This window comes from Engystomops pustulosus, chromosome 3 (genome assembly GCF_040894005.1).
Source record: "Engystomops pustulosus chromosome 3, aEngPut4.maternal, whole genome shotgun sequence".
Classification (NCBI taxonomy): Eukaryota; Metazoa; Chordata; class Amphibia; order Anura; family Leptodactylidae; genus Engystomops; species Engystomops pustulosus.
The window spans coordinates 201,891,382-202,468,097 of NC_092413.1; the positions used below are offsets into that span (position 1 = coordinate 201,891,382).

General features: G+C 43.0%; 2 protein-coding genes and 1 long non-coding RNA gene across 6 annotated transcripts; 2 read left to right on the plus strand and 1 right to left on the minus strand.

The window, feature by feature from the left end:
* Nucleotides 1-20,846: 20,846 nt before the first annotated feature.
* Nucleotides 20,847-436,817, minus strand: NBAS (NBAS subunit of NRZ tethering complex). Of its 3 annotated transcripts, none has more exons than XM_072143606.1 (52): nt 436,664-436,817; nt 429,339-429,393; nt 427,429-427,465; nt 423,244-423,321; nt 422,210-422,257; nt 421,238-421,281; nt 419,697-419,830; nt 417,002-417,132; nt 415,933-416,031; nt 393,689-393,827; nt 391,501-391,569; nt 378,365-378,493; nt 369,740-369,803; nt 366,660-366,853; nt 358,424-358,681; nt 357,476-357,601; nt 344,693-344,844; nt 342,643-342,780; nt 342,307-342,385; nt 341,149-341,253; nt 339,419-339,555; nt 312,607-312,690; nt 306,384-306,537; nt 302,879-303,064; nt 301,803-301,976; nt 297,403-297,536; nt 295,831-295,893; nt 291,193-291,315; nt 284,509-284,611; nt 269,531-269,760; nt 263,438-263,550; nt 250,559-250,672; nt 241,504-241,617; nt 239,052-239,209; nt 236,857-236,970; nt 229,696-229,854; nt 225,979-226,098; nt 222,311-222,434; nt 192,157-192,233; nt 189,406-189,543; nt 170,655-170,884; nt 152,943-153,053; nt 136,599-136,849; nt 133,683-134,017; nt 128,540-128,755; nt 127,101-127,303; nt 120,004-120,093; nt 105,130-105,325; nt 77,790-77,929; nt 63,805-63,949; nt 42,573-42,701; nt 20,847-23,524 (listed from the first exon to the last, which is right to left on the minus strand). In XM_072143606.1, exons 1-52 carry the CDS (start codon nt 436,763-436,765, stop codon nt 23,249-23,251), a joined length of 7,122 nt encoding a protein of 2,373 aa, XP_071999707.1. In that variant the 5' UTR covers nt 436,766-436,817; the 3' UTR covers nt 20,847-23,248. The 3 variants fall into 3 exon arrangements, with proteins under 3 accessions (XP_071999707.1, XP_071999706.1, XP_071999708.1); XM_072143605.1 differs by having other exon boundaries at nt 417,002-417,135; XM_072143607.1 differs by lacking the exon at nt 229,696-229,854 and having other exon boundaries at nt 417,002-417,135.
* On the plus strand, nt 436,750-446,619 carry LOC140122585 (uncharacterized). 2 transcript variants are annotated; one of them, XR_011854344.1, is made up of 4 exons: nt 436,750-436,951; nt 440,550-440,688; nt 440,793-441,007; nt 446,297-446,619. It is a non-coding gene; the product is annotated as an uncharacterized lncRNA (long non-coding RNA). The 2 variants fall into 2 exon arrangements; XR_011854345.1 differs by having other exon boundaries at nt 436,750-436,936.
* A 2,927-nt stretch (nt 446,620-449,546) lies between these two features.
* Nucleotides 449,547-476,961, plus strand: DDX1 (DEAD-box helicase 1). The gene is made up of 26 exons (XM_072143608.1): nt 449,547-449,692; nt 452,360-452,411; nt 454,181-454,244; nt 455,041-455,070; nt 455,980-456,076; nt 456,233-456,280; nt 457,005-457,088; nt 457,194-457,277; nt 457,474-457,550; nt 458,894-458,966; nt 459,043-459,119; nt 461,019-461,133; nt 462,062-462,200; nt 462,290-462,350; nt 463,769-463,867; nt 464,819-464,908; nt 465,273-465,461; nt 466,652-466,703; nt 466,781-466,927; nt 468,862-468,953; nt 469,905-469,977; nt 470,064-470,136; nt 471,733-471,775; nt 472,149-472,244; nt 475,822-475,942; nt 476,632-476,961. Exons 1-26 carry the CDS (start codon nt 449,677-449,679, stop codon nt 476,760-476,762), a joined length of 2,223 nt encoding a protein of 740 aa, XP_071999709.1. The 5' UTR covers nt 449,547-449,676; the 3' UTR covers nt 476,763-476,961.
* Nucleotides 476,962-576,716: the final 99,755 nt, after the last annotated feature.

The following is a 576,716-nucleotide window of genomic DNA, read 5'->3' on the forward strand; positions in this document are numbered from 1 at the left end:
CCGTCATCCACCTTAGTGATCGGCTGCCACACACCGCGCGCCCTCCCTGAGATCTGACACAGTTAATGTTTTCTGCAGCGATAGGGGGTAAGGATGGAAGTGACAGTATATAACGTGCCGTATACTACACCGATGCTAAGTGTAAGACTATTCTATACAAATCATATTTATGGACCCAACAGTGGGTGATCTACATCAGCAAAGGGACAATACCGGAACCTTTAGGGCAGTGGTGACTAACCTATGGCACGGTGCCAGACGTAGCACTCTCTGTTGCTCCAGCGCAGAGCTTTCCGGACAGGACTCAGGCAGCCCAGGACGTGCAGGAGAAGGTGTGGACAGAGCTGGATTATCATTGGAACTTGTTCACCAAAACCTGTAATTCTTCTGCCTCAGGGGGAACCTTGAGGAATGCTACAATGATAATCCAAAATTCTCCTCCTTCTTTTTAATGACATCCTCAAGCAGAGCATTAGCAATATGTTACTGCCATGTTGGCATTTTTGGATAGGAGAGCACAGTGGCTCAGTGGTTAGCTCTACAGCCTTGCACTGCTGGGCTCCTGGGTTCTAACCCCACCATGACAACATATGCAAAAAGTTTGTATGTTCTCTACGTGTTTGCATGGGTTTCCACCGGCTCCTCCGGTTTCCTCCCACACTCCAAAACATACTGGCAGGTTGATTAGATTGGGAGCCCCATTGGGGACAAGGACTGATTTGGCAAGTTCTGTGCAGTGCTGTGGAATTTGTGAGCGCTATATAAATAAAGAATTGTTATAAATAATTGGTTATTTGCAGGGGTGCACCAGCCATGAAGCCTTTTGCCTCAGACAGCACTATCTGCAGCAAGATGGGAAGCAGCATTGAGGGGGCAGTTATTTGCTACTAACCAGTACCTTACACTAAAAATGGAGTCTCTTCACACCTACTGTCAGCATTGATGTGAGACACAGAATGGAGAGCCCACTTACTAAAAAAATGATGTGATACATTACTACTGGATGGGGCAGACCGGGCGTCATTCTACAGCACTCGGTCTCACTGCTATAGGAGATAATACAGTCTAGTGACTGTGGTCAAGGTCTGGTCCTCAATAAATGTAGTAGGGAAGTTGTTAAGGAGGCCGTCACCTAGAAAATGTATAATTTTAGTTGTGACTTATTAAAAATCATAGAGGAGAAGAAAGGAGAAAAGATGTGACAAGCCCTGGACACACAGGGGTTGATGATGTAACATAACATCTTTTACACATTACTAAGTATTTTCCAGAATATCTATATGATGAGTTATCAGTCGCGGTCACTTCACTTTATTCACTAAGCTGCAGTTGCCAGGGCCTGCCACTATACAGGGAATGGAGCTGTTCTTCTCCATCTGTTTTCTATTTTGTATCCGGCACACAAGGAAGATAAAATGACTTGATTGGATTGGGGTCTTCCCATTAACGCCTATACAAGAGTCATAGGCCCATGTACAGGCAATGAGCATTTGCCTTGTCTGCTGCCATATAGTTATACTGTGTGTGACTGTATTACTGGCAGTGTCATGGGGGACGGATCATCTATCGACTATTTCCGGTGCTACGGTTGCCTTAAAAGAAGAGACACCTTGATGACATGTGAAGTAACTTTACATTTCGGCGTCGCTAATGCCTCTTGCCCAAGAGCGAGTGCAGTCAGTGAAAATCGCTCCGTGCGCTGGAGGGATCTCCCGACCGGAACCTCTGATCCCTGGAATGACCTGAGACCTGAGTTCATTCCAGTGAATGAGATTTGGTTTGGAAAATCTGATTTTTACTGACTGCACTCGCTCATGGGAAAGAGGCTTTAGGATGCATAATGCAGCAAACACCCGCAGCTAACAACCACGATTGGTGCTGCCACCGATTGCAGATGCTAACTGTTTACATGATGCTCTCCAGGGACTCCCAGACCTGACGGAAGTAGAGGGTAACAGATGACCCCATATTCTGCAATACGGTAAAATTGCAATATTAGTGATCAGACCCTCTAGGTTTTAAGTACCCTAGAGGGCCTAACTGTAAAAATGTAATTATTAAAAATTTTAAATTTAAATTCTATATTAGCCCTTTTCCCCCAGAACTGAAATAAAAACAAACAAACATAAACATGTTAGGAATCACCACATCCCAAAAGTCCCAATCTATCTAAAAATAAAAATTGATTATTCCCGGTGATGAGCCTAATGCCAAAATTGCCACTTTTTTGCCATATAGCATAAAAATTTGTATAAAAAGATGCAGTACAGTCCCCAAAATTTTAACAATGAAAACTCCATCTTGTCCCGCAAAACATTCAGCGGAACAATAAAATAAATGATACATTTTTAAAGGAGGGGAGCAAAAAACTGAAACGCAAAATGGAAAAGGGGCATTGGCATAAAACGGTTAATACTGTGTACATATATACATATATGTGTGCATATAGAAGGGGCATCATATATGTTTAAAGCATCAATTTCAGAATTTTTATTTCCTGTATTTTTTTAAAGTTACTATAAATTTTAAAAAAAGACAATTGAAGACAATTGAGCTGCAAGTGTGAGCTCCCGCACCTGTGCCGATCGTCCTCACACATCCATGGGGGCAGCAGGATCTCACACTTTATAGGAGCCATCGAATTGTAATAATTACCACTTCCCCTGTTGTGCTGAACTTTTCCAGGAGAATTAGATCTAGACAAATTATCTTGGCACATCTTCTCCAGTCTCTCAGGTGAACAACTCGCGAAAAATACAGGAGCCGAAAACTGGTAATTTAGAGAAACAATTCCACTTCCAAAAACTTCTGCCTCATTCTGAAAGCTTTCCATTCATTAATGTTAAACCTTTAAAGGATGAGATACTATATGCAAATGAGCCTGAGGGGCTCCAGGCTCCCTTAACACCTATGGAGCCCGGAGCCCCTCAGGCATATTTGCATACAGTCCTTCATCCTGGTAGTAGATGCCCTTTAAAGACACAGCAATATTTTTTATATTCTATTCATCATCTCATTCTGAGAACCATAACTTTTTCTATAACTTTTTTTTGAAACCTTCAGCCTTCTCTTTTATTTTTAATCCTCTTTCTTATTTTTCCACTTACAGAGATGTAGGAGGTCTTGTTATCTGTCATTTTTAGCAGTGATGAACTGCTAGCTTTATCAGAACCCTCCGATAAAGCTAGCGAACACTGCACTGCCATAGCCTCAGAACACCGGACCAAACTCACAGCGGCCCAGCGTATTCATGAGGGGGTGGTCCGAGGAGTCGGTGACTGTCGCATAAAGCCCATCAGTCACCACCGGCCTATGGCAGCGCCTCGGACCGCCCCCACTCATGAATACGCCAGACCACTTTGAGCGCGGTCTGGCGCTCCTATCGTACTACGCGGCATTGTCTCATGCCTGGCGTAGAATCCTTCTATAAGCTTTGCCAGGACCTGGGACAGGATATGGAGCCCTGTGCCCCAACCTGTCATGGCCACCTTTCACAAAAGTGGCATTAGTGTGGCAAACGGGTAAAATATTCCATGCAAGGCAGGATAAATGCCCCCGTTGTGTTTATTTTTGTGTATTTTTGTCCAATTCAGAGCATTGAATCACAGTATGTGTATGTATGATGTGTATACTCTACAGTCATGGCCAAACGTTTTGAGAATGATACAAATGTTAATTTTTACAAAGTCTACTGCACCAGGTTTTATGATGGCAATTTGCATATACTCCAGAATGTTATAAAGAGTGTTCAGCTTAACAGCAATTAAATGCAAAGTCAATATTTGCCTAGAAAATGAACTTTTTCTCCCAAAACACATTTCAACTTCATTGCAGGCGCCTTAAAAGGAGCAGCTAACATAGTGTCAGTGATTGCTCCAGTAACACAGGTGTGGGTGCTGATGAGGACAGGGCTGGAGATCAGTCTGTCATGATTAAGTAAGAATCACCACTGGACACTTTACAAGGAGGCTGGTGCTTGGCATCATTGTTTCTCTTCTGTTAACCATGGTTATCTCTAAAGAAACACGTGCAGTCATCATTGCACTGCACAAAACTGGCCTAACAGGGAAGAGCATCGCAGCTAGAAAGATTGCACCTCAGTCAACAATTCATCGCATCATCAAGGAATTCAGGGATGGGGGGATGGGGCTCCCAGCAGTGCAGAGCTGCTCAGGAATGTCAGCAGGCAGGTGTGAGTGCATCTGCACGCACTGTGAGACTGCGGAGACTCTTGGGGCAAGGCCTGATGACAAGGAGGGCAGCAAAGAAGCCACTTAATAATAATAATCTTTAATAATAATACTAAAAACACTTCTCTCCAGAAAGAAGATCCGGGACAGACTGATATTCTGCAATAGGTACAGGGAGTGGACTGCTGAGGACTGGGGGAAAGTCATTTTCTCTGATGAATCCCCTTTCCGATTGTTTGGAACATCTGGAAAACAGCTTGTTCGGAGAAGACAAGGTGAGCGATACCACCAGTCTTGTCTCATGCCAACTGTAAAGCATCCGGCAGCCATTCATGTGTGGGGCGGCTTCTCAGCCAAGGGAATCGGCTCTCTCACAGTCTTGCCTAAAAACACATCTATGAATAAAGAATGGGACCAGAATGTCCTCCAAGAGCAACTTCTCCCAACCCTCCAAGAGCAGTTTGGTGATCAGCGATGTCTTTTCCAGCATGATGGAGCACCTTCCCATAAAGCAAAGGTGATAACTAAATGGCTCAGGGAACAAAACATAGAGATTTTGCTGCCAGGGAGAATTGCAGAGGTCCTGAAGAAAAAGGGACAACACTGCACATACTGACTCGCTGCAGTAACTCATTCTCACTGTCAGTAAAAGCTTTTGTTACTCATAATATGATTGTACTTGTATTTCTGTATGTGATAAAAACATCTGACAAACCAGAGGGCAACAGATCATGTGACAATATAATATTTGTGTCATTCTCAAAACGTATGGCGGTGACTGTATACACTCTGCATGATGTGTATACCCTGGCAGATGTTTGGACATTCTTCTGGACAACCACTTGTGATACATTTCGAGTCTAGCCCTATTTGTCGTTGACTGTCAGGGAACAAAGGAGACCCTTGTTATCCCCCAATCACTATTGATCATTGCACGATAAGCGTCAAACAGCATAAATCTCAGTTTCCTGTACTCGCAGGCATTGTCACCAAGGAGCACATGTCTATTACAGCGCCCCCTATGGGCTTACAGTACTGTAAATTAAAGGGGTTGGCCACACTAGTATAAATCTTAACTATGGCAGGCTACTAAATATTTGTCAAGCTTACCTGACTTCTCCAGCCTTGTCTGCCCTCCCATGTGGTCAGTGCAGCCCCGGGTCCATCTTCTTACCTCTTTGTCTTCCTAGCCGTCCTCCCAATGTCACTCATTAAAAGAACACATGATCCTCCTCTTGTCCGTGTGGCACGTGCACAAAGATTTCAGTGGGCCGTTATGTGCATAGCCACATGCAAGGTGTTTGCGTGGGTTTCCTCCGGGGACTCTGGTTTCCACCCACACTCCAAAACATACTGGTAGTTTGATTAGATTGTGAGCCCCATTGGGGACAGGAACTGATATATAAAGGAATTATTATTATTAATTAAGATAGATGGTGCCTGCTTACCCCGCCCACCTAGTGCTGCTCCTAGGAGTCTGGGAAAAGAGCGGGGACCAGAGGAAAGTTACGGGTGAGTGGGTGAGAATTCGTTATTAGCAATCTATTTCCCATTACTTGTAATTTTTATGCCAATGGTGGACAACCCCTTTAAGACAGGGCAGAATGTGGTTTTCAATATGTCCAATATGTCAGTATTTTTGGCCATTTTACGTGTTTTTGTACAATATGTTGGGAAAGAGGTTTTGATCACAGACACCGCGTTGCCCGCATCACAATCGTGTAATTTAGGAGGAAGGTTTTATAGGGAAGCAGCTTCCTGCCGATGTGAGATCTTGGGCTCTTGAGGAAACTATTTTTTATTATACTTTCTATCAATAAATCATTTGTCTTTCTTTGTGCAGGGAAATTACAGAAAGCATAAAATGGCAATGACACATTTGGCAATTTATTCTCAGTTTCATTTACTATATGACTGGCTGCCAATTTCCTTAGTAAGTAGCGAGTGTCTGTGTGCGCAGGATCGCTCCCCGGGGATCACGTCTACTCATTTCTAGCAATGGGGGGGCGGAGGAAGATCTGCTCTCATTGGTTTTCTTCTCATATACATAAGGGATGATTGAAAATTACAATTTTGTATAAGATAAAGTCGGCTCTAAAAGTATTTAAACCCCTTGATCCTTCCTCACTTTTAAAGTTACAGCCACAAACTTATTTGTATTTTCCTTATATTTTATGTGATGCACAGGACTGCAACCTTTTTAGCTGCTGCCCCCTTAAAGGAGAAATTCCCATGAAGACAGGTTTCTTATACTTGTATAATTGTACTCAGAATAACAAAATAACACATTCTCTAAGTCACTGTTATTGACAAAAATGCAGCATTTAACAGATATAATTCCAATCTATCTATCAGTACTGGTGTACACAATTTCAGTTGCCCCTGGACCTGACCCTGTAACTTCTGACTTTGGGTGGCCACCATTTTTGATTTGTATGTGACTGCCTGGAGCGGAGATTTCTGTCTCTCTTTGCTCTGCATCTGTAGCCACGCCCCCTGCACGGAGCTCAGAGACTCTGACTGACATCCTGCCAGCAAACAACACATGGTGAGGAAAGAGAAGCTGCAAGCTACAAACTCCAGGCAGATAAGTGATCCTGGGAAAGGGTAGGCAGGCACATATCTGTGAGAACAGAGAGGTAGCAGAGATGACAGTGTAGAAGTTTATCAGCCTCTGTGTAATAGGTATCTCATGCATCTCTGATCTGTCTCATCTCTCTCTATGTGTTAGTACAATATCAGATGAAAGTGTATATACACTATTACCCTGATAATCTAACCACATTGTCACCCCACAGAACTAGATGGATTATAATGTGTCTGCTTAGGGAGTCCCTACCCACACCCTGGGATTTTGCACTGAACAGCCTAGGGAGTGATAGGAGCTAAGCTAAAACAGCAATAACCGTAAAATTGTAAAGCAAGGGGTTAAAATTATCTTTATTGGGTTAACATCACTAGGGGATTGAGATTTGAGAGTTTACCTTAAAGGGCACCTGCCTTCCAAAATAAATACTTCACCATTAAAAACTATGATTAATAATCATTGCGCTAAATTGCCCAATAATCCCTAAATGGTTCCTTTCTGTGGCTGCAATCTTAAAAAAGCGGTCTGTATACCGTATCTTTCGGACTATAAGGCGCACAAAAAATTCTTTGATATTCTCAGAAATCACACAGGTCTGCCACCTGCTGGTCATTCATCCTTATAATATAAACCTAGACGTTTTAGCAGGCATTTATTGATAGTGCACCTTAAAATCTGGTGCGCCCTATGGTCCGAAAAATATTTTAATACCAAAAAACGTGCAATCCAAAAATGACAAAAAAGTAAATAACGCTGCACATGAAATATATAAACCTATCAAAGAATTTGGTGGGAAATGCACATTTAAAAATTATGAGTCTTTTTATTTAATGCATTAAAACCACAAATTAAAAATTCATATGATAAATAACATATCCAGGTGTGAAAAACTAATGAACTATAAAAATTGCATTTCATATTTATACATCAAAATGATGGGGTCTGGATCAAATATAAATCTGTAAACATATCACACTAGATTGTAAATACGGTAATACCAAGGCTTTAACCACGGTGTATTGATATAGCAAGAGAATATATACTCAGATAGAAGTGCAAGTGCTAAGCTAATGCCATGATCAAAAAGTTAATTAATAAAGTGCTACATGCCATAAAAACCTCAGTTCAAGACATACCCATGATGTGTTGTTACACACATGGTAGTAACCCGGCGCATGTTTTTTTGAAAAAGGCACGGACGCTGAAACGCGCATCGGGGATTACAACCACGTGTGTGATAAAACATATCATGGGTATGTCTTGAACTGAGGTTTTTATGGGATGTGGCACTTTATTAATTAACTTTTTGATCATGGACTATTTGCCAATATTCAACAACAGAGATATGCAGCTCCCTTTCTGGACAGTGAGAAAGAGAGACAGGCAGGGGTTGTGTGTGACACAGCACTGCTATATCATTAAGCATTCCCTGAGGAATGTGGAGGGTGATGGAAGCCTCTCTAAATGAAGTTAAATCAACCTCACCCTGCCCTAAGGAATTCTCTTAGTCACATATCTATCTCATTCATGAGGGGGACTGGGTTAATAGTGCCCACCCACCAGGCATCTAAAAATGATAACGACATTCTGTTCGGGGGATGTCTACAGGTTGGATTCGTAGCCCACTTTTCTTTGCAGCGTCAATCTAGCTCAGTCATATTTGTTGGAGAACATTTGTTAACAGCAACATTTCAGTCACACCACAGATTCTTAATAGGAGCCATTATAGCTTTTGATGTACCATATATACTCGTGTATAAGCCGAGTTTTTCAGCACAAAAAATGTGCTGAAAAACGTCCCCTCAGCCTATACACGAGTCTATAACAAAACCCACTTAAAAAAATAACCCACTTTAAAAAAAAATAAACTTATATACTCACCATTCAATGTCGGCGCGGCTCCCCGATGTCCCCGATATCGGCGTGTCCCGTCTTCTTTCTTCTCTGCGGCTCCTCTTCTTTCTTCTCTCATGGATGCGGCCATGTTTTCTTCCTGGCCAGCGCATCTATGACATCAGCAGCGGCCACGTCACAGATGCGCCTGCTGGAAGAAAACATGGCCGCGTCCATGAGAGAGGAAAGAAGATAAGCCGCTGGGGGGGGTTGGGGGGGCTGGCTGTAAACTACTAGGGGCTGGCTGTATAATACATGGGGCTGTCTGTATACTACATGGGGGCTGGCTGTATACTACTAGGGGCTGGCTGTATACTACTGGGGGCTGTGCTGTATTCTACTAGGGGCTGCCTGTATACTACTGGGGGCTGGCAGGCTGTATACTACTGGGGGCTGGCAGGCTGTATACTACACGGGGGCAGGCTGGCTGTATACTACACAGGGGCAGGCTGGCTGTATACTACACGGCGGCAGGCTGGCTGTATACTACATGGGGCTGGCTGGCTGGCTGTATACTACTGGGGGCAGGCTGGCTGCATACTACATGGGGGCTGGCTGGCTGTATACTACCCGGGGGCAGGCTGGCAGTATACTACATGAGGGCAGGCTGGCTGTATACTACTGGGGGCTGGCTGGCTGTATGCTGCTGGGGGCTGGCTGGCTGTATTCGGCTAGGGGCTCCATTCCTCTTGCCATTATCTCTGACCAATTCTCCAATCCTTGTGGAAGCTTGGTCTACCCCCGGATGATTCTTACCCTACCATTCTTCATGGAAGGGATGATTTAAATACATTTACATTTGTGGCTCTAAGGTTTAAAAATGAGGAACATTTAATGGGGTATGAATTGCTTTGAACCCCACTGTATACATTTTGTAGCAATTATGGTAAAAATATGGTATCATTATAATTTAATTTTTTTTTACAAGTAAATTTCATGGGTTGGTAAAAATGCACCACACTGTATAACGTTTTTTTTTTGTGACAGATCTGAGATGCCACCAGTCCTCGGGTCCTCACTAATAACCTGCGCTACGTGATACCTGATCTTCATATCTGTGTGCATTAGACTGTGACATGGCGTATTACTGTGTATTCACGAGGTCGGAAAACTGTGTGTAATGTGGCGTGTCTGTAAATTCATCTATTTAGTTTTCCTGCAGGTTATCAGCGATAAGCCATAGTGATGATATTATAGTATTAGATCACAGAATTGTGGGTGCAGAGTAAAATTTTATGATTCACTAGCGAGTTAGAGGACAGGTCTGTGGATAGAGTTCTCTCTTCTTAGGACTTACCCCTCCCCTTCCCCCCTGTTATATATATTATTATTCTGCAGGGTTTTGTGGTTTTCATGATCGGAAAGGAAAAATTAGTTCTGGACAGCAAGATCTTTCATAATCAGGACCTCATCTGAACAGCATCTATGAGATTTTAACGTAAAAATTTTGCAAGGGTTTTCCGATGCAAAAAGATGTTGTATTAAAGTATGGTAAACTATAAAAACTTTTGCCTAACCCTGCACTAAGCATAAAATAAACAATTCTCTAATTTATTCTAATTAGCTATCTGAATGTGTTTAGCTGCTAGCAGTAGTTTTACCTTGTCCCTCTCCTTTCATGTGGCTTGCAGGTAGCCATGGGAATCCGTCCAGGACCAGTGGAGACAGTGGAGGCTTGTTGGGAGGGACAGTAGGAGAGGAGTGCAATAAAACTGGACCTTGAGTGATGTCACAAGGATCACATGTTTCAGGTCGCCCAATAACAAACATGCTGTCCTGATTCATATAAATACTCAATGCCCTTAGGAAGACACAACCAGTAAGTCCCGCCCACTTAAGGAGAAGCTGAATGTAATTTTATAAGAAGGGATGATAGATATATGAGGCTGTATCTAAGGCTAGGAAGGAGCTAAAATCATGATAAAGGTATTGTTGGAATTGTTATCAAAGGCTCCCTCCAGCTGTGCTAAAACCATTTTTTTTTCCAGTAATTTTATAATTACTCTTTAAACTTTTGTATACAGAGACCATATCCTAGATTAATTATTTACAACACAATTAATTATTACAACACAAAAAAACACCCTTTAGACACATTTGATTTTCTTACAGAACTGATCGAGGGCTTGAACGCAATGCATATTTATCGTTCTTTGGCGTAGGAGGTAAGCCCCACCCTCCAGTTTGCCTGATTTTTCTGGTAGACGGCTGCACTAGCATACAACTGCGCTATTATCTGCAACAGTTCAGGTCTGTCCAACCCACCTCACCAACCATGCACCCCTGGCGTAAAGGGAGAAATATCACAATTCCTACGGGTTCACGCAGAATTGCAATTATTTTAGGGCTTATACACCAGGCATACAAGCCCTAATAAATCTCCCCCAATGTGTTAGTCTAAGCAAATGTCTACAAGATCTAGAGTCACAAGCTGCTGACTGCTCACATTGAGGACAACCTTCACAATTAACCAATATTGGCAAAGACCTGGAGAACAAACCATTATTGACTCCTTCAAATAACCATGTGGTGGGAAAACACGATTTATACAGATCAGAAAGAAGAAGTATTAGCAACATATGTCACATGTAGCAGATAATGAGCCGGAGAGGAACGTTAGGTGTAATTAGAAAAAGCAACTAAAGGTGGAACTAAATCAGCCCCCACACACTTCTCCTGTAATGGCCGTGGTGGGTGGACGTGATTGTCCCTGTGACCTCTGTGATCTGTATCGCTTACATTAGTCCTAGATAAACGCCTGATCTGACCTTCCTTGTGCCTCCCGACACTCTGACCTTCTACAAAACATCTTAATCTCATTCAATATTTTACAGCCTACATCTGAATATGCTGAAAATTATTTTCTAAAGTATTAATTAGCATTTCCATAGGATAAAAAACTGAATTTAAGTTCTTGAGTTACTCACTGGTGACAGCTACTTTTAGAGATATCTACTGTATATACTCGAGTATAAGCCGACCCAAGCATAAGCCGAGGCCCCTAATTTTACCACAAAAACCTGGGAAAAGCTATTGACTAGAGTAGAAGCCGAAGGTGGGAAATGCATTGGTCACAGCCTCCCCAGTATATAGCCTGCCGGACCCTGCCCCATAGTATATAGCCTGCTAGCCCATGAGATGGTAAGCAAATCTGTCACAGTCTATGGGAAATAGTCCCTTTGGACTAAAGTCTGTGGACTCCCTGGACCACTGCCCCCAGTATATAGCCTGCTAGCCCATATCCCCCAGCATATAGCCAGCCTCTATCCCACACAAGCTGTTAAAATCTCCTTGACATCTTCCATTGGAGGGTAGCAGAGAGGAGATGGTAAGCAAATCTGTCACAGTCTATGGGAAATAGTCCCTTTGGACTAAAGTCTGTGGACTCCCTGGACCACTGCCCTCCAGTATATAGCCTGCTAGCCCATATCCCCCAGCATATAGCCAGCCTCCTGCCCCAGTATATAACCAGCCCCCTGCCCCAGTATATAACCAGCCCCCTGCCCAGTATATAACCAGCCCCCTGCCCCAGTATATAACCAGCCCCCTGCCCCAGTATATAGCCAGCCCCCTGCCCCAGTATATAGCCAGCCCCCTGCCCCAGTATATAGGCAGCCCCCTGCCCCAGCATATAGCCAGCCCCAGCATATAGCCGAGTTTGGGGTTTCAGCACATTTCTGCTAAAAAAAGTAGGCTTATACTCGAGTATATATGCTGGTACAACTTGGTACAACCTTCAGGGATTGTACCAAGTTGTTAGACCCTATCCAAATGATAGGGTCAGGGACAGGCCAACTGCTGGGATTTCCACCAATCACGAGAACAGGAAACAGGAAATCCGAAAGCCGACCCATTCGTGGAGCGCTAGTACGGCAATTATTTGCACTCCCATCGGCATAGAACAGAGCAGTAAGTCACATGTTTGACCTGTTTCTTCATTCAAACTCAAGATTGGGGGGGCTCCTGGTGGTCGGACCTTTCCCGATCAGTCTTTACAAAAAAACATGGAACACCTAAGTTAAAATATGTGGCAACATTCTAAGATCAGATTGACCGAAAGATACCTTTAACTCCATTTCACTCTATAAGAAGCTACTTATACATGACTCTATATAAAATAACTGAACTGGATACGAGTCCCAGGCCTCAGCACTAAAAGTACAAATCTCGAAAGATAGAAAACTGAACAATCTCAGAAAGATGATTTTATATCAATGTGTTTTCTTCATTTCGGAGACTTCCCATTGATATTCAGATACACATGTAGGATGTCACATCTTCTTACGGCTGCATTGTTTATTAAACTCAAGGCAAGGAATGAAGCCGTCCTTTATAACTCTCTGACCATAAAGATCAAAGGCGGGAAATAAATAATGAAAATCTATTCTCGACTGCCATGGAGGGATTAAAAGAATGAAAAATAGCAGCAAGTCCATTTTTGTCCCTCCTCCACAAGGCAACAGATATCAGATCCTTCAGGAAAGAGAATACGTAATAATGTGCCCTTCTAAGTACACAGATGGACGATTCACAAAACTTACTGCTATATCATTTCTGACTTGTGGTTCTGTGACATATGGGCAGTTATAGAATTCACATCTTTACAATGACACCTGAACCATGGTACTAGCTGCTATATTGGGTTGTCTGAAGTAATGCACCTCACATGGCCTTTGCAAAGTGAATCATCTTTGTTTAAAGGTAAATCTTTTTTTTTTTTTTTTTATAAAAGAGGGAAATTGTAGAAAAACCAAACCCAACCAAATTGTGTAAAATCTGGTGGCTCCCTTAAAGCCTTGAAAAGTCCTCTTTTCACCCACCAGGGTCACTGGTAGACTGCTCTGTATACATACTCTATCCCACACAAGCTGTTAAAATCTCCTTGACATCTTCCATTGGAGGGTAGCAGAGATGAGATGGTAAGCAAATCTGTCACAGTCTATGGGAAATAGTCCCTTTGGACTAAAGTCTGTGGACTCCCTGGACCACCGCGGTAGATAATGATGCCAGCCGCAACCTGGGAGCGGAGTCTAAGTGGATGCTGGGAGCCGCCAGGCTATATAGCGGAGCCGGGAATGCCAGAGCCAATAAGGAGGACACTGACCCTTTAAGGCTGGGAGAAGTCAGCACGCGCCCACCCTAGTGGCGGGAGCGCGCAACTGCAGGGAAGAAGCATGCGGCCTACACGCCGGGAGCCAGAGTACAGACCGGAGCCAGGAGAGGTAAGTGAGGGCAGCTGGAGCGGGGACCGCGGCAGCAGGCACGGGTGTAACCGTGACAGTACCCTACCCCTCTTATGGCCCCTCTACTCTTCTTCTTCAGCCTGCTGTTCTTCTTTCTTCGCCTCCTCCAATTCTTCTTGGTGATGAGACACCTTAGGAGAGCAGGCACCGGGAAGACTTGGGAAGCCGCAGGCTGGGTCGGCTCTAGGCACACCGGAGCGGCCTCAGGGGAGGCCGCTGGAGACTCTGGAGCAGCCTCAGGGGAGGCCGGTGGAGACTCTGGAGCGCCCCCCTGGAGGCCGGTGGAGACTATGGAGCGGCGTCAGGGGAGGCCGGTAGAGACTCTGGAGCACCCTCAGGGGAGGCCGGTGGAGTCTCTGGAGCCGCCTCAGGGGAGGCCGGTGGAGACGCTGGAGCGGCCTCAGGGGAGGCCAGTGGAGACGCTGGCCAACTCTGTCAAGCTGCGGAGGCTGAGGCGACTTCTGGAGAGCCGTCGAAGCAGCACTGGCAAGCTGCAGAGTCTCTGGAGCAGCTCTGGGAAGCTGCGGAGTCTCAGGAGCAGCACTGGCAAGCTGCTGAGGCTGTGGAGTCTCTGGAGCAGCTCTGGGAAGCTGCGGAGTCTCTAAAGCAGCACTAGCAAGCTGTGGAGGCTGCGGAGTCTCTGGAGCAGCACTGGCAAGCTGCGGAGGCTGCGGAGTCTCTGGAGCAGCTCTGGGAAGCTGCAGAGTCTCAGGAGCAGCACTGGCAAGCTGCGAAGGCTGTGGAGTCTCTGGAGCAGCCCTGGGAAGCTGCGGAGGCTTTGGAGTCTCTGGAGCAGCTCCGGGAAGCTGCGGAGTCTCTGGAGCAGCTCCGGGAAGCTGCGGAGTCTCTGGAGCAGCTCCGGGAAGCTGCGGAGTCACTGGAGCAGCTGCGGGAAGCTGCGGAGCCACTGGAGCAGCTGCGGCAAGCTGCGGAGCCACTGGAGCAGCTGGGGAAGCTGCGGAGCCACTAAAGCAGCTGCGGAGCCACGGGAGCAGCTGCTGGAAGCTGCAGAGCCACTGGAGCAGCTGCGGGAAGCTGCGGAGCTACTGGAGCAGCTGGGGGAAGCTGTGAAGCCACTGAAGCTGCGGAGGCTTGGGTGCCGCTGGAGCAGCTCTGGGAAGCTGTGGAGGCTGAAGTGCCGCTGGAGCAGTTCTGGGAAGCTGCGGAGGCTGAGGTGCCGCTGGAGCAGCTCTGGGAAGCTCCGGAGGCTGAGGCGCGGCTGGAGCAGCTCTGGGAAGCTGCGGAGGCTTGCGTGCCGCTGCAGCAGCTCTGGGAAGCTGTGGAGGCTTGGGCGCTGCTGGGGCAGCCCTGGGAAGCTGCAGAGTCACTGGAGCAGCTCTGGTAGGCAGTGGAGACACTGGGGACACCGGGACCAAGCTGGACAGGTGAGGTAGCCGAACTTGAGGTGGTTCAAACCTGGACTGGATTTTTGCTAGGAACTTGGTATGGGAAACCATGTCTGGGTCACCACTATCCCATAAAGGGTTAGCCCAGGCCAGGGCTTCTCCAGAGAGCAGACAGTAGATGAACGCCACCTTAGAGCGTTCGGTGGGGTACTGGGAGGACAACAGTTCAAGGTGCTGGGAGCACTGGGAAATTAATCTCCTGTACAATTTGGGGTCGCCATCAAATTTGTCCGGCAAAAAATTTTCAGGTCCAGTCTCTACTGCCGAAAAACATAGCGGGGTGATTGAAGCAACAGGAGGAGCCGCGGGAGCCTGCTGCTGGGAGGCAATCATCCGTAAAGTGGCAGCGAGTTTGTCCAGGAGTTCTTTTTGCGCAGCAATCTCTTGTGACTGCTGGGAAGCCCTGCCTGTATCTTTTAAGAATCCTCGACACAGTCCATGGCTTTTGAAGTATACAAGACCTTGGCGGAGTCCATGGGCGGATCTTACTGTCACAGTCTATGGGAAATAGTCCCTTGGGACTAAAGTCTGTGGACTCCCTAGACCACCGCGGGAGATAACTATGCAAGCCGCAACCCGGGTGCGGGGTCTAAGTGGACTCCGGGTCTTCGCCAGAGCCCGTAGAAAAGCAGAAGGTACTGCTGGCAAGAGCTCGGAAGGACGGCTGGCAGGACCTCGGAAGACCACTAGGACACCGGACCGCCACAGGATTACAGGACCGCCACAGGATTACAGGACCGCCACAGGATTACAGGACCGCCACAGGATTACAGGACCGCCACAGGATTACAGGACCGCCACAGGATAACAGGATAGGCACAAGATAACAGGACCGCCACAGGATTCAGGAACACGGGAATCACCACAGGAACACGGGAATCACAGAATACACAGGAACATGGGAATCACAGAATACACCGAGGCGTCTGGAAATGCACAGGAACACAGAGGGCTTTCTCTTCAGTAACAGGACATGAAGATCCCAGTGGTGGGAGCGCGCAACTGCAGGGAAGAAGCATGCGGCCTACACACCGGGACCCAGAGTACAGACCGGAGCCAGGAGAGGTAAGTGAGGGCAGTGTACCGAGGATCGCGGGTGTAACCGTGACAAAATCCTACTGGAAATAGCTATGTTGTCTGCCACCTCTTCATCATTGCTAGAATAAAGGACCCAAAATACCTAAACGATAACTATACAGTTGAAGCTACTTGTGTTATTTTAGAAATGAATAGAGCAGTTAATAAGAGTAAAGCTTGTAATATACTTCAAAAAAGCTTCTCTGTTCCTTTTTTGTGCCTTTCTTCTCTTGCAGTGAGCAGTTAATGTAACATCTTGCTCAAGACAGATAAGGAGCAGAAGCTAAAGATGATGATGATGATTCAGCTCTGTAAGGAGATAAGTCGATCCATTCTAAACTTTAGCAGCTTTTCCTTATCTATTATCTGTCAAATTCAATACAGGAGGGTAAGTTGAGTTAAGTCTTTTTTTTTGCTAAAGACAGGAGTAAAAACAGGATAAAGAAACTATTTTCGTTAATAAAGTATATTTTTTAATTTAAAGTATACACTCACCGGCCACTTTATTAGGTACAACTGTCCAACTGCTCGTTAACACTTAATTTCTAATCAGCCAATCACATGGCGGCAATTCAGTGCATTTAGGCATGTAGTCATGGTCAAGACAATCTCCTGCAGTTCAAACCGAGCATCAGTATGGGGAAGAAAGGTGATCTCTAGGGTTTACAGAGAATGGTCCGAAAAAGAAAAAACATCCAGTGAGCGCCAGCTCTGTGGGCGGAAATGCCTTGTTGATGCCAGAGGTCAGAGGAGAATGGGCTGACTGGTTCGAGCTGATAGAAAGGCAACAGTGACTCAAATCGCCACCCGTTACAACCAAGGTAGGCAGAAGAGCATCTCTGAATGCACAGTACGTCGAACTTTGAGGCAGATGGGCTACAGCAGCAGAAGACCACACCAAGTACCACTCCTTTCAGCTAAGAACAGGAAACTGAGGCTACAATTTGCACAAGCTCATCGAAATTGGACAGTAGAAGATTGGATAAACGTTGCCTGGTCTGATGAGTCTCGATTTCTGCTGCGACATTCGGATGGTAGGGTCAGAATTTGGCATCAACAACATGAAAGCATGGATCCATCCTGCCTTGTATCAATGGTTCAGGCTGGTGGTGGTGTCATGGTGTGGGGAATATTTTCTTGGCACTCTTTGGGCCCCTTGGTACCAATTGAGCATCGTTGCAATGCCACAGCCTACCTGAGTATTGTTGCTGACCATGTCCATCCCTTTATGACCACAATGTACCCACCATCTGATGGCTACTTTCAGCAGGATAATGCGCCATGTCATAAAGCTGGAATCATCTCAGACTGGTTTCTTGAACATGACAATGAGATCACTGTACTCAATTGGCCTCCACAGTCTCCAGATCTCAATCCAATAGAGCATCTTTGGGATGTGGTGGAACGGGAGATTCGCATCATGGATGTGCAGCCGACAAATCTGCGGCAACTGTGTGATGCCATCATGACAATATGGACCAAAATCTCTGAGGAGCTTCCAGCACCTTGTTGTATCTATGCCACGAAGAATTGAGGCAGTTCTGAAGGCAAAAGGGGGTCCAACCCGTTACTAGCATGGTGTACCTAATAAAGTGGCCGGTGAGTGTATTTTACTATTATCAGTTCCACTGTAGGCTCATTTTGGGGAGTGTGAATTTTTTACCACTTACCAAACTTGTTTTTTTTTTTAATTTCCCATATCAAATAGTAATAGCCCTGATGTTTAGATTGCTAAAACCTTTAACCCTTTATAACCCTTACCTATTAGTACGTCACATGTCGGGTGCAGGGGTATGGAGAGGGCTCATGGGTTGAGCTCTTCCCATATAGGCTTGGTGTTTGCTGCATATTGCAGAAAATACCCACTGTGATAGATGTTAGCTCTACTCGCGGGTGGTAACCTTTTGATTGACGCCGGCAACAATCAAAGTCCAGTGGCATGTGGGAGCTGCCATATTGGTTGAGACCTCATCAGGGAGCGACGATCTGTATATGGTAGGATAGATCACCTAGTAACCTAAAGTACCTGAAAGATAGTAAAATTTAATTTTTAACCCCTCCCCGATGTGCACCATAATAGCACAGCGCGCGTTGCGTAGGGGTACATGGAGAGGGCTCTCGGGCTGAGCTCTAGGGCACTTTTTGAAAAAGCCTTGAGGCTTATAACAAAAGCCAATCTTTCGCACAGATAGGCAGAAAGCATGTGCCTACCTGTGCGAAGGAACGGCTTTTGTTATAAGCCACAAGGAGAATGCACTTTATCTATTTTGATACCCTTTGGCTGGGCATTGAAGCATTTTTTTTTCCCAAGGTGCCAATGGATGAAATAGGGACAGTTTACTTGGGGACCGCCCTTCTTAGGGCAAGAGCTATCATGGGTATATAGGGCTAAGTGTTAGCACATTTGCATATATCATGCTCATTTACAAATGGAAATGGAGAAAACATTGTAGAAAAGAGACTTATAACCCAACAGGTATTTAATTGCTTGGACAAGCATATTTCTGCATATATTTGTAGTGTGTCATGTCATACACTTATGTGTGTGGGCGTATGGATTTTAAGGTAAAGCTAATAGAGAATAACTTTTAACTGCACGCTTTTTTGCTGGTAATGAATTCGACAGTATTCAGTCACAATTTCAATGGGGGTCATTTCGTAAGAGCCCGATTCGCGGTTTCCCGACGTGTTACCCGAATATTTCCGATTTGCGACGATTTTCTCTGAATTGCCCCGGGTTTTTGGCACACACGATCGGATTGTGGCGCATTGGCACCGGTGTGCACGCGCCGGAAATCAGGGGCATGGGCGAAAGAAAACCCGACGGATTCTGAGAAACCGCCGCATTTAAAAAAAAAAAAAAAAAAAGTGTCGCTGGACACGCGCTTACCTTAAACAGGAATAGGATTGTGAACTCCGGCGGACCTCGGCACAGCAGCGACACCTGGTGGACGTCGGAGGAACTGCCTTAGTGAATCGCTGGAAGACCAGAATCCACCGCAGAGAACGCGCCGCTGGATCGCGAATGGACCGGGTAAGTAAATCTGACCCAATCTATTTCTCTGTGCTAAAACATTTGATCACAGACTCTATAAAAAGCCATTATCGGATAGTCAGACAGTATAACCATTCTGTCTGCAGACAGGAAGACTAGAACTACCAGGTTGGGTATATTTCACATTATTTCCCTCCTGGGCTGCAGTAATGGATCCGAAAACAAGCCTCTAGCACAGTGTCCCATGTCAGTTCTGGGACCGGTAGCCTGTGGAGCTTTGCTCCAGTCCCATCTGATGGAGGGGCATGAGGACAACCTGAAAGTATCATGGCATCTGACATCACAACTCGGTAGTGTGAAAGGTTTCTGTAGTGGTTGGATTTGGGTGATAAAAGTTTTACTATCTGCCATTTGCATTATAAAAAAAAGCTACATGTTCCTCTTTAATAAACCGTTCATTTGCATCTGTTTAGCGAAAGCTCTTCCAACAACGGTGAACCAAACCTAACCGACCGACCTCAGATGGTGACCTCTTTAGTGTTTGATTTTTATTTAGAGCTCAAAACAGTCCTTACTTCAGTTGTAAAGGTGACTTTCTAATTAACTCTTTCATGGCTGCCCGGTATTGGGACGAGAGTACAAAACCCAAGACAGACCAGTCTCTTAGTGAATGTAGAATCTCTCCCCAGTTCATTAGTGCCCAGTTGCATATATCAAACAGAACATCAGGAAAAAGGGGCGTGACAAGGAGATAGAATACTGCAATGCTATTGGCCATAATTAATTTTACCAGGACATTCTCCAAAATGGTTAATAAATCGTGCACTGTCCTCCCGGCCTTGTCCACAGACATGTTTATAGTATCCCAGCTACAGAATTTGCTGAGAATGACTCTTCTTGCTAACCAAAACAAGATAAGGGGAAGAACAGGCCGAAGGACAATCATCTATAACAAGTGTCAAGGAGAAACTTTTACAGGCAGGTTACACAAGAATGGCTGAATCGTGACATTAGCTGGACAGTGGTCAGCATGATCCCTGGCTAATACTAAAATGGCTGCTGTTTGGTTCTCTTGGTCCAAGATGGCCGCTGTAAAGGAATATATCACTAACAGTCCCCTTCGAAATTTGTAAATCTCAATGCATATAAATGATGTATGCAACTGGCACAAGTGGTTGTGATGTGAAACATAATACTATCTGGCCAAGCATCTGCTTTCCCTTTATCTAGTCTCTGTAGCTCTTGATACACCCAGATTGTTGATCAGTATTGTATGGGCCATATTACGTTAAACCCATTCAGTACAATGTAGTATCTACAACTCTTAGTATGAAGTTTCAATCCAAAATCCACATTGTAAAGACACCCAATCACTACAGTGTATTATTATTTGTTTTTCTCATCAATTTTTATGTGTAAGACAAAGACATTAAAAAAAAATTAAAAAATACTCAGTTTCATCGTGTTGTTAGCTTTTATTGGATCAACATAAAATATCCATATGGCTTGTAAAGTTTGTCATTTCTCTGTAAAATGCAAGCAAGATATTCATTGCCATAAATATGATGAGTAAAGTGACACCGTAATACTCTGTCGTAATGTAGAGGTGCAATCAGGACACCAAATGCAGCTAGAAATCCTCATAATCGGATGTAATAACAGCGCAAACGAACATCAAATACAACAAAGGAAGACGACGCAGGAAGAATAATATGGTCTCCCTGACTCTGGTCACATTGCCGGTCAGATTCTCGTGAACAAATATTGGCCATCACCTATCACATAAAGCCAGTGATGAAGGTTCTGAGATCATGATGGGAGACCTCCTCGCTGCTCCTGAGATAACTACTTCAGAGACATCTGTATTATGTAACTGAAGATTATACATCATCATCAATATGTTGACCATAATGTCAGATTGATGGACCCCTTACTATGACTAAGCATTTTAAAAACATCATTACGAAGCCTTTCTAGACGCTAGACTCAATCAAGTAATGCAACAAGGGAGGCTCCCGTAGTCTTCACCACAACTGCACAAAAAGATTCCTTGCAAGACGATATCTTTTAAAAACTTATTTCACATTCCAGTAAAAAAAGGATAATACATCACCAAACTTTCCATTCATCGTCCATAGTTTTATGGTAACATATTCTGAATGAAGCGTCTAACTGTTCATTGAGATACACGAAACGAACAGGTGTGAACCTCGACGCTATAGAGGTGACTCCTCCTTCTTCAGGGCTGAAGGAGGAGGAAGAAGAAGAAGAAGGAGTCACCTCTGAAACGTCGAGGTTCACACCTGTTCGTTCCGTGAAGCCCAATGAACAGGCCTGAAGAAGGATCAGTCACCTCTGAAAAGTCGCGGTTAACACCTGTTCGTTCCGTGAAGCCCTATGAACAGTTAGAGGCTACACTCAGAATACGTTACCATAAAACTAGAAGTTTGGTGATCTATTATCTTTTTTATCTATTATTTTTTTTACTGGAATGTGAAATAAATTTGAAGATTTTTTAAAAGATATATCAGCTGGCAAGGAATCTTTTTGTCCCCTTACTACCACTTCAATGTCTACTTTTGGTAGTTTGTATACCACTGGTCATAGGTGGCCTAAAAATAAGGAAACACAGGCGTCACCAAGTGGGATAGGTAGGCAGGACTTGCAGGCTTCGCCGAGTGTTTGTGTGTGTGTGGGGGTTTTAAAGGACACCTGTCATCAGGTCTGTGTCACTTGTCCTGTCACCTCTACCTGTTGGAGCAGCTCACAAGGATCCCATCCCAGCCTTTATCTAGTTATTTCATACATTATTCATTGTAAAATCATCTATTCTTTATTATGTAAATGAGGCTGGTCACATGGTCAGAGGCAGTGATGTCACCCCTGTTACCCCTCCCCTCTCCTCCCCCTGTTCATGTCTGTGTGTAATGTATAGTAAAGCATGGCTAGTGTGTGTGCTGCATCTGCTGACATGCTGCATCCTCCTAATATACAGGTGAGAGACACAGACATCAGCTACACATAAATCTGACATGGCTGCCTGGAGCTGCTGTATCTCTCCTAAACACACACACATGCACACACAGGCTGCAGGGGGTGCCAGTACCAGGAAGCACATCATTATACAGCCTCACATCATTATACAGGCTGTCAGTCAAGCACTGGGGGTGTGGCTGTGCCTCCCACTCATGAATAGAGTGGACAGCTTGAATATGCTAATGCTTCATTGGACATCTCACAGGTCATTTGCATACAGCTTTAGGACCTCATTGCTTAGGTTTACAGGCATGTAGAGGGACAATGAAGGGATAGAGGCAATGCTCTCTAATGGCAGTTTATGAAAATATATTTAGGTTAGGGGGGTTATTTTGCATGACGGGTTCTCTTTAAGGAGGAGTTACAGGCTTGACAGAGTGGGAGGGAGAAGGCAGGAACCACAGGTTTCATTAGAGGGAGGGACAGGAAGGACTCACGGGCTTCACTGTGTGGGAGGGGTAGGCAGGACTTTATTTTTTGAAAAATATCTTCCATTTTAAGAAAGGCTGAAGCATTTAAAAACTCTTTAGTTACTTTTTAGGGATTCAATGAACCAGAACAATCATTCTAAATGGTCCAAAGACTTATTTGAGATCAGAATCTTTATAGATTGTGGCTGAGGAGTAATTGGAGATAGATAAATCTTCAGATATTTATACAGACCTCAATGAACAGGATTCCTACAAAGCACATTATGGTTCACAAGCAAGAACAATCCTGTCTATATAAATAACTAATATTCAATAACTAAAAGGTCAGAATAGGGATCGAAAATCCCTATTCAGAGGTCATTAAACATTCCATTCATTGTATTTAATTATCTAAAGCCATCGCTTAAGACTAGAAAGGGCAGAGGTAAAGGTTCGGAGAGCTGGGTGTGTGCCCCTGTAAGACATGAGTAGAGACCCTGCTTCGGCTTTGTATCCAGAATCATGAAGCTCCTTCACTATCTCTTCAATGTTCCATGTAGAATCCTCAGGTGCTGCTAATAGATGGTTAACCAGATGCGGGTAGTAGACGGTACCAATGCATTTTACCAGTAACTTGGCATCAAGAAGAAGAGTAAGGATTTCAGAGTCGCAATTTGAGTCAGTGACCTGCAAAAATAAGAGTAATAAAATGAGTAAAAACACGTGAAAAATGGAAGATTGCACATTTTCTGCTTTGTGTAGCACAATCCTCTGTAAGGAGCAAAACAAAGCCCAGGAACAAAAGTGTCTGCTATTCATAGTAACATAACCCAGCGCCTCCTGTGTATAAGAGGCTCCTATTGCTAAAATGTAACACAGCTGGCTGCAAAAACAAATTACATAAAAAACAAAACAGTAAAATGCTATACAGTACATGTAAAATGGAGATATCACACAACACATGGGGCTCAGTCCACCCGCTCTTCGTCTAATTTTCTACTCAAGATGGAAATTATATCCTGCATCCTACATTGTGTCTAAGTTAGATCCTTCTAACATCTGAAATGTATGCTCCCCCCCACCCCCGTCAATCATAGCCATGGCTAGTTGCTAGGGGCTTCAATTTTCCGGATTGGTAGTTAGGCCGCCAATGTGTCTGGATTACGGGGCCCAACCCTTACAGGTTCACTCATCTCTATTCATCATCCATACCCATGATCCATTTCTTAAAGGGGTGCCCAAAGAGAACAATGTACCTCAAGAACCAGTGATAAGTGACTTATTGGGGTACCACCTTTAGAAAACCAACTACTCATGTAACAAGGGGTCCCATGTACCTTCGAGAATGAGGTGAAGTGATTGGGTAAGAGAGAATTCCTGTACTTCGCCATCTTTGTCAGTACTGCTGAAAATGGATAGTGTGGCAAGGTGTGACTGATGCTCCATTCAAAATGGGGAATTTGGGACCTAGCTCTTATGATTGGGGCTCGCCAGTGGAACATCCTCTATCTAAACACTTACAATTATTCTGTGGATATGTGATAAGTTTTTAATGCAATATAGTAACATAGTGCCCACTGGCATTTGGATTCATGGTCACCAGACCTAGACTTTCCAAAAACATCAGGGCTTACCAGTTTATTACTCTTGCCACATACCAGGGCTAAATTCATACTAAACATGTCAGCGTTAAATACTATTCACCATACTTGTATTGGCGTAATACAAGCAATGTTACTCAGCATGTTACAGACAGTCATGTATCATTGGGAGAAAGAAGTCAACAATCACTTTGGCCAGTTATGGGCTGGACTGGAACACCTGAGGTGAGGATTATGGTTGATCCGTGAAGCATGTGCATCATAGTGATAGCAGGAGGCTGGGTATGAGGGACAGGAGGGCAATTTGAAGAGTGAGTTTGCCATCGACTTGAAGAACACGAGAGACAATCTTCGAACCTTGCGAGAAGGAATGGAATGTTGAGCATAACCCACCACTAGATATTAATCATGGTGCCAGGCTACCTTGTACAATCCCTGATCCAACACTGGCCCTGTGCCATCAATGACAAGACCCAAGGTAGATATCTTAGCTTGCATCGGCTTCTAAGTGGTAGAAGAAAACTGGTGGATGAGCAATTGTAAAAACCCCTCCCGGTCTAATGTAACATATGCAGATGTATTATAATATATACTTTGTAGCGGGACCTACCTACATCTATTAAAATGAATCTCTTTATTTGAACTTAGTTCACAATCCCTGCAGATACTAGTCAGTAGTTGTGTATTTTTAGTAATGTCTTAGTTTTCTCACAACATGCTCGCTGCCCTACTTCATCATCCGAGGTTGAAAGGAAAAACATTAGGAAAATGACTGTTTGGTGCCTTAACATATAGGAATTGTCCCCCAAGGTGCCTTCAAAGCCTTTGTCATTCGCTTCCTTGCCTCTCGTAGGATATTGTAAGGAAATAAATAAGCCTAGTAATTACCATTTGTTTCCAAAAACGGATTAATTCCTTCACAAACTCCTAAGGGTTCCCGATATTAGATTTTTAATGCATCTAGTTTGTGAATGTTTTCAAAGTAAGATTTTAATAACATGCAAATTTGGCTTAAAAAAAACCCTCACAGGTTGAAAAAGTTTTCTTCATCTCGTCTTTTTTTTTCTTTTAAGGTAAATTTAACATTTAACATTTCTAAAACATTTGCTGTGGCAGCTTCCATTGGATTTGGGACTTGAAGCGCGTGGGTTGAGAATGAAGAGGCCTCCCACAGGTATAATAAACTCTTCCCAACCCAGTAATTTAAACGGAAAGCTCTGTATACCTCACTGATACTTATTATTAGCCGGGTTTTATACCATTAGTATGGCTGGAACATTGTTGGATATCTGTGAACTTCCCCACTGTGGGACTAATAAAGGATTATCTTATCTTATGGCTAGATGGCAAAGTATACAAGACTACAGATACAAATCAACACCAGAGAGGCAGCAGAGCAAAAAAGATTTGTTATTTTTCATTATGTATATTTTTTTCATTTTATTTTTATATTTAGCAGGACACATTGATGGTGGGAGTATGTCTGGTGGTACAATGGCTACTCCATAAATTATACACACACAAACAGTGAAACCTTTCCAGAATACCCCCTCCCTAAAAGACCAATTTTTTTCAGTGACTGAATTATGCCCACCCCCAATATTATACTCTATGAGCAAACCACCCAATTTACAAAAAAAAAACAAAACATTTTTCGTTGTGTGAAATTGGGTAGTCTACTCATGTAGATTCATGGAACCATGGAATATATAATACTGCTCTAAGAACAATACCCCAACAGGGAAGTTGTAGAACAGCTTTGAACTCACAGATGTATCTTTTTAGGTATTTATTGACTTTTTGGTGTAAAAATTGAAACCCGTAGAGCGTCTATTGGAGCATAAGGTTGCAACCTTCATTGACATCTATGGGGAAAAAAAATCACTACCCACAATGCTGTGGTGCATGGAAAGAGAATCTCTTCCTAGATGGAAGCCCATAACAAAAATATATATAATAAATATAATAAACTAAAACTGTGTTACCGTATATACTCGAGTATAAGCCGACCCGAGTATAAGCCGAGGCCCCTAATTTTACCACAAAAAATTGGGAAAATCTATTGACTCGAGTATAAGCCGGGGGTGGGAAATGCATTGGTCACAGCCTCCCCAGTATATAGCCTGCCAGCCCCTGCCCCAGTGTATATAGCCCGCCAGCCCCTGCCCCAGTGTATATAGCCTGATAGGCCCTGCCCCAGTGTATATAACCCCCCCCCCCCCGTTGTGCAGCACAACGGATGGATCGCACAGAAGATGGGGGCCGCCGGAAAGGTGAGTTTTGATTTATTTTTTTGACTCGAGTATAAGCAGAGTTTGGGTTTTTCAGCACATTTTTTGTGCTGAAAAACTAGGCTTATACTCGAGTATATAAGGTAAATTATTAGTAGGCACAAGCTATAAGAAAAGTAAAGTGGTCGATGATGGCTCTACTTTGTTCCAGATATTTTTTTCTAATCTCAGCCAGTCTCTAAAACTTAAAAAATTATCATTGAACGTTCAAAAATACCCAAAAAAGTTTTGTCAGAAGTACATTGAATCTAAAGTCGGCAATTAATTTCAAAATGTCATCTTCCTTCGAGACGTGTTTCCAATTCCACAAGAGGAGAAGAATTACTTCATCGTGAGATGTTCCAATGGATCAGCAGCTCTCGATGGCTCCCCACCGGTTACTCGAAATACCAGACCCTTTTAATATAAGAATTTTCTTATATTTTCCCCCCATCTAGAACAGTAAAAAGTTAATAAGAATAATGGTGGAAGTGAGGCAGAAAACAAGATGAACCATTCTGGTGGAACAGTCGAGTCAGTTGAAATACGTTGGGGATGCAGTCTCTGTCTTACATGACTGAAGGCTTCTTCTGAGATTTCTGAATTACAATCTAAAACAAGCACAAGTTATAAAGAAATGTGGATTTTATGGATCTGTAAGCATACAGAAGGAAATGGTGATTTTCATCACATCTTTCACATACATCAGTGTCCTGAGACGAAGGAAACTACAGCACATCTTCAGGAATTACATGGAACGCCAGGCAGCAATGACAAGTGCAATGTGCAAATGGAGGGGAACAGGCTTGGAGTATCCATACATATGCAAATCTATAAATACAATACATTGATCTACAGATGACTGCATTCACACTTGTAGACATGCCTGAATCCAAACAGGATAATGTTCTAACCGTAGAAGAAGCTTCCACCATCCATGATACTGTATCCATAGGCATGCAACCTCCACTGCTCAAGGGCAATTTTATGTTTTAGTGTTCCTTCAAGAAGATTCACGTTAGTTGCTTGGAATAACTGCAGAAAATATCAGACCAGCCATCTTTGCTTATTAGCAGTAGGTTTTTTTGTAAAAAAAAAATACTGTATATACTTTAGTATAAGCCGAGGTACCCAATTTTAACAAAAAAAAAACTGGGAAAACCTATTGACTCGAGTATAAGCCGAGGGTTGGAAATGCAGTGGTCACAGCCTCCCAGTATATAGCCAGTCTCCAGTAGTATATAGCCAGCCAGCCCCCTGTAGTATATAGCCAGCCAGCCCCCTGTAGTATATAGCCTGCCAACCCCCTGTAGTAAAAAGCCTGCAAACCCCCTGTAGTATATAGCCTGCCAGCCCTCTGTAGTATATAGCCTTGCAGGCCCCTGTACTATATAGCCTGCCAGCCCCCTGTAGTATATAGCCTGCCAGCCCCTGTAGTATTTAGCCTGCCAGCCCCTGTAGTATTTAGCCTGCCAGCCCCTGTAGTATATAGCCAGCCAGTCCCTGTAGAATATAGCCTGCCAGCCGGAGCATTGGACACAGAACAAGGCCTACGGGGGGAATCGGAAAGGTGAGTACAGTGTTAATTTTTTTTTATAGACTCAAGTATAATAGGGTTTTTCAGCACAAATTGTATATACGGTATATGGATTTTAAACTATGCAAACCAACATGAACATGTTCTCATCTAACATATTTATATTCATTACTTTGGGAAAGTCTTTCGTCTTGGGACTGTTCCTTTTCGGTAAAGGACACTTTTTTGGGGAACGCACATCCAGGCTTGATAACATTCTTAGGTTCTGTTGAGAATTTTTTTTCTGTGGGTCACATGGACAGTACATGGAGATTACAGTTATAAACTGTAGAAATTTTCAGAATAAACTGAAATTTTATTTCTTTAAAGAAGAGATTCATTTCCATATACTTTTACTGGATTACATTTTTCATACTGACTTTTGAGTACTACATGGGTCAGCTTGTACAAAGCCTTGCAACGATGGATGTGCGCCACCACAGACAGAGACGTAAGATGCAACAAGATAGCAGCCATTGTAGAAGAAATCTGTTACCACATGTTCAGATAGTGACAGGTTCCTGTAGAGCCCTATTAACTAAATGCCAACCTTCTTTTAGCTAAAGATGGTTTCCCTCACATACCCATAAAAATCAAGTTTATTATCTAATCTGGCAAAATGCCAGATCAAACAGGGGGCCTGTCCTCTCATCGTCACTCATTTCTACTCCTCACCATTAAACACTTTATGTCATGTGACCAGAGTGATGTCATCCAAGGTCCTATACAAACATTTGCAAAATCTAAACCATGTATGTACCGGATCAAATGAAGTTACAGCATGACTCCATGAACTTCTACTGCTCCCTATCCTCCATGGAACCATGCTGTGATTTAATGTGATACATACATTGGGTAGATTTTACAAATGTTAGTGGCTCCCTCAACATGGCTTTTTGCCAGGTAAGATAACAAAGTTCATTTTATAGGGATGTGAAGGAAACAATATTTATCTAAAAGAAGTGGGGCATTTAGTTAATAAGGCTCTATGGGAACCTGACACTAGCTGTATTAGTGAAAAATGTGGTGACAAGTTTCTTTTAAGTGGGTTTTAGGTGACTGGGGAAGGTGCAAAATCCAAAATGCATAACACCTATGAGACTTTGTTTATGTAGCACATCCTTGGTTCTCTCTGCTTCTGGCCCAGGCGGGAAATGGCGATGCTTTGGATACCACTATTCCCAAATACTCATTGCATGGGCAATAAAACTGATGTATCAACAGGATCACCCCCACTCATGCAAAGGTGTCTTAACACGTGCGGTTAGCCTAAAAGCTAGAAGGAGAATGGAGGATGGAAAGGAGTAGAAGTTCATGAAGGCTGCTGTGACTTCATGTGGTCAGATACATGCATGGGGTACAGTTTGCTATTGTTAAGAGGCTAAAGGATCAGAGATGATGTCACTGGTCACATGACATGGGGAGTATTAGATGGGAGGGACCGGCCGAGCAGGACACGCCCCTCAGATGCCAGGTAATATAAGATAAAAGGTGATTTTAATCTATGTAAGTGAAACAATTTTTAGCTAAAAGAAGGGTGATAGTTAAGAGAGCTCAATAGGAATCTGTCACTTGCTGTTTATGTGCAAATGTGGTGACAGGTTACTTTTAAGACAACCAATAATTATGATTGTAGAGCTTTCCAGCCATCAATTTCTAGGAAAAAGACCATTGTACTTCCAAATCAGGCTGTCTTCAGATGAACCATGGCCCATTACTGTGTTAGAGCGACGGCCTGCTAAAGAATCTTTAGGCGGGCCCGCGCCCACCTGTCCCCATTTATGAAACCTGTGGACCCTAATATACAAAGTAGAAAGGAGATTCACTGTGAATAATAGGTTTGTGGCAATGAGAAAATCAGATACAAAGTACGTCTGATACACCTGGTTAGGATTTGTTGACCTGGGGTGGTTCAACTGTGTTCCTGAAAATTCAACCCAAACATCTAATTTACCTATAGAGGCCACATTTGCCAGGCAGAAGCAATATACCATGGACTATTGGATTCTAGTTTAATCTGATAAAGAGCTGCAATAAAGTAGGGCGAGATAGTATTAAAACTAGAACAAAGTAATCGATAGCCTATCTACTTGAAACACCGGCCAGATCAGGCATCCATTAGAAGCCTTAGAGGTAAGCGGTAAAGTTCTTCCAGACACACAGTCACAGAATATCATCCCGAAATTACATGCACTGCAATGGTATTTGCAAAACTGTTTAATTATTAATGGATTTCTAACAAAGGGAAGGAGTGCAGAGTGAATTCGGCTACAGGAATAAAGAGCTGTCAAGCTGGAAAATTCTACAAAGCAGAGCGGGAGAGCTCACGATTAGATAAAAATACAGGCAGATCTGTCAGATGCGAGCAATAGGAGCTAATGAAAGAGCTAGACAGAGAAAATCCATGCAATATCAAATCCCCGATGCTGCATTAACCACCCAGCCAAGACCGCCGCCACCTCCTCCTCCTCTAATCTATGTGGGGCAACCCGGCAAATGTGGAAACCACTGTCTGTGGCTCAGGACTATCATCCAGCCTGAGGGCTTATCCACACAGATGTAATGCATCCAGGGTGCACTGACTGTGCTGCAGAATGATCCTTACATCAGACTATCCCTGGTCATATTAACACATGTAGCATCAACTGTTCTACAAAGACACATAATGGCCAAGTGAATAAGACCCTAAAAAGGTATTACAGCTTCCAAATGGTAATAACATACCCCTAAGGCTGCAGCACAGCTCCCATCTTTGTTGTATTCATCCATCCATGTCACATTATCTATATATCTATCTATAGCATATATCAATGCTTCATCTATCATCTCATGTGTATCTTTGTTAAATACATAGTACAGACCAAAAGTTTGAACGCACCTTCTCATTCAAAGAGTTTTCTCTTTGTGTCCCCTCTGCCGCGGAGGCTGAGAGTCCCCTCTGGCGCGGAGGCTGAGAGTCCCCTCTGGCGCGGAGGCTGAGAGTCCCCTCTGGCGCGGAGGCTGAGAGTCCCCTCTGGCGCGGAGGCTGAGAGTCCCCTCTGGCGCGGAGGCTGAGAGTCCCCTCTGGCGCGGAGGCTGAGAGTCCCCTCTGGCGCGGAGGCTGAGAGTCCCCTCTGGCGCGGAGGCTGAGAGTCCCCTCTGCCGCGGAGGCTGAGAGTCCCCTCTGCCGCGGAGGCTGAGAGTCCCCTCTGCCGCGGAGGCTGAGAGTCCCCTCTGCCGCGGAGGCTGAGAGTCCCCTCTGCCGCGGAGGCTGAGAGTCCCCTCTGCCGCGGAGGCTGAGAGTCCCCTCTGCCGCGGAGGCTGAGAGTCCCCTCTGCCGCGGAGGCTGAGAGTCCCCTCTGCCGCGGAGGCTGAGAGTCCCCTCTGCCGCGGAGGCTGAGAGTCCCCTCTGCCGCGGAGGCTGAGAGTCCCCTCTGCCGCGGAATGGAGGAATGGACATTAGACCAGTGGGAATCTGTGTTTTGTTCCGATGAGTCCAAATTTGAGATCTTTGGTTCCAACCACCGTCTTAGTCCAGTGCAGAAAAGGTGAACGAATGGACTCTAAATACCTGGTTCCCATCGTGAAGCCTGGAGGAGGAGGAGGAGGTGTGATGGTGTGGGGGGGCTTTGCTGGTGACACTGTTGGGGATTTATACTGAACCAGCATGGATACCAAAGCATCTTGCAGTCAATCAAGCTAACCAACTTTTTGTACGGCATAGGGTGTGGCCTCACAACGGGGGAGTGTTTGGTTTGGAAAAGGATCAGGCCTAAAGTTCATCAAATAATTGCACCAACATTTGCATATTGCTGGGTTTGTTGCCCTTCATCAGTGCGAAACAGAGTTACCGGATGGAAATATCTTAAATGGGTTGTCCACTGTCAGCGAATAATTCATAGTTTGTGCAATGAAAAGTGAGACAATGCTTGTCGTCATTCTATCCGAAGCTTTATTATTTACTTCCTGTAGATAGGAAACTGTCCCTGGTCATATGATGTCACACAGGTGCACGGCTTGTTATATCCCTGCTCATGTGATGTCACATAAGTGCAAGGCTCATTATATCCCTGGTCATGTGATGTCACACAGGTTCACTGCTCATTATATCCCTGGTCATATGATGTTACACAGGTTCACTGCTCATTATATCCCTGGTCATATGATGTTACACAGATGCACGGCTCATTATATCCCTGGTCATGTGATTTCACACATGCACACTGCTCATTATATCCCTGGCCATGTGATGTCACACAGGTGCACAGCTCATTATATCCCTGGTCATGTGATTTCACACATGCACACCGCTCATTATATCCCTGGCCATGTGATGTCACACAGGTGCACAGCTCATTATATCCCTGGTCATGTGATTTCACACATGCACACCGCTCATTATATCCCTGGCCATGTGATGTCACACAGGTGCACGGCTCATTATATCCCTGGTCATGTAATGTCAAACAGGTGCACAGCTCATTATATCCCTGGTCATGTGATTTCACACATGCACACCGCTCATTATATCCCTAGTCATGTGATGTCACACAGGAGCATGGCTCATTATATCACTGGTCATGTGATGCCACACAGGTGCATGTGTCCTTATATCCCTGGTCATGTGATGTCACACAAGTGCACGGCTCATTATATCCCTGATCATGTGATGTCACACAGGTGCACAGCTCATTATTACACACAGCTCTGATTCCTCTCTGTGATACAAGTCGTGCACCTGTGTGACATTGCATGACCAGGGACAGAGTTCGAACCACTGGAAGCAAAAGTAAAATCTTTCTATAGAAGAAAAGAGAGATCTAGTAAACCAAGAGGAATTTATACAGAAAGTAAAGGCCGTCCCCGACTTAAGGACACCCTACTTACAGATGATCCCTGGATACAAACAGACCTCCCTAATCACTGTGTCCTGTGGGGGAGCTCTCTGGAGGTTGATAATTTATTGAACTTCAGTAAAGTGTTTTTCATGACTCTTTATTACGAATCCTTGTTCCCTTGTCAACCCAATTTTATTTTAAATCCAAATGTCACAGGGACCGAAGAATAATTTGGAACCACACTTACAAAATATTCCTGTTCTGACTTACAAATTCAACTTAAGAACAAACCTATAGAACCTATCTTGTATGTAAACCCAGGGAACTGCCTGTATATTGAAAATTTGATAACTTTCTATTACACAAACATTATCAATTATTTGCTGAAAGTGGACAACCCCTTTAAATATGTAACATTCTGTGAAGGTGCTGTGTATAACTTGTACATGACGTGACCTCGGCACTTATCGCCCGGTGCAGCTTCGTTCTACTATTATGGACGTTTCTGATTTGACTACACGTCTCCAGTGTGAATCCACAGTCACCGGGTAGAAAACAAAGGGCGATGCGCGAGCGTGTGCCGGCCTATTCACATTAATATCAGGGAGAGGAAGAGACTCCCAAACCATCTCTGCTGGAATGAAAGAGGAGGCACAATCCTCGGGATCAGCAATTCCACGCCATCCTTTTTAACTATAAACATCCATAAAAGTGTCAGCAGCCCCTAACAAATGGCTGAATAATAGATGGTATCAGCAAGCAGCGCGCCATTTTACACACACAGCCGCGGCGTGAGCTGCGCCAGCACAGAGTCGCTGAATCAATAGTCTGTGATTTCCTCTGCCTGCTGCTTCATATAAATACACATTGACTCTTTGGGCTACTGCGGAGCTCAGATGCCGCTTGCATGTTTGATCCTAGAAATAAATGGATTTATGAAGCCCCCTGAGCTTTGCATCTTTGAAAGCTTTTGCAAAAGATTATGCGTGGGAGTCAATATTACATTACCCAAATAAACCCCCCACAGAGACATCTCTGTATAACTACAGACTATGGGGGCCAAGTCACTGACATCTATAGAGGAGTGTTGGGTCATGCCGCACGACGGGAGGGCGTGATTGCCTATGGTTAACGTCAGATCCTGTGTTATCTGCCTCCAGCTTTATAAAGGGGCGTGGCCTGTTAGAATGAGAGTGGCAACTGACCCCGCCCCTAATCTATGAAAAGGGATTTCTATAAAACAGGACTGTCAAAAAAGCTGTCATAAGATAACAGTGAAAAGCTGTAATACTTGAAAAAAAATTTTTTTGTAGGGTTTACTATGAAAACTCCACTGCAAAATGTGATTATTCATTCCCAACCATTAAAGTTTCTCCACTTAGGTGATGAATATTATACCAGGCACCCACACAAATATAAGAATACTGTGGCCCACGCAGAGAGCCTGACTTTGCATAGTGGTTGTGCTTTGTGTTGCGTCGTAGCCCCATTCCCTCCAAAGGGACTGAGCTACAAACAGATCATGTGACAAATGGATGTCATATCATAGGACTTTATAGCAGACGTCACATTTTCCTGGAGCACCACTAAACTGCTTACAAGTGGTGGTTCTGGGGTCCGGGTCCCTAACATTCTAGCAATGATCGACTAAATTATTAAATTCTAGAATATCACTTCAATTCTTCTAACTTCCTGCATTTGCTGACCTTTTGACAATTTTCCAAAATGTATTTGTAGCAGTTTCTCAAGGGTAAATGATGAAACCTATGTCCTGGGCGACACACGTTGGGTGTTCTCGCTCATGGAAACGGACTGGTAAATGTGTCGTCTTGTATTAGCTACTCAGTACCTTCTTTTGTGGTATCACTCTCTATTCTTGAATCTAATGACACAGCTACAAAGTGCAATATATTTAACACAGTTGTTAACTTATTTAATTGCTATTGTGTTATACCACATGTAGTTATTCTATCCAATATATATAATTTATTGCCAGTTTGTTTTTGTCCATCTTTATGTGCATTTGGTGACCCCCTAATGGCTTTTTTATACTTGAATGTGTTCAATAAAATTTGTTTTTCATGTGACATACGCATCCCACTTTCTTTTTGTATGATCACACACATTTATACACTTAAATATACACACAAACATTTATATACTTATATACATACAGAATACACACATCTTATATACACACATACAGAACACATACTTATACAGGCGGTCCCCGGGTTACATACAAGATAGGTTCCATAGGTTTGAATTTGTATGTAAGTCAAAACTGTATATTTTATAATGGTTGCCCCAGTAATAAGTTTCAACATTTTTTGCTGTAACTGGAACAAGGATCAATAAAGCTTCATTACAGACACATTACAGCTGATCATTGCAGCCTGGGACTATAGTAACATCCAGAGAGATTCACCAGAGGTCACAGTGGGCAGAGGGGTCCGTCTGTAACTAGGGGGAGTCTAAGTCGGGTGTCCTTAAGTAGGGGACTGCCTGTATACACACCACATATATACACACATGTAGCAAATACACACGTAAATACAATGCCATATACAGAAATACAGCAAATACAGTCTATACACATCACTTATAAACAGACATACAGTACCATATACAGCATATAAACACACACATACAGTATATATACTTATATACACACCACATATATACACACATGTAGCAAAAACACACATAAATACAATGCCATATACAGAAATGCAGCAAATACAGTATATACATCACTTATAAACAGACATACAGTACCACATACAGCATATAAACACACACATACAGTATATATACTTATATACACACCACATATATACACACATGTAGCAAAAACACACATAAATACAATGCCATATACAGAAATGCAGCAAATACAGTATATACATCACTTATAAACAGACATACAGTACCACATACAACATAGATATATACACACACACACAGTGTGTACTGTGGCAGGTGTGCACTTATATGGCTCCTTGTTCTTTAAGTAAGGACTGACCCATTTCCTGAAACCTAGGAATTAAAATCCAGGCAGAGCCAGTGTGCAGCTTCTTGGCATCAATATACAAAGACGGGTAGAGAAGGGCAGATGATAAAAGCAGAGCCTCGTCTCCTCTGGCCGAGAAGTCTATATTTCAGATCATTTCCAGAGTTCGGATGTTTATAACGTGATTCCTAAACGCAGGATAAATGCGAGGGGACTGGAGACGCAGGTGCACGCCGTATATCAGCACAACAATAACTGCTGCTGGATCCACGGCACAAGGCTCGGCAGCTGGAAGCCGAGGCTGAGCCTTTACCATGACGAGTCTCTGAGTCTGGATCAGCAGCAAAGTGTCAAGATCTGGAGTCTCAGAAGATACTAAATCCAGAATTTCTTGTAGATTCACTGCCACACGTGAGCAGTTCTGCTGATCCGGTACATATAAATTACTCACTGATCGCCGCTCTCGTATATGGTTTACAAGAGCAAATAAACTTGTTGTTAATAGCTATATGAGCTGTAATAGACTCCATCCTGAATACAAGTGTAAAATACCAGGCTACACAATCTCATTAAAATGGACAAGGTGCAAAAAAGATGATCATTTTTTTTTAAGGTGCCATAACCCATTCTGGTTAATAATTTAGTATATTTTTTCCCATAGAAATTGCACAGAATAATGGAGATAATAAAAGTAATTATATGGTACTTAACGCTCGAAAGGAAAGCAAATAGGCTGAGGCTGGAGATCTCAATAGTGATCAATGATTGATCGTGCAATCCAGAGAAACAAAGAAGTAGAGACTGGTGGATCTTTGTCTCCCTCCAACAGTCTCTCTTTAGGAGTCGCCTTCTACAAGAGCGTGTCCCCTCACTACAACAAAAGAAAAGACACCACAACACAACACTTTTTGATTGTGTTCCAACAATGGAGGGATCTTGGAAGTCACTGCACAACTTTCTATTGTTTACAGGCTTGTCACCATATTTCCTTAGACCTGGTAGTCTCTCCCATTTATGCTTGGCTTGAACACTAACCTTTTAGGCCGTAGTACATGACCAATCTTGTCTGCCAAACTTGCTCAGGCACAAAGGCATGTCCACAAGAGGGGTGAAGGGGAACACATTTATACATCCATGTAGGTGTCTCTGGTCTATCTCTTCGTGCACACAGGAGAGTCAAGTTCCACCAAGAAGGGACTGACACCAGACCATTGGGTTTGTTTAGCAAAAGTGTGGGATAAAAAGTGTGGATTTCACAGCTCACCGATCGCACGAGAACTGGTGTGGTGGAAATCAACAGAATTGAAAATGTGATACAGCACCGCAGGCATCTTTATTCCAAAGTATCGATCCAAAAAATATATCCTACACAGTCAGCGTAGCAAGTATACACAGGAGTACCCTGTGTATACTTGCTCCACTGAACATGTAGGCAGGCCACTAGGAATTGTGGAGCCCCAGACTGACAAAATTTTTAGCCGCCCACCCACTTCAGTTTCCAATCTTGTACTGTTATGCCACATCACATGCCCACAGTACATAGGTCACCACAGCACATGGCTTCCAGTAGATAGGTAGCCACAGCATATCCTCCAGTAGATAGGTAGCCACAGCACATGGCCATAGTATATAGGTCACCACAGCACACGCCTTCCAGTAGATAGGTAGTCACAGCATATTTTAACAGTAGATAGGTAGCCACAGCACATACCCACCCAGTAGATAGCTACCACACACCGATAGCCACAGTACAGCAGCTTGCACCCATCTAGTGGCCGGATCCAGGACTGCAGTCTTCCCCTTTCCCCCTATCATAGCAGCCCTGTGTGTTGGACATATTTTTATGTATTTACATTTGGGAATAAAGATCATATTTTAACCTTTGGACCATGCCTACCAATCTGGATCAGATTTCCAATTTCATAGCGATTGTTGGTGAAGGATCCAGATGTTGTACTCTCACTGGCTTGAGGAAAGGTTTTCAGGCAACCCTATAAGGCGATACAGCAGCACATGGAGTGCCTATGGCTCTGCAGCCGTGTATCCTCTGCCAGGAGCCAACTTTCCAGCGACCTCACTACATTCTCCCTAGTTATCTAAGTGATATCATGTGGGGAGATGCTCTTCTCCGATGAACGGACACCAAACTGGATGTAAGAAACTGCCTGCAGATCCTTAATTAAAAGCAGAAAATCCTAGGGACACAGACCCCTGGAGACAATCTATAAAACAGGAGATAATTTAGCAGCCTGACTTTTTGATTAGAGGGATATTGCATCTCTCTGACTCTCTGAAGGCTGACGAGTCTCTGCGGAGAATTACTGACTCATTAGTGAATATAGGCTTTCCCTTTCAGAATGGGTGAACATATGCCCCTGATTTAGATTTCCTATTAATTAAAAAAACATTTCCGTCAGAAACTGGAGTCCACAATTTCAATTTAGTTTTAGCAATTTTTTTTTTTTTTTAATTCTCTTAGGTTACCACTTAGGTGATCCTCGATTAGCGGTATAAGATGCAGGAATTTAAGACTTGATGCAAATGGTGCAATTTACACCAGATTAAAAAGTACAATTTATCTGGCTCATCAAACTAGGGATGTTATATCTCACAGTACTGTAGAGTTATTACATTTTTTTAATATTTGGACTACATTAAATTAAGACTAAATTAGATTACAGTATGCCACATATATCAAAGTGGTGGAGACTAAAACTAAAAGAAAAACTGTTAAAGGGAACCTGTTGCCATATTTATGACAAATTTAGCAAGTGGCAGGTTCCCATAGAGCCCTATTTACTAACTGAAACCCTTCTTTTAGATTAAAATTGCTTCACTCACATCATAAAATCAACTGTGTTGTCTTACATGGCACAAAGCCAAATCAAGTGAGTCAGCGGGAGCGTGTCCTGCTTAGCAGAGTCCAGCGGCTCCTCCCCATGTTCCAATCCTCCTTCTTACCATTCAGCACTTCATTTAATTCTTTAACAAAATTACATTTGAAGAATGTACCCCATGTATGTATCTGATCACATGAAATAACAGAATACTTCTACTCCTCCCCATCCTCCATGAAGGCTGCTTTGATTTCATTTGATCAGCTACATACATGAGGTGGATTTTGCAAATGTTATTGGGTAACCTTAGATAACATCACATGACATGAAGTACTGAATGATCAGAAAAAAGCATGGGACATGAGGAGGAGTAGCTGGATTAGTCAGAGAATGACACGCCCCCCCTTCGTCTTGCTTAATCTTGCTGTATGCCGAGTAAGATGATTTTATGGGGATGTGAGGGAAACAACTTTAAACTAAAAGAAGGGTGTACGTAAACGGGCTCTATGAGAACCTGTGAAAAATACGGCAAGAGGTTCTCTTAGAACTGCTTAATCTAAGATACTCCTATTTACTTGCTTGTTTAGTTTTGGAAAAAAAAATTATACCTTATACCCATTCCCCTTTCAAATAAAAACTTGTCTCTTTTTCAATAAGTACTACCCCTTGTTAAACAAAGGGGATGTGAAGGGAACAGCTTTAGATCTAAAATATAAATAAATTTGAAACAAGATTCAAAAAATGTTCAAAGCTACCAATTTTTTGCTGCAATACATTGAAGCAGGTCTGCCGAACTGTCAAAAAACAAAAATTAATACATTTATAAAAATGTTTAAAACTTGCAAATTTACAACTTTTTTTTTTTTGCTGCTGGTCTTCCCAACAGTGAACTATATATAAATGTATCCCCCCAAAAATATATAGTCTGGAATAAGATACTGTCTACATAGGAAAAATAGCAGCCATTATAATTAACTTATATGCGCCTTCATGTGATTTTGTATCAAAGATCAATTTTCTTAAAAAAACCCATTAACAGTTAAAATCTTGGCCTGCATTAAAGGAAACCTACCCTCACAATCAAGCATGGATAAACTAAGGACGGTCACTCATAGATCCAGGCACTGTAGCTGAGGTCTTCTTATATTTGCTTGATTTTGATGGTAGATTTACTTATAGGCACCTTCATGCAATTTTGCATCACAGCATTGTAGTTTGCAAAAAAATGCAAAACAAGTCAAAAGTAAAGTAAGTAACAAAAATGACTCAGTTTTGTGTCGGTCAACATATGAATCCCTTCACAATGCGATGAAAACTAGTTTTAATGGACTTTAACCAAAAAATAAAGTCACAACTGCATGAATGAAGACTTTTTGTCTGCGCCATCATTTGCTTCACCTGGTCTAGTACACTCTATCACGTCGTAGAAGAAAATCTTCTCTCGGTAGCTACACAATGAAGACTCTGGTTAGAGAATATCTCGGGCTGATTGCAAAGAGACAGAAGATGCAGGTGCCTTCAATCACCGCACAAATGTGTTCTGAATGCGCCTAATTATTACTGTAAATGTAAGCTAATGAGTCAGAGATGGCGCCTACGTAATGTCAGGACATTCAATGGAAGCTAAAGTGAAGACCACGAAACCTGAGAACATCAGCTGGCTACATCTTCGGAGGAAATCATAGAAGTATCTGTACTGTGTAGCAGTTGAGTGCAGGTGTTTCAACAATATAGAAATTATAAAATTTGGCAGGACCCCTCGGTATTGCAGAGAAAATGAGAGGTTTCTTTATTTTTCTAGATTTCTTGGATTATAAAGAAAGAGACACTGGATGAGTCTTCGGAGTAGATCAGCCTGCACTGTGTGGTCAACGATCATCTGGTGTAGCTGAGGGTGGTCGTGGCAGTCGTTGGACGATCAGTGATCACACGTTTGATGAGTGACAGATTTGGTAAGGATGGCCATGAAAAAGAGGAACCGTGTAGTCACATGTCATCTTGCTTTGTCCTATTGAAAAATAGTCACAAGCAAGACCTCAAGAAAAGTAAGGACAACAGGCTCCAAAACTTGTGGTGTTCGTTGTTGAGTGTATTGGCCTGCATGGCGGGAGTGGGAATGGTGATAGGCCGAGTATGGCTGTACATTACGTAAAACTCTTGCACTCCCTAGTTGAGGTTCTGCCAGATTCAATTATGGTGGGTAATACTAAGATAATACTAAGTTTTGCCATCCATTTGTCCATGACTGGCAGCACCATGGTAAGAAACTCTTAGATGAAGCACCTCCAGAGTGGTCTGTTAATTGCTGGTTATGGGGCGCACTTGTATTTACATCATGGCACCTGCCTAGTAAGTATTGTGGAAACACTCAACAGCCACCACAACATCTCTGAAGTTTTGGAAGCTCTTGTCCTTCCTTATCACTAGGCCTTGCCTGCGCCCAGTTTTCAACAAGACAATCCACCACTAAAGGTGAAGCAACAAACAAAATCCTCTCCATGTCCACCAGATCTGTCACCCAATGAACACATGTGGGAGAAGATTACCAATGACTGGAACACCAAAAACCCCTACACCAGTTGAACTTTGGTATTGTTTGGAAACAACAAGTACCAAAATATTGGCAATTCTTAAGCCCCATCCTTTTTTCGGGTAAAGCCTGGTTACCTTTTTCAATAAGTCGCAACTCCTTCATGTCTCTGAAAAAATAACTGTACTGCTCTGCTCCTCACCTAGCGTTTCTATCTCTATCCCTCCCATATACACTGTGATCCCTCACGGGCAGTGTCCTCCTTCCACTTCTACCAGTTCAGTCTAGTTTTGTGTCTCTTGTAATAATTTGTTCTTACATATGACTTCTGGGTGTAATATGGCTGACATGGGGGAAATGTGGGCACACTCTGGCAAATAGGGGGCAACGGAGCACTATGGCTGACATGAGGGCACTCTGGCAGGCCTTGGGGCACTGTGGGGGCACTCTGGCAGGCACTCATTCTGACTTCGGGGCACTGTGGGAACACTCCGGCTGTTCTTGGGGGACTATGGGTGCAATCTGGCAGGCATGTGGGCACTCTCACTGACACCCCTGGTTTAGTATCTCTATCTATTTATCTGCCTATCATCTCTATCTACCTATCCACCTATCATCTATATCTATCTAGTATCTCTTTCTGTCTATCTTTTTTTTCTTAATTTTTATCTATTTTGTTTCTCTTAATCAGTTTATCTTGTACATCTCCCTATCCATCTATCAATCCATTATCTCTCCTTATCTATCTTCTATATCTCCGGGGCGATTTGCCAAGAGCACCTTTGGTTGCACCAGATACATCATGAGGCTCAGGACTCTTGGTATATTTGGCATGTGACCGTGTAGCCAGGCAATTCTTCATATAAATATATGCAACTTTATCTCCATATCTATCTCTCCATCTATGTGTCAAGTACCTCAATCTATCACCTCTCCATATCTTTCTATCGCCTTCTCTTTGCCCATGCTTGTAGGAAGCACATTATGAGCGATTATCATTAGTGACTATATTATAGTGTAAGCTCATAGTATAACACAGCCGGTCCCCATTACATGGCATTAGTGTGCGTGTGGCTCTCAGCGTCTCGTACCTTGGTGACTGCAGTCAGAAGCTCCAGCGCCTTTGAATGTAGATTGGAATCGCGGCTCTCGATGAATAACTTCAGTGATGTCAGCAGCATGTCACGCTCCAACAACAGCGAGCAGATCGCATCTATACACTGCAAGAGACAGAGCGACAGCTTGTGTTACCCGAGCACCCGCACACAGGTCCTGCATTCTCCTCTTTATTGTTGATACTTTTTTTTATTTGATCTCATTTCAAAGGAACAAATATAAAGTAACTATGTCGATACTGCAAATAAAACAAGATCAAACAATGAGGTCAAACAAGAGGAGAACTTCTAAAGGCAGCAACGCTACATATATCAATAGGACGGCGGATGCATCAGCATCAATCTTCAATCAGGTCTAAAAGCTGCAGAAGAAGATACAAACACATATACTATGCACATCATAAACATACATGGGGATAGCACATGTAACCATCGGATCCTGGTCATGTGATGTCATGATGTCTTTATATCTCTGAGCATTTGCTTTAACACAGGTGCACTTCTTATTATATCCCTGGTTGTGTGATGTCACACAGGTGCACGGCTCGTTATATCCCTTGTAATTTGATATCACACAGGTGAAAGGCTCGTTATATACCTGGTCATGTGATGTCACACAGGTGCACGGCTTATTATGTCCCTGGTTGTGTGATGTCACACAGGTGCATGGCTTGTTATATCCTTGGTAATTTGATAATAATAATTCCTATATTCATATAGTGCACACAGATTATGCAGCGCTTGCCAAATCAGTTCCTGTCCCTAATGGGGCTCATAATGTAATCATCCTACCAGTATGTTTTGGAGTGTGGGAGGAAACTGGAGGACTCTGAGGAACCCCCACGCAAACACGGATCGAACATACAAACTCTTTGCAGATGTTGACCCTGGGACATGAACCCAGGACCCCAGCGTAGCACACAGGTGAAAGGAACATTATATAACTGGTCATGTGATGTCACACAGGTGCATGGCTCGTTATATCCCTGGTCAATTGATGTCACACAGATGAATGGCTCGTTATATCCCTGGTCATGTGATTTCACACAGGTGCACGGCTCGTTATATCCCTGGTCATGTGATGTCACACAGGTGCACGGCTCGTTATATCCCTGGTCATGTGATGTCACACAGGTGCACGGCTCGTTATATATCTGGGCATGGGTTGTCACACAGGTGGACGGCTCGTTATATCCCTGGTCAACGGGTGTCACACAGGAGGACGGCTCGTTATATCCCTGGTCATTTGATATCACACAGGTGAAATGCTCATTACATACATGATCAAGTGATGTCACATAGGTGTACAGCTCGTTAAATTCCTGGTCATGTTATGTCACAAAGTTGCACGGCTTGTTAGGTCACACAGCTCTGATTACTCTCTATGATATAAAGAGATGTGCACCTGTGTGATATCACATCAATCTCGAAATACGTTTGATCCAGCCCGGAGGCATGTGGTATAAATCATCTTTTTTCAAACATCATAGGGAACGATCAAAGCTACAAACACTTGTAAAGTCCACGCGTGGACTTTACAAGTGTTTGTAACTTTGGATGTTCCCTCCGGGCTGGATCAAACGTCTTTCGAGATTCGTGCAATCTACTCTTCCAGCAGAGGTTTCCGTGCCCCAGGAGAAAACTGGTAGATATAAGGAGGGCGAGCTGTTTTTTTCTATATACAAGTGATATCACATGACCAGGGGCCAATTTCTACCCACAGGAACAGAGATGATCTTTGGGTTCTGCATCCTCCAATCAGCAGCTCGGCCTAACCAGGACATGTTGCTTGATGGGCTACAGAGCTGCTACAGGCGGCTTTATGCCCCTGAATGGCTGTAATAGGTCAGGTGGACACACCTGGCCAATCACAGTCATGCCCAGTTGCTAGGCGTGTAAAGCTGCCTTATTGGCTGCTTAGCAGCCTATCAAGCAGCATGTCTGGCTTAGGCGGAGCTGGCGAACGAATGACGGCAAACCTTGAGTTTGGGTCCACTCATCTATACACAGGAAGTAAACAATGAAGCTTTCTATAGAATACCAGCAAGCAGAGATCTAGAAAACCTTGAGCAATTGATACAGAAAGTATATTGGAAAGTTGTATAACATATTTTCCTGTTTCCCAATCATCTGTCGATTTGGTGTTTATGCAAATGTAGTTCTATGTGCAGTGGAGGTGGGACTATGACTGCAAGTGCACCCATTTTCTATTTCTAAGCTGCCCATTACTAGGCAGAAAAACACTATGATCCTATAAAATGAAGGTATAGAAAGAAGAAAACGGGTATACAAGGAGGTACAACCCCATCCCCGATGCGACAAGAAGCTAATTTGCATAAATGTGAAGTTTTCTCTGAAGTTGTAATCATTGGAAAACAGGAAATTTTTGGAACATGCCATATAAAAAGCAGTTTTTAATATTAGAGGAACTAGAAGACTTTAACAACAGTTATTAAGAGGTAAATGAGGCCCCTGCACAATGTAGTTTTGATCCAGAATAAGGTAAATTGTAAAAAGGACAATGAATTTTATCTCACGCAAATCCAATTCTGACTAAAACAATACGTGATAGGGGAGATGTAAATTTTAATACCGAGACACTTCAGCGCTCATTTGCCAGTGATAAACTCTGAGAATAGTTCCACGATGAAGAAGCTAATTAATTCCATTTGCTTTTTCTGCATGTGGCGGCTGCATTTAAATAGGTTATTAATGAAGGGCACATCCAAGGCCAGGCAGATACCATGATAAATACAAAACCCTTTGAACAGAGTTACCTCGCTGGAAAAGTTTCAGGTGTGAATGTAAATTATTGAAGACGATATAGACAGGAAGCCGGAGCAGCGCCACGGAGACACAACACTCTTAGTTCAACGACAGGTCAGGTCATTATATCACCATATATTAGAATATCGCTGGATTACACAGACACAACAACTCCAGGTTCTAAGCTCAGAGACTACAGGGACAATAGAAAAAGCAGAAATCTGATAACCGGGAAAGAAATTAGAAAAATCCAGCAAAAAAACTAATAAACGGCTGCTAAACCTTCCCATATTTATTCTTTTCAAGTTTTTGATATTACAAAAAAATAATACACAAAACTGACGCGTTTCGAACAGACTATGTCCTTATTCGAATCCTGTGTATGTGACTGCTAGACACCGTTTAAAAAGACCTAAGGACTCATAGGCGAAAATCCGACCCCTCCTAAGACATTGTTTGTGGACAAGCCTCAAAGTACTTGTTGGAAACACAAAGGCGTTGGAAATAAAAGCTTTTTAGAAGGTGACACCGTGCTTCATGGAAGCGACAATAAAATTTGAATGGTAGTTAGGATACAAATTTCTCTGGGGGATATCTAATAATACACTTCATGTACACTCACCGGCCACTTTATTAGGTACACCTGTCCAACTGCTCGTTAAAAACATCCAGTGAGCTGCAGTTCTGTGGGCGGAAATGCCTTGTTGATGCCAGAGGAGAATGGGCAGAGCTGATGGAAAGGCAACAGTGACTCAAATCGCCACCCGTTACAACCAAGGTAGGCAGAAAAGCATCTCTGAACGCACAGTACGTTGAACTTTGAGGCAGATGGGCTACAGCAGCAGAAAACCACACCGGGTGCCATTCCTTTCAGCTAAGAACAGGAAACTGAGGCTACAATTTGCACAAGCTCATTGGACAGTAGAAGATTGGAAAAACGTTGCCTGGTCTGATGAGTCTCGATTTCTGCTGTGACATTCGGATGGTAGGGTCAGAATTTGGCGTCAACAACATGAAAGCATGGATCCATCCTGCCTTGTATCAACGGTTCAGGCTGGTGGTGGTGGTGTCATGGTGTGGGGAATATTTTCTTGGCACTCTTTGGGCCCCTTGGTACAACGCCACAGCCTACCTGAGTATTGTTGCTGACCATGTCCATCCCTTTATGAGCACAATGTACCCTGTAACATCTGATGGCTACTTTCAGCAGGATAATGCGCCATGTCATAAAGCTGGAATCATCTCAGACTGGTTTCTTGAACATGACAATGAGGTCACTGGACACAAATGGCCTCCACAGTCACCAGATCTCAATCCAATAGAGCATCTTTGGGATGTGGTGGAACGGGAGATTCGAGTCATGGATGTGCAGCCGACAAATCTGCGGCAACTGTGTGATGCCATCATGTCAATATGGACCAAAATCTCTGAGGAGCTTCCAGCACCTTGTTGAATCTATGCCACGAAGAATTGAGGCAGTTCTGAAGGCAAAAGGGGGTCCAAAACGTTACTAGCATGGTGTACCTAATAAAGTGGCCGGTGAGTGTATATTGATATCTATATCCATCAATATAATATTGATTTTTCATATCCACACTCCATGATCCATATTCAAGAAATAATTATGTATGTAATTGTATTTTCCCCCGAACCATCCAATCCAAATACTGCCTTGCGCATATTACTCAATGCCAACTTTATCTGACCCCCTTTGTTATTCTAATAACTTCCTATGTAGTCCTCTATTCATACACACACACTTTATATACTTACCAGCCGACTGTGGTCAACACTGTCCCTGCTGTTCTCTCCACACAAGCCGGTTCCGTAACTCACGCATGCGCACTGGACTTTGACATTCCTCACCCGGTACGCATGATTGCACTCCGATACCTCTATATATAACTTCCACCCATCACCAGAAGCGATCACTCCCTACTGCTGGCATGAACGGTCACCTAGTAAGTTCTCCTCCACGCTCCTCATTTCATTGATCCCTTTATGGTAACTCTCTCCATTCCAACTACTGTCATTATTCATTCATTTCTCCAGCACCACAGGGACTATCAAGCATAAGTACCCTGCCGATCAGTCATTCCCTCACCTTCCAGCACAAGAGGTTAGCTGATCACCATTAGTAATATTCCTCTTTTGAAACAAATTTACACCCTATTGTTCTGTTTAATATAATACTCCCTTCTCCCCAGGACCAATCAATTAACACTTTGCACACAGCCTTCAATTGTTATGAATTATTTATGAACTCGTTTTGTCTATCTAATTTACTTTATGACTATGTTTTATATTTTTTATTGACGAATACTTATTGAATTTTTAATGATATAGGAGATACTATTATTTGTGCCATTTTATTTAATTTTTCTGCTATTAATTTACATTGAATGTCTTACCATGACAATTTTGTTGTGTGGTTTCAAGCAACTAAGAACCTTACCCATTACCTCTACATATTACAAAATTGCTTGGACCTGAAGAAGGAGCCAATCCTGCCCCGAAACGCGTCGTCCTACTCCTATACTCAATATCTTGTACTCAACCCCCTATGTGAACCGTCTCTAGATGCAATAAATGTTGACTGTTGTTTATTTACATCTATGTGTACAATAATTGACATTAGCCCGCATCATAAAGATCTATGTTATAAGCAGCGCGACCAACTCAACTTTACCCTAGAAATTCTTGTTGGAAAAAAAGTAAGAGAAAGAAATAACTTAAATCTGACAAAATGAATAATGAAATAATTAATTACATTTGTATGAAAATAAACCAATGAAAAGCAGACATTTCTTTTCAACCATGCTTCACCAGAATTGAAAAAAAAAAAAACAATTTAAAAATAAAATTCTTTTCAAGATAATCTTTTTTTCCCCATCTGTAAACATATAGCTGATGTGCCTCGCCAAAAAGTTCTGTCCATAGGACATTCTCCCAGAAGCTTTGTGGCTTGTCAACATGTAGTTTTGCAAATTCCAGTCTTGCGTTTTTATGATTTGTTTTCAGCAATGGTGTCCTCCTTGGCCGTCCCCCATTAAGTCCACTTTGGCTCAAACAATGACAGATGGTGCGATCTGACACTGATGTTCCTTGAGCTTGAAGTTCACCTTTAATCTCTTTGGATGCTTTTCTGGGCTCTTTTGTTACCATTCGTATTATCGGTCATCAATTTTCCTCTTATGGCCACGTCCAGGGAGGTTGTCTACAGTCCCATAGATTTTACATTTCTGAATAATATGTGCAACTGTTGTCACAGGAACATCAAGCTGCTTGGAGATGGTCTTATAACCTTTACAATTACATGCTTGTCTTTCTTCGCTCCCCCTGGCCCATGTTGAGTGTGGTATGCAACATGTGACCACACAGTGAGTAGTTGTAGCCCTATATACAGCACAGTGAGTAGTTGTAGCCGTATATACAGGCCACTGACTGATTACAACATTATAGATATCTTTGATGCTAATTAGTCGACACACCTCAATTTAACTCGTCCCTTTGTTCACATTTTTATCAGGGGAATCATAATTGTCCCGGTCTGTTTCATGAGTTTTATTATTTTTTAATTCTGTTGGACAATGGTTGAAATGGGAAAAGCAATGTCTGCCTTTCATTTGGTAATTTTCATCGAAATTTATATTATTTTTACTCTTGTCAAATTCAGGTTATTTCTGTGGCCAGTGTGGGTTTTCCTTTCATTAAATGAGGGGTACCAAAAAAATTTGTCCACGTGTGTTTATAGACAATCTGGTTCAAACTGAAGTACAACGTAAAAATTTTCCTCTCATATTGACAAGTCAGGAGGTTTGGGATCCATTCCCTACAAAGCCATGAGCTCCTGAATAACGGTGAGTAGCACTTCTGCCTTGCAGCGCTGGGGTCCTGGGTTCGAATCCCACCCAGGTCAACATCTGCAAAGAGTTTGTATGTTCTCTCCGTGTTTGCGTGGGTTTCCTCCGGGTCCTCTGGTTTCCTCCCACACTCCAAAACATACTGTTAGGTTGTTTAGATTGTGAGTCCCATGGGGACAGGGACCAATTTGACATGCTTTGTGCAGCGCTGCGTAATCTGTAGGCACCATTTAAAGAATTATTATTATTATATTCCTGGGTGGTATTGCCAGGCCGCCTTAATAATATAGAGCATAAAAAATCTCTTAGTGGAATTCTAGACTCGTATTTTGAGAAATTAAGACAACACAACAGAGCAAACCCATGGCCCCACATCATCCCCCAACAATATGACCGGGTTGAGGACACCTATTTATACCTGTTACAGCAGTGGCTAACTTTTACAACTTTTATACCATATAGTATTTTTTTTATCACCCTAGGCATCTTCCATTTGTTCCGTCAGGTAATGCAGGGAATTATTATTAATAGCACAGGTAATTATCACTTTATAATTGAGTCGCTAAGTAAAAGCTGCATGTTTCGGGCTATTTACGCAAAAAGAGAAAAATAACTTTTGATGTTAATTCATAATGTCACTTCTACCATTTCCTAAAGACCTTATAAAAGAACATATGTGTAAATTTATTTGTAGATTTGGAAATTTTATTTCAAGTTTTTCAATAGATAGTTTGACTGTTACCTATATATATTTTTTAAGTTAAAAACGTAAAAAAAAGACTATAGGACATGTTGCTTCTTTTTTAACAGGAGGGGAAAAAGGATCCAGTGACTTCCCATTTCCATAAATGGAGGGTTGGGCGGTGGATTTAGGCAAGGAGTTTTCTTACAAAAAAAAAAATCCATACCAAAATCCGGCTTCATTTCTTGGCTTGGGAATTCTATGGTATAACTGTTGACGCTCCATATGGACTTGGCCTTTCTCACCACCCTATTCAATAGCAGCAGTAGACAATCAAAGACCCGAAGCTACCAAGTATGTCGTCCAAGTATGGCCCATGCTGCACTTTTTGAAATGCCACCTATGCTAAACTTCATGCAGTCCATGAAGCTATTTCCGCAAGATGGTCAACGGTCTGTGGGGCACCGGTTGAGTATGTAACGTCTGTCTTCTGGCACTCGATGTCAAGGTACAGAACAGTTGGATTTACACAGATGTAACCTTTTGTTGAGTTACTCCACCATCAGAGGTACCTGGCACCAGCCTCCTCACATAAACAACATACAAATGCATGGCCAAACCAAGAGTGCATGTGTGTGGGGCTAGAAGGAATAATGTAGCTCTTGCCCGACAGCCAATTGTTGAGATTTTTGTAAGGCTCGAGACTATTTTTAGCTTCAAACATATTTTAAGGCCTGTTGGTGATAATGAATTTATAATAAATATAATAAGTATTCACACTGACTACTAATACTGTAACACTTCCTATTTTGGTCATCGCAGTAGTTGTCTCATCACTATTGTTAGTTCTTCCTGTGATCACACCTCTATTACAGGATCCACCGGTACAATGACCTCTGCCCAGGTCAGAGCGTGTCGATAGAACTCTCCAATAAACATCTCCAGATGTTCATGTCTATCAAAGGTCTCTAAATGTCAACAGCCGAGATATACAACATGGTCAGCTCCATAATCCCTTACAGAATCTGTTTCTCATTAGTTTTATTATAATAATTAGAAATATTAGTGATAATCACGTTCTTTGTTCTGAATGCAGAGAATTTTTAACTTTTATTCAGTGGTAAATTACCATTTCTGTGCACCATGGGTGTGGCCAAATGTGCTGCATTCCTTCTTGCCAGTTTTACCCTCTGGTCCCTCCTACTTAGCCTTCACTGACCCCTGTTAAAGTGGGCAAGAGAGGTTCAACAAAGGACTAATTTGCATAACAATTTGCATTCAGCAAATGTAAGACAGACATGTGGTGCAGTTCGCATACAAGGTCATATGTTTGGTCACTATCAGCCTTGTATATGCCTGAACTAATGACTTTCATCATCAACAATCGTTAGCAGATGGTTTGAGAGCCATGGAAGGTGTTCTATATAATAAGATGGGAAAACAAGTTTTTTTTTAATCCTAAATTAAAAATGGAAATTTTAACTTGAATTTTAATAAAAGCAGGGCTCTGAAGAGGAAAGAGGTCACCAACAGTGGCAGACTATAACAAGGGCGGTTTGGGCGTCAGCCGTGGGCCTGTGCTTGGTAGTACCCTGCCGAGATAATAAGGGGAGAACCTCCACCATTGAAATCCTCATACTGTATAAGGCCCCATGCACACGACCGTATAAAAACAGCTGTATATACGGCTGGAATATGGCCCCATGCATTCCAATGTGCAATACTGCCATCCATGTACATAGCCGTATTATCCACCGTACCGTACCGTAATTGAGACGTATAAAAATATAGAGCATGTCCTATTTTCCAACCGTATTTCCGTTCCATACGGCCCACAGCAGTCAAAGGGAGCGTATAAAATATGGGCTTAAAGGGAACCTGTCACCAGGAGACCCATTTTTAGCACTCCCCCAGTCCCCACAGAGCATAGTACATACACTGCCAAAGTGTTTTTGTATAAAAAATAGGTTTTACAGAAAAAAAGATGTTATATTGTACCTTTCATTAGCATGTGCTGTGTGACTAGGCACTCATCCCCTGGGAGTGGCTGGAAAGGAGCAGTTCCCCCCCCCCTCCCTTGGGAAACTGCTTCTCCATGTGTCCTTTTCAAATATATGAAAACACCCATCACTTGGCTTGGCGACGCCCCCTGCTCCTCTACAGCCAATCCTGAGTATTGGGAGTTATTCATATATTTGAAAAGGACAAATGGAGGAGCAGTTTCCCAAGTGCCTAGTCACACAGCAGATGCTAATGAAAGGTACAACATAACATATCTTTTTTTCTGTAAAACCTATTTTTTTATACAAAAACACTTTGGCAGTGTATGTACTATGCTCTGTGGGGACTGGGGGAGTGCTAAAAATGGGTCTCCTGGTGACAGGTTCCCTTTAATATTTGCTGTATATGGCTCTGCACTATATGCTGCGGTATATACAACCAGTGGGAGGTGCATTCTGTCAGCCAGCCAATAGTCAGCCATCCATCATTTGCAAGCCCACTGTATTTTATACAGATACAGCACAGATACGGTGCAATACGTTGCCATACTGTTACAATACGTCCTGTATTTACGGCAAGAATATAGCCGTATATACAGAACTGAAAAGACCATACGGTCGTGTGCATGAGGCCTTAGTGTTCCAGCTTTTAACACATATGTAGTCAAGAACCCTTCCAGGACCTTTGAAGGTCCTCTAACAGTTCTAAAATGGAAGAACTAAAAGAATACAGAAGGAGTCTTATCTTCTTCCACAAGAAACTGTGATCCGGTACCGTATCCAAGCAGTAAATGTCAAACCATTTAAAAAAAAAAAAAAAATTGCCCAGAGTCTGAATTGTGTAAGATGCAGAAAGAGCGATAAGGCTTAGATCTCCAGAGAGCTCCTGCATTTAATAGGGCTGCACCAAAAGTCCCTTTAAGTGCAAAGCTGAACTATAGATAGACCCTTTATAACAGTGCAATGAATGATATTACCAAATGAGATGTGAAGAGGAAAATGAAATACTGCAGCTATTTAATTATAGAGGAGGCTACAAAAATAGAAATTCAGTGAGATGGCAAATGTGGTGCGCTTTGTTAAAAAAGCACCGGGAGAAAAGAAATCGCTGGGCCAAAGCCAAACAAATATATTGCTTTCATGCCGGTGACATCTGAGCTCCTCGAAATAAAACCGCCGACCCGAAACGAGAAACGTCTCTCTCAGCCTGTAGAGATTTCAAGAGTAAGAATGTCGGAGCCGGACAAAGGCGAGGAAGATGGAGGTCCCTTTCATGGTAGTGTTCATTAAAATCTTCACAAGCTATAATTATCTCCTCTATAGCACGCCATTCCGAGCCCGGAGAAGGATGCCACTTCCATCAATGCACTCGGCAATCAACCCATCACAATGAATTTTTTTTTTATTCCCATTTTACACAGGGAAATATTACTTCTCCCGAGCAATCGGCCTATGGCAAATTAATCTGCTTCAAAGAATAAGTCCAGACGCCCTCACAGAAATCTATTTCCCACGAGGCGAAGGGAAATCTAGACATGAAAGTCTAATCTCTTAATATGATTCCTGGAATGATGGGCTCTATTACTGGTGTGTGCCGTACAAGAATCCTTATTATACATGATGGGAAGTGAGAGACATGTGATCCTAGACCAAGTCCGCTATGAAACATATATCATAATATGGGTGTCCATAGGGGTGTATCCCGACAATCCCGGCCTACTTTCAGAATTTCGGACCCCCAAGAGCCAAGTGATTAGTTTTAGTTTAAATGATTCATCTCTTAAGGAAATGCCTACTTTGGGCCTTAAATAAATTGTTGCATGTTTACACCAACCTTTACTTTTTTTTGATGTGATGGAATGATGGATCAGTGTTATCTATATAGAGGTTATTGTACAGGGAGGAGGAGGGGATAAGCTGTGACATCATCTATTGTCAGTAGTGATGTAATGATGGGTCAGTGTTATCTATATAGAGGTCATTGTACAGGGAGGAGGTGGAGATAAGATGTGACATCATCTATTGTCAGTAGTGATGTAATGATGGTTCAATGTTATCTATATAGATGTCATTGTACAGGGAGGAGGAGGGGATAAGCTGTGACATCATCTATTGTCAGCAGTGAAGTAATGATGGGTCAGTGTTATCTATATAGAGGTCATTGTACAGGGAGGGGGAGGAGATAAGCTGTGACATCATCTATTGTCAGTAGTGATGTAATGATGGTTCAATGTTATCTATATAGATGTCATTGTACAGGGAGGGGGAGGAGATAAGCTGTGACATCATCTATTGTCAGTAGTGATGTAATGATGGGTCAGTGTATATAGTGTTATCTATATAGAGGTCATTGTAGAGGGAGGGGAGGAGAAAATCTGTGACATCATCTATTGTCAGTAGTGATGTAATGATGGGTCAGTGTTATCTATATAGAGGTCATTGTACAGGGAGGGGAGGAGATAAGCTGTGACATCATCTATTGTCAGTAGTGATGTAATGATGGGTCAGTGTTATCTATATAGATGTCATTCTACAGGGAGGGGGAGGAGATAAGCTGTGACATCATCTATTGTCAGTAGTGATGTAATGATGGGTCAGTGTTATCTATATAGAGGTCATTGTACAGGGAGGAGGAGATAAGCTGTGACATCATCTATTGTCAGTAGTGATGTAATGATGGGTCAGTGTTATCTATATAGAGGTCATTGTACAGGGAGGGGGAGGTGATAAGCTGTGACATCATCTATTGTCAGTAGTGATGTAATGATGGGTCAGTGTTATCTATATAGAGGTCATTGTACAGGGAGGGGGAGGAAATAAGCTGTGACGACATCTATTGTCAGTAGTGATGTAATGATGGGTCAGGGTTATCTATATAGAGGTCATTGTACAGGGAGGAGGAGATAAGCTGTGACATCATCTATTGTCAGTAGTGATGTAATGATGGATCAGTGTTATCTATATAGAGCTCATTGTACAGGGAGGGGGAGGGGATAAGCTGTGACATCATCTATTGTCAGTAGTGATGTAATGATGGGTCAGTGTTATCTATATAGAGGTCATTGTACAGGGAGGAGGAGATAAGCTGTGACATCATCTATTGTCAGTAGTGATGTAATGATGGGTCAGTGTTATCTAGAAAGAGGTAATTGTACAGGAAGGAGGTGGAGATAAGCTGTGACATCATCTATTGTCAGTAGTGATGTAATGATGGGTCAGTGTTATCTATATAGAGGTCATTGTACAGGGAGGGGGAGGTGATAAGCTGTGACATCATCTATTGTCAGTAGTGATGTAATGATGGGTCAGTGTTATCTATATAGAGGTCATTGTACAGGGAGGGGGAGGAGATAAGCTGTGGCATCATCTATTGTCAGTAGTGATGTAATGATGGATCAGTGTTATCTATATAGAGGTCATTGTACAGGGAGGGGGAGGAGATAAGCTGTGACATCATCTATTGTCAGTAGTGATGTAATGATGGGTCAGTGTTATCTATATAGAGGTCATTGCACAGGGAGGGGAAGGAGATAAGCTGTGACATCATCTATTGTCAGTAGTGATGTAATGATGAGTCAGTGTTATCTTTATAGAGGTCATTGTACAGGGAGGGGGAGGAGATAAGCTGTGACATCATCTATTGTCAGTAGTGATGTAATGATGGGTCAGTGTTATCTATATAGAGGTCATTGTACAGGGAGGGGGAGGAGATAAGCTGTGACATCATCTATTGTCAGTAGTGATGTAATGATGGATCATTGTTATCTATATAGAGGTCATTGTACAGGGAGGGGGAGGAGATAAGCTGTGACATCATCTATTGTCAGTAGTGATGTAATGATGGGTCAGTGTTATCTATATAGAGGTCATTGCACAGGGAGGGGAAGGAGATAAGCTGTGACATCATCTATTGTCAGTAGTGATGTAATGATGAGTCAGTGTTATCTTTATAGAGGTCATTGTACAGGGAGGAGGAGATAAGCTGTGACATCATCTATTGTCAGTAGTGATGTAATGATGGGTCAGTGTTATCTAGAAAGAGGTAATTGTACAGGAAGGAGGTGGAGACATATTTTGACAATTGTCATCATATCCCTCCTATAAAGATGAGATACTTACACATAAGTATCAAGGCTGTTGGTATCCAATTAAAAATATGCTTAAAATAAAAACAAACTTGTATCAAATAGATAATTGTCTGATGCCACATTTCCTTTATGATACTGGCTTTTTATCCTTTTTTTGAAGAGCTATTCATATTTATTTTTCTGTCATTGCAGTATGAGGGCTTGTTTCTTGTGAGATAGTTGTAGCTTCTCAAGCCACTATTTTGGGATGGAGATAGTTTATTATCTCTACAAGAAATGGATTATTACAATACTGTGCATAAAAAACATGTGAATAATGCAGTCCCATTGGTGACTTTTGCACATTACAGTATTAATTCCTAAACATGATGTTTGAGCAGTCAGTATATACTATTATTGTAATGTAGCTAAATGTATTTACTTAAAAACTGTATACCAGCCCCGTCATTGGCCAATCAGAATCCATTAAATTCTGATAACAGCATAAATCAGAAAACTGCTTAGTTTAAGATATATACACAATCTGACTGCTGAGAAACAATGGTATCGAGCAAGCAAAACCCAGAGAGGCCGGGAATCTCCGGTCTCATCACTGATATACAACTGGGGTGAAGGTGGTGGCTCAGAGAAAAATGTCACAATGTTTTTGTGCATTAGGTCTAACGCTTTATGGCAAAAAGTTTGGTCTAGTTATACTAAAGATTCCGGGATTTATTTATCACTTGGCCCAAAGGTACAATTTCAAATAAGACAGGATATAACACCCCCCCACTGATCAGTGGTTTCAGGCTTTCTAGTAAGATCCTCTTCCTCTTCCCAGGCATGTGATTGTCACATCTATCAGTCAATGGGGGTCATTTACTAAGGGCCCGATTCGCGGTTTCCCGACGTGTTACCCGAATATTTCCGATTTGCGCCGATTGTACCTGAATTGCCCCGGGATTTTGGCGCACGCGATCGGATTGTGGCGCATCGGCGCCGGCATGCGCTCGACGGAAATTGGGGGGCGTGGCGGAACGAAAACCCGACGTATTCGGAAAATCCGCCGCATTTAAAAACCGAAAATGTGTCGCTTGGGACGCGCTTACCTTCACCTGGTCCAGCTCGGTGTATTCCGGCGCGATCAGATGCATTTTATGGCAGCAGTGCCACCTGGTGGACGGCGGAGGAACTGCCATCATAAATCCCGGCCGGACCCGAATCCTGTTCAGAGAACGCGCCACTGGATCGCGAATGGGCCGGGTAAGTAAATCTGCCCCAATGTGTTCTTGGGCATGTCTCAGTACCGTGTGTAAGGTTACTCCCAATTGGCTACTATGAACTAAGTTCTAGACAAAACCTCTAGAAGTCAGAAAGTCACCACAACACCTTGGAAGGTCTACTCTAAGATGTGAAAAATTTGTAGGTCAAGTCATCACCTGGAACATGGACATGTATTGGACAATGAATGACAAGGAAATGGTCCTCAAAAAGGCCACTCCTTTTATGGATTGCTGCTACACCAAAAGGATTACTTGGTCTTCAAAAAATATCTAAGTAGGATGTGCATAAAAACACCTCTTACAACATCACAGGGCCACCACCAGCTTATCTTCTTCTCCAAGTCCACCCTTGTGTCATCTCTTTCCTAGTTAAGTGATAAAAATAACTAGTAAAAGAAAATGAGATTCATTGGAGAAGGCCATCTTACGCCATTGCTCAATGGTGAAGGTCTGATACTTACGTGCTCAGGTTCTTATGCAACAAAGCAATGTCCACATTGGGTGCCCGTGATCCTGTCACTGGCACACCAGCTGTGCTTCCATGGATCATTTAGGGTTGACATGAACCATTTTATACCATGAACACCTCACAAGACCTGCCACTTTGGAGATGCCTGAGCTAATCAGATCTTAAAATTGCTCAGATCCTAAAGCTAAGCCATTTATCTTATTTCCAACATCCACACCACAAACTGGTGGGCACCATAATCACAGGGCAATATTATTCATCATGTCACCTGGTTTTACTGTTGTTCCCGATTTGTTGGTACATGATGTCCCTTTGACAACCACCAAGGTACTGGAACCGGATGAATTTCCATGGTGAAATTACCCAAATTTTTTAACATTTTATTTTTCTTTTTAGCTTTTCTAAGGTTTTCCTTTACTTCATACGTTACTTTAATAAATGCCCCCTGTGCATGATTTGTGCTCACTCTCTGGCCTGCTCTGGGTTATCATCTGGGACATATGGTTACTGGCACCGCCATGATATACCCCTGGATAGGAAGAGAAAAATTCTGTACTTTTTGTTTTTTCCCAGATAAAACTTGTACTTTGTTAGCAGAACATCTCCTGCTGCTGATAACACATTTGGATGGGAGGGAAACAGATTATATCCTTGATTTATGGGGAAAACAACAAATGTGTGGGAGCCACTGCCAGCCCTGAGTAACCTCCACTTCATCCTACGGGGAAGCGGCTGGGATGGCTTGGCACAACCCATTGAAAACCTATGAATACGCTATTTACACGCTCCAAAGCTTGTGAAAAAGCCCAAAACCAGATATTACTATAAAACGGTCTTTCAAGACTGAAGCAAATATTAACAAACAGAATATAGGAAATTGTTACTAGACTAAAGTGACTGATCGTCTAATCTAGAAGAATATGTTAATTTACAGGTTGTATATAGATGTAGATTGATTTGTCCATAGGAGATGTCATAATGGGGTTTGTATACATATATGGAGTGTCTATGGTTCCAAATCCCAGCTGTATGGTAGCATACTCCATAGTTCCCACAGATGGGCGCTATAACATGGCTCTAATAAGATATCAGCTTGCCAGGAGTTACTTGTAAAATGGCCACATGCAATGAAGCCTTAGAAACATTAAACGGGTATTCCCACGAAGAGAAGTTTCTTATATATACTCAGGATAAAATAACACATTCTCTAATTCACTGTTATTAACAAAAATGCAGCATATATAAAATGCAGATATAATTCCAACCTGTCTCTATCAGTCCTACTGTACACAATTTAAGTTGCCCCAAGACACGACCCTGTAACTTCTGGCTTTAGGGTCGGCAGCCACCTTGGATTCCTGTGTGACAGCCATGCTTGCAGAGTTTTTGTGTCTTTCTGCTAAGAGCCTGTAGCCATGGCCCTGGAGCTCACACTGACACTCACTGATTCACTTCCTGCCAGCACATCCTGACCAGAGAGAAGCTGCAAGCTACAAACTACAAGGAGATAAGTGATCCGGGGGAAGGGGGAGGCAGGCACATATCTGTGAGAACGGATAGTGTATCTCAACTCTCTTTTTATGTGTGTGTTAGTACAATGTCAGAGGTCAGATGAAAGTGTATATACACATTGTACCCTGATAACGTAACCACATTGTCACCCCACAGACAGATGAAGTCCAACGCGATTCACGAATCTCATGTGCCTGTGTTCCTGCATCCGCCGCTTCCCCGTCGAGGTCCGCTGGAGTTCACCTTCTTCTTCCCGGTGCTTGTATGTGCGTGTCTTGCGACAATTCGAAAAGTTAAATCCTGCAGGTAGTCCGAATCCGTCGGGTTGTTCAACGGCCCGCCCCAGATTTGTGTCGCAAGCAAGCCGGCAGCGATTCGCCAAAATCTGATCATGTGCGCTAAATTCGCCTTAAATGCAGCTCAAAACGAGAAACCCAACGAAAATGCGCTTTGCGGACCCTTAGTAAATGAGCCCCAATGTGTCTGCTTAAAGAGTCCGAGCCCACACTCTGGAATTTTGCACTGAGCAGCCTAGGGAGTGATAGGAGCTAAAATAGCAATAAAACTGAGTAACATTGTAAAGTATGCGGTTACAAATGATCTTTATTGTGTAAATCTCTAGGGGATTGAGATGTGAGAATTTTCTTTTGTGGGAAAACCCCTTTAATTCTCCAATATTGTGAGAACTAAAAGTGGAGCTTGCCTTTAATTCATGGGTTCTCCATCAGTCTGCTAACCAACAAATTTGGTTAAGTCATTACAAGCGATACATGACATTCTTCAGGTCACGGTTTAGTTCTGTTTAGATTCAGGATTGAATCCAGCATGGGGTGTGTGTGTATGTGTGTGTGTGAATGTACGTGTGTGTGGGGGGTGTTATAGGATCAAAAAAATGTAATTTTTAGAAGGTAAAGTGTAAGTAAAACAAAACCCAGTAGAAGAGGTGAGGGGGCAATGTCTTCATTCTGAGCGCTGCTGCAGACAAGGTTATTATGCCCGAGAAGAAGAGAAATGAGATTTGCGCTGCACGGAGATTTTGTCGGCGGCTCGCCATACACGGGATGAAGTCATGCTTTGTTTAGCCAGTTAAGCGGTGTCAGAGAGCGCGGCTGTCATCCCCGGCCGTCTAAGTGACAGATATCAATGCTATAACTAGGAGGCGATGGCTAGGAAGGTTTTAAGTGGATTTCCTCCGGCCTGTCACCTCTAACACCCGGAGCGATCCGCCACATAGCTCCCGAATATATATATTCACATAGTCAGATTACTGCACAACGGAAGCACAAAAGCTACAGCTCCCGATCACATTCACAGCTACCAGAAACAAAAAGAGAAATAAAAAGCAAACCATTGCCATGGATACAATGTGCGGAGCAATAAATTGGGAGGTTGCAGAGAACCTGAAAGGAGTGAGAGAGAAATTGTAAAGTAACATTTCATACAGAGCAGGAGGGAAAGCCATCAAATCAGAAATGAGGAGCCGCAATATAAACAGGATAGAGATAAACAGCACAAAGAAAATCTGCGGGATACAAACACATCCATCTCATGTCATCTTCAGACTATCTGCATCTATAGAGCACGTCCATCGTCATATCCTATACTGGATCCATAATTATGGACACAAACCTATAGCCTTTCCATCTCATATCTATCTATGCCCTATCAATCTATCGATGCCATATCTCTCTATTCGCTATCCATCAATCTCAAATCTATCTCTCTCATATCCATCTCTTGATCTCATATCAATCTATCGATGCCATGTCTCTCTGTGACCTGTCTCTCTATTCTCTATCCATCAATCTCATTTTCTATCTCTCTATCTAAAATCCATCTCTCAATCTCATAAATCTATCGATTTCATATCTATTAATCTCATATGTATCAATCTTATATCTGTTTATAAATAGATAGATACATAGATATGAGATAGATAGATAGATATGAGATAGATAGATAGATAAATATGATATGGATAGATAGATACAGCATTATGATGCCCCTATGCCCTCTAATTTCAATTTTATTGTGTTACATACCTCTCAGTTGGAGAATTTTATAGCGATCTATTCGAGAGCCTTGTATCCAGGCCGTTTCTGGGTTGCCATGACTGCTAATTGGTCTCCAAGACGCTTGTTTAGCTTTACAACCGCTGCGCATGCGCAGTGCGGTTACTATGGCGTGCGTTCCATTTGGTGCGTTCCAAATAGCCGTTTTTTCTTTCAAGTGTTCCAGATAATACAGATCGAAGTCCGCAGCTCAACCGGGGACACATCAACCATGCACAGTGGGAGGATACACCTGATGCACTTTGGCACTTTTATCACTTTCATTGCGTGGGATACGCCGCATATCAGTATATGGCACATGCACTTTCTTTGTATATTAATATAATCTTATTGTATTTCTATTTACTATATGTATATGCTTAATTGTAAATATAAATTGTACTTATGTATTATGCTATTGATAATTGGATGGGCGGCACTTATGAGGTCATGTGACCTCTCACAATTGTATATATGTCCACCATTCACACTTGTTAAATGGCTTGAGGAAGGCTACTGGTAGCCGAAACGTCGCTGTCGTTATTGAATATGGAATAAACCACAAAACAAAATTTTTCACTCAACCTGGTGTGCTGCGCAATTTCCTCTTTATAGATAGATAGATAGATATGATATGATATGGATAGATAGGAGATAGATAGATAGATACATAGATAGATATGATATGGATAGATAGATAGGAGATAGATACATAGATACATAGATAGATAGAGAGAAGGAAAGTTCAAGCAGCATAGCAGTTTTTCTACGATGATTAGCCAAAAAGAACTAACTGTGTGCAAAGCCGTACTGGGTCCTGGCCAGGAAAAGGACCCTCCAATAAACAAATGATGAAAAGGCAGCACAAAAAATAAGTGAAAAAACGGTGGTTTAATCCATAGAAGACGACGTTTCGGCTTGTATACACGTGAGAAAGGCTCACGTGTATACGAGCCGAAACGTCGTCTTCTATGGATTAAACCACCGTTTTTTCACTTATTTTTTGTGCTGCCTTTTCATCATTTGTTACATAGATAGATAGATAGATAGATATGAGATAGATAGAGAGATAGATAGATAGATAGAGAGATAGATAGATATGAGATAGAGAGATAGATAGATAGATAGATAGATAGATAGATAGATAGATAGATAGATAGATAGATAGAGAATAATCTATTTGCAGCAGAGCCGAGGGATCAGACAGGGCTGCAACCCAAGTCCAAAACTCTTCAATATCTACATAAATGAGCTGGGAGTTCTCCCGTGCACCATGCCATCAAGGTGAATCTTCTATAGAGATGACCTCCAGAGGACCTTCTGATAATGCTTCAAATCCTGGAAAAAAATCAGCACCGCCTGGGCACTACCCATCAATAAATCCAATATCATGGTGTTCAAGCGTAGCCAGGTTTCCTTTCTTAACGCTGAACACCTGCCCACTGACTGGCGACTACATCTACCTGGGCCTCAACAAAAAATCTTTGACTATATGCCATCTCCCATCCTACTATATGGCACTGAGGTCTGGTGCCCACACACATACCCAGACTGGTCAAGGTGGGACTCCAGTCCAACCAAACTATTCCACCTAGAATTCTGCAGACACCTTCTCAAAGTCCATCGGAGCACCTCAAACAGCGGCTGTAGAGAACCGTTCAGATTTCCCCTATATATTACAGTCCAGACGAGGGCGCCCAGATTCCTTCCACTGTAAAGCCTTGCAGCAGCAGAGGATCCCCGGCAACCTGGGAACCTAAACCCAACCAGACCCATACATGGACCAAACACAGTTGACCAAACCAAAATCAAGGTTACAGTAAATAAGGCCCAGGAGGAATATATCAGCGACTGGAGGACCAACTTGGAGTCATCCCAGAAGCTATCTACCAGGATCTACAGAGAGACTACAGACTGGCCTCATACCTGGAGAAACTACCGGACTCCAGAGACCATTCGATCCTAAACCACTACAGACTGAGCGCCCACAACCTGGCCATGAAGTCTGGGCGGCACAGACAGATGTACGTGCCCAGGGAAAGCAGACTGTGCCAACAGTTCCAGGATAAGGAGACCACCGAGGATGAGGTCTACTTCCTGCTACACTGCTCCAGATACTCAGCAGTGAGGGACACTCACTTAAGGAGACTCTGAAATCTCCTAGACCTCAGCTCCATGAATGAAGAAGAGAAGATCTCCATCCTGCTGTGGGAAGAGGAGATCAGATGTCACTGCCTGCTATAGGCTGAGAGACATGGGATACCATGGACTCCTATAACTCCCCCACACCACATGTCCCACTTTATTCTGCTCCCCATCACCCTGACCCCTTTTCCCACAATCCCATAAATGCTTTGGAAATGCTGTATTTGACCCTGTGAATAAAGCTTCTTATAATGTGATATTAGACAGAGAGATACAAGGTAGATAGAAGATTGATAGAGATAAATAATAGATAGATATGAGCTATATCTATAATACATTTATATATAAGTGTCTATATACAACCCCTTACTTCTGCAGAAAACGCGTGCCTGGTCTTGTAGAAGGATCGGCAAAGCTTCAGGATTTCGGAGGATGTCTCCGTACGGTTTTCCGCCTCACAATTGGAGAGCATGGATTTCACCAGCTTCACCCATGGGTTATCTTCTGGGGATGCTCTAAGAGGAAGAGAGTAGAGCAGCATTAAAGGTGCGAGGAGGATTATACAATGAATACAGTGTTATATACTTTATATACATTATATATACAGTGGGGGTCACTTACAAAGGGTCCGATCCGTGCTTTTATGTCGTAATTTTCCAATTTGCGCCGTTTTTCCCTGAATTGCCCCGGGATTTTGGCGCACACGATCGTATTGTGGCGCATCGGCGCCAGCTTTCACGCGACAGAAATCGAGGGGGGGGGGGGCGTGGCTGTCGGAAAAACCCAACGGATTCGGCAAAACCACGGAATTTAAAAAAAAAAAAAATGTCGCTTGACCTACACCCAGGATAGGATTCTGAACTCCTGCAAACTCCGGCGGACTTCAGCGCAGCAGCGACACTTGGTGGACATCGGGCGCATGACCTTAGTGAATCCCGGCAGACGCGAATCCTCGTCATAGAACGCGCCGCTGGATCGCGACAGGACCGGGTAAGTAAATCTGCCCCAGTATCTTTATGATTAATGTAGCAGATAAATTATGTATCAATTACACCTAGGATGGCCCCAGGAGCAGCTCCCTGATAGTTTTGTTGGATGAGACGTCACATGTGACACCTAAACCAAGTACAGGTGTCACCGATCAAAAGACATTCATTCAGGTGTGACCTGTGTCTATATACATAGCAGTATAATAGGCCCTCATGGCTACCTGTGCTCTATCACATGCTCTTGTATCTGATTGGAAACAATAAAACTTTGTGTTCAGCCCTGATACAAATGTATCTATAAATGTCTATTCCTTATACTGCAGCTCCCTGCTGCTCCATGCAATCAGCGTGTGACATGATGTCCGCCCTACATATTGACAACGCTCCAAATCAATAATGGTCATTCCCCGTCAGATTAAAAAAAGGACAATCTAAGAGGCTGCAAAACAAGGAGAAATACATGGAGCAGCATCTGTGTGCACAAATAGCCCATCTGTAGGAATGATCGCACGCTGCCCATTGTGCTCTATACACAGGTGTAGCACAGGCTAGGCAGTCAGATTTTCTGCTAAATTCTGGACGCCAAATGTAGACAACACAATGTATTGTATGATCTTATAATAAAACGGCACCTGGAAGCTCATACATCACATCTTCTGGCCGCAGGATGTGCCAGGAAAACTATACAGTGGACGGATCAAATAAAATAAACATATATAATCTATGTATCCATTATCTACTTATCCATCCATCATTCCATCTCATATACCTCCATCTCTTATCTATCTATATCCATCAGCTTGACAAAGGTGCAACACACCGAACCATCATTTAGTGTTTAATACTGTCTCCAGGGGGTAAGTGGTGGCGTTATCTCGCTAATATACAATCAGCTGTTTAGGGCCCATTATGAAAAATTCCTGCTGACAATTCACTCCAAGTAGGAGGCAGACTTGGGGGCCCCGTGTGATGAGTAGTGGACCTCTTTCTTAGCTTGGACGCCGGTGAAAAGCAGTGAAAAGCAGAGGCTCTCCCAGCGGTTTCTGTGTCATGGGACCATTAGGACCCCGACGTGGCTGCACAGGGTGGGGATACGGAGTGATGACTGTTGCCCACGATGTGATCAAGGTAATGTGTACCTGCTACATATGTTGTGGGAATGTCCCGGATTGGGCACCTTTTGGAAGGGAGTTATTAGATATTATTAAGACTGTGTATAGTATAGAGCTCCCCATTGTGGGTATTGTTAAAGAGGAGAAACTTAAAAAGAGGTGCAAGACACCAAAACCTTCCAATAAACTTCATCTTTAACTGTGACTAGGACAATGGAGGGCTGCCTGCATCTCTCTGTATATACACTGAGCAGACTTTTTGATGTTATCCATGTATCTGTCCATCGGATATGTGTCTACCTCTCTATCTTTTTATATCCATATATACCTATCTTATATATCTATCATCTTTGTAACCATCTCATATATATCCATCTCTCTATAGATTTAGATATCCATATTATAGGTCTGATACTTAAAGGAAATCTAACATCAAAATCCATCATGATAAACCAGGGACATTACTCATAGATCCAGGCACCGGGACTGTGGTAATCTTCTTATATTTGTTATCCATGTCCTCCTTCCTTCTAAAATCCGTGCTGTAGCTTCACAGGCTGTTAAACTATCTCACCCTCCTCCTGTTCCCTCAGCTCTTCCACCCTCTCTCTGCCTGATGTGATCTCACACAGTGTCAGGGGGAAGTTCTTCTTCACATTGTAACTACCCATGAAGCTAAAGCATAGAGAGGCTCTAGTAACACCCCCAGAGCCCTTCAGGCTCATTATCATAATTTTACCACAGTCACGGTGCCTGGATCTATGAGTAATGTCCCTGGTTTATCATGATGGATATTGATGGTAGATTTTCTTTAATAAAAAGGTTTTTCAACAGCACCGCGAGAATACAGTACAGCTGGGTGCTAGTTCCTAAGAGTGGGTTGACTCTCTACTCTCTACACAGTACAAAGAAATGGAAAGTTAGTTAAAAAAAAAAAATTAAAAGTGGCTCCTTTAATCACCCAATTACTGTGTACCGGACCCTATTGCAACATAGCACTTGGGTGAAAAATGTACCCACATTTATTTTTTTTAAACAAAATTTTGTGTTCTACTCATTTTTTTGTACTATCCTACTCTTATTTATCCATATATCTTGTGTCTATCCACCCCCCACAGTCTATCCACCCCCCCACAGTCTATCCACCCCCCCTAGTCTATCCACCCCCCCCTAGTCTATCCACCCCCCCCTAGTCTATCCACCCCCCCCCTAGTCTATCCACCCCCCCTTAGTCTATCCACCCCCCTAGTCTATCCACCCCCCTAGTCTATCCACCCCACAGTCTATCCACCCCCCCTAGTCTATCCACCCCCCAGTCTATCCACCCCCCAGTCTATCCACCCCCCAGTCTATCCACCCCCCAGTCTATCCACCCCCCCCCCCTAGTCTATCCACCCCCAATAGTCTATCCACCCCCAATAGTCTATCCACCCCCAATAGTCTATCCACCCCCAATAGTCTATCCACCCCCAATAGTCTATCCACCCCCAATAGTCTATCCACCCCCAATAGTCTATCCACCCCCAATAGTCTATCCACCCCCAATAGTCTATCCACCCCCAATAGTCTATCCACCCCCAATAGTCTATCCACCCCCAATAGTCTATCCACCCCCAATAGTCTATCCACCCCCAATAGTCTATCCACCCCCAATAGTCTATCCACCCCCAATAGTCTATCCACCCCCAATAGTCTATCCACCCCCAATAGTCTATCCACCCCCAATAGTCTATCCACCCCACAGTCTATCCACCCCCCTGGCTACCCAACCCGTACCTATCCTTCCCTTATGTATCCATCCACTATCTATCCATTTATCTCATATCTATCCAACCATTCCATATCTTACAACTCCTGTAATTCTAGCACATATTAGTTGGTAACAGCAGTGGATATGTGGTCACACCTGTTCCCCGCAGTGATCTGCCTGGTATCGGCCCAGTAAATCTGTGTACTATGGCCAAGGTTGTATAAACCGTGACTAGGAGGTAGTACAGGAGGTACATGTGCCCATAAATGGGTCATATGTCACTAAGTAATTTAATCTGTTCCAAAAAGTTTGTTTTCAGACACATAAAAATATAGGGCTAGAGAGCTCGGCTATCTCCGGACTAATGATTCCCTCTCAATCTGACAGATAACGAATTAATCTTTAAAACCTCCTCCCAGAAAGACTGTATCCGAAATCCATCTGACAGTCAGCGGCACATCTCAGCTGCAACCCGGATCCCGCTCATTTCTGTCAAAAACCAACAACTGACAATAAAGTATTAAGTGGGATCAGCGCACGGAAAATAATAATGACAATTACACTGCAACATCGTGAGGGGAATCCATAAGAGCGGCGCCACGTGGAAAGGCGGGAAGCGGGGAAAGGTGGCGCTTCTGCCGGCAGCTGGGGAGGTAATAGGCAGAGGGATTGAGGTCAGTGACCTTGGAATGAAGACGGCTCAAGGTCATAAATTACCATGTTAAAGAAAAATGGGGAAGCTTCAGGATAGAGCAGATGTGACACCCGTACGAGAGGTAACACAGAGGGAATGGAAAAGACAAGGCTATGAAGTGCCTGCCAAATGTAATGCCCAATTAATATCCCTCTCTTCAGCTTCACAGACACAGATCGATAGATATCAAGATGTAGCAGAGCTCTGCTGTTCCTGTTAGCGCATTAAGACATCTGGGGGGGAAAAAAAAATCACATATGATAAATGGTTATAGGTTGATTTAAAGGGGTTTTCCAGCTTTCTGATAATGATGAGCTTTGCATAGAAAACCAGGTGAGTGACCGGCACACCCTCTGTGTTCTCTGTAGTGATTCTGGCATCGGGGGCTGCGGCTGGACCACCACTGATCTGATCGACATGACCGAATCTATAAATAGGTCATTATTTTACAACAGTGGAAAACCCCTTTAAAATGGATTGTCCATATAACATATTAGGAGGCTGGGCTTTCCAGGTATGGATCACTTCAGTTAAAGAGAAGTTACAAACTTCATTGTATTTGGGCTTCCATATAAATAGTTTGTGGTACATAACTGAAGAAAATCAACTAAAGCAGCACTGAATTTTTAATTGCTTTATAATACATTTTTTAAAGAAAATGTTTCTGTGTCCAGTTCTATTTCCCTCCTTTCTCTCTGCTTTTAGCAGTGTGTATAAATTGACTTTCCTTCCTGCACTCATAGATACGGAGAAACTGATAAAGTGTCTAATGATGTATCTCCGTATAGCCCGTCCCCGGATAGTCTAATCTCTTTCCAGAGGTGAATCATCAAGGGAAAAATTTTCTAAATATGGAAAAAGGTCATCTTTAGCCTCCTCTCTTTCTCTATCTGTCATGTACTGACTAGAGAAGGCTTTCTGATAAACTGCTCACTGTAGGAGAAAAAAGAAGCTGAAAAATGTTTATCTTTATTAAAGTCTATTACGAAGTTTGCTATTATTATCAGATCCATTAATTTCTGAAAATGTTGGTGAAGTGTTTAAGTTAGAACCCATGCACGTGACCATGGTCACCATAGATGTCTAGGGCATGCAGTCAAGGTGAGGTATTGCAGAAGGCAGAATAGTGACATTTCTGACATTTGGGCAGTATTTTACTGCCGGGAATAACCGTTTTTATATTTTGAAAGATCAGGACATTTGGGCTGCGGTGAAACCTAACATGTTTATGATTTTATTTTTTATATCTGTTCTAGGGGTGCATTGAACCTTTAACTTTTACCCCACTTTAACCCTTGGGATTCTGATTGCTCCTACCATAAACTCCAATACTACTGAATTGCAGTATATTGAGAATTTTCTATAGTTCTGTAGAAGTATGCCACTGCCACACTGTTGCAGATCAGAGACTTAAAAAGACTCCAGGATCTCATAGCATCTGATCGGCGCTCCTCAATGACATCACGGAGAGTGATGATCAAAGCCAATATGGCAGCGCCCAAACCATTCAGAGTTATCAGTGGGTTTTTGCAGCAATACGCCTATGAGTCCTATCCATACTCCCTTAACAGACTTATGACTTACAGATAGGTCACAAGTCATTAAAGAGGACCTGTCACCAGAATTTTACTATCTTGACTAACAATGCCTTCTGATAAAGGCCTCCCTATATCACCAAGCTGGCAGTGAACGACACCCCATTATTCTGACTGACAGCTCTTTGTCTCTTTAAATCACTGCTCTGCCTTCTTGTACTTAGGGGCGGTCCGCTAATATTCATCTACAGACATCTAAAGCTCTACATACATATGGTAAATAATGTGTGAATTTTTTTTACACAGTGCCTTGTGTTACATTCATGACATGTGAACAGAGTGACATCATCGCTGGTCCTTAAGCCTTCTAACGATAGCAAACTGTACACCATGTATGTGATTACATGCAGCAGCCTGCATGGAAGAGGAGGAGGAGTAGAAGTCCATGACTTCATGTGATTACATACTGTACAGTACGGGTATAGTTTGCTATTGTTAAGAGACTAAAGAACCCAAGATGATGTCACCCTGATCACATGACATGGACTGCTAAATAGTAAGGAGGCAAGGGGAGGAGTAGATGGAAGGGAATGGCTGAGTAGGACATGCCTCCTCTGATGTCAGGTAATATAAGATAAAAGGTGATTTATGTGGATCGAAGGGTAAAAAATTTTAGCTAAAAGAAGAGGGTTAGTTAATAGGGGTCTATGGGAACCTGTCACTAGCTGTATATGTGAAAATGTGGTGACGGGTTCCCTTTATGGGTTTAAAGGAAATCTACCATCAAAATCCATCATTATAAACCAGGGACACTTACACATAGATCCAGGCACCGTGACTGTAGTAATCTTCTTATATTAGTTATCCATGGCTTTCTTCTAAAAATCAATTTTTTAAATTATGTTAATGAGCCATCAGCTTCACACTGTGCATGATTACTTCTCCCTCTCACTGTGTGAGATTACAGCAGGCAGAGGGAAGGGGAAGTGCTGAGGAAGCAGGATGCGGGCAGTGAGGCGGGGTAACAGCCTGTGAAGCTACAGCACAGAGGGGCTCAGGTAACACCCCAGATAGTTCAGCTTGCTCAAAATCTTAAGGTTGATTGTATAAGGATAAGGCCATGGATAACACATATAAGATGATTACCACAGTCCCGGTGTCTGGATCTATGAGTAAGTGTCCCTGGTTTATCATGATGGGTTTTGATGGTAGATTATCTTTAAGGGTTAACTGACGACTGCCAAGATACCAATACAAAATGTTTCGTTCCTAATCAAAAACTATGATTAATTATGGTGCAGAGGACCTTCCGTGAGCAGTCTATTAATTATACATAAATCCATTAATTAGATACAAAGATGGTAATTTATTGTCACCGCAAAGGGCAATAAAAAAGTGTGGAGAATTCTTATAATGGCTCGTTGTGCTCTTTGAAAGTGCGATGGAAACTCAGAATACAGGAACTTCAAAATGACTCATTAATGTTTTATGTGCCGGTAACGGGAGAGATTTATTAAACACGATCATTTCCCTGAAGCAAACAGGATTGTACCATGAAAAGTCCCTAGGTAGGAAATGAACCCTTCACAGGGGCCCAAAGGGGAAAGCAAAGGGATGGTGAAAATTGTGAAGGACCCGTTTTCCCCCAAATGTTCTACCATTCTTTAAACCTTTAACACTGAAGCTTATTCTCCCCACCTCCCAACTTTTTTATGTTTCTAATCGGAGTCCTATGAAATGTTGTTATATGTGGGTGTCGTTTAATATCCCATGAAATGTTCTGGGATTATAAATGCAGGACAATGAACTAAAAATCACAATTACAATAGTTTTGAGTGGGCTTGATTTTTATGGATTACACTTAGTGGTCCATGACACGTGTGCTTATTCTTTGGTATCTCCATAATCATATTCACCTAATGTATCAATGTGTCCTGTAATGTTTTAATACCTATAAAATAGGCTGGGCAGGCTGTATACAACAGGGGGCAGGACAGCCTGTATACAACAGGGGGCAGGACAGGCTGTATACTACAGGGGGCAGGACAGGCTGTATACTACAGGGGGCAGGACAGGCTGTATACTACAGGGGGTTGGGCAGGCTGTATACTACAGGGGGCAGGACAGGCTGTATACTACAGGGGGCAGGACAGGCTGTATACTACAGGGGGTTGGGCAGGCTGTATACTACAGGGGGCAGGACAGGCTGTATACTACAGGGGGCAGGACAGGCTGTATACTACAGGGGGTTGGGCAGGCCGTATACAACAGGGGACAGGACAGGCTGTATACTACAGGGGGCAGGACAGGCTATGTAATACAGGGGGTTGGGCAGGCCGTATACTACAGGGGGCTGGGAGGGCTGTATACAATAGGGGGCAGGACAGGCTGTATACAACAGGGGGCTGAGCAGGCTGTATACTACAGGGGGCTGGGCAGGCTGTATACTACAGGGGGCTGGGCAGGCTGTATACTACAGGGGGCTGGGCAGGCTGTATACTACAGGGGGCTGGGCAGGCTATATACTACAGGAGACTGGGCAGGCTATATACTACAGGAGACTGGGCAGGCTTTATACTACAGGAGACTGGGCAGGCTATATACTACAGGAGACTGGGCAGGCTATATACTACAGGAGATTGGGCAGGCTATATACTACAAGAGACTGGGCAGGCTATATACTCGAGGGGGCTGGCAGGCTATATACTCGAGGGGGCTGGCAGGCTATATACTCGAGGGGGCTGGCAGGCTATATACTCGAGGGGGCTGGCAGGCTATATACTAAAGGGGGCTGGCAGGCTATATACTAAAGGGGGCTGTCAGGCTATACACTACAGGGGGCTGGCAGGCTATATACTACAGGGGGCTGGCAGTCTATATACTACCATATACTATACTTGAATATTTATTTATTTTTGTTGTTATATTGGGAGCAGGTTTTTTTTTTTATATTGCATTTTTAACGCAATTTTCCACTTCATGGCGTATTGCACCCTGAATAATAGATCCAGCTTCCATTAAAATGAAATCTTTATCAGGTTAGGCCCGGTAGAGATGTCAAATGTAGTCTCAGCCAGTTTTTCCCGCCCACCATGTCATCCGGGGTGGAAAACCAACAAAAATTTTAACACATTTTTGGTAAAAGGATTATTAACATTACCCTGCCTGTGTGGTGGACATGTCTTTATCAAGTGCCAATGCCGTCTGCCAGAAAAATGAAGTTATATCCACAGTCTGCTTCCAGTCAGGTAGACGGGGTTCCAGGCACAGCAGTCAAGCAGACACTCCCCCAAAGGGCCGCGCTGTCACATAACCGCACCCCCTTATCTCCCTGCAGCCACAGCAGGCCCTGCCTCCTGGCTCCTTGTCGACTCCCTGCTCTGCTGCAGTCTTGTCTGAATTCTGGGCCAAGTGCAGTGCGCCGGTCATCATTGAGAAAGGAGCAGCCTACTTCCCATCTGTTCAACTACAAGTAACATGTGTGAAAGAGAATGCATTGCTCATTGTCATAAACACATTGTCCTGCTTTAATATACAATGCGCCCAGTTGTGATAAATCCCCCCCAACTTTGTCCATTCAAGTCAAAGCACGGAAAGATCAAGACAAAGGACAGGAAAGATCACCCATTTTCTATACTAGCCGTGCACCTAAAAGGAGGCCCCACAACTCCAATAAAGTGATACCCCACCCACTTAACAAAGTTTGACTCTACGAGAGGCTTAAAAAGTCAACATTCAGGGTTCCTCCTGTTCTTCTCCAGATTGTGTAATAGCTGTTGTGACCCCTGTAAGGGATTCTTGGAGAGGTCACAGTATGGGCTATAGCTGATGCCTGGGACAATAGAGGTTGTCAGCAGACAGTTTTCGAGAGACCTAACGGAGATGGTGCATAAAGTAGCAGAACAGTGAGCACCAGATACGTGGACTTTTCATGCCTGATCCATAGTTAAATTTAGTTTCATGGGTGGAGCGTCACTTTCACTCAAATTCATTAAAGGACATCTACCACCAGGATGAAGGACTGTAAACCAATCACACTGACATACTGGTGTGTGGCCTCTCTGGCAGGATCTACACTTCATGTAGCCTTTTATGCCTTGGTTTTCAGAAAAAAAGGCTTTAAGATTATGCAAATTAGCCTGGGGGCTCCAGGCTCCATAGGTGTTAGTGGAGCCTGGAGCCCCTCAGGCTCATTTGCATAATCTTAAAGCCTTTTTTTCTTTAAAACCAAGGCCAAGAAGCTTAACCCCTTAAGGATGCAGGGTTTTTTTGCTCATTTCTCGCTCTCCACCTTCAAAAATCTTTTGAACTTTTAAATTTTTCCGTGTACAGACCTCCGTGAGGACTTATCTTGTGCGTAACAAATGTTACTTTCCCGTGATGTTATTTATTATAACATGCCGTGTACTGGGAAGCAGGAAAAAAAATTCCAAATTTTTTAAAAAACCGCATGTGCATCATGTTCTTCTTACGACTTTCACTCTGCGCTCCAAATAACACCTCTACTTTATTCTTTGGTTTGGTACAATCACGGTGATACCAAATTTATAGAGGTTTTTTTTGGTGTTTTAATACATTTTCAAAAATGAAACAAATGTGTACGATAAAGGAAAAAAAAAAATTTGCCAACTTTTTCATACTTTGGTCTACAGAGTTTTTTCATTGCTACCATTTGGACAACTGTGCAACATTTTGATCACTTTTCATTACATTTTTTATGTCATGTAAAAAGGTGTAAAAGTCACATTTCGAACATTTGGGCGCCATTTCCCGTCTTGGAGGTCACCGCCGTCAATAACTGTTTTTATATTTTGAAAGATTGGGCATTTTGGAACGCGGCGATACCTGATGTGTTTGTAATTTTTACTGTTTATTATGTTTTATATGAGTTCTAGGGACAGGGGGGTGATTTGAATTTTTAATATTTTATTAATATTTTACATTTTTTAAACTTTTTTTTTCACAATTTCTTAGACCCTCTAGGGTACATTATCCCTAGATGGTCAGATCGTTCCTACCATATACTGCAATACAACTGTATTGCAGTATATGGAGTTTTTGCATGTGATTCATTACAATGAGCCACTGGCTCATTGTACGAATATGCAGAAACCATTCAGCCTCGGCTCTGACGAAGACCCGAGGCTGTCATGGCAACGGATCACTGCCCCCCGATGACGTTTGGGGGAGCGACGATCGGAGGTGACATGGCGGCGCCATCCGGCAACTTTGCCGGCGGCAGGGAACAGGGAACATTGATAGCAATGGGTGTTTGCTGTAATATGCAGCAAAGCACATCTATGTATGAAGAGGACTCAGCCCGTGAGCCCTCTTCACACACTCTTCATAGCTCAGAGCGTGAAGGGGTTAAAGAAGAGCAGATCCTGCCAGAGGGGGCACACACCAGTATGTCAGTGTGCTTGGTTTACAATCCTTCATCCAGGTGGTAAGTTTCCTTTACTCGGGTATATGACATGGTTATTTCTAAGCTGGAAAACTACTTTCATTTTGAAGTAGTTCTAGAGATTGAATGATCATGTAGGTTTCATGGAATCCAGTGGAACGATACGGACAATTCTATCAGTTGCTATGGAAAACGGTTTTATTCATGAAGTGCACTTCCCAGACACCCCCTAGAACTCTTAGAAATATATTCATTTTACATCAAACAGCCAGAGAAAAGACTCAGAGACAACCCGGCTGTGAAGAGAATATTTTTTTTTGGATTGCTCTAGTCCGGTGCTCAATAGGGCACAATATACAGTAATTAGGTTTTAAGAGAAACTGCCCCTTAACTTCAGCGGATCCTAAGCGTTTATAATCCCTACAGGGAGTCTATTTCCTTAGTTCAAACAGAGCAGAGATCAATGGCAGAGAAAGTTTCGGTGGAAAGAGTTAGTAACGCGCTTCCACCCCACCGCTGACAAGTGAAGAATGACACGTCCTGCTGAGTAGCCCATAAAAAAAAACCTTAATTCCGACACTCACCTTGAAGCACAGATAAAAGGCTGAATGATTGCTGATGGCGGAGAGTGCGGGCGCCGAGGCGGCCTCTAAATCACGGAGTGTTCAGCTAAACCGTAAAAGAACACAACCCCTCCAGCACCCCGCATCTTGCCAGACTCTTAACCCCTTAACCCTTTTATATTTCGGCTACATTTTGGCTATATTTGGGCTTTGTAGCTGGAAGGTCCTATGGTAGGTAGTGAAATTTTTACAGCTCAGCACTTACTACACTAAGCTTTATGCGGTATCTTCAGAAAATGGTGTTTTTTTACAAAAAGGTTTATTCATTATTGTTAAAGGGGTCTTCTTGTTTAATGTGTGACCATGAAGAGGGGATTGAAAAAGAATTACAGCTGCTTCTCTCCTGTGCCTCGTTCACACCGTGCAGTTTTCAATCACTTTGTTGAAACGACAGGCTGAGCGACAAGTGTCAATAGCCAATAGGGCAAGAGCCACAATGTTCAGCTGTGATGTCCCCGCTGCTACACTTGTTACTGCTGAGACTTATGTTTTTGGGAATTTTTTAACACATGGAGGGGAGGCATAGGGCATTTCAATACTCGGGGAGGTTGCTGCTGCAAAGCATTTCATGGGGCATTTAATTACTGGGGGAGGCTGCATGGGGAATTTAATTACTGGGTGAGGCTGCATGGGGCATTTCATTACTGGGGGGGGGGTGCTGCATGGGGCATATCATTACTGGGGGGTGCTGCATGGGGCATATCATTACTGGGGGAGGCTGCATGGGTCATGTCATTACTGGGGGGTGCTGTACGGGGTATATCATTACTGGGAGGTGCTGCAAGGGGAATTTAATTACTGGGGGAGGCTGCATGGGGCATATCATTACTGTGGGAGGCTGCATGTGGCATGTCATTACTGGGGGTGCTGCATGGGGCATATCATTACTGGGGGAGGCTGCATGGGGCATGTCTTACTGGGGGAGGCTGCATGGGGCATGTCTTACTGGGGGAGGCTGCATGGGGCATGTCTTACTGGGGGAGGCTGCATGGGGCATGTCTTACTGGGGGAGGCTGCATGGGGCATGTCATTACTGGGGGAGGCTGCATGGGGAATTTAATTACTGGGGGAGGCTGCATGGGGCATTTCATAACTGGGGGAGGCTGCATGGGGCATATTCATTACTGGGAGAGGCTGCATGGGGCATTTAATTACTCGGGGGTGCTGCATGGGGCATGTCATTGCTGGGGGAGGCTGCATGGGGCATGCCATTACTGGGGAAAGCAGCTGCTGGACATCTCACTACTGGAAGAGGCGGCTGAAGAGCATTTCATTACTTGGGGAAGCAGTAAACAATGCATTTTCCACCCTTCACTTAAATTCAAGTCAGTATTTTGTGGTAAAATTTGGGGCCTCGGCTTATACTCGAATATATATACGGTAGCTTAGAACAGAGAAAAGGAATAGCTCTGGAAAGAAAAAAGTTAGCAGCACAACATGGGCAATTTGGTGAAAACCACTATGAAATGCGATTTACACTTTAACAATGAAAGTTTCGAAAATTAAAATGAAGCAACGTTACAGTGATGTAGCTATATTATTAATTCTCAGTAATAATAACTGCAATATCTAGTAAATAGGGGATTTCATTATAACTTCCCATCACCATTCCTTTTAAAGGAAACCCCAGGAGAAATATACCTTTACACAGTTCAGGGTCCCAAACATATTTAGCTCCCATATGTCCTTGGTGTACACCCATCACTGTTTTCCAGTGCATACAGAGCGCCCCTGGTGGAGTCCCCTCACTTCTGTGTCCAATTTGTGACAACAGGCAAAGATGAGCCAATACATATTTGGGAATCTATATTAAGGCATGGTAATGGTTAAGGACATGGGTCAAGCAGGTGCATAAGGGTTACTCGACTTATCAAAAGTACCCCCTACAATAAGACCAAGTTTAAATCGTCATCACATGTTATTATTGACGGCAAAAACACCTTGAATTTTTTGGTTCTGAATTGTGCAGATTTTCAAAGTTGACGTCATAGATCTATCCGCATTGCTATCTCCATCCACAGATCACCCTACGACACCATCACGAGCTGTGCCAAATGATAAAGTGAACTCTGCTCCATCTATATATTCTCCTGAACGTTATGCAAGACAAATTAAGCTGTTAGCAAAAAAGTTTTTCAGAGCAGAACATTGTTGGATGTTCCCTGGCTTGAACTTGTAGAGGATGAACGATTGGATTACATTTGCTGACTCTCTGTACCTGCAGTGGAGCCACAAGGCCATTACTTACATGCTTAGTCCTTTCATTGGAGGCCAGGCTTGAAGAAGTAAAACTAAGTGCTGGAACTCCGGCCGCGTGTGACTGATGTCCAGCAGCTCCACAAAGAGGCAATATCTTTTTTCTTCATTTTCAATGTCAGCCACATCCACCTAGAGGGTGAAAAACCACAGCTCAGACCTTGAATCCATTCTGTATATAACTGGGGTGAAGTAAGGAGCATGATGAATCCTGTACACAATGAAAGGCAGACTGCTCTGTCTACGTCTACTAGCGGCAAGTCTACAGTGCGGACAAAGAACAGCACAAATCATCTGGTTATCAGAGAAAGTAAAGCAGTAAAGACTCTACAACGATATAAGGTTGTCAAAGGAGATTTCTGATTTTGATGGTGCAAACTTTTTAGCATGTTCCACTAAGCTGATTCAGGACCTACCTATTATCCTGTGTTATTTGTGTGGAAGTAAGTGTTAAAGTAAACTGCAAAGTATAAAAACTTTTGCCTAACTCTGCACCAAGCAAAAATAAACAATTCTCTAATTTACTCTAATAAGTTATCTAAAGGTGTTTAGCTGCTAGCAGAGGTGTTACCTCGTCTCCCCAGGCTAATCTCCATTTGCCATGCTTTCTGGTAATCATGGGAAACCGTATAGAACATTTAGAGACAACAGAAGGCTCGTTGGGAGTGTCAGTAGTAGAGGAGTGCAAAAAAATAGGACCTTGAGTGATGTCACAAGCCTGTGACTTATCACATGCTTCTGTTTGGCCAACTACAAACATGCTGTCCTGTTCTGGCCTCAGTGCCCTGAGCCGATGCAACAAACAAGAAGTGCCCACCCACTTCAGAAATAGCTGAATCTAATTTAATGATGTTAGCTAGTTTATATTTCGGCTACATTTTGGCTATATTTGGGCTTTGTAGCTGGAAGGTCCTATGGTAGGTAGTGAAATTTTTACAGCTCAGCACTTAATACACTAAGCTTTATGCGGTATCTTCAGAAAATGGTATTTTTTTACAAAAAGGTTTATTCATTATTGTTAAAGGGGTCTTCTTGTTTAATGGGTGACCATGAAGAGGGGATTGAAAAAGAATTACAGCTGCTTCTTTCCTGTGCCTCGTTCACACCGTGCAGTTTGTTGAAACGACAGGCTGAGCGGCAAGTGTCAACAGCCAATAGGGAAAGAGCCACAATGCTCAGCTGTGATGTCACCGCCCCTGAACTTGTTACCGATGAGACTTAAAAAAAAAAAAAAAAAAATTAACACATGGAGGGGAAGCATGGAGGGGCGGCATGGGGCATGTCATTACTGGGGGAGGCTGCATGGGGCATATCATTACTGGGGGAGGCTGCATGGGGCATGTCATTACTGGGGGAGGCTGCATGGGGCATGTCATTACTGGGGAGGCTGCATGGGGCATATCATTACTGGGGGAGGCTGCATGGGGCATGTCATTACTGGGGAGGCTGCATGGGGCATATCATTACTGGGGGAGACTGCATGGGGCATATCATTACTGGGGGTGGCTGCATGGGGCATGTCATTACTGGGGGAGGCTGCATGGGGCATTTCATTACTGGGGGAGGCTGCATGGGGCATTTCATTACTGGGGGTGGCTGCATGGGGCATGTCATTACTGGGGGAGGCTGCATGGGGCATATCATTACTGGGGGAGGCTGCATGGGGCATTTCATTACTGTGGGAGGCTGCATGGGGCATATCATTACTGGGGGAGGCTGCATGGGGCATTTCATTACTGGGGGAGGCTGCATGGGGCATGTCATTACTGGGGAGGCTGCATGGGGCATATCATTACTGGGGGAAGCTGCATGGGTCATGTCATTACTGGGGGAGGCTGCATGGGGCATTTCATTACTGGGGGAGGCTGCATGGGGCATGTCATTACTGGGGAGGCTGCATGGGGCATATCATTACTGGGGGAAGCTGCATGGGGCATATCATTACTGGGGGAGGCTGCATGGGGCATTTCATTACTGGGGGTGGCTGCATGGGGCATGTCATTACTGGGGGAGGCTGCATGGGGCATGTCATTACTGGGGGTGGCTGCATGGGGCATGTCATTACTGGGGGAGGCTGATATATACCAGATATATCTCAGGCTAGGTACCGGTATTGTTGGAATTGTTGTCCAATAGATGTAGTATATAGGTATATAGATATAGTATAGTACTATAGAGCGCTTTTCAATTAGCGGTGATACGCCTCTCGACTCCAAGACTATGTGCCAACTGCGGTCACTATCCTATCTACCTAACCCCCAGTAATCCATTTCTGATGAAGGTCTGTGAGACCGAAACGTAAAAAAATGAATTTCGGTTTACTATAGGTTTATAAATAAATTGAAAATGATCTTTCAAAACTATTTTGGAGTCCCAGGTTATTGATATTCTATGTACATATAGTAAACATTATACCGACCTATGTACTGTATGCTGTCCATATATCAAATAAGGATTAAAATGGTGTAAAACATTAAAAGTTGATGCCTCCAGGAAGTGACTACTGGCCAGTAAGAGGCAGAGTAGTCATATCCTGTGTATTGAAAAGGATCGGGACCATTTGAAAACAAAGAATACCGGTGTGCTGGATGAAGCCATCGGCCGCCTATAGAGGAAGTATAGCAGGAGCAACTGGTGCCAGAGCCAGACAAAAGTAAACGCAGCCTTTGCTTTCAGCATTTTATCAGTGGGCACTTTAAGAAGTGGTAGAGTAAAGTATCACAGTACGACTTTAAAAATAGAATTATATTCCAGGGTTGTAACTGAACTTGGGTCACTAGGGTGACTAGGGTCCAATCAAGTGTGAGATCTCTTTATTGAGCTGCTGTAGAGCCTCTCCCTGTTGCAGTACCAGGCTTCTGGTTAGATATAACAGCAGAAGGGAGGGGCTAGGGAACCATGTGCATGCAGACATCAAAAAACCAAAGTATGAGGACACTTCCCAGCATTCCACTTCCTGCTACAATCCTGGAAATTAAATCAATTGTTTTTTACACAGTCCTGCTGCTACTAACACCACGCACTAAATTATCATTACACAGATCTCCAGCTACAATACCTAACATTTTTCTGCAGCCTCTATGGTCAAAAGTACTGACAGATTCCTTATACTAATACATATACAAATATGATAACATAATAAAAATATAAATACATTTTAGCGCTAAAAACAAAAACTTTCATTATAGTACCGATGAAATTTTAAATAAAATAATGTCACCGTATAAGACAAACGGTGACAGTGGACTATACTCCATGTAGTCCTCTATCAATTACAAAAAAACATTGCAGAGAAGAAGCTAAATTGCCTAATATTTCTTCCAACGTGTCATTACAAATATTAATTTCCCCACACGCCTCTCTCTGCCGCGACCATCAATAACCAGGCCCATTTTACAATACACATTTTCGCATTTGGATTCCTCCGGCAGTAGGTTACAGACGTTCTTGAATGTCGACATTATACCCGGCAGCGCTGGCATCATATCACTAGTTATGATAAAATGAAATGCAGATCTGATCGTTATTTCCTTAAAACGACTTTGTTAAAAGTTCAACTCCGGTGTTTAATTTTCTTCGGGATGGCATTTTCCTCAGTCGCTAAAAATATAACGTCCTCTTTCTAGACGGGGGAAAATAAAAAAAAACCTCATTTATTTTCCCTTTACAAAGGCGTTAAGCACTTCATTGAATTGGGTGACTTTAACCATCATGGAAGTAAGATTTTCGGCCGCAGTTTGATGGCTTATCAGCAATATATTCTCCGACGTTGACACAACGCGCCCAGTCTTCCGTCTCGGCAGAGGACATCAAGTTAACCTTGTGTACAGTTGGCTATATGACACATGGCTTTTGAAGAAACCTTTCATCGGCCGCTGCGGTCACGTATAAAAATCTTCTACTGCTGCTGATTTATGTTCTCGAACTGGGGACACCATAAGGCCAGGCTCATCCAATCAAAGTTTTATTTGTATCAAGCGAAATATAAAGAGAAGAAGGTGGTGAGCTCTAGGTCTGACCATACCTTCTATCGGCTCCCGCACGATGTGTAACGCCAAGCGGTACTAAAAAACTGAGCAAAAAACGGAATGATCTGGTTTGCTTTTCTCCATTAAAAGCCATCTTTATTCAATCATGATGGCCAAGAGGAAGGGTGTCTGGGTGCGTCAGAAACGCGTTGCCAGAAACGCTGGAACAATCCAACAAAATGTTTGATTACCTTATACCTCTTGGAATCTCTGAAGTTATCGATGTTGTGGAATGGAAGACCACACACCCATTGAGAAACCTTAGATTAGTTTACAGTACGATTATCGACCCTGTGGTTAGTAATGGTGGTCCCACACCTAAAATATAGTCAATGCAATAGCTTGTACTACTTTTGACCTTTCCTCCCCCTCCTCTCTTTTTGTGGCACAAAGTGATAGACTGTATCTATGTGTGTGTGTGGTGATTGGTTTATATAAAAATAAAGGATACCCACCTTGTTTTTGTACCCAGTTACCCACGTCGGTCACATGACTGCTGTGGCCAATCATTGACTACAGAGGTCACTGGAGCAGTGCAGTAGCAGTGTGCTACTGTGGCCAAAGCCACTGATTGGGTAAAGCATAGTCAGGTGACCACTATACTTCTAAAAGCAGGAGGTTGGAAAGAAAAAGCAAATCAGGATCATTAACATTTGTCTACGTGTGTCCGACATGGATTTTCTATGGAAACTGGCAAAGTCGTTAAGCTAAGCTATAGGTGGACTCATCTTTTTGGATTCATAATTTGGAAGATGGGAAGTGGCTTATATCACTTGAGAAAAAGTGAAACATTATCCCCCCCTCTCGCCCCCCAACATCTATCATTGGTTCACAGCCGGGACAACCTCATACTCAGTGGATGGCCGTACTTGCAGATTTTATGGGGTAGGGCTACTCGTTCAAAACTCTCAAAAAATGGAAAGTAATCTACTGTAATAATACCGCTATACACTCTCATAGAGATTCATTTTAAAATCGGCGAAAACCTGGCGACAAGAGGGGAGATATTGGGCAGCATGGTGGCTGAGTGGGTAGCACTTCTGCCTTGCAGCACTGGGGTCCTGGGTTCCCACCCAGGTGAACATCTGCAAAGAGTTTGTATGCTCTCTCCGTGTTTGCGTGGGTTTCTTCCGGGTCCTCCGGTTTCCTCCCACACTCCAAAACATACTAGTGGATTGATTAGATTGTGAGCCCCATGGGGACAGGGACCAGTTTCACATGCTTTGTGCAGCGCTGCGTAATCTGTAGGCGCCATATAAATAAAGAATTATTATTATTATTATATTGGAGAATCTCAATTCTAAACAGAGAATCTATTTTTGACTCCAAGATTAGGATTTTGCAGAAAATATCCTGGTTATCCAACGAGGCAAATGTACATTTTTATTTATGGTTTTGGTTTGAAAAGAATATATACTGTAATAATAAAAAAAAATGAAATGGTGCTGAGGTTTTATTATGTAACCTGTGATCTATTCTCACGTAAAAATATCCCTTCCGGCTTCAACCCCGCACATATAAAGAGGCTTGTTTAGTCATGTATGACGACGCTCATGTCTCCTCGCCTTCAGTTTTGCCTTTGGCAACCAGTTAACATTCCCTGCAGTGCATTGTGGGTCTCGGAGGATAGCGACTATGTGCAGAAAAACAATCTCCACCGGGATCTGCTACCCGGGGAGACCGTCCTCTGGTTATTTATCACATCTGACATGTTTATATAAAATAAAGAACAACACAAAAAAAACCTGAAAATCATAAAGTTTCATCTGGCCCAGTAGCTGTATTACTCCCAATACAAGGGAGAATGGCAGCCGCTTCCAATAACAGGAGACAACGGCGGATCATAACCCCGCTGCATTATTACTGCTGATTACAAGTGTTTCCAGGTCGGTAAGTCAATAAATCATTGTATCATCCATCAGGAATAGACGACACAAAGACACAGCCGCATCTAACCCTTGGACACCACTGTCAACCCCCCCCCCACTGATCCAATCCTGATCCCCCAGACACACATACGCGGGTATGTAACAAGATCGGCAAAAGTGGCGCCACTCTCCATCTGCAGAAAACAATTAGTGCAAATGGAAGAGGGATATACAAAGCAGCGGTTAGTGACTTTTACTTTCTTTTCTAAACATTCATTGATTTAAGTCTATACATGTGTTCTGTGTGTAGCTAATCCAATTCTGTATATAACAACACTATAGAGTACTACTACTCCTATTCTATATGTATGGATAACGCACAGCACTGGTACTCCTACTCTGTACGCTGTATATATGGGCACAACTCAGTACTACTACTCCCACCCTGTATATATGGGCACAGCACAGTACTACTACTTCTATGCTGTATATATGGGCACAGCACAGTACTACTACTCCTATCCTGTATATATGGGCACAACTCAGTACTACTACTCCTATCCTGTATATATGTGCACAGTACAATACTACAACTCCTACCCTGTATATATGGGCACAACTCAGTACTACTACTCCTATCCTGTATATATGGGCACAGCACAGTACTACTACTCCTATCCTGTATATATGTGCACAGTACAATACTACAACTCCTACCCTGTATATATGGGCACAACTCAGTACTACTACTCCTATCCTGTATATATGGGCACAACTCAGTACTACTACTCCTATCCTGTATATATGTGCACAGTACAATACTACTACTCCTATCCTGTATATATGGGCACAACTCAGTACTACTACTCCTATCCTGTATATATGGGCACAGAACAGTACTACAATTCCTATCCTGTATATATGCGCACAGCTCAGTACTACTACTCCTAGCCTGTCAATCCAGGCTAGTAATGTTGAGCACAACTAAGTATTTGTGCCTTCTCCTGTATATTTCGTCACAGTGTAATACAGATGCTATTATTTTTAGGAACTGGTGTAGACTTGATATGAGTGACATTGAAGCCGGACAGGACCCAGTGCATGAGCAGTAAAGAGAGTTGGGGGACTTTCCCTTTAAGAGGAGAAAATAGAAATCTACAATTCCACCCACATTTCTGTATTTTGAGTGAAGTTTGAGCGTTACCTACACAGGAGCCCGACAGAAGGAGATCCGCAGGTTCCAGCACACGGCCAAGTAAGTTTCAGCAGCTGCTAAATGACATTAGCGCTGTTTAACATTCAGCAGTGAAAACACAGGTGTCTCCGAGCTGAATTATTTATAATAACCAGGTAGGATCATTTCACCACAACTAGTTTTTAGCTCTGGAAGTGATGGTGAAAAGAAACAAACATGCATTTTATTTCTATTATAGAAAGAGCACGTCTCGTCCCACCTGCTGTAACGCGGCAGCAAATCACTGTAATTTTACTCTGACGGGTTCGGCCTGGGGAACGTTGTATGCAAAAGGAAAAGGATATTTTCATTTTCCCATCAACTAGTATTGTTAGATGTGAAATAATCCCTGGTTACTTAGACTGGGATTTATTGGACTGAATTGGTTGTTTATAGATCGACTAACTTAAAGTGTCGTTCAACAAGCCATGCAGGAATCAGCAGTGTGTGTACACGAGGAGTAACCCCAATTTCTGGTCAATATGAGAATTATTTAATGTACCTAGCTGCTGTAACTCACTGCTCCCCCTTGCCTCTCTGTAATCTGATCCCTCTGTAATCTGATGCCTCTGTAATCTGATCCCTCTGTAATCTGATCCTTCAGTGAGATGTTCCTTCAGTAACCTGATTCCTCAGTTACCTGATCTTTCAGTAATCTGACCCCTCAATTACCTAATCCCTCAGTAACCTAATACCTCAGTAATCTGTTCTTTCAGTAATCTGATCCCTAAGTAATCTGAACCCTCAGTATCCTGATCCCTCTGTAATCTGATCTGTAACCTGATCCCTCAGTAATCTGATCCCTCTGCAATGTGATCTTTCAGTAATCTGATCCATCAGTGTCTGTCTGTATATCTTGTTAGTAAAGCAGAATTAAACACAGATTTCAGAATAAAAAGAAGATTAGAAATGATGGAGTGAACGGTGGTGGTCCCTGCCAAATCCATCATGAAAAACCAGGAACACTTACTTACTCACAGGTCCAGGCACTGTGAATGTGTTAATCTTATTATATTTGTTATATACGGCCTCCTTCCTCCTAAAATAAACTTTTAGAATTATGCTTATGAGCCTGAGGGGCTCCTGGGGATAGCACAGCCCTTACAATAATAGGGGCCAGAAAATAAGGTTGTGTGTAATATTCTTGTTGCTACTAACACAATATGGTCACAAAGATCCCCAGGGCCAATACTGAACCCTGCCTGCAGTTTTGCCAGAAAAAAAAGGACATTTCTTATTTTATATCATTTAGCAGATTAAAGGAGCTTTGTTAATGTCTTCTTGAGCTCAGAAAGCCCCTTTAATATATAGAATTATATTAAAATCTAATTCCAAATAAAAATTAAAAAAAAAAAAAACAATTCACGAGCCTTCAGGACAAAATATAACCAGTACATTTAGTACTTGCTGGTAACGCACTGATATTTCTACCTTCACCCCTAATATACATGAAGCTGGTCCGGGCCCATTCCCTTAAAAAAAAATCCAATTTCTAGGCCATTTTTTGCCGTATTAAATTCTAAACATTGCATTAGCCAGGTAATAGACTGAATGCCATCCTTTATTGCCCGCTATGTGAAGTTAAACTTTCGGTTCCCAGACTCTCCTCATCTGTCAGTCACACAGAAAGATCTATTCAATCTCACAGATGAGACGCGTGTGATTAGGAGAGTGTCGGAGACGCGCAGTACCCAGGGTGCATCTCTTCTCACAAGTAAATGATCTCCGCTAATTCGGGTCTGCGTAGAGCGGAGCGGAGAGCCTTTATCTTTCGTGACAAGTGGAGATGTTGAAGATCCCGCCGAGATAAAAGATAGCCGTGCCGCGGTTTCACGTAAGTCTGGCGTTTGAAATAGCGCAGTTAATAGCGACCATCTGACCTATCACTACAAGATACATTGTTACCGTTCCATTACGTGGATACAATCCCATACGATACGATACAGGGACAAAATACTCTTCTACCCGAGAACTGTGAAAGGAAATGAGAGCTTTTAAGTAACCACACTGATCCAGTATGAATTCACATTTTTCTATGGTCGTTTTCTTCTGTTCAAAGTAGGAGAAAAAAAATTCGGAGAACAATTCCATTCAATGATTGCATTTATACTACGTGGCTGTCCAAGTAGACGTGATGCAGGCAAAATATTAAAGGGGTTGACAGAATTATGGCTCCAATCTCCGGCAAACAGGGAGTTTATTATTGTGCATTGGGATTAATAGATAGAAGCTGTGGTAACAAATATTAAATTAGAACCAGAACATATTCTCAATTTAAAGGAAACCTACCATTTGATTTGATGCATTATGAAGCAAACATACATTGAGAATGCTGTAGCTACACTGATACAGGATCATATCTTGGTTAATCCTTGAACCGAGTGGTTTTGCTGATAAAACAATGATAAAATTATGATAATGAAGCTGTCTCGCTGCTGTGGCTGCTCAGCGCTTTTCCTAGCACATTAGTTATGCATTGCTCAGAGGATGATGTAATCCCTGGGTTGTGCCTGAAGGCAGAATAATCAATCCCTGTACCATCCCCCAGCTGCTGTGTATGAGTGATCCAGCTCAGGTTGATTAGTCATGTCTGGACAAAGCCCCGTGTGTTATACAAGCTCCGTGTAACTTGTGCAATCATGCAATCCAGATTTCCAAAGTTTCGAAACCACTCAACTCAGGGATTAACCAAGATATGATCCTGCATCAGTGTGGCTACAGCAGTCTCAAGGTATGTTTGCTTCATAATCCATCCAATGGTAGATTTCCTTCAGAAGCTTTGGAATTCGTAGACCTCCATTATGCAACTTTGGTTTAGGGTCCCAAACCTTTTTACATTACCTCTGTTTCTACATTATTCTTTGGCTTCAGTATATGCAGTACATAGGCGCTAGGAGTCCTGGAGTGGACTCAAGTCATCTGGTCCATGCCGGCTTCTCTTCTGGAATGTGGGAAATGTCCTAAACCATCAGAGGTAAGGCAAACATAGTACACCAAATCCCACCTGCACGAGGACATGTTGGCCATTTAACGGTCCCAATCTTTCTGGCATGTTCCCTTTTAATTTATTCTAAAGGGAACTTGTCATCACCCTCCCAAAAGGGTTTACACAGCGATAGCAGGTACATACATAGTATGTTGCACTTGCAGACTATACAATCACTGTACGGAGTGAAGGGTACATAATGACATATGAAGGTGTAGAGTGGAACACAAGAGTGTAAATAAAAAAAACGGGATCATCCGGCGATGTATTATCACAGACTTAATTTTTTTCATTTTTTTTTTTTTTTTAATAACTCCATTCCAAGAATATGAATGACTTAGTATTAGGACCTAGGTCACATCAACAATATCAGATTGGTGGGAGTCCTATACATAACTCTCCCGACAACCAGCTGTTTGATGGAAAATCAGCAGTCAGGTGAGTTCTTCCATCTTTTAACTGCTCATTTAGCACAATGCCAGACTCTTTATAGTGGCTGTTCTTAGTACCGCAGCTCAAACACATTTATTTGAACGGGACATGTGACCGATGGTCATGACAATCTGCTTTCTAGCCCTGTAACAACACTGCAACCTCAAGCAGCTTATCAGTGGGTCTGCTGGTTGGTTGCCGAACACTCACCTGACAATGATGACCAATCCTAAGGATTAACAACTTTTAAGAACATTAATTTGAGATCCATAAAACAATCCAACGGACAGAAAAAAAATAAGATTGTGAATTGTACCTAATTCCGCACATTGTAAATGACCTTGAGTGGCTCAACTTCAGCACCAATAATGGTCTGTAGGGACTGAACCATCTCCCCATACAAATAGACCGTTTATTCTTAGCAAAATGATGTTTAAAGAAAATATAATTATTTCGCCCAGAGTAAATGGAAGCTGGGATGCATAAAAATTGACTCATAATTTCTTATTTTCTTGCCTTTTTCTGTTCATAGAAGATAGGATTCAGGGATTCACACACAGAAAGCAATAAACTCTGAATAATGATCTTCTGTAGGATCGGGCTTGAGTTTCGTGTGGCGGCGGGGCACGTAGTATGCCCAGCATTCAGAAATAACTAAATGTTGGCGCATGTGTGCCGGACCTCAGCAGTCACTCAAGTGATAAACACAAAACACTAAAGATGGTTTTATAATGGTGAAGGACTATAAGGGTTTTGTGAAAAGTGGCGCCAAAACCTATGGTATTAGATGTAGATGTACATCACTAAAACGACCTGAGGCCCTAGAATTGAAAAAACTTTTTCACTATGACTTAAAGGGAACCCGTCACCACATTTTTCACAAATAGAGGTAGTGACAGGTTCCCATAGAGCCCTGGTAACTAACTGACACCTTTCTTTTAGCTAAAAATTGTTCCCCTTAGATTCCCATATTTTCAAATTTATAGTTTTACCTGGTATCTAAGCTTGGCTACAGCGAGTTGAGGTGGGCGTGGCCTCCTCGGGCTTAATCCAGCAGCTCCTCCCCATCTGCTCTCTGTATGCAGCTGTTATGTCATGTGACCATGGTGACATCATCGCAGGTCCTACAGCTTTTGTAGCATTAGAAAACTGTACACCAAACACATATCTCCTGAAATCACAGCAGCCTGCATGGAGAGGACTAGAAGCCCATGCAGGCTTCTGCGATAGTGTTATGCGGTCAGATATGAACATGGGGTACAGTTTCCTAATTTTAAGTAGTTAAAGGACCTTTGCAGAGGTCACCCTGGTCACATGACATTAAGCGTCGCCCCCTCAATTCGCTCCTAAGAAGCATAGATACCAGGCAAGATTATAACTCCGATTTTATGGGACTATTTTTAGCTAAAAGTAGAGAGTCAGATAGTTACTAGGGCTCTATGGGAACCTGCCAGTAGTTGTATTTGTGAAAAACGTGGTGACAGGTTCGCTTTGAAGGAAATCTACCACTGTGCTAGATAAGATTTCAACCAAATGCACCTAATTGCAGGCCTGATGTCCTGGATTCTCAGGAAGTCTCGTGAGAGTGAGGTACACAGGAGGCCCACAATTAGGTGTATTTGGTTGAATTCTTGTTTATCCCAGTGGTAGATTTCCTTTAATGACATAGTGAGCGAAATAATGGAAATAAACATCAGGATATAATACTTCATGGCAATGTTTCGGTCTTGAATGGTCCTTTATCAAGCAAGATGTATAATAATAATAATAATATCATAAAGTAATCATATTCTGTAGCACTTCACAGGTTATGGGGGGTAAAAACCTTGTCATATGAAACAATAGGAATGAGGGCCCTGCTGGCATGAGATGCAGTGGGGTAAATATGCTGTCGAAGAGTCGATGAGGCTTTAATGACTGGGCATATATATATATAGAATTTTTTTTTTTTTAATTTGCAGATGTAGTGGTTTAAGGACTGTAAGCTGACTTTTTGTGTGCTACCGTAACATTTTGATGACTTTTTTTTAGCAATGTATAGAACGTTTATAAAAATTCTAAAATTAAATGAGCATATACAGGGTGTAACGAAAAGGTCGGGATGGTGGAATATCTCAGGAAATATATTCCATATAATTATATATTTATCAAAATATCCTCTCTTTCAACAGTTTGGTTTTTGGTGATTACAGCGCCATCAACAATTCAAAAAGAGCCAAGTCATATGTCATTTTTCCTGGGGAATCGGAATCTGCAATAAAAAATGTGTTCCCATATAAGATTTTTAAGAACAATTAGCCATGGCTATGATTGGCCAGGGGGATACCTGAATGCTGGACCCACACTTGGGGTCTGCTGATCTTTAGTCAGGTTGTGTGTGGTATTGTAGCTCATCCCTATTCACATTCATGGACATGAACTGTAATAAGACACATAACCTATAGACAGATGGGGCACTATTCCTTGGTAAAAAGCCATGGATTCTTAATCCTGTAAATACCCTTTAAGATGCATAGCATATCCATAAGATTTACTATTAATGTCTGATGTGTGTAGGTTCCACCACTAGGACTAGACACATTCAAGAAGAACTAGGATATAACCTGTTTTGGCAACTGGATATTAAGATTTATTGTATCTTCCATGCTCATATTTGGAATTGTTTTCCTAATTATGGTACAATTATTATCAGCCTTTTGTTTGTTTTGCCTTGCTCCTGGAGTTTAGTGAGTGCAAGACCAATTAGTAGAGAGTTACAAGAGTCTAGTCAAGAGTGAATCAGAGCAACAATTAGTATTTTAGAGGTTTCAATTGTAAGAAAGATTCTGGAGATGTTTCTGAGATGGATGAGGCAAGAGTGAGCAAGAGATTGAATATATGATTCAAAGGAGAGGTCGGAGTCCAGTACAACCCAAAGATAGCAGACCTGCTGCCTCAGGGTTATAGTGATGCCGCAGACCAAGATGGAGAGGTCATGGTTGACTCGGATGGAAAATGGTATAAAAGACAGGAAGTTCAGTCTTCGAAAGATTACATTTCAAGAAGAGAGAGGACATGATGTTAGAGACAGCAGAGAGACAATCACTAGTGTTCTGGAGTAAGGCAGGGGTGATGTTACGTGCTGAGGTATATAGCTGGGTGTCATCAGCATAGAGATGATACTGGAAACCAAACCTGCAAAAATTTTGTCCGATGGGGGCAGTATAGAGGGAGAAGAGGATCTAGGACTGAGCCCTCAGGTGTTAGGGCATTCACCCCACGGCGCCCAGCTTTCAGTCTCGTTCATTTGAGAAAGGGGTATTTGGCCACCCAGAAACGCGTTGTACCTTTGAGACAATTTTTAATTAATAAAAACGTACAAATTCTCACACTGTTGTGACTCTTCTCCCACCACGTGTGTGCGACAACCACCTCAACTTCTCTTCTCCTAATACAATTCGATCCACTGTGGCTACTAATATCTTTTGGGAAGGCGGCACCATCTGGTTCTACAAAGGGGCTTTTGATAAGAGTTGTTCTTATTAAAAGCAAACCATATTCTGTGAGCCTCTTTCACTTCTTTTGACAATATGTATGTGTTTCACAGAACCTACTTCTCTATGAGTGCTCTTATCTCCTCCCTCCCTGTTTTTGAGGAACCTCAACAGTGAAAGGAAGATGAGAAGATCCAGAAAAGGAGACACTGAAAGTGCAGTCAGCGAGATGGGAAGAAAACCAAGAGAGTGCGGTGTCCTGGAGCGAAGCTTCCTGAGGAGGAGCAGGTGGCCCACAGTATCAAACACTGCTGAGAGATCCAGGAGAACAAGGAGAGAAGAGTCACCTTTGGATTTAGCAGTGAGGAGATCATTGAAGAATTTAGAGAGATCAATTTCAGTTGTATGCATAGAGCGGAAATCAGATTTATTTGGGGGGGTTGGGGGGGCAAGGATGGACTTAGCTGAGAGATAGGGGCTAGTCAAAAATAGACCAGGTATTCCAGGAGTTTGGTGATAACAGGGAGATTAGAGACTAGACGGTAGTTAGTAGCATTGGATGGGTCCAGGGAAGGTTTCTTTAGTAATGGAGTAACAACCGCCTGCTTGAAAGAAGAGGCAATGACACCAGAAGAGAGAGAAAGAGGTTGAAGATGTTGGTGTAGTGAGAAGTGACTGCTGGGGAGAAGGATTCTACGAGATGTGAGGTGAGGGGATGGGGTCACCGATGCAGGTAGTGGGACGAGCAGAGGAGAGGAGCCGGACACTTATTTTATGTGACTGGTTCAAAGGAAGAGAGTAAACACGGTGAGGTACCGGAGGGAAGAATGCAAATGCAGTCAATTTTATCTTTAAAGTAGATGGCCAGACCTTCAGCCCCAAAGCCTGTAACGGGTAGCTGCACCTTTGGTGTTAGTAAGGAGAAAGAAAGAGCCTTTTTGGGATTGTTAGAGAGAGAGGGGGTACTAGAATAGTGAAATAAACCTGGTTAGCAAGGTGAAGGGCAGAGGTATAGGATCTGAGCATACATTTTAGTGTATTTTCTCCATAGACGTTGGGCGATCCTCGAGACCTGTCGAAGGAAAACGGTTTTGTCCATGTCCAAGTCTGTGTTGAAAATTACAATTATAATGGTTAGTAGCCATGGTTAGTACCCAGGTTGGGAAAGGTGAAGGTGAGGGACAGTGAATACGTTAAGGTTTTATATAGTAGAACATAACAATAACAACATAACAATTCTTGTTGTTGGTGAAAAATTTGGAAAGCCGTCATCCACAATATACAGGGCCAGTGGCGTACCGATCGCGGTCGCACTTGCGACCGGGCCCATCGGACGGGGGGGCCCGGGCCGGGGATGTCACTAATGCCTCTGTCCAGGGGCATAACCGGGCTCCGGGAAGTGATGGGCCCGAGCCTCAGCACGAGCCGAGTCGCGGCCCGGGCCCTCCTGTAAAAGCTACACTCCCCGGCAATAGCTGCAGGGGGAAGGGGGGCGGTGATGGCTACTGCGGACCGCCCACCCACCCAACATGCTTCCAGGCACACCCCTGCGGACAGGCCCGGCCCGCTCCGCCAGACATTCGGCACGGCCTGCTCTGACCCCAGGAGCGTCCCGGCCCGTCTCGTCTCACCTGTGCACGTCCTGGCCCGCTCCGACCGATCTGCAGCACGTACCGGCCCGTCCACCCTCTTCACCAGCAGGCAGGCCTATCCACTCACTCAACTGCGGCCCGTCCTGTGAGTGGGTGAGTATAATTAATAGAATATGTATATGTGTTTGTGTATGTATATATATATATATATATATATATATATATATATGTGTATCTATATGCTTTATATATTGTATATACTGGATGCATGTGTATATATGTGTGTGTATATATATGTGCTGTATGTGTGTGTGTATATATATGTGCTGTATGTGTGTGTGTATATATATGTGCTGTATGTGTGTGTGTATATATATGTGCTGTATGTGTGTGTATATATATATATGTGCTGTATGTGTGTGTATATATATGTGCTGTATGTGTGTGTATATATATGTGCTGTATGTGTGTATATATGTGCCGTATGTGTGACTATACATGCATGTGTATGTGGGTGTATACATGCTGTATGTGTATACATGTTGTACATGTGTGTGTATACATGTTGAATGTGTATGTAGTTATATACTGGATATACTGGATGCATGTGTATATATATTCTGTAAATGTGTGTATGCTGTATATACTGTATGTGTGTGTATACATGCTGCATATGTGTATGTATGCTTTATATACTGGATGCATGTGTGTGTATATATATATATGCGCTGTACATACTGTATGTGTGTGTATACATGCTGCATATGTGTGTGTATGTGTGTGTGTGTATATATATATATATATATATATATATATATATATATATATATATATATATATATATGCTGTGTATGCTGTATATAATGGATGAGTGTTTATATATTCTGTATATGTGTGTGTGTGTGTATATGCTGTGTATGTATACTGTATATATTGTAAATTTTCTGTGTATATACTGTATGCGTGCTTCATTCAAAGGTCTGTTATGGGGCCCTACCTCAGCTGGTTATGCCCAGGTGTTATGCATATGTGTATATGTGGTTATATGTGTGGAGTGCATATATGAAATATGTGTATTCTGAAGAATTACATGTGGTATGGAGCCGGCAGTGAGGGTTTAGGTGTATGGGGGCCCCGTTTTCTAAGTTCGCACCGGGGCCCACTGGGGTCTTGTTACGCCACTGTACAGGGCTATCAATATAATACAGCTAAAAAGTAGTTAGCTTTGGCCTTGGCCTTCTAAGATCAGTCTTGATCTTTATTAGAAGAAATTTGAAGTCCATGAAAAAAGTCTCAGACCTTAACAAGAGTAGCTAAGAACTAGTGGCTACTAGGAGAAAAATACAACGGATATTGTCAAACAAGGACTTGATCCTTAATGCAGGACTAAAAGGAGGACAATGACCTACCGGGAAACAGGGATACAATGTTGTTCTAGATACCAGGAACCAATTTAAAAAAAAAAATAGACAGACTATAAGATCTACAGGGACCATATATAATAAGTGGCATCCTGAGCACCATGGATGCTGAATGACCTGCTAAATACTAATAACCACATACTGAGTGACCTCCTAACCACCAGGGACGAGATGGTGAATGTCCTGCTCACTACTAATAACCATATACCAAGTGACATCCAGGACACCAGGGATTAGTGACTGGATATGAATGTAGATGCTGTAGGTGGAGACGGGATGTGTTATGGTTGTATGGAGGTCCTGTCGGAGCACAATCTTCTGTAGTTTAGCCACCATTCATTCCCAGGCTTCCCGATCCAGTAAAGATGGTTTTATTGAAAGCAAAACAACAGCAATAGAGTCCATGAAGAACCTACCACTGCAGGGTCTCTAAAAAAATTGTACTACACCTCCATCACAACATACCCATTATACAGCTGTCCATCTCCCCCGATGTCTCCTGGAAGAGAACTAATATCCCGGTGTGACAATACAATATAGCGCTATCATTATGACACCAAATATAGGAACACAATTGATTCTTGCTCCATTGACTGCACTGCATGAACGAGCTGCATATGGATTGACAGTAATAAAGAGAAGTCCATGCGCTCAATACATGCGCCACACCAAGAGACAAACCAATAGTTTACAATGGGCTTCATTTCCTTCCTCGTCCTTGTTCTAATTAAACGTACACCGACTCCTGCCGATGTCCCTTTCACTTGTCACAATGTACAGGGAGGAAATATCTCATTACACAAGTTGCCGGTTTGGTAATCTCTCCCATAGTCTTACATTCTGCAATAGTCATTGGATAAAAGTCAGTCATTGGGGGGTAACAGCGGGATATAAATCTGCCCCCCGAATGCTGAACCAGAAATATTTTACTCATGTAAATAATAAAGTCACATTTTAGATAATAGAATATTAAAGAGGTATAGCCGTAACCAAGATATACAGTGACGTCGCTGTGTGCATTATCCCTGGACAGTGACATAACTCTGTATTATATCTGTTCAGTGACATCACTGTGTGTATTATCCCTGTACTGTGACATCACTGTGTGTATTATCCATGTACTGTGACATCACTGTGTGTATTATCCCTGTACTGTGACATCACTGTGTGTATTATCCCTGTACTGTGACATCACTGTGTGTATTATCCCTGTACTGTGACATCACTGTGTGTATTATCCCTGTACTGTGACATCACTGTGTGTATTATCCATGTACTGTGACATCACTGTGTGTATTATCCCTGTACTGTGACATCACTGTGTGTATTATCCCTGTACTGTGACATCACTGTGTGTATTATCCTTGTACTGTAACATCACAGTATTATCCCTGTACTGTGACATCACTGTGTGTATTATCCCTGTACTGTGACATCACTGTGTGTATTATCCCTGTACTGTGACATCACTGTGTGTATTATCCCTGTACTGTGACATCACTGTGTGTATTATCCTTGTACTGTGACATCACTGTGTGTATTATCCCTGTACTGTGACATCAATGTGTGTATTATCCCTGTACTGTGACATCACTGTGTGTATTATCCCTGTACTGTGACATCACTGTGTGTATTATCCCTGTACTGTGACATCACTGTGTGTATTATCCCTGTACTGTGACATCACTGTGTGTATTATCCCTGTACTGTGACATCACTGTGTGTATTATCCCTGTACTGTGACATCACTGTGTGTATTATCCATGTACTGTGACATCACTGTGTGTATTATCCCTGTACTGTGACATCACTGTGTGTATTATCCCTGTACTGTGACATCACTGTGTGTATTATCCCTGTACTGTGACATCACTGTGTGTATTATCCATGTACTGTGACATCACTGTGTGTATTATCCCTGTACTGTGACATCATTGTGTGTATTATCCCTGTACTGTGACATCACTGTGTGTATTATCCTTGTACTGTAACATCACAGTATTATCCCTGTACTGTGACATCACTGTGTGTATTATCCCTGTACTGTGACATCACTGTGTGTATTATCCCTGTACTGTGACATCACTGTGTGTATTATCCCTGTACTGTGACATCACTGTGTGTATTATCCTTGTACTGTGACATCACTGTGTGTATTATCCCTGTACTGTGACATCACTGTGTGTATTATCCCTGTACTGTGACATCACTGTGTGTATTATCCCTGTACTGTGACATCACTGTGTGTATTATCCCTGTACTGTGACATCACTGTGTGTATTATCCCTGTACTGTGACATCACTGTGTGTATTATCCCTGTACTGTGACATCACTGTGCGTATTATCCCTGTACTGTGACATCACTGTGTGTATTATCCCTGTACTGTGACATCACTGTGTGTATTATCCCTGTACTGTGACATCACTGTGCGTATTATCCCTGTACTGTGACATCGCTGTGCGTATTATCCCTGTACTGTGACATCGCTTTGTGTATTATCCTTGTACTGTGACATCGCTGTGTGTATTATCCTTGTACTGTGACATCGCTGTGTGTATTATCCTTGTACTGTGACATCACTGTGTGTATTATCCCTGTACTGTGACATCACTGTGTGTATTATCCCTGTACTGTGACATCACTGTGTGTATTATCCCTGTACTGTGACATCACTGTGTGTATTATCCCTGTACTGTGACATCACTGTGTGTATTATCCTTGTACTGTAACATCACAGTATTATCCCTGTACTGTGACATCACTGTGTGTATTATCCCTGTACTGTGACATCACTGTGTGTATTATCCCTGTACTGTGACATCACTGTGTATTATCCCTGTACTGTGACATCACTGTGTGTATTATCCCTGTACTGTGACATCACTGTGTGTATTATCCCTGTACTGTGACATCACTGTGCGTATTATCCCTGTACTGTGACATCACTGTGCGTATTATCCCTGTACTGTGACATCACTGTGTGTTTTATCCCTATACTGTGACATCACTGTGTGTATTATCCCTATACTGTGACATCACTGTGTGTATTATCCCCTGTACTGTGACATCACTGTGTGTATTATCCCTGTATTGTGACATCACTGTGTGTATTATCCCTGTACTGTGATATCACTGTGTGTATTATCCCTGTACTGTGACATTACTGTGTGTATTATCCCTGTACTGTGACATCACTGTGTGTATTATCCCTGTACTATGACATCACTGTGTGTATTATCCCTGTACTGTGACATCACTGTGTATATTATCCCTGTACTGTGACATCACTGTGTGTATTATCCCTGTACTGTGACATCACTGTGTGTATTATCCCTGTACTGTGACATCACTGTGTGCATTATCCCTGTACTGTGACATCACTGTGTGTATTATCCACAATTTCCAACCCAACGGGGTCTCATAGTAGAGGGTGGTCGGCGATGAGGGAAAAATCTTAAATAAATACATTTAAAAAAGGAGCACATTATAAGACTGCCATAATTTTACTACAATGCATAGACTTCCAGAGCATAGCAGATTGCTGTACTGTCCCCCAGTGCTGTATAATGAAAGCATGCACACCTTCATATATGAACCATAACCATAAAATGTACATTAGCCGCTGCTCCGGGAACTGCTGATAAAGTGCATTTGGTATCATTTAATAGGAGTGACGCGCCTATGAATTTACGGCCGCATAATCTTCAATTCAGAACGTAAAGCTTCATTTTATACAAAGTGTCATTTTTTTTTTCCCTTAAAGAAAATGCCAGTATTTTGACCCATATTTTTCATGCACCAGTTAACTAGAAAATTACAGAACCTGAAGTGTCCTGATAAAATGTATCAAGGGGATTAGAACAACACAGACGTTCCGTCCCCCCCCCCCCACCGCTGCAAGACGGCTGGTGAATGTGAAATAAGGCAGAATTAGGTGGGGTTTTATTTTATTTTTGCTTTTTTTTTTTTTGTGGCGTTGAAAAATGAGGACCTCTGAATTTTTAATTGTGTGAACTAATGATTAGAAAAGTGGAGCTCGCCCCGGTTAGGGCTGGAGAATTTGTGGCTTTCTACATGCAGCAGATTTTTAATTTTTGCGAAGGCTGGACCGCTTCCCGGCAGAACATTGATTTGTGGACCACTTCTTAAAACACCCGCAGTGTAATTAAATATTAAGCCCCTCTTTGATTTATGCTCTAAGAGGATTACTTGACAAACTAGGAGTAGCTTTCACACATCCTCTGCTAAAATTAACTTTTCAATATCATTAGGCTCATCTTATGTGAGCAATGATGAATACTCATATGTGTGCTCCTCCAGTCCTCCAGACCCCACCTTGGGTTGCTTGGTTCCCAGCACAGCCATAGAAGGTATACAGTGTGTGACTTCCACATTCCTGGGGATGGTAGATCCAGATCATTAGTATTCAGACAGTATCTTCAGCCAAGCAATCTACGATGGGTTCATCTTCTCTCCGAAAGGTGGTCACACACCGCGGTAATATGGTCCCATGAGAGTCTTTCCACAACATTAATAAACAAGACTTGATGGTGGTCTATTGTTGGTTCAGTAGTTCTCGTGGGAAGGAGAGTTAATTGAAGAGATGGGGACATATTACGCTATAAAATAGAACAGTATTGCTTGGGAGTGATGAGCAATGCGTTGACTCAAGGTTTAAATGGGGAATCCTAGAGGTGTCGATAAAAAAAGGATGTCTACATACCCTGCTCTGGCTTTTGTGGATGATTCTTGACTTTGGCACCACCAGACCTATGGCCTCCTCAAGAACCACTTCTTCGAAGTGATGTCCCATGGTTATTGGAGGCCACTGAATGAAGATAACAGGTACCGTGATCTCCCTTCCTGATGCTTCCGGCCAGGCTGGAGGTGTTGAAGATTGGGAGTACCGGCATGGCACAAGAAACTGAGAAGTTTAAACACGTTTTAATTTTGGTGGCACCCCTGCCCTAGCCCTGGGGTTTTCCATCTAAAACCCCTTCTAGATGGTAAAATATGGCATGCACTCAATAATATTTGAAAATGTTGAGTAATGACTACTCAAGCTGTTCTGAAAATTCATGAAGGCCGAAACCAAATATGATTGAGACTTTTTTTTCAGGACACTGCATTACCGTACTTGGTTATTTTAAGAGGTACTTTGCCTTTTTATCTTATTTTCAGCCCTACTGTGTTTTTTCTCTTTCCTATTCAGTCTGTGGACATGAAGCAACTCTACTAAAAACACCTTATCAATAAAGGCAAGAGCCGTATGGAGAAGGAGGTTGGACACAAGTTTATTGGTTGCGGCAATGTGTTGGTAAATTTGGGCAGGTCCCCAGTGCATGAGTGCCGACCTGCGCTCTTGGATGTGCAGAGTTGCAGGAGATCTTCCAAACTCTAGTGAGTGGATTGCAACTGACCCAACTGACCCGGAGGTCTCCATATGACCCAAATTTTGGGAAATAATGAACTTGACAAATTCTTATTGACTACTATTACAGGACTAGTTTAATAAAGTATTATACAAAAATAACCCTATTAGTATACAGTGATATCCAGTATGTCATCAATTTAATAGGAGGATGTGTTAACTAGAGTTTACTATCAGCGTTACCACTGGGTATGATCTCAAAAAGCCAAACTACAACAATCTGTTTCATCAGGCCAACTACAAATAGGGAGAGGCTTGTCCAAGAAGCCGAACACGGTAGGAAGAAGCCTGGAGGTGAACAATGAACAGATTATTTTGGGGACAGCTCTTTTTAAATGGCAGAGCTTAACGTTGCTCATAAAGCAGTGAAAACACTGTGGCCCAGAGAGTTAAATCTTTTGTTGTCTTTGGTCAGTTGAGAAGAAAGTCACCATGGCCTTTCCACTGGTTTCAAAAACTAATCTCACAGCTGCTTTCTATTTTACAGTCCCTCAAAGCGCAATATTTCTTCAAATAGATGTTAGGATCTACAACCTTGCCTTTTACTTCCATTACCTGTGTCCAGCACTTTCTTAAATCTCCTCCTCCAATTTAGCCTGTCCATACAGTAGCTGGCTCCCCTGGTAGGTGCTGATTATGCCTGCCAGACTGTATCTTGTTTTCACTAAAACACTGATCCTAATTATTGGAGACGAGAGGTTGCTAGTCCCTACTCTCTCTGGAGTGAGGGTGAGGTCATGTGATACTCCCTGTACTTAGCTAGCAGGAGAGCAGTGTCTGTAAAGATCTGTGGAGTGCAACCTTGTTCCCCATCAATCTCTACATCGTACCGTATTTTTCGGACTATAAGGTGCAAAAAAAATACTTAGATTTTCTCAGAAATCAAAGGTGCGCCTTATATATATATGAACCGTAATAACAGACAACAGCTGCTTTGAACTGTGCACAGGTCTGCCACCTTCTGGTCATCCTTATAATCAGGTGCGCCTTATATATGAACCTTGACATTTTAGCAGGCATTTATTGATGGTGCACCTTATAATCCGGTGCACCTTATAGTCCGAAAAATACTGTAGTCTCTCTCTGCACCTCACACCCAGCTGGTTTCTTTAGGTTTTATTACATGCTCAATGCTTCTCCATGTGATGAAATCTGCCAGTCTTGTTACTATATAAAACCTTTATGCACACACTATTTAGTGCACAGTGGATTCACTTATAGGCATCTCACTGGATTTGCTAAGTTAAATCAGTTACTTCAGGATAACCTTGCATTGGAGTTACTAAATGAGAGAACACAAAGCATCATGGGAAGTGAGGGCAGCTTATTGACAGTAAAAGAAAAGGAAGAGGCTAGTCTCCACCCACTTCACTCCTGCCGAGTAGGATTTCTGAAAAATAGCTTCAGTACAGAAAATGGCATAACTCTAGAAAGAAAAGGGCGAGCAGCACAATAAGGACATGGTTCTTTGTTTTGAGGGAATCACATATGACTTGGTGGAAATAAATATGAAATTGGATTTACACATTAAAGAATAGGAATTTCAAAGAATGAGGGCACAAGCGACTATCAGCCGTGTCAAGCTGATTTTTAAAAAAAAATAGATCCAAGTTTTTTTTCAAACAGCTTTGCCTTCTTCTGAACCTCTGGGTTCTATTTAGTAGACTGAAGCCTTGGTTAACTAGAGGTCTTCTCTAGCGTCTTACTGACCCAGTTTAACCTTGGTCGTTATAAAAAAAAAAAAAAAAAACTAAAATGTTTAAACTATTTTTTAACCATAAAGCAATATTTTGTTATATGCAGGTAAAGGGAAAATGATTTTATCAATCTCCTCAACCAAATCTTAGACTCCTGTTTACTAGATCAGCATGAAGCTCTTGGCCTGGGAAATGATGGAAGGTCTCGGCTCCTCTGCTGTATCTCAGGTCAGTCTATGGGTAATTGTATATTTGCTGTAGGAGGATCTTTTGTTTTCTCACTTTTATATCTCGCTGGATAGAAGAGAAATTGTCTTATTGATGAGAGAGATAACGAGAGACAGAGACGTAGGATCTTCTTCTTGTCTAATGGGACGGAATGTTAAATATTTTTCCTCAGAAGCCGCCGACTGAGTTTTGAAAGTAACAAACACGGAAAACTGTCAAGTAATAAAGCGAAAGCGGCGGAGCTGGCAAAGTATTTATTTATATCAATTCTTATTTCTCTGTGGAAAAAACTCTCCGACACTAAAAGTTTCACGTAAATGCTTTTCTGGCTGGTGCAAAATGCCGGATCTCTACATCTTTATCAGCGGCGGTGTTCCTGGACACCGAAAATGAAAATAAAAAATTTTGCTATATAATTAAAGGACTTTCTCTTCAAGAAGGTTGGGAATATTTTGCAAACTACACTTTGGATCGAAAAACTAAAAAAATGTATCCAATATTATTTAAAAAAAAGCTATACAATGATACCGAACTCGGGTCCCTACCCGCACCTCCTATTGTGCTGAGCGTGGGGGGGGGGGGGGGGGGGGGCACTGGCACTGTAATCACTGTAAAATCAAAATGGGTAAGAAAAATACTTATTTCTTTCTTTTTCGTTTTGATGTGTATTTCTTGAGAGTAACAAAGACCATATATACTCGAGTATAAGCTGAGTATAATCAGCCGACCCGAGTATAAGCTGAGACCCCTAATTTTACCACCAAAAACTGTAGTATACAGCCAGCCAGCCCCCAGTAGTACACAGCCAGCCCCCAGTAGTACACAGCCAGCCCCAAGTAGGCTACAGCCAGCCCCAAGTAGGCTACAGCCAGCCCCAAGTAGGCTACAGCCAGCCCCAAGTAGGCTACAGCCAGCCCCAAGTAGTCTACAGCCAGCCCCAAGTAGGCTACAGCCAGCCCCAAGTAGTCTACAGCCAGCCCCAAGTAGGCTACAGCCAGCCCCAAGTAGTCTACAGCCAGCCCCAAGTAGGCTACAGCCAGCCCCATGTAGCATACAGCCAGCCCCATGTAGCATACAGCCAGCCCCATGTAGCATACAGTCAGCCCCATGTAGCATACAGCCAGCCCCATGTAGCATACAGTCAGCCCCATGTAGCATACAGCCAGTCCCATGTAGTATACAGCCAGCCAGCTCCCTGTATGCCAAGCACATAAAAAAATAATAAACGTAATACTCTCTCCGACGCTTTGCGCAGCTCCCGATCCTCGGCGCAGTTCCCGATCCTCGGCGCAGTTCCCGGCGGCTTCTCTCTTCTTTAGCCGACAGAGTCACGTCCAAGCGATCTGGAAATCGCATGGACGCGACTCTGCCGGCTAGAGAAGAAAGAAGAAGGAGAGGAGCCGGAGGGAACCGCGCCAAGGATGCGGGCGCCGTAGGGTGAGTATTAAGTTTTTTATTTAATTGACTCGTGTATAAGCTGAGGTTTTTCAGCACAGTTTTTGTGCTTAAAAACTCGGCTTATACTCGAGTACATACAGTATTTCTTAAAAAAACAATCCAATAATACTTAAGTTGATCTTGTATTCTCATCCCCCAGGGGGCATCTAATTTTTATTATGTAGAAACTACATTCAGTGTTGACGTAGTAGTTTTCTGTTCTTTTTGGGGGCTGGTGTAATGGGATTCCCTACCTCTGGCACATCGGGGGCTGGTATAATGCAAGTCCCTGCCTCTCACATTTCGGAGAGCTTGATTAACTTAAGTTTCCTCTGAAGATGGGGATTTTTCCAGTTGCCAACAAAGAATATAAAATATTGAATCTGCTAAATTAAGTACTCGATTTTGGTAACATTGGTTAGCTTTTAAAAAAATATTTCATATGTCTATGTTCAGATTTTGGATCTGATGTGTAATTAACAAAATATCCCCCTTTTCAATGTTTTAGCACATATATCGATTTTTGGCAATTACAGCACCACCGATTTAGCAAGCGCTGCATAATCTGTGTCCGCTATATAAATAAAGAATTCTTATTATTATCTGTCACTAAAATTAAACGAGAGCAAAGTCTAATCAATATAAATTTTCTGGGGGAAATACGAATCTGCAATTAAATGGGTTCCCATTATAAAGTTGCCCCCTGGGGGATAGGGTTAGGAGTCCAAGTTCGGTATGATTGGATAGATGTTTAAAAAATACATGCCACAGTTTTATTTTAGCTCTTAGATCTGATGTTTATTCCGAGAGATGTGGCACCATCCCAACCTATTTGTTACACGTCGTCTTATCTGAGAAAAAATATGGATCATTAATTACGGGGATGAGTCTCAAGGCGGCTGTGACTAAGAGCAATTCTACATGAACTTTAGTAATCATAGTTATTTTATGTTCCATTGCAGAAGATGTTTGTGTAAAAGTCAAATATAAGTGGCCAGATCAGGAGAATTCTGAAAAATGCACTTGCTAAGTATAGGATAACTACAAGACAAGGTAGGTCTCTGGTAAGATTTGTGCCCTTCCAATACCGAGGTCATGAGTTCATGTTCAATAGCCGAGTGAAGTTTTCCAGGGATCATCTCTAACCTTAAACTGAGGAAATAACCCAACACTGTAAGGAATCCGTTTTCTCTGGGGACCCTGTAATTTTTGGATAGGTATACAGTGGTACAACAAGTAGATGCTGGTTGAAAGGAAAACAGCGAAAAAAAGACACAGACCTATTCAAAAGACTGGGGTCCAGTGTTCTCCACTATGTCCAGTTACAGCTGATCTTTCAGTGCATTTACCCAGTGTTACCATTAATGTGCAGTTACAAAAACAGCAAAGCACCAGTGTTCGGAAAGCATCCGTAGCCAATAAAGAAGAGCGTTACACAAAGCGTTTCCATTACAATCCGAATCGAAAATTTTTACCAGATTACAACTAAATGGATCGTCCTACCTTCTTGTCTGGCCATGAAGCCTTCAGAACGGCTTGTGTTCTGAAAAATACGAGCAACTTGCTGTCCTCGTCGCTCAGGTTAAATGCCTGCTCCATAATCTGTAGCACGTCGATGCGAGGTTTCACCGGTATGGAATCATCACCACAAAATGGCCGTAACCACTCCAAGAGGTCATCAGATGAGACAAGGTTCTCCCTATAAAATGAAATGAATACACCTCTGGTTAGAAACAAAACAGGTTGTATGTGTAGGGAAAGCAGGATTTATGTAGGTTAATCGCAAGGCAAAACATCTGGGAAACAACCTTTGACCATGACCATCACTGGTCCATGCAGTATCTGCAGCTCCTGGTACAAAGGTCTGGAACACTGACAGGACATGGTTGGGTCAATCACACCACTGTTTTCATGTTAAAAGTACATTGACTACATCAAAATAACACCAAATTCTCAGCTTAGGGCAAACCCCAAGTCTCTTGCTGCTTGTACCCTAAATAATGGACACCAAGATTAGGTATGGAACGTAGAGAAGTTGCCAAAAGTTCTGAGATGCTCTTGAGTCTAGACGCAATTCTACAGGGAAACCTTGGCTTGTGGCATTCATGGACCAACCAATTAAACCACCTTAATGGCAGTGTTGTCCTCGTTAAAACAGTGACTTCTTTGAGTCGGAATGAGAAAAATATTCAGGTTTAAGAATCTGCTAAAGATTTCAAGGCCTGCAGATTGTCCGGTAGACAAACCGATCGTGCATCTGACAAAATGAGGCTTGAGAACCAATTTGTAAAGGTAGCACTTCCCAACTTACTGCTCCTAATGTCTTGTAGGCATCAGAGAGGACTTGTAGAGTCCAGGCTTTGACAGCTCGAAGCTATTCTGGTGGCAACCAAATGATGTAACAATATGTACATACAATATGTACTAATGATATTACAATAATATGTCCAAGTAAAGTTACATACACAATTGTCCCTGTTTTGTGCCATGTTTGTAAAATGATAAATGTCCTCCACCAGGATCACAAAGGATGTATTCAGTGACCTCATGTGAAGCCATCACCAGGGTGGTCTCCTGCATGTGTGTCACCACAGACGGTTCCTTGGATGATGCTACACATCAGCGATTACAAGAGTCTCCAGAGTGAAGAAACCTCTTGTGCTAGAACCTCTACAACAATGAGATGTCTCCCCCCACTGTCTGCCCTGCAGACTCCCGGATAACTGTGGAGACGACATTACAGTCTGAAGAGCAATAATTAACTTCCTATGTGCTCCGGTGCTTACTGCAAACTATGCGGCACCCAATACGACGGCCAGCAGTGCACGGGGGACTGGTAGGATACGGCGGAGGATACAGGGCCGCAGATGTGTGCAGCATTTATAAAATGCATGTCCTGGGACAAATAAACCTACCGATATAGGAAGAAATTACTCTGCCACCGACTAATGTTCATCTGCAGTCCTATGCAAACTTGGGAACTATTATTAAAGTATCTATCTATCTTCTGTATCTATCCATCCATCATCTTTTGTATCTATCTATCTATCCATCCGTCTATCTATGTTCTGTATCTTTCCATCTGTCTATCTTCTGTATCTATCCATCAATCAATCTTCTGTATCTATCTATCCATCCATCCATCTTCCAATCTTCTATATCTATCCATCCATCTTTCTATCTATCCATCTTCTATTTCTAACCATCCCTCTTTCTATCTTCTGTGTCTATTCATCCATTTGTCTATCTTCTGTATCTATTTATCCATCATCTTCTGTATCTATCTATCCATCTGTCTATCTATGTTCTGTATCTTTCCATCTGTCTATCTTCTGTATCTATCCATCGATAAATCTTCTGTATCTATCTATCCATCCATCCATCTTCCAATCTTCTATATCTATCTATCTATCCATCCATCTTTCTATCTATCCATCTTCTATTTCTAACCATCCCTCTTTCTATCTTCTGTGTCTATTCATCCATCTGTCTATCTTCTGTATCTATCCATCCATCTATCTATGTTCTGTATCTATTTATCCATCTGTCTATCTTCTGTATCTATCTATCCATCTGTCTATCTATGTTCTGTATCTTTCCATCTGTCTATCTTCTGTATCTATCCATCGATCAATCTTCTGTATCTATCCATCGATAAATCTTCTGTATCTATCTATCCATAAATCTTCTGTATCTATCTATCCATCCATCCATCTTCCAATCTTCTATATCTATCTATCCATCCATCTTTCTATCTATCCATCTTCTATTTCTAACCATCCCTCTTTCTATCTTCTGTGTCTATTTATCCATCTGTCTATCTTCTGTATCTATTTATCCATCTGTCTATCTTCTGTATCTATCGATTCATCTGTCTATCTTCTGTGTCTATCCAACCATCCATCCATCTTCTGTATCTATCCATCCATCTTCTCTATCTATCCATCCTATCTATCTATGTCCTATCTTTCTATCTTGTATCTATCTATCTTCTCTATCCATCCATCTATCTATCATCTCTACCTATCAATCTTCTGTATCTAGTAAAGGAAAAGCCCACAGCAGCGCAGTTCTAATTAACCCCTAATAAGGATGAGTGCAGCGCCTCAGAGTCCATGTCAGAAACTCTTGTTCAATATTTCGGAATAAAGTCACGAGATCCAATTGCAGGCCAGTGATCAAACAAGGAGGTGTCTCATGGGTGACATTTTGGTGTCTCCACCTTACTCAAGCAAAGAGTATAGCAAAGCTACTTATAGCATACTTGCATCACATGACCTGATAACATAGTCCAATAATCCATATACAATAACATACAACACCTATGTATTATATGGTGCATTGTATATGGGGAGAGGGAGTTTAGTTATACATTTATGTGGTAGGTAGAGCAGGTGGTAATAACCTCACCTTTAAGGTCATGATCACATCTATGCCAGTCACACGTGACATTTGGGCATGGAGCGCCAGTCACATGACAGACATCCCAGCAGCACCTGACAGGTCCCATTATAAGTCCGTGGGCTCCCTCAGGTGCCCCAGGGTGTCCAATTATCATGGAGGCCGCTGCCCCTTTATTCTACCAGGTGATGTGATTTTGGAAATGACAACGAATAGCAAGAGCTGCTGTGAGAAGTAGAGTAAGGATGGAGGGGAACAGGACTACACAGATTTTGTGTGTTACCATGGAGACACACGGGTATTATAATCAACAAAAAGAAATTTTGCAAAGTTGATTCAATTTATAGTCTGGTGCCGGGGAGTAGCAGAAGATGTAAAACAGCCATGGAAGCTACAACACAGGCGCAGGCACAGGCGCAGCGGCTCCCATTTTGATTCCCCTGTTTAAATAAGCAAAATGTTCTGCTTGCTTGAGGCCGAGATCACAAGCAACATCAGAATTGCGTTTGGGAATTAATGCAAATTAACGGTTGTGGGGAGGAGCTCTTGTGATCGGGTAAGAAAGAGATTGTCCTCTTTCAGCAAATAACTAATATTGTTTGTGTAAAGAGAAGTTATACAATTTTCCAATATAATTTCTTCATCAATTCCTCACAGGTTTTCTAGATCTCTGCTTGCTGTCCTGCGATGAGACGCTTTATTGTTTACTTCCTGTGGATAATTCTGGTCCCTGGTCATGTGAGGTCACACAGGTGCACTGCTCGTTATATCTCTGGTCATGTGATGCCACACAGAAGCACGGCTCGTGATATCCCTGGTCATGTGAGGTCACACAGGTGCACTGCTCGTTATATCTCTGGTCATGTGATGTCACACAGGTGCACTGCTCGTAATATCCCTGGTCATGTGATGTCACACAGGGGCACAGCTCCTTATATCCCTGGTCATGTGATGTCACACAGGTGCACGGCTCATTATATCCCTGGTCATGTGATGTCACACAGGTGCATGGCTTGTTATATCCCTGGTCATGTGATGTCACACAGGTGCATGGCTTGTTATATCCCTGGTCATGTGATGTCACACAGGTGCATGGCTTGTTATATACTTGGTCATGTTATGCCACACAGGTGCACAGCTTGTTATATCTCTGGTTATGTGATGTCATACAGGTGCACGGCTCATTGGAGCAGGTGGTAATAAACTAAAATGTATAACCTACAAAAGGACGTCAATGTCTATAGCACTAAAACTGGCAGCTGCAGGGCGCACCTTCCCTTCTGTGCCTCACTGTGCGCCCATAAAACAAGTAACGGCCATATGTGGGGGGTCTCCGTACTCAGGAGAAATTGTATAAATGGGTTTTCTCTTTTTATCTTTTTGAAATGTGTAGATTTTAGGGCTAAATGAACGTATAACCGACAAATTTTGACCATTCTAAATATAACCTCCATTTTGATGTAATTACTTCTGAATATCTCAAGGGGTTAACAATCTTCCTAAAAGCTGTTTCTGATAGTTTGAGGGGTGCAGATTGGAAAATGTGTTTACATATAGGGGGGGGGGGGGGCTTCTAATATTATATATTTCAAAATTTCATTAAAACAATAATGATCCCCAAAAAAGTCAATTCTGAAATCTCCTTGAAAATACAGAATAAAACGATAAAAATAAATTAGCCAGACATGTCAAAAATTATGAAACCGTAAAGTAGACATATGGGAAATGGCAACTCATTTAGGTGGTTAAACTATCTCCCTGGAAACGAGAACATTTCGAATTTTGAAAATGGCAAATATTTCAAAAAATTCATCAGTTTTTAAAAATAAAAATTTTAATACATAAACGACATCAGCCAAAATTTACCACTAAAATGAAGTACAAGATGTGGCTTGGTTGCTCTGCAGAAATCTATTTGTCAATCCCCCCCCCCTTCTCTCCCCCCCCTCTCCTCCCCCCCAAAAAGTACATAGCCTGCTGTCTGCTGGATATGGAGTTTGGCATTTAACACATTTGCCAACAAGAGACAATAGGTTGGTATTTTGTTCACCTCGATGGGCGTCAGGAGAACTTTAAGCAAACACAAGTGTTATCCAAATGCCAGATTATCATAATGTGATTCCATCTTACAGGATGATACATTTACGTTGCTCGAAGACACAAAGCCAGGAAGTAATAACCCTAAATATAACATAATGTGACATACGAGGGAATAAAAGCACCCGAGCGGGGATAGGACTCGTAGTCATTGTGAATCGCATCTAAATCAGGTTATTGTTACACATTACGTGGCCGGCAGAGAACTGACCTTTACCAGACACAAATGTGATCCGAATATCTGCATCTAGAAACTCAGATACTGTAACAGCAGCAGTAACAACTTCTATAGCGTAACTGATGTAGAGCGTCACAGCAAATAAGACAAGGACTGGCCAGGACCGGCACAATGCTCAAAGCAAAGGAACGCGCAGAGACCCTCCCAGTAGGGAGCGTGCAGAGGCCCTTCCAGGAAGGAGGATGCAGAGACCCTCCCAGGAAGGAGTGCGCAGAGACCCTACCAGTAGAGAGTGTGCAGAGACCCTCCCAGTAGGGAGCGTGCAGAGACCCTACCAGTAGGGAGCACGCAGAGACCCTACCAGTAGGGAACGTGCAGAGACCCTACCTGTAGAAAGTGCGCAGAGACCCTACCAGTAGAGAGTGCGCAGAGACCCTACCAGTAGAGTGCGCAGAGACCCTACCAGTAGAGAGTGTGCAGAGACCTTCCCAGTAGGGAGCGCATAGAAACCCTCCCAGTAGGGATCTTGCAGAGACCCAGCCAGTAGAGAGCTCGCAGAGACTTTCCCAGTAGAAAGGGCGAAAAGACCCTAAATGTAGGGAGCGTGCAGAGACTCTGCCAGTAGAAAGCATGCAAAGAACCTTCCAGGATGGAGCGCAATGATACCCTCCCAGTAGAGTGCTCGCAGAGATTCTACCAACTGAGAGGTTGCAGAGACCCTCCAAATAGAGACAGCACAGAGACGTTCCAAAGAGCAAGTGTGAAGACACACTGCCAGCAGAGAGCATGTAGAGAATCTTCCTGCAGGGAGTGAGAAGATACCCTCCCAGTAGGGAGCGTGCAGAGACCCTACCATTAGAGAGAGCACCAAGACCATCCCAATAGGGAGCGTGCAGAGACTCTCCAAGTAGAGAGAGCACAGAGGCTCCCCCAAAAGCAAGTGTGCAGAGACTCTTCCAGGAGGGAGCGTGCACAGTTTCTCCCAGCTCTTTTCACTGTAAAATCTTTATTTTATTCAGTTTTGTTGGTAAGACTATTTCCTCGAATATACAGTGGTTCTATGGAGAGGGGATGGGGTAGCAGAGAGTCACAGCAGCTAGGTCTTCTCTCAGCAGCATCCTCTGACCTGACCAATCACATGCGAAAATGAGCAAAGAAGAGTCATATTTTGCCTGAGAGGAGTCCAGTTTTGAGACTGAACAGGCAGTGTCCAGACACCTTGATCTTCAGTTCTATACCAACAAAACTTTTGGTGTTGTATAAGATAAGAATCTCGTCTTTCAGGTTTCATCAGGTTTGTGGTTGTGTATGCTACAGAACCGGAGATGCAGACAGATAAAGGAATAGTAGTGAGAAGACGTGTAAGCTGCAGATAAATATCCAGTTCAGACTACAGGGAAGGGGGAAGAGTGAAAATCTCACGATCTAGTGATCCAACAAAAGCAAAGCATCACCTATATTGTGCTTTGTGTTATGGAATTGTTTTTCTGCTTCTTTTTGCTTTAATTAATCCTCTTGTATTACAGCCACATGATGAATCACTTAAATAGTCTCCCGAGAGCCCGGACTCATAAAAAACGATTTCAGTGATGACAGCAAGACGACAACATTTAATACTGAAAAAAGATGGCTGGATGGGGACCCAACTCGCCATCTGGATGAGAATCCGGAACGACATTGTGTGTGTGTGATATAATATACCATTACAGTAAACACAATATGCTCCACCAGCGGAAAAAGGAGCTACAACAGGGAGTTAGTCGGTAGAATCTGGTATTCTTACCGTCATGTCAAGAAAAAGCCTCATCTGTACAGCTGTATAATGCAAAGAAAATTAGATTTTCTTCTTAAGGCTTATTTTTTTAGAACAAAAACTGTGCATGTTACAGGAAATCTACCATGAAAATCCATCCTGATAAACCAGGGACATTACTCATAGATCCAGGCACTGTGACTGTGGTATTATCTTATATTTGTTATTCATGGCCTCCTTCCATCTAAAATCAACTTGTAAAATTATGCTAATGAACCCAAAGGGCTCCTGGGGGTTTTACCAGAGACCCTCTGTGCTATAGCTTCACAGAGGGAGAGGACTGAGAGAGCAGAAGGGGAGGCGTAACCAGTGTAACAGACTATGAAACTACAATGTAGATTTACTGCTAAAACAGTAATTAAAAAGGGTGACTTAAAAAAAAAAAAAGAACATTTTAATACCGTGTTTTTACAAACTTTGCTAGTAGTAGTAATAGACAATACTTACACGTTTATCCCAACTGTGACAATTATCTGATCCAGTTTCAAATTCAATCATATAATATAATACAGCAACTAAAATGGGCATAAAACCTATATCTTGGGTAAAATATGACTATTTTATAACAAAGTGGCAAAAACGTTCAGTTAAGAGGAGTCTACATCCAGGCAGTGTTGTGCCTGGAAATTTGTGTAACCATACCTTGTGCGCTTTAGCAGTGGCAGGACTGTAAAAAATGTATCCAGGAATGTAGCTGGACTTGGTACGATGGGGGTTTATCCCCAAACTTCTGTGCCCTACAGCCCCTACCTCAGCTAAGTAAGTGGTGGCTTCTTACAGCAGCCAGTCAGAGCAGGAGGGAACGGTTGAATTAAGCTGCCACTCCTCTATGCTCTGACTGACTGCTGTAGTATTCAACCAGATGCCAGTTACAGCTTTTACTCAGAGTAGAAGGCAAAAGCTGCTGTAATGCAAATTTGCAGAGTTTCTCTGAGCATCAGGGGCAGGGCTGAAATTAACAGTGCACAGTTTTCGTTTTTTTTCTTTCCTTATATAATTGCTATTCCTTGAAAACAAAATGCGGATCAGAATTCACAACTCCACCCCTAAGATATTTTGACAATTTCTCTACAATGTCAGATCGATATTAATCTGAGCCACAGTTAGGAAAAAATTGCTCAGAACAGTTCAGAAGTGAGAGAAAACGTTATCCCATATCCAATCGATATCTCGTTAGTAAAATTCAACAAGCACCTCCTGAATATTACCAAGAAAATGTACTTAAATTTTCAATTTGAACAAAATATGTGCTATTAAAACATTTCCGGTGATCAATTTTCTAATAAAAAGGACAAAAATAAATAAAATAAAATGAACAAATCAAGGTGAAAAGTTAAGAGACTGTTGCCCTGTACTGTGGTGGCCCTAGGCAAGGGCCTATAGATTCATCCTGTCTGATGTGAGCAGCTCAATCATCTAGTAGGAATCTCTCTTCTTCTAACCTTTTTTTTTGCTATTTTATTAATGTGTGATTAAGAGCCAAGACTTCTGCACTTAATCAATGGAGTATTTGAAGTTTCTAAGAAAATGCGAACTTCACAAACCCCCGATTCTCACCACAGGGGATGTTGTTTGCTAGTCAAGCAATTTGTCAATAGCTTAAAAGTACAAAATAATCTCCATTTTAATGAGGAAAAAACACAAGACAGGCAATAGATAAAAGGTGAACACAAAATGTCAACTACCTGTATATAATTTAAACAATGACATTTCAACATTTCTAAATGCGTCGGGAAAGCGATCAACATGAAATATGACTACATCCAATATTAACCATTTATTAGGGGGTTCAACGATACAGGACACAACGAATACTTTACACGGAGTCTCCCTTTCACATTGGGAGTTTACAGCTCCATCGGTTATGAAGGTATAGTTGACAACAAATTGACACATCAATCTTCCTAAAACTTGGTGGTTTTCACCAAAAGGTTTCTTTGAGCTGGGAGCACTCTTTAATATTGACAACATGTGAAGAGCAGACATAAAATGCAAAGTTCAGGTCCTTAAAGCTCAGGACTGGGTGTTGGCGTTGTGATTTCATGAGATCAGATACATAAATGGGGAACATTCTACAAATGTTATTGGGCATGGGTCCTTAGATGACATCTGAACAGTGAAGAGGAGGCATGGAGAGGACCTGCTGGACTCGGCCAAGCAAGACACACTCTCTCTGACTCGCTGCTGGATCTGGCTGTATGCCAGGAAAGATAATAAAGTTCATTTGGTGGGGATGTGAAAGAAACTAATTTTAATAGTTAACAGGGCTCTATAAGAACCTGTCACTAGCTGTGTTTGTGAAATATATTAACATTAAGTGAAGATAAAGATGGACACCTGTTAGTTTTTTGGCGTCCATGAGTTTGGTAACATAAGACAAGCTATGGATCAAGTTATACTCCTTTCTAAATTGTTTTGGACAAACTTTTCCACTTGTAAGAAATTTCTTATGTTGGAACGGACCTGAAACTTTTGAGAAATACATTGTATAGCTGAAGAGCTCTGCGGCTAGCACCGCTGTTATTCACTAGTGTCAAAGGCTTCTTAGGTAAAGCCCAAAATGATTTGTGCGGCACGAGAAGCTCCATTTCTCAAAGCCAAACCGGGAAGAATAGGTTGTCAACAAAAGTAAGGTAACTGCTGCCGACGTCTACGACCTCTCAGCTGCCAGATGAAATACAGGTCTGACATTAGTACGTCATGAAAATAAAACGGGACTTCGCGATGGATGAGGAACGGGGAAATGAAACAGTTTCAGGCTCCGGTTACAAGCGCGTGGGATTTGTGGTCTATGGGTGTACTGTAAACATGTCTGTAGAGTCATTTCACATCTGAAATATTATGCCAGGTGCGCAGGTACAAGTCAGGAGAAATAACTTTTCGGTAGCATTTCCATTTATGGCCTTTTGTGCTTTGAACCCAAATGTCAGGAGCAGTATATATATCATGAACCAAAGACTGTGAAAAACTAACTGAAAAATAATGCCTAGAATAAAATAGTTTTTAGTGTTTAGATTTTTTTCTACTTAACATGACCACATATGTACAAGACAAAGACAAGGAAAATGCAAAGCTTCAGAAATGCTGGATATCAAGGCCCATGCCTAGTATACATACAAGTGATACCTCATATAGCAGACCGCCCAATTTTGCATAGTAAAATGGCCTTTTAAATGGAACCTGTCAGTTTAATAACTATTATCCAGCAGTACAACTATCCCTATATTGTTCCTCCCATGCACACAGTCTGTTCGTAATGGCTCACCATTTATACTAATCACATGCCTCCCAGTAGATAGGTAGCCACAGCACATGACCCCAGTAGATAGGTAGCCACAGCACATTGACCCCAGTAGATAGGTAGCCACAGCACATTGACCCCAGTAGATAGGTAGCCACAGCACATGCCCGCCAGTAGATAGGTAGCCTCAGTACATGTTCCCCAGTAGATAGGTAGTCATAGCACATTCCTCCAGTAGATAGTTAGCCCCAGCAAATGCCCCTAGTAGAAAGGTAGTCACAGCACATGACCCCCCAGTAGATAGGTAGACACAGCACATGCTCCCCAGTGTATAGGTAGACACATCCCGGCCTGCATCCAGTGATCATCGCTGTGTTTGTCTTACATGTACACACTGGCGATTGCTATTAATCAGTGATTTGTCTGAGAGCCAGATGCAGCCATCGAAAGAGCCACATATGGCTCCCGAGCCATAGGTTTCCTACCCCTGGTCTAAAGGAATGACCCACTATACCTGTTGTCCACATTCATAGATATAGTAGAGATATACAGATACATAAAAAGACAGAGAGATAAAAATCAGTGGATAGTTATGGAGATAACACAGTCCTTTTTAATCAGCAACTGTCCAGGTCAAGAACTTTTTTCAATTTTTTGGGGCTTTATGGATTGATCCGACATGTTTAAACCGCTTCCCCTTCTCACGATTACTACGGCTAATAAAAGTACACCGAAAAAATAAATAACAGTTATTCATACCCAGAGTGAGAACACACAACAGACCCTGCTGGTTTATTACAGAAAAATCACCGAAGGATCAAGAAGCAGATTAACCTGTCAGAAAGCTGGAACGTGCTCCGCCAATGCCGGTCATTTCATTAAAGTTCACATTGCCGGAAGCCCACGCTTTGTAACGTTACAACGTCTGGGCAAAGAGAAATTGTATTATTCAGATCAGACGGAGGGTAATTTGCCAGTGTTTTGGGTAAGCCGGTCTACAAATTGTTCACTTCTGTGGTGTATAATTGATATCCTCCAACAATGACATCAATTCTGCACCAAAGGGTCTTCTACGTGGGAATTCTGCACCCGTCGCCTGATAAATATGTAAAAGATCCGGATAAAAATGTCACATTATCATTTCAAGATGTTAGCAAAAAAGCTGCTGTTCATTGGGACTAATCAAATCTCATTCTGAGCAGAAGTGGCCGATGTGTCGGGGGATATTAAATCAGGAGAAAGATCGTGTTCGCCGAGGACAAACACTTCTTCACAACGGAAACGCGATCCCTAATTGGATATTCACTTACTGGGTAAAGCGCTCTAATCTGTGTTGTGAGCGGCAAATGAATATGTGGCGCATGCAATATTGACGAGGGCTGGATCATAAACATAGTCAAATATTAAAATATCCATTTACTCATAGGACGGGGGAACGGAACGCGGAGATGTAATTATGGGAACAATCGCTAACACCTGTGGAGCTTTGGATGATCGGCTCGGCTGAGTCACATCTAGTTGGCTATTACGTGTATCCAACACCCCCTCTTATTTTTACTGGAACAGAACCACCTGCATGCTTTGTAGTCAATAGTCATTCATATTCCGGGGTGGGCTACAATCGCTTTAGTCTTTATAAGTACAGTGTGTATTAATATTGATCGCAACCTTCTATACTGATAGCATTAAGGCTTCTTACAACAGCTGAACTAGCATCATTACCAGCTGTATTAAAGGCATCACACCGAACCAAAAAGTACCCTACTATATAGTGATGAGGAGCAAAAACAGCTGAGGTGGGAGTCTCTGGTGGCTCGAAGGCTTTTTATTGGATCGGACGTTGATTTATACGAAGTCATTAGGAACATTAACAAAGGGGCAAAGTCTTTACCACTCACTATATCAGATGGATCTTTGGAAGGAAAGTCTGTCCCTTTCAACCCCAAAATTACTTTTTGCACAATGTATTGAGGTAGCCAGGTCCAACATGGAGTCCCCCGTAGAGAGTTCATAGCGAGACTGTGCATGTGCAACTTACCCCTAAGTTCACATGAACGAGAACAGAGCTAATATTCATAAACACTAGGGGTTACGACAAGTTGGACCCCGCCAAACAGCAAAATATAACTTTTGGATAGGTCAGACCATCCTATGGTCTAATTGGACACGTCTACTGTACACTCTATGTTAGTGCCTATGCTATTTATTTACTACTCCTGCAGCCACATTAGACAAAGAACCCAACGCTGCTTAAACGTGACTTTCTTAAATTTAGTATCAGACAGTTTGGATTTCCCAAGTTTGAAAAGGGAACTTGGTAGGAACCCTACCTACAGCCCCCAACCATACTAGATAGTACAACCAAGCCTATTCTTTTTGGAACATTGGAAACATCATGGATTGGGTATGGTGCAGAATCCAGGGATATTTTTGGGCTACAGTGGTCCACAAGGCTCTATCCAATGAGTTTCCCGCTCAGTTATGTTCAGTTATGGGTCCACAGTTCCATGAAGAGTACAATATATATCTCTATAATAATCAGCGTAGGAAATGTTATACTGAACAGAACTGGGTTGTTTTGCTGTGTTTAGCACTGGATAGAAACCGCCGTGACCTTTCTTAGATTTTACCTGTGTCGGCTGTTTTCATCACAAAGCAACTTGCCGGGTTATCTCCCTCCCGCTCGAGCGGTTAATCACTGCCTTCTTTTGAATATGGATTATTTTAACATTTCCATGTCATTAGCGCTAATTGGAAGCATGTTTACTCCTGTCAAGCTACAAGGGCTGGGGAGAAAGCAAAACACATTAAGTGCCTGGGCAGAGAGGAGAATATGGAAATCTGCTACATTTCAATAGGCATTTCACACTCTTATGTTTATTTTGTCGGAATCCAAGCTCAATTCACATGTATCAGTTTCTCTGAGATGTGTCAGACATGCCATATCCGTAGGAGATAGGAGGAGGCTTGTAAGAATTCACATTTCAAAATCCTTCTAATAGCAAAGTAGGAGAAATCTGCAGATGAAACCCAATCAGTTGTCAAAGACTGGGGTGAGGAGAAGACACATGATCTGAATGCGACATTGGAAATAAGGAGTTGTTCTCCACATTGGCCGCTGATTCGTAAGGGAATTTAGTCACCAAGAACATAGTAATGAAATGCCTTGGCCAGGAGCAAAAAAGAAACAAAATCACAGCGCTACAATATTGTAAGTAAAATGCAAATGCTGTAATGTAGTCGTAGTCGTAGACCAAAGATCCACAAGCGTTAAGGTCGTGCGGTTGTGTTGAGCCATGCAAAAACAAAGTGTGCCCAGGGTTGTCTTAATGTGATCTGTTCAGTTTTCTATTTTAGGGAAGCATTATAAAAATGAAAATATGCTGAGAATATGGATTTAAATCAATAAAAAGTAAATAAGTGAAAGGGTTTCACCCAATTTTTCTTTTATTGTAAAGTACAATGGTCGTAGAGGCAACATGGTGTCTTAGTGGTTAGCATTACAGCCTTGCAGCGCTGGGGACCTGGGTTGAAGTCCCAGGGTCAACATCTGCAAAGAGTTTGTATGTTCTTTCCGTGTTTGTGTGGGTTTCCTCTGGGTCCTCCAGTTTCCTCCCACACTCCAAAACATACTGGTAGCCCCATGGGGACAGGGACTGATATGACAAACTCTGTGCAGCGCTGTGTAATCTGTGTGCGCTATATAAATAAAGGAATTATTATTATTATGGTATTTTCACAACTGTGACATCTCTCTGCTTCATGAAGTTAAGTGGTGCTCTACGTCCGATTGAGAAGTTGTAATGTGTATACAGTCTACAAGAACCATAAAAAAGGAGAAAAAAGGGACAGCGTTCTCCAATCTTCTGATTATCTTCTTGTTTCATTCGGCGTAAAAAAAACATACATGCAGGAGACATAACAACAATAGGGAAGGGAGGACGTGCCAGTGCCTATGCTGAGGCAATGCCCGTTTTGCGCTCATACTGGCCTCAACCTATTTTATGCACCTTTTGCAGTAAAAAAGTTTTTAAATGTTTTTTTTTTACTGTCCATACGTAGTAACCAAAAGCTCTCCCTGTACACATAACCATGTAAGAAAAGTTGCCCATCACAAGACAAGGCTTTCTCTGTGAGTGGATGAGGAAAACAGGACTCAAAGGCTCTCCATAAATGTGTGAGAAAGGAAGAACTCATGGCCAGTCTTTCTTTACGAGTGAGTGGGAAAAATATACGTTTGTTAGATAGAGATCAAGTCGGATTTCAACTGTTACTTTATTCTGTGTTTTGCAAGAAACCACGACTAAGTCCCAGGGTCAACATCTGCAAAGAGTTTGTATGTTCTCTCCATGATTGTGTGGGTTTCCTCTGGGTCCTTCTGTTTCCTCCCAGACTCCAAAACATACTGGTAGGGTGATTAGATTGTGAGCCCCATTGGGGACAGGGACTGATTTGGCAAAACTCTGTGCAGCACTGCGTAATCTGTGTGCACTATATAAATAAAGGAATTACATTACTAGATATCTGGAAGCAGCTTTCTCCACTCTCCTGTTGAGACCCGGACATGCACATGCATGGGTGAAATAGTGGACAGCTACTGATGGAAAGAACCGATTCATCCCTTCTGTATTTATAGTGTGTACTCACCCCCTCTCAGTGCTCAGGTGCACCTCTCTCACAATGGCCTCCAAAACTTTTAAAGGATCTTGAATGGCGTCGGAGTCCAAGGCGGTCCCACTGAAAAAAGGAAGGACAAGTCAGTTTATTCCAGTCTACTAAATAAATATAATAGGCAAAAAAACAGTATGAGGTAATCTTAAAAGGGGTTTCTTCACTAGAAGTTTCTAATATCAACAGGATTGGACCCAGACAAATCACAAGAATGGGTGGGGTCTGTTGAAGCCCAAATGAATGGAGCAGCAAGTCAGACATGTGTCCTACTGCTCCATTCACTGTCTGTGCACTGACAGAAAAAGCAGAGCACTGTGCTCTGTAAGGCGACAGTCACATGATCGTGTGCCTGCAGTCCCATAGTGTACCGTATTATTATAGCTGAGAGGGGAACTCATCCTTAAAAATTTTTTTAGCATCTTTTAAAACCTTGCAATATAATCATATATTATATGAGATACCTGCTCCTGAAATAGACACAAGTATTCACTAAAAATCACAGATATACTACATAATTTTTTATCGTTCCTTGTCCTAAGAAGACCTTCTCGTATGTTTATAGCTGTAGGTGGGAAGCAAACAGATTATGACATCTGGCTGTAATAGGCTGATAACACATGTCACATCTAAGTGTGGTCCTAAATGTGATAACTTCCCCTCCGGAGAGCTGCCATAGGAAAGCTCTGCTTATGACCCGCTAACATCATTGTCCTCTCCGCATCGATGATTACACATGGCGCTGCCCGCATAGAACAATACCCTACGAGGCATTTATCAGACGGACTCATCAGTAACTGTCACGTCTGCTTTTATATGATGTATATACGGTAGGAGCGATAATATATAGAAATTCTCGCTGAACAATATTACTGAGACAAGAGGGGATGTTCATGGGCAGCGATGGGCACATGTGGCCATCGCTGGTCTGATACCACCAATGGAGGGCAATTATTTGTACAGGGCTGTAGAAGCAGCAAACACTGTACCTACATATAGTACGTGCATAACAAAATGCAACAAATTCTGCAAAAAACTTAAGATTTAAAAATGAAGGGGAAAAAATCAAAAGACAAAAAGAACACTTCCTCCATAGAAGAGATTCCTTCCTGCAAGTAGCAAAAGGAACCAGGTTTGGAATCCTCTCTCTAGAGATATCACACCAGGAGTATGGATTGAGGTCCTGTAATGGACACAGACATTACAAAAAGAATAGTGTGTCATCACTCATTGTATGCTCAATGGTGGGATCCCTAACAATCCAATATCGTTGGCCAAACCTCAGGAAAGACCAAAAATTCAGCATTTCTGGAAAAGCCTGTTAAAAAAACTACCATGAAAATACATCATGATAAACCAGGGACTGTGGTAATCTTCTTGTATTTATTATCCATGTCATCCTTCCTTCTAATATCAACTTTTATAATTATACTGATAATCCTTAGGGGCTCTGGGGGCATTACTAGAGCACCTCAGTGGTGTAGCTTCAGAGGCTCCTCCTTCCTCTCCCTGTGTAATCTAGAAGCAGCAGGAAGTGCAGGGGAGGAGAGAACTGCTTTGTATAGTGTAACAGCCTGTGAAACTTTAGCACTGAGGGGCTCTGAAACACCTACCAGCCTGTGAAGCTCCAGCACTGAGGGGCTCTGAAACACCCACCAGCCTGTGAAGCTCCAGCACTGAGGGGCTCTGAAACACCCACCAGCCTGTGAAGCTCCAGCACTGAGGGGCTCTGAAACAACCACCAGCCTGTGAAGCTTCAGCACTGAGGGGCTCTGAAACACCCACCAGCCTGTGAAGCTTCAGCACTGAGGGGCTCTGAAACACCCACCAGCCTGTGTAGCTTCAGCACTGAGGGGTTCTGAAACACCCACTAGAGCCCTTTGGGCTCATTAGAATAACTAAAATGTTGACTTTAGAAAAAAGGAAGACATGGATAACAAATATAAGGATATATTACCACATTCACAATGCCTGGATCTATGAGTCAGTTTTACGTGTTTTATCATGCATGTTTTTAATGGCAGATTTCCTTGTAAGAGCTTATTCATGGAATATGAACGTCTGATCCAAAAACCCAAATAAATGAATACAATAAAACTCTATGTTAGCAATCACAAAAGAGAGCTTCAATAGTTTGCTTTTAGTAGTCAAAAAATGTTATGGCCTCTATAAAGTAAATTGAGTTATCTCAAACACGGCCACCACAAGAAACTACAAGCCCCATGATCCCTAAGTTCTCAGTAAAAGCTCTTCCTTCTCACGCTCTTTAACCATAGTACAGTAATGATGTGTAACTGCCATCACAGCACATAATATCACTGAGATGACCATACTCACTGATACTCTCCTCCACAGGGACAAAGTCACAGGACTGATTAAAGGGTCAGTGTCATTTTAATTATTGAGTAAAGTGTATGTCCACAGAATTTTATGCTAAGGAGAGCAACATTACTAATTTCTTATTAGCTTGTATTTTAATGACCCATTTTAATATAAATTATACTTATTCCTAGAATATCCCTTTGGGTATACATGCCTTCTGTTTCTACGCCTATTAGTGACAACCATGGGGTTTGTCACCAAGATTTGCCTAGTTCTACAACAATATATCACGCCATGAAGGAAGCATTTACAAGAGGTGATTCAGGCAGTGAAGGGCTTTTTGACCATATGACCAAGATGATGCACCAGCACGGGCTCTTCCGATATGAGTCTGTCATCATACTCACATCTAGGTTTGTATAAAAGTTTTTTTTTCTTTTTCATTTTTCTTCATGTACAGACTTCAAAATGTCGATTTGGGGCCCTAAACCACAGGTCCATAAGGGCCTGTAGTAAGTTTAGGGTCCCAAACTGACCTGACGGTTGCTCTTTTAAAGCGTATTTCAACAAAGACAAGATCCTTAAATATACTCAGGATAACAAAATAACACATTCTCTAATTCACTGTTATTAACAAAAATACAGCATTTCACAGACATAATTCCAACCTGTCTCTACCAGTCCAGGTGTACACAATTTTGGTTGCCCCAGGATCAGACCCTAAATCAGAAATCTAGGGGAGGGCAGGACAGATTGTTCTCCTGTCTGAGGCTGCACTGAGCTCCAATAGGGTCACGCATATTATAGAATCCCTGATATAGGTTGACAATTGTCACTGGAAGCCGTAGGTCACATGACCGCCCAGGCAGCAGAACTTGAAACTGTCTGTGATATTCCATGTCCTGCTGACTTGTGGTGGAAGGAGAAGATCATGCAGTCATTATTTTCTACACATTACCTCCGTCTCACATATAAGTGGTTTTAAAGTAAGTCTGAAGTCCTGCAGTCCGGGGGTCATGACCGGTGGCAAAAATTCCATATTTAACAAGGTCAAAACACCACAAATTATCCAGCAAGTTCTGGATCCACATTAGCAGACACAGAATGGCATCTCGTAATGGCTGACCCTGGTCTGTAACCCAGTCATATACACTTTAGGCAGTGAGGGCAGTATGGGGCCCGTAAAGAGAAGACTTCAAGCCCGAGGTGACCCCATCTTCATAGCTCCTTGCTATGTGGGCCGCTGCCTTCTATATTTTCAATGCTTATAATTTGTTATGTTTTTTAATGTAAGTAATGTATTGTTAGTAATGTAATGTTAGCGGGTATCATCATGTTATGCCTCTGCTTTATTTAAAGTCTCAGGGATTTCCATTTATCGATGTTTAACACGGATAATAGGGAATAATAATGTGCTGGTGGTTGTGAAGCGGCGTCCATACCATGCAACAATGGCTCCTCTCTATAGCCGATTCTCTGTGTGTTATTCTAGCCCTCTGACTCCATATCGATGCATCTATAGAGAGAACGTATAGAAATGTGTTTGCTCTCGGCAAGGCCAGACAATCCGCGCCGGCAAAGCTTCGACGGCGGTGACTGACACGTACTGAAGTGTTTGCGTTAATGGCTGTCATCAATATTCTGAAGTGAAAAATTTCTTCATACTATATATATTTCTGCAGCTGAAATCAACCCGGGGAATGTTACAAAACAGAGAATGTTTGGAGGGCTAATTTCCATGTGAAAGAGTGATGAATAATTTAGCTACAATGTAACAGCTTCCAATGCATAATGAACAGGAAATCTGGATCACACATATCATGCGTGTGTACGGGGCGGGAACGCAGCGCTTGCTCGTAAAGTGTACAGTGTCTATGGTGGGAGCCATACATTGGAGTGAGGTGTGTTATTTATATTTATTTTTTTAATAAGTCAACTTTATTTTAAAAATTTTTCATGTAAACAAGTCATACATAGATTGTATAGTATAGAGAAAAATAATATCACAATAATTCTTTGTAAAATCACAGATAAAAAAAACAAAAAAAAACAATAAACACTCTCCCTAGAGCTTATCCTCACCATAGTAGGCTCATTGTCACCCAAACCACCCACCAAATTTTATGCTGAGAAGCACTTTCACACATGAAATCCTAAAACATCTGTTCTTGCTCTCAATATACATGGACACGAGTCATTTCAGGACCTTTGATGATCCTCCAAAAAGGGATGGATCCTCCATTCCAGAAGAAGCTCACTCTAGTCCCATATGTAAGAAGGGAATTCCAGACTTGTAGAAGCTAAAATATTCATACAGCCCAGGGCCCATAGCAGTTTTAATCCACCCCTGAAGATGATTGTACATAGTGTCCTATCTGCAGGCAGCATGTTTTAGAGCAGAAGGAGCTGAGCAGAATATACATGTAGTTTCCTATGTGCATGCAGTATGTTATAGAGCAGGAGAAGCTGAGCAGATTGTACATAAAGTCCTATCTGCAAGCAGCATCTTACAAAGCAGTAGGAGCTGAGCAGAAGATACATATAGTGTCCTATCTGCAAGCAGAATATTGTAGAGTAGAAGGAGCTGAGCAGATTGTACATAGTGTCCTTCTTGCAGGCAGCATGTTATAGAGCAGGGGTAGCTGAGCAGATTGTACATAGTGTCCTATCTGCAGGCAGCATGTTATAGAGCAGAAGGAGCTGAGCACATTGTATATCGGCTCCTATCTGCAGGCAGCATGTTATAGAGCAGGAGGAGCTGAGCAGATAGTAAATAGTGTCCTATCTGCAGGCAGCATATTATAGAGTAGGAGGAGCTGAGCAGATTGTACATAGTGTCCTATCTGCAGGCAGCATGTTATAGAGCAGGAGGAGCTGAGTAGATTGTACATAGTGTCCTATCTGCAGGCAGCATGTTATAGAGCAGGAGGAGCTGAGTAGATTGTACATAGTGTCCTATCTGCAGGCAGCATGTTATAGGGCAGGAGGAGCTGAGCAGATTGTACATAGTGTCCTATCTGCAGGCAGCATGTTATAGAGCAGGAGGTGCTGAGCAGATTGTACATAGTGTCCTATCTGCAGGCAGCATGTTATAGAGCAGGAGGTGCTGAGCATATTTTATTTATTTATTTTTTTTATTTCATCCCACAATGATCTGGAAGTTTGAGCAAGTCTAGATAAATCTCTTCCTCCCTGACCACTACATGCACATTGCGAATGATCCCAACATGCGTCTGGCTAGGAATAGGTTAATAATCAATGCAGTTACAATACTGTGCAGCCTCCGAGCTCCCCGGTTTTGGTGCCCTTTGGGGACACTATGGTGATTAGAGCTCATCCTCATCTATCTGGAGTGGCAGTGCTGTGATGATACTCTCTGTACTTCAGCTCCTAAAGCTATATTTTTGGGCGATGTTTGAGCTTCACATTTTCTGCATGGGCGGCCGGGGTATTTATGTGCTGTGCGCCCAGATGATTCTTTATTTTCCATCGACAACAATTATCTATCTCCTAAACCTTTCCCGTGCTGGAGAGGCCTAAAGGTGATTAATCATTTCCCCTCTGGCGCTGAAGGGGCTAATTAGTTGAGTCTCTTCATATTGTGGAGATCCATGGATTGTAATAGACTCCGGTGTCCTGGAAAGCCCTCAATACAAACCGGCTGTGCTAAAAGCCAGCACAAAGCAAGCAGTAGCCAAAACACTCAAACTTTGTTGACATTACTGACAACACCAGAAAAAAAGTCTATAAAAGGCCAAGGTTCGTTTAAAATGATAAAATATTAAAAAGAAATGTATTTTTTTTAAATTCCTCGACAAATAACCTTTAAGGAGTTGTCCACATTGGACAATAGGTTTCCGACAACGTGAGGTTCCCTGGTTACCAGAGAAATCACATTAGGAATGTGGAAAGAAGGTTAAACTCCCACCACACTGCCCCCGAAGGGGAACTGAAGTATTACACATTGCCAGTTGTATAAAGGAAATCTACCGTCTACCAAAGTAGATCCAGTGGCAGATTCCCTAGGGAAGTATGAACCAGTAAGTGTGCTTTATATTGCTCGGTATGGCCTCCTTTATCCCCAAAAGCTATCTTTTTTTGTTTATATGCTAATTTGCTGCAGGGGCTACTGGGGGCGTTACCATAGCCTCTACTGTATTGGGGGACTATTGCTATAACACATAGCTCTGCAATGATTGTGAAGCCGGCGGCTTTAGGGATGCTCAGTGCATGCGCCTCTGCAGGCAGGTAATAGCTATAGCCCTTAAAGCTAGCAAAGGCTATGACGACGCACCCAGTAGCCCCTGCAGCAAATTAGAATACAATAAAACATAGCAAATTTTTATGATTTGTCCTTAACCAAAAAAAACCACAGGCCAAGTATAAGATACTTAGAAAAATGAAAGCACAAAACATTGTTGTACCTTCTTGACTCAACTTTGATCACAAATCGTCAAAGTTTTGCTCCGGATTTAATAAGTTGAGAAATTTTTGATACTATTCTATTCCAACATGCTTTTTTTTTTTTTTTTTTTTTTAGTTTTAAGGGTTATAGGAGAGAAGAGAAACCTAAATATGACATCAATATCAGGGTTAAAGGGGTTTTTCTGATTCTACAAATGTTTAGAAAGTCTCTCGCTATGGGGGACCAGTTATGGGGGACAATACTTTTTTAGAAATGAAAATAAAAACATTTTTTTTTATCAGCCTTAAAAACAATTTACCAGATTGATCAGAATCATTGAGGTTATTACCTGAGGTTAGAGATGATCGTCTCGGTAGAGCTCCGTACAACATCCTTAGGACTGATGTCTACATCGCCAACCACGACTTCCAACAACTTGTGTACAGTGTTTAGTGACTGTCCATCCAGACACAAGGTGACCGCCAGGTTCTTTATCTTCTCCTTCTCCGATCTTGATAGATCATATAGGTGTGAATACTTCTGTACATGGTCCTAAAAAATTAATGCAATTTAAGGATTTTGCATGATGATTACGAGCATGAAAGGCAATTTGGTGTTGTGTGTCAGGGGATAAAAGGCCACACGGCAACAACATCAATATTGAGCTAAGAAATAAAGGGGTTGTCTAAGGAATATCAAAACTCAGTAGAGTAATCATGGCTGACTGATGTTATGAAGTAGCGTGCGTTTCCGTTCCTGGTTGCTTCAGTGCTAAAATAATTCACCTGGTACCAGAGGAACAAAAAAAGCAGTGACTTTACACGGCCTTGCGAGAAGATAGCCAGCCCCATTGGTGATACCTTGCTGTGACTAAGGGGGCAGGATGTCTTCAGTACAGCAGCATGAATCCAGCCCTCATTACAGGACACAATAACCTAGAGTCAGAGCGTCACTCTAAAGCTGTGTAAAGGTACTGCCTCCAGGTCCCTTGAAGCAAGGGAATTATTTTAACACTGACACAACCAGGAACTGGGGAAATAAGTTGGTGAATCAATGGCTGAGTTTTCATGTTCCCTAGATAACCCTTTTAGGCTACATTCTCACCACGTTTTAGCTATCCGTTGGTAAGGAATTTCCAATGTATCCTTACAATAAAGTATTGTAATACAGTATGCACATACAGTGGGGTATGTTCTCATGTGAGCACAGGCAGCAACCAGCGTGTGACAGCTGACAATGTTCAGAGTGTTTCCTATAGTGATGTCACTGTCCTTATATAGACGCTCAGCAGAGGCCAGGAGGATGCAATTCTTTGCATCTGTCCCACATAACCTACAACGGCCTCCGCTGAGCGTATAAGTTGCTCAGTAGGATAGAGCAGGAAGGAAAGGATTAGTTTGCTGCCTCTTTTCATCCTGTGCTTCCCACAGTATACACAATATCATGTGCATCCAGAGGGAAAAGGATGCCAGTATAGGTCTATGGATATGCTCATCGTATATACAGTATACCGGGAGCTTTCCTAATTTATACACTGAGTGTATCCAAATGAGAAGTGAATGTCACCTTAAACTTACCTTCACCCAGAAGACAAAATTTCATACTATATTAGGTAAAAACAGTTACCGTACCTGGTGCCCCTTTTTTTTTTTTTACTTATTTCCAAATTAATGCCCAAGCCCTAAAGATTCAGCTAATCTAAATACTTGTGATAAAAGAGCAAATATATTTGTTTTGCAGAACAGGGATAAGACTACATAGCCATTGTTGTTTTAGTTAGTGTCTCACCTTCTCCAAACTTCTCAAGTGGTCAATGAAGTTATGGCCAAGAGTTTCCAGGTGAGCTAGAGACTGCTGCAGGTGGCTCAGCACCACGTCATATGTGACCACGGAAGGAGAGGCCTCCATGGATTCTCCAGATGATTTCTTCTTCTGCTTCTCCAGAAACTGTTTGACGGTTGTAATGGTCTTCTTTGTCATCTCCTTTCTGACATCCACTGTCAACTAAAGTATACAAATTATAGTGTAAGTTATTAGGGTCTCTTATACTACAATTACCATCAATAATGTACATTTGATGTCCCTTGTTCCACAAAGTTACGTCAAAACCACAATAAGCTGCACCACCACCATTTTGATATGTTTCCATTCGCAGTTGTTTTGGAAGCGTTATATGTACTCATCCAAAACAAATCATCTCCAAGTACTAAACCAAAAGTGGGCACAAATCTTTTAAGATACCATTTTAGGGGGAAAATGACTTTTAAACTCCAATTTTGGAAAAAAAAACCCTCAAAACTCAAAAAATCCAAAATCTCAACTGTTCTATTTTCCAAAGAAACAGTCTAGAATCCTCTTGAAGCTTTAAAGGGAACCTGTCATCACATTTGTACTTATACAGCTAGTGACGGGTCCCTATAGAGCCCTATAAACTGACTCCATTCTTTTAGCTAAAAATTTTAAGCCTTCACATCCCCATAAATCGATTTTACCTTATATTACCTGGAATCAGAGGGGGAGTGTCCTACTTGGCCAGCCCCTCCCATTTACTGTTCCCTATGCCTCCTTACTATTCAGCAGCTTATGTCATGTGACCAGGGTGATGTCAACAAAGGTCCTTTGATACCCTTTACATTTGCAAAATGTAACCCATGTATGTTTCTGATGACATGAAATAACACCAGTAAAAGTTAAAGATGTAAGAAATCTATAAAAAACTTTGTATTAATAAAAATTTCAGGCAGATTTGTTTTCTTAAAATGATGTTACATCACTGGTGAAAGAAAGTTACGCGCATTGGCCACTACAAGAAAACTCCACCCGATTAAGCATAAGACCCTAACAGTGTCACTCATATAATATATACCTTGGTAAGGTCTGTTGGTAGCCTCCAGGAACCACACACACAGGACTTCCTGTGACGTCAATGTATTGGCTTGCTGTGGATGAATGAAGCCACGAAGACATTACTATGTGCACTCCCCCTCCGTGATAACCACACCCATATCAATTGTTGTTGGGGTGTGTCACAGACATCTCAAAGCCCCTCCACCGATATGGGGGATAGAGATCACAGAGGGTGTCTGCATGGCCAACCATCGACATGAAGCTAGCAGGACAGAGGATGGCACACATGATGTGACCGGCATCTCCCAACAAGACTTTACCAAGTATGGGTGACCCTATTAGGGCCTTATTAGTTTTGTAAGAGTTATGCTTTACAAATCTGAATACGCTAAAAACCCAAACCTGCGTATGAATATGAAGAAAAATCTGAATAAAAGAGAGAATATGGATGTTGTGTATGGCAGTCAGTTAATAAAAATTCTGTAAATATAAAACCAACTTTTTTTTTCTTTTTTTGGGGGGGGGGGGGTCATTTAAGAACTAGTGTTGACTCCGTGAACAATGATCAGAAAAATAAACTGAAAGAATCAAGTTTCTTAAAGGTGCAGACCATTTTTGAATGAAATATAATACAACTGCATGTAAGGAGCAGATGCTGTAATGTTCCTCCCCGGGAGCCTATAACACTTGTGATGACACTTGTCAACCGGTGACATGAAACAACCGTCATGAAAAGGAGAATTAATCCAATATTATGAGCAGAGAACTGACGTGTGAAAAGCCCCCAACCTGTCATCCCCTCCCCGCGCTTGTTTTGACATATTCAGATCATAGATTGTACAACTTTTACACTCGAGATGGAGAACAGAAAGCCTCAAAGAGAAGCCGGGCTTCAAAACACTAGGCTCAGCATCGCGCCTTTGTTCATTACCGCAGAACAAGCGTTATTTGATCTAAACAAAATTATTGGCCGGCGCCGGCAGCCGATGCCGTGATGAGATCCAGGGAATATCAGGAATCACAGAATACCAGGGAAGAAATCATCTGCCTGTGCCAATATTTCCCAACCTGAGGCTCTTCAGCTGCTACCAAAGTGAAGTCCAAAGCCTGACCCGATTGGTGTATGTTGGGCATTGTAGTTCTGCGATAGCTGGGGAGTCACAGGATGGAACAATGCGCTTTGTTCTACTCTTGCTGTGACCCCCATCATCCTGATCTCCACCATCTCAACCCATAAGATAAAGCATGAAGGTCTCCGAGACCTGCATATTAAGAACGGGGTCATGGATGCAAGAGCAAGCGAATGTGAGAGGGTCCAATTATCCTGAGCTATGAGTGAGTGCAGATACCTATAAGCACATCCGATGACTACAATCATAGTGTAAATGCTACTAATAGGTTGTGCTATTGTTGGAAGAGTCGCTGAGTGTTTGGTCGGTGGGGGTCCAGATGTGGACCACAGCCTTGTGGGTGAGGCGGCTGCATACACGGTATAGAGGCGGATAGTAGGAAACCAAACTATGCCTTTAAGTATCAGTTCTATTCTCTTTCAAGTCTGGCGTGTGCCAGCGTATAAGTAGGGCAGCGTGAGATCTCGGAGCCGCTCTTCCAGCCCATTTCACAGCTCTGCACGTAAATGGTGCCAGTGTTATCAGGCTGCGGGGCGCGTGGCCCACATGTCTGATGGAGAAGCCAACGCGCTCCTCTATAGGTTTCCAGCCATAGAGGCAGATGGTTCGATACAAATAACATATAGGAAAATTAAAAACCAAAATATCATACACTTTAATTTTTTTTTAAACTTAACACTTTAATTCTCAGAAGGCGACTGAGGCTGAGAGTGAAATGCAGGTCTCTGTGCACAAATATAATAATAATTTATGTCACTAACATGCATTTTATGGAATTACTCAGCACTCACTGCCACCTTCCGTCTTTTAAAAGATTAATAACTTAAAGGGGTTTTTCCATTAAAGAAAGTTATCAAATTGCAATCCCCTAGTCATATTAGCACAATAAAGATCATATTTAACCCTTAACTTAATAATTTTACTCAGTTTTATTGCTGTTTTAGTTCCTATCACTGAAGTGACGGTCAGTGTAATATTCCAGAGTGTGGGCGGGGCTTCTCTAAGCAGGCACTTCATGATCCATCTAGTTCTGTGAGCTGACTATGCGGTTTATATACACTTTCATTCAGCTTCTGACCATTGTACTAGTATCTGATACATAGAGAGAGATGAGACAAATCAGAGATGACGACATCCATTAGATACCTATTGCACATAATGACACAGTCAGCACTGCTACAGATAAAGTACTGTCTAGCTTGTAGTTGTCCCAATGTTGCTGTTACCTCAGGAACTCAGATTCTGTGTCTCCGTGTGCAGCAGTGAGTGAGCATGGTCTTTGTGGGAACACCCATTTAAAGAACATCTACCACCAGGCTGAAAGACTGCATCCAAATGAGCCTGAGGGGCTCCAGGCTCTATTAACACCTATGGAGCCTTGAGCCCCTCAGGCTCATTTGCATACAGTCCTTCATCCTGGTGGTAGATGCCCTTTAAACAGTTCTAGTGGTACACTCAACATTTGGCATTCTCTATACATACAGTAAAAGACAGATAGAAGTCTGGAGCACAGACTATAACTCCCTGATAGATCACACCTCAGACCGCCGGCTCCTGGACAGATCGTGCTACAAACCGCCTCTCTCTGGGCATACCATGGCCCAGACCTTCAACCCTGCGCAGACTGTGGTCTAAACCACCCTGTGCGTAGACCAGGGCCCAGACTGCCTCCTCCCACAGACCATAGCCAAGACAATCTCCCCCAGAGCAGACCGTGGCCCAGACCACCTCACCTTGGCAGACCGTGGTTGGCAGACCGCCTCCCCCCAGGCGGACCGTGGACCAGACTGCTGCTCCTCTGGGCAGCCTGTGGCTAAGACCGCCACCCCTGCAACTGCTCTTGTGCAGACCTAACCCAGATTGCAAGAACGCCACAGACCACAGCCCCCCCCCCCCCATGCATACCGAGTCTAAACATCTCTTGCACAGCCTAAATCCCAGACCACAGACCTGAGAGCAATCCTGACAGCATACAGAATATCAGGTAGCTTGGGTATTATAATATATGGTATAACAATTCATGCTTCCTTAAAAGCTTTTATGTTCTAGAATCTCTGTCTCTGTCAACAAAAGCCTTGTTGTTATAAATTTTTCCATCAAGACTGAAAATCCCACAACTGAAGATCTGAAGATCGTGCACCTAAAATCCATGTTCTGCAAATGTGATTCATACATGGTAAATAAAGCTGATCTCACTCAGCCTCAATGTCCTATAAATAACGGATATGTTCCATCACAATTCATGCTTTTTGATTCATCCATATGTAACATTCAGCTATCGTCACACATTCGCCACCCAAATAAATCAGCTTTACACCTCTGTAGGCCTATTATAGTCCCCGTATTTTCAACCATGTAATATAACATTTCAGTACTTACCTCTTATTAATAAGTATGTGGCTAATCAATAACTGTGACTTAGTAGGATACAACGTGCACCCTATAAATCTGGAGAAAATGAACTCACCGTTCCCACAATTTAGGACTCTGCACAGAAAGAGGCAGGAACTGCCCTGTAACTGGCTGTTATGAAATTGCTGCCTGTGATTGGCCGTTGGTGCTGCCTGTGAGTGGGTTTTTCCTGTGTGCCACAATCGGAGCAGGAAGTAGCCCCATACATATAAGAGCAATGGTGGCAGAACCCTGTGATCTTGGTAGGGACAGCTCAAATGTGTATAGGACTGACTGTCTTCTAATAGATGATGTTGAGGGAATGTAGGATTGAGCATATTGAAGTTTTACACGCCCAATTTTATGATCTCAAAATAGATAGTAAACAAATCTGGCAGTGACTTATGTTCCTCCCTTCTTACAGGACACATGGATACCTTGAATGTGAATGTCTATGAAGGTGGGCAGCCTGTAAGAATGCTGCGGAAGGTGCATGATGACATAAGGCCATGTTCACACTAGTGAATGACACAGGTTGTAACCAGTGCACCAGTGGATATTACCTTGCCCACAGCATGTGATGTGAAGGTGATTTCATCGATAAATGCCATCAGATCGCCCGGCGTCAGCCTGTCATAGTACTTCCTGCAGATGTCATAGGCATGGGCCCAGTCGGCCGACGTCTGCGGGGCTTCCTTGAGAAGCTGCGGGTCTCCGTTCCAGAAAAGTTTCTTCAGCCAGGCGGCGTGCACAGAGCTGGAGGAGAGCATGTTCCCATCCAAATCCGGGATTCGTGTGGCCAGCTTGGATATAGCAAGCACATTCTGACTAGTGAGCACGGGTGCCAGCGACTCCAGGGGGTGCAGACTAGCATCTGTCATTCTCTTATAATCCAAACCTGAGAAAAGCAAAAAAAATAACAAAAGATTATCTGATACATGTTAGCATGCATGAAGATCCGAATCTGTCATCCAAACAGTGTTCTAGAAATACAGAAACTTGTCTCTGCAACAAGCCAACTCTGCTACCTTGGATTTACTCAACTGTGTAAGACTGGAGAAGACTAGGGACTGGTTAAAATGATAAAAGCATGGCTGTTTACTGCTTTAAAAGGGATTTTACCCTGCAAAACATATTTGCATATTTTCTAGAACTCCCCCTAGTGGAGCATCAATGGCTGTAAGTCTCCACACGCCTGCAAGGCAGCCTTAATTGGCAAAGTCTCCGTAAGTAGAGCTCGTACTTCCTGACTCTACAATACCACACACATACATATGGGCAGATATGGAAGAAAGTGGCAATATAAGTCCTGGACAGTCCCTTTGATTTGGAACAACTTGACTGAGATACCAAACAGGCTCAACATTTAGGACAAATTCATCTCTGCAATATCTAAATGTGCGACAGTAGAAGAAATAAGCTGCTTTCACAGTCAAGTTCTATTCTCATGACTAGTCTACAGTGACAGGAATGCGATTTCGGCACTAGGTGTTACCGCTGGGAGATGCCGCATGTGTTACAGTAGCAGGTAAGACGCCAGATGTACCTGCCTTCTGCTGACATGAAGACTACAAGGTGTTTCTGAAGACGCAACACTTCATTATCACTTACCACTCAGGTAAATAGAAACAAAGTATCAGGAGAAGGGAAAACAATTACTGGAGAGATCTGTTACACCCAATGTAAATATACACTCCTAAATATAGTGGGGTGTAAAAGTATTCATACCCCATTTTTAAATATTGCAACTACAAACTTTCACTTTTTGTGAAGTGTAAAGGAAGTGATGTGCGCTTTTACAAATTTTAGCAAATTAAAAATATGTGTTACAAGAAAAACTGTGTGGCTTCTGCAACATCCCCCACCGGGGCAGCCGAGGCCCAGAATACGGGAGTGGCTGGCGGATGCGGCCTAGGGTGCGCGCTGATGTCACGGTGCTTGGTATGGGGACCGGAGGGCTGTCCCACAGCCGGGCAGGTCTCCAGCAGGTGGTGAGTGCAAGAAAGATGGAGGGAGAGGCTGATGTACTGGTTTTTGCTGGGGCAACCGCTGAGTTTCTGTAGGATATGTCCCTGGGAAATGGATGGGGAGCCCGTGGTGGTGACAGCCGTATCCAGGGATCAGACGGAGGCAACGTTGTGCAAAATAACTCACGGTTCTTTATTGAACATCAGCAGGCAATGGGCCTAAAACGATCTCACAGCAGAACTGGTACTGGAGTGGTCATGGAGAGTAGTCCTCAGGAATGGTTCACCAACCTGGTAGTAGATGCAGGCTGGGATGGAGCTGTGTCCAGTTGTGGAAGCTGCATCTGTTAGTCTCCGGACACTTGTGGGATTAGCTAAGTGTCATCTCTGATGGTGGACTGACACTGTCTCTCCCTCTTCACTCTGTATGCTGAGAGGGTGTGCTCTCTAGGGAGAGCTGGGTTCCAAGAGAACTTGCTGGAAAGAGCATGTGCTCAAAGACCTCTGTGGTAAGACCTTAGGCCCCTCCCTGTCCAGGGGTATTATTATCCTGGTCAGGTGGTGGCTAACTCTCCAATCGTACTCCAGCGTACATGGTGAAACACAATTGGTTGAAACTTACACCCAATTAACCATTGCCTTTCCAGGCAGGCTCTACAGCTGCTAATTACCTCAGACTTACTGCACTATCCCTTAGGCGAGTTGCGCAGACTCACCTGCTGGGGAGAGACAGATAGATGGCCCTATTCGAAACTACCCCCTTGCCTATACATTGGCAGGGGTGTTGCACTTGTATATGTATTCAGCTGCCTGAGCAAAAAACCTTGTAGGACCACCTGTGGCTGCAATCTTCCAGCTTTGCACATCTAGAGGATGAAACGTTTGCCAATTTTTCTTTATAGTGTTGCTCCAGGGGAGGGGAGGTGGTTATATGCGCTACAGATACAGACAGACAAATAAATATCTGTGACTCGTATTTTCAGTCTTTAACTGTCTGATATGGCTTGAAAGATGGAATTTCTATCTCTAAAAAGAAGTGAAGTGATGCTCCGTCTATCAACTCTAAATTCATCTCAGGCAAAATGTGACCCTGCTTACTATTTGTGCTCATTATAACATGACTTTTTTTTTTTTTTTTTATAGGTAAACGAATGAGATTTCACAAGAAAGAGGGAATTCTAGAAAGACATTTCATACCCTACATGAGGGGACTAGTAGTTTTGTGGGGTAAAAGTTGATAACAATGTCCCTTTAAGTCCCTTACCTGGCCCATAAAACCACCCACTTAGAAGGGACTTAATTAAATAAAAAATATATATTTGGTCCTATGATAAGTAGTGTGATGTACAGGACATCATCCATATGTATAGCCTGTTACCTGCACACGTCTGAAGCCATATAATTACGTTTGAATAAAAGGCCTCTAATGAACACATAGTAAGGAATACACTACATGCTAAGAGCAGCCATGGATATTTATGTAATGTATGCAGGACCACTAGTGCCACGTACCTGATGCCACGGCCTTCAGCTTCTTCAGCAGTTTGATGTGAGAGTCGGGCTTGATGAGGTGTGGGATATACTGTGAGCAGCCACAGTTCTCCAGGAGGGTGAAATAATACAGCAGTCTCTGGTGGTCCCGGCCCTCTATGGTGGGGTAGACGTATTTGGCCATGTGCTCATAGAAAGCTTCAGGGTTTGATTTTAATGTCTCGAACAGGCCGAGTGATTTTGCTCGCTCCTCTATTTCTGTAGTGGACAACCTGTATACAAGAAATATACAAGACATCAGAATAGCGGTAATAGTTATGTGGTGAGAAAGAGGAGCAAATTTAAAAAAAAAACACATTCATTGATTACAAAAAAGTTTTAGAACAAGATTAAATATACAATAAAATCTCCTGAAATAGAAATTGCCTGCATCAGCTGGGGTGCCATAGGAGGACTCTACTAAATGGATACAGCCCTCACTTATTATTCATATAGATAGATATCAGATAGATAGATAGGTAGAGTCCAAATAGTGGACAAAAAAAAAATAAAAAATCCACGTAGTACAAAAATATAAAGATCGGCAGCACCCATACCAAGATAAACCAACATTGCGAGAGAAAAAGATCTGGGCCGCACATCCACACATCATACAATGACCTATTGCCCTAGGCTACGTTAACAAAAGGAACTCAATGTTCTTGGTTATATTGTGATCAAATTGTAGAAGGCCAGTAACCACTTCACAGTGACCTCGGGGTAGTTGGACCCTATGCTAGAACAAGGCCCCAGTGCAGAGGTTACTCGGCCTACGAAATTTGATCAAAACGTAACTAAGAACCTTGAGTTTGTTATGAAAATGTAGCCAAGAGGCAATAGATCACTGTATGATGTGTGGATGTGCCGTCCAGTTCTTTTCTTCTCTCCCAATGTTGGTTTAGTTCTATTCTATCCCCTCATTGATTTTGTTTTTTGCCTGGTACCAGCACTCCGCCCTATTGGAACCAAGTTTTTTTAATTTGGCAATAGTAGGCGGCCACTGCATATAGTGGCCGCCTACTTCCTCTCAGCCGGTGTCTGAGACCACATGGAACAGTGAGTATTCAACACATGTTCACACATGGTGAGCTTTTAAGTCCAGTTCACATGGTGCGGCGTAAAAAAGTAACAGGGATTTAATCAAAATGTAACCAAGAACCTTAAGTTTGTTTTAAAAATGTAGCCAAACGACAATAGATCATTGTGTGATGTGTGATGTGCCGTCCAGTTCTGTTTTTCGCTCCCAATGTAGGTTTTGTTCCCATATCTAGATAGACATATATGAGAGAGATGTCTGCCATAATCCCCTGAAGCCCATGCCCCCCTTCATCACGTTCCTTATCACACCACACCCTGCCCCCCGTTCCCCACAATCCAATATTCCTGAAATGCTTTGGCAATGCTAACCTGTATGTGATCTGAGAATAAAGTCTCTTTAAATTTAATTAAATAAATATTATAGATATAAATAAATTTGAGAAAGAGAGCAATAGACATGAGAGATAGATAGGAGTTAGATAAATATGATCTAAGATCGCCAGTAGAACGGACTTGTCAAACACCTTCAAGGCGCTGATATAGGACACCGGGTGGGGTGATCATCGCTGCTGCCGGTGCCGGAGAAAAGAAGATGACGATGAGACGGCAGGGGCGCGTTGGAGCCTAAAGTACGTACTAATGGCGATCTCACCCCGTCTTATGGCAGATGCGGCCCAGATCATACTCATTAGGCCTCGTTCAGACGGCCGTTCTGGCCGATAGATACATTAGCGATAGATACGGAGAGGCAGTTCTGATAATATTAGTAGCTGCCATGCACATGTATGGGATATGAAGCCTCCGGTGACTATATTTGTGCAGCATTTACCAGGAATGATAAAGAACTTGTCACAATAGTCATCTTCAGATCAGCGCTCACAGCTCGTATAACAGCAGCTCCTCTCATGTAATGCGCCATGATACATCTGTGAGTGAGGGGAATGTGCAAGGTAGTAGAAATGGTTTAGTTGTACTCGTATATAAAAGGATGAGCTGTGCCGAATGACACACTTAGCTCTGCTACATCTCTTTGATGTCTCATCATTTCAAACCCAAAGGATAAAGTACTTGTTATGTCTAATGGACTGGCCAGTGCTATGAGAGAGCAGCTTATAGTAGCCATGCGGATGATAGGAGGTATTCAATTATCTGCAAAGTGAGACACTCGTGCCGTATATATACAATGTCCTTTCAAGTAAAACACTCAAGACTAAGCAGAACAAGCACTTTACATAGTTACTTAAAACACTATGGCGACCAGGGCTGTGGATTCGGAGACATGTTGGTGGAGTTGTGATAAAATGGAAGGACTCCACAAACGTATAATAAATTATAAAAGGTCTAAATTTCCTTTACATATCTGTTCTATTCCAGATCTAAGGATTTAGGCCGGGGATGAGCAACATTTATTGATCCAAGTTCAATTTTAAGGGGCCACATCAGTAACCAGTATCCTAGATGCATCAACAACCAGAGTACAGGACAAAATGCCACCACAAAAATGATAAATGTCAGCAATAAGTACCACCCCAGAAACCAAATACAGGCGGTCCCCGGGTAGGACAGGTTCCATAGGTGTGTTCTTAAGCTGAATTTATATGCAAGTCAAAACTGTATATTTTATAATTGTAGTTCCAGGCAATTTTTTTTTTTTTGCCCCAGTGACAATTGGATTTTTTTGCTGTAATGGAACCAAGGATTATCAATAAAGCTTCATTACAGACACCTTACAGCTGATTATTGAAGTCTGGGAGTAAAGTAACATCCAGAGAGGTCACCAGAGGTCACAGGGGCAGAGAGGTCCGTCTGTAACTAGGGGGTCGCATGTAAGTCGGGTGTCCTTAAGTAGGGGACCGCCTGTACTACATTCAAAACAGACAATAATAGTGCAGATAATAATACTGGAGACCCTTATGATACTGGAGACCCATAGAGAAAATAAAAATACTGGAGACCCGATAGCAGACAATAATACTGGAGACCCCAGAGAATGAAACTAATCATACTGGAGACCCCTAAAAAAACAAACACTGGAGACCATATAGCAGACAATAATCCTGGAGACCCTATAGCAGACAATAATATTGGAGACCCTATAGCAGACAATAATACTGGAGACCCCAGAGTGGACAATGTTCCTGCACTTTATGTACATGCTCAGGAGATAAGCTCCTCAGCTATAGAGGAAAAAGATCCTGGGAAGGAATGTCCACATTTATCTCAAGCACTGCTAGAGCGAGTAGAAAAACAGGACTGTGGATTCAGAGTTGTGCAGTCGGATTCAGTGACCATTTCAGTGGAGCTGAAGTTGGTGCTGGAGTTGAACTTCAGGAAATTGAGTCGTCGGAGTTGGAGTCACAGTTTTGCCTCACCACAGATTACTCCGGCCTGACTATGACATTGCCAGTCCACCACAGATATCTGTGCAATGTTATAGAAAAGGCCAGAGTTAACTATGGCCATATCAAACTTTATTGGGAAAACCAAATTAAAAATAGCATTGCCAAAGCATTTAGAGAATAAGGGACTATGGAATGGGCGATGAGGGGTGGGAAGGGGTTATTCCATCTATAACATCACTAGTCCACCACAGATAACTCTGACCTACCTATGATATCATCAGTTCAACAGAGAACGATGTGCCCTATCTATGACATCGCCAGTCCGCCGCAGAAAACTGTGGCCCATCTATGACATCAGCAGTCAGCCACAAATAACTCTGGTCTATCCATGACATCATCAACCAACTGCAGAAAACTCTGGTCTATCTATGACATCAGTCCACCACGGATAACTCTGGCCTAGGGCATCACCAGTCCCCAACAGAGAAAACTAGCTTATGTATGACACCACCAATCCACCACAGATAACTGAATGCACTGCCATTCCACTAAATATTGCTCTTTAGGTTCCTCAAATATTATTCTTGTTTCTGGCCTAACTATGACATCACCAGAGGATGACCTTTGCTCTGTCAGTTGTACACCCAGATCCTGTTGTATTACATCACAGTTCTGTCTATAAGTGAGCTAACAATTCTCATTATTCCTTTTTTAACATTTTTGTCTACATTATTTTACCTGCGATTTTCTACGATGTTTAGACCCAGACACAGCGCACGTTTACCGAGTGATCAATCATAAACTTTATTAAATATTGTACATCTCCTTTATTACAGCATGAAGCTCCAGGACGCCAAGAGATATATTGACATTCGGTTTATCTCTGAAATCGCCCTCATCCTACACCTATAGGAGAAATCCTCCGTTTTCATTGATCCAAGCGTGGGCAAAGCTTATTATGAGAATAATTGGGTTTCCTGATTCACTGTTGTATTGAACGTGATTTTCAATACTCAACAATAAGGAATGGGCAATACTCCAGGAAATAAAGAATCGGGAAAATAAAATGAAAAAAATGTTATGTGTAAATACTGAATCCTATAGACTGATCCGTGTATATAGGGAGGTGTTCTGTTATCTAGGGCATGATTTATCTAGAATTTAAGTCCCACTAGATTCTAGAACAACCATTGCCAATAAATCCTTGGTTATATGGAGACATCCATGGGGTCCGCTTTTGGGGATGTCCTTATTTTCAACAAAGTAGGGAAGCAAGCAGTGGCCATCAAAGTGGCCTGTGTCTCCAGGGATGGTTTGGCGTTCACAGCCAGTTACTGAGGAAAATTAACAAATCAAAATGTTAGTGCAAAATTTAGTCTAGACAATCTAAATCTTTGGTGGAGGGTCACTTCTCTATATCTCTCTATGTTTATATATTTTTTTGATTATGGGACCCAGGTGGTAGAAAAGTTACCTCTAGTCACCGCTCACCACTGTTGGTATAGAGATATTCAGCTGTGATGTCACAACAAGGCACACACTTGCTTCCTCTCAATGTTCTGGGTGTCTCTGCAGTGATTTAACTGTCCATTTTGGACAGCTACATCACCAGGGACATGTCCACAGTATGAGTATGCTCATTGGAGGCCGGGGATGGGTGCCATACAGTTGCGGCCATCCCCCATAGCCTCCGCTGAGGGTATACATTGCTTCTCCTGTGAGCAGCAGGCTGGAAAGATGTAGCTTGGTGAATCTTTTCATCTTGTGTTTACTGCTCTATGTGAGCAGAAGGGGTGAAAAAGGAGTCCTGCATCACCTGTATAGAAAATGTTTTTTTTTTTTTTTTAAAAGGCTCCCACATGTGGCAGTGGAGCACGGGTTGCAGCTCTCATACTATACTGATCTATATCTATCAATCACACAGAACAAAAGTGTGCAATCATTGTGATTATTCAATCACTGTGACCACTAGAGGCATCACTGTGACTTCTGGCTACTAGGGACAGGTGCTGTGACTACTGGGGCATCACTGTAACAACTGGCAGCAGGCGCTGTGACTACTGGGATCAGGCACTGTGGCTACTAGCTGTGTTGACTACTGGCTTCTGGGGGCAGGTGCTGTGGCTACAGGGGGATCACTGTGACTAATGGCTACTGTGGGGTCACTGTGAATACAATTACTATATCATAACAGTATCAGCATCAGTATCAGCAGTAAGCAGCAACTAAAATAATTTTAGACTCGCAGGTCACATGTATGTCACACGTGTATAAGCTGAAAGTCTCCAAAAATTGAGATGTGAATGGGAACCTAAATGGGCCTAAATAATTCTCTAGAAAGCTACTCCTACTCACAGCTGAGGGGCTCATTTACTTACCCAGTCCTGTCGCGATCCAGTGGCGCGTTCTCCGACGAAGATTCGGGTCTTCCGGCGAGTCACTAAAGTCGTGCACCAGATGTCCACTAGGTGACGCTGCTGCGCCGAGGTCCGCTGGAGTTCACCATCCTATTCCTGGTGCATGTAAGTGCGTGTCAAGCGACACTTTTTTTTTTTTTTTTGGTTTTTCCAAATCCATCGGGTTTTCCGACGGCCACGCCCCCGATATCCGTCGCATGCAAGCCGGCGCCAATGCAACATAATCCGATCGCGTGCGCCAAAAACCTGGGGCAATTCGGCGCAAACCGGTAATTTTCGGGAAACCCGACGAAAATGAGCGATTCGGGCCCTTCGTAAATGAGCCCCAATGTTCTGTGAGCTAACTCTCATCTACTCATCAACAACGTAACAGTCTAGGGCCCAGGATAAAGAGCACTGCCTACACTTGTACGTTTCCTATTAAATGGAAGTATCTAAAGAATTAATAATATTTTCACCCTTCCTCAAACACACAGTTAACTAATCTGTGGATCTTCTGCTGAAACATATTCCAGGTTAAGATTTGTCGGAGATGTTGCACATTGATTCAAGATTCTTACGCATTGGGCATTAAGAGTTAGATATGGAAGACAGAGCCTTACAAGTGAGTGGTGTTAATTAAATATTTAGGAAATAAAAGTGATTTACGTGGAGGGTTGGAGCACTTATCGATTCCTATCCACAGATACCGCACTGATCCGTCTATGCGGTGATATATGCAGTGGTCCTGGCTCATGTGTTATACTAGAAGGAAGCAGCAGCCGGCAGTCACAGCGCTTTAGTATGCAAGTCTGAAAATACAGTTTTACAGGAAAAACACCTTTTGATCTTAAAAGACACTTAAAAGGCAACCGTAGTATAAAACGATGCTATTTGCAGCGCTGGTTAACCCTTGAGCTCTCGTTATAGAGCTGAATTTTAAAACATAATACGGTCCCATAAGGTTTCACATTAAGAGATATCGATCGGTTCCTTGATCAATCAACATACGTATAATGGGAGGCATTTATGAAATGCCAACTCTTTGTGCACCAACATATGATGAAACCCCACCCGGTGGTGCCAATACCCTTAGTGTACAAATCCCCCAATGCCCAGAAGTTTACATCCACTATATAAAGAGACACATATGCATGTGTTTCTCACTATCTGTAATTGATTCAAAATATGGCTCTCCCATTTTAGGTCAGTTAGGATTTCCAAAATGTTTATTTTTGTCAAGTGCCAGAAGAGAGAGGCATTTGTATTACTTCCTGCAAATGTAAAGTCAATAGTATCAGAGTATACAAGGTTGGAAAATACCATCAAGTTCAACCTTTAAGAATTACATTTTTTTCCCATGATATTTTTTCTCTCCAGAAAGGCATCCAGGGCTCTCTTGAACATGTAAAAAGAATCCGCCATAACAACCTCCTGCGGCAGAGAGTTCCACAGTCTCACTGCTCTTACAGTAAAGAACCTTTGTCTATGGTGATGGTAGAACCTCCTCTCCTCTAGGTGTAGAGGATGTCTCCTGTCTATGGTGATGGAAGAATCGCCTCCCCTCTAGGTGTAGAGGATGCCCCCTGTCTATGGTGATGGTAGAACCACCTCTCCTCTAGGTGTAGAGGATGCCCCCTGTCTATGGTGATGGTAGAACCTCCTCTCCTCTAGGTGTAGAGGATGCCTCCTGTCTATGGTGATGGTAGAACCACCTCTCCTCTAGGCGTAGAGGATGCCCCCCGTCTATGGCGATGGAAGAACCGCCTCTCCATTTAGGTGTAGAGGATGCCCCCTGTCTATGGTGATGGTAGAACCTCCTCTCCTCTAGGTGTAGAGGATGTCTCGTCTATGGTGATGGTAGAACCGCCTCTCCACTAGGTGTAGAGGATGCCCCCTGTCTATGGTGATGATAGAGCCACCTCTCCTCTAGGCGTAGAGGATGTCCCCTGTCTATGGTGATAGTAGAACCTCTTCTCCTCTAGGTGTAGAGGATGCCCCCGTCTATGGTGATGGTAGAACCTCTTCTCCTCTAGGTGTAGAGGATGCCCCCCGTCTATGGTGATGGTAGAACCTCCTCTCCTCTAGGGGTAGAGGATGCCCCCTGTCTATGGCGATGGAAGAACCGCCTCTCCTCTAGGTGTAGAGGATGCCCCGTGTATATGGTGATGGTAGAACCACCTCTCCTCCAGGTGTAGAGGATGCCCCCCGTCTATGGCGATGGAAGAACCGCCTCTTCTCTAGGTGTAGAAGATGCCCCTGTCTATGGTGATGGTAGAACCTCCTCTCCTCTAGGTGTAGAGGATGTCCCCTGTCTATGGTGATGGTAGAAGAACCGCTCCACAAGGTGTAGAGGAAGCCCCTGTCTACAGGGATGGTAAAACCGCCTCTCCTCTAGGCGTAGTGCATGCACACTGCGTATGGCAATGATAGAACTGCCCCTCCTCTAGGTGTAGAGCATTCCCCCTCGTCTATGGTGATGGTAGAACCTCCTCTCCTCTAGGTGTAGAGGATGCCCCCTGTCTATGGTGATGGTAGAACCTCCTCTCCTCTAGGTGTAGAGGATGCCCCCTGTCTATGGTGATGGTAGAACCACCTCTCCTCTAGGTGTAGAGGATGACCCCTGTCTATGGTGATGGTAGAACCACCTCTACTCTAGGTGTAGAGGATGCCCCCTGTCTATGGTGATGGGAGAAATGCCTCTTCTCTTTTGAATTTCCTTCTCCAAGTTCTTGCAATAGTTGGTAGCAGTGCCATAAAAATTTTTTCAATATGATTGAGATCAGGCTTTGTGATGGCCACTTTAAACCATTGACTTTGTTATCCTTGGTCTCATTGTTATCAGTTTGGCTGTTTCTTCGGGTCAATGTCCATTTGGAAGACCCATCATTTGTGCCAAAGCTTTAGCTTCCTGGCTGATGTCTTGAGATATTGCTTTAGTATTGCAACATGTTCTTTACTCATTACGCATGTACTGTGAAGTGCACCAGTCCCTCCACAACAAGATGCTGCCCCTTGGAATGGGGTTCTCAGGCTTACAAGCTTCTCCTTTTTTCCTCCAAAAGTAACAATGGTCATTATGGCCAAACAGTTCAATTTTAGTTTCGTCATACCACAGGACATGATTTCAAAAATCAAGGTCTTTCTTCCTGTGTCCATTTGTGAACATTAATCTTTTTGTGTGTCTTCTGGAGTAATGGCTTCTTCCCGGCAGAGTGGCCTTTCAGCCCAAGTCGATACAGAACTCGTATCACTCTGTATAAAAACACTATATGTCTGTTCATCTCTGGGACACAGACCCAGTTTCTTTCCTGAGCGTTATTGATGGCTGGACATTTCCACCTTGTTTGTACTTGCATATAATTGTTTGTAAAGATGAATGAGGTTCAGGTTTCTGAAAATTGCACCCAAGTATGACCTAGACTTGTGCAAGTCCACATTTCTCTTCTCGATAACTTGGCTGATTTCTTCAGACTTTCCCATGATGCCACACAAAGAATCAGTGTTGTTCAGGTGTTGCCTCAAATACATCCCCAGGCGTGTCTATAATTATGTGTAGTCCCAAATTGTTTAAAGGAATAATAATCTTAGTGTATGTAATATTTTCATCTATATTTATACAAAGGATGTGTGATAAATATCCTATCTGTAGAGGCCTCAACACTGGAAAACCCACCAACCTCAAGAGTCCCACAATTTAATTAAGAAATGTAGATGCATGCTGCTCAGTTCAGCCTCTATGGCAGTGATGGCAAACCTTTTAGAGGCCGAGTGCCCAAACTACAACCAAGACCCGCTTATTTATCGCAAAGTGCCAACACAGAAATTTAATTTGTGATTTATACTCCCTTCTCTGTCACAGTTTTCATTGGTACCAGCCCCTGAGGACACCAATAAAGCAGAAAATAGTCCCAGGTAGAACTCTCACTTTAAAATAGCTCTGTGCACAGCAAGTCCTGGGCTGTCTGGGACTGCAGGAAGATACCTGGAGTCATCTCTGGTGATGGCCTGAGTTCCCACAGAAAGGGCTCCGAGTGCCACCTCTGGCACCAGTGCCATAGGTTAGCCATCACTGCTCTATGGGAATTATGGAGATTATACAACGCAGCCTTTAATACATCCCATAGCATAAGTTTGGAGAGTCGGTACACATTTATAACCAAGGCTAGGGCTAGTTCCATTGGTAGGACCTCCAGCAATAACATATTTTTCACCCAAATTGTGGATAGACAACAAGATGTGACTGTGGGGCAACAACTTAAATGGTGTTCTTCACTTCACTGCTGAAAACAAATAAAGGAAAAGGGCAAAAGTAAAGCAGTTCTGCAGATGACCCACAATCTAAACCCGGGTTTTCAGAATTCCTTTGAATAATGGTACGTCTTGAGATGTCACAAAGGTCATTTCATTTTCTCATTTATAATTTTCAATCTGTGGAAATAAACGGATTCCTCAAGGGCCCAGAAAGATATAAAGCTGAAGTGTTCATTTCACCCGTATATGAGCAGCTAATTCTGATGTGAGAGTAATTCTTCCGGGGATCCATGAGAGCCAATCTCTTTTAATGCAGGATGAATCCAGGTAATTTTTTCTGATTAAATTACACTTAGCATGCCAGCAATGAGACGTCTTCCATTTACACTTGAGTCAAATTACTCTGTTAGGATGACCATTCAGAAGTTTACAGACAACATAACAGGTATGAAGACCCTGCAGCTCTATCAGTGATTACAGAAGGGACGGCGAAGACCTTTCTATTAAGACGGACTACAGCATGGTCATACAATTAGTCTGGAAAAGAGACGACTACGAGGGGACATGATTCATTTATTTAAATATACGAATGGTCCATATAAAAAATATGGTGGTAAGTTGTTTCAGATTAAATCAAATCAAAAGACGAGGGGGCACTGTCTCCGTCTGGAGAAAACAAGGTTTAATCACCAGAGGCGACAGGGCTTTTTTACTATGAGAACTGTCAATCTGTGGAATAGCCTGCCTCAGGCGCTGGTCACAGCAGGGACAGCAGAGAGCTTCAAGAAGGGTCTAGATGCCTTTTTACACCTAAATAACATTGATGGTTATGTTATATAGAATTGTTTCCCCTATATCCCTTCCTCATCCAATCCCTTCCCTTCCTTGGTTGAACTTGATGGACAAGTGTCTTTTTTCAACCGTATAAACTATGAATTGATAATCATAGATGTCCATAAGTGCATCATTCCTTACGTGAAGTTGTAAATTTGCCCAAACGGGTGGACAACACAGTCAACTTTGGAAATTACAACCCAGCTATGGAAATCAAAAAATACTGAATGATCCATGTAAGATCTAAGGTGGTCAAACAAGGTAGATCTGTACGTTATTAACCTCATCTAGTTTTCTAGAACCTCCCTCTGATTCTGCTTACAGCTCACCATAACCTTGCTGATTTGACCCAAGGCTCTACTACTCTGAATGGGCCAATTTCTGAAAGAAACTGATGCTCACAGATGACATTGGGGCTGGAGATCTTTATATGGTGAGTCCAATGCTTGTTGTTCATTCTTGTCCTAGTTCTTGGTTTTTCTATTATAGTTTCTGGTTTGACTCTTTATCAAATTTGATCCCAATCTTAGTCTTGGACTTAAATGTTGTTTCTTTCTCATCTCTTGGACTGTCTATTAAGTACTTGTTGTTTTCCTTCTGGCTCTGAACCGTGGCACCATTCTTGATCGTGATCTAACACCTTCTGGTGATGGCCCTGGCGTCTATATCTGGCCATGCTATTGCTGTCTCAATGCCTCTATCTATGACTATTCTGGGGACAATTAAGACTAACCAGCACCAAACACATCCCATTACACCTAAGAACGTTATTTTGGAATCTACAATCCATTTTGTGTTTCATGTATTTATTTGACCAAAGATCTAGTCCATAGGTCTACCTACCAATGCTTCTCACACTAGTTATTGTTGATGCACCATCACTTCTAGACATGTGACATGACTTGGAAAGGAGTTTTGACAGAGTGATCTTACACTTATCTAGTAAGCATCAAAATATCTGGTTTAGCTTGATAGCCGAGGCCTAGATGTTTTTGTAATATTATCCTGAAAAAATACAAGCAGTAAGTTCTTCTAGCCTGGACATCACCACTGGTGAGGAGAAAGCATCAGATACCCGGATCAACAAACCCTGATCATGAAGACTTTTGTGGTAATCCTTTACCTCGCGCATAAATATCCAAGTGCAGAAAACTAAACCTTTATATTACTATTAGGTTATTTGTAGCTGTGATGTGCTTATATCTTACAGGGATTCAACTAGATGACATTATCTCACTAACAAGTATGTTTAGTTGACGGTTTTTCTTTAGATATTGGGGCAGATTTACTTACCCGGTCCATTCGCGATCCAGCGGCGCATTCTCTGCAGAGAATTGGGGTCTGGCCGGGATTCACTAAGGTAGTTCCTCCAACGTTCACCAGGTGTCGCTGCTGCGCTGAAGTTCATCAGAATGCACTGGAGTTCACAGTCCTACCCTGGGTGCAGGTAAGCGCGTGTCCAGCGACCCTTTTTTTTTTTTTTAAATGCGGCTGTTTTTCCCGAATCCGTCGGGTTTTCATACGGCCACGCCACCCCGATTTCCGTCGCTTACATACCGGCGCCGATGCACCACAATCCGATCGCGTGCGCCAAAATTCCCGGACAATTCAGGGTAAATCGGCGCAAAACGCGTTTTGCCTACGGGTTATCCGAAAATTTCCGATTTGGGCCCTTAGTAAATGACCGCCATTGTGTTTACATATTTGTCTTTCTATTAATAAAATATCTGGGAGATGACCTCAATGGAGGTCATTACTAACATGCTGTATAATGATTCCATCTGGTTCTGAAGATGTATCAAAAGAGTTTCTCCTGGTGGAAAATCCCACAACTTGTTGGAGGAGTTAATGAGTGGGGACAGTCTTCATCTTGGCTGTGGGCGGTCATAACTCATGGACCTTTACACTGGTCAGTGGTGAAGAAGCTTCTCTTGCACGAAACTTTTTTTTTAGGCAAGTAGGGCAAAGATTGAAGTTGGGAACTTCTCAACTATTCTGCACATCATCATCACTTCAAAGAGAATTGTGGATGCCGCTGTCCCCTTGATAATCCCAATTTCGCCAGGCACAAGGCCAATTTATCAGAAGATACGTTGTCTGTGTAGACCAGAGGACGGAGCAAGTGTCTTCGGTGGTCATGAATAAATATCTGCCTTTGAAAAGGATTGAACAGCGAGCGACTCCTGTGACATATCTGTGAGGTTTCTTCTTCTACATTAAAGGCAGCAAGAAACCAAGACGCTGACATAAAATTCTTAAGATAAGAGAAGATCTGGGTAAAAAGGAACACAAAGGAGGGGGACAAATTAAAAATACGGAGAGTGAGAATAGATGAGGCTGGATGGCCATGATCTACACACAAACCTAAGCCGGATTAATCTAAATATAAGAAAGGGATGAAAACCGTAACCACAGAGAATGATCACCGGATATGAAATGAAGGGGGACACAAGGGCGAAGGAGAAGGTAAAGCAGCAGCTTAATGAATAACTCAAAACTTTACCACAACTCTCAGCAGTCCCTGTATATAAGATGATGAGTAAAGTGATGGAAACCTTGAAGAAGCGACTGAGCATCAATTGTATTACTACGTAAGGAAACCATCGGAAAAAAATCAGATGAGGGATGATCAGTCTGGTTCCCACCTAGCGATGGTGTGCGGGAACGTCACTACAGGGTCAAGTGTAACTAAAAGCTTTATATTACTTCTATTTCTGGATCCATCCTAACACTCCAAGGGAAAGGGAACAAGAGCAATATACTGAAGATTACATGGAATATGTCCCCGTGAAATCTGCAGGCAGCATGAATGTACACGGATACTTGGAGATATATCTATCTTATCAGCTCCTCCTGCTCTATAACATGCTGCCTGAAGATAGGACACTATGTACAATCTGCCCAGCTCCTCCTGTTCTATAACATTCCGCCTGCAGATAGGACACTATGAACAATCTGTTCAGCTCCTCCTGCTCTATAATATGCTGCCTGCGGATAGGACACTATGTACAATCTGCTCAGCTCCTCCTGCTCTATAACATGCTGCCTGAAGATAGGACACTATGTACAATCTTCTCAGCTCCTCCTGCTCTATAACATGCTGCCTGAAGATAGGACACTATGTACTATCTGCTCAGCTCCTCCTGCCCTATAACATGCTGCCTGCAGATAAGACGGTTACTTTATGTCAATCCTGAGAAGGTACTGCTCTATAGCAAGAGATCAAGACCTGCATGTCAAATGCCAGTCTTAATGAATCCCCTCCGTTGCTCCTTTGTGTCTGATCAAACATTTCTTTACTACTTCACAGGAAGGGTCTCTTTTTGGCTTTGCTCAGGTAGTCGTCCCTTAGGAAGATGACGGGGACTATCCTAGTATTCAGAGATCACAGTATGACTGACTTGCCAAGAGCAGGACGAGGTCTCTGACAGTGATGGGTGTCACATATTTTTGCCTGAAATCAGATGCAGAATAGATCATTTGTGTGTGCTTTATGTCTGTGCACTTTCTGAAAAATCTTCCCACCTTCCTCTGAGTAGCAGGAGACTAGATGTGTGCCAAGTCTTCCCCAGAGAGTCGCCCTGTGTATTTTCTATGTAGGACTTCCAGGAACTGAGCGGTGATGCAGGAGGCGCTGCTAACACGTCCCAGGAGGGATCCCATGAAAGCAGAAGCGGATCAGGATGAAAGGCAACGAGCTGCGGCGCTGCCCTGGGGGAAGGTGTTATATGCTGCTCCAGGGGTTAGTTCCTAGAAAGCTCTAAATATGTCTATGTCTATATTTAAGAAGAATGCAGTAAGGGGGACGTTCTGGTTGTTAGAGGGTTAAACATTGTGGATTTGATGTTTTTGGGGAAGAGAGGTGCAGTGGTGTATGACCGACTTAGGGGAACAAATTAGAGCAGAGATTTTGGTTCAGGTTCGGCCCATGCAACCTGGATATTTTGCCAAAAAACCAGTCTGGAAAACTGACACCCTATCAACTCACCGTAGCTAAAATTTGGCAGAGAAACACCACCGGCCGATCATAGCCATGGCTAGTAGCTAGGGGCGTCAAGTTGCCGGCTGCCAATCAGCCATTAGGTCTTGGTTGTCCGGGCCGAACCTAAACAGACACATTAGGTCTGCTCATCTCTAGTTAATAGTAGTTCACACTTCCCAAAAATAGGCTGACTCCGTGTCTGGATGACCACTATGTGAGTAAATATTTGAAGGGGTTGTTCCATCTGAGACATTGATGACAGTGAATTCTAATTGTCAAGATAGATGCAGGTCTCAGAGGCGAGAAAACCTAATAAAAGGGATTCTACCAGCAGTTCTGGCCATACAAAGCTGCAGGCAGTTTTAGGTATTAGCCGTAGAGACCTAATTGTGTGTGTTTATTATTAGGAGCTGGACTGATTCCTGGATTGTAGCTGGACATTGAGCACTGTGGAGCTCTGGTATGAGAGCCTTGCTGTGTTGGCGTCTTGGGTTCAAGTTCCATCTAGGTCAACATCTGCAAAGAGTTTGTATGTTATCTACCAGGTTTACATGGGTTTCCTCCGGATTCCTCCCACACTCCAAAACATACTGGTAGGTTTTTTAGATTATGAGCCCCATTGGGGACAGGGACCGAAGGGTAAGCTCTGTGATGCGCTGCACAATCTGAGAGCACTATATAAATAAAAAGGATTACAGCACAGACACTCTCCTCTTAGCAGCAGGCGGCTTCTGGTTAGGTACTACAGCAGATGGTAGGAACTGAGAAGCAGTTTGAATACAGAGACTTCCCCAAGTCAAGCTACAACCCGGGAATGTAAATGTATACCTAACAGTGCAACTGCTAGGTATGGTTACACAGATACTGAGGGACTATTCTTAAAACTGTCCACTTGTAGACTTCCTCACAACTTTTTCAGGCAGCCTCTGTTTTTAAAGGCATATTACAAAACTTAAAAACAAAAAAATAAACAATAGACCATAAAGGGAAAGCATAAAAAATGCCGATGTAAATAGCCAGCCCCCTGCCCCGATATATAGCCGGCCCCCTGCCCCGATATAGAGCCGGCCCCCTGCCCCGATATATAGCCGGCCCCCTGCCCTGATATATAGCCGGCCCCCTGCCCCGATATATAGCCGGCCCCCTGCCCCGATATATAGCCGGCCCCCTTCCCCCAATATATAGCCAGCCTGCTTCCCCCAATATATAGCCAGCCCACTTCCCCTGAAATATAGCCAGCCCGCTTCCCCCGATGTATAGCCAGCCCGCTTCCCCCGAAATATAGCCCCAGCCCACTGCCCCCAATATATAGCCAGCCCCCTCCCCCAATATATAGCCAGCCCACTGCCCTATAGATAGGCAGCCCCTTATCTGCTTCAACAGACATTAAAATGTGTAGTGCTCTGCCTGGAAAAGGGTACAAAAAACAGGAATTCTCTAAATTTAATAAACAAGTTAAAATATAAAGCAGTCTACGCACCCGCTGTCACAGAACAAGTACTCCAGGTGGGTCATGTACACTTCCCAAAGAGGCACTTTATACCGCTGAGCCAGGGAGAGCGAAATCTTGTAGACATTCTCTTCTAGAGTCCTGGACAAAGAAAAAAAAGTCAAGAAAACTTATTGTACAGAATTCTATAACAATACTGAATGCAAAAATATATTATTTTTTCCATAGGGTGTAATTGTTATTGGCAACATTAACCTGAATATTGAGGCGTTTCAATACCGGAGGAATGGAGGAATGATATAACTTTATTAATCCCGTAGGAGATTGTTTTGTACATGGAGTCACAATGGATAATCACATATGGTTTTAGATAAGTCACAAGCTTAAAAAAAAAAAAGAGAAACAAGAATGCGCACACAAAGCAGACAATGGGGGGAGGTGTGGAGGGGCTAGTTCATAGTTTTTTCCTAGCACCTAGGGTTTGGTTATAAAGTTTGTTTGATTTGGGGATAAAGGAGTTGTGGAACCTCACGATTAGACAGCACATTGGACGGAAGCAATCACTGATGTAACATCTCTCCTTCCATACACGTTCAAATAAGCAAAGAGGGACCCCAATTGTGCACGTTTCACTGCAAATTCATATGCAATCAGCCCAAAGCGCGTCCCCGCACACTAGCGTGCGTTTGTAAATGTAGCCCTAGTGGCACGTGTGGCCGTTCCCCCAACCTTCCATTCAAGTTTGTTGTCAATGACCACGCCCCAAGTATTTATAGGTGTAACCTGGCCCTTGATTCCATTGGGTCCAGAAATGGTTTTATTTTTTTCCTAAAACAATGACCATCTCTTTGGTTTCCTCCAGGTTTGTTAATAAAGTTTGCTTGATTTGGGGATAAAGTAGTTGTGGAACCTCACGATTCAACGGAACACTGGACGGTAGCGATCACTGATGGAACTTGTGAAGGCATCTCTCCTTCCATACACGTTCAAATGAGCAAAGAGGGACCCCAATTGTGTTCTATGTCCTTCAAATGATTTTAGCTGCTGTGTTTTTGTCCATCCCTTTGATAATGCCTCCCCATAACATGACTGCAAAGAATATAATGTTAGTTATCGTTGAATTTAAAACCATTTTCCTAATTATATATATATATATATATATATATATATATATATATATATATATATATATTACCCCAGATTAGAGGTGTATATATTATTAGGAAAATGTTACTTCTACAGTATACATTTCATAAAAAGGAGCTTCCATCACCTCCACGAACATCATGCATTTTTTAGGAGGTGTCAATCCACTTATTCGGGCACACTTTTCCTGTTTTCTTTTTCCACAGTTCCACAATGCCGTTATGTGTGACATCTAATTGGCTCTCTACTGTGTGGAAGGCAGTGCTATGATGGCTGCTTATAGTAGATCTCTCACCTAATTGTCCAGATTACTCAGGAAAAGTGATGAAATTTCACTGGTGACAGGTCCCAATAGGCATTGCCTAGCACATTACATAGCAGTAAGAATCACATCTCTGCTCCCCCTCCATTCGTGTAATATCCCCTGAATAAGATTACCTGGCTCCCTGCCAACAAGTCCCATCCAAGTCCCGGGGGGTGATGTCTCTTTTCAAATTTGAACGTCTCTTTGCTACCTTGCATAAGTCTCCACTTGAGGCCCCGCTGGTAAGTATATGACCTCCCTCATCCTCCCTGTTCTCATCCATCCCTCCATGACTTCGGCTCACCGCACAGGAAACCTTGGCCTGTTATGTACAGGCGATCCCCTACTTAAGAACACCCGACTTATATACGACCCCTAGTTACAAACGGACCTTTGGTAATTGGTAATTTCCTGTACTTTATCCTTAGGCTACAATAATCAGCCATAACAGTAATCACAGGTGTCTGTAATGAAGCTTTATTATTAATCCTGGTTCTGATGACAACCCAACATTTTTAAAATCCAATTGTCACAGAGACCAAAAAAAAATTTGTCTGAGGCTACAATTATAACATATACAGTTTTGACTTGCATACAAATTCAACTTAAGAACAAACCTCCAGAACCTATCTTGTACGTAACCCGGGGACTGCCTGTATTGTACTATGCAGTGCCTATTGGGACCTGTCAACAGTGAAATTCTGCCTTCTGCTGACAGGTTCCCTTTAAGAATTTCATCTTTTAGCCCAAACAACTTAAATGTACAGCAAAACGACAAAAATACCCAGTGAAAAAAAGTTCTCTGCTTCTCCCTGAGTCACTTCCCTCAGCTGATAAAGAAGCTGTTTCCCGCAGAACAGAATTCCAGCTATACATGAAATGTGCTGCACATTAGCCACCAATGTCTGACAACAATCACTGCACAGCTGATTTTTACTTCTGTTATTTTTCCCTTTTTCAAAAAAGAAAAAAAAAAAAAAGAATAAGAAAATTGTGGGGAAGAAAAAAAATAAGAATACAACTGGCAATAGATGGAAAATATTTGACATTTTTAAATTAAGCTCTGGGATGAGTTAAGTAAATGTTATCCTAGATGGCTGATTAATCATTGCATTTCTAACATTTCCATTTTGTAAACAGCCGTTCACATTTTTTTTTTTTTTGCTTTTTTTACATTTAATTTTCACAAAACGAAAGACGTGTTTTTTTTTCTGCTCTTTTTGACGAAGGGGAACATTGATTTTGTTTTTGTTGCTTCATGGTCCTAGAGAAGAACCTTTCCTATTATATGGAGGGGATCTGATACTCTGAAAATTTAGATTATCCAAAATTCCAGGCAGTCTTTATGGGTACTGTACACCAGAGCTGTAATCACAACTCAGTGGCTCAGATTTCTCAGGATACTTTGCTTGCTAAAATTATGATTTGCTTTGTAAGGCCACCTAAGACTTAGTGTGCTACATGTTAATTCAACAGATAACACATGGTTCAATGGGCTCACACACACAGTAGAGTTGTATGAGGGCTTGTTTTCTCATACATGATACATTTATTACATGCCATGTACTGGGAAGCAGGAAAAAATTTCCAAATGCAGCGAAATTGTTGCACCACTTTCTTGTGGGCTTGTTTTTTTGACAGCTTTCACCCGGTCTATTTATTGTCAAGCAAAAATGCAATAGAAAATTGATTAAATTTAAAACCTATATTGACACCTATAAAACTGCAGTTCCAATGCATCTAAAACAATCTAGCCTCAAAAATTCTTTAAATCGTTTTTCGTATACAGCTCCTATACTGATCTATGAGTCACTGCGGAGTCAGACAACAGGAAAAAATGTGGATGATCTGGAAGGATTGTGACACCACTTTTTATCTTTGCACAGATGGATGGTGGATACAGGATCTATGCCAGATATTCTTCCTAATGCAAAGCTGAGGAGGCGAGGAGCCCTCCATCAAATGGCTCAGAGTAAAAAGCTGCGTTCACCTGGCTGGGTAATAGTTCTGAGTGACAATGTGATTGTGCAGAGAAATCGGATGGATCCCCCGCTGACTGCACTCGTAACGCATCATCAGATGTCTGTGCTTATTCAGAACTTTATTTTTTCAAATCTAAGAAAAGTTTGCAACACGCATCATTGGCCTCGTCAATCTCCTTTATTCAGTATTGTTTCAGGATTTAACGCTGCCGCTAAGTGTCATCGTGTAGAAACGGTGCCGAACTAGCGCGGAGCTTGAAAGGACACGAAGACGTGTTCACGTCACTCAGACATCAGACAAGGGCAGAGATTTACATATCCAGCTGACAGGAGCATACAAGACGACAGCCCAGCTCCTCATCTCCTACAGGCATCTTCTTCTAGACGCTCATGTCAGACCTACAACATCCTGGGTGCTATGCAGTTAAGGGCGACCCCAAACACTTCAAAAGACAGAAGAGGAATGTATCAAATCAAACAAATAGGAGCTTAAAAAAAATTACTACAATTTTGGGATCATTTGTGCAAAAAATTGCATAGATGACTTGTCTTCTGCATCGTTCTATGAGCTTCTGTCCATCTTTCTAGCACGATGGAATTCAGCAGAGATGTCAGAGTGAAAGGCAATTTGTCACTGAGGATCTAAGAGACGATCCAGGTAAGTGGGGGAAGGAAAAGTTCCCTTTAACATGTAACATTTCCTATTGAAAGGTTGGTGACCATTTAAAGATACAACAAATTTACAAAGACATTCTGTAACGTCAAATAACTTTAAACACAAATTAGAGTAAAACACAGACTCAAGAAAAACTGACTCTAGAATTTCCCCTTCTAGTCCACAATTACCTGATATTCAAAAGGATGTCTCATTAAAGGTTAAAAACCTTGGGAAAAAAAAAAACAGAAAATACATGAATTATCTTCCTACAATCTAGGTTTTGGAAGCCATACCTTTTAAGTCTTTTTACTAAAAGGCAAATCTCTGTCACTGTCAAAGGGTGGGGAAAGTTTTTTAAAAAAAAAATAATTTTTACAAATCTTTATGAAGAAGCAAAGGGAAAATATATACCGAGTATACTCAAGTATAAGCCGACAGGAGAATAAGCCGAGGTACCTAATTATACCACCAAAAACTGGGAAAACCTATTGACCCGAATATAAGCAGAGGGTGGGAAATGTATTGGTCACAGTCTCCCCAGTATATAGCCAGCCTGCCACCAGTATATAGCCAGCAGCCACCTGTATATATAGCTTGCTAGCCCGTGTAGTGGATAGCCTTGCAGCCCCCTGTAGTATATGGACTTCCAGTCACTGTAGTATATAACATTACAGCCTCTGTAATATATAGCCTCTCAGCCCCCTGTAATGTATAGCCCGCCAGCCCCCTGTAATGTATAGCCTCCCAGCTCCCTGTAGTATATAGCAAGCCCCCTTTAGCGTATAGCTTGCCATTCCAGTACTTACAATTCCGACGCCCCCTACAGTTTCTCTTCTATCTTTAAGTGCGTGGGCCCCGGTGTTAGGTCCACGACAGCTCCGTGCGCACGGCCTGGCCAACGCAAAACTGTGATGTCCGTAGTGGCTGACATCATAGTTGTGCCCTGGTCGGGCGGTATGCACGGAGCTGCCGCGGACCTGCAAACGGCATGAAGAAAGAAGAGGCGCTGCCCACGGAACTGTCTCGGACCTGGAGCCGGTACCAGCGTACATGAAGATAGATGAGGAGCTATCCATGGCGTCGGAATGGCGAGTACTCCGTTTATATTTTTTTATATACCCGAGTATAAGCTGATGGGGGAATTTTCAGCACAAAAATTGTGCTGAAAAACTCGGCTTATATTCGAGTATAGACGGTATGTCATAGGAACTGGAATTTTGAGGAGATGTTGATCCATGCTGCAGAAGGGTTTATTTAACGACATATGCAACATGTATCCCCTTTTTGTGAATTGAACCTATAGGAATATAGTTTTTAATCAAAGGTGTTTTTTTTTTAATTTGCATCCTCATCCAATTGTATCTACTATGCAAGTCCCTTATAAAATTTTTGTTACAACGCGAGTATAGAATAGGGGGCAGATTTTCAAAATTCAGGATTCCAAGAAAAAAAAGGAAGATTTACTTGTAAGGTGAAAGGAGGCTCAAGAGGAAAACTGTTCAAAAGAAGATCTGTATGCAAAATGTGTGGATATCAAATTATTACTTAAAGAAAATCTACCATCAAAATCCATCATGATAAACCAGGGACATTACTCATAGATCCAGGCACCGGGACTGTGGTAATCTCCTTATACAGGTGGTCCCCTACTTAAGGACACCCGACTTACAGACAACCCATAGTTACAGACGGACCCCTCTGCCCACTGTGACCTCTGGTGAAGCTCCCTGGATGTTACTATAGTCCCAGGCTGCAATAATCAGCTGTAAGGTGTCTGTAATGAAGCTTTATTGATAATCCTTGGTCCAATTACACCAAAAATTTTGAAACTCCAATTGTCACTGGGGCAAAAGAAAAAAAATTGTCTAGAACTTCCATTATAAAATATACAGTTTCGACTTACATACAAATTCAACTTAAGAACAAACCTCCAGACCCTATCTTGTATGTAACCCGGGGACTGCCTGTATTTGTTATCCATGACCTTCTTCCTTCTAAAATCAACTTTTAAAATAACGCTAATGAGGAGCTCCTGGGGGCCCCTACCTGTTGCACAGGCTGTTACACTGTGCTGGAGAATGCCTACCCCTCCCCCAGCTTCCATAGCACAGTGCGAGACTACAGCAGGCAGAGGGAAGGGGGAGTGCTCCTGCAGTGTTAAAGCCTGTAAAGCTTCACCCAGGAGGGGCTCCCGGTAATGCCTCCAGAGCCCTTAAGGCTCATTAGAAAATTAATTTTAGAAGAAAGGAGGCCATGGATAACAGATATAAGACAGTTACCACAGTCCCGGTACCTGGACCTATGAGTAAGGTCCCTGGTTTATCAGGATGGATTTTGATGGTTGATTTACTTAAACCAATGGCAGAGGTCGCACTAAGATTTTTACAGAAGGGTAATAATACTCCTCCTCCTATTTTTGGGGAGTATTTTTAGCCGAGGAGGAGTATTAAATTTTTTGTAATAAAAATATAAAACTTCTAGCTGTATATAATGTTAACAGACGCTATTCATACATGAAAATCATCTTCACCGCGCGCTCACTTCACACACACACACAGCAGCACGCTCACTACACACACACACAAACAGAGCAGCACGCTCACACACACACACAGAGCAGCACGCTCACACACACACATACACACACAGAGCAGCACACTCACACACACACATACACACACAGAGCAGCACACTCACACACACACATACACACACAGAGCAGCACACTCACACACACACATACACACACACACACAGAGCAGCACACTCACACACACAGAGCAGCACACTCACACACACACATACATACACACACAGAGCAGCACGCTCACACACACACATACATACACACACAGAGCAGCACACTCACACACACACACACACATACACACACAGAGCAGCACGCTCACACACACACACACATACACACACAGAGCAGCACGCTCACACACACACACACACACACACATACACACACAGAGCAGCACGCTCACACACACACACACACACACACACATACACACACAGAGCAGCACGCTCACTACACACACACACATACACACACAGAGCAGCACGCTCACTACACACACACACATACACACACAGAGCAGCACGCTCACACACACACACACATACACACACAGAGCAGCACGCTCACACACACACACACATACACACACAGAGCAGCACGCTCACACACACACATACATACACACACAGAGCAGCACGCTCACACACACACATACACACAGAGCAGCACGCTCACACACACACACACACACACAGAGCAGCACGCTCACACATACACACACACACAGAGCAGCACGCTCACACACACACATACACACAGAGCAGCACGCTCACACACACACATACACACAGAGCAGCACGCTCACACACACACATACACACACAGAGCAGCACGCTCACACACACACAGAGCAGCACGCTCACACACACACAGAGCAGCACGCTCACACACACACAGAGCAGCACGCTCACACACACACAGAGCAGCACGCTCACACACACACAGAGCAGCACGCTCACACACACACAGAGCAGCACGCTCACACACACACAGAGCAGCACGCTCACACACACACAGAGCAGCACGCTCACACACACACAGAGCAGCACGCTCACACACACACACAGCAGCACGCTCACACACACACACAGCAGCACGCTCACACACACACACACAGCAGCACGCTCACACACACACACAGCAGCACGCTCACACACACACACAGCAGCACGCTCACACACACACACAGCAGCACGCTCACACACACACACATACATACATACACACACACATACATACATACACACACACACACACATACACACACACATACATACACACACAGAGCAGCACGCTCACACACACAGCTGCACGCTCACTACACACACACACAGCTACACGCTCACTACACACACACACAGCTGCACGCTCACTACACACACACAGCAGCACGCTCACTACACACACACAGCAGCACGCTCACTACACACACACACACACAGAGCACGCTCACTACACACACACACACACAGCAGCACGCTCACTACACACACACACACACAGAGCACGCTCACTACACACACACACAAACAGAGCACGCTCACTACACACACACACACACACACACAGAGCACACTCACTACACACACACACACACACACACAGAGCACACTCACTACACACACACACACAGAGCACACTCACTACACACACACACACAGAGCACACTCACTACACACACACACACACACACAGAGCACACTCACTACACTCACACACACAGAGCACACTCACACACACAGAGCACACTCACACACACACAGAGCACACTCACACACACACAGAGCACACTCACACACACACAGAGCACACTCACACACACACAGAGCACACTCACACACACACAGAGCACACTCACACACACACAGAGCACACTCACACACACACAGAGCACACTCACACACACACAGAGTGCAGTGAGCGCGGTGCACTCCACAGGTGGGCCTCGCACTCACCTGGCACTGGTCTCCGGTCCTGCCGGGATCCTACAGCCGAGGAGCGCAGCCCCGCTGTCCACGTGTCTCCCGGGCCTGCGCTCCCGCTCCGGGTCTCTCCGGAGCGCTGCTGACACAGAACACTGTGTCACGTGTCCCGCTGAGCGGCCCGGCGCGCGCTGTGATCGCGCTACTAACATTTCCCTCTATTGCAGCGCGCGCCGGGCCGCTCAGCCTGCGCGCTACAGGAAATAATTGCCATGCGTTCTCTTACGCATGGCAATTATTTTGGGGGGTAATTGCGCCTCATCACGCGTCTATGACGCGTGGTGAGGCGTTAATGCGACCTCTGACCAATGGTTTTATTAAATTCAAGGTTATTGTATAATATGAGAATGTCTATATTATGAAAAATACGTTATTTTAACTTTGATGTACACAGAACCTACAAAGGCCGATACGTCTCCACGGTTTTAAACTACAACTAAACTTTATGTATATTAATCCTATGATACTCTACCCCATCTATCCCGTACACTTTCCTTCCAACTGGGGCACATGGAAGTGAGTATGGATCTTGTTTTTTGTAGGGTCATGTTTTTTTTGTTTCTTGTATACATGGTAACACATAGCTGTGCAGGGGAGCTGTATACACAAAATAGCTAAAGATTTTCTATCAAGATCAGATACAAAGTATCTTTGTTTTATCTTTTAAAAGATCCGCAGGACTTTATCCTCTCTATATCGCAGTAGGAAAAAAAAAAAAATCGGAAGAGCTTGATTATTACAAACAACATCATTTGCTACAATACTGACTCACAACGTTGTGGATGTTCTCAGGGTCAGCGGATCTCAAAGGCGAAATGCATAGCGGGTCAATAAAAAGCCTTCATATTTCATTTTAAGATGAGCGAGGCCCCCATTAGCGATAATGAAGTGAGTGTCTCTCAATTGCATCCTCTGCTCTGTATGTTTTCCCCATAAGGACCCCCGAGGAGGTGCGCTGCATACCAATGCACCGTACAAAGCCTCTTACACCGAAACGGCTAATTAAAAGCATATAAAAACACTATAAAAATGATTCATGGCCATCGCAAAGATCAGCAGCGCCGTAATTGGCTCTTTCACACTTTGTTGTTCTCGTAGAATCCGGATGACAAAAACACGTTGTTATCCTGTACAAACCCAATCATTTATTTCATACACAATGACTCGTCTTACACGTCTTCAGCAAAGGGCAGAGTATGCAAGGTTACTCCCAAGGTCATGTGACCCCCTGGCGTGCTGCTCAGTGTGAACAGTCATTTAGGTGGATTTTATTTCGGCTCTTCCATTATCCGGATACAATCAAAGTGTGCAGTGAATAACCCTTATACCTCTTTCTGTGTGCTGTGGATTTCTCACAAATTCTGTTTTTTTTGTGAAAAAAGTTAAGGGCACTCTCATATTTTAAAAGACCATCAAAACTCATCATGATAAACCAGGGACATTACTCATAGATCCAGGCACCGTGACACTGGTAATCTTCTTATATTTGTTATCCATGGCCTCCTTCCTACTAATATCAACTTTTAACATTATTCTAATAAACCAGAAGGGCTCTGGGGGGGGCTCTGGGGGGGGCGTTAGCCCCTACAGACTGTTACATTGTCTCGCCTCTAGCATACTCCCTCAGCTTCCCCTCCCCTCTTTCTGCTTCTCCGCAGAGCCCTTCTGTCTCATTAGCATAATTTTAAAAGTTGATTTTAGAAGGAAGGAGGCCACGGATAACAAATATAAGACGATTACCACAGTCACGGTGCCTGGATCTAGTAGTAAGTGTCTCTTACTATCATGATGGAATTTGATGGACAATCTTTATCATTAGTAGCCTATATACTGGGGCATTTGTAGAACTGCCATTATCCAATGACATTATTTAAGATTTATCTCTTCACCATCAAGTAGCATGTAGTTACTTTGGTTCACATGGCCATAGGTGGCTCAGGAAATGCGCCCTTCACACTATGTGTATATATGGGGAGGGGAGGAGGGAAAATAATAAACACAGATATTCACCTTTCAGCTCCTTTGCATCTAGCAGTGAAGCCGGTAGTCAGGGATGACATCATTAGATGATGTCATCACCTGCCGACTCCGCTACATTCAGCAGAAGCAGACAAACAGTGATAGTGCAAGGAGGTGCCGGCTCTCTCCACTTTCACTGTAATCAGCTTTGTCAGAGCTGATGTCCCGGAACTTACCTCCAACCGGATGGGCAGCGGAACAGAGCCGGGTTTGTTAGGAGGTATATGATAATCCACAGACACTTACTCATGGGTAAAAGCAGTGTGATTGCGGTAATCTTCTTATATTTGTTTTTTATGGCCTCCGTCCTTCTAAAATTAACTTTTACAATTATGCTAATGAGCCTGAAGGGCTCTAGGGGATGTTGCCAGAGTCTGTCAGTGCTGTAGCTTCAGAAACTATTGCACTGTGCAAGGAGAACTTCCCCCCTCCCACTGTGTAAGATTAGGGTAGACAGAGGTGGTGCTTAGGGAGAATGGGGAGATAGTGTAACAGCCAATGAAACTACAGCATCGAGGGGCTCTGTAACACCCAAAAGACAACAATACAAGAATATTACCACAGTCATGGAGCATGAACCTATACATGAGTGTGCGTGATTTATCATGCTTCATTTTGATGATAGGTTTCCTTTAATTTTTTTTATGTCATTTTCAGCTATCACTAAAACAATAGCAGAGGCCGGACAGACGTTGTGCAAACGGACAATAAGAGAAACCATCAAAAGTTGATCAGATTCGATTTGGTGCCTGAAAATTACCAGATCGGAACCAAATCCACATATAAATTATCACGTTTTAAAGGGAACCTGTCACCAGGAGAGCCATTTTTAGCACTTCCCCAATCCCCACAGAGCATAGTACATACACTGCCAAAGTGCTTTTGTATAAAAAATAGGTTTTACAGAAAAAAAGATATGTTATATTGTACCTTTCATTAGCATCTGCTGTGTGATGAGGCAGTTGCCAATTGGGAGGGCCTGGAAAGGAGGAATCCCCCCCCACCCTTGGGGAACAGCTCCTCCATGTGACCTTTTCAAATATATGAAAACACCCATCACTTGGCTTAGTGACACCCCCTGCTCCTCTACAGCCAATCCCGAGTGTGGGGAGTTATTCATATATTTGAAAAGGTCACATGGAGTAGCTGTTTCCCAAGGAGGGGGGGGACTGCTCCTTTCCAGCCACTCCCAATAGGCAACTGCCTAGTCACACAGCACATGCTAATGAAAGGTACAATATAACATATCTTTATTTCTGTAAAACCTATTTTTTATACAAAAACACTTTGGCAGTGTATGCACTATGCTCTGTGGGGACTGGGGGAGTGCTAAAAATGGGTCTCCTGGTGACAGGTTCCCTTTAAAACAGACCAAAAAAATTCTTCATTTTTCCGCCGGCACATTCCTTTCGGAATATAATGAAGACACATAAATGAAGGGGCAAGATCCCAAACAAGTAGACTGGGAGCTGTGGCTCAGGATGTGCTCTTCCCTGTGTATGTTGTTAGTTCTTTTATGTATTCCTCTGCTTTATAAATAATAAGGACACTAAATATTTGAGCGCACAGCACATAAATATATATTCTATTTACTACGTATGAATCTTATATCATGTATCTGTACTCAGCAGGAGATATTTGCCGGCTGGGGTTACACCCGTCCTGGTTAACATCCTGTTAAAGTCAATTAATCCAACTTCCATTTGTGGCTTTTAAATAAGTTTTGATACATTAGGGAAGCATTGCGATTCTGCTTTGCCATTGATTTAGCGGTGTTCACAGCAGAAGGCTCCGGAGCCTGATCTCTGCCACGCTCCCATTACGTCAATATGCCTTCAAAAAAAAGAAAACGGCAGGAAGATTTCGCCCCTATTGATCCGTCCAGTACAAAGGCACCGCAATGTTACAGCTTCTTCAGGAATTACTCAAGTCAAGTTGGAGAAAAAGTAGAGAGACATCTTCTACTTAACAAGGACTTGGAAAGGTCAAACTCCAATTAAATGTACTTGTTACATAGGATTGGCAGACTGATATGAACGGCACAGATATAGTAAAAGTTAAAGGGAACCTGTGAGCAGAGGACTATTTTTCCCTGGGGACAGGTTCCCATAGACGCTGTGAAGTAGTATGCAGACAACTTTAACTTTTACCTGGCTTGTTGCAAGTCCCAGGGGAGATTCCATTTCAAAGTCTAACATGCACTTTCTCATTAGCATATTTTCTACCCTTGGACCCCGCAAATAAATATTCAACCCACGACCCCGTCACATCCTACCTCTGCCCATTCCTTCACCCATTGACTTACCACACAGCAACCCTTGTGCTTGAGTGGTGAGCCTTCTACCCCTGTCATGCGCATTGATCAATTAGGTGGCTCGCTGCTCACTGCGCATGCATCTCGTCCCTATGCTGTGTAACTAGACAGAGTGGAGGTACACAAACTCTTCGGAAAGACTTTACATATCATAACAATTTTTACTTTTTTTCATGCTGAGACAAACTGGATAGTTTTATAAATTACATGCTTTATTCTTTATGAAATTACCGTAACCGATAAATGACTACAAATGTAAAAAAAAAAAAAAAAAAAAGAAAGCTTTTTTTGTAATTTTTTCCCCAGTATATAGCCAGTCCCCCAGTATAAAGCTAGCCAGACCCCCCCCAATATATAGTTAGCCAATGCCCCCCAGTTCTAGGGAAAGGGGGGTGATTTGAATTTTCATATTTTTAAAATTTTTTATTACTTTTTTTTTTCCATTTTGTAGACCCTCTTGGGTACTTTTAACCCTAGGTGGTCTGATTGTTCCTACTATATGCTGCAAGTGTATAGCGCTTCTACATAGGATTCATTACAATGTGCCAAAGGCATACTGTAACTAATCTGCAGAAGCCATACAGCCTCGGGTCTTAGAAAGTCTGCTCCCCAAAAACTTCAAGAGCAGCGGCAATCTCGACACAGATGGTGGCGCCCTCAATCCACCACCTTTCAAAGGCTGCCAGCAGCAATCAAGGGGGTAATACTAGCACCGATCGTAGGCATTAGCGGTGGGTGTTTGCTGCAATATGCAGGAAACCCCACCTCTGTATGACGAGGGCTCACCTTCGTGAGCTCACTTCATACAGTGTTAGCATTAATAGGTTAAACAGAATCTCCCTTTAAAGATTGCATTTGGATGTTTCATAGACCCGGAAATAGAAAGCTGTGGATATCTCCAGTTCTGTAAAGTATCCGTACACATTCTGTGCAGTATCCATTCTATTATGTGAAACCAGGATTGTTTGTTTCTAGGTGTCATGGATAAAGCCATTTGAATGTGGCCTCTGTCATGAAGTATCCGTCCGCTCTATCTGCAAGGGGTGTGTAAAAATATGATGTACATAGCTGTATGGCAGTCATGAAGGGGTTAACCCCTTAACGACTTGGCCTTTTTTAGTTTTTTCACTTCCATTTTTCACACCCCACCTTCAAAAATCTATAACTTTTTTATTTTTCCACATAAAGAGCTGTGTTATGGCTTATTTTCTGCGTAACAAATTGCACTTCGTAGTGACGGTATTTAATATTCCATGGCGCGTACTGGGAAGCGGGAAAAAAATTCCAAATGCAGTGAAAATGGTGAAAAAACACATTTGCGACGTTTTCTTGTGGGCATGGATTTTACAGCTTTCACTGTGTGCCCCAAATGACAGGTCTACTTTATTCTTTGGGTTGCTACGATCACAGGGATACCACATTTGTACAGGTTTTATAATGTTTTCATACATTTAAAAAAATTAAAACCTCCTGTACAAAATTTTTTTTTTTGATTTTGCCATCTTCTCGCGGCAATAACTTTTTCATACTTTGGTGTACGGAGCTGTGGGTGGTGTCATTTTTTGCGACTTTTGATGGCGTTTTCATTGCTATCATTGTTAGGACTGTGCTACCTTTTGATCACTTTTTATAAATTTTTTTATATTTTCCAAAATGGCAAAAAAATGTCATTTTTGACTTTGGACGCTATTTTCCGTTACGGGGTTAAACGCAGTGAAAAACCGTTATTATATTTTGATAGATCGGACATTTTTGGACGCGGTGATACCTGATGTGTTTATGATTTTTACTGTTTATTAATATTAATATCAGTTCTAGGGAAAGGGGGGTGATTTGAATTTTTAGGTTTTTTTAATATAATTTTTTTTTTTTTAAAACTTTTTTTTACTTTTACTTTAACTATTTTTCAGACTCCCTAGGGTACTTTAACCCTAGGTTGTCTGATCGATCCTACCATATACTGCCATACTGCAATATGGCAGTATATGGGGATTTTACTCCTCATTCATTACAATGTGCTGATAGCACATTGTAATGAATAGGTTAAAACGAGACAGCTTCGGGCCTTCGTGAGGCCCGATGCTGTCATGGCAACGGATCACCGCTCCCCGTGACGTCATCGGGGAGCGAAGATCCGCGCCAAGATGGCGGCGCCCATGCGGCGCCATCTTTTTGAAGCCTCCGGCAGCATTGCCGGAGGCGATCGCGGTGAAAGCACCCGCGATCGGTGCTAGCACCGATCGCGGGTGTTACCGGTAAGCCTTTGCTGCAATATGCAGCAAAGACTTACCGGCTATGGAGAGGGCTCGGGAAGGGCACCGCAAAATCTGCCCACTTTCATCCAATTCAAATACTGAGCTCATAGTTTGCACCTATCCTCTGGGTAGTGAAATGACAGCAAAAATAAAGACAAAAAAAACCTCCTATAGACAGCAATATAAAAATAGAACAAAATAAACACAAATTATTTTATTTTTAATGACTTCATGGTAACAGACTACAAACAAACCCTTTGTAGTCTGATTCCTTAAGTGAAACTCTCTACAAGTTCAAAAGTAATATGAAAGGTCCATGGGCCACCGTGTGCTAGAAACCTCAATATCTGTATTGATTAACTACTGCACATAGACACCATGTGAACATGGCATAAAAGGAAGAATGATTGCAAGATCAGACTACACTGGATGTGTTTGCTGTCTGTTTCCATGGGAATGGAGAGGAAGTGTTGACATTTTTTATGTACGATTATTTGAAGTGGAGTAATTGTTTGTCTTAAAAAAAAACTGCTCTGGTCAAGTGACATTTATGTTACGTGATTACTTTGATTGAGTGAATAGCGAGCGCTGATAGCTGAATGATAAATGCTCGGTTACTACACTTCAATCAATACGAGGGTTAGTCTTTCAATTCAACAAGTCTGAACCACAAAACTCATCTTGTTAAGAAATAAGATGGTCTCCATCCTGCTTACTAACAGTGCACAGAGAATACCAAAAAGGGACCATGCTCTAGACCACCAATGGTACAACACCAGAGTAAGAACACCAGGTCCTACAGACAATGGTCCATGGCTTAGCCTGTTGGGTCCCTGTGTTCAAATCCCACCAGGACAACATATGTGGGTTCTTTCCAAGTGCACTCCTAACACATTTCGGAAACTTATATATTATGTACCTGGCTTTTAAAAAAAAAAAAAAAATTACCCACAGATCTACTGCCATAAACTCTAAACAACATGTTTAAGGGTCGTCCAATTGGGATGACCTCAAAGTTTAACATCCATCACAGTGCCATCACCTGCATTGAATCAAGGGCTGGAGTGGTGATGGTCCAAAGTACTGGGCCCACACAAATTCAATATTGAAGACCTCCCCTATTGGATAGATTATCAGTATCCCCCTAAATTGCAAAGATCCATTAACCCCGGAGTGGATGTATTTACATATACAAGGAAATTTCGACTCCCCGAAACACATAATTCAACAAGCATGATGGTACAACAAGAGACCGCTGATTTTATATTAAGGCTTATCCTCCAACCCAAAGCTTTAGGTGGATGTTATTCCGAGATTATTTGGGAGATGTCTAAAAGCCGACAACCGCTAGCGCCACTTCTAATCCCGCTGTCTTATTCAAGGCCGCGGTACAAACACATTATTATGTACAGATATGTTCTCCTAATCTCACAGGCTAATTGGTATAACTTGTAGTGCTCTGATATTACAGAGTCTGGGCTGCGCTCCCCTCCTTTACTTTCCTCAGATAGATATGGAGGCTCTGAAGATTATCCGCTGTTAATGCATTCCAGGGCTGTGTACGATGCTGTGATCTGGAGGTATATCAGAGCCCGGCCTGCGCTGTTATCTGCTGTACTCGCTCTAGATCTTTTATAGTCGTTACTAAGTTTAGTATCACACGGTTTATCCTATGTTATCGTCTACTGGATGCGATTACTGCCTTTAAGTGGTACTGCCCATGGATGAAGGCCTGGTACTGCCACAATCAGGGGGTGGAATAGTGGGACTCCTGCCACGGGCCCAGACATGCAATCCATAAATGCCACAAAACATACATGTTACCCTATGTGTTGCCATTCACTGATGTTACGTCACATGCGCCTAGGGTGGGATCCCCAGAGGTAATTTGGATCCCCACTATTATGTGATGCAGAGAACTGGAGCCAATGGTTCCTTGTCCTTCCTTCCCCATGTCACATGCCCCCTAAGTCTACAGCCTGCCGTATGGATGCCACTGTGGGCAAGACTAACACACTGCACCTGCCAAGGCTGGGTCCCTTCTTCACAGGCCCACACTGTCTGGAAGCATAAGCTTCACGGGAATCCACAATATCCAATCCCAAATGATCATCGTCATTAATTTCCCACAAAAGAACATTAGTCAAGGTTTTTACCGTATGTAACATGGTGAAAGTTTACTGTATGAAGTTTATCGCCAAAGATAAGTTGGGTTGCACTTTTACTCACAATGCAAAACTTCCTTCAGGTAGCTTTTCTCAATTTGCAAAAATTTGGATGCACCAAAAATGATTAAAAAAAGAAATCTATATTTAAAAAAAAAAGTTACTACTATGGTGGGGTTCTATTACATAATGGATTAGTAAGTGACCATGTAAATATGACCCAATGCTGAGACCAAACTCCAAAATAGAAAGAACGTAGAAGATAATCGTGTAATCACTCCCTCCACCAAAAAAAGAAGAATGGCACACATCCATAAAAACACTTACTCAGCAAGTCCTAGAATAGTCTCCGTTTTGTATTGGCTGTCTGTGGCAAATCTCTGCACATCCACTCCCTTGCCGAGACCTTGGAGGATCTGAGCTTGAGTGAAGTCCACAAGCCGTTCATTATAATAATGAAGTTGTTCAATGAGTGGCACCAATTCAATGGGCCAGTTGGCGTTGGCATAATCGGAGACGTACTTGGTTACCAACTTGATGAGCATGTTTGGGTCCGCCTAGGGAAATAATGAAAAAAAACATTAGTGATTAAAAAAAACAGAACACTGTACTTAAGAATAAGTGAACATTTCCCTCTGTATAACATATACGCTCCTCATTGTATGGAATTTATAGCATTGTGTACCCAGACACGTCCAGAACGAATGAATTACTAGGCCCATAAAAGTCTTCTCTCGCCTGGTAATCATGTGTTCCAGCAGACGGGACTTGTGGTTAATTGCCCAGAAAACATTATGTAATCACGGATTTCAGACGATTTACATGACTTTAATCTGCAGCCGCTGTAACATCAGCCGCACATGTTAGGAGTAATTGTGGGGGGGGGGGGTCGTAATGTGGATGTGGCCTGCAGGAGGGAAGGCCGCTCTGACTGTGCTCATTCTAAGTCATTAGTCTTAATCTCAAGACTCAACAAGAAAGCCACATGTTGTATGATGTCTACCGAGCTCCCGAGCAAGTGGGATTGAAGGTTCCAGGTCGGGAGAGTTCAGTAAACGATTGCAATTTAAGCAACATCATCGCTCACTTGTTACAAATTGCTGTAAGGTCTATGTCTTAGAGGGAACCTAGATATGGCAAATAAAGCAAGACAACCCCCTCTAAAGTAGACCAGCAAATACTACTTTTTACCGTCACCTTACCGATGGGGGTTTACCAAATACTTGTGTCAAAGCCCATAAAAATATCCCACGGAATGTCTGCCCAACAGTCGGCCATGTGGGCTCTTCCGACATGGTTGGTTCAGTAACGGGAATACCAGTGGGTACAGACAGAAACGTTGCCTAGGGATGGTAGATATCATTTATAAGGTCCACACAGTTGCTTGTTTAAATAGCTTTAGTTATATTTGGATTACAAGTTTCGGATGGAAAAGTGCCCCCTACATCAGATCCTTATGGGAACAGGAGCACTGATATCAGTGTGGACAAAAAGGCGAACACTTTATGCACTTTCCTGAAAATTTTAAATACCTAACAGGGTACCAGGGTAAAAAGACAAATGGATACCTTTAATGGGAACCAAAGTGTTGTTTTTATCGGGAGACAGGTTGCTATAGACAGAGTACTATATATGTATACATTTTTTTAAAAAATATGTCTGTCATATAGTGTTTAAAATAAAGTATCTGGAACTTTACCTGGCTCCCTGCCAGATGCCTCAGCCAAGTCCCAGAGAGGGGAATTGGCTCCTTCCCCTCCCCCTGATGACGTGTTAGTTCACTGCAGACAATCTCTCCCACCGGTATCTCACTGCAAGGCCAAGATGTCAGAGGAGGAGGGAGGAGCAAGTGCCAGGAGAGCGGTGAATATATTATAGAGAAGATTGAATTTGTCATTTAAATTTTTTTCTCTCTGGGGCTCTGGCAGGGAGCCAGGTAAATTTACACATAAAAACCATGTGACGTAGACATTTTTTTAAAACATATTTGGCATATACAGTACTGCAGCAACGTGTCTCCTGATAAAGAAACAGCACTCAGGTTCCCTTTGAGATAACTAAGTATCCAATCAATAATGAGAGTGGTGTATAGCAAAAAAATACACCTTATCATAAAGGAAATGGTAACACTGCATGTGTTAAAGGAATTGGTCACTTTACCTCATGTTTTTTTGATACGTTTGCGTAAGTGTGGGGGGCAGGATATTGGGTAATTTACCAATATACATCTGTTAAATTTTCTGCACTTTATTGATATGTAAAGTGACATTTGTGTACATAAAACATCTACAGATGGAGGCTCATGTGATCTTTAACTGTCCATCGACCTGCTAGGAGCTTGATCTTATATTCATGAATACTACTATAAGGTCCTGGCAGGGTGATTGCTCATGGACAGAGAGAGATCACATGACCCTCCATCTGCAGCCATTTTATGGACAGGAATCTCTGGCTGATGAGGTAAAAGACAGGAGGCTTCACTTTACATATAAAAAAAAAGCACAGTTCGACTCAAAAGTTCACATACCCCTGGTTAGATCTCACGCGCACACTTTATGTGAGACACCCCAGGAATTTACTGAAACTATTTTCAAGAATGGAAAGCTTTATTATCGGGGAAAAGAGCCTCATCCATAACTACCACAAAAGACCTCAAGTGCTTATAGATGGTAGAGGGGGCAACACCCAGTATTAAGAACAGAGGTAAAATAGCCAACCCCTTTAAGGGTACTGGAAGGTTATATACCCTACCCATGTGGAAGAGCCAAACCTCTAACAAGTTTGCCACAACCGTTCAGGTGTTTTATGTATAAGAGCGTAATGCACACCATTAAATGACATTTTAGATACAGAAACATCATAGGGTAAGGGCGCTTTCACACAACAGTTGTCGGACGTATATACAGCCGCAAGCTTGGGGGCGTATATACGTCTCCTATAGACGGCAATGGGCACATGGAGCAGTACGGTGAAGCACATGTGCAGCACTGTACCGCTCCATACACAGGGAAAAGCTAGGACATGAGTGTCCCTTTAAGCACACGGATAGGATAGCTATCCAAATTCCAGGCAAAATTACACATAAATTAAATTTGAAACCTTGACTCCATTTTAACAAACAGTAGAGCGCCCCCCGCTGTTCTAAAAAAATAAATAAAAGTGTAAAACAATAAGATAACAACTAACAAAATTGAATCTTTTCCTTCTTGCGGATCTGTGTCCCAATCGCAGCCACAGGCGACACATTCTCCTGTCCTGTACCCGACTGCAAGTTGAGATGAAAACAACTTCACAGCCAGAAATCGTGTTCAGAAATCCTCCCGGGGAATCAGTCCGGCAGTGCTTAGGGCCTCCGAAACCGATCAATTAAGATATGAGCGTGCAGTCCTGCGATTACCCCCAAATCTTAAAACGACACGACTTTGTTATTCCCTTTATGTGCTGCCTGCTCCAACACAATCCCACACCAAAAACATTCCCTGAGCCCCCCCAATGACACCAGATACAACACTTATCTTCTCAGCCTGACGCGGCCATTTAAAAGCAATTGGTTAAGGTTTAGGGATTGAGTGACAACCTATAGGAAAGCGCTTTGTCCCCGGTGCTTTGCCATTAGGACTTGCAGATGGCGACGCGATGCGGATGTTTATCACAGTGGCGCATTGTTCTGGGCATTCACCACAACACAAAAGGTTACGTTCTCGCGTTTTATGTTTTACATGTTCGAAAATAACATTCCCTCGTCTTAGCCGCATTGAATGTGCATTTAAAAGGAAGACAAAAAAAAAAACAATGTAAAAACATACAAAAACACGAACACACTTCTCTACGCGCAGCAGCGGTCGGGGGTTCGCACAATAGAAGTGAAGTTGTGTATGATTGTTATTACGCTCTGCTGTAGGAGCTTTAATTTGCGCTTAATGCAAAGCGCCTCTACTGAAAGAGGTGTTAAGAAAGAAACAGGGAGGAATTCGGGGATAAAAACCTCCAACAACTGACTCAAGTTTTATAATGTATAAAAATAATAGATGTTAGGATGCAATTTTTTGTTATTTTCCAGAATTTCATTTTAATATGAGGAACATGCGGAACATGTTGTACTGCAGCTTCAATAATCTTGTTTCTGTAATGGTGGAACAAAAAAAAAAAACGTATAAAAGGTTAGACCACTGACGTTCTGGAGACCTAAATTAGAAATTTGTGGCCGGATATACAGTACATCCCATTAGACGCCTACGGCGTGGTACAGTGAACACCGTGTCTCACCATAATGTGGCCGGGAAAAAGACAGCGTATGCTCTATCTTTGCCTGTACGTACGGCGCCATGCCTAGTAATGGAGAGGGGCGCCATGCCTCCGCCTCCTCTCCAGCACGCGGCTGGCCGAGCATACGTAGCCTTACACTAGACAGGTTCACACTGTGCCAAAACTGTCTATTGCTGAATAAGGATAGAAGGCAAACTTCTTATGGAGATTCCCTTTGTAGGGAAAGAGTTTCAAAGAAGATCTGTCTTGTTGATTTAGGACCCTAAACCAACTACAGGTCCTTATGTGGATTAGGGTCCCAAATCAACCCGAATGATCTACAAGTGGAAATAATGTACAGAAAAATTATAATTTTTATACTTAGATGCGAGTAGTATGAGGCACAGTGGACTCGTGTCTGAAGATCACGCGCCAGCTTCATTGTGCCGCAACGTGCAGGCGCTGAAGGGAACGAGGAGAGTATAAAGTTTTAACACCCCATTTATAAAAAATTATACAGGGCGATTTGGGACACTAAACCACAGGTCCATAAGGTGGTAGGTGCAGTGCATATGGAGTTTGACGCTTTGATGTCTTCCGAGCTTCACTTGCTGCAACACGAGAGGCTGCACCGGCGCAGAATCTGCTAATATGAGTCTGATGCGCCTCATTGGCCTCACATCCAAGTAAGTATAAATGTTTGTCTTTTTTTTTTTTTGTTTTTTTTTCATTGAGGTCATTCAAGGATGATATAAAGATCAATTTGGGACCTATTTATGGACCTGTAATTGGTTTAAGGTCCAAAATTGACCTGCCAGGTCCTCTGTCCGGAGTTGAGCCTTATCTACTGAATGACCTCAGTGACCCCACACATTCCTGCACCTGGTGGATGAATATGATTGGTGGAGACCACTAACATCTTGCATGCATTTTCTACGTATTGGGGTATATTCTTAAAATGAAGAAGGACCCATCTGTCAGAGTGATGATATCCTGCACACATCACAACACTCATTAAACCAGAAACATTGTCATCCAGAATTATAAATGGCAGAGAGATGGATACAAGGACTATTTATATGTAAATGACATCATTTCATAGCATGATGAGTTCCTGGCAGATCTTATAATGGACCTCGCTCAGATCTATCACATCCTGAAGGTTTCATTCTTTACTTTTTTGGCAAATTCTCCCACTAGCATTTATGCAGCATTCAGTTTTTTTTTTATTAGATGTGTGCACTTTTCTTATCTTTTTTTTATATCTTCTATTTAAATTGAACCGCACCTTTCAACAAACTTTGCAGGAATCAGAAGTCCAGTGTATGTACATGAGAAGTAACACTGTCATTGAACATTATGTGACTTGTAATATTCATTTCCTAGACCCTCTGGTCTCTCTAGTCAGTATCTAAAGCTGAAGGTCTTCTCTGTGCTGCTGAGTGGAGACCTAGCTGCTGCTGCTGAGTAGAGACCTAGCTGCTGCTGCTGAGTAGAGACCTAGCTGCTGCTGCTGAGTAGAGACCTAGCTGCTGCTGCTGAGTAGAGACCTAGCTGCTGCTGCTGAGTAGAGACCTAGCTGCTGCTGCTGAGTAGAGACCTAGCTGCTGCTGCTGAGTAGAGACCTAGCTGCTGCTTCAGAGTGGAGACCTAGCTGCTGCTTCAGAGTGGAGACCTAGCTGCTGCTTCAGAGTGGAGACCTAGCTGCTGCTTCAGAGTGGAGACCTAGCTGCTGCTTCAGAGTGGAGACCTAGCTGCTGCTTCAGAGTGGAGACCTAGCTGCTGCTTCAGAGTGGAGACCTAGCTGCTGCTTCAGAGTGGAGACCTAGCTGCTGCTTCAGAGTGGAGACCTAGCTGCTGCTTCAGAGTGGAGACCTAGCTGCTGCTTCAGAGTGGAGACCTAGCTGCTGCTTCAGAGTGGAGACCTAGCTGCTGCTTCAGAGTGGAGACCTAGCTGCTGCTTCAGAGTGGAGACCTAGCTGCTGCTTCAGAGTGGAGACCTAGCTGCTGCTTCAGAGTGGAGACCTAAATGCTGCTGCTGCTGAGTGGAGACCTAAATGCTGCTGCTGCTGAGTGGAGAGCTAGCTGCTGCTGAGTGGAGAGCTAGCTGCTGCTGAGTGGAGAGCTAGCTGCTGCTGCTGAGTGGAGAGCTAGCTGCTGCTGAGTGGAGACCTAGCTGCTGCTGCTAAGTGGAGACCTAGCTGCTGCTGCTGAGTGGAGACCTAGCTGCTGCTGCTGAGTGGAGACCTAGCTGCTGCTTCTGAGTGGAGACCTAGCTGCTGCTTCAGAGTGGAGACCTAGCTGCTGCTTCAGAGTGGAGACCTAGCTGCTGCTTCAGAGTGGAGACCTAGCTGCTGCTTCAGAGTGGAGACCTAGCTGCTGCTTCAGAGTGGAGACCTAGCTGCTGCTTCAGAGTGGAGACCTAGCTGCTGCTTCAGAGTGGAGACCTAGCTGCTGCTTCAGAGTGGAGACCTAGCTGCTGCTTCAGAGTGGAGACCTAGCTGCTGCTTCAGAGTGGAGACCTAGCTGCTGCTTCAGAGTGGAGACCTAGCTGCTGCTTCAGAGTGGAGACCTAGCTGCTGCTTCAGAGTGGAGACCTAGCTGCTGCTTCAGAGTGGAGACCTAGCTGCTGCTTCAGAGTGGAGACCTAGCTGCTGCTTCAGAGTGGAGACCTAGCTGCTGCTTCAGAGTGGAGACCTAGCTGCTGCTTCAGAGTGGAGACCTAGCTGCTGCTTCAGAGTGGAGACCTAGCTGCTGCTTCAGAGTGGAGACCTAGCTGCTGCTTCAGAGTGGAGACCTAAATGCTGCTGCTGCTGAGTGGAGACCTAAATGCTGCTGCTGCTGAGTGGAGACCTAAATGCTGCTGAGTGGAGAGCTAGCTGCTGCTGAGTGGAGACCTAGCTGCTGCTGCTAAGTGGAGACCTAGCTGCTGCTGCTGAGTGGAGACCTAGCTGCTGCTGCTGAGTGGAGACCTAGCTGCTGCTGCTGAGTGGAGACCTAGCTGCTGCTGCTGAGTGGGGACCTAACTGCTGCTGAGTGGAGACCTAGCTGCTGCTGCTGAGTGGAGACCTAGCTGCTGCTGCTGAGTGGAGACCTAGCTGCTGCTGCTAAGTGGAGACCTAGCTGCTGCTGAGTGGAGACCTAGCTGCTGCTGCTGCTGAGTGGAGACCTAGCTGCTGCTGCTGAGTGGAGACCTAGCTGCTGCTGCTGCTGAGTGGAGACCTAGCTGCTGCTGCTGAGTGGAGACCTAGCTGCTGCTGCTGAGTGGAGAGACCTAGCTGCTGCTGCTGAGTGGAGAGACCTAGCTGCTGCTGCTGAGTGGAGACCTAGCTGCTGCTGAGCGGAAACCTAGCTGCTGCTTCTGAGCGGAGACCTAGCTGCTGCTTCTGAGCGGAGACCTAGCTGCTGCTGCTGAGTGGAGACTTAGCTGCCGAGACTAACTGCTCCCCTTCTATATAATATAACACTTCATAGAGCTGCAAAGCATCTCCTAAGCAGGATGGAAATCAGTATATGCAGAGTAAAAAACATGAGAGAAGGAGGGAGGATGATAAGAGCCTGGGCTTCCGATATCACTCCTCTACCCTACACTGGCAACCCAATCATGGCAACATATTCAGAATATCCCATATATATTAAAAGTATCGTAGAAGACCAAACTCTTATCTTCTCAAATCTCATGTATCTGCTCTAAAAGAAATAATAAAAAGCTGCAAAGGCAAAGGGAAAGTAGACTTTATGTTAATAAAACAATTCTTAAAATACACTCAAGGAATCTGGGAATTCGGGAGGAAGCGGGCTCTGCTCAAACCAGATTTTCTTCACAGCAGGTGCCTGACTAATTGGCATCTACAGGTAAGGATTTTTTTTGTCTTACAGTCAATACGAAGAAAGGAGAAGAAAAGAGAAGAAGAAGAATCAGCATAGGGGAAAGCTACAGCGTGGTGAGATAAGAGGAGCGCGGAATAAATAAAGGAACACAAGAGAAAATGTCAGCCTGGAAAAAGAAGTTTAGAAAAAGTCTAGAAGATCAGTCGGGTCGTGTAAGGTCATTGGTGGACGTCCACCATCCATGACCAGCAGAAAAGACCTAAGTGAGGTGGTCCCTCTAATTGGGGGAAGGACGAGGTCTTTTTATTGTGTGAGGTCTTGTTGTGCTTTTTTGTGGTTTCGATTTGGAGAACCTCAAACATATTAACTTACATTTTACCAAAGGGGTCGTCTGGGATATGGTTTATTTTTTAAAAATATAAAATATGGTCCCCAAATAGTGTAAAAATAATAAATGAGCTACACTTCTCACCGGGACGACTACTGAATACAAATCCTTATTTAGAGCAGCAAAAATATTTGGCTGGAATATAACGAAACTATGGGGCACATTAACTAAGGGCCCGCACAGCTTATTTTCGTCCGGTTTCCCAACTATTTCCGATTTGCGCCACATTTAAGTGGGGTTTTAGGCGCACACGATTGGATTTTGGCGCAATCTCGCCGACTTCCATGCGACACAAATCTGGGGGTGCGGCCGATGGACAACCCGACTGATTCGGACTGAGCGTGGGATTTACAATTCAAATTATGTCGCAAGACAATGCACTCACATACACCGGGAAGAAAGTGGTTAACTCCGGCGGACCACAGCGGGGAAGCGACACATGCAGGAAAATGGACGCACGATCTTGAAGAATCGCACCGGACTTTATCCTCATTGGAGAACGCACCTCGGGGACCGCAACAGGCCCGGGTAAGTAAATCTGCCCCTGTGTGATCCAGCCACATGCACTGCTAGCATTGAGCGGATACGTAACCCAGGCACTATCTGTATGTAATGTGATCGGAATCACAGTTGATAAAATCTTTAATTTTTATTAGAAGTCGATAATTTTATTGGTAGTTAATGATGTGAAAGTATTACCATAGTTTTTCATTATACTTTTACATATATGGCATTGTGTGCTTGTAGAGTAAGCCATGAGGTTTCAGGGGAAATATAATATTGATTAGGCGCTGATATGTTACCCAAGGAGAAAGAATTCTTTCACACAACTCTACAACCATGGATAAAAGGTAAATATATTTTGATCATTTTTATTATTTCCTCATATCGGCAAGTGTAAGAGGGAACAAAATTAGGCGTTGGAGTATTGTCCACTCGTGTTCTGCTATTTTTACTTAAGGACTGAGATGTATTGTGGTTTTCTGTATGTAAAAGTTCTGCCCTGTTGTTGTGTGTCAGATCAGTTATTACTCTTCCAATATTGTCATGATTATAGCCTCTATTCTGAAGAGGGGTAGAAATCACTGTGAAAGCAGTGTGGGCATGCTTGTTGGCATCGCAACCTCATCTGAGGGGTTTGGAGACAAGGTTGCTAATTGTCCAAGTGTCCTTTGAGGGATCTGACAATCTGTACGAAGCAGGATGGCAGTACGGTGACTTAGTGGTTAGCATTAAAACCTTGCAGCTCTGGGGTCCTGGGTTCAAGTCCCAGGGTGAACATCTGCAAAGTGTTTGTATGTTCTCTCCGTGTTTGCGTGGGTTTCCTCTGGGCCCTCCGGTTTCCTCCCACACTCCAAAACATACTGGTAGGTTGATTAGATTGTGAGCCTCATTGGGGACAGGGACTGATTAGGCAAACTCTGTGCAGCGCTGAGTAATCTGTGTGCACTATATAAATAAAAGGAATTATTATCATCATCATAGGGGTTGGAGACAAGGTTGTTGATTGTCCGGGTTCCCTTTTGAGGGATCTGAATGAAGCTGTAGAGGTAAGAGATTTTAAATCATCTGTCACCTATTTTTGCACTTTCCCTTTGATTCGGAGGGTGTGGTGGAGAATCAGGGAGATGTCGGATAAACAAGGGTTTTCACAATATTCCTCAATGTAGGATAATCCATAGCTTCCCAGTATGTTGATGCTTGAGCATATACACACATTGAAAGAGAAGGAGATGTGTATTAAAGGGGTTTTACAACGGGGTTGTACATCGTATTCATCTCTAGGGTGGCACGGTGGCTGAGTGAGAAGCATTTCTGCCTTGAAGCGCTGGGGTCCTGGGTTCGAATCCCACCCAGGTCAACATCTGCAAAGAGTTTGTATGTTCTCTCCGTGTTTGCCTGGGTTTCTTCCCACACTCCATAACATACTGGTAGGTTGTTTAGATTGTGAGCCCCATAGGGACAGGGACCAATCTGACATGCTTTGTGCAGCGCTGCGTAATCTGTAGGCGCTATATAAATGATAAAAAGAATAATTATTATTATTGTCTCTATGGAGCGGATGGAGAAAGCCAAGTGCCGTGCTCGGAGCCATCCGTGCCTTAAACAATGAGTGGAGCGGCAGGATGCATATGAGACCTGCTGCTCCATTCATTACTGGTACATTGGGTCCCCGTGCATGGGGTCCCACCATTGGGCCCTCAGCCAATCATAATGCTGTGTGATAACTTGTTGAGACTGGATAAACCTCTTAACCGCCAGTGCTCCAGGTGTTTACAGATACACCAACACACACTGATAGCGTAAGGACTACAGACTACAAAGCCCAATTGAAAGTATATTAATAAAAAAATTAAAAAAACGAAAAAACACATGGACTAGTAAAGAAATGACTCGATGCAGAGTTCTAAGAAATGATGCGACAGCGCGGGGAATACAAGTCATGATTATAGCGGAGCTGTCAGGAGAGCTGACGTGTTCTCTCCCAGCCTCAGCCATCAGGCTTTATTCCGGAGCAGACATGTGCTCATTACAAGCCGCACTCGCACAGCAATTTAGAAAAAAAAAAAATAATAAGAAAAATATCTGTGCACCAAATGACGGTGTCTTTCTGCTGACACACAGAGCGTTCAGCTGATGGGAACTGTCGAACTTGATGGAATTAAATGGACCGGAAGATCAATAGTCTTCTGATCACTCAATTAGGACACATTATAACCTAGAAGACACTCTGGCATCTGACAAGTCACGTATGACGGAAGTCTCTGTGTAGACTACCAAGCAGACACTCGCTGAGACCTATGGCGAGCCACACGCTGCTTACTTGGGTATGTAGGCAGGAATAAATCCTTACCTATAAGAGGAGATCTCACAATAGTACATATCCTTCTCTGGAACACAGCTGGTTATTTATTCCCAATATAAGACCGGATACTTATAAGCTGCTGACAGGTTCTGCAGTATTTATAAGCAGCTGACAGGTTCTGCAGTATTTATAAGCAGCTGACAGGTTCTGCAGTATTTATAAGCAGCTGACAGGTTCTGCAGTATTTATAAGCTGCTGACAGGTTCTGCAGTATTTATAAGCAGCTGACAGGTTCTGCAGTATTTATAAGCTGCTGACAGGTTCTGCAGTATTTATAAGCAGCTGACAGGTTCTGCAGTATTTATAAGCAGCTGACAGGTTCTGCAGTATTTATAAGCAGCTGACAGGTTCTGCAGTATTTATAAGCTGCTGACAGGTTCTGCAGTATTTATAAGCAGCTGACCGGTTCTGCAGTACAGGGGATGCACATCTGTCCTGTCCACAATGCGCCTCACATATAAATGATTTCTACAAACATAACCCAAGTAAGAGTGGTGGGGTAGAGGTGTTTAGACTTACCTGTAAAGACCCAGGTGATTTAGTAAGACTTAGAATTTATTTTTTACCTTTTACCTTAGAGATTTAAGATTTGTGAAGCTTCAGGTCAAAGCCAAATCTCCACTAGGCTAAATGGTGCAGATATATGGTTGACAATGAGGCCATAATTAGGGGACAAAAATTTTTGGTGCAGAATGGTGGCTCGGTGGTTAGCTCTAGCACCGCTGGGATCCTGGGTTCAAGTTCCACCCAGCATAACATCTGCATAGAGATTGTATGTTCTCTCTGTGTTTGCGTGGGTTTCATCTGGGTCCTTCAGTTTCCCCCCACACTCCAAAACATACTTGTAGGTAGATTAGATTGTGAACCCCATGGGGACAGGGACTGATTTGTCAAGCTCTGTGCAGCGCTGCAAAATCTGCGTAATGAAAATCCTGGGAGTCTCAGAGAGAATCTCAACTGTCATGGGATCAGATTGTCAACCTGCGATGACGTCATTACGGGGTTGACAATCCATTCAAATATGGCGGTCCCTTACGATATCATTATATTTCAAGAATGAACCCACCATAAACAATGTGTGAGTTCAAAATGCAGAACAATATATATATATATATATATATATAATTTCAGTGATCAAGTTGGTGTTTTGTTTTTTTAATCTTTCCACCCATTGAAAAGATCTGTTCCCTAGATGTTAAGATGTGATTTAGCGCATATGAGCCAAGGGTCCCTTAAACTTTTATATTCTCTGGTGTGAGCTTTCTGTGCTATAGGACCAGCAGGAAAGGGGTGGAGCTTTAGTTGTAAAACGGTGATCGACAATGCATGACAATTTTGTTGCATTCTGTAATGACGACATAAATCTAGTCCAGACTGTAAATATACACTAAATGTAACATCCTGCATTTGTAGTAAATCTGATTCATTCTGAAGCCGTCTAATCTATATTGTACTGTATGGCTATTAGGAAATTTACCTATATTCTTTATTTGTACAACCATTGATAGACTGCACACTGTACCATGTCCATTACACCCTGTGAAGCCCCGCGCGCCTATTACAGTACATTCATTGCCTTGATTTGGGCCATTACTTCCTATGGCGACCCTTGGCTGTGTGCAGAGCAATGGCTGCAATCACCAGACAGCAGAGAGAAATGCACATGCCGCTAAGAATGAAACATCTACGTACGGGGGAAGGTTATTAGCAATTATAAATGTGTATTTTACAAGCCTCGGCGCAGGGCAGGCGCTCATTACCTGACAATTAGACGTATGGAGGAGTCATTACTTACAATGAAGTATAGCGATGCAAAAGTATGGCCAGGATTCAGCTTCAGGTCCAGGATCTTACTTGTGTGGAGTGAGGACAGAAATTACATGACAATGGGGCACATTTACTCACCGGGTCCTGCGTGATCCCCGCTTTGCATTGTCTGACGATAATGCACTGTGCTGCGATTTACTAAGATTGTGCGCCCGATTTCCTGCATGTGTCGTCGCTTCCCCGCTCCGATCCGCCGGAGTTCACCTTCTTCTTCCTGGTGCATGTAAGTGCATTGGTTGCAACACAATTTGAATCTTAAATCCTGCGCTCAGTCCGAATCAGTTGGATCGTCCGACGTCCCTCCCCTGATTTCTGTCGCATGAAAGCCAGCGCAGCTGCCCCAAAAACAGATCGCGTGCGGCACACTCCCCTTCTAAATACCTGTCACGGCGGAGCAAATCCCGAAAATGTCAAAATTACAGTGAAAGTGCGATCCGCGGACCCTTAGTAAATAAGCCCCAATGTTTCACGCCTACATTATATTCCAACTTATATATTTTTATGATCTACGCAATCCCTACTTGAACTCTCCATGTACAATGCTCTGATTTCCACAGATACATTCTGTGCAACAATATTTGTTTAATGGTAAAATATGGCAATTCTCTCTGCGGGTGGAGACCAGGCTGCTGTTGGCGGGAGGGTGAGGCAGTAACAGCCAGCGAAGCAGCAGCGCAGAGGGGCTCCGGTAACAGCCCCAGAGCACTTCTGGCTCATTTGCATAAATATAGTAGTTGATTTAACATAACAAATATTCCCTGGTTTATCAGGATGGATTTAGATGGCAGATTTTTCAAACTAAAGGACACGATTTGGAAATGGTCTTCACTCAAGCAACGAGAATATAGTCCTGAACGGACAACCCCCTCTGAACTTTTTGTATAGCGATCCTCATTAGCTTTATACATATCTATACAATCAGGAACAATGCTTGCAATCTGTGAATAGAAACAGTTTTCATTGACCTGAACGTTTGCTAGAACTGAATTGTCTCTATATAATTTTTACACTGCTCTGGCTGCAGGCACATACAAGTGTATACAGCGAAAACCTGATATGAAGGACCCTTCAGCTTCGGCATCCGCAATATCCAGGGTGTCATAAGATCCTACAAGTCGTATTCAAGAGACATCGATAAGAGATCTGAGAAATTATAACTGGGAGCCACCGATCTTCACCCGTTCCTCCCAACGTTGATCGTCTGTGCCGAGATGTAGCGGGAGCGGCTTATCTCTGAGGAGCAGGAGATCGGCCACCTTCACGGATAACCCTTTAAATATCTTAACACGTTACACTGCAGCCCGCTTACGTATGAAGAGGACCTCGGTGAAGGTCCTTATCTATACAACCTCTTCTTCTATGGCTACATTTATTCATGTCAATTATTGATAGGCCCGATGTGTCGGGTAATCCTTCATTGACTCGCGCGGCTGACTTTCTCACTGGTAATAGAATTACTTGTCCGGAATTACTGGCTGAGCCCCGTTCCGATGGACGATCCATAGACAATGGATGGATGGCCGCTTGATGGAGACAAAGTGTATTACCGGGATTTGTAGTTAAAGTTCGGCCGCCATAGGTCAGCTAATAGAGTTTCGCTGGAGAGAATTTATGGTCATTGCCAGAAAGAGTAAAAAAAAAAAAAAAAAATGAAAAAAATCTCTCTATCCTGCTACTACGAAATAAAATAGCTTTGTGATATATATCCCCATATTATTTATTCTGGCTATAAATTATATTATAGGTTTTTTCTGAACCGAGCAGTTCATTAAGAAAAGCAAATAGAGAGGGTCAGGGAGAGAGGCGCTGGCGGAGGATGAGGGATTACAACAGATCTTGTATCAGGAGGACAATTTTTTTTCTAGATGATTTTTTTTTTTTTTTTTTAAACCTAGAATACAGGAAATTGATGGATCACAGGATTAACGGATATATTACTCTTCTTAGGTAGCACCAACACAGACTGAAGTGCAAGATATACTTGAATACATGCACAACAAAAAGATATTACTACACAAATATTTTAAAAAAAAATAATAACATTTCTTGTTTAATTCCCAAATTTTTGGTCGGTTTATTAAAAAAAAAAAAAGTGTGCTGGCCGGGATTTAATGGATCAACCGCAGTGCAGAGAACGGGTCTCCAAGCATCAAATTGATATATGATGCAAGGAGCACCCCTTTTTTCCTGCTAAACATGAGTGCTGAACTGTGATCATGATACCTGCTGGGAAGCAGGGACTCCTTGTATTACATATCACAGTGATGAGTCAGGTACTCTGCACTGTGGTTGGTTCGTGTTCTACATTTCATATTTTCTTTGGAACTTTTCTCTCTAGGTTCTCATTGATTCTTATAGTTGTGGGAATGAACAGGTAACCAGGGTTCAATTCTTCCAACAAGAGCAACTTGCTATGTAGAAAGTTTTCTCTTGTCCATGGGTATCACAATGGATGGGAATAGAAATGTACAGCTCCATCAAGATTGTTGTGGCTGTATCCCGTTATTGCATCTTGGTTCCCAAAAAACTAAATGGATTATGCGCTGTAATAGCCCAGTGCATCCACTACACAATGTATGGAGCTGTGTCCTTCTGCAGTTCAAGTGGTCACAACTGCGGATATCATCTGACATGTAGAGATGATCGATAATGGGCACCACATGTACCTAATAGTTTATGACCTACCCTATGGATAGCTCATTGACATCTCAATCCTATTGAAATGGCCGATCCAATGACCTCACACTGTATATAGTACAGGCAGTCCCTGAGTTACGTACAAGATGGGTTCTGTAGGTTTGTTCTTAAGTTGAATTTGTATGTAAGTCAGAACTGTATATTTTATAATTGTAACCCCCAGACAGAATTTTTTTGGTATCTGTGACAATTGGATTTTAAAAATGTTGGATTGTCATAAGAACCGGGATTACCAATAAAGCTTCATTACAGACGCCTGTGATAACTGTTACAGATGATTATTGGATCCTAGGACTAAAGTACAGTAAATTACCAATATCCAGAGGTCCGTTTGTAACTAGGGGTCGTATGTAAGTCGAGTGTTCTTAAGTAGGGGACCGCCTGTATAGGCCACCAAGTGCCCAAACAACCACTAAAACCCACTTTTTTTATCACAAAGCACCAACATGACAAATTAAACAGTAAGTTATTGCTCCCGGCTCCGTCACAGCTTTCAATTGTATCAACATCCTGAGGACGACAATACAGTGACTAGAAAAAGGAGACATTTGATGCATCATGGTAGGTTCCCTCCAGGGCCCCCGAACAGGAAGAATCGAGGGGCCTGAAGCAAAATCTCCAATGATAATCCAGCGCTGTCCACACCTCCTCGATCCTCGTCTAGTCTCAGGCATCCCAGGATGTGCGTATGAAAATACAACTGAGAACGACATGTCCTGGGAATCAGTCTTTTTGGATTAAAGGTTACAAAACTCCTTTGTGTGTCACAGGATTGTAGTAGATTATCATCCAATCGGCAAGTGCAAAAAAATTCCAAGCCCTATGGCTATGGGAAAATCCAAGTTTCCAATAAACAAAAAAGGAATCCAGCACTTTTTTTAACCACTTAAGGACCTTGGACGAAGATGTATGTCCAGGTAGGCAACTATAGCCCCCTTGGACGTACATGTTTGTCCTTTAACTGCTGTGACCCTTGACAACTGACAACAGATGGGGGTTGCCGACTGTCTCTATGGCAGCCCCGGGGTCCGGACGTAGACCCCAGAGCTGCCTTAAGAAGCACAATGTAAGACCAAGTTAGAGATTGCTGTAATACTGTTGTACTGTACTGTTGTATGCAGTGCATACCATAAAAAAAAAAAAAAAAACATGCTGAAAATTCGGATTTTTGTGGATCCAACTAAACAAAAAAAATAATAAAAAAGGGATCAAAATGTCCCATTTACACCACAATGATTCTAATAAAAGTTCAACTCTGCATTCTGCAAATACTAAACTCTAATAAAGCTCAATCAACAAAAAAAACCTTATGGCTGAATTGATGGAACAATAAAGACAGAAAGATTTTAAAGAAGTGCAGAATTCCTTGATGTCCTGGGTTTCCTGTCTGGAGAACCCTGTGGTAGGGTGACACCCTGGGTGCACACAGAGTGCCACCCGTGCCATAGGTTTACCACTGGTAAAAGCTATGGGGGGACCATGATGTCACCAGGGATCTCTAGTCACACTATAAGTATACCCAGCAATGGGACACGCATCCAATACAAAACCCAAAGTTAAAACTTTTGCAGGCGTATCAGAAACAGAATACCTAGACCTCCGACAGATTACATAGTTGATTTGCATATTTGCATTAATTAGTGAGTGGGTGCTGCCATATGGAGAAAACACGATGTACACTTCAAGTACTTACCAAAAATGTATCACATAATGTTCGGTTGTCTTACAATAACTTATAATACGAGGAGGTAACATCCAGACGTTGTGTCCAGATGGATATGTACGGTGGACCTGTTACCCTGGCGGACCCATCCCGTCCACAGGTCTTAGGACCCCTCTTGGGATCTGTGAGACTAGACACAACGTGGTGATATAGTGGCTTGCCCTGGAGTTGCAGGAGGTGGATCTATCAAATTCTTATTGGTTCCATGGTTTGATGAAACATAAGTAGTGGCCGGTCTGATAAATGACACCCATGGCCTATTGTAATCAGGGTGTTATGTTCAGAAAAGAGGAACATTTTTGGATCTTAAAAGGGAGCAACAAAGCTAAACACCAACAGGTCTTATTTGACTCACAGACATTCATATTGTATTCTTAGAACTCGATTCTGGTTCTCCAAAGTTTTTTTTTTCTTAAAGTAGGGGAAACACCTTGAAATCAAAAATCCACCATGATAAACCAGAGACATTACTCATAGATCCAGGCCCCGTGACTGTGGGAATCTTCTTAAATTTGTCCTTCCTTCTAAAATCAACTTTTAAAATTATGTTGAAAAAAGTCCAGCTCACAGCTCACACCTGGATATCCTTGAAGCTGTGGGTCTGTGCCATGGAGCAAGTTATGTTATGGCTATGACTAAAGGAGTCAGCTTGTCTGCATGTATGTAGTCGTTCTTTTAATGTAACCAGTGCCGGAACTGGTATTTAAGATTATGCTAAAGAGCCGAACACACGCTGGGGGCGTTACTATAGCACATCCATGCTGTGGCTTCACAGGCTGTGACCGAGGAGTAGTAAACCAAAATGCGGCACTCATTGGAACTTGTAAAATTCCATAAGCTTTAGAAGTGCATTTAGGTACAGAAAAATAAGGATGCAGACATGTGGCTGAAGCGATGGGCCGTATAGCGCTGTGTACTGCTTAGACTAGCCTCCTCTCAGCTTCACAAGCTGTTACACTGTCTCTACCATGCACCTACTGGCCTTCCAACTTCCCTCTGCCTGGTGTGATTTTACACAGTGGGAGAAGGGGGACACCTGCTTGTGCACAGTGCAACAGCCTGTAAAGCTACAGCATGGAGGGGCTCTGGTAAAGCCCCCAACCGCCGTTGTGGCTCAATAGCATAATTATAAAAGTTGATTTTGGAAAGAAGGAGGTCATGGGTGACAAATGAAGATTACCACAGGCCCGCTGGCTGGATATAAGAGCAAGTGTCCCTAGTTTATACATGCTTGATATTAATGGTAGATCTCCTGGTAACTTTTGGTAAAGTTTTATTCTGCACAGAAAATGTGCAAGATCTAAAAATAACCAGTGGAGCGGAAGAATGACAAACCGCCTGACATTTCATTGCTAGAATTGGATTTGGAGAACTCTACCCAGATATTCAGTGACGTGATGAGAATAAGCTTTTTAATTAGATATAACTTATGTTCTAAGCTCTTCTAGCAGATCACCTGCACGGCGGAGCAGAGCGGGAACAGACAGCTATGAGAACTTACCCTGTAGAGAGGATGGCACTTGTCCTTGAAGCATGGTGCCAAATGGGCATAGATCTGCAGGCTGTAGTAATAAGCCGCCAGCTGGAGAGACAGAGCTGAATGCGATTGCTTTTCAAAGCATTTGTTGGCATCTAGCACCTACAAAAAAAAAAAAAATGAGTGAGATGGAATTGACTTGGCTAAATAATCCACATGAGCCTCTGATTTAGAGCCTCCGCTGGCGGGGAGGCTGCAGCGCCCGCTGTAATGGTTTACAAGAGACTGCAGATCGGGTAATTAAGGCCTGTTTTTTAACATAATCTTTAAGTAATTATGCTGCTTATCAATTTCACTAAGAGACGTGATTTATTATGGATGTAAAGGGGCAAAGCGGCAAACTGAGAGCCGCGTAGGGACAAGTCTGAGGGGGCACCGGGCCCGAGCAGGGGGAGCGGAGGAAGTCACTCTGAACTGGTATCTTCTACCATTTACATACCGGCTATGTTTATAAAAAAAAAAAAAAAAAAAAAGCTTTTTTTTTTAATAATAACAGATGACAAAAGCACCAAACATGCTGAAAGAAAATGAGATCATACAAAAGAGCGTATAGATACATATCCTTCAGGATGTAAAAAATAACAAAACTGGTTACACGAGAATTCCGGAACACATCAAGTTACTCGTTCTGGAATAATAGCATGAGCATAAACGAGAGGATGCTAACAAGCATGACAAAATAGTAACTAGGACTGCCTGGACCTGTCTAATATGAGGGTCCTTCAGAGGATCTGGAAGATACAGAAGAGAGGAGGTTGTAAGGAAATGATCGATCTGAGAGTGTAAGAGATGGACCTAGTGGGACCATTTTTTGTGTAACCTACAGAGGGCGCTCCGCTACTTGGTTGCTCCAGTGGGCTGGTGAGGGAAGGTTGAGTGAGCGCCAATAGAGGGGATCATGGATCTAGTAGCTTAGAATGACTGCAGTCGTAAGGACCCAAGGAGGTTCAATTTACGTACAGTCTACGGAGATGACCACCTAGTAGTCCTGTGGAACGGTGTTCAAACAACATGGTTTTCATCACAGTGTAGCCGAACTCTTATGAAATTTTCGGGGCGACTGTCGTTGTGGTTGTTGTTGTTTTGGTAGAGGGGGATCAAAAGAAAATTCTCCGGATAAGAATAGTTGGGGAAATTGCTGCATCATTTTCACTTCTTACCGGCCACAGCAACGTACAATATATAGTAGTTGGCTGAATATAGGCCTAAGAAATGAAGTGGGCACTTAGTAGTGCGCCAAACTGTTGGGCGTGCTGGGTGTCAGATGTGATATTAAAAACCAATTGTATGGAAAGATTGTCAATTGGTTTGTCTAGGAAAACCCCTTTAACAATAGGTCATTTCAATGCATTCCCTTTAAAGGAAATCTACAATGTGGAAACCACAAAGTATCTTTTCTGGAAGATCCCTTAGGGCAGCAGGAAGTTGGCGGAGTATGGCTTCCATTGCTTTCAAAACCAGGTGCTACCGGGGGCATTACCATAGCCCCTGTGACATGAGTTCACCATCCGTGAAGCAAATTGAGTCTATTGTTTCAGGTAGCACTACCTGCAGAATGATGAGGGGCAGCATCAGGGGCGCAGTCACCTGCTATGACACCTAAAAATAGTCACGCTGATGGCTTTAGAGATACTCGGCGGGGGAAGATTTATCAGAAATCTCTTAGAGCAGAACTGCTCTAGTTGCCCATGTCACTGCTGTTTATAAAATGAAAGCGGAGTTCTGATTGGTTTCCAAAAGAGTTTTACCTTTAACTTGATGATAAATCTCCCCGAGTGATTCAGTGATATACAATGAAGCCAGCGGCGTGACAGGAGGCACTGCGAGGGCCTGTGCCATTAAATTCAGTATTGTAGATGCCCATGGGGTGTATTATAGCATTAGCCCCTGGCTATGGAAACGCCCCCGGTAGCACTTGCACTTAATTTGCATATTTAAAAACCTGTTTTTGTGGAAGCCCTAATTTAGCAGAGCACGGTCAAACAAGGAAGAGTAGGAGGAGCTAGGCACTAAAACTGGGCCAAAAAGGGATCGCTCAACATCATGACCACACCTATGGTGCACCAAAACATCTCTAAATAAAAATGAAGATTTCTCTGCATTCAGGACACAGATTTTCTCATGAATAGCACAATGATGCACTACAGTAATATCCTTAAGATATTGGCATGTGTTTTCAGTTGGGAAAAAATTCCTCATCGTCAACTTGGCCATTATTTTGTGCAGAAACAAGTGAAACAAGATGGTGACCCAGTAGTTGACACGTGTGAAATACCAACCTTTACATTCCCTTTTATGCTATAACTATACTATTCTTTTTACTGTATTACCGTATTTTTCAGACTATAAGGCGCGCCATCAATAAATTCCTGCTAAAACATCTAGGTTCATACATAAGGTGCACCGGATTATAAGGATGAATGACCAGCAGGTGGCAGACCTGTGCACAGTTCAAGGCAGCTGTTGTCTGTAAGTACGTTCATATATAAGGCGCACCGGATTATAAGGCGCATCTGATTATAAGGATGAATGACCAGCAGGTGGCAGACCTGTGCACAAGTTCAAGGCAGCTGTTGTCTGTAAGTACGGTTCATATATAAGGAGTACTGGACTATAAGGCGCACCTTTGATTTCTGAGAAAATCAAAGGATTTTTTGTGCGCCTTATAGTCCGAAAAATACAGTAATAAAAAATAATGAAGAGATGAGGCCATACCTGGGGTAGAGCGAGGAGATACGCCACGGACAAGGTGATATCGTTCGGCAAGGAGTCGCTGGCCAGCTGCATCAGAACTGGAAGATAAGAAGACAGAGACATTGTAGAGAGATGATGGGTACATGCGGCGTTAGGATACGGTTACGGCCTGCGGAATAACGATTTGCGTAATTTAAATGAAACGCTAGTTGGTATGATTCACGGCGCAGATCATGGCCCGGATCAGGCTGTAATCCTGCCTTAACGGTAATTGTTAGGCAAAATATTTTCACACTGCAGCTAAACAGGAGAAAACAGATGCTGCGGCAGATTGTGGGAACACATCCGGCACACAATTCAGCGGGAATAATCAGCGGGTCATAAAATAAAATCAGCTCCTGGAAGAAAAGTCGAGGACTGTTTCTGGAAGGAAAAGTGCTGGGTCGGCAGGATTCAATCAAATGAGCGAATAATCTTTAAATGTTCCCATTTCCTCTAATAGAAATGACAAGCGCACACGAGGCTGACAAAAACCTAATGGACGTTTATGCTAGACTGGAACTTGTCATAGAAGAAGCCACCAGCCGATTTATTCAGAACGGTTTCTCTATTGATTCTCATTAAATTTGGAGAAATGTATTTATTTATTTATTTTATTTTAGGGCAAAGTCTGTACAACCTTGGGCAATGTTCAATCAGTATCAGGCAGAAGGACAGCTTGAGTATCAAATCAATCATACATCAAAGAGAAATAACACAGTGGGGGTCATTTACTAAGGGCCCGAATCGCGTTTCTCCGTCAGGTTACCCGAATTTTACCACTTTGCGCCGATTTTCCATGAATTGCCTTGGGTTTTTGGCGCAAACGATCGGATTGTGGCGCATCGGCGCCGGCATGCACGCGACGGAAATTGGGGGGCGTGGCCGTAAGAAAACCTGACGGATTCGGAAAAACCGCCGCATTTAAAAAAAAAAAGTGTCGCTTGACACGCGCTTACCTGCACCCAAGATAGCTTGGTGAACTCCAGTGAACTCCGACGGACTTCAGCGCACTACCTGGTGGACATCGGGCGCACTACCTTAGTGAATCGCCGGAAGACACGAATCCTCCACAGAGAACGCGCTGCTGGATCGCGAATGGACCGGGTAAGTAAATCTGCCCCAGTGTGTCCTGATACTGTTAACAGTACGCCTTTCAAATTATGCTAATGAGTCAGAAGTGCTATGGGGGGGCGTTACGAGAGCCCCTCTATGCTGTAGAGTTACAGGCACATGATAAACTGTGCAGGAGCTTGTCTCACCCTCGCACTACTCCACTAAACCTAGAAATACTGAATTGAACTCAGAATGTTGGTTATATTCTATAGTTCTAGTTCCGATTAAGTAAATTTAGGGGAAAATGTAGAGCAGATTTGTTGTACAAAACTTGCTTATTTAACATTGGCCTTGGGCTACATGCCTGGTCCTTTGTTTTAACATGAGATAAAACTCCATCCGAGATGTTTGGCATGCGCCCCCTCTAGCAGGATCTGCTTTTTTTTTTTAGTTTCTTATGCCTTTGTTTACATGAAAAAAAAAAAACGGTAAAAAATATGCAAATGAGCCGGATACATAAACATCTATGGCGCCTGGAGCCCCTCAGGCTAATTTGCATATTTAAAAAAATCCTGCCAGAGGGGGCACACACCAGTATGTCAGTGTGCTGGGTTTACCATTCTTGATCCTGCTAGTAGATTTCCTTTAACAAGCACCTTTAAAATTGGTTATTCTCTATATATGAACCTTGGCTTTGTCTCTTACTACACTCTCAACTTCCCATCTTGTTGACCTTAGACTTATTCCAAACTATGCTACCACTTCCACCGGTGCGGTTTCCTACAAGATCCATAACCCCTTGTACGAGATGAGGCTGAAGAACAATGAGACTATTAAGACGTAGTACAACTTAGTCAGTTCCAAACCACTGGTTGCATAGACCCAAGTCCAACTTTCTTTAAAGAAATATGACATATATCCTAAATTCGATACATCTAGATCTTGGTTTACAATAATCACAAAGGTTATTAAGGAGCAGTAGAAGAAACAGCATCAAGTGGCTTCGGCTCCGGAGAGTTTTCCTTGTGTGGAATTAAGCGTTGATGATTAATATCGCAGAGTAATCTGCTCCTGGCTGTGCTATCTCTCACACATCCCGCTCGTCAGTCATTAATACGCCTATTGTTATCATACAAGCAGCTGAGATCTGAAGGTGACATTACAAAAACGGCTTCCACCGCAGATAAATTGCTTTAATTGCTTTGCAGTTCTGACATAACAAAAAATTGCCAACAAAAAATGTTGTTGGTAGATTAATAATCGTTGTTTTATTAACTTCCTATTATTTTCGTGTACAATAGGCTAAGCCCGGAGAGACTCCTGGGTGACGGGAAGAGGTTTTTTTTTATCAATTTGCGTGGAATTATCTCACTTTATTCAGACACTCAGCTCGGGGGGGGGGGGTTTATTCACACATCGCAGATAAGAAATCTGTTCAAATGTGTCAAATGCATTCTAAGTGACTGTTAACAAGATAGAGACAAAGAAATAACTATATAGATTCAAATTGAAATTTGTGAAAAAAAATTCCCCCCAAAAAATTCCAAAAAGCAACGGGTAAAACATGCCCTATGATCCAGTGGTTGTAATTGGACTTCCGATAAAGCTCACACAATAAGCTGGTCAAGGGGCACCTAAGGGGGAATTGTGGTCCTCCTTCTGCCAATCAGGATGGGGCCCCAGCAGTCAAAATGCTGGGAAACCCCTAAAAATTAATGCAAAGGGTTGTGGTTTTTATCCCCCCCCCCCGTTCTAAGACTAGGCTATAAGAATACATGTTGCTGAGTTTCCAGCACCAAAATTCTCAATTAGGGTTGCACCGATACCAGTATTTTGAGTGCTATACGATACCTGGAAATACCGATGCAATACTTCTAGTGAAAAGAAGCGGTGACTGAATCCAAAATTAAATAGTTTGTTTTTGCATCGTAATCTGCCTAAAGTCGTAACTTTTTTTTTAATTTTTCACCGATGGGGCTAGTTGATAGATATTTTTTCTGTATCTGTAATGTTCCTTGGTTTTTTTTTTACAGAGCACAGCAAGCGGGTTAAATAATGGATTATCTTTATAGATCGTGGTGGTATGAACGACGTAACATCAAAAATTAGGGGATTTTAGAAAATGTTTCATTTTTTATTATAATAAATGGATAAAAACGAAAAAAAAGGCGGGTTATTTGTTTGATTTTTAAAAAATAATAAAAGGGAGATGAAAACAAAAAAACTAAAAGGTACCCACATTTCGATGCATTGTGCAACCCTATTCTATTTTGTAGTGGAATCATGGATTTCAGTAGATTTCCTTAGTATTCTTAAAGGAAATCTACCATTTGATTTCATGCATTCCTTAAGTGGTTTTGCATAAAAAAAACATTATAAAATTATGATAATGAGGCTCTTTCGCTCCTGTGTCTGCTCCGGAGCTTCTCCTCTTACCCTTATTATGCACTGCTTCAGAGACTGATGTATTCACTATGTTGTCCCTGACAGGCAGAAGTAATCAATTGTTGCACCATCCCCCAGTTGCTGTGTATGAGTCATCCAGCTCAGCTTGATTAGTCCTGTCTGGAAAGTTCAGCAAGCTCCGCGTTTAATGTGTTTACGTACAACAGCCAGCCTGCACCCAGCTTTCCAAAGGTTCTGAATTTTATAATTGTTTTTTGAGCAAAACGACTCGGATCAGGAATTAAACAAGATATGTTTCTGCATCAGTATGTTTGCTTCACAACGCACAAAAACAAATGGTAGATTTTCTTTAATAGTTTACTATAAAGTACATCTCTACAGTATAGTATAGAATCTACAGTCACTAAAAATCCGATGTGCACCTGTCCCTATAAACAAAGAACCAACAGCTTGCGGACTGTGTGATATTGTAAGCAGCGAGGACACGTACAATAATCATTAGCCTTTTCATAGTCGGCGGGGCTGAGTAGACCCGTCATAAATAAAACATATTTCAGGGTATTAATTTTTAAGGACGCTGGCATTCCTCCTCAAAATGCCAACAACAGCGTCAAAACATTTAAACAATAATTACACTTTCCATAAAAGTCGAAAAGGAATAAATTGTACATCTGGTCTTGGGGAGGGGAGAAGACGCCAATGCGTGGCTAACAGCCTCCCATTCTTTACTGGCAGTGACGGCGGCGCTACGGCGTCTGACCGCTCGCCACTTACCATTACGTTTATTGCAACAAATACAATTAAATGGTGGTCAATGTCATAAAGCTCAATGGAGTAGGTAAACACGATCTGCACTAAATGATCCGCTTTATTCTCCGCCTCTATCCAGAACAAATTATTCTACTGTCCAGATTTTTTAATCTTTCAAGATTGAGTTTGCCGAGATGGACGCGCAGGGGCCCATAATGCACTGCGGCTCTGCTACAAGACAACTCATGTCAGCTGGCACCATCACAGCTACAGTAAAACCACCACCCTCCAGGGGTCCGGGATATGGAACGGTTTCATTTCCGTGCTTGGCAGCTGTACTTAAAAAAGAGATTTAGAAATGTTCTAAATTCCGTATTTTTAGGACTCTGTTCTGCAGGTTGTTTAAAGGGCGATTCCAGCTTAAATATATTTACCTGGTGCTGGGAAACAGTAGGTCCTACTTATAATTATGAATTGGTGTTATAAAATAATCTTTAAATTGTAATATATATAATAAGTTTCTGATGGGAGAGATTCTAGTACTAGAAACAAAGTGTTCCCTTTGTCAGTCTGTGTAGACAATAACCTCCTGGCAGGGTCTATACAAAGAACAGAACCAAAGTGAGGAACCAAAACATGAAGTTGCAGACCCAACTTTTTAGCAGTTAAGTTCCCAGAATTCAGACTGTCAATATTAGTCAGTTACAGATGTAGCAAAGCTCAAGGGGAACCTGTCAGCAGAAATTGACCAAATAATCCACCATCAGTATGTTGCCAAGCAGCTTAACATCTTCCAGATTGTACCAGAAAAACAGGGAAGTAAACAAATAGCTGGGAATGCATGGAGCGGATAAAGATCTTGGTTATTTCTTTAACTACCCGTTTCTCTAAGAGGAGATTCTCATCTCTAAAATGACACCAAAATCAGGTTACAGGTACAATAAAGCCAAGGATATGGGCATATGCATGGAAAGCTAAAAAGAGAATTGTACAACTGAGGAGCACGATGCAAAAAGTCATGTAAAGGTTTGTTCCATATACAAGGCATAGCCATAACAGGTATCAACAATATATTTGCTTAGTCTCCGACTATTTGGGTTCCCAGTGTTCAATCCATCAAGAGGTCCCAGGGATGTGTGCAAATGACAAATTGTAGAAAACTTAATCACACAGGATAAGGATAACATTGCCTCTTTTAGCTACCTTGTAAGGCAGTCCTCCTAACATTAAGCATGACTTTCAAGAAGCCTAATGACATCAATCCCCTGGTGTTTTGGCAATGCCTAATTCCCTGGTCCTATCCTTCGCCAGTCTAGGCACAGCAGGGTATGGTTGGAAATGCATCTTCTCCATGTACACAGGTACATGGATGACAACTTTTAGAAGGAAACACTGGTGCCTTGTGGGTAACCACCCCCAATCGGTGCAACGATCAACCAGTATGGACTCAATGCTCTATTGACTAGAGTAGACCCCCACAATCGATTTGACTATCCCAAGTAATTCCAAAAACAAATTGTTATATGCAACATAATTCTTTCCTATTGACACCATAAGCCGTTCCATTTGTGCAGCTCTTCCTCAGATGGCGTCATGTTATCAGTGGAGTGCCAGGTATATATTACATATGACATGGATCATGAATTGGGCTCCGGAGAGACTGATATAACTGCATCCAGAGTCTATGAATAAATACATAGCGTGCAGCATTTTATAATGAATGGTGGCAGTGGGGAAGGGGTTATTTATGTTCTCACCCCGGTTTTATCTGACTGCACTTAATCCCTTGCTATGTAACTGATGTGCTGTGTCATTCAGTATATGATATGCACGGGGGAGATTTGTGATCCTGATTAAATGAGACGCGTCAGTCTGTTATTTCTCCACCCGGGTCGACTCCAACCTGATTAACTTAAAGTGAGGTTGACGGTCGTTTATCTCCATCTATACCGGCTACTGATGTATGTCTGGTATTCCTCAGCTGACATAGACTACAAGGGATATCTGTATATTAAAAAAAAAAAAGCTACTATAAAAAAAAACAAGAAAAAAATGATAAATGTCGTCGCTCTAACTGTCTTAACTTACCTTCCATTAATAAACGCTAAAGAATTGGAACAGTTGAACTCAATCTTTGTAGAAGGCTAAATTCTGCGCCCGCCATACCGTAGCACGGTTGGCACACGTCAGCGCCGGGGAGAGGAGGAGGAGATGAGGGACGCTCACCCCTGCCCCTCTCCATAGAGAAACATGGGGCACAGCGCCGTATTCCAGGGAAAGATAGGACAAGTCCTATCTTTCTCCCGTCTATGGAACGGTACGGTGTTGCACATGTGCCGCCGTGCACCCATTGCCAACCTATGGGGGATGTATATCCGACCTATATACGTCAGACATATATACGTCCCCCTACAGCCGTGTAAATGAGGCCTAAGATCAAGGTCCTGGCAGGGCGATTGCTCATGGACAGGTAGAGATCACATGACCCTCCATCTGCGGCCATTTTATGGCCAAGAATCTCTGGCCGATGAGGTAAAAGACAGGAGGCTTCACTTTACATATCAAGAAAGCGGAGCAGAACTATTACTAGATGTATATTGGTAAATTACCAAATATCCCCCACACTTACACACACATTACAAAAACATGAGGTAAAATGGCCAACCCCTTAAACATCCCCCTTTAACAGAAGTCACGTCTGATATATAATTCTCCCTTATGGGGTGGCTATAGAGTAGCAGCTCTTTTGCTCTCCAATATCCCTTTTTCCTCTATACAGAGGTCCACTCCCAGCTTCTGTCTTTCTGACTAGCAAGACAGAATGCAGCAGAAAAATTAATTTTATAATAATAATTCCTTTATTTAGATTGGGACTAGTTAAGCTATTCAGGTTTACACAGTACACATTTAAGCCATTATCGCTTTAACAGGAAACTTGACTTTTGGATGACCAACAATACAATAAACAGCACCTCCCCCCACCCAAAGTATCTCAAAAGTTTTTTTTGTAACCCAAAACTAGTCAGTCATTCTGTACTACTCATCTTGGGATATCAAACGGAGAGGGCAGAAATGTCCCCATAAACAGGATCCAACTTTGCTTTTATGTCCTGGCATTTTTCCCCATCCAAAAAACAAAAAGCGAGTTACCGAACGGCACTGCTCTTTTTCCATCGTAGTGAAAATCACGAAACACGTCTTACTCACATGGATGCCAAATCCACACTAGCCTATCAATCAGTCCGCAATTTGTTTTGCCGTCGTTTTATAGATGGCAGCACACGATGATAACACCAACTTCCCTCAGGAACGCCCTGTGTCGACAAATACGGGCACTTATTAAACCGCCCTCATAAGTAGGGATAGAACCGTAAGTTATAGAGATGCAAACACTATACCGTTACTCCCATAGAATTATAAGAAGCAGTAGAGCTCGTGCTCAACCTCCGTTCCATACTAAACTCTCATCGTAGTTGTATGGTTATCCTTGTAGTGAAGTCCCCTGTAGTAAAAAATCATGGGGTCACCTCATTTATCACCAATAAATGTCTCTCAGTAGAAAATCGCCATCATTTTCGCCTACACCCCCGATGGCTTCTCATTCTGTATTTGTCACTTAAAAAAAACCCAAACATCTGCCTGATCATATAAATGAGGAGCCAGAAGACGGCTGTAAACGCAGCGATAAATCAGCACAAGTGCGATCCCGCACTGCTCATATACATCCATTTTACTCTCTCTCTCTCGGTAGCAGCTTTTATTTTAGGATTTATGTTGTTTTAAGAAGATATTTTACTATAAAGACACCACCACTTAGTAAGAGAACCCCTAAAACACATTTACGAGATGCTGACTGCATTAAAATACGCAATTAGTACATTTTCGGTGCGTTGGTTTAATGAATAAGTACAAAGACTATGAAAGGGTTTTTTTTATTATATTATATAATCAGCTCAATTGATTTATTCATTTCTACAATTTATGAGCGCGGCGTAATTTCTCTCTGGTAGAAATATCTTCAGTCGGATTAAAAAAAAATAAAGAAAAGCTTTGATGGCTTCAAGTAGAAAGGCAAACGGCATTAATGTGTTATTACGTCTTAAGTATTATTCCCACCAGAACATAGACGCAGAGCGATCGCTGCCATCTTTACAAAGGGAACTCATTTAGGAGAATGATGGCTTTGTTTGGGTAAAATTCTTCCTACGCTTGTAATTTAGCGCCGGCTACGTGAGGAAGGGGTGGACTGCCGAGAATCGCTAAGGGAACCGACAATGTTTGGATAAGATGACGCAGAAACCCAAAGCATCAAGTCACTGAGTCACCCTCATCTATAATGCATAAGTCCACTAATGTGCCCATGAATCCTATGAAATACTATATAGCAAGGGCCACCATATTTGCAGTTTGCAGAGATGGGTCATAACTAAAGGGATAGCAGCTGTTACGGGGCCTGGAGCGTCAGGGGGCCCGGCCATTGACCTTACATATTGCAAAGAAAACATGTTTAGCAGTGAATAGATATTTTGCTGCGCCTCTTCTACAGTCCACAGTTTACTACAAGCGAAGCCATCACTGTCTGAGAGAAGAAATACTGGAGAGGGAGGGGTGGCAGGAAAGCAGGACTAAGACTCTTAGGTCGTCTAATTCCACCATGTGTGTAGGGAATAGTGAGCTGCTTTCTTGTCTGTGGCCTTCTCCCAACACCAGTAATGAGATGATGAAAGTAGGAAATAAAGAGGAGAAGACTGCTGGAGTGTAAGTGCGTAAAATGTATGTGAATGTACGTGACATGTCTATACTGTATATGTGTGTACGTGATGCGTCTATACTGAGTGTATGTGACATGTCTATACTGTATGTGAGTGTACGTGACGTGTCTATACTGAGTGTATGTGACATGTCTATACTGTATGTGAGTGTACGTGACGTGTCTAAATTGAGTGTATGTGACATGTCTATACTGTATGTGAGTGTACGTGACGTGTCTATATTGAGTGTATGTGACATGTCTATATTGAGTGTACGTGACGTGTCTATATTGAGTGTATGTGACATGTCTATATTGAGTGTATGTGACATGTCTATACTGTATGTGAGTATACGTGATGCGTCTATATTGAGTGTATGTGACATGTCTATACTGTATATGTGTGTACGTGATGCGTCTATACTGAGTGTATGTGACATGTCTATACTGTATGTGAGTGTACGTGATGTGTCTATACTGAGTGTATGTGACATGTCTATACTGTATGTGAGTGTACGTGATGTGTCTATACTGAGTGTATGTGACATGTCTATACTGTATGTGAGTGTACGTGATGTGTCTATATTGAGTGTATGTGACATGTCTATACTGTATGTGAGTGTACGTGATGTGTCTATATTGAGTGTATGTGACATGTCTATACTGTATGTGAGTGTACGTGATGTGTCTATATTGAGTGTATGTGACATGTCTATACTGTATGTGAGTGTACGTGATGTGTCTATATTGAGTGTATGTGACATGTCTATACTGTATGAGTGTACGTGATGTGTCTAAATTTAGTGTATGTGACATGTCTATACTGTATGTGAGTGTACGTGATGTGTCTATATTGAGTGTATGTGACATGTCTATACTGTATGAGTGTACGTGATGTGTCTAAATTTAGTGTATGTGACATGTCTATACTGTATGTGAGTGTACGTGATGTGTCTATATTGAGTGTATGTGACATGTCTATACTGTATGTGAGTGTATGTGATATGTCTATATTGAGTGTATGTGACATGTCTATACTGTATGTGAGTGTACGTGATGTGTCTATACTGAGTGTATGTGACATGTCTATACTGTATGTGAGTGTACATGAAGTGTCTATATTGCGAGTGTACATGACATGTGTATATATACTGTATGAGCATTTACATGATACGTATATACTGTAAGTGCATGCATATGAAGTGTATAAACCATAGCTATGTATACTATATTCATGTATGTGATGTGTATAAATCTGTATTTTTTATGTTTGAGGAGAAGGGGGGCCCAATGCATTGGTCTGCTATGGGGCCCAGACTCTAGGGAGCTTTGCCTTTTTCTGAAAGCACAACTAAACTTTTCACAGATTTGTGGAAATGAATAGTTCAGATGGTAAACTTTTAATATACTTTATTAAAGAAATCCTTCTTCCTCTGCCTTTCTTCCATATTTTAGCAGTTTGTATAAATTAGCTTTCTGTTGTATATCTACTGATCACGGAACCTGATAAAGTGTCTAATGATTAAACTGTTTACAGACAACAGTCCGAAGACAACATAGGACGACACAAGAAGTTACAAGTCCTGCTGCCCGGCGGTCACAAGACTCGCTGTTTATCCTGAACTGTAACAGATCAAGTATAATGCGGGTAAGCCTATTATACATATGAGGTTATGAGGCCAAACCCTTTAAAGCAGTGTATTACAAAGTTTACTATAACCATCTGCTATATTAATTCACAAAAGCAGCTAAACCATGTTCTGCCTCTCGTAAGCCTGTTGACCGTAAGTGAATTTAGTCCGACAAACTCATACCGGACTGAACCTAGAATCACTGAAATGAACTCAACATTACAGTACAACAGTCTTGATTCGGTCTGGTAAATCCCACAAACGCCCGTGATTTTAACGGACCAATAGCCAGAATACATGTCTCTGTATAAGAGCCAAAGACTAAAACTGAAGTACAAGACGGAGTTCGGTGCCGGAGTTTGGCAGTGTTGGAGACACGACACAATCAAAAGCATTAACATTAAAGAGATATTTCAGGAATAAGCATAATTCATATTCAAGTGGGTCATTAAAATGTAAGCTAATATGTAATTATTTAAAATTATTAAAAATTTTGCTCCCCTTAACAAAAAAATGTTGTGGACATAGACTGTAATGAAGAATTAAAATGCTACTGGCCCTTTAATCAGTCCTGTGAGCCACAGGACAGAAGATGGCCATTGGTCACATGTCCACATCACTGCCTGGGCAGGTCATGTGATCATCACTATGCTTGGCTGCACTCGGTTGGTTGCAGTGCATCCAGTATGGTCAGTGTTGCGGTCAGACATCATCTCAGTGAGATATTGTGCAGTGATGGAAGTTACACATTATTACTATGGTAACAGAGCAAGAAAATATGTTACAACATCACTGGGAGCAATGCATAAGAGGGAGGAGGAGTTACTGAGAACTGAGGGATCATGGGAGTTGTAGTTGTAAATGACGGCCATTTTTAACATAACTCCTACTTTAGAAAGCCCATAATATTTTATATAATATAAGCAAATCATTTAAGCTCACTGAGTTTTGCTGTATTCATTAATTTATAGCATTTTGGGTTTTTGTATCAGAAATTCATATTCCCGAAATACCCCTTTAACTTTAGATAAACCCCTTTAAATTTTATACAAACCCCTGTAAATGCTCTTTTATATAAACAGCAGCCTGGAATCAATGATGCTTTAAAATACATAGGAATAAAAAAGGGAATACAGCGACAACCAGCATTAAGCAATGCGGCGCCCTGGCTATACCGCTCGTGGGGGCTTCCGGGAATAGCTCTTCAAGTGAAATCATATGAATTTAAAGGCAGAAATCTCCCTGTTCCTGCTGTTCACCTCTGGACTTACAACGCTGGTTTTATGCACACACTGGGAATTATTTTGAGTGCTGAGCAATTTCAGCGATTTTCTACAATTAAATGTCAGGCCTGGCATGCATATTAAACCGGGCCGAGCAACGCGTGTCATTTCTTAGCAGCTCCTTGGACGAGAGGATTTACATTTTCTGCACAAAAGATCAGTCATGAATTTTTCATTGGTGACGACTGACGTTCCTCGAACAAGCAGAGCGTCATTTTACTATCGAGGCAAACTTATTGCTGGAAAAAACAAGGACAAAACCTTATTATAATATCAAAAAAAAGGGAGACATGAGGGAAGCGGTGGCGACCACCAGCTACTTAATTTTGTTAAATTGCTGCATTGGAATTAATACAAATTTCTGAGCAATTATTAAAAGGACATCACCAGATCAAGGACTGTATACCCAGCACACTGACATACTGGTGTGCACTCCCTCTGGCAGGATCTGCTCTTCTTTTAGTTTATTATGCCCTGGTTATTAAGAAAAAAAGGGCTTTTAAAATTATGCAAATGAGCCTGAGGGGCTTCAGGCTCCATAGGAATGAATATATTTTTATTTTAATATTTATATATATTTTTTTTATTTTTATTTACAAATTAAATTATTACCGGTTGGTCTCACACAAACACAGCACACACAGCTCTGCTACATCCATACACTCATCCATTCATTCACACAACTCTTGCTACATTCTCTCACTCCGTTCTGCTACATACACTCACACAAAGCTCTTCTTCAGTCCCTGCTGCGGCTTCTTCTCTGGCCCCATTCCATGGCAGCATGTAAGGGTTTAAGGACCTTGTAGAGATGCAGGGAGAATGTGATCAGTCACATGCTTCTGACATCACTCTAGGTCCTGCAGTAATGCAGCCGCCTGAGAAAATGAGACAAGAGGCGTGTCCTAGACTACCTGAAATTCCCTGTAGGCACTATAAATGAGCTGTAGTCACAGGTGACAGCCCTGTCCTAGTAGAGCTATGAGATAAAACATAAAAAGTGGCAGGAATTAAAGAGAATAAATAGTGTGTATCTATGAGGATTCCTTGATCTCATAGCTATCTTTATGTATATGCAACAGACATAATTTTGGAGAATTAATATTTTCGTATCAGTATTTTTTTCCAACCCCGTGGATGATAGTCTGGTGGGGTCCTGCGGACTTTCACCGTATAGAAATTACCAAACCCCCCCCATCCCGCTAATGTACAACGTGGGGAGATGATGGATGGGGAAGTCTGTGCACTGACTGGGCTATAACTATGCAGGGAAGTTTGGTGACAGCGCGGGTGTCAGTGATGAATGGGGAGGACCACTTACCATCCCGCCAGCACTATACACCAGCTTTAAATATTAATGTTAAACCAGCAGAACACATTAGGAGCTATTTATCAGTGAATAGCAGAATGACACGTGTAATTCAAATACAAATCTACTGCAATAAGCTGCTCCCAAATACTTCACAGTCTCATCTGTGCTCAAAGGATCAGGAAGAAAAGCCTTGTTAGAGGAGCCAGGAACCTCACAGACACTAATAGCAGGCAGTCATAGCTACAAACATGACTGGAGGATCTCACTGCTGAGCACCGGGACTGGGGAACATCTGGATTATATAGTATATACTGATATTATGCTAAATAGCCTCTACTGTCAGATGGGTGGGTCCTAATTAGTATATACTGATATTATGCTAAATAGCCTCTACTGTCAGATGGGTGGGTCCTAATTAGTATATACTGATATTATGCTAAATAGCCTCTACTGTCAGATGGGTGGGTCCTAATTAGTATATACTGATATTATGCTAAATAGCCTCTACTGTCAGATGGGTGGGTCCTAATTAGGACCCACCCATTTTGACAGTAGAGGTTATTTAGCATTATACCAGTATATACTAATTAGGACCCACCCATCTGACAGTAGAGGCTATATAGCATATCAGTATATACTAATTAGGACCCACCCATCTGACAGTAGAGGCTATTTAGCATAATATCAATATATACTAATTAGGACCCACCCATCTGACAGTAGAGGCTATATAGCATAATATCAGTATATACTAATTAGGACCCACCCATCTGACAGTAGAGGCTATATAGCATATCAGTATATACTAATTAGGACCCACCCATCTGACAGTAGAGGCTATTTAGCATAATATCAGTATATACTAATTAGGACCCACCCATCTGACAGTAGAGGCTATTTAGCATAATATCAATATATACTAATTAGGACCCACCCATCTGACAGTAGAGGCTATTTAGCATAATATCAGTATATACTAATTAGGACCCACCCATCTGACAGTAGAGGCTATATAGCATATCAGTATATACTAATTAGGACCCACCCATCTGACAGTAGAGGCTATTTAGCATAATATCAGTATATACTAATTAGGACCCACCCATCTGACAGTAGAGGCTATTTAGCATAATATCAGTATATACTAATTAGGACCCACCCATCTGACAGTAGAGGCTATATAGCATAATATCAGTATATACTAATTAGGACCCACCCATCTGACAGTAGAGGCTATTTAGCATAATATCAGTATATACTAATTAGGACCCACCCATCTGACAGTAGAGGCAATATAGCATAATATCAGTATATACTAATTAGGACCCACCCATCTGACAGTAGAGGCTATTTAGCATAATATCAGTATATACTAATTAGGACCCACCCACCTGACAGTAGAGGCTATTTAGCATAATATCAGTATATACTAATTAGGACCCACCCATCTGACAGTAGAGGCTATTTAGCATAATATCAGTATATACTAATTAGGACCCACCCATCTGACAGTAGAGGCTATATAGCATAATATCAGTATATACTAATTAGGACCCACCCATCTGACAGTAGAGGCTATTTAGCATAATATCAGTATATACTAATTAGGACCCACCCATCTGACAGTAGAGGCTATTTAGCATAATATCAGTATATATGGGTCCTAATTAGTATATACTGGTATAATGCTAAATAACCTCTACTGTCAAAATGGGTGGGTCCTAATTAGTATATACTGATATCATGCTAAATGAACTCTCTATTGTCAGATGGGTGGGTCCTAATTAGTATATACTGATATTATGCTAAATAGCCTCTACTGTCAGATGGGTGGGTCCTAATTAGTATATACTGGTATAATGCTAAATAGACTCTTCTGTCAAAATGGGTGGGTCCTAATTAGTATATACTGATATCATGCTAAATGAACTCTCAATTGTTAGATGGGTGGGTCCTAATTAGTATATACTGATATTATGCTAAATAGCCTCTACTGTCAGATGGGTGGGTCCTAATTAGTATATACTGATATTATGCTAAATAGCCTCTACTGTCAGATGGGTGGGTCCTAATTAGTATATACCGGTATAATGCTAAATAGCCTCTACTGTCAACATGGGTGGGTCCTAATTAGTATATACTAATACTATGCTATGCTATGCGGGGCGGTAGTCATCCCCGGACACTGTGCACATTCACCCCCAATACTGGTAAGGACTGGTGTTAAGATTTCAAATCTGTTTCATTTTTTCACCATATTGGCACGAGCATTGCTGTGCCATTGCCATTGCATGGGTTCACGCTACTATATATACCAGCCCTTCCAATTATTTTATACACCTCTATACAATCTACATGTGTCCGGGTATGACTGTCTTTTTCTCTGCTGTATATTTACCCCGTAACCCTGTCATGTATTTTTCAACAACTTTTAATTGTGTTTATGTGTGCATATGTCTGCATAAATAAAGATTGTTGGATTTTTACACTAAGGCTATATTCACACTGCCGTTGCTCGCCCGTACCGTACCGTAGCGGGCAACGGCAGTGCACGGGGAGAGGAGGAGGAGGTGAGCGCAGCTCACCCCCGCCCCTCTCCATAGGAAGTAATGGCGCACAACGCCGTACTACGGGTAAAGATAGGACAGGTCCTATCTTTTTCCCGGGTAAGGAGCGGTATGGTGCCGCACGTGTGCTGCACCGTACCGCTCCCGTAGGGCGCCGTGCGCCCATTACCGTCTATGGAGGACGTATATCGGCCGTATATACGTCCTCCATACGTTAGTGTGAATGTAGCCTTACTCTTGATGTTGCCGGATTGCCTCACTCTCTTCTCCTCATCTTGAGGGGAACCATAGGTTTTGCATAATACTATGCTAAATAGCCTCTCTATTGTCAGATGGCTAGGTTCTAATTACTGTGCAGGCAGTCCCAGAATTACGTACAAGAAAGGTTCTGCAGGTTTATTTTGTATCCAAGTCTGAACTGTGTATTTTATAACTGTAACCCCAGACAAAAATTAGTTTGGTCTCAGTCGGTGGCAATTGGGTTTTAAAAATGTTGGATTTTCATATGAACCAGGATTTATAAAAAAGCTTATATGCAGGCACCTTTCATAACTGTTATAGCTGTTTGTTGTAGCCTGAGGCTTAAGTACAATAAATTACTAATATCCAGAGGCTCGTTTGTAACTAGGGGCCATCTGTAAGTCGGGTGTTCTTAAGTAGGGGACCGCCTTTATACTGATATTATGCTAGATAGACTCTCTACTGTCAGATGGGTGGGTCCTAATTACTCTATACTATGCTAAATAGCCTATCTACTGTCAGATGGGTGGGTCCTAATTAGTATATTGTAATACTATGCTAAATAGAATCTATTGTCATATGGGCGGATCCTTATTAGCATATACTGATACTGCAGCTGGAGTATATTGCCTGGCTCAAACCATCTGAAAAGTGAACCTGGGGGTGATATCAGTCTGGCTACGCCCATCTGACAACGTTGATGACAACATTGATTATTTGGTAACAGTGGGAGCAAGAGATAAATTTCCAACTATGCCTTAATTCGTGGAGTGGCCCCTATTAAAGGGTGCAAAGAGGTGAGATAGATAAAGGCAGCAAAATCTCCTCTTTAATATAGGTCATCAGGTCTAGTGCAGCTTCCGTTCTAGTGCCGGTGGCACTATCAGTTCAGGGTTTGGGTTTTTGATCCTTTACTAGTCTGATAAGGTTTGTTGGTTATTGGGAATCAACCTTCCTGGGGTAATGCAATCCAGAGTGCAGGTGCAGCATGAGAAAAGTCTTAAATATGCTTTCCTCAAATCAGTGAGGATAATTATCTTCAATCATTAGCAATACATAGATGATGGGTAAGGTGGTAACCCTCTCCATCAGAAGCGTTCAATCTTTGGCTATGAATCTGCCAGTATTACTACCTATAAAATTAGCTAAAATATTATCATTAGCTCAAAAAACAATTATTAAATTACGTTAATGAGCCTCTGGCGCTCCTGTGCCTGCCTCAGCACTTCTCCTCTTACCCTAATTATGTGCTGTGTATGAGTGATCCAGGTCAGGTTGATTAGTCCTGTCTGGACAGTTCAGGAAGCCCCATGTAATGTGTTTATGTATGGCAGTCAGAGCACCCAGCTTTCCCAAGTTACTTAATTTATATAATTGTTTTTAAGCAAAACCACTCCGTTCAGGGATTAACCAGTTCGCGACCGCCCGCCGTGTATTCACGGCAGCGGTCGGGTCGCGCTGCATGGAGAGGGCTCACGGGCTGAGCCCTCTCCATAGCCGGTAAGTCTTTGCTGCATATTGCTAGCACCGATCGCGGGTGTTATCACAGCGATGGCGCTGCCGGCAGCCTCAAAAAGATAGCGGCGCATGGGCGCCGCCATCTTGCCTGGGATCGCCACTCCCCGTGACGTCATCGGGGAGATGCGATCCGTCACCATGGTAGCCTCGGGTCTTCCGAAGACCCGAGGCTACTTCGTTTTAACCCCTTCATTACAATGTGCTGATAGCACATTGTAATGAACGAGGAGGAAAATATATGATAGGATCGATTAGGCAACCTAGGGTTAATGTACCCTAGGGAGTCTGAAAAATAGTAAAAAAAAAAAAAAAAGTTTAAAAAAAAAAATTATAATAAAAAAACCTAAAATTTCAAATCACCCCCCTTTCCCTAGAACTGACATAAATATAAATAAACAGTAAAAATCATAAACACATCAGGTATCGACGCGTCCGAAAATGCCCGATCTATCAAAATATGATAACGGTTTTTCAATGCGTTTAACCCCGTAGCGGAAAATAGCGCCCAAATTAGAAAATAGCACTTTTTGCCATTTTGAAAAATATAAAAAAATCTATAAAAAGTGATCAAAAGGTCGTACAGTCCTAAAAATGATATTATTGAAAATATTATCAAATTTCGCAAAAAATGACACCAACCACAGCTCCGTACACCAAAGTCTAAAAAAGTTATTAGCGCCAGAATTTGGCATAATCAAAAAAATAATTTTTGTACAGGAGGTTTTAATTTTTGTAAATGCATAAAAACATTATAAAACCTATACAAATTTGGTATCCCCTTAATCGTACCGACCCAAAGAATAAAGAAGACCTGTCATTTGGGGCGCTCAGTGAAAGACGTAATATCCAAGCCCACAAGAAAACAGCGCAAATGCATTTTTTCACCATTTTCACTGCATTTGGAATTTTTTTCCTGCTTCCGAGTACATGGCATGGAATATTTAATACCATCACTATGAAGAGCAATTTGTTATGCAGAAAACAAGCCCTCACACAGCTCTTTACTTGTAAAAATAAAAAAGTTATAGATTTTTGAAAGTGGGGAGTGAAAAATGGACATGAAAAAACAGGAAAGGGCCCGGTCCTTAACTGGTAAAACAAGATATGTTTCTGCATCAGTGTAGCTACAGGATTCTCAAAGTATGTTTGGTTCACAATGCAGAAAAACAAATGGTAGGTTTCCTTTACTGTATCTATCAAAAAGTCCTTGTCCGTGGAACACACGATTAGCCCACATATGACCTTCCCGAAAATAATGGATAATGTATAAATAATGTACCTACAGAACCACTAAAGAAATTTTGACATGCGGTTTTCTCCTCCTGGCAGGTGGCAGCGGTGCCAACCAGTGGTGGGACCTGACCGCATTACAGCTCATAAAATCCAACATCTCCTTACTTTTCTCTATTCAGCTCTACACCCTATATAAATACATAATTCATGAACCGACTATATGGACCCAAAGCAGTTTTTTTTTTTAATTATTATAGATTTAGATTTTTTTTTTTCCCCATACCGTCTTTACACAGGAGTTAATGAGTTTTTCTGCTTTGTGCACATGAAGTAGATGATGGTGTTGAGGAGACTCGTATAGAGGATAACACCTGTTTCCCTTTTGTTTGTGAAGTGAATAGAAATCTTACAGCCGCACACGGGGAGCACAAGGTTTTTTTTTTTTTATACTCATTAAAATGCCCTTTGCAGCTCCAGGTCTGGCCACATACAGTCATCTCTATAGCTTCAGGGGTAAAATTCTACAGGCTGGGCATGTGCCCATAGCATATCTATACGTGTTCTCTACAAACTCTAAGATCTCCTACATTTAGCTCGTATTAATGACCTTTTTACTACCTAGGTTCTGTTAAATTCTGTAGATTGGCATTTTAGGTGCATGTCTATTAGTATGTCTCACCCTCCCTAAACACTCCCCCCTCCCTCCTGCTCCCCTCAGCACTTCCTTCCTCCCTCCTACTTACCCCCCTCCATGCTACAGCTTCACAGGATGTTACACTGTGCAGGAGCACTTTTATCTGCTGTAGTCTCACACAGTGGGAGGGGGAAAGTGCTTCTGCACAGTGTAACAGTTTGTAAACCTATAGCATAGAGGGGCTCTTCTGGCTAATTATCGTAAATGTTGATTTTAGAAGGAAGGGGGTCGTGGATAACAAATATAAGAAGATTACCACAGTCACGGTGCCTGGAACTATCTGGTTTACCGTGATGGATTTGGATGGTAAATTTCCTTTGAAGGAAATCAACCACCAATGTCCAGCACTCCTTGCTGCTAATAATGCATCCCCCTGGACCACCGTATCCCATGGTGGAAGCATGGGAGAGCGAGAGGAGGTCAGTGTGGGGGCGTGCATAATCAGCAACCTGGAGCGGCGGAGATCCTGTCCCAGCACTTTGGCCGGCTAATCTTTTCTAGGTGATCCCGTTGTGTCAAGATTAGCAACACAGTGTCGGGATCAACATCAAGAGGAGCAGATGTGAGTATTTCTAGGGGTTTTTTAAAATGTTTTTTAAGTTGTTGATTTTCATCAATGGGGTTGTCCGAGAGTTTACAAAAAAACAAAGGTGGGCTGCTTAAAAAAATAAACATGCACTCACTTCTCAGGGTCCTCCGGGCGACCTGCTGTCTCTCCGGACCGTGACCCCATCTTGCATATACAATACTGTGAATAGGGACGGGTGGGCGTGATTGGCGGGAAGCAACCATCACGGACCAGAGCGATAGCAGCGCGGGATACCCGGAGGGCGACGGGCGGTAAGCACATGTTTATTTTTTTAAGCAGCTCCCTCCTGGCCACCTTTGTTTTTTTTGTAAAGTCTCAGACAACCCCTTTAAAGTCCTAATTCTACCTACCAACCAAACCCTGCAGCTGCAGGTAGCATCTGTCTGTTAAAAAGCCCCTCCCCTCTGAGTAAGATCTACAGCAGACTTCTGGTTAGACATTAAAGCAGAGAGGAGGGGAAAGGTTGAAATTTTAATGCAGAGATCAAAGTGTGAGGACACTCCCCCAACACTTCAAGTCCATAAACAATTATCAAACATAAGTGATAAAATGCAGTTACTTGACCTTGCCACTACACTGAAAGGGGGGTATAGTGGAGCTGCTGATCATATTGGACATATTGGGTCACATTGACTTACAGGGTCACTGGAGAAAGTGCTTTGTCCGACTCCAATGTCCTGTGCGTCCGATATCCTGCATGTGTCACTTCCCCACTAAGGTCCGACAGAGTCCTTAGTAAATGAGCCCCATTCTGGTTGGGAAAGTAATGATCAGATATATAAAAAAAATACTTCTGTCTAGGTTGTCTATCATATTACTCCTTCTCCTTTCCCAATTCTAACACTCACGTAGTATTGAATGGAGCAGCAAGACTCATATTTAATCTGCAGCTCAATCTAGAACTGGAGAGATATCCACTGTTAAAGTTATAGTCGGGAGTGAAATTGGGATATTTTTTATGTACAGCTGCCACCGCTTGTGCATATCTCCATTTATGTGGCACCTTGAAAAACAATCCTGATGCAGTTTTTATGTGGGAGATTCTTCTTTTAAAATTATACCAGAACTGTGTTTCTATGGTGCCATGGTGCAGAAGTTATAGGGGTATGAAATGTGCCCCGTCGCTCCAGCTTGTCAGTTGAAGGGAGCATGTAAGAGGAGGAGTGAGCTGCGGGGAGCTGCTGACAGTTTGCAAAAGTACATGCACCCTCTGCATCTTGGGGGAAGGGTGACGGTTGACATCGCACATGTTTTTGGTAAAGGTTTATTGAATTCCCTGTGTTTTATAGGCTTTTATGTGATAAATGACAAAAATCTGCATATTTTACACATTTCTTGTCATTTGCATCCTAATTCTATAAAGAAAAAACATGTAATTAATAAAACAACGCAACCAAGTTAAAGTCTCACATGTCATGAAAGAAAATGTAGTAAAAATGATTATGAAATCTAAAGCTGTTCTAAAGATATCATGTACTGCTGTATTTCTAGCGGATCTACATCTGTATCTGGCGTCTTTAAAGGTAAATTACACTATGTAGAGTCCTGAGAATGGAACCTCATTACACGGCGGGTGCCCTGAAGGAATCCATTGCCCTTTATGACAAGTCCTTTGCCCCAAACATTTGTTACACAGGAAAGGCAGTGCGAGGATAGTCCGATCATTAGGATTAGGCAGACAGCTCCGCTCCGGGGGTTACTGGTATGGAAAATAGGGTGAGCGTTTGCACTACTTACATTATTGCGGCTTTACTAAAACTTTATTTCGATGTGACACTTCGGCAGAGCTCAATAGCTTGTTGTTGCCAGAAGATTAACGTTACCTCATTGTACTCTTAGTAATCGGCTACGACCCTGACATAAAAAACAGGGGAAACTCACCCGTACTATATTCTGCTTATCATATCTATGCATTAAATAACTTGTATATTTTGGAAAATCCTTTTAAAAGAAAATGTGACTATGCATTAGATATATTTTATCAACATAGGTGGAGGCTGCCGCTTGTTTCCAGGTATCTGTTGCTTCATTTAGCTCCTCCATCAGGTCTCTCCTATAGATGGCAGCCGACTTCTGTAGGGAGAAGACCTTCACCTCTTCCCAGTATTATCCCAGTAGAGGATCATAATATGTATACATAAGGTATATACACATCTTATACACACATACAGTATATACACATCTTATACACACATACAGTATATACACATCTTATACACACATACAGTATATACACATCTTATACACACATACAGTATATACACATCTTATACACACATACAGTATATACACATCTTGTACAACACATGGAGTATATACACATCTTATACACACATACAGTATATACACATCTTGTACAACACATACAGTATATACAAATCTTGTCCAATACATGCAGTATATACACATCTTGTACAACACATGCAATACACTCACTGGCCACTTTATTAGGTACACCATGCTAGTAACGGGTTGGACCCCCTTTTGCCTTCAGAACTGCCTCAATTCTTCGTGGCATAGATTGAACAAGGTGCTGGAGATTTTGGTCCATATTGACATGATGGCATCACACAGTTGCCGCAGATTTGTCGGCTGCACATCCATGACTCGAATCTCCCGTTCCACCACATCCCAAAGATGCTCTATTGGATTGAGATCTGGTGACTGTGGAGGCCATTTGAGTCCAGTGACCTCATTGTCATGTTCAAGAAACCAGTCTGAGATGATTCCAGCTTTATGACATGGCGCATTATCCTGCTGAAAGTAGCCATCAGATGTTACAGGGTACATTGTGGTCATAAAGGGATGGACATGGTCAGCAACAATACTCAGGTAGGCTGTGGCATTGCAACGATGCTCAATTGGTACCAAGGGGCCCAAAGAGTGCCAAGAAAATATTCCCCACACCATGACACCACCACCACCAGCCTGAACCGTTGATACAAGGCAGGATGGATCCATGCTTTCATGTTGTTGACGCCAAATTCTGACCCTACAATCCGAATGTCGCAGCAGAAATCGAGACTCATCAGACCAGGCAACGTTTTTCCAATCTTCTACTGTCCAATTTCGATGAGCTTGTGCAAATTGTAGCCTCAGTTTCCTGTTCTTAGCTGAAAGGAGTGGCACCCGGTGTGGTCTTCTGCTGCTGTAGCCCATCTGCCTCAAAGTTCGACGTACTTTGCATTCAGAGATGCTCTTCTGCCTACCTTGGTTGTAACGGGTGGCGATTTTTAGTCACTGTTGCCTTTCTATCAGCTCGAACCAGTCTGCCCATTCTCCTCTGACCTCTGGCATCAACAAGGCATTTCCGCCCACAGAACTGCCGCTCACTGGATGTTTTTTCTTTTTCGGACCATTCTCTGTAAACCCTAGAGATGGTTGTGCGTGAAAATCCCAGTAGATCAGCAGTTTCTGAAATACTCAGACCAGCCCTTCTGGCACCAACAACCATGCCACGTTCAAAGGCCTCAAATCACCTTTCTTCCCCATACTGATGCTCGGTTTGAACTGCAGGAGATTGTCTTGGCCATGTCTACATGCCTAAATGCACTGAGTTGCCGCCATGTGATTGGCTGATTAGAAATTAAGTGTTAACGAGCAGTTGGACAGGTGTACCTAATAAAGTGGCCGGTGAGTGTATATACACATCTTGTCCAACACATGCAGTATATACACATCTTGTCCAACACATGCAGTATATACACATCTTGTCCAACACATGCAGTATATACACATCTTGTCCAACACATGCAGTATATACACATCTTGTCCAACACATGTAGTATATACGCATCTTGTCCAACACATGCAGTATATAAACATCTTATACAGACATACAGTATATACACATCTTATACACACATACAGTATATACACATCTTTTACAGCACATGCAGTATATACACACAAGCAGTATATACGCATCTTATACAAACATACAGTATATACACATCTTGTACAACACATGCAGTATATACACATCTTGTCCAACACATGCAGTATATACACACATACAGTATATACACATCTTAAACAGACATACAGTATATACACATCTTGTACAACACATGCAGTATATACACATCTTGTACAATGAATGCAGTATATATACATTTTGTACAACACATGCAGTATATACACATCTTATTATTAAACATACAGTATTTATGTATATAATGATGCACATCATCCATCCTTTAGTCTGCCAGGTTGGGCCCCCTAAAATTATGGGCCTCATAGCAACTGCTATGGCCGCTACCCCAGTAGTTACACTCCTGGCCCATGCCTTAAGAGCCATCACAACCACTCAAAGTTTCATACTGACTTGATACTTGTAGGAAACAAGGAAACGTGTCTTTAGCGCTACAATTTACTAAATTGTCACCCTTATCCTGCATACACACACACAACAAATTACTACTAATCCGCTGTATGTATGGCTCCTGCACGGGGCCACTGCTCTCATCCTGCATATTCAGGCACTATACAACACTACTGTCAAGGAAATACTATTCTTGAATGTGTAAGATTTGTTGAACTATTGGGCAATTACAAACTTGGTTAAAATATGTGGCATCCATTGAAGCGTCCAGGCCTCCTTTACAACATCCTGGAGATCCTTACAACCTGATAAACTCTGACCTGCAGAATGTTCTCTGGTGACCTCAAAAGCCATTTGGTCACCTCTCCTCTGCACCTACCCCCACCCCTGCATCTAGCAATTTGGAAACAAAGAACTGTTTAAATATTCCTGGACTCTCCCCCCTCATTAACACTTTGCCAAATCGTGAATGACCCTCTGGACTAATGAATGAATGGGAGGTTCTGAAATCTGAACCAAACTGAGAAGATATAAAACAATATGAAATCCAAGAATTGGGGTTCACATTTTGGGGGCTGCTTGACAAGCTGAGTGTGTTCCTCATTTCTCCCACCTCCAGGGATCAGGATTTACTTTAAGTTGTAAGTTTCTGTTATTTTTCTCCCTTTTTATTTTATAACAGTTTTGCCGTGTTGCGTGTCATTTTATTTTGTAATTCTTTTGTTTTTAACCCCTTAAGGACGGAGGGTTTTTCGGCTAATTTCTCGCTCTCCAACTTCAAAAATCCATAACTTTTTCATTTTTACGTGTACAGACCTGTGTGAGGGCTTATTTTGTGCGTAACAAATTTTACTTTCCCGTAATGTTATTTATTTTAACATGCCGTGTACTGCGAAGCTGAAAAAAAATTCCAAATGTGGAAAAATTAAAAAAAAACGCACGTGCGTCACGTTCTTGTGGGCTCAGTTTTTACGACTTTCACTCTTCGCTCCAAATAACACGCCTACTTTATTCTTTGGTTCGGTGCGATCGCGGTGATACCAAATTTATATAGGTTTTATTGTGTTTTAATACATTTTCAAAAATTAAACGAATGTGTACAAAAAAGAAAAAAAAAATTTTGCCATCTTCTGACGCTAATAACTTTTTCATACTTTGGCGCACGGAAATGTGTGAGGGGTCATTTTCTGCGAAATGAGGCGACGTTTTCATTGCTACGATTTTGAGGTCTGTGCGACATTTTGATCATTTTTTATTTCATTTTTTATGTTATGTAAAAAGGTGTAAAAGTCGCATTTCGGACATTTGGGCGCCATTTCCCGCCTCGAAGGTCACCGCCGGCCGTAACCGTTTTTATATTTTGATAGATCGGGCATTTTGGGACGCGGCGATACCTAATATGTCTGTGATTTTTACTGTTTGTTATGTTTTATATCCGTTCTAGGGAAAGGGGGGTGATTTGAACTTTTAATATTTTATTAATTTTTTTTATTTTTTAAACTTTTTTTTTTCTTTTTTTTTTCACTATTTTTTAGACCATCTAGGGTACATTAACCCTAGATGGTCAGATCGCTCCTACCATATACTGCAATACTACAGTATTGCAATATATGGCGTTTTTGCAGGTCATACATTACAATGAGCCACTGGCTCATTGTAACGAACCTGCATAAACCATAAACCATTCAAAAGAAGACCCGAGGCTACCATGGTAACCGATCGCCGCCCCCCGATGACGTTGGGGGGCGTGGCGATCGAAAAAAAGATAGCGGCGCCCGCGCGCCGCCGTCTTTTAAACGCCGCCCGCGACTTTGTGGGCGGCGTTTAGAGGGTTAATAGCCGCGATTGGTGCAAGCACCGATCGCGGTTATTAGCGGTGGGGGTTTTGTGCAAAATGCAAAAACCCCCACCTCTGTATGAAGAGGACTCAGCCCGTGAGCCCTCTTCATACATCCCTTATACCTCTGCGCCGTAGAGCTACGGCGCAGAGCGTTAAGGGGTTAATATCTTTTTATGCACTGATCAACTTTTTGCAATTAAAGCTTTTCACTTTAATTTTGGTCCCTGTATGCTCTGCGAACTCATAGCCTTGTGAAGTGTGGTTAGCTGTGTGACTGCTAGAGTGCTGAGTGTGCATGTCTAGTGGTGTGACAAGGTGACTGCCTGAGAAGCAAGAGTTGTTGTAGAGTGGGATACTTATTGGTCCCAGTATAAATGCAATAAGTGGTGGCAGCGGGTCTGGGGGGTGCTGGAGCTGTATGAGGTGTGATTTATGCTCAATTTGTGTCCTGAGTGAAAGGTGAGCGCAAGTTTGAGTAGGTTAAATTAACCCGTACAGTTGCACCCCACGTCACTTGATGAGGCGGCGGCGTCCTCGCCGTGACAACTACTATTAGTGTCAATCTGCTTATGCACCAAATCACAAGTCCTTTGGTTCTGATTAACTAAGCAACAAGTGTAAAATGCTTAATAACCTCTTAACAAACTTCGATGCAATCGTACATGTTGAGCCCTTCCCAAACAGCACAGGTATTTGCTGCATATTACACCCAAGATCTGGTCTGCAACTGGCAATACCGCCATTTTGGAGCCAGGAATTTTCATGGGAATCGAGAACCTGTCATTTGGCAGGATCTGTAACAGTGTGCTGATGGCACACTGTTATAGATCCATAGCAAATTCTCCACACGCTGCAATGCAGTGGTATAGGAGTGATTAGTGGTAGGACCGATCAGACCCCATAAGCTCTAACAGTACCCCAAGGGATGACCCTTGGGGTACTTAAATTATAGTAAATTATAGTAAAAATTTAAAGATTAAAAAAAAAAAAACATGTTAGGTATTGTAAAATCCAAATAGTCCTGTTGTATCAAAATATTAAAACGGTTATTCAGGATAGTGAACCCTGTAACAGAAAAGCCCCTTCAGACAAATTACATTTTTTGGGAATTGAAGTTGTCCTCAAAAACAAACAGGACGGATCCTTAATGTGTTAAACTGATTACGATGACTGGAATTAAAACATAGCACAGAATGTTAGCACTTTGTATTATACTGAAAGAGTTACAGAGGTCCCTGGCAGATGGTTATGGGGAAAGGCAAAGCATCCGGTAAGATTACTCAACAAAATGTCAAGAATGACGCAACCGAGTCAAGCATGACCCCCTCGCAGAAGCGGGGGCTGTTCAGCTGCAGGTAAATAGGGAATTATTTGATTCGGGTCATAACCAGGACGGATGATATAAAAGGCATCAAAGATGTTGTCAAGGAACCTTGTCAGATGACAAAACAGAATAAAATGGCAGAGGAGAAGGGGGTGACCTGGCAGGTTACATGCGGTGACGAGAAAACACACAAAATATGGAGGGAGATCAAATGATGTCAACAAGTGAATATTACCGAACTCTACTGCGGATGAGTAGAGAAGGGGAACAATAGACGATAAGCACTTCATACCTGACCTTCTATATCGCTGAAGTGAAGGTTATCTAATGAAATACATTTTTAGTGGTACTTGGGTTTTTTATGTATAGAATTGTGGATAAATAGATAAAATATACACTCACCGGCCACTTTATTAGGTACACCATGCTAGTAACGGGTTGGACCCCCTTTTGCCTTCAGAACTGCCTCAATTCTTCGTGGCATAGATACAACAAGGTGCTGGAAGCTCCTCAGAGATTTTGGTCCATAGTGACATGATGGCATCACACAGTTGCCGCAGATTTGTCGGCTGCACATCCATGATGCGAATCTCCCGTTCCACCACATCCCAAAGATGCTCTATTGGATTGAGATCTGGTGACTGTGGAGGCCATTTGAGTCCAGTGACCTCATTGTCATGTTCAAGAAACCAGTCTGAGATGATTCCAGCTTTATGACATGGCACAACGTTTTTCCATTCTTCTACTGTCCAATTTCGATGAACTTGTGCAAATTGTAGCCTCAGTTTCCTGTTCTTAGCTGAAAGGAGTGGCACCCGGTGTGGTCTTCTGCTGCTGTAGCCCATCTGCCTCAAAGTTCGACGTACTGTCCGTTCAGAGATGCTCTTCTGCCTACCTTGGTTGTAACGGGTGGTGATTTGAGTCACTGTTGCCTTTCTATCAGCTCGAACCAGTCTGCCCATTCTCCTCTGACCTCTGGCATCAACAAGGCATTTCCGCCCACAGAACTGCCGCTCACTGGATGTTTTTTCTTTTTCGGACCATTCTCTGTAAACCCTAGAGATGGTTGTGCGTGAAAATTCCAGTAGATCAGCAGTTTCTGAAATACTCAGACCAGCCCTTCTGGCACCAACAACCATGCCACGTTCAAAGGCACTCAAATCACCTTTCTTCCCCATACTGATGCTCGGTTTGAACTGCAGGAGATTGTCTTGACCATGTCTACATGCCTAAATGCACTGAGTTGCCGCCATGTGATTGGCTGATTAGAAATTAAGTGTTAACGAGCAGTTGGACAGGTGTACCTAATAAAGTGGCCGGTGAGTATAATTGTAGCTGCCAGACATTCAATCCAAGGGCTTTCCCTTAAAATTACGGAATATTCAAAAAATATTTTTTTAACTTGTATAACATACCGTATATACTCGAGTTTAAGCCGACCCAAGGTTAAGCCAAGACCCCTAATTTTACCACAAAAACCTGGGAAAACCTATTGACTCGAGTATAAGCGAGGGAGGGAAATGCATTGGTCACAGCCTCCCCAGTATATAGCCTGCCGGACCCTGCCCCATAGTATATAGCCAGCACCTGCCCCCCAGTATATAGCCTGCTAGCCCATATCCCCCGGTATATAGCCAGCCCCCTTCCCAAGTATATAGCCAGCCCCCTGGCTCAAAACAAGAGATTGCCTCATGGAGATAACCCTTGTTTTAAAGTAGACAGGAGGGTCTACGCCATTACTGTGAACAATCCACAAAAAGTGTGAGACCAGAGCCAAATACGTTTTGGTACATTCCTTAAAAAGTACTTTTTAGAAGCCAGACTCCTACTGAGATGAATAGTAACTCACTATAATGGAAGGCCATCACATAACTCTGCATATCACCCCACACAGAGGGCTTTCTCAAGTGAACTTGACAAATGGACGTCTCCAATTTATAAAAAATATATATATAACAGCAGTCGGGTGGTCACCGAAGAAGCCACTTTACCAACGGTGGCTCCATTTACAAAGTGATCAACATGAGAACAACACCTTTAACTCCAATAGGCTCCATTATCTTTGCAGAAAGCATAAAAAATATATATAAATTAAATTATTAATGTAGAAATTAAATGATTTTATACATTAAATAACATATTTTACAGGAGTGTATATGTTAAAGGGGTTGGCCACTTTTCAATAAATCTCTTCCATTAGCCATGTATCTGTGTATATATGTCCCAGTGTCTTTGCCTCTTTTGAGAGATTCAGCCTTTCCCTGTTCTCACCATGTTGTCCTCTGTATATATTCACAACTTCCTCTCTCTCTCATTGCTCCAGTTATTGATGTCACCCTCCTTTCATAGTCCATCCGCAATGACAGGGACAGAAAAAGGGGTGGGGGAGAGGGCAGGATGAGACCCAACTCTCCTGCTACGGCTCCTCCAATTCATCAGAGCTCAGAGATGTAAAGAAAGAAGCGTGCAAAGTCTGCACCGGGTACAAAAGTAAGTAACAGGACTGCTGAATCACTTGGTGAATATTTAGGTATTACCTACATGACAGCAAAGGCACACGGGCAACTTATGTAAAAGAGTGGCCAACCCCTTTAAGGAACTGTGCACTGTGAATGTTACCTTCTGTGGCAGGAAATAGAGTGTCCCCTTCGCTTTTGGTTTCAGCCAATTTTCCTGTCCGGAGCAAAACTTCAGCAAAGCTTTCCTGGGAATTGTCATGGTATGCTGTGTATGTAGCTTCCCCCTAACACAAGGTAACAAAAATAGAAATTAGAGGAAGGAACCGTCACGGAAGCCATTTCCTTTAAAATTGGTATATTGTCTCCCAATGTAGAAAAGAAAGTTGTAACAATATCATTGTAATGGCTTCTAGAATTGCAGATAAGATTGGAGGAAATTTAAGACTGCTGTGCTCCTCCCAGGAGCTGTAAGACACTTCTAGCTTGTGCTCCTCCCAGGTCAGTTGCAGCTGTAAGACACTTCTAGCTTGTGCTCCTCCCAGGTGAGTTACAGCTGTAAGACACTTCTAGCTTGTGCTCCTCCCAGGTAAGTTACAGCTGTAAGACACTTCTAGCTTGTGCTCCTCCCAGTTGAGTTACAGCGATAAGACACTTCTAGCTTGTGCTCCTCCCAGGTGAGTTACAGCTGTAAGACACTTCTAGCTTGTGCTCCTCCCAGGTGAGTTACAGCTGTAAGACACTTCTAGCTTGTGCTCCTCCCAGGTGAGTTACAGCTGTAAGACACTTCTAGCTTGTGCTCCTCCCAGGTGAGTTACAGCTGTAAGACACTTCTAGCTTGTGCTCCTCCCAGGTGAGTTACAGCTGTAAGACACTTCTAGCTTGTGCTCCTCCCAGGTGAGTTACAGCTGTAAGACACTTCTAGCTTGTGCTCCTCCCAGGTGAGTTACAGCTGTAAGACACTTCTAGCTTGTGCTCCTCCCAGTTGAGTTACAGCTGTAAGACACTTCTAGCTTGTGCTCCTCCCAGGTGAGTTACAGCTGTAAGAGACCTCTAGCTTGTGCTCCTCCCAGGTGAGTCACAGCTGTAAGACACTTCTAGCTTGTGCTCCTCCCAGTTGAGTTACAGCTGTAAGACACTTCTAGCTTAGGCTCCTCCCAGGTGAGTTACAGCTGTAAGACACTTCTAGCTTGTGCTCCTCCCAGTTGAGTTACAGCTGTAAGACACTTCTAGCTTGTGCTCCTCCCAGGTGAGTTACAGCTGTAAGAGACCTCTAGCTTGTGCTCCTCCCAGGTGAGTCACAGCTGTAAGACACTTCTAGCTTGTGCTCCTCCCAGGTGAGTTACAGCTGTAAGAGACCTCTAGCTTGTGCTCCTCCCAGGTGAGTCACAGCTGTAAGACACTTCTAGCTTGTGCTCCTCCCAGTTGAGTTACAGCTGTAAGACACTTCTAGCTTGTGCTCCTCCCAGGTGAGTTACAGCTGTAAGACCGTGTATCTTGTGCTCCTCCCAAATGAGTTACAGCTGTAAGACACGTGTAGCTTGTGCTCCTCCCAGGAGACTTCCTATACGACTGCACTAATAATTACTACCATACCCAGATGACTTCCTATACAACTGCACTAATAATTACTATTAAACCCAGACAACTTCCTATACGACTGCACTAATAATTACCACTATACCCAGACAAATTCCTATACGACTGCACTAATAATTACTACTATACTCCAGACGACTTCCTGTACGACTGCACTAATAATTACTACTATACCCAGACGAATTCCTATACGACTGCACTATTACTACTATACTCCAGACAACTTCCTATACGACTGCACTAATAATTACTACTATACCCAGACGAATTCCTATACGACTGCACTAATAATTACTACTATACTCCAGACGACTTCCTGTACGACTGCACTAATAATTACTACTATACCCAGACGACTTCCTATACGACTGCACTAATAATTACTACTATACCCAGACGACTTCCTATATGACTGCACTAATAATTACTACTATACCCAGACGACTTCCTATATGACTGCACTAATAATTACTACTATACCCAGACGACTTCCTATATGACTGCACTAATAATTACTACTATACCCAGACGACTTCCTATACGACTGCACTAATAATTACTACTATACTCCAGACAACTTCCTGTTCGACTGCACTAATAATTACTACTATACCCAGACGACTTCCTACACGACTGCACTAATAATTACTACGATACCTAGACGACTTCCTATACGACTGCACTAATAATTACTACGATACCTAGACGGCTTCCTATACGACTGCACTAATAATTACTGCTATACTCCAGACGGCTTCCTATACGACTGCACTAATAATTATTACTATACCCAGACGACTTCCTATACGACTGCACTAATAATTAATAATATACCCAGACGACTTCCTGTTCGACTGCACTAATAATTACTACTATACTCCAGACAACTTCCTGTTCGACTGCACTAATAATTACTACTATACCTAGACGACTTCCTATATGACTGCACTAATAATTACTACTATACCCAGACGACTTCCTATATGACTGCACTAATAATTACTACTATACCTAGACGACTTCCTATATGACTGCACTAATAATTACTACTATACCTAGACGACTTCCTATATGACTGCACTAATAATTACTACTATACCCAGACGACTTCCTACACGACTGCACTAATAATTACTACTATACCCAGACGACTTCCTATATGACTGCACTAATAATTACTACTATACCCAGACGACTTCCTATATGACTGCACTAATAATTACTACTATACCTAGACGACTTCCTATATGACTGCACTAATAATTACTACTATACCCAGACGACTTCCTACATGACTGCACTAATAATTACTACTATACCCAGACGACTTCCTATACGACTGAACTAATAATTACTACTATACCCAGACGGCTTCCTATACGACTGCACTAATAATTACTACTATACCCAGACGACTTCCTATACGACTGTACTAATAATTACTACGATACCTAGATGACTTCCTACATGACTGCACTAATAATTACTACTATACTCCAGACGACTTCCTGTACGACTGCACTAATAATTACTACTATACCTAGACGACTTCCTATATGACTGCACTAATAATTACTACTATACTCCAGACGACTTCCTGTACGACTGCACTAATAATTACTACTATACCTAGACGACTTCCTATATGACTGCACTAATAATTACTACTATACTCCAGACGACTTCCTGTACGACTGCACTAATAATTACTACTATACCCAGACGACTTCCTATACGACTGCACTAATAATTACTACTATACCCAGACGACTTCCTATACGACTGTACTAATAATTACTACTATACCCAGACGACTTCCTATACGACTGCACTAATAATTACTACTATACCCAGACGACTTCCTATATGACTGCACTAATAATTACTACTATACCCAGACGACTTCCTATACGACTGCACTAATAATTACTACTATACCTAGATGACTTCCTATATGACTGCACTAACAATTACTACTATACCCAGACGACTTCCTATATGAATCCACACAAACCTTTTAAAACACCCACACAGCATAAGCCGAACACGAAATAAATCTAAATGCGGCAATCTTTGAAAGCAGGTGCATGAGATAAATATCTGTCCTGTTGAGCTGAGAAGAAGCCTTAATTAATTAATCTTTAAGATCCACTTGAAGACGTTTAATTAAGTTATCTAAATCAAGGCTGATACAGGCTTCTCCTCCTCTCGCGCTGCGCTTATTACACTTACTTCAGCAATAAAAGGATTGACAATTAGAGATTCGTAGAAGGGATGGCAGCCTTGGCCGGCGCCCGCAGTCGCCCTCATGGAGCCCGTGGCGCTCTTCGATGGACTGCTCTGCTCCAGACCCTTGATGGGCGACAACAGGAGAGGAAATGGTTAACACACAGAACTACCGTATCGGACAATCAGACCCACGCAGACAGAGGAGTGGATGCTAACGGGAATGTAACGAGATCTTTGATATTCAATTTGATACTCTAAGGCAGTGGTGGCCGACCTACGACATGGGTGCCAGAGCTGGCACTTAGAGCCCTTTCTGTTGGCACCCAGGCAGTCACCCAAGCATACAATTCACTAGACAGTCCGAGGTGGTCCAGTGCTATTTTAAAGTGACATATCCTTGGCTACCTGGGACTACGGGAGGAAGAGTAAGAAGGTGTGGATAGGGCTGGATCATCATTGGAGCTCCTGCTCTAGCCTCTGTCAGGAACCCTATTCAGAATGTCTCCTCCTTCTTTCTACTATATTGGTGTCCACCGGATGCTGATACGATTGTAAGCGTTGACAGGACAAAGAGGAATAAGTTACTTTGTAAATTGCTGTGTTGGCACTTTTTGATAAATAATTGTGTTTTTGTTGTAGTTTGGGCACTCGGTCTATAAAAGGTTCCCCACCACTGCTCTAAGGGGATCATTTATCTTTTTTCTGTGTTGAATTACTAGTTTTTGCCCATCTTTTTCACCACTGAGCACCTTCTCGTTTACTATTTTGTCTTTTAGCTTGTGTTAAGTTTGTCCATTTAGTTCATGTTTTGCTACTTTTTTATGAAGCGTCTTAGAAAATGGAAAGAAGTGACTTGAGACATTTGTATGACATTTTTAAGTTTAGCTTACATAAGGGTTCGTATGAAGTTTTTTTTGGGTTTTTTTGTGCGCCAAAAGACATTTTGCTAATTTTTAGACAATTTAAAAAGATAAATGTCATTTGTGCATTTGTGACGTTTAGCACATCTGGAATAGAAGCTAAATGTTGCAAAAAAAAAGAAAAATAAAGATACATGATCCTTTATGTATTGTGGACGATGCTTAAAAGATGCGACTTAGAAACGTGGACATCGGCGAGTCGAGAGTGACGGAACGTCCTCTGGGGGATTATTAGGAAACGTCCTTGGAGGGGAGAAGTGATTCCTTTAGAGACTATTCAGACACTGCTGCGTGTTCATCACTGAAGACCCAATATCAAGCTATGGGAATTGCTATGTTTTTGGGTGTTTTTTTATGCCGTGGAATGAATTCTAGCAGGGCATCTTCACTGACACGAGTGCAGCACGCTCCACACTGTCAGAAGCTGGGGAGGAGCCCAGGAACTAATCCGGAAAGTGATAAAAGTTTAGACTCTGAAGCGATACAAGCTTTTTTTTTTTTTTTTCCAACTTTTGTAATGAACCGAACATTTAATTTTACACGGTCTTAAAACATGGAAATCTCATTGAGGTTTCTCGCCGGGGTCACACAAGTGCAGGTTTACACAAATTGAATCACAGCTTCCCGTTCCTGTAGGAGTCAAGGCTGTGTTCCGAAATATTTACTCTTATTTGTACCTGTCTGTCACCTTGTAAAAGTGTATATTCCGACAAAAAGTAATTCAGTACATGCATATAACTGTATATTTTGTACTGTTATTTTTATTATTATTTTGCCTGTAAAATGTATCTAAAACAAATTAAAATGATAAAATTTGGATTTTTTTTATTTAGCATGAAATATTTTCCAGTATGTTTTGCTTTGTGTGTGTGTGTATATATATATACACACATATATACATATATATATATATACACACACAAAAATAGGTTCACCCAATCCTTTCTCAAGCCTTCTGGCTTGTGTGTGTTTTTATTGAATTTTTTTCATTTTTTTTGTCATTAACAATACCGGTAATCATAATGTTACATAAGTATAAGAAGCAACAGATCATCATTGCTGCAAATAGGGTAATAATAATAATAGGGTAAGGTCAACTGGCACAGACCAATGGAGAAACATGGCTGGCACACGGATGTTGAAGGATAAAATTTTTAATGGGCTTAAACTGAAAACTTTGTCTCTTCTGTGATTTGGGGTATAGAGCCCCTTAGTACTTTTGTATCTCTGTAATAGCCAACTACACCCAAATTGCTTTGTCCTGCTGCTTCAGGTGTTGGAGCCTACAGAATCTTGTGATTTAGGACAGGTCACGGAAAACTAGTCTGCTAGGAAGTTGCAGGAGAAAGTTTTTCGGCAAAGCAGAGAGTTTTCTGATGTAGTAGAAAACTTGCACCGCTTCTCAGGGCCCTTACTAATGGTATATAGGGTTTATAGGGCTCTATGTATACTTACTATATAGCTGAAACGTCCAAACGCACAACTATTATTTACATCAATGAAAGCAAAGCACAATAACCATATACTATTAGCACAGGCATGGGCCACACAGGAGATTATATGCAGAAAATGACCATGAAAAGTGTTTCCTATTGTAAAAGTCATGGCAGAAGGATTCCCGTTTTCTGACCAGAGGCTCTGGGATTAGCAGATCTCTCTAGGAGCCTCACCCCTCCATCTATAAGTCATAGATAAGAAAAGTAAAAAAAAAAAAAAAAAGTAAGTCTTTATGTCTGGAGTTATTAACTTGTGTTACCCAAGTAGATTAGTGATTTCAATGGGCAGCGTGCAATGCTTAAAGGGGTTGTCCACTTTCCGCTGTAAGTACATTCCCGCAAATAACTGATATTGTTTGTATAATGAAAAGTTATAAAATTATCCAAAGTACTTTCTGTATCAATACTTCAGTTTTCAAGATCTCTGCTTGCTGGCATTCAAAAATGAAGCTTCATTGATTACTTCCTGTAGATAAACATCGGCCCCTGGTCTTGTGATGTCACACAGGTGCACAGCTTGTTATATATCACACAGCTCTGATTACACTGTGGGGCTTATTTAATAAGGGTCCGCTGATTGCATTTCCGTCAGACTGTTCATAGTTTTCAGGGATTGCGCCGGGGATTGTGTCGCACGCGATTGGATTTTCATGCGACAGAAATCGGGGGCCGTCCTGTCGGACAATCCAACAGATTTGGACTGAGCGCGGGATTTAAGTTGAAAATTGTGTCGCAGGAAGGTGGTGAACTCTGCCGGACCTGATATAAAGAGCCGTGCCCCTGTGTGACATCACATGACCAGGTATATCATAAGCTGTGCACCTGTGTGACATCACATGACCAGGGATATAACGAGCCGTGCACCTGCGTGATATCACTTGACCAGGGATATAACAAGCCGTGCCCCTATGTGACATCACATGACCAGGTATATCATAAGCTGTGCACCTGTGTGACATCACATGACCAGGGATATAACGAGCCGTGCACCTGCGTGATATCACTTGACCAGGGATATAACAAGCCGTGCACCTGTGTGACATCACATGACCAGGGATATAACGAGCCGTGCACCTGTGTGACATCACATGACCAGGGATATAACGAGCCGTGCACCTGTGTGACATCACATGACCAGGGATATAATGAGTGCATCTACTAGACATGTCAGACCCTTGTAAGACTTTCAACATAACTGCACCTGATGGCGGGCACAGCATGTACCAATGATGCCATGTCATGTCATTTCTGAGCATTCCTGAGTGGCAGCTACATATACATAACAATCGCCATTGAATTCTTACATTCAGGGGACGGAGGTAGGTTAGTGACTTTTTCCAGAACTGCCCATCACTGACAGCATGCAGCACAGCCTTAGTAGTCAGGGTTGTATTAGTCAGAACTTTCATGGTCGTCGCAGTCGTTCGATGCAGCAAATCCACAGACTGGGGCTTGACGTCGGCCTGAAATATTCACACAATGGTTACACTGAGCCGTCATCTTTCATGGCACGTCACATGATGTGATACACAATGGGATATGAACAGAAACATAAACGTGTAAAGATTAAAGCAAAAACAGTGACATAATACAATACAAGAGAGCACATGCCACGTGTACACTGGGAATAGAGGGTTAATGACACATATAACAAATACATAAACCTGCATACAATAGAAATTCCTAAAGAGTCCGTTCAGTAGTTCTAGGTTCCGTCCAGTAAATCCTTCAGACACACAGAGCGTGATTATATGAGAGTGTGCAGGAGAATCTGCCATTTTTACTACTGTGTATGAAGCGACTCGTCTCCTACCACCAGCCCTGATGTAGGATTACAGTTTGGCACTGCTGTTTAGCATGGAAGAAGGGACTCCACATAATAGCTAGGAAGAAGGGACTAATTACATCCCATATAAAAGCGGGAAGAAGGGATTCCTTACATCACATAGCAGAGGGGAATACATTGTATCACAGCAGGGTAGAAGGTAATATTTGTATCAGAGGGGAAGGAGGGGCTCCTAACATTATAAGGGACTCATTACACTGTATAACAGCAGGTTAGAACGGACTACCTGTATCAATATAACAGAGGGGAAAAAGGGGCTCCTAACATCATATAACAGAGGAGAAGAAAGGGTTCCTAACATCATATAACATAGGGGAAGAAGGGGCTCATCACACTGTACAACAGCAGGGCAGAATGGACTACCTGTATCATATAACAGAGGAGAAGAAGGGGCTCCTAACATCATATAACAGAGGGGAAGAAGGGGCTCATTATAGTCTTAAACAGCAGGGTAGAAGGGGAGACCTGTATCATATAACAGAGGGGAAGAAGATACTCATTACACTGTATAAATGCAGGTTAGAACGGACTACCTGTATCACATAACAGAGGGGAAAAAAGGGGCTCCTAACAACATATAACAGAGGGGAAGAAGGGACTTATTAAACTACTTGTTTCAAATAACAGATGGGAAGAAGGGACTCCTCACATCTTATATAACTAGATGGCTTTAAGTAATTCTCACGCAACCATGGTCAGTCTAAGAAAGCTGTAAAATACTGCATACTGTACAGGGACCAAGCCTTGCAGCATAGTAGACATTTATAATACCAGAAATCAATAGAATAATTAGACAAAAAAAGAAAGAAAAACACAATTAAATGGTATATTCCACCTTGGTCTCCTACCACTGAGCCACTTGTTTTTCCTACAATACATGGGACATCGTTGTATTGCCCCACACATCCGATCATGAATGACAATGGTGGTGCATACCTCTACCTCAGCAGCTACAGCCAGGGTGAAGCTGATAAATTACATGCAGGTTTGGGCTTTTAGAGTATTTTGTTGGCATTTGAAGACTTGGCTGGCCCTGACGTGCTATGAACATTCAGCCAAGGATCTCTCCTTAGAGAGCTTGACATCTTCGCGAGGCTATAAAGTGTAAGGACCATGACACTATAAAGCAGAAGGAGATAAGACCGGTTCCTATTTTGGCAATCCCCTGCGGAGAAAGGCATCATTAGACCAAACCCAGCTTGTCCATATATTCTCTCGTGTTAGAGTTCCTCTAACTAAAGGGCAGAGCACGAGACGCCGGTATATATATTCTCACTAGATAATTGGCAAGCAAAAGGCCAACAATAAGTGACACGCGGAGGCCAAAGGCGTTTTACTAGAGCGCGGAGACCACACAATCTGCGCTTCCTTCTAAACCCCAGTATTGATCCGCACTTCAGATAAACAGTCACTCATAGGGGAGACGTGGGTTACAATCTCTGGTACACGGAATACAATGTATACAGCTCAATCATCACAGGGAGAAGTGTGGATGGGTTACAATCTCTGGTACACGGAATACAATGTATACAGCTCAATCATCACAGGGAGAAGTGTGGATGGGTTACAATCTCTGGTACACGGAATACAATGTATACAGCTCAATCATCACAGGGAGAAGTGTGGATGGGTTACAATCTCTGGTACACGGAATACAATGTATACAGCTCAATCATCACAGGGAGAAGTGTGGATGGGTTACAATCACTGGTACACGGAATACAATGTATACAGCTCAATCATCACAGGGAGAAGTGTGGATGGGTTACAATCACTGGTACATGGAATACAATGTATACAGCTCAATCATCACAGGGAGAAGTGTGGATGGGTTACAATCACTGGTACATGGAATACAATGTATACAGCTCAATCATCACAGGGAGAAGTGTGGATGGGTTACAATCACTGGTACACGGAATACAATGTATACAGCTCAATCATCACAGGGAGAAGTGTGGATGGGTTACAATCACTGGTACATGGAATACAATGTATACAGCTCAATCATCACAGGGAGAAGTGTGGATGGGTTACAATCACTGGTACATGGAATACAGTGTATACAGCTCAATCATCACAGGGAGAAGTGTGGATGGGTTACAATCACTGGTACACGGAATACAGTGTATACAGCTCAATCATCACAGAGAGATATAGAGACAGCGGGAGAAGCCGTGCCCCTATATATTTACATTGGATGGTCTATCTCTTAGAAAAAGCACGTTAGAAAAACGGAGCACAGATTGGACGCTCAACATGAAGCTACCAAGCAGTGGACTTTGATGGTTTTGGCAGGATCACCAGACTAAATGCAATGCTAACCCAGTCTAAGTTATGTCGGCATATCGTATTTCTTCAAGCTCAACTGTCGGTTCCGTATTGGGGGTGGGGTCCCGTTAAACATGTGCCATTGAAGAGGGGGGGGGGTCTCGTATAAACATGTGTCATCAGGGGGTGGGGTCTTGTTAAACATGTGCCATCAGGGGGTGGGGCTTGTTAAACATGCGTCATCACGTGGGGGGGGGGGGTCGAATAAACATGCGCAATCGGGGCTCATGTATAAACATGCTCCATAAGGGAGGTCTCGTATAAACATGCGCCATCGGGTGGTCTCGTATAAACATGTGCAATCGGGGGGCTCATGTATAAACTTGCGCCATGAGGGAGGTCTCGTATAAAAATGCACTGTCAAGGGTCTCTTGTAAACATGCGTCTCATATATACAGGCACAATCAGGGGTCTCGTATAAACATGCACAATTGGGGGGTCTCGTATAAACGTGCATGATTATGGTCATGAGGACCATGAGGGCCAACAGTGACCCAACAATTAAGAGCCTGTGAGTTGCTTAAATGAGTAACCAGGAATTTGTATCGATGGGCTATCCACAACACCTACAGCCCTTGCACCAATCAGATGTTCGGCCCGGGGTAAACCCAGGACACGGAACCACAAGCAGATGCCTCTGTGTCCCTATTGTGGTGCAGCTTTGCAGTGAAAGAGAGTGCTGAAGCTTCCTCTGCGGCTGTGAGATTAGACAGTAGAAAAGGAGGGACTACAGAGGGAGAAGGGTGAGACTTGCTCCAACACAGTGCAACAGCCTGTGAAGCTACAGCATAGAGGTGCTCTGGTAGCACAATTTTAAAATGATACTAATGAGCCAAGAGGGCTCTGGGGAGGCTTAACAGAGCCCCTCTGTGCTGTAGCTTCACAGGCTGTTCCACTGTTAAAAAGCAGATGTGATCCTCCCCCTCTGCTTCCTTAGCATTTCCCACCGTCCACAACCTCCTAAAATCTCACACACAGTGTGAAGGGAAAATCCTCTTGCACAGTGTAACAGCCTGTGAAGCTGTACCAGAGAGGCTCTGGTAACTCCCACCAGAGCCCTTCTGTCTGATCAGTAAAATTTGGAAATTTGATTTTGGAAGGAAAGAAGAAATAAGAAGATTACCACAGTCATGTGCCTAGATCTACGATAGATCTAGATACAGGCAGTCCCGGGGTTACATATAAGATAGGGTCTGTAGGTTTGTTATTTTGTTATTAAGTTGAATTTGTAAGTAAGTCAGAACTGTATATTTTATCATTGTAATCCCAGCCAGAACTTTTTTGATCTCTGTAACAATTGGATTTTAAAAATGTCGGGTTGTCATAAGAATCAGGATTAACACTAAAGCTTCATTACAGACACCTGTGATAACTGTTACAGCTGATTATTGTAGCCTAGGGCTAAAGTAGAATAAATTACCAATTCCCATAGATCCGTTTGTAACTAGGGGTGGCATGTAAGTCGAGTGTTCTTAAGTAGGGGACCGCCAGTAGTTGGTAGATTTTCGCTAAGAGTAATAGATTTGAATCTGCATTCAAAAGATGGTCTGAAGAGTGAAGCTTCTGTGTCTGGATTACGCTAGACCACCTGCCCCTTATGTCCCAAACACAATACTGTGGGGTCCCATGTCCTCTATGTAACTATAGTAGGGTTATGAGTGGACCACCTTGCAATCTTCTGTAGTCGTGGTTGGTGGAGATCCCAGAGGACAGGCCACCATGGGTAGGTCATATGTTTCAATCTTGGACCAGCAACTGCTTATTCGTCTTCCTTTCCCATAGGGTTAAACACTGTTTACTGTCTTCACTAACTTTCCAGCTAAAATAATCTTCACTTAATCACAAACAATTTCCTACTTTTCACGTAAACGTTACCTCTGGATTGCAGCGAGCGCAGGGTAAATGGTCACTAATGTTCCCAGCGGTGGTCTGGAAAGGCGGCAATTTGTGTGGTTAAGAGATCAGAAACATGAAGGACGATGAAGGAGAAGACTATAAACATGGAAATAACTTACAGCAAAGTAACACAAAACTAGAAGGACCAAGTAAAATGACAGATGTCGGCTCTGAACATCGGGGATAGTTATATATTGTTATGATGTGTAGTAGTGGATTATAATATAGGTGGTTCGAGCAGTAGCCCGGGGCCCAAACTTCTAGGGGGGCCATGACCACCCAAACCACCCATCAAATTTTATACTCCTGCTCTCAATAAACATGTACACAAGAGACATTTCAGGACCTTTGAAGGTCCTCCAAAGGTTCTGAAGTTGCAGATTGTGAGAAGCAGAAGAGAAACATCCTCCATTCCCCAAGAAGCTGATTCCAGTAGGAAGTGATTCCAGACTTGTATTTTCATATTGTATATTCATACAGCCCAGAGCCCATGGAGGTCTGTCGTCAGGATGTTGTAGAGAAATGCACTGGGATTTCCAACATACTATTATTTAGTGTTTATATTACACCGTTACAGAGATATTCTCATTTTAAGTGGGTGGTGGTCCGGACAGGAATAGCCGTGTATGGGGCACTAGGTGCACCAACTACCTCATTAGCATACAGATTTAAATGGGAATTTCTTTATAGGGTATACCCACGAACAAACATAGGGCCTAACTTGCTGATCAGTGGCGAGACCCCCACAGATCAGGAAAACAAGGGGTCCTAAAACAGAGCAACGTGGGACCCCATCGGACCCCTCGTTTTCGTAATCTGTGGGCGTCTCAGCACGGAGACCCCCACTGATCAGCAAGTTGGGCACTATCCCGTCAATAGGGCCTAACTTTTGTTCGTGGAAAAACCCCTTTAAGAACGGTGTAACCTTTTGATATCTCGATGCATCTTTCTACAGTACTTGGTGGAGGTGATTGTCTCCCTGGTTCAGTCACACAATAGCAACAGCCAAAATAGCAGCACATGCGGTGGGATGCCCTAAGCTATGTTCTTCAAGGAAACTTTAGGATATATATCCTGGCAGCAGTCTCTTCAAGGGGTACTCTTGAATTATTCTGTACAGCACAACCCCTGGTGATGGGTATTGGAGAACAGATTCATCGACATCATCCACCATGATAAACCAGGGACATTACTCATAGATCCAGGCACTGGGACTGTGGTATCTTCTTAAATGTGTTATCCATGGCCTCCTTCCTTCTAATATCAACTTTTTTATTTTTACTTCTGTGAGATTACAGGAAAGAGGATGTGCTGGGAAAGCAGGGGGGAAGTGCTCCAGCACAGAGTAACAGCCTGTGAAGCTACAGCAGGGAGGGTCTCTGGTAACACTCATATAGCAAGGTCATGGATAACAAATATAAAAAGATTACCACAGTCACGGTGCCTGGATCTATGAGTATATGAGTTTATCATGCTGGACTTTGACAGTAGATTTCCTTAATAGTGAATGAGTTCAAGCTTCATGCATTTTTTTTTTTTTAAAGAAAGAACCCTCTTTTCATAATCATAGATGCCCAAATAAGCAAGATACTGCCCTTGTCATACTGCAAAAACCGCTCAGGAATAGTCCCGAATATGACATTAGCATTATGTCATCATTAGCAATTCTATAAAAGTGAGTAGAGCTCTGTCCTGCACTCAGAGTGGACTATTAGGGGACTCCTTGCCCTACCTGCTGGGGGCGCCAGTCATCTGACATATATCCCCTATCCTGTATATAGAGAACAAGTGTCCATGCTGTCTCCGATGCTTGTGGAGTCCCAGTGAGTCCTTGCTATTTTGCAGCCAGGTATCTATTATAATGGGTGATTGGTGTATTATACATTCCACTATAATTCCTACCACTCCATCTACCGGTAATGCATGTAAGATCTGACCGCAATCACAGCGTCCACTTCCCGCAATAGCGTCTTGAGAAGCCAGACTCTCCGCTCCATTACTGCGCGGAGCTCATTGTTATGTTATTGGCTTCTCCAATTATCTTTAAACTCCGTTTGACTTTAAGTAACAAATCCATATGGCTCTGTGATGCCGCCCAGCTGAGAGGCACACAACATCTTCCAGTGTGGAACGCCGAGACGCAAATAGGATGTAACACAGACAATGTGAAGCCGTCTCAGGGAGGCTGACCTCTGCTAACATACCTGGTGTAGATAGATTTGCCAGAGCCCGACAGATAGATGGGCAGATAATTGCTTTCTGGCTCGGTCCATGTATTCCTCTCTACATACCGCCATCACATGCCGCGCATAGATATTTATTCACAAATCATTTCAGGGAAGAAATAACGGCACATGCAGACGCACAGGGACAGATACGAGCATCTTATTACCTGACTGGCTTCTCTACCGGCCGACCCAGGAGGTCCCGAACACGAAGACGTCTCCGGCCCTTCCCCGCCGCCGCCATCAGGGTGTATCTGGTAATTTACTGCCTGAAAGAGAATCTGGAGAAAACAGCAGGACATGATCATCACTTCTGAAACCAACCACTAAGAAAATAACCCGTCTTATCAGTGTCCTTTGTCTGTTCTGTAAAAGGATAAGAAAACTTTTGGACAGTTCGGTAACAAACCTTAATACGTGTCCCTTGTAATAACCCTGTGTTACATCCTAAAATCCCAAACAGGCACAAATCCGCAACGACTAATCATTCCAAGGAGCAGAAAATGAAGCTCTAAAAGAGGTCCGGCGTATTCATGAGCTGCATAGCTTGGCGATGACTTCCGCGCACCGCCTCTATTCCTGCCCACAATCCCACCCCCTGATGAATACACCGGACCGCTTTCAGAGCAGTCCGGCGCTTCTAATCTATTCCGCAGCAGTGCTAGATAGCGTTATTGGAAGTTTCTGATAACGCTAGCAGGGTAACCCGGCTGTGACTGTTTTAGCACTAGGAGCTGCTTAGTTTAGTAAGCAGCTATTAGTGCCCAATTTCTGGGTGACAGGTCCTCTTTAAAGAGATCATTGATTAACATATTTCCCATAATTCTGTATCCGCAGCTCGCAGCTCCCTACGCAGACTACAAACAATCCGGTGTAGTCTGTTCCTGCAATCCTATTCTCTTCCTCCTGCTCCCAAATTATTGTTAACCTCCTGAATACTAACCCCTTATTGGACATCTATCATCAGATTTACTGATGGTATTTGTCCCAAACGTACTTGCTCATTATGTCTGTCAGGGGATGATCTCGCTTTTCGTATGTCCAAGAATGGACAGATACTCTTTAAAAAAGATGTGATGTTAATATACAAATGCATTACTGTTCTGTTAACACACACGTTATGTAAACGCAATGTTGACAGCAATGTACGTAATTAGCTGAATCTCCTCTTCTCAGTTTTTGTAATGTGTTTGAAAACGCATGAGTTAACTCCATGTGTGAACGCACCCTTAGGCTACATACACAGTGCCATTGCCCGCCCTGCTACGTTCGTGCGGGGAGAAGAGGAGGAGGTGAGTGCTGCTCACCCGCGCCCCTCTTCATAGGAACATATGGCGCACGGCTCCGTAACATCTTTTCCCGGGCTACAGAGTGGTACGTACCGCTCCTGTACGGTGCCGTGAGCCCATAGAAGTGTATGGGGGACGTATATCGGCCGTATATACGTCGTCTGTATATACGTCCTCCGTACATGTGTGTGAACGCACCCTTAGGGTGTTGTCACACAGTGCGTTCTTGGTACGTTTTTGCATGTTTACCATGTGTTTGAATCTGTTTCACACTAACAAAAATTAAGAAAACACATACAAACCAGCCAAATGAATGGCAAAAATACAAAAACGTACCAAGAACAGACCAAGAATGGTTCAAGAAAGCACCGTGTGAAAGCACGTTCAGTTTTTCAGATGCAGATTACGATGTCCAAACCAGGAGTGGAGTGAAAAACAGAGGAGGAATGGCTTCTCTCAGTGATATGGTCTCAGCCGTTATAATCCACACCTGGTTTTGGCTTCAAAATCTGCATCTGAAAAGCTGAACGTGTGAACACACCCCTAGGGTTTGTTTTTTGTTTTTATTTTTATTGTGTGCTAGCTTTCTTCTTTATTTTTAGTTCTTTTTGGGGTTACATTTTGAGGGCCTTTTTTAATACATAGCATATCTTTTTTCAATTTTCAAACAAACTTTCAAAAAACACATTATAATTGAGTCCCCTATTTTGTGTCGGTTGTTTTCAAACAGAAAATGTATAGTCAAAGCAAACGGAGAGACCGTATTTTATAGTGTTGAAACGCGTGTTTCTAAATATTTATTACTATTTTTTGTTTATGTGTGTTTTTTTTATATGTCACAAATGAGGTCATTAAAATTTCTTTATTTTTCTTCACTTATAAGTTTGGATCTGAGTGCTTTAGAGCCCAAGTAAGGGTCATCTGAAATGACTTTTTCAGCTCCTTTGCACAAGATTTTGAAATGGATATTTTTATACGTTAAAACAAAGTTTTTACTTTAAATAGGGAACGCTAGAAAGGATATTTCATACCCTACCTGATCCGTGTTGGTCGCTTACATTCATGATACTGACCTGTGTTTGCAGGGAGCTGCTGGCCGCCAGCAGGGACTGTATGGCACTGGGAGGACAATGAGTCAACGCAAAGGCCATCAGTTCTTTACGAGTCCCAAGGTCTTCATAAATTTCGCATTGTCCCAACTTGCTGCAAACTTCCCAACTTTTATTATACCCTGAAAAAGTACAGAATCCCGAATAAAGTTCTAATGTTTGTTGCCTTGATTAAGATTGAAGGAAGGAAGGAAGGAAGGAGGGAGGGAGGTGAAGGAAGGGAGGAGGGGAGGGGAGGGAGGAGGGGAGGGGAGGGGGGGAGGAGGGGAGGGGGGGAGGGGGGGAGGGGGGGAGGGAGGAAGGAGGGAGGGAGGGAAGGAGGGAGGAGAGGCGAAGGAGGGAGGAGAGGCGAAGGAGGGAGGAGGGAGGTGAAGGAGGGAGGGGGGAGGGAGGAGAGGCGAAGGAGGGAGGGGAGGCGAAGGAGGGAGGGGAGGCGAAGGAGGGAGGGGAGGCGAAGGAGGGATGGGAGGGGAAGATGGGGAGGCGAAGGATAGGGAGGGGAGGGGAGGATAGGGAGGGGAGGGGAGGATAGGGAGGGGAGGGGAGGATAGGGAGGGGAAGGAGGGATGGAGGGGAGGATAGGGAGGGGAAGGAGGGATGGAAGGGAGGATAGGGAGGGGAAGGATGGAGGGGAGGCGAAGGAGGGAGGGGAGGCGAAGGAGGGAGGGGAGGCGAAGGAGGGAGGGGAGGCGAAGGAGGGAGGGAGGATGGGGAGGGGAGGATGGGGAGGGGAGGATGGGGAGGGGAGGATGGGGAGGGGAGGATGTAGAGGGGAGGATGGGGAGGATGGGGAGGATGGGGAGGGGAGGGGAGGATGGGGAGGGGAGGATGGGAGGGAGGATGGGGAGGGGAGGATGGGGAGGGGAGGATGGGGAGGGGAGGATGGGGAGGGGAGGATGGGGAGGGGAGGGGAGGATGGGGAGGGGAGGATGGGGAGGGGAGGATGGGGAGGGGAGGATGGGGAGGGGAGGATGGGGAGGGGAGGGGAGGGGAAGGGGGAGGGGAAGGAGGGATGGAGGGGAGGATAGGGAGGATAGGGAGGGGATGGAGGGGAGGATAGGGAGGGGAAGGAGGCATGGAGGGGAAGGAGGGATGGAGGGGAGGGGAAGGAGGGATGGAGGGAGGGGAAGGAGGATGGAGGGGAGGATAGGGAGGGGAAGGAGGGATGGAGGGGAAGGAGGGATGGAGGGGAAGGAGGGATGGAGGGGAGGGGGAAGGAGGGATGGAGGGGAGGGGAAGGAGGGATGGAGGGGAGGGGAAGGAGGGATGGAGGGGAGGGGAAGGAGGGATGGAGGGGAGGGGAAGGAGGATGGAGGGGAGGGGAAGGAGGGATGGAGGGGAGGGGAAGGAGGGATGGAGGGGGAGGGGAAGGGAAGGAGGGATGGAGGGGAAGGGAAGGAGGGATGGAGGGGAGGGGAAGGAGGGATGGAGGGGAGGGGAAGGAGGGATGGAGGGGAGGGGAAGGAGGGATGGAGGGGAGGGGAGAAGGAGGGGAGGGGAAGGAGGGATGGAGGGGAGGGAGGAAAGGACGGGAGCATGGGAAGGGGAAGAAAAGAGGGGAAGGAAGGGGAAGAAAAGAGGGAAGGAAGGGAAGAAAAGGTGGGAGGGTGGGAAGGGGAAGAAAGGAGGGGAGGGAGGGAGGGAAGGGGAAGAAAGGAGAGGAGGGAGGGAGGGAAGGGGAAGAAAGGAGGGGAGGGAGGGGAAGAAAGGAGGGGAGGGGAAGAAAGGAGGGGAGGGAGGGAGGGAAGGGGAAGAAAGGAGGGGAGGGAGGGAGGGAGGGAGGGAGGGAGGGAAAGAAAGGAGGGGAGGGAGGGAGGGAGGGAGGGAGGGAGGGAAAGAAAGAGGGGGAGGGGAAGAAAGGAGGGGAGGGGAAGAAAGGAGGGAGGGGAAGAAAGGAGGGGAGGGGAAGAAAGGAGGGGAGGGGAAGAAAGGAGGGGAGGGAAGAAAGGAGGGGAGGGAGGGAGGGGAAGAAAGGAGGGGAGGGAGGGAAGGGAAGGGGAAGAAAGGAGGGGAGGGTGGGAAGGGGAAGAAAGGAGGGGAGGGTGGGAAGGGGGAAGAAAGGAGGGGAGGGTGGGAAGGGGAAGAAAGGAGGGGAGGGAAGGGGAAGAAGGGAGGGAGCGGAAGAAGCAGAAGGTCAGAGCGGAAGATAGCAGGTCGAGCGGAAGAAGCGGAAGGTGGAGCGGAGGTCGGAGCGGAAGGTCGGAGCGGAAGAAGCGGAAGGTTAGAGCGGAAGAAGCGGAAGGACGGAGGGAGTGGAAGGACGGAGGGGAAGAGCGGAGGGAGTGGAAGAAAGGTAGGAGGGAAGGGAAGGGAGGAAGGAAGGATAAAAGGAAGGAAGGGAGGATGAAAGGATGGATGGAAGGCAGGAAGGGAGGGAGAGAGGTAGGAGGAGAGGAAAGAAATAATTGTGCACTACCATTAGCCATGAGTTCCTGGCAGTGCCCATTGGCAGCCTTGTAATCCTGGTAATGAAGCGCCTGTTCAGCTAGAAGAGTAAGAACTTGTCCTTTCATCTCCATCTCTTCATTTCCTAAAACACATAACACATACATAAGCTACTTTACATTTATGGTCTCATTCTATCTTACAGTATATAATAACACACCCCACCACTGTACACACCATCATTACACATAACAGCTATAAATCTTGCAGATTCTGTAATACTGTGACCCTCCAGCTCACTAGCAGCCATCTGAGTAAATGGTTTTATGCATTAACATTTTCTGTAAGTTTCCACTTTCACTGTGAGACTGTGATTTATGGCACTTAGTGACTCTGATAGGTGGTATCCTGGAAGAAGCCGTCACAGAGAGAACACAATCTTTCCTGATAGCAGATGGTCCGTGAGTACTGACACAGCAGGCAGGAAATGTCACAATCTAGTATATAAAAGGAATGTAATAGAATGTGTTATATTAAGGGTCTGTTAATGATGTGTCAAAAGTAACTTACACTGTAGTCCTGCAGCTAGCTGTCAATCACTGTGTGTGGGTGGGCCAATCAGGACTCTTGCTGTCAATCACTGTGTGTGGGTGGGCCAATCAGGACTCTTGCTGTCAATCACTGTGTGTGGGTGGGCCAATCAGGACTCTTTCTGTCAATCACTGTGTGTGGGTGGAGGTAATCAGGACTCTTGCTGTCAATCACTGTGTGTGGGTGGAGGTAATCAGGACTCTTGCTGTCAATCACTGTGTGTGGGTGGAGGTAATCAGGACTCTTGCTGTCAATCACTGTGTGTGGGCAGGGTAATCTGGGCTCTCCTTGCCAATCACTGCAAGTGGGCGGGGTAACAAGGGCTCTCCCTCCCTATCACTGTGTTGGGGCGGAGTAATAAGGACTCTCACTGTTAATCACTGTGTGGGCGGAGTAATCAGGAATCTCACCATCAATCACCTTGTTGGGGCAGAGAAATCAGGACTCTCACTGTCAATCACTTTGTATGGGCATGGGTAATAAGGTCTTCTCCCTTACAATCACTGTGTGGGGGTGGGTTGATCAGGACACTCTCTGTCAATCACTGTGTGGGCGGGGAAATCACAACTCCATTGTACCCCTTTACTTCTGCTAATTTACATTCATCTCCCCCCTTAACAATAAACGCCTATAAGAGACAAGTCGCTCATTTAAACTCGCCATTCAATTGAGCGCTCTTAAAAACCTGAAATTCCGGCTGCAAATTAATGTTCTTTCATTTCACTTTTCACTTTGCTTTAACAACTTCCTTAGAGATATTCATTTAACCACATTGTCCCCTTTGTGACAGAATAAAGAAAAAGTTATGTGCTAATGACTGTTCAAGACAGTGGGAGTTATAGCTGGAGTGGCACATTTATAATGGAGCCTTACAAATTATTACCTGCTTTCTTATATAATGGAACAGAGATAGCAACGGCTTAAACAAAGCACAATGTCCTCATCAACAAATTACCTGCGCGCTGTTTACAGGGAAAGCTTATCTCCCGGGAACATGGCGCCAGCCGAATACAAAATATGTATTTTACATCAAGATGAAGCTCTCCCGCCAACACTCCTGGCATGTGCCGCTGATGTCTAGCAAACCTTGCCGGAAACTTATATCATTACATTAGTGTAGAACCCTCTACTCCAATGGCAACTTCATCCCACGCGTTTCACCGATACCTGAGAGAGGCAGCGGGGAGGAACATGTCCCATTCCCATACACCGAAAAACACTTGCAATCAGGAATGAGCAACAAGTGTTCTGGATGTAAGCAGTGCACATTACACAGCGCTCAGCCCCGGTCGCAAACGTTTTGATTTATCCGCATCCGTCAAATTACGTGTTCTAAACGGAAATGAACTGCGGTGTGTGAACAGGGAATTATTCCATTTGCAGCTCATTAGTATTTAAAACATTCCATAGTGTCAAAGATCACTTTAATATTAAAGTTGTTTGGTTCCAGCCCAGATGAATTCTTGGGTAAATGTAACAATACAGTGGGATGGACCAAGATCTGATATCCCACATCCACTGGATGGGAGAGAGGTAAGTATTCAACTGCTATGGCAACATCCAGACGCAGCAGTTGAGTTGTGTTCACATAAGCATTTACTATTCTGTGAACGCGGCCCAAGACCAATAAAGGTGCCCCTCCAATTACAAAGAATGAAAAAGAGTTGTGTGTGTGAATGGATGTAATAGTACTGAGCGTGTTCATGTGAGTGCATGTACCTCTCAGAGATGTGCACTAGTGGATGTACGCAGCAGAGATGTTTGTAAGTGAATGAACATAGCAAAGCTGAGCATTAGTAGCTGTACGTTGTAGAGCTGTGTGCGAGTAGATGTATGTATCAGAGCGGTGCGTCAGTAGATGTACATAGCAGAGCTGTGAGTGAGTGGTTGTATGTATCAGAGCGCTGTGTGAGTAGATGTTCATAGCTAAGCTTTGTGTGAGTGGATGTATGTAGCAGAGAAGTGCATGAGTGGATATACATAGCAAATCTGTGCGTGAGTGGATGTACTTAGCAGAGCTGTGCAGGAATGGATGTATGTAGCAGAGCTTTGTGTTAGTGGATGTATGTAGCAAGCTGTGCATTAGTAGATGCATGGAGCAGAGCTGAGCGTGAGTGGTTGTACATAGCAGAGCTGTGTGTAAGTAGATGTACGTAGCAAAGCTGTGCATGAGTGGATTTATGTAGCTGACCTGTGTGTGAGAAGATGCATGTAGCAAAGCTGTGTGTGAGTGGATGTACGTAGCAGAGCTGTGTGTGAGTGGATGTACATAGCAGAGCTGTGCGTGAGTGGAGGTACATAGCAGAGCTGTGTGTGAGTGGATATACATAGCAAATCTGTGCATGGGTGGACATACATAGCAGAGCTGTGCATGAGTGGATGTATATAGCAGAGCTGTGTGTTAGTGGATGTATGTAGCTAAGCTGTGCATTAGTAGATGCATGCAGCAGGCTGTGCGTGAGTAGATGTACGTAGCAGAGCTGAGTGTGAGCGGATGTTAATAGCAAATCTGTGCTTGAGCGGACATACGTAGCAGAGCTGTGCACGAGTGGATGTATGTAGCAGAGCTGTGTGTTAGTGGATGTACGCAGCCGAGCTGTGCGTGAGTGGTTGTACAAAGCAGAGCTGTGCGTGAGTGGATGTACATAGCAGAGCTGTGCGTGAGTGGATGTACAATGCACTGCTGTGCGTGAGTGGATGTACAATGCACTGCTGTGCGTGAGTGGATGTACAATGCACTGCTGTGCGTGAGTGGATGTACAATGCACTGCTGTGCGTGAGTGGATGTACATAGCAAAGCTGTGGGTGAGTGGACGTACATAGCAAAGCTGTGCGTGAGTGGACGTACATAGCAAAGCTGTGCGTGAGTGGACGTACATAGCAAAGCTGTGCGTGAGTGGACGTACATAGCAAAGCTGTGCGCGAGTGGACGTACATAGCAAAGCTGTGCATGAGTGGACGTACATAGCAAGGCTGTGCGTGAGTGGACGTACATAGCAAAGCTGTGCGTGAGTGGATGTACATAGCAAAGCTGTGCAATAATTAATGTACGCAGCAAGCTGTGCATTTGTTAATGTACAGATAGGAGCAAAGCGTGAGTAAATGTACATAGCAGAGCTGTGTGCGAGTGGCTGTACATAGTAGAGCTGTGTGTGAGTAGATGTATGTAGCAGAGCTGTGCGTGAGTGGATATGCACAGCAAAACTGTGCGTTAGTAGATGTACGTAGCAGAGCTGTGCATGAGTGAATTTATGTAGCAGTGAGTGGATATACACAGCAAAACTGTGTGTGAGTGGATTTAAGTAGCTGAGCTTTGTGCGAGTAGATGCATGTAACAGAGTGGTGTGTGAGTGGATGCACGTAGCTGAACTGCGGATGAGTAGTTGAACGTAGCAGAGCTCTGTTTGCTGTGCATGTGTGTGAGCAACAGGAATATTCTATTTGGTGTCAAAATTATTTTGCCATTTTTTGGACGACCAAATCTGGGATGTGTATTAAGGTAAGGTGTATCTCATAAAAATAAGTAAAAATAAGTTCAAAAAGATAAACGCTGATAAAATGCTGGTTTAATTTGAAGGACGATTTATCAGCTGGTCAATTCCTTCCAAGGGAAATCTACCACCAGGATGAAGGATTGTAAACCAAGCACACTGACATACTGCTGTGTGTCCCCTCAAAAAGGATATGCTTTTTTTTAGCTTCTTGTTTTTAGAAAAAGAAAGGCTTTAAAAAGTATGCAAATGAAACTAAGGGGCTCCGAGATCCATAGCAATTAATTAAACCTGAAGCCCCTCTGATTTATTAACATAATTTTAAGCTTTAAACTTTTAGCAAAATAAAAGGCTTAAAAAGCTAAAAGGAAGAGGGGATCCTGGAAGGGGGGGGGGCACACACCTGTATGTCAGTGTGCTTGGTTTACTCTTGATTATGCTGGTAACTTTCCTTTAAAGTTATCTATTCTTCTCATCAAGGGGGGGGGGGGGGGGCGTGGGAATTCAAAGAAAATTCATATGCCTCAAGAAGATACATCGACCCCTTGTTCTACCCGTTGTGCTTCTGTTTTTTCTTCTCTCCTCGCCTTGACAACTCATATTATATAGACTAGAAACCTGCGACTAGTCATAAACATCACAATCAACCCAGCATATGCCTTGGACATGCTTCTCTTTATTAGATTATAGTATGCAATACTTCTCAACTGTCCTTTACTGCTGTGTACGCTTTTGTTTTTTTACGTCAATTTTTTTTATTTTTAAAAAGATACATTGACGTGGATTTTTCTTCCAGGGATACGAACCCTCCCTTCCTGGATATTCCTGAATGTAATGTTCCAGTAACGGGAGTATGAAGAGAGCTCATACTCACCTCTTCATACTCACTGGGTGTTTACTGTATAATGCAGCAAACACCCTTCGCTACTAATCATTTAAATACGGCCAGCAAAGGAACCAAAGGCATTGAAATGGAGTTGCCTGTGTCCTGCAATTTTAGTTGTGGTTATCTTGCCCTGTGACGTCATCGAAACTTGATGATCAGTCGCCATAGCAGCCAGGTCTGTCTCTAGGTAGTATCTGTAAAGGTCTGAGGGTAACAATGCAGTAGTAATGCAGTATATAGGGCAGTATATAGGAGTGATCAAACTCCATAGGGTTCAAGTACCCAAGGAGTCTATAAATACAGTTAATAAAAAAATAAAATTGTTTAAAAAATATATAAAAATAGATCACCCCTCCCCTTTTCCTGGAAATGATATAAAAAAATATAAATAAAATAACATTAATGTTAGGTATCGACGCTTCTGAAAATAACTGATCGATCAAAATACTAAATAGTTATTCCCGATGGTGAGCACCAAGATGGAAAACAGCGGGCAAACGTCCGAATCGCGACTCTTTCATTATTTTGCGCTAAAATTTACTTTATTCTGAATAAAAAGTGATCAGAAGGTCGTACAGTCCCCTAAATAGAAGCAATGAAAATGTCATCTCCTCCTGCAAAAAGCGACACCGCATTCACTCACATGTACACCACAGTAAAGTCCAAACAAAGATTTTTTTTTTTCCCCCGGTTTTTGTACAAAAGGTTTTAAATAAATTAAAACATAATAAAACCTATAAAAATTTGGTTTGTACGTGATCATACAGACACAAAAAAATTAAATTGCGGTATCACTTGGGGCACGCACTGAAAGTCGTATAAAACAGAGCCTACAAGAAAACTACGCAAATGTGTTTTTTGGCCAATTTCACCAAATTTTGAAGTACATGGCGTGGAATGTCGAATAGGAAGTCACTAGGAAGGACAATTTGTTGTGTAGAGAACAATTCCTCCTACAGCTCTGTGCACTAAAAAAAATGGAAAAAGCAAGCAAAAAATGGAAACAAAAAAAACAAAAAAGGGCAGTAGCGTTAAAGGGTTAAATATGCCTCTAACGTGCTATCTACAGCCGTGGGGATGAATTTAGCCTTCACCGTCCCTTCTACAAAAGTTAGTCTAGAAATGAGCAGTTTCCAGAAACTCGGCAACGAGTAAACAATCACTTATTGAGCCCAAAGCATCAGAATTCCAGTAGAAGAGAATGAATCAATAGTTGAGTCTTTCCTCCGGCAGCGGGAGCGCGGGACCACAGAAAGAAATTAGTTACAGCTGAGTTGCGGCTAAAAGATAGCAAATGTATCTAAGAACTCTACAGGCAATCATTACTGGCACGTACCGGTGCAATAAGCCTGACAACGCTCCCCGGTAGGCCCGTGGCTGAGCAGTGTGAAATACTAATGCAATTCTGGGAAAAGAACTCTGCCCGATGCGGCTCTAACCCGAGACAGAGCCCCCGCGCCTCCACAACCTTGTGCCGGCCGCATTGTGCGGAGACCATCATCACTTATTTACTCCTATTATACAGGCCGCTCTCATGCAACGCCGGAACCTAATTCTTCAGGCACCGATTTCTTGATGATTGAGCTTTGAAGCGCTTCTACCGGTGCACGCGACACGTACAGGAGACAGAGCGCTCAATACTGGCAGAGCAAGCTTTATGTGGCTGTTTGTAAAGGTTTTCATCGCTAAAAAGAAATTAGGGAAATTTCTTTGTTGTATAAATTACTGTTAAAAAAAAAATGTAGTAAAAAATAAGAAAATTGCAGAAAACCGAGCAAAATAAACATGTAATAAGATGTGGAGGCAAAAATAGAAATCATTTAATTTATATAATAATTGAATCAATTTTTTTTTTAGGCGATAAGGTCTGTATGTTTATAAAAAAAACACTTTGCCAAGATAACACTGGACAAAAGCAATGCAAAAAAAAAAAATGTTAAAGGGGTTTTCCCATCTGGGAATTTAATGCATTTGCCACATGTAAACATTTCTTCATTTGGATGTTATAAAAAAAAAAAAGTTCCTGTGTGAAGATAATTTCTCATAAATGTCGCCATGTTGTTCCTTAGAAACCAGATAGCTTCCCCGGATACGACCACCCCATACTCTAGCAGTGGTGGCCAGACATGCGCTATTGAGTCCTGCCGGACCACCTGGATGCAGCAATCATTATTACAGGACAGCTGTGGGACATGTAGTAACTCCCCGACATTTCATATACAAAAACCTTTTGTTTCTTTGTGCAATCCCTCCAGCAGAGGTGGTCGCATCCAAGGACACAATCTTGTTTCTAAGGGACCATATGACTACATTTATGAGAAATTATCTTCACACAGGTAAAAAATTTAAGACAATTATATATATGGCAAGTTAATTTCTGTAATCAGGTGTGGGCTTCAATTCACTGCTCGTCTCGGCTAACCGATCCTGCTCAACACAGGAAATTCTAAAGGCGGGGTTTAAGTGTAGTCACTGATTGGTTGAGCTGTAGAAGCACATGACAGCTGCACTTGAGGCGCGTTCACACGGTGTGTTTTGGTTGCGTTTTCATTGCATTTTGAAATGCATTACAACAGCTGAATAGAGGTGATTTGCCTAATTACATTATTGTTAACAAAACACTTGTGTTTCAAAACGCAACCAAAACGCACCGTGTGAACGCGCCCTTACCGTTCTTGCTGAACAAACAGGAAATTCTAAATAACCAATTACTGACTGAGGTGGGGCATAACTGCAGGCACTGATTGGTTGAGCTTTTAATGCTGAAAGCACCTGACAGCTGCACTTATTTATCTTTCTTAACAAAAAGGCAGCGTTCACATGTGGAGATAACACATGCATCTCACAACAGCAGAGAAGAAGAAGAGATTTGCCTGATTACAATGGTGTCAACATTGCATTTACAAAACATATGCATTAACATATGTATTTGTTAACGTTATGTTAACAAATTTGTTAAAACAAGCGATTTGTAATAATGACAACAATGTAATCCGGCAAATCTCCTCTCCTCTAAGCTGTAATGTAATGCATTTCAAAACGCATGCGCTAAAGCCACGTGCACATGCACCCAAAGGTAATTCGAAACCACCAGTTAACGACAAAGGCGGGGCATAATTTGCAGCCACTGATTGGTTGAGAGACATGACAAGTGCACTTAGGCACTATTTATGTTAGCGGACAGTGCAAGCAATCCTAGCATATCCTAGTCGGAGCAGATCAGTCGGATGACGGATCACTCATACACTACAGTTTATGACGATTGATGAAGTATGGATGCCAGACTACAGCAATTAAGTGCCTGAACGGTCCACTTTTTATGGATGATTTTTGCTACGCTTGTGTAGAGTAAACCTTATTTGCTAGTGACCAAGAACAGGAGACCAGCAGAGGAAGGCATGTAGCATCAAAAAAGTGATTTCTGAGGTATCATGTCTCACATCTGTAATAAACTCTCAGACAGCGGTCAATGGGTTAAGTGCTTGTGCTTTCTGTGACAATAAACAGACATCAAGATACATGCATAAATGTGTCCATATAGTTATGAATGTACAAAGCTAAGAACAACTTCAGCACAGGGATAAATATTACAATTCTCTATGCTTGCAGCCACCACTAGAGGGAGCCTCAGCAGACTATACTATTAAAGCTGAAAGAATAAGCAGCATGCACCTAGCTCCTTCTAGTGGTGGGGACAAAAATCAAAGAATGAGATTTTAACGAATTGTAGAAAAACTAAAAAAAATAATTCAGAACATAAAATAATTTAAGGATAGCCCTCTTTTAAGAACATTTTCACTCTTTTCTATTTTGCCAAGTAATCAATACTGCCTTGAGGTATCACTGCTTCATAAACTAGTCCCACCGGTCTATGAGCTATATGTTCTGGCGCTATAGGACTGGAGCTCACTGGTAACGTAGCACTAGTAATAGACACATACAGAAGTGAAGGCTACCACAGCCACTGTCTGACCTCCTTATTAGAGCAGATCCTTACTATCGATCAGCCTCACACTTCACGCTGCCCAGGCTGGAGCACAAGGCTTATAATTAGGTGCAGGCTCTCAAGTGTTCAGCATCCAGAGGAATACTGCAGTTCTATGATGAGATGTACTTACCTGCTACTCTCAGCAGATGAGCCAGGGCCAGCAGTTTTGCTGACTGCTTGTAGCTGGTTGGGGACTGAGAAATACACTTCTTGATGAGGCCGAGGCGGCTGGAGCACAGGCGCACTGCGAGAACAGAGAGGACAAGGTGTTACACAGGACAACCATGGATTCATTACCGATCACTAGACCGGAAACTATGGCGCAAAGTCCAGATCTTATGCTGTGCCAATGTCTGATATGGGATGATAAATCTGATGCACTACAGGCGGTCCCCTACTTAAGAACACCTGACTTACATACAGCCCCTAGTTACAAACGGACCTCTGGATGTTGGTAAGTTACTGTACTTTATCCTTAGGCTACAATGATCAGCTATAACAGTTATCACAGGTGTCTGTAATGAAGGTTTATTGTTACTCCTGGTTCTTATGACAATCAAACATTTTTAAAATCCAATTGTCACAGATACCAAAAAAAAAATTTAGCCGAAGTTACAATGATAAAATATACAGTACCGACTTACATACAAATTTAACTTAAGAACAAACCTACAGACCCTATCTTGTATGTGACCTGGGGACTGCCTGTATAAGGGGTCATTCACACAGCCAGCTGCCCACCCAGACCAAATACCGGGCTGGCACAGGAGGAGGGGTAAGTGCTCTTCACTCCTCCTCCCGTAGAGTCACCGGGAGACACAAAACTCTATAGGGGCTGTGATGTGGTCGCAAATCATGTGGTCAGATCACGTCCCCCCATTACGGGCGTGTGAATGTACCCTCAGGCTGTGTTCATATGTTCCATAAGTTCGTTGTGATGGAGTGGAAGAAGGCTGACCCCCTCATCCATCATAGCGATGCATGGAGAACAGAGCTGTAACTCGGGGAAAGCTAGGACATGTCCTATCCTTTCCCCATGTACAGAGTGGTGCGGTGCTGCACGTGTGTATGGTCGTGTGAATGTACGGTTGTATTTTGCACCTCCTATTAATTGGTGGTGCAAAGTACACCGTAATTAAGGCTCATTTGCATAATTGCTGGTACACACCCCTTTGGTCTTAAAAGTGTTTAAAAACTTTCCACAAACTGTTTTTTTTTTGTTTTTCATTTTGTCATTTTTGTTTTATTTTTTCACCACACTGTAAAGCTCTCATACAAATTTTTTTGGGGCCCTAAACCACAGGACCTGTAGTTGTTTTAGGGTCCCAAATCTAAACACTTTAACAGTAGTACAAATCTCAGCCATCTTTTCCTGCATAAATTACTAGAGATACAATTTTTTTAATTGCAAACATATAAATAGATCTGTCCCAATGACATTATAATAGAATGAAAAAGAAAAAGAAAACAGGCAGAATATAAAGTGCGAGGGATTGTCCATATTGTGCAGAAGTCCAGTCCTTCCAACCTCTGATATTACATCACTGTAACGTTAATAACAGAAGTCTAATCAATTGATTCATTCAATAGTCCATCCTGTAAAGCTGCAGCCTTGGGGGGGGGGGGGGGCTCTGTTAACACCTCCAGAGCCCATCTGGCTCATTATCATCATTTTAAAAGTTGATGTTATAAGAAAGGAGGCCATGGATAATATAATATAAGAATATTACCACAGTCCCGGTGCCTGGATCCATGAGTAATGTCCCTGCTTTATCATGATGGATTTTGACGGTAGATTTCGGTTAATTTCTGCATTCAGAATGCTCCCGGAACCTCCTATTTTCTGTAATATCTGACCTGCTACTGCTCGGAGCACAGAGGAAAGGATGAGACAACAGTGCACAAAGTTCAAAATCTGTAGGGTTCCATGAATGTGCAAAAAGTAAGGCATGGTCGTAAGCAGAAACCTGTTACATGACTTGTTTTATGTTCTCATGGTTTCTCTACCCGGCTGCATTTTCTATTTTTCTTTTTTTCCCTTGCAAATCCTGTTTTGAATCCAGGAATGGATAACTGAAGGTCCCTTCTCCCTCACACTCCAGAATGGTTACTTAAAGGAAATCTACCATTTGTTTTTATGCATTGTGAGCCAAACATACCTTGAGAATGCTGTAGCTACACTGGTGCAGAAACATATCTTGTTTAATCCCTGAACCCAGTGGTTTTACTCAAAAAACAATTATAAAATTCAGGACCCTGGGAAAGCTGAGTGCAGACTGACAGACATTACACGGAGGTTCCTGAACTGTCCAGACAGGACTAATCAACCTGAGCAGGATGACTTATACACAGCAGCTGGGGGGATAGTGCAGCGATTGATTACTTCTGCCTGTCAGGGACAACACAGTGAATACAGAGTTCTCTAGAGTAGTGCATAATTAGGGTAAGAGGAGAAGCGTCGGGGCAGCCACAGGAGCTATAGAGCATCGATATCATAATTTTATAATTGTTTTTTTCAGCAAAAACACTTGATTCAGGAATTAAACAAGGCATGTTTCTGCATCGGTTTAGCTACAGCATTCTCAAGATGGGTTTTGTTCATAATGCATAGAATCAAATGGTAAATTTCCTTTAAAAGGTTGAATAATAAGAGGATTGCTTTCTTCCAAAAACAGCTCCGCTCCAGACCACGGGTAGCGCATGATATTGCAAGTAAGTTCCATTCATCTATACAGCTGGGCAGCAATAACAGCACACACCATGGTCAGGTACTGAAAGCCGCCATGTTTTTGAACCTCTGTTTAAAGAGGTCATGGTCTCGCAAAGTTGTACGTTTTTGCTTATTGATGATATTAAACAGCTGGAATTGTTTTTTTTCCCATTTTAGATGCGGATGTAAGGCAAATAAACTCTTATGCACAGGATTTTTGGATGGTTCTGAACACGATGGAGAGGGAAATCGGATCTCATTCGGCTTCGAGCCTCACTAGTCATAGAGGTGATGAGTAAAATCTTCAATCGATACTATTAGCGGGAGAGTGGATATCATCAATTCTGGACAGGATCGCACACCTGACTGTGGCGTTTCATCGGAGAGCTAGCATGGCGGGCAGTCCTTCCAGCACATGGCACGCCATCGGGCAATCGCTCATCAGATTTCCAAACAATCACAATCAAAAAGCAGAAGTGTGGATATTTATCACAATTGGAAAACAAGCAGCACAGGAGCAGATGTTCCAGACCGACAATAATGGAGAACGGAGGGGGAAGGATACAGATGCTCCACACCGAGCTGCGCGCTCCGAGGAGGAGATAATGAAAGCTACATTAAGCGCTGGAGTATGCGCAGCCCTAATAAGTCATCAGTATGCAAATGGTGAGCTCTAAGAGAAGAACAAAAGGCGGCCGCCGAAGTTATCCGAAGAAACTTCTGGATATACTCTGCTGTCTGCACCCCGGATACGCTCGTTTGTCTTTCCTGTAGATTACGAGAGCGGCCCCCGGAAATAAACTATATTTATTTGGCAATTCTCTGGCGCAGGTTTATGGCGTTTGTTATAAGGTAGCGCATTGCTGCCCGTAAAGCTTTGCTCCGGCTGCTGGATGGAGGAATAAAAACGTCTGCATGTGTTTAATGGTCATTTCCAATGGGCGGAAATATTTTAGAGAAATGAGCAGGATTCTGCGGGTCGGTCGGGTTCGGGTTTATTAGCGCGCGCTGGAGAATGTGTATAATGTAGGTGGCTGATGGGATGCGTGTAGCAATGCTCATAGTCATATAATAAGGAAGAAAGAGACGTTGTCATCATCCTGCCCTGACGGCATGCCTGTACTGTGCATGTGATCATTGCCCCGCTTGCTATATATTACACTACGCTACAGCCCTGAACAGTTTAATATCTTCTATATGGGTTTATACAGACCTTTCATACATTTACAGATTGTATCCAAGTCGCTACCATCATTAACAGAACGAGTTTAAAGGGATGGTGTGTCTAATGCGGTCAGTTACGGTATATATGCCTTGAATGATTTGGTAACTTTGGTGTGTATTTTATCTATTTGTTTGTGAAAGGCTGTAGCCTCAACTTGTATAATAAAATATTATAGGGTATAAAAGGTCCTCTCTAGAATTCCCTCTATTATTTGAAATCTCACCGATTATATGAAAGACTCCTCCAAAGTCATGTAAAATGAGCAGAGAAGAGTCATATTTTGCGCAAGATGAGTCAAATTTAGAGGTTGCAGGGAGAGTCACGTCAAACATACTCATTTTAGTTTTATAGGACATAGAAACATGCCACTGGTCTCATATAAAAGGGACACTGCAGACAAAGCTAAAGCATTGAATAATACATGGGGCAGGGCCTGAAAGAAGGAGCAGGGCTCATTTTCATTATACTCCTAGAACCTGGAGTCCTGCTCCTCCCTTCTGGTCCTGCACCAGTTTTTTCTCAATGATTAAAGGAAACCTACCACTTGAAGTGGCAAGTGTAAGAAGGAAATACCGAGCACCAGCTCAGGGTGAGCTCGCGCCGAGGTTATTTTTGTTAGTGTTTTAAACCGCTGTATCGCGGTTTAAAACACTTTTTAAACTTTATAGCCGAAGCTGCTTCGGCGCAGGGAGGTACGCGCTCGGTGCTTACCATGCGGGCGGCTCTCCTTCACTTCCTATGTAGCCGGTATTTCCTTTTTACACCTACCACTTCAAGTGGTAGGTTTCCTTTAAGCTATGACAGGAGTGTCCACTTAAAAATAATAATGTCATCTTTAAGATCATATCAGGTTCATTGATGTACAGAACCGCAGATACAAACACTTGAACACATACACTCACCGGCCACTTTATTAGGTACACCTGTCCAACTGCTCGTTAACACTTAATTTCTAATCAGCCAATCACATGGCGGCAACTCAGTGCATTTAGGCATGTAGACATGGTCAAGACAATCTCCTGCAGTTCAAACCGAGCATCAGTATGGGGAAGAAAGGTGATTTGAGTGCCTTTGAACGTGGCATGGTTGTTGGTGCCAGAAGGGCTGGTCTGAGTATTTCAGAAACTGCTGATCTACTGGGATTTTCATGCACAACCATCTCTAGGGTTTACAGAGAATGGTCCGAAAAAGAAAAAACATCCAGTGAGCGGCAGTTCTGTGGGCGGAAATGCCTTGTTGATGCCAGAGGTCAGAGGAGAATGGGCAGACTGGTTCGAGCTGATAGAAAGGCAACAGTGACTCAAATCGCCACCCGTTACAACCAAGGTAGGCAGAAGAGCATCTCTGAACGCACAGTACGTCGAACTTTGAGGCAGATGGGCTACAGCAGCAGAAGACCACACCGGGTGCCACTCCTTTCAGCTAAGAACAGGAAACTGAGGCGACAATTTGCACAAGCTCATCGAAATTGGACAGTACAAGATTGGAAAAACGTTGCCTGGTCTGATGAGTCTCGATTTCTGCTGCGACATTCGGATGGTAGGGTCAGAATTTGGCGTCAACAACATGAAAGCATGGATCCATCCTGCCTTGTATCAACGGTTCAGGCTGGTGGTGGTGGTGTCATGGTGTGGGGAATATTTTCTTGGCACTCTTTGGGCCCCTTGGTACAACGCCACAGCCTACCTGAGTATTGTTGCTGCCCATGTCCATCCCTTTATGACCACAATGTACCCTGTAACATCTGATGGCTACTTTCAGCAGGATAATGCGCCATGTCATAAAGCTGGAATCATCTCAGACTGGTTTCTTGAACATGACAATGAGGTCACTGGACACAAATGGCCTCCACAGTCACCAGATCTCCATCCAATAGAGCATCTTTGGGATGTGGTGGAATGGGAGATTCGCATCATGGATGTGCAGCCGACAAATCTGCGGCAACTGTGTGATGCCATCATGTCAATATGGACCAAAATCTCTGAGGAATGCTTCCAGCACCTTGTTGTATCTATGCCACGAAGAATTGAGGCAGTTCTGAAGGCAAAAGGGGGTCCAACCCGTTACTAGCATGGTGTACCTAATAAAGTGGCCGGTGAGTGTAGTTGGAAATGTGAGCTGAAGATAAAAACTCCTGTCCTTTTTGGGTCCCACAGAAACTGACGCTACCCTTGCAGCCTCAACACTTGACTCATCGCAGACAAACCTAATTCTCCTCTGTTCATTTTCATTCACAGGAAAATGGGTGAGATTTCACGAAAGAGAGGGAATTCTAGAGAAAATCAGAGGCCGGCAGCGACAGACAGCGTGCAACTTTATGATTTAATTTAAAGATATAAAAAATAAAGACTTGTCTGTTTTGTGTATTTTATATTTATATAGCCCACCCCCCATTATTCATAAAAGAGTTGGACATTAAAGGACATTTACAACCAGGATGAAGGATTGTAAACCAAGCACACCGACTTTTAAGAATAAAAGGATTTAAAATTATGCAAATCAGACTAAGGCTCTATGGAACCTGTGGCCCTTTAGTCTCATTTGCATAATTTTGAAAACCAGGGAATAAGCAGTTAAAGGAAGAGCAGATCCTGCCAGAGGGGGCACACACCAGTATGTCAGCGTGCTTGGTTTACAGTCCTTGTGGATCCTTTAAAATAAAGATCAAAGATCAAGACGCAGTGCTGTAGAGGGATTTCTATCTACTGAAGAAGAACTAATTTAAAGAGAGCCTGTCAGCCGGTTTCATACACTGTTGGGGTTTGTGATCCCAAAATGTTCCCGTTTTCAAAACTTAGGCAACAAAAGCAGTACACTGCCAAAACTGTACCTGCTCGAAATGTTGGGCGACTGTTCATCTGGCCTCACATCATCAGACCTCAAGCACCTAACCACCCATGGTTCTCTAACTTACGGTAGAGATAAATATATAGGAGACTCTTCAAACCCAAAAACTTCTGCCAGTGATTCCCCACAACCAGTAACCCTTTCTGTATGGAGATGTAATGGGGAAATGGTTGTGCGTTTGACTGATATATCTAGTCATTAAGGTTTGTGAAGGCTTTTAAATGGGTCATTGGATTTTGCGCTAGTTCTCCAAAACTACTAATAGAGACAAAGTTTTCCTGGCAATAAAAATTGCTTATGTGAAAGTGTTTCTTATAAAAAGCATAAAATGTTACGCGTATTTTACGTAAAGTGTTAAATATGCATGAAGCCAAATTTCCTTTATTTCTGCATATTTGCAAAGTCATATTTTTACATGACTGCAGGAAGGAGTACAACCCCCAGCAGCCTTTATACCGTATGATCCACGTTGAAGTCCCTGTTACTTACATTGTAGTCGCCTGTCTTTAATAATCGGAGCATTTTGCAGAACAAGTGACCCAGGGGTGAGTGTGGCGGGGAGCGCTCTCCGAGGTGCTGAGCCCCTATCACAGGGACGCCATTAGCAGCCCACGCTACTACTACCTTGTGGCCAATTTGGCTTCTCTTTAACAGAGGGTTTTCTACCTCAATGCATAATGGGAACGCTAACCGCCCCGCACAGCCACACACGGAAGGGCTGGGATAATGGATCGGCTACATTACCCAAAGTTTGTTTGTCTTTCATAGAAGCTTTTGACTGCGGTGAAAAGAGCAGGAGAAACCTTTATATTCCAGACACATGTTCCTCCGCTCTAAGGAAATGTGCCTCCTTAATACATAAAAACTCCATCTGGAAGGTGCACTTAGCAGGGTATAAAGTACAGCAATGATGGAAAGATATATATCAGGGAGACATGGAACATTTACCGAGAGAGAGAGAGAGGGATGGAAAGGGAGGGGGCGATACATAGATAAAATATAGAAAACAAGCGATAAGGATAAACCGCAAGTCAGAGCTTGTAAATGTGCGCAACTATATCACTGGATGGATAGACTGATACGATAATTGAGTATCTTACAAATCCTCCTGCTCTATAACATGCTGCCTGCAGACAATGCACTATGTACAGTTTGCTCAGCTCCTCTTGCTCTATAACATGCTGCCTGCAGATAGGACATTATGTAAAATTCGTTCAGCTCCTCTTGCTGTATAACATGCTGCCTGCAGATAGCACACTATATACAATCTGCTCAGCTAATCCTGCTCTATAACATGCTGCTTGCAGATAGGACACTATGTACAATTTTCTCAACTCCTCCTACTGTATAGTATGCTGCCTGCAGATAGGACACTATGTACAATCTGCTCAGTTCATACTGCTCTACAACATGCTGCCTGCAGATAAGACACTGGGGCAGATTTACTTACCTGGTCCGTTCGCGATGCAGCGGCGCGTTCTCTGCGCTGGATTCGGGTCCGGCCGGGATTCACTAAGGTAGTTCCTCTGCCGTCCACCCGGAGGCGCGCTGGAATGCCCTGAAATTCACCGGCCTATACCTGGTGAAGGTAAGTGTAATTTTCGCTACAAAATTTTTTGTCTTAAATGCGGCGGTTTTTCCGAATCTGTCGGGTTTTCGTTTGGCCACGCCCCCCGAGTTCCGTCGCGTGCATGCCAGCGCCGATGTGCCACAATCCGATCGTGTGCACCAAAATCCCCGGGCAATTCAGGTACAATCGGCGCAAATCGGAGATATTCGGGTAACACGTCGGGAAAACGCGAATCGGGCCCTTAGTAAATGACCCCCACTATGTACAATCTGCTCAGTTCATACTGCTCTACAACATGCTGCCTGCAGATAGGACACTATATACAATCTGCTTAGATCCTCCTGCTCTGTAACATGTTGCCTGCTTACAAGAAAAACACTATGTGAGACATGTTAAGCTCATCCTGCTCTATAACATGCTGCATGTGGATATGACACTATGTACAATCTGCTCAGCTCCTCCTTCTCTACAATAAGCTGCCTGCAGATAGGATACGATATACAATCTGCTCAGCTCCTCCTGCTCTATAATATGCTGCCTGCAGATAGGACACTATATACAATCTGCTCAGCTCCTCCTGCTCTATAACATGCTGCCTGCAGATAGGATATGATATACAATCTGCTCAGCTCCTCCTGCTCTATAATATGCTGCCTGCAGATAGGACACTATATACAATCTGCTCAGCTCCCCTGCTCTATAACATGCAGCCTGCAGATAGGACACTATATACAATCTGCTCAGCTCCTCCTGCTCTATAACATGCTGCCTGCAGATAGGACACTGTGTACAATCTGCTCAGCTCCTCCTGCTCTATAACATGCTGCATGCAGATAGGACACTATGTACAATCTGTTCAGCTCATCCTGCTCTATAAAATGTTGCCTGCAGATAGGACACTATGTACAATCTGCTCAGCTTCTCCTGCTCTATAACATGCCGCCTGCAGATAGGACACAATGCAAAATATGCTCAGCTCCTCCTGCTCTATAACATGCTGCCTGCAGATCTGTCACTATGCAAAATATGCTCAGCTCCTCCTGCTCTATAACATAATTCTAGCAGACACTACAGTATGTGTTAAGTTACAGGTGGCTGCACTATGACGCTGTGCTATAATAATAGGGCAGTATGATGACCCTGTGGAGGTAACGCTGCGTCCTCCGTTCTGCTTCTTCCCAGCGGCATTGCCTGTAGTCTCCCTGACTCTCTGTAGAGGCGGCCATTGCTCCAGTCATAGTCTTACCATAAGTTTCGGTTGTCACATAAAAGGTATAGACTAGGAAAAGGCGATGATGAACACAAGTCTATTAAGAGGAATAGAAACGTTACATAAAGTGCAGGTGCGGTGTGTGCTGACATTTTCACACGGCCATTAAACAAATGAAAGGAGTCAACGTGAGACCGTCGCACAAATCTCGCTACACGGTGACCTTTCCTGAAGTGGCTGTGAATGTGGGCGAGCACAGGCCATTAGTGATCGGCATTCAGCGGATGATAGAAGACGCTTCCATCAGGATCGTCCTTCACTTGGGAGACGCCGCTCGGGGCAAAATGTAGTGGGCAAGGAAAAGGACATGTAGCTAATCAGCATAATAATGTTATAAATTATCAATACTGCCATAAAGTGGCACAAAAAAATATTATCCATTATGTGTCTATCCACTCAGCAGTAGGAGACTAATGCAAAGTAACATTTGAAGGAAATCTACCATCAATATCCACCATGATAAACCGGGGACACTTACTCCAGGCACCGTGACTGTAGTAATCGTCTCAAATTTGTTATCCATGGCCTCCTTCCTTCTAATATCAACTGTTAAAATTATGCTAATGAACCAGATGGTCTCCTCCGTGGTGTTACCGGAGCTCCTCTGTTTAGTAGCTTCACGGGCTGTTACACAATCTCAACCTGCACCTCTGCTCCTGCTTAGCACTTCCCCCTCCCTCTTCCTAATGTAATATCACAGCGGCACAGGAGGTTTCAGGACACAGAAGGAGGGGGAAGTGCTCCTTGCACTTTAGCCTCTGATGAATCAATCCCCCCGTTTTTGAAATAAGGTTAAATGTTGTTAAAAAATAACACAGGAATAAGATATCAGAATGTGCACCATAGAGAGTTCAATAACACATTCAGCCCTGCTACATCTTGTCATATATTTTCATATAAGTCCTGCGGGATGACAGTAGGTGAAGGTGACGTGTGACGGAGGGGTAATTGGGTGCTCTGTGAAGCACATGATGATATATTACGCAGCGTATAAACCCCCAGTGACATCCAATTCATAACCTCCGAAATACAATAATTGCCGCTAAATGGAGTGCGATTGATCAGACGATATCTGCCCAATTGGTAGGTGGGGGGGGGGGGGGGGGACTCTGACTAATACATGACATTCCCATATAAAATGGATGCGAATTAAAAGGTCAGCACAGACGGCTGTCCCTTGTTTGAGATTCGGAGCATCGTTTCTAAGAACGTGTCTGTGTTATCCTTCTGTTATTCCTCCTGTTAAGTCCTATAAGAGCCGACTAGTGCATAAGGTCCGTTGTCACCTGACCATTGAAGAATCGCAACACCTGGTTCTGGATTTCTAAAATTTCATTTGATAAATTTTAGGGATGGGTCAGATTTATCAAAGGAATCTAAAAGCAAAAGCGAAAAAGAGGATGTAGCGGGTGATCGCCAAGACCGCTTTACTGCTGAGACATTGTATCCCAACACGATCCAATGGTGGCACCGCAGCCCCCAACAACCCCTTTCAATAAAAGAAGGATTACAGAAACTTAGTTTTTTTATTTTTGTTTTTATTTAATCCTCAAAACTATGTTTAAAATGTAGGTCATTTTATCTGGTGACACATTTCCTTAAATTCACCGTTGATATGAACGGTTGGATGATGGATCATTGAAAATTAATATAACAGGAAGAGTTGTCAGAACTACCCATCTAAAGACATAGTAGGTGGGTGCATAGGTGAGATTGCCAATAGATCATTGGCATGTCAAGTAGCTATGCCTTAAAGAGAACCTGTCCCAACTCCATTTAGGTACGGTATACAAATGTCCCTTCTAGAATCCCCTCTTTTAAGTTAAATTTCACCTCCAAAGTCAGACAAATATGACTCTCTTCACCTCATTATCACATGAGATGAGCCAAGTTTAGTGGTTGCAGAGGGAGTGTCACTTCAGATGAACCTATCTTTCGTTCTATAGCATCTAGAAACATTATACTGGTGTCACTTTAAAAGCAAAAATCTTTCAAATTACATCAGGGGTTTGTGAGCTCCAGACCAGAAATGGAGACCGATAAATACATAGCAGGCAGCATACAACGATTCAGTTGCTGCCTATTCTTTTTTCCCCTGTATGTCAAGTTCTGTAGCCCCCAAAACCATAAAATCATCCCACATAAGATGTGATTCTTTTCTTTAATATGACACAAAAAAACATGTTTCTAGGGACTTCTGAACTTAAACTCCATCTGCAACAACGAAACTTGACTCATCTCAATGGGACAAGAAGAGTCATATTTGCCTGACTTTGGATATATGTAAATGCGTGAGATTTCACATAAAATAGGGAATTCTAGAAAGGACATTTTATACTTTACCTGAGGGAAGTAGTAATATAGTGGGGGAGAACCAGGTGACAAGTTCCCAGGTTTTTTTTTTTCTTGGCCCGTTTTTATTATATTATTATATTATTATTACAAGCCATAGGACGGAGCTGCGGAAGCTGGAGACACACGATGATGTGGCCAGATACAGAATTGGCCCATGGATTCCCTTCAGCCAAACAAATCCTTTCGTAATGTCGATCCCATTATACACACAGGGTCCACTCTCTGCCTCTTGTAGCTTCCGGCCTGTACTTTGAAGTATATTAATAATAGGGGGGGGGGGTCACTTTTGGTCAGATAGAACCATTCCCGGAACACACGACGTGAGCGGCCCTTACAGATGTTCTCACAAGGTTCCCGCTTCAAGAGAGAGCGTCAGATGGAAGTTACCTCCAGGCTAAGCGACGATCATATGGAGGAGAATTACCGGCGTAGAGATGTGACCGCGCACCGGAGCACGGAAGGAAAATGTTCAGAGAATTCAGGGCTAAAAGATAGAGTAATGGACGGCGGCAATGGATTCATAGAATAGGGCAGGAAAAAATAATATTGTAAAAGAAAAAAAAAATTAGGTGGAATTTATCTCTTACACAGGGATGACATAATGGAAGCAAATCGCATTGCTTTACAATCGGCGGGGGTCCGCCCTCTACATTCTGCCGGATTTAAAGGAAATCTACCATCAAAATCCATCAGGATAAACCAGGGAAACTTACTCATAGATCCAAGCACTGTGACTGCGGTAATCTTCTTATAGCTGTTATTGATGGCCTCCTTCCTTCTAAAATCAACGGTTACAATTATGCTAAAGACCCTGAAGGGCTCTGGGAGCATTACTAGAGCCCCTCTGGGCAGTAGCTATGGGGAAACATTAATTCATCTAGGGAATCATTCTGTAGGAGCGGCAAATAGGTGGAATCTATGTACAATATTATGAAAATGTCTATGTCCAATAGTATTGGGTATTTACATTTTTAACTAGAAACATTCTGACTCCGCCCTCTACAACCTTAATTTTCTACTGAAATCCCTTACCTTGCAATGGCAAAATTTTTACCCCAAACTCCTCCAGGTAACCCAGAGATCGTATCAGGTCCAGTTCCTCCTGAATGGAATCGGGGCAGTCCGTTATCAGCTGTAAGCAGCTCCTACAAGAAAAAGTCCAATTATTTGTGGCATAAAACTAAACAAAATAATTTTTCTCTCAACAATTAAAAAAAATGAATATGCAATTACATTTTTCAGGAGAAGAAAGGAGAAAGTCCGTTAGATATGACAAACACAAACTCAACTGCGTACAACATAGCTATTGCCAACTCTCCCCTAAGTGACCAAGACCAGGAGACCGGTCATAACTGCTGAAAAGAAAAAAATTAGTCATCTCACATTAGTCAGAAACCCAAATGTCTGGTTCTGAGTTGCAGAGGGGCGCCTCTGCCTCTGCGCCACACGAGGGACGCCTCTGCCTCTGCGCCACACGAGGGACGCCTCTGCCTCTGCGCCACACGAGGGACGCCTCTGCCTCTGCGCCACACGAGGGACGCCTCTGCCTCTGCGCCACACGAGGGACGCCTCTGCCTCTGCGCCACACGAGGGACGCCTCTGCCTCTGCGCCACACGAGGGACGCCTCTGCCTCTGCGCCACACGAGGGACGCCTCTGCCTCTGCGCCACACGAGGGACGCCTCTGCCTCTGCGCCACACGAGGGACGCCTCTGCCTCTGCGCCACACGAGGGACGCCTCTGCCTCTGCGCCACACGAGGGACGCCTCTGCCTCTACGCCACGCGAGGGACGCCTCTGCCTCTACGCCACGCGAGGGACGCCTCTGCCTCTACGCCACGCGAGGGACGCCTCTGCCTCTACGCCACGCGAGGGACGCCTCTGCCTCTACGCCACGCGAGGGACGCCTCTGCCTCTACGCCACGCGAGGGACGCCTCTGCCTCTACGCCACGCGAGGGACGCCTCTGCCTCTACGCCACGCGAGGGACGCCTCTGCCTCTACGCCACGCGAGGGACGCCTCTGCCTCTACGCCACGCGAGGGACGCCTCTGCCTCTACGCCACACGAGGGACGCCTCTGCCTCTACGCCACACGAGGGACGCCTCTGCCTCTACGCCACACGAGGGACGCCTCTGCCTCTACGCCACACGAGGGACGCCTCTGCCTCTACGCCACACGAGGGACGCCTCTGCCTCTACGCCACACGAGGGACGCCTCTGCCTCTACGCCACACGAGGGACGCCTCTGCCTCTACGCCACACGAGGGACGCCTCTGCCTCTACGCCACACGAGGGACGCCTCTGCCTCTACGCCACACGAGGGACGCCTCTGCCTCTACGCCACACGAGGGACGCCTCTGCCTCTACGCCACACGAGGGACGCCTCTGCCTCTACGCCACACGAGGGACGCCTCTGCCTCTACGCCACACGAGGGACGCCTCTGCCTCTACGCCACACGAGGGACGCCTCTGCCTCTACGCCACACGAGGGACGCCTCTGCCTCTACACCACACGAGGGACGCCTCTGCCTCTACACCACACGAGGGACGCCTCTGCCTCTACGCCTCACGAGGGACGCCTCTGCCTCTACGCCACACGAGGGACGCCTCTGCCTCTACGCCACACGAGGGACGCCTCTGCCTCTACACCACACGAGGGACGCCTCTGCCTCTACACCACACGAGGGACGCCTCTGCCTCTACACCTCACGAGGGACGCCTCTGCCTCTACACCTCACGAGGGACGCCTCTACCTCCACACCACACGAGGGACGTCTCTGCCTCTACACCACACGAGGGACGTCTCTGCCTCTACACCACACGAGGGACGCCTCTACACCACACAATTGCTGTATGTTTTCTGAATATTTGGGAAAAATCTCCATATTTTAATGAATCAAGTGGCACAGTGAATATATTCTTAGTTATTCAGGGGGGTAAAGAATTTAATATATAGCTCGGACAAAGTATATTTAATATACTGGACAAAATAAAACCTTGCACTTAGTTTTAATTTAATTTTATAAAAATCTACAAAAGTCAGGCTTACAAAAGTGAACAATATTCAATTAACACTTGATGCAATGTAAAATAACCACTCGATTTTCTGTCTAGGGATAGTGTGAAAGTAATTAAAGGTGTCATTTCAAATAAAATAGGGTACCGCGTGAAGCGTCAGACTTCTTCTGTCAGGAGGTGGGCAAACAGACACAACAAACCGAACCGTACGAACGTGTCAGGAAACGTAGTCTAAAAATAGAAAACCCGACTTATTTCAGGACAACAAAAATCACTAATGTATAGCAGCTGGGATGACAGACCAGGCACTGGCATCTCTTCAGCCGGGATTTTTAATATTCATATACATTTTGGAATAGAAGCTCAAAACTTTTGGAATTTTTCTGGGTTTTAAAAAATGTTAAGTAAAATTGACTCGTTTCTCAATTCATAACCAATTACTTTCTATTGCTGAGTCTCATATTTATGGAAATAATAAAAATTTAAGTAATAATTTGGGTGTCCGTGTCCTAGAATGCCAAACTTTGCTGAAAAACCCCATATTCAGCAAGCCGGAAAAAACCCCCATAAATATTAATCTTATTCTGAGTGTTTATAACTGTACATGGATTTTATCAGCTCTGCCACGTATCGTTCCAGTGACCATGACAAATATGTTAGTCCTCATGGGAGACGGGGGGGAAAGGATGAGCAAGGTCATCACAACCGTTAGCGTTTCAGAATCCTACTTCACGGACCCCGCCGTTACCAGCTGGCCGATCCAAGTCCATGACATTTGCCTACATGTATAATGCATCAACGCATTTCGCTGGTGCAAAGCTCCGCTCAAGATTCTCCATAAAGGAATGCAGGTTTGATTTTCTCCTTGACAAAGGAGGACAAACGAAAAATCAATTGCTATCAACACCCTGTCATGACCAATTACATCAAACAGAAAAGGAGCCCGCAAAAGGCTGAAAGCGGCTGCCTCTTCTACAAATACTTATTTTCAGGAGAACAATAATCGTAGTAATATGGCAAGCTTGAGAAGAAGTAAAGAAAAACAGAGGATAAGTGTTGTGGAAAATGATATATTTGGAACGTGACCCGTCATTTACGTTGCAACTCAATCGAATTTTGCATCTTCCCGATTCTGGAGAAGCTGGTGATGTAGGACACTGAAGACGATGGATGTACAGGCAGCTCCCAGGTTATGTACAAGATACAGTAGGTTCTTTAGGTTTGCTCTGAAGTTGAATTTGTAAGCAAGTCCGAACAGGAATATTTTATAATTGTAGCTCCAGAAAAAAATAGCTTTTTTGTCCCAGTGACAATTGGATTTTTCAAAATTTTGTGCTGTCATGGGACCAAGGGTTATCAATAAAACTTTGTTACAGACACCTTAAAGCTGATTATTGCAACCTCTGACCATAGTAACATCCAGAGAGTTCACCAGAGGTCACAGTGGGCAGAGACATCCGTCCGTAACTAGAGGTTATCTGCAAGTTGGGGACCAGCTGTATATACTATGGATAGAGACGATTAGAACTACAGACCATCCTATAAACTAGACTGAAGTTTCTGACAAAGATTCATGTTTCATATATATATTTATATATAATGTATATATTCAAATAGAAGCAGAGTTTTTCAGCACAAAACCCTAAGGCTATATTCACACTGCCGTTGCCCGCCCGTACCGTACCATAGAGGGCAACGGCAGTGTACGGGGAGAGGAGGAGGAGGTGAGCGCAGCTCACCCCCGCCCCTCCCCATAGCAACCTATGGCGCACGGCGCCGTACTACGGGAAAAGATAGGACAGGTCCTATCTTTTTCCCGGGTACGGAACGGTACGGTACGGTGTGCTGCCTATGGGGGACGTATGTCGGTCGTATATACGTCCCCCATACGTTAGTGTGAATGTAGCCTAACTTGGCTTTGAGTCCTGGATGATGGGACGGCTCAGACAATAAGACACAGGTTCTCCAAAGAATGGAACAAAACTCTTCTCACAGCTACTGATGATGAAAAGACAGGCTCCTGTCAGACAGTTGTAAAGTTGAAGACGACAGCAGAGCCACCCAACCTACTATATAAATTATGATCTCTAAAACCTCTAGTGCAGTGATGGCGAACCTTTTAGAGACCGAGTGCCCAAACTACAACCAAAATCCACTTATTTACAGTGAAGTACCAACATGGCATTTTAAGCAGTAACTTATTGCTATCTGTTCTTCCACATCTTTCAATCGTATCGACCCCCTGAGGCCACCAATACAGTTGAAAGAAGAAGGGCAAATTCAGGCTCTCATTGTAGCTTCTCTCTGTAGGGGAAAAATGGTCCAGCAGATGAGCTCCAAAGATAATGCAGTTTTGTCAGCACCTTCTCACTTTTCCAAACAGCCAATGAAGTGTTGCTTAAGTTGCCTGGGACTGCAGGAAGATTTGTTCCTATTTAGTGAACTCTGTCCTGGGGCAATGGCCTGAGTGCCCACAGAAATGGTTCTGAGTGCCACCTCTGGCACCCGTGCCATAGGTTCGCCACCACTGATCTAGGAGGATACACAGTGAAGGATAATCAAACTGCCATCCCCCAATTAAGGCAGAGTTTGGATAGTTTAACTGTTGGTGTGGTCCTGTGTTGAGGCATCATGAGATTAACAGCAGATAAATCAAACATTCGGTGAGGAGGCTGCACTGCCGGAGCTGGAGCTGTGTGTATATTTTGTACACTCTTTATGTACTGGTTAAAAGTGTAGGGATAGAAGAATTTTTTTTTTCTGGAGAGAAGAAAAAACATCTCTATATTGGTGCATGGACCAATGAAATATTAAAATCAAGAAATACATTAAATGTGGTTTCTTAGTCTGATGAGTTTCTATATATAAAGTTTTATAGGCTCCTGAAGCGGGATCATTACCACTGGTGCTCCATCCAAGAGCGCTGTGTACAGAGATGTCACAATGAGATAGAATACCTTCAGGAAGATCAGCTTAAAAATTGGAATATTATTTTACAAGAAAGAGTCAGATTCTGTGTGAGGTTTCGACCCAATTCGAAAGAAATTATATCACTGGTAAAACTAAAATATTCGAGACTTGGCTTATTAAAACTTAGCCGCTACAATAAAACTTTTCTAGTTTCATCTGTGAACTTGTGTTATTGCTGTACTCAGCTAAGCGCTGGTAAATATTCCATTAAAATGCCGGAATGCCTCGATACACAGTGAAAAAAAAACAAAAAGCGTCTGATCGGAGCGGGTCAGAAATATCCACCTAAATGATTCAATTAGGGAGCGCGTCTGCAAAATTTCTCTACGAGACTAAAACTCATTTCGGAGAGACTGCTACAGTATCAAGTCAATAGATACACGATTGTTCCAGAAATAATGGATGGGAATAATGTGTTTAAAGGGAAACTGTCACCACATTTTCACATGTACAACTAGTGACAGGTTCCTATTAAGCCCTATGAACTAACTCACACCTTTCTTTTAGCTAAAAATTGTTTCCCCACATAAATTAACTTTATGTTATATTCCCTGGCATCAAAGAAAGCTTTTCCTGCTCGGCCGACCCCTCCCATCTACACCTCCCCATATCTTATGCATCTTCTCAGCATGTCATGTGACTGGGGTGACATCATCAGTGGTTCTTTAGCCTACTAACAATGGCAAACTGTACAGCATGCTTCTATCTGATCACATGAAATCAAACCAACCTCCATAGACTTCTACTCCTCCCCATTTTACATGGTTTTCAACTTCTCTCCATCCTCCATGGAGGCAGCTGTGATTTCATGTGATCAGATACACACATGAGGTAGATGTTGCAGATGTAACAGAACATTAAATGATGTCATCCTAGTCACATGACTTAGTGTCCAATGATGTATCAAAGCTCTCCATAAAGAAGAATATCATACTGTTAATAAGGGCAATTATTCTGTTCTGTTTGTAAAAGGCCATGCAGGGCTATTCAATAAAGAGGAATTAAGTAAAATGTGTACATACTGCACTGCATACCCCAATGCCTTTGCCTGTGTCAGCCTCCGGGGCATTTTTGGCATCGGTGGTCTCCGAAAGTCATGGTCATACACTAAATGGTTTCTCTCCGCCCACTTTACGTACCTTGCCAGATCCATACAGTTATCAGTCAGGGTGGCAGAAGAATTAAAGTACTCTCTGCTGGCAGCCAGCACCAGCTCCACACTCCTCTCATAGCATACCCGGTACTGTGGCTTGCCTTTTGAGTTGACGTTAAAAGGAAGGTCTATGGATGTTGAGTTACAATGCATCATGTGCCCGGCAAGCTGGATGTTCTCGTGGCGGCCAGAACAAAGTAAACTCTCAGCAAATATCTGAAAAATATAGAGCAATGGTAGAAATTTCATATAAGCAACTTTCAACGTATAAACAACATATAAAGATACATATTAGCAAAACAAGTCCTACTTAAGGGACCAACAACTATCTCCATATATCAGGAAACCTGACCCCAGAACTCCTTTAATAGACCTCTAATATGCTGTGGATATGCCATACTGGTCTATAACAGGAATGATAAGGAGTTGGTTATATTCCCTTACCACTGAATCCTGGATGACCCTTCCTTAGTACAGGCAGTCCCCGGGTTACATACAAGATAGGGTCTGGAGGTTTGTTCTTAAGTTGAATTTGTATGTAAGTCGAAACTGTATATTTTATAATGGAAGTTTTAGACAATTTTTTTTCTTTTGCCCCAGTGACAATTGGAGTTTCAAAATTTTTGGTGTAATTGGACCAAGAATTATCAATAAAGCTTCATTACAGACATCTTACAGCTTATCATTGCAGTCTGGGACTATAGTAAAGCATACAGAGAGCTTCACCAGAGGTCACATGGGGCAGAGGGGTCCGTCTGTAACTATGGGTTGTCTGTAAGTCGGGTGTCCTTAAGTAGGGGACCGCCTGTATAAGTAACTTCTAAAATAAAATTATCCCAAAAGGCCAAAGTTCTCACTTTTATCTGTAAACTTACCACACCCCAAAAAAAAAAAAACTTATATCGGGAGGTCTGAACCAAGCGTAACCCAAGTTATAAAATAGGTTAGTGGTTCTACTGGAATAATGGAGAATTGTGCCCATGATAGCTTTGAGGAAGGATGGAGACATCTTGTACACTACCCTTCTGACATCTGGGATTGGATCCAAAAAAAGGATTAGTACTCTTTCATCTTAGATTTTTGCTAAAATGTTTAAAAAACTGTGCTGATTTTGAGAATAGATGGGTAGCAAGCATGTCAGATAACACAGATCTCATCTAGATATTGCTGAAGAAAGGGCCAGCAGATGCATCGTGGTTCTACCCAGCAGCATAGACATGTTAAAGGGAACCTGTCAGCAGGGATCTCATTTTCACTAAGGACAGGCTGCAGAAGCGGATCACGCCTGCAGTGCAAATATGGCTTTTTTGTCTTTTTTAAGCATTTGCATTACAATATAATTGTGTGTTTTGACTTACCCTGCACCCTGACAGAATCCACTGGGTAGTCCCAGGGGTTGGGCTTTGGTTTGGATGCATTTCAAAAAACAACATTTGCTGCAGACTTCTCAGCACTGAAATCAGCGCCCACCTTTGTGCTCCTGTACAGCTCCTCCCTTCTGCTCATTAACAGAGGTCACAGCCTAGTGATCTGACATACGTGAGAGGGAGAGGAGCTGTATAGGAGCACAAAGGTGGGGCTGAGGTGTCTGCAGGACAGACAAGTAACCTGTTGTTTTTTTAAATGCATCCAAACCAAAGCCCAACCCCTGAGACTACACAGATGATTCTGTAAGGATGCAAGGTAAGTTATAACACACAATTACATTGTAATGCAAATGCTTAGAGAACGCAGAAAGACATGCAAGGCTGTAGTGCTCACCACCGAGCTGCCCACAAAAACCTTGGCACCCCCCTGACCCTTTGAATAAATAAGCTCCAATGCTCCTGTGCCTCTGACCACCTCTACATGCCCTGCCAGGTACGCTTAAGTAAACAGGACCCTCAAAAATACAAGGGGAATCAGGCCTGGTAATGGAGAGGCCTCAAAGTTCATGTCCACCACCACTTGATCTTGTAACATTCATCTCTCAAAACCTCCGCCAGCCTAATACTGACAGCCCACCTTAAACAAGTCCAGGAACAAACTGAGTAAAATTAGAATGGATACATTTAGGAGAATAATAAAGAAACCACCCAACACCAGAAAACCAACATTGTAGTGGCCAAACTATCTGTAGAAACCACTAATGAAAATGGTGGGAGACGGCGAGTAGTGGAAAGCAAATCTGATTGTTTCTTCTGCTGGGCAATGAGCTGGCACTAACGTTGTAGAAAGAAATAGAAAATGAAATGGAAACTGCACTTAAAGTCATTTTTCATTGCGAGGCATCGGCATCGTCTAAACATGATATTATTTTAAACTCATCTAGAGCGAGATGGGACTCTCATTGACGGGACATTGATGTATAGGTGCTTCTAGTGGAAACGCTGCTGCTGCTTCTATCGAGTGTAGCTGTGGTTTACAAACACATTTAAGCCATATCAGATTGAATATGTATGGGGCCGCTGTGTTTGGTAAAGTTCTATCTTGTATTATATATGATGGATGCTGGTGTCGTGGCGCCTCTGGGGTCTGTCCTTGGAGCAAAGCTTTCTGCCCTGTAGCTGCTCTCACAGCAAACTGATGAGCTTGGCCCTGTATATAAGGCACTGCATACCAATCAACCCCGGGCCGAAGCTTTGTTTCATTACGTTCCTGCATATAAGTCCTTTAAATCTTGCCCCAAGCCCCCCAAACCCAAAAACAAATTACACCCCCAACTACTACCTATGTATTGTGGTTCTGAGAAAAGAAATTAAGCTAAACTTTGGTCTCTTTATATATTAATTTCATAAAAGGTTTCCCTGTGTCTGCATCAATTCCTGCAAGGAAGTACTATCTGTGCCTATATCACTTACGACAAGTGCTACCTGTACCTAAACAACTTACGTTTTGAACTTTTATAGTTTACAGGCAAATGGCAAAAGTACTATCTGTGCAAACATAATATACAGCAAAATAATCCTTTCCTGTGTCTACATACTTTAGAAGGAGAAAGTACTATCTGTGCCTACACAGTTTAAAACAAGTCAAGACCATCTGTAAACAATTTGCGCTGAGGAAGAAAGTTAATAATAATAATAATAATTCTTTAGTTATATAGTGCACACAGATTACGCAGCGCTGCACAAAGCATGTCAAATTGGTCCCTGTCACCAATGGGACTCACAATCTAAACAACCTAACCGTATGTTTTGGAGTGTGGGAGGAAAACGGAGGACCCGGAGGAAACCCACGCAAACACGGAGAGAACATATAAACTCTTAGCAGATGTTGACCTGGGTGGGATTCGAACCCAGGACCCCAGTGCTGCAAGGCAGAAGCGCTACCCACTCAGCCACCGTGCCACCCTAGTTATCACCCTCTATCATTTACAGAGAGCAAGCAGAGGTATTATCCTGTGTCTGCAGAATATACAGAAAAAAAAACACTTTTCCTGCACCTATATTATTGACAGGGAAAAAGTACTATCTGTGGCTACATTATTTACATCTGCATAGTATTGAATAGGCAGCCCGCGCATGTGTGACCGGCTGATCCGGCCCTCTCGGTGGTGCTACAAGTGATGGGACTGGGGTATATCGGACACCCCTTCTCGTGATCCGTGGGGACCCATCACTGAGACCCGCACCAGTCAGCAACTTGCTTAGTAGGAAAACCACTATAAGTACAACCTGTCCCTACAAAATGGCTGGTGAAGGAGCATATTCTGCCATTTTCATTTGGAGAGAGATGACATCAGTACTATTTGTGCCATCAAGACTATTTGTGCCAACATAATATATAGTAATACAATACTTTCCTGCTCCTACACTATTTAAAACAAGGCAGCAACCTGTGCCTAGATAATTTATAGTGAAAAAATACTTTACTGCACCTATATTATTTACAGTAAGGAAGTACTATCTGTGCCTCTATCATTTACACCATAGAATTACCATTTCTGCTTATATAACAACCAGAGCGAGGCACGAGGGCTGAAAATTCAGTGCCTACTTCGGGCACTAGTCGGGCACTATTTGTAATTAGATTTAAAGATTAAGAATGAAAGGCAGCACTGCCTGAGCCTACACCATGTATATGGAGAAAAGAGGAATTCTGGATCCTACCTTCTTAAATAGAGTGCAACATCTCTTTTCTTGGGTCCTGGTGGCAGCCGGGGCCCAGAATACCGGAGTGGCTGCCTAGTGCGGCCTAGCAGGTGGTGTGTACAAGTTATTAGATGAGGGAGAGGATGATGTACTGGTTCTCACTATGGCAACCCCTGAGTGTCTATAAGATAAGTCCCTAGGTAATGGATGGGGGTGCCCCTTGTGGTAAGAGCCGTATCCAGGGATCAGACGGAGATAATGTTGTGCAAATCATCTTACAGTTCTTTATTGAACAGCAGATAGCACGCAACGGGCCAAAGCGGTAAAAAGAGGATTCTGGTACTGGAGTGGTCATGGATAGGAGTCCTCAGAAATAGTGTACCAGCCTAGTAGTAGATGCAGGCTTGGATAATTGAGATGGAGCTGTGTCCAAACTGTGGAAGCTGCAGCTCTGGATTAGAGTCTCCTGACTCAGTTCCTGGGATTGGTTTCTGTGGCAGCACTGAAGGTGTGCTCCACACTGACTCTCTGTTCACTCTTGCCCTGCAGTCTGGAGTGACTGATAGGCTCTGAAGGACCATCTGCTCCCCCTGCACAGGAGTTTTATACTCCCCCTGGTCAGGTGGTAGCACCTCTCCAATCACACTCCAACTTACAATACAGCCACATAATTGGATAGTAACTTATACCCATTTAACAGTTGCCTTTCCAGGCAGAATCTACAGCTGCAATTACACGATGCCCAGATTCTAGAACCGTTATAGAGGGTTCGCGACTGACCTGGAGAGGGCAACTACCAGCCTGCCTATGTATATATGTAAGAGTATATACACTCACCGGCCACTTTATTAGGTACACCTGTCAAACTGCTCGTTAACACTTAATTTCTAATCAGCCAATCACATGGCGGCAACTCAGTGCATTTAGGCATGTAGACATGGTCAAGACAATCTCCTGCAGTTCACACCGAGCATCAGTATGGGGAAGAAAGGTGATTTGATGCCTTTGAACGTGGCATGGTTGTTGGTGCCAGAAGGGCTGGTCTGAGTATTTCAGAAACTGCAGATCTACTGGGATTTTCACGCACAACCATCTCTAGGGTTCACAGAGAATGGTCCGAAAAAGAAAAAACATCCAGTGAGCGGCAGTTCTGTGGGCGGAAATGCCTTGTTGATGCCAGAGGTCAGAGGAGAATGGGCAGACTGGTTCGAGCTGATAGAAAGGCAACAGTGACTCAAATTGCCACCCGTTACAACCAAGGTAGGCAGAAGAGCATCTCTGAATGCACAGTACGTCGAACTTTGAGGCAGATGGGCTACCGCAGCAGAAGACCACACCGGGTGCCACTCCTTTCAGCTAAGAACAGGAAACTGAGGCTACAATTTGCACAAGCTCATCGAAATTGGACAGTAGAAGATTGGAAAAATGTTGCCTGGTCTGATGAGTCTCGATTTCTGCGGCGACATTCGGACGGTAGTGTCAGAATTTGGCGCCAACAACATGAAAGTATGGATCCATCCTGCCTTGTATCAACGGTTCAGGCTGGTGGTGGTGGTGTCATGGTGTGGGGAATATTTTCTTGGCACTCTTTGGGCCCCTTGGTATCAATTGAGCATCGTTGCAATGCCACAGCCTACCTGAGTATTGTTGCTGACCATGTCCATCCCTTTATGACCACAATGTACCCTGTAACATCTGATGGCTACTTTCAGCAGGATAATGCGCCATGTCATAAAGCTGGAATCATCTCAGACTGGTTTCTTGAACATGACAATGAGTTCACTGTACTCAAATGGCCTCCACAGTCACCAGATCTCAATCCAATAGAGCATCTTTGGGATGTGGTGGAACGGGAGATTCGCATCATGGATGTGCAGCCGACAAATCTGCGGCAACTGTGTGATGCCATCATGTCAATATGGACCAAAATCTCTGAGGAGCTTCCAGCACCTTGTTGAATCTATGCCACGAAGAATTGAGGCAGTTCTGAAGGCAAAAGGGGGTCCAACCCGTTACTAGCATGGTGTACCTAATAAAGTGGCTGTTGAGTGTATGCTCCTATATCATTTACAATGAGGTAGTCCTATCTGTGCTTATATCATTTACAAAGAAGAAATACCATCTATGCCTTTTCAAAATAAAAGAAATGTCATAAGATTTGTTTCTATTGTATAGTAATTAACACATAAAACCAGGAGATAGTACTGTCTGTGCTTAAATCAATAACAGTGAGCAGAAGGGAAGCAGTCCTATCTTTAGATGCATCCTTTATAAAGACAGACTGGGAGGTAAGACTATGATTTTACAGGAAGAGACAGGGAGGTAGCACCATCTTTGCTCACATCTCTATCAAGGAGAGACAGGGAGGCAGTAGTATCTGTGCTTAGATCACTTCCAAAAAGAGAAAGTGTACCTCCCTGAAAACAGCACTTAAAGGGAAGGATGGGACATTATTTTGCAGGAGGTGGAATGTAAATATCACATTTCTGTGTATAATTTTCATCTTCCCTCTGACGGCAATCATGTTCTCATCCATACAATATTGAAAGCAGATTCATATCGCCAGACGTATCTTCACACATTAATTCCCTCCGCTATCAATTAGAGAAGGCAGGCACAATTACACCGCGTCTCCCGTCTAATAGACAGCTTGTCACATGACAGGTATGAATATCACAAATCTGTCACTTCATCATAATGAAAAAAAAAAGTCTGCCTCTGTTTTTATGTAACACAATCCCCAGGGAACAATGTTTGAGTCTGTTCTTCCGAAAAGCAGTATGAAGAATAAGCTCCGCAAGAGAGACTATGGGGGGGAGACTACAAAAACTCCACTGCACATGACCTTAAATGGCGACCGTGAGCGAGCAGAAAAAAAAAACCTGCCCGTTTAACCCCTTAACGACCTGGCCCTTTTTTTGCTTTTTCATTTCCATTTTTCACTCCCCACCTTCAAAAATCTATAACTTTTTTATTTTTCCATGTACAGAGCTGTGTGACGGCTTGTTTTCTGCGTAAAAAATTGCACTTCATAGTGACGGTATTTAATATTCCATGTCGTGTACTGGGAAGCAGGGAAAATATTCCAAATGCAGTGAAAATGATGAAAACCCGCATTTGCACAGTTTTCTTGTGGGCTTGGATTTTACAGCTTTCACTGTGCGCCCCAAATCATATGTGTACTTCATTCTTTGGGTAGGTGCGATCACGGGGATAACATCTTTGTATAGGTTTTAGAATGTTTTCATACATTTACAAAAATTAAAATCTGTACAAATTTTTTTTTTTATTATTTTGCCATCTTCTGGCGCCAATAACTTTTTTATACTTTGGTGGACAGAGCTGTGGGTGGTGTCATTTTTTTGCAACTTTTGATGACGTTTTCAATGTTAACATTTTTTTGGACTATACAACCTTTCGATCACTTTTTATAGAATTTTTTAATATTTTTCAAATTGTCTACAGTATGGCAGTATATATCCCTGATGATGTCACGGGGAGCCCCGATTGTCACCAAGATAGCGGTGCCCATCTTTTTCGCTAGCGGTGATGTACGGGATGCTGGCACCATTTGTGGGTGATACCAGTATGTCTTTGCTGCAAAATGCAGCAAGGACTTACCGGCTATGAGGAGGGCTCGACCCGTGAGCCCTTTCCATGCACCCGACACATGCCGTACTATAAGAAAATTTACTATTTGCTTTTATACATTGTGAACCAAACATACCTTGAGAATGCTGTAGCGACACTGATGCAAAAACATATCTTGTTTAATCCCTGAACTGAGTGTTTTTATTAAAAAAAAACAATTACAAAATTCAGTACCTTGGGTTTTCCATGAATAAAAGATCTGCCTGAACTTCCCAGACAGAACTAATCAACCTGCGCTGGATGACTGTTACACAGCAACTGGGGGATGGTGCAGCGATTGATTACTTCTGCCTGTCAAGGAAAACACAGTGATGACATATTCTCGGCTTCTGCTGGGCAGGACAAGGCTGGAGCAGTGCATAATTAGGGTGAGGAGAAGTGCTAAAGGCAGCCAAGGGAGCGACGGAACCTCATCATAATTTCATAAAAAATTTTTTAAGTGCAATTGGTGCCACATGACTGTACTCGATTAATCTCTATTGAGCTGACAGATTGCGGATGCTCAGCAATTTCCGTCAGATCCATAAAGATCAAAGGAGCATAACTGTCATGTGTGACCCTCTGCTCCATTACTCTGACGGAATGACAAGGGGTCTGACCGAGGTATGTGGGACCCCATCAGACCCCTCATTTTCGTGATCTGTGGGGGTCTCATCACTGAGATCCACACTGATCAGCAAGCTAGGCCCTATCCACGGAATAGGGCCTAACTTTTGTTTGTGGGAAAACCCCTTTAAGATCAGAACAGCACGGCAAAAAATGACCTGGACATTTGGGCACCAATAGATCCTTGGTCATGAAGGGGTTCAAGTAAAAATGAACTATGCCAAACACTATGGCTGCCTCCACATTGGTGCTAGGACGGTGCTCCTGCACTCAGCCGACAATAGTTACAATAGTGTAAACTATCTTCTGACAAAGAGACTATAATACAATTCTCCAATATGAGAATAGGTTTTATTTCTAAAAAAAAAAAAATCCAAGGGGGTTCCTGAATGTTTTCTGATTATTTTTTTCCTTTGCCTGCGTTTAAAATTACTTTGCATTTTATTACTGCAGAAAATTGACACATTCCGGCTCTTTGTTGAATCTCCCTCGTGCCTTTTCTGAAAGATTCCTACGTAGCTTTTATAATTTGCTTTCAAAGCCTCTCCCAGGAAAAGCGGAGATTGGCAGTCGTATCCTACTAAATCGGTAAACTGTAATAAAAAGCTTCAAATAATTTCCAACTTTTAACAGATGTCAAGTCCTTTCAGTAAATTATGCCGCTCGCAGCTTGTTCGGGCTTGGATGATTAAAGTGAACATGCAAATAAACAGCGTGCGTCGGCGCAAACTCGATTCCCTCTTAATATCGGCTTTAGACAAATAGCTGGGGAAAGGTTATTCTCCCGCTTTCACTATCAAGCGTTGATGTTTTCTAAAACAGATATGTTTTTGAGCTGGGGATCATGGGAAAGGTATGTTACAACCAAGCATTTTCTTTGACCCTCCCGCTTACCGTATTTTTCGGACTATAAGGCGCACAAAAAAAATCCTTTGATTTTCTCAGAAATCAAAGGTGCGCCTTATAATCCGGTGCGCCTTATATATGAACTGTACTTACAGACAACAGCTGCCTTGAACTGTGCACAGGTCTGCCACCTGCTGGTCATTCATCCTCATAATCCATGCGCCTTATAATCCGGTGCGCCTTATATATGAACCTAGACGTTTTGGCAGGCATTTATTGCTGGTGCGCCTTATAATCCAAAAAAATACGGTATTATACTGGTTTTTAAATTGCTTTTTATAGAATGAAAAATATTAAGGTTTAACTGTTGGACTTCTTTTTCTCCGTAACCATTTTTAAGTGCATCTAATTGATGAAAAGGAGGCAAAGGTTCTGCTTCAAAGACCATTGGAGATTTACCTCCACCAACCCCTGTCGCTACATAACTGGTGAGTTCAGAGAGTAGATTGCCTGCATACGGGTTCATAACCTATTAGCAGGTGGATTCATAGATTCATCGTAGATTTCAGCCAGGATTTTGTAAATAAATTCAGCACATTTCTCCGCTCCCATAGAGTCCAGATTATTGTATTTTTCCTCTTCTATTTAGTTTGCAGCTGACTCCTACGCATTTCTCCACTCCCATAGAGTTTGCTGATAATTCCCACACTTTTCTCCACTCCCAAAGAGTTTGTAAGTGATCTTCATGTATTTCTCCCCTCCCACAGAGTTTGGAAAGAATCCCCATACATTTCTCCTTTCGTGAATTTTGCAGCCGATTCTAACGCATTTCTCCTCTCATATAGAGTTTGCAGATTAATCCTATGCATTTCTCCCCTCCTATAGAGTTTTCAGATGATTCCCACGCATTTCTCCACTCCGAGTTCACAGGAGATTTTCACAGATTTCTCTTCTCCCAATATTCTGTAAATTCCCACGCATTTCTTCAATCACATAGAGTTTGCGGATTATTTCCACGCATTTCTCCTCTCCCATAGAGTTTGGAACGAATTCCCATACATCTCTCATACATTTTGTAGCTGATTCTAACGCATTTCTCCCCTCCTATAGAGTTTTCAGATGATTCCCACGCATTTCCCGACTCCGAGTTCACAGATGATTTTCACGTATTTCTTTTCTCCCATAGTCTGTGAATTCCCACGCGTTTCTTCAATCCTATAGAGTTTGTAGATCATTTCCACGCATTTCTCCATTCCTATAGAGCAGTGATGGCTAACCTATGGCACTGGTGCCAGAGGTGGCACTCAGAGCCCTTTCTGTGGGCACTCAGGCCATCACCAGAGATGACTCCAGGTATCTTCCTGCAGTCCCAGACAGCCCAGGACTTGCTGTGCACAGAGCTATTTTAAAGTGACAGCTCTACCTGGGACTATTTTCTGCTTTATTGGTGTCCTCAGGTGCTGGTATCAATGAAAACTGTGACAGAGAAGGAAGTATAAATCACAAATTAAATTTCTGTGTTGGCACTTTGCGATAAATAAGCGGGTCTATGTTGTAGTTTGGGCACTCGGTCTCAAAGGTTTGCCATCACTGCTATAGAGTTTGCTGGTGATTCTCATGTATTTCTCTTCTCCCATACGATTGTCAGGGGATTATAACACATTTCTAAAGTCCCATAATTCTCGTATTTCTCCTCTCCCTTATAGGTTGCTGCAGAATAATCACATTGCTTAAGATACTATAAACCACAGCTCACTTCAATCTTAGTGTGGAATTATTCCGGAACATGTGCACACATTGCTTTATGATCAAGTTGGTTTTTATCCTACTGTAATCCAAACCAATTCTGTCCAGGAAATCTGCCTGGACATTGTGTACATTGTGGGGGCTCTATGGCTTGCATTGTGGATCGAGGGGACATAGTATTTGAACCGGCAGTCCTCAATAGACTATATTGCCTGCTTACTGCAATGGAATTAAAGTGCAAAAAAAATGTTTTCTCCTTATTTATGCTTCAACAATGGGTGAGGTAGCAGTTGTGAACAAATGCTCAGTGACTAATTTTGAGAATCATACAAGTGTTTGGAAAACCTTAATGAAAAAGGACATTAAATTGCTTTTGTTTGAGGGCCAAAGTGACCATTTAAAAGTCAGGTGCACCCTATAGTCAAAAATACAACAAACAATATATAATTGTTATAATATAATATTTGGAAAAATAGACTGAAAATTAAAGAGAACCTGTCATGCAAATTAACCGACTCAAAGTAAAGACTTCATTAAACATTATGATTAAATGCATTGCCCTTATCTCAAAATTGTTCCTTTCCGTGGATGCAATGTTACAAAAATCAGTTTATAAACTGAAATGCAACCCACCTAATGTAAGTCCATCACAATAATCGAGTCATGCATATTAAAATTTACTTTCATTGCCCCGCCTCCTTGTTCCTGATTGACAGGCATGAGTGCAATGATATTCTGCTGTATGGAACATTGACAGAGAGAGCTGTTACATCATTGTGACCAGGATGACACCATCTAAAGTACTGTCACATCTGCAACATCTAATCCATTTATGTAACTGATCACATGAAATCACAACAGCTTCCATGGAGCATGGGGAGAAGAAGAAGTTTATAGAGGATGGGGAGGAGTAGAGGTCCATGAATGCTTCTGTAGTCCTGTGATCAGATATATGCATGGTGTACAGTTTACTAATGTGAGGAGGCTAAAGGACCTGTGATGATATTACCCTTATCACATGACATGCTGAGAAGAGGCATGGTACATGGGGAGGAGTAGATGGGAGGGGTTGGCTGAGTAGGACACGCCCCCTCTGATGCCAGTTTATGTTACATAACATTGATTTATGGGGATGTAAGGTAAACAATTTTTAGCTAAAAGAAGGGTGTCAGTTAGTTATGGGCTTTATGGAAACCTGTCGCTAACGGTAATTGTGAAAATGTGGTGACAGGTTCCCTTTGAAGAAAAATAATGAAAAAGAAGGTTGAGAAAATGCGAATCCATACGTGTCCACTGGGTCTATTCCCAACTTTGCAAGAATCTGGCCAATCAATTCTAAGTGAGACCCTTATGCCTTCAACTAATGATCCAAACGACGTCTTGGGCCACTTATAATCCTGCGCTTACACAGTACAATAGGTAACAGTTATGAGAAAAGGAATATTTTTATTCTATTCACCAGTCACTATGTAAAAACACTGCACATGCGCCTACTATCTGCAAACACAAGGCTTGGAGTGGGCTTGTAGATTATGTATGCAAAATTATTCAAGTAGACAAAAATTAGAAGAGTCATCCCACCGATTAATCTACCAGGAAACCCAAAGAGCAATCAATAGTGATCTACGGTTTGCAGTACCCTGTAGCACCACCGAAGGAGACGTGAGGAGTTACACATTGGGATGTCCCTGTAATACCCATGTCAGATGTCAAGGGTGCACCTGCTACCCATGTCTCAGCTCGCAAGCGCGCCCGTGTTCCTCTGTGTGTCCTGCTGAGCCCGCTGCCTCACTCACCTCGTCGGGTTTCAGTGGCGTCTCCCACGGCTCGGTGCACCAATAATTTTAAGTGCCAGCATGCCAGTAATTGGCGCTGGCCAGACGACTTCCCAGTCCCTTCTTGTCTTCCCTGCCGGACCTTTGTGCCTCATAGCCTTAGAGAAAGCTTGTTGGAGGCCCTGTGCTATTATCCTGATTTCCCGATGTGACCTTGATTTCGTTCCTGACCTCGCTCCTGCGCTGCCCGTCCTGATCTTCCGCTACGTCTCTGACTCTGATCCTGTGCTGCCTGTCTCGACCCCCTGCCTGTCCCCGACCACAACCTTTTTTTACGATTCTGCACTACGCCTTGGCCGCCAGCGTGGACGAAGTCATGGATTTGGAACGACCTGCAGCGGGCTCTGGTGAAAACCGGGTACCACTTAGACTCTGGTACCAGGTGTCGGCTTACTTCACCGTCCACGGTGGTTCAGAAGATCCACTACCACTGATCCTGTGAGACAACAGACAATCCTTATACGTATGGCAAAGGGATAGAGAACCCAAGGACCCCAAACTTTTAGCTCAGAATTACTAAAAAATATGGTCTAATACTGAATATACATCTGCTGCAACCTTAGGAACAAACCTCCAACCTTTTACAAGAATCAAAGAGGAACCACGTCTAAAATTTGACACAAATAATTCTAAAACCAATTAGATTACATGGTGGCGGCTTGTAAGAAGTGCTTACGTCTCCAATACACTTCTTAATTTCATCTAATAGGTTGTAAACTGTGTTGCGCTCCCTCCACTAAGTGACAGAAAACTCTGAGCGCCTAAGGGTAAAACTAGTGTCATGCATTTTATTAAGGGAAACGCACAGATGGCAGATGGGAGAAGTCAGCTGCACGAAGGGATCACTTCTCCCAAAAAGAGATCAGTGGAAACCACACGGAGCACAAAAAAGAAATCTCCTCCGCTGACAATTGTGCTCGCGCATAACAGAGGATTCACACTTCAAGCTCAACTTGTCAAGTTGTTCAGCTCATTAAAGTTGACCACATACCAATTATGTCCTATGCTTAAAGAGCCGGCTTAGAGATGACTCTGACTTCATTTGTCTAGGAGAATGTTATCTTCAGGTTTCTCATTTTCCAGACATGTGCAATCTACTTTATACAATGACTTTCAGCATGTCAGGGCTCTGCAGCTCAACGCTTAACCCATGAAACCTCGGTGAACCTCATATCCCCGACATAAAATCACACACCAGGACATCCTGGGGATAGGGGGTAACAATAAACTTGGTACAACCCCTTTAAAGGGAACTTGTCATCAGGAATGACTTAATTTGCTGATGACAGGTTCCAGTAGCCATATCAATAGAGATTTGATAAATTCTTTAATAGACTATTTTCATAGTTCCATTAAGAAACAGGCAGTTACACAAAGGATAGGTTCTTTAGGTTTGTTCTTAAGTTGAATTTGTATTCAAGTAGGAACTGGTATATTTTATAATAGTAACTCCGAGCTATTTTTTTTTTGTCCCTCTGACAATTGAATTTTCAAAATGTGCTGTCATTGGAACAAGCATCATCAGTAAAGCTTCATTACAGACATCTAACATCTGATCATTACAGCCTGGGACTATAGTAACATCCAGAGAGCCAGAGGTCACAGGGGCAGAGAGGTCCGTCTGTACAATACTATATTAAAGTTTACTTGCCTCCCTGCCAGAAACCTCAAGCTAGTCGTGGAGTCGTCAGGTTCAATGACCTGAGTCCCCATCTCCTCGAGTCATCTTCAGTCCTACTCACTCATCCCCCCTCCCTTCCCTTCTGACAACATGATCTGTCCGCTTCAAGCAAATCTCGTGTTTGTGCAGTAATCTCCTTCTGGGTGTTATGCTCATGGAGATTGCCATTTCTGATGATGAGTAAGGCTATACAGTGAGATGCCAGCAGTATGCAAACTCAGTAGTGGGTTGTGTACCACCTTACAGCCTAACAACTGGCCGGGGTCAGCGACGCATGCGCTATAAGAGTGACGATGGGGCGACCCGGCTTCACTGTGCCAGGCGCATGGCAGATAGAAGAAGGGGACTGCATAAACAAAAGATTTGCTTGCTACATTTATCTTTCGTAGGTAGTGAGGGGAGCAGCTATTAAATGCTAAGTAAGGAAACAAAAAGTTGTGTCCTTTTAGGATCCTGCAACGTAAACTTAATCGTGTTCGGCACTGTAATAGTTACCACATCACTATAGGGTTAATAGCAGCCTTACCTCGTAGCATACGTCTGCACTCAGGCACCTGTACACGTTCTGCTGCATGTCTAGAATATCCTGAAGCAGTCCCTTCCAGTGACTCTCACTGACCGGAGGCTGCCTACAAAATGGAAACAAAAAAAACATTACTATATATAGTCAAATTTATGCTACAAAATACTACTTTAAAAGAAGGTCTGCCAGCAGTTCTGGTCGTACAATTCCTCTGCCAGTGTTGGGCATTGCATACATTATACAATAATATATATAAAAGGTGCAATGAAAGCATGTGTCTTATTCCAAAAAATATAAAAAAATATGTAATTGTAATTATAAAAAAATATAAAAATTTCCTTTTAAATATCTTTTCTATTCCTGAACCAGGGGTGAACAAAGATGTATTAGTCCTTAGGCACATAGTCGTACCGATACAATTTTATAAGGCCGCACCAGTAACCAGCACTATACCTACTATAACCATAATATCAAACAAACAGAAATCAGAAATACCACAGATCAGCAATAAAACCTACTTCTATGACCAAATGCTGCATTCAGAGCAGAAAATAATAGTGGAGAGCCCATAGCAGACAAAGAAAATAGAAGAAAGCTCCCTTGTTACCAAACCCTTGGGTGAGGGTGGAGACGTGGCAGCGCGCACACTCACCATACATGTCTAACACCAGCGTTGTGCCTGTCTCCAGCACAACCAAATAAGGCGAGTACATATCTCACCCATTAACAGATTCTAACCAACCAAGGATAATTTTGCACTAGGTAGCACTACTTTTCTCTGTTCCCCTTCCTTATTCTCCATACACCCACACTGACTGGGTCCTAACGCATTCAACCTGCATCAGGAGAGAGGATGCAGAGACGACCTGAGAGCTGTAAGTACTTCTCAGCACTACTCACAACTACTTGGACTCCTGCACCAATGAACAATACCATCAGTTCTGGTGGCACTCATTGGACAGAGAATGCGGAACAAAACTCAAGGATTGACAGGTCACATGTGTCCTGTATGCCTTGTGCTGTGCCCCTGATCCAGGATTTTAGTTGAGATGAATATGTGCTGCACTTTATGTACATGCTCAGTAGTAAAGCACATCCGCAACATATTAGAGGAAAGAAGACACTTGGAAGGAATGGCTGCGCATATGTTACAAATGCTAGAGTAATCAGGAAAAATGGGCAGTGGAGTTGTTGACCATTTTGGCGGAGAAAGAGTCAGAGTAAGGGAAATGGAGGAGTCAGAAGTTTGGCGCACTGATTCCCCAGCCCTGGGAGCTTTCCTATAATAGCGGCAATTATTATCCAATTCACAAGTCAAATGACCGAAACAAACTGTGCCATAAATTCCTGTGCAGTTCCAGGTCTGGATCTTTGCTTTGGACTTAGTCATAATGCGTGTCACAAAACCTATAACTGAACTACTGCCTAGTATCTTGCAAAGTATCCAAAAAAAATGAAATCTCAAAGTAGTGTAATACCCTGTGTATTATAATAATATTATTCTATAGTTTTACTAGATATCATATTAAGCTTTTACAAGTTAAATGCTCAGGCGGAAGACATCAGCGCACGTAAAACCTAGAAAACTCATTATAGGCATGATCCGAGATGATTGGATTCCAGCCACGTCTTCTAGTCATGTCCTGCTGGTTCATGAACATCCTTCATGCGACCCCAATGAGTTTGGGATCAGTGCACATAATCAGCGCTCCTCGCAATGGCGTCCCGTGTATTGTCACGCTAAGCTGAGTGTCTTTCTCTGACCCGATACATAGTCTTCAAAACCCATCGGAGCAACGAGCCCCATGTAGGACCATTCACTATTAATTGAGGTCATTGGCAATCCCCACACTCAAACAGGATTGAAACAACTACTGAAGCGATGATTGCCAGATCCTTCTGAACTGCTGAAATATTAGAATGTATACAATAAAACAATTTGACAATTTATTGGTTAGTCTTCTTTACTGGCAATCCTTCGTCTCACTGTGGGCATGGGTATGGTTGGCCCAGTCCCTGAAGTTACTCATGGTCACAGCCACACAAAAGTTTTTACCTATTCTATAAATAGGTAATTTTGGAATTAACTGTATCAAACTCCTTTTAACCTGTATACAAATGTGTTAGTCCCACTAAAAGACTTTTACACATAATGACTTGATTGTGCTGCACTTTATGTACATGCTCAGTAGTAAACAGTTTATAGGAGAGAAGGCACTGGGAAGGAATGTTAGAACTGGAAATCAGGAAAAAAGGCCAGTGGAGTTGTTGACCATTTTGTCGGAGAGTACAAAAGTTTTTACCTATTCTGTATATAGGTATTTTTTAATTAACTGGATCAAACTCCTTTAACCTGTATACAAATGTGTTAGTCCCACTAAAAGACTTTTACATGTAATGACTTAAATGGTTTCTATAATATACTTCATGTATATTGCATTGCATTATGTCTATCAATGTAAAACTGACAGCATCCAATTATGCCCCGTCACTCGCACACCATGGAGTTGACAGACGGAGCTGTTTATAGTGACATCAAAGTGGTTAAACATCCGAAATCAGTGTCATCTCTTATCCTAGCGGGGTGTTGGCAGTATAATCCATGGCTGTTCTGTACTTTTAAGTCAATTTGCAAAGAACGGTAGGGATCCCGCAAGTTAAAAGGAATTTCTGAGCAAATAAGGGTCTATTCTTAGGGTAGGTCATCGACAGGCAATCAGTGGGAGTGAAACACCCGGCATCACTATCCGATCAGCTGTTTGACACTATGGTGGAGAAAGAAGCAGACCGATCCATCCATAGGGTGTCAGACATCCTAGCTCACTACATGTGAAGTACAGGCGGTCCCCTACTTAAGAACACCCGACTTAGAGACGACCCCTAGTTACAAATGGACTTCTGGATTTGGTAATTTACTGTACATTGGTCCTAGGCCACAGTGATCCCCTGTAACAGTTATCACAGGCGTCTGTAATGAAGCTTTATTGTTAATCCTGGTTCTTATGACAACCCAACATTTTTAAAATACAATTGTCGCAGAGAGCCAAAAATTTTTTTTTTACTTTGGTTACATTTATAAAATATACAGTTCCGACTTACATACTAATTCAACTTAAGAACAATCCTACAGAACCGATCTTGTATGTAACCCGGGGACTGCCTGTACTTGTTTACTTTGATGAGAAAGGCATCTGCATTAAAGGACACCTGTCATCAGGTCTGTGTCACTTGCCCTGTCACCTCTACCTGTTGGAGCAGCTCACAAGGATCCCATCCCAGCCTTTATCTAGTTATTTCATACATTAATCATTGTAAAATCATCTATTCTTTATCATGTAAATGAGGCTGGTCACATGGTCAGAGGCAGTGATGTCACCCCTGTTACCCCTCCCCTCTCCTCCCCCTGCTCATGTCTGTGTGTAATGTATAGTAAAGCATGGCTAGTGTGTGTGCTGCATCTGCTGACATGCTGCATCCTCCTAATATACAGGTGAGAGACACAGACATCAGCTACACATGAATCTGACATGTTCTGCTGTAACATGGCTGCCTGGAGCTGCTGTATCTCTCCTATACACACACATGCACACACAGGCTGCAGGGGGCGTGGCCACCAGCACCAGGAAGCACATCATTATACAGGCTCACAGCATTATACAGGCTGTCAGTCATGCACTGGGGGTGTGGCTGTGCCTCCCACTCATGAATAGAGTGGACAGCTTGAATATGCTAATGCTTCATTGGACATTTCACAGGTCATTTGCATACAGCTTTAGGACCTCATTGCTTAGGGTTACAGGCATGTAGAGGGACAATGAAGGGATAGAGGCAATGCTCTCTAATGGCAGTTTATGAAAATATATTTAGTTTAGGGGGGTTATTTTGCATGACGGGTTCTCTTTAAAGCTGTTATAGCATCTTTAATTGTTAGCCCCTCTCCATAGGATAGGTAATATTCTGATCTGAAGGAACCCCAATCATCACTGGAAGGAAGAACAGGGATCCAGTTCTCTCTAAATGAATGAAGAGACAACGTGCGTCCAACTGTTCCAATAAATACGTTAGAAGTTTTGAAAATTGCAGGGCATAGCTCTCCATCTCCGGCACTCTCATAGACGGTGAATGGGATTGCTAACCATGGCAATTTCCAACACTGCCATAATATTGAATGAAGTGGGAGGACACAGGCTCCACCAGCTTTCCATTATTTAGAATGAATGGGATTGGTCTCCCAAAATGCCGAGTCCGTTCTCGTGATCGGTGGAGGTCACATTGTTATCCCCAACCCTGGGGAGTTAACACTGCTAGAACTTCTTAGATTACCTGCCATAAATGACATTAAGGCTTTACCCCCCGAGGATGAGAGTCTATCGCTTGACAAATGTAGAGACCAGTCATGCACTTGAGTGTCCATCATATGACCAGGAGACTGGATGTAACCAATGAGGCATGGGATTCACTGACAAGCAGACATCCAATTTACCAGATAGATATCCCTTTAATTCTTGCCTTTGTCTCCTAAGGACTATATGATTCCAAGAAACCCCTTTGGAAGTGCTGCCTTATTTTTAGCTGCAATCTCCTCATTATTTACTATCTGGCTTCTCTGATTAAACACACACAATGCCGTTTGTCTTCCTCCAACCTTGGAAGATTTGCTTCCCGTTTAGGTTATATCATTCTTGAAGATTAGACTATTGATTGGTTCTTGTAATTACCAGTTCTTGTCCAGCCATTATATCAGGGGATATCGGCAATAATGGGAGCAGGTGACATGACTTTGACCTGGGCTTTATCACACAAGGGATTGTACTTGGGTCAGCGCGTTATTCGGCCTCGGAGAAATCCAGAGGAAGGTTTCTTATGAAGTTAACAAACCGTGTTATCACTTCTAAGAGAAGTTTCATTTAGATGTTGAGGATTGGTAACGGTATATACACTACAGGTTTAATAATGATGTAAGATGTCAAGAAGAAAAGGGGACAGAAGAAGCAAATAATAAATAATAACACTACTTATCAAATTCCATAAATCTCATAGAAGTGAATAGAGAGAAGCGTTCACACGAATGTCCGCCCTCTTCTATAGCTCTCGTCCGGAGACAATGACCTCACCATGTGAGTAGAGGGCAAGTGCAGATGGGAAGCCCTGCTACATCTATGCCGCTTACGCACAGCTGTGCTACATCTATGCCGCTCACGTGCAGTCCTGCTACATCTATACCGCTCACCCCCAGCTCTGCTACATCTATGCCGCTCACACCCAGCTCTGCTACATCTATGCCGCTCACCCACAGCCCTGCAACATCTATGCCGCTCACCCACAGCCCTGCTACATCTATACCGCTCACACCCAGCTCTGCTACATCTATGCCGCTCACCCACAGCCCTGCTACATCTATGCCGCTCACACCCAGCTCTGCTACATCTATGCCGCTCACACCCAGCTCTCCTACATCTATACCGCTCACGCCCAGCTCTGCTACATCTATACCGCTCCCCCACAGCCCTGCAACATCTATGCCGCTCACCCACAGCCCTGCTACATCTATACCGCTCACACCCAGCTCTGCTACATCTATGCCGCTCACCCACAGCCCTGCTACATCTATGCCGCTCACACCCAGCTCTGCTACATCTATGCCGCTCACACCCAGCTCTCCTACATCTATACCGCTCACGCCCAGCTCTGCTACATCTATACCGCTCACGCCCAGCTCTGCTACATCTATACCACTCACGCCCAGCTCTGCTACACCTATACCACTCACGCCCAGCTCTGCTACATCTATACCACTCACGCCCAGCTCTGCTACATCTATACCACTCACGCCCAGCTCTGCTACATCTATACCACTCACGCCCAGCTCTGCTACATCTATACCACTCACGCCCAGCTCTGCTACATCTATACCACTCACGCCCAGCTCTGCTACATCTATTCAGTGCATTCAGTGTAATATTCACCCTCCATTCAGGCCACCATTGTTATTATATAAAAATTGTCAGATTCTGACCACATTCGCAAGTATGGCCAACCATGTAGTCAGTCTGGATTACTAAATCAGTGGCAACCCAATGTGGGTGTTCATGTCTCAAACTGGTGAAGGAGACTATAAACCTGGACCTACATGAGTTGGCATTGGCCAAAGGCTCAACCGGTAAACAGTGTAGAAAACAATCTCACCTGAGTGTAGAAGACACATTTATGCTCCCAGCATCGGGGGATCCCTTAGACGGTAGCCAAACCATGTAGCAGAGTCAGCCAATATACATGGTATATGCAAGTATATAGTCACAGTCACAACGTCTCCTAACATACATGCTCCATCAATGAGGAAATGGTAGCAAAAGGTGTCAGTTACTCCTTGGAGGGACTTATTCCCCACAAGTCACAGATGATATGTTAAGAGACCCTGCATGGTGTAGAACTGTGCTATAACCTAGTGGAACTGGTGCAGCCTATAACTAATGCACCAGTGCGGGGCATCCCAGAAGCACTTCGGCCTGTTCCGTGTTGCTCCCTGACCACTTGGTTTGCAGTTGGTGTAATGGGGACAAAAGTCACAATTCCTTGCCTTGTGCAGAGAGTTGTGATTTTTTTTAAGGCTTCTAAGGCAGTAACCCCCCCCCCCCCATGTTCTCAGAGCAAATAGATAAAACCAAGCCAAATAAAAAAGATCCTTACTTGCGACCGGTGTGCCGGGTAAGTCGTACAATCAGTTTGTGAGCTTCTTCTAAACTTGACTGCGTTTCCCTTACGAATGAGATGGGTTTCTGTAGCCCGTGCTTCTCCAGGATCTCCGACACGCTGTAAATAGAGGCACGACATAATGACCACTTACACATTATGGTATTACTTTACATGTATTATAGAATATATGCATGTATTATGGCATATTATGGCAATGCTATTAGTATTAGGATAATTCGTACTCATAATTTTGATTTCTATGGGATTGGTCGGACATTGAAGTCCCTGTCTGGAAAGATTAGCTAAGCTCTATAAACTCTCTCCAGTTACACAACCAGAACTGTGCCAGAACTGGCGACACCATATTTGTGGTCTGCTACCGTTTCCACTTGTGCACATGACTTATGATTGGCTAAAGCGGTCACATGGTCATGAATGGATCCAGGAAGGACTGTAATACTTACTTCCTGAATAGAAGAAATTTATAAGTAAAGTTATATTTATCACACAAATTCCAGAATCCAATTAATTTTTAAAGAAATTCTTACAACCCCTTTATGCTGAAAAGTTCAGCTGCAAAGATAAATCTTGAAAAAAACTATAAAAAACACACACACACACACCAAAAAGCAGGACAGCTCTACACAGAATACACAACTAACATTTTGTGCATGTTGCTGTAACTTGACTTTGCATCTGATCCTCCAATGTCATCTTGTCACCTGGGACGCATGGACACAAAGCCGCTACTTCAAGGTCAGGAGGAGCTGACAGTCGGATAGAGATCACAATCTCCGGCGAGTCTCCGGATGTCATTGTTATTCAGACGAGCGTTTTACCGCTGAGCTATAATCCATCTATCTGCTCTAACTAGATAATGAAGCCGTACGTTTAATAAAGTGACTTAATTTCCCCCACCTGCACTAACCATATGGAAAGCAGCCATAAGACAAGCCAAATAAAGCTGAAAAGAAAAACACATTACAATGGAAATGAACAGATAAAGTAACTGCGGAAAACTTACCGGGCTCATTCCCTGACGTACATGACATAGTGATATATAACAAGAACATCGGAGCACAGTTACTAAGGGTGCGAATTAAGATTTTTCCGCAGGGTTTCCCGTTTTTTTCCCGATTTGCGCCGAATTGCCACTGGAATTTTGGCACGCGCGCTCGGATTGTGGCGCATCGGCGCTTTCACGCGGCAGAAAACAGGGGCGTGTCCGTCTGAAAACTTGACGGATCCGGAAAAAAACCGCGGAATTTTTAAAAAAAATTTGTGTCGCAAAAATAGCACTCACATACACCGGGACAAAGGCGGTGAATTCTGGCGGTCTTCAGCGCAGCAGCGACACCTAGTGGACATTGGGCGCACGACATTAGTGAATTCCGGCAGAACCCGAATCAGCGTCGGAGAGCGCGTCACTGGATCGTGACTGGACCGGGTAAGTAAATGTGTCCCATCGTCTGGTAATGAGATACACTTTACATTAGAAATATACCAAAAACCTGCTTTTATGTATAAACTATATTCCTCCGGAAGAGAGTTTTGTTGATGTTGGGGGAAGTGGCGTAACTAGAGGCTGATGGGCCCCAGGGCAAAGTCTGTGCCAGGCCCCGGACTATAATGTATGGTTTATAGTAATAGTTTTCTCATATGGGAAATTGACACCATAAGGGCCCCCTAAACCTCTCGGGCCCGGTTGCGACCACACCCTCTGCACCCCCTCAAGTTATGCCCTTGGTAGGGGGCAGAGTAATGTACAGCAAACTTTGACTACATCAGCAGTCCATTTTCTTCTAGTTTTCCTCGTCTATGGGGAACATTTGGGCAGCACAAGCCATAAAATAATTGCAGTTCCTTAGGAAAAGTCAGAAATTGCGACGTTTCCCCCTTCCCTCTCCACGGAAAGTGTGCACCAGGAAGGGAGGGCCTAAAGGTGGGTGCACTGGACAGTGGAGTGGCGTTCCTGCTCCTCGCCTGCACATTATCTACAACCTGCGCCTGTTCTGCCAAAGGTTACAGCACAATTCTATACTAGGTATAGAGCAGAGCCTCCTGATTTATCCAGGGTGGGGTTTACATCGCATCCAGGCTCAGAGTGCGGCAGAATATTATACGTCTTTTAATAAGAATTTTAAAAATTCTATATTTTAGAGCAGCCGTCCCCAACCCGCCGGTCCATGGAACACCTGCTCTCAGGCCTGGATTCCTCTCATCATGGTGTTCTGCCCTCTCTGCCAGGAAACAGGTCAGAGAGAGGAAGACAGAACGGGGGGAAGAAGATGACGGAGCTAAGTATACAGTTTATCATCTTTAAGGGGGCTCGGCTGCCGGAGGGCAAAACATTAATGGGGGGGGGGGGGGAGCGCTCTGCAGAGGACATTTCATTAATGGAGGAGCTCTGCAATGTAAATTTCATTCAGGATTGTATTCCTCAATAAACAGCTTTTACAAAAACCTTAAAAGAAATCTACCTTCAAAATGAAGCATAATAAACCAGGGGCACCGACTGTAGTAATTATCCTAAATCTGTTATCCATGGCCTCCATCCTTCTAAAATCGACTTTTACAATTATGCTAATAAGCCTGAAGAGCATTACCAGAGCAGCTCTGTGCTGTAGCTTCATAGTCTGTTATACTGTGCAGGAGCTACACTGAAGCTACAGAATGGAGGGGCTCTGGTAACGCTCAGATGGACAGAGGCCATGGATAACAAATATAAGATAACAGTCCAGGTGTCTGGATCTCTGAGTAAGTGCCCCTGGATTTTCGTGCATCATTTTGCTGGTAGATTATTTTTACCAATTTTAGAGAGTGCAGAAATATAAAATGTGCATAGGATATCAGACAAGGACGATGTCTGCTCCATGGAGCCAATCTATACTTTCCTATAATAAGAGGCATGAAGGATGAGCAGATTCCCAGGCCCCATGCTGTTCCCTCTACTAGCAGACATCTATTAGCATCAGACAGCATCTTCCTCAGGCCTCGCCACTGACTTTATGAAAACAGCATATTTACGATCCGATTAGGTTTCTGGCTGCTGAAGTTTATCACTAAATCAAATAAAAAGTCATATTCAAAAAATATTTCTTTTGCAAATAGTAAGCCAGCAGCCATAATGACTAGGGATGTAACGCGTATCGCTTTACAATTTACAGCTGTACTAAAGTTTCACAGAAAAATTTTACATTTCGAAAAAGTTTAGCAACTTGCCCTAAGGGTCTTAAGCCGGTCAGTGATCAATCTGACAGCAGACACAGAGACTGGCGGTAGGGGGTGGCAGGGGAGGGGGTTAATAGAATTTGCAGTGTTGCTTTATTTTGAGGGTGGAAAAAAAACACGTTAAAAGGTTTGGGGTTTTTTTTTTTTTTTTAAAGAAATCCCAAGAAAAGCTGCATTAGAGGCAAAAAAGAAAAATATTTTGGTTGTTTACACACATAATTTTTGGACATTTTAGGCTCCCATGCCGGCACGCTGAACATATCCATAGATATATACTGGGCACTAGCAAGTGGAGCCATCTTTTTTGGCCTCTGTATGATCAGTATACAAGAATAGCGGAGTAGACAGCGCTTTTTCATTCCGCATCTAAGGGTGATGCACACAGGGCGGTTTTAGTCACTTTTTTAGTCCCTTTTTAAGCATGGATACGAGATAGATAGATACAAGATAGATAGATAGATAGATAGATACAAGATAGATAGATAGATATGAGATAGATATGAGATAGATAGATATGAGATAGATAGATAGATATGAGATAGATAGATAGATAGATAGATAGATAGATAGATAGATATGAGATGGAGGATGGATAGATACGAGATAGATGGATATGAGATAGATAGATAGATAGATAGATAGATAGATAGATAGATAGATAGATAGATAGATATGAGATAGATAGATAGATGATAGATAGATATGAGATTGATAGATAGATATGAGATGGATAGATATGAGATAGATAGATATGAGATGGATAGATATGAGATAGATAGATAGATATGAGATAGATAGATATGAGATAGATAGATAGATATGAGATAGATAGATATGAGATAGATATGAGATAGATAGATATGAGATAGATAGATAGATAGATAGATAGATAGATAGATAGATAGATAGATAGATAGATAGATATGAGATAGATAGATATGAGATAGATATGAGATAGATAGATATGAGATAGATAGATAGATAGATAGATAGATACATGAGATAGAATAGTAACATATGAGATGAGATAGATATGAAATAGATATGAAATAGATAGATGATATATAGATATGAGATAGATATGAGATAGATATGAGATAGATATAGACATGAGATAGAATAGTAACATATGAGATAGATATGGAATAGATAGATGATATATAGATATGAGATATATAGATAGAAACATACAAACCAGATAGAGATGATAGAAACATATGAGATAGATAAGTAGATAGAATATATGTGATGTTTTATGTGAAGATTTTATATTCTACATTATTTTCTATTCTAAAATGAATAGGAGAAAGTGACACAATCTCATGCATTCTCCTTCATCCCTGGGTATAAAGCTGCGGAGGATCCAGGAGGAAGGAGCAGGTGGAATGGGATGTGCATTACCTGAGGATTTGTTCCAGCTGATCCACCTTGTCGTGTAGAGATTTAGTGATGTCTGTCTCTGCGCTGGGAATAAGGAGGGGAGACACAGAGAAGAGAATCAGATATGTGGCTGTAATTTCCTGCAGTTATTAATATGGCATTACCCGGTGACACAAACAATAAGCAAGTCTCCGTTCCACACCATGATTCCTTATGTCTAAGGAGATTTGTACTGTCTTGTATCCCAGAGTAATCACATGTGATGGGAGATGGGAAAAAGATTTATGAACTGGACGATAGCAACTAACATCTTACAGAGAACATCCCAAAGACGTGAGGCAAATTCATTCTAATAGATATAATGCCAAGAAAACCTTTATCAGGAGAGGACATTGGGGGCCCGGGGAGCATGCACCTATACGGAGATCCCCAGGAGCCTACTTTTTTGAGTAGAACAGACACTAAACAACGGTGCCAAACTTCACAGTGATATATGATACAAGGAGTCCCTGCTTCCCCACTGTAATCAGTTTGAGGGGAAGAAGGCACTCCCTTGTATCATATATCACTATGATGCTTGATGGCCGGTCATCAGCACTGTGGTGGGTTCTTGTGATCTGTAATTTTCGGACTATACACTAGCCCAACTCTAAAAAGGCTCACATCCCAAGAGAAGCCTAACGGCCCCCTAGACAATGAGATCTAGTAGGCTTGGTTGTTGTCTGTCATTTACACTCTGCTGCTCATATAACACAGAAGGACAGAAGAAACAAGAGCACAGGTGTGAACAAAGCCTTGTTCATTAGAAATCCTTAATTTTTAGATTTCTTTGAAGAGAATCTTGTGATCAGTGGAGAGGCAGTGCAGACCGTAAACAGGGAGTGACATTGTCATACGTGGGGAAAAATGGCTTGTTTACAGCAACTGGAAGGTTCATTTAAAGGGAACCCGTCACCAGGGACCTCATTTTCACTAAAGACCGATAGTAGAAGCCCATAACACTTGGATTGTAAAGACGCCTTTCTGTCTTTTCTGAGCACTTGCATTACAATATAATTGTGTGTTTTAACCTACCTGGCTTCCTGTCAGAATCTTCGGGTAAGTACCAGGGTATGCTCTGGTTTCGATGCATTTAAAAAAAGAAAAAGAAAGAAAATCACTTGTCTTGTCTGTGCTGCTCAATCACTCCTCAGCTCTCAGCCCCCACCTTTAAACTCCTGTACAGCTCCTCCCTCCCGCACTGATGTCAGCTCACCAGGCTGTGACCTCTGTGAAAGAGCAGGAGGGAGGAGCATAAAGGTGGGGGCTGAGAGCTGAAAAGTGAGAAGCACAAACAAGACACGTTCTTTTTTTTTTGTTTTTTAAATGCATCCAGACCAAAACATACCCTGGGAAGCATCAGAGGATTCTGTCAGGAAGCCAGGTAGGTTAAAACACACAATTATATTGTAATTCAAATGCTCAGAAAAGGCCGACAATGCAGCTGTAATGGGTTTCTGCAACCTGTCTTTAGTGAAACTGAGGTCCACACAACTTAGTTTCCTATGTGTATATTCCGACAAGTTTCATTGTGTAGAGACAGATGTCCCTTACCCATAGCCCCTTTGAGGTAAGCACTCAAGGATGTCATAGCAGAAGGAAAGCTGGTCGTCTCGCTCACATGTGTAGATGGACTCTAGAGCGATTATCATCAGCTGGTCCTGATCCGGGAGTAGTTTTTGTTGACACTTAAAAAAAAAAATTAAAAAAAGGATTAATACAATCTAAGCAATCCTATTGTGCATACCATGGTCTTTAACGTGTTAAAAGGAAATCTACCATCAAAATCAAGTATGGATAAACCAAGCCCCATGCCCTACTTTCTTCTATAATCAACTTCTTGCTCTAGTTTCAGTGGTTGTTATACTGTCTCCACCTCCCCCTTGCAACCACGGCGCCTCCCCCTCCCTCTCTCTGAACTAATCTCACAAAGTGGCAGGGGGACAAGCTCCTACACAATAGCCTGTGAAGCTACAGTACGGAAGGGCTCTGGTAACACCCACCAGAGCCCTTCCATCTCATTAGCATAATTATAAAGGTTGATTTTAGAAGGAAGGTGGCCTTGAATAGCAAGTATAAGATGATTACCACAGTCACAGTGCCTAGATCTATGAGTAAGTGTCGCTGGTTTATCATGCTTTATTTTATGTATACATTTCCTTTAAAACTCCCCTAAAACATGGGGCCGGAGTGTCCAAGAAAGTAAAATAAACAGTTGGTACCCCCATCCGGCTTCAGGGTCCCATCGGTCATTGGAATTGATGACTTGGCCGGAAGTCACAGGACCTTTGTCACAAGTGTCCTGATTGGACACTGAACCTGGGACTTCTGGTCCAGCCATCAGTGCTGAAGACTAATGGGACCGGGAGCCAACACAGGGTATAAGCGCTCTCTCTATTTTCGGTTGCCCATACACGATCCCTAAATGGGGTTTTCCAGGATTTCTGAAGAAACCCCATTAAGTATCTATATCTGAATTTCCAGCTTGCTGAACCAGGATTATCCGAATTTACAGTAATTAAAAATGTTTCTTCTCACCGTTTTCTTCCATGTAGTACAAGGACACATACACATGTATCAGACGAGCTGCAGATCTTAGACATGCACACAAGCTACACACTATACATAAACATGACAGAATATTTGCATTATAAAGGATATGTTTTTCCTTCCAAATCTCTCCATTTGCATAAAATTCTCTCCCTAAACAATTGTGAGGATGAAATATCTCGACGTCAAATTAGTTAATCAAGGATTAAAGCGTCTCACGAAATCTTTTAATCTCGAAAACCCTAAATGATGAGATGAAATATGATTTATTGTTAGTACCGTAGCGGCCTCATTTATAATGTGAACATGCGGCTGCTGCTTAATTATTCACAACTGTTGCTAAGCTATGAAAAGACACAAAATCGCTCATTATCCAGCGTCCTCGCAACACACAGAGACCACAGCGGCGGCTCCACTCCTCGGTTATTGCTGTACGGACCCTGGCAGTCTCACAATAGTCTCTTGTAGGTTTTATTAAATGCAATCCGTCCCAAAGTTTTACCCCATTAATCTAGAAGTCCCCTCAGGTGGGGTATGACATGTCATTTCCAGAAGCCCCTCTTTTATAGAGCCCTAATAACTAACTGGCACCCTATACCCTGCTAAACTGGTCCCTCCCATCCATTCCTCCCATGTTCCATGCTTCTTCTCAGCATGTCATGTGAGCTGGGTGATGTCATCCAAGGTCCGGTTACATTTGCAACCCATTTTACATCTACCCTTTGTTTGTATCTGATCACATGAAATCACAGCAGCCTCCATGGATGATGTGAAGAAGTAAAAGTCCATGGAGGCTGCTTGAATTTCATGTGATCAGATACATACATGGGGTAGACATTTTAAAAAGTAACAGGACCTTAGATGACATTGCCCTGGTCACATGACATGCTGAGACGAGACATGAGCCATGGAGAAGAGTAGATGGGAGGGGCTGGCCAATCAGGACACACCCCCTCCCATGCCTAGGAATAAGATAAAGTTGATTTATAGGGATATAAAGGAAACAATTTTTAGCTAAAAGAAGGGTGTAAGTGGGTTTTATATTTGTGAAAATGTGATGAAGAGTGCCGAGAGGCTCAGCCTAAAACGAGAGCAATATTAAAGTTAATCTGCCATCAAAACAAAGACTAATAAACCAGGGACACTTACTCATAGATCCAGGAACCCCTGCTGTGGTAATCTGCTTATATTTGTTATCCATGGTCTTCTTCATTCAAAAATCAACATTTATGTTAATGAGCCTGAAGGGCACTGGGGGTTGTTACCTGAGCAAGAGCATTTCCCCGTCCAAAGCTGAGATATTACAGCAAACTGAGGGAGAGGGAAGTGGTGATGGAGCATAGCGAGAGGGGGAGACAGTATAACAGCCTTGAGTTGCTCTATGGATTGTTACCTGAGCACCTTTATGCTGTAGATTCATAGGCTGTTACACTGTCTCACCCTTCCACTGCTCCATCTGCACTCCCCCCTCCCTCTTTCTGCTGAAAGCTCATGGTAGCAGCACACAGAAGAAGGGGAAAGTGCTGAGTGAGCATGAAGGAAGGTAAGACAGTGTAACTGCCTGTAAACAGAGAACAAGTAGGGGCTCAAATAGAGCCTCTGTGTCTCATTAGCATAATAATACAAGTTGATTTTAGAAGGAAGGAGGCCATGGATAACAAATATAAGAAGTTTACCAGTGTCATAGTGGCAATGCCTTCATAGAGAGGGCGAAATGTCGCTTTTTTTTATCAAGGTGAAATACTTTATTTAAAGAGAACCCGTCATGCAAAATAACCCCCCTAAACTAAATATATTTTCATAAACTGCCATTAGAGAGCATTGCCTCTATCCCTTCATTGTCCCTCTACATGCCTGTAAACCTAAGCAATGAGGTCCTAAAGCTGTATGCAAATGACCTGTGAAATGTCCAATGAAGCATTAGCATATTCAAGCTGTCCACTCTATTCATGAGTGGGAGGCACAGCCACACCCCCAGTGCTTGACTGACAGCCTGTATAATGATGTGAGGCTGTATAATGATGTGCTTCCTGGTGCTGGTGGCCACGCCCCCTGCAGCATGTGAGATACAGCAGCTCCAGGCAGCCATGTTATACCAGCACATGTCAGATTCATGTGTAGCTGATGTCTGTGTCTCTCCCCTGTATATTAGGAGGATGCAGCATGTCAGCAGGTAAAGCACAGACACTAACATGGTTTACTATACATCACACACAGACATGAGCAGGGGGAGGAGAGGGGAGGGGTAACAGGGGTGACATCACTGCCTCTGACCATGTGACCAGCCTCATTTACATGATAAAGAATAGATGATTTTACAATGATTAATGTATGAAATAACTAGATAAAGGCTGGGATGGGATCCTTGTGAGCTGCTCCAACAGGAAGAGGTGACAGGACAAGTGACACAGACCTGATGACAGGTGTCCTTTAAGGAGTCCGGCTTCGCTCCTGCATTTTTCTGGTGATCTTTTGATGCGTCTGGATCAGCCGCTTTTGAAGACTTGCACCCGTGATTGACCTATACAAGTGCAGCTCCAATTTTCTCTCTTTTTTCCGGATCTATGAGTAAGTGTCCCTGCTTTATCATGATGGATTTTATTAGATTTCCTTTAAAGGGATTCTACCACCAGGATGAAGGACTGTATGCAAATGACCCTGGGGGGCTCCAGGCTCCATAGGTTTTAACGGAGCCTGGAGCCCCTCAGGATCATTTGCATACAGTCTTGCCTTCATCCTGGTGGTAGATGTCCTTTACACACCCAGGTGGCCCTTTCCCATTCATACATTACCCAGACTCATAGCGGAGGAGAAGTACAATGCAAGTTACCTTGTGGTTTTACCTAAACCAGATATTACTGGAGCGGTGACAGGCATCTAAGTTGTATCTGTAAGGATTCGCTCGTATTTAGCTGCAGACTATGTAAACAAATGGAAGCAATTACACCTGAAGATGATATTTGTGGATGTGGAAAAAGGCAAACATGATAATGATGTTCGACTTCTGGCACACACACATCTAAAATATTCGGGAAGCTAAAAATATTTACACTGCTGTGCCACGTAGCGGTACAATTACAGAATAATACAGCTCGCTGCAGACTAAGGGTCCCGGCAGCGCAGCAACAAGTCGCGTCTTCCGAAGACTTTTTTATTTTTCCTGCTAAACCCCTCATTACCGTGTTTGTTTTATTTTGCATGCGGTGACAGAACTAAGCGATTTCTTCCCCCCCACCCCCTTCTTAAACACTGCAAACAGAAAATAAATCACTGGGAAATTCATGAATAGAAATGAGCATCAGAAAGTCAGGCCTGTCATACCCAGGGAAGCACTTATGTCCATATCCGCAAGAACAGTGTCATGGAGCAAAGCAGAGAGATAAAGTAACAAAGCGGCAGCTTACATCGGGCTTGGAATGCTGAAAAATCTTCAGGGGGAATTTGAGGTCGTCCTTAGCCAGGGTTACAATGTATTCCTTCAGCAAAGTGTTCGCCGCTCCGGGAGTCTGAGCCTCGCAACGATGGAGGAAAGGCACCATCCACTGGTAGGCGTTTTTCACGTAGTTTTCTTCGGAAGACTGGAAGACATCAGATAAATTATTAGAAGATAAAAAGTTAATGGGATGTCTATTCTTTAGGACTACCAACAGTATGTAATCCTTAATGGTCATTTGCCACCAGGATGAAGGATTGTAAACCCAGCACACTGACATACTGCTGTGCGCCCCCTCTGACAGGATCTGTTCTTCTTTAAGCTTCTCATGTCCTTGTTTTTAAGTAAAAAAGGCTTTAAAAATTATGCAAATCAGAATGAGGGGCTCCAGACCCTAGGGAGCCTGAAGTTCCTCAGGCTCATTAGCATAATTGTAAAGGCTTTTTTTTTAAAAAAAATATACAGGGCATATAAAGCTAAAAGAAGAGCGGATTCTGCCATAGGGGGCACACATCAGTATGTCAGTGTGCTGAGTTTACAATCCTTCATCCTGGTCCTTTAAAAAAAAACCTGTCCCCAGATTTTACCCCATTAAGCCAATGGATCAGGTATGAAATGCCCTTTTCTAGAATTGCCTCTTTTATGTGAAATCTCACCCGTTTACCTATAAAAAAAAAAAGTTAAGAAGCTGCCAAGTCACTTTGTTGGCCTATACCTATGTTTCTATATTACTGTGAAACAGTAAAGTACAACGTTGGGGCAGCACGGTGGCTCAGTGGGTAGCACTACAGCCTTGCAGTGCTGGGGTACTGGCTTACGTCCCATTCAGGTCAACATCATCAAAGAATTTGTATGTTCTCTTCCTGTTTGCGTGGGTTTCCTCTGAGTCCTCCGGTTTCCTCCCACACTCCAACATATACTGGCAGGTTGATTAGATTGTGAGCCCCATTGGGGACAGGGATTGGTTTGGCAAACACTGTGTAGCGCTGCGTAATCTGTGTGCGCTATAAAAATAAAGGAATCATTATTATTTTTATTTTAACGTACATTTTCCATAAGAAGCCGCAGTTTCTCGATGTCCTTGATCTGGTGCAGGTCTTTGAGGGCTAATGACACATCACAGTTGGCCTCATACACGAGGGTCTCCAATGTCACCAGATCATCAGAAAGCAGCTCCAGTCCAGGAATGTTCTTCTCTTTCCCCAGACGCACCAGAGATAAGGCGCCGTCCACCTAGAATTCACCAAAAAATTCCAGTAAATCGAGAAAGAAAACCGTCTAAATAACACTACAACATATAAACAACCAGTACATCAAGATACAAAAGGGTTACACAGGAAAACGGGACGAGTACTGTGCAGCCGTATTATACACTTGAAAAGGGTCCCAGGTGCCCCCAAATTGTGATGTGACCCCCAAGAACTTTCTAATAGAGACATCAACTTGATCCAAATCTATTGTATCTGGATGTTGGTTTGCGCCCAACTCCATCACTTCTCCTACAACTACTTCAGAAACCAGGGTGGTAACTGCATCCCAACAATTCAGAATGTAGTAACCACATGCCCAAGATCAATCGCATATCTCGGAATTCGTTACCTATGCAGATCATGACTAACCCCTCAAGGGGAAAAAGGTCAAGGGGTCGTAGGTCAGTTATAATTGGCATGCCATCTTTAATTCTGCCATGTATTTTACTTGACCACAATAAAGACAACATTGATTTATAACAACTTGGAGTTGCTTGAGACTCAATAATCCAACGATTCATATGGTGGTAGCACCCTAAGCGTAAAAATCTGCCCATAAAATACAGTTCATGGGCTAATATTTGTACATCCACATGGTGAGCATAACATCGCCAACACCTCTATACCAATTAATGGCAACCAAATGTTATTAACCTATGGAAAACCTTTTTTCTTCCCTGCCTTTCTTTTATTTATGCTTTTTTAGATTTGCTCAGCTAGACTAGCGTTTAGTTGCTGCTTATGGATTCACAATGCCTTTTCAGATTGAAGAAAATGTGCTGAGTCAGCAGTCTGCATTAAAAAAAAAAAGTTTTAAAATCAACAATACAGCCATTACTTGCCCTAGGAAGACCGACGCGTTTTGAGCTTACACAACAGGTCTTACTTATGGTCTGCTTTTTTAGATTATTAGATGTCAATCACAAGCCCTTCACCACCAAAGTGAAAAGATAGAAGCATAGTATTCATTATATGTAGAATAAATACAATATAAACTACAAGTAAGTAAAGCAACAGAAAGAGAATATTCTGGTAACTAACATATGTACAGAAGCTCATGATTATAGTAATAGGCATCTTACTGGACAGACTGAATATAGTCTAAGAGTATATACCCAGGATCTGCAGTCATGTATTAATGTAACTATACTACATTACACATTCACATTTAATCTAGTTAGTATAGTCACAAATGACTGTACGAGCCTCTCTCTATAAATCTCAGTTACGTGCAGTGGTTTTTTCGAACACCAACAAAATTGCAGCAGAAATAAATCTTTTGGCTGAAGTGGGCAGAAACCAATTTCTTGAATTTACACAGATGGGGCTCGCACTGCGCGAATCCCCTACAGAAAAGTTTTTTAAGATTATTTTTTTCAGTAGTGAATAAGGTCAAACATGGCAGATTCATTGACGGTAGCAGAGATCTAGCACTGGCAAGTAAGATTTTATAATGTTATTAGAGAAAAAGTGGCTATACGCTCTCCCATCAGCCGCTGAATACTGAAGTTGGGGAAATAAAGAAGTTATAGCCATGAAACAGGACTATCCGATGTAGTCTGTTACCATAGAAACTGTATCACAAAACAGCAGGAAAATTTTAATAAACTATTAATAAAGTTACTTAATTTTTGTATCAATGTGGCGCAGGGTCCATTAGCGCAAAGTCAGACAACAAGATTATTTTTTGCTGCGCCAGATTTATCACTGCGCTGTTGGAGCAGGGGTTGGCCACCACTACTTTACTAGAGTAAGTACTAGTCTCTAATAGGGCCACCCATATAGTCAGGGTCAGCTCCAGGTCTCAGTAGGCCCTTGGGCAACAGAGCCTCAGTGGGCCCCTTTGCATGTGGCGGCATTAAAAATTCTGAAACGAAAACAGTCTCCTGTTCCCTAGTTTATCGAACCAAACAGTCCATTCATGGTAATTTTTTAGAAGCCCCCCCCCCCCCTGTGATGTCCTGTGTCCTGCTGGCTTCTAGTGAATTGAGGTGGCTGTGCAGTCATTACTGTCTGCACACATCCTCTTTCAAAGCCATTCACATGACAGTGGATGGAGGGGCGTGCAGATGTCATTGGCAAGCTCCTACAACCGCTGCTATGGAAGTGGAAGTTATGATGGAGGGGAAGTGCAGACACTGATGCCTGCACAGCCTCTTCCATCCAAGAGAAACCAGCAGGACAAGGGACATCACAGGAAGTCCAGAGTCCTGCTGCCGACAGGTCATCTGACTGGCCATACCTGGGCAAATACTATACGGGTAACCATATAAGAGTCTTGGACTTACAATAGGAAATATACCTAATTGTCGAACTGAAGGTTACAATCTCATGACAGTTTACATAGTACTGTAATTTTTGATTTACAGAAAGCAGCATAACAAAGTTAGCTGCAGGTTCATCACAAAGTAGCAACAAAGCCCCATGGGAGGATGCCACCGAAAACGAAAAGCCATAGACGATAGATTAAGAGCTGAGAGTAAGTGTAATTACATTCTAATACAGTGAAGATAAATTATGCATACAGCATGGCTGCCAGCGTTTCACCCCTTCCAAAAGAACATTCATACAACTTGCAATGGGAAGGAAACAAAAAAAGAAGAAGAAAAAAAATAATAAATTATTAAAAATCAAAGCCGTAATGACAGGGCTGGTAAGAGGCAGAGAAAATGTTATCACTGGTGGGATGTTCCAGGCGCTAATCAAGACTCAATGCCGCTCGCCAAATAATTAGGAAAGACTCGGCAGCTTTCTGACATTAGGATTTTTAAGTAAAGTCGGCATGTAATTTAAAAATAATCCAAAATGTTATATTGGCAGCCACATGATCTAATCAAAACCAGGCATTGTTGGAAAATAGCAATTATACAACGTGAAGATGGAATATAGGAGAAGGAATAATGTAGCATCAGGGGTCTCAGAATGTGATTGCAAAAATAAAAAAAATTACAGTAATCAGAATTATTGTTCCGGTCGTCAATTACTACAATTACTTGAAAAGAAGTCCTTCATGTGGGGCCACTGGGTAATGGTAGAAAATTTGTTGGGACCAACCACAGTCTAGCCTAGCAATGGTCAGATAACACCACCCCTACAAGCACGACTACCAGGGATAAACAACGCTAGGGAAATACTCATTTGGGTGCCTTAAAAGTTGGAAAGTTTTTTAAGTCTATTTGGGACCCCGATTCTGGAAATTAGGCCCGTTTTCCAATATTAGCTCTACTTGTGGAGACCTGGCATTGCCCCCTTACGATAATGGTATCTCGGGTTCAACATTGGAAGAGGTTCAGTCCACTTACCTGTCTAGAAAAATCTTCAATCTCCTCGGCTCTTTTCCAGTACCAGCTCTTTACGATATCGATAGATAAAGAGTCTGCTCTGTACATCAGTAGCTCAGGCTGCTCCTCATACAAAAACTCAGCCAGGTCTGGTGTGCTGGGCTCTACCTGTAACCTGTACAACATCAAGAGGTGTTACACAAACACAAAACAGTGTATGGAAAGTATGGACCTAAAAAAAAATCCAAATATTTAGTTATCGGGATGCTTAATGAGTGGCTACGTGGGTAAGGCTTATCCAAGGGTTGGTATTCATTGAAAATTCCCAAGGGGCCAGGAAGGGGTAAGGGGGAAAAACACAGCAAAACAGTATTTCCACTCTCGACCATGCAAGTGCTGAAGCTTTGGCCAGTCACAGTACCCACTTCATCCGATTAGAGGCCTCGTCAGACACGGAACATCACTTCCGTTTTCCATGTGACTTCCTTTTTTGGCACTAGTGTATGGATGAAGCAGGTCTGATGACCGCGGGAAGCAGTACAAGTTTTCTTAACCCGGCCCTCTGGAGAAATTCCTTTAATAATCTCCATGTTCTACTACTACTAGTCAGTTTTTAACTAAAGTTACAGGATAGATGAGTTCCTGGAACATGAACATTTTTTTTCCCCAATATAAATATTTTTCCTTTTTGATTGCAATATTACAGGAGGTCCCTGACTTGAAGAACATCTACCATCAGGTTAGTGATAGACTGGAACGAAAAATAAAAGGACACAAAGGAGCTCATAGGGCAAACACCCGTTGGTTCAAGGGAATCCTATTTCTGGTGACTAAGGTCAGGTTAGTTATGCTCTCACCTGGGGTAGTTATGTTCAGAGTATGTCAAGAGATGAGATGATGTCAAGAGATGATGTAGCGCCGCAGTGCTCCTACCGGTTCCTCCTGGAAGGACCGTTTTGCAAATGGAGCTTCCTCAGTGCTCTGCTACATCGATTTCAGGCTCAACCAATGTTTGATCACAAAATCACTTTAATCACAAAGTATCGAATAATTAACCACGTGTTTGGGGGGCGGACCGCTCCCTTCATCAGGTTCTTTAATATACGTGATCTAGTTGGAGGAGGAATATTGCTGACTGAAAAGCAGTGGTAATCTAAACTGTGGCTGATGTGCGGGGTACGTGGCTTACCACGTTCCACTGCAGCAGCGAACCCTCGCTCTCCTCGCTTTTCAGTCAGCAAGATTCCTCCTCCAACTAGATCACGAATATTTAAAAACCTGATGAAGGGTGCGGTCCGTCCCCGAAATGCGTAGTTCATTATTCGATACTTTGTGTATAAAGTGAATTTATGAACCTGAAATCGATGAAGCAGTGCACTGAGGTAGCTCCATCAGTTTAGTGATGGTGGAGGCACCCTAGTAAGACGTTCCAGAGGTACTCTATATCCCACGATTGAGGAAATATAAAAGTTATGTAAATTACCCTGGCGTGCTCAGGCTACATCAGGTTGAGAAATAAGTTATAACAGTTTTAAGTGTACTGATGGTAGATGTCTTTAAATGACACCTAACTTACAGACAACTCCTAGTTGGGGTAGACTCACATTGGTGTACTGAACCCATTTTGGCTTATGAACATCTACAGACTGGTTTCCTCTTCCTGGTTCCGGTGATTCTTCACGGATACTTTACTGACCCATTCTTTTCAATCGGCTTTTTCACACTTCAGTGGTCAATTTAGAACCTGCCCTTTTTGTGTTCAATGACAATGTTGGATCAGTGTGAAAAAAAAACATTGAAAAGAATGGGTCAGTAAGGTATCATTGACAATTTAGGAAGAGCAAACCAGTCTGTAGGCGTCCATAAGCCAAAATGGGTTCAGTGAAAAATCACTGATGTGAAAAAAAACACTGAAACCACCCTTACAGACGGACCCCTCTGCCCACTGTGACCTCTGGTGAAGCTCTCTGGATGTTACTATAGTCCCAGGTTGCAATGATCAGCTGTGAGGTGTCTGTAATGAAGCTTTATTGATAATTTTTGTACACATGATAGCACATAATTTTGAAAATACAAACGTCACGGGGACAAAAAATTAATTTCGTCTGGAGCTACAGTTATAAAATATACCTGTTCCGTATTACATACACATTTAACTTAAAAACAAACCTAAAGAACCTTGAATGAACCTGCCGGTGTTACTTTTTTCTGTAGCGGAATTGTAGTGTGTTTTCCATGTTTACTGTTCCTTTAAGTACACACACGGAATAAACAAGGCAGACACAATCCATATTTATTCAGGATGCAATCGACAGCTTTACCCCAGACGTGATTATATGTAAAATAACTGGGAGCATTGTGCATTTCTTTCAGCTGGATTGGAGGCTGTAAATGAATTTTCTGAGAAGACCTAATACACCTCCAGACTAATTCCGAGAGGGATCCCTGTGAGCTTCAATTTTGGAATGAGAGGGGAAATAAAGCAGTGGCGCTTACACACCAGGCAGCTGGAATAAAATGTACACTGCTGCGGCGAATCCCATAAGCCGAGGAGAGCTTCTATTTTAAGGTGTCCTGCCCTTGTGCTCTCTTTCCATAAATCCTTTGTCCTTGCAGGAAGCCAAGGTGTCTGATCATTTTTATTCCATCGGTGTTGCCTGATATTATCCGCACAGAAAAGGGAATGCGAGGCTGCGGGCCAGGTCCTCAAGGCTGTGTATGTATTAATGATCACAGAATGTAGTATGGATTTTTAGCCAAGACATTGTTACTGGAGAAAATACCATTCCTTCTGCCCCCGATACCTTTTATAGGAGCTCAATGGGAAAATATACAACTCCTTCCTTTTAAATTTGGGAAAAAACAACCTAGAACACAGCAGCCAACCTTTTAAGAAATCTCATTTTAAGTCCCTGGTAATTACAACATGGTGCGGATGTCTGGTTTATTCTGCTTTTTAAAATCAATTTTTAAACCTGCCATTTTTAAACCTGTCATACAACTTGAAGAATAATATAATTACCGTATATACTCGAGTATAAGCCGAGTCGGCTTATACTCAATTCAAAAATAAATATTTTTTTTTTAAAAATAAACTGGCTGCACAATGGGAAAACGGGGAGCCGGCTGTATGATGGGGCTGGGGTCCGGTTGCAAGACGGGGCAGGGGTTGGCTATATACTGGAGGGCAGGGGCTGCTGGCTATATACTGGAGGGCAGGGGCTGCTGGCTATATACTGGGGACAGGGGCTGCTGGCTATATACTGGAGGGGGGGCAGGTGCTGCTGGCTATATACTGGGTAGGTGGAGAGTTGTCTGTTGTGGCGCACTCACAACATGTATGGTACATCATGGTTAAAGAAGCATTTATTTGAAAAATCTCGGGTCACAACGCATTTCGGAGTAACTAAGACTCCTTGCTAGGGAGTGGGACAAGCTTCATACCTCCCACGCTGCAGTCTCACACCACTTGAGAAAGGAGTCTTAGTTACTCCGAAACGCGTTGTGACCCGAGATTTTTCAAATAAATGCTTCTTTAACCATGATGTACCATACCTGAGTTTGTGAGTGCGCCACAACAGACAACTCTCCACCTACCTCTACATATCCTGATGGCGACCGTCTTGGCAACCGAGTCCCGATACCTATTGTCTGAAGGCAGCACCTCACCACCCACCAACGGCTTACCAAACGCTTATTAGTGTTGTGCCTAAGGTAGCACAGCCCCATCTGGTGAGCCCCAGTCCAATTGTTTCTCTTTATCTATCTACTGCCAGCACCCATACTTGCATAAGAAGTAATACTCTATGAGCGCTATTCGGTTTCCCCTTGTTTGCCTTTCTATCCTCTCGGCTATATACTGGGGGCAGAGGCTGCTGGCTATATACTGGGTCAGGGGCTGCTGGCTATATACTGGGGGATATGGGCTGGCAGGATAAATACTGGAGGCAGGGTCTGGAAGGCTATATACTGGGAGGCTGTGACCAATGCATTTCCCACCCAGAGTCAATAGGTTTTCCAAATTTTTTGTGGTAAAATTAGGGGCCTCTGCTTATACTCTGGTTGGCTTATACTAGAGTATATACTGTCCTTTATTCTCCGAGTCAGCATTATTTTGAAGACAACTTTTCAATAAATCTCTTCCACATGTCTTTGCACAAACATGTTCCATTGTCCTTGCGCAAATATTTCCCAGTGTCTTTGCCTCTTTTGAGGGCTTCAGCCTTTCCCTGTTCTCGCCATGCTGCCCTATGCATATATACACAACTTCCTGTTTCTTCCTGCTTCAAACCATCCTTATGGTGTTTCTCTCTCACAGTCCTTCTCACTGACAGACACAGGAAGAGAGTAGGGGGAAGCAGGATCAGTCATAATCTCCTGCTGCAGGCCCATACTACTTGTAAGAGCTCAGATATACAAACAAAGGTTGGCTGTATACTGAAGGGGCTGTGACCAATGCATTTCCAACCCTTGGCTTATACTCGAGTATATAAAGTTTTTTGTTTTGTTTCTTTACTGGGGAAACTAAATATTGTGCTACACATTTAGGAAAGGTTGTGTCAAATGTGGCAATACCAAGTATGATTATTCATAGCTTTGATTTTGTAAAACTTATTTTTTTTTTTAACAGTTTTTGGGGCTTTTTACTTTTTGAGTAAACTTCTTGGCCTGCTGTCTTTAAATCGTGTTTATAGTCGTCAGCAATCACTAGTTTTTGACCATTTCTGGTGGCAGCCAGTCACTGCTTACTACTTCCGCCACATCTAAATAGTATAGTTGCAGTATAGTTGTCTGAGGTTATTTTCAACCACTTTTTTGTCTAGAACATATTTGAACAGGGAGTCTAATTGTTGCAGTCCACAATCCCATAGTCTGGGTATCCTTACAAGTACATGTGATGCAATAAATGGAGATTCTGATTTGCAAAACCTATTTATATAAAGATAGTTTTTCACACTGTGGCAGTCGCTGGCATTAGGAGATGAATTAGGGGAAACCCCTATATGAGTTCATTGCATGGGATGAATAATTTAGCTTACTTTCTTAAATAGGTTACACCAAGTTACAGGGGGAAAAAAAAAATACTCAAAAGACATTTAGTTGTAGTCTAACAACGGACTAAGAATCTTCTGATTCGAAAAGCAAAAGTTGTTTTTATGGTTTCAACATGTACTTTTTTAAATCACAAATTAATAAAGTGTATATTTATATTTAGCAAATTACCATTTGGGATACCAGATCTATTTTTTCTTTTTGGTATTGGATTATACTATCTCCGATTTCGGTGCATCGGCACTAAGGCGACATCCAAGAACGAGGAGCTGATTAAGCAAATTTTTTCTATTTTTTTTAATAGAATGTTAACTGTTCTACCTCTCTAGGGGGAAAACAATCTGAAAGGCAGTGGAACGACCAATTGAAACCCAAGCAATTGTTGGAGTGGCAGGTTGAGCAGGCGTCGCGATGCTCCATCCAATATGAGAGTGCCAGAAATAGACAAGACCTCTGCTGGACAACTTCTGGGATTCCCGTTGACAGTTAATGACGTTACATGCCAGATCCTCAACCATTAATTGGTGAACAGGAGTTCAGCTAAATCGTTAAGTGTTTGCATTTCGACAGCTTCTAGTGCTTACAGAAGTGTAAACGCAGCTTTGGAGAAGAATACAAAATGTAAATGTACCAAGTATATAAACCTGTCCATGGTATTCCACAGCAGATAAACTCATTGGATGTTCCCTTTAGTAAGATGTTTCCGGTGGCGTCACTTGACCTTTGCCTGCTGATGTCTACTCATGATGCCCCTATACATGGACTCCGGGAGCAGGCTGCTGCGCTCCCATGCCGGCTCTTTATCAGGTGCCATTTATTTGTAGAGACAATCCTGCATCCATGAAGTCAAGCTGATTGAATGGCTTTTAATAAAAGTGTTTTGTATTCATCCCCCTGAAGCGGTGTGCACCTCTATTTATTTAATCGAGAGCCTAGCTTAGCGCTCCGAAAGAAAGGAAAAGCAATTTAGTTCAGGAAAAGTAACAAAGGGGGAATAGCGGAGGGGACGGGATTCGCGTGAAGGCCTCTTTTTCTAAATGTTCGCTAATGTTCTGCTCCTTTCTTTGATGTGCCTCGCTCTCTCTATTAAAAAGTATTAACATATTGAGTGGAAAAACATAAAAACAGTCATTTAAATATGTATGAGCGCATCCGACGTGCTCCTTTCAATTACGCCTCACACTGGACTTACTTGCACTGAGGCTCTTCGCACCAGTCTTTGTCGCGGTGTTCCTGCTCGTTCCAGGCGACAATCTTCAACTCGCCGGCTTCAAAGCTAAGAAGGCAACATAAACAACGATAAGAAATACGAGGAGGAGGAAACGTGGATGGAACTAATGTGGGTCACAGATGTGGATATTACATTTCCATTTTGGGCTAATGATTCCAGACTTTACATTTACTACAACACCAGCCATAAACATCTGTATCTACAAGTTATGGCTTCCCATCAATAGACATGTTATTGCTTCTAAATGTTATGGAAGAACCTTAAAGAGGTATCACTACCATTGTTAGGAATATTCCAAGCTTAAAGGGCTTTACCTCATGCAAGAAATGCGTGTGCGGCTACATTCACACGAACATGTGCCCGCCGTACCGTAACACGAGGACACGCGTCAGCGCAAGGGAGAGGAGGAGGGGGTGAGTGCTGCTCATCCACGCCACTTCTCCATAGAGATACATGGTAGGGGGCACCATCATCTTGCTACAAAGTAGGTCCTGACACTTTAAAATAAGGTCTCTTTTACACCCAATGTCAATACAGGTGTAAAACAAGACATAAAGAGTACTACCGTACTAAAATAAGATACTGTTTTATTGCTACTGCATGGGGTAACGTGTGGAGCCATTCTATTACTGCCCTCAGGCACCAGAAAATGTAGGTTCACCCCTGTGCATATGTGTGCTATTGGTGTTAACAAAATGGGAGCATGTAATACTCTCATCCAGGTCATAGATGAAACTCATTCATGGAGGTCACTGGGGAAGATTTTCAGGGTCTTTACCACTGAAACCTGGCATACAAGCCCTTAAATGCCAGAAATTGTGCTCATTTCCCCACTTACGGCATTACCACAACTCCAACTGACGTGGAGCGGTGTACCCAATGGTAGAGTGGGCTGGACGGGGCGTCTGCCACACACCTGCTCATTACCAATAGCCTGTGCCCATACAGGTTATAGCGCAATTCTATGCCAGCACAGAACCTGCTCATAGGGGCGAACATCACATGGTAAATGTACCCCACTGCTTGGATAACAAAAATGGATGTTACTCAGATGTCATCCTAGTGCGGTTAGTTTTTCCATTTGTGTTGGAAGCAGAAAGACAAGAAAAATTAAAACACCATAGTAGATAAGGGCAGACAACTGACAAACTGCTTAAAGGACATATACAACCAGGATGAAGGATTGTAAACCAAGCACACTGTCATACTGGTGTGTGGTGTGTCCCCTGTGGCAGGATCTGTTCTTCTTTTAGCTTCTTATGCCCTGGTTTTTACAATAGAAAAAAGTAGAAAAAAATATGCAAATTGACCTGAGTGGATCCAGGTTCCATTAAAACCTATGGATCCCGGAGCCCCACAAGCTCATGTGTATAATTTATTTTAAACCGTTTTTTGTAAAAACAAGGGCAAAAGAACCTAAAAGACAAGCGAGTCCTGCCAGAGGGGGCACACACCAGTATAAGTGTGCTTGGTTTACAATGCTTCACCCTGATGGTAGATATCCTTTAAATTAAGAAAGAATGGCAGGGGGAAAAGAAGGACATAGGGACATATTTCTATATTAACGTATACTACAACATTTATTATCATCATCAGCGCTATCCATTTTGCTATTTTGTTACACATTAAACTATCTTTTAAAGTGAACAGACACATTACATTGACATCAACCACACCAAGACTCCTTACACCATTTTCTATTACACAGTACTAGTTTGTTTTTGGTTGACTTTAGCCACTTGTTGCTTTTTCACTGCTTTAAAAAAAAAAAATTTACCCAATACCAGACACAATTTTGGCATATACTTACAAATTGATCTAAAACTGCTCAGCTCTGATTGGGCATCACTAGTTGTCTGCAGAGAAGATGCAACCACATGGCACCCAATCCAAGTCGAACCAAACCGGATATGGTCAAAAGATTGGAAGAAGCTCCTCTACGCTGCAATTCAATGGCGTTTCTTAGTTTCTTACACTCACACAAACGTATTGGGGGACTAGTGTGTGGCAGCAAGCTTGCAGCTGTACATAGGTCGCCTATAGACGACAATGGCCACGCTTGTCGCATTTAGAGAGAGCGTTTTGCAATCACAATCTAAAGGCGGCTTCGGAGAGATCTGTCTAATTGCAATAAGTTTACATAAACACAATATTAATTCTATGTGTTAACATCATATACAAGTTATGTTTACATTGCCAAAAACCCTAATGAAACATGGAATGGTAGGGACTTCTGGAGAGTTTCATATAAGCTACTTTCCAGCTTGTTTCACATCGCCTCTTTAGACGCCTATATACTGTATTTGGTTCTATAGTAGTTAGAAACACGCTTTGGCCATATTAAAGATAAGAATCTCATCTTTCAGAACGCAAAAGGTTGTGTTTACATGAGATACAGGCCATTAAAGAAACACATGGTAACTGGATTTTTTTATTATAAAAAATCTGTATCTCCTATTTCTAAGTACAGGCGATCCCCTACTTAAGAACACCTGACTTACATGCGACCCCTAGTTACAAACGGACCTCTGGACATTGGTAATTTATTGTACTTTAGTCCTAGGCTACAATAATCAGCAGTAACAGTTATCACAGGTGTCTGTAATGAAGATTTAGTGTTACTCCTGGTTCTTATGACAACCCAGCATTTTTAAATACAATTGTCACAGAGACCAAAAAAGTTCTGGCTGGGATTACAATGATAAAGTATACAGTTCCGACTTACATACAAACTCAACTTAAGAACAAACCTACAGACCCTATCTTGTATGTAACCCGGGGACTGCCTGTATGTCTTCTTGCCTTTTCCTCAATTCTAATGCAATCTGAAAGCTAAAAATTAATATCTTTAATATGACATCAGCCCCATAGGTGCTCTAGATCTCAAGATAGGGGCATCTGAATTGACACCCCCTTTCAGGGTCTAAAAGCGACTCATCTGTGGCTCTGAATTGACACCCCCTTTCAGGGTCTAAAAGCGACTCATCTGTGGCAAAATATGACTCTCCTCCATGACTTTGGAGGCGATTTTTAATAGGGAAAGATTTCACAAGAAATCAGTGTCCCTTTAAGGAAATAAAATTTATGGAGAAAACATAACCTTTCATGCACACTATTTCTCTGATATTGTTGTACATTGTAGAAGCCCCTAAGCGCATTGCATTGTGGGTCCATTGTCTATGGAGCCTGTCATGTATAGGTAAACAAGAAGCCACTTTGTTTTAGCAGCAGTCCATTACCTACAGTCACATCTAGCGAGTACAATTTGCCGCCCATTACGGATATAAAGAAAGTTTCTATTTACAGCGGGGAGCATTAAATGCAGCATTTTCCAGGATGTAACATTTACAACACACGTAATGCTCTTTTAAAAGCCGCTCGTGTACCGAACCTTTCCCCCCGCGTTCGTACAATAATTGTTTTTCACGTATGCAATTAACATTTTCCTCACTTGACACTGCGGCAGTGTTAAATCTCGCTGCTGACACAGAATTTTACAGTGCAGTGGATGCGAAAGAACATTTTCGATAAAGGACTTTCAAACCTAAAATAATCCAGTGACCTTTAAATCACATTACTGTGTTTTATTCCGAGCCGCTCGCAACGCACAGCGGCGAGATTCCTACAGATACAGCAGCCGTTATGGCGTCATTCCCCTCCACGGCGGGCGACTCCAGATGTTACAAGTTGGTAAATGGCAGCTGTAAACTCCATGTACATTACAGCAAAGGGGAAGACCCGATTCAGCAACTAAAAAGTTATGCGTACATTTACTTTCGTAAATCAAGTCAATTGCTCCAATCATCAATTTCGACATCATATAATATGATTTATATAAAGACTTAGATTTACATATCAAATCTTACATTTTCTAGAACAACAATACCCCTTTCAAAGAACCTATGAAGCCTTCAACTGTGAGAAGGGAAAAGTCATTGAGGGCAAATATACTTCCCCCTAGGTTTCTGTCAGTGGCGTAACTAGGAGAAGCAGGGCCCCATAGCAGGCTTCTGCATGGGGCCCCCCTTCTCACTTAAGAAATATACATATTTGTATACTCACACATGCAAGTTACAATCACACATTTATACACACATATAGAGCATATATACAGCACATATATGTTATGTACATGTTATGCTGTACAATGCGCAACATAATATGTATATAATGGTGCACATCCTCCACTCTTTAGTATGTCAGGTAGGATGACGGGGCCCCCTGACACCGTGGGCCCCATAGCGGCTGATATGGCTGATACCACTGTAGTTACACCCCTGGTTTCTGTCTTATGTCTTAGGCTCCAGGGAAGTTACATAATTAATATGGTTGAAACAAAGACGTACGTTCATCAAGTTGTAGTGAGTAGAGGAAGGCAGAGACTTTCCGAAGCTGGATTTTAGTGAAAGACGGAATAAAGGGGCCCTGGAGCTGGATTTTGAATAGCGAGGGAGGGTTTCCCAATCCATCTCAGGCTTTTGGACCGAATCTCTCACTTTTGGAACAAATCTCAAAAGTCTTTTGGAGCCGAGCGCTGGTTGGACACCACAAAGTCTGGGCCTGCAAGCACGGTTGCGAGTTTTGCATTTCCAGGGCCCGGTAGGAAGGCACCCGGTACTTTCAGGATCGACTGTATTTAGTTAGAGCTCGGAGGAGCAGGTTTTGTGTTCTGTTCTGAGTTGAAAAAAGGCTGCGTTTTTGTTTGGTTTGTTGTTGTTTTTTTGTTTTTGTTTTTATCTAGAGAAAGCAAAGGCCCGGTTTGGTAACTTTTTAAGTCTATGTCCCTGAGTCTGATAAAGATCAAAAATGGATTAGGCTTGAATCCAAGCTTAGGAGTAGAAAGAAGTGATTCCATGATTTACCCCACCTACTACACCTATAGCTAGTTTCTCAAAGCTGGTGGTCTCACCCCAGTGATATAAAGAATGGAGGTCCCCAATGCTGCATGACAACTGATACGACCTACAAAGAATAAATACCAGCTGACACAAATATGACATATAAAAAAAATATATAAAAACAAAAAAACAAAACCCCGACATGAGTTTTGGCTGTATAACCCCAGGACAAAGGCTTTATAGGCAAAATGTGTGCTGGGGTGTCTTCACGGAGCTTTGTTTGGTATCCCCGTTACTATGTATTTTGGTTGAAGGAGGGAATCTTGGCTGTACATTTCTCTGTGTAGACATTCAATACATATCAGTTATATTATTGAGACATATTTGTCTATACAATGATATTTGTCGTACAGAGACTATTATAATATGTACTTGTATTATATATATATTATATATAATATGTATTTTAGTTGTAAAATTGGGTTGGCCTTTAAAGACTCTGAGAACTGTCAATCTGTGGAATAGCCTGCCTCAGGCGCTGGTCACAGCAGGGACAGCAGAGAGTTTCAAGAAGGGTCTAGATGCCTTTTTACACCTGAATAACATTGATGGTTATGTTATATAGAATTATTTCCCATAAATCTCTTCCTCATCCAATCCCGTCCCTGGTTGAACTTGATGGACATCTGTCTTTTTTCAACCGTATAAACTATTAATACTACTCGGGGATGACTCCAGTAAGGGCATATTCACACAAACATAATGGGGACCGATATCCGGCTACACCATTTGCAGCCGCATATTGTTCCCTATTAATGTCTATGGCGCCCAATCACTGTGTGGTGAGCACATGTCCCACCGCAACCCGACCATGCACGGGAAAATATAGTACATGTCCTATATTTCGCTGTGTTATGGTGCAGGCCTCTCGCTTCTCCATGGTGCACTGCTCATCCCTCTTCCTCTCCAGCCTGCGGCGGTAGGTTTGCCTGGTTCATCGTGTAAATGTTCCCTAATGCTGCAGTAATTGTAGTGCTGTTTATGTATTTACATTAACATAACATTTCTGAATTTTTTTTTTATATTCTGTGTCAGCTGCCATTCATTCTTTGTAGGTAGTATAGGATTGTATTTATACCAGCTATACAGGTTTGTAGCTGTGGTTTTTGGGGATATATATTATGTGATTTGGAGGAGAAAACCCGCACGATTTGTTGTATCCCCAGTTTGGTCTGTTTCCAACTTTTGGAATACTTATATGCACATTAAAGGGTATTCCCACAAAGACAAGTTTCTTAAATGTACTCAGGATAACAAAATAACACATTCTCTAACACTGCCTCTATCAGTCCTGGTGTACACTATTTCAGTTGCCCTTAGACACGACCCTGTAACTTCTGACTTCGGGTTGGTCTGCCATCTTGGATTTCGCACAGAGGAGATTTCTGTCTGTCTCTGCTCTGAGCCTGTAGCCACGCTCCCTGCACGGAGCTCAGAGACAATGATTGATCACTTCCTGCCAGGAGATTATGGACAGAGAGGCTGCAAACTACAAGGAGATAAGTGATCCGGGGGCAGAGGGAGGCACATATCTGTGAGATGTAGCAGAGCTCACAGTGTAAAAGTCTGTCAGCCTCTGTCTATTAGGTATATAATGCATCTCTGATCTGTCTTATCTCTCTCTATGCGTCAGTGTGTTAGTACAATGTGAGAATATTTGTGCACCTACCCAACCTGCACACCATATGGGCTTGAAGTGGCAGGGCCACTGGCGAAGTGAGCCTGTATGTGGCAGGTTTTCACCGGACCTGGTTTTGCCCGACGACCTAGCCTGGCATCGTAAACACCTACGCCTCTTGATGTATCCATTGCGATAGGGAAGGGTGTGTCCTTTTTCATACACCGGCCACAAGCACCGCCGTACGATAAATGCCCCCCACCATGTCTATCAGTTATTGAAATCGGGGGGGGGGGGGCAGGCCATCAGACGATCCAACTGATTCGGACTGAGCGCAGGATTTAACATTCAAATTGTGTCGCAAGACAATGCACTTACATGCACCAGGAAGAAGATGGTGAACTCCGGGGGACCTGAGCGGGGAAGCGACACATGCAGGAAATCTGGCGCACGATCTTAGAAAATCGCGGTAGAGTGCATTCCGGTCAGACAATGCACTTTGGGTGAACTCCGTCGTCCGAGTAAGTAACTGTGCCCATTGTGTGCATTGCTTGCTCCAGAATCATGAAAGTAGATACGTGTACATAAATCACATGATATGTAATTTATTCTTTATACCTACTATACTACTGCACAACTGCAAAACCCTGAACAAATTCAGATAATCCAATTAAAACCAAGCATAGTACCTAGGAGGGCTAGCCCCTTCTAAGACAGATAAACACTCTGTAGTTAAATAATAAATTAGAGAGTCTCCTTACAGACTGTGTGTGTCTGAGTGATTCTTTATTCGCGTGGACCCAATATAATTATTTAAGATCAATACATTCAGAGTGGGACACAGGTTTTAGGGTGCAATCCAAAGCATTTCATCCATTCACATGGAACAATTGGGGCACTTACAAGATCTTATTCTTTTGATGGCTGTGGGTCCCAATAGCTAGCATCATGTCAGTGCGGTGTAACACGCAGCATCACCAGCAATGAGCTATTTGAAGCATCTGTAGTGTTTACTGTTCATTAAGTGCAGCGCCCTACGCTGCATAGTGGTTGAGCTTGGCATTGCAGCTCAGCCATATACAGGTAATAGAGCTGAGCCGCCACCAGGCCATGTGATTGATGAACGAGACAACAAAAGGCTTGGTGTAAGTAGATCGCTGTGAGCAGATGATAAGTGGGTGTGCTAGGTATCATGCTGTATAGGTATAAGACCTCACAATAGCGCGGGCAAACCGGAAAGTAAATCCTATCAATTAAAAAACAAAAAGACCATTGTGAAACATACTCTGCATTTCATAGTCAGCACGCGAGACCCCGGAGGGAAAACCGTTCATCACATTAATTAGTATCTACATCTACCCTTGAAGGTAAGGCTAATGAACAAAACCTAGTGTGACCGCAAAAAAAGAGAGACAAATTGAGGATATTGCTTCGGAACCTTCGGAATAAATGTTCACGGCTTCTCGATTTAGTAACATTACCATCATCATCAAAAACAGAAGGAAAAACATGCAGGTTACAACATCGGAGCAGCTTCACCTTCCGGAGATTAAATAGTGAGGCGTTGAAGAAAACAGCATCAAGGCCACCTCGATGTGCGCCGCGGAGAGGAGCGCTCGCCTGCTTTACATTTTGATTATGGGATCTAATCAGCTTTTGATTTTTTGGAGGTTAAGGGGCTTATCTTGTTAGCTTCCTCCAGAGAAGCCAGTTGGTGTGATTTTTTTTCCGCGCTAATAGCTTTCTTCGTGCAGGTAGAGAATACGGGCACAGACAGCAGTGAACATAATAACATCGCACTTCATAAGGGAAAATAAACATCAACATAAAACGCGGGGGAAGTGGATTCCAGACAATCCATAGGCACGTACTTCTCGCAAGAGCCTATGAGAAGGAGGCGGGGATAACGCTACAGATCATTTCTAGAAGAAAAGCCAAAATGGAAGTGGATTACGGCACAGAAACATAATCCGCCACTTCATTCTGTTCTGTTTGTAAATATAGACTCTCACTTTCAGATTTCACTGTGATTCAAACTTAGTACATAGTCTGCATAAATCGGGGAATTTTTGCAGGTATTTTTATGCTCCGTTATTTAAATGAATTATAGTTTTAAAACCTAGTTTTCATGCTGTGGATTTTGTCCATCCAGGAAATAAGAAACGTTGTCCTTTTCTGTTGAAATTCTGTCCAGAGTTTCACAGTGGATGGAACAAAATGAAATGACGACAAAAGAATACAACCGATTCTGGATTAAAATTCAAAAGTAATGCAGGCAATATAGCTAAAAAGTTTTAATTGATCAAGAGTACTGTATTTATTTCAGTATAAGAATCCCTAAAAATACAAGCAAACGCACTTAATTTGACCAGAAAAAGGTAAGAAAACTTGACCACAGCTTCCCCTCAATAATGAAATGCCTAGCAGCCCCCCCTCGCTAATGAAACAGCCAGAAGCCTCCCCTCGCCTCCCGGTATAATATATATATAGATATATACACTCACCGGCCACTTTATTAGGTACACATGGCGGCAACTCAGTGCATTTAGGCATGTAGACATGGTCAAGACAATCTCCTGCAGTTCAAACCGAGCATCAGTATGGGGAAGAAAGGTGATTTGAGGCCTTTGAACGTGGCATGGTTGTTGGTGCCAGAAGGGCTGGTCTGAGTATTTCAGAAACTGCTGATCTACTGGGATTTTCACGCACAACCATCTCTAAGGTTTACAGAGAATGGTCCGAAAAAGAAAAAACATCCAGTGAGCGGCAGTTCTGTGGGCGGAAATGCCTTGTTGATGCCAGAGGTCAGAGGAGAATGGGCAGACTGGTTCGAGCTGATAGAAAGACAACAGTGACTCAAATCGCCACCCGTTACAACCAAGGTAGGCAGAAGAGCATCTCTGAACGCACAGTACGTCCAACTTTGAGGCAGATGGGCTACAGCAGCAGAAGACCACACCGGGTGCCACTCCTTTCAGCTAAGAACAGGAAACTGAGGCTACAATTTGCACAAGCTCATCGAAATTGGACAGTAGAAGATTGGAAAAACATTGCCTGGTCTGATGAGTCTCGATTTCTGCTGCGACATTCGGATGGTAGGGTCAGAATTTGGAATCAACAACATGAAAGCATGGATCCATCCTGCCTTGTATCAACGGGTTAGGCTGGTGGTGGTGGTGTCATGGTGTGGGGAATATTTTCTTGGCACTCTTTGGGCCCCTTGGTACCAATTGAGCATCGTTGCAACGCCACACCCTACCTGAGTATTGTTGCTGACCATGTCCATCCCTTTATGACCACAATGTACCCTGTAACATCTGATGGCTACTTTCAGCAGGATAATGCGCCATGTCATAAAGCTGGAATCATCTCAGACTGGTTTCTTGAACATGACAATGAGGTCACTGGACTCAAATGGCCTCCACAGTCACCAGATCTCAATCCAATAGAGCATCTTTGGGATGTGGTGGAACGGGAGATTCGCATCATGGATGTGCAGCCGACAAATCTGCGGCAACTGTGTGATGCCATCATGTCAATATGGACCAAAATCTCTGAGGAATGCTTCCAGCACCTTGTTGAATCTATGCCACGAAGAACTGAGGCAGTTCTGAAGGCAAAAGGGGGTCCAACCCGTTACTAGCATGGTCTACCTAATAAAGTGACCGGTGAGTGTATATATATATAGAGAGAGAGAGATACAGCTTTTCACCTGACGCTTTCCAAAATCCACTCATTAACCACCATATACAGGAGCAATTGTCTGCTACTACTGCGGCAGTTAGAAGCTGAGCAGTGATTGGTTACTATTCTGCCACAGGTCATTAATATGAGCTCTGAGATTTGATTGGTAACTATAGGCAATGAGTGTAAGAAGGTTATGTGTGCGGTAAGATGGATAGAGAGAAAAAGACAGGGAGGGTAAGTGACAGAGAGACAGCCAGTGAGAGACAGACAGACAGACAGACAGGAAGAGTAAGTGAGTGAAATCTAGAGAGACAGGAAGATCTAACTGTTGTGACTAACTGCCATAGTCTATGTAATCTGACAACTCAGAGGGCTTCTGTATGTCGTGTTAGCAAGTTGGAATTCAGTAGAGATTTGAATCTGTAAAACAGATTAGAAGTGAAGGAGGGAGAATGATAAGAACAAAAGTAAGTGGAAAAAGAGTAAGCCAGGCCTGTGGCGTTAAAGTCATGGTGTCAGAGTCATGGTGTCCTGGCACTGTGACTGGTAATCCTATTATATTTGTTAAACATGGCAATCTAAAATCCATCTCAAATCAACTTTTAGAATAATTCTAATGAGCCAAAAGGTCTTCACCATGTCTCCTTCTTGATCTTTCTTCACAAGTGATTACATTGTATCACCCCCTGCTCCCTCAGCACTTCCCCCTCCCGCTTCCTGCTTTAGTGAAACAGCAGCACACAGTGGGGAGTGCTGAGGGAACAGGGGGAGGTTGAGTCAATCTAACAGCTAAAGAGGACAGAGCACCAAGTGTCTTCAGGCTCATTAGCATCATTTTAAATGTTGACTTTAGAAGGAAGGAGACCATGGATAACAAATATAAGAATCTATGGATCTATGAGTAAGTGCCCCTGGTTCATCATGATGGATTGCGATGGTAAATTTCCTTTAAGCTGGACAGGTTTTAAACTTCACAGAGAGAGAGACTTCCGGTACCTAAACTAGATGTCCATTCTGAAGGATGGATCTTATCTTGTTATATATAACTAGAAATACATTTTCTACAGTAGGTATGCTCCATCAGCCATCTGACTTATACCTACTGACAGCTCCACAGTATCTTAAGACTGATACTACCTTATCAGCTTACAAGCCTCTATTTACTCTGAACACCCCAGAGGGCGACCAAGCCTTTGCTGCATTATTTATGCTAATGGCACAGTGATCACAGGGCTGCTGATATCTACTAATAACACCCAATGCGTCTGTTCCGTCACTTATTCTAACTAAACAGCCAGTGCATGTGTTTTGTCACAGAACGCATCTTGTGAAGAAAGGACCTAATAAAAGGTATATTACAAAGTGACCCACAACGTAGCCGAGATGCAACCAGGGCGATAGATCTCGTGCAAATCACCCTTTCATGATGAAACATCAAAGTCCTCCTCGAGCCTGGCAGATAATGAAGTCTATCTTATACTGATTTAAGAGACAAGGAGCAACGCGCTTCCAATCTCATTTTGGAATTTAAAAGGCGGCTTGAAACAACTTCAGGCAAAAGAAGTATGTGTTTTAATTAGAACGGAGATTGGAGGCATTCTGGAGACGGAGAGATCTATTATTGCCTCCTAGCAGAATCATCTTACAAAGAATTAGGAATGTGTGTTTGCTTTTGGAGAAGAAACAAAAACAACAATAGAAGATGAAGAGGCGGCAATTATTGAAAGGTGTGGGGGGTCTCCACCAGGACCTATAGTTAGAGGTTAAGGGGTGTTTAACGTACCACTGCATGGGTTTACTATTTATACTGGGAGAAACCGAATTAAATAAAATTATGCATAATATTTTTTGAGACCCATTGTTGCACCACTTTAACATAAACATAAATCTCTGTGCTCTCCCATCGACAATACAGCTACATGTCTTCTTGGGTGTCTCCTAAAACCAAAGAGAAGAGTCGAGAACCTCAATGACAGAGGTTGGGCGCCCCTCCAACCAGTGACTGGCCGAGGTTGGGCGCCCCTCCAACCAGTGACTGGCCGAGGTTGGGCGCCCCTCCAACCAGTGACTGGCCGAGGTTGGGCGCCCCTCCAACCAGTGACTGGCCGAGGTTGGGCGCCCCTCCAACCAGTGACTGGCCGAGGTTGGGCGCCCCTCCAACCAGTGACTGGCCGAGGTTGGGCGCCCCTCCAACCAGTGACTGGCCGAGGTTGGGCGCCCCTCCAACCAGTGACTGGCCGAGGTTGGGCGCCCCTCCAACCAGTGACTGGCCGAGGTTGGGCGCCCCTCCAACCAGTGACTGGCCGAGGTTGGGCGCCCCTCCAACCAGTGACTGGCCGAGGTTGGGCGCCCCTCCAACCAGTGACTGGCCGAGGTTGGGCGCCCCTCCAACCAGTGACTGGCCAAGGTTGGGCGCCCCTCCAACCAGTGACTGGCCGAGGTTGGGCGCCCCTCCAACCAGTGACTGGCCGAGGTTGGGCGCCCCTCCAACCAGTGACTGGCCGAGGTTGGGCGCCCCTCCAACCAGTGACTGGCCGAGGTTGGGCGCCCCTCCAACCAGTGACTGGCCGAGGTTGGGCGCCCCTCCAACCAGTGACTGGCCGAGGTTGGGCGCCCCTCCAACCAGTGACTGGCCGAGGTTGGGCGCCCCTCCAACCAGTGACTGGCCGAGGTTGGGCGCCCCTCCAACCAGTGACTGGCCGAGGTTGGGCGCCCCTCCAACCAGTGACTGGCCGAGGTTGGGCGCCCCTCCAACCAGTGACTGGCCGAGGTTGGGCGCCCCTCCAACCAGTGACTGGCCGAGGTTGGGCGCCCCTCCAACCAGTGACTGGCCGAGGTTGGGCGCCCCTCCAACCAGTGACTGGCCGAGGTTGGGCGCCCCTCCAACCAGTGACTGGCCGAGGTTGGGCGCCCCTCCAACCAGTGACTGGCCGAGGTTGGGCGCCCCTCCAACCAGTGACTGGCCGAGGTTGGGCGCCCCTCCAACCAGTGACCGGCCGAGGTTGGGCGCCCCTCCAACCAGTGACCGGCCGAGGTTGGTCGCCCCTCCAACCAGTGACTGGCCGAGGTTGGTCGCCCCTCCAACCAGTGACTGGCCGAGGTTGGTCGCCCCTCCAACCAGTGACTGGCCGCGGTTGGGCGCCCCTCCAACCAGTGACTGCCCTCCAACCAGTACCTGGCCGAGGTTGGGCGACACTCCAACCAGTGACTGGCCGAGGTTGGGCATCACTCCAACCAGTGACTGGCCGAGGTTGGGCATCACTGCAACTGCTAACTGCTCCCCTGTATTATCATCTGCTCTGGAGTATCCACTATTATCTTCTCTGAACGCAGTATGTGATTGCTGGGGTGGTATCTATTGCGGTACAGTGGTATTTATAATTTCAGGGGTGGCATTTTATGCTTTACACTTGGTTATTGGTGCATCTAGGGTGCTGGTTACTGGTGCAGCTCCTTAAAGTTAAACAGTGAAAAGGCCTTGGACGAATAAGGATAGCTCTTTCCTGGGCTAAATCTTTAAAGGGGTATTCACATGGAGACAAGATTCTTATATGTACTCAGGATAACAAAATAACACATTCTCTAATTCACAGTTACTAACAAAAATACAGCAATTAACAGATATAATTCCAACGTGTCTATAAATCCGACTATGGTCGGATTCTTCTCATAAATAGCTTTTCTTGTCTGCACACTGCAGTGCTTTCTGCTCCCCCCCCCTCCTGCATTACAACACCAGCTTCAACACAGGCACCTCCTGCCAGCAAGCAGCGTGCAGAGGTTTAATCTACAAGCTACAAACAGATGAGGTCTTTATAGACCTCTGTTTTATTGATTAGGTGAGTTAGCAGAGCTGAGAATGTCATTACGTTTTATATCCATTTCATGGATCTCATCATCTTTCATCTCTGATCTGTCACATCTCTCTTTTTCTTTGTGTCATATACCGGTAGAATATTCAGACGCTAAATAAAAGTGTAGATGAATCCTGTACTATGACAATCTAAGCATATTGTCAGCACACAGCATCTCTTAGCACAGATAGATCATGAAGTGTTTGCTTAGAGAGTCCCTGCCCACACTCTGGATTCTTACACTAACCTGTTACCAAAGACAGCAATAAAACTGATTAAAATTGCAAAATGTGGGCATAGAAATTATCTTTATTGTGTAAACATAAGTAGGCGATTTATCCATTTATTTACATACATACACATTTGTAGAGTCGGAGTCGGTCTATTTTAGAACAACTCCACCAAACTGGTCACCAACTCCACTGCCCTGGTGAGCAGTGTAAGATTCAATCATTATTTGATCAGATTTTATTCTGAAACTTTTATTCATCAAAAACTTTTTCTATAGTTTAACCACAAGGTCAGCACAAAACGAAGCGACCAGAAGATAGTCATGTACTCATCTGTGAGAGGGCCGCTCTCGTCACACAGCCATATAACCGAGGACAGATCAGTGACACAGCATGCAGTGTTTTTGGAGAGAAGGGTCTAATGCTGTGACCATTTCAATATTGAAGAAATTAGGATTTATTTAAAGGACTTGGCATTGTAGCTCCTAAACTACTGAAATAAAGTGTCAGACCCTCAGGTGGGTGGATTGTGTATGTTGCATGGCTGACAGCGGATTGTTGTATTGTAGTCATGCTCTCTGCAGGAGTCGGGAAGCTCTGCAATGGTGACATAGCCAAAGCAAAAAGCAATTTGTAACATCATCAGATCAAGGGAATCGAAAACTTTTATCACCAAGCAGTTTTTACATTCAAATATCTTTGTTAATTAGTTTCATTCCACATAAATGTAAAGTAGTCAAAGGGGTCGTCCACATTCCACAAATAATTGATATTGTTTGCGTAATTAAAAGTTATACAGTTTTCCAATATAGGTTCTGCATGAATTCCTAGATCTCTGCTTGCAGTTCTTCTACAGGAAGCTTCATTGTTTACTTCCTGTGGATAAAAAACGGTCCTTGGTCATGTGATGTCAAACGTTTCTGGGGTCCGTAGAGGGCAATGATTGGATAAGGCATTACCACGGTTATCAAGACCAAACCCTCGCACATAATTCTTGGAATATGATTCAAAAAGACAAAATCATCCAATATTGGACTTGTTCTCGGAGAGTCCTATAAACCAATCCTCAATCGGAATGGGGACTGTCAAATCTGCACTTAAAGCAACTTTAAGGTTTTGGGTGAAGAAGAAATGGACCCCATAATCTCCTGGGTCACATGTAGACTAAAACAAACATTCTTGTTAGTGTGTGAATGCGACCTTAGTGGTCCATATATCATGATCATGTCCTAAAGGTCTCCAGAAAAAAAAACTGTAGCGAAGCAGCACTCCTTAAAAAAAAATATTTCTTTATTCCACAGATAAAAGCGCAAAAAGCAATAAAAAAGCGATGTTTCGCCCTCTCTATGAAGCTCTGGTGAACCCGTTGTAACCTGCAGCTCCCACGTAGACTTCACTGACTCAAGTCCTGTTCCCGCAGAGAAACTAGTGGACAGGATCTAATGGCCGCACCCATTTTGCACCGAAATATAATTTTCATATTAAAAAAAAAAAGTGTTTCTTTTGCATTCATCTCACAGGAAGGACAGGTTTAAGATACAGGACACGTCACCTACATAGCAATATTTTTATTTTATGACTAGGGACCGCCATGAACTTGCACAATTTGGGATTCCCTGGTAGTCAAAAACTGGAATTTTTTTATTTTTAGTGTAAAAACCAAATCAATCCTGACATAACACACAAAGCGCACCAGGCCTGCGTCCACATAACGGGAGCGCACTACTCTTAATGAACTATTCCACTCCACTCGCTCCCTCCTGTAATTAATTTCCTCGAAAACTCTAATTCCCTTAAATAACATCTTGTGGCCTGATAAAATTAGACTATTTTTATTTTCTGTGGGTAAGTACGACCGGGAGGTCAACACGACTTTTAATTAGTCGGAGGTAATTAGCAAAATAAAACAACCGGAAAAAGCGGATCATAAATCTTTCCTAGACGCAAAAAAAAAACAAAAACAAATTAGTGTAAAGTATCTCAGGGAATGTCTTTACAGTGCGGGGGGAGGGTAAACGGTGGAATATAAAACACGGATAACAAAGGATATAGAGGAAACAAAATAGGGAGGGCGAGGGGGCCAGTACCTTTAACACTAACAAACCGGTATCTTCAGAAGCTTCATTAAGTTTTATTTGTTGTGTCAAAACATTGTTAACCCCTTAAGGATGCAGCCATTTTTAGCTTAAGGCTCAGCCCGATTTTTTGGATTCGGACTTGCTTCGCTTTATATGGTTATAACTTTTGAACACTGTTACTTATCAAAACGATTCTGAGATTGTTTTTTCCCCACATGTTGTACTTCATTTTAGTGGTAAATTTTGGCAGAAAAGTTTTGCGTTTATTTACAAAAAAAAAGAAAATATGATAATTTTTTTGAAAAATTTGCCATTTTCGAAATTCTAAATCATTGCGTTTTCAGGCAGATAGATTTACCACCTAAATAAGTTGCTGAATAACATTTCCCATTTGTCTACTTTACATTTTCATAATTTCTGAAATGTTTGGATAATTTATTTTGATGTCACGCGGCTTACAAATAGAATAGCGCTTTTCCGGATTTTCAGAATTGACTATTTTGGGGATAAATACAGTTTTGAATGAAATTTTACATATTTAGCATCAAAACCCCCTATATAACCAACCCATTTTCAAATCTGCACCCCTCAATCTATCAGAAACAGCTTTTACGAAGATTGTTAACCCCTTGAGATCTTCATAGTAATTGAATCAAAATGGAGGTGAAATTTAGAATGGTCAAATTGTTCCCTTATACGTTCATTTAGCACAAAAATTTACACATTTCCAAAATATAAAAAAAAAAAACCCACCATACAATTTGTTCTGCAATTTCTCCTGAGTACAAAGACCCCCCACATGTGGCTGTGACTTGTTTTATGGGGGCACAGCGAGGTGCAGAAGGGAAGGAGGGCGCTGCAGCTGCCAGGATTTTAGTTTCCTCATTGGCCCCTTTTGAAGGCTATAAAATTTTCGCTTTTTCGTTATTGGGGCCATGTGACGGCATTTTTTTTGCGGGATGAGATGCTTTTTCCATTGTTACCATTTTGGGGTTGGTATCACCTATTGTTGAAAATTTAGGAACTTTTTTTGAGGGCAGGAGTAGAAAAGCATCAATTCTGTACTGGATTTTTTACTTTTTTTTTTTTTTGGTGTTCACTGTATAGACTAATAATCATGTTATCTTTATTCTATGGGTCGATACGATTACGGGGATACCAGACATGAATATATTTTCTTACGTTTTACTAAATTTGTCAAACAAAACCCTAATGTGGGGAAAAATCTATCATTTATGTATTGCCGTCTTCCAAGTGGCATAACATTGTTACTTTTTTGGCTACGGAGCTGGTTGATGGCTTGTTTTTTGCGGGACATGTTGTACTTTGCACCAGTATCATGTCTGAGTACATATGGTTTTTTGATCGCATTTTATAGCATTTTTTGTGGGATTGAAAAGGTAAAAATCATAATTTTTGGAGGGTTTATAACAGTTTTTTTTTACGGCGTTTATCGTGGGGGTTCAATAATGATTTACTTTTATTCTACGGGTTGTTACGGACGCGGTGATACTATATATGTGGGGTTTGTGTTATGATTTAGACTTTTTTTGAGTTATATGTCTCTTTATATGTTTTGGGAGTTTGGGGCATTTTTAGTGATTTATGACTATTTTTTTATTGAATAACTTTTTTTTTTTTACTTTTTCACTTTTATACCATGGGACATGAAGAAGCAATCTTCTGATTGCTTCTTCAAGATAATATTCTGCAATACTGATGTATTGCAGAGTATTATCAGTGTCAGCCTATACACTTGCATAGGCTGGCACTGTGCCAGTAAGATGACGTCACAGACGCCATCTTACCGGCAATTCTTGCAAGTAACTCTGGGGTCCAGATCGGACCCCAGAGTTGCTATAGCAACGATCGGCGCCCCCCGAAAACGGTTCGGGGGGGCCGATCGTGGGGGAAAGACCCCCCAGATGCAGGTTAGATGCCGCGGTCGCGCTGACCGCGGCATTTAACGGGTTAAGCACCCGCGATCGGAGGCAACTCCGATCGCGGGTGTTACACTGGGGTGCCGGCTATTAGTTACAGCCGGCACCCCGTGTTTCCCGATGCCGGTTCGGCTCTGATCCAGAGCCGAGCCGGCATAGGCGCTGTGGCGGATATATCCGCCACTGAGCGCTAAGTCACTGCGCTCCGTGGCGGATATATCCGCCACGGAGCGTGAAGGGGTTAAGGTAGGTCTTCATGTTTGTTTTGCTGTTGCCTGCATTCAATGTTTGGTATATTTCTAAGGCCGTATTCACATGGGCGTGATTGTGGCCGTGATCTAGCCACACAAATTACTAGATCACGACCACAATAGATGTCTATAGCCCACGTTCATACTTGCCCATCTAATGTGCAATTGTGGCAACTTTCCAGCACTTCCGTTCATGAAAGGCTGTTGGGGATGACTTTAGGTGACATCTGGGCAAATCCATGGTCTCCAGTGTTACATTTTTTGGCCTAGATGTTACATTTGAAGTGATCAAAACATCAACAAGTCTGTCGAGACTGGATGATCACACGTCAGAAGGCTATGAACGGTATGAAGGGTCAGAAGGGTAATGGGACTTTCTTCAATTCCCCCAAAAAGTTGTCTTCAGGGCAAGATCAGAAACCCCCATTAAGTGAGCTCCTTGCAGGACGACCTGGAGGACCAGAATGTTCCTTGTAGGACAACGATTCATCCAAATGGCTTCCATGTAATCCTATTTTTTTGCCTACAACAGTAGTTAAAATCAGATTATGAGAGGGCATGTCACCTCCAGTAATGGAGATGTCCATCCACCAGATTGTCTTGGTCCAGAAACCTCCAAAACAATGTTAAGATGTTCACCAAGGATGCCGATGCTTGGCCCCGACCAAACATACCCCACAGGTATATCTACTAGTTTATAAAGCTTCATATGTATCTTTCAGAGACAAAAGAACATTGCAACAATGCTGAATAATAACATTGATAAGATGCGCCACCGGTCGTCTTCTGCTGTCACATTCCTATGTGCCCGGAAGCAATGAAATGTTAAAGGACCGTGGCTTTTGTTTTGCTCTTCATTTCCACTACAGCTGCAATAACAGAAGTGACTGTGAACATAACTATTCCGAGAGACAATTAATTCTCAATTGTCATGCAAATTTGCTGAGTGTATTGCCACCACCATTGCCTTTAACGATCCGCACTTAATAAAGACACATCTGGTTGCTACAGTAACAGAGCCCTGGCGCCCACAATTGCAGATACACTCATATCCCAGCAGCGGCGGAGGTGACAGCAGGAATATTATCCCCTTCACTATGTCTGTCACTTTACAATACTTGGGAAGTTTATACAGAGAGCTGTGAAAAGCCTTTTGTAGGAGAACGATGAGGAAATACATCTTGGGTTTTGATGGATGAAACGTCCTAATCCCCAAGTAACTTTCTATAACTTGGGTCTCCCGAGGTTCCACCACCACAATAATCTGAGCTTTCAATATTCATAAATTACTTATTGTACCTTCTTCTGCTGCCAACTTTGATACCAAAGCACTGGAGGAGCATCTGATGTCCCAGACTTGAGGAGGGGATACCAAAGCTCAACTTGAGCATCCGTCAGCAGGATATGTTAAAGGGGCTGTACGACAAGCAGATGGGTGACAATCTGACTGCTAGGACCCCGACCAATCACAAGAACGGAAACCCCAGCAATCTGGAGAAGGGGGTCCAGTTCTCACTAATGGATGGAGTGGTTTGTCAGTGATAGATGGGCACTGTGCTCAGCTATCTCCAACGCTCCTGTATGTATGCTTAACCCACCTCTCCATCAATTAGTAAGAGTGGGACCCCAGTTCGGCAGATAGCTGGGGGGTTCTCGTGTTGATATGTACCTTCACCGATCAGCTTGTAATACCCAATCTTTTAGATGAGGGGTAGGAAACTAATGGCCCAAGAGCTAGTGTGGCTCATTTGATGGCTGCTTCTAGCTCGCAGACAAATCTTTGATAAATAGTGATTGTCTCTGTGTGTGTCTAAGATGCACATAGCGCTGATCACTGGTTACAGGCAGCAAGGTGATGCAGGTGAATATTATTTAATTCTTTTTCCCGCTGGGGTTACCTATCTACTAGGGGGGCACGTGCTGGGGTTACCTATCTACTAGGGGGGCACGTGCTGGGGTTACCTATCTACTAGGGGGGCACGTGCTGTGGTTACCTATCTACTAGGGGGGCACGTGCTGTGGTTACCTATCTACTAGGGGGGCACGTGCTGTGGTTACCTATCTACTAGGGGGGCACGTGCTGTGGTTACCTATCTACTAGGGGGGCACGTGCTGTGGTTACCTATCTACTAGGGGGGCACGTGCTGTGGTTACCTATCTACTAGGGGGGCACGTGCTGTGGTTACCTATCTACTAGGGGGGCACGTGCTGTGGTTACCTATCTACTAGGGGGGCACGTGCTGTGGTTACCTATCTACTAGGGGGGCACGTGCTGTGGTTACCTATCTACTAGGGGGGCATGTGCTGTGGTTACCTATCTACTAGGGGGGCATGTGCTGTGGTTACCTATCTACTAGGGGGCATGGGCTGTGGTTACCTATCTACTGGGGGGCATGTGCTGTGGTTACCTATCTACTGGGGGCATGTGCTGTGGTTACCTATCTACTAGGGGGCATGTGCTGTGGTTACCTATCTACTAGGGGGCATGGGCTGTGGTTACCTATCTACTAGGCTCCTGAAGAATTCCATTTTAGAACATGTGGCGTTCATGGCTCTCTCAGCCAAAAATGTTCCCGACCCCTGCTGTAGATAGATGATAATTTCCAAACTTAGTACAACATCTTTAAATATTGCAGAACATGGTTTGCTGGGTCTCCTAACATGGCCCGATTCATACATATATTTCACTAAGGTTCTGTCTTACCACCTTTTATCTAGCACCTCCAATTTGTGATAATTTAAAGGGAATCAGCAATGCTGAGGGGGAATCAGCAATGTGGAGTGACTTGTCCTAACTGACAAGGGGCGTGCTTTCTCTTCAGATAAAACAACTCGGCTGCATCATTCACATGCTGACTGACTGGTAACAGCACAGCCGAAGTTACCAGAGCGCCTCTTGGCACCACTAATTATATATGCACTCCCCCATTTTCAGAAATTTAGACTGGACCCGCACGCTGATCCAAAGACAGCCTCCAGTACCTGGCTAAAAAATTCAGAGAGTTGGGGTGTGCATATAGAATGCGGTGGCAAGAGGTGCTCAGGTGACGTAGACTAGAGCACCTCCAACTCATTAGCATATTTTATAAAGTCTTTTTCAGATGGATGCTTCTGTTCCAGAAGCTGAAAAAAAGGTTTCATGGATTAGAAAACAGGACATCCAAGTAAGTAAGGGCAGTCTACCGTCAGGAATTCTGGTGGTAGATGTCCTATAAGGGCAATCAGCTCCCCCTCCCTCAGGAATTCTCTTCGGTGAGGGGAACTATAGGGGGGGACATGAGAATCGCTCTGTAAAGGTTATTCGAGGGGAATTACTGAGAAATTAGCAGGAGAATAAAGGAAGTGTCTTGGAGACTAAGATGACAGGATTTCTTTCCCCAAGTAAGTTAAATAACATTTTTTATATATTTGTGAAAAAAAAACAAATATCATTAGGTTCATTTTTTACTCTTCTTTAACTGAATTCAATAACCAAAAGCTAACTTGACCCCCTGGACTCCACTTTAAAGGGAATGTAACGGCTGGTGTTACCTAGCGGCCATCAATTACTGGAGTTTTCTGCAACATTCAAACAACAAAGACGCACAGACGAGGCAGGTGAGCAATTTGCTTCACAGACAACAAATATGGTTTATGAAAACAGTGATCAGGAGTAGCATATTAATACCCTCTGCTGTCACCTAAAGAGCAGCTAAATTATACAGAAACTTCAATGGCAGTCACCTACCACATCACTACTGCAAATTTTTGGAACTAAATTATGCAAATATATACATACACACATATGTGGCTGTGTGTGTGTGTATGTGTACATATAAATATATATATATACCCAGAAGATGACGTATGAGGAGCTGTGTGATACACGCCTTGTAGTTTGTCACATGTTGATATTAGAATAAATACAAGTATGTATGGACTTGTGATATTTGGGTCACATCAGGTTATTCCCTGACCATAGGACAGGGGGTAACTTGCAGACCAGTGGGGGGGGGGTCTTGAATCATGAGAACGGGACCCAGAGCAGTTGGTCAAACATGCCCCCTGCTGCTCTACTCATCCCTATGGCACTGATGGAGATTGCCAGATGAAGTATTCGGCTACTTTGAACAGCGCCATAGACAGTGAGCGGACAGGTAATGCACACAAACCTGACGCTACATTCATGTGCAGTACAATGGACCAGCATTTTCTTGATCCGTGGGGGTATCATCACTATGGATAGGGGGATATGTTGTTGTGACTGGAACACAATTTCAATCTAAATATTGATCATAAAGTCAAAATTACATAATGCAAGAATTCATGCTATTATTTTACTGCATCCTTAATGGAGGATTTTTTTGTTTTCTGTGCTAAAGATGTATACAGGAACTATTTATTGATCACATGGGCTTAAAAGGGATTGGTCAAGGATTTATATTCCTGGAATGAGGGTGCGGTATCAACTAGAGATAAGCGGACCCAATGTTTCTGTTCGGGATGAGGGTTCTGCACGTGTGACCCGACCCTGAACAGCCAGTCCAGCAAACTGATGCCCCTAGGAACTAGTCACTAGGCTATGATTGGCAAAACGTCAGGGTTCCACAGACTGAACCCAAATGGAAACATTGGTTCCGCTCATCTCTAGTGCCAAAATCTTGCCTCAGGACAAACCCAATCAGGCATTAGGGGAAACAATAAAGTAAGCAAAGCTTTCATTTCCATTCACTTCATTGAAAGCCATGGCTTCAGTTCTGGCACTGATCACTCCAGTTGTCCCTCGGTCTCCTCTGCTGCATATATAAGCGGAATAGAGAAATCCAGAATTTTCTGTGCTCCGTAAACAAATAACAATTTTTATTATTTTAAATTTTTTTTTTTTTAAATAACGGCACCAGCTGTCTTGTGTGATCTTATCAATTGTCCTCATCTTACTACAGAATGTATGACCGCGAAGACAGTAGACGATGCTATTAATATCAGGCTCTCATAGGACGGTGCAGAGTATGTGGTGAATAGTAATAGGTCTGACAGATTACAATACAAAAAAAAATTTAAAAAATACCTACGTTAAATAATATTAGTGCGGCACAGAGAGCGAAAATCATGACTCCAAAGTCCTGGCACTGTGCACACTCAGCGAGCGCTGGCCTCGCTTGGCTTCACTCAGGAGGGGAGCTGTCAGGTCATTGTAGTCTCATTTCTGAAAGTGCTGCGCTTGCTTAGGTAGTGCCTGGATAAGTTTCGACGGCTGTCATGTATCAGATCCCAACGGCAGCCGGTGAGGATAGTCCCTACACTTTTATAAAAAGGTAACAAAGAGCTGCAGGGCAGAGGCTGCCATACAGGGGGTGCGGAAAGTATTCAGACCCTTTACATTTTTTCACTCTTTGTTTCATTGCAGCCAATTGGTAAAATCAAAAAAGTTCCTTTTTTTCCAAGTTATTCTACACTCTATACCTCATCTTGACTAAAAAAAAATGTAGATATTTTTGCTAATTTATTAAATAAAAAAAACTGAGTTACAGAAAAGGTCTGAAAACGTATGGTCATGTGATGTTTCAGTAAACTGGCAAAAATATCTACATTTCTGGTTTCGTTCTGCCAGTGTACATTGAGCCAAAAAAAAAGAACTTTTTTGATCTTACCAATTGGCTGTAATTAAACAAAGAGTGAAAAATTGAAAGGGGTCTGAATACTTTCCGTACTCACTGTACAAGCACATCGATCTCATTACCCTCTAATGCTGCATAGAAGTGGGTCAGACCTTCTTTGGCCTGCCAACTGGAAGTGTACTAGTTACCAAATTGGGATTCGTCACCTCCCCAATAAACAAAGTGACGTTTCAAGCAAGTACATTACCGCTCCATTCATTCACTATGGGATTGTTAGCCATTAAAAAGGAATGGACCTTAGTTCATCCCGAATGGATTCCCACTAATCAACTATTTAGTATTTAGGGACAAGCCCTAAAATGCCATCGCCCCCTTAAACTTGTAATTATAGATTTCCACCAAAATTCCATTTGTGACCTGTAGACTGTGTTAAAAAGAATCTTTAATCGGTTCTGACTTACAAAGCTGCAGACTGTAGGATATGTTTAACCAAATCTTTGTGCATGTTTTTTTTTTTTTTTTTTGCAGGAACAGTTGTGGCTTGTTCAGTGATGACATCCCAAAAACCACAGTCCAGCTACAATCCTGGAATATAAATACAATCCTGCTGCTGCTACTAAAAAACACATACAAAGTAATGGATTACACAGATCTCCAGGACCAACACCCAAGTACATCTGCAGCTTTGTATGATCAAAACTTCTAGAAGGGGATACAAATATTAGAAAAGGGGTCTGTAATGATGTCTCTATTGGCATCAAGACTTACTTGCAATACCAAGCACAACCACAATGCAATATATGGCGCTGTGTTTCTTATACTGTATAGAGCACTCATTTGAAAGCTGCAGACTCCTCAACATCTAATTCTAAGGATATTGGGTATGATCAATATCGTATTGCAGGTGTCAGACATTTTTTTTTTTTAAACTGCTTGGTTTTTGAAGCAAAGATACACATAAAAATATATTTACTGAAAAAAAAAAAAAGAAAGAAAAAAAACCCTGACGAAATAACATTAATTCAAGTTAAAAAATTCCATAGATTCATTTGAGGGTTTGTATTTTTCCGATATTTTAAATTGAGCAGGAAGAACAGAACGCTGATTATTCCCGAGGCTGCCTAAATTACAGATAACCTCCCCCCCAGCACAAACCGTTCTTCTTTACATCGGTCCAAATAATTATCCCCAACATCAATATTTCTCTAGAATCGAAATGTCTGAATCATATCTCGTGAATAACGGGTAATCAAGAGCAGAGAAGGGATTTCTTCCAGGAAGAGGAGAGCGTAGATTGCACGCTAAAAACGCAGTGCTTCACCGAGAGAGGTGACAACAATACTGAGACGAGGATGGAATGAGCAATTCCTATACTATGGATGGCAGTAACAAGGTCTCGCTCATTATATGACAGATTATCATTCATTTCTAGCACCTCTTCTCTCTATCGTCTCAGTCCCTTCATTTGAAATCAACTATGAGCTGGAAGGTTGAGACCCAGCTGCTGTGACTCACCGCTGCTGTACATTTACTAGCAAGATGGAATTCAGCAGGGATTTCAGAGAGAAAAGATCAGGAGGGAGAGAAGGAGGATGAAAAGAGCAAAAGTACACAGACAAAGAAGAATTAATACAAAGTTTCTTGTATTCACATGTACTATTGCTTTTACCCTTTCGTTACCGAGGGTCACTGGCATGTAAATATCATGAAGCGAGGCTAGATTTAAATATACACCGTACAGTGACCGCAGTAAATACAAATAATAATAATTCTTTATATAGCGCACACAGATTACATAGCTGTGCGCAGAGTTTGCCAAATTAATCCCTGTCCCCAATGGGGCTCACAATCTAATCATCTACCAGTATGTTTTGGAGTGTGGGAGGAAACCGGAGGACCCGGAGGAAACCCACGCAAAAACAGAGAGAACATGCAAGCTCTTTGCAGATGGTGATCTGGACAGGATTTGAACCCTGCTCCCCAGCGCTGCAAGGCTGTAGTGCTAACCACCGTGCCACTGTATTCCCTCCAATTCCCCCTACAGCCAGAAAAGAGCTGTCTGACTCCTTTATCATTCATCTGTGGATCAGCTGCTGATCTGCAGGCGGCTCCAGGTATTGTCTTCCCTCCTAATTTATATTAAGTCTATTCTTTGGATACATTATCAATATTTTTAATACCGCAAACCTGCCCAATCAGTGCCAAGAGCTGTCCCTCAGCCTACAGTATGTTTATTCACAAGGATATTTCTGGCTATTTTCTCTCCCATACAATTTTGTGCTCCCGTACTGAATGGTCAACGCTGAATAGTACAAAAACACAGGCACTGTAGTTAATTACATAAAAAGCACAAATCACCGGCTGGAAGGGAAGACTATTCTGGATGGAAATTACTCACATTTTCTATAACGTGGCCAATTGTTTGAGGGCCATAATGACACCCTCAAAACAAAGCCGAAACTGCCATAAACACAGCAGCCATAAAGCAGACCACAGATAATTGCTGCAAAGGAAAAAAAAAGGCAAACAAGAGAAGTGTAACACATCAGATAGAAGAGGATACCCATCCTCAGAAATAATTTTTAAAAAATGAAAATAAAATGAGGTGAGGTGAGCTTACCTTGCTTCAGGTAGCAATATGGCGTATTTATGAGGAGGGGTGGTCTCGGGGAAATTGGAGAGAATAGCCAAGCGATGAGGGAGCAGATCCGATCCATGGAAGGTAAAGAGAAGATCCAGTGCTTGTACGTTGCTTTCCTACAACGATAAAAAGAAAAAATGGGAAATTCACTATTTTGTTGGCTTCAGAGCTAAAATCTCTCAGCATCGCTTTCTGTGTAGACGTGTGTAGTTAAAAGACATCTACCACCAGAATGAAGGACTGTAAACCCAGCACAATTACATACTGGTGTGCGCCCCCTCTGGCAGGGTCTGGTCTTCGTTTATCTTCTTATGCCCTTGTGGAAGAAATATATTAACCCGTTCCTGAGTGGTTAGCAAGTATCCAATTTTTCGCTTTATGCATCTTTTGCTCTATTTAAAAATCCAAAATTTTTTTACCATATATACTTGAGTATAAGCCTAGTTTTTCAGCACAAAAAAATGTGCTGAAACCCCAAACTCGGCTTATACTCGAGTAAAAAAAAATAAAGGTTTTACCAGGTTTTTGTGGTAAGATTAGGGACCTCGGCTTATACTTAGGTCTGCTTATACTCGAGTATATACGGTAATTCTTTTGTGTACAGAGCTGTATGAGGGCCTGTTTCCTGCGTGACTAATTGGACTTCCTAGTGCCGAAAATTAATATTTCATGCCTTGTACTGGGAACCAGGAAAGAAAATTCCAAAAGCTCCGAAACTGACAAAAAAACACTGTATTTGCGCCCTTTTTCGTGGGGACGTTGTTTTTACAGCTTTCACAGCTCGCTTCAAAAGGACAGCTCCCCTTTATTCAACCCCTTTAATTGTAACATCCTCTTTAAAGGAAACCTACCATTTGATTTGATGCCGTATAAAGCAATGATACCTTGAGAATGCTGTAGCTACACTGATGCAGGATCATATCTTGGTTAATCCCTGAGCTGAGTGGTTTTGCTGATAAAACAGATATAACATTATGATAATGAAGCTATGTCCTTCTATGGCTCCTTCAGTGCTTCTCCTAACACATTAGTTATTCATTGCTTCACAGGATGATGTAATCCCTGGGCTGTGCCTGAAGACAGAATAATCAATCGCTGCACCATCCCCCAGCTGCTGTGTATGAGTGATCCAGCTCAGGTTGATTAGTCATGTCTTGACTAAGCTCCATTTGTAATGATAAGCTGCATGTGTAATGTGTTTATATAGACAGCCAGCCTGACTCAGCTTTCCCAAGGTCCTGAATGTTATAATTTTTAACTCAGCTCAGGGATCAAACAAGATATGTTTCTGCATCAGTGTCGCTACAGCATTCTCAAAGTATGTTTGATTTATAATGCATCAAATCAAATGGTAGGTTTCCTTTAAGCAGCAATTCTCCACCGCTATAGAATATGCATCGGCGATCATACTGCGGCAAACACAATCCCGCGCCCGCAGATTATCCGCATATTAAAAATAACAGAGGCAGATGGATAATAACATTTGTCACCGTGCCCGGCCTAGCGCGGCTTCATATCTAGTTAGGAAGGATTACTTAATTGTGAATTAGTATTGACAGGATCATCCCGCTATACAGAGTTCAAAGCGTGCCGGGCTTTAACGCCGAGTTAACTAAGTGAATGAGATTATAAATGATAATGGAGGTGAAAGGCGGCTCACTTAAAGAGGAATCAATTCCGCCTTTATTGTCCTGACTTTGTAACATTACCCGAGCATATGTTCTCGCTGACAGCACAATATTTTGGTTCCTAAACTTCTTGAAGAAGTCGGCGTCGTATCTCTTCTCAGCCGCCTGCGGCCCCCCGAGGATCTCCTTTAGGATAGAGAAGCAGATGTTAGAGAAACCCTTCAGAATATGGTAATGGAGCAGATTATGAATGGAGAATTCTAATCTATTTATCAGCGGCTCAGCACTCGCACCGCGTCCCGAGCAGGAGCCGCCAGGAACGGGGCGATATCATTCCATGCTCGCGGCGGACTTGGTGTATCGTAAGATATGGCTGGTTTATACTTTTATCACGATTAAAATAGGTTCCAATAGCTCATATTTAAATATTCATGTTCTATTTTCTCATAGTTTGCGTCTTTTCTCTAGGATTTTTTTTTAGCCCGGCTGCAGATAAATGAGCTCAGACTGTGAAAAAAAAGCTGTGCCCTGGGCGGAAAGTATGGACCCACACATGTTGTTTTGAGGGTAAGCAGGGACTCCTTATACTGTGATGAAAGGATTCCCAATCACTGTGGTAGGTCTATGACAATCGGGCCAGTGTACAGTCTGTTTTTCAATACACACGCGGTGCCAACGTCATGTATATGTGCTGTAAACACAATGTATAAACGTTGTAAACACAATGTATATGCACTGTAAGATGTATATACGCTGTAAGTATGATGTAAATACACTGTAAAAACTATGTAAACGCACTGGAAACGCTATGAATATGCAACTTGTGAAGCCAATGTGTGAACGCAGCCTTATACAGAAGAGTTGAAAGCCAACTGGAAAAAGTGAATTACAGAGGCTTTCCAAGATGACCAATACGCAAAGGTGTATTTTACGGACCACCTATCATTAGGATGGGCGATCAATATCAGATTGGTAGAGGCTAGATACATGACACCCCGTCTATCAGTGTCAGATAACAGCCTCAGAGTCCACCAAGCATGTCGCAGTATAGTGGCTATACTTGGCATTACAGCTCAACCTATTGACTAAAATGGACTGATTTCCAAACAAGCCATGTGACAAAAGTACATTACATCAAAGGTCTGTAAAGGAAAAGCAGAGCTGCACGAGCACCAAAACTGCTTTAAATAGCTAGATGGTGGGATATAGACGGTGGATGGTCCGAATAAAAACACCTACCTCATATGTTGACAGGCGATCCAGGTAGGTCAATAACTTGAGCCGGCAGCGACATATCTCCTTCTGCTCTAGGGTTAAGCTGTGGGATAAAGATAGGACGTTACTTACATTACTACAGACAGTCAGACTGGGGCAGAATTATTATTACTTTTATTACTGCACATGTGTGCCGCAGCCCTGCAGAGTTGGAGCCATACAAGTCATACATACAGTAAGTGAACACTAGTCATTTATAGATTACACAGAGCACACATCACTGTGCAGAGGGTCATCACAAGGTAGAGCTTGTCAGGTTTATCAACACATGAAGAAACATCCAAAAAAAAATCAACTCACTTATCAAAATCCACCCTCTGCAAGAGTTCTCTACGTCTCAGGTCTTCTCTCTCTTTTCGGCTTTCTGCTTCCTCTTCTGGAGACAAAAAGTCTTCATAGGGGACGTCATCAATGTCCACATCTCCTGGTAATATAAACCTGTACATAAAGACAAAATAAAAATTAGAGGTGGGACTTCAGAGAAAATATACTCTATTATGCCTCTCATCCATACACCTTACAACCCAGTCAGCAGAGCAGCTTTGCTATTAAACAGGTTTTCCCCCTTCCATGATGAATCCATGTTTCACCAATTAAAGTTTAGAGTTTAGCTGGGCTCTCAGTCATCAGTGTCCGGCAGCCTCATAAATTAATAACATGATTCCAGAATTCCTTCTCCATGTTCTACGTAGTGGCCGGATCTGAGAACTTCATCTAAGCTCCTATTCAATTCTCTCCAAAAAAAAAACTCATCGGCTTAGTTCCCAAATGTAAAGAGGAGTGAACAGAGCCTACAGGAGTAAAGATATCCCTTCATCAGGTATTGAGGGCTTATCCAACAAACATTGTTGAATAGTCAATTTAGATGGTGCCCCCCACATCTGATCTGGGGGCGTCCACTGCTTTACTCCTGTAGGTTCCACTTACTCCTCTCCATTTTAGAAGAAAGTAGCGAAAATTAAAAACTGGTGGTAAACGGGTGTTTCGTCCGCCTTTGGTTCTCCACTGACCACAATTTACAAAGGGTTACCTCCTGATACGCTTCCGTTATTAGCCACAAAACAAAAACACGGGCTGCTGCGCTAATTTTCCCGCTATTAGTTTGCCCTTAACAACAACTAGGCACGGCTGTGATTGGCCAGGTGTCTCCACAAGGTGTGCGCCTCGGCAATCACAGCCTTGCGTAAAGTTGCCCGATTGGCTGCTCTGTAGCTCATCAAGCTACTTGTCCAAGTGAGGCACCTAAGGTTCGGTTCCCATCATCTCTAATCACGGGACCTTCATCATCCAATCAGTGGTCTCCGCAAACCACAGGAAGTGACACTTGACCGAGTCAGACGAGCCACCGATTGGCCGAAGCGGAGACCAAAACTACAAGAGAGATGTTTGTACTTTTTGCACCCCCACTAATGTCAACATGGGACTATACATGAGTAGACCACATTAGGTATTGCGTTTGACTGCACACATCACTTGTGTGAGTACAAATGGTGGGTGGAGCATCTGCGCTGGATCGGCAGGTAACTGAACATTTTCTATATCAAATCTGATACACAAAAAGTCTTATCTAGAAATGTCTTCCTGGGGAGGGAGGGGGGGGGGGCACAGCTGAACTTTAAAAAAGAAAAAAAACTAACATAAAAAAGCAAACAAAAATGAAATAATCTATGAATTAAATAAATGGGAAGACTGCAGAACCAGGCATCTGGCTCGCCTTCATCTGGAAAAACGTGCATCAGTTCAGCCTTAAAACCCAAAACCTATAAAGCATAAAAGTCTGTATTTTGGAGCCTCATGGAGATGTAGCATTTGGCTCCTCCACTTAGACACAGGCTATTTCCACTAAAGAGCAGGCGCATATATTATGCATTAAAACCCACACTTTAAGTGGTTATCAAAAAGCAACAGGGGAGCGGCAGAGCTGCTCAGATGATGTTGGGCGAGTGCCCGCTGTAATGATAATACATTGCTCCGAATCAAAGAGCTCAGGAGACGGCATATTATTACACAACATTTTAGTGAAGTGTGCTAATTACCATAACCATCAGATAGGAAAAGGATAATTAGAATGGGCGAGATTGAAGATTGGTAAATGAATTTACGCATGCATTAACATGTTAAGGAATAAGGCACTTCACTGCGCCGTCTTGTGCTCGAGATCATTAATCAGAAGATGGGATTCACCAGTGAACTGCCGGCATTTGTGGAGGAATATGCAAATGGATGGAGAGACGCTGCCGGCCCCGCTCCTCTCCTGAGGTTTCTGACGAGAGCTCACAAAACAAAAACATTAAGTCTCTGCTACATGAAATTATCAGTGTTTTCATACATGGCTGCCAACACTACGCACCTTCCTCCATCTTCACCATTGCCGATCGCAACAAGTGCCTCCAGGTCCGTTCCCTTTAAACCAAACATCAGTAATTCTTTGGCGGCGTCAACGTTCTCAGGGACCCTTTCCAGACATTCATGTAGGACCCAAGACCTCTTCTTAATTTTGCTCTAGAATAAAAATGACAAAGTTAAAATTTGTAACCGTGCGAACATGATATTCTCATCTGGGCATTGACATTTCATTTGATTCAACTGCCATGTGTATGCATTTCATTAATTGGATGTTATTAAAAATTGTCCCTGTGTGGAGATAATTTCCCATAAATGTAGCCATGTTGCCCTTAAAAACTAGATAGCTGTCCTTGGATACGACCATCATTGCTGAAGTTATTGATCAAATAAACAAATAGTTTTTTCATATCAAATGTCTGGGAAGTACTCCATGTCCCACAACCGTCCTGTCGTCTTGATCGCTGAATTCAGGTGGTCAGCTGGGTTTAATAACACATGTGTGGTCGCCACTGCCAGAGTGAAGGGTTGTCGTATCCAAGGACAGCAATCTCATTTGTAAGAGACAAAATGGCAACATTTATGAGAAAATTATCTTCACACAGGTACATTTTTAAAATACTTTCTAACTGAAGAATTGTATATGAAATTAATTAAATGTCCAGATAGGAATACCCCTTTAATAATAGGATACTGAAAATGCAGTATTTAAGACTGAACATATGTGCTTGAGTAAAATAACATTCGTATACTTAAGGGATGAGGAACTTACTGCTTATTTCCCTCCTAAATGCAAAATTTTAAAAAATAAATATACGAATAAAACCATAATCAGAAATGATTTATTTAAGGCTGCATTCACACTAACGCAAGGGGGACGTATATACGGCCGATATACGTCCCCCGTAGAAGGCAATGGGCGCACGGCGCAAATGTACTTATTCTATTGCCGTAGAGCAGTGATGGCGAACCTTTTAGAGACCGAGTGCCCAAGCTATAACCAAAATCCACTTATTTACCGTGAAGTGTCAACATGGCTTTTAAGCAGTAACTTATTGCTACGTATTCTTCTAAATCTTTCAATCGTATCAACTCCTGAGGCCACCAATACAGTTGAAAGAAGGAGGGCAAATTCACACTCTCACTGTAGCTTCTCTCCAGGGTCTCTCTGTACAGGAAGAATGAGGGGTCCAGCAGGGGGACCTCAAAAAGATACTGTAGCCCTGTTTACCTTCTCACTTTTCCTGCAGTTCCAAACAGCCAATGAAGAGTCGCTTTAAAATATCGCTGACAGCAGCTTCTCTTAAGTTGCCTGGGACTGCAGGAAGATTTGGTGGATTTGTTCCTGTCTGGTGAACTCTGTCCTGGGGTGACAACCTGAGTGCCCTCAGAAATGGCAGGCTCGGGGGCGTGGCCTGATGCCGACCTAGGAGGACGTGCACCGCGGAGCTCCCGGGACCTGGCACCCTATCACCCTTCCCAGGCAGCCATCCTTACCTGTACCCCCTCCAGTCTGCTCCCCGGTGCCGCGGGTACTTGCCCCCATACTCCGGTGGCGGTATCGCGGCGGTCACCGGCTCCGTGCGGTCTCCTCCAGCACTTCAGCTCCTGCGGCCTCCCACGTGTCCCGCGCGGCGGCGGGACCATAGCCGCCCGACATCGCGGCTGTACACCGGAGAGGTGTTGAATACCGGGGGAGGGAACCCCCCCCCCGTGCTGTGCCGCCGACCCGCTGTGCTGCTGACCTGCCCTGTCGGGGGATCGTGGCAGCGCTCCAGCCAGCCCTGTATCCGGCCGGAGGCGCCATCTTGCTGGACTCCCCTGCGCTGCCTGAGGCCTAGGCGCGCAGGGTTAACCCTGTCACTGCCGGACTGCAGCCAGGAATAAGGTAGGGAAGTAATTCCCCTGCTGCTGCCCTCCTCTCACCTGGGGACTCCAAGCTGTGCAGCCCACCATACTCCCAGTGATCCCCTGCTCCTGGGTTTTGTTTTATATTAACCCTTGCAGTGCCGCTGCAATACTCCACGTGGGTTTGGACTGTATCTCTGCTAATTACTGGACGCTAGGCTCCTCGATTGTTTATCACTGGCCCCCCTGTCCAGACGCCATGGGTAACCGGTGGAGGACGGCTAAATTGCACAAAGCAGCGTCCGGGGTGTCTGCGCCTCCATCGGATGATGAATCCATCCATGAAGATCCTCCATTCCAGTCCCTGGAACCCCTGGATGCGCAGGAATGCTCCACATCACAAGCCGTTCTTGCACAGATACAGTCAAACGCTGCCAAAAAGTTGGGGAGATTCTCCCGCACACAGCCCTGCTCTCCTCAGGGGTCCCCAAACTCCTCTCCCTCCCTCTTTGAAGGCTCCCAGAGCCCGCCGCAGCTTGTAAGCTATGAAGAGGGCGCTGATCCGCCTGACGTGGCCACTGAACTGGACCGCAAATTTGCAGAGGTGCTGGCGGCCATTAATGGGTGCCAATCCAAACTGGTTACCAAGGTGGATGAGCTGCGACAGGACTTTGTTCTTTTAAGACACGATGTTCACAAAGCCAAAGAGCGAATAACAGAAACTGAACGCAGAATATCTGAAGTGGAGGATGTCCAGAGGCCTATGCCGACACAGATCAGAGAGCTTCAGCGCCAAATGTCTGCTTCCATCGACAGAGCTGATGATCTCGAAAACCGCCTGCGACGGAACAACGTCAGAGTGGTTGGCCTCCCCGAAAAAGTGGAGGGGTCTGACCCGGTATCCTTTTTTGAAAATTGGCTCAAAAATATGCTTCCTGCAGATACCTTCTCCCCGTTCTTCACAGTAGAAAGGGCCCATCGTGTGCCATTCCGCCCTGGCCCCCCAGGGGGCAATCCAAGACCCTTCCTGGCCCGGCTGCTGCACTTTAGGGACAGGGACTCTATCCTCAGGGCTGTCCGTACCAAGGGAGAAATTCTCTATGCCAACAGCAGAGTGTCCTTCTACCCTGATTTCTCTGCATCCGTCAGGAAACAGCGAGCACAATTCACCGAGGTCCGTGCCCGTCTACGTGACAAGGGGTATAAATACTCCATGATGTACCCTGCCAAGCTCCGAATAGTGGATGGTCAGAAGACTCGATTCTTCACTTGCCCAACCGAAGCACTTCACTGGGCTGATGCAGCTCCACGGGCTCCAGCTGCAAGGCCCGCACCTCCTGAGTGACTGGACTCACATATCCTTTTGTCTGATGTGCAATGACTGTGCTGGACTTGGTCCTGAGTGGTTATCCAGGGGTCCCAAATCACTGTTACAGTATTCTAATATTTGTTTACACTTTACGTGCCTCACAAATGTACCCTGTGATTGATTTGCGCTTTCTTCTTGGTCATCTTGACCAGTGCGCCATTTATGGCACTCCATTCTCTCCCTCCCTCCCCCCCCCTTCCCACCTCCCCCCACCATTACCTCCCCCTACCATTAACTCCTTGCGTCTTCCTCCTTCCCCCCCCCCTCCCCTATCTCCTCTTGGTTCTCTCTAAATATGGCTGCCTAATAACCTCCTGATCATCTATTCATTAAGGGTTGAAGGTCCCGGGACAAATGGTGTAGGTTTGTCTTGAGTTAGGGACCACTGTTCTACTATTTGACTGTTAGTGGGTATAGGTCTACACTTCTGCTGTTAGGGTGTTAGACAGGGGGTTTGTATTCTTGGGATTGTTAGTTCAGTTCTGTTATATTTGTTATGCTCACTGTTGTCTGTCTGTCTATGTCTTTGTGGTATGAAAGGATGAATGCTTGGTTGCTCACGTCTCCTCCCCCACACCCCTTTCCCTTCCGCTAAGATGTCTTCACTTAAGGTAATGAGCTGGAATGTGAGGGGACTTAACTCCAAATTCAAGAGGGCTCTGATGTTAGATGTCATTAAGCGTCAGGCCCCCCATATTGTATGTATCCAAGAGACACACCTTACGGGTCAGAAGGTCCTCTCCCTGAAGCGGGCCTGGGTGGCTAGAGGTTACCATTCCTCCTACTCTGTCTACGCCAGGGGAGTATCCATACTCATATCCAAAGCGCTTCCCATAGAGGTCATACAGGTAGCACCGGATCACTTTGGCCGTTATGTAGTCATACATTGTGCCTTGTGGGGCTTTACCTTTACTATTGCGTCTATTTATGTCCCACCTCCCTTTGATCCAGCAGTATTGCATCTAATATCCAGTAAGCTGGCTGCTATGCCTCCAAGCCCGTTACTCTGTATTGGTGACTTCAATGCAGTCCCTAACCCCTCCTTGGATCGTACAAGTGGTCTTGACACAGGCTCGGCCCGTCTGAACGAGTGGCTCACCTCTCTAGACCTCGCCGATGTTTGGCGTAGTAAACACCCTCAAGAGAGAGAATATTCATTTTATTCCTCTGTTCATAAGAGCTTCTCTCGGATTGATCTGGCCTTTGTCTCCCCTGATATGATGCAGCACGTTGACCAGATATCCTATTGCCCGCGCAGTGCGTCAGACCACTCCGCCTTGTTCATTAGTCTCCTTATAGGCCCCCCCAGCGACTCCCGCTTATGGCGCCTGCACCCGGCTTGGCTCCTGTCCCCAGCGGTCCAGAGTACTGTTAGGGCAGCGCACAGCGAGTTCTGGGATGTACACTCAACCCATCCTGATCCTCTTCTAGTCTGGGACTCGTACAAGTCCTCGGTGCGGGGGGCATTCATGTCGGGGGTAGCTGGCCATAGGAAGTCCTTAAATGCCCAGGAGGAAAGGCTGACGGCTGTACTGGTGACTGCAGAAAAGGATTATCTAGAGAAACCTACTCCGGGGAATAAAAAGACTTGGGCTCAGGCGCAGAGGAACCATCTAGCTGTAGTGAAGGAGCGCACCAGCAAACGCCTGCTAGCCAGGGAAGCGTCCATCTTTGAATTTGGAGATAAAAACGGGAAGCTGCTTGCGTATTTATCGCGGGCTGAACGCCCCTGTGCTTCCGTTCCCTCTATTATTGATGGTAACGGAGCATTGATCACAGAACCCCGGGCCATTAACATGGTATTTCATGAATACTATTCTCTTTACAGCTCCAGATTGTCCGCCTCTTCCGTCGAGATCTCCGGATTCCTTGACAGTCTTCCACTTTGGAGGCTCACACAGGCACAGTCATCGGAGCTTGATGCTCCGCTCTCGGCAGAGGAGGTGGAACTGGCCATCCAATCGTTGCCCCCCGGTAAGACACCTGGACTTGATGGGCTGGGAGGTGAGTGGTATAGGGATAACTGTGAGACTCTGGTCCCCCTTCTCCTCAGCCTGTACTCCGATGCGCTTGATAGTGGTTCCCTCCCCGATTCCATGCGAGAGGCCCTTATTGTAGTTCTTCCTAAGCCTGGCAAGGATCCCCTGCTTCCTGACTCATACCGCCCAATTTCCCTCCTAAACTCAGATGTTAAAATACTAGCAAAAATTCTGGCAACAAGGCTTAACAAAGTAATACTATCATTGGTTCACCCGGACCAGACAGGCTTTATGCCTGGGAGGGGAACTGACATAAATATACAAAGACTACACCTGAACATAGCAGAGGCAGAGCGGTCTCCAGACCCTGGGTTTATATTATCCTTAGACAATTGTAAGGCGTTTGATTCTGTGGAGTGGCCCTATTTGTGGACCCTTTTGCCTAGAATGGGTTTTGGCCCTCGATTTACAGCATTGGTTAAGCTACTGTATAACGATCCCAAGGCTAGGGTGCGGACTAATCTTAACATCTCACCTACTCTCCCTATGGCTAGGGGCACTAGACAGGGTTGCCCACTATCTCCCCTCCTCTTCGCACTCGCCATTGAGCCCCTTGCTGTGGCGATCCGCCACTCTGAGGGCATTAAGGGCATAACTAGAGGTACTATTATTGAAAAGGTATCTCTCTATGCTGATGATACACTTGTATACCTTGGGGATGTGGGCCCCTCTCTGGAATCCCTTCTGGCCCTGATAGAACGTTATGGGGGGTTCTCAGGCCTTCGGGTTAACTGGGACAAATCGGCCCTCTTTCCCTTATCTGATGTAGGGGTACACTCCCTCCCCGTCCCAGTCCGGGTGGTGTCCACCTTTAAATATCTGGGAGTCCAGGTGTCACGCAAGGTCCAGGCATTTACGGAGTTAAACATTACACCCCTGATAGCTGCAACGGAATCGCGCCTAAAAGCCTGGTCCACTCTCCCCTTGTCTTTGTACGGGCGTATTAATATATTTAAAATGATTTTTCTCCCAAAATTTCTATACCTTTTCCATGCCTGCCCTATACTACTTCCTAAGAGTCTGTTTAAACGCTTGGACGGCATTCTCAGGTCCTTCTACTGGCAGAGTAGCGCCCCGCGATTCAGTCTAGCGCTGCTTCAGGCTCCCAAGTCTAGGGGTGGACTGGCTGCCCCGGATCTGTATCTTTATTACCTGGCTTCCCAGCTAGTATATGCCCAGTGGTGGATAGATATAGACATGGGTAATGCAGCTACTGCATTGGCTGGTGCCCTGGTGGGTTCCTATGAGGCCCTTACAAACCTGCTGTACAGATACAAGTCCCCATCTGATACCCCACTTCCCCTACGTACGGTAGCGGTGTGCTGGCGTAGGGCACAATCCCTGGTAGAACCGAGCAGCTCTCCCCCTCTCTCGCCTAGGACTCCATTGTGGCTCAATCCGTGGCTCTCTCACTTCCTCTCCCTCCCAGGCTGGACAATGTGGGGGGCAGCGGGGGTGAAATTTGTAGGCCAGCTCTTATCCCCGGAAGCAGAGTTACTCAGCTTTAACGAGATAAGGGAGAGACATACTGTACCCAATACGGCCAGCTTCCATTACACGCAACTGCGACACGCATTCAAAGCCCAATTCGGCTCCTTCAGCCTGACAGTGAAATTCTCCAAACTAGAGACTCTGATGAGTACCCCGGACCTCCCTAAGCCACTCACTCAGTGCTATGCTCTCCTACAAGAGCAAAAGTCCAGACCGTTTGATAGAGCCTGTGAACGCTGGAGACAGGATATCCCTGACCTGTCAGATGATGACTGGAGGGAGGTCGAACTGTCCTACTTCACATCTGTTGTGAGTGCGAGGGACTTCCTGATCCAATCTAAATTCCTCCATCGAGTTTACTTCACCCCTGCTAGACTATTTCGCATGGGAGCAATGCCTAATGATCTTTGCTTTCGCTGTCAGGCTGAAGTCGGATCCTTCCTGCATTGTGTCTGGTCCTGCCCTAGGGTCCATGTCTTCTGGTCCGAAGTGCTGGAGTTCCTTAATTTACACTTTGATTTCCCACGCTTACTATCTCCCTCTGTATGTCTCCTCGGCGTCATAAACGAAGTTGTCAATGGCCACTATGACAAAATTTTCTTTAGGTTTGTCCTATACTACGCCCGAAAAGTGGTGGTGATGACCTGGAAGGACCAGGAGCCCCCTCCATTAAAAAGATGGATACTACTCATTAATAGTGTCATTCCCCACTACCGGTCCCTGTATACCAACAGGAAGTGTCCCCAGAAGTTTGACCGCATCTGGTCCAGATGGTGCGCGACTCCCCATACAGCCTTATAATCACATGTGATTTATATTCCTCTCCATGATGAAGGAGACTGAGCGTGCTGGTATGTGTGTGTGTGTGACTGATTGTCCCTGTGTCAATAGTTATTTGTGTTGTATCAAGATGTCTGGCTGCAGTATCCTGCTGTTATCTACTATGTAATATCCCTCAGGTAGTTTTGAAACGCAGTAAGAACCTGACTGTTACCATGGCTGTTGTATAATAATCCTGTATTGGGGGGAAGGAAATATGTGACAGACAATCTTGATTTCTGGTTTTGTTTATTATGTTTGTATAAAAATTCAAAAACTGCAAAAATAAATACTTTTAAAAAAAAAAAAAAGAAATGGCAGGCTCATAACTTGCTTATTGGGGGTCTCAGTGGTGGACTCCCACAGAACTCAAGAAGGGGTGTCTACTGTACCCCAATTGAATGCAGCCACTATTATGGCCTCTACACCACTGATGGAATAGTCAGGTACTCGGCTGTATCCACCAGGGCCATAGAAATTATGAGAACAGGAGAGCAGTACAACGGCCTGGGACCCTTGCCATCAGCAAGTGACAACTTATTGTTACCAGATAGATAATTACATGTTATTTTTTATAGAGTCTCATATTTTGTCTTCTTCTCAGTTGGTATTACAGTTGGGTTTCTATCTACGTGATGGATGAAGAACACGGTATACGACATGTAAAGTGGGCAGCAGGCCGTGGGGATGAATATTGTCCTCTAATCTACTCTGAATCAAGGCAATTTATAAACCTATTATGTCCTCCTGATATGTAGAAGCTAATTATGCTCCCATTATCACCTTGTAATAAATAAGAAGAAATGTATGCAGAAGAGCAAAAATACATTTATTGAAATTAATTCGGCACAAGGTCAAACCAGAAGAGAAAAAGTGTAACCTGGGAGTAAACAAAAAGCAAAACCTTAACAAAATAGAACGTATAAAAAGAGAAACATAATAATGAAGGTTTATATAACAACAGTCTAAAATCCATCGACACAATCTCCATACAGAGAGACATGTAACCAGCTCATTCAGTAATCCCCATAAGAAACCAACCATCTGTTAGAGTAATAAAAAGTACATTGATAGTGTGATAAACATCTGCAACAGTTTTGTATGTAACAGCACAATAAAGACGGATTTTTTACTTAATTTGGCACTCAAGCACTGACGGCATGGGGTCCGCTCCAGGAGCTTTTGTCAAGAGTCACCGCTTAAAGGGATTATTCCAAGTTTAGAACTTATCCCCTATCCCAGGATAGAGGATAACAAGGTCATAGGTAATAGTCCAACTGCTGGGCTGCCCAATTATCCCAAGAAGCGGACCCTCCCCAATCCAGAGAACGGGGATCTCGACTATGCACCCTGCTGCTCCATTCACTTTGTGAGTGCCGGAAATAGCCACCTATTTCCAGCAGTCCCATACAATAGAGCAGCAGGCCTCATGCCGATTCGTGAATGGATTCCCTATATTCCGGGATGAGTGTGGGGGGGGGCTGGTCCGTGTGTTCATTGGAGGTCCCAGCAAACTGACCGTCACTGACCACCTATGAATAAGGAATAGCTTCTAAACTTTGGACAGTTCTTAAAAACCCAATCCATAATCTCACCTGCCGTCAGACCACTGGGACTGAATAAATCAGGAAAAAGTGGGTTTTGTTCCAACTAATCCAAGTATTCATCATGTTGTTTAATGCACTGCCTAGAATTCCCATTGTTTTCCATCATGTATTCCTTTTATCATTGTCGCTTGTTATTTTTCGTTGCGGATTTTCTCTCTACATTGGTGGATGGCTTCTCAACTGCAGGGTGAATCTAATCTGGTGTGATCACAGGCAACCAATGTATATCTATGCGGAGAGTAGCGTGGACAGCAGCACGACGATCCTCCACAGAGCGCAGAAACTCTCATCACAGTAACTAATGATAATTATACAGGTTTCTGTAACACTGACATAAGTAAGGAGGTCACAGTCTCCGTGACTGTATACACCACTTTGTATACTTTCTAAGCTTATTAAGGTTCTATCTCATGTTTTATGTTGAGGCATCATGGGAATGATAAACAGAAATTTGAGGTTACATGGGAAAAAGCACTGTACTGTATATACAGTGGGAATGGAAAGTATTCAGACCCCTTTACATTTTCCACTCTTTATATCATTGCAGCCAATGAGCCAATTGCTTGTTGATGTACACTCTGCATCAATTTTGACAGTAAAAAACTGAAATGTAAATATTTTTGCTATTTTATTAAACAATACAAACTGAATATCACATGGTCATAAGCATTCAGACCCTTTGCTGTGACATTCCTATTTAGCTCACATGCTTCACATTTCCTTCTGATTCACATTGAGATGGTTCTACTCCTTCATTGGAGTCCAGCTGTGTTTATTTAAACTGAATGGACTTAATCAGGAAAGGAACACAGGTCTATACAGGACCTCACAGCTCACATGAGAATCATGAGGCCTGCGGAACTGCCCAAGGAGCAGATCTGGCTACAAAAAAAAAAGGTTACAAAAATATTTCCTCAGCATTCAAGATTCCTAAGAATACATCGGCCTAAATAATCTTTAAATGGAAGAGTTTTGGATGAACTACACTCCTCCTCAACGTGGTTGCCAGTCAAACTAAGCAATTGTGGGAGAAGAGCCTTGGAGAGAGAGGTAAAGAAGAATCCCCAGATCACTGTGGCTGAGCTCCAGAGATGCAGTAGGGAGATGGGAGAAAGTTCCATAAAGTCACCTCCAGCAGTCGGGGCTTTATGGCGGAGTCTGCCGACAGAAGACTGTCCTCAGTTCAAGACATAGGAAAGCCGAATACAGTGTGCAAAACACACGAAGGAAAAGCAGACTATGAGAAATAGTCTTCATCAGACCAGAGAATCTTAACTTTTTAGTGTTATTTCCAAGCGGTTTGTATGGAGAAAACCGGGTGCAGTTTATCACCTGTCAAATACAATCTCAGCAGTCACATGGTGGTTGTAGCATCAGGCTATGGGCCAGGGACAGGACCACTATTTAAAAATTAAAGGAAAGATGAATGCGGCCAAGTACAGAGATATCCTGGATGATAACCTCTTCCAAAGTGTTCTGGGCCTCAGACTGGGCTGAAGGTTCACCTTCCAACACGACACCGACCCTAAGCACACAGCTAAAATAACACAGCAGAGGTTTCAGAACATCTCTGTGACCATTCCTGACCGGCCCATCCAGAGCCCGGACCTAAACCCAAATGGAGCATCTCTGGAGAGACTAGAAAATGGCTTTCACCAACATTCACCATCCAACCTGAGGGACCTGGAGAGGATCTGCAAGGAAGAGACAGTGATCCCCAAATCCAGGGGGGGGTGTGCTCCATCTTCCCAAGAAGACTCCTGGCTGTACCAGCTCCAAAGCTGCTTCTACTCAACATTATCAGTACTTTTTGTTACAAAAATTAGCAAAAATACCTACATTTCTATTTTTGTGTCAAGATGGGAGCAGAGTGTACATTAAGAAGTAGTAGGAAAAAAAAACACTTAAAGGGCCTGAATTCTTTCTGTACCCAATGTATAACAGAACAAAAAGAAAATATGCAGGCCTCAAAACCACTGCTTCCATATAATTGTAATGAGATTCACAAGAAAGCTAATGAATTAATGGAGAGGCTTTGATGTAATCAGATGTGATTAGGGATCTTCATCAGGATTTATACATTTACGGTACTTATTGTGTGAAACTTCGGTCGGTGCAGACATGTACGTCAGCCGAGGATAATGATTTGATGGCGCTTATACAAGGAATTGGCTGCACAAAAATGGTACAGAACATCATCCGTCCATGTACTGATTGTAGAGCATTAAAAACCAGACAATGGGAATGCAAAAGATTATTTAGATTTTGTAGTGGGAACACTGACGCATGTGAATGAAAAGGAGTGGACTGACAGTCGAGTTCTTGTTCAGCCGGACATAAAAACGGATTGATGGCCAAACCCCCCAAACTGAGGCTCCTAGCAACTGGCCACAGCTATACAACCAGCCCACCCATGCCCCAAGTATATAGCCAGCTAGTCCCTGCTCCCAGTATATTGCCAGCCCCCTGTCCCCCAGTATATAGCCAGCTCCCTGTCCCCCAGTATACAGCCAGCTAGCACCAGGGTCCAGTATACAGCCAGCTAGCCCTTTCCCTCTAGTATTTAGCCTGACAGCCGCTTCCCCCTAGCCTACAGCCAGCAGCCCCTGAGCCCAGTATATAGCCAGCAGCCCCTGACCACTGTTTATAACAATTCAGCCCCAGTATAGCCTGCAGCCCCTACTCCCACTATATAGCCATTCATCCCCAGTATATAGCCCGCAACCCATGCCTCCACTATATAGCCATGTAGCCCCAGTATATAGCCTGCAGTCCCTGCTTCCACTATATAGCAATTCAGCCCCAGTATATAGCCTGCAGCACTTGCCTCCACTACATATCCATTCAGCCCCAGTATATATAGCCAACAGCCCCTGACCACTGTTTATAACAATTCAGCCCCAGTATATAGCCTGCAACCCCTGCTCCCACTATATAGCCATTCAGCCCCAGTATATAGCCCGCAACCCATGCCTCCACTATATAGCCATGCAGCCCCAGTATATAGCCTGCAGTCCCTGCTTCCACTATATAGCCATTCAGACCCAGTATATAGCCTGCAGCACCTGCCTCCACTACATATCCATTCAGCCCCAGTATATAGCCTGCAGACCTTGCCCCCACTATATAGCCATTCAGAACCCAGTATATAGCCTGCAGACCTTGCCCCCACTATATAGCCATTCAGACCCAGTATATAGCCTGCAGACCTTTCCCCCACTATATAACCATTCAGCCCCAGTATATAGCCTGCAGCCCCTGCCCCCTCTATATAACCATTCAGCCCCAGTATATAGCCTGCAGACCCTGCCCCCACTTTATAGCCATTTAGCCATAGTATATATCCTGCAAACCCTGCCCCCACTATGTAACCATTAAGCACCAGTATATAGGGTCAGAGGCTAGAGTAAGCGCTTTGAAGGCCGAAATGGCCCGTTGACTAGCCGCATGTCGGCGTCCTGTACTGTCCGTGCACCCATTAAAGTGTTGAAGAGTTACTCAGGTGAGTGCCGCTTCAATTCTCCATTTACTCCAAGTATTTAGCCTTCCAGCTCCCTGCCCAAGGTATGCCCAGCCTATAAGAAAAAAAACAAACACTGTATATTAGAGGAACTTACCAAGTAGTCCTGGATTGTAGCAACGTTAACGGCTGATTTCCTCCACTGCCTCTGATACACCAGGTCAGTGTCCAGTCCATATGCATGCGCCAAGGATAAAGCCTCTCCATATTCTTCATTATCGATCTGCATCAAAAATAACATTATTTAATATTTTATTCTAATTATTCAACAGAAAAAGAATATAAAATGCTTCTCTATATAACAGCTGATGCTTGTAGAGTTTATAGGCAAAAATAATGTATGGCCCCCGCCGATCACAAGAGCAGACAACAACACCAACGATCATGAGAAATGATCGTCTACAAGTCACGAGAACAGACAACAGACCTACCAATCACTAGAACGGATGCCCCACCAATCACAAGAACAGAACCGATACCCCCAGCAATAGCGGGAACAGACTACCCGCATAAATTGCAAGAACAGAAACCCACCACACACCCCGATAGCGAGAACAGAATCCCCACCCACCACTACCAATTGCCAGACCTTACCTCCCCTTCCAAATCGAGAGAACAGAACACCCCCAGTCCCACACATTCATGAGAACAGAACACCCCCTGTCCCACCCATTCATGAGAACAGAACACCCCCAGTCCCACCCATTCATGAGAACAGAACACCCCCAGTCCCACCCATTCATGAGAACAGAACACCCCCAGTCCCACCCATTCATGAGAACAGAACACCCCCAGTCCCAACCATTCATGAGAACAGAACACCCCCAGTCCCACCCATTCATGAGAACAGAACACCCCCAGTCCCAACCATTCATGAGAACAGAACACCTGCATTAATTATTAATTGTAAGAATGGAAAATGCACACAAACCCCACGCACCACCACCAATTGCCGGACTGGACCGGCCCAGGAACAAACACCCACCACCAATCACAGGTTCCTTTTTCCTTTCCCCCACTAAGTGCTTCACAGAACCCCTCCTACCTTCCTCTGGTAGAGTTCCTCCGGTGTCGTAGACCTCAAACTAACCAGTCTGTAGGTTTTTGTAATGGTTCGAGGACGTTTACGAGGAGGAGCAAAGCGTTCCATTTCGGTGGCAAAGTACAAGCCTTGCTTTATATAAGACAAGTATCTGTCTTTGGCCGACATCTCATCATCAAAGTCAGAGTCCTGGTCTCCATACTCGTCCTCACCAGATCTGCTCTCCAAGCGGGAACGTTTTGCAGCAAGTTTCACTTCACACTAAAAAAAAAAAAAAAAAAAAAAAATAAAGGAAAAATTAAAATTTCTATTTCGATCATTTCTGCACCAGTTCAGGCTTCATATAATCATCCTGACACTTTCTTTTCATAAAACTAAATTCTGTCTAAAACGTTGCCATCTGATCAAACTTTTTTTTATTTTTCTGTACTCGCCCAGGCAGAAAGTCATGTCTTCTTTTACGCCAAGCGACTACATCGCTCAGTGAGCAAGTGACAGCTTTCCCACTGCTTCACAAAAGATCATGTGTCTAATCCCTCATTTCTGATTCATAGCAAAGGTCTTTTGTGCCTGCCACAATTATTCCCATACCTGTCCTCCATGTACCAGACAAGGAACAAAACAAACACTGCAATAACTTCCACAGTACAGACAAAAGTCCTAAGTGGATAAAAAGTACAAGAATACAAAAAGTATAAAAAATTCCATTTATACAGCAATACAATTGGTGAAATATCTCATTGGTAAAGCACCTTTAACAAATGTATGTGCCCAACTCCCTCATTTACCCCAACACATTACGATCACTGCCAAAAATATTCTACAGCAGGTTATTTTTCATACCATTATGGCTGCACTTGGTGGTTTCTACCTTTACATTGTAAAATACATACAGTAACCCTACAGTGTAAATTGACCTTTTATGGGGTCAATATGGGTCACCTTGCACTGCATGGGATCTAGGCAAGCTAACCTCAACACTCACCTTAACCCAGCAGCTAAACTTAAAGGGAGTCTTTTATCAGGTTTTCATCATTAAACCTAAGAACAAGTTCCCACAGAAGTCTTCACACTGTGCCAAATGCTTTTTATTTTTGAATAAAAATCCATAGCTCGGATTTAGTAAAAATCTCTTATTCAAAGGTGGCTTGTCAGGAGACTCTGTCATTGTCAGACTCAGCCAATGTCTCCCTTAGCTTCCTTGTTCCCCTCTCCCTCAGGAATTCTCTTCATCAGAGCCAAGCAATATCTCCCTCAACTCCAACTGTCCCCCTGCATCAGAAATGAGGGAGGGAGGAATAAAGGAGTCAAGTAAGACATTGGTTGACTCGGCTGAAGAGAATTCCTGAGTGAGGGGGGAATGAGGGAGCTGCGGTACACATTGCTTGACTCTGCTAAAGGGAGCTGAAGGAGATGTTGGTAGAGCCACAGTGACTTGGCTACATAGCACACACCTCTTGACTACTAGTTTAAAATTGATTTTAGCTACATCAGAGCTATGGATTTTTATCCAAAAAAGCAAGAGACAAAGTATATGGGAATCTCTCATGAGATTTAATGACAAAACCCATCTTTTTAAAACTAGACGCAGCGTTAATGATACATGTGAAACGCTGGGGGGGGGGTGGGAGAACGAACTCATTACTACATATAAAAGAAGGAAAGAAGGAACTTGTTACATCATATAACTGCGGGGAAGAAGGGTCTACTCATATAACAGCAAGGAAGAAAGCATTTCTTATGTCATAAAAGGGGGGGGGAGAAGACTCATTACAATATATAATAGCTGGTAAAGAAGGAACTTGTTACATCATACAACGGTGGGGAAGAAGGAACTTGTTACATCATACAACGGTGGGGAAGAAGGAACTTGTTACATCATACAACGGTGGGGAAGAAGGAACTTGTTACATCATACAACGGTGGGGAAGAAGGGACGCCTTACATCATATAACAGCAGGGATGAAGGAGCTTTTTACAGCATATAACTGCTGGGAAGGAGAAACTCATTACATCATATTAAAGAGGGGAAGAAGGACTTCATTACATCATATAACAGCAGGGATGAAGGAATGTGTTAGATCATATAACACCGGGAAGGTCGGGACTACTTACATCATATAATAGCAAAGAAGAAAGGATTCCTTACACCATATAACAGCGGGGAAGAAGGAACTGGTTACATCATATAGCAGTGGGGAAGAAGGGACTCCTTACATTAGATTACAGCAGAGAAGATGTTCCTTACATCATTTATCACCATGAGGCTCAGCTTCTACCCTTACAGACCCTCATTCCATTTATAAAGCAAGAGCTGGGGGTTGACAAACCCACACACACATGTAACTTTATTCTCTTTATTTCCACAGCTATTTTTCTCACAGCAACAATCTGTCCGTTATAAATTACCTGTAAAACCTACAACACTTTTTTCTTAATGCAACTGTAATCGATAATATGCACAAGAATTAAGCTACAGAAGTGGTAAATGCATGCAACCGTGGGGGGAGATCTGAAAAGCAACTAGATCTATAAAAGGCTCCCGCAGATTGCCACGATATTACTGAAGGACAGTAGCAGGGGGTTATAGAGAGAGAAAATTGACAACAAAGAATCGTTACCTAATCAATATATTCAGATCAATACTGTCATAAAAAGACAAAGTGACATGCACTAGAAGAGCAGGATGACAAGGCTCCCACTGTGTGCCTAATGACGGACCCACCGCTGGAGCTGATCATAGGGCTATGATTAGGTACGCGGTGTGGAACATGTCAGCACGACGGCTTTCTGTTTTGTGCTGTACATGTCTTGTTACTGCCCAGACTAGAGAGGTTTTAATTTGTCCAGTTTAAGACATGCTACAGCTGTACAGAAAGGAGGCAAATTATATATTGTAGGATATACAAAATATTATACATGATGAGGAAGAGGTAAAATGGACCTGTGAAAAGGAATGTCATTTTTCGCTGGTGACAGGTTTCAATAGCCTATGCCTAATTCTCCTTTCCAAATACTGACACTACTTTATAAAAAAATTATATCACATTACTCCAGGAAGCTCCCCTGCCTGCTCAATCCACATGACAGGAAGAGGGAAGGGTGGAGGGAGCTGGATGAGTGTGGAGGACAGAAAGACTGCACAAGATGACAGACAAAAGTAGTTGCAGCTTCCTCCCCCTTCCCCCAAACGCTGCTGGCATTGAGTCAGGTAATGTGAAACAAAGTACTGAAATTATTCAAAATGCTGACAAAGGCATTTGTAAAATCAGCATAGCATAGGCTATTTGAACCTGTGGATCCTGGTGACAGGTTTGCTTTAAATCCCCAATTGCAGCATGAAGATGAACATACCGGGAATTTAATGGTCGTACAAATCCTACAGGAAAGGAGTATTGTCGAAATGGGGGTTGAATGTTGGGACCAAAACTGACCCAAAAAAAGGGGGGTCCTATTTTACCAACATTTGAATAAAGATTTAGGTTGGCATGTACTCTCTACCACACAGAGAGCATTTTAGATTTCTTAAAATGACTTTTATTGATGCCCTCTGTTATTAAAGATCCAGTCAAGGAGGTGAGGGAGCTGGAGAATGCAGTGAGGCTACCCACCTCTAACTGCCCCCTTACACTGCCAGTTCCCCTCAAGATTCAGGAAATAGTGAATGAGGGAGATGAGAGAGATGAAATGTTGGCAGTGTGTAACTTACAGAAGAGAAATCAGCTCCCTCATTTCCCCCTTCTTTAGGAATTCCCATGTAGTTTCTTACATATACTCAGGGTAACAAAATAGCACATTCTCTGTTTCACAGCATACAGCATTTCACAGATATAATTCAAACAAGTCTCTATCAATCTAGCTGTATACAATTTTGGTTGACCTTGGATACGACCATAAATCTTCTGACTTTGGTCAGATTCTTCTCATGAATAGCTTCTCTTGTCTGCACACTGCAGTGTTCTCTGCCCCATCCCCTGCATTATAAGACCAGCTCAGACAACAGTACTTCTTGCCGGCAAGCAGCAGTGTGCAGAGGCTTATTCCACTACCTACAGACTAGATAAAGTCTTTATAGAAGAGCTGACTGTGTTCTATTGATTAGGTGAGTTAGCAGAGCCGAGAGGGTCATTGTGTGTTATATTTATCTCATGGATCTCATATTTCTCATCTCTGATCTGTCTCAATAGAATGTGTAGAAGCTAAATGAAAGTGTATTCAAACCTGCAGCCAGATAATCTAAGCACATTGTCAGCACACAACATCTCATAGCACAGAGGGATCATGAAGTGTCTGCTCAGCTAGTGCCCGCTCACACTCTGAAATCTTACACTGACCACCACTGAGCAATAGGAGCTAAAACAGCAATACAACTGAGTATGATTTTAAAGTAAGGGGTTTTAAATGATCTCTAGGGGATTAACATTTGAGAACTTTCCTCCATGGACAAACCTCTTTAAAATTAGAGACAGGTTCTTTTTAACTGCTCTTATCTACAGATCTGTAGATCACAGAACCATAAGCCAGATGAGAAATGCAGACGAATATCTGATTCCAGGATGGTTCACAGGAGGATTCGGGAATTATCATTATAGAACTAACTTTTTTTTTCCACATTTTATTTCTAGGAATAGTTTTGCCAGGAAGGATATAAGGATATATATATATATATATATATATATATATATATATATATATATATATATATATATATATATATATATATATATATATATATATATATATATATAGATATATATATACTCTATCTACTTACAAGGAGACCGCAAGTCCCTTTTAGCTGCCCTATTCAACCTGGTCCTTGCAAGTGTGCAACGGCCCTTAAATAGATGTATATTGGTAAATTACCTAAAATCATGCCCGCACACACTTACACATGCATTACAAAAAACATAATATGAAGTTGTCAACCCCTTTAATGGTAGTACTGCAAAAAGCTGGCAATTTTCTACACTAAACAATTAGTATTGTATTGTGTGAAGCGGCAAGTCGCACGCTTCACCTGCCGCTCCATCAATCAGTGAAAACTATACTGCAATTCTCGTTATCGGTGGGACACCAACCAATCAGATTATTAGACTTAATTAAATGCAAACTTGCCACAACTCCTTTAATTAGCGGTCACAACACAAATGTTGTGTCTTTTTGATTTGTCTACTTTGTATTTAGGAACTTGAGGAAGAGGGCGGCTAACAATATAGAGGAGTTCAGTCTCCATTCTTTGCGACAGAATTAGAAAAATCGGACACGTGGTAATGCCAGAAAGTGCTATCGGAGCCGATGCGTTGGAAAATGAGGCCTAGCGACTGATGCGGAAGACTTTCCATTGTTCGGGAGTTCTCCCCAGGGTACAATCAAGTATTAAGATATAAAGAAAAATAAATGAAAGATTCTTCCAAATGCAGACACAAATAATTCTAATACGCTTAAGCCCGGTAAAGACTGCGAGCCGCGTTATTAGGTTATTAAGATGACTGACTGCTAAAACAATTTACTTTCCATTTCCTCAAGCAGCGCTCGGGGGTTAGAGTGCAACTCACGGAGAAACTTACAGGAATTATGTGCAATGTCTCCGCAGGATCTGCTAAATAGTCTGGATTCCTGACGCTTGAGCTGCTCATCGCTACCTCCATGGATATCTGCGGCTATGCTGTACACCCTACACTTTCTCTTATACTCTATATTTTTCTATAACCCGGGCGTCCAGTAATGGAAAGCTTAAAATAAGAATAAGCACAGTGTTTAGAGTGACAACCACCCCTCCCTATTGCTGTAATAAGAAATACGCTGTAGCTACTTAGTCTTAAAGGGAATCTGTCAGCAGACTGTGCAAACCTAGTGTAGCGGAGACCTGTGTGACCAGACCTTTGTGTTTAGTTAAAGGGATTATCCCATTTCAACAAGTAATGGCTATTGAATGAAAAGTTATACAAATTTTCAATATACTTTCTGTATCAATTCCTCACAGTTTTCTAGATCTCTGCTTGCTGCTCTGCTATAGAAAGCTCCATTGCTTACCTCCAGTGGACAGAGATCTGACCAGTGTCACACAGGTGCACGGCACACAGCTCTGATTCCCTTCTGTGATATAACGAGCCGTGCACCTGTGTGACCATGGTCAGATTGCTGCCCACTGGAAGTAACATAGTAGCTTTCTGTAGCAGGACAGGAAGCAGAGATCTAGAAAACCATGAGGAATTGATACAGAAAGTAGATGGGAAAGTTGTATACAACAGTGATTTTCAACCTTTTTTGAGCCGCGGCACACTTTTTATACTTAGAAAATCCTGGGGCACACCACCAACCAAAATAGCACAAAATGACACTAAAACAGTCATATTATACATATAGTTAATAATATAGATTCTAAATTTATTTTACTCACTCATTGTGAAACCTGGGCCTGTTTCAATAAACACAAAAGGGATATCCTGGCAGGAGTGGTGGAAAGACACACACGAAGCTCTTCCTCAACAGTTCTCAGTTTCTCCCTGTTTTTAGTATATGGTGCTGATTATTATGTGGCTCATATACTGCAAAATAAAGGGGTACAATGAGAAGTACTATGGACATGAGACCAGAGTACAAGTGCCAGCTCGTATACCCAGCATATGAGCTGGTACTTGTAGTACTCCAGCCTCATAACTATAGTATTTCTCATTTTACATTTCTCTGGGAAACAAAACACAGGGGGCACCATAGTTTGGGGAACTTTCCCCCGCGGCACACCCGACCATGTTGAAAATCACTGGTATACAACTTTAATTTGCCAGAGTGGGATTGCCCATTTAATAGCAGCAGGGATGTGGAATACATCCATGTGGAATATATTCCAGGACTCTAGCTTCACGTGCGAAAATCATATTATAGGATTTCAGCTTCTCGAAGTGCACTTGAAATGTGTCCTCACACTACTGTGCTCTTGGCTCTTTACAGCCAGAGTTTGGTATCAACTTTATCGAAATTCTGTGTAATCAACTAGCAGACTAAAAGCCTGCTAGATATATGTTAATTTGAGCAGTAGGGAGGATCAGTATTCTGAGATATAAGAGCACAGCAGTGTGAGGACATCCCCCCAGACACTTGGAGAAGCTACAAAACTGAAATTTAAATTATTTTTTTTTATATTCCTGCCAAGGCTAACAACATTAACAAAAGGTAAAATATAGGTCCAGGTTAGCAGCGTACAGAGGAGATTGGGGGAGATTAACCCTTACTGCCTACTACAATAATCAGCTTTCTGCCTCAACAGACTACAAAGGAAGGAGCTGAGAGCTGACGGCTCTGCCCGTGGTGTAGTGGCTATTCCTACTTAATCAAAGGCAGTGTCGCCTTCAGTGGATAGGGGCAGCCACTTTCTAATAGATGGAGGCATCAGCTTTGTAGTATAAAGCCCCTAATAGGTAGGGGGTGCCAATGTCAATCCTCCACATATCCTTTGTTCTGGGATCGGAAAGCCATTTTAAAGTATATATGTACGAATGGCGGCTAGCATATGGCCACTATAAAAGTGCATTGTGCATGGGACGGTACGGTGAGCACACACGTGGCCTGAAAAAAGACAGAGTAAGCTCTATCTTTCACCACAGGTCAAGCCGCATGATACATACGGGTTCTGGCCCAGGCATAGCATACAGTCGTAAGGGGCCTAAACCACACTAAATAAAAATAATCTGGGAAACTGCTATTATGCAACAGTACAACTATCCTTATATTGTTCATCGTCATGCCTGTAAAGTTCCATTCGTAAACCTGATTCACCGTCTATGCAAATGACCTCTGACTTGTTCATTTTCTCCTAACTCAGTCACACCTCCAGCTTCCTGATAGAGATGATGGCTGTGTGACTCGCTGAAGAGAATGCCGGAAGGAGGGGAATAAGCAAGTTGAGAGATGCTAACTCGTTGAAGAGAAATCAAGTCGCTCATCCCCACTCCCTAAGGAATTTTCTTCAGCCAGTGAAACAATAAGTGTCTCTCTCATTCCTGAAGAGAAGCTTTCAATAAGGAAAGGCGCGGATGAGATGGAAGAACATGAACTTGTATGGATGCATCGAGAGGAACAACATAGGGATAGTTGTACTGCTGTTTTCATAGAGATGTTTAGTTGGTGTGAGTTAGTTTAACTGATTGGTTCCCTTTAAGTTTGTTGAATGTGTCTTTCATTCAAATCAACAAAAATATACTGATGCAACAGCTTAAAAATACACTTAAAATATTACCTCCAAGCTGAGGAAGCCTCCGTCATGAGTGGCAGTCACCTGCGGAGAGGGTTCAAACCATTCACAGGATTTCCCCAGCAGGTTCTTTAGTGTATTCACAGAGGACACGGTCAAAGCGCCGGAGCAGCGAGCCAAAATCACAGCATTGTCCGCCCACCAATTTACATCAATCAGCGGATAATAGGATTCTTTATCTAGACACAGACAGAGGACATCAAAGAAAACATTAGAGGACACAGTAAGTGCCATAAAAAAGCCATGCAAATGATAACAACGGGTGACTTGGAATAAGGGATGGGCGTGCGTTGTCTGGCTTGTAAGGACTCGGTCAGCGCCCAATTAATTCCAGTTCTCAGCCTTCGACATAACTCAGACTTCTGAAAGATTTCATAATCTGCAACTTTAGGATTTTCTCTGGATAAAAGGACTACGGATGAAGGAAAGCTGAAGTTGAACTGAAAGAACATCAGAACTTTTCCCCCAAATGTCTGTTATTAGTCATTCTAAATTAAGAAATCAAATACCATGGAAAAATAATGATAAACAAAAAATACAATAACAGTCTGGCTACATGGAATGCAAGTATGTTATCACATTCTTAGATTGCTACACAGCGAAGAATTATCTAGTCAGGGATGACTAACAGCACGATTATGATTGATTGACATGATCAATCATTTCCAACAGACATTCCTCAAATCAACAAAAGGAAATAAGAATCCCATATAACATATCCATAAAATAAACACCTTTCTCCACTAATCTAGATCTCTACATCTCTGCCTTCATTCAACAGGAAGCTTCATTGTCGGTAAACACCGGTCCCTGGTTATAGTATCAGTTTATATGGTCCGTCAAGTTTAACCAAGCAAGGGAAGGGATTGGATGGGGAAGGGATTTAAGGAAAAATTCTATATTATCACGTAACCGTCAGTGTTATTTAAATGTAAAAAGGCGTCTAGACCATCGTTGAAGCTCTCTGCTGTCCCTGCTGTGACCAGAGCCTGAGCACGGCTATTCCACAGATTACATTCTCACAGTAAAGTAGCCCTGTCGCTTCTGCCGATTAAACTTTGTTTTCTCTAGAGGGAGACAGTGCCCCCTCATCTTTTGCTCTGATTTAACCTGGAACAACTTTACACCATATTTTATGTATGGACCATTCATATATTTATAGAAAATAATCATCTCCCCTCGCAGTTGTCTCTTTTTCGAGAGTAAATAAATCTAGTTCTAATCTTTCCTCATAACTGAGACCCTCCCTACTATCATTTTTGTTTTACTGATCATCATATTCCAGGTAAGGCCGAACCAATTTAATGATGTGATGTCACACAGGTGCACAGCTCATAATATCCCTTGTGATATGATGCCACACAGGTGCACAGTTCGGTATATCCCTGGTCACGTGATGTCACACAGGTGCACGGCTTGTTATAACCCTGGTCACGTGATGTCACACAGGTACACGGCTCGTTATATCCCTGGTCACGTGATGTCACACAGGTGCACGGCTCGTTATAACCCTGGTCACGTGATGTCACACAGGTGCACGGCTTGTTATAACCCTGGTCACGTGATGTCACACAGGTGCACGGCTCGTTATATCCCTGGTCACGTGATGTCACACAGGTGCACGGCTTGTTATAACCCTGGTCACGTGATGTCACACAGGTGCACAGTTCAGTATATCCCTGGTCATGTGATGTCACACAGGTGCACGGCTCGTTATAACCCTGGTCATGTGATGTCACACAGGTGCGTGGCTCTTTATATCCCTGGTCAGTTGATGTCACACATGTGCGCGGCTCTTTATATCTCTGGTCATGTGATGTCACACAGGCGCACGGCTAATTATTTCCCTGGTCATATTTTATCACACAGGAGCACGGCTTGTTATATCACACAGCATTGAAAACTATGTGTGAAATAACGAGCCGTGCACCTGTGTGACATCACATGACCAGGGATATAACGAGCCATGCACCTGTGTGACATCACATGACCAGGGACCAGTGTTTATTCACAGGAAGTAAACAATGAAGCTTCTTGTAGAATAACAGCAAGCAGAGATCTAGAAAACTGTGGAATCGATACAAATAGTATATTGGAAAATTGTATAACTTTTCATATTACAAACAATATCAATTATTTTTCTGAAGTTGGACAACCCCTTTAACTCTTTATATTCACACAATGTACCACTGATTTAGGCAAGGCCAGTTGAAAGATTAAGTGTGCTTAAAATTTAAAACTGCACCAGATCTAGACCCAGATTCAGTTCCAGTTCTATGACCCAGGAAGCTCCCCTGGGACAATAATGTAGCGTTCAAACATAAAGCATCATTTAAAGGAAATCTACCATCAAAAGAAAGTATGATAAACTAAGAACACTTACTCCTAGATCCAGGCACCGCGACTCTGGTAATCCTCTTACACTTGTCATCTGTGGCCACCTTGCCTCAGAAATCAAATGTCAAAATTATGCTAATGAGCCAGCTCCGACGGTTGTTAACAGAGTCGCTGCATGCTCTACCGTCAGAGGCTGTTACACTGTGCATTAGCCGTGCTCCAGTACAGTGTCATAGCCTGTGAAGCTATAGCATGGAGGAGCGCTGGTTACAATTTGCATAATTTTAAAAGTTGATATTAGAAGAAAGGAGGCCTTGGATAACAAATATAAGACGATTACCAAAGTCCTGGTGCCTGGATCTATGAGTAATGTCCCTGGTTTATCACAATGGATTTTGATGGTAGATTTCCTTTAAAGTGCCGATTTATTCATTTCACAATTTGAACCTACTCAGAAACTTGCACGGTTCCTGAAATTTCCATTGCAGACAGTTGTGCATAAAGTCCTGCCCGGTGTGGATTCTCCCTAATGCGGATGATTACTTGGAGATGTGAGAATATAGTCATAGATCACAGTTAATCATCTGCTCTTGAATGTCTTTTAGGCATAGGAAAAAGCCCATATAAAAGTGTCACCACCTTCAAAGGATCCAATTTTCTCTGGGGTCAATACAACATCATGACGGCCATTCTAGAAGAAGCCAAAAGTACTTAAAATTGTAATTTACCTTTCATCTTTTTCCTTTTCTCCACTGAGCTCTTCCAATCAGGATTGATCTCATCATACTCCGGCTAAAACGGGAGAAAGGAGAGTGAAATGAAGGCAGGCAGACAATGATGGCTGCAACGTGGACATTCAGTGGAGTCATTGTCTATTATCTCAGTGAGGAAGACTCAATCTGCAACAGATGTGATCAGGATTGTCAAGGAAGAGAAGCCCGAGGAGCGCCCGACCCGGTAATCATTGGAAAACCGCTGAAGTGTAGACCGGGAAATGGAACACAAGATGAGATCAGGTTAATACATCTTTGACCACTCAGCGTAATAGCCACATTCCCATCCTACAGAGCCCTGCACACATCAATGAGCAGACGCTTAAAGGATATTTAGTAAGAGACAATTACACATAAAAAAATTGTACTGATTTTAGCTGGTGTTTTCCATTGCACAGGATAACTAAAGACATAAAGAGCCCAGTGCTAGAGGATAGGTAACAAACTGTGCGTAATGATAACCCACAAGCCCACAATTATTATATACATTGATTTTGCAGCAGGACAAGTTTGCTTTATGGCAGTTGAAATGAATGGGAAGGTAACAGACAGAAACTTGCTGATCAACTAAGATAATCTTTCCCAAAAAAGTAGCAGGGGAACATCAGAGAGCCCCTAAGGTTACCAGTAATTCCACAGTCATCCCTCCAACATCAGAAAGCAGCTAAAATAAGCTTTCAGGTGAAGTATTATTATAGTGGAACAGGGATTAAGCTCATCCTCTGCAATGCAAATATTGAAATCCACACCGGGATGTGCAGCAGGTGAATGATATGTTGCAGATCATAAATCCACAACGAAGCATTAATTGTACCAGGTTTTTGATAAATCCTGTAGATTGCAATACTATTGTATTCTGTGCATAGCATGCAATGTGTGTGGGTATCCTTATACTAGCCAAACATTCACCAACAGGGGGAGAGTCAGAAAGGACACTCATTTAAAGGAAATCTAACACCAAGATCAAGGATTGTAAACCAAGCACACTGACATACTTGTGTTAGCAGAAAAAAGGCTTTAAAATTATGCAAATAACACTGGGGGGCTCCAGGTTTCATTAACGCCTATGGAGCCCTTGGGCTCATTTGTATAGTTTCAAAAGCCTTTTTGTGTAAAAAAAAACAGGGAATAAGAAGCTAAACAAAGAGTGAATCCTACCAGAGGGCCCCCCGTATGTCAGTTTACTTGGTTTACAATCCTGCATCCTGGTGGTAAATGTCCTTTAAATTACATGATCCCTTGCTAAAAAAAAAAAAAAAAAAGTTACCATATAATCTTTACCAGACCGTGAACTTCAAAAACTCAAAACAAAATATCACAGAATTGTGATACATTAAAGGGGTTGTCCACTTTCAGCAAATAACTGCTATTGTTTGAGTAATGAAAAGTTATAATGTACCAATATACTTTCTGTATCAATTCCTCACAGTTTTCTAGATCTCTGCTTGCTGTCGTCCTATAAGAAGCTTCTATGTTTACTTCCAATCAATAGAAATCTATCTAAATATTTGCTGAAAGTGGGCAACCCCTTTAACAAAATGAAGCTTAAAAATTATGTGCACCCTACATTGATACCATCAAAAATAAAGTTCACCAGACAAAGCAAAATCTATGCTTAAATGACTAAGCTGAAAAAAAAAAAAAATGTTAAAGGGGTTATCCGGGTTTAAAAATCTTTTTATGGCCGGGCTGGGGAGGGATAGTTAAACATAATAAACATGTACTTACCTCCTCCGGTGCTGCAAATGTCCCACGCCGCGGTCACTTCGATCCGTGCCCCTGTAACCAAACAGGGGCACGGAAGCCGCGCACAGGGAGCTTCCGGTCTGCGTTGTGGACGGCTCCTCCCATGCGTCCCTATCTCTCAGCGTTGTAAGCGCTGGGAGATGGTGCGCATGGAAGCATCCGGCCGGCCGGAAGCTCCCTGTGCGCCGGTGTAATGAAACCGGCGCACGGAGAAGACGGGCGGCGGCGCGGGACATCGGCAGCACCGGAGGAGGTAAGTACATGTTTATTATGTTTAAATAGCCCTCCCCAGCCCGGCCATAAAAAAAATTTTTAAACCCGGATAACCCCTTTAAGGCTTGAGAAATTCAGACATTGAAAACAATATTTTGGGGCTGCTCCAAAATTGTCTTAAAGGGGTATTAGCAGTAAGAAGCTTCACATGTAGTGGCTGGAGGGCAGTACTGCAGCACAATTCACTTCTTTAAGAGTGATGTCTAATGTTCTGGGGTCCCTCGACTCCCTGCATCCCCCATTAATAAAACTGCAATAGAAGGGTGTGAGGTACCATCCTTCCATGGTACATTTGTCACCATGTCTGGCTCATTTGCTTTGCGGTCTGAGCTCATAATAAGGTGTGAACATATAGAAGGTTTGATTTTAAAGAGTTTGACAAACTGTACAAATGGAAAACAAACTATTATGGCAGAGACAAGGTTGTATCAGATGGGGGTTTCTTTTTTTAGTTAAATTGCTTTGCTCAGGGCTCGGCAGGCTTGTGGCTACGCATGATTTAATCCTAATGAAAAAGACGAGGAGGCACATTAATTTATCTCCATTTTAGATATGACTGCGCCTGTCTTATCGCACCGCGGCGGTGGAAAGCGTGCGGGACAACACACGAGGCAAGGAGCGTTACCGATAATGGAAGAGTTAGTGACTCACCTAAAACACACTTATATACCTCACCTCAACGCTGATATAATACAGAGAGCAGCAGGGACTCTCATACACTGTAAGTAGTCATTGTTACACCTATGTTATGTCATTGCCAATGTTGGGATCTAAGAACAATAGTCTATTGAGATCTATATGGAGGTGACTAAGTGTCTACACACACTTACCTCCACGGTCCACCAAGGTCTATCCACCTACACATCCCACTTTAAAACTTAGAAATAATACCAATCTATATAAAAAGTTATGTAAACTGTTAACTGTAAATAGACTACATTATTCATTATGTCAGTGTCTGTATTATGCTCCGGAGCTGCATTTGTAATACTGCTACTTATGTAACAACAGTAATTCACTACAGGCGTACTGTAAAAAAGGAACTAAAGCACTAAATATTCTGACTTAAATTTAGCATTGCTTTATTTAAAGGGGTTGAATGGTTACATAAACTTTTGTCCAGCTAATAATAGTAATATAAGCGATCCCAGACATACAGATGACCCCTAGTTACAGACGGACCTCTCTGCCCACGGTGACCTCTGGTGAAGCTCTCTGATGTTACTTCAGTCCCCGGCTCCAATAATCCCCTGAAAAGTGTCTGTAATGAAGCTTTATTGATAATCACGACAGCACAATATTATGAAAATCCAATTGTCATTGGAACAAAAATAATTTTCTCTGTAGTTACAATGATAAAATATACCAGTTCCCAATTGAATACAAATTCAACTTTAGAAGAAACCTAAAGAACCTTTGTTGTACGTAGCGCGGGGACTCCTTGTACTTACCTCAGTCCGTGTCTCAGCTCCAGCATGGTGCCCTCCTCACCCCAGGTCTCCGTTGGTATATGGAGTCTGAGCTGTAACGTTGCATCGGGATAGCACAACCCAAACAGCCTATCACAGGCCACAGATTCTTGATGCTACCCAAAAGCGTCTGTATACCAATAGTCATAGGTGGCGACACAGTGATGCACTAGAGCAGTCATGGCGAACCTTTTATAGACAGAGAGCCCAAACTACAACCAAAGTCCACTTATTTACTGTGGAGTGCCAGCATGTCATTTTATACAGTAACTTATTGCTACTTGTTCATCCACATCTTTCAATTGTTTTGGCCCCTTGAGGCCACCAATATAATTGACAGAAGAGGGCAAATTCAGACTATTATTGTAGCTTCTCTCCAGGGTCGCTCTGTGCAGGAAGAAAGGTGGGTCTAGCAGGATGATCTCCAAAATAATGCAGTTCTGTCAACACCTTCTTACTATCCCCGCAGTTCCAAAGATCCAATAAAGTGTCACTTTAAAATAGCGCTGACAGCAGCATCTCTTAAGTTGCCTTGGACTGCAGGAAGATGCAGTGTTTGGTGAACTCTGTCCTTGGACAATGGCCTGAGTGCCCACAGAAATGACTCTGAGTGCCACCTCTGGCACCCGTGCCATAGGTTCGCCACCGCTGCACTAGAGGCACGAACTGAGAAGAGTATTCATTTTTTTTAATTATTTTTCATTTTTATGGATATTTTTACCACTTTTAATACGACAGACAGACCTGTACAGGCCAACGATCCAATCAGGTCTCACTGACAAATAATAGTGGACGCAGACTTCTTTGTTACTTTAAAGGAAAATTACCATGAAAATCCATCATGATAAACCAGAGACATTACTCCTAGATCCAGGCACCGTGACTGTGGTAATCTTCTTATATTTGGTATCCATGGTCCCCTTCCTTCTAAAATTACAGAGTCATCATAATTATCTGTTCAAAAACGTAAAAATCGGGGCTAAAAGTATGGGCGCTGGACGGCCTAAAATGGTGGAGTGTCTACACCAGCAGAGAATTTGCCCGATTCTGCTCACACCAGTTTATTTAGGCAATGGACATTTTTTATTGAGGATAAAACTAAGAGTAAATAACTTAAACAATTACAGAAATAAATATTTAAAATATAAATACAGTATTTTTCGGACTATAAGGCGCACTGGATTATAAAGCGCACCATCAATAAATGCCTGCTAAAATGTCTAGGTTCATATATAAGGCGCACCTGATTATAAGGATGAATGACCAGCAGGTGGCAGACCTGTGCACAGTTCAAGGCAGCTGTTGTCTGTAAGTACGGTTCATATATAAGGAGCACTGGACTATGAGGATGAATGACCAGCAGGTGGCAAATCTGTTGTCTGTAAGTACAGTTCATATATAAGGCGCACTGGACTTATAGTCCGAAAAATATGGTACTTTTGTCCAGAAAAGTATTTATATTTTAAATATTTATTTCTGTAATTTTAGCCCCGATTTTTAAGTTTTTGAGCATATTTCTACCACCGGTCCATTCTTCGATGGTACCGGCTACCCCGGGAGCTGTGGGGCTGCAGGAACGTGTAGGACCTTGAGGACCATTCCATTGGATTGTACACTGCATACCACCAAGGGGCAAACAGGTGAGCAATATTGCTTACTCCATACACCGCCCCTGTGACCGCTCCTCTTTTTTCTTTATATATATCATAATAATATGCACACTGCTAACAACTCTATGTTCTGCTGCCTCCTACCCCTCCGGTCATGGAGACATAAGTAGGCCCAGTGCTGCAAGCAAATGTTTGTCAGCTCATATCTGTATGAGGGGAGGGGAGGAATGAGCAGGAGGTGACTTGTAAGATGAGTGTGCAGATAATAATGACGACTCAGTGACTTGATTCAGTTTGCAGAATGGGAGACGATAGAGGCAATCCCTGGGTTATGTACTTGATTTGAATCGGAACAGATACATTTTAAAATTGTAAACTTGTGAATATTTTTGTCCCTGTGACAATTGGATTCAACATTTTGTGCGGTCATCGGAACAAGGATTATCAAGAAAACGTCATTACAGACATCTGATCATTGCAGCCTGGGACTAAAGAAATAGCATCCAGGGAGCTTCATCTGTAAAAAGGGGTCGTCTGTAAGTCAGGTGTCCTTAAGTTGGTGAACTGCCTGTATACTTTTATCAATTTTTAAAAGTGAGTAGAAAAGTTAATTATAAAAGCAGATTGAGAATTAGTATTAAAAAATTGCTATGGGAGCCTCTCATTTGCTAATAATCCTGATGACAGGTGCCCTTTAAGACATGAAAGGACGATGTAGAATAGAAGGGAAGTCCTGAGAAAGTAATGGCTTAAAGAAATAAACAAATAAATAAATATTTTTTTGGGGGGGGGGGGCGCAGAAAAAAAAAATTATAAATAGTAAAAAGGTCGTCTGGTTGCAAAAAAATTTTTTTATTGTGAACCAGAGGGTAATTTTCATTCTGCTGACAGGTTCACGATACCTTTATAAAAAGATCTCTCCAAGGCCATCGTAGAGTTATTGGAGCATCATATCTGATAATAACTCAGCAGTTCAATTTCTGAGCCCTAATACGAGTGGAAAGATAGAATTTTCTATATTACTTACATGTCAATACAGCATTGCGCTCTGTTCCACATGAATAGCACCACAAGTGTCAAAATATAGAACAGAATTCCCAATTACACATAAAAGGCTCATCATTAACGCCAATTCTGTCTTCTCCAGGTCCCTCAGAGGACGCAGCAGACTTCACGCCGCTTCACAAAACTTACTTTTATTTAGTTTTCAAATAGTATTGTTAGTTTTCTTCCTAATTATGCCGAAACCTTTTAAAGTTTATTGTGCTGCCGAGTGATTACTGATCTGCTGCCATCGTTACACACACACAAATAATCTCCTGCTGCTGAATTAATGGGCCCGGGGCGCAGAGAAATATTTAGGATGGGTTTGGAAAAAAATCTAATTTCTACACAAATGGCATCAGGATGTAGGTGGCAATAATTTCTTACGAAAAATTACAAGAATACAAGGAAAATAGGGCAGTAAAACCTTTACTTTTGTCACATAGATATTGACGTACAGGACAGAAGCATGAAAATACAAATATATTTAAAGGGGTTGGCCACACAATGACATAAGTTGCCCATGTGCCTTGAAAGGAAATCTACCATTTGTTTTTATGCATTGTGAACCAAACATTCCTTGAGAATGCTGTAGCTACACTGATGCAGAAACATATCCTGTTTAATTCCTGAACCGAGTGGTTTTGCTCAAAAAACAATTATAGAATTCAGGATCTTGGGAAAGCTGGGTGCCATCATAAACACATTACACGGAGCTTCCTGAACTGTCCAGACAGAACTAATCAACCTGAGCTGGATGACTCATACACAGCAGCTGGGGGATGGTGCAGCGATTGATTACTTCTGCCTGTCAGGGACAGCACAGTGATTATGTATTCGTGGCTACATTAGGCAGGATAAAACTGGACTAGTGCATAATTAGCATAAGAGGAGAAGCGCCAGAGGGGCCACAGGAGCGGTAGAGCCTCATTATAATTATAATTTTATAATTGTTTTTTCAGCAAAAACACTCCATTCAGTAATTAAACAAGATATGTTTATGCATCAGTGCAGCGACAGCATTCTCAAGGTATGCTTGCTTCATAATGCATAAAAACAAATAGTAGGTTTCGTTTAATGCCTTGAGGGTTATCCCTAAATCTTCATCAAGTGATTCAGCAGTCCTGCTACTTACTTTTGCGCTGTGTGCAAACTCTCCATGATTATTTGTTTACTTTCCTGGGCTTTGCTAAACAGGAGGAGCTGCAGCAGCAAAATATAAGTCATCCTTCTCCCTCCCCACCCCTATTGCTGTCTCTGTCAATGAGGATGGACAGTGAAAAGAAAGACAGTGGGTGATGCTAAGAGGACAGCCTACAGCAGTTACAGAAAAAAAGGAAGCTTTGTGTACATGCAGAGGGCAGGATGAGTAGGAGAGAGAATGGTTGAAGATTATATACATATACATGGAGAGACTTATGTTATAGAAGAGATTTATTGAAGAGTAACCAACAATCATTAACCTCTCAGCGACTGAGGGTCATCGATGCCGGAATGTCCAGGTCAATTTTTGCAGTTCTGTTTCCGTAAATGACAATATCTTTACATATCAAAACTATTTTAACTTTGTTTCTTCCATGATACGCGAGACTAACTTGTTACGATAGTTGTATTAATAATATTTTTTTTCTTTATAAAAATTAGCCAATAAATGACTACAATGTGAAAAAGATTTTTATTGTCATTTTTCTGATTAAAGTTTTTTTTTTTTTAATAAAGTAGTAAAACTGAATAAACTATTAACAAAATAGGTTATAAATATGTACAGCAATATTCCATCACCTGCAGCTGCAGAGGGTGCATGTACATTAGTTAAGAGTATGTAGAGAGTAAAAAATGGCCAGAAATAATAATAGAATATTCTACAAAGATATCCAAATTCCCAGTAAAAAGCCATACAATGTGTCCGGGGAACATTTCTATCATAAAACTTTCAGCCAATGTGGGTGGAAAGGAGTGCAATTATAGTTTTTTTTTTGCCATTCTAAAAAACTAGATTGTACAAATTATATAAGTGCAATGATGTAAGGCACCAGGTTCTCCATCCAGGGAAGGAATATATCCTCTCCAGGCTGAAATCTCATCACGGCTGCACTCACGTTATAGGCCAACATAAAAAAAACCTCAAAGCAATCAACAGCAGCCTAAAAATAATAACAGGAAGAAAGATTGATAAAAATCACACGTCCTTACAATCACAAGAATGCGCCAAAAAGTTCTGAAGGAGAAGGAAATCCACCTGTGAGACCATAAATGTAAGGAACTAAAGACAGAAGGATGTGTTCTCATATCAATTGTCACCACAAAGAGACGGCCACGGGGCCCAGAGGGGCCCAGGGCCAAGTGGGGCGCGAGATACATGTTAGCAATAAAATAGATACTAATTATTAAAATGTATGAATAAGGAAAGCTTAAATATTTTTAAAAAGTATTCATACCTGATCACTTTGAGACCATGCTCTTAACAATCTTAGCGATGGAATTTCCCAAATGGACAGTTTGCCGGAGAAATGCACGGCAGCCAAAAGATTTCCATCCGGAGAAAGACTCATTTTAAAGATACCATCCTGTAAGAAAGACAAAAAACATACAACTCAGTACAAATGGAAAGCAAACAGTGTCAGGAGGTAAAGGAGGCAGTCTCCATTCTGTTATACGGGTCGCGGAGGTGTTGGCCTGGCCACCTCATGTACAGAAGGGTCAGGTCTTCCAAAATGAGGGCTTGTCTAGTAATTCCAAATTTGCTTCCATTTTTTTAAGCAAGAAAAAAAGTTTGAAAACATAAGATCTCTCAAACTGCACTTTTATCTGTAGCCATAATGTTACCAAGTAAGAAGATTATACAGTGTCCTATCTGCAGGCAGAATGTTATAGAGCAGGAAGAAGCTATGCAGATTGTATATAGTGTCCTATCTGTAAGAAGTATGTTATACACCAGAAAGAGCTAAGCAGATTGTACATTGTCCTAGCTGCAGGAAGCATGTTATAGAGCAGAATGACTTACAGCCTGAAGATGGGACACTATGTACAATCTGTTCAGCTCCTCCTGCTCTAAAACACCATGTACAATCTTCTCCACTACCCCTGCTGTATAACATTCTACATGCAAATAGGACACTATGTAATATCTGCTCAGCTCCTCCTGCTGTATAACATTCTACAGGCGGTCCCCTACTTAAGGACACCCGACTTACAGACAACCCATAGTTACAGACAGACCCCTCTGACCTCTGGTAAAGTCTCTGAATGCTTTACTATAGTCCCAGATTGCAATGATCAGCTGTAAGGTGTCTGTAATGAAGCTTTATTGATAATCCTTGGTCCCATTACAGCAAAAAATGTTTACACTTCAATTGTCACGGGGGCAAAAAATGTTTTTGTCTGGATCTACAATTATAAAATATACAGTTTCGACTTACATACAAATTCAACTTAAGAACAAATCTCCGAACCCTATCTTGTACGTAACCCGGGGACTGCCTGTACATGCAAATAGGACACTATGTAATATCTACTCAGCTCCTCCTGTTCTATAATATGCTGTCTGCAGATAGGATACCATGTATAATCTGCTCAGATCCTCCTGTTCTATAACATGCTGCCTGCAAATAGGAAAAGGTAGCAAAAATTGTAAGCAAAGAAACGAAGGTAAACTGCACAAACTTCTTTGGTTCACATAAATGACATACTACCGGTTTTACCCATAAAACTCGGCATATAACACCAAAGAATAACTACAAATGAAGTAAATTTAAAATAAAATAATCTAACTTTATTGATGTTAGTAAACTTGTAAAAAATATATACAAACAACAGGTGGTAGAACACAGAAAAGGAGTTATCCCAAATAATACATGGCGGGGGAGTGATATAAATGTATAGGCAAATAGGACACTATGCACAATCTGCTCTATAACAGGCTGACTGCAGATAGGACACTATGTACAATCTGCTCTATAACTGGCTGACTGCAGATAGGACACTATGAACAATCTGCTCTATAACAGGCTGACTGCAGATAGGACACTATGAACAATCTGCTCTATAACAGGCTGACTGCAGATAGGTCACTATGTACAATCTGCTCTATAACAGGCTGACTGCAGATAGGACACTATGTACAATCTGCTCTATAACAGGCTGACTGCAGATAGGACACTATGTACAATCTGCTCTATAACAGGCTGACTGTAGATAGGACACTATGTACAATCTGCTCTATAACAGGCTGACTGCAGATAGGACACTATGTACAATCTGCTCTATAACAGGCTGACTGCAGATAGGACACTATGTGCAATCTGCTCTATAACAGGCTGACTGCAGATAGGACACTATGTGCAATCTGCTCTATAACAGGCTGACTGCAGATAGGACACTATGTGCAATCTGCTCTATAACAGGCTGACTGCAGATAGGACACTATGTACAATCTGCTCTATAACAGGCTGACTGCAGATAGGACACTATGTGCAATCTGCTCTATAACAGGCTGACTGTAGATAGGACACTATGTGCAATCTGCTCTATAACAGGCTGACTGCAGATAGGACACTATGTGCAATCTGCTCTATAACAGGCTGACTGTAGATAGGACACTATGTACAATCTGCTCTATAACAGGCTGACTGCAGACAGGAAATGCATTTTCAGCAAAACAGATGCACTTTAAGGAGAGTAAAATAAAACTATATACAAAGAGTCACTAAATGTTATGCACTTCAATGTAGAAGCCAATACGCGGGTGATTACTTTTCATAGCAAGGTAACAAGGACGGGGCTATGTAAACAGTGTAACTAGACAATGAAAGAGACATAAAGCCAAAACCATTAGCAGAAAATACACAAGTTCTCCTTCCTTTAGTGGCACAGTATGTATCCGCCTCCTCCATGATATGACATCTACATGAATTGTTCACCTCTAATCTCACAAACACTCTGGGAGACACAAAACAAAACCACTCTAAAAAATGGATATAAAAAAAATCTAAAAAAAATAAATAAATCATACAAGCAAGAGTACCGGCTCATATCTTATGTGTCACTGGAGAAATGAGCGCAGCAGATTAGTAAGGGGGAATGGTCCATATTTCTGGGTGCTACGGGGTCATAAAGGTTATCGCAGGTGTCAAAAAGGCAAAATTCAGCAAAAACAGATCAAGAGATTCTAGCAAATACTTTAATAGGAATAAAAAGTAGCAGTATAGTTGGTGAAGCTGGAAAAAATAAAACATTCATCCAGTTCAGTCATAAAAATGCTGCATGGTAGATCAAAAGGAAGGCAAATATATCAGAAGTGTCTGAGAGCCGTACTATCTCAGTTTGCTCAAGGCAACCAATCAGAGCTCAGCTTTCATTTTCTCACAGCAGATTATACAATTAAGGCTACATTCACACTACAGTATGGGGGACGTATATACGGCCGACGCATATGCGGCCGATATACGTCCCCCATACACTCCTATGGGCTCACGGCCCTGTACGGGAGCGGTACGGTGCAGCACACGTGCGGCACCGTACCGCTCCGTAGCCCGGGGAAAGATAGGACCTGTCCTATCTTTCCCCGTATTACGGCGCCGTGCTCCATTAGTTTCTATGGAGAGGGGCGGGGGTGAGCTGCGCTCACCTCCTCCTCCTCTCCCCGCGCTGCCGTGAGCCCGCCGTACTACGGTGCGGCGGGCTCACGGCAGTGTGAATTTAGCCTTAAATATGAGCTCTTATTGGTTGCCATAAACAATTGCTCAGACACTTCTAATAAATCTCCCTCAATGTGCCTGAACATAAAGAAAAAAAAAATCTATCCCTGGTAATGTTGTGCAGGGGAGGGAGTGTGAAATAATTCAATACAGAGAATTAAGCACATCCCCTGTGCTACAATAGTAAAAGTTTAAGCATTTTTTTCATTTTTAGATTTTAAAAACAAATAGCGCAGGTAATAACCAAAAAAAAATTGTCATACACTTTATTAATAAAGCAGTTTCTACGTCCCATATTTTGCTCCTTTCTTCTCCTGTAGTGAGTAAGCTGTGAATCTAAAAGCCTTCTCAAATCTGATAAGGAGAGGAGGCCAAAGACTAACTCTTTAGAGAGAATATTTCACTTGAGGAACCAGCTCGGTCACTATCCAGTGACTGTCAGTGAAAAGGTACGGTAAGTCATTTAAAAAACTTTAATCAGTTTCTCCTTATCTATCCGTTGTCTGTGGAGTACAAGAGGGAAAACCAATATATAAACACAAAGACAGGAGAGAGAAACATTTTTCTTTTATTAAATATATTATAAAAGTTTATTATTAACACCTTCACTATTCATTTGTGCTCTGTGAAAAGATTTAACTCACCAGTACACCCGAGTGTGTCAAGTCCAGCTACAACCCTAATAAACAAACCACACAACGATACGATTACACAAATCTGTCTTCAAGTTTTACAGTCAAAACTGATGACAGATTTCCTTTAAATCTTCTTTTCACCATCCTCGTGCACCTGATATCCTGCATGTGTCGCTTCCCCACTCAGGTCCCTGGAGTTCACCTTCTTCTTCCCGATGCATGTAAATGCATTGTCTTGTGACACAATTTGAAAGCTAAATCCCGCACTCAGCCCGAATCAGTCGGATCGCCCCCCCGATTTCTGTCGCATGAAATTCAGCGCAGCCGCACCACAATCCGTTCGCGTGCGACACAATCCCAACGCAAACCCGTTAAATACCATCCCAAAACTGTGCAAATCCTGAAACCGGCAAGCAGTCCGACGAAAGTGCGATCCGCGACCCTTAGTAAATAAGCCCCATAGATTCTTCACCCAGCAGATACTTTCGGGAGAGCAAACACTCATGTGTGATTCACAGCAAACGCACAATGACAACGTATGTTTTGGTGCAGCCTGCAGGATCATATGGTCTCTCTGGCAGTTTTTAAAAACTAAATACATAAAAACAGGTGGTGGAAACCCCCCGCAAACATTGACAAGTTTTGATAAAACCCACCGGAATGATTTTGCAATTTAACAACTCCATTACAGGCAGTCCCCGGGTTACATACAAGATAGGGTCTGTAGGTTTGTTCTTAAGTTGAATTTGTATGTAAGTCGGAACTGTATACTTTATCATTGTAACCCTCACCAAATTTTTTTTGGTCTTTGTGACAATTGGATTTTAAAAATGTTGGATTGTCATAAGAACCAGGATTAACAATAAAGCTTCATTACAGACACCTGTGATAACTGTTACAGCTGATTATTGTAGTCTAGGACTAAAGTACAGTAAATTACCAACATCCAGAGGTCTGTTTGTAACTATGGGTCGTATGTAAGTCAAGTGTTCTTAAGTAGCCTGTATTTAGGATCTGGGCTTTTTTTGTTATTTTTTATATCCTGTGCAAAGGGGATAACAATCTGCTGGTGAGGCCTACATCTGGGACCTCCATGATCATCAGGATGAACCTGACCAAACATGAGAACAGGGGGTTCCCTTCTCAATTATTTAGAGAAGCTACAAGCAAAGCATGTGTTCTGCCACTTCATTACATACTATTGGAATACTGGAAATTGCACTGTACTCGGCATCGCTGGTGCTACCATTTACTGTCTATGAGCATGTCAGAGTATAGAATGTAGAGTGGCCTTGGTTGGAAATGGACATGCCTATAAAATTTGATGATTTTACTAAAAATTCAGATATACCACCCAGCATTATACATGGTGAAAAATCATGGCCCATTTTCAAACTCTCTAGTCTCATGTTAGAGGAAAATTACCCCAATTTTTCATGCGCTTTCTATCTCTCCAGGATAGAGATAAAGCAAGTTGGAATTCATAATGATTAATAATAATTCCTTTATTTATATAGCGCACACAGATTACACAGCGCTGCACAGAGCTTGTAACATCAGTCCCTGTCCCCAATGAGTCTCACAATCTAATCAACCTACCAGTATGTTTTGGAGTGTGGGAGGAAACCGGAGGACCCGGAGGAAACCAGGGCCAGTCATGTATTTGTATTATGGAGTCAGGGGAGATAGCGGTCTGTGTATGGCGAGCTTTCACACAAATCTGACATAAAAGTGTTGGTCACTTTACCTCATGTTTTTGAGTGTGTGGGGCAGGATATTAAAGTAAATTACCAATATACATGTAGTAATAGTTCTGCTTTATCTTTCTTGATATGTAAAGTGAAGTCTCCTGTCTTTTACCTCATCAGCCAGAGATCCCTGACCATAAAATGGCCCCCGATGGAGGGTCATGTGTGGTCATCTCTGACCATGAACAATCGCCCTGCCAGGACCTTAATCTTATTCATGAATACTATCATAAGGTCCTGGCAGGGCGATTGCTCATAGAGATCACATGACCCTCCATCTGCAGCCAGGAATCTCTGGCTGATGAGGTAAAAGACAGGAGGCTTCACTTTACATATCAAGAAAGATAAAGCAGAACTAGTAACAGTGTACCGTATATACTCGAGTATAAGCCGACCCGAGTATAAGCCGAGACCCCTAATTTTACCACGAAATACTGGGAAAACCTATTGACTCGAGTATAAGCCGAGGGTGGGAAATGCATTGGTCACAGCTTCCCCAGTATATAGCCAGCCAGCCCCTGCCCCAGTGTATATAGCCAGCCAGCCCCTGCCCCAGTGTATATAGCCAGCCAGCCCCTGCCCCAGTGTATATAGCAGTGATGGCTAACCTATGGCACTGGTGCCAGAGGTGGCACTTGGAGCCCTTTCCGTGGGCACTCAGGCAATCACCAGAGATGACTCCAGATATCGTCCTGCAGTCCCAGACAGCCCAGGACTTGCTGTGCAGAGCCATTTTAATGTATCACCTGTACCTAGGACTATTTCCTGCTTTATTGGTGTCCTCAGGGTGCTGGTATCAATGAAAGCTGTGACAGAGAAGGGAGTATAAATCACTAATTACATTTCTGTATTGGCACTTTGCGATAAATAATAACTACAACAAATAACTTTGTTGTAGTTTGGGCACTCGGTCTCTAAAAGGTTTGCCATCACTGGTCTATAAACCTGCCAGACCCTGCCCCAGTGTATATAGCCTGCCAGACCCTGCCCCAGTGTATATAGCCTGCCAGACCCTGCCCCAGTGTATATAGCCTGCCAGACCCTGCCCCAGTGTATATAGCCTGCCAGACCCTGCCCCAGTGTATATAGCCTGCCAGACCCTTCCCCAGTGTATATAGCCTGCCAGACCCTGCCCCAGTGTATATAGCCTGCCAGACTCTGCCCCAGTGTATATAGCCTACCGCCGCTGCCGGACAGATCGCACAGAAGATATACAGGGGTCGCCGGAAAAGTGAGTTTAGATATATTTATTTTTTTGACTCGAGTATAAGCCGAGTTTGGGTTTTTCAGCACATTTTTTGTGCTGGAAAACTAGGCTTATACTCGAGTATATAAGGTATATTGGTAAATTACCTAATATCCAACCCCCACACTTACACACATTACAAAAACATGTACTAAAGTGGCCAACCCCTGAAAAATTTCTTCTTCTTTTTTTGGGTTTCCAATAATTTAGATTACAAAAAAAAAAAAAAGACTTCAGTCATAATTTATTACTTAAAGTCACTTTTACTCAGATTACAACTTCTTGCTACCATTGTGCTAACAAAAGGCACAGTCTAAGGCTCCATGCATGCACGACCACCTGCTCTCTTCATATCGAGGGCAACAGGAGTGAAACGGACAGCCGTTCACGAGATCCATGGGGGTCCCCATACTGATAGCCTTCGGATCAACAAAATAGGCTCTATTCAAAAAGTTATAGCCTAACTTGCTATGACTTACCCCTATAGCGGCAGGTGCCAGCCAACCTGTAAGCAGAGGGCCAAGACTGTGAGCTCTCTCCATGTACAGGCAGTCCCCGGGTTACTACAAGATGGGTTCTTTAGGTTTGTTCTTATGTTGAATTTGTATGCAAGTTGGATCTGTACATTTCATAATTGTAACTACAGACACATTTTTTTCTGTCCCTGTGACAATTGGATTTTCAAAAATTTTTTGCTGTAATGGGACCAAGGATTATCAATAAAGCTTTATAACAGACACCTTACAGCTGATCATTGCAGCCTGGGACTTTAGTAACATCCAGAGAGCTTCACCAGAGGTCAGAGGGGGCAGAGAGGTCCGTCTTTAAGTTGGGTGTCCTTAAGTAGGGCACCGCCTGTATCCCATAGCGCATGATGACATACAAGTCATAATGCATCTAGGGGTTAATTATTAAAAAGAAACAAAAATGGTTTAAAAAAAAAATGAATTACCATGGAAAATTGTGCAAAGAAAAACCAAAATGGGCATTTCAATACCATCACAACCTGGCCTATATGCACTATATATATATATATATATATAGCACAAGTCATTAAAAACCTTTGATTTCGGTTTAACCACTGTGCAAAACAATTAAAAAAAAATTATAAACCAAAAAAGGCACCAATTAAAATACAGCTTGTCCAGCAAAAAAGACGAGCTCCAATAACACCATGTAAGCGAAAATATAAAATGATCATGATTGTGTAGAATCATGTTATGTATACAGCATAAAGTAAATTATCAATAACGCCAAAAAGGGTGCCATTTAAAAAAAGTAAAACAAAACAACTCTACCTGCATAATACAAGCCCTCTTACAGCTACGATCGCCGATTTTTACAAAAGTTATTTTTTTTCAAAAGCAAGGATAAAACAGAAAGTGTGTTTGGTCTTCCTGGACACCTGAGGACGGGTGCAGTAAGGGTTGTATATAATCTATGGAGCTCCCTTCGATTTACCGTATATACTCGAGTATAAGCCGACCCAAGCATAAGCCGAGGCCCCTAATTTTACCACAAAAACCTGGAAAAACCTACTGTTACGAGTATAAGCTGAGGGTGGGAAATGCATTGGTCACAGTCTCCCCAGTATGTAGCCTGTCGGATCCTGCCCCATAATATAAAGCCAGCACATGCCCCCCAGTATATAGCCTGCCAGCCCATATCCCACAGTATATAGCCAGCCCCCTGCCCCAGTATATAGCCTGCCAGCCCATATCCCACAGTATATAGCCAGCACCCTGCCCCAGTATATAGCCAACCCCCTGTCCCAGTATATAGCCAGCCCCCTGTCCAAGTATATAGCCAGCCCCCTGCCCCAGTATATAGCCAGCCCCCTGCCCAGTATATAGCCAGCCCCCTGCCCCAGTATATAGCCAGCCCCCTGCCCCAGTATATAGCCAGCCCCCTGCCCCAGTATATAGCCAGCCCCCTGCCCCAGTATATAGCCAGCCCCCTGCCCCAGTATATAGCCAGCCCCCTGCCCCAGTATATAGCCAGCCCCCTGCCCCAGTTTTTTGCCAGCAGCGGGGGAAGCCAGAAAGGTGAGTTTTGATATACATTTTATTTTGGTAGTATATCCCCTTTCTGGTGGGGAGATGTGATGCCACTGACTGCATCTCTTTTATACGGCTTATGCATGCAAATAGGTCTTCCGCCTGTGGTCGATAACCTCTTCAAGAATAATAGGGAAGCAATAATATTGTTTTTTATCCCACATTTTTATACTTCCAGGTCTATCCTCATAATCGATGTTATCCGTGGCTCCTAGGAGACGTGTTTATTTCAATTTCTCATCATGGAACCATTAGTATCCACATCCGCACTCCACTTCTCTATATACACGTGAAGCATGTCCTGGCTATAAACCAGGCTAACCATCTGCTTACAGGAGGTCCCCGGAGCCCGAGAATCAGAATTCAAATGCATTAGTAATTTAATAACAAACGCCCCAGAGCGGGACGAGGATTACATTGCTGCATCCAACACATCTCGCAGGACAAGCTCGGACTCTGCTCTCCGGGGAGATGCATCTGTGTTACCGGATTGTTAAATTAGCGCTGCTTACTGACAAAGGAGCCGAGTAAGAAGAGCAACATACAGGCAGTCCCCGGGTTACATACAAGATAGGGACTGTAGGTTTGTTCTTAAGTTGAATTTGTATGTAAGTCGAAACTGTATACTTTATAATTGTAGTTCCCGACAATTTTTTTTTTTGCCCCAGTGACAATTGGAGTTTCAAATTTTTTTGCTGTAATAGGTCCAAGAATTATCAATAAAGCTTCATTGCAGACACTTTACAGCTGATCATTGCAATCTGGGACTATTTTAAAGCATCCAGAGAGCTTCACCAGAGGTCACAGTGGGCAGAGGGGTCCGTCTGTAACTATGGGTTGTCTGTAAGTCGGGTGTCCTTAAGTAGGGGACCGCCTGTATTGCAATGAATAGCGGGTAGCCACTCCGCCTCCTCCACAATCACCCACAATCATACGGCCCATTTACAGAGAAGATCCCCACTAAGTGTTTCCTAGGAGAGAAAATATGACTTGTAGGGACTCCGTCACCAGATTCTACCCCCATCAAACTACTACCCCTATCAGGTAGGGAACAAAATGTCCTTTCTAGAATTCCCTCCTTTAAAGGGCATCTACCAGCAGGATGAAGGACTGTATACTAATGAGCCTAAGGGGCTCCAGGCTCCATATGTGTTAATGGAGCTTGGAGCCACTTAAGCTTATTTGCATACAGTCTTTCATCCTGGTGACAGATGCCCTTTAAGTGAAATTTAAGCCACTTAAAGAAAAAAAAATCTCCAAAATGATGCGTAATTGTAGTGGATAAATCCTTTGTAATAAATTATTTATATTGGATCGAGGTAGCCCTGTGGCTATAACAATACAGGCAGTCCCCGGGTTACATACAAGATAGGGTCTGTAGGTTTGTTCTTAAGTTGAGTTTGTATGTAAGTCGGAACTGTATATTTTATCATTGTAATCCCAGCCAGAACTTTTTTGGTCTCTGTGACAATTGGATTTTAAAAATGTTGGGTTGTCATAAGAATCAATATTAACACTAAAGCTCAATTACAGACGCCTGTGATAACTGTTACAGCTGATCATTGTAGCCCAGGACTAAAGTACAATAACTTACCAATATCCAGAGGTCCGTTTGTAACCAGGGGTCGTATGTAAGTCGAGTGTTCTTAAGTAGGGGACTGCCTGTATTGGATGAGTAGGGGCATCCTGCAAGATATCCACCCCACTGCTTACTAGAGTCCTCAATAAACTTTTAATAGCAGCAATATAATTCATTCCCAAAGAAAGAAACTGTAATACAAGGCATGGTCACTACCATATGTTTGGCGCTGTGTCTGATATATAATGATGCCCACAGTATGATCAGATCAGTTCTCTACCGATGTGAGAATAGGTCACCAATTTATAATGTAATATCCCATTGGTATCATTGTTATATAGAACGGTTGAAAAAAATTATATTAAAAAATGTGTCCATCAAGTTCAGCCCAGGAAAGAAAGGAGCTAATGGGAAAGAACATAAGGGAACACAATTATATACAATTACAAGCAATTACATAACCCTCAATGTTAATTTGGTGTAGAAGGCATCTAGGACGTCTGTTTTAGGTTTTCTCCTCTCCCTGCGGTGTTTTGCTCTTGAGCTCAGCTATTCCATAGATTCATAATTCTAAAAGTAGTCTTGTCCACTTTTTATTCATGAAAATTCTGTAGATAATGTGTTTGGGGTGAAAAAAAATGATTGTGTAAAAGGGCATTTAAATAAATTTTTACAATTACAACAAACAAAACCAAAGAACAAGATTGTCTGTTACATATTTTCTTCCCCACAATGCAGAATTATTAAAGAACCTCCATGGTAACAATCAGGGTCTTACTCCTTTCCAATATTAACTGAGGGATATGGTACAATAAATGATAGCAGGATACTGTAGCCAGACGTCTTGTTACGACACAAATAACTATTGACACATAGACAAATCAGTCTCACACACACACGCACACACAAGCACACACACAAGCACGCTCAGTCTCCTTCATTATGGAGAGAAGTAGATACCACATGTGATTATAAGGCTGTATGGGGAGTCACGCACCATCTGGACCAGATGCGATCAAACTTTTGGGAATACTTCCTATTGACATACAGGGACTGGTAGTGGGGAATGACACTGTCAATGAGTAGTATCCATCTTTTTAATGGAGGGGGCTCCTGGCCCTTCCAAGTCATCATCACCACTTTTCAGGCATAATATAAGACAAACCTAAAGAAAATTTTGTCATAGTGGCCATTGACAACTTCATTTATGATGCCGAGGAGACACACATAGGGAGACATTAAGCGTGGGAAATCAAAGTGTAGATTTAGGAATTCCAGCACTTCAGACCAGAAGACATGAACCCTAGGGCAGGACCAGACACAGTGCAGGAAGGATCCGGCGTCAGCCTGACAGCGAAAGCAAAGGTCATTGGGCATTGCTCCCATGCGGAATAATTGTGGATAAGGTTAAAGGAAATCTACCATCAAAATCCATTACGATAAACCCCGGACACTTACTCATAGATCCAGGCACCGTAATCATAGTCTCCTTCCTTCTAAAAACAACTTTTAAAATTAAGCTACTGAGCCTAGAGGATTCTGGGGGTGTTATTCTGTGCTGCAGATTCACAGACTGTTACAATGAGCAGAACATGTCTCACCAACCCCCTGCGACTTCTGTCTATGTAGTGTTACAGAAACAATAAGTGCAGGTGGAGGGGTTACCTGCTTAGCCTGTGAAGCTACAGCTAGGAGGTGCTCTGGTAATGCCCACTCAGGCTCTTTAGAATAAATATAAAAGTTGATTTTAGCAGGAAGGAGCCCATGGATAACAAATATAAGAAGATTACCACAGTCATGTTGTCTGGATCTATGAGTTAGTGTCCCTGGTTTATCATGATGGATTTTGATGGTAGAATTCCTTTAAGAGTTCCCGTTAGGAGTTTGACGGAGATCCAAGCGGCAGGAGAAATCAGGGACCAAAACTTCTCCATTCCATGTTATGTTGCGACACAAGAGAAGCTTTATCACAGCAGCGATATGACTATGGGCACGCTATGACTATGGGCACGCTATGACTATGGGCACGCTATGACTATGGGCACGCAATGACTATGGGCACGCAATGACTATGGGCACGCAATGACTATGGGCACGCAATGACCAGGCCTCTTCCCGTGCATGGTGGATTACTGAAGACCTGAAAGTTCCATCATACACACGTGCGGCTTGAATGCAGCTCTACATCCACAGGACAGGGGATACAGTAAGTCAGTCAATTTGGTGGAACAATCCCTTTAAGTAATTTTGATACACATATGAGACCGTACAATTTTATGTTGCATGTACGGTACAGACACTAGAGTAATACACATAAGTTACTCCAGCAATACACAGCACTACACAGACCGCGGCGTATGTTCAGTGCGAGTAATGCAAACAGTCTCCTGATATCAGTATTTACACACTAAAACCCTATTATACTACAATAAATACAATTTCAGCTTATGCCGTTAGACAAATATAGAAGCCACAGCCGATTATTAATATGAACTGTAGCTCCGGAGTCGCCCCGGTAAGCCATTCTTCCCTTGCCTTTCCCTACTCCGATGATTCACAATCAAATTGTGTTTCACATGCTGGAACTAAATTAATGAAGTAAATCCCCATTACCTGGACGCTTCCGTGTCTGTTAGATAATCGCAACTTAATAATCCTCCACAATCCTTTTCCCTTCAGCGCCTGCAAAACGAGATCAAGTCATGCGTTACAGCGACAACTAAAATTACAGGAACAAAAAAAAAAAAAACTAATTTTGCAAAACTGAAATTCACGCAACCCAAGAAAATATGACAAAGGACGGGGGATAAATAAAACATTTAGGTCATTATATTTCCCAGGACGCTTTTTAAGCCCCTTTGGGAATGTTATGAATTAATTTTACAAGTACAGAGAATTCCGGATACATCCGAATTATCACATGTATTGTGGTTCTGAAAATCCTTTGTTTATCAGAGCAAAACCTTTAATTGAATTCAAAGAGGTAACTAGGAACATTCTTAGAAATGTGTTTATATGACTGGTTTAGGGAATCTGACAATGCTCCCCCCTCCCCCTACATTACTGTTAACCACTTAATTGGTGCTACGAACCCAGTGTAATCCCAGTACACAGCATGTAACCAATGGCTTCACCAGGGAAGTCCTCAACCTCCACCAGACAAGGGATGCAAGATGTCTCTAAATGACCACAGTAGGTGCTGCTGTCACTTTCAACCTTCTGAGGACAAAAATGATACCTCCCCTCAAAAAAAGGGGCCTCCCGTTTTTGACAACAAAGGACACCGTTCCCCTGGCAACATGGACCCTGCCAAAAATATGGCCTATTGCTGCAACCCTTACTACCCAGCAACAAAGGTGAGATATCCACCGCCCCTCTTATTACACAGTGGGAGGCTATTCCCTGGACAACACAGTACGGACACTACTACTCAGTTCCTGGAAAGCAGTGTAGCACCATGATAAATCTCCCAGCTATGGCCCTCCCCAATCTCTTCAGACAACATTGAGAAAAGTTGTCAGACTCCTCCCCAAGAATATGGGTAACTAAATACAGCTCATCCACCCCCCCCCATTCCCCCCATCCAACAACAAGGGTCACCCTCTTCACTAGACAACAGTGAGATGCTACTTCCCCATTCACTAAGCAACAGTGTGGCACCGCCATCAATCATCCAACCACTTCCCCCCCTATGATAGACAAATGTGGGAAGCTACCACCCTTTCGTTAGACAAAAGTGGGATGTCACTGCCTCCTAACGCTAGACAGTTTGATTACAATGCCCCCTACACAAGACAATAGTGGGATGCCACCACACTCAAACGCTAACTAGCCAGATGCCGCCGCCACCACCCCCTATGCCAGCCAACAAAGGTATACAAACGGCACCCACCCTAAACAACAGAGGGAAGCCAGCACCCACTTGACTAGGCAACATCGTGGCACCACCATCGATCAACCAACCACAACTTTCTTACCTAGCCCCCAAACAATAATCAGTGTGCATGCAGCCGGATGTTAGGTCCTCAGAACAAGGGATGTCACCGCTGTATGAAAAAAGAGGTGCCAACACCATCATCGACCCCAGAAAAGGACAACTAAAAACCACAATTCCTCCTCTAGAAAGCAAGGACCATCCCATATAAAAAGCACAGTTGGAACCACAGCCAAGGCTAGACAGGCAGTCACCGGGTTACGTACAAGATAGGTTCTTGTAGGTTTGTTCTTAAGTTGAATTTGTATGGAAGTCGGAACCGATACTTTATAATTGTAACTGTGGCCAAAATCTTTTTGGTCTCTTTGACAACTGGATTTTAAAAAACTGTTGGATTGTCCTAAAAACCAGGATTAATAATACATCTTAATGGCAGACACTTTTGGTTACAGCTGATCATTGTAGCCTAGGGCTAAAGTAACTAGGGAACGTATGTAATACGGGTTTTCTTAAGTAGGGGACCACCTGTACTGCAAATGATTGACTATGTGTGCAGCCACGAGCTATATGCATGCCATTTTTTTTACTGATATGTAAGAGGATATTAGATCATTTAAGGTAAGAGGAAATAATTCCGTCTCCTTGTCTGGTAATGTTACACAAAGCGATATAAATGTAAGATAGCGTCTGGGCATAGCAGATCAGAGCCTGCGGTTATCCACACGCTGCATCTGATGATTTTTTAATTTACTGTAAACATGTTAAACTGCTGAAAATTTAACTAAGGACATTAAAGATGCTCTGATAAATAATTAAGGAATGCAAATGAATACTAAGATGCACACAAGGCGTCTCCGCATTACTTACCGTGCCCACGTCGTCCGTGTAATTAGTGACCTGTTTGTAGTGCGGGGAGCCAGAGAGCACTCTCCAGGACGTGAGCCCACACTGCGTGGCCTCCGACACTCCATCTTCATTTGTCTCACTGCCTCCAACTAGCAGGAGCCTAAAAGTACACAGACAAATACAGCGTTCAATTAAAGGCACCTCTTGCTGGTCTATAATGGGGAGAGACTAATTCTGGAGACCAACTAACTCAATAACAATGGAAAAAAGCAAAAACCATTACGTGACTGTGTGAACCTGGATTTATACAGTATAAATATTTATAATATATAAAGGAAGATTTAAAGGTTAATTTTATTCAGTAGGTTGACTTAAAGGACATCTACCATCAGGATGAAGGATTGTAAACCCAGCACACTGACATACTGGTGTGTGCCCCCTCTGGCAGGATCCACTCTTCTTTTAGCTTCTTATGCCCTGGTTTTGAAGTAAAAAAGGCTTTAAAAAGTATGCAAAATGAGTCTAAGGGGCTCCGGGCTCCATTAATACCCATGGAGCCCAGAGCCCCTCATTTGCATAATTTTAAAAGCCTTTTTTTGTAAAAACCAGAGCATAAGAAGCTAAAAGAAGAGCGGATCCTAGCAGAGGGGGCACACATCTTCATCCTGGTGGTGGATGTCCTTTAAAATACACAAATACAGCATTAAGATGAGCAATTAGCATTCATGAAGGGGTTAAACAAATTCCGCAACAGTGGGAACACCATCGTCAAGTTGATATGAATTGCTGTGGGATGAATTTTCCGGCCATATACAATATTCGAAAATCCTGATTTTTATTACACGCTGGATTGTGGAAACTCTCTTCAATGGAACAACTGCTGTCACACCATGCTCAGAGGTGAGCAAGGCCTCATGTTACAAAGTACACTCACCGGCCACTTTATTAGGTACACCATGCTAGTAACGGGTTGGACCCCCTTTTGCCTTCAGAACTGCCTCAATTCTTCGTGGCATAGATACAACAAGGTGCTGGAGACATTCCTCAGAGATTTTGGTCCATATTGACATGATGGCATCACACAGTTGCCGCAGATTTGTCGGCTGCACATCCATGATGCCAATCTCCCGTTCCACCACATCCCAAAGATGCTCTATTGGATTGAGATCTGGTGACTGTGGAGGCCATTTGAGTGCAGTGAACTCATTGTCATGTTCAAGAAACCAGTCTGAGATGATTCCAGCTTTATGACATGGCGCATTATCCTGCTGAAAGTAGCCATCAGATGTTACAGGGTACATTGTGCTCATAAAGGGATGGACATGGTCAGCAACAATACTCAGGTAGGCTGTGGCGTTGCAATGATGCTCAATTGGTACCAAGGGACCCAAAGAGTGCCAAGAAAATATTCCCCACACCATGACACCGATACCACCAGCCTGAACCGTTGATACAAGGCAGGATGGATCCATGCTTTCATGTTGTTGACGCCAAATTCTGACCCTACCATCCGAAAGTCGCAGCAGAAATCGAGACTCATCAGACAAGGCAACGTTTTTCCAATCTTCTACTGTCCAATTTCGATGAGCTTGTGCAAATTGTAGCCTCAGTTTCCTGTTCTTAGCTGAAAGTAGTGGCACCCGGTGTGGTCTTCTGCTGCTGTAGCCCATCTGGCTCAAAGTTCGACGTACTGTGCATTCAGAGATGCTCTTCTGCCTACCTTGGTTGTAACGGGTGGCAATTTGAGTCACTGTTGCCTTTCTATCAGCTCGAGCCAGTCTGCCCATTCTCCTCTGACCTCTGGCATCAACAAGGCATTTCCGCCCACAGAACTGCCGCTCACTGGATGTTTTTTCTTTTTCGGACCATTCTCTGTAAACCCTAGAGATGGTTGTGCGTGAAAATCCCAGTAGATCAGCAGTTTCTGAAATACTCAGACCAGCCCTTCAGGCACCAACAACCATGCCACGTTCAAAGGCACTCAAATCACCTTTCTTCCCCATACTGATGCTCGGTTTGAACTGCAGGAGATTGTCTTGACCATGTCTACATGCCTAAATGCACTGAGTGGCCGCCATGTGATTGGCTGATTAGAAATTAAGTGTTAACGAGCAGTTGGACAGGTGTACCTAATAAAGTGGCCGGTGAGTGTATACTTACATGTGTGGTTAGGCCGCATGCACACTACCCAGATAGAGGTCTATGGCACCTAGTCACGTTGTGGTGAGCACACAGTGTCAAACCGCACCATGACTGAGCCGGATACAGGGCATGTCATAAACGTTGCCGTTTTTACAGCATTGTTGCTCAGTTTTCAATGGAAAGGGGAGGGGTGAGGAGCGCTTACCCCCTCCCTTCCCCATAGGGCATGTGCTATGCCTGGGATCGGATCCAAGGTGAGCACATGGCCTTGGGAAGGTAATTTGGAGTGATCTGCGCCGTCACTTGCCGTCAAATCGAGCCCCAATTTCGTACAAAACCGTGTACATAATCTAAGTAGTAGTTGTTCTCCTCCATAAAACCAGTTATCTCCTTAACCGAGCGCGTCACAGAAAACTAATAACCAGAGCCACACACACTCCAACCTTCCTAATGCGCACTGTATCATAACAACGGAAAATGTGCCAATTCCACAAAAAAGTAATTACTCCAAATCACAGTAATTGCTCTCTCATTTGTTACCAGGCGAAGCTTCTGCCAGTTGGAATCAACACAACAACGTATTAACTCTGCTCCGAGAGAAAAATTATATGAGGGGGGAAAAAAACACACACAAAAAAAAAAAAAAATACACTCGTAAAATAGGTTCTGCCTGAAGCTGATATTATTTAGATGATGATAAAAATGTGCGATGCCTGGCTCGCAGGAAAACTCCAATCTGGCGACTGTTTACGGAGCCGTGTACCCACGCAATACCCGGAGTGACAAGTCAGCAGGTGAAGATTGCGCCTAATTGTCCGTACCTTTGTTTTAAAAGGCAGACGTTATTACTCATTGCTAACCCTCCACTTAAGATGTCACTAGTTTTTTGTTTTTTTTCCTGGCAGGGGAATTAGACAAAAAAATAAAAAACCCCAGAAAAAACAGAAAAAAAATTACAGCTCATAGTGATATCTTTAAGCTTTTCCATTTCCTAACAGAGTGACAGATAGTTAGAGGAACAAGTGGAGACACATTTACTTACCCATCCGGAGGAGTTCACTGAAAGTGCATGGACAAGGCACTTTCAGTGAACTCCTCCGGATGGGTAAGTAAATGTGTCTGTAATGCACAGTGCCGCGATTCACTACGATCGTGCGCCCGATATCCTGCATGTGTTGCTTCCCCGCTCAGGTCCGCCGGAGTTCATTTTCTTCCTGGTGCTAGGGCTTGCGTCAAAATATGAAAGTTAAATCCCACGCTCAGTCCGAATCAGTCGATCATCCCACGGCCCGCCCACTGACTTCCGTCGCATGAAAGCAGCGCAACTGCGACGAAATCCGATGTTGTGCGACACAATCCCCTGCTAAATACCGGTCACAGCCGTGCGAAACCTAAAAACTACGGAAAGTCTGACGAAAGTGCTGCCGTGGACCCTTAGTAAACAAGCCCCAATATGCTTGCATTAAGAACAAGAAGGTGCAAAGTCAGTCCCTTAAAGGGATTGATTGATTGATTAAATCAAATAGGGTTAGTAAACAGTAAGTAAATGCTGTAGGTAAACTGACAGTCTCACACTGTAAAGGCCAGAAAGCGGTATTAGAAGTTGCAGATACCCGGGGAATAGTTTTAGACCCCATCACCACCATATGCAAAACTGGTTCAGACGGACAACTAATGTGTAAGGGTCAGAAATCAGGGAAAAAAGGGGATAGTTGGAATTCAACTGGCACTGGCACTATTGTTCAATGAGATAAATCACCGCCAACCAACCATCATTACACAAGAACTTGATCAAGAGAGCGATACATACAGCTATAGGTCATTGGGATGAATGACCATTCCGCTAGAGGGGTCAATAGATTGTAGAAATTATCCCAGCGGCAGCAGCACGTATAAAGCAGGAGGAGCTGGGCAGGTATGACACCTCCACCTGTTCTACTGTCAGCAGATAAGACACCAATCTGCTCAGCTCCTCTTGTTCTATTACATGCTGCCTGTAGATAGGACAAAATGTACGGTCTGCTCAGCTCCTCCTGCTCTACGACATACTGCCTGCAGATAGGACACTACGTACAATCAGCTCTTCTCCTGGTATATATCATGCTGCCTGCAGATAGGACACTACATACAATCTGCTCAGCTCCTCCTGCTCTACAACAAGCTGCTTGCAGATAGGACACTATGTACAATCTGCTCAGCTCCTCCTGTTCTATTACATGCTGCCTGTAGATAGGACAAAATGTACTGTCTGCTCAGCTCCCCCTGCTCTACAACATACTGCCTGCAGATAGGACACTACGTACAATCAGATCTTCTCCTGGTATATAACATGCTGCCTGCAGATAGGACACTATGTGCAATATGCTCAGCTCCTCCTGCTCTATAACATGCTGCCTGCAGATAGGACACTATGTGCAATCTGCTCAGCTACTCTTGGTCTATAACATGCTGCCTGCAGATAGGACACTATGTGCAATCTGCTCAGCTACTCTTGGTCTATAACATACTGCCTGCAGATAGGACACTACGTACAATCAGCTCTTCTCCTGGTATATAACATGCTGCCTGCAGATAGGACACTATGTGCAATATGCTCAGCTCCTCCTGCTCTATAACATGCTGCCTGCAGATAGGACACTATGTGCAATCTGCTCAGCTACTCCTGCTCTATAACATACTGCCTGCAGATAGGACACCAAGTACAATCAGCTCTTCTCCTGGTATATAACATGCTGCCTGCAGATAGGACACTATGTGCAATATGCTCAGCTCCTCCTGCTCTATAACATGCTGCCTGCAGATAGGACACTATGTGCAATCTGCTCAGCTACTCCTGCTCTATAACATACTGCCTGCAGATAGGACACCAAGTACAATCAGCTCTTCTCCTGGTATATAACATGCTGCCTGCAGATAGGACACTTTGTACAATCTGGTCAGCTACTCCTGCTCTATAACATGCTGCCTGCAGATAGGACACTACGTACAATCTGCTCAGCTGCTCCTGCTCTACAACAAGCTGCCTGCAGATAGGACATTATGTACAATCTGCTCAGTTCCTCCTGCTCGACAACATACTGCCTGCATATTATGCTGCTTTTGTTAGCAACAGGTTCCCTTTAACTGTTTGTATGTCGTATTTCTCACAAGCAACTTTGTTGCTAGACACTTGCCAGGGGTCAGAACCTGCAATGGGCTTTTCTCCAAAAAAGTGTCAGACAATCGATTATCAAAAAGATGCACTAACTAATTCCTTTGTAGATCTGAGGTCCTGCTGGCCGAGCACTGCCGCTATCTCCATCAGACAGATCTGAACCGCAGTTTATCTGTGATTTGTTACTCATTCAGACTTGGCTGTTAAGAAGAAACCACAAGCCAATAATAGAGAGGCAGCCACGGACTGTGCAGCAGACATCTGTGTTACATGAGCTCTGGGCGGACGTCCTGCAGTCTGATCCACCATTAATGAGTGATAAGAGGGTCCTCCTGGTGCCCGGGAAGAGCTTTGCGATAGATGGATGAGCAGGTTATGGAATGGATCTATCTGGGCATGACACAAGTTGTATGTATGACTGTTTGTCAGAATATAATATTAAAAAACTATGGTTAATAGAGAGATTTTTTCTCTTAAAAAAAAAAAAAAATTAGTTGCAATAAGGTTCCTTTCAAGACAAAAAAAAAATTCTGCTGACTATCCTCTCCAAGTCTTCGGACAGAATCTGCAATGGAGATTGCGACGTTAAGGTTCAGTTCACACCTACGTTTGGCAAGTTCTGTTATCAAACAGAAAAAAAAATAGCACAACAGCCAGTATCCATTTTTTTTATTTTTGCAATAATAATGAATGTGTAAAGGAAGGCAACCCACTGTACGTTGTAGTCAACGGGGAGCGGAAGACAAACTAAAGACTTCATGCTCTCCTCTCCTAAAAATCAGAGTTTAACCCACAATGCAGGTTGGTTTGAACTCAGCCCAACTAACCTCATCCTCATCTCCACTGACACATCACTGTTGCCGTGTCCCCACCGACACGCTACTCTAGGAAATGGTTGAGAACTTTCAATCAGCCCATCGATGATTGAATTGGGTTAAAATCCACGTGTAGTGCTTACCTTACCGATTCATGCTGAGGACAGAAGAAGTGACCTCAAATGGGTCCGATCAATGCGGAGCCAGGTTCTTATCCATATTATTGCTGATCATTGAGGGGGGGAATCAACATGGGGGGCACTCTGTAACATGTTTACAGTCAAGGGACCTTAATGAGAAGTATGAATTGTGAAAAACAGAGGGTGGTCCACCTGTGTACTTCACCAACAAAGCTTGGGTCAGTAACAAAGTGATTAGTGTTCCCTGGTGATAGCAGAAGTGAACTCAGTTGGGTAGGTATCAAGAGCAGCTTTTCTGGAGCCAGGTTCTCATACAGAGTATAGATGACCAGCTAAGAGTTCAGCATGGTGGACACCTCTTGAAAATGTTTACTGTCAAGGGTCCAAAAAACGGAGAATTGTTCCCTTCGTTAGCTGCCCCCAAAAATGTCATGGTTGGGAAAAAGAACTGAAAAATTGAAACAAGAGGTGTCTACATTACAAAGAGCTGCCCCAATACCAAAATTGTCTTACCAATTACAGGTCAGGGTCTTAAGCAACGAAGGCGCTTGTGAACGGCTTATCATTTGGTGGACAAACCAGAACTTCTTTTTAACAAATCCCCTTGAGAGGACACTTCAGAATAAGGTTTTTTTTTTTTGTTTTTTTAACTGAATTTTGGAATCTATTGGTCTGTCTCAGAGACTCTCCATTTACGTATTACAGCATAACCATCCACCACCTCCCAATGCCAAATAATCTGCCACAAGAAGCAGCCATTGTAGGCCTCACTGGTGTTGCTGAGACCTGTGGATTTCAATGCCCCCTAATGAACCTATGGGTAGCAGCACAATGGCTTCTACTGTGTGAATGACAAGTCCCCGGAATACAAAGAGAAGTTTACAGACACACATACGTCGGCTCCTGTCCCTGCACACATCTAATAATCTGCCAGTCTGATGCCATCTTCACAGACGCACTTCCTTAGCTGGCAGCGAGCTGTGGATATGTTGACGAGCGGCAATCCGAGGCAAACAAACATCTTATTCCTTCGCAATCAAACAGCATTTTCCCTTGGTTATGACAGTAACATCATCCTCTCCTCCATGTAAGACGTGCGCGACGCTTGCGCAGGATTCTTGGAAGTGTGAAGAAAGGCAGTGTTTACTTCAAAGCCGCATCACATCGACAGCAGCGTCTCTGCATATCCCTTAGTGCCCCCCTGTGCCCACCTCGCACAGACATTTACACCGGATTACGGCGTCTATAAAGGAACTTCGAGCGACTTTCTTTAATTCCGCAACAGTATCTATAATTGAATACAGGATAGAGGGAAAAGTATTAAGCTGATGTTAGTGCGGTGATGCCAGCTGCTCTCTCCTAATGACATGCCTTGCCGCCACTAAAAGCAACATCTGCTCCCGCTCCCAAGACGGTGCCACAGCTCCGATACCTGCAACTCTAGAGACATCAGTGTATATCTGGTGAGCGCGCGGCTGTCGTGTTACTGCCAAACAGAAAGACACGTCTGTCTGCCGCGTTCTCAGGACGCAACACAGACAAATTTCTTTAAAGTCGGCCATACGCTACGGGTCTTGGTTGACCGAAAAAAGGCGGATGTCAAAAGATGAAAAGTTAGGTTTCTGGGTTGTAGTATTTTCTGGGGTAAATAATTTTTTCAAGATTTTAATACTGGTGATTTTTAGAAAATATAGGTCATCAATATCGGATACAAACACCTATCAGCTGACCAAAACAATGGAGTAAGAAGTACCCAGTGCCTTAAAATGTGCAATGGGCAAGACAGGTTACTGCAGCTTAGGGACCATTCAAAGTTAGCCTATCAATTTCCAAACATTTCCTAGGAATCTGTTATTTCACAGAACATCACATTTTTATCGCTATACAAATTACAGGGTATTCCGACTAAGACAAGATCATTAAATACACTCATGATAACAAAATAACACACTCTCTATTTCAATGATATTAAAGGAAACAACCATTTCAATTAAAAAAAAAAAAAAAAAACCCTATAAATACCCACCTCAGTTCCTATTGATGTTGATCCCGGCGCTGTCTTCTGCTAGTCTTCACCCACTGGGATGACCTAGAAAAATCAGCCAGCCGGATTGCAGTGGCAAGATGTCCGGTGCTCCGGGCTGCTAAATATGCACGCATCTCACCTCCCTCTCCAATGCTCCCAGGATGGGTGAGGGAGGTGCGGGGCAAACATTATTAGCAGCCGAGATCACAGGGCATCATCTTGTCCCCCAACTCCGTTTGGCTAATTAAGTTTCTTTTCTAGGTCATACCAGCGGGTCAAGACCAGCAGAGGCCAGCGCCGGGATCAACATCAAGAGGAGCAGAGGTGAGTATTTCTAGATTTTTTTTTAAATGGTTGATTTCCTTTAACAGCATTTCAGAAATATAATTTCTGCTGTTTATATTTTGGTTGTCTCAGGAAACGACAATAAGCTCGACAGCTTTTGCAGAAGGAGGGGTAGGAGGCAGAGAGCACTACAGACACAGGCACTTCCTGTCCAGTAGCAGCATGTAGAGGAGAGCAGCTCTACAGACAAGATAAGCTCTGGACCCAAGGGGAGAGGTATTTTATTGATTAGGAGAGGTAGAAGAGCTGAGTGTGCCATTGTCTTCTATATCCATCTCATGACTCTTATCTGTCTCATCTCTTTTTCTATGTGTCAGATACTAGTAGAATGTTCAGAATCTAAATGAAAGTGTATATAAACCCTGTACCCTAATAATCTAAGCACATTGTCAGCACACAGCATAACATAGCACAGTACAAAAAAAAGCTCTGGAAGGCTTTACCAGAGGCCCCCATTCTTTAGTTTGATAGACTGTTACAGCATGTGGGGGGTGGGGGGGGGGGAGTGCTCCTGCACAGTGTAACAACTTGTGAAACTGCAGTACGGAGGCAACACCCACAGGAGCCATTCTGGATCATTAGTATTATTTTGAAGGTCGATTTTAGAAGGAAGGAGACCATGAATAACAGAAATAAGATGATTACCACAGCCATGGTGCCTGGTTCTGTAAGTGTCCCTGGTTTATCATGATGGACTTAGATGGTAGATTTCCTTCAAAGTAAATTTATAGTACATTCTTTATAGCACATAATAAAGGAACATATATGTATTTTTTGCCCTGATATGTCACAGTCCACAGACAAATCTTCAATCACTATTGATATACTTTGCCACTAACACTACTTGAGGTCTCCAGCCTTGATTCACTGTGGCCCCCGGCTGCAAGAGGTTTACAATCTGCCATATGAATAGTCATAAACAGTCCGGCCTCTACAGGGATGTCATCCTGAGGCCCATAAAATCCTAGAGACCCAGTCATACATCTTCCAGGCATTTAATAATGTATTGTCCCCATAATGAAATGCTCAATATAGTATAAACTTCGTCAATGAGGGAGTGTGTGCGGCAGCAAGTCAATGAGCTATTAAAGGGCTCACATGACACCGTCTATGGACTCCGGTTAATCAGTCCCCATCTGACGAATGCTATCCCATCAGATCAATGCAGGAAACAATTACTGGCTGTATATTACTCCTCCCTGGCTCCTATGTAGTGCACTCACAAATGTCACATAGACGTGTGATTTGCTGCCTCCTGTAATCCAATGGTGACTGCATAATCCCATTACCCTCACTTGTATAGATCGCCAGGCCTCCTATCCCAATAATCCATTCTTAAGGTAAGGAGCTGGGATTTTGTGCACTAAAGCGACATCAAACAAACACCGGACTATAGTGAAGGCGAAGGGGTTAGATGACATATCTAATAAGTTCCGCTTTCTTCCCCCGCTTATGTCATGTCAGCCGTCTTCAAGGTGAGTATCACCACAGGTAGCCATCAGGTTGAAAAGCTGCTGTAATCATTTATCAACACGGAGACCACAACCTCTGGAAACAGCCAAGGAATCAATCACCGGCAGGCTCGCTCTACTGCGGCGCTGCAACAACCTGAGCACACTGCGCCACCATGTGCTGAGGAGAGGGAACTACAACTTTACATTTTTTTTTTCAGATTAGAGGAGCTTACAGATAAAACCATATTGGTAAAATTAGTTTTTTTGCTTTAATTTTATGGGTTAAACAAACAGATCTGCAAACAGATACAACTGAGACTGACTATATATTGTCTGATTTTTAAAAGAAATGATTTACTTTATTATATACCAGTAGTAATGGCTTTTGTTTGCAGTATATAACACGCCTGTCCACAACCTCAGTCACACTCCAAACTCCACTATGGTGCAGACCAAAGATCACTTGAAGGACACCAGAGGCAAAAGTATAGACCTACAACCAGGCTGGAAAACCGAATCTGCAATAGGCTGCAGCTTGTTGTGAAGAATCAACTGTGGGAGCAACAATTAGAAAATGGAACTCTTACAAGACCAATTGATAATGTCCCTCCTTCAGGGGCTCCATGCATCTTCTTACCCTGTGGGCAGTGGGGTAACTAGAAGCTGATGGGTTCCAGTGCAAAGTCTGTGCCGGGCCCCAACTATAATGTATGGTTTATAGTAATAGTCTTCTCATATGGGAAAGTGACACCATAAGGGCCCCCTAAACCTCTTGGGCCCAGGTGCGATCGCAACCTCTGCAGCCCGTAATATTACGCCCCTGCCTGTGGGGTCAAAATGATGACAAGAAGGGTGATCCAATATCCCTGAACCACAAAGGGAGGGACCCAATGAGTGACCTGCTGAAAGCTGGGACCAACGTAACAAAGGCTCCGGATCAGTAACACACTACACCACCAGGGACCTGCAGTGACAGACTGTCCACTGCTCAAGCCAGCACATATCCGGGCCCATCTGATGCTTTCTAGAGAGCATTTGGATGTTCCAGTAGAGTAATGGGAGAATTTCATATGGTCAGATGAACCAATGTTTGGTAGAAACACAACTCGTCGTGTTTGGAGGAGAGTGATGCCGAGTTGCATCCAGAGAACACCAGATATAATGTGACGCATGGGGGTGACAACATCATGATGAAGGGAAGTTTCTCTGCAAAGGGATCAGGATGATTGATCCATGTAGATGACAGAATGAATGGGGCCATGTATCGTGAGATACAGAGTGCAAACTTCCAACAGCAAGGGCATTGAAGATGAAACGTGGCTGGGTGTTTCAGCATGACAATGATCCCCAGCACACGGCCGGGGCATTGAAGGAGCGGCTTCATAAGAAGAATTCCGAGGTCCTGGAGTGGCCGAGCCAGTCTCCACATCTCAACCCCATAGAAAACCTTTGAAGGGAGTGGATATTCTGTGTTTGCCCAGCAATAGCCCCAACACGTCACTGTTCTAGAAAGACTGTTCTAGAGAGATCTGCATGGAGGAATGGGCCGACATAACAGTGTGTACCGACCTTGTAAAGACTTACAGCATGGGAGAGGGGGTGCGAGAGGCGTGAACAATTAGCAGTGCTGAATGGTTTTTTCCAGGCGAGAAGAAAACCGCTGGGATCAGGATGAAAAGGAGTGGAGGAGAGTATGCATAGTTTTTTTTTTTGTTAAAGGTACTGTTGGTTGCAAAAAATAGGTTGCAAATTCAGTCTATGCAACTATGTCGGGTGTCAGACAGCTAGGATCCTCCCACCCATCACCAGATCATGTCTCATCCCAGAAAATGATTCCGGTTGTAAAATCTCAGTCTTGTCTGCCCTACCGTTTTTTTTTTTCAATCTGCCTGTGATCCAAGATTATTCCCTTTCTTGAAGGGAACCTCTTAGCAGGAATGTCATTTTTACCTGGTGTCAGGTGCCAATAGCCTAGACTGTGGCGATTTTAAAAATGCCTGTCAGCGTTCTGATTTATTGCAGGACTATATATAAGTTTAAAGGAAATCTACCATTTATTTTCAGACATTTAGAATGCTGTAGCTACACTGATGCAGAAACGCATCTTGTTTAATCCCAGAACGGAGTGAAAAAAAATTATAAAATTATGATAATGAGGCTCTGTCACTCCTGTTGCTGATCGGCGCTCTCCTCTGACCCTAATTATGCACGGCTTCAGAGAATGATGTAATCACTGTGTTGTCCCTGACAGGCAGGAGTAATCAATTGCTGCACCATCCCCCAGCTGCTGTGTATGAGTCATCCAGCTCAGGTTAATTAGTACTGCCTGGACAGTTCAGGAAGCTTTTTTATGTATGGCACCCAGCGTTCCCAAGGTCCTGTATTTTATAATTGTATTTTGAGGAAAACACTTGGATCAAGGATTAAACAAGATATGTTTCTGCATCAGTGTCACTACAGCATTCTAAAGTTATGTTTGGTTCACAATGCATGAAAACAAATGGTAGATTTCCTTTAATTCACATTACCTGGCTCCCTGCCAGCAGCGTGTGGTGAGTCCCTGGGGAGGGGGCAGCTGCAGCCTGTGTGTGCCTATGTCAGTCTCCTCTCCACCACACTCATCCGGCTTCCTCCCTACATCCTGTCATGTGCACTGAGCTAGGGAAAGAAGGGGATGCTGTGGAGAAGATGCACAATGCATTAGGGTACACAGGCTGCAGCTTCCCGGGGCTCTCCACATGCTTCTGGCAGGGAGCCAGGTAATGTAAAATAAACTATTGAAAACTACACAAATTATTCAGGCTATTGAAATCGTTCACCAGCTAAAATGACATTAAACGGTGACAGGTTCCCTTTAAGGAAGTTAATATTCTCAGATCACAGGTTGTTTTACAATGCTTTGCAAGACGAAAACGGGAGTGGAATTGAAAACTGATAAGTGTGCCTTCCAAAACTGCATCATATAAACTGTGATGCCACTAAGGCCACGTTTACACTTTCATTTACCGTTGGCTTAGGCTATCAACACTGTAGGACGTTATATATATCTTGGCTGGCACTGTACCTAGGAGGCTGTGCTAGTAAATGTATAAAGGACAAAAAAAAAAACTTGTATTACTTTATCAACCTCTCCCTGCTGTAACTATCTGATAGCATCAGTCAATGTCTAGAAGTGGATCAATACAGCGATAGGAGGTCAACAAGCGCGGCAAGCATAGCCCCCTCCTATATCATTACTACAATGTCCTACAGGGAATCACATGCCGGCAAGCCACAAGATATGTGCAAGACACATAGGACTAGAGAGTGAAAATATATGATCAGAGGGACAGAATTGCTATAGAATATAGAAGATACTCTAGATTGACGGTGGTGCTCCTATCTAGACCACCCATATTAAGACATGAGGGAGCTTTCTTTGCTATACCCCATTTAACATCTTTGAGAGAATAAGAATGCATGATAAATATAATTCTGGATCCCCCGTAGAGGAGGACATTGCTTGGAATACCTTTCCTGAGGAAGTGGGAAGACAGTTCCCTAAAACAAGTCTTCAGCTTCAGCTCTGGCCAGTTGTCTTGCATCCAGACAACGGATTGTGAGGAGTAAAATACTTGGCACTGGTGGTTGCAGAGGACCTTGCAGACATGATCATGGTGTCAAATTATGCGCATTTGCACTGAAAGGGAATCAGCTGACCATTCCAAAGATTTAGGCAGTGTAAGATATTGGGGCACATTTACTAAGGGTCCGCTGACCACATTTTCGTCGGGTTTCCCGACTATTTCTGTTTTGCGCTGCATTTAACTGGGGTTTTTGGCACACGCAACAAATTGGGGGCGTGGCCGTCGGACAACCCGACTGATTCAGAGTAAGCGCGGAATTTAACATTCAAAATTGTGTCGCAAGCCATGCACTCACATACACCGGGAAGAAGAAGGTGAACTCCGGCGGACCTCAAAGGGGAAGCGACTCATGCAGGAAATTGGTTGCACGATATTAGTGAATCGTGGCAGACCCGAATGGACAACGCACCTCAGGAATCGCGGCGGGACAGGTAAGTAAATGTGCCCCATTGTCTCTGGAGAACTAGGTAACCATACTTTTATATGTGTTTTTAGTAACAGAAGGATTGTGCAAAAAATTAATTTAAATTCCAGGATTGTAGCTGGATTCTGAAATCTTTGGTGCATTAGTGTGTGAGACCTCTTCACTATACTGCTGCGTAGCCCATCTCCTCTGACATAGAAGCCTCTGTTTGAATCTTACCTTACCAGGGGGCAAGGGGCTAAGAGAGAGAGAAATATATATATATATATATATATATATATATATATATATATATACACACACATATCCAGCTACAATCCTGGAACATGAATCCATTTTTCACAGTCCTGCTGCTACTAAAACACACACAAAGGTTACACAGATCTCCAAGACCAACACAGTCTAAAGCTTTGGATAGTCAGGACTGCTCCATCAATAACACGATTTATACGGAATTCCTATATATAAAAAAAAAAAAAAAAGACAAAACAAGAGGAAGTTCCGCATCTATTACATTCCCCTTCACTTCACCTGCAGAGGCGGATTAAGATAACTACGCTTTATGCGTTACAGTAAAAACCTGTCAGCGCATTGTGCTCACATTTTACAGTGAATAGGTTACATCTTTCCAATGTACGATTAGCAGATTTCATCCACTAATCCCACGCGGATTATTTTCTTAAGGGAATTACGGGTCAATAAGAGACTAATCTCTTTATATCTTGTGTAAAAGCATGTAAACCTCAGGGGGAAAAGAGGAAATGATTGTGAATTATTCAGCAGCAGACAAAAGCGTCGCCTGGCGAGATGAGCCCCGGTGCTCCCGACTCTCCCATTATCATCCCACACCTGTTATCCGTCATGCTATTCATCGGTGTCACCCTATAAGGCGGATCTGCCCTGCACAGAGGGAAGAGACGGATATGTACAGAGTCAGGAGGACCTTTCTGATCCCAATCGTATGCGTTCTTTATTGACTGAAGCGACAAAAAAAAAATGTTGTCAGGTAAACAAGCCAACACTAATTAAAGAAATCTTTGAAAACCATTTATGCAGGAGTAAAACTATCCCTATATTGTTCCTCCTCGTGCCAGTAAAGTTCCACAGTCTGCCTGCTGCTTCACCCACACAGGGACAGAGCTTACAGCCTGGTGAGGTGACATCAGTGGGGGAGGGAGGAGCTGTACAGGAGCACAAAGGTGGGGGCTGAGAGCTGAGGAGTGAGCAGGGCAGACAAGTCACATGTTTGTTTTTTTAATTCATCCAAACCAAAGTAAACCTGAGACTCAGAACAGGATTCTGCCAGGGTGCAAGGTAAGTTAAAACATGGGGTCATTTTTATACATGGAGTCTAAACTTTATGAACGGACTGTGGAACTTTACAGGCTGGGGTTAGACATGTACATGAACAGCGCTGCAGCTCAGGCTACGGAGAGTTTTGTCAATGTGGAAGATACTGGGGCTTATTTACTAAGAGTAGCGGATCGCACTTTCGTTGGATTTTGCAATGTTTCCGATATTTGCACAGCTTTGACAGGTATTTAACAGGTGTCTGCGCTGGGACTGTGTCGTACGCATTCGGATTGTGGCGCAACTGCACTGGCTTTCATGCGACATAAATCGGGGGGGGGGGGGGAGCCCGTCAGATGATGCAACTGATTCGGCCTGAGCGTGGGATTTAACTTTCAAATTGCAAGCCAAACACTTACATGCACCAGGAAGAAGAAGATGAACTCGGTCGGACCTGAGCGGGGAAGCGACACATACAGGATATCGGGCGCACCATCTTAGTGAATCGCGGCACAGTGCATAATCGTCGGACAATGCACTTTCGGTAAACTCCGCGGACCAGGTAAGAAAATGTGCCCCACTATATTGGTAAAACCATCAGAAGGCTATTTATCCACTTTGGAGAACCGTTCACCAACAGCTGTGCTATTTTTTCAGATTTTAATAACGGAGTGTGTAATTGAACCTGCCAAATTCAGGTGTGAACCAAGCCTTAGATGTGGAAAGGTTGCCAGCAGGCTTAATGGAACACATTATGAAATTATAGAAGTAATTCAGATTTCCTATATTTCGCTGGGATGGAACAGGATTAGGAGAGCCCGTACTGGTGGTAAAACCCTACAAGGACCTCATACGCTGTAAGGCAAAAATGATTATTGGGTTACATAAAACTGGGCCAGGCTGTCTAAAAGAGAGCGATGATCTTAGTGCGCTCCATGCGCTCCATGTTTAGAGAGAATAAGCTCAGCGATTTGTATCACTTTGGTGTATACATGGGGATACAGAGTTAAAATTTAGTGTACGGCCATGAACATTTGAGTTATTAGGTTGCGCGCAAATGAGGTTGTGTTCCCCGATGCTATGATGTCAGAGGCTCGAGGAAGCATTTATTCAAGAAAGACACCGTTGTCATGCGTCTATATGATGACCACTGATTAAAAGAATATTAAACCCACCCAGGACCTGTTTTCTTCTTTCTATGCTCCCAGCACAAACCAACACCACACTTTTATACAATAAATGAGAATAATGCTTTACCAAAAATACTCGAGGACTACCATAGATTACTAAAGAGATCTAATGGGGTCTGATGTACCTCAGTTGGACCCCTCGTCGCTCCCCGAGATGAGCGGAGGAGCAGGACACGCATGTCCGGGCCTGCCCCATTCTACTTTATGAAGCAGACAGAGATTGCAGAGCACGGCATCCGGCTATCTCCATCAGCTCCACAGAGATGAAAGGGGCTGGCTGAAGCGAGAAGGGTCTGACAGGGGGTACATAGGACCCTATTTTCTAGTGATCTGTGGGGGTCCCATCAATGAGATCCCTACTGATCAGCAAGTTAGACCCTATTCTGCAGATAGGGCCCAACTTGTTTTGTGGGAAACCCCCTTTAAATGACAGATCACTGGTAAACAGATAGTCTATGCCTTGAAAGCTTATAAAGTGCCTTACTTAAATGGAGACTGTGGGGATGGTAGACTCCCTTTAAAGGGTTTTTTTTTCACTAATACAAAACATTAGTAGGTTAAGTAAAAGATCCTAATGGTGTCTCCTATATTGTACTTGGCAGCAGGACTTCCTGTGATGTCCCGTGTCCTGCTGACTTCTAGTGTATGAAGGGAGCTATATAGTCATTACTGTCTTAGCCCCCTAACCATCATAACCACTCCCATATCAGTGGTTAGAGGAGCCTGCGGATGTCCTTAGCACACACCTCCAACGACTGATATGGGAGTGGAGATCATGGATGGTGGCGTGCATATTGACTGTACAGCTCCCCTTAATCCATCACAGGAAGTCCTGAAATTCTGTGACCCAAGGATCACATAACTAGTGGCTCCTATGAACTACAAACAAACTTTATCAGGGCAAGTACAAGTGCAAGGGTTTTGTCCATGCCCTGATAAAGTAACTAAACAGTGGCCAACCCCTTTAAGGCTATGTGCACACAAAAGTGTGCTATATGCAGGCTTACAAACTGGAGGTGATAGGAGGGGTGTGCGCTCCTCATCCCCCCAACCTCCATAAGCTCTATCTTCTGCTGTGCAGCTGACCGGTCCACACCGTGTATAATGCAAGTCAATGGGAGCCATGAGCTGCTCGCAGTCTGTGCGGTCAGTTCGCAGCCGCCCAATATGGTCGTCTGCACAAAGGCCAGTGGTATTAGAACAGTTTGCAAATGAAATCTGCATTAGGTGGATGGTTATAGCCTAATAAATCTTTAGCAAATAAAAAAAAAAAAAAAATCAAAAGATAAAAATACAGCAACGTCTGAACAAAATCCTCTATGATAAAGAAAATCTACAATTCATTTAAAACAGGAACCTGCGACGTTCTAGAGTCAGGGAGCGCTAAAATGACAGTAAAATTATATGTACGGCCTTGATACAAAACTAATAAAATGCTCTTTAGAATCAACTGGAATTAGAAAAAGAGGGATGTGGGGGGGGGGCGGGGGGTTCGCCGCTTCCAAGTGCAATTTTACTACGGTCAACTTTATTACCAGGCTCTATTTCATACAAATTCATTTTACTGCTACAACAAAGAAATTCTATAATCTCTGCAAAGGGTAGAAGAAAAAAATAAAGAATAATTTTATGGGATGTGGCTGTAAAACCTCCTGATGGATGATAAGTGCACTTTTAAATATTTAAAGCTCATGAATTTCATATGGTAATTGGGATTTTATTCTTCCTTTATATATACAGAGGAGCGCGGAGCGTGGCTACACCGGAGAACACAACACATTCAGCTAAACATCCAGGTAATAATGGAGATCCCCCTGCAGGGACTGGATGCTCGCACAACCATGACACTTCTCCCAAATGTTTGTCTTTGCATTGAACACAATTTAGCAGCAAGTAAAAAAAATAAAATAAAAATAAAAATTGTTATTCTGCAATTTCAGATTTGGTTGAAATAATTGAAGTGGTTGGTTTTATTAAATAAAATCTATCATCAAAATCCATCCTGATAAACCAGGGATACTTACTCATAGATCCAGGCACCGGGACTGTGGTATCATCTTATATTTGTTATCCATGGACCCATTCCTTATAAATCAACTTTATAAAATTATGCCTATGAGCTAGACAGGCTATAGGGGTGTTACCAGAGCCTCTCTGTGCTGTACTTTCACATGCCACATGCTGTGCAGGAACACTTCCTCGCCCTCCCACATTGTGAGATTACCATACATCAGGCAAACAGAGGAGCTGAAGCCTGTGCCTGTGAAACTACAGTCCAGATGGGCTCTTGTAACACCCCCCAGAGCCCTGCAGACTCATGAGCATGATTATAAAAGTTGATATTAAAAGGCAAGAGGTCACAGATAATAAATAGATTACCACATATCCCTGCTTAATCATGCTTGATTTTGATCAAGCTTTTTGTGTTACTTTTTGAGTTAAACCTGATGGTTCATCTAATCCCCAAGCACAAGTCCCCTCCGTCTCGTAATTAGTGTTAGTCCCAGCATACCCAAAAGTGAGAGCAAAGGCTACTCCCCGCCCCCAAAAGCCTCTGAAATCCCTCCTAACTGCACGTCCTAGTAGTGCTTCTGTCCTGCTGCCAAGCAAGCCCGGCGCCATCTCCCAGCATACCCAGGGGGTGGGGACCATGTGGCTACTTATGGGGGCGGGGGTATTAAACAGTGTGGCTACTGGGGAGGAGGAATAATGGGGCTACCAGGGAGGGGGTGGTGCATAATGAGGACAGTATGCCTACTGGGGAGACAGAGGGACACTGTCCATATGCTTGCATAGTATTAAAAGGAGCATCAGAACACATGCTAGACCTGCACTCCAGGCGATCCATCACCATAGGTGGGGTCTCAGTAATCAGACCCTCCCCAATCAGATTGTTATCCCCACATTGAGGATAGTGGATAACCATGAGACTTCATACAACCTCTTTAAAATGTATTATACGTCCACAAAAAACAAGTCTACAAGCCCCATAATCACAACGCAACACCCCTGACCTCCTGCCCAATAGCATTTCCTCCAAAAAATCAAAGAGTGCTTTGATGAAATATCTAACTTTGTTTGTCACTACGCTTCTGAGGAACCAAGTCCACCTCAAAAGAACCCTAAGAAAACATCTGAAAGCAACAAACACAAAACCGGAGGCTACGACAAGAAAAAGATGTCAATTACCGGTGTGTTGTGTGCTTTGCTATAGGTGAGCAAGTGCTATTTAAATATTTTTGTGTTGTTTTTTTTGTTTTTGTTTTTTTTTTTACATCAAAACTACACAAAGCTGAAAAAGTTGATTGGTAACCATAACAACCAAACATCCAAAACCTGCTGCGACATCAGCCGCATTATAGCGCGGCTGCGGGGAGGCTTTTTTTTGGTTTGTTTTTCTTCCCAGAAAAGCCATCACATTACTAAGAGCAGATGTATAATTTACAAGCCTCTTATCAGGATGGATGAGATTCCCTGACAGCTGGAATGGAGCTGCCATATGAAGTTAAGTTTTCGGGTAAAAGAAAAAAATATAAAATAAAATAAACCCTCTGCTCTCTCTTAGGGCTGAAGGAAAATTCATTATGGCAGCAAATAGTTGAGAGAAAAACAAAAGCACTTTCTACTTTTTTGGGTTTTTGTTTTTTTGTTTTTTTACACAGATCCTGAAGAAGTGCGAAGCACGAGCGCCTCTATTAAGATTAATGGAGCTATTGCTTGGCTGCTTCCTAAAGCTTCTCTCTGAGCAGAAGGCTATTTGTGATGATTAAAGATTTCCACAGACGCAAACCCAGAACAAAATGAAGCGCTATTTATGAGCCGCTCCGAGGAGCCCGAGGTTTAAGATGGGGAACCGAAATGGAGTCTTAAAGAGATTTCTTTCGTCATCTGTTGCTTAGCTTGATAAGTTTTTCGGAAAGTTTTTAGCAACAAAACTAGGCTTTAGGGCTCATTCAGAAAGGGGTGTCCACTGCGCATTTATAAATAAATGCAGAGTTGTGATGTCCGTGTTCAGTCTGTATCGTATTCACATCCGTCAAAAAGATGTTTGAATGGTGTTGGTTTTAGTTTTTGATTATCCACTGACTTCTGTAGCATACAGAACTCAAATACGTTCATCTGAATGAGCCATTAAAAAAGGAAATCTACCATCAAAATCCTTCATGATAAACCAGGGACACTTACTTATAGATCCAGGCACCGTGTCTGTGGGAATCTTCTTGTATGTCTTATCCATTACCTTCATCCTTCTAAAATCAACTTTTTAAATTTTGCTTGTGAGCCAAAGGGGCCTAGGGGGGCATTATCGCTAGCCCCTCTGTACTGCAGATTCAAAGGCTATTACACTGTCTCTCTCTTCAGCTCCCTCAGCCGGTCCCTCTCCCTTCTGTAATATCACACAGTAGAGGGGGAAAGTACTTCTGTGCAATGTAATAGCCTGCAAAGCTACAGCATGGAGGAGCTCACCGCCAGAGCCCTTCTGATTCATAAACATAATTTTAATAGTTGATTTTAAAAGGAAGAAAGGCAACATATAACAAGTATATAAGAAGATTACCACAGTCACGGTGCCGGGATCTATGAAAATGTTGATGGTTTATCAGGCCTGACATTGGTGGTAGACTTCCTTAAGCTTCAATTGAACACAAAAATCAGAATCAGAATCAGAAAGAGGATGAATGATAGTTGCAATAAACTGTAAACTCAATTTACTGACAAAGAAAGAACATGCTTGTCTAGTAACAGGATTAAAAGGGGCTTTACAGGACAATGACACGGACAACCTACCGTGTTTCCCCGAAAGTAAGACAGTGTCTTACATTCTTTTTACCCTCAAAAGTCCCACTATGTCTTACTTTCGGGGTATGTCTTATATTGGAAAGTATCCCACACATCTCCCATATGGTTACAGCCCCATACAGTATCCCACACAGTCTCCCATAGGGTTACAGCCCCATACAGTATCCCACACAGTCTCCCATAGGGTTACAGCCCCATACAGTATCCCACACAGTCTCCCATAGGGTTACAGCACCTGGTACCGTAATGGCGATCGGATCAATTCCTCTGCGGGGCTAGGTAAAGGTGTGGCTTCTTCTTCCTCGTGCAGGAGCCGCTGGTCCAATCAGAGGCTGCACATGAGGGCACGTAGGCTGCATGTTTCTGTATGCCCCGGCCCCGCGATCTCCGGCCTCCGCTGGCATCAAGCTCCAGCCCACCCTATGGCCGGCTCCAAGCAGCCCCTCACATATAGTACCGTACCTCCGCTTTCCACCCCTCCGCTCCCGGAACCCGCATCTTGCTCCCGCCCCCGCCGGCCGACATCAGACTGACGCCAGCCACCACCAATCCCTCCTCCGCTCACGGCTGCCCCTGCTGTCCATGGTCCTGCAGGTACTGTACAATTTGCTACTGGTACGTCTAACTTTTGGGGTACGTCTTACATTAGACGCCCCCCCCTCACACCCCCGCTACGTCCTACTTTCGGGGGTGTCTTATAACAGTATCAGCATTAAGAAGTGTTTTGGCACGGGGCACATTATGGTAACCTGTCAGATATTAATGACCCATCCCAGATGGTTTATTAATATCATTGTCCTGAAATATCCCCCTAACCTGTCAAATACAGAATAAAGATGCAATCATCCAAGCAACTTACCTGTGGCCTGGGAGATAACTGACAGAGGAAATCCCATTGGCATAATGACATCCAAAGTTGAAGCTGTGACTCTCTTGATAGCTGTGATTGGCTCCCACACTGTGACCGGAAGAATAAAGACATAGGCACATATATATTTATTGTACCTATACAACGAGCGTCTCTCACCTATTCTGACTTATGCATTCTTTTCAAATAACAGTGGACAACCCCTTTAATAAAACTCCTACTACCCAACATATCCTATACTAAATTTATAAAGCAAGATCATCAATAGACCTCAGCATAAAGACTATGAACACTGAACACATGGTGGCCGCATTTTGTGGAATGAACACTGCCCGGGGGACACGAGTCCAAGCATCGTAGCTACAGATGAGGCTAGGAATCCCGTCATTTCCATGGGACCACAGCTCCAGAATGAGAACGTGATTACTGGTCCCTATCAGAATGAATGGACTCCTGGCATCATATATAACTGTGATGCTTGGAGCCCCATCCCCGAAGCAGTGTTTGGGCTTTGAAACACAGACTAAAATTATACCAAATTATTATACCAACATATAGGTCTAACATAGGTTACTTTAAAATCCTATTTGTATAAAGTATCCATTTGCATACAGATGAGTCACATACCCCTGGGGCATATATCCTATACATACAGTATCCATTCTGCTCAAATCTAATAGGTTACAAAAACACACTATTATAATATTGTACATTATACTGGCACTGATATAGTACATTTTAGCCAATATAACATACAATTTTCTAATTTTCCCTACTTCATCCTGTAATACCCAGGAATATTTTAGTACATTTATCTACCATTGTGATTCTAAATTTTGATATTATAATATGTATGTATGTATGTATGTATGCATAGAACTCTTCATGTGGAGATAAAATAATACAAAAAGTAAACCGAATAAGAAAACGTCAATGCATAATTCAAGGGTCAGCCATCTGCTAGGAAACTACAACTACCAGCAAGCCTTGACATAACCTGCTGGGAGTTATTGTTAGTGCAGTCGTGTAATAAGTAAGGAACACAATGTAACAAACCCACCTCACTAGATAACTTTTCAGCTGCCCCCTGTAATTGATGACCAGAAGTTCGGCTGACCACTGTGTGCTGGCTTTATACTCCAGGAAGATCAGGCCGGCGACAGCATAACTCAGGTCCCCCGGGAAGCTAGCCTGCTGTGGATGGAAGAAGAGAGAACCTGAGTCAGGCCTATTTATTTCCAGATCAATTCTCATTAGGCGGATGTACTTAAAGCAAAGCAAAACCAAAAAATCTATTTCTCACTTTGCAAACCTATGAAAGTTGCTGAACTAGAACATGAAAAGGTTTCCTGGCTAAATATCAGAACTATATGGGATAATCGTAAAAACATGCCATGAATGCTAAACGAGACTCAAAGGTGTTTAATCATTAAATCTATTAAAGGGGTTTCTAGAACATATTCCAGAAAATAATTGAGATTGTTTGTGTTATGAATATTTTTCAATACACTTTCTGTATCAAGTATTCATGGTTTTCTAGATCTCTGCTTGCCGTCATGCAACAGGAAGCTTCATCGTTTACTTCCTGTCGATTAACCCCGGTCCATGGTTACGTGAGGTCACACAGGTGCAAGGCTCATTAGCATCACGCAGTGTAATCAAAGCTGTGTGATGCCAACGGGCTGTGCACCTGTGTGACATCACATGACCGTGGACTGGGGTTAATCGACAGGAAGTAAACGGTGAAGCTTCCTACAGACTGACCGCAAGAAAACAGATATCTAGAAAACAGTGAGGAATAGATACAGAAAGTATACACAAAATATTATTACACAAAAATATTGTTTACTGTAATGTGTTTAATGTGAACAACGAATTTCATACCGCATCCACAGGTTCCCCCTCCAGGAAACGCAGATATCAACACAACAAGACCTTATAGCCTAAAGTTGTCGGGATCGGCCATCCTGTATGATGTCCCAGTAGATTTACAATGGAGAGCAGGGTGGATAGTATGGAGCAGGTCAGAGGGGGGGGGGGCACTACGGGTCACTTAGTCTGTCTATTGCTAGGGTGGCAGGTAATGTCCCCTACAAATCTCTCATCCATTCATTCCCTTTCCCATAGATATCATTAAAGACTTTTATCCCCTAAGGGTAAGACTTGCTGAATGTCAGTCTTAATGGGAACCTGTCATCAGATTTTACAGAACTATAAACCTGATGTGATCTAAAAGATGAGATTCTTATCATTAATATGACACCAATGAATGTTCCTAAGAGCTATAGAAGAGCAGATAAGAGCTTCTGAAGTGATGCTCCCCTTGCAACATCTTAACTTGACTCATCCCAGCTTTAAAAAAATGACTCTTCTCTGCTCATTTTCACATGACTAGGGCTTTTTTTTTGTATAGGCAAGATTTCACATAAAAGAGGGAAATTCTAGAGGACATTTCATACTCTTCCCGAGGGGGCTGCTAGCTTAACCTGGTGACAGGTTCCCATTAAAGGAGTTGTCCCACCGAAGACACTTAGGAGATAATTGTCTGATTGCTGGGGTTCCGACAGTCGCCTTATTCTTGTGTGAATGCGACAGAAATTCGCAAAAGTTGTGGCATATTGGCCCTTTTTTGTGTCGCCAACTCATCATTGCATTGAAAATAAAAGTCCTAAAAGCCGGACCCTTAGAAATGACCTCAATCTGCGGAGACCGTCTCTAAAATCACAGCTGAAAGACTACTCTTCCATAGCACAATGGGGCATTTACTTACCCGTCCTGTCGCGATCCCCGAGGTGCATTGTCCGACGAGGATTTTGTAGCTGCCGCAATTCACTAATATTGTGCACCCAATTTCCTGCATGTGTCGTTTCCCCGCTCAGGTCCGCCGGAGTTCACCATCTTCTTCCCGGTGTATGTAAGTGCATGGCTTGCGACACAATTTTGAATGTTAAATCCCGCGCTTAATCCGAATTAGTCGGGTTGTCCGACGGCCACACCCCCCGATTTGTGCACCAAAATCCGAAACCCCAGTTAAATGCGCTGCAAAACAGAAAATGCGGTCCACGGACCCTTAGTAAATAAGCCCCATTGTTGCTAAACTTCATGTCTCCTGTCTTTTAACCTCCCCGTTTACTACATTCCTGAGAATCCATCTTCTTTTCTACAGTATTGATCCAGATGGGGACCACTCGGAGTTACACTGTGCCTCTAGTACATCCCCCGATAAGCAATGGCCTCTTTCATTTTATTTCACTCTAACTTTAGGCAAAAAATAAATAAAAAGAAAAAAAAAATCATAACATAAAAAGCCGGAGTTCTTGCATTTATTTTTGTTCTGCGCCTTGAAAGAGAGAAGAGCGGCTTTCATCTTTTGTTTTCCCTCTCATACACAGAACGTTGCCACATATTGTAGTCAGAGTCACCGCGCATCCGCTGTTCGTGGGCATATAACGCCTTGATCATTAATTCATTTGTGGACTTCTACCCCATACCAATAAGTTCTGTGCTATAATCAATTAGGAGTCGTAAACTAATTGGAGAAGATTTATCAGAAGTGTCTTAGAGCAGAACTGCTCTAGTTGCTCATGGCAACCAATCAGAGCTTAGCTTTCATCTCCCCTCAGTTGTTTATAAAATTAAAGCTGATCTCTGATTGGTTTCCATGGGCAACTAGTTCAGTTTTACCTCAGACACCTTTGATAAATCTCCCTTGTTCAAAAATTAAAACACAGACGTATTAATAATGATTCTTATACCGGAGGGATGACAAAAAGTTCACTCCCCATGAGATCAAACAGGCGGACGGTCCCGGTGCTCTCGGCGTAAGCCACCATAGTGCAGTCATGGCTCCACGCCACGCGCCTCCACTGAGGGTTGGGGTCTTTTGGAACTAATAAAAACAATTAAAAGAAAAGTATTATAGAATGGAATAGTACACCGATGTGACAAAGGATAAGGTTGTATCCATTACTATAGGGAACCTGCCGAACGCAGGTGTGAACTGAGCCTTAAAGAAAATATACCATAGCATAATAAAGCATAATAAACCAGGGACACTGGCGTCTTTTATTATAAATTAAACTTTTATTATGCTAATGAGTCAGAAGGGCTATGGGAAGGTATTACCAGAGCCCCTCCATGTTCCAGCTTCAGAAGCAGGGAGCAAGGAGCACTCCCCCACTTCCCATTGTGTGATGCAGTAAGATTGCCTTTCCAAAGGAAGAGGGAAGTGCAGGGAAAGCGTGTAACAGCCTGTACAGCTACAGCATGGAGGGGCCGTGGTAACACCCCCAGGAGCCCTTTTGGCTCATTAGGATAATTGAAAAAGTTGATATTATGATTATTATATTATGATTTAGATGGTAGATTTTCCTCAAATACATTTGTGAGCAGCTCAATACAAAGTCCTCCAACAGTATAATGTTGAGATCTAAAGAAGGATCCCTGGTTAGTGGCTGAAATACCCTTTAAAGGGTTGTATCCAACTGCTGGGATCCCCACCGATCACGAGTATGGGTTCCCCACCGATCCAGTGCACACTACTTTCACACTACTGGGTGAGCGGTAGAACGGCCATGGCCAATCATGGCTAGTTGGTAGTAGCGTCAATTTCAGGATTGCCCAATCGGGCAATATGTCTGCGTTCCGCAGCTGAACGCAGACATCGCTTCCATTCATCTAGAATTGCTACTGTTGAAGGAGCTGCAGAGTGCGGTTTATGTGGCTGAGGATCCACACCTACCTCCTGTGGTCCGAATTGGTTTTCTCTTTTAATAAAGACACAATATACCCAGTAAAATCCCCTGCACCTAAACGTGCCTGGTCCCAGATTTCAAGTATAGAGCACAGTGCAGTGGGAGTCCTTGCATCAGAGTGAAATATATATATATGTAAGGAGTCAAAAAGCACTAACACTGTTAGAGTGTCAGCGCTGTGCTCCCATAGCACTGAATTAAAGCATGACCTGCCACTTCATCCAATAGTGAGAACTGGACCCGTTCTTGAATGGCTTCGGGTTCCCCAGTAGTTAGAGCTACACTGATCAGATCCTTATCACTTATCCTGTGGATAGGGGATAACAATCATATTAGATACAACCCCATTAAACTGTGCTAGCTCGATCATAAAACTATTGCAGTACAAGACTGTGTAGTCTACGTTTGCAGAGACCCTATGTGCATCAGATTTGCTTGGAGTATTCCTTTAACAGGAGATGAATTTCCTTTTGCTGCATGTAAAAAAATAAAAATCTAGGAAAAGATGGAGCCCAGCATGCACATACCGTATAATCACTCACCTTGACACTTTCCTATAACTGAGCCAAAGTCATCTTTCGCAGACCTGGATGGTGCAAGAAAAGGAATACAAAAGGGAAATTAAATCTTGATAACTAGAAGAGAGTGATGGATTCTTGCAAACATACACCCAAGTAATGTCCCCGTCCGGGTACGGCAGAAGCAGATGAATTCAACTTGGGAGTTTTGCCAGAAAAATTGGGGGGATTAAACTATATGCAGGAAATGTTATATTTCTTATCTTATATGTGCAGTCCTAATGTAAATCAGCCTGTCGTGTGCTGCCTCCAAATGTGATGGGGAAAATACAATAGAGGGAGAGGTATCTGCTGCTGAAGAAGGGAAATTGGGAAGTTGCCAATAGCCAATGTGATCTATTTTCTCACTTGAAAGAAAATCCTTAGAAAATAATTCCAAATATAATTTTAATCCAATGTATTTCCATGTATAATAGAAAAAATCCTGCCATCACACTATAATGAGTGGTGGTCTAGCCTCTGGGACCCCTAATGATCCTGAAAACTATAGAAAAGTCCCACAGGGAAGTGTCCTTACAGGAATTCTACCACCAGGATGAAGGATTGTAAACCACCTGCTGGATTCTCCCAGTCTGTGCCAGTCACTGCACTGGTTGCCCTTCTCCTTCTGAATACAGTTTAAAATAATCACCCTCATCCACAAAGCTCTGCACAGTGCTGCGCCTCTCTAACTCTGCTCTGTCAATCACCCAACCCCTGCTCTTCTATATGCCAGTGATGTTAGATTATTCTCTGCCTTAATTCCTCCAGCTCACTTCTCCAGGACTTCTCCGGAGCAACATGTGGTGTGCACTGATGTAAGGGGTTAACTCAAAATATTTGCTTCCACAGCCTTACGCAGCTTTCCAGTCTAGCCCCCATCACAATAGCCTGGTCAGCAATGTTCACAGGACTTCAGTACCTGTACATAAATCTTACAGGTATGTAGTAACTCACCTAATTTCAATGCACTGGTCCTGAACCGCTGCCAAGAGCTTACCGTTACTGCGGGAAAAGTGGGGTGAAAAACAGCAAAATGATTATTGTGCTACTAACACTTATGAAATGCTGCAATTATGGAAATCTCTTCTGTCCGCTACTACATCACTCATGAGTCTACCCTCCCACAAAGTGAAAAGAACACCTTAAAGGGGGTGTCCAGCAAGAGGATATTCTTTTTTGATAAATGATTCAGAACAGGTAAAAGGCATAAATGAAGCTAAATGATTACAATCCTGCTCCATCTCTAGTAAAATAACCTTCAATTTGCTGAGCAGAGAGTCCCAAATGTTTAAGGAGATGTCTTAAAGGGGTTGTCCGAGATTGTAAAAAAAAAAAAAAAAAACACATTGGTGGCCAGGAGGGGGCTGCTTGAAAAAGAAATAAACATTTACTTGCCCCAGTGGTCCCTCCTGGTGTTCCGCACTGCCGTTTTTCCGATCCGTGCCCCTGTAAACATACAGGGGAAAAGAAGCTGCGATGCATTGAGCTTCCAAGCAGGCCACACCCACCCATCCCACATCATACATCGCTTTAAATAGGGATGAGAAGGCATCGCTGGGCCACCTGGGCCGGCCGAAGGTGAATGCAGCCCGGAGAGAAGACGGCGCAGGATGCCCAGGGGGCAAGCGGAGGTAAGTAAATGTTAAGGCAAGTATATTTAAGCAGCCCCCTACCAGCCACCAATGTTTTTTTTGTACAGTGTCAGACAACCCCTTTAAAGGAAACCTACTACTTTACAATTGTACTTATAAGCCTCCATTTCCTTGCACCAGCTCAGGGTGAGCTGGTGCCGGAGCATATCTTCGTTATTTCAATACAGCGCTGTAATGCTTTTTACCTTGGTTTTAATCTTTATATTCTAAGCAGCTTTGGCGCACGGTGGTACGCGCTCGTCGCACCAACATTTTACGCTTGGCTTTTTTACAATACTCAACACAAAAGCCTCATGTGAACGCGTCCGAACCATAAAAAATAAACACAGTCCTTACCTTGTCAGTACAAGCTGCCAGTTGATTTGCTTGTTAATAAGACTTATGAGGCCGGGGGGCAAACAGAACTTGGCCGGGCTGTGAACAGGGGAAAAAAAAAACATTAAAAAAAAAGGTTAGTTCAATAAAACTATATAATTATTAACTCATTTCTGTTTTTAATTCTTATTTGAATAAAATGTATTAAAAGGGATGTCCTGGATGGATATAAGAGAAACAAGATAGATTCAGAGAATGTTTATTACATTTAAAGGGAACCTGTCAACATATTTGCACATATACAGCTAGTGACAGGTTCCCATAGAGCCCTACTAACTAATTGACACCCTTCTTTTAGTTAAAAATTGTTTCCTTCACATCCTCATATATCAACTTTTTTGTTTTACTTCGTGGCATCAGAGGGAGGCATGTCCATCTTTGTCCTCCCCCTCTCATCTGCTCCTCCCGATGTCCAAGACCTCTTCTAAATATTCCACACTTCATGTCATGTGACCAGGATAATGCCCTCTAAGCTCCTGTTACATTCGCAACATCTACCCCATGTATATATCTTATCACATGGAATCACAGCAGCTCCATGGTGGATGGGGAGGAGTAGAAGTGCATAGAGGCTGCTGTGATTTCATGTGGTAGACTTACATACATGGGGTAGACTTTGCAAATGTAACAGGAGCTTACATGACACCACTCTGGCCACATGACTTTAAGTTTTCCCATCTGCACATTTACATTTAATTTAATTCATTTGCCGTATGTAAACATTTCTTCAATTGGATGTTATTAAATAAAAATGTTCCTGTGTGAAGATAATTTCTCATAAATGTAGAAACGATATGGCTTTCTCGGATACGACCATCTCACATTTTGCCAGCAGTGGCCAGACATGCGCAACCGAGTCCTGCCTGACCACCTGGATTCAGCGTTTATTACCGCAGGACTTTTCTGGGACCTGCAGTAACTCCCAGACATTACATATACATTGGTAACACCCCAAGAGCCATTCTGGCTCATAAGCATAATTATAAAAGTTGATTTTAGGAGGAAGGAGGCCATTGATAACAAATATTAGAAAATTACTTAAATGCCTGGTAAAAAAAAAAAAAAAAAAAGTGTCCCTGGTTTATCATGGTAGATTAAGGTAGATTTCCTTTAACTTCTTACAAACAGCCCATAAATAGTCTAATCTCCTCAGAGAGCTTACTCATTAATGGGTATATTCTCTATGTATTGAAAAAGTTAATTAAAAGCCTCCTTATCAGTCCGAAGTGGACAGACCTCACAAACACTGCTCACTACAGGAGAAAGAAGCAGAAAAAGGCAAAAAGAAGCTGCTTTACTAAATAAAGTATATTATAAACTTGACTATTACTTGCTCTATTCATTTCTGGAGAAAAAAAAAATGTCTTTCAATGTTTACAGTTTATTCCATAAATAACATGTACGCATGAAAATAGAAAACAGAAGTTGAGTTCCATAGAGAATTGGGTGTAGTTGTCCTTGCCTGACCTGTGCTCCATTAATTTCTATGGGACAATGTGAACACAAAACTGAATGATGGGTACCCCATATTTATGTGGAGAGGGTGTATCTTTTGTGACACAACTTTAAGTACAGTAATTTTTTTTTTTTTTAAATGAAAAAAAGTCCACAAGGAGATGGTGGTAATTTTTTTACAAATGCACCAATTTGCTGAACAAGGTCATGTTTGCTTGGTTTTCCATTTTTTAAAAATTTCTTTTTCCTTTTTTTTTCCCAACAATTGCGATCAGACAGAATTGCACATTAAATGGCTAAAAAAAAAATAATAATAATAATAATTCTTGTTACATGTTGCATTCCATAAAAACACAACAACCCCTTTCTCATGGAAATGTTAACGTCTTGTAGCCGGAGCAAGGACAGGCTGAATTCCTAATCTCAGGGTAAAAGCTTGCAGCGTTCTGCCTGGGACACCTCATTGATGGCTCCATAACAGGAGCGATGAATCCGCATGACAACTTTATGTTGAGATTGAGAGTTTTGTGTTCATAGATAATAGGGCGGTAAAAAGTTTTACAGCGGAGAAATTTTAATATTTCAATGCTGCAATTGTTTTTTAAATAGCTTTTATATTACACTTAGTGTTTATTTCGTAAAGGCGTAGACGCGGTCGTTTGGTATCAATTATTACTGAAACCTATGTGGCTGGTGCTGGAGGAGCCGGTGCATCGAGAGACAATTTGTAGAGGGTGTAAAGTCTGAGTGGCTGCATTACCCAGTACCAGTCTATAAACGTATATTCGGATTCTCACGGTGATCAGTGGACACTGTCTCATTCATGGGTGCAAAGCTGCCGCATTGTATGTGCAGTTATAAGTAGACCAGACTAAAAAGGGATGTGTTACCTTTATAAACCAGAGATATAGAGTGATGTTAAAGGGAACCTGTCAACAGGTGGGACCATGCAAAACTCCAACTAGTGTTAGGGACTGTCCCTGGAGACCATACTTCTGTCTGTAGCAGCAGAACTGTGAAAAATACTTTTATATTACAGGATGGTAGCTTCTCCAAGAGCACTACGGATATATCCTCACACTGCTGCACCCTCACCCTGCTTTGCACTTCGCCTTTATGCAGCTAAATCTATCCTAATTGTACATACATTGTGCAGATATGGACGTCATGTCAGTGGTCCACTTGGAAAAGCCATATCTTTTAAACCACGGCAGCTAGAAACACAGTACTTGTGCCATTTTAAAGAGGAGAATCATCACTGGTAGCTGGAGATTCAGATACCAATGAGCCATAGTCACAAAAGGGTTAAAGTGCCCGTCAGGGCTCAGATCCAGTGATGAGTGAATATATTTATGGTGGAAAACCCTGCGGCAAATGCTAAAACTCTCTGTAGCAATACTGCATAAGATGTATGTACAAAGTTTATAGGATAAGAGAATAACAGGCTGAGGTTCATCTGCGGGAACTCACCCCCTCCAGCAATCCAGAGAACCAGTATCCCATTCACACCAACTGATAGAGCATGCGTCCTGCTGCTCCATATAATAGTATGGAAGTGTCGAGCACAGCGATCAGGTATCTCCAGTATATTCACCGTATATTTGAGTGTCATATATACCGGAACGATGTTCCCATAGTATTGGAGGACACATGCTAGCTCTGCCTCTACACCAAGCGTGGGGAATGGGACCCGTTCTTGTGAACAGTTCTTGTTATACTATCTGTGTAAACATGGGACAAGCCCTTTAAGGCTTTTTTTATAAGGGGGAGGGGCTGAATATACAATATCATATAATGTATACTATTTTTAGTGGTAGACATTTAATTAAACCAATGTGGTGTTGCTTCATTTTTTACACTGTTCACCCTTAGAAAGAGTAAATAGAGAAATAGAGGTATTCTCCCAAATGCAAGCGGTGAAAGGCTTTTCAATGTTAACAAAATGTATCATGTATAATTAAAAATAATATGCTACTTAAAGTTTTAATTTAACCTTTTTTTTCTTTCGCATTTGGTGTCTACAACTTTGGTGTAACGCAGAACAGCAAATCAATGGCAGCAAACGCTCGATGCCATTCAACAGAACCAAAAATATCTTGTTGGTCTAAAGTTTGTTCATAACAGCAATTTTAAAGAGGTTTTCCCACGAAGAAAATGTAGGCCCTATCCATAGGATAGGGCCTAACTTGCTGATCAGTGGGGGTCTCAGTGTTGAGACCCCCACAGATCACGAAGAGGAGGGGTCCTATGGGGTCCCATGTACCTCCGTTGGACCTCTCGTCGCTCCGTCAGAGTAATAGAGCAGACGGCTGCGCATGACCCTTGTGCTCCATTAATCTCTATGGAGCTGATGGCAATTGCCGAGCACTGCGCTCACTGATCTCCGTCAGCTCCACAGATTAAAAGAGCAGAACGGTCATGCACGGCCGTCTGCTCTATTACTCTGACGGAGCGTCGAGGAGTCCCACAGACCCCTCATTTTCGTTATCTGTGGGGGTCTTGTCACCGAGACCCCCACTCATCAGCAAGTTAGACCCTATCCTGTGGATAGGGCCTAACTTTTCTTTGTGGGAAAACCACTTTATAGAGATTTTAACATGAAAAACACATGATAGGCAAAGGCTAAATAAAGAGAGCAAGTGAATTTTTGGAATATACTTTATGGAAGAAAAAAACTGAAAGGGTACTTACCTGTACCAGAGGAGCTGCTGCAAGTAGTATGCTGGAGCTGAAGGATATAAATTATACTGTGTTACACCATTGCAACAGTACAATGTTTGATTGTATTGTATATGATAATAACAGATTGTACAAGAGACAAAAAAATGGTTATAATGGGAAAGGTGTCATTGTTTTCAGGCTGGATAATATGTATTAGATATTTGAGGACTTTGGCTCTGCATAGTGGCCACACCAGGAAAGGGTGGCTATGCTCCTATTATTAGATGAGCATCACTAATAAAGAGGACCTTCCTACTAGTCATTAGTATCATAAAAGATGGCCTATTATATGGCTAGGGATGTACGAGCATGGTCAGCCCCTCTGTGCTGTAGCTTCACAGGCCGTTACATTGTTTCACCCTCCACCTCTGCTCCTTCAACACTTCCCCCTTACCGCTGCCTGATATAATCTCACACAGTGGGAGGAGGAAGGTGTAACAGCCTGTGAAGCTATAGTGTAGAGAGGCTCTTTTAACACCCCCAGAGCCCTTCAGGCTCATTAGAATAATATGTTGATTTTAGAAGGAAGGAGGCCATGGCTAACAAATATAAGAAGATAACCACAGTCACGGTGCCTGGATCTATGAGTAAGTGTCCCTGGTTTATCTTGCATGATTTTGCAGTAAATTTCCCTTAAGAGTTATGTTATGTTTTGTTATATTTTCAGCCGGCTTTGAGCATTGTAGTTTTGAGCCATGGTTGACAAAGGTGGGGAAGGAACAATGCTGTCTATTTGATCAAAGGAAAATCAGGGAGAGATATCGTGCCCCGATTAGCAGTGCAGCCGCTCAGCTCCCCAAAGAGAGGAGAGAGGCGAGTAACACTCATCCTTCCCTCCTCCTGCTGGCCTGCGGCTCACGCACGTATACATAGAGCCTTAAGGGGGTTTGTCCATTATTAATCCCCAAGTGATGTTTACACAGTAAACTTTACTCAGTTGTGGTCTTAACACTGAGTGATGGTCATTGTAAGATACCAGAGTGTGCGCAGGGACTAGCTAAGCAGAGGCTTTATGATTCCACTGTGCTATGACATGCTGTGGGCTGACTATGTGGTTAGATTATCAGGGTACAGGTTTATCTACACTTTTATAGAGCTTCTGAAGATTCTACTAGTATCTGACACATAGAAAAAAAGAAATGGCACAGATCAGAGTCATATGATGGATATAAGACACAATGACACACTCAGCTTTGCCTTTTAACCTATAACACATACAGTCAGCTCTGCTATGCCCTCCCTCCCCTCAGATCAAGAGCTTATCTAGTCTGTAGAGCTGCTGTCTCCTCTGCTGGACAGGAAGTGCCTGTGTCTGTAGTGCTCTCCGCCTCCTGCCCCTCCCCCTGCAGTAAAAGAGAAGCTATTCATGCCAGAGGAATCTGCCCGACCATAGTTAGGAGTTTACCGTCGTATCCAGGGACAACCAACATGTAAACACCAGGACTGATACATCTGTGAACTGCTATATTTTTGTTAATAACAGTGAATTAGAGAATGTGTTATTTTCTTATCCGGAATATATTTAGGACTCTTTTCTTTGTGGGAATACCCCTTTAATGATTATTTGCCCGACAATTCCATAATTCCATTTTCCCTAACCAGCTTCAGTAGGATAAGAAGCCCCAACACTGATGTAGAAAGTTTTAGCCGTGACTGATAGATGGAAGGGTCACAATGCCGTCTATAGGATAAGGACTTAATTGCTGCTGATTTACACTTTCTATTAAACCTTTCCAGCTGCAGACTAATATCAGGAGCAGAGAACATGAAGCACGGGGGCTGCTGCAGAAATGTATTCCGGACTGAGGATACAAGTGGCGGCAGTATACAATTGGGATTATGGCTTCTCCATGTCTAGATAATGTAACAGCCCCGGGTACCTGTAATAGCCTTTGTGAGGACAAATGATGCTCCATGTTCACGACCACCTCGAGGCTGCAAATAAAAACAGGACAATTACACAGCAGGAAACTCCACCAGGTCACAAATCTTTCATGTAATTCTGGAGGCGGCTGTTCGGCTGCCAAGTACTGAGCTCTATGTACACGTCCGGATAATAGGTCTGGCTTCATTAGCCGCCCACAATGTTTACTCTATGCCTAGTGCTTTTATACACTGCGCACAGGTTATACGGATTATGATTTCAGCACCGGACTACAATGTGCAGTATAGGACAGGCATTCCTGCACATACAGCTCTGGAATATAGGACTGATATACTTATACACAGCCCAGACAAATGGATATGGCCAGAGGCAAATTGATGTCCACCCTAACGCCACCCTCAGCTCACAATAGTGCCCCATTTCGCTGATCAGATTTTTTTTTTTAACTACATGCAATATACAAGTGTGTCAATCATCTGACTGGTTACAGAAACACAGTAACTTAAAGGAAATCCACCCTCAATATGATAAACCAGGGACATTAATCATAGATCCAGGCAGCAGGATTGTGGTAATCTTCTTATATTTGTTATCCATGGTCTCCTTCCATCTAAAATCAACTTTAGAATTGTGCTAAGGAGTCTGAAGGGCATTACCAGAGCCCCTCTGTGCTGTAGCTTCAAGGACTGTTACACTGTGCAAGAACCCCACCTTCCTCATTGTCAAATTACAGCAGGCAGAAGGATGGGAGAGTGCTGGGAGGACAGAGGGGACGAAGAGACAGTGTAACAGCATGTGAAGCTACATCATGGAGCTAATGCCCCCAGAGCTCTTCAAACTCATTAGCATAATTTTAACATTTGATTTTAGAAGGAAGGAGGCCGTGGATAACAAATATAAGAAGATACCACAGTCACTGTGCCCCTGGTTTATTATGATGGATTTTGATGGTAGATTTACCTTACATGTACCCTAAAGTAGCCAAAAAAGGAATGTAACACTATTAAAGGGGTTGTCTGCGATCTCTTTTTTTTTTTAGCACAGGCCTTGGGTGAAATAAGAGCATGAAAGAACCTATACTTACCTCATCCTTACCTCCGATGCATCATGGCACCTCCTATCACTGTGGGCCTCTCTTGGCATACAGAGGCGCTGGGGTGACCTCACAACCACAGCCAGAGGCCATGGTCATGTCACCGCTGCACCTCTCTATGCCAAGCCAATGCACACATTTGAGGCCTAATGCCATCTTGTTTTATAGCCCCCAGGGCTAGAACTGTGCTTATTTTTATCCAATGTTAATTTTTGCAATTTCTCAAATATCAGAATTAAATAAGACAATAGAAAACAAGAGTAGAGTAGAGCTACAAGCACCCCATGCACAGCACCCATAACACTCAAGCTCTCCCATCCCACAAAGTCCACACTGTAAGCCCTGAGGGTGCGTTGACACAAATGATGTTTTCACAGTGTTGTGTTGTGTGCATGCGAAACACCGGGTGCTGGTTATCAATCGCATACGATTCACTGGAAACATAGATGCGATCAGACCAAGCCCCCACCCCCAGGTGTTTGCATTGCGTTTGTAAACACAACTCAAACACCATATGGGAAGGCACACTTAAACAGCAGTTCCCAGGTTTTCACACCTTATGGATCATATCAGGTCAAAATTTTGAGGAGAGCAACTATTAGCATAGGCTGCCTGATAGCGATCATGATCACCTGAGTCTACATGAGCATGATGGGGGCAGTGTTTTGGATGAGCAAGAATTATCCTGCCCAATCATGTTATAGGGCGAGTTGGAACTAAGAAAACAGTAGCCCAGTCCTTCTGCTCTCCCAAATATGGCCGGATGGCCCTGTGCATGTACACCTATTATTTATAGATGGGCCGGTTCTTGCAAATCACGTGGCACCAAGTAAACAGCTTACAGATCCAGCTAATAGAGTCCTGGGCAGGGAACCATCTTCTATGGTGTTCTACATTGTGACCAGGATAAAACTATTACTGGAGTAATGCAGGAAGAGGGAGCCGAATAAGCAGGTGGATATTTTCCACCCTAGTCCCCTGTGAGTTTCCATATTAATGGAAAATCTCTAACTATACTCTATACATTGTGCTCAGTGATGGTCCAGATTCTAGATTCATTTAAATCACCACTCACCAAGGTCAGTGGTCCATTCGGACAAACCACGGAATTTAAAAAAGGATTTGTGTCGCAAGATCAAGCACTCACATGCACCAGGAATAAGAAGGTGAACTCCGGCAGAACTCGGCGCAGCAGCAACACATACAGGAACTCGGGCGCACGATTTAAGTGAATCGATTTGTGATGAACCTGTGATTTAGGGTCTCAAACTGACCCAAATTGCAAGGCACAGAGGTGCCGACTGCTTCCATGGCAGCCCTGGGATCCTATGATGGTCGCCAAGGCTGTCAGCAGTAAGTGCTTTCAGCACAATCTAACACAAATGTGCAATACATTAGTATCAGAGAGTGTTATATTCTGCAAAACAAGGCAACCATAAAAAAGTTATACAAATGGGGCATCGCTGTAATCGTGGTTACATATAAAAGAAAATAATATTCTTGGTACAGAGAACTTCCAAAAAAAAAAAAAAAAAACTAAAAACCCTAAACCAGAGTTAAAGATTTTCTTACCCCCACCCACAAAATCTCATTGAGAAGCTGCTGAACCCCCATAAACAATGCACCTGAAAAGTGGATCTCATCCTTAAAATAATAAGCCCCCATATGTCCACATTACAAAAAACACAATTTATAGCCTGTAAAATGCAGATCTGCTCCTTCCGTTCTTTGCCTGGCCGTGCGCCCATACAGCAGTTTACTACCACATATGGGGTATACTCGGGAGAAATTGGGTATCAAACTGTGTGGAGCTTTATGTCATTTTATTCATTGTGAATTTTTAATTTTGGGCCAAATTAAAGTTGGTTTCTCATACATTGAGGGTGTAGTTTCGATAATGCGTTAATTTATCTCAATACAGCTGGCAGAAATTGCCGAGCTCGGCGCTCAGTAATCTCCATCAGCTCCATAGAGATGAATGCAGCAGCACGGTCATGCGCGGACTTCTGCTCCATTACTCTCCCGGAGCGACGAGGTATCTGGGACCCCATCAGACCCCTCGTTTTCGTAATCTGTGGGGGTCTCATCACGGAGACCCCAACTGATCAGCAGGTTCGGCCCTATCCTGTGGATAGGGCCTAACTTGATTTGTGGGAAAACCTCTTTGAGGGCGCGTTCACACGTTGCATTTTGGTCACGTTTTCATTGCGTTTGAAACGCATATACAACAGCTGATGAGAGTGAATTTGCCTAATTAGATAACCGTTTACGTTTGTAAATGCAATGTTAATGCATGCGTTAACACATCGCATGCGTTAACGTGTTGTTAACGCATGCGTTAACATCGCATTTATGGTGCGTTTTGTAAACGGACATGTTAACGGTGATGTAATTAGGCAAATCACCCCTCCTCAGCTGTTGTATATGCGTTTCAAACGCAATGAAAACGCAGGTCAAAACGCAACGTGTGAACGCGCCCTAAGGGTTTTATGGACTGTCTTTCAATATTCAGCTACAGACATATACAGCTCCGTTTGGTTAGAATTAGGGGTAAAAAAAAATACTGCGTCAAATGTTTTACATGGTGCCTTGCTGGAATATTGAAAAAGAGCTCAGTTACATAATTTATCACTTCATGTCACTGGCTATATATGGGGGGGCAGGCAGTGGCTATATATGGGGGGGCAGGCAGTGGCTATATATGGGGGGGCAGGCAGTGGCTATATATGGGGGGGCAGGCACTGGCTATATATGGGGGGGGCAGGCACTGGCTATATATGGGGGGGGCAGGCACTGGCTATATATGGGGGGGGCAGGCACTGGCTATATATGGGGGGGGCAGGCACTGGCTATATATGGGGGGGGCAGGCACTGGCTATATATGGGGGGGGCAGGCACTGGCTATATATGGGGGGGGCAGGCACTGGCTATATATGGGGGGGGGCAGGCACTGGCTATATATGGGGGGGGGCAGGCACTGGCTATATATGGGGGGGGGCAGGCACTGGCTATATATGGGGGGGGCAGGCACTGGCTATATATGGGGGGGGGGCAGGCACTGGCTATATATGGGGGGGGGCAGGCACTGGCTATATATGGGGGGGGGCAGGCACTGGCTATATATGGGGGGGGGCAGGCACTGGCTATATATGGGGGGGGGCAGGCACTGGCTATATATGGGGGGGGCAGGCACTGGCTATACATGGGGGGGGCAGGCACTGGCTATATATGGGGGGGGCAGGCACTGGCTATATATGGGGGGGGCAGGCACTGGCTATATATGGGGGGGGCAGGCACTGGCTATATATGGGGGGGGCAGGCACTGGCTATATATGGGGGGGGGCAGGCACTGGCTATATATGGGGGGGGCAGGCACTGGCTATATATGGGGGGGGCAGGCACTGGCTATATATGGGGGGGGCAGGCACTGGCTATATATGGGGGGGGGCAGGCACTGGCTATATATGGGGGGCAGGCACTGGCTATATATGGGGGGGCAGGCACTGGCTATATATGGGGGGCAGGCACTGGCTATATATGGGGGGGCAGGCACTGGCTATACACTGGGGGGCACTGTCTAGCTATATACAAAGGGGCTGCTGGATACATACTAGAAAGCAGGTTACAAATGTATTTCCCACTCTTGGCTTATACTCAAGTCAATAAGTTTTCCCAGTTTTTGTGTTAAAATTAGGAGCCTTGGCTTATACTCGAGTATATACTGTATTTACATTACATCTTTTGGGATAAAAAAATTCTCTTTGCCTTATTCTTACACGTTACTTTTTCACACTTCATTGCATGGAGCCGGGTGAGTTGTGAGGTTTTGTGGGCACAGCTAATATCTTTGTTGATACCATAGTTTGGAAATGTAGTACTGTACCCATTAATTACTTTTTCTTAAAATTTATATCAGTGAAAAAGTGGCAATTTGATTACCCTATATACTCGAGTATAATACGACCAGATTATAAGCCGAGACCCCTAATTTTAACACCATAACTGGGAAAACCTATTGACTCGAGTATAAGCCGAGGGTGGGAAATGCATTGGTCACACCTCCCCAAGTATACAGCCAGCCCAGCCAGCCCCCTCGTAGTCTACAGCCAGCCCCCTCGTAGTCTACAGCCAGCCCCCTCGTAGTCTACAGCCTGCCCCCTCGTAGTCTACAGCCTGCCCCCTCATAGTCTACAGCCTGCCCCCTCATAGTCTACAGCCTGCCCCCTCATAGTCTACAGCCTGCCCCCTCATAGTCTACAGCCTGCCCCCTCATAGTCTACAGCCTGCCCCCTCATAGTCTACAGCCTGCCCCCTCGTAGTCTACAGCCTGCCCCCTCGTAGTCTACAGCCTGCCCCCTCGTAGTCTACAGCCTGCCCCCTCGTAGTCTACAGCCTGCCCCCTCGTAGTCTACAGCCTGCCCCCTCGTAGTCTACAGCCTGCCCCCTCTAGTATACAGCCAGCCCAGCCTGCCCCCTCTAGTATACAGCCAGCCCAGCCTGCCCCCTCTAGTATACAGCCAGCCCAGCCTGCCCCCTCTAGTATACAGCCAGCCCAGCCTGCCCCCTCTAGTATACAGCCAGCCCAGCCTGCCCCCTCTAGTATACAGCCAGCCCAGCCTGCCCCCTCTAGTATACAGCCAGCCCAGCCTGCCCCCTCTAGTATACAGCCAGCCCAGCCTGCCCCCTCTAGTATACAGCCAGCCCAGCCTGCCCCCTCTAGTATACAGCCAGCCCAGCCTGCCCCCTCTAGTATACAGCCAGCCCAGCCTGCCCCCTCTAGTATACAGCCAGCCCAGCCTGCCCCCCTGTAGTATACAGCCAGCCCAGCCTGCCCCCCTGTAGTATACAGCCAGCCCAGCCTGCCCCCCTGTAGTATACAGCCAGCCCAGCCTGCCCCCCTGTAGTATACAGCCAGCCCAGCCTGCCCCTGTAGTATACAGCCAGAGATGACTGGATAATAATGCAAGAAATTTGGTTCAAACATCTGCCAGGCGGTCTAGGACATGCACCCAGCAACACGCCTTGAATCATTATGGCCGATGATTCATACCGGCATAAAATAAGGTTTAGCTTTCCATTACATAACTTTTATAAGCATATAGCCTATAAGAGGCTCCATGTCTCCAGAAAGTCATGCTGGAGGGGCTGCCCGGTGGCTAGCATTACAGCCTTGCAGTGCTGGGGTCCTGGGTTCAAGTCCCACCCAGGTCCATATCTGCAAAGAGTTAGTATGTTCTTTTTGTGTTTGCATGGGTTTTTTTTCCGGGTCCTCTAGTTTACTCCCACACTCCAAAACATACTGGTAGGTTTATTAGAGCCCCATTGGGGATAGGGATTGATCTGACAAGCTCTGTGCAGCGCTGCGTAATCTGTGTACACTATATAAATAAAGGAATTATTATTATAGAGGGGAACGTTGTGCGGCAGCCACAGGGTTAATGTAAATCCAATGCTATAAAGAAGGTACGGAGGAGAAAGACAGTTACTACGGGGCACAGCAAGAAGGAAGGCACAGCCGCTAGAGGGGGGGACAGCCCCTGGCGGGCACAGCCGCTAGAGGGGGGGACAGCCCCTGGCGGGCACAGCCGCTAGAGGGGGGGACAGCCCCTGGCGGGCACAGCCGCTAGAGGGGGGGACAGCCCCTGGCGGGCACAGCCGCTAGAGGGGGGGACAGCCCCTGGCGGGCACAGCCGCTAGAGGGGGGGACAGCCCCTGGCGGGCACAGCCGCTAGAGGGGGGGACAGCCCCTGGCGGGCACAGCCGCTAGAGGGGGGGACAGCCCCTGGCGGGCACAGCCGCTAGAGGGGGGGACAGCCCCTGGCGGGCACAGCCGCTAGAGGGGGGGACAGCCCCTGGCGGGCACAGCCGCTAGAGGGGGGGGACAGCCCCTGGCGGGCACAGCCACTAGAGGGGGGGGCAGCCCCTGGCGGGCACAGCCACTAGTGAGGGGGGGCAGCCTCTGGCGGGCACAGCAACTAGAAGGCGGACAGCCCCTGGCGGGCACAGCGACTAGAAGGGAGGGGGGGGACAACCTCTAATGGCAAAAGAGTCAGACATGTCTATTGTGCTGTGTGTAAGTCCAGTGCCAGCTGTGCTTCCATTACTCAGCCTCCGCACTTGTCAGCTCCTGTGCTACGTGTCCTCCCCATCCACCTGTGTGTGCTGTACTGTCACCCGGGCACAGCTCCTATGTATAACACCCTACACTGCGCCCGGCTCCCCCTCACCTGCACATCGGGCTCCGGGGGCCACTCTGTGTTTATTAACAGATCATACAGAATGTTTTCTTCACTATTCCCGCTGGCAGCCGTGTCCATAGGCGCCGCCATCTTTACTGCTGGCTGTGGACTAGATGTGTACGGCGGCCGAGGAGGGACATACAGCGACATCCGTATTTACCAGAGAGGAGAAATGATGACGCGGCGTTTTCACTGTTTACAGAAACAAACGCTACAAAACGCCCGCTCTCCGTGATGACAAGTCACTATGGTTAATTAATGGTAAACTGGAAAGAGGTAGAAAAACTTACAAAAAAAATTAAGCAAAGAAACACAAGCACAATAACTACATTTTTTTACCTTCTCCAAAAAAGAAATTAATTTTATTTATTATTTGCAAATATTTTTATTTTCACAAGGTTTGCACCGAAAAAAATCATTATGAGACACACTACAAATGCATTTATTGCAGGTTTTTATAAGACATATTAAAAAGGGGTGCATTATTTTCCTCTTCCAATAAACTTTAACCTATAGACCAGACTATGGCCAACACTGTAGACCCACCCTGACCAGACTATGGCTGACGCTGAAGACCCCCCTGACCAGACTATGGCTGACACTGCAGTCCCCCCTGACCAGACTATGGCTGACACTGAAGACACCTCTGACCAGACTATGGCTGACACTGCAGTCCCCCCTGACCAGACTATGGCTGACACTGCAGTCCCCCCTGACCAGACTATGGCTGACACTGTAGACATTTCTGACCAGAATATGGCTGACACTGTAGACATCCCTGACCAGACTATGGCTGACACTGTAGACACCCCTAACCAGACTATGGCTGACGCTGCAGACCGCCCTGACCAGACTATGGCTGATACTGTAGCCCCCCCTGACCAGACTATAGCTGACACTGCAAAGCCCCCTGACCAGACTATGGCTGACACTGTAGACCCCCTGACCAGACTATGGCTATCACTGAAGACACTCCTGACCAGACTATGGCTGACACTGAAGACACCCCTGACCAGACTTTGGCTGACACTGTAGACATTTCTGACCAGACAATGACTGACACTGTAGACACCAGTGACCAGATTATGGGTGACATTGTGGACCCTCCTAACTAGACTATGGCTGATACTGAAGACACCCCTGACCAGATTATGGCTGACACTGTAGACATCCCTGACCAGACTATGGCTGACACTGTAAACCCCCCTTGACCAGACTATGGCTGACACTGTAGAGCCCCTTGACCAGACTATGGATGACACTGCAGACCTCCAATGACCCGACTATGGCTCACACTGTAGACTCCCCTGAACAGACTATGGCTCACACTGTAGACACCCCAGACCAGACTATGGTTAATACTATAGACACCTCTAACCAGATTATGACTGACAATGTAGACATCCCTGACCAAACTATTTCTGACATTGCAGACTTTAAGGACCAGAATATGGCCGATACTGCAGACCTCCAGAACAGCCTATGGCTAACGCTCAACCCCACCACCACCCACTCCCCGCCTGACGATATAAACTATTGAAAAAATGAGCTTTCCGGGTGTATATCCATAATATGCAATGTGAATATAGCCTAACAAGTATATAATGTTCTTGTAAAAGACCCTCATACTGCTGGTTAGTTTTTCTACTGAGGTGTATACAGTATGTAAATGCCCCCAAGCTATAACAATAAAAGTACATATGTAATGATTATTAATGGAATATATGCAAACCAAATACATGGCCGAGTCATAAAACAAGAGCCTGCATCACCCTCAGTCATAATCAATGTATAGAAACATTACACTGTGGAGGAATTAATATTTTGTACAGAAATCCAATTTAGGTTACACAATGATAAATGTTTCCTGTATAATTTATTTAGCGTCATGAAATGTATTTCCAGAATTCTGGGGAAGATAAATTTCCCATTTAATACCTTCTATTCATCACGGCAGCACTTACACTATTGTTACTTATTTAAGGGATATGCCTGCTCCTCATAAATGGGCCCCGGGCTCTTTATAATCATCAGTGCAATAAAATAACGTTAGCTAATAAAAACCGCTCTCCGTACTTCCCCGCAGGCTCGGGCTCCCATGGTGCGGCATGATCTGCCTTCAGGGGATTAATGCCTTTTTTTATTTATTGCCACCTTGTGCTTGAACATAGAAGGAGGAGAGACTCCTGGTGTAAAATCAATATGCATTTACTTAAAGAGTGTACTACTAACTGTACTCATACATACATAGGTCTTACCCCTGGGATTGGCAGTGATTAGTAAAACAGGAGTCCCCCTATGTCATAGGTCTGACCACCTGCGGTTTCCTTTTATGGGAAAGAGCACTGTATGTGAACATCTACAGGCGGTCCCCTACTTAAGAACACTCGACTTACATACGACCCCTCGTTACATACGGACCTCTGGATATTGGTAATTTATTGTACTTTAGTCCTAGGCTACAATAAACAGCCATAACAGTTATCACAGGCGTCTGTAATGAAGCTTTATTGTTAATCCTGGTTCTTATGACAACCCAACATTTTTAAAATCCAATTGTCACAGAGACCAAAAAAGTTCTGGCTGGGATTACAATGATAAAATATACAGTTCTGACTTACATACAAATTCAACTTAAGAACAAACCTACAGACCCTATCTTGTATGTAACCCGGGGACTGCCTGTACTTAGTTACCATAAAAGTAATCGCATACCTCCTGTTCCGATCCTTCCTTCACTCTTCAACATCTCTGTCCTTTAGTGATGGGTCACTCGCGAACAAACCATCTCTAAGAGCTGGGTCATTGGGGTGAATGACAACAGTCCTGGCTAAGAGCCAATGGATCGCTTAGCCCTGCCCCAAATCTATTTCTGGGTCACGCCCTTTTAACGCAAAAATTCTGGGTTAAAGTAGAGTGGGGTGGCTGCCTACCTGAAAATCTCTCCCTGTGTAATTACATAGGGAGCTGTTCGGAAGCCAGAAGTGCCGGCTCTTTATAGTAAGCTGACCCTAATGATCCGGCAGTACTATAAAGACTCAGACTTCCCATCACTACTGTCCTCTCACTAGATCCTGTACTGAGCGCAAGCTCAATGGTGTGAAGGAGCTGTTGGACAACATGATCTATGTGTGGGATTTTGTGATAAGATAGCAAAATGGAGGACAGTACGGAAGAGGCTTTCTGAAAGTCAGAATATTTCTAGTTGCCCATGGCAACCAATCAGCTTTCATTTTACCAGTGCTCATGAATAGTTTAAAGGGGAGCAGTGATTGGTTGCCATGGGCAACTAGAAATGTTCAGACTTTAAGACAGCTTGATAAATCTGCCCCTATGTGCGTCTTAAGATGGGACAATATAGCCGTATATACTTGAGTATAAGCCGACCCAAGTATAAGCCGAGGCCCCTAATTTTACCAAAAAAAAACTGGGAAAACATATTGACTCGAGTATAAGCCGAGGGTGGGAAATGCATTGGTCACAGCCTCCCCAGTATATAGCATGCTGGATCCTGCCCTATAGTATATAGCCAGCACCTGCCCCCCAGTATAGAGCCTGCCACCCCATATCCCCCAGTATATAGCCAGCCTCCTGCCCCAGTATATAGCCAGCCCCCTTCCCCAGTATATAGCCAGCAGCGGGGGAAGCCGGAAAGGTGAGTTCTGATATATTTTTTACCCGAGTATAAGCCGAGTTTGGGTTTTCAGCACATTTTTTCTGCTGAAAAACTAGGCTTATACTCGAGTATATATGGTACTTTCAGTGATATTTCAGTCATATTTTTAGGGACACAGTGTGGAGTTGTGCTCCATATGTAGAAATCAATAGGGTGGCAAATTCATTCATTCTCTATATTTTTTGTATATTTCTTTAGTGACATCACACCAGAGAATATTTTTCTGGACAGCACCAGCTATATTAAAATTGGAGGTTATGGCCTCTGTGCCACCAATGTGAATGGAGATAATAAAACCTCTGGATGTGTTGGAGCTAGGAAGTATATGGCTCCTGAGGTGAGGAACAAGTTCTAAGTTCTATAATACCTCATGACATTATAAGACTTTATCGTTCCTATTAATGACTGTTTTGTTCTCCCTCCCTTTCCACGTGGTCACAGATCTTTAGCCAGGATCAGTACGATTCAGCTGTCGACTGGTTCTCACTGGGAGTCATTGGGGCACATTTACTTACCCGGTCTTTTCACGATCCCCAATCTGGATGGTCCGACGTAGATAAAGTCCGGCGCGATTCACCAACATCGTGCGCCCTGATCCTTCATCTGTCGCTTCCTGCTGAGGTCCGCCGGAGTTCACCTTTTTCTTTGCGGTGTAGGTAAGTGCATGTCTTGCGACACAATTTGCAATGTTAAATCCCAATTTGTGTCATGTGAAAGCCGGCACCAAAATCCGATCGTGTGCACCAAAAACCCGTTAAATGCGACGCAACAAGGAAATTGCGGGGAAACCCGACGAAAATGCGGTCCGCGGACCCTTAGTAAATGAGCCCCAGTACGTTCAGAATGGCAACTGGGAAATATCCCTTCAATGTTGAGGGCCACTGGGCAACATTAAAGGAGTCAGTGCTCCATGACCACCCAGTGTATCCAGAGGAGCTCTCCCCAGATCTAAAGGAAGTGATTGACCAGGTGAGTGGTCACTACCTGGAAAAACTGATGGACGCATCTGCAACACCCTCGCCGATGCAATGGCGAGGGAGGGTTTGCGAATACGTCCCACCTGCATGTAATCCCATTACACAACATGGTTCTGATAGGACATAGGGATATTGCAGTGGTGAATCCTGCCTGGCAAGGCAGAGGTTAAGTATTTTGTATAATGCAAGATGCTGTTATCCAATGATATGTGTTACATCCTGTGCTCTGTAAGCTGAGATGTGATTGGAGGAGCAGCCACCACCTGACCAAAGGGAAGTAATAAAACCCTCTGGCCAGGAATGTTCTGGTTCTTTCCAGAGATCTTTTCAGAGAGATTCTGTTGTAGGAGAATCAGTGAGTGAGTGAGCAATCTCTGTCTAGCCCATACCAGAGCAGGAAGAGCCTAGCCCCTGCCTCTGAAGAGTGGAGCATTAGACTAGAGTTAGTGTAGTGAGGAAAAGGGGTATCATCTTACCTTTGAAGGTGATACCTGAAGCCCTACAGGACAAGCTGAAGCTTCCTACCAGGACACAGCTGCCTCCCAGCCTGCCCTCTACTTCCAGGCTGGTGAACTATCTCCTGAGGCTCCCTCCAACTCACATCTCAGCACCCTACCTACCTACCTGTTAAAGGCACGTTTGCTGCGGTTCCTGCGGTTCAAATAAAGAACTGTAAGTTGTTTTCTTCAACTTCTGTCTCCGTCTGGTCCCTGCTAATACGGCTGCCTTCATCACCGGCACCCTGTCCATCACCCAGAGACTCACACTCGGGACATTAAGGGGTTGCCCCAGGGAGATCCGCTATAGCAGCCTCTCCCTCATCTTTTCTTGCCAACACCACCCTGCTGGAGCCTGCCAGGCTGTAGGACAGCCCTCCGGTTTCCCCGTACCAAGCACCGTGACAATAGCGTGCTTAGGCCGCAACCGCCAGCCACTCCGGTACTGCGGGCCCCGGCTGTCTCCAGGCCTCACCGTCAAAGGGCTAGGCCCCGGTGGGGGATGTTGCAAGTGGCGTCACGAACAGGATTATTACTTCTGTGCCTTATCCTGGCACTAAAGACTTTCCTTTATTAAAAGACTGTGCGGCCTAACCCTGCTGCCATCCGGGTTTAGGCCTAAGGACTTGTACGTTTCTGGAATGAACTGTGTTATACTGCTGCCACGTGCGGTCGAGCGCCGCTCCCGCACTCCAGAGGTTAATCCTGGCAAGAACTGTACCAGCTCTGCTACATCTGGCGCTGCCGCGCCCGAAGATTTTTACCTCAGGAACTGTGGCGCAGCAAATAATTCAAGCCCGCCAAAACCTTCACTGGCGGGAAACCCAGATGACGCATCAAGCTCCACCCACGCGCGAAGGGCGCGAACCCCGCCTCCTGTGGCGCAGGAAAAATTAGAGCCCGCCACAGCTCTTGGCGGGAAGGACTCGGACTCCTCCCACTGGCTCGAGGCGGACTTCCTGCCCTGCCTCAGAGAAGCGCCAGAACTGGAGTGGACTTTGGACAGAGAGGACAACGCCATGTGGGGTTCTCCGCCTTTCCCTCCTGTGGAGCGTCCGGAGTTTTATGAGGTCTTAGAGACTATGGTGGTGGTCTCTGCGCAGCCTGTCCGAAGACCCTCCGCTGGACATCGGCTGCACCGAGGATTGACTCGGGCCTTCGTCACCAGGACATGCTACCAAACGGTGACGCAGTATCAAATTCCATCCGGGCGGTTCCTCGTCCCCATCCCGGCTACCATCCCGGTACCGCGGGTCCACGTGGAGGCGCCACGTGGGGAGGCCCCGACTCCTGCTGAGCCAACGCCTGGGCCTAGTGTGGCCGTTCCACCTGCTCCGAGGCCTACTACTCCTGTTGCGCGGCCTGCTAGCCCCGCTGTAGTGGTTCCTGACCCTCCGGTGGTTCCTGCTCCTGTTCCGGCACCTACCTGTCGTCCAAGGAGATCCGAACCCGAACCGGAGCCACGAGCCCCAGCGCCGAAACCTCCGCAGCCTCAAGGCCGAGGTGAGGCCGCCCGCCGGCGACTCCGAGACGCTGTCTCGGACCAGCGACGCCGAGAAAAGGAGGCCCAGCGGTACATGGCCGGTCGATCTACAGCTGGAGCTTGGGTCGAGAAGAACCGCACCACCGGCATGGTCAGGTTCTTCGACAAGCGGAAGGGCTATGGCTTCGCTACCCAGGACTATACCGGACGGGAAGTATTTATACCCCGCCGGTCCGTCAAGAGGCCTGATCTGCCGGAGAGCCTGCACAACCTGAAGCCGGGAGAGTGTATCGAGTTCTCCCTGCAGGAAGGACCTCGAGGACCCTGGGCGGCTGGCGTGATCCGGATCCCCGATTCCGACGAGGACCGCTACTTCCCGCAGGACGACTGGTATGAGGACGACGAGTGGCCGGAGTCTCCGAACACCTCTTCCTCCTCGGCTGCAAGTCCCCGGGCGGTGACCCACGTGAATGCCCCATCCACAGTAATTGTGAGTACGGGTCCCATTGCCATCCATGGGCTGGGCATGATACAGGGCGCCACCCCCACCGATTCCCCTGCCGGGAGCATTGCCAGGTCCCGCGGCTCTTCTGTGGGAGAAGACATCCCGGCTAGTGAACCTTGTCCGGAGGTTCCATCTAGGCCCGCATCTCCCCTTGCCGGTTACCAATGGGGTGATGACCCGGCCCCGGAAGAACCGGAGCTGGAAGGAGCCGCGGCGCGGCCGCTGGACTCCGTTTATTTTTTCCTGGACCCCTCTGTGGTCCCTGGCTCAGTTGAGCCCCCGGCTGGAACAGCCGACACCCCGGGCGACAGCGCTCCTCCCCCTGAAGGTTCGGAGGATGTTGCTGCACCTGCAGTACCCACTGCTGTCACCGGGTGTCCCCAGCCGGCACCTGCTTCCGCTGAGGACGCACAGGATTCCCTGCAGGAGCTGGATCCTGTCTTTGCTGAACCCAGCGATACTGACTAATCCCTGAAGGGCTGTAGCCCTCTCCAGGTACTTTGTACATATTGTATGTATAGCTCCATTTTCCCCAAAGAGCCAGAGACAGTCCTGAGACTCTTACCCTTATTTATCTCAGTCAAGAGATTATACACTGTCATGTGCTATGATAGCACCCTTCCTCTGCCACAGCAGAGATTGCTTCAAAGGACTCTGTCCCTCTCCAAAAAAAGAGGAGACCCTTTGCTTCTCAGTGCACTTTTCCCCACCTCAAGGGCTGTACCCAGAAGATGGACTTTGTCAGTAGAGACCTTCTGTGAGACTTTTGCCAGATACTCCAGGGAAAAGTTGCTATTGCTATTGACTATTATTCTGCACTTAATGCCTTCCTTTTTAGGTATGGACATTCTGTTTGCACTTTTTATGCCTTTTCTTTGCAGGAAAAGAGACATTTGCTACCGTGCTACTCTGAGTAGCCTATCTATCTGTAACGTTATGTTATAAGATGTGTACCCATTGGGCTCCTAAGCCAATGTGAATTAACCTGTTTGCACACTGTCATATATGCCAGTAGTCTGCATTAACCCTTTCATAGGCTTTTCAGGTTGTAGTGTGGCTGCGTCGGGCCGTCTCTATGTAGTACAATGTTTTATTGTGTCACATATGCCAATGTATGCATATATACACTATATAATTGCCGCCAGGGAAGAAGCGTTGATAAAACAAATATACAGGCCTTGGTGCAAGGAGTGGATTACAGGACATGACACCACACCTTTCCTACTGTACAGTTCGGTTTAATGGCGTCAGCGACCAACTGTCATACAGCTACATGTTTTGTCTTAGTCCGACACCAACCCAGGTGCCTGTCTCCAGGACCATGGGCGGTTTGTCCCTACACCTCACATAGCCTGCACTTCCCAGAAGTGCCCTTAGCCCCCTCTGAGCCCCAAACCATCTGTAGTCGAGCCGAGGGCGGCTCTTTCAATTGCCCCCGGGGTATGCAACACCCTCGCCGATGCAATGGCGAGGGAGGGTTTGCGAATACGTCCCACCTGCATGTAATCCCATTACACAACATGGTTCTGATAGGACATAGGGATATTGCAGTGGTGAATCCTGCCTGGCAAGGCAGAGGTTAAGTATTTTGTATAATGCAAGATGCTGTTATCCAATGATATGTGTTACATCCTGTGCTCTGTAAGCTGAGATGTGATTGGAGGAGCAGCCACCACCTGACCAAAGGGAAGTAATAAAACCCTCTGGCCAGGAATGTTCTGGTTCTTTCCAGAGATCTTTTCAGAGAGATTCTGTTGTAGGAGAATCAGTGAGTGAGTGAGCAATCTCTGTCTAGCCCATACCAGAGCAGGAAGAGCCTAGCCCCTGCCTCTGAAGAGTGGAGCATTAGACTAGAGTTAGTGTAGTGAGGAAAAGGGGTATCATCTTACCTTTGAAGGTGATACCTGAAGCCCTACAGGACAAGCTGAAGCTTCCTACCAGGACACAGCTGCCTCCCAGCCTGCCCTCTACTTCCAGGCTGGTGAACTATCTCCTGAGGCTCCCTCCAACTCACATCTCAGCACCCTACCTACCTGTTAAAGGCACGTTTGCTGCGGTTCCTGCGGTTCAAATAAAGAACTGTAAGTTGTTTTCTTCAACTTCTGTCTCCGTCTGGTCCCTGCTAATACGGCTGCCTTCATCACCGGCACCCTGTCCATCACCCAGAGACTCACACTCGGGACATTAAGGGGTTGCCCCAGGGAGATCCGCTATAGCAGCCTCTCCCTCATCTTTTCTTGCCAACACCACCCTGCTGGAGCCTGCCAGGCTGTAGGACAGCCCTCCGGTTTCCCCGTACCAAGCACCGTGACAATAGCGTGCTTAGGCCGCAACCGCCAGCCACTCCGGTACTGCGGGCCCCGGCTGTCTCCAGGCCTCACCGTCAAAGGGCTAGGCCCCGGTGGGGGATGTTGCACATCATAGAGATTCTTCCTTGTCGTTCCTGATGTCCTCAGTCACATGATTTTTATGTTTCCCCTCAGCTCATGTGCAAAGATGCTGAAACCCGCCTGGCATTTGGCTTCAATATAAGCATCCATTATTTTCGACGATTGTCTACGAGAAGCTCGGAAACCTCCCATATCACCTGAAGGTCAGAAGATCTTCTGGTGTTTCTCGTACATCAGCGACCGATGGAGAAAGCTCAAACATCAAGTATGGCCGTCTCTCTCCAGGTTATTAAACCGCCCAAAATTCTGGAAAGATTGGTGAGATTATGATCAATGTGTATATCATGATTATTTTATGCCTGTTGTTCTTACCTACTGTATAACATCTTCTCTTGTGTTAGCAGATATCCCAATTATCATCATCATTGTCTTCATCTTCTTCATCAACCTAGTCATTGACACCTCATTCAAGTCATTGAATGTCATCATCATCACATTCTCAGAATCTTCATCCATATAATGGGCAGCATGGTGCCCCACCCTACATCTCTATGTTTACCTATAAAAAAATCTCCTCCAAAGTCAGGCAAATATGACTTTTCTCATCTCATTTGAGAAGAGGTGAGTCACATTTAGTGGTTGCGGGTGTGGTTTCACTTCAGAAGCCCCTATCTGGTTCCATTATACCTAGAACCATGCTTTTTGTGTCATATAAAAGATAAGAATCTCATCCTCCAGGTCACATTTTACAGTTCTGTAAGCTACACAACTGGACATAAAGGCTATAATGGATGTTTACCAGCTATGTCTTTTGCTGTCTGTATCACTGATTCAAAGTGATATTGAAAGATAAGTTGCTTATCTTTAATATGACACAAAAAGCATGTTTCTAGGTGCTAAATAACAGAAGACATTGGGGGTCATTTACTAAGGGTCCGATTTGCGCCGATTTCCCCTGAATTGCCCCTGGATTTTGGCGCACGCGATTGGATTGTGGCGCATCGGCGCTGGCATGCATGCGACGGAAATCAGGGGGCGTGGCCAAACGAAAACCCGACAGATTTGGAAAAACCGCCGCATTTAAAAAAAAATCTGTTGTGGAGCTTGCACTTACCTTCACTCAGCCCGGCTCGGTGAACTCCAGTGCGTTCCGATGCTTTTCAGCGCAGCAGCGCCACCTGGTGGACGGCGGAGGAACTACCTTAATAAATCCCGTCCGGACCCGAATCCAGCGCAGAGAACGCGCCGCTGGATCGCGAATGGACCGGGTAAGTAAATCTGCCCCATTGGCTTCTTTAGTGACATTTCCCCTGCAACCACTAAACTTGACTCATCTCATGTGAAAATAGGATGAGACGAATCATATTTGACTTACTTTGGGGGGATTTATTAAAAGGAAAATAGTTGATATTTCACATAAAAGAGGGAATTCTATAAATTACATTTTATCCCCTGCCTTAGGGGGCTGGTAGTTTAGTAAAGTAAAACCTGGGTCCACTATAATTTCTACCAGTTTGTGATGTCTTTTTTAAAAGGTTTGTGAAACAATTTAACACATTTCACCAAATATGGACATAATAGAGAGAAATGAACATGCCTCTCTGCACTGTCCATGTACTGCGCAGTGCTGTTGCTGGCTCAGATGTTGTAGTGGGTGTCAGGTATGATAATACTTGTAACCTGCTGCAACACAATGATTTTGAGATAACTGCGTTCATAGACATTCAAAGGGGTTCTTCAGGCCCAAATACGACCTAATGACCAATTTTGATATTGTTTCCATATATTATGTTTCCATATATTCCCCTGCTATATTTGGCCTACTGCATGTACAGACAAATCTTCAGTTTTGTCTACAACCTGATTAAAGTTTGCAGATAGAATTACTAATTGATAACACCCCTGACCCCTACCCCTGACTAGTCGTCTACTACAGTGATTCTGTTGGTAAATTTCCTTTAAATTTGCCTCCAGATGTCCTGAGCTCCTGACTGCACATCTGCACACTGCACCCCAAAAAATACCACAGTCCCTTGCAGGATAACAGTGCTCCTTAAATATATATACCTTTTTTATTAAAACTCAACATACTGTCCCTCCTTATATAAAAAGAAATCCTTCCAAATGTATAATAATATATGCAATATTCTTCCTGAATACATTTTAATATATTACCCCCTGTTAAATTAATTATCCTATATATAGAATAAATTATGGAATGTACAGCACCCCTGTCCCGGATTGAAAGGCCTAAAAATCTGAAACTTTTTCACACAATCTGGGATGGTTAGGAGGTTTAGGAGGATTTCTAGTCATGCCCAAGTTTCTATGTGTAGCAGCTTTATCCTGTTGTTGTATAAGGTTGTCACAAAGCTGTTACTATGAGCTGTATATTTTCGTACTGTCAACCCACTACCAGATTAGGGCTCCTAGATGGCCCTTACTGAGATCAATATTTTAGAGTCCTCCCCCTTGTTCTGGCTATTTTTCTTAAATGTAAAAAAAGAGCCTTAAAAAATGAAAAGGAGGCGGGGAGGGAAGGGATTTTTTTAAAAAAAAACAAAGCTGTACAGGCAGTTAAGTTCTTAAAGGAAACCTACCACTTCTGAAGGTAGGTATGAGATGCAAACACCGGGCACCAGCTCAGGGTGAGCTGGTGCCGGTGCTTAGTCCCGTTAGTGTTAAAACCGCGGTATCGCGGTTTTAACACTTTTTAAACTTTATAGCCTCCCCAGCCCACCTGCAGAATTTTAAAAACGGTCAGACAACCCCTTTAATACTAGCTTTAGTAAAGTAAGTTTGAAGGTAGATTTATTATAAAAATATGCCCTGAATTAAAGAAAACAGATAGAAGTGTATACTTGTAAATCAAATTTATGATGTTCTTTTGACGCTATTCTGATACACATGCATACAAAAAAAATAATTCAACTTCTTATGAGTTGTAAAGCGCCACAGAATATGTTGGTGCTATATAATAAGGTTATTATTATTAAGTCTTTATTGCTTACTGCATTTACTACATTTTTATGTTAATGCTCAGATTTAAAAGAACAAAATTGCAGCCCTTACTACAAGAGCTAAAAAAAATATAAATCTTAGATCTATATTTAATTATAATAGTAATAAAAGTGAGCAGTTTATTGAATAAAGACGCTGGAAATTATTCCCCAAACAAACATGGCTGCCCTGACAGTGCTTTGACTTTCTACGCATGTCTGCTAATGCCGAGCGCGGTTTGTAAACACTAGAGGTGAATCATTGAAGTCCCGTTATGTCTCCATTTGAGTATCCAGCGCAACGCGTTATCCGCCATTTTCTTTAAGACCAATTCTGGCTGACATCGAAGCTTATCGATGACAGAGAAAATGTCGGGCAAATATAGACGAGAAAGTTACCATGGATGTAACAGGAGATTTCCGGCGCTATGACAAGTTCCTTCTGTGTGCTGTCTGCGCTGGCAACCGGTAGACATGGCGGCTTTCGGAGGTGAGGGACATATGGTTGTGTAGGAAGCTTGTCCAGTGAGGGGCAGTGCCTGCAGTGTGATGAATGAGTGGCTGCATGCACTCAGGATGGCTGAGGAGCACTACAAGTATCAGCATGCCCTGTCATGTGATTAAATGGAAAGTGCTAGTGTATATGGAGTCACATATAGTGATATATATTTATAATTTAGTCCATTGTGTGTGACTGGTTTTACCTGAAAACCAATAACCGTTTACCAAATTTGTCATGTGAACATAACCTTCAGGAAAAATCTGTGCCAAAATCCTTCCCTTATGTAAACTAGCAGACTCTACGCTCAGAGTGGGATGCCTCCGAAAAACGTGGGGCGTGTCAGTCAAAATTCGCTTCCGGCGGCTGATTTTGACACTGAATTTGACAAGACTGCCTCTTGATTGTGCTGTATCTTCTCCCCCAGTGATTGGGATAGCTTTATGAAGCACAAAATAAAAACTGTCCTTTTAGGGAGCGTTCACCATGACAATCGCATTGTGTTTCAAAACGCAACTCGCAGACTCATTGTTTCACCTATTGAACGAAGATTGTGTTGTTGTCATGGTTTTTTTTTTTAAATCGTTTTATTGGCACAGAAAAGAAACAGTACAGCATCACAAAACAAGGAGCATTAGCTGAGGTCCATCAGAGATAACATACATCATTATGCAATTATTCGTCAGGTGCGACAATAACCATCCGGGTGTCAAGAGAGCAATAAAGTTAAAGCATAACTGTAAAGCTATAGTGATTTTACCAAATATTTGCATGAACAACGTTTAATAGTCCAAGAGCCACAGTGTCATACTGCTCAATTTCAAACTGCATACATAGCCATTTATATTCATTTCTTAAAGGAAACCTACCACTTGAAGTGGCAGGTTTCCGATGGCAATACCGAGCACCAGGTCAGGGTGAGCTGGTGCCGGCCCTTATTTTTGTTAGTGTTTTAAATCGCGGTTTAAAATACTTTTTAAACTTTATAGCCGGCGCAGGTAGGTACGCGCTCGGCACTTACCATGCGCGCGGCTCTCCTTCACTTCCTATGTAGCCGCGCGCACGGTAAGCGCCGAGCACGTACCTCCCTGCGCCGGCTATAAAGTTTAAAAAGTGTTTTAAACCGCGATACCGCGGTTTAAAACACTAACAAAAATAAGCTCCGGCACCAGCTCACCCTGAGCTGGTGCCCGGTATTGCCATCAGAAACCTGCCACTACAAGTGGTAGGTTTCCTTTAACTTGCATGTTAATAAAGAAAATATATATATACCTGTGTGAAGATAAATTCCCATAGATGTTGCCATACAGTGCACTAAATACCACCCCAAAAAGTAAATGCTACATTCAGAGCGGACGGGGCTGACCATGGGGGCCCTGCCCAGAGCGGACAAGCATAAATAAATCCTCTCCTTTTCTGCCTTTTCCTCCTTCAACCAGACTGTAGCTTATTCTCTCCTCCATGCTCTGCTTTGCTCCACTTCCCACGCTGATTGTATGCAGCAGCATCAGGACCAGGAGAGGACCCGGGAGCAGTACAGTAGAGTTGACAAGTGCCACTGCTGGGTCCTCTCCTGCTCCTGGGATTGTTCTGCTCAGTGTTCTTACCCTGGCGCATACAACCAATGTCAGGAGTGATGATGAAGAGAGGACCCGGGAGCAGTGAGGATTTCTCACTGCTGCACCAGTGATCTGCCATCTTCTAGGCTTTTAGTTGAGGTGAATGTGGCTGCACTTTATGTACATGCTCAGTAGTGACGCTCCCCCGCTGCAGATCACAGGAATAAGGCACTGGGAAGGAATCTCAGCACTGCCAGCGTGACCAGGAACACAGGACTGTGGAGTCAGACGTTTGGTTCACCGTCTCCACTACGTTTTCCACAGCCTCTTCACGGATAAGTGAAAAACACATTGATATTAATGTCAGTATGACATAAATAAAAAAAAAAGGACATTGGGACGTGGATAACATTGTTCCTGTGCAAGTAACCTTAGGGAAGTTTCCTTTGATCTTATTGGTGAATCTGGTGACGAAAACGCACATGAATTCTCACATAACTGTTTGGGGATGCAATTTACTTGGATTATACATTAAAATTAAAGGGGTTTTCCCACAAAGCTAATTTAAACCCAATCCACGGGATAGAGCCTAACTTGCTGATCAGTGGGGGTCTCAGTGCTGAGACCCCCGAAGATCGCAAGAACGAGGTGTCCACTCCTCAGACTAATGGAGCAGACGTCCGTGCATGACTGTAATGCTCCATTAATCTCTATGAAGCTGATGGAGATCGTGGGTGGAGCTGAGAAGCGACGAGGGGTCGGTCGGACCTCTCGTTCTCTCAATCTGCGGGGGTTTCAGCACTGAGACCTCCACCGATCAGCAAGTTAGGGCCTATCCTGTGGATAAGGCCTAACTTTGCTTCTTTGGAAAACCCCTTTAAAGGGGTTGTACTAAGTTTGGTTGTTAAACCCCTCCGTACGGGGGTATACATACGGTAAGTTTCATGTTATTAATTACATTACATTTTCTAATTCTAGTTGTTGCTCCAGTGCTTGGTGGTGGACAGATAGTGATTGTCCTAAAAATCCACCACTACCTGGTTCCTCTAGTGTTAGCCCAATCACAGTGTATTGATGAGCCTTTGTTTTTCTATTGTAGAGATGGGTGTGATGGCAGAGATCGCTCAGGCTGTGGAGGAGATGGATTGGCTGTAAGTACTGGATATTCAGATTTCTCTTTGCATTGTATGTTGGGATGTTAATACTTTTGCTGCTGTGAGTGATGAATAACGTGTCGCCTTTATGTCACTGTAAACCCATCAGATTTGTTTTCCAGTATCATCTCTATGCTGATGACCCCCAGCTATATACTTCTGCACGTAACATCACCCCTGCCTTACTGCAGAACACTAGTGACTGTCTCTCTGCGGTCTTTAACATCATGTCCTCCCTCTTCTTCACACTTAATCTTTCTAAGACTGAACTTCTTGTCTTTCCACCATCTACTTACCGACCCAACCCTGACTTCTCCATCTCAGTCTGTGGGATCACAGAGGCAGCAGGCCCGCTGTCCTGGGGTCGTGCTGGACTCCGACCTCTCCTTCGCACCGTATATTCAATCTCTTGCTCGCTCTTGCCGCATTCATCTCAGAAATATCTCCAGAACACGACCGTTTCTGACAATTGAAACTTTGAAAATGCTAATTGTTGCTCTGATTCTCTCTCAACTAGACTACTGTAACTCCCTACTAATCAGCCTTCCACTTACTAAACTCTCTCCTCTTCAATCTATTCTTAATGCAGCAGCCAGGCTCATCTTTAAGACCAAATGCTACACAGATGCCTCCAAGTCTGTGTCAGTCACTGCACTGGGTGCCTGTACCTTTTCGAATACAGTTTTAAATAATAACCCTCATCCACAAAGCTCTGCATAATGCTGCACCTACCTCTCGTCTCTTATCCTAGTCTATCACCCAACTCACGATCTTTTATCTACCGGTGATATTAGATTAATCTGTACCTTAATTCGAACCTCTCATGCACGTCTCCAGGACTTCTCTCGAGCTGCACCAATTCCCTGGAATGACCTTCCCCGAACTATCAGAATAATACCCAACCTCCAAAGCTTCAAATGTGCTCTTAAAACCCATTTCTTTAGACAGCCTATCACACTCGCTAACTGCATGAAGTTTTGACTCTCTCTTTACTGACCTGTCCGTCTGTTATCTGGCAAACACCAGATCCCAAGCTCTGCACTTCTCTGCATCCACTTTCATCTTGGACTTTGTATATAAGATGCGGCTGATGACTGGTTCGAGCAGTAGTGTTTTATTTATGAAATTATTTTACCATGTTCCCTTATAAAGAATGGCTGGACCATTATACAAGCTCTTATACCTCATAGACTGTAAGCTCTTGTGTCCCCCTCATCCTCATAGACTGTAAGCTCTTGTGTCCCCCTCATCCTCATAGACTGTAAGCTCTTGTGTCACCCCCTCATCCTCACAGACTGTAAGCTCTTGTGTCCCCCTCATCCTCATAGACTGTAAGCTCTTGTGTCACCCCCTCATCCTCATAGACTGTAAGCTCTTGTGTCACCCCCTCATCCTCATAGACTGTAAGCTCTTGTGTCACCCCCTCATCCTCATAGACTGTAAGCTCTTGTGTCACCCCCTCATCCTCATAGACTGTGTAAGCTCTTGTGTCACCCCCTCATCCTCATAGACTGTGTAAGCTCTTGTGTCACCCCCTCAATCTCATAGACTGTAAGCCCTTGTGTCACCCCCTCAATCTCATAGACTGTAAGCTCTTGTGTCCCCCTAATAGACTGTAAGCTCTTGTGTCACCCCCTCATCCTCATAGACTGTAAGCTTTAGTTTGTACTATGTAATGTAGTATTGTATTTCTATATGTCCCCTATAATTTGTACAGTGCTATGGAATATGATGGCGCTATGTAAAGATTATTTTTATAATTACAGCCTCCCCACCGACATCCAGGCTGAGTCCATCCCCCTGATCTTGGGTGGAGGTGACGTGCTCATGGTGAGTTTATACGTATCCTCTGTCTTTCTTAGACTGGGTTCACATTACGTTTTGTGCCATGCATTGTAGGACACATCCGGTGACCTCCCCTCTTGCTTAGTGACGTATGCGCTCAGCGAGGCTGGCGGGAGGGATGCAATGCGCTGCATCTGCTCCTTATAGCCTACTATCGCCTCCGCTGAGCATATACGTTGCTTAGCAGGAGGGAGCAGGATGGTAACACGTAGCTTGCAGTATATGTGGTATGCTGGTCAGACGGAGGCTAAAAACTGTGCCATTGCCTGCCAGTATATGTCACTGTGTGCTCTCAGCGTATACAGCATGAGCTTTCCCAACGCATACACTGAGCGTATACAAATAAGTGACGCGTACCTAGCCTTTCTAGATGCATTATACCAGGGCTATGTAGACTGCAAACCTTTCATATTCTTTATTAGTGGCTATTTTTGGATAAATAACAACCCTCCCAATATATTATTTCTAAACTTTCCTAAATTACGTCCTTACTAATAAAAAGTCCCAAAATGTTATGAGTAAGGACTTTAAGTCTGAATCTCTTCAGCATGTATTTATGTATGTATGGCTAATGATTGTAGACAATCCACGTGGTGCTGGAATCTCTCTCTATCTACATTGTATCTGTGCTGATCATGGCCTTCCTTCCATTGCACGTGGAGATCTATAGCTGAATTTGTGAGAGCCTTTGGTGATCCTTTTATTGCCTATATTGATGGTAAACGCATGTACTGAAGCCAGTGTACTTTTTGTTTCATGCACTGGAGTTTTTTTTTTTTAGGCTGCAGAAACCGGAAGTGGAAAAACTGGGGTAAGTCAACCCGCTATCTATTACGCTGTAAAGCTGTCGATGTAGACCTGTTAAAGGATATCTTCCATTTGTTTTCATGCATTGTGAACCATACATAGCTTGAGAATGCTGTAGCTACACTGATGCACAAACATAACTTGTTTAATCCCTGAACTGAGTGGTTTTGCTCAAAAAACAAGTTTAAAATTCATAACTTTGGGAAAGCTGGGAGCAGAATGGCTGCCTGAACTGTCCAGACAGGACTTATCAACCTGAGCTGGATGATTACTTCTGCCTGCAAGGGACAACACAGTGATGACGTATTCTCAGCTTACAAATATATTGCAGTATGTGGCGCTTTTGTTTATGATCTGTCATCACACGAGAACAGATCTTCAGAAATAACAAGCCCTGGAGTCTCACATAGACATTAATGGTGAATGCATCGGAGATGCAACGACCACGGCAAATATTGCGAGGGCCCATGCGCCGCAAGGATTGAGATGATGGCGGCGGCATTTAACAGTTTGACACATGTGATTGGTTTCACACATGCCACGGGTGTTAGCTATGGGTGTATGCTGCTTTATGCAGGGAACACCCTAGTTGGGTGGAGATTTATCAAAAGTGTCTGAGAGTGTAATTGTTCTATTTGCTTGTGGCAACCAATCAGAGCTCAGCTGTATTTTTCTCACAGCCGTTTCTAAAATGAAAGTTGAGCTGTGATTGGTTATCATGGGCAACTAGAACAGTGTTACTGCAGACTCTTCTGATAAATCTCCACATACATATTTTAGGAATTTGTATGTCAGATGATTATTGTATGAAAGTACATGTAATTTATATATATATATATATATATATATATATATATATATATATATATATATATATATAATTATTATTTTTTTTTTTCCCACTTTTTTTTAGGCTTTCAGCATTCCAGTCATCCAAATTGTGTACGAGACCTTAAAGGATCAGCAAGAAGGAAAGAAAGGCAAAGCCTCAATAAAGACTGGGAGCGCAGGTAACCCCCACACGTCTTATTCTGACACCTTATAGTATATATAAGCAGTTTATTTATTTTTTGTATTCCTGTGTATATAATCCTATATACACAGAACATACATGAAACATCTATTTTGTAGTTATTGTTGTTTTCTAATTTTTTTCTCATGAATAGTGTTAAATAAATGGCAGATGAATCCATACGACAGAGGATCCGCATTTGGTAAGTGTTTATGTATTTAACCTTCTCAGTGTGCACTGTGTAATACTGTAAGGCTGTACACTTACTCCGTTTGATGTATTCCCCTATACATGCTAACACCTCAGAGGTCAAGGCAATGTGAGGGTGCAGTCACAAGTGGCGTTAGTAAACAGAAACGCATGTTCCCGGAGAAGGGCCTCAGTCCGATCGCATTGATTGCATAGAAATGCATGCAATCGGTAACCAGCACCCGCTGTCTTCTATATATACAATTCAGGACACCGGTGGTAGTCTCCCGATTGCATGTTTTTCCATGGAAATGCATAAGCTATCGGACTGGGTCCCAGCTTTTAATCGCTTTGCGTTCGAAAAATGCGACGCAAGCACCACATATGGCCGCACCCTAAGAGAATACTAGTAGATGCCAGCTCAGACAGCATTGCATCAGTTAACCTATTAGATGCTGCACATTGATGGAGGCACCTAACCAGCAGCGGCACACAGGTGCCACCGTATTGAGACTACTCACTGGCAATTGTGGCGCCCTCAAATGGGCATTGATCGTCAGCAATGACAGCTGGGAACCTGTAGTAGGGAAGTATTTTCTTAAAGGAAATCTGCCATCTTGAAAAAAACACAAAAAAAAGTGGCATGAATGCAGCCTAAAACCATCCATAAACGTGGTACAAGATGTCCGAGACTATTGCAGTGATTTATGACACGCATTCACGTTCTCACTCTGTAGCTATCGGAGCTGATGGTCTTTGTTGTCAGAGCAGAGAAGTGAAGGAGTGGCACGGCTGCCGGTCCACCCGTGGAATCAGTAAAGGTAAGCCGTGTTTCCTTGTAGATGTCCACACACAGAAAGCACGTGACAGACTCCCGCTGTGTGCTGTACTGTTAATATGTTGAATATTCCTTTGATTTTTTTCAGGAAAGTATTACTATGAGGTGTCCTGCCATGACCAGGGACTGTGCAGAGTGGGGTGGTCCACCCTGCAGGCCTCCTTAGATCTGGGTGAGTTAAGATCAGTAACTTAGTCTGTGTCTTCTAATCTTATGCAGTTTTATTTACGTTGCTGTTTTAGTTCCAATTTTCTTATATTGAGAAATTCACAGCATCTTGCATCTCATTATGTATGAAACATTGGGTTAGCCCTGCGGTCATGAGCATAATCTATAGCTTCTTACATCATCCACCATTTCTTCTTCAGGGACGGACAAGTTTGGCTTTGGCTTTGGAGGAACGGGGAAGAAATCCCATAACAAGCAGTTTGATAACTATGGCGAGGTAAGGGTGATTTTTTTTTTTTTTTTTATTTCTGTCCAACCAGATCAGTTTTAAAATGGATTGTAGCTTATAATTGGTCAATAGAACTGACAGACATTTGTTGTTTTTTTGACTGGTCAGAAATGAAGTTTTTTTAGCTTGGTCTAGTGACTGCTCGGTCCTAGTAAATATTGGATTCTGCAGGATCTTTTCTTAGATCTTTCTCTTGTGTCATTCATCTAATATTCCTTCTAGAGGACAAGTATGAATTGACAACTCAGTGTTACTATTTCCTGGGTCAAAGGGGCGTGTCCCTCCCCAAATAGCATTGAAAAGCATAACTCTGCGTAATAGAGAAAAAAAAAAGCCAAAATTATTGTTATAGTGGAAAAGACTTAATACATTTTTAGGAAGGCTCAAATTCATCCATTTTGATACTTGGCTTATACCTTTTGAAGTGACCTGATACTGATCGTACTGTTTTTTGATATTGTTACTGATATCGAACGTACCAAAGAATAAAGAGGTGTCATTTGGACTAAACAGTGAAAGACATAAAAGGGTCTGCAAGAAAATGGCACAAATCTGTGTTTTAATTTCACCACATTTGGAATTTTTCCAGTACGTTGCATGGAATCTTAAATAATGACACTGGGAAGTGCACACTTTGTTACACAGAAAACGAGCCCTCATACAGCTCCGTACACTGACAAATTAAAAAAGAAAGTTATGGATTTTTTTTAAAGAAGGGGACCAAAAAAAACAAAGGCAAAATGGAAAAAAAGAAATTGTTGGGAAGTGGTTTAAGAAGTTTTTCATTCAAAAACAAAAAAAAACATCTCTATCACCTATTTATATGATTGCTAGGGGGTTCTTAAGGGACACCTGTCAGGGCCACAGGTCCTGATGGACCAATGGTTTAGTGCTCCAAGTTACCCTTTAGCAAGTCCCTCTGTGCCCGCTGTCAAAATAAAAACCTTTTATACTTAGCTTGCGTCTGCGCAGTCGCACAGTGAAGCCAATGTACTACATCACTGTGCATGTGCTGTGGATGCGACACTTTTGTACTGAAGCCTGGGTGTACTACTTCGGCTTCATCGAATCACTGGACACTAAAAACAGGTCCATAAGGAACTGTGAGTGGTTTAGTGTCCTTTGTTGCACTGATAAGGCTTTTGTTAACGGAGCATGGGACTGAGAAGGATAGTCGGATGTAAAGTTCAGCTTGTCCCATGGAAGTAAATGGAGCTTTGATTCCACTTTTATCATGCATTTTTTTTTTTATTATAATCAGGCTGGTTCTCATTAAAGTGTTACACTTATCTGCATTATAAGACCTCAGTTATTTCATTGTTCCTATACAGGAGTTTACAATGCACGACACGATTGGTTGTTATGTGGACATAGACGGAGGTCGGGTAAAGTTCTCTAAAAACGGTGAGTGCTAGTGATATTTTCTTGTGTTATTTATTCATTAATTTTATGATTACTAAATTTTATTCTTTCCTTTCAGGCAAGGACCTGGGTCATGCATTTGACATCCCTTCTCATTTGAAGAATCAGGCGTTCTTTGCATCTTGTGTTTTGAAGGTAAAGTTTATTAAAGGGGTGTTCCAGCTGGTGCTCAGCTGCACTCACTGATCCATGTTCTTTTTCAGTATAATATTATAATAAAAACATGAAGGGCAGGGGGTTTTTCTAGTCTTGAGGATAGGAGTTGCCTAACCCCATCATGCTTTCCCTGAAAGTGTAGAGGTTCCTGCGGAGGTCTAGATCTATTCTTATTAATGGGAGTTTATCTAAATCCCCCATAAAAGGGAAGAGAGATTTTACATGGATGGCGGCCTCTTCCGTGCCAAGGCTCCAAATCGGACAACATTCACACTAGTCTCTGTCTACAGTGGGGTTTGCAATTGAATTTCCTTGTCTGCACTCAATGGGGGAAGTTCGAAAGTAGTTGTCATACCGAAAAGAAACTGATTACTGTTTGAACAAATAAAACTTGTTTTCATACTTGCTCTCATGGGGAGGCATTGCTGTTGGCCGCACATGCTCAGTAGCTCAGTCTTGCTGCCTGGCTTGTCTTGTATGTAGGATTTAGAGTGATTCCTACTGTTGTGCATCTCCCCAGCACTAGACACATTCAGAGTCGAGATTTAATGGCACGTCAGGGGCACATCACAAGGATGCAAAAGCAATATTTACACAAAGGTGCAACTTATTTTATGGGTGATCTGGGTAACTGAAAGGAAATCTACCACCAGGATGATGTATAGTAATCCAAGCACAATTACATGTTACACTTACACATTGGTGTGTGATCCCTCTGTCAAGATCTGCTCTTCTTTTAGTGTCTTATGCCCTTGGTTTTACAAAAAAGGGCTTTAAAGGGGACCTGTCACCAGGGACCTCATTTTCACTAAAGACCGGTTACAGAAGTCGATTACAGCTGCAGTGCACAGCTGCATTTCTACTTACTTATCTTGCACCCTGACAGAATCCTCTGTGTAATCCCAGTGGTTGGGCTTTGGTTTGGATGCAATTTAAAAAAACATGTAACTTGTCTGTGCTGCTCAGCTCTCAGCCCCTACCTTTGTGTTCCTGTACAGCTCCTCCCTCCTGCTCCTTCACAGAGCTCACAGCCTGGTGAGTTAACATCAGTGGGGGAGGGAGGAGCTGTACAGGAGCACAAAGTTGGGGACTGAGAGCTGAGCAGTCTGCAGCACAGACAAGTCACATATTGGGGCAGATTTATCAAGCAGTCTGAAAGTCTGAATATTTCCAGTTGCCCATGGCAACCAATCACAGCTCAGCTTTCATTTCACCAGTGCTCATGAATATTTTAAAGGGGAGCTGTGATTGGTTGCCATGGGCAACTGGAAATATTCTGACTTTCAGACTGCTTGATAAATCTGGCCCATTGTGTTTTGAAAGGTATCCAAACCAAACCCCATCTGTCAAGGTAAGTTATAACACACAGTTATATAGTAATACAAATGTTTAGAGAAAACAGAAAGACAGATGTGCAATGCAGCTGTAATTGGCTTCTTTAGGGAAAATGAGGTTCCCCTTAAAGGTTATGCAAATAAACCTGAGGGGTTCTAGTCTCCATTAACATCTATGACACATGGAGCCCCTCAGGCCAATTGGCATAGATTTGAAAACTTTTTATTTTTAAAAACAAAGGCATAAGAAGGGGGCACACATCAGTATGTCTGTGCGCTTGGTTTACAATCCTTCATCCTAGTGGTAGATTTCCTTATGTTTAATTGTGGGACACTTTTAGTTTGTGAGAATGCGGGGAACCATTAGAGACTTTGTAAAACTTACTCGATTTCAGCGGCTTTGATCAAATAGTGAGACATTCTTTGCTGCTTTTTCTGAATAGCCCTATGTTATGTGTTATTTCTTATAACATATCTGGTTATACATTGTATATAACCTGTTAGGATTTCCTCATTCTTCCTATGTTTTATTTTCCCCCGTCAGAATGCTGAACTGAAGTTTAACTTTGGAGACGAGGAATTTAAGTTTCCTCCCAAGGACGGATTTGTTGGTGTGTGTAAGGCTCCAGACGCCCATGTGGTAAAATCACAGAACGCAGGTATGTGTACATGTAATAATGTGTGTACATGTAACAAGTTGAGGTTGACAGAACGAGAATGGGGTTACAAACTTTAGTCAGACCTTGATGTTCTTGGGTTCTTAAAGGGGTGGTCCACTTCTTATTTTTTGTAATATATGAGGATATGAGGTAATTCACCAATATACATCTAGTAATAGTTCTGCTCCGCTTTCTTGATATGTAAAGTGAAGCCTCCGGTCTTTTACCTCATCAGCCAGAGATTCCTGACCATAAAATGGCTGCAGATGGAGGGTCATGTGATCTCTATCTGTCCGTGAGCAATCACCCTGCCATGCTATTATAAGGTCCTGGAAACTAAATGCTTACAGAACACATGACCCTCCATCCGCAGCCATTTTATTGTCAGGAATCTCTGGCTGATGAGGTAAAAGACAGGAGGCTTCACTTTACATATCAAGAAAGCGGAGCAGAACTATTACTAGATGTATTTTGGTAAATTGTCCAATTTCCTGCCCCCCGACACTTACACACATATTACAAAAAAACATGAAGTGACCTACCCCTTTTAACTTTATACTTTCTAATTAGTATTTACATATATTCCTCTTCCCGATATCATAGACTTCTAAAAATGCAGTATACCCTGGGGTGTGTATATTAACAATTTTGTGAGCCTATGGGATGCTCCGTTACCCTCCCATAGACCTGCTCTTTATTGATTTAGAATGAGGAACGCTGTGACATTGGACATATTAATCATTTTTGGATGTGATCTCTGTTGGGTCCGGGGTTTTTGTGTTTATGAATGTTTCTTTAGTCTCTAAAAACTAATAAAGTGAATAAAAATATCAAAATGAAAAAAGAATACAATATACAAGTCATATAATGCAGCATTTGTTAAAGGTAGGACATGTTTTAATATTTTTTTTTCATTTTGTTTTATTAGGAAGCGCACAGGTGACCCAAACCAAGAATGTCCCACATGCACCAAAAGCTCTTATTATTGAACCCTCCAGAGAGCTGGCAGAGCAGACTCTCAACAACGTGAAGCAGTTCAAGAAATATGTGGATAATCCAAAGCTGAGGTACCAACCGAGTCCTGGGGTCATCTTGTGTGCCAGTTTTGTCTCGCGCGACGGGGGTCATTCTTAATTTGTTTTTGTTTTTTTTGCAGGGAACTTCTCATCATTGGAGGAGTTGCAGCCAAGGAACAGCTCGCCACGCTGGAGAGTGGAGTAAGTGGTCTAGGATACATTCATCCTGGTCAATGTTGCCAGAGACTCTGAACCAGGCTACTTTAATTGATAGTTTCCAATAAAATGGATTTTAAAGGATTTAAATAGGATAAGTCATTACTATAGGATCATTGGAGGTCCAAAATTCTGCAACCCTCCCCCCCCCAGTAAGCTGATATAGAGAGCTGCAGCAAATAGACCACCATAATGTAAGTCACTTCAGGTCGATTCACATTATGAACCCCTTTGTGACTGAGGATCATTGATGCCTGAATGTCCTGGTCGGGTTTTGCAGTTCGGCTATGCGCTTCATTAAATGACAATATCTCTGGAAACGCTTTACGTATAGAAACAGTTTTTTCAGGACACGTGAGACTTTTAACTAGTTTTATTAATAACATATTTTTTTCTTAATACAGTTAAATGACTACAAATTTGAAAAAATATGTTTTTTCAGTTTTCCTATAAAGGGTTTTTAAACTAAGGCTGGATTCACATCATGTTTGGTGTCATACGTTGTAAGGACACGTCAGGAGGATTCTGATATGTCCTTACAACGTATGATACAGATGTGTCCAACTTTAAGCTTATACAGTGGGAGTAGAAGTATGCGTAGGCAGCAGCCATACTATTTATACACTAAGCATATATGTCTGGTGCTTTCCCGACGTATACGCTTAGTGTATTCAAAAAACTTGGTGTGAATTTAGCCTAATGTAGTAAAGCTGAATAACCTTTTACAAAAAATATCTTATTATACTGATACTGGAAGGTTTCCTTTTAATATGATATAAAGATTGTGATGCCTTATAGAACCAGAGATAACCACTCTTAAAGTTCCAATGGGAATTCTCTGAAATAGAAGGCTGTGTATAAAAATCTAACATTTTTTACTACAATTTTAAGAGTGCATGTTTCTGGTTCTGTGAGGCATCCATACACCTCCATCCATATTATGTTAAAGGGGAGATTCTCCTGTTTAAAAAGACACCTAGATTGTGTTTCTTAGTGCCAGGGTTCAGGAGATACAGTCATTTGAAGTTGAACACTCTCATGGCTTTGATTAACATCCTCTCTGCACTGGGCATGTGCAAATTGGACGTATATAGCACTATGGCAGTCATGAATGGGTTAAAATGCTTGTATGGGATTTGTCTAGCAAAGAGATTGCAGTGTTGGGATGAATGCTGCCCTCTTTAAACTTGGCATCAAGCACAGTGCAGGACATCGTACAGTGGCTGAAAATGGTATTTCATCTCCTTTTACCTGATTGGGAATGACCTGTATGCAGAGCATGGGACAGGTGTAATTGGCATCACTCCGGTGCCTTGTCTGGTGGCTGCTCATATCAGCTGATCATGATCTACAATATTTTCTGTATTTCCTAACCATTGCCTATCTCTCTTCTTTCCCTACAGGTTGATATAGTGGTGGGTACTCCGGGGAGAATCGATGACCTTATTTCAACGGGAAAGCTAAATCTGTCCCAAGTGCGGTTCCTGGTACTGGATGAAGCTGTAAGTAGAGAAGTCCTAGCAGTCTGCTCTCTTTTCCTTATTTAAAGGTGTTTGTTGTCTAACCTGCAAGTCATGTTATCTAGTGCTGCTCTTAACTATATATATATATATATATATATATATATGGAAGGAACGTTGCTTAGAATGAAATCGTTCAAACTGGGGTTACTTGCTTATAGTACCAGATACTGTGGTAATCTTCCTATATCTTGCCTCCTTTTAAAATCAATCTGTAAAATTATTCTAATAAGCCTGGGTACCAGAGTTCCTTTGTGCTGCAGCTTCACAGGCTGTTACACTGTGCTTCAGCACTTCCCCCTCTCTGATGTAATTCCACACAGTGGGAAGGGGCAAGTGCTGGGGGAGCAGGGTGGAGACAGTGTAACAGCCTGAGAAGTTATAGCTTGGAGGGGCTCTGGTATCGCCATCCAGAGTCCTTCTGGCTCATTAGAATAATTTTAAAAGCTGTTTCTAGAAGGAAGAGGTCCTGGATAATAAATATAAATCTATTACCACAATCACGGTGCCTGGTGTCACTGGTTTATCATGATGGATTTTGACGGTAGATTTCCTTTAATATGTAAAACCATCTTTAAGTTTGCTTTATTTTAATTAAATATATATTAGTGTTTCCATAGCAGCAGACTACAAAAAGTTTGAGGTTGCTGTCAAACTCAATTCACCAAGTTTAAGTTGGTGGGAATTAGTGTGGTCTTACACATTACCTGGATGTTAACCTAACTCCCAGTTTTGGTGGAGGCGGATGACAATCTGGTGTGTACATAGCTCTTTCCTGTTTGCAGCTGTAAGGTTGGGGGGGGGGGTTTATTTGGGTTTCAACAAATTAGATTGTTCTGCTGGCATAAAGCAACAAAGTCCATGAGTGTAGGGATATAATCCTATGTGTTACCTTGTCTCATGCATAGACTTCTTGCTTGTATGTGTTTCCAGGATGGACTCTTGTCCCAGGGATATTCAGACTTCATCAACAGAATTTATCAGCAGATCCCTCAGGTCACCTCTGATGGGAAAAGGTTACAGGTAGGGACTGTATTATGTGGCTTTTTGTTTTTTAACTTTTTTTTTTTCTGATGCTTGCTTTATATCTATATATATATATATATATATATATATCTATAAAGGCTCACGTGTATACGAGCCGAAACGTCGTCTTTTATGGATTAAGACCACAGTTTTTTCACCTATTTTTGTGCTGCTTTTTCATCATTTTGTTATTTGGAGGGTCCTTCTCCCAGCCCGGACCCATTACGGCTTTGCACATAACTAGTTTTTTGCTGTTTTCCTGGGATAACTGCTGTGCTGCTTGGACTTTTCTTTTTTCTATATATATCTAATATATATCTCATATAGACATTATATAATGCACACGTCTGTTTTGTGACAGGTGATTGTATGCTCGGCCACCCTTCATTCTTTCGACGTGAAGAAGTTGTCGGAGAAGATCATGCACTTTCCTACGTGGGTGGACTTGAAAGGAGAAGACTCTGTCCCTGAGACTGTTCACCATGTTGTTGTCACTGTCAACCCAAAGAAAGATAAGCTGTGGGAGCGACTTGGCAAAAACCATATTCGAGTAAGGATGATATATATAGGTTTATGTGGTAAAAGGGATTTATAGGGTTTGGTGTATCTACGGTAGATACTAGTAATCCATGGAGAATATACCTGCAGGCACAGGAAGACTTCTTTAGTGATCACTAACTTTTAACAGAATTCTATAAATCCGTTAGTTGCCATTTCTGACATGTTCCGTGGAGGACATGGTTGCAGTAGGTTACTAACCAGTGACTAATCTAGTCAGATTAACAGTACTAGTAGAGCGTATAAGATGTCAAGGGTTTGTACCAAATTTTCCAGTCACCTTTACACAGGATAGGGAATAACAAGCCGATTAATGTTTGACTGCTCGCACCGCCATGATCACAAGAACAGACCCGGAGAAAAGGGGTCTTGCTCTCCATAAAGGATGAAGTAGCCACTTGAGCATGTGTCCTGTTGCTCGTTCAATATTATGGGAGCATCTGAAATTGTTGAGCACAGCGTTCAGGTATCTCCGTTCCTCCCATTCACTGTTTGTTTGTGCTGGAGAAAGAGGAGCACTGTGTTCAGCGATTTTTTTCAACCACTCCCATACTAGAGTGGCAGGGTGCTTGCTCCCCCCCCCTAAGTGAAAACAGGATCCCCGTTCTAAAGAAAACTGGGGTCCTGTACCAAGTTATCCCCTATATTATACCAAATTCAGGTGTATTTTTTGCAGTTTCAGTCTAAGGCTACATTCACACTTCCGTGAGCCCGCTGCACCGTAGCACGGCGGGCACACGGCAGCGCGGGGAGAGGAGGAGGTGAGCGCAGCTCACCCCCCGCCCCTCTCCATAGGAAGAAATGGCGCACGGCGCCGTAATACGGGGAAAGATAGGACATATCCTATCTTTCCCTGGACTAAGGAGCGGTACGGTGCCGCAAGTGTGCAGCACCGTACCGCTCCCGTACAGGGCCGTGAGCCCATAGAAGTGTATGGGGGACGTATATCAGCCGTATATACGTCGGCCGTATATACGGTCCCCATACTGTAGTGTGAATGTAGCCTAAGAACTCTGTTGCTGATTTTTCCAGGTGGATTATTAGCAGCAGAGTTTGATCCTTGTGACTCTTAAAGGGAATTGATAAAGTATGCAAGTCGTGATCAATTCACATTAAACCTTCTTATAGTAACAACTAAAAAGAGATGACGTCACATGTGACTTCTTGTGTTTCTTTCTGCAGACAGATGGGGTACATGATAAAGATAACACCAGGCCTGGAGGAAGCTCTGCAGGTAAAAGCTTCTACATACTGGGTACTGTGTATGAGAGAGGTAGGTCAGTGGGACTCACGGCTGCTTTTACATTTCAGAAACCATGTCAGAAGCAATAAAGATCCTGAAGGGAGAGTACACGCTGAACGCCATCAAGGAACATAACATGGATCAGGCCATTATCTTCTGCCGCACTAAGCTGGACTGTGATAACCTGGAGCAGTACATGATCCAGCACGGAGGAGGTGATAATCTATTACTAATGGGATTTATTCCTTATCTGCCGGATAGGGGATAAATGTCTGATCACAGGGGATCTGACTGCCAGGAACTCCTACCATAGCAGAACGGGGAGGCAGAGCCCCTCTTATCTTCTCTGTGTTGGAGACTTCCAGTAGTGGCTCGTTATGCGAACCCCATAGCAATCTATGAAATTCAGTTCAAAACCCCATCCTATGTTCTATAGATTTTTGTGGGATTTACAGCTTGGGAACTTATAGAAGTGTATTGAGAGCTGCACACAGACATGGCCAGCAAGTCAGTCATTCCCTGTCTGGACTCTATTCTTACAGGAAATCTGCCATCAAAATAAAGCATGATAAACCTGTGAAGCTAAAACACTGAGTGGCCCTGGAAACACCCCAAAGAGCCCTATAGGCTAATTAGCATAATTTTAAAAGTTGATTTAGAAGGAAGGACGTTATGGATAACAAATATAAGAAGATTACCGCAGTCATGGGGCCTGGATCTATGAGTAATGTCCCTGGCTTATCAGGATGGATTTTGATGGTAGATTTCCTTTCATCCATGTTATGGTACCCACATTAGATATGCTGTTTTAGGGAAGAGTCCCTCTTAAAGGAAGTCTACCCTCAAAATCAAGTATGATAAACCAGGGACACTTACTCCACTCAGATCCAGACACCGTGACTTCTTCTTATATCTTCTTATATTTATTATCCATAACCTCATTCCTTATAAAATCAAGCCACCTCTAGATTTTATTTTATAATTTCGGACAAACCCTTTGAACGTTAAACCATATTCCTAATATAGGAGATAGAATGTGGGCCGTACTTCTGGGACCCTCACTGATCACAAGGAGGGGACCCCCCGGAATAAATGGAGCTCAGTTCATTGTCATTTGCAGAGTGCAGTGTTCAGGTTTCTCGGGCGGAGAACATGTCCATTGCTGTAAGATGGACCTCCGTGCATGGGATTCAATGCCACGGGTCAGATTGATGACCCTTTTATAGAGATTGTATCAACTTTTATTGTTATCCCTTTATCCACAAGATAGGGGACAACAATCCGGTGGTGGTCTTTCACTAGGACCCCCAAGGATATATGAGAGGAAGGGTCCAGGTAGAACGTGTCTCCTACTGCTCCATTCATTCGCATAGGAATTGCAGAGCACAGCAGTCTGGTATCTATGGGAGTGCCTGAGAGCGCTGTGCTTGGTAACAACTGACGGTCCTATAATATCGAATCGAGCTGAAGGACACATAATTCGTAGTGAGAATAGACTTGTATTTTGGTGATCGGCGAAAGTCCGTTCTTGTGATCAGCGTTCGGATCCCCACTGAACAGATTGTTACCTTTTTTTTTTTTCCTATGGTTAGGGAATAACATGAAATGTTAGTGTGTCATACTTCTTTGCATTAAAAACTATTATTTTAATGCACATAAAATCCATGTAAAGGTTTGTTGTGAATATAATGCAGAATGTGCATTCCCTAACAGCAAGCAGAGATCTTTAATTTCTGTTAAAAAAAAAAAAAAAAACCTTTTGATGTCCTCCTCAATGTTTTTTGGGGAAGTTCTGTAAAGGGGTTCTGCAGTGACAACAAGTTAGCTTGTATCCATAGGATAATTGGTGGGGGGTCTCAGTGACGTGTCCCCCATGGATCACGAGAACGGGCATTTGTCATATCCCAAGATGAACAGAGCAGCTGGTCTCACATGCGCCGGCTGCTCTTCATCTCTGTCACTGATGGAGATAGCTGACATATACACGTCGTCCATAGGGACCCCATTACGGACACTCCCCACTGATCAGCAAGTTGACTTGTTGTCACTGGAGAAATCCTTTAAGAGACTGGTGGAATCTATATCAATATAATAACAGTGTTGTGCCCTGTTGTATACAGATAACCCTCTAAACTGCGATATATTTCAGGACCTGACAGGAAAGGCCATCAGTTCTCCTGTGTGTGTCTTCATAGTGACAGGAAGCCGCATGAGAGGAAGCAGAATCTGGAGAGATTCAAGGTAAGACATCGCCACCTGCTGACCACAGAGGTAACTACAATGCAGTGTTGTACAATAACGTGTTGTAGATTTGCCTTTGAAAAACTGTGAACTAAACAGCACATTCATAGGCCGGGGATTTCCAGGGTTTTGATGAGGATGATGCACTAAATCTTGACAGAATGTAACATCCTGCAGCAATATCACTAAACAGAACAGAGGATTGAGACACAGATTGTACCTGGACATGACAGTACATACATCTTCACCATCTTACAGAAATAGTTGATACTGTTTGTGTAATGAATTGTTAAACAGTTTTCCAATATATTTGATTCCTCATTCTATAGGAAGCTTAATTATTTATTTCCCTGTGGATAAAAACTGGTCATGTGATGTCACACAGGTGCACGGCTTGTAATCTCAAAGCGTGTAATCAGAGCTGTGTGATATAATGCACCTGTGTGACAACACTTGACCAGGGATATAACAATCCGTGTGTGACATCACGTGGCAATGAATATAATGATCCGTGCACCTGTGTGACATCACATGACCAGGGATATAATGATCCATGAACCTGTGTGACATCACATGATCAGGGATATAATAATCCGTGTGTGACATCACATGACAATGAATATAATGATCCGTGCACCTGTGTAACATCACATGACAAGGGATATAACAGGCCGTACACCTGTGTGACATCACATGACCAGGAATATAATTATCCGAGCCCCTGTGTGACATCACATGATCAGGGATATAATGATCCATGAATCTGTGTGACATCACATGATCAGGGACCGGTTCTTCCTGTAGAATGACAGCAAGCAGAGATCTAGAAACCCAGGAGGAATTGATACAGAGACAATATTGGAAAATAGTTTAACATTTCGTTACACAATTTTGATGATTTTCTGAAAATGAACAACCCCTTTAACTACTTGCCGCATTGATCCTCCTCAGAAAGCCGATGTTCGGTTCTTGATCTGTACGGATGTGGCTGCCAGAGGGATCGATATCCATGGAATCCCTTACGGTGAGCATCTCTTGTACTATGACTGATGTGTTTGCGCTGTTATACTGGGTGTAGATGGTGAAATTCTGATCCGTTCTTCCCTGCAGTTATCAATGTGACCCTCCCAGATGAGAAGCAGAACTACGTCCACCGCATCGGTAGAGTGGGCCGAGCTGAGAGGTAAAGTTATCACGTGTATGTTATCCTGATATTCTTGTCTGCGCAACATCTGTTATGTTGTTTATAAACTTTTAGCTTACTTTTTACTTTTTTTTTGTTTTTTTGTTTATAGTTTTAGAAGACAAATAACTATAATTTTTTTTAAATATACTTTTTTGTCGTTTTTCCCAATAAAGTAGAAAATTTTACAATCCTTTAATAAAATATGTACAGCATCAGTCCATTGCCCATTCCCAGGTTCAGCTACAGATGCAGAGGGTGCATGTACCTCTGATTACTCTCAGCTCTGTCTCCCTGAAATTCTGTCTCAATTCCACCTTCAGCTGACTGGAGGGGGGGACACTTTAGAGACCTATAACTTCTGTACCGTGGCACCTAGAAAGGAGTGTCATGGTGTAATTTTAAAGAGGATAATCTCCCCTTTAATGACAAATAATTCTATTTCTAGGTGCCACAGACACTGAGATATATCTGCAGAATACTTGAATTTAGTGATCCCAGCGCAGTGTTAACACAGGGAATGCTCTCTATGACATAACACAATAAACTGACTGAAGACTGACTTCTGTATTGAGTGTGAATAGCATCGTAGATGGAGGCTGCTTCATGCCTCCATAGAAATCCATCAACGAGTAAATGATGCTCCAAACACATAGAATCATGCAAAATCATGTTTTGACTTCTACTCCTCCCCATCCTCCATGGAGGCTGCTGCAATTTCATGTGATCAGATACATAAATGGGGTATAAGGGGTATAGGATCTTAAATTACATCACTCTGGCTACATGACCTGAAGTGCTGAATAGTAAGGAGGCCTAAGGCATAGGGCCGAGTAGATGTGAGGGGCTGGCCAAGGAGGAGTTGATTTATGGAGATTTAAGGTAAACAATTTTTAGCTAAAAGAAGGGCGTCAGTTAGTTACTAGGACTCTTTGGGGACCTCTAGCTGTATTTGTGAAAATGTGATGACGGGTTCTCTTTAATGACACCAGAAGTGTTTCTAGGTGCCATGGCAGAGAAGATATAGCTGGTCAAAGTGTGCCCTCTGCCATGACATCTATACAGGGCGTGTGCAGTTAGGATGGATATAGCCGTAGGACAGTCATGAAGGGGTTAAAAGGTATGGATACTTAACTCTGCACCCCAGTTTTCATACCCTGTGGTTGGATGTGGAAAAACATAGGTCCTTTGTCATCGAAGTGAATTATTACATTCATTGAGTAGGAGATAAACAATTAACATTTTACATTAGCATATAATTTTCCAAAAGATCCTGTGAAGAATAGTTGTTTTACATAGTATGGCGCCACCTGGTGTTCCTTGTATGTAGCCGTATGCATGGCCTCCTAATCAGCTGAATGCTGGTGGACACACATGCTCAGTCACTCGTTCCACAGCCAGGTACACTCTGTATACTGATCACTGCAGGGCGGCCAATAGAAATAGTTATCTGCCCTGCTTGTCAGGAAAGGAGCAGAGTGTCTGCAGTACTAGGCTGGATAACACAAGAGGAATAGGAAGAAGGTACTATATATAGGCACAGGGTGAAGAAGAGTATGCATTTGAGTGATCTAGTTTCTTTATTTTGTTTTTCAGAATGGGTTTAGCAATTTCTCTGGTTGCTACAGAAAAAGAAAAGGTAAGGAATGGAATATAACATCTATGTAGGTTTTTGGCATAAGTTTGGGTAAAGTGTTAGGTTATTGTTTTCATAGCGTATACCAAGATATCCTGCTCCTAATGAGAGGAATGCTGGAGTATTGTTCCCCCTGGGGTTTATGGTGTATAACAGTGTGCATGACCACCTATGTATGGTGGACACACATGCTCAGTGTCTCTCCCCACAGCAAAGTCTTTGTATAGTGGATCTGTTACTCAGGAGATTAGTCAGGAGAGGAGCAGAGTCTTTGTAGTCCAAGGAAGATTATCAGTGAAGGAATTAGAATTGTCACACCACCTGAATTCTTCATATTCTTCCCCAAATCTTTGACCCCTTGTATGTCTCGTCCTAGGTTTGGTATCACGTTTGCAGCAGCCGTGGCAAAGGCTGTTATAACACCAGGCTAAAGGAGGACGGCGGCTGCACCATCTGGTACAATGAGATGCAGGTACTTTTTCATTCCTCAGGGGAACCTGTCACAAAGTTTAGGACCCCTAAACTGGCACCATGAACCTGTGCGTTTGGGATTCAGGGCCCTAAACTTACCTGATGGACCCCCGGCTAGTCACATGGCACATTTAGTGTTTGCTGCTTGAGAAGGATTTTCTCTGGCATTATTAAAGTTCTGAAAACAGGGGAACAGCACAACCAACAGGACTGGGTTTGAGGCCTTGGACACGTTTCTGATTTGGGGTCCACAAACATGGTTCTAAATCTACCATCTGTATCAAGAATGATAAACCATAGACCCTTATTTATGGATCCAGGCACCGTGACTCTGATAATCTTCTTATATTTGTATCCATGGTCTCGTTGCTTCTAAAAATAATGTAACATTTGGCTCATTAGCATATATTTTTTTTTTTTATCTGGGTGCATTATTAAAACCTTTCTGCGCTGTTGCTTCATAGGCTGTTACAGAGTCTCACTTCTCTTTTTGCTCCATCTCCCCCTTCCATCTGTCTGATGTAATCAGTGGGGGGGGGGGAAGAGGTGCCCTTGCACAGTGTAACAGCCCGTGAACAGCCAGACAGTCCCTTTAACGCCGCAATTTTAACTCAAATGGATATTCAGTGATCCAAAGAGAAACCCCCTCCTGTCTATCAGAAAAGTCCACGTGCAGCAGTTCCCTTATTCACTCTCTCATCAAAATTGCTTCTCTTTCACCCGGTGTCATCCCAAAATAGAGCAGGAGGGAGCAGAGAATCTAATAGTGCCCGTCTGTGGCTGCAGATAGCGGCTTCACAAACGCAGGGACTGAGGTCCGGAGGAGAAGGAAGTTGCTGTGTGTGCAGTTTGCTAATGTTCATGTATATAGATGTGTAGTCGTACCTTTGTGTAAATTGTTCAGCCTACCCTGGCTAGAAATCTAGTTTTATACCTGTATACATGATGTCATACAGTGGCGTAACTAGAGTCCACTGGGCCCCGGGACAAAATTCCTAATGGGGCGGGGCCCCCCCTCCCCAACTATACCTAAAAAAACCCAAAACAAAACCCTTTCTGCTAACCGATATTTCAGTGATTATTACATATTCTGCCCTCCCCACAATTAATTATTACAATCTCTCCCCCCCACAATTAATTATTACATATTCTGCCCCCCCACAATGAATAATTACATATTCTGCCCCCCCCACAATGAATTATTACATATTCTCTCCCCCCACAATTAATTATTACATATTCTCCCCCCCCCCACAATTAATTCTTACATATTCCCCCCCCCCACAATTATTACAATCTCTCCCCCCCCACACAATGAATTATTACATATTCTGCCCCCCCCACAATGAATTATTACATATTCTGCCCCCCCCACAATGAATTATTACATATTCTGTCCCCCCACAATGAATTATTACATATTCTGTCCCCCCCACAATTAATTACCACGTATTCTGCCCCCCCACAATTAATTATTACATATTCGGCCCCCCCCCACAATTAATTACCACATATTCTGCCCCCCCACAATTAATTACCACATATTCTGCCCCCCCCACAATTAATTATTACATATTCTGCCCCCCCCCACAATTAATTACCACATATTCTGCCCCCCCACAATTAATTACCACATATTCTGCCCCCTCCCACAATTAATTATTACATATTTCCCCCCCCCCACAATTAATTACCACATATTCTTGCCCAACCCCCCCCCCCCCCCCCCCAATGAGTTATCAGATCAAATTAATGATTTTATAAAATAAGCCCCATTAAAAAAAAAAAAAAACCTATACTCACCTCTGGCAGCGGGTCCCACGTCTTCTATCTTCTTGCCGCGGGCGGGCAGGAAGGGGTGCGCGGCAGCGTGATGACGTCATCACGCAGCCGCGCATCCCAGTTCATGGAGCGATGTGCGCCGGGGTTGTCTTTCGGCCACATCACTCCAGTAATAATGCTCGAGCGGCCGCTTACTGCCGCATCGAGCACTATTCAGTGACGGGCAGGAGCTTCCTGTCCGGATGGACGGAGGCCCCTGCCCGACTGCCAGTGGCGTATCGACCGCGGTCGCCATTGAGACGGTCGTCCGGGCCCCCCCGTCCGATGGGGGTCGGTACGCCACTGATGTCATACATGACTATATACCTGCACCAATGATCTAGCTGTATACCTGTATACATGATGTTATACATGACTATATACCTGCACCAATGATCTAGCTGTATACATGATGTTATACATGACTATATACCTGCACCAATGATCTAGCTGTATACCTGTATACATGATGTTATACATGACTATATACCTGCACCAATGATCTAGCTGTATACATGATGTTATACATGACTATATACCTGCACCAATGATCTAGCTGTATACCTGTATACATGATGTCATACATGACTATATACCTGCACCAATTATCTAGCTGTATACCTGTATACATGATGTCATACATGACTATATACCTGCACCAATGATCTAGCTGTATACCTGTATACATGATGTCATACATGACTATATACCTGCACCAATTATCTAGCTGTATACCTGTATACATGATGTCATACATGACTATATACCTGCACCAATGATCTAGCTGTATACCTGTATACATGATGTCATACATGACTATATACCTGCACCAATGATCTAGCTGTATACCTGTATACATGATGTCATACATGACTATATACCTGCACCAATGATCTAGCTGAATACATGATGTTATACATGATGTCATACATGACTATATACCTGCACCAATGATCTAGCTGTATACCTGTATACATGATGTTATACATGACTATATACCCGCACCAATGACTAGGTAGGTATAGCCAGGCATGATGTTTCCTATGGGAGGTGACCCTTCATCACCTGTGCAATCAGGGTCCTCTCCTTGATACAGCACCATCAGTATTGGATCAGTAAGGCTACAATCCCCCCATTTATCATGTTTAAAGGCAGTGGTGGCGAACCTATGGCACGGGTGCCAGAGTTGGCACTCAGAGCCATTTCTATGGGCACTCAGGTTGTCACCCCAGGACAAAGTTCACCAGAATGGAACATATTCACCAAATCTTCCTGCAGTCCCAGGCAACTTAAGAGAAGCTGCTCTCAGAGCTATTTTAAAGCGACATTTCATTGGATGATTGGAACTGCAAGAAAGTGAGAAAGCGTGGACAGGGCTGCATTATCTTTGGAGATCCTACAGCTGGACCTTCAATTCTTCCTCTACAGAGAGACCCTGGAAAGAAGCTACAATGAGAGTCTGAGTTTGCCCTCCTTCTTTCAACTGTATTCGTGGCCTCCGGTGCTGATATGATTGAGAGATGTGGAAGAACAGGTAGCAATAAGTTACTGCTTAAAATGCCATGTTGGCACTTCACAGTAAATAAGTGGATTTTGGTTGTAACTTGGGCACTCGGTCTCTAAAAGGTTCGCCATCACTGTTTAAAGGGGTTCTGGCACCCTGACAAATGCTGCAGTCTCTGTATTGTCACAGAACTGAATCTCTGTAAATGCAGGTCTGTTAATCTCTGTAATGTCATTGCCTTCCTCATCTCCAGCTCCTGTCTGACATTGAGGAGCACTTGACCTGCACCATATCCCAAGTGGAGCCCGACATGAAGGTGCCCCTGGATGAGTTTGATGGAAAAGTCACCTATGGACAGAGGAGGGCTGCTGGAGGTAAGTCCTGTGCTGTTGCCGTCATCCTTTGACATGTCATAGTGGGAGCCCGGGTCTGAATACCGCACCCCTTTCCAGAATGAGGGGCATTAGCCTCCACCCATCTAAGCGTTTTTTTTACTCTCTTTTGTACTGAGACATATGTGACTGTCATATTAAAAGGCAAGTCACGATTTTGTCCCAAATGTTATTATCCAAACCTAAAAGGACCATAACAATTTACAAAATGAGAGGAGAAAATTAATGCAAAGGTGCGCATCACTTCTTACTGCCTTCTCATACAGTAGGATTCATTGTCCGGTTCCCTCCTACAATAGGAAAGAGGAGGGATGTTTTGGGTGTTTCCCCGTCCATATAAGTACAGTCTCTGAGCATACGTTCAGCGGAGGCCAGGGGAGGGATACATTTATGTTGCACAGCCTCCGCTGAACGTATACCTTGATCAGCAGGAGGGAGTAAGATGGAAAGATGTAGCTTGCTGTTTTTCAATATATTGATGACCTTTCATTAGATTTTAGATTTGATCTTCATTATCAGGTCATTGGGGGTCACTTTTTGGTACCCCCCCCCCCCCCCCCAGCCATCTGTTGAGGGCTTGTTTTTTGCTGGAGAGAATTTGTCTCCAGTCTTTTCGTCTATGGGGCATTGATCCCTTTAGGTGTACGATAACGTGTTTCCTGTTCTTTTAGGTGGCCTCTATAAAGGACACGTAGATATCCTGGCCCCCACTGTACAGGAGCTCGCGTCTCTAGAGAAGGAGGCGCAGACGTCTTTCTTACACCTGGGCTATCTGCAGAACCAGCTGTTCAGAACCTTCTGAGACCCGGTGAACGCAACAGTATACTCACTGACCTGCACTTCTGGGATTATGGACATTTAAGTTTCCTGCCTTGGATTTTCCTCATTTGTTTTCAGTCCATACTAGACTTTTATTTGGTGGAGAATCACCATATAGTTGTGTTCTGTTTGACATTGCTCTGTGTATGCAGTGGAAGTAACAATAAATGCTTCAAGGGAAAGTCTGCTTGTTATTGTAAATTAGTGTTGGAAAGGGATGTAATTACAGGATGGGGCACTGGAGGCTGCGGAGGCCCAGGTAAGGAGACCAGTGTGCAGAATGTAATTTTTTGATACCGTATTTTTCGGATTATAAGCATCGGATTATAGGGTGCACCATCAATGCATGCTAAAACTTCTAGGTTTAAATATAAGGCGCACCTGATTATAAGGATGTATGACCAGCAGGTGGCAGACCTGTGCACAGTTCAAGGCAGCTGTTGTCTGTAAGTACGGTTCATATATAAGGCGCACTGGAAAAAACTCTGTCTATTCCATTCTGTGTATAGTGTAAGGGTCCCAAAGTTGGTACAAAAACAACCCTGTACTCTAGTTACTTGTTAAACATTATTATGGATACAGATCTGCATAGCAAAAAGTTTAGAGTAAAGCTGCTAGTAGATTCCTGCTCTCTTTAAAAGGACCTTTTACACATCCCACCTTTTTATATGCTTTAATATGGAATGTTCTGCTTATTCTGGCACAATTGGAATTATTTCTGTAGCCTCTTCCATTCTCGAGTAATCAGTAGATCACTACGGCAGCTGAAAAATATAGGTTGATATGATTTGGAGCAGGATTTCTGAGTAAAAAGCTCCTGAAAGGACTCCTAGGAGAGATGGTAAGTTTCCTGATTATCGCTCCCACACACAGTGATTGACAATGAGAGTCCTGGTTAACCCCACACACACACACACACAGTGATTGTCAGAGAGTCTTTATTACTCCGCCCACACACAGTGATTGACAGTGAGTTTTGGTTACCTTGTCCACACACAGTGATTGACAGTGAGCGTCCTGATTACTCCGCCCACACACAGTGATTGACAGTGAGAGTCCTGATTACCCCGCCCACACACAGTGACTGACAGTGAGAGTCCTGATTACCTCACCCACACACAGTGACTGACAGTGAGAGTGCTGGTTACCCCGCCCACACACAGTGACTGACAGTGAGAGTCCTGATTACCTCACCCACACACAGTGACTGACAGTGAGAGTGCTGGTTACCCCGCCCACACACAGTGACTGACAGTGAGAGTCCTGATTACCTCACCCACACACAGTGACTGACAGTGAGACAGCCTGATTACTCCGCCCACACACAGTGACTGACAGTGAGAGTCCTGATTACCTCACCCACACACAGTGACTGACAGTGAGACAGCCTGATTACTCCGCCCACACACAGTGACTGACGGTGAGACAGCCTGATTACTCTGCCCACACACAGTGACTGACGGCGAGACAGCCTGATTACCCCGCCCACACACAGTGACTGACGGCGAGACAGCCTGATTACCCCGCCCACACACAGTGACTGACGGCGAGACAGCCTGATTACCCCGCCCACACACAGTGACTGACGGCGAGACAGCCTGATTACCCCGCCCACACACAGTGACTGACGGCGAGACAGCCTGATTACCCCGCCCACACACAGTGACTGACGGCGAGACAGCCTGATTACCCCGCCCACACACAGTGACTGACGGCGAGACAGCCTGATTACCCCGCCCACACACAGTGACTGACGGCGAGACAGCCTGATTACCCCGCCCACACACAGTGACTGACGGCGAGACAGCCTGATTACCCCGCCCACACACAGTGACTGATGGCGAGACAGCCTGATTACCCCGCCCACACACAGTGACTGACGGCGAGACAGCCTGATTACCCCGCCCACACACAGTGACTGACGGCGAGACAGCCTGATTACCCCGCCCACACACAGTGACTGACAGTGTTTTGCTCACACAAACTTCAATTTAAGTGATCACCAGGGGGCATTTCCCTGCCTGGCACTAAGTAGAATAGGAAGCAGCGGTGATCCCTGATAGTATTTTATATTTTATTTCCAGCCTTTACAGGGAATCTGATGTAGTGTGAGACGACTCCTGTGTAGCTATTGGTTTTCTTCTTGTATTTGTTATACAGAGCCAGTAGTTTCTTCATGGCACATAAGGTCAAATAAAAATGTAATTTACACTCTGATGACTTGGTCACAACTTTCTGATATACTTTATAAGAAGCTTCCTGGATCCATTCAGAGGCGGCAGCAGCCCTGTACATGGCTGGTCCTGCCCTGAGAAACCCAGACCATTGTATCCAGTGTAAACAGAACTCTCCAGACTGATACATTGTAGCAACCAGTGAGGAGCCATGTGCAGCTGCTGATGTATTGTCTCGACTGGATACAATTGTCTCCACCGAAAGCAGGACCATTACAGAATTACTGCCGCAGAATGGAAACAGGTCTTCTCATTCACTGACAGCAAGCACAAAGCTTGGAAATGGAGAAAGACTGAAACACAAAATGCTTTCCAATTGCAGTTTGAGTCAACTTTTATTAAAGGAAATCTACCATCAAAATCCATCATGATAAGCCAGGGGAACTTACTTGTAGATCCAGGCACCGTGACCGTGGTAATCATCTTATATGTGTTATCCATGGCCTCCTTCCTTTTACAGTCAACTTTTATAATTATTCTAATGAACCTGAAGGGCTCCTTTAGGAGCATTAACAGAGCCCCTCTGTGCTGCACCTTCACAGGCTGTAACACTGTACAAGAGCTACTCCCATTCCCCCTCCAACTGTGTGAGATTGCATCAGGCGGAGGAAGGGTGAGACAGTGTAACAGCCTGTGAGCAACCCCAGAGCCCTTCTGGCTCAGTAGCATAATTTTGAAAGTTGATTTTAGAAGGAAGGAGGCCATGGATAACAAATATAAGAAGATGACCACAGTCCTGGTGCCTGGATCTATGTATATTGTCCCTGTTTTATCATGATGGATTTTGATGGAGGATTTCACAGAACAGGTGCAAATCTTTCCATTGTACCTTATCTCTGAGTTTGAGTTATTTCAGTTTTTTTTTTCATCAGAATTACTGATTCTAAAAAAACTGAAATCATTGGTGTGAACTGGCCCTTACTCACATATGTTACTAATTTATAATGTTTGATTTTGATGGAAGATTTAATTTAAACTAACAGGAAACAGTGCTCCAAGTCCAGCTACAATCCTAGTATTTTTTTTTTTAGTCCTGCTGCTACGAACACACACAAGTATGATAACACTTCTCTCCAGGGACAATACCTATACTAAAAGCATCTTTGTGTGGTCAGTACTAATGAGAAATATCCCTTTGAGGTTTCCAAAACAAAATTTTTAAGAACTGTCCATTTTGATACTATGTTTATAAGGAGAAACTTAAAATTGTCGGACGTGTGAGCTATGAATAAGAACTCTCTAATAATAAGACCGCTATATACAGACTTTATAAGATGCTATGATGCAACCTGGGTGTAATATTTGGCTAAACGTTGGGTCCGTCTCGTCGCTGCCTCTTCTCTATGAATAAATGAGAAGAGATATTTGGCCTACTTTCCGAGCTCGGCTGATGTCGCCATGGCAACATGGCTTTGTTTATCCTCAAGGATTGTCAACAAGTAGCAATAAAGGGCCAATCCCATTACAGCCTGGTGACCCAGCCGCACAAATATACAGTATAATTGATGGGATGGAAGGCTATTTTTAGCCCCAGCTCCTACCTGCGCTTCTCATTCTGACCACACGATGGCGACGGCGATTCATCCATCCTTCCCCCTGTAAATGCTGCTGCCCGCATTCGCCCAGTTTAGTTTTCCAGACATGTTTTCTTGCTTCAGTTACTCGACATTAATGCAGTCGTCGTAGTCCCATCTATTATATGTTACTGTACTGACTGTAAGCGCTTAATTAGCAATTGGAATAGCAAAATGCAAAGTACTGTGCAGAATTTATCGTCTGAAACGCTTATATCTATTGTGTTGTTCCAAAGGATTAGGCAAAGTTCTATAGATTCGGTCAAGTTGGCGTCTGCTGTGAAGAACCGTATCCCAGATATTCTTCCATAGATGTGCAGAATGCAGAGGGAAATCTATACAGGAACATAAATAAATCATACTGGCGGCATGGAGTGATGCCCGCTGTGCCAACCTTATCCCCTGACTACTGACAGCAGGGAAATGGTTAAATGACCCCAGGTAGTATATACATCATTTATGAGGACTGTCACATCCAGTTGGCTTTAAGGTGTATATAAACTTTTTAGGATAATCCGCCATGTGCATATGGAATAAGACTTTTTTTTTTTGGTGATTATGGGGGTCATTTATTTTTTTTCTTTCCATTGGTGTTTTTGTGCCTTTTTGCTGCGTAATGGCTGTTTTGTGCCTATTTTGCGCTTTTTTAAAGGAATGTTACGCCTCAATTCACTGTGTGGTTTTCCGCCCTATTTCTCATTACATTTCTCTTTACAGATATTTGCGCCCAATTTATTATACTATTGCGCCTATATGGGTGCAAATAACTGGGCAATAACACGCCAGTCCTGTCCATACTTAGGAAAGGCAATGGTTTTTAAAATTTGCGCCTATTTGACAAAAAGCCAGAACAACAAAGACAAATGAGGTGCAAAAAATACTCACAACAAGCACCAAATGAGCGCAGAGAAGGGGGGAAGAAGATAAATGACCCCCTATTTGTCTTTTCCATCACTGCAGATGTCCCTGGTCAGTTGGGTGGAGGCTATCTGCTAAAAAGTCTCCCATGGAAAGGAGATTGGGATCCACAACTCTTTGTGACTTACTTAAAAGCAGCAATAGTATCATATTAAACATTACAGAGAAACAGTGACCTGTACTCATGTGAATAAAGCACTTGGGGTGAGATAGAACACTTAAAATTAGCTGCAGCAGCCCTGACTCCTCCTCCTCTCTCTATAAACTCCCAGGCCAAGTGTAGCATGATTCTTCACAGAGATGATGACATTAAGGATCATGATCATTGATGATTTTGTAGAAAACATTTCCTCCACTTTTGATTCTATGTGTATTTTACTTAAGAACCGTCTTACTTTGTGACAGAACCAAATCAATGAATAAAAATAACAATTTCCCAGTAGTCATATATTGCATAGTTAAAATGTGATTTTCTGTTCCCTATTGGCTTCTGTACTACATTAGTGGCTTCTCTCTTTACAATGTGCTTTGGTAGTCTAAGACACGCCCCCTGGACATAGATGTGACTTAAAGGAAATCTACCATGCAAATCCATTATGATAAACCAGGGCCATTACTCATAGATCCAGGCACCGTGACTGCGGTAATCTTCTTATATTTATATTATATTATATTATATTATCTTATATTTATCCATGGCCTCCTTCCTTCTAAAATCTACTTTTAAAATTATGCTAATGAGCCAGAAGGGCTCAGAGGGAAATTACCAAAGCCCCTCTGTGCTGTAGCTTCAAAGGCTGTTACACAGTCTCACCCACCTGCTGCCCAAAATAGTAGTTTTATTATCCAACATGGTTATTATACTTTCTACAGTCAGGAAGTGTGGGGTCTGTGTCCATATCCATTGAGGGGGCCCTATTAAAGTATATAAAGAGAGGGAGGCATTGGGGGGTTCTTCTCTCATATCACCTATCTAGACAATGCTACTTACATCTAACTTTTTGTTTTTGAGAATAACTTTGGTTGTGCACAGGTAACCTATAACCAGCTCTAACCTAAATACATTACGACCCTACGACCTTGTTAGTTTCCCCCATATACATTATATACATTACCAGTGCAGCCATTTTACTGGAGCCAAAGACACAACCCAATAATCTGGTGCTGGCTGCTAGGAACATGTTACTTTCTCATCAGTCAATTGTTTAATAGTTTACATAAGGTTCCAGCAGCTTGTGCACGAGTTATTAGTAACCCCAAATGTCACATCACACAGCAGGATCCTGGCCGGATCTCAAAATCAAGGAACAATGGGTACACCAGCAGCATTGCCACTGACCGAATTCAATTCTGAGGACAGTGTAGTCGTGACAGGGTGTTACTTTTTGTATTATTAAAGGTATATGAGCTCCTTAAAGGGGTTGTACAAACTTTGATTCATACTTCCCATACACCAAATTGGGGTTAACAAACAGAAGGATGAAGGTCCAGCTGCTGGGACCCCCCACGGATCAAGAGAATGGGGGGGCCAGGTAGAGGATGTGTCCTGCTCCTCCATACTATTGTTTGGGATAGTCATAAATTGCTGAGCACAGCGCTCATAGACGCTGAATTTCTACAAGGAAGGGAAGAGAAAACGAACCATCACTAAAAGTGTTGAATATAGGGGATAGTAACTTAATCCTTTATGGGGTCAGAGACTGGTGGAAGATGTTAAGTGAAAGTAATGGAACTACCCAGGAAAATCAAGGTCGATCAGCGCAGTTACTTTCCATTTCAATGATAAGTAGAGAAGTAGCTTTTATTCCTGTGTTAAATGCATTTCGGGCAGTAAGGTCATTCATCAAGTACTATAAGTGATGCATAACAGTACAAACAAACACACACACACACACACACACACACACACACACACACACACACACACATATATATATACACTCACCGGCCACTTTATTAGGTACACCATGCTAGTAACGGGTTGGACCCCCTTTTGCCTTCAGAACTGCCTCAATTCTTTGTGGCATAGATTCAACAAGGTGCTGGAAGCTCCTCAGAGATTTTGGTCCATATTGACATGATGGCATCACACAGTTGCCGCAGATTTGTCGGCTGCACATCCATGATGCGAATCTCCCGTTCCACCACATCCAAAAGATGCTCTATTGGATTGAGATCTGGTGACTGTGGAGGCCATTTGAGTCCAGTGAACTCATTGTCATGTTCAAGAAACCAGTCTGAGATGATTCCAGCTTTATGACATGGCGCATTATCCTGCTGAAAGTAGCCATCAGATGTTACAGGGTACATTGTGGTCATAAAGGGATGGACATGGTCAGCAACAATACTCAGGTAGGCTCGATGCAACGATGCTCAATTGGTACCAAGGGGCCCAAAGAGTGCCAAGAAAATATTCCCCACACCATGACACCACCACCACCAGCCTGAACCATTGATACAAGGCAGGATGGATCCATGCTTTCATGTTGTTGACGCCAAATTCTGACCCTACCATCCGAATGTCGCAGCAGAAATCGAGACTCATCAGACCAGGCAACGTTTTTCCAATCTTCTACTGTCCAATTTCGTTGAGCTTGTGCAAATTGTAGCCTCAGTTTCCTGTTCTTAGCTGAAAGAAGTGGCACCCGGTGTGGTCTTCTGCTGCTGTAGCCCATCTGCCAAATCCCAGTAGATCAGAAATACTCAGACCAGCCCTTCTGGCACCAACAACCATGCCACGTTCAAAGGCACTCAAATCACCTTTCTTCCCCATACTGATGCTCGGGTTGAACTGCAGGAGATTGTCTTGACCATGTCTACATGCCTAAATGCACCGAGTTGCCGCCGTGTGATTGGCTGATTAGAAATTAAGTGTTAACGAGCAGTTGGACAGGTGTACCTAATAAAGTGGCCGGTGAGTGTATATACACCCGAAATTTGGATATTGAATGCATTTTATACTATGGTTTTAATTATTGCAAATTTGCTACGATTTGCAGTGTCCCCGCCCCCTTTTGACATCATATGCAATTGCCCCACCCCTTATGATTGCATTTATATTTGTCCCGCCCCTTATGATGTCATTTTTCTACCAAATTTCAGGTGTTATATATCTGTTTATTTGCACTACTATCTATCACTGATGAAGGGTCTTATTTGATGAACGGCCTTACCGCCTGAAACGCGTTTACACTGGAATAAAAACTTTGGAAGGTTTCTACTTCTGTAACAGCACTGTTCCAGCTTGATTTTCCTAGAGTGTTCCACTCATATCATTCTCATATATATATTGAATGGTAGTGATGGAGATACCTGAGCGCTGTGCTCTGCAATTCTACACTCCCATAAGTAGTGAACGGAGCAGCAGGACACATGCTCAACCTGATGCTTTATACAAACAGTGAGAATGGGATATGATCAGTTGAGTCCGACTGCTTAGATAAGAGATAACAATCAAAGTTGGAACAACAAAGATCTTTGGGGCCCATTATAAAGTGTAAGAACCTGGGGCCCACCGGAGGATTCTCTGATGCTCTGGTGGGCCAGTCCAACACTGGGTTCCTGTAGGGTTCTATGGGGATCTGTGGGCTTGTGTAGGATTAGTGTCTTGTGCCATAATACGGACATGAAAACGCAGACATTTATAATGGCTCTTACTAGAGGTCCCAAAATACCGGACGCAAGAAAGACGTTTTCTAAACGCCGCGTCCTGACCAGCGGAGTCGTTACATTGTATTTGCTCCATTGATTTTATTGATCTGTACGTCAGCATTAATCCGCCCTGTTCTGTGATGTGTTCCCAATATGTAATATGGCGTTTTGTGATGATACAGACATCTCGCGCTGCTAATTGCTTTGCTCCAGCTTGTCGGCTCTGATTCACGCTGACTGCCAGTCAAGGCTCCGTTATTGTGAGGTGAACGTTCTCTCCTTGTGTGGGAACATCGTGTGACAGAAGGGCCTATTGTCTGCGCCATTATATATACGATCCACATGATCTCAGCTGTAAACACATCGGCACAATCACATTTCCCCCAAAGTTATTACATGGGAACATGAAGAGGTCTCCTGCCCCGGAAGTGCGATAGATGACTAGTACTGGCACGTGTTCACACTACACGTTTATTAGAGGATTTCAATAGTGTTTGGATTCTTCTCACCTTCTTTATGGATAGTACTGACACATATCTCTGTGTAAGCTTTGTGTATCATTGTAGTGACATGTTATGTATTCATCATATCAGTGCAGCATAATCTGCAGGCGGTGTGTTATAGAATACGATTATACCCAGGACCAGATCCTAAGGTACGGGCCTCCACCGGATTTTTTGTGTCGAGGGGCCCCCACCAGCCTTAATCCGGCTCTGTTTATACCAGGTAGTATCTGCAGGCAGCATGTTATAGAGCAGGAGGAGATAAGCTGATAATATGTAGTGTCCGATCTGCAGGCAGCATGTTATAGAGCAGGAGGAGATAAGCTGATAATATGTAGTGTCTGATCTGCAGGCAGCATGTTATAGAGCAGGAGGAGATAAGCTGATAATATGTAGTGTCTGATCTGCAGGAAGCATGTTATAGAGCAGGAGAAGATAAGCTGATAATATGTAGTGTCCGATCTGCAGGCAGCATGTTATAGAGCAGGAGGAGATAAGCTGATAATATGTAGTGTCTGATCTGCCGGCAGCATGTTATAGAACAGGAGGAGATAAGCTGATAATATGTAGTGTCTGATCTGCAGGCAGCATGTTATAGAGCAGGAGGAGATAAGCTGATAATATGTAGTGTCTGATCTGCCGGCAGCATGTTATAGAACAGGAGGAGATAAGCTGATAATATGTAGTGTCTGATCTGCAGGTAGCATGTTAAAGAGCAGGAGGAGATAAGCTGATAATATGTAGTGTCTGATCTGCCGGCAGCATGTTATAGAACAGGAGGAGATAAGCTGATAATATGTAGTGTCTGATCTGCAGGCAGCATGTTATAGAGCAGGAGGAGATAAGCTGATAATATGTAGTGTCCGATCTGCAGGCAGCATGTTATAGAACAGGAGGAGATAAGCTGATAATATGTAGTGTCTGATCTGCCGGCAGCATGTTATAGAACAGGAGGAGATAAGCTGATAATATGTAGTGTCCGATCTGCAGGCAGCATGTTATAGAGCAGGAGAAGAAATAAATTAAAAAGTACATGAATAATACACAGTGATGTCACAGTACAGAGATAATACACACAGTGATGTCACAGTACAGAGATAATACACACAGTGATGTCACAGTCAAGGATAATACACACAGTGATGTCACAGTACAGAGATAATACACACAGAGATGTCACAGTACAGGGATAATACACACAGTGATGTCACAGTACAGAGATAATACACACAGTGATGTCACAGTGCAGGGATAATACACACAGTGATGTCACAGTACAGAGATAATACACACAGTGATGTCACAGTACAGGGATAATACACAAAGTGATGTCACAGTACAGGGATAATACACACAGTGATGTCACAGTACAGGGATAATACACACGGTGATGTCACAGTACAGGGATAATACACACAGTGATGTCACAGTACAGAGATAATACACACAGTGATGTCACAGAACAGGGATATTATACACAGTGATGTCACAGTACAGGGATAATACACACAGTGATGTCACAGTACAGGGATAATACACACAGAGATGCCACAGTACAGGATAATACACACAGTGATGTCACAGTACAGGGATAATACACAAAGTGATGTCACAGTACAGGGATAATACACACAGTGATGTCAAAGTACAGGGATAATACACACGGTGATGTCACAGTACAGGGATAATACACACAGTGATGTCACAGTACAGAGATAATACACACAGTGATGTCACAGTACAGGGATAATACACACAGTGATGTCACAGTACAGGGATAATACACACAGTGATTTCACAGTACAGGGATAATACACACAGTGATGTCACAGCACAGGGGCTAACACACACACAGTGATGTCACAGTACAGCGATAATACACAGAGTGATGTCAGAGTACAGGGATAATACACACAGTGATGTCACAGTACAGGGATAATACACGCAGTGATGTCACAGTACAGGGATAATACACACAGTGATGTCACAGTACAGGGATAATACACACAGTGATGTCACAGTGCAGGGATAATACACACAGTGATGTCACAGCACAGGGGCTAACACACACACAGTGATGTCACAGTACAGCGATAATACACAGAGTGATGTCACAGTACAGGGATAATACACACAGTGATGTCACAGTACAGGGATAATACACGCAGTGATGTCACAGTGCAGTTATAGTACACACAGTGATGTCACAGTACAGGGATAATACACACAGTGATGTCACAGTACAGGGATAATACACACAGTGATGTCACAGTACAGAGATAATACACACAGTGATGTCACAGTACAGGGATAATACACACAGTGATGTCACAGTTCAAAGATAATACACGCAGTGATGTCACAGTACAGGGATAATACACACAGTGATGTCACAGCACAGGGATAATACACACAGTGATGTCACAGTACAGGGATAATACACACAGTGATGTCACAGTACAGGGATAATACACACAGTGATGTCACAGTACAGAGATAATACACGCAGTGATGTCACAGTACAGGGATAATACACACAGTGATGTCACAGTACAAGGATATAAACACACAGTGATGTCACAGAACAGGGATAATACACACAGTGATGTCACAGTACAGAGATAATACACGCAGTGATGTCACAGTACAGGGATAATACACACAGTGATGTCACAGTACAGAGATAATACACACAGGGATGTCACAGTACAAGGATATAAACACACAGTGATGTCACAGAACAGGGATAATACACACAGTGATGTCACAGTACAGAGATAATACACGCAGTGATGTCACAGTACAGGGATAATACACACAGTGATGTCACAGTACAAGGATATAAACACACAGTGATGTCACAGTACAGGGATAGTACACACAGTGATGTCACAGTACAGGGATAATACACACAGTGATGTCACAGTACAGGGATAATTCACACAGTGATGTCACAGTACAGGGATAATACACACAGTGATGTCACAGTATAGGGATAGTACACACAGTGATGGCACAGGACAGGGATAATACACACAGTGATGTCACAGTGCAGTTATAGTACACACAGTGATGTCACAGTACAGGGATAATACACACAGTGATGTCACAGTACAGAGATAATACACACAGTGCTGTCACAGTACAAGGATATAAACACACAGGGATGTCACAGTACAGGGATAATACACACAGGGATGTCACAGTGCAGGGATAATACACACAGTGATGACACAGTACAGGGATAATACACACAGTGATGTCACAGTATAGAGATAATACACACAGTGATGTCACCGTACAGAGAATACACACAGTGATGTCACAGTACAGGGATAATGCACACAGTGATGTCACAGTACAAGGATAATACACACAGTGATGTCACAGTACAGAGAAAATACACACAGTGATGTCACAGGACAGAGATAATACACACAGTGATGTCACAGTACAGGGATAATACACACAGTGATGTCACAGTTCAGGGGTAATACACAGAGTGATGTCACAGTACAGGGATAATACACACAGTGATGTCACAGCACAGAGATAATACAAACAGTGATGTCACAGTACAGGGATAATACACACAGTGATGTCACAGTACAGAGATAATACACACAGTGATGTCACAGGACAGATATAATACACGCAGTGATGTCTCAGGACAGAGATAATACACACAGTGATGTCACAGCACAGGGATAATACACACAGTGATGTCACAGTACAGGGATAATACACACAGTGATGTTACGATACAGGGAAAATACCCACAGCGATGGGTACAGATTAGGGATAATACACACAGTGATGTCACAGTACAGGGATAATACACACAGTGATGTTACGATACAGGGAAAATACCCACAGCGATGGGTACAGATTAGGGATAATACACACAGTGATGTCACAGTACAGGGATAATACAAACAGTGATGTCACAGTACAGGGATAATACACACAGTGATGTCACAGTACAGGGATAATACACACAGTGATGTCACAGTACAGAGATAATACACACAGTGATGTCACAGTACAGGGATAATACACACAGTGATGTCACAGCACAGGGGCTAACACACACACAGTGATGTCACAGTACAGCGATAATACACAGAGTGATGTCACAGTACAGGGATAATACACACAGTGATGTCACAGTACAGGGATAATACACGCAGTGATGTCACAGTACAGGGATAATACACACAGTGATGTCACAGTACAGGGATAATACACACAGTGATGTCACAGTGCAGGGATAATACACACAGTGATGTCACAGCACAGGGGCTAACACACACAGTGATGTCACAGTACAGAGATAATACACACAGTGATGTCACAGTACAGGGATAATACACACAGAGATGTCACAGAACAGGGATAATACACACAGTGATGTCACAGTACAGAGATAATACACGCAGTGATGTCACAGTACAGGGATAATACACACAGTGATGTCACAGTACAGAGATAATACACACAGGGATGTCACAGTACAGGGATAATACACACAGTGATGTCACAGTACAGAGATAATACACACAGTGATGTCACAGTACAGGGATAATACACACAGTGATGTCACAGTACAGAGATAATACACACAGTGATGTCACAGTACAGAGATAATACACACAGTGATGTCACAGTACAGGGATAATACACACAGTGATGTCACAACACAGGGATAATACACACAGTGATGTCACGGTACAGGGATAATACACACAGAGATGTCACAGAACAGGGATAATACACACAGTGATGTCACAGTACAGAGATAATACACGCAGTGATGTCACAGTACAGGGATAATACACACAGTGATGTCACAGTACAGAGATAATACACACAGGGATGTCACAGTACAAGGATATAAACACACAGTGATGTCACAGAACAGGGATAATACACACAGTGATGTCACAGTACAGAGATAATACACGCAGTGATGTCACAGTACAGGGATAATACACACAGTGATGTCACAGTACAAGGATATAAACACACAGGGATGTCACAGTACAAGGATATAAACACACAGTGATATGACAATACAAGGATATAAACACACAGGGATGTCACAGTACAAGGATATAAACACACAGTGATGTCACAATACAAGGATATAAACACACAGGGATGTCACAGTACAAGGATATAAACACACAGTGATGTCACAGTACAGGGATAATACACACAGTGATGTCACAGTACAGAGATAATACACACAGTGATGTCACAGTACAGAGATAATACACACAGTGATGTCACAGTACAGGGATAATACACACAGTGATGTCACAGCACAGGGATAATACACACAGTGATGTCACAGTACAGGGATAATACACACAGAGATGTCACAGAACAGGGATAATACACACAGTGATGTCACAGTACAGAGATAATACACGCAGTGATGTCACAGTACAGGGATAATACACACAGTGATGTCACAGTACAGAGATAATACACACAGGGATGTCACAGTACAGGGATAATACACACAGTGATGTCACAGTACAGAGATAATACACACAGTGCTGTCACAGTACAAGGATATAAACACACAGGGATGTCACAGTACAGGGATAATACACACAGGGATGTCACAGTGCAGGGATAATACACACAGTGATGACACAGTACAGGGATAATACACACAGTGATGTCACAGTATAGAGATAATACACACAGTGATGTCACCGTACAGAGAATACACACAGTGATGTCACAGTACAGGGATAATGCACACAGTGATGTCACAGTACAAGGATAATACACACAGTGATGTCACAGTACAGAGAAAATACACACAGTGATGTCACAGGACAGAGATAATACACACAGTGATGTCACAGTACAGGGATAATACACACAGTGATGTCACAGTTCAGGGGTAATACACAGAGTGATGTCACAGTACAGGGATAATACACACAGTGATGTCACAGCACAGAGATAATACAAACAGTGATGTCACAGTACAGGGATAATACACACAGTGATGTCACAGTACAGAGATAATACACACAGTGATGTCACAGGACAGATATAATACACGCAGTGATGTCTCAGGACAGAGATAATACACACAGTGATGTCACAGCACAGGGATAATACACACAGTGATGTCACAGTACAGGGATAATACACACAGTGATGTTACGATACAGGGAAAATACCCACAGCGATGGGTACAGATTAGGGATAATACACACAGTAATGTCACAGTACAGGGATAATACACACAGTGATGTTACGATACAGGGAAAATACCCACAGCGATGGGTACAGATTAGGGATAATACACACAGTGATGTCACAGTACAGGGATAATACAAACAGTGATGTCACAGTACAGGGATAATACACACAGTGATGTCACAGTACAGGGATAATACACACAGTGATGTCACAGTACAGGGATAATACACACAATGATGTCACAGTACAGAGATAATACACACAGTGATGTCACAGTACAGGGATAATACACACAGTGATGTCACAGTACAGGGATAATACACACAGTGATGTCACAGCACAGGGGCTAACACACACACAGTGATGTCACAGTACAGCGATAATACACAGAGTGATGTCACAGTACAGGGATAATACACACAGTGATGTCACAGTACAGGGATAATACACGCAGTGATGTCACAGTACAGGGATAATACACACAGTGATGTCACAGTACAGGGATAATACACACAGTGATGTCACAGTGCAGGGATAATACACACAGTGATGTCACAGCACAGGGGCTAACACACACAGTGATGTCACAGTACAGAGATAATACACACAGTGATGTCACAGTACAGGGATAATACACACAGAGATGTCACAGAACAGGGATAATACACACAGTGATGTCACAGTACAGAGATAATACACGCAGTGATGTCACAGTACAGGGATAATACACACAGTGATGTCACAGTACAGAGATAATACACACAGGGATGTCACAGTACAGGGATAATACACACAGTGATGTCACAGTACAGAGATAATACACACAGTGATGTCACAGTACAGGGATAATACACACAGTGATGTCACAGTACAGAGATAATACACACAGTGATGTCACAGTACAGAGATAATACACACAGTGATGTCACAGTACAGGGATAATACACACAGTGATGTCACAACACAGGGATAATACACACAGTGATGTCACGGTACAGGGATAATACACACAGAGATGTCACAGAACAGGGATAATACACACAGTGATGTCACAGTACAGAGATAATACACGCAGTGATGTCACAGTACAGGGATAATACACACAGTGATGTCACAGTACAGAGATAATACACACAGGGATGTCACAGTACAAGGATATAAACACACAGTGATGTCACAGAACAGGGATAATACACACAGTGATGTCACAGTACAGAGATAATACACGCAGTGATGTCACAGTACAGGGATAATACACACAGTGATGTCACAGTACAAGGATATAAACACACAGGGATGTCACAGTACAAGGATATAAACACACAGTGATATCACAATACAAGGATATAAACACACAGGGATGTCACAGTACAAGGATATAAACACACAGTGATGTCACAATACAAGGATATAAACACACAGGGATGTCACAGTACAAGGATATAAACACACAGTAATGTCACAGTACAGGGATAATACACACAGTGATGTCACAGTACAGGGATAATACTCACAGTGATGTTACAGTACAGGGATAATACACACAGTGATGTCACAGTACAGAGAATACACACAGTGATGTCACAGTACAGGGATAATACACACAGTGATGTCACAGTACAGGGATAATACACACAGTGATGTCACAGTACAGGGATAATACACACAGTGATGTCACAGTGCAGGGATAATACACACAGTGATGTCACAGCACAGGGGCTAACACACACAGTGATGTCACAGTACAGAGATAATACACACAGTGATGTCACAGTACAGCGATAATACACAGAGTGATGTCACAGTACAGGGATAATACACACAGTGATGTCACAGTACAGGGATAATACACGCAGTGATGTCACAGTGCAGTTATAGTACACACAGTGATGTCACAGTACAGGGATAATACACACAGTGATGTCACAGTACAGAGATAATACACACAGTGATGTCACAGTACAGAGATAATACACACAGTGATGTCACAGTACAGGGATAATACACACAGTGATGTCACAGCACAGGGATAATACACACAGTGATGTCACAGTACAGGGATAATACACACAGAGATGTCACAGAACAGGGATAATACACACAGTGATGTCACAGTACAGAGATAATACACGCAGTGATGTCACAGTACAGGGATAATACACACAGTGATGTCACAGTACAGAGATAATACACACAGGGATGTCACAGTACAGGGATAATACACACAGTGATGTCACAGTACAGAGATAATACACACAGTGATGTCACAGTACAGGGATAATACACACAGTGATGTCACAGTACAGAGATAATACACACAGTGATGTCACAGTACAGAGATAATACACACAGTGATGTCACAGTACAGGGATAATACACACAGTGATGTCACAGCACAGGGATAATACACACAGTGATGTCACAGTACAGGGATAATACACACAGAGATGTCACAGAACAGGGATAATACACACAGTGATGTCACAGTACAGAGATAATACACGCAGTGATGTCACAGTACAGGGATAATACACACAGTGATGTCACAGTACAGAGATAATACACACAGGGATGTCACAGTACAAGGATATAAACACACAGTGATGTCACAGAACAGGGATAATACACACAGTGATGTCACAGTACAGAGATAATACACGCAGTGATGTCACAGTACAGGGATAATACACACAGTGATGTCACCGTACAAGGATATAAACACACAGGGATGTCACAGTACAAGGATATAAACACACAGTGATATCACAATACAAGGATATAAACACACAGGGATGTCACAGTACAAGGATATAAACACACAGTGATGTCACAATACAAGGATATAAGCACACAGGGATGTCACAGTACAAGGATATAAACACACAGTAATGTCACAGTACAGGGATAATACACACAGTGATGTCACAGTACAGGGATAATACTCACAGTGATGTTACAGTACAGGGATAATACACACAGTGATGTCACAGTACAGAGAATACACACAGTGATGTCACAGTACAGGGATAATACACACAGTGATGTCACAGTACAGGGATAATACACACATTGATGTCACAGTACAGGATAATACACACAGTGATGTCACAGTACAGGGATAATAGACAAAGTGATGTCACAGTACAGGGATAATACACACAGTGATGTCACAGTACAGGGATAATACACAGAGTGATGACACAGTACAGGGATAATACACACAGTGATGTCATAGTACAGGATAATACACACAGTGATGTCACAGTACAGGGATAATACACAAAGTGATGTCACAGTACAGGGATAATACACACAGTGATGTCACAGTACAGGGATAATACACACAGTGATGTCACAGTGCAGTTATAGTACACACAGTGATGTCACAGTACAGGGATAATACACACAGTGATGTCGCAGTACAGGGATAATACACACAGTGATGTCACAGTACAGAGATAATACACACAGTGATGTCACAGTACAGGGATAATACACACAGTGATGTCACAGTACAGAGATAATACACACAGTGATGTCACAGTACAGGGATAATACACACAGTGATGTCACAGTACAAGGATATAAACACACAGGGATGTCACAGTACAGGGATAATACACACAGTGATGTCACAGTACAAGGATATAAACACACAGGGATGTCACAGTGCAGGGATAATACACACAGTGATGACACAGTACAGGGATAATACTCACAGTGATGTTACAGTACAGGGATAATACAAACAGTCATGTCACCGTACAGAGAATACACACAGTGATGTCACAGTACAGGGATAATGCACACAGTGATGTCACAGTACAGGGATAACACACACAGTGATGTCACAGTACAGAGATAATACACACAGTGATGTCACAGTACAAGGATAATACACACAGTGATGTCACAGTACAGAGATAATACACACAGTGATGTCACAGTACAAGGATAATACACACAGTGATGTCACAGTACAGAGATAATACACACAGTGATGTCACAGGACAGAGATAATACACACAGTGATGTCACAGTACAGGGATAATACACACAGTGATGTCACAGTACAGGGGTAATACACAGAGTGATGTCACAGCACAGGGATAATACACACAGTGATGTCACAGCACAGAGATAATACAAACAGTGATGTCACAGTACAGGGATAATACACACAGTGATGTCACAGTACAGAGATAATACACACAGTGATGTCACAGGACAGATATAATACACACAGTGATGTCTCAGGACAGAGATAATACACACAGTGATGTCACAGTACAGGGATAATACACACAGTGATGTCACAGTACAGGGATAATACACACAGTGATGTTACGATACAGGGAAAATACCCACAGCGATGGGTACAGATTAGGGATAATACACACAGTGATGTCACAGTACAGGGATAATACAAACAGTGATGTCACAGTACAGGGATAATACACACAGTGATGTCACAGTACAGGGATAATACACACAGTGATGTCACTGTACAGGGATAATACACACAGTGATGTCACAGTACAGGGATAATATACACAGTGATGTCACAGTACAGGGATAATACACACAGTGATGTCACAGTACAGGGATAATACACACAGTGATGTCACAGTACAGGGATAATACATACAGTGTTAGTGTGCAGGAAAAATTGGTGACCACAGAAAAAAGCAAATAATGATCTCATAGAACATAAATAATTGATGTAATGATGCCATAGTATGGTTCTTATAGGGAGGGATAACAGCTGCAGGAGAAACCACAATGGGGCTCAATAGTAATAATTGGGATTATGATTTATCTAAATGTTCATGTATTCTTTAAACATCCAAACCCATCAGTAATTTATATAAATGATAAATCTCTACAGACCATGTCTTACTCTGAGGGACTGCAGGGATTTTATGTTATATTGTTACTACATGGGACCCATCTTTATAAGCCAGAAAGCAGACGTATGCTGTAAAAGCTTCTTCTACTGTGACCACACAGGTGATTGTAGAATAAATACATCTGTTTGATGAACGAAAACATCCTGCTGTTGGAGGATTGTAGTGCGTAGTGAAGGTGAGTCGCACAGTAGTATGTTCTCAAATTTGGCCATGCATCTGTTATGTCATACTTCAAAGGATGATGCAGAGGTTCCCCTACTGTGCCCTGAGCGCTTCAAATTATTTTATTCAGTCTATTCCTTTCCGTTCCTTTGATAGCTCCTCCCAAGCAGATGACAGCGAAGCAGATTATACTTGCAGTTGTTGATTTGTAGAACATTTGCAGTCTTATTGCATATGTGAAATGCTTTTAGTTTCCTTATAAGGTACAATAGGGGCAGATTAAGACTGCCATGTATCTCAGACTGTATAAATATTATAGCCATGGCTCCCAACTGTCCCGGATTTGGCAGGACAATCACAGTTTTTGGGCACTGTCCTGCTGTCCTGGGTGGCAGGGAGAAAGTCCCGTGCAGGCCCGCAATGTCCTGGTCGCCGCCCCGACACACTACAGGTGCAGATCTGAGACCAGCAGGTGAGACCAGCTCCTGCTGCTTCCTCTCTAAGTGAAGTAAAAAAAACTTTACTTACCTTACATTGCTATAGATGGCAATGAGATAGATATGAGATGCAGTGAGCTATTTACAATCTGCATCAGCTCTGTCCCCCTGTAGCTTTGATGTCGGCAGGCATGGAGTGATGATGTCATCACATCTGCTGTGATGGCATCACAGCACAGAAAAAAATGAGAAGAGGAGAGCTGCTAGGAACTAGGACAGGTGAGTATGTGGTGTTTATTATTTTTAATTCATCTGAAACAAGAGAAAGAGGATGAGGGGGGGGTTCACAATATTAGCCTAAAAATATACAGGTAATATTTCCATGTAGCAGTAGGATGGGCCCCCAGTATCAATTTCAATGGTGGACCCCAGTCCAACCCTGAATAGATACAAATGTCTTTAGCATCAATGCAGTTGTCTTAAAAACTTTGATATCATTAAAGATATCAGAGGAGTCCTGATTAGAGGATTAGAGGGGAAGCTTTGGAATGCTATGATATAGATAAATATAAGAAAGATAGATGATACAGTAGATAGATATGATATACTGCTTACATATATACATACATATTTTATACAAATTGGGGCAGATTAACTTAACTGGTCCTGTCGCAATCCCCGATTCGGACAGTCCGACGAGGATGAAGTCCAGCGCAATTCATGAAGCTGCGTCCGAGTTACTGCATCCATCGCTTCTCCGCTGATGAACTCCGCCGGAGTTCACCTTCTTCTTCTTCCCGGTGCTTGTAAGTGCATGTCTTACGACACAATTCTAAATGTTAAATCTTGTGCATTGTCCGAATCCGTTGGCTTTTCTGACGGCCACACACCCTGAATTTTTTCGCGTGCAAGCCGTCGCCAATGCTCCAAAATACGATCGAGTGCGCCAAAAACCTGGGGCAATTCGGCGCTAAACGCGAATCCACGGAAACCCGACGAAAATGCACTCCGCGGACCCTTAGTAAATGAGCCCCATTATATTTTTCATATATTTTTTAATTGTATCAACAAAAAGATTTTTATTTATTACATGCTTTTTTCATCCAGGTCAGGATGTACATTTAGATAAATACACACTTTTTATATTGTCAGATGTGTTTTTGCTCCGGGAGTCTCCCTGAGGTACACGATGGATACCAGCAATGTTTGCAGTTACCAAATCCTATATAAAGAGGATTGTCATGGTGTGGCACACATACCGCTCATTCCTGACGAAGAAAGCCGTGACTTTCGAAACCCGACGAGGAGAAGTGTTCCTTTGGACGACCTGTAGATAGAGAGACAGAACTGTTAAGCGGGTTGAAACCACCGGCCGGGGCTGCTCCGCATTATTGCTGACTTATTCAAAGTGCACCACTTGTAGAACCTCATCTACCCTGTTTCCCCGAAAATAAGACAGTGTGTTATATTAATTTTTGTTTCTAAAGAGGCACTAGGTCTTATATTCAGGGGATGTCTTATTTTTCCATGAACAAGAATTTACATTTATCGTTGAACAAAAATTCAACTTCTCTAACTTCTTTATGACTCTCCAAACTCTGAACTTCATGCTGTATGTCTTGTGACTCGATTTTTATTAGAATCATTGGCCCCAATCTCTAATGTTTAGTAAAAGAACTTTCCATAAATGACCCTTCTTATCCTGTAGCTGCTGGTATCACATTTGCAGCACAACAGTCAGTGATGTAATTCCATGAATTCTTCCCCATGTCACATCCTTCTGCAGCATCTAAAAGATTTACTAGTACTAATGTATGGCGTGGGGGAGGGGGGGCTGCTGCTATGGCGGCCGCTAGGTCTTATTTTCAGGGGAGGCCTTATATTTCAAAGCCTGAACAAAATTGTACTAGGTCTTACTTTCGAGGGATGTCTTATTTTAGGGGAAACAGGGTATATACCAATTTCTTGGATGCAGATACCTCTTAGGACCATTCAGGTGAATAACAGGAATTCGGACTGGATACAATTACCATCTGGAAGTTTTCATGCTCCATCACAGGTACCACGTTAGCTATCATTTATATAACTAGGACAGCGCAGGTAGAAAACTGGCTAGAAAGAATAAAGATACATAGATAGATAGATCAGGTAGAGTAAAGATAGATAGATTTGAGATAAATTGATGTGATATGTATAGATAGATATGAGATAAATATCATATAGATATATTTAAGATAGATAAATAATTGATAGACATTTTAGGAAATAAATAGATATGGATGAACACAGACAGATATGTAATGTCACTTTGGACGGGTCATTACTAAATTCAAGTTCTTTCTCTGGGTCTCATTTGATTTATGATATAGATATTAGGTATGGTAGTTACCTCTGCATTGCCATCATGGCTGCCACTAGGGAGTTAAATGTTTATTTATGTTAACTTTCAAATGTAATTTTCCCTACAGAATTCCCAGGTTTCCATTGGTTGGTGATTTGGAATTCCCCAGATCTGAGAGTCTGTAAATTCTGTCTGGATTACCAGGTTTTTGCCTCTGCTACGTGAGCTCTGCTCCCAGCTTGCTGCCCAGGCAGCAGGACCAACCTGGCCCCTATTTCCATTTCGGTGACACCCAGGTCAAGGCTGAATCATCACATCTACCACCTTATGGTTAGGTAGGATCGTTCATAGCTTGTTATCTGCCTTGTTGGACAGTGTGGTATTAAAGAGACTGTAACTTTTTGTCCAAGATTTCTGTCTCTAAGTCGGACACGGGGCTTCCCGGGGCTGCCCTGGGATCTATTACCACATGCACTGGTAGTGTCCCAGAGGGATCCTTGCATCTACCTCCTGACCTGGAACATGCGTGGATGTGGTCCATTCTCATGGACCAAGCCATTGTGACATATTTCTGACTCTCGGCTGCACTACCAGCTACTTCAAGCCAACCACTCCAGTCCCTGGGAATCCAGCTGCCCTCACACTGAGACCCTGATAGGGTGAATGTTGGAGATAAATATAAGCTAAATGGATATGAGTTGGATAGATACTTAGAGAATGTCCAAGCAGCACAATTGGTGATACATCAAGGGTAGGTTCACGCTGATTTGGGCCAGGCTTCAGGCTCTCCAATTATAGAAAAATTAAAAAAAGGAGCAGTGCTCCAAGTAAATCCAAATTAAGTGCTCCTCTATATTCCATACTGCAAGACAACGATGTTTTGGCTCAAGGAGCCTAGAGAAAGGCTCTCCCATACTGCCAGAAAGTATGGGATAAAAAGAAGCACTTATTTTGGGTTTACTTGGAGTGCTGCTTCTTTTAAATTTTTTTAGATGGATAGATAGAGAGAGAGAGAGAGAGAGAGAGAGAGAGAGGTATTATGAAAGTCATGTGATGTGTTAGGCCCCTTATTCTTTGTGTGTCAGTATTTTTTCCTTTGCAGTAAGTCTGGAGCCCTCGGTGGGTATTACCATAATGAATAGTCTGAGGAGACAACCCAAACCACAGCAGAGGAACGACGCTGCATGACAAAAAAAACCGACCTTCTCCTTTCAACTTGTGCTAGCGATTGTGTAGCGGGTAAGCCCGGCTCGCCACACATTCAATTATACCATTCACACTCTCTTTCAGTCAAGAGCTCAAAGGTAACAGCTGACTCCAGAATGAACTATGGTTTTCCTTTCTTCTCCTTATAGCCAGATTGATAGTTTGATGTGAGCGAGGTCAGACTGGATCGGTCTATAGCAAGGTCACCGTTCATGCTGAATAAAGCTGTCTCAGACATTTTATAGCCGGTGAAATTGGAAGAATGTTGGTTTTAATTACACCTACTGCCTAGTATTAGAGCCTAGAAGAGGAGTATCTGCCGCTATGGTCCCTGGGACCCCCAGCTAGATTATATGGCTGACTGGTACCATATGTTACCGGAGGATGACATAAATACTCGCTGCCGAGGAAGATAATTCAGGGAATGTATACCTTGATGTAAAAGATTAAAACGGCTTTTATTTGCAGGATCTGGTGTAAAGCGATGCATTCAATGGTGAAAAAAAAAAAACAAGTTCCCCGTTTGATTTATGAAGCTATTTCCAATATATGTGGTGTTACTGACAAGAGGCACATTACCAGTGCTAGGGGAAAAAAAGGTAATTGAAATTTCTTCCGGGCGGTTCACCGGATTGGTTCTTAACTCCTGTTATACAGATAACCTGGAGAGAAATTTGCTGAGACAGAAGCGCATATTGTCACCATGTGATGTGCGAGGCACGTATTGTCACCGCTTCACGGGAAAGCGCTGTGCAGCGGTAGTGATGCATCGGCTTAGACTCATCATGTACTACAAGGAAGTAGGAAAGTAGGAAAAGATGACATTGTATTATCTGCACATTATACCTCGTAGCATGTCTTAGATATATGAGCTCAATTCTATGTATTCTCGATACCGCAGTAATATCTGACAACCAGTTAAATCTTCTCTGCTCGTAGTAGTGGAGTAAAATCTGTATGTCTCTACCATACACAACTGCCCAAGGAGAATACTGTACCCTTTGCAGCTGCATTTTTCTCCACAGCCTCCCTTACTTGACAATAGCATTGTAGCACTTGTAGAGCATGGCCCCACATATAATTACACTTCCATATTCTTCTTTTCCAAGAAATGATTCAGGATGATGCAGGAGTCCGATTTCATGTCCACAGGAGGGCAGTTCAAAAAAACGATCAAAAACACCAATGATACCAAAAAAACCCACCACATCACTCTACGGTGTAATACAAATACTAACAGGAGAAGTCCCTGATGCTGCTGACCCTACCACTTGGAAATACCACCTGGACAATAGGACAAGTGCCTCACGAACCCCAAGACATTTTGGGACCATGCCAAAAGTCCTAATGCCTAGGCCCAGTGACGCTGCCCCTTTCTTCCTCATTACAGCCACATCACCAGCCACCACCTCCACTCCGCATAGTTCCTGCTGGGTCCTAGGTTTTTCCTCCAATTCTGCCTTGTTGGCCTCCCATCATCGCCGGTGCTTTGGGAGGGTCTCTCTTACTATCCACAGAAATTATGCAATTATCGAGACACAAGATAGAATTATTGCCATAATGTTCAATGTTCTTAAGTCTTATTCCACTAGAATGCTATACATCAGCTACGAAACATGGTGAAACAAGTTACCCCATAGCACATTGTTCATACCAAGAGCGTGTAACGAATATATTAACACACAGAAAGGTGAAAACAGATTGGTGTTATAAAACCCAAGTAAGTGGCAGACCCCGGGAATTAATAAGCCGTCTTATGTGCTACCTAAACACTGAATACAATCTAAACGACTTCACCCTAATTCGCTCATCGTCAACGTTCCAATCCTAGGAACACCCGCTACTTCCTTGTATAATATTTAATGGTCTGTTCTCTGTGTATTGATAAATCAGCCAAACAAATAACTAAAACAGACAAAATCTGGGCCATTAAAATAAAAAAAAAATTGTGTACCTTCTACATAAGGCTGTACATAAGGAATCCATGGCGTGAGGTGGGCTGTATCTAATGAATCCATAGGGGATGAGGGGGGCTTTATGTTAAATAACTATGAGGGGGCTGTTTGGTATGATAACGAAACTGTTATGTTTCTGATTTTTTAATGCCACCATGTTAGTTAACTGAAAGGAGGCCCACTAAGGCTCTGTCGCCCAGGGGCCTAATGAAAGATTTCTCTCCTCCCCCTGTTCAATCCACATCCACTACTTGCCAAGCTGAGCATGAAAGTGCAAGCAAATATCCCCGAAAATAAGCCCTTGACTGATTTCCCATAGCATGTAATTCAACCCTCCTCTCAAGTTATAAACTACTCCCTGGTCAAAAATGGCTAACATAATGGTGTAATAAAAAGGTTGGGGCGAAAAATGAAAAGCTCAGTCTCCTACCCCGACCCTAAGGCCACTGTTAAACTTTTAAAAGGGAACCCCCATTTGCTTTGGACATTCAGATTCCGCAGGAAAAATTACATTGGCTCAATATAAGATTTACTTACCCGGTCCTGTTGCGATCCCGCGGTGCGTTGTCCGACAAGGATTCGGGTCTGGCGCGTTTCACTAAGATCGTGCGCCCGAGTTCCTGCAAACGGAAATTGTCGGGAAACCGGACGAAAATGTGTCCGACGGACCCTTAGTAAATGTGCCCCACTAACTTAAGTTTCAGTTTCTTCATTTTGTTGCCTACAAAGTTTTCAAATATCAAATGCTCTACGTTAAGTGTTCAAATTTGGTAACATTGGATAGCGTTCAGAAAAATATTGCATACAGTATTTTTAGGACTATAAGGCGCACCGGAGTATAAGGTGCACCATCAATAAATGCCTGCTAAAACGTCTAGGTTCATATATAAGGCGCACCGGATTATAAGGTGCACCTGATTATAAGGATGAATGACCAGCAGGTGGCAGTCCTGTGCGCAGTTCAAGGCAGCTGTTGTCTGTAAGTACGGTTCATATATAAGGCGCACTGGACTAAAAGGCGCACCTTTGATTTCTGAGGAAATCAAAGGATTTTTAGAGCGCCTTATAGTCCGAAAAATACGGTACATGTATTTCAAGATTTCGGATATTTTTGGGCATATTTAAGTTTTTATGAAAATATCCCCATTTTCAATGTATTCTGCACACATTTTGATTGCAGGCTAATCGCCAAATATTGTAATAAAAAATGGGGGTTCCGATTCATGATTTTTAAGTTGCTCCTCCAGCCTAAGGGAGTGAGGGTAGGGGGCGGAGTATAATTGGATAAACTTTTGAAATTTGTTTGACACATATATTTCTAGTTTTTTGATCCAACCTTTTTGTTACACCCTGTATATCTTTTGTACTGTGGCCCCTAGAAACACAATTCTGTTGTCTTTTAAAGAGGAGTTTATCTCCTTAATTTCACATGGATTATGTTTCTGCCACAAATTTGGAGATATACAATGGGAGTAAGATGTTCATATACAGCTCACACTCCTGACTTTAACTGTGGATCTGTTATACAGAAATTATGGGGCAGATTTACTTACCCGGTCCGTTCGCGATCCAGCGGCGCGTTCTCTGCGGTGGATTCGGGTCCGGCCGGGATTCACTAAGGCAGTTCCTCCGCCGTCCACCAGGTGGCGCTGCTGCGCTGAAGTTCCCCGGAGGCGCACTGGAATGCCCTGAAATTCACAGGCCTATACCTGGTGAAGGTAAGTGTAATTTTCGCAACACATTTTTTGTCTTAAATGCGGCGGTTTTTCCGAATCCGTCGGGCTTTTGTTCGGCCACGCCCCCCGATTTCCGTCGCGTACATGCCAGCGCCGATGCGCCACAATCCGATCGCGTGCGCCAAAATCCCGGGGCAATTCAGGTACAATCGGCGCAAATCGGAAATATTCGGGTAACACGTCGGGAAAACGCGAATCGGGCCCTTAGTAAATGACCCCCTATAGCTGCTACAAATGTGCCTGTTACTGAAGACAGCCTGAAGAAGGAGGAGGAAGGAGCTGCAGGGAAGAGGGAGCTGTCAGGTGCAATGTGCTATAAGCAGCTATTCTCTTTGCTGTGTTCAGTTTCGTCATTGTGTGTGGCCTGCGATATGAAACTCTCCTGCACGACCTCAACTTTGAAACCAAAATTTTCTCGCCTAATTTTAAACCTCCCACAAAGAAGTTTATTTTTTTACCCCACAAATGAAAATGATGATTATCATCTCCAGTTTAGTTTCACATAATAATCATATAGCTGACTATAATCCAAAAAAATCCCTGCCTGGGTGTACATGGAAGAATTGAGTCTCTTATGAAGGTAAATATTGAAGTGATTTGGATTTTTGTTTTTACAGGATTTCTCAATACCTGCCTAAAACTTTTGCACAGCACTCTAGTTAATTGATTTTTTTCGTGTCCTTTCAATACAGAAATCTTTGTTTTCTTGATATTTTAAGTAATTACAAAGACAATACAATTTCCTCCTTCAAAACATCTTTGTGCAATCCATAGCAACACAGATAATTACTTGATAATCCCCTGTAAACCACCAAGAGGGGGAAAGTGCTGATGTTTTCCTGTATCCCATGTTAATCATGGTAAATACAAGAAGTCACAATCCATATTAAGTAGGTCGGATGCTGCTGCTTTTGACACATTTTATAATTCAGTGTGTCTTAGAAAGCTCGTTAGGATTTGTTTATTTTGTACTTTAAAAATAGCATTTGGTGCACAGAAAGACAAACGAGATGAGACTAAATGTTCCTTCTGAATCTGTAAATATGCAACATTCTGAAATATTTTGCTGAATAAACAGTAAAAAAAATTCTATAAATACATTGCATCGTCTATTCTTAGCCGCAGCATGTGTTCTGGTTGGGAAAGTCATTAATAATTCTGCCGACTTCAGAGCTGAAATCCGAAGCATTAATTACAGTCTGCGGATAATTTACCATTTTTGAACCATTCTTTATACATAAAAGCAAGATATTCCTCATATAAAAGGTTATTTACGTCCATATCCAAACAAGAGGGATGTGAATCCTAGGATATTTAGTACAGAAAAGCTAATTTTTTCCTATATTTGGCATTTTTTAATGGAAAAAGCAGAATTGTGAAGCATCACTGGAGGCTGTTAGGATCTGTGAAAGATGCGATGTATAAAAAAAAGCTACTGAACAATTTACCGTATTTTTCGGACTATAAGGCGCACAAAAAATCCTTTGATTTTCTCAGAAATCAAAGGTGCGCCTTATAGTCCAGTGCGCCTTATATATGAACCTTACTTACAGACAACAGCTGCCTTGAACTGTGCACAGGTCTGCCACCTGCTGGTCATTCATCCTTATAATCAGGTGCGCCTTATAATCCGGTGCGCCTTATAATCCGGTGGGCCTTATATGTGAACCTAGACGTTTTAGCAGGCATTTATTGATAGTGCGCCTTATAATCCGGTGCGCCTTATAGTGCGAAAAATATGGTATATACATTATATTGGCTGTTTAGCTCATATAAAAAGATGATAAAGGAGGCCCCATTGTTCTACTGTGTATTGGAATAAAACAATCAAAAAATTAGTACATTTACACTATAGTATAATTTTTGCCTTACTATAACATTTAGTCTGAATGTAAAACTTAATGACACATATGACTTTGGTCTTTCGCCACATTAAATATTTATTGGTATACTAAGGGGCAGTGTGAGACCCCATTGCAGTACCACAGTTTTGTCCATTAAATTAATGGTAAAATACCAAGTAGTTAAAGGGAAAATAAAGATTCCCTTGAAGGAAATCTATCATCAAAATCCGGCATGATAAACTAAACACTAAATAATAGATCCAAGTGATATGACTGTGGAATTCTCCTTATATTTGTTATCCAGGTCCTCTTTCCTTCTAAAATTAACTTTAAAAATGATGCTAATGATAAGGCTACTTGGGTGGTTCCCAGAGCCACTCTGTGGTGTTGCTTCACAGGCTGTTACACTGAGCAGGATTACTTCCTCCTCCCACTGAGTGCTGAAATTTCCTGTACTGCAGTGAGATTACATCAGGCAGAGGAAGGGGGAAGTGCTAAGGGAGGAGGGGGACGGGAGACAGTCTTAACAGCCTGTGATTCGGCAGCGCTGAGGGGATCTGGGAACTGTCCAAGTAGCTGTTCAGATTCATTTGCATAATTTTAAAAGTAGGATTGTATAAGAACGGGTGGCCATGGATAACAAAGAGGATTACCACAGTTATGGTGCCTGGATCTATGAGTAAGTGTCCCTGGTTTATAATGATGGATTTTGGTGGTAGATTTCCTTGGAACCAGACTGGGTGATGGATCTTTGGAACCTCAACTTCCATAATGATTCAAACAGTGGACATTGTATCAATGATTCTAGAACTCCCGTACCTGTTATGGATTTAATTAAACTTGTCATAGATGATTCCAATAAGAATTATTTAACACCTCCTGAAACCAAAACAACAAAACTCAAAAATATTTGAGGAAACATGAAATAGCTGTCAAATTGCTTTATCATGCCATCAACAGATCCCAAAAATTCTTTATCTAATTGTGAATTTTGGCAGCTGAGTATGTTGGGAATTTCACTTTTGTAATTGTAATTGTATAGGGGAGGTCTATACTTGCTCAAATTTGTAGATTGTCAGTGTCATCAAAATTATTAGTAAAAGTAGGTGTCCTTCCCGTGAAATTAATCTACTTGTCTAAAACCAGTCCAGGATGACTGGGCAATAAAACCAGTATCCAAAGAAAACAGATCCTATCCTAACTTAATGGATCTGATGGGGGGATTCTTTGATCATCAGTAAAAGGTGATGTCCGGTATAGCTGAGGTCACCTTTAGAAACCCCCATTTTGCTATATGTGATTCATATTTTGGCCAGGTGCTTTTCCCTAAAAATTCCATCCAGGTCTCTGCTGTTTTTGTATTGAAGGCCACTACCGGGGAGCAATTAAATAATTCCCAAAATATGAATATTGTTATGATCATGATTAGTATTTATGTGTGCGAGACATCAAAAGGTAGAATACAAAATACCAAATAAATAAAAACAAGAGGAAAGGACAAGGCTTCAATGCAACAACATAAAAGGGAAAATCTTTATTTAGTAAACAACAATGGGAATGCATAAAATAGACTGAGAAGCATCTCAGAAAAGATACAAAAAAGCACGCCGGGTAATATGTCCTAAAATACATAAACAAATGTAATATGTACAATATAAGGGACCCAAACATGTAATGAACAGTAATGAACAACATTGGGTGTAAAGTAATAATGAGGTAGAGCCCTTATATAGCTAGCAGGTATACTGTAATAATAACAGAGGTCACAGACGCCATATGATAAACATGGATAAACACATACAAATAGTGCAAAATGAGTGGCAGCTAGTGTGACCAAGAGGAGGACATGATATTACCTGGCGTCCCCCCCCGACGCGCGTTTCCATCGCAGCAGCCTTTGTAGGATGTCAGCATAGGAAGATATCATCATATCAAGATTCTGAAGCAAGAAACACTGGGGGGACTTCATTATTTCAATTTGTCCTTGACTTGGTCATCTATGTTCAATTCCATTTTTGTTTTATCTGAATTCATCAAGTGAGTCTATGGGGCACATTTACTTGCCCGGTTCTGCGGAGTTCACAGAAAGTGCATCGGCCGATGTTAATGCACTGTGCCACGATTCACTAAGATCGTGCGCCCGATATCCTGCATGTGTCGCTTCCCCGCTCAGGTCCGCTGGAGTTCACCTTCTTCTTCCCGATGCATGTAAGTGCTTGATCTTGCGACACAATTTGAAAGTGATATCCGCGCTCAGTCCGAATCAGTTGGATCCAACCCCCCCCCTCGATTTCTGTCGCATGAAAGCCAGTGCAGCGGCGCCACAATCCTATCTTGTGCGACACAATCCCCAGTTAAATACCTGTCACAGGGGCGCAAATCCTGAAAAAGTCGAAAAGTCAGCCGAAAGTGCGGACCCTTATTATATAATCCCTGTTGTTGTATTTGTTTGTTTTTTTTTTGTTTTGTATCATAATGTTTCACTTTTTTTTGGGTGTACATGTCCCTCTAAGGAGCAATTGGTCTTGATAAATTTGGTAGTGGTAATACATGTAATGTATTAAGTTTTGTTTTTATCCCTTTCATTTTATCAAACTGTTTATTTTTGCATTGTATTTGCATGTCTGTTTATTTTGTTACCTTTTGTATGATAACCCTTTTGTTTGTAAGCACTGTCCTTTTTGATATTAAAACTTCACTTCAATAAGAGACTTCTTGTGTTTTAACAATTACATAAACTCTTAATTAGCGAGGGTAATATTGTATTTGGGCATAGTCTATGCAGCGTGTCTTGTCAGCCATATAAAAGCATAAAAGGAACAACAAAAAGCCTATGTGGCTAACTAGTCTTGTAAGGAAAGCAATAAGCGAGAAAGATAAGGCGTTTAAGGTGCTAAAACGTGAAGGTAGCGATGAGGCATTACAGGATTATAGAGAGAAAAATAAATCCTGTAAAAAGCAGATAAAGGCCGCAAAAATAGAGACTGAAAGAAATATTGCCAGGGAGAGCAAAAATAATCCCAAATTATTTTTCAAGTATATAAATGATAAGAAACTAAAAACAGAGAGTGTGGGTCCCCTTAGAAATAACATGGGGGTCATGGTGGAAGGAGATGAGGAAAGGGCCAATCTACTGAATGTCGCCTTCTCAACTGTCTTTACCCAGGAAAATCCCCTGGTGGAAGACACAATGAGGAATAATGTAAATTCTTTTTATAATGTCAACAGTTTAACCCAGGAAGAGGTACGGCGCCGCCTCGCAACCACTAAGATAGATAAATCACCGGGGCCAGATGGCATACACCCCCGGGTTCTGCATGAATTATGTACGGTGATAGACAGACCGTTATTTTTAATATTTGAAGATTCACTGAGGACTGGTTATGTTCCACAGGAATGGCGCATAGCAAATGTGGTACCAATATACAAAAAAGGATCAAATAGCGATACTGGAAACTACAGACCCGTGAGTCTAACTTCTGTGGTGGGGAAAATATTTGAGGGGTTTGTTAGAGATGCTATCCTGGAGTATCTCACTGTGCACAACCTTATAACCCAGCGTCAGCATGGGTTTATGAGAGATCGGTCCTGTCAGACTAATCTGATTGGTTTCTACGAGGAGGTAAGTTCAAGACTGGATCTGGGGGACGCTGTAGATGTTGTATATCTGGACTTCTCAAAGGCATTTGACACCGTGCCACATAAAAGGTTGGTATATAAAATGAGACTGCTGGGAATAGGAGAAAATCTGTGTATCTGGGTAAGTAATTGGCTTAGTGATAGAAAACAGAGGGTGGTCATTAATGGCACATTCTCAGATTGGGTTGATGTTACCAGTGGAGTGCCACAGGGGTCAGTATTGGGGCCACTTCTTTTTAATATTTTTATTAATGACCTTGTAGTGGGTTTACACAGTCAAGTTTCAATATTTGCAGATGATACTAAGCTGTGTAAAGTAATAAATACTGAGGTCGATAGTTTAGCATTACAGAGGGATTTGTGGAAGCTTGAGGGATGGGCAGAGAAATGGTTGATGAGGTTTAATGTAGATAAATGTAAAGTTATGCACTTGGGCCATGGAAACAAAAAGTATAATTATGTCCTAAACGGTCAATTACTTAGTAAAACTGAAGCTGAAAAGGACTTGGGCGTATTGGTGGATGGTAAACTTAATTTTAGTGACCAGAGCCAGGCGGCTGCTGCTAAAGCAAATAAAATAATGGGATGTATCAAGAGAGGAATAGATTCTCATGATAAAGACATAGTTCTGCCCTTATACAAATCCCTGGTCAGACCACACATGGAATATTGTGTACAGTTTTTGGCACCTTTTTATTTAAAGGATATAATAGAGCTGGAACGGGTGCAGAGGAGAGCAACCAGGATTATTAGGGGAATGGGGGGATTAGAATACACTGACAGATTACAAAATTTGGGATTATTCAGTTTAGAAAAAAGACGACTGAGGGGAGACCTCATTACAATGTACAAATACCTGAACGGACAGTACAAGGATCTCTCCAAAGATCTTTTTATACCTCGGCCTGTGACCAGGACAAGGGGGCATCCTCTACACCTAGAGGAGAGGCGATTCTACCATCACCATAGACAAAGGTTCTTTACTGTAAGAGCAGTGAGACTGTGGAACTCTCTGCCGCAGGAGGTTGTTATGGCGGACTCTATGTACATGTTCAAGAGAGGCCTGGATGACTTTCTGGAGAGAAAAAATATCACGGGTTATGGGGATAAAACATTTATTTAATTCTTGAAGCTTGGACTTGATGGACTTGCGTCTCCTTCCAGCCTTATATACTATGATATGATATTACGAGTGGTGTGAGCTGAAATTACTCAGGTTTCATTCCTTTTATTTAATTCCTTTTATTTATATAGCGCACACAGATTACGCAGCGCTGCACAGAACTTGCCAAATCAGTCCCTGTCCCGAATGGGGCTCACAATCTAATCACTTACCAGTATGTTTTGGAGTGTGGGAGGAAACCGGAGGACCCAGAGGAAACCCAGGCAAACACATAGAGAACATACAAGTTGTTGACCTGGATGGGACTTGAAACCAGGACCCCAGCACTGCAAGGCTGTAGTGCTCACTTAAAAAGCAGAGAGCTTTCCAAGGACAATTCATGGTGACCTAGCAGGCTCCCTTCCTAAACCTAAATCCTGACACTACCCCTGTTCTAAATTTTGATCCATAGATTAAATGGATATGTTATTTGTTTTTCATAGTTTCATAGTTTATAGGGTTGAAAAAAGACACTTGTCCATCAAGTTCAACCAAGGAAGTGAAGGGATTGGATGAGGAAGAGATCTATGGGAAACAATTCTATATAACATAACCGTCAATGTTATTTAGGTGTAAAAAGGCATCTAGACCCTCCTTGAAGCTCTCTGCTGTCCCTGCTGTGACCTGCGCCTGAGGCAGGCTATTCCACAGATTGACAGCTCTCATAGTAACATAGTTTTTAGTCCATATTCTTGCTGTCATAGTCCAGCCTAGCCTATCCCATAAATAGTAATCTATAGTAAGATTCACAATAACTCCATCGTTAGGATACCAGAATCCCTATATAGGATTCCTTCATCCAATTCCAAGTGATTGGGTCACCAAGAGTGGACCTCCATTCTCCATGTGCCGATGGTTGAATAATCTGACTTTTGGTATGTTAAACATAACTATAGGCCTGTTCCTGTCTACATGGAAGGCCTTAAAATATTTATAGGATTAGAAACCGGGGAATCATCATTATGTTAATATTTATGTGAAATGATATCCTTGGCTTCTCTCTAGGCTGTAATTGGTTTCTGAATACTAACCCTGTAGAGTTCGCTGCTCGGTTATTACTGGTGCTATGATATAATTGAATTTCTCTTAATTACAGCGTTTAGCGCTACTCATTAGGAAGATACCATATACAGAAGGAGTTCTTGCAGCTCTAGCTTTAGTTTCATGCAATTCATGTAATTAATATAGATTATTATTAAGATACAAGGAGCGGTTTAGGGTTTATCAGGGGTTTTCTGATTCATTACACATTAGGCAATTGAAATTTTATCGCGCTGAAATAGGAAGATTAGATAATGATAATAGAAGCCTTAAGCATTAAGTATTTGTAACTGTTACGTTGCAGGGGTTTCCCACTCCACATATTAGCAGTATTGTGCTTCATCTATTGTATAATATTATATTACCGTAAATTTTATTTGACCTATTGCATCAGGATTGCTGTGGTGTTGAACTGGGAGTCAAGGAGCAAAAACAAAAAGAGAGAGCCATAAGTATTTCATGTCCTGAACTACTGTTCTACTAAGGAGTGTCACGGGTGCTCCCGCGATCCATGTCTCGGATCGCGGGTACACCTGTGCTCCGCTGCCTGCCTGTCCTCGTCCCCCTGCCCTCATTTACCTTTCCAGGCTCCTGTCTGTGCTCTGGGTCCCGGTGTGCAGACCGCATGCCTCCTGTCTCCAGGCCGCGCGCCTCCCTTCCCTGATCCTGTGGTCCATGTCCGGTGATCCGTATCCTGTGGTCCGTGTCCGGTGGTCTGTATCCTGTGGTCCGTGTTCTGTGGTCCGTTCCTGTACGACTGTGCTCCTGCTGTACCATCCAGGGTCCCAGCCCAGTGGTGACCTCCTGCCTTCCTGTGCTTCTGCCGAGCCTTCCAGGGTTCCAACCCAGCGGTGCCTTCATTCCGTACCAGTGTTACCAGTGCTCCAGTGGCCCCACTCAGCCCCTCTCCTCCCCTCTTCTATCTTCAGCAGTATCTTCTGCTTTGTGCGCTAGGCCCGCGTGCACACTACAGCGCCATGCCACGTCATAGTGTGTGAGCCAAGTACACAAAGCTGAGTCCTGCTACTGCTGAAGGTAGAAAAGGAGAGAAGAGGAGCTGAGGGGCACGACTCCTGGCGCCCCTTGTTTCTTCCACCGGTTGCGCCCAGGGCCATCGCCCACCCCAGAGCCTGATCACACCCTATGGTTACATAAGTACATAATATAGCTTAAAAATGAACCTGTCACCAAGTACAAAAAGCTGAATGAAACTTATCATGTGATAATTTTGATGAATTTGATGGATGCCATTTTAAAATTCATCCACCTGATCACAAGATATGGACTTCAAATGTCTTATATTAGTCAAAGGGGCTGCAACCTTTTATTTTTATACAGCACACAAAGAAATGCTAGCAAAAGGTAGCCACCCCCTTGGCTAGTATGAAGTATTTAGTTTATTCCCAAATATGCTCCTATTTTTTGTGCAAATGTCTTATGCTGTTTATTATCCCTCCACTGTGACATCACTGTGTGTATTATCTCTGTACTGTGACATCACTGTGTGTATTATCCCTGTACTGTGACATCACTGTGTGTATTATCTCTATACTGTGACATCACTGTGTGTATTATCCTTGTACTGTGACATCACTGTGTGTATTATCCCTGTACTGTGACATCACTGTGTGTATGATCCCTGTACTGTGACATCACTGTGTGTATTATCCCTGTACTGTGACATCACTGTGTGTATGATCCCTGTACTGTGACATCACTGTGTGTATGATCCCTGTACTGTGACATCACTGTGTGCACTATCTCTGTACTGTGACATCACTGTGTGTATGATCCCTGTACTGTGACATCACTGTGTGTATTACCTGTGTACTGTGACATCACTGTGTGTAGTATCCCTGTACTGTGACATCACTGTGTGTATTATCTCTATACTGTGACATCACTGTGTGTATGATCCCTGTACTGTGACATCACTGTGTGTATTATCCCTGTACTGTGACATCACTGTGTGTATTATCCCTGTACTGTGACATCACTGTGTGTATTATCCCTTTACTGCAACACCACTGTGTGTATTATCCCTGTACTGTGACATCACTGTGTGTATTATCCCTGTACTGTGACATAACTGTGTGTATTATCCCTGTACTGTGACATAACTGTGTGTTCTATCCCTGTACTGTGACATAACTGTGTGTATTATCCCTGTACTGTGACATCACTGTGTGTTCTATCCCTGTACTGGGACTTCACTGTGTGTGTTATCCCTGTACTGTGACATCACTGTGTGTATAATCCTGCACTGTGACATCACTGTGTGTATTATCCCTGTACTGTGTGACATCACTGTGTGTATTATTCCTGTACTGTGACATCACTGTGTGTATTATCTCTGTACTGAGACATCACTGTGTGTATTATCTCTGTACTGTGACATCACTGTGTGTATTGTCTCTGTACTGTGACATCACTGTGTGTATTATCCCTGTACTGTGACATCACTGTGTGTATTATCCCAGTACTGTGACATCACTGTGTATTATCACTGTACTGTGACATCACTGTGTGTATTATCCCTGTACTGTGACATCACTGTGTGAATTATCCCTGTACTGTGACATTAAGGTGTTCATTATCCCAGTACTGTGACATCACTGTGTGTACTATCCCTGTACTGTGACATCACTGTGTGTTTTATCCCTGTACTGTGACATCACTGTGTGTTCTATCCCTGTACTGTGACATCACTGTGTGTGTTATCCCTGTACTGTGACATCACTGTGTGTATAATCCTGCACTGTGACATCACTGTGTGTATTATCCCTGTACTGTGTGACATCACTGTGTGTATTATTCCTGTACTGTGACATCACTGTGTGTATTATCTCTGTACTGAGACATCACTGTGTGTATTATCTCTGTACTGTGACATCACTGTGTGTATTGTCTCTATACTGTGACATCACTGTGTGTATTATCCCTGTACTGTGACATCACTGTGTGTATTATCCCTGTGCTAGGACATCACTGTGTGTATTATCCCTGTACTGTGACATCACTGTGGGTATTATCCCTGTACTGTGGCATCACTGTGTGTAATATCTCTGTACTGTGACATCACTGTGTGTATTATCCCTGTACTGTGACATCACTGTGTATATTATCCCTGTACTGTGACATCACTGTTTGTATTATCCCTGTACTGTGACATCACTGTGTGTATTATCCCTGTACTGTGACATTACAGTGTGCATTATCCCAGTACTGTGACATCACTGTGTGTACTATTCCTGTACTGTGACATCACTGTGTGTATTATCCTTGTACTGTTACATCACTGTGTGTATTATCCCTGTACTGTGACATCACTGTGTGTATTATCTCTGTACTGTGACATCACTGTGTGTGTTATCCCTGTACTGTGACATCACTGTTTGTTTAATCCTGCACTGTGACATCACTGTGGGTATTATCCCTGTACTGTGACATCACTGTGTGTGTTATCCCTGTACTGTGACATCACTGTGTGTGTTATCCCTGTACTGTGACATCACTGTGTGTATTATCCCTGTACTGTGACATCACTGTGGGTATTATCCCTGTACTGTGACATCACTGTGTGTATTATCCCTGTACTGTGACATCACTGTGTATATTATCCCTGTACTGTGACATCACTGTGTGTATTATCCCTGTACTGTGCCATCACTGTGTGTACCATCCCTGTACTGTGACATCACTGTGTGTGTTATCCCTGTACTGTGACATAACTGTGTGTATTATCCCTGTACTGTGACATCACTGTGTGTATTATCTCTGTACTGTGACATCACTGTGTGTATTATCCCTGTACTGTGACATCACTGTGTGTATTATCCCTGTACTGTGACATCACTGTGTGTATTATCTCCGTACTGTGACACCACTGTGCGTATTATCCCTGTACTGTGACATCACTGTGTGTATTATCCCTGTGCTAGGACATCACTGTGTGTATTATCCCTGTACTGTGACATCACTGTGTGTATTATCTCTCTACTGTGACATCACTGTGTGCATTATCCCTGTACTGTGACATCACCTTGTGTATTATCCCTGTACTGTGACATCGCTGTGAGTATTATCCCTGTACTGTGACATCGCTGTGTGTATTATCTCTGTACTGTGACATCACTGTGTGTATTATCCCTGTACTGTGACATCACTGTGTGTATTATCCCTGTGCTAGGACATCACTGTGTGTATTATCCCTGTACTGTGACATCACTGTGTGTATTATCTCTGTACTGTGACATCACTGTGTGTATTAACCCTGTACCGTGAAATCACTGTGTGTATTAACCCTGTACCGTGACATCACTGTGTGTATTATCCCTGTACTGTGACATCACTGTGTGTATTATCCCTGTACTGTGACATCACTGTGTATTATCCCTGTACTGTGAATTTACTGTGTGTATTATCCCTGTACTGTGACATCACTGTGGGTATTATCCCTGTACTGTGGCATCACTGTGTGTAATATCTCTGTACTGTGACATCACTGTGTATATTATCCCTGTACTGTGACATCACTGTGTGCATTATCCCAGTACTGTGACATTACAGTGTGCATTATCCCTGTACTGTGACATCACTGTGTGTAGTATCCCTGTACTGTGACATCACTGTGTGTATTATCCCTGTACTGTGACATCACTGTGTGTATTATCCCTGTACTGTGACATCACTGTGTGTATTATCTCTGTACTGTGACATCACTGTGTGTGTTATCCCTGTACTGTGACATCACTGTTTGTTTAATCCTGCACTGTGACATCACTGTGGGTATTATCCCTGTACTGTGACATCACTGTGTGTGTTATCCCTGTACTGTGACATCACTGTGTGTGTTATCCCTGTACTGTGACATCACTGTGTGTATTATCCCTGTACTGTGACATCACTGTGGGTATTATCCCTGTACTGTGGCATCACGGTGTGTAATATCTCTGTACTGTGACATCACTGTGTGTATTATCCCTGTACTGTGACATCACTGTGTGTATTATCTAGGTACTGTGACATCACTGTGTATTATCCCTGTACTGTGACATCACTGTGTGTATTATCCCTGTACTGTGCCATCACTGTGTGTACCATCCCTGTACTGTGACATCACTGTGTGTGTTATCCCTGTACTGTGACATAACTGTGTGTATTATCCCTGTACTGTGACATCACTGTGTGTATTATCTCTGTACTGTGACATCACTGTGTGTATTATCCCTGTACTGTGACATCACTGTGTGTATTATCTCTGTACTGTGACATCACTGTGTGTATTATCCCTGTACTGTGACGTCACTGTGTGTATTATCTCTGTACTGTGACATCACTGTGTGTATTAACCCTGTACCGTGACATCACTGTGTGTATTATCCCTGTACTGTGACATCACTGTGTGTATTATCCCTGTACTGTGATATCAATGTGTGTATTATCCCTGTACTGTGACATCACTGTGTATTATCCCTGTACTGTGACATCACTGTGGGTATTATCCCTGTACTGTGGCATCACTGTGTGTAATATCTCTGTACTGTGACATCACTGTGTATATTATCCCTATACTGTGACATCACTGTGTATATTATCCCTATACTGTGACATCACTGTGTGCATTATCCCAGTACTGTGACATTACAGTGTGCATTATCCCTGTACTGTGACATCACTGTGTGTACTATCCCTGTACTGTGACATCACTGTGTGTATTATCCCTGTACTGTGACATCACTGTGTGTATTATCCCTGTACTGTGACATCACTGTGTGTATTATCTCTGTACTGTGACATCACTGTTTGTTTAATCCTGCACTGTGACATCACTGTGGGTATTATCCCTGTACTGTGACATCACTGTGTGTGTTATCCCTGTACTGTGACATCACTGTGTGTGTTATCCCTGTACTGTGACATCACTGTGTGTATTATCCCTGTACTGTGACATCACTGTGTGTATTATCCCTGTACTGTGACATCACTGTGTATATTATCCCTGTACTGTGACATCACTGTGTGTATTACCCCTGTACTGTGCCATCACTGTGTGTACCATCCCTGTACTGTGACATCACTGTGTGTGTTATCCCTGTACTGTGACATAACTGTGTGTATTATCCCTGTACTGTGACATCACTGTGTGTATTATCTCTGTACTGTGACATCACTGTGTGTATTATCCCTGTACTGTGACATCACTGTGTGTATTATCTCTGTACTGTGACATCACTGTGTGTATTATCCCTGTACTGTGACAACACTGTGTGTATTATCTCTGTACTGTGACATCAGTGTGTGTATTATCCCTGTACTGTGACATCACTGTGTGTATTATCCCTGTGCTAGGACATCAGTGTGTGTATTATCCCTGTACTGTGACATCACTGTGTGTATTATCTCTGTACTGTGACATCACTGTGTGTATTATCCCTGTGCTAGGACATCAGTGTGTGTATTATCCCTGTACTGTGACATCACTGTGTGTATTATCTCTGTACTGTGACATCACTGTGTGTATTAACCCTGTACTGTGACATCATTGTGTGTATTATCCCTGTACTGTGACATCACTGTGTGTATTATCCCTGTACTGTGATATCAATGTGTGTATTATCCCTGTACTGTGACATCATTGTGTGTATTATCCCTGTACTGTGACATTACTGTGTATATTATCCCAGTACTGTGACATCACTGTGTGTATTATCTCTGTACTGTTACATCACTGTATGTATTGTCCCTGTACTGAGACATCACTGTGTGTATTATCTCTGTACTGTGACATCACTGTATGTATTATCCCTGTACTGAGACATCACTGTGTGTATTATCTCTGTACTGTGACATCACTGTGTATATTATCCCTGTACTGTGATATCAATGTGTGTATTATCCCTGTACTGTGACATCACTGTGTAATATCCCTGTACTGTGAATTCACTGTGTGTATTATCCCTGTACTGTGACATCACTGTGTGTATTATCTCTGTATTGTGACATCACTGTATGTATTATCCCTGTACTGTGACATCACTGTGTGTATTATTCCTGTACTGTGACCTCACTGTGTATTATCCCTGTACTGTGAATTCACTGTGTGTATTATCCCTGTACTGTGACATCACTGTGTATTATCCCTGTACTGTGAATTCACTGTGTGTATTATCCCTGTACTGTGACATCACTGTGTGTATTATCCCTGTACTGTGACATCACTGTGTGTATTATCCCTGTACTGTGACATCACTGTGTGTATTATCCCTGTACTGTGACATCACTGTGTGTATTATCCCTGTACTGTGACATCACTGTGTGTATTATCCCTGTACTGTGACATCACTGTGTGCATTATCCCTGTACTTTTTGTATTTCTCTTTTTTTGTATTACTCATACCAGTGTAACATCTCCCATGTAGCATGATGCATAAATCCACCAATTACCAAGCTTGATGCTGCTACTAAAAATGCTCTGATTGCTTTGGGTCATGATAAGATGCATCACTTTTCCGGGCAGCAGATGTCAGCGGCGCTCCTGTATTATATATGAGGCTTTGCTTTAGGGCGGTTAAAGATACGTCGCTCAGATTCAATTTTTCTTAAAGAGAATGTTCTTGAATATTGAATCCTCGGCAAAGTTGTCATCCCCTGTCATCCTGCAAATGTATGATACGTGGCAGAGCGCAGGACGGGCGCTGTCCATCATCCTTTTCCATTTGACTCATCTTCTATCTGTGGGTCATAAATCACTGCTAGATCAAATGGAAGCTGCTTGTAGCATACAAGGAATTTGTAATCCTCCCCTTCAAGATGAGACACTTATTCTCTTCTATGTCAAACCAAAAAAATTGGTTAAGAACAACAAAAAGGAGTCAAATACATCCAAAAGGAAGGCTGAGAGTAACGTCAGCAGCTAATCTGACCAAAGCTTGTAGAGAGAGTTGCTGTAGTCATTGTGCCATGCAAAATATTCACCTCCCCTAAAAAAACAATAGATTTTAAAAATCTATGGAATAAAATATGGAATAAAAATATTAATATACCGTATATACTCGAGTATAAGCCGACCCGAGTATAAGCCGAGACCCCTAATTTTACCACCAAAACCCGGGAAAAACGACTGACTCGAGTATAAGCCGAGGGTGGGAAATGCATTGGTCAAACCCCCCCAGTAGTATACAGCCTGCCTGCCCCCAGAATAATACAGCAGCCCCTAGTAGTATACAGCAGCCCCCAGTAGTATACAGCAGCCCCCATGTAGTATACAGCAAGCCCCTAGTAGTATACAGCAGCCCCTAGTAGTATACAGCAGCCCCCAGTAGTATACAGCAGCCCCCATGTAGTATACAGCAGCCCCCATGTAGTATACAACAAGCCCCTAGTAATATACAGCAAGCCCCTAGTAGTATACAGCCATCCCCTAGTAGTATACAGCAGCCCCTAGTAGTATACAGCAGCCCCCATGTAGTATACAACAAGCCCCTAGTAATATACAGCAAGCCCCTAGTAGTATACAGCAGCCCCTAGTAGTATACAGCAGCCCCTAGTAGTATACAGCAGCCCCCATGTAGTATACAACAAGCCCCTAGTAATATACAGCAAGCCCCTAGTAGTATACAGCAGCCCCTAGTAGTATACAGCAGCCCCTAGTAGTATACAGCAGCCTGTCCCCACGGCCTTTAAAAAAATAAACTTAAATACTCACCCTCCAATGTCAGCGCGGCTCCCCGATGTCCCCAATGTCAGCGCGTCCCGTCTTCTCTCTTCTATCTTCCGGCATGGACACGCCCATGTTTTCTTCTAGCATGCGCATACTATGACGCGGCCGCTGCTGACGTCATAGTATGCGCGGCCACGAAGAAAACATGGCCGCGTCCATGACAAAAGAAAGAAGAGAGAAGAGGAGCCGCGGAGAAGAAAGAAGACGGGACGCGCTGACATCGGGGACATCGGTAAGCCGCACCGACATCGGGGAGCCGCGCTGACATCGGGGACATCGGGGAACCGCGCTGACATTGGAGGGTGAGTATTTAAGTTTATTTTTTTAAGTGAGTAATTTTTTTTTGGTAATATACTCGTGTATAAGCCAAGGGGACGTTTTTCAGCACATTTTTTGTGCTGAAAAACTCGGTATATACGGTAAGTGGTGGTCATAAACTAAGAAATATGCAGCAGAATTCAGGTTTCAGGGCTGGGAGAGGCACTGGGTATAACTGGGCAAGTTCCAGGGCCCAGATCTTCTGGGGGCCCAAATAAGGCTGTAAATAAGGGTGTGAGGGAGGCTGTATATAATGAATCTATAGGGTGTGAGAGGGGCATATATAAAATAACCATGAGGGGGCTGTTTGGTTTTATAAACTAGGGAATATTTTAGGGAACAGGAAACTGTTTTATTTTCTGAATCTTTAATACTACCATGTAAGATCACTACAAAGGGGCCCACTGAGGCTCTGTCGCCCAGGGGCCTGCTGAAACCTGGAGCCGACCCTGTCAGGCGTCTTTTGAACTGGAAAACGTTGTCCACTTTTTCAACAAATTTAGACAGTTTATAGAGACTTATGCAACTGCTATTAAAAAGAGGCATTGCTTACATAGAAATGGGTGTGGCCTATGTTATGCATCGTGTAAGTTACATTGCCCCATGTGCCAAAAATTGCATAAAATTTAGCAAAATTTTCAACTGGCAAACTAGGTCTACTAATAGGAGCTTAGACAACACATTTGTAATTTATTCTAGATTTTCATTATGTAATGGCCAGCTGGGTCCTTACAAATAGCTAGTTTCTATAGACACCTCGCTAGCTACTGGAGTGTGGCCAGCTCTGATACGCTAATTCTAGGAGTTCTATCCTTCAACACTGGAAATTTCCTATGCTGCCATCTAATGCTACAATTTGGTATTACAGCTACAAGATCTTATGCTTGTGAACTCTAGGGTTAATGTCTGTGATGTTTATTATTATGTTATCATTTGTTACAATTTGTAACATATTGGGGCAGATTTATCAAGCTGTCTGAAAGTCAGAATATTTCCAGTTGCCCATGGCAACCAATCACAGCTCCCCTTTAAAATATTCATGAGCACTGGTAAAATGAAAGCTGAGCTGTGATTGGTTGCCATGGGCAACTAGAAATATTCTGACTTTCAGACACTTGATAAATCTGCCCCATTATATTTACAATTTGCTGTGTTCTCTGAATTTTGACACTCTGAAACTATTGAATGTAGTAGCAAGACCCAAGGTGCTCCACCATTTAATGAGAATGGGACCTCTTCCCCTCAGATTTCTGGAGGTCCTGTTCTCCTGATTAATGGGGTCTCAGCCTTCGGACCCTCAACAATCAACTTTTTATCTCCCATAATGTTTATAGGGGATAACTTTCAAAGTTAATACAACCTGTTTAATTTATATGGAGCTGCAGGAGATAGAAGTCCCATAGAGATGTATGGATCACTGGTCAAGCAGATTTATCAGTCGAATTGAGCACCTGCTCTCATTATTATTGGGGACACCCAGCAGCAGTCACTTATTTCAATTACTATGGATAGTGGGTGATTGCAAATGCTAAGGAAAAAACATTAATTTGTGCTTCATGGTGAATGAGATTCTAAGGCAAGTGCTCCTACTGGGTCATTGTTCTTCTAGCCATAGGTTCAGTGGATCCTGGAATAGCACTTTCGTAAGGACTCTTGGGTAGAGATAGAAATTGAAATAATGTCAATCGTCGTTGGCCAGTGGTAAAAATAAGGACATTCCAAAACCAAAGTCCCAAAATGTAGAAACAATTATTGACTTATGCGATGATGAGGGAGGTCATTGTCAGTATATAGTTAGAAGTGTTGTCTACACTGAACTGTACAATATATGACATTGCTTTCTATAACTCAAGAATGTAGACTTGATGGAGACGCCTTCACTTTCTTCAAAAACTGTCTTCAACATAGAATGTACTGGGCTGTTATGTGGAGGCATGCTAGTGGCTTACTTTATGGACGGCTGGTTGAAAGGATCCTATTATATGCTTATGGCCTCCTAGTATATATAGTTGACCTTCATCCTTCCTACACGTCCTTTTACGTAACATGCTTGGTATTTTATTTCAGCCACAGTGATAAATCTTTCAATCCAGCACTGCACTGGACAGACCACTTTAAGTAAGTGACTTATTGAAGTTCGTTTTTATTGGTTGTAAAACCAGGCCTTTGTAGGGCCTCAACCAGAGGTGGATCTCAATAAGAGACGGATCTCAACCACAGAAGTACATCATCCAAAGATGGATCTCAGTCAGAGTGGAATCTTAGCCAGCGATGAACATCAGCTAGAGATGGGCCCCAACAAAAGATGGGCCTCAATCAAAGACTGACCCTCAATCAGTGATTTATTTTAATCAGAGATGGACCTTGACCAGAGAAAGATTTCAGCCAAAGGTTTCCTTCAACCAAAGACTGAACCTCAACCAGCGATGGATCAGAGGTTGGCCTTAACTCATCCGGAGATACTTCTTAGTCTGAAACAGATCTTGGCCAGGGATGAACATCAGCCAGGGATGGGCCTCAATCAAAGAGAGATCTTCATCAGAGATGGCCCTTCAGCAGAGATTGATATTAGCCAAAAATAGTCCTTAACAAGACATAGTCGTCAACTGTTTTTGATCCACAGCCTGAAATAGGGTTCACTAAACTAAAATAAAGTTTTAACTTCAAGCCAGGTTGGAATAGAACCTTAACTTCAGAAGTCCATAGCTGGGTCACCCAATTCTGGAATCGAACCTTGACTTCAAAGTATGTGAAATATTTTTAACCTGTTCTAATATGACTAAATTTAACACAATGGTTGTGGGTATAATGAAAACACTTGTAGCATTAGTAATTATAATACTGTGATATCACAGAGTGTATCATTTCAATGATCCTGGGGGTGTAAATCCCCATTCCAAGACTTGCTATGGGGCCCCACGGTTACTTGTTGCAGATTTGGAGGAAACCAGTATTACACATATAAAACTGAAGACCGGCACAATTTTCTTTGTTTAATATGATTATATAGCATAAGGTTCTGAGCGCGGTCTGTTCAGTGTTATTATTACAGATCAGATTGTCATTGTTTATGTGCAGCAGAGAGAATTCAGCACTGATTATATCATCGCAGCTTATAGTTTATGTATGAATTACCTTAAATAGATCCTTCACATTTACATTCGTACATTCTGGCTAAATCTGTGAGCGGGATGATTAATGTTTGTTCTGGTAGTCAGTGCCGGCCGAGTGGGATAAAGCAAACAATATGTTTTTGTCAGGGGATCAAACAATTGATGTAAGATGTTCAGGAAATTATATGAATTGTCTGCCTCTCAACAGTTCTCCTCCTTACATTTTGGCATTTCTAGTTTGAACAAGTTTAATGGGGTTCTACTTACAGGAGACCCTGATGTTAGATATTTGTTGCTAATATATATGCCAATAGAAATATGCAGAAATATATCATTCCCTCAATTGAAAAATTCCTCTGCATAGACCTAGATATAAAGGACAACATTGTGACCGCTTGTGCAACATCCCCCACGGGGCCTAGCCTTTTTCTAGCTTGTGGGAGCCGGAGCACTAGGTACCTGAGTGGTTGCCTGAGCATGGCCTAGTGCTCATCAGTGGTCACCGTGCTTGGTACCGGGGAACGGAGGCCTCGTCCACAGTCTGGCGGGTCTCGGGCCGGTGGAAGTACAAGAAATGGAGGGAAAGGCTGAAGGTGTTGTTTTCTCCCTGGGGCAACCCTGATGTGTAGATAGGGATCCCTGATAATGGAGGGTAGGGCGTCCTTGGTGGTAAACAGCCTGGAACAGGGATCACTCAGAGGCAACGTTGGTAAAACATTCAACTTCTAGTCCTTTATTGGAACTTGGCAACGGCCACAACAGCTGAATAGAGAAGGCTGGTTGGATACAGTTCCACAGGAATGATTTCAGCCTGGTAAGGTGGCTTCAGGCTGGAGGGAATAGTTGACTGCTTCAGTAAGGTAGGGCAGACGCCTAAGGGTGGAGGTCTGCTTGGGCCTGGTGCTCTCATAGGTCAAGTGTGTCAGGACAGCATGCCACAGACACCACCGCTTCCTTCTCTCCGTAGCAAAAAACCCAGAACCCAGAGTTTTATTAACTCCCCTTGTGAGGTGGCAGTTCATTATCCAACCAGCTTTCTCCTGGTATTACAAATGTAATTATTATTAACATTGCTCCTCAGGCTGAGTGTTATCAGCTGCATTGCCATTATCCAACACTTGAAACCCCCAGTGAGTTGATCAGGCTCCTGAAGGTATCTCTACGGCATGGAGAGGGATTTAGTTTCGCAACACCAAGTTTAACCCTTGCATTGGCAGGGGTGTTGCACTTGTAGCCACCACTAGAGGAAGCTAACTGTATAGTATTAAGCATAGAAAAGGCTACAGTATAAATAAAATAAACATTTCCATTGAATTATATAAAGGGGCAGATCAAGACTGCCATGGGCCCTGTGCTCTATGAATATTTTAGCCCCTAAAAGTCCAAAATTCTCTTCTTCATATGGTACTAGAAATAGCTTCTTGTGGAATGTGTCCCTTCTGCCTATTTTTAATCTGCAGCTTCAGGACCTTTGGGGGACCTTCAAAGAGCCTGAATTGGCTGTTGTGTACATGTGCATTTAGAGCAGGAACAGATGTACAAGGATTTCATGAATAAAGGTTCTTCTCAGTATAAAATTTGGTGGTTTGGGTGGCCATGGGCCCCCTAGTAGGCTTGGGCCCCGGGCTATTACCCAAACGGCCTATATTACAATCCACTACTGCAGAGCCTGTTTAGAGGAGTGTCCTCACCCTGTTATGCTCTTAACTTTCTGCATTGAGCTGCTTCAATTCTCCTCCCTCTAGTAAAACCTGCAGCTCTGCTTGAATAATACAGCAGTCATTCATGGCAGAGAGAAGGCTCTGTGCAGTAGTTCATAGCAAAAAGCTAACAGCACATCAGTTTTTGGGCTAGTAACAACATACACAAAGGTTTGGTTACACAGATCTCCAGGGCTGCTAACAATGTTCAGTTTTGAAAGGCAAAGTACTTATCCATCCTAGTAAGGATCTCCTTTCACATTCTGGTACATGATGGTGACCACCAATGCCACAGAAGTTATGCCTTTACGTGAATATCCAATGGAGAATCCATTTATAACTGAAGCCTCTTATCAGAACTGAGCAAGGCAAAACATTATTAACCCCTTACCGACATGTGATGTAATAGTACGTCACATGGCGGGTCCCGGTGCATGGAGAGGGTTCGCAGGCCGAGCCCTCTCCATAGCCGGAAAGTCTTTGCTACATATTGCAGCAAAGGCTTACCGGTAACACCCGCGATCGGTGTCGGTGTTTTCCTGCTTTCTGAGGATCGTCGCACCCTGTGATGTCATCGCGGAGTGGCGTTCCGTCGCCATGGTAGCCTCGGGTCTCACGAAGACCCGAAGCTACTTCGGGTTAACCCATTCATTACAATGTGCTATCAGCACATTGTAATGTATGAGTAGTAAAATCCACATATACTGCCATACTTTAGTATGGCAGTATATGATAGGATCGTACAGACAACCTAAGGTTAAAGTACCCTGGGGAGTCTGAAAAATGGTAAAAAGAAAAATTAAAAAAAAGTTTAAAAAAATTATAATAAAAAACCTAAAAATTCAAATCACCCCCCTTTCCCTAGAACTGATATAAATATAAATAAACAGTAAAAATCATAAACACGTTAGCTATCACAGCGTCCGAAAATGCCCGATCTATCAAAATATGATAACGTTTTTTCACTACGTTTAACCCTGTAACGGAAAATCGCGCCCAAAGTTGAAAATGGCACTTTTTTGCCATTTAAAAAATAATAAAAAATTCTATAAAAAGTGATCAAAAGGTCGTACAGTCCTAAAAATTATAACATTGTAAATGTCATGAAAATCCGAAAAAAAAAAAATGACACCACCCTCAGCTCCATACACCAAAGTATGAAAAAGTTATTAGTGCCAGAAGATGGCAAAATCCCCCCCAAAAAAATTGTGCAGGAGGTTTTAATTTTTTTAAATGTATGAAAACATTATAAAACCTATACAAATTTGTTATCCCCGTAATCATACCGACCCAAAGAATAAAGCAGACCTGTCATTTCGGGCATACAGTGAAATCCGTAAAATCCAAGCCCACAAGAATACGGCACAAATGCGTTTTTTACCAATTTCACTGCATTTGGAATTTTTTTCCCACTTCCCAGTACATGGCATGGAATATTAAATGCCACCATTCTGAAGTGTAATTTGTTACGCAGAAAATAAGCCGTCACAAAGCTCTGTACATGGAAAAATAAAAAAGTTACAGATTTTTGAATGTGGGGAGTGAAAAATGAAAACGCAAAAACGAAAAAGGGCTGCGACGGGAAGGGGTTAAGTTATAGTTCTTTTCCATTGTTTGGGTTTCATGTTTTTGATGAAATAGTTACGAAATAAGAATTTTTGGGTGCATCAGGTTGAAGATGGACAAAGCTGTCTGCTTGCAAATTTGACCATAGTGTAAACCAGCTGATAATTAACCCTTGATGACATGTTCTATGCATATTTTGTTTAATAACATTTTTAGGCTGGCAAACCTCTTTAAAACGGACAGTCTGGGTTCATACATTTTTTTTACTATGCCCCCCAGGGTGAGTAAACATAATAAAGGAACTTACAAACAGAAGACAAAATGAAAAAAAATAAGGGGTCCGTGCTGCTAATTCTAACTAATTGTCCAAAATATCTCTGAATAAAAGGAAACCTCTTACCCCTGATGACCAGCGCCTTTCTGACGTCCCATTTTTACACATAGGGTGGCACAACCAGTGACCTACCCTCCAGCCCATTTGCTATACGCCCTTGTTACCCAACCTTGGGGCGAAGTTGGGGACGCGGCAGCGGTTACTCATCACATATGCCTGACCCAGCGTTGTGCCTGTCTCTAGCACAACCAGCAAAGGTGAGTACCCAATCTCACCCAAGAGCACCTCTTCCTCAAGAGCACCCCGGAACTAACCAAGGATAATCTTGCACTAGGTAGCGCTGTTTCTCTCTGTCCCCATCCCTTTTTCTCTGCATGTCCACAGTAATTCTAACTTTCTTTTATAGGTGATCCTGGCGCATCAAGACTAGCAACGGATAGCTCCTGGATCAAGCTGAAGAGTAGAGATGCGGAGATTATTTGTAGGTTTTTTTAAAATGTTTTTTCATTGGTTGGTTCCCTTTAAAAGTACAGAGCTGTCCCTCTAATTCTAGACTTTATTTGAGCCTACGCTTAAGGCTATATTCACACTGCCGTTGCCCGCCCGTACCGTACCGTAGCGGGCAACGGCAGTGTACGGGGAGAGGAGGAGGAGGTGAGCGCAGCTCACCCCCGCCCCTCTCAATAGGAATTAATGGCGCACGGCGCCGTATTACGGGAGAAGATAGGACGGGTCCTATCTTTTTCCGGGTACGGAGCGGTACGGTGCCGCACGTGTGCGGCACCGTACCGCTCCCGTAGGGCGCCGTGCGCCCATTGGCGTCTATGGAGGACGTATATCGGCCGTATATACGTCGGCCGTATATACGTCCTCCATACGTCAGTGTGAATGTAGCCTTACTGTTAATTTTTCTTCTGAAGTGACCTAAATGAACTCTTCAGTACAAATAGAAGATGCCCATGGGTGGACAGAGGAACCTTACCGGATTTAATACAGAACTGAAGGGACCAGTGAAGAATGTTACGAAAATCACAGAAAAAAAATCAAATCAGTTCTATAATCATCCAAACATTGTACAATCAATGGACAACAAAGAGAATGATGAAGTAAATCCCTTGTTCTTAATTTATAATCACCTGGTCGCCTCCCATTGACCGTACAAGGCTCACGCTATAACTAGGCCTTTGTATGTAACTTCGCCTTAGGTTGTCCTCATTGTTATGCTAGTAGAAATCTTTTAATAAAGACTTAAATCTCCGCTTTCCATGAAAGACAGGACGACCAACATTTGTAAGAACATCGGCTTTGAAGATTTTTAATAAAGGCCGGGAAGTATGAGGGTGACTTATATTTTCACACTTGATAATAGAGGCCAACGGGTGAAAAATCCCCAACGATATTTCTAAATAATTGATCATTCTTCTGTTTTTAGAATGAAAAGGGAATTTAAGCCGAGGCCACACAATGCCCCATTTTGCTAGAACGAGAAACATTTAAAGGCATGTGATCTTTAGCTTCAGGCCGGGTATGTTTCTGATTACTGTGCTGACCCTAACCCGTAATTCTCTTTGTAGCAATGTGACTTTTTCCCAATAGTCAAACTGGTGACTAGCACATGATCTAAGAGACTTCACAGGACATAAATATAGGCCTAATAAATTGTCCATAATTTGGATTGTCTAATTATAGAATCAATGAAGCATTTGATTTACAATTATGATGAAATAAAACCTAATATGTTCCATGCATATGAAGAATCAGAAGGAAATAACCTATAGATAGAACTGTAGAACTTTATAGATACATCAATGAGCCATTACATCAAAGGGGATAACTAAGATTGAATTGGTTGATGGACCATGGAAAAATTTAGAATACAGGCGGTCCCCTACTTAAGAACACCCGACTTACAGACGACCCCTCTGCCCCCTGTGACCTCTGGTGAAGCTCTCTGGATGTTACTATAGTCCCAGACTGCACTGATCAGCTGTTAGGTGTCTGTAATGAAGCTTTTTTGATGATCCTTGGACCCATTACAGCAAAAAATTTTGAAACTCCAATTGTCACTGGGGCAAAAAAAAAAATTTGTCTAGAACTTTAATTCTAAAATATACAGTTTCGACTTACATACAAATTCAACTTAAGAACAAACCTCCGGACCCTATCTTGTACGTAACCCAGGGACTGCCTGTATTGACTTTAGGATATTGAATCTGTGGGATGATCTGGAAATACAAGTATGACCCATTAAGACTACGTCACATCTCAGGGGTCTAGAAGGAGACTTCTTGTGGCCCTTGTGAAAGTTTGAGCCACCACAACTTCCAAGGGACCACCATGGTTCCCCCACCTATTAATACTGTGATGACCATTGTTCTTGTATAGCTAGGGTCAGAGGCTTCCTTTAACTCCCAAACTTTAAAAACTCTTCTTATTAATCACAACTTCCCACTTCACATATAGTTTGTGGGGTTTCCAGGAAGATTAAAAAAATCTGATGTGGGTCAGGTCAGGAGGAACCAAAATTAGTGTGCTTACTCTGCCCCAGCTCCTTGTTGAAGCATCACATCACTCTTCGGTTCCTGAGCACCATCTGCTCAGTTGGAATTGTTGGGGGTCACTAATTGGCTGCTTTGGGCATTTAGTGATATAACTGGGGTCCATTGATTGAAGCTGGTCCTGTGACAAGAAACCAGCACCCAGAGCAGCACTTCTGTTTTGTTTTTTTGTCTACCACAGAATCGACCTTGTGGTGTTTTCCAGGAATGTTTTCACAAATGTGACCTATATTTGCTATTCTATGGGATAGGGTTAAATTAGGTAGTCTAGTAATCCCTTTTCTTTAATCTTTTTTGCTGAGGCTCTCAAAAATTCCCAATATATGTGAAATGGCCACTATCTTCGTTAGACCACTGTTGGTCTCGGTTAGAGATAGCAGAGGAAATATTGTAGACCAACATATGCATACTAGGATTTTTTTTTAAATTTAGTAGTTTTTTCACGTTAATCATTTTTGGTGTGGCTCTAGAAAATTCCCAATGTATGTAAAATGGCCACCATCTTCTTACAAAATTTGATGGTCTCGGTTAGAGATAGCAGAGGGGGTGTCTCAGACTACTGTGGATCGTTGATCTAAATGTAAAGGTGCCTGGTTTGTTACCTATGTATGTTTGCTTAAGACAACCCGATAGGAGACCATGAATGGAGTTGGGGATGATCATGGGGGGTGGGAGTTCTTTGTATGCTCCACTGATTACTATGTGACCTCTCGCGTGGTATGATGCCAAAAGTTTGATATACAGGGGGGAATTGAGTTCTAGGAGAAAAATTAGGCAAGTTAGTTTTAGCATTTTGTGACATTAAGGGTTTTTTAAAAAAAATGTTTTAAAAATTTGTATAAGCCCTTTAAGAAACCCACACAAGGAATGGAGTTTGTTCTATAAACTTCCTTTCCTGCTCTCCTCATCACACAGGACTATGAAAGCACTAGACATGTTGTATTAAACAAGTTCCCTGGTAAATATATTTATTAGATGCATGCTTTGTAGTCGAGTTAATTGGTCTACCATATGCTTATATTTAAGACACTATTGTAAGTCTTCTAACACCTTCCTCCTACCTCCTGCCTTGGAGGTTAAGACCTTGGCCGATTGCCAGCGAAGTGCTGCCGTTTCTACCCCTTATAATTAGAAACAATTCTTATGATGAAGGAAATCCTTGAAAAATATCTCCATAGTCGTCCGGCCTACTTCACAGAAAGAACCTACTTCCCAAGTCAAAGAAACGGGACAATAAAACTTTCACATTATTAACTTTTGTTTACCGAAAAAAAGGCACCACATTAAAGACTTGCCACTAGGTAATGAGATCTCTCCGGCAACCTGCTTCTATGTGTTGGGGTTTATAGGCCCCGATGCAGTGCCTTGTAGGTTTACATGAGGTAGTTGTGTGTTTCTTTATGTTACCTATTTGCTCTTTGATTTTCCCAAAAATTGGATCCTATTTAGTTTCATTAGTAGAACATTAAAAATTATACAGTGACATTTGTCGTTAATACTTCATTCTGACAGTAATGGTATTACTTTTACTAACCCAACCTAGGAACCTAGGAACCCTGAGGTATTCTGTTTTTTGTGCGTTTTATATAATAATCAATGCATAACCTTATTTTTTTGCTTTCATTCAAAACTATATTTGGGTCAAAAAATTTTAAATTTTAAATGTCGAATCTTTAATTAGTAAATTTGACAACCCCACCAGAAGACACAACCCCTTGGCATTTGGCATTGCCCCTTTTTTTGGCATGGCACTTCCATTTTTGCAACACAGTCGCTTTGTGTGCCTGTTTTTGGATGTGGAATGATAAAAAGCCCAATAGAGCATTCAGTTGGGCTCAAATTTTTGGAAGGTTTCTGCAAATTTTGATAGGGCTTTCAATGAAAAGTAATAGGGCTCTTGTAAAGCATCATGTAAGACATATTGTTAGCTCTTAAGCGACTTATGTCTTCTTTTTGTATTAACTTGTTAGAGCCTGGGCCTACCACATAGTCCTCTCTCTCTGTATATATATATATCTAATATATAAAGCTGAGTTTGTGTATGTATGTGTGTGTGGATACACCAAAAGAATCTGCACCTTTGCGTTTAGAATCATCAAAGACTCAGTTTTAAGCTAAAGTTTTCACCCAACGCTTCCCAAAATCCACTTATTACCCACCATACACCAGAGCCATTGTCTGCTGCTGCTGTGGCAGTAGGAAGCTGAGCTGTGATTGGTTGCTGTTCTGCCACAGGTCATTAGTATGAGCTCTAATCTTTGATTGGTTACTATAGGCAATTAATTTAATACACTTATGTGTGAGGTAACATGGATAGAGACAGAGGGGGAGATTTATCAGAAGTGTCTGAGGTAAAACTGTTCCAGTTGCGCATGGAAACCCGTCAGAGATTAGCTGTCATTTTATAAACAGCTGTGGGAAAAGTAAACTTGAGCTCTGATTGGTTACTATAGGCAAATAGAACAGTTCTGATCTCAGACACTTCTTAAAAATCTACTCATTGACAAAGTGTCTGTCAGAGACAAAAACAGTCGGAGAAAGTCAGAGACTGAGACAGTCAGAGACAAATACAGAGACGGTTACAGTCAGAGACAGACAAACAGTTGGAGACAGAGACTACTAGATTGCTGAATCTGGTAAGTCATCCCCATGCTTTCTCAGCATGTAGCAGTAATGTCATGTGACCAGGGTGACATCATCTCAGGTCCTTTAGCCTCCTAACATTAGCAAACTGGACACCATGCATATACCGTGTGTCTCATGAAATCACAGCATATCATATGAAATAACAGCATTGATTATTGATCAGATATATGCATGGGGTACAGTTTGCTAATGATCAGAGGCTAAAGGACCTGAAATGATATCAACCCAAGGAGGCTATGCCCCCCTTGAGCCGCTATAGATAGCCCTGGATACCAGGTAAAAATATAATATTAATACATTTTGATATTGATAATATTGATAAATTGATTATATGGGAATCTGAGGGAAACAATTTTTAAAGAAGGGTGTCAGTTAATAGGGCTCTAAAAGAACCTGGCACTAGCTGTATTTGTGGAAAATGTGGTGACGGGTTCCCTTTAAATCCCAGTTGTACTTGGTTTTATTAATGGTGTACAGTAAATTCTTTGGTATCACTTAGTAGTCTCTTCCATACATATATTTGACTAAGTTTTTGCCACAGCCTTTCTTTCTTTATTACATACTGACCTGCAGCTACTTTTAGCATTAGAAGGTTAATAGTGCCTTGAAAGGTAAAGGGGACATGTCTGGCAGTCTTTGTTGATCATAAATCCAAGTGCAGAGGAGAAGGATTTACAATACTTAAACTGCCAGACAATAAAGAAAATCAAAGCATTGTGAGAGGGGGCTTGGAGAACTTGATGTAAATCCACACCTGGGGAAATATAAGTGCCATGAAAATGATGTCCACTGTCTGATTTAAACCCAGTACCTAAATCCTGGAAGGTGACAAGGCCCATCACAGAGGCTATGGACTGTCCACAAAGGCTTCTGATAAATGCTAATGGCATTTCTCTTTCCTCTTTGGCTGGTGGAATGATTCTATCATCCCTACATCTTACTGTGAAATATATTGGCCTTTGCGTTTGGTGGTACCGTGGACCTATGAAGTTCTGTTTGGAGATGCCACATCCTAGCCCATTATTCTAATATACGAATTTTCGCGCCCTCAGTAACACATGTCTCATAGTATTAAGCTAATCCGTACCTAACCTTGCAGGTCTGTGTTTGGCTCAACTCCCCCAACCAGCGCCGATTGATAGCGTTAAGTATTTAAATCCCGGGGACATTTTGGGGAGCATCATCACTCCCCGATGAGGTCATCACAGAGAGACTACCCTCCCCAAAATGGCTCAGTGCAGCACTCTTCCACAGTAAAGTAGCAAAAGAGTTTTCGTCCATCATCGGTGGCAGCTAGGATCGTGGTTGTGTTACTGGTGGGGTTCAGGCCTGGGTTTGGTACCCGGACACGGACAGATTTTTAAACATGTTCGTTCATCACTTGTTACAATCCCTTTCAGAACATTTAAAAAACAAGCATCTTGCCTCGGATTCACATTACCGACTTCATTACCGATCTAATGTTCTACTACAACGTGATAAAATCATAATTAGCGCAGGAACCCGGGGTCTACAATCCTTAAAAACACTTCATTATTTGGCCGAGCTCGCAGCCATCTGTTAAATGTGAAAGAATTTTGTATCAGCAAATAACTACTTCTGAATGGTTTATTGATGGCTTTTACCAGTGCTCATAAATTTTAGAATAAGCTTTTTCGCTGTTTAGCCATTTATTCAAGTATTCAATCTTGTAATTAGGAAGCCCTTTACGTATATTTTAATAATCCGTCATTTTAGGCACAGTTTAGCTTTGAAGTGCTGCCCATAGTCTAGTGTATCAGCAGACCCGACATAATTAATTTGTTGTGGGATTAAGTAGGGAGGTAGAGACTTTACTGTATATCACGTCTGCCCAAAAGTATAAAAACATGGCCCTCTTATGTTGTTAAAGGGGAAGTGCACTAAAAATATAAAAAAACCTATATGAACTAACAAGCAGCTAGTATGTGTATAGGCTTTGTGTAGAGCGGCAATTTGTGACAGATGAAGGATGTAATAGAGTAAGTATCGAAAGATGACAAGAAACATTATGGCACCACAGAAACGTAGTATTAAACTGCAGTCATAGCTGACGTCAAATTTTGGATACCCAATAATAGTTTGCCGAGTCTTTACATACATGCTAGGCCATCTCCTAATGTATATGTCAAAATTATCCATTGACACTATATACCCAATGTTTGTATATGTTGATATACAGTACACAATCTTTTGCTGTGTAAGTAGAATGTCTTAGTAGAATACGAAATGCTCTGACCCCCCATGGATCACAAACAACGAGAGCCCATAAGTGCCTGAAGTTAATGGAGAAAGACAAAAGACCTAGAGGCACATTAATCAGGGCTTGTGCACCCAGTTTTTTTGGCATACAAGCCCTGAAATAGGTGTAAGGCCCGTTCCACACTTGCGAGTGTGATGCCATGAACTCGCATCACACTCGCAACGCATGCTGCCGGGATCGCACGGGCCGAACGCTGCACCCCGGGAGTGAACTGACATGCTGAGTTCACTCCCGGTGTGCAGCGTTCAGGCCGTGCGATCCCGGCAGCATGCGTTGCGCGTGTGATGCGAGTTCATCCAATCACACTCGCAAGTGTGGAATGGGCCTAAATACCATCATGTGGCCAGGAATTGTCCTTATTCCCCCCCCCCCCTTGCGCCACCTCCACGCCAAAACAGCATGAAGGGGTGTGAAGAGGGGCTTAGGTGGCCAAGTGGGTTGGCATGGGGTATTTCTTCCCTGTTCAAGGTAAGACTATGGCGCAGACTTCCGCGCCATGCTGGATCTGGTGTAGAAATGCCCCACCAGCGTAGAAGCCCACCCAGATTTATCAGGGAGCCTATGGATATATCCGTAAATTTCCAATGGCACTGTCACCTGTCATGCACTTTGCACCAACGTATGATAAATGTTCCCCATAGTTTTTTTTGATCATCCGGGTACCAGAAAATAGTAACTGCATATTTGTTTATTTTGCTCCTAAGGACTTCAACGGGAGCCATATGTGGATGTATACAGTGAGGACCCCTAGTGGTGGCTGCGTGCCGATATAATTTTGTTAAGTTGTGAGAAGAGGAGTATTTTTCTGATACTTTTCTGTCTGTTTACAGGGGCACGGGAGCTCCGGTCTTATAACCTGGCCTGATACAGCGCCTGGCAGGATACAGGTGAGCGTGCCAAGCCTGAAGTTGTTGGAACTTCTGTGTCCCTGTTAACAAATAGGTGCATGGTGGCGTGGGACACCGGGAGCCATGGAGGAGGTGAGTCCACGTTTATTTTTCTAAAAAGCCCTCTCCATCCCGGCAGGTAAAAACAGTTTAACCCCTTTAATGTTAACGTTGATATTAGCTTTAAGTAAATTACTAATTTGTTTATAATTCACTTTAGAAGAGAGACAAATAAAGTAATCAATGGCATTGCCTAAGATGCTACTTCCTCTAATGTATAATTCTTTATGAATACAATATAAACTTCACTGTAATACATCTGTATCCCGCTCTAGTGTGTGTATGATAAATGGACACCCTGGGACCGTCCATGTGCAAGTGCTAAACACTGCCGAAACAGGAAGACGCGGAGCTTCAGCGCGTTTCCTCTGCAGTCAGATCTGTTAACATCATCAAATGTTGTTCCTCTCAATGTACAGAAGTAAAAAAAATCTCACATATTTTACAGTAAGTCTCGCTGGGATGTAGAATCACCTTGTATCGATTAGTGACTAACATGTTCAGCAGACTCAATATCAGGCAGAATATGGTCTACTATATAGCAAGGCTGTACGGTGCGGAGATAGAGCCATGTACTTATGGTTTTCAGATTAGGTCCTGTATGTTGTAAACAGGGACAGGTTATGGTCTGCGCCGAGTAAAACATCTGTTAGGAGATGGCAGCTCATTTTTTTTGGAAGGAAGGAAATAAAGGATAAAAAAAACCATAACAGAATAATAATGCATATAAAAATATCACCATCTAATGTCAATGTACATCCATACAGTACCTGGGAAAGGGTGTAGCTATCACAGTAGTAGCTGCACCTGTATCTTATAGTTTAAATATTAGGAAAATCCTTGAAATGATTGATAATACTCATGTGTTTATCACAGTGTATGGACACATGGACATGCAACCATTTCCATTACAGCCAGTCATGTTAAAGGGGTTTTACCAAGTTTTCAAGTTATCCCCTAGCCATAGGATCTGATCAGTGAAGGTCCAACCACTGGTTCCTACAACGTTCAAGCGAACGGAATCCGGAGATAGCGGTTCAGTTCTCACTGATGGGTTGAGTGGTGGAGATAGCTGAACGCTGTGCTCAGTAATTTCCAACACGCCCATACTATGGTATAGGGTGGCAGGATACTTGTTGGTCCTATATCTCCACCCATTATTGAGAAGAGGACTCTAATTATTATGATCGGTGGGGTCCCGGCAGTCGCACCGTCACTGATCACTTTGTCCCGTGGATAGGGGATGACTTGCACACGTGGTACAACCCCTTCAAGTGGATGGAGACTCAACCCCAATTTTTCTATTTTTTGCTATGTCACTTAAACTGCCCTTTAACATTTTACACCAGTGTACCTTTAAAATAGTGACACCTAGGGAACACAGAAAACCTTTCTATTACAGGAAGTCCCCGGGTTACATGCAAGATTCCAGAACTGTATATTTTATAATTGTAGTCCCAATTATTTGCTGTAATGGGACCAAGGATTATCAATAAAGGTTCATTACAGACACTTACAGCTGTTTATTGCAGCCTTGGACTATAGTAAAGCAACCAAAGAACTTCACCAGAGGTGATAGTGGGCAGAGGGGTCCGTTTTTAACCAGGGGTCATCTGCAAGTCGGGTGTCCTTAAGTAGGGGTCTGCATAATAAATGAATATTTTCCCAAACAGAAATATATATAAAAGAAATGCATATACGGCAGATAGAAATATATGCCAGCAGTGAATATCCCACACATAAATAGATAGTGGAAAGAAATGTAGGGACGTCCTACCTACACCACTCTTATAATCACATAACCAGTACTCACAAGTAGAGATGAGCAGGATTGCTTTATAATTTTGCGCCCGGTTTTGGTGCGTCCGGCGCAACCCGGACATATTGCCAGATTGTTAGCCACGTCCGCCCCGGCCAATCACAGCTATGGCTAGTAGGTAGGGGGAATCAAGTTGCAGGAATGGCGGCATGTCCACTAATCCTGTAGTATGCCTTGGACACGTGGGACGCACCCGAACTTATAGGAAATCTACCAATAAAATCAAGCATGATCAGAACATGTCAGCAGCAGGAAGTGCAGGGGGGAAGACCTGCTCAACTAGTGAAAATACAGCACTGAGGGGCTCTGGAAACACCCTTAGGGTCATTAGCATAATTTTAAAAGTTTATGACCACAGTCACGGTGCCTGGATCTATGAGTAAGTGTCCACGGTTTATGATGATGGATTTTGATGGTAGATTTTCTTTAAAGTTTGGGTCCGCTCATCTCTACTCACAAGCAAAGACTTTACATGGACCCGCTACCTACAACCTGAGACAGCTCACCAAAACCCCCCAAATGTAAGACACCCTTTTAGCCCAATGGATGTTATAATGCACCCTCCATAGCTCCCAGATTGCTCTCTTGATGTATAAGCCTCTCTTTGCAGATTTCTGGACACCGGCCAGCTCTTTATTCTGCACTTGAACAGATTATTCCACTTTTTTTTTTTGTTTCGGAAACCAAACTGCAAATGATTCCAATATTGGAAAAGAATAAAGTATTTGTGGAAATGATTTAAACATGTGATCACCGCCTGACGTAGAGATTAGAACAAATAGTTACACGGTAAGGAAAGCTGCTTTATTCCAATTGTCTCCGAAAAGCTTTTTGAAGTCAATCTCTGGAGTGTTTGCTTCTGTTTTGTGTTATTTTACATACCATAAATGAACTCACAGTGTGTATTTAGCTGTGATTTATGGCCAAATGGGAGTATTACTACACATCCAAGTGGAATTTGAAATGTCTAAGCTGAGATTGTATGTATGTAAGATGGGACCATAAGTCATAATGATAAGGTGCTACCTTTTCTCCTCCAGATATATTTCAAGAACAGATTAACTAAGAGAGGATTTACGTTAAAGCCAAAAGCACAAAAACCTCTCCCTTATTAACAAGAAAACTCAAGTGACTCGGTTCAAGGAAAACCGCCACGAGGAATGAAACCAGGTGACGTGAAAGCTGCGATACATTGTTCATTGCTCATTGGGTCCACTGGGCCCTTGTCTCACATGACATTCTCCATGGGAGAACTGACTCCACCAGAGTGGTGGAATTTATTCCAAGTTTTTCAGTTCCTGAATAGCAATTTTGGCTAGATTTACAACACAATGGGCCAGATACACTCACCGGCCACTTTATTAGGTACACCTGTCCAACTGCTCGTTAACACTTAATTTCTAATCAGCCAATCACATGGCGGCAACTCAGTGCATTTAGGCATGTAGACATGGTCAAGACAATCTCCTGCAGTTCAAACAGAGCATCAGTATGGGGAAGAAAGGTGATTTGATGCCTTTGAACGTGGCATGGTTGTTGGTGCCAGAAGGGCTGGTCTGAGTATTTCAGAAACTGCTGATCTACTGGGATTTTCACGCACAACCATCTCTAGGGTTTACAGAGAATGGTCCGAAAAAGAAAAAACATCCAGTGAGCGGCAGTTCTGTGGGCGGAAATGCCTTGTTGATGCCAGAGGTCAGAGGAGAATGGGAAGACTGGTTCGAGCTGATAGAAAGGCAACAGTGACTCAAATCGCCACCCGTTACAACCAAGGTAGGCAGAAGAGCATCTCTGAACGCACAGTACGTTGAACTTTGAGGCAGATGGGCTACAGCAGCAGAAGACCACAGCGGGTGCCACTCCTTTCAGCTAAGAACAGGAAACTGAGGCTACAATTTGCACAAGCTCATCAAAATTGGACAGTAGAAGATTGGAAAAACGTTGCCTGGACTGATGAGTCTCGATTTCTGCTGGTAGGGTCAGAATTTGGCGTCAACAACATGAAAGCATGGATCCATCCTGCCTTGTATCAACGGTTCAGGCTGGTGGTGGTGGTGTCATGGTGTGGGGAATATTTTCTTGGCACTCTTTGGGCCCCTTGGTACCAATTGAGCATCGTTGCAACGCCACAGCCTACCTGAGTATTGTTGCTGACCATGTCCATCCCTTTATGACCACAATGTACCCAACATCTGATGGCTACTTTCAGCAGGATAATGCGCCATGTCATAAAGCTGGAATCATCTCAGACTGGTTTCTTGAACATGACAATGAGGTCACTGTACTCAAATCTTTGGGATGTGGTGGAACGGGAGATTCGCATCATGGATGTGCAGCCGACAAATCTTTGGCAACTGTGTGATGCCATCATGTCAATATGGACCAAAATCTCTGAGGAGCTTCCAGCACCTTGTTGAATCTATGCCACGAAGAATTGAGGCAGTTCTGAAGGCAAAAGGGGGTCCAACCCGTTACTAGCATGGTGTACCTAATAAAGTGGCTGGTGAGTGTATATTTCGTTTTCTGTTGTACTTTGCACTGATAAGAACGTCTTTGGAGCTTGCACATGTATGTAAGAAGTGTCTGCGCCAGTTTTGTGTTGCAGCTGCACTGTGTCCGACAAGACAGAAAAAATGTGCAAATAAAGGGCGGAGTTAGGGCCTAGTAGGAATTTGTGACACATTTATTACAGCGACTTGTCAGAATTGTGTTGCAAATTCTGGGGCACATTTACTTACCCGGTCCCACGGAGTTCATGAAAGTACATTGTCCAACGATAATGCACTCTGCCGCGATTCACTAAGATTGTGCGCCCGATATCCTGCATGTGTCACTTCCCCGCTCAGGTCTGCCGGACTTCACCTTCTTCTTCCTGGAATATGTAAGTGCTTGGACTTGCAACACAATTTGAATCTTAAATCCCGCGGTCAGTCCGAATCAGTCGGATCGTCCGATGACACGCCATCCGATTTCTGTCGCGTTTAATCCAATCATGTGCGACACAATCCCAGCGCAGACCCCTGTTAAATACTTGTCAAAGTTGCACAAATCCCAAAAACCGTGAACAGTCTGACGAAAGTGCGATCTGCACACTTCCCAAGCAGTGCAGGGGCCAGTATTTAAAAATCAGGCGCACTCAGCACATTCTAGATGCAAACTGCACTTAGTATGCCTGGGCCAATGTGAACAGTGCATGATCATTGCCCACATAACCAAAAAGGTGTCAAGTCCTAAAGTGTCTCGGTTTAGTTAAAGGAAATCTACCATCAAAATCCATTATGATAAACCAGGGACACTTACTCATAAATCCAGGCACCGTGACTGTGGTAATCTTCTTATATTTGTTATCCATGACTTCCTTTCTTGTAAAATCCACTTTTATAATTATGCTAAAGAGCCAGTATGACGCTGGGGGTGTTACTATAACCCCTCCATGCTGCAGCGTCACAGGCTGTTAGACTCTCCCTTATCCCTTAGCACTTCCCCCTCCCTCTGCCTGATGTTGTATCAGGGCAGTAGAGCAAGTTTTTGCACATAGTGGAGGGGGGGGGGGAGTTCTCCTGCACAGTGTAACAGCCTGTGAAATCTGGTAACACTTGCAGATATTGCTGCAGCAGCACATCTCGGTCTCGGTCAGCACACAGCAGGAGGGGGAAGTGCTTCTTCAGAATGATGTAACAGCCTGGGAATCTGCAGCACTGAGGGGCTCTGGTAACACACCCATAGCCTTTCAGGCTCATTAGCATAAAAGCTAATTTAAAAAGTAAAAGGCCATGGATAACAAATATAATAATATTACCATGTTCACAGAGCCTGGATCTATGAGTAAGTGTCCCTGGTTTATCATGATGGATTTTGATGGAAGAAAAACCTCTAATTCTTGAGGTTATGAAGGATAGATGCAAATCACCCCCAGACCCATTATAACGGAGGTCATTTTCAGATTCAGTGTACCATAAAAAAAAATAAGGATCACGTGCAATAACCAAAGCAGCTCCGGAATATGTTTTTGAAGAACTGTGCTATTCATGGCATGTATTGTACTCCCAACCAGAATTTCTGAAAACTTCAGAGCTCCCAACCTGCGCTCCTGCTTTACAGAAGATCACTGGTCTGCTATCCCCGTAATCGTATCGAGCCATAGAATAAAGATAACATGATTGTTAGGCTATACGGTGAACACCAAAAAAGAAAAAAGTAATAAATCCTGTACAGAATTGATGCTTTTCTACTCCTGACCTAAAAAAAAAGTTCATAAATTTTCAACAATAGGTGATACCAACCCCAAAATGGTAACACTGGAAAAAGCATCTCATCCCGCACTGTGCGCCCATAAAACAAGTCACGTCCACATGTGGGGGGTCTCTGTACTCGGGAGAAATTGCAGAACAAATTGTAAGATGGGTTTCCTCTTTTTATCTTTTGGAAATGTGTAAATTTATGGCTGAATAAACTTAAGACTGACAAAATTTAACCATTAACCTAAATTTTACTTCCATTTTGATGTAATTACTATGAAGATCTCAAAGGGTTAACAATCTTCCTAAAAACTGTTTCTGATAGTTTGAGGGGTGCAGATTTAATAATTCTTAATTAATAATAATAATTCTTTATTTATATAGCGCACACAGATTACACAGCGCTGCACAGAGCTTGGCAGATTGATTTGAAAATGGGTTGATATATAGAGGTTTTTTTTAAATGTTAAGTATTTAAAATTTCATTCAAAACTGTATTTATCCCCAAAATAGTCAATTCTGCAAATACGGAAAGTCGATATTCGATTTGTAAGCCTCGCGACATCAAAATAAATTATCCAGACATTTCAAAAATGATGAAAATGTAAAGTAGACATATGGGAAATGTTATTCAGCAACTTATTTAGGTGGTAAATCTATCTGCCTGAAAACGCGGTGATTTCAAAATTCGAAAATGGAAAATTAAAAAAAAAAATTCATAATTTCTTTATTTTTTATAAATAAACTCAAACTTATCAGCCAAAATTTACCACTAAAGTGAAGTACAACATGTGGGGAAAAAAACAATCCCGGAATCGCTTTGAAAAGTAACAGTGTTCAAAAGTTATAACCATATAAAGAGATGCATGTCAGAATCCAAAAAATGGGGCTGAGCCTTAAGCTATAAACTGGCTGTGTCCTTAAGGGTTAAAATTCATCATGATAAACCAGGGACATAACTCACAGATCCAGCCACCAGGACTGAGGTATCTTCTTATATTTGTTATCCATGGCCTCATTCCTTTAAACTTTTAAAATTATGCTAATGAACCTGGAAGACTATGGACATGTTACTAGAGACCCTTAGTGCTGCAGATTTACATACCGAAGGAACATTACCCCCCTCCCCAGCAAGTGTAGGGGGAGACGTGCTGCTGCGCAGTGTAACAATCACTTGTGAAGCCAGAGAACAGATTGATTCTGTAACACATCCACAAGCAATCAGGTTCATTAGCATAATTATAAAAGTTGATGTTAGAAGGAAGGAGGCCGTGGATAATAAATATGAGAAGATAACCCCAGTCACGGTGCCTGGATCTATGAGTAATGTCCCTGGTTTATCATGATGGATTTTGATGGTAGATTTCCTTTAAAGGAAACCTACCACTTGTAGGTAGGTACGTGCAGGCAGGTACGTGCTCGGTGCTTACCGTGCACGCGGCTACATAGGAAGTGAATGAGAGCCGCGTGCACGGTAAGCGCCGAGCGCGTACCTGCCTGCGCCGGCTACAACGTTTAAAAAGTGTTTTAAACCGCGATAAACACTAACTAAAATAAGCTCCGGCACCAGCTCACCCTGAGCTGGTGCCCGATATTGCCATCGGAAACCTGCCACTACAAGTGGTAGGTTTCCTTTAAGTTGCATTTTGGGTTTATCCTGAAATTTTTCCCACAGGCCTCATATCCCTAAATTTTAGTGAATAGTGTGTAGCAATTTTTATATAGTCATACACGGTGCCCTGATTGTAGCCTGTTATAGAACAGATCCCATAAATAAACTATGGGATCCATAATGGCATCAGTTTCCCTCCGATAAACCAGATGGTCTTCATTTTGCTGCACTTACTGGTTATAAGGATGAATTATCCATCAGAAAGGCTCTAGTCAATGCATTCATCTCTATGCAATCAGACCCCCCTCTGTCATATAAATAGGACCCTCTATGCTGCCATTTGGCATTTTACACTATGATTATGAAGACACAAGACTTGTCTTTAGTTACATCTGTTTATCCCTACATACCAGGATGATTACAGCAGCGACATAAAACACATCTAATTTCTTCACCACCTTCATCCTAATCCCTCCGACGTTGGCTGAATACACAGATGAGGTCTGTAAATTGTCCACAGTAGCAACGCGCACTACATGGGAGTGGAAATTAGCACCAAACACAAGACAGATGTTGTCCCACCAGCACATCGGGGCGGATTAACTTCACTCGACGCTTTAATACCGCAGTAACCATTTTTCATTAACAACAAAGTCCATGGTCACCGAGCCGAGTGCATGGTGCTAACTGATACATCCACTTTTTGGGCTTTTCATAGGGGGTCAGGACAGGATACAGGATACAACAGGTTACCAAAGGAAATTAATTAATCAAAACCAAGTTCCTCATTCCGCCTGGTTTCCATTTACAATATTAGGACTTCGTTTAGATTAAAGTTTACGGAGTTATTCCCTAAGCCTGGGAATTAGAAGGGGACTGCCGGAGAAAAATACAAGAAAAGCAATTAAAATCCAGTTAAATCTTTTACACGGAGCACATGGGCTTGTGTAAATCTACTGCCATAATGAGAAGCTCACTAGAAAGCCAACCCCGAGCTTCAAATGTATCCTCAAGTATCCACCGAGGGAGCAGATTTCTTTTTTTGTTATACTGTTCTGGAATAATAACAACATTTCATTGCAGATGTTTTAAGGAAACCTAACATTTGTTTTGATGCAATGTGAACAAAACATACCTCGAGAATGCTGTAGCTACGCTGATGTAGAAACATATCTTGTTTAACCCCTGAGCTGAGTGGTTTTGCTCAAAAAGCAATTATTCAGGACCTTGGAAAAGCTGGGTTGCATGCAGGCTGCCTTTCATAAACACATTACACGGAGCTTCCGGAACTATCCAGACAGAACTAATCAACCTGAGCTGGGTGATTCATACACAGCAGCTGATTCGCGTTTTCCCGACGTGTTACCCGAATATTTCCGATTTGCAACGATTTCCCCTGAATTCCCCTGGGATTTTGGCGCACGCGATCGGATTGTGGCGCATCGGCGCTGGCATGCACACGACGGAAATCGGGGGGCGTGGCCGAACGAAAACCAGACGGATTCGGAAAAACCGCCGCATTTAAAAAAAAAAGTATTGCGGAGCTTGCACTTACCTTCACCCAGCCCGGTTTGGTGTATTCCAGTGTGTTCCAGGGAACTGCAGCGCAGCAGCGCCACCTGGTGGACGCCGGAGGAACTGCCTTAATAAATCCCGTCCGGACCCAAATCCAGTGCAGAGAACGCGCCGCTGGATCGCGAATGGACCGGGTAAGTAAATCTGCCCCAGTGAGTACATTTTTCTCTGGAGAAGTGTATAATTAGGGTAAGAGGAGAAGTGCCGTAGCAGCCACAGGAGAGTCAGAGCCTCATTATCATAATTTTATAATTGTTTTTTTCAGCAAAACCACTCAAATCGGGGGTTAAACAAGCATCTTAAGACCAATATGAAAATTGCTCCATCTGCTCTGTTTCATTTACTCATCCATAGGGGGCAGTATTCTCGCAGTTGTTTATCAGTAATGTGTCATGTCTATCAGTATATGATCAGAGTATTTGACATGTTTCTTCCCTTTTTATTCAGCCGATGGATACAATGAACAAACACTAATGCTTCTTCCAGGGGCAGCTCATTTCCAAAAGGGATGTGCCTATAGGGAGTCTACCAGCAGTATTTTGGTCATACAAAGCTACAGACGGTGGTAGGTATTGGCCCTGGAAATGTGTGTAACCATACCTTTGTGTGTGTAGTTAGTAATAGCAGGAATCTGAAAATGCATTTAGATTGTAACTGGACTTTTGGCACTTCATTGAGCTGCTGTAAGCCTCTCCCCTTTGCTCTGAGTAAGAGCAGTAGCTGGCTTCTGGTTAGATTTTACAGGAGTAAGGAGAAACTGGGGAGCAGTTTAATTGCAGAGATTGCAGCAGTGTAAGAAGATGTGCAATATGTGCAGTTACATTCCTGGATTATACAGAAAATGCTATTTTTCACAGTTCTGCTGCTACTAACAACCTACACAAAAGGTATGATTACACAAGGCCTGCACGTCTACATGTCTACTGATTTTATAAAAACTGCTTTTAGCTCCCTGTCACTCTCCTACAATAAGGTGCCATTTGCTGCTGAAGGCTTATTTTTGAATACTTTCTTTTTTCAGATGCAGTCCTCTGCTGTTCCACATTTCTATTAACATGTTAAATCGGGGAACCCCTAAATCGAGGACTTCTGCAGTAGTCAAGTAAGAGCTGATCTGGCTGAAGCCATAAAAGTCCTCGAACTTTTCAGCAATCCTGTATCTTGAAACCTTACCACTTGCTAGAATCCCCTTCAGGACAGTAACCAGCAGACCTTCAACATGGCTAGGATGGAAGCCAATCTAAGATGTCAACGACAGCTTCTGTAGTACTCCCAGGGACTCTTGCTACTTGTGGAAAGTGAACTGAAGATGGGACACTCCTTTTTTCTTGGAAAGACAGCCCTACATTAAAGGAACTCCTTTAGACTAACGTGAGCCATAACTTCATAAGAAGTTTGGAGTTATAGGACATCCTAGCTGTATACTGGTTTCTGAGGTCTAAAGTCTCCAAATCGGGTTGTTTTATAATAGAGCTCTTTCGGTTGAATCAGGGCCCATCGAAGAATCCTTTAATACTCTGGTGGGGCAGCTGACCACTGTATATAATTTGTATTGTATAGTGTACTACTTTAGGGTGGGGAGTACTATCACTTACGTGGTTTTAAGGTTCTCTTCCTGGTTGGAACCAGGGCTGACAACCGCAGTGGGCAAGTGCCGCCACCTGAGTTCACTGCAAAGGGGTCCACTGAGGAGTTGTCGCCCAGGGGCCTACTGAAACCTGGATCCGACCCTGGTTGGCTGGCGGCAAGGCAATTGTGTCGAACAGAGAACCATATGGGAAGGGAGGGCATGGCTTATGCAAGGGGCATTAAGGTGCCCCTTGTTGGTGACTTGCATCCACTGGATTGAAGTCAGGTGTCAAGGGTCCGATAGCAGCTTCTTGGTCTTCTTGGTGTATATGTTATATACACCCTTGCTCGCTCCGACCGATAGAACAGTATTCAAAATTGACCCCTCTACATTCCCTAAGTGAATATAGGATCAAGTCATGGAAAATTTCTTCCCTGCATCGATGACCCATTGCATTTCTTTCAATTTAAGAAAACCCAGTACTTCCTATTTCAAAGAATATTTATTTTCACATCAGTTATACACAGGAACACATATGTTCATGAATCATTCTATACGAAGAACTTTAATTTGATACATCCATTCTAATCTGTGTTTCTTGCTCCAGCACTTGTCAACTACGACTGCCTCAACTCCCTGCACTTGGGAGATCTGCTCTCCATTGTGTCTTATTTCATCAAACATATTCCAGGACATAGCGATGGGGAAACATTTCCTAAGGTAATGTTAGGAGAAGTTTTCTCAATTCCCTGTACAGGGAGTCATTCTGATATTTGATGCACAAAGACATAATAGAGAGTGAATCTACTTACTGCATTATAAATCATATGGATAAAAGATGTTCTATAGATGAGAGAGGAGCAGCGCCCCTAGTGGACAGATTGCATCAAGTGATTTGGTTGCCTGATAGATGTGTAAATTTTTGTTGGAATTCTATGGGAATTGGTACACATATGTGGCTTTTGTAGAGTTGTTATTAGGATCTAGGGTTCAACAGTAAAATAAAATTTTGCAGAAACATAGCATCCTGCTGCCTCTGACTGCACTTCTGTAATTGGGGTTGGAAGTAGTCTGCTGCCTAGCCCTTGTCTTTGACTATTTTTTTAATGAGGGTCCTGTCAGTACCAAACTGCCTAGCCCTCACCTCTGACTATTTCTGTTATGGAGGTCCTGTCAGTAGCCTGCCACCTAGTCCTTGTCTCTGACTACTTCTGTTATGGAGGTCCTGTCAGTATCCTTCCGCCTATTCCTTGTCTCTGACTATTTATGTTATGGAGGTCCTGTCAGTAGCCTGCCACCTAGTCCTTGTCTCTGACTATTTCTGTTATGGAGGTCCTGTCAGTTGCCTGCCACCTAGTCCTTGTCTCTGACTATTTCTGTTATGGAGGTCCTGTCAGTTGCCTGCCACCTAGTCCTTGTCTCTGACTACTTCTGTTATGAGGTCCTGTCAGTATCCTTCCACCTAGCCCTTGTCTCTGACTATTTCTGTTATGGAGGTCCTGTCAGTATCCTTCCGCCTAGTCCTTGTCTCTGACTATTTATGTTATGGAGGTCCTGTCAGTAGCCTGCCACCTAGTCCTTGTCTCTGACTATTTCTGTTATGGAGGTCCTGTCAGTTGCCTGCCACCTAGTCCTTGTCTCTGACTATTTCTGTTATGGAGGTCCTGTCAGTTGCCTTCCACCTAGTTCTTGTCTCTGACTACTTCTGTTATGAGGTCCTGTCAGTATCCTTCCGCCTAGCCCTTGTCTCTGACTATTTCTGTTATGGAGGTACTGTCAGTAGCCTGTCACCTATTCTTTCTCTCTGACTATTTCTGATATGGAGGTCCTGTCAGTATCCTTCTGCCTAGTCCTTGTCTCTGACTATTTCTGTTATGGAGGTCCTGTCAGTAGCCTTCCACCTAGTCCTTGTCTCTGACTATTTCTGTTATGGAGGTCCTGTCTGTTGCCTGCCGCCTAGTCCTTGTCTCTGACTACTTCTGTTTTTTTTTAAACATTCAGTATTTTGCTGGAAGCAGAGCTGACGTGCTAATATCGCTAATCATGATACATTCTTCGGTACAACAGGTGGAAAAATTGTACAGAATGGTACATGAAAAGATATGAGATAACATGAAAGTAAAGACTGTAGGTACCCCTGGGGGGGGGGGTGTGTTGTTTTATTTGTGCTTGTCATTATGTTGCTAGGACCCGTTACTTGGTCTATCATGGAGAGGGGAGGGAGCACTGCTCCTCTGCAATATGATCACTTTGAATATTATATTTGTAGAGCTCCCAATGTGCCTTTGAGAAATTGTGTGTTGTACCATTCAGTAAGACGAAATGGTGTGACCAATTCTATCATTTCTGCCCTTGACATATGTGTGGTAATAAACGTTTTCCATTTTCTGAAGAAACCTTTGGCCTGTTTTTCTTTATGCCGTCGGTCTAGCCTAACCAAATTTCTCATTTGTGATACTACTTCCGTAACAGTGGGTATGGACGATTGAATCCAATGGTTCATTATGCAATGTTTTGCTACTAGTAGTAGGGCATGAAGGTCTAAGCGGATGGTGTAATCATCTTCTTGGTCATCCCCTCCCTCTTCAGTATGCAGGAGAAAAAGCAGCGGGTCCATGGGTAAGTTAACTTTACAGTGAGCATGGATATGATCTTTGATTGATTGCCAGGAGTTTTGCGAGTGATCGCATTGCCATAGGCCATGCCAAAGGTCTGTAATTGGTTCTGAACACCTGACTACTTCTGTTATGGAGGTCCCGTCAGTAGCCTGCCACCTATTCCTTCTCTCTGACTACTTCTGATATGGAGGTCCTGTCAGTAGCCTTCTACCTAGTCCTTGTCTCTGACTACTTCAGATATGGAGGTCCTGTCAGTAGCCTTCTACCTAGTCCTTGTCTCTGACTATTTTTGTTATGGAGGTCCTGTCAGTATCCTGCCGCCTAGTCCTTGTCTCTGACTACTTCTGTTAAGGAGGTTCTGTCAGTATCCTGCCACCTAGTCCTTCTCTCTGACTACTTCTGATATGGAGGGAGGTCCTGTCAGTAGCCTTCTACCTAGTCCTTGTCTCTGACTGTCTCTGTTATGGAGGACATGTCAGTAGCCTGCCACCTATTCCTTCTCTCTGACTATTTCTGATATGGAAGTCCTGTCAGTAGCCTGCCACCTAGTCAATGTCCCTGACTATTTCTGTTATGGTCCTGTCAGTAGCCTGCCACCTAGTCCTTGTCTCTGACTATTTCTGTAATGGAGGTCCTGTCAGTATCCTGCCGCCTAGTCCTTGTCTCTGACTACTTCTGTTATGGAGGTCCTGTCAGTAGCCTCCCACCTAGTCCTTGTCTCTGACTATTTCTGATATGGAGGTCCCATCAGTAGCCTCCAACCTAGCCCTTGTCTCTGACTATTTCTGATATGGAGGGCCCATCAGTAGCCTCCAACCTAGTCCTTGTCTCTGACTATTTCTGATATGGGGTCCTGTCAGTAGCCTTCTACCTAGTCCTGGTCTCTGACTATTTCTGTTATGGGGTCCTGTCAGTAGCCTTCTACCTAGTCCTGGTCTCTGACTATTTCTGTTATGGAGGTCCTGTCAGTAGCCTTCTACCTAGTCCTGGTCTCTGACTATTTCTGTTATGGAGGTCCTGTCAGTAGCCTTCTACCTAGTCCTTGTCTCTGACTATGTCTGTTATGGAGTCCTGTCAGTAGCCTGCCGCCTAGTCCTTGTCCCTGACTATTTATGTTATGGGGTCCTGTCAGTACCCTGCTGCCTAGTCCTTGTCCCTGACTATTTATGTTATGGGGTCCTGTACCTGTAGGAATTTGGTATCTCTGTAATCATACTGACCTGTAGAATAAATGTAACATGTTACATAGGGTATACAGTAAACACCCAAAAATAAGTCAACAATCAATGACAGAATTGATGGTTTTTCTACCCCCCTCTCACAAAAAAAGTGAATAAACCATCAGCATTTTGGCATAGCCACCCCAAAATACCACTGAAAAATAAGCCCTTACATGACAACATTAACAGAAAAACAAATATTTTATAGTTCACAAAAGTGCTCCCATGAACCAACTAAAAACCACTAAGTTCTATAGGGCAAAACTGGCTAATGCATTTGCCTGTTTTTATCTTTTGTGATTGTGTAAAATTTACTGCTAAATGAACGTATTACTGACAAAATCAGACCTTTCTTAATTTTGCCTCCATTTTGTTTTAATTACTATGAAGATTTCAAAGGGTTAACAATCATCCTAAAAGCTGTCTCTGATAGTTTGAGGGGTGCAGATTTGAAAATGGAGTGATGAAGTGGGTTTCTAATAATATATATTTTTAATCTCATTAAAAACAATAATAATCCCCAAAATAGTCAAATCTCTTTGAAAATATAGAAAACCAATATTCGAATTGTAAGCAGTACGACTTCTAATAAACTATCCAGACAATTAAAAAATTATGAAAACATAAAGGAGACATATTAGAATTTTTTTTTTTAATCAAAAATGCTAACGTGAAGTACAACGTGTGATGAAATTTTTAAATTCACTTTGGGAAGTTAATGGGGGTAATTTATTAAGGGCCCGAATCGCTTTTTTTCGTCGGGTTTCGCAAATTTTTCTGATTTGCGCCGAATTGCCCCGGGTTTTTGGCGCACGCAATCGTATTGTGGCGCATCGCCGCCGGAATGCACGCAACGGAAATCGGGGGGCGTGGCCGTCGGAAAAACCCAACAGATTCAGAAAAAAAACACAGAATTTTTTTTAAAAAAGTGTCGCTTGACACTAGCTTACCTGCACCCAGCAACGGATGGTGAACTCCAGTGAACTCCGACGGACTTCAGTGCAACAGCGACACCTGGTGGACATCGGGCGCACTACCTTAGTGAATCGCCGAAAGACCTTGAGAGAGAACGCCCCGCTGGATCGCGACAGGACCGGGTAAGTAAATCTGCCCCAATTTTAACCATATTTTTGGTTACAAAAAATGGAGCTGAGACTTAAAGGGAACCTGTAATCAGTAATTGGCCTAATAAGCCACTATGAGTATATTGTCAAGCAGCATAACATCTTCTAGTTTTTGTTTCTTTCATGGTCCAGTGTGGTGGCATCATCCATAAAATCAACTATGAAGTGAGATGTTAATTGGTTGTATAAAGTCAAGGAGGTGGAGAGTTTAACACTGAAGTCGAGGTGGGGAGCTCTGAACGGCTCCTCCTCCGTAATTGACATTATGCATCGGACTTCAGGAGATGTGGTTAGTGATGTCTTTGGATGCAGGACCATCGATTACAGTGAAAGGGCTTGACTTGAGGAAGAGAGAGCTTGACTTTAGTGTTAAAATCTCCGCCTCCTTGACTTTATACAACCAATTTACATCTCACTTCAAATTAAATTTTCTGGATGATGTCATCACACTGGATCATGAAAGAAACACTATCCGGAAGGTGTTCAGCTTCCTGAAGGGTTTAAGGAGCAGTAGATATAAATATGGCTCCTTTGTTGGACTGTTGGATACTGTGTGTGTCTGGCCCAACAAAATGTAGGCCACCTCTATAGGGAGCATAGTGGGCACACCAACTGAGTCCCATGATGGCCATTCAGAATTGCAGCATTTGCAGTGTTGTATGTAAGAAGTCATATTAGAATTGGGAGAGGAAATATTGAGCATTCACCCATAGGTAGAAAAAAATAAGTTAAATTACATGAAGAAATATATTTCTTCTACCTCAGTGACTGATGACTGAAAAACAAGCGGTAAATCAATGCCACCGGTGAAAGGACGAAATAACATTTCACAAGGCATAAATCCCGCAACGTACAAGTAGCAATGATTGCGAGACGCTGATTTATTAGTTTGTCATCAAACAGACTGTGAAGAAACGTATATAAATATATGTAGTGAAATCGCACAATGTTAGGTCCCTCGGTAAATGGAAGTTTCATGACTAAGTTTTGGCAATAATATAAAATATGTGATATATATATCCTGGCGTCTGACGCAAATATGTAATATATCAAAACATCGAAATCAGAGGCCACTCATAGGGTGTCTATTGGTTTCGGCAAGTTCGTAGCAGAGTGATGTGTGTATGTGCAATGCTACTGTATATAGGCGAGGAACTTACTTTTCCCTGAGGATGTCATTCTGTTTTGCTGCAATGTAATGGTTCGTTCTAAGTGAACTGATGGGTGACATTCCCAAACAAGGAGCAAACTGTATAAGTGGCCAGGCAAGCATACAGCAGTGTGAAAGTAGCCTAAAGTAAAGCATCCAGAGATCTTCACCATAGGTCACAGTGGGAAGAAAATGTCTGTCTACAAGTCCAGTGTCCATAAGTTGGGGACTGCCTGTACATGAGAAATTGACATCTCTCCATGGATTCCTAATTTTGTTATACAATATATAGACCAGGAATCCATATTATCAAAGCGCTCCTGTAGAAGCAATTTAAAGAGAATTTTTAGGAATCCTTGAAAAAAACCACTTGGAAGTCGGGACCGATGTCTGATCTGGCTGGTAGTTTTCCCAATGCATTGGTTCTTCCAGTCTCAGTCAGAAGTTGTAGGGGAATCATGGGACCTCCTTGGGCCAGTCAGTTGCATTCTCAAACCACACTTCCTCTTATGTCATAAGTGATATCTTGTGGTCCGAGTAGGAAACAGATTGGCCAAAGCAGGTCCCATAACTGTCAATGACTGAAAGCACTGGAGTGACATGGGATCCAAGATCCGGAATGGTGTAGGACACTTTGTTTTCTTTGACACCCCCTCACTACTGGATTCCGGGAAACGTTCCTTTTAGAATACACTGTGTGGCATCTATGGAGCACCTGGAAAATTGTCACCCATTCAAATGTTTGATCGATGATCTTTTACCATGAACAAAAGAAGGGGAAACCAGCCTAAAAGTGGCTTTTAATGACAGAAGGTCAAGTTCTGGGGTCTTTGCTCAAGGGATGGGCACTGTACTTCCAGGAACAAACAAGTGTCAAACCATCACAGGATGCACACATCATTTTTTTTTAACAAACAAGGAAGAGGAAACATATATGAAGACTATAAAGGGTCAAGTGCTGGGGGCTTCTGTTGTGGAATGGTGGGTAACGGTTGGAGATGTGTCACTCCATCACAGGTTATGTTCTTTATAGATAATCAAACAATAGAGCATTTCCTAAAAAATTGCAAGAGGTAGGAAAAGAGGACAATTGCTGGGGACTTCTGTTATGGGATATAGGGTCACTTAAAAAAGTGTCAACATATCACGGACTGGACTCATCCACTCACTAGTTTGAAATTTGAAATATATGGGGGGAAATACTGGAATCCTATCTTAAGGGATTGACATGATACTTAGTGAAGAAAAGGAACGGATCTAAAAAAAATTACAAAAAATGGGAGGTCATGTCCTGGGGTCTTCTTTCATAAAGTGGGGGAATCGCTAAGAGAAGTGCTACCTAATCCTTTTTTTACATCAGTGGGATGGTTGCCAAGTCTTGAGGTCTTCAGTAGCAGAAGGGTGGACCTGTCTTTCTTTCTATGAAAAAGGATGAATAACTTGACAATGGATGTAGGGAATCAGATTGGTCGCCAACCCTTGATGTCTTCTGTAATGAGATGGTGGTGCATTCATCATGTACTGGGACATCTTCCTTAGCATGAACTAGGATGGAGAACTTAGCTAGAATTTGACGATGGATATAGAGAACCAAGATGTTTGCCAAGTCTTGAGATCTTCTGTAATGGGATGGTGGCAGATTCATCATGGACTGGGCCCATCTTCTTTTCTATGAACAAGGATGGAGAACTTAGCTAGAATTTGACAATGGATGTAGGGAATCAGATTGGTCGCCATGGCTTGAGGTCTTCTGTAATGGTAATGGTGGTGGTGGTGCATTCATCATGTAGTGGGCCCATCTTTCTTTCTATCAACAAGGATGGTTCCCTACATCCATTGTCAAATTCAAGCTAGGTTCTCTATCCTAGTTCATAGGAAGAAGGATGGGTCCAGTTTATGATAAATCTGCCACCATTCTACTACAGAAGACCTCAAAACTTGTCCATCATCCCGCTGATGCCCCCACCTTTTGAAAGAAGACCCCGCTGTTCATTTAAAAGTATTGTCAAGCCGTCACTGAGCACCATGTCAATCCCATAAGATAGCTTGAACTTGACGATGGATGTAGGGAACCAGGATGATTGCCAAGTCTGGAGGTTTTCTGTGATGGGTTGGTAGCATGTTCATCATGGACCGGATCCATCCTTCTTTATAAAGACAAGAATGGAGAACTAAGGGTATCTTGCATGTGACAATAAATGGAGTCAAGTGCTGAAGTGGGAGCATTCGTTTAATTTTTGGCTAAAAACTAGTTATCTAGAACGTTGTGGTTTATTCTAACTTGTCATGGGGGGTTCCTGTACAATTGCTTGTTTGTCAGTCTTAGATTTATAAAGATTCTCTCTCTTATACATATTTCTATGTTCTTTATAGACTTTATAGACTCCCAGTGAACCGGGGAATAAAAATTGTGTTTAAGTAACTAAATCTATTGAACAAAAATTGTACTAACAATCTCATCCTTATACCGAGGAACATTTAACACTTTCATTTGCATCAACAATCACCTCCCACGTCAATAATTTACATCTGTAATCCACCTGACTGCTCCATGATAATCTGCTTACAGTATGTAGACGGGACATCTCTGCATCAATAATGTGCATTTATAAAGCACTTATCTGGGTTGTAATGCTCTATTGATCTGCATGGGAATACTTGTCTCCATAATGGTAGGTGATTTCTGCTCTGAAGTTTTAATATGCCTGACTAAGTGCAATCTAGGTCAGTTTAGGAGCGTGAAACATGATCCGCTTTGTAAGGAAATACAAGAGAAACTTTAGTTTATTAAGGGTGGTCTTGGAAAGGGAGACATCACAAAAAAAGGCTTTATTTTTACTTAAAAAGTCTTGATTGATCTTTACTTTTTAGGGAAATGTTGCAAAATACTGCACCTCTTAAAGGGGAACTGTGACAATGAAAATACATTACAATGTCCACCTGACATGTTATAGAGCAGGAGGAGCTGAGAAGATTGTACATAGTGTCCTATCTGCAGGCAGCATGTTATAGAGCAGGAGGAGCTGAGCAGATTGTACATAGTGTCCTATCTGCAGGCAGCATGTTTTAAAACAGGAGGAGCTGAGCAGATTGTAGATAGTATCCTATCTGCAGGCAGCATGTTATAGAGCAGGAGGAGCTGAGCACATTGTACTGGGTGTGTTATCTGCAGGCAGAATATTATAGAGCAAGAGGAACTGAGATAATTGTACATAATGGGGCTTATTTACTAAGGGTCGCAGATCGCACTTTCGTCAGACTGTTCATGGTTATCACAATCTGCCCCGCTGGAACAGGTATTTAGCAAGGGATTGTGTCGCACATGATCAAATTTTGACGTCGGACAATCTGACGGATTCGTACTGAGCGCGGTATTTAACTTTCAATTTGTGTCGCAAAACAATACACTTACAGTACATGAACCGGGAAGAAGAAGGTGAACTCTGGCGGACCTGAGCAGGGAAGCAACACATGCAGGATATCGGGCACGCGATCTTAGTGAATCGCGGCACAGGGCATGATCGTCGGAACAATGCACTTTGGATGAACTCTTCTAGACAGGTAAGTAAATATGCCCCAATGTCCTATCTGCAGGCAGCATGTTATGGAACAGGAGGAGTTGAGTAGATTGTACATAGTGTCCTATCTGCAGGCAGCATGTTATATACGAGGAGGAGCTCTGGACATTGTACATAGTGTCCTATCAGCAGGCAGCATGTTATAGAGCAGGAGGAGCTGAGCAGATTGTACATAGTGTCCTACCTGCAGGCATCATGTTATAGAGCAGGAGGAGTTGAGTAGATTGTACATAGTTGCAGCATCTGTGCCAGCATCATCCTCTGTCTGTTGGATGTGACTGCTTTAGTTTTCTCTTTATGTTTTCCTAATATTTCTACTGTGGACAATGTTTTATGTTTGTTGGCAGTGTTTTATGAATTGCACCTTTGCCCCAGCCGTGGTTAACCATGTGATGGCCAGAGTTTTGTCCGTGTTTGCACTGTGTCGGAGGTAACTAGTTGCGGGCCAGCGTAGGTAGGTAGGGCCAGTCTGGTGGGTGCAAATTTAGGGCACACTGGGGCACATTTACTTAGCCGGTCCTGTCGCGATCCCCGCTGTGTGTTGTCCCACGATCATGGATATTGTTCGTTTGTACTTGCCATTTTTATAATAGTTATCTATGGATATGAAACTGAGTCTCCTGGCACACAATTTATTAAAACAGTGAGCATCTATTTACATAACATTACTCATTACTAGTTGTGTGATGCTGAGTTATCTGCCCCCAATTATATAACATTACTCATTACTAGTTGTGTGATGCTGAGTTATCTGCCCCCAATTATATAACATTACTCATTACTAGTTGTGTGATCCTGAGTTATCTGCCCCCAATTATATAACATTACTCATTACTAGTTGTGTGATCCTGAGTTATCTGCCCCCAATTATATAACATTACTCATTACTAGTTGTGTGATACTGAGTTATTTGCCCTCAGTTTTATATTACCCTTTGCCAGTTGTGTGATTCTGGGTTATTTGCCTTCAGTTATATAACATTTCCCATTGCCAGTTGTATGATCCTGAGTTCTCTGCCCTCAGTTAATGATGTTACTTTTCAGTGTCATTTTGTCCTGTGAGAACAGTGGGGGTCATTTACTAAGGGCCCGATTCGCTTTTTCCCGACGTGTTACCCGAATATTTCCGATTTGCGCCGACTTTTCCTGAATTGCCCCAGGTTTTTTGGTGCACGCAATCAAAAATGGGGGGGCGGGGTTGGGGACGTGGCTGAATGAAAACCCGCCGGATTCGGAGAAACTTACCTTCACCAGGAATAGGATCGTGAACTCCGGCGGACCTCGGGGGAACTTCAGCGCATCAGTGACACCTGGTGGACGTCGGAGGAACTGCCTTAGTGAATCACCGGAAGACCTGAATCAACCGCATAGATCGTGCCGCTGGATCGCGAATGGACCGGGTAAGTAAATCTGCCCCAATAAGATTAATATCGACTTTGCTCCCTTAATCCTATTTTGAGTGAATACTTAAAAAAAAACTACTATACTTTTATTTCTTTGTTATAAAAAAATTACCAATATTTTTTTTATAAAATTCACTTCACTATAAGAATAGATCTTGGATATTTGAACAAATATTAGTCATAAACTTAGTTCAGTCCGATCTGTACATAATGTGGCAGTGAACATAGAGAGATTATTGTGGTAAGATGGCAGCAGCTCTTACATTCACAATCTGATGTGTATGGAGACTCCCTGGAGAAGACTTCACATATATAAAGAGAATAGTTGGCCTATACACTATGAATACAGCGGGGGATCATATAACTTGTAGGAGGGCTGTGTTGCTGGGGAGAGGGGCTGTTTATTACATGGATACTTAAGAAAACATTCCCTCTCACTATGCTCCTTGTATAGAAACCAATATTCCTTCCGTCTTCCTCTTCTTGAGCCGGGCCGAACAGGAGAGCTGGCAAATCAAAAGAAAATACATCTCATCCAAAAGAATTGTTATTGCGTTCTCCTGCCCTTGCGCTGTGAATGGAGCTTTGTGCGGAGTGTGAGATGCACATTTGGGGGTGAAATGGATTTTTTTTGGATATGAAATTAATTATCACACTTTTCTACATAATTACAGGGGCAAGATTTATATTCCAGGAGTTTCTCTGCTGAATAAACCTTAAAACGATCTCTAGACAGAATTTTGTATTTTTTTCACATAGTGCCAATTAGTATTGCTCTGAAAATCCAGAAAAGGAATTCATATTTCCATTGGAGCTGAGATTTCTGAGAAGCTGTTTGATATCTATCATCTATCTATCTCATATCTATCTATCTATCTATCTATCTATCTATCTATCTATCTATCTATCTCTCTATCTATCTCATATCTATCTATCTATCTATCTCATATCTATCTATCTATCTATCTATCTATCTAGGACACTATGGGCCACATTTATCACTTCTGTGCGCCTAAGTGTAGTAGTTGCGCCTAAATTCGGGCGCACTGTTTTGCCAGAATTATCACAAGCTATAACCATCTGTGATAAGTATATTTTCTGCCTCTTATTAATCACTTTACTTTAACATAGTTTAGGCGCAATTTTGGCGCAGTTAAGGCGCAATGTTAGATTCGGGCACTTACATGTGATCCTGCTACAAGTTCCTCTCTGCTTCTCCCACAGCCCAGAATGAAGATAACACTCACAGCAGCACCCAGGTGTGTGACACCCTGCACCCAGTGACCTCCTCAGCAGGGGCTTCTCCTAGAGGGGATCCCCCAGTGCTGGTCTCCTGCTGCACGCCTGTAATTCTGCACAGTATCCCCCTCAGACACACTGGTGATAGAGTGCAGAATCACATGGGGGGCACTGGTATGTCGTATCTGCAACATTCTGCAAAGTTCTCAGCTCTTGCTGTGAGCTCAGGATTCTGCAGAATGTTTTGTAAATAGAAGGTGATGAACTGTAAATAGAGTCTGCAGCTCCTGTCTGCAGAGTATCTAATGTATCTATTATATGTTCCAGTGTCTGGCTGAGCTTTGCTGCTAGAAATGAGCTGTTCTGCAAAGGGGCTCGGTGCTTTCTTCTCAGATAACGCCATCTTCGGGCTGGAGTGTTTTTGCGCCCGTTTTTGTGCCTTAATGAAAACGTTGCAAGTGATGAATATCATTAGGCGCAGCAAAACATCTGGATTGGAAAGATAGATGAGGGAAAGCTGCTTATTTTTGCTGCGAGGCTAGTTTGGTATTTAGTCGCAAAAATAGCGCAAAATGGTGCACCTGAATGAAAAGGCGCAAAAACAACAGAAAAAACGAGTGATAAATGTGGCCCCATGTACAATCTGCACAGCACCTTCTGCTCTGTAACCTGCTGCCTGAAGATAGGACGCTATGTAAATCTGCTCAGCTTCTCCTGCTACTGTATATAACATGCTCCCTGCAGATAGGACATTATGTACAATCTTCTTACCTCATTCTGCTCTATAACATGCTGCCTGCAGATAGGAAACCATGTGCAATCTGCTCAGCTCCTCCTGCTCTATAACATGCTTACTGCAGATAGGACACTATGTACAATCTGCTCAGCTCCTGCTCTATAATATGCTACATGCAGATAGGACACTATGTACAATCTGCTCAGCTCCTCCTGCTCTATAACATACTTACTGAAGATAGGACACTATGTACAATCTGCTCAGCTCCTGCTCTATAATATGCTACCTTTATTATATGCTCGGCTCATTCTGCTCTTTAACATGCTTATGTTGCTATGTACAATTTGCAACAGATTCCTTTTCAATGTGGACATGGAAATTTATAGTTTCTATGTTTTTGGCACCGTTTAAGGGGTTTTCTTTGCCCTGCTTACACCCCAACAACATATAAATAGGTTTTTCTTAGCTTCTATAAAATTAGTATTTGAGTGTTTGTCTGAGATTGGTAAAATTTTATATAAATCCCATTGTCTATAGGGACTAAAGTGACAGAAGTGTGGGACATGAAGATGCTAGTATATAACTTAATTCTTTGAAAGCACATTAATCTAGTAATTTGTTAGTAAGTAGCATTCTTCATAAGGGGGATGTGTACAGGCGTTTATTAGCGGACAACTTTCTTTATACAGACTTTTCACATTGACTTTTAAGTTATATAAAATGACAATGTCCGCTTTTATTGTTACTATAAATGATTTCTTGTAGCCTGCGGTATCTGAGCACACGACCATCAGCACTTTGTACTGTATCCATTGGTATCTCGCAGGAAGCGTCCCTGTATATTCTGGGTTGTGTCTAGACTTCTCTTCTGTCAGTATATAATTACATTTTCCTTTTTCCTGCTGTGACATCCCTCTGTGACACGAGACATCCTGATTTTTGTGTTATTTAATTGAAATTTTGTAACGACAGTGAAGATTGATGCTCTGCCCAGCTACGTAGCTCATCACTCACAGCTCCCAAATGTAACGTTACCCCCCCTGGACTTCCTATTCTATGAGGAAGCCATCATGTCTGGGTGGCTTCGAAAATTTCACTCACTTTCCTGTACAGTGAACGTGGCCTGAGGCTTCATTCATGACGTGAACTTGAAGGGATGAAATAATGAACAATGTTGCATTTCAGCAGGAAACGGAGAATCTATAGAACAGTTAATGTATGTTGCATTTGGAAAGGATGTTCTTAGGGAAAGGATTTCCTTGCGGACAACACTCAGTTTTATTTTTCGTTCTTTGAGTCCCGTGTACTTGTTTGTAAATTGGAAGTGAAGATTGATGTGGTCTATGTAGAGAATAGAAGGGGCCACAGAAGAGATTACAATGAACTCCTCACATGGTGCCCAGTCTTGTCACCTACACTAGGAGGTTTTTTTCCTCTTTCGAAGACACTTTGGATTATAACCCCAATGCGGTATCTTTGCTGAGGAGAGTCCAAAACAGATTCCTCCCACCTTGAAGCTTAGGGAATAAGAGCAGCCAATTCTTAGGGCACATTTACTTACCTGGCCGATGGAGTTCAACCTAAGTGCATTGTCCGACGACAATGCACTGTGCCGCGATTCATTAAGATCGTGTGCCTGATATCCTGCATGTGTCGCTTCCCCGCTCAGGTCCCCTGGAGTTCACCATCTTCTTCCTGGTGCATGTAAGTGCATTGGTTGCAACACAATATGAATATTAAATCTTGCGCTCATGCCCTCCGATTTCTGTCGCATGAAAGCAGCGCTGCTGCGCCAAAATCCGATCGCATACGACACAATCCCCTTCTAAATACCTGTCACAGCCGCGCAAAACCCCAAAATTTGGAAAATCTGACGAAAGTGCATTCTGCGGACCCTTAGTAAATAAGCCACAATCTCTCCAAGTGTCCATACCATCCACTTAGACTAACATTGAATGTTTGTTGGTTGACACCATAAGTCATAGGCCTGTTGTGACCGATTTATACCTTTTTCTTCAGGAAAAGATGGGCAGGGAGAATAGTGATTGCATCATCATCTCCTGCAGAGAAAAACTCATGCGCTAGGAGAAGGGCTGAGCCTAGCGCTGAAGGAGCCATAGAAGCGACAGAGCTTCATTATCATAATGTTATATCTGTTATATCAGCAAAACCACTCAGCACAGGGATTAACCAAGATATGATCCTGCATCAGTGTAGCTACAGCAGTCTCAAGGTATGTTTGCATCAAATCAAATGGTAGGTTTCCTTTAAGACAAAAAACTGTCTTCAGTCCCCTATAATATTATTGTGTGCTCTGCTAAGGCCATGCTCCTAATTTATGATGAGGTGTGGGCCAGGGTAAGGGGATATAAAATGACATGAGACATGCCCCTATTGTCTCTACCGGTTACATGGCAAATGTAATAAAGCCTGGTGGACACTCAGATGAATGGCTATCCTTGTAATACATAAATAGTTTGAATCCATCAACATACAAGCTCTGATAAATCACCCCTTTTTTGTTGTCAGTGGGGGTAATGTATCCAGTGCATTGCACAAAAATTCTGTCGGTTCCCAATGGTTTCTATAGAGAAGGCTTAAGAGTGATTTGTCCATTCATCATTCTCTGTCTAGAAGTGTGGACATATCTTATTCCTCTGGTTGTTCTTAGATAGATCATTTATGCTAGATAGAGTTATATGGATATATATAAGATAGATGGAGGATATATGAGAGAGATACGTGAGAATGAACAATAGATCAATGAAAGAACGATAGATACATATATATACAGGCGGTCCCTTACTTAAGGACACCCGACTTACAGACAACCCATAGTTACAGACAGACCCCTCTGACCTCTGGTGAAGCTTTCTGAATGCTTTACTATAGTCTCAGGCTGCAATGATCAGCTGTAAGGTGTCTGTAATGAAGCTTTATTCATAATCCTTGGTCCAATTACAGCAAAAAATGTTTTGGGGCCAAAAATTTTTTTGCCCGGATCTACAATTATAAAATATACAGTTTCGACTTACATACAAATTCAACTTAAGAACAAACCTCTGGACCCTATCTTGTACGTAACCCGGGGACTGCCTGTATATACGGTGATAGATAGATATATGATAGATATGAGATAGATAGATATATAGGAGATAGATCATTGTACAGGTGATCCCCAGACAGACGACCCCTAGTTACAGACAGACCTCTCTTCCCACTGCGAGGAAGTCTCTGGATGTTACTTTGTTCCCAGTCTGCAATGATCAGCTGTAAGGTGTCTGTAATAAAGTTTTAGTGATAATTCTTCTTCCAATGACAGCAAAAAATTTTGAAAATCCAAATGTCACAGCATCGAAACGATTTTGTTCTGGAGCTGAAATTATTAAAAATACCTGTTCCGACTTACATACAAATTCAACTTAAGAACAAACCTAAAGAACCTATCTTGTAGGTAACAGGGGACCGCCTGTATTTTGGATATTCCCACCCCCATGCAGGAAGTGCTGCCAGGCTGAGGTAGATCTCTCCATCTTCCTCTAGGTGGCAATACTTTGCTATATATTGAAAAGCAAAATTGAGTTCAAGGTGAAAATGACAAAAGATCACATGATAGAAATCTATCTGGAATTGACGACACATTAAGGGAGATGTTGCAGTTACTTCCAAGAAAAAAAAATAATTGGCAAGGAAGACTAAATTACAAAGACGCTCCTTCTGTCTGCGGAAATTATAACTTGAGGCAAAAGGGTATTTTTGGGTTGATTCGTTCTATATTAGACGAGCTGCTCCTAATAAATCCCATGCAATATAAACTGTGAAATACCACCAATAACAAGTGTAATGTATCAAAGAGGTTTTTAACAAAAAATATTTAGCCTTTGTAAAAATCATCTTTATCCAGCTGTAGATTGCAGGGTGCAGTGATATTAGGATCCCAGGAGTACATGTTACCCAGTATATAGCTCTTTTATAGAATAGTGCTCTAAGTTTGGCCATAGTGAAACCTCCGCTCTATATTCACCATTCCCTTTAGGCCGCCCTGGTGAAAGATCTTCCTATTTTAGATCCCTTAACCTTAGGTTCATCTTCTTCACAGCAGTAGTTAGGTCGTCAGAGGAATATTGTCATTCCCTACACGGTAAGTGACCATGAGCAGCCCCATACAGAGAAGTGTGGGGAGACAATTCTACATTGTGTTCATTGTGTCCACTGATAAAGTGGACATCCATTATCGGCTATGCAGGGGGGCCCGTGGCTCTGTAGGGAAGAAGAGAGATTTGGCACCTTGGAACCAACAGGCAAGACCTCGGAAGTAGTCTCCTAAAGTTGTGTGCGTAGCCATGGAAAGGAATGAGGCTTAGAGGACAAGTGGCAAGAGAGTGTCCAGTGTCAAGAATTGGAGTTGGCCGAGAATTCTCGAATGCGACAGAGAGACAGAACCCAATTGGCCTAAAAGTGACCTTTGATCATGACTCAAGTCCAGTGACAAGTAAGGAGACCCTGAGGTTGGCCAAGACAGGGCTATGAATTTAAGGTGCAAAGTGCCGAGATGGTGGTGCAGGTGATCTACAGAAGCCTTCTACATGTTAGGGGACAGGTTGACTGGTATGTTGTGATCACGCATATGCAGCACACTTTCTGCTCAACCAGGCTGCAAAAAGGGGGTCTGTGGACACCCCTTCCTAAAATAGGTTTGCACCCAGTTGTGAGCTATGACCTACCCCGTGAACTGGGAAACCCTTTCAATGAATTAAACGTCAAGATACACGGAGTCCAAACTTTTTAATGCCCAACCCAGGATACAAGTGAAGTGATCCACCGACATAGGGACCCAGCTGTTGCTATAAGTTGTGTTTATGTACTGCAGAGGTCATAGCTCTGCCTGATCTGACACTAAGAGAGACTACTTCCAGAAGCTTCTGAATTATGGCCCATTCAGGTGTCTGTGAGAAAGGAGAAACATCTACAAACTCCCTCCCAGCCCAAAATACTTGAGGATTAACACAAGTGGTCTCCAATGTACAAACACAGGAAACCTTCAAGACACCCAAATCTACTCAAAAAGGTTTTCACACCATTTCTACAGTCAGAAGTAAAATATTTCCAAATAATGTTTGATTCTTTTCTTTTTACACAAACTCTAGGGGGTATTAGATCCGCCACCATTTGATACCAACCTCGAAGGAACAGTATTATCTAAATTGTCTATAATTGCTTTTTTTTATCCCCCAAAAAACACAAGACACTTACAGGGATTAGCCATCAGGCAGTGCTGTAGCCCACACCGGAAGTCTCATAAAAGTCAACGGAATCCAGAACAAGTTCATTGCCTTCTATTCCGACTTTAAGTAAGGATGATCTTAGAAGTCTTATTTACCATAGGGCACAGAAGGGCGATTTTATTCTTTCAAACCAATGGGACATATAGGGGCACATTTACCATATGCTGGTGCACCAACGTATGAGGATGCTCCTACCCCCTGGCATCCGCCACAATGATCTGGAGGCTGTAGCCTCCAGATAAATCAGCCAGGTAGCTGTGATGCTCTAGCCTGTGGCCAATCCAGCATGCCAAGTCCATGCGTAATGGGGGAAAAGGGCGCAATTCCTGGTCGTGTGCCAGGAATTGTACCTATTTAAAGGAAAACTACCATGAGGAATCTACCATCAGAAGTAGATCTGATGGTAGATTTCTCCTGCCTGCCTCTGTGCTAATCTGTAATTTAATAATCCTGGAACCTAACCTAAATGGTTAAAAAACTTTATTGTAGTTATATGTAAATTACCTGCAGAGGCTACTGGAGCTAACCTGAGCTCCCTGCTGGAGACCGGAGCTGGTTTACATCATACACTGTCATACCATGCGCCAGCGTATGATAGTTCCATCTATCTATTATCTACCTATCTATCTAATATACTTACAATTTTTAATTCATTCAACTAATATATACAGGCAGTCCCCGGGTTACATACAAGATCGGTTCTGAAGGTTTGTTCTTAAGTTGAATTTGTATGTAAGTCAGAACTGTATATTTTATAATTGTAACCCCAACCAAATTTTGTTTGGCCTCTGCGACAATTGGATTTTAAAAATGTTTAATTGTCATCAGAACCAGGATAAACAATAAAGTTTCATTACAGAAAACTTTGATAACTGTTACAGTTGATTACTGTAACCTACGTCTAAATTACAGTAAATATTACAGTAATATGGGACCACCTGTATGTATGTATATATATATATATAATATTGGAATGTACTTGTAGAAACCAATGATTGTACTTGCTATTGTACAAGCTATGGGATTGTTTACACAGTTTGCGGTTTCCCTCTTAGTTCTTTGAAGGCTTCTGGTCTTCTGGGGTTTGATAAAGGGTCATTTCAGCCCAGCCATAACTACTTTCTTCACTTTGTCAGTGTGTTCAACGTTCAAAGCAGGAAGTGTAGATAACAAGTGACACTTCACTCCAAACAGCTGGTCAATTCTCCCAGGCCGAACCGTGTGGCCTACCTGGAAAATAAACCCTTAAAAGAAACAAAATAAACACTGCCCATGTTAAACAAAGCATTCTTCATCCAAGTCATAGACAATCCTCTCCAGTCAACAAGGGCCAAACGAGAGATTACATTCCAGTAGGGCCAGGCTATGATTTCATAGACATTAATCACGTCAGTCGTGAAAGAACTACCAAAAAAATAACATATTTTGTGTAATAAAAATATATGAAATACATTAAACATATTACGCTACTTAAGGGTATGTTCACATGGGGGATTTTGATGTGGAAAATTAAACTGGAATATATCTACCGTTGAGTTCAGTGGGAGGCTGCCATGGGTCTTCTTGACAAGCAGAAAAAACTTGTGGAAAAAAAACAGCATGAGACATTTTTTTTCAGGTGAAAAATCTATTAATAAACTGGAGGATATTTTCAACTTCTGAATGTGCAGAGCATGTTAAGTATGTTTTTTGTTTCCAGAAAACCCTTTAACTAGAATATTTGCTGCTCCCTTTTAAAGGGTTTTCCAGGAATTATGGAAAACCCAGTGGACAAAAAATAAGGGGGGGGGGTATTTATCATAGCTCGTATACCTGAATTGTACGCCTAGCGTAGAAGTGCCCCCTTTGTTGAGATTTATCAAAAGGGCTGGAGCCTCCTGATCCACTCATTGGCTGAAGCAGTTCCCATGACCTATGGGTGGGCGAAGGTGCCAAAGATATTTAAGAAGTTTTCCCTCCAAAAAATGATGCCCTATCCACAGGAAAGGGATCAACTTGCTGATTGGTGGGAGTCTCAGTGTTGGGGCTCCCAAAAATCACTAGAATGGGGGTCCGATGGGGTCCCTTGGATAGAGCCCAACTTGTTTTGTGGAAAAATCCCTTTGAGTACCAGAACAACATGGGAGCCAGGCCCATCCTGTCTTAGCCCATACTGACTTTTCCAGAATTCCCAGAAAACCCCTTAATTAGATGTTCCGTTGCTCTAAGATTGATCCCGGTCCCTTTTGATAATGCAGAAATAGGGTGATAGGTGTGCGTCGGCCCCCTTGGATAAAAGAACTGAATTCTGTCTTATTATGGACTTCAGATGATGAATATTTCTCACTAATATGGAGCAGAATTGTTGCACTGTTCCGGCTGTGTTCCGTTTTGTCCAATATTTGCAATTAACAATACGCCAGACCTTGAAATAATAAGTATTATATTCGTAGCAAATATGTTACACATTGTTAGATTTCATGTCACGAGGCCAGAAAACATTCATACTTCATTGAACATGTCAGCTGCGGGATTGATTTTCATATACAAAGCTTGAATAGCCAATTTCCTATTAAATCAAACAATGACTGGGAAAATTATGAGAAGTAGCAACTTCAAAGAGAGCTATTTGTCATGGTTCATAGCTCAGACCCAGCTATCGGGACTTGTCTTCTGTAGATGTATTGTGACTTTCTGAGGAACATCAAAAGGTGAGTGTAGGTGCCATATAACTCCAAAGTCACTGATATACATAAGATTAATGTGGGCCGAACTTGCCAATTTGAGTATACAGTCACCAGGCTCTGCGCAGACGTGTTGTTCAGGCTTGGCATCGCAACTGGATGCTCAGCTCATACCCACTTGCAGTAGGGTGCCCAATCACTACAGTATGAAGACATCTGCTTCCAGCTCTGTGCTGCCACCTCCCTTTCAAGTTACAAAATTGAAGGTCCATAAATTTGCACAATAGCCTGCCCCTGAAGGGGCTCTATCCCTGTTACCTCAATATAGCTGCTGTTCTTACAAGGACATTCCCAGTGCTATCACTGGTACTGAGTGTGGGACGCCCTAGTACAGTGGTGGCGAACCTATGGCACGGGTGCCAGAGGTGGCACTCGGAGCCCTCTGTTTGGGCACCCAAGCACTCGACATAGAACTCAAAGAATCATCCTGCAGTCCCAGGAGAGTCAAGAAATGTTGCTTTCAGTGTTTTGCTTGCTGTGTTTTGGTTGTAGTTTGGGACCTGGTCTCTAAAAGGTTCGCCATCACTGCCCTAGTATAACCCTAAAAGTGGTATCTCATGGGTATTCCCAGAACTTACTTGATTCCTTTATCCTGCAAGTTTTGGGATATGTACTGTTGGCTGGTACCTCTTGTATAGGTTTTATTCAACTTTTAAGAATGATTAAGGGAGTTGTCCACTAATCAGCACCGTGGCTCAGTGGTTAGTAGTACAGCCTTACAGTGCTGGGGTCCTGGATTCAAGTCCCATCCAGGTCAACATCTGCAAAGAGTTTGTATGTTCTCTCTGTGTTTGCGTAGGTTTCCTCCAGGTCCTCAGCTTTCCTCCCACACTCCAAAAAATACTGGTAGGTTGATTAGATTGGGGACAGGGGCTGATCTGGTAAGCGCTGTGTAATCTGTATGCCCTATATAAATAAAGGAATTACTATTATTAATAAGAAAGTTTACCAGTATAGTACCGTTATAGGGTCACCTAAACTTTCCCATTTGTCTGTAGTATCCACCGGTCACAAGGCCCTCCAGTACCAGGACATGGAACTTCCTGTGTGGTCCCATGTACTGCGTACTTCAGGTAGGTCGGAGGGCCATGTTCTTATTACTGAATGCATGTTAACTCCATGAACACAACTCACATTTAGCTTAACCTGGTAAACTTTCTTATTTTTGGCCAACCCCTTAAACTTTTTATTTAAGCCACTATTTAAAGGTGAACATATATTTTAAGCAACTAAGGTCTACCGGGGCCAACCCTTTAGGCATTAGTAAATACCATAAATCCCCGTTGAGATAGGACGTTTCAAAAACTAGTGTAGGGATATATTGTTCTACGTCTACAATCACCACAGTGTTTAAAGAACATTACATTCATTGTAGGTCACGATACCTACGAACCAGCCAACACAAACACACAAATCAATAGGACTTTCTTTCGATAGAGCAATGCGCAGCCATATCACACTCTCATGAATGCCCTTATAGAGACGTCTTGATATAGGTAACATGAGCATGGGAAAAAAAAAAAAACCCTCTTTAGTCGTAATTAAGACCTCTCAAGCCACTGTCAATCACCAGAAAACAGATGACAGAACTGCTTGGACTAAATGACATTCCCCAAATGCAGGCAATCATTTCACAAAGCTGCTCTGCTTTTACAAATAATGAGTACCCCCCCCCACCAAAGCTGAAAGTATTTAAGCAATTTACCCCCCGACCAGCCCCCCACCCATCAAACAGGACACTATGATTGACCGCTTCACATCAGGTACGTAGAATTTGGTTTTTCCCTACCAAATTTAGTGCATTCGCAGAACGGAAGAGATAAACAAGAATTTGCAAAGAACAGAAATTTAGAGAGATACAGAACAGATGGCCCTAAAAAAAAGAGCTAAAAATATCCCGCCAACCGAGAAAATATGTCCTGAAGAATTATTGGTACATCAGGAATAACGCCTCATTATTTCAATCCAAGTTCAAAGCAGAGGAAAAGAAAAGGAGAAAATAACTTGAGCAGGGAAAGTCGCAGCACGCGAGTGATACTGCAGGATATCCTGCCCTTGACTCATTGTGTGAGCCTCTCAGTATTTGGCATCGCATTGTGTTTTATGTTATAACCTTACATCAAATTAGTAGGAAAAAAAATGACCCTTTAAATGCGGGGTTCAAGTTATTGTTTATTGGGATGTTTCACTCATAGGAGATTGTGGAGAAGGAAATGGGACTTTATAGGGCTGGCTCAGATGTGTGACCATCTCCTACGAGTCCTTCCGACAGACTATAAAACATTGATTTCCGATCGCCCACACATTTTCTTATTTTGGAAGAGACGATAAATTGATGTTGCTAAAATAGATTCGCTTGTGAATTTTTTGAGTTGTTATATAATGTGTGTATTAAAAGGGAACCTGTCAATAGAAATTGACTTAATAAACCACTACCAGTATGTTGCCAAGCAGTGGAACACCTTCCAGATCAGGTTTCTTTCATGATCCAGTGTGGTGGCATCATCCAGAAAATCTTCTTTAAAGTGAGATGTAAATTGGTTTTATAAAGTCAAGGAGGCGGAGATTTTAACATTGAAGTCATGCTCTCTCTTTCTCATAAAGCCCCATCATTGTAATTAATGGTCCTGTATCCAGAGACATCACTAACCACATCTCCTGAAGTCTGACGCACAATGTCAATCACAGAGGAGGAGGCGTTCAGAACTCCCCACCTTGACTTTAGTGTTAAATTCTCCTCCTCCATGACTTTATACAACCAATTTACATCTCACTTCAAGTTGATTTTCTGGATGATGCCACCACACTGGACCATGAAAGAAACAAAAACTAGAAGGTATGCTGTTTGACAATATACTGGTAGTGGTTTATTAGATCAATTGCTAATGACAGGTTCCCTTTAAGGCACGGTATCTTATTAACATTCATTATGGTGTTTGCTCCATACATTAGAAATAATGTATATGTACTGTATACATGTGTTGCTCACTAGTCATTAGGCTACTACTTTTTACAGTATATCTTGGAATGGATACTCAAAAACATGCAATATATCAGTTCCGTTCACATGCAGTGTTTGAATTGCGTTTTGAAACGTTTGCCCAATCACAGATGTATTCAACTGAAACGTGAAACTGCGATTGGGAACAATCAAGACCTTTCTTTGCATGTATTAAATGCAAAACTCGTGGAGCTTGTTGCCGATCACAAGCGTTTTTAGTTGAAATACATAAGCGATTGGGACAAACTGCTCCCTATTCCGATTTGGCAAAATGAAATTTAACCGTAATGTGTGTATGCAATCTTAACTACCAATGACAATGTTTTTTGGTCCTGTTTCCTTTCCATAGTCCTTGCACTGATTCCCCTCACCCTTGTTTTCTAACCTACCGTAATCCTCAATCCAGCACAGACTCGTTTTTTTGTCACTGTGATGTTTTTGTAAAATAAACAGATAAATAAACAAATAAACAGCCCGTGATTACTAACAGTATAAGTCACTTCTTCCCAAAGAGAACCCCCACTGCTGCTTTTCTCTGAATTATTCTCTTGAATTTTCTACAAAATATCATATTCCAACTCATTTTAAAAAGTAGGTTTGATCAATATCATATGGGGAGGTGTTTATCTGTGGTACAATCTTCCAAGCACAGTGCTATAAATTGTACAGTGACTGCACTTAAGATTTCAGCTTTGCAGCTGAATGGGACTGTCTGAGCTGAGAGGTAGGCAATGGTTAAAATATTCAGTGATTTTTCACAGCTGTCTCTTAGTCAGCTAATTAGTTAGCTATAAAGCTTCCTTGGGGCAGGATTTCCATGCCAGGGATTTGGTTGCCTACCTGTGTTTATGTTCTGCCTAGCCTGGGTTAGAGCCAACCTTCTGTTTAGTTTTCTGACCATTCATTGCTTTCTGATTTTGTTTTCTCTTGCCATGTTGTGACATCAGTGTGTACCTCTAACATTTCTCTATTGGTTTCAATTTCGTCGCTATATGTGCTATATTTGTTTTCTTGGCATCATGACCTTGGCTTTGGTTTTTCCTTCTCCTTATCGGTCACATTAGCCAGTGTAGGGGTCGTCGGCCAGTTAGGGATTGTCATCTGGTGTGGTCCTACAGTTGGGCAAGAACAATTGAGGGTGTAGAGTTATATCAAGGATTTCTCTCCCTTTCTCTGCTCCTTACCAGACATCATGGGGGCAGATTTACTTACCCAGTCCATTCGCGATCCAGTGGCGCGTTCTCTGCGGTGGATTCGGGTCCGGCCGGGATTTATTAAGGCAGTTCCTCCGACTTCCACCAGGTGGCGCTGCTGCGCTGAAGTTCCCCGGAACGCACTGGAATACACTGAGCCGGGCTGAGTGAAGGTAAGTGCAAGCTCTGCGACACATTTTTTTTAAAAAAATGCTGCGGTTTTTCCGAATCCGTCAGGTTTTCATTCGGCCACGCCCCACGATTTCCGTCGCGTGCAGGCTAGCACCGTTGCGGCACAATCCAATCGTGTGCGCCAAAATCCCGGGGCAATTCAGGGGAAATCAGCGCAAATCGGAAATATTCGGGTAACACGTCGGGAAAACGCGAATCGGGCCCTTAGTAAATGACCCCCCATGTGACTGATGGATGAAACATCATTGGCCTAAAAACCAAACACTGAATTCACTGAAACAAATTATTCAGAGGTCGTAGGGAATAAGACTTTGGCCATTTTAACATTAATACGTAGCCATAGGATAGGACAGTGGTGGCGAACCTATGGCACTGGTGCCATAGGCGGCACTCGGAGCCCTTTCTGTGGGCACCCAGACCATCACCCCAGAATGAAGTTCACCAGACAGGACTCAAAGAATCTTCCTACAGAATCTTCCTACAGTGATAGATGAATTTGTCCTCCTCCTTTCAACTGCGTTGGTGTCCTTGGGAGGCTGAACGATTGAAAGTTATAAATGTACAAGGAGAAATACATTACTGCTTAAATTGCTGTGCTGGCACTTTGCAATAAATAAGTGGCTTTTGGTTGAAGTTTGGGCACTCAGGCTCAAAAAGGTTCGCCTTCACTGGGATAGGAGATCAATAAAATTTCAGAGAATATCCCTTTAAATTTGTAGAACTCTTACTCATTCTTTTTTGCAGGTAATCATATACACAAAGCGTTGTGTTTTATTATGTAGTTCTAGTATGCCCAAAATCCATCAAGAAAGATCTAATTCAGAAATTGATGTTTGCAGGATATAAAGTAACATAATAACATACAAAAATTCACTTTGTCCTAGTTAATTTTTAAAAGCAATATACAAAGGAAAGTAAAGGTGATGTTTCTAGGATTAATTCCTGGGAGGCTCAGATTTCAGACCTCTCAAATGTTGTAGCTATGTGATGACTTCCCGACAAAGGGCAAGACTTCTGCTCAGAAATCCTGAAGAAGGACACAACGAGGTCATGTTAGGTCCCAACACTGGGCCGTGCTCTTCAGTAATCAATACATAATCATCAACAAATTATTCACATACTTTCTGCCGGCAAAGAGGAACAATGACTCTTATACTTTCTATCGGAATGTAGAACAGATGGCCACATTATGAAACAGACGTCTCTCTGAAGACAAAGGGCTTAGGAATATGACCCCAGCCGTTCTCGGGATGTCTATACATCTACAACATATTCCATAGAGTACTGTACTTATAAGATATGTAGCTTGTTACTGTTGTATTTGTATTGAGTTTTGGGAATAAACAGGATTTTATCGAAAATTTCTAATTTCTTCTTTATTGAGACAAATTGTGTTTGGAAGCATTTCTTTTTCTAAGTACCAGATTGTCCCACAGGAAGGACATTTGTATAAGAAGCTGCTACCTATAGGTGGTGCTAGAGAGAAAGTTTTCTTACTTCTGTGGAAGAGCTAATTTGCATATTTCTTTTTCCCTACAAAGCAATGCCTATAAGACTTCAGACTTCAGCTGCATCTCCTTAATGTGGCCATTACGTTCCTAACCACCTTCTAACATGAGCCCCCTTTTTGGAGGCCAAGATTTCAGCACCTGCTCTGACACTAGAGTGGAAGCTGATGTAAGAGCTTTGGCGAGGGTTGTCAATCAATCCTTGACCTTGGCTCTGAGGGTTGGGTAAGGCTAATGGGGCCTAGCTCCATTAAGAGTTTTTGTGTGGATCACTTCCCTTTTTTCATTCACATGGGGGAGACTATAGGTTTTGTTTGAAAAAAAAAATCCCAAATTCCTAGTGATCAGTGATTGACTGTGGGTTAACCATGGTAAATACATTCAGTTACCCTGCAGTGCCACCACAGGTGAAATTTAGAACTACACTGGGGCTCAATTACTAAGGGTCCGCGGACCGCACTATCGTCCGACGATTTCCGATGAACGCCGCATTTAGAAGGGCTTTTTGTCGCACGCTAGGGCACCGGCTTTCACGCGACACAAATCGGGGAGGCAGGCCGTTGGACGATCCAACGGATTCGGACACCGCGCAGGATTTAACATGTCAACTTGTGTTGCAAGACATGCTGTCACATGCACCGGGAAGAAGAAGGTGGACTCTGGCGGACCTCAGCGGGGAAGCGACACACGCAGGATATTGGGCGCACGATCTTGGTGAATCGTGCCGGACTTCATCCTCTCGGACATTCCGGATCGGGGATCACGACAGGACGGGGTAAGTAAATGTGCCCCACTGTGTTACTGTATTTTCTGGACTATAAGGCACACATAAAAACCTAAGATTTCCTTAGAAATCCAAAGTGCGCCTTATAGTCCGGTGCGCCTTATGTATGGAGGAGGGCAGTGACTAAAGAAGGGCAGCGGACCCTAGATACATAGGTGACTGCTACCGGAGACCGGAGACAGCAGATCTCCAGCGGGAACTACAGACCACGTGGCACGAACAACAGGCGCCATAGCGCGAACCAACTTCTGCCGCGTGGTCTGCAGTTTCCGCTGGAGATCTGCTGTCTCCGGTAGCGGGGACCTATGTAAGTAGGGTCCGCTGCCCTCCTCCACCTGAACGGACCCCCTTCCCCATCTCCCTGGGGAGACCGCTCACCTCTTGCCGGGTCTGTGGAGAGTCGCTGGTTGCGACCTCTCCGCTCGGTTTTCAAACCACGCCCCCGGACCTCCTCCTAACCCTGCGCCTTATAGTCCGGTGGGCCTTATATATGGAATTGTTCCATATATAAGGCCTTTATTAGTAATGCGCTTCATAGTCCGGTGCGCCTTATCACCAGGAAAATACGGTAACTGAAATCAGTTTAATGCATGAATTTGCTGGGTCCTTCAGAAAGAATTTGTTTCCTTTAGACTGGACTATAAGCAGGTGACTTGATGATGACTTTCCTCCTAATATAAATATTTTTTTTTAATAAAACACACAACTTCTGTAAGAATTTGCTCAATGATATCATTTTAATTTGTCCACCCTATACAGGCAGTATACATACAAGATAGGGTCCGGAGGTTTGTTCTTAAGTTGAATTTGTATGTAAGTTGAAACTGTATATTTTATAATTGTAGATCCAGACAAAAAACATTTTGTCCCAAGTGACATTTGGAGTTTAAACATTTTTTGCTGTAATTGGACCAAGGATTATCAATAAAGCTTCATTACAGACACCTTACAGCTGATCATTGCAATCTGAGACTATAGTAAAGCATTCAGAAAGCTTCACCATAGGTCAGAGGGGTCTGTCTGTAACTATGGGTTGTCTGTAAGTCGGGTGTCCTTAAGTAGGGGACCGCCTGTATTCTACTTTGCACAAAAAATGTATTACCATAAGACTGGTCTGCTTTAATGTGCCCATGGCATTAGATTGCAAGCTCCATGGGTACGGGAATCAAAGTCTTTGAATTATTGCTGCTTGATGATGCTTTATACTAAGGGTTAATAGTCACTAGAATACAATATTGGATGCTTGATAACTCTGAGCACTGGGATACATGACCACCCTGAATCATGCAGCTGTTCTGTATGTCATTCATTCAAGGCAACCGTGCTCTTGAATGAGGAGACTCCAAGTCCTCTGTCTGCATGTGAGATCTAACACAACTTTAATAAGCTTGCTTTTCAATAGACACGCTTTTTTAGTTCCTTGGGGTATTATTTAGCCGCCTCTATCACCATTTTAGATGTGCCCCTTGATATAGTTGAACATGGCAAAACAAATCTAAAAAAACAGTCAATAGGGGGATGTATTGTGGCTTGTACGGCTTAAAACAGGCTGTGATTTAGTCCCAATTCTTGATGCAGAGCTGGGATTCCCGTCTTCCTGCCCCACGACGGCATACTGACTATAGACTACACCCGTGCAGGCGC

Excerpts from the sequence above, each read along its gene's own strand:
- NBAS (XM_072143605.1), bottom strand. The coding sequence starts at position 436,765 with ATGGCGGCGCCTATGGACACGGCTGCCAGCGGGAATAGTGAAGAAAAC. Across the intron at positions 226,099-229,695 it reads CCTACCTCCGTCCCCTGAAT|GGTCTGGAGCAGAGCAGTCC; the intron begins GTAAGAATTCAA and ends TCGCCCATCAAG. Across the intron at positions 136,850-152,942 it reads TACTTGTTCTGTGACAGCGG|GTTGTCCACTACAGAAATAG; the intron begins GTGCGTAGACTG and ends TCTTGTATACAG.
- DDX1 (XM_072143608.1), top strand. Across the intron at positions 457,278-457,473 it reads GCAGGCCTCCTTAGATCTGG|GGACGGACAAGTTTGGCTTT; the intron begins GTGAGTTAAGAT and ends TTTCTTCTTCAG. Across the intron at positions 470,137-471,732 it reads AGAGTGGGCCGAGCTGAGAG|AATGGGTTTAGCAATTTCTC; the intron begins GTAAAGTTATCA and ends TTTGTTTTTCAG.